Source organism: Centropristis striata, chromosome 6 (genome assembly GCF_030273125.1).
Source record: "Centropristis striata isolate RG_2023a ecotype Rhode Island chromosome 6, C.striata_1.0, whole genome shotgun sequence".
In the NCBI taxonomy this organism is placed as follows: domain Eukaryota; kingdom Metazoa; phylum Chordata; class Actinopteri; order Perciformes; family Serranidae; genus Centropristis; species Centropristis striata.
This window is the reverse complement of record NC_081522.1, coordinates 29,123,271-29,556,519: the sequence shown is the minus strand read 5'-3', so window position 1 is coordinate 29,556,519 and position 433,249 is coordinate 29,123,271. Positions and strand designations below refer to the sequence as shown.

General features: G+C 37.9%; 13 protein-coding genes across 16 annotated transcripts; 6 read left to right on the top strand and 7 right to left on the bottom strand.

Moving 5' to 3' along the window:
• The first annotated feature begins 25,614 nt into the window (after nucleotides 1–25,614).
• On the top strand, nucleotides 25,615–32,893 carry LOC131973770 (homeobox protein DBX1-B-like). Its single transcript, XM_059335846.1, has 4 exons — nucleotides 25,615–26,133; nucleotides 26,679–26,774; nucleotides 30,391–30,593; nucleotides 32,349–32,893. The coding sequence occupies exons 1-4, from the start codon at nucleotides 25,764–25,766 to the stop codon at nucleotides 32,649–32,651; spliced, it is 972 nt and encodes a 323-aa protein (XP_059191829.1). The 5' UTR covers nucleotides 25,615–25,763; the 3' UTR covers nucleotides 32,652–32,893.
• A 2,594-nt stretch (nucleotides 32,894–35,487) lies between these two features.
• On the bottom strand, nucleotides 35,488–78,913 carry ckap5 (cytoskeleton associated protein 5). 2 transcript variants are annotated; one of them, XM_059334353.1, is made up of 44 exons: nucleotides 78,797–78,913; nucleotides 76,396–76,491; nucleotides 73,946–74,139; nucleotides 72,542–72,748; nucleotides 70,410–70,581; nucleotides 70,181–70,313; nucleotides 69,018–69,118; nucleotides 68,652–68,765; nucleotides 68,414–68,518; nucleotides 67,803–67,892; nucleotides 66,064–66,228; nucleotides 65,654–65,782; nucleotides 65,381–65,548; nucleotides 65,148–65,249; nucleotides 63,802–63,912; nucleotides 63,280–63,372; nucleotides 61,473–61,658; nucleotides 61,275–61,369; nucleotides 60,143–60,326; nucleotides 59,527–59,684; nucleotides 58,958–59,132; nucleotides 57,659–57,772; nucleotides 57,005–57,133; nucleotides 56,711–56,905; nucleotides 56,443–56,569; nucleotides 55,767–55,846; nucleotides 53,946–54,056; nucleotides 53,227–53,349; nucleotides 52,297–52,446; nucleotides 52,006–52,209; nucleotides 51,782–51,917; nucleotides 50,635–50,828; nucleotides 50,349–50,521; nucleotides 47,013–47,186; nucleotides 46,790–46,910; nucleotides 44,483–44,662; nucleotides 44,167–44,354; nucleotides 42,807–42,879; nucleotides 42,511–42,699; nucleotides 41,974–42,111; nucleotides 41,335–41,418; nucleotides 39,707–39,866; nucleotides 39,259–39,380; nucleotides 35,488–37,711 (listed from the first exon to the last, which is right to left on the bottom strand). In XM_059334353.1, the coding sequence occupies exons 2-44, from the start codon at nucleotides 76,450–76,452 to the stop codon at nucleotides 37,442–37,444; spliced, it is 6,174 nt and encodes a 2,057-aa protein (XP_059190336.1). In that variant the 5' UTR covers nucleotides 76,453–76,491; nucleotides 78,797–78,913; the 3' UTR covers nucleotides 35,488–37,441. The 2 variants fall into 2 exon arrangements, with proteins under 2 accessions (XP_059190336.1, XP_059190337.1); XM_059334354.1 differs by lacking the exon at nucleotides 53,946–54,056.
• Nucleotides 77,539–93,042, top strand: cstpp1 (centriolar satellite-associated tubulin polyglutamylase complex regulator 1). 2 transcript variants are annotated; one of them, XM_059334356.1, is made up of 9 exons: nucleotides 77,539–77,596; nucleotides 81,905–82,007; nucleotides 83,776–83,906; nucleotides 84,232–84,316; nucleotides 86,982–87,067; nucleotides 88,066–88,273; nucleotides 88,831–88,940; nucleotides 91,137–91,200; nucleotides 91,299–93,042. In XM_059334356.1, exons 1-9 carry the CDS (start codon nucleotides 77,575–77,577, stop codon nucleotides 91,465–91,467), a joined length of 978 nt encoding a protein of 325 aa, XP_059190339.1. In that variant the 5' UTR covers nucleotides 77,539–77,574; the 3' UTR covers nucleotides 91,468–93,042. The 2 variants fall into 2 exon arrangements, with proteins under 2 accessions (XP_059190339.1, XP_059190338.1); XM_059334355.1 differs by lacking the exon at nucleotides 77,539–77,596 and adding an exon at nucleotides 81,558–81,772.
• Nucleotides 93,043–95,054: 2,012 nt separating this feature from the next.
• Nucleotides 95,055–126,873, bottom strand: LOC131973508 (C-Jun-amino-terminal kinase-interacting protein 1-like). Its single transcript, XM_059335519.1, has 12 exons — nucleotides 126,687–126,873; nucleotides 112,976–113,051; nucleotides 111,279–111,836; nucleotides 109,195–109,779; nucleotides 107,578–107,835; nucleotides 107,075–107,150; nucleotides 106,817–106,983; nucleotides 105,872–105,975; nucleotides 103,457–103,567; nucleotides 103,124–103,194; nucleotides 102,031–102,129; nucleotides 95,055–100,861 (listed from the first exon to the last, which is right to left on the bottom strand). Exons 1-12 carry the CDS (start codon nucleotides 126,756–126,758, stop codon nucleotides 100,789–100,791), a joined length of 2,250 nt encoding a protein of 749 aa, XP_059191502.1. The 5' UTR covers nucleotides 126,759–126,873; the 3' UTR covers nucleotides 95,055–100,788.
• Nucleotides 126,874–134,674: 7,801 nt separating this feature from the next.
• On the bottom strand, nucleotides 134,675–158,279 carry cry2 (cryptochrome circadian regulator 2). Its single transcript, XM_059335067.1, has 13 exons — nucleotides 157,980–158,279; nucleotides 152,687–152,795; nucleotides 146,565–146,707; nucleotides 144,637–144,821; nucleotides 144,261–144,349; nucleotides 143,608–143,748; nucleotides 143,343–143,468; nucleotides 141,885–142,070; nucleotides 141,004–141,155; nucleotides 140,717–140,919; nucleotides 138,217–138,297; nucleotides 137,534–138,078; nucleotides 134,675–136,291 (listed from the first exon to the last, which is right to left on the bottom strand). The coding sequence occupies exons 1-12, from the start codon at nucleotides 158,135–158,137 to the stop codon at nucleotides 137,540–137,542; spliced, it is 2,112 nt and encodes a 703-aa protein (XP_059191050.1). The 5' UTR covers nucleotides 158,138–158,279; the 3' UTR covers nucleotides 134,675–136,291; nucleotides 137,534–137,539.
• A 6,747-nt stretch (nucleotides 158,280–165,026) lies between these two features.
• On the bottom strand, nucleotides 165,027–166,424 carry LOC131973693 (uncharacterized). Its single transcript, XM_059335750.1, has 6 exons — nucleotides 166,302–166,424; nucleotides 166,089–166,204; nucleotides 165,939–166,001; nucleotides 165,813–165,871; nucleotides 165,163–165,718; nucleotides 165,027–165,091 (listed from the first exon to the last, which is right to left on the bottom strand). The coding sequence occupies exons 3-5, from the start codon at nucleotides 165,941–165,943 to the stop codon at nucleotides 165,174–165,176; spliced, it is 609 nt and encodes a 202-aa protein (XP_059191733.1). The 5' UTR covers nucleotides 165,944–166,001; nucleotides 166,089–166,204; nucleotides 166,302–166,424; the 3' UTR covers nucleotides 165,027–165,091; nucleotides 165,163–165,173.
• Nucleotides 166,425–167,370: 946 nt separating this feature from the next.
• Nucleotides 167,371–198,034, top strand: tango6 (transport and golgi organization 6 homolog (Drosophila)). 2 transcript variants are annotated; one of them, XM_059336167.1, is made up of 18 exons: nucleotides 167,371–167,507; nucleotides 168,568–169,229; nucleotides 169,333–169,446; nucleotides 170,228–170,387; nucleotides 171,263–171,369; nucleotides 172,212–172,374; nucleotides 174,030–174,097; nucleotides 175,060–175,172; nucleotides 175,784–175,960; nucleotides 176,859–176,985; nucleotides 177,143–177,346; nucleotides 179,472–179,615; nucleotides 180,852–181,391; nucleotides 184,267–184,324; nucleotides 184,484–184,642; nucleotides 189,050–189,201; nucleotides 192,485–192,598; nucleotides 197,602–198,034. In XM_059336167.1, the coding sequence occupies exons 1-18, from the start codon at nucleotides 167,456–167,458 to the stop codon at nucleotides 197,776–197,778; spliced, it is 3,291 nt and encodes a 1,096-aa protein (XP_059192150.1). In that variant the 5' UTR covers nucleotides 167,371–167,455; the 3' UTR covers nucleotides 197,779–198,034. The 2 variants fall into 2 exon arrangements, with proteins under 2 accessions (XP_059192150.1, XP_059192149.1); XM_059336166.1 differs by having other exon boundaries at nucleotides 169,324–169,446.
• Nucleotides 198,035–205,993: 7,959 nt separating this feature from the next.
• Nucleotides 205,994–222,647, top strand: has3 (hyaluronan synthase 3). The gene is made up of 5 exons (XM_059335719.1): nucleotides 205,994–206,089; nucleotides 218,467–218,560; nucleotides 218,669–219,222; nucleotides 220,692–220,793; nucleotides 221,210–222,647. Exons 2-5 carry the CDS (start codon nucleotides 218,467–218,469, stop codon nucleotides 222,137–222,139), a joined length of 1,680 nt encoding a protein of 559 aa, XP_059191702.1. The 5' UTR covers nucleotides 205,994–206,089; the 3' UTR covers nucleotides 222,140–222,647.
• Nucleotides 222,648–229,614: 6,967 nt separating this feature from the next.
• chtf8 (CTF8, chromosome transmission fidelity factor 8 homolog (S. cerevisiae)) lies at nucleotides 229,615–232,702 on the bottom strand. Its single transcript, XM_059335660.1, has 3 exons — nucleotides 232,512–232,702; nucleotides 231,326–231,449; nucleotides 229,615–230,234 (listed from the first exon to the last, which is right to left on the bottom strand). The coding sequence occupies exons 1-3, from the start codon at nucleotides 232,529–232,531 to the stop codon at nucleotides 229,971–229,973; spliced, it is 408 nt and encodes a 135-aa protein (XP_059191643.1). The 5' UTR covers nucleotides 232,532–232,702; the 3' UTR covers nucleotides 229,615–229,970.
• Nucleotides 232,703–233,750: 1,048 nt separating this feature from the next.
• Nucleotides 233,751–251,956, top strand: utp4 (UTP4 small subunit processome component). Its single transcript, XM_059336140.1, has 17 exons — nucleotides 233,751–233,890; nucleotides 234,053–234,216; nucleotides 235,979–236,167; nucleotides 236,320–236,404; nucleotides 237,337–237,426; nucleotides 238,210–238,421; nucleotides 239,732–239,903; nucleotides 241,879–241,970; nucleotides 242,866–242,962; nucleotides 243,574–243,638; nucleotides 244,945–245,061; nucleotides 245,928–246,084; nucleotides 247,268–247,374; nucleotides 247,465–247,560; nucleotides 248,698–248,883; nucleotides 248,981–249,091; nucleotides 251,692–251,956. Exons 2-17 carry the CDS (start codon nucleotides 234,058–234,060, stop codon nucleotides 251,806–251,808), a joined length of 2,052 nt encoding a protein of 683 aa, XP_059192123.1. The 5' UTR covers nucleotides 233,751–233,890; nucleotides 234,053–234,057; the 3' UTR covers nucleotides 251,809–251,956.
• A 4,535-nt stretch (nucleotides 251,957–256,491) lies between these two features.
• Nucleotides 256,492–260,981, bottom strand: il17c (interleukin 17c). Its single transcript, XM_059335987.1, has 3 exons — nucleotides 260,776–260,981; nucleotides 260,451–260,683; nucleotides 256,492–256,841 (listed from the first exon to the last, which is right to left on the bottom strand). The coding sequence occupies exons 1-3, from the start codon at nucleotides 260,788–260,790 to the stop codon at nucleotides 256,577–256,579; spliced, it is 513 nt and encodes a 170-aa protein (XP_059191970.1). The 5' UTR covers nucleotides 260,791–260,981; the 3' UTR covers nucleotides 256,492–256,576.
• Nucleotides 260,982–271,058: 10,077 nt separating this feature from the next.
• Nucleotides 271,059–312,600, bottom strand: zc3h18 (zinc finger CCCH-type containing 18). The gene is made up of 20 exons (XM_059335431.1): nucleotides 312,406–312,600; nucleotides 309,151–310,136; nucleotides 306,249–306,333; nucleotides 302,772–302,920; nucleotides 302,436–302,531; nucleotides 299,465–299,607; nucleotides 298,276–298,305; nucleotides 297,762–297,876; nucleotides 296,146–296,411; nucleotides 290,553–290,735; nucleotides 290,257–290,382; nucleotides 287,333–287,425; nucleotides 286,753–287,034; nucleotides 280,493–280,609; nucleotides 280,178–280,186; nucleotides 279,481–279,686; nucleotides 277,642–277,856; nucleotides 277,109–277,208; nucleotides 274,187–274,283; nucleotides 271,059–272,345 (listed from the first exon to the last, which is right to left on the bottom strand). The coding sequence occupies exons 2-20, from the start codon at nucleotides 310,123–310,125 to the stop codon at nucleotides 272,117–272,119; spliced, it is 3,516 nt and encodes a 1,171-aa protein (XP_059191414.1). The 5' UTR covers nucleotides 310,126–310,136; nucleotides 312,406–312,600; the 3' UTR covers nucleotides 271,059–272,116.
• Nucleotides 312,601–326,098: 13,498 nt separating this feature from the next.
• trhr2 (thyrotropin releasing hormone receptor 2) lies at nucleotides 326,099–350,616 on the top strand. The gene is made up of 6 exons (XM_059335619.1): nucleotides 326,099–326,205; nucleotides 335,441–336,266; nucleotides 337,675–337,807; nucleotides 338,289–338,440; nucleotides 339,549–339,675; nucleotides 348,126–350,616. The coding sequence occupies exons 2-6, from the start codon at nucleotides 335,884–335,886 to the stop codon at nucleotides 348,702–348,704; spliced, it is 1,374 nt and encodes a 457-aa protein (XP_059191602.1). The 5' UTR covers nucleotides 326,099–326,205; nucleotides 335,441–335,883; the 3' UTR covers nucleotides 348,705–350,616.
• Nucleotides 350,617–433,249: the final 82,633 nt, after the last annotated feature.

The window sequence follows — 433,249 nt, the reverse complement described above, 5'->3', positions numbered from 1 at the left end:
TATATATCTCTGTCCATGTGTCTTTTTTCCCATATACCAAATATCTTAATTCAAAATTAAGTGATCAGTGGTAGACACTTGTGAGTGAGTGGAGGGTATGTAGTAGTCATCAATTTCATGGGCCAAGACGTCTCATTATATCAAACTTACTAGAACATTCAATTTCCACACAGAAGAGCCGCAGGCTGGAGTCGAACCAGTGACCCTCTCTTGCTGAGTACTAACCACTACACCACTGTGTAGCCCCAATGGTTATATTATATTATCATATTTTGGCCCTTATTTGGTGTACTACATATTTTATGCCACAAGAAAGAAAGAAATGGATGCTTTGTTATCCAAAATATTAACTTAGTAAGCCATTGAATTGTGATAAAAAGGCGTGTTTTACTTTAATAAGTTTCATAATCAATTGTGTTATTTGACCTAAAGTGGAGGTGATTCAAGTTTTTACAAGTGGTGGAAAGTTACTAAGGACATTACAAGTACTGTACTCTAGTAATTTACTTGAGTATTTCCATTTTATGTAAGTCTTCAGTTACTTTTCAGGTCAAAATGTAACATAATAAGCATGATACATTTAAAGTGAATAAAGTGACATTTGTTTAAATTAAACCTCATAACAGTATATTAAGAATATAATTCTTTTATGCTTATATAATGCATCAATAATTATAATCCAAAAATATATTTGGAATATATAAAACAATCTGAGTGGGTGCCTTCTGCATAACAAGTACTTTTAGTTTTGATACTTTAAGTACATTATGATGCTGATACTTTTGTACTTTTACTTCAGTAGGTTTTGAATGCAGGACTTTAACTTGTAGTGGAGTAATTCTGCAGAGTGGTATCAGTACTTTTACTTAAGTAAGGGATCTATATACTTTTCTGAACACTGATTAATATGCACTATAAGAAGTCATACTATTAAAACAAGTGTTTTTGAAAACTTTTAAGATGTTGTGACCTGTGTGGCAATTTGTTTATATGTCACACGACATATAAACAAAGTGGCTTGGCAATGTCAATCTAATCTGTCATCTAATGGAGAAAATAGACCAGAGGCCGACACTTCAGCCAGTCTACAGACTATGAGCCGTGGAGCTCTGTAGCCGAATCTCACTGGTCTTCCATCGGCCTAGTACAAGAGCAGCGGTGGTGGGTTGGGTACATGGGAAAACCATAAATAGTGTTAATCAAAGCAGAGTATTCTTACATACTACATTTACATTTAGTCATTTAGCAGACGCTTTTCTCCAAAGCATATTTGTTTGTTTTTTTGCGGAGGCCATAGTGGGATCACTTTTAGGAATACTGGAGATACTGGTATCATCTAAAACAAGGAGCTCTAATGAATCTATCAGGCACATGGTGCTGGAAAGTTGTTGAAATAACGCTGCAAAGTTAGGTTTTTTTTTTTAAGTTTAATTAAAAAAAATTCAGAGCAGTGATGCTTAAAGTTGAGGAAAGTTTGATAAAATGCTGCAGTTGTTGTCGTCCATACATGTTTGATATCAGTTCAGTTCAGTTTGACTGAATACTTTGTTGGTCAGTCTCGGGGTTTGACTGATTGTGGAGAAATAAAAAGACTGAAGTGAGATGAATAGACTGAGAATTTTCTCTTTTTTGACAAAACAATTCTTGATCAAATTTAATTTTGTGGAACACAAAATGCAGTTTAACAGCTAAATCACAATATATTGTATCGCAATACTCCCCATATCGCAAAATGTTTAAAATCACAATAATATTGTATCGTGGCTCAAGTATCTGGATAAAATCGTATTGTTGGACCTCCGGTGATTCACACCTCTAGTATATTCCTCAAAATGTGTCTGGAAGACTAATTTAATAATTTAGAAAAGGAAATGCTATCATATGAAAACTTTTAATGATTCTTTAAGTGGTTGCACTACTCTCCCCGACACATATTTTATATCATACTATTTTCTATCTATCGAAATGCCATTTTTTGCTATACAACAATAACAATTCACATTATTCAGCTTTCATTGGCAGCCTCACTTGACCTATGAACAAGAAATGATAGGCCTAACATTCAGTTTCACTCCACTCCACATGAATGCTTTTTTTCCTCTTCTCAACTTAAAAGATATGAATGACATCTATCTTACCCTCAACAGAAAACAACCCCTCTGGAGCTGTGCTAGAAAGATTTTTATTCTAGTCTATTTCTCATAGCAGAGCTTCTGCCAGTCAAATTATATGAGCAGCAGATCCCTGACTGTGTTGGATCTGACTGGATTAGCTGTTTCCTGCCCCGACACAAAAGAGTTCACCAGGAAACCAGATCAAACCACACAAGCATATACATTTGTAGAGTGAGCGTATCACATGTGCGTGTATAGTTGTGTGTGTGCGTGCGTGCAGGGAGCCAAGGGGCAGGCTAAAGGGCCGAAAGCCAAAAAAGAACAAGAAGAGAGAAGCAGCAGGAAGCTGACTAGTCACTTTATCCCTCTGCTCTCTCTCTCTTTCTCTCTCTCTGTCTCTCTTTCTCTCTCCCTCCGTGGGCAGACAGCAGGATCAAGGGAGAAAGTTGAAGTTGAAATGAAAGGTTGAACCAGGGATTATTCCTGGGGCTGGGGGGTCGGTAGTAGACAGTTCAGGTTTAAAAAGAGTCAAAGGAGCAGAGAGGGGATGGTTTTCAATGATGAGATTAGAATGTCTGTCGGGTCGAGCCGATCACCCAAAAACAGAAGTAATCATTACCTTGTGTATTGTTTAGCCACGGTTCGGTGATTTATTGTTCATATTTTTGACATTTTTGTGTTGATTATTGAATTACAACCTATTGTGAAACACATTTGAAAACATGTTGTTCCTGTGATTCAGGTCATATGTTTTTATTTTGTTATTATTTTCACAAAGAATGGATTGCAGCTGCTGATATCACCATGAATTGCACATCGTTGGCCACCACTATCTGCCCCGTCTTATGCTGGGCTTACACCAAAAGATTTTCACAGTCCCAGACTAAAAACTGAAGGTCTTTAGTAAAGCTAGGAGCTTTACTGGAGTCAAGGCGTGCTCCTGTCATCTCGATCGTTAAATTTAAGATAGTAATCTGCGCTGTTTCATATCAGTCTTTTCATGGTCTTGGGTTTGCGATCATATCAAACGTGTTTGCAAGTCGCAGTGATGTAACACAGTGAACAACCAATAGATGAGCACATGAAAGGTCCAAAGGTTCCAGACCGGGCAGTAAAACCACTTCAACGGGAAAAAGTAACATCACAATAATGCTAGTAAGCTCCATCCTAAATAAAAATATAGTGATGTAATATATTTAAGGCGATATTTAAGGGATTTTTGGGGGTGCTTTTTCTTAGTAAAGAGAACAGTTAAGAGACCCAGTTAAAATGTACAAATAAATGTATACATAAATAAGTAATAAATAATTGATGATTAATGTATGATTAACTAAATGAAAGTTGATAGAGCTGATAAATATAATTATTCAATTAAACACATTATAATTAAATAGGACATAAATTAATATCATGAATTCATTTCTAAATGTTCCTTTCCTTTAAACTTTCATATATCTATTTTTACTGTAAAATAGTCAACTTTTCATGTCAGAAAAACAGAAACCCCTTTTCAGCTGTGTGAGGGGGACATCTTCTCCTCTTCTTTTTGTTGTTGTTTTTTTTTCAACATAAACCACTGCACACACTAGAGCAGCTGTAGCCAAAAGTGGCTTCTCCTCCATTTTGTAAGGTTTTACTAAAAAAAGAAAAAAAATCTAGTTATAGTCTTGTAAATATTAACCCTGTGAGATTCACAGTCTGTCTAAAATCTCAGTGTGAGACTAGGCTGGGACTAAAAACTCTAAACATTTGTCTTTAGATGTGAGCAGGTGTGAGCTGATAGTTTTCCGGGAGTCTTTTCCAAATCTTTTCAGTCTTCTGATGTACAGGTGAACAGCATTAAAGGGATAGTTTGGATTTTTGGAAGTGAGGTTATATGAGGTACTTATCCACAGTTGATGTATTCTGTAGTAGTAGATGATGGTCTACTACACAGAATAGGGAGAACCAGATGTGTGCTCCAGGCAGGAAACAGACTGCAGACAGGGTCACAAAATGTATTTTAACATCCTAAACAAAGGCCCACCCTAAACATGACACATCCAGTACATACCAGAATAAAGTGCAAAGATAAAAGCATGAATGAACCTTTCTTGGTCTGCAGAAGAAAGAAATTAACCAATCTTAATTAGCCATCTCAGTTGTGCAAAGGACAAAAGGACAAATCAAAATCAAAAGCAACATCTATAGGTTAATAAGGGGTTAATACAGGGACGATATTAATATCAATAATTCACAGTTGCACAAAAAAGTTAATATATTCAGCTATTTGTTTTTAGATTGAGGCGGCTCAGTTGGGAGAGTTGGTTGGCCCCCAACCGAAGGGTTGGTGGTTCGATCCCTGACCATCGCAGCCTACATGTCGAAGTATCCTTGAGCAAGATACTGAACCCCAAATTGCTCCCGATGTGCTGTGTTCATCGGTGTGTGAATGAATTCCCAATGGTGGCAGGTGGGACCGTTTAGGGTAGCCTCTGCCACCAGTATGAATGTGTGTGTGAAAGGGTGAATGAGCACAGTCGGTATTGTAAAACGCTTTGAGTGGTCGCAAAGCGACTAGAAAAGCGCTATATAAGTGCAGGTCCATTTACCATTGAGTTTTTATTACTATCTTATTGTTTTTAGTATTTTATTGTTTTTATTTATTACTATATTTGTGTATGATTTTATTGTATTCTAATAACTGTACAGCACTTTGGTTAACTGAGGTTGTTTTTAAATGTGCTCTATAAATTAACTTTGACTTGACTTGACTTGAGTATTTTCAATTTTGGGTTTGTGGTATATATATTTTTTCAATTCCATTAAAATAATTAACTTAGATAATTTAAAATGAGCTGAATATGTTTGTATCCTTAAATGTCTCAATGTAGTATGTTATAATAAATAATCCTGCTAAAGAAACAGCTAATGAAGACCAATTAGAGTTTAAAAATTTACCATTAACCAATACTGAAGATCCAGTTTGACTCATAACAATTTCTCTTCTAGGCCTATGTGCCTGGATGTTCTATGCTTGAGCCTCTCTGAAGAGAGTTGTGGGTCAGGATGCTGAGCTATTTCCTTGTTCATCTCTTCTTTTCTGATACAGCTCCAAGTTCTCCTTCTTTTGATTTTTTTTCACTAGTGTTTAAACACATTTTTGAAGTTGCCAAAGTAGTATCACAATTTCTGACATTTCCATTCGCAACTGTCTTATTGAACTAGTAAACGTGTAATATAGATGAGAGAAACTCATCTTTTGCCGAAACTTTTTGGGGGTTTCGATCGTATTGACATTGTAATCGATCTTCAAATTAAGATCTACCATCTATGATATCAATCCATTATTAGAAAAGACCCCAGAAAAGACCCAGACGAGAGGAGAGATTGTGAATGGTAAATATTAAATGGACTTCAATTGTATAACGCTTTTCTAGTCAAAGTGACCACTCAAAGTGCTTTTATCCTAAAGATCATCATTTACCCATTAACACAGTGGCCGGAAAGAATAATGAATACTTTGTCATGTAGGCTGAGGATTGAACCACCACAGCCACTGCTAGAGGGGGTGAGTATAAGTCATTCTGATTTGAAGTATTGTATTTTTAGCATACTCCAAGAAGCCATTCACAAATGTGTCAAACCTGTTTAGCATGTACAAATTGATCCACAAAGGCATAAATATGACAAGATGAATTCTGCCAAATCTGTTTAACCCATTTTTGCTTTACCCTTCTCCATTGTCTATAATATCCTTATTTCTTCATTCAACCATGGCTTAGAAGCAAGTTTCATGAAGAGAGAAGAGGAGTTATACCATGTTGTTTCCTAGTAATAAAAACTTCATTTAAGGTAGTAAAAATATAACAGGGTTTATACAATATTTGATTCCACCTGCAATAACTGTCATTGAGTATTCATGCATCTGTGTACATTTTATTTTCTCGCGTCTTCTCTTTGCCATTTTTCTAAGGTACTAATCATAGACTGTATAAAGAATGTATGACGTGTCTCCAATCCCTCCCACTGTGCAACGTTGAGGCCTAAAAATCCTCGATAAAATGTGGTAAATGCTAAATGGACTGCACTTATATAGCACTTTCCTAGTCTTTGCTACCACTCGCGGCCATTCATACTGGTGTCTGATGCTACCCTAAATGGTGCCAACTGCCACCATCAGGACCAGTGAACGTAGCATTGGGAGCATTGATGAACGCAGCTTCTGGAGCAATTCGGGGTTCAGTATCTTACCCAAAGATATTTCGACATGTAAGTTGTCATCGACAGGGATCGAACCACCGACCTTCCTATCAGTGGTTGCCCGCTCTGCGCAGTAGTACAGAGTAGTATGGAGCCTGCTGTATCAAGTTCCTGCCCAAACACCTGCCCAACAAATATTGAGTCAATTACAGCTGTCAATCAGCCTCCATATTTTAAACACCAACATCAATCAAGTAACTCATAAAAACTTAACCTATCAGAAAAAAACAACACTTTTTGTTTTTGAATAAACATCAGTGTGACGAGAACTACTTAAAACTACAGAAACCATCTTTAGGAAAAATGCATTTTACCTTGATTTACTTTTGCTCCTTTCGCTTCACTAACATGGAGGGGGCGGGACTTATAACTGATACGTTGGCCTGCCACCTGGGGGCAATAAAGATGCTTTGGTACTGTGTACAATTGTTATGCATTAATGTCCGTATGTCCACTGTTTGAACATATATGCACACTCTGATTTATCGAAATGTTAATTAGACAAAACAAGTGGGTTGCTGTACTTTTTAAGCACTGAAATATAAAAAAAAAAAAACAGCATAATGCAGTCTTGGAACTAGCTAGCTAGCCTCTGTGCTAATATAATCTTATTTTGAAGCGTGCTGTATGTGAGCTGACAATTGTATGACTTACCAGTATTTATTCTGTTCCTTTCCAGATAATAAATAGCCGCATAGAGTTTTCCGCTCATTATTCTTCAAACTAGAAGTCAAGGGGGGCAGTTACAGTGAAGTGAGCGCGGTTACAAAAGGTTTAAAGAAAGTGAAACAATAAATTTAGAGGGCGAGAACGGGTCAGTGATGAGGGTTTCTCATGGCTGGGCTACTTTACATCTTGGTTTACATGCAAAGAATCCAAAAGTTAAGTAAAATCAGAAGTAAAACGAGAGCAAGACGGGCCAAACTTCCACTGAGTACTTTTAGGAAAGCAGCTGAGTGTTTTGGCTACGCCCACTAGTTAGTTCCCCTCAGCCTCTGTTCCCATTCGGGTACTTTTGTAGCGGATAATCAACGGATGTGCAGTTCGAATGTGACAATAGACCGACACAGCAACCAGAGTTGCCAACTTAGCGATTTTGTCTCTATATTTAGCAACTATTCAGACCCCTCTAGCGACTCTTTTTCAAAAAAGCGACTAGCGACATGTCTAGCGACTTTTTCTGGTGTAATTGGAGACTTTTGGAGACTCGTTCCTACTCTTCTTAATGACAGTAGCAGGCGCCGTCCCAAAGCACTCAAAATCGGCCCAGTCCTCCCGTAGCAGTATCTCCCAGCTGCAGTCAGAGCAGGAATTGTTAACCCCTCAGCGTCCAGTCTGCAAATGACTCATGCATGTGATACCCAGATCCTCTCTCCCAAGGCGGATCCTCTTTTCCAAGCCACACCCATAGTGGCTCTTTAGAGGGAAAAGTACCTAATGGAAACGCACCTAAGGATATTAAAATCACCAAGAATAAGAACTGATATTGTAACATAATGACTGATTAGAGGTCTAAAAAGTTCCTAAATAAAACCAGAAGTTCCTGTAAGGGGTTGGTAGATTAAAACACATACAATAGGCAGTTTATAATTTAAAATAAAAAATTCTCAAAGGTGGAGAAGCAACCAAGCATGACTGGGGAATTACTAAAATCAGTCCTATGTAAGGCTGACTGCAAGGCCATCCTATCGGCCTGTCAGACTCGGCTAATGGAAAAATACATATTCTGGGATGGAAGGCTCAATGAGTGGGGCAACAGCCTCTACGGACATTGTGAGAGACTCGACTACAGACACAACAATACAATCCATGTGCTATTACAACTAAATGAGTGAATACCATCAAATGCACTGCGCACGGCAGCCAGGTAGCATTTCTTTCTCTGTGGCATTGTGGCATCTTGTTAATGATTTATGTCACATGCAGATCCATGTTCTGCTGGCAGATGTTTCCTCCTTCATTTCAGAGATCTACTCCTTACTCGCCACTCGTCACCACTTCTTGCTGGATTGTGCCCCAGCTGTATGAAGGAGGACACCGGTGCAAGGTTAGTGGGCAGAACTTCACAGGTTCTGCCCACTAACTGGTTAGCACTCTCGCCTCACAGCAAGAGGGTCGCCAGTTTGCATGTTCTCCCCGTGTCAGCGTGGGTTCTCACCGGGTACTCCGGCTTCCTCCCACAGTCCAAAAACATGCACTTAGACTCTAAATTGCCCGTAGGAGTGAATGAGAGCGTGATCGTCTGTATCTATATGTCAGCCCTGCGATAGTCTGGCAACCTGTCCAGGGTGTACCCCGCCTCTTGCCCCCTGCAACCCGAGTGCAGATAAGCAGTTAAGGATAATGAATGAATAAATATTCTAAATATGTTTTTACATTATTTATATTGATGCTTTTGTGTAAGCAGTGTTTTAGTTTTGTAAAGACAGGGCTCATTTAATTACTTAAAATACTGTTATTACATGTCATTAAAAAATGTCTAATCACTTTATGTTGACCAATTTTTTGTTTTATGTTAGATCTCGACCTGTAAAAAGTACAATATTTGCCTCAAAATGTGGTGAAGTAGAAGTAAAAAGTTCCATAAAATCAGAATACTCAAAGTACAAGTAACTCAAAATGGTACTTAAGTGCAGTTTTTGAGTAAATATACTTTATACTATATACTAAAATATACTATACTAGTTACTTTCCACCACTGGTATGTATGTAATGAGATGCACTACAATTCTGATATACTGAGAACTGTGATTAACAGAGAGCTTCCCATACGTTACAGGCTACATCAGCATTGTGTCAACTCCCACACTTTAATCTAAAGTGTGGGAGAATCTATATTCCAGTGATTTTTATCTTATCTATTTTTATCTTCTGACTGGTAAATGACATATAAGGTTTTACCACACTGAGCTCCATACAGGAAGGCCTTTATCTACTGTTTATGACCGACAAATGATTGACTCATACTGTAACTTCTTGATGCAAGCAGAGATATTTTAGGATTACATTTTCTCTTTGATATTATCTCTGTCAGGGATTTGAACCTCCAACTTCTCCCTGACCCAATCATAATTTTTGTTTCTATAGATTACTCATTAAGATTACTTATATATTGCAATGTGTTTTTTGTTTCATTCATACAATATACTCTCTACTGAGGTTTCTTGTTTTCATTTATCTTATTTTTTTCCCTTTTCTTTATGCCAGTTGTAACCCAATAGGTCAGAGTGTATCCTGATATTTGATGTCTTCCCATTGTTTTTATGGAGCACGGTTGCCTATAAAGTTGGAATAATTTGGTTTTCAGACACAATCCTGTCAATTGTGGTTTCATTTTTATTGCTATATGTTTGGAAGAGATTGATTAATAGAGTTTTGAGAAGATATACACTTTATCCGCCAATTATAAATCACACTGTCACAATCATTTCATGGAAAGAGGTAAAAAAAAAAAAAAAAAATCAACTTTATGGGCAACCTGAATATGTAACATCTTGTTTATTTCTATATTTAAAAAAATGTTGTTACAGATAAACTGAGAAATTGCAAATATGAGGCTGAATTAGTGAATGTAAAGGGATTTAAAAAAGATATATTATTATTATTGTGATACAAAAAGAATATTTATTATATAAGGGGTGTTTCTGTGGCAAAATTATTTTGTATTTGTTCAATGTGAAATTCTAACAATGGGGATATGTAACTGTCACACTGTGTAGAAATTCCATCACATAAATTATTTAAATCTGTAGATAAACAGCAGTATGCATGAGTGCGCTGCAACAGAATCTCTCTGTCTGCTGATCCGTGTGAGAACGCTTGTCCCTCAGCATATGCATATATAAGCCCACAATACACTTTCAATTACAACACTGTTCCTGTTCTCTCTCTCACTCCCACACACACATACACACAGGGACACTGAAAAAGCAGAGTCCCTTTTTCCCAGTTATGCAAATAACATCAGCCCTTAAAACGGTTTGAGTGAGAATTAAACGTGAATTAAATGAGGCTCGGCTCTTTTCTTTCCATTCTATCTGAATAAGGCAAAGTCCCATCACCATGGGAGATCCCCACGCCATTGCCATGCCTGTTATGGGATTGACAAGACAAGAAGTGACATAAATACCGTGGCTGGCGTTCAATCCAATTATGTGGCGTGGCCCGCCTCAATACCTGCTAGCCATGCAGTGCTGCGCTGGCGTCCTTGTATTCAGCCTGCCTCAGAAAAAAGACTGGCCGTATTCTTCTTTAAGCCTAGCGCTAACCTTGGTCTCTTCACCTCAGCTAGCTCAAGTCTCTGCCCTCAACCCTACGCTCAACCCATCAGCCTGCTTTAATACAGGCCTTTGGACAAGGTGCTTCCCCAGGCTTTCTTAATACCCTCGGGCTAAAACAGAATCCCCTCTGAACTATCCAAAGGCCCCAAGCTAGCAGTAGAGAAGAATAGATGTTAATATAATAATATACTCATAGCACTAAGACAGGAAGTCTATGTGTATAGAAATTCTGGGTGATGCTTCTGTGAGTGACACATACACAGCAATGACCCAAATTTAATCAGGTTTAGTTGTTGATGATCATGTATTGCTTTATACAATAATTTATGTTGAATTTAGGAATAGTGGTGTGATAGAACAATTATACTTTTGTGTACTTTGAACTGGAATAACTTCTACTGATTCAGGCTCAGAAATTCAACTATTCCTTTATGTCCTAGTGACTCTTAGGGCTTTTTGTCCAGAACCAGTTCTTGACCGGTGCCCAATTGCAAACGGTTCTTTGGTTTTCCACAGCCAAAGAGCCATATCCCGGTCAGGAAAACTGGTTCAACAGCGGCCCCAACTCTTTGCTGGTCTTAGTTGAACCGTGAACCGCTTACGTCAGGGGCTGGGTTATGTGACCAACAAGACCAACCGTTGAGAGAGACCAACTCAAAAGTGTATCATTAATTTATTTGATTTGTTTAGCCAGTTAGCTAAACAGTCAGGTAGTTAGCGGGCTAGCGTTAGCTTACAACAAAGTCCAACAATAACATCTTACGTTCAGTGTTAATAAGAATGTATTGAACGTCCACAGTGATCAAGATGAGCAGCACAGATATGTTGAAGAGACATGTGGTCTGTCGTTGTTATTATACTTGCAGAGAGGGCGGAGACATAATAGCAGTGACGTAATGACGTAGCTCTAGAGCCTGTGGGAAAGCAAACAGGTTCAGAGTTGGTTCACGAACTGCGAACCACACAAGCACCAGCTCCGAACCAGCCGGGAACTGGCTCTGGTTGAAAAAAAGGGTATTATAGGGACCCCTGGAACTCCACCTTGTCTTTATAAAGAGCCAAAGTGCTGATGCACGCTCTGATCTAGCCTTTGTTCAACTAGCTTCTGTGACTCAATGCGGTCTCTCACTGATGGTTTCTTTCAGCAGTCTTTCTTAAAAATGTTAACATCTGGGCTTTACAGCACATGACTTAGACTTTGACAGACTTTATTGTCGTTCAGTTATACATAATAATATGCACATTGGACGAAATTCTGTTGCATTTGCTCACAGTGATTGTACTCTGGAATGTCAGATGAATAAAGTATAAATATAAAATATAAAACTGTAAAAATAGATCATTTACATTGCACAGAAGTGTAGCAGCAGAAAGTCTGTTTTAACAACGTTAAACCATGATTTTTTTTTTTTTTTTACCATGCATAAGACTACCTTAAGGTTCAAACATCATAACTGATTTGTATCTGGTTTATAGCTTATCCGTAATCACTCCAATCACCAACATCCACCAACTCTTCATTCTAACGTAGACTTCTAAACATTTTAGTTGTGATCTCTGCTGTCTTAAGCCCTTTTCATTCTGCGTTTCCATAAAACTGCGTTACAACCTCTGGCGTCATTTCACCTTACGACATTCATACTGATTCCGCAATGTTCTGTAATAATAATAATTATATAACACCTCTGTTACTACCTGAAGGCGGTACAGAGCCGGGATCACTTGGTCCCCCCATCACACCTCTGGCACGTTCAGATTGCAGGCGAAACATCACAGAGGTGTAAATATCACGGCTTGAAACAGCAGTCTGAACAATATAGTATCGCTGTATTTTGCATGGCAATATTATACTGATTCATGGCTGTCAAGTATCGATATTTAGCGTTTTTTTAGCGTCAGAATTTTGGCGTTTTTTGTTTTTTTCGAAGGCCGTACCGTGCTCACTTTTAGGAACATACCGGAGATGTCGTGTCCGGAAGTTGATGAAATAACGCTGCAAAGTCTGGCAAATTCTTTTAAATGTTTCATGGTGATTTTCAAAGCGGTCATGTGACCTCTGACACCATGCAATCTCAATGAAAATAGGATCTCTGGGTTCCCACAAGTTGACTCATTGTGGAGAAATAAACAGACTGAAGTGAGATGAAGAGACTGAGAATTCTCTTATTTGAGAAAACAATTATTGATTGAATTTCATTTTGTGGACACAAAATGCAGTTAAACAGATAAATCACAGTATATTGTATCGCATTACTCACCATATCGCAAAATGCTTAAAATCGCAATAATATTTATATATCGTATTGTGACTCATGTAGGGCTTACTTTAAGGCTTGTTGCAGATGTTTTGCACAATATAGCACTGCTACAACTAAAACATTGTGAAAGACCAAGATCACTCATTTGCCTTGTATCTCACCTTTGAAGTGACTGATCTTTTGCAATGGGTGATTATAACTTATAGGAATCATTACTATATCTTACTACAGGTGCATCTCAATACATCAGAATATCATGGAAAAGTCCATATTCAGTATTTCAAGTCAAAAAGCCCCAACCAAGTATTGAGTGCATATAGATGGACATACTTTTCAGAGGCCAGCATTTCCATATTAAACATACTTTTTAAAATTGGTCTTTTGAAATATTCAAATTTTTTGAGACACTGAATTTTAGGTCTTCATTAAATGTAAGCCATAATCATTATAATTAGAAGAAATTTAATAAATCAAGACATGAAATGTTTCATTCTGTGTGTAATGGATCTATATAATGTGTTATTTCTACTTTTTTAATCGAATTACTGACATAAATAAACTTTTCTATGATACTCTGATTTATTGAAATGCACCTGTAAACCTGTATAGGCCATATAAACATAACTTGACAGCTAAACAAGCAGAATTTTACATTAAAGCTCTGTATGGATGGAAGGAGCATCAGATTCAGGTGATCATGACAAGCGACCCCTTTCACATGGTGAAAAACCTTGTCATGCATACATTGTTAATAAAATAAAAATACTGATTATAGCATATACTAGTGGCTAAATTTGAATACATTTGTGCAGTGATTACCCATGGTCCACTGTTTCCTCCACTATCTGAATAGCTCAAGAAAAAACAGAAGTAACCAAACTGAAGCAACAGGTTGGTGTGAGCACTGGGTCACTTTCTCTTTCCCCACCCCACGTGCAAAACCAAAACGCAAACCGGTCTTGACAACCAAATCGGTCCCCCTCCCTCTTCCCCGGCAGTGCTTGGCTTGTGTTTGGGCCCCAGAGCCTATTTTAACCACAGGCATTTACAAGCTCCCCTCTAAACAACCTGCCAGGTGCTTTAAACCTCCTGCTGAAGGGCTGCAGAACGTTAGAGACTCCAATAAGATTAGAGCAGAATGGGCTGTGAATAGAAGAATGGAAGCTCTTATAATGGGAAAGATTGTTAGCACAGCGATGTGTTGCTCTGAGCTCCCATGACCAATCTACAACTAATGAGCATTCAGTGAGCGTGCCCGGGGCTATGATGGGGACACCGAGGCGAGCAATTTCTCATATTTGTCAGCAACACAGGCTTATCACTTCGGTCAAGATTTACACTTGAGTGTATGAATTCAATATGCCCAGGATTCTCAAAAAACTGCTTGATGAAAATTCATGGGACTGACTGGTCACTGGCCAGTGAGTATTTTATAGTGAGATGTTCATTTTGGGATGCAGAGATCGAAAGTCTGGCACTCGCTTCACTTGCTGGGAATTAAATAATTTTTTTTTTTTTTTTTTACAAATATATCCAAAGCTGTCATAATATTTGATTTGTATCATTTGACCTAAACCTTTGATTTAGAACTCAGTATGAGAGTGTGAATACAATTATTATTCAACTACAGCTAGTTCTAGTACTAGTTTCTAGAAAAAGCTTATCAGGAATACAGTTGATGATTTACGATTAACAGATGTTGTGGTGAAATTATGGTAAAAAATAACCAAAACTAGGGGTCTGCAGCCAGCAGCTATGCTTTAAGCCAAATGCTAATGTCAGTATGCTAACATGCCCCAAATGACATGACCATGTTCACTAGAGGTGGGGGGGAAAATCGATACAGCATAGTATCGCAATATTTTGAGTAGCAATATAATAATGATTCATGGCCGCAGAGTATCAATATTTAGCATTCCGACAGTCGGCAGTCCGTCATTATTTTCGCCATTTTCTTTCTTTTTGTCAGGATATTGTCCATCAGGATATCATGTCAGGAAATTTAGTTATGTTTCATTAAAAAAAAAAAATCAGAGCAGTGAAGCTTGATATCAGTTCAGTTCAGTTTGACTGAATACTTTGTTGGTCAGTCTGTGGCTTTGACTCTCATTGTGGAGAAATAAAAAGACTGAAGTGAGATGAACAGACTGAGAATTTTCTCTTATTTGACAAAACAATTCTTGATTAAATTTAATTTTGTGGACACAAAATGCAGTTAAACAGTAAAATCTCAATATTTTGTATGGCAATACTCACCATATCGCAAAATGCTTAAAATCTCAATAATATCGTATCGTGACTCAAGTATCGAGATAAAATCGTATCGTGGGGCCTCTACTGATTCACACCTCTAATGTTCACCATCTTAGTCCAGCATTTACTAGATAGCAATATTGTATTATAATAATGCGAAATTGGCATTTATTTATTATTTATTATTATTATTTTTTTATATATCACAGTCATAAACAAAAGTATTGCACAAATGGTCTCCACCCATTTCAAAAATATCAGGCGACTAGAAGGTAATGTATAGTAGGTTTATGAGAGTCTGTCTGCTGCTGGAAATTAGATTGTTGTGTATAGTAAATTAATAAGGTTTCTAAGACTAAACAATGAGTTGGAAGGCAAAACACTTGGGGGAAATACGCATATAGTGATAATTCTCTCTGGGTTTATAACTAGAGTGACACCTTTCATATTACATTGACACATTAGTATTACAGACATTAGCGGTTAGACCAGTTTTCATGTTCAGTCAGTCATATTCTAGTAAATGTCTTTAAACTGGAAATAGTACAAGAAAAATCTTGAAACCAAATAATTTCATTATATTCTTTTTACTTGAGAACATGTTGTCAACATATAAGAAGTAGAGAAAATTGGAAAAATATCCTGAATATTCTCATGAAACTTATATTTGCTAAAGTGATATTCATGGGTTTATTAAGAAAAGTAAGAAAACTACAATGAGTCTAAATGCTCAATAAAATACATTCCACCGTGTCATTCAGTCACTATTGTGCCGCATTGTCTTTTACAGTGGGAAAAAGTACATTGAGGGAACAGGTGCATTGAGGGTTACACACACACACACACACACACACACACACACACACACTCACTTCTCTCTCCCTCTCTCTCTCTAAGGAGCTTTATCCCAGGGCTTGTGTCTTTCTTTCCCTCGACAGAGCGAGGTGATGTTTAATGGAAAGTTAATATGGCTTTAATGCTTGTCGCCGCACTTCGACACCGAAGGCCCCACTAATCCACTCTGTTCCACACTGCCTGGAAACAGATGCTCTGGCCAAGGGACACAGAGAGAGTGAGGGAGTGGGCTCAAAGAGGAGTGAGAGAGAGAGAGAGTGGAGAGTGAAAGTATTGGCTATTGATTTCTGAGTATTGAAACAGTTAATAAAATTTACCACAGTGACGTATCATCTTTTCACAAACTTTTACCAAAGGTTGTCCTGTCTTGTAAACTTTTCTATTTGCAAACTGTGGCAGAAACCGGCTAATGTTGCTGCAGTTCCTCCTTGCTCTTACTTAGATGCTGATAAAATTGACACAATTTGATCTAGGGCAAAAGTTGCATGCCACAACATCATGCATTTTCATGGACAATATGTCTATGAGTATGCAACTTTTAGAAAAATTACCCATTAACCTGAAACAAATGTAACTATCAGTACATTATAATATCTAGTTATCATAATGATAAATATGTAATCTTAACTTTGCCTAGTCACAGTGTTTTAGGAACCAAACAGCCAAACTGACAATTTTAAAGCAATATAAAACAAAAATCCTAGATGAAGTAATGGCACATGAATTACGATCCATTTAAGTCTCTGTTTTGAAAAAAATGATTGATTAAAAGATACCGATGAAACAGGTCTTTAGCCCAGTGCTACTTAAAATTTTTACAGTGAACAAAGCACATAAAATAGTTCTTCTATTTCTTACTTCTTAATGTGTTTCCAAGAGATATCTTGCATTTTCACATTGTGCAATGGCATGATTGCGATGATCAAATCACCACATGGCCCTGATTTGTACAGCAGCTTATTATAATTCATATTTATGGTAACAATTAGCAGAGTCCTCTAGTAGCCATATTAAGTATGAAGGACACCAAGAGGGAAGTGATTTTATGGAATGTAAAAGCAAAGGGGAAACTAGGATACGAAGTGTAAAAAACAACAAGGTCTGCTTTGGGAGTCTCTTACATAACTCAAGAACATAATCATGACTACCTCACTGACAGCTGTTATGTAGATTTTTTTGCAACGCCCAACCATTTACCTGTTTGCCTGAACCTTAGGGAAGTAGTTTTGTTTCCTAAACCTAATGAAACTGCCACAATAACAATGTGTTTAACAGTGGTGAAAAGTAACAAAGTACATTAACTCAAGTACTGTTCTTAAGTACAATTTTGAGGTATTTGTACTTTACTTGGGTATTTCCATTTAATGTAACTTAATACTTTTTACTCCACTTCATTTAGAGGCAAATATTGCATTTTTTTACTCCACTACATTTACTTTTCAGGCAGAGATTTAACATAACAAATACATTTAAAGTGATTCGACCTGTTTGTTTTTTTTAAACCTCATAACAATATATTAAGTAGTTAAAATGAGCCCTACCTTGATCAAATTAAATGCTGCTTACATAAATGCATCATAATAATAATAATACAATAATATATTTGGAATATAAAACAATATGAGTGGGTCCATTCTGCATAATAAGTACTTTTACTTTTGATACTTTAAGCTCATTTTGATGCTGATACTTTTGTACTTTTACTTTAGTAAGTTTTGAATGCAGGACTAATTTCACAGTGTGGTATTAGTAGGATCTGAATACTTCTTCCACCACTGCAAAGGGGAAGCAAGGATACGAAGTGTAAAGAACAACAAGGTCCGCTTAGGGAGTCACCAGCATAACTCAATAACGTAATCATATACCACTGACAGCAGTTATGTAGATTTTTGGCCCAACCATTAAGCTGTTTGCCCAAACCTTAGGGAAGTTGTTTCCTTCCTAAACCTAATGAAACTGCCACGTAAACAATGTGCTTAAAGTGGTTGCAGTTACATTTAGGTATGAGGAATTGTTTCTCAGAGCGCTTATTTCACCTGTGAATTGTATTTGAGGGTAGGAACACACAAGACAACAATGTGGTCGTATGATTCAGGATTATTTCAGACAACAGTGCATGCATTTTTTGATATTAATATATTAGGGGTTCAGTCGGTACATATCTTATTATTCTGTAAGTTTCCTATATGAAAGAGGAAAACAACTTTAACAAAAGTTCCGGACACAGCTTCTTGGGAAACAATTATCACTATTATTTTGAAAATAATTTAAAGGGTTCAAGTTACATTCGTCTCTTTCATGCCGCCCTTTTGAAAGTGTTTGAAGTTCACGTGTCATCATTTTGTGTCAGCTTTGTTTTTTTTTACATGTTAAGAGTTGGAGGCTTAACTGGTTACCACACCGCCTTAGTTGTTTTCCCCCTCTTTGCATGTGTAATCAATACAGCCGGTAAGGTGGGGAGGGTTCATGTTGTAAGACTTCAAGAGGCTAATAGCTTTTAAAATGAGTCTTAACTGGTGTTTAATTCACCAGCAGCTGTTGTGCTGGTTAAGAATCGAGCAGCAGGCCGGTCTGTCTGTCGGACCAGGAGCAGAAATTAGTTCTGCTAATGCCCATACTCCCTCCCAGGGAACCATCTGCTCCACTTCAATACAATAGAGGGATTTTCTGAAGAAATAAAAAATGCTTTGAACGCAAATTTTTCTCTTTCTCTCCCTCTCTCTTTTTTCCCCCCTCTCTCTCTCTGGTGTTGTTTAAGGTGGTCATCATGATACCTTCAAAATGAAAAGTTTACAAGATTTAACCAACACAACATGCACTTAAATACATACCGGGGTGCATCTCAATACATCAGAATATCATGGAAAAGTCCATTTCCAGTAGTCAAATAGCCCCAAACAAGTATTGAGTGCATATAGATGGACATACTTTTTCAGAGGGCAACATTTCCATATTAAACATACTTTTTATGTAAATTTAAGCCATGATCATTATAATTAGAAGAATTTAAAATAAGACATTCAATGCGTAATTGATCTATACTATACTGTGTTATTTCCACTTTTTGAATTGAATTACTGACATCAATAAACTTTCCATGATATTCTAATTTATTGAGATGCACCTGTACACTGTGCAAAAGTCTTGGGAAGGTGAGGGAAAAAATGCTGTAAAATAAGAATGCTTTTAAAAATTGAAATGTAAATAATTTATTTTAATCAATAAACAAATGCAAAGTGAGTGAACAGAAGAAAAATCTAAATCAAACCAATATTTTTTGTGACCACCCTCAATTCTTCTAGGCACTTTCCCCCCACACATGCTTTAGGCTTTTGCACAGTACTGTATTAATTTTGGCCCTTTGCTTTTTAAAAGCAGTTGCTCAGTTCAGTTCAGTGGTGCAAAGTAACTAAGTACATTTACTCAAGTACTACTTAAGTACAACTTTGAGGTACTTGTACTTTACTTGAGTATTTCTATTTTATGTAACTTTATACTTCTACTTCACTACACTTTTAGGCAGATATTGTATTTTTTAACCAAGAAATCCCCAAGTGGAAAAATATAGGCAGTATGCTTATAATTTCATCATAACTACAAGATCTGCTGAGGAAATTGTGTATTTGTGTATTGCTGTTTTATAATTGCATTTTTCATTTTCTGCTCTTATTTGCACTGTCATACACAACCATTTGTATTGGATCACTTGTTTCCCCCCTCTTCCTCTTTTACCAATAAAAAGAAGATGGTACAAATACATACATTTATAATTCCAGGGCAACACCTCTTTCCAGAGACAGCCTCTTTTTTCATTCAGAGACCATTTCATTACTAAGTTCCAGTGGTGGAAAAAGTATTCAGATCCCTTACTTAAGTAAAAGTACTAAGTGAAATTACTCCACTACAAGTAAAAGTCCTGCATTCAAAACTTACTGAAGTAAAAGTATAAAAGTATCATTATCAAAATAAACTTAAAGAATCAAAAGTAAAAGTACTTGTTATGCAGAATGGACCCACTCAGATTGTTTTATTAATTCTAAATATATGATTACATTATTTGTATTGATGCATTTGTGTAAGCAGTGTTTGAATTTTCTGAAGGTATTATGGCTCATTTTAACTACTTAATATACTGTTATGAGGTTTAATTAAAAAATGTCTAATCACGTTAAATGTAAATGTTTTTTTATATTAAATCTCGAGCTGAAAAGTAACTAGAGCTGTCAGCTAAATGTAGTGGAGTAGAATTAAAGTAAATGTACTTAGTTACTTTCCTCCACTGCTAAGTTCCAATGAAAACGGTTGATAAGTTTCTGTTAGATTTGATCAAAAATCAATTTTGTAAGTGAGAAAATGTTTGCCATGTATGGGAAGGTGAACAGTTCAGTTGACGGGTGCTGCAGATGCCTTAGGAAATAAAGGGATAGATTCGCGATGTAACTGAACTGGATGGTTTTTGTTGTGCCTCAAATGCAGTGGTGAAATGTAACTAAGTACTAGTTTACTCAAATACTTTAGTTACTTTGCAGGGGATTTTACATGATAACTTCAAAGTGTTTAGGCATTTTTTAATTAAACCTCATAACAGTATATTAAATAAAATATTCAATAAAATTCATAAAATGAGCCCTACCTTGAGATGAAAATACAGGCATAATAATTAGTGAAGGAACAACGAAGCTTCTTGAACCATTTGCTTTATTTACGGAGCCCACTAGATGGCGCTCTTTGTTCAACAAAGGTCTGAAAACACACTCAATTACCATTGCTAAAGCCTTTTTTTTAAAGCCAAGACCGCCATCTAGTGGGGTCAAAAAACATAAAGCAAATGGTTCACGAAGCTTCATTGTCCCTTCACTAATAATAATGTATATAAATGCATTAAAAATAATAATCAAATAATATATTTAGAATACATAAAATAATCTGAGTGGGTCCATTCTGCATAATGAGTACTTCTACTTTTGATACTTTAAGTACATTTTGATGGTGGTACTTTTGTACTTTTACTTCAGTAAGTTTTGAATGCAGGATTTTTACTTGTAGTGGAGTAATTTCACAATGTGGTATTAGTACTTTTACTTAAGTAAGGGGTCTGAATAGTTCTTCCACCACTGGTTAAATTTATGGTTGGCGTGTCTGAGTTAGCTCCTCTAGTTGCAACTTGAAGGGTATTGAAAATGTAGAATGGACTTGTGGCCTAGAAAGGTTGTTGAGGAAACATTTGGAGTGACAGCTTCAGTGTGATGAGTGTAGAGCAGAGTGCTGCTGGCAGAGAGCTCGGACCTCAGGAAGCATTCCCAGGAGAGCTCCAGATAAGAACCCAGGTTGTGTAATAGGCGTGTTTAAGAGATGACAGGTTATTCCTGTATCCTAAATCTTCACTGCTCACTGAACATAATGTCAGTGACATTGGAGAAATGATGCTTGTTTCTGAGAAACATGGCCACAAGGAAGATGAACATAGAAGAGAGAGCAGCACGTGCTTAAATGCCATTAGTCACAGGTCTTACCGTGCACCCTCAGCTCACGCCCCTCAAGCCCCAGACCAAATCTTCTTTGAAAGGCTTCTTTGTTTCTCTCTCACCTCTATCTTTCTGAAGTCCATCTACCACAGTTTAAACTGTCACTGTTGTCAGGACGCCACCACATAGTCAGGATCACCATGTGCTGATCAAAATCTTTTGGAAGTTTATAACATTTTTGGAAAGTTTAGAGTGTGACGAACTCCATCACCAATCTTTTCATTCTTTTTAGGTCTCTGGGGTGGTACATAGGACCACACCTCAACTATCTGCTCCTCTTTCTCTGTCACAGTCCACGCCAGAGCTGGAATCAATGCAACATCACCTCAAACACACTTGAAAGGTAAGCAACTACTCCGTACCACAAGCAATATCATGTCCTTATTGGTATGGCTGTTGTCTTACTGTATGATCACATAACCAATTCTTCAAAATCAGGACAGCCACATCCAAAGTTTCACCGGCGACACCAACAGACCCAGCATCAGAAGCTGAAAACTTCTCCAACGCCTTCATACCAGATGCCACATTTGGCGTTCCACAGCGACACTGAGTCCAGCAGGCCTCAACACAGTGTTTTCAATAGTTTGTATTGCCAGATTCAAGTTTGAGGATTCACTTTATTGTAATTTACCTTAATGTCCTATATTAACCCTCTATGGTACAGTGTTGTCCTCAGGCAACATTCCCATTTTTGGCCTGTCAAATTTCTACAATGCGTGTTTTTAAGTGATGCGATACTTTTAAAAAGAGGGAAGAGTATAGGGAACCAATAGCAATGCTTTAATTTGTCACATGATCTCCAGGAGGCCATATTGAAACCCTATTTTGCAGACTTTTCCAAAGGAAACAGCTTTGCAATTTTGCACCACAAAAAAATCACTCCAAACGTCAAAACAAATTTCCTGACCTTTTTCCATCTGGAAAAAATATATTCCTACTGATAGGTGAGTAAACCTTCATTATTGATAGTTTCATACACTTAGACTGTTCAAGACATTAATTTCAATGGGTCGTTGGTTTATTGGTACAATGTTGCTTACAGGCAACATTCAGACAAGAAACCGGTTAAAAAAAGTTCCTTTTTATAATGTTTTTAGATTTAAAATGTTATGTATTGTACCATGTTGAAGCTACTGAATCTTTTACACATGTTTATTACATAAGTTATGTTAAAATTAATTTTAAAAACTTTCTCTATCACTTGTGCACCGCTATGGTACAATGTTGCCTATGAGGAAAAAAACCCAAAAAGGTAAAAATGTATTCAGATTATGTTTATTTAGTCTATTTTCAGACAAAAAAACACTCCAAACATTTTTTTCCTAACTGGCATCATAATGCGAACCATAGAGGGTTTAAAGACAGTCTCCGACATCACTGACTCCGCAGCAAGTGTCATTTTTGTTAACTATTCTATTACTTATCTATAATTCTTTATCTTTTCTGATTTCAAGGCGCCATTTGAACACCTGACTTTCCCAGAGTTAAAAAGTTTACAACAATATGATATGACTATATGAAGGCCATTCCCATGCTCAATTATTATCATTTTCAGTTTTCCAGTTGATGAGTTCATGTGGCGTAGATAATTTGGGGACAACATAAACAGCAGTTTAAAAAAAAGGGACCTATCTTGATTAATTTAAGTATCTTCTTCAGCAAAGTGCGTGAGGTCAAAAACATCTGCCTGTTTGGGCAACTGGCCTACTGCATGACATCATTCATGTAAGGGATGGTGATGGTAGGTCTCCATGGTTACCTAAAACTGTCCACACTACTACCTGGATTTTTTTTTTTGCTTTCTGTAAAGTGAGTGGTAAAAAACACACATTGGCTGATCACTAGTGTTTTTAGCAGTGGTGGAACTTTTTACTCCACTACATTTAGCTGACAGCTTTAGTTTCTTTTCAGGTTGAGATTTAACATAAAACATGATAAATTTAAAATGATTAGACTTTTATATTTATAGCACATAGCAGTATATTAAGTAGTTAAATGAGCCCTACCTTGAGAAAATGTAAACGCTGCTTCTATAAATGAATCATTCTGCATCATGAGTACTTTTACTTTTGATACTTTAAGTACATTCTGATGCTGATACTTTTGAATGCAGGGCTTTAACTTGTTAACTAGTATTTCCACATTTGTAACTTTATACTTCTACTTCGCTATATTTTAAGGGCTAATATTGTACTTTTTACTCCACTAGATTTAGCAGCCAACTTTAGTTACGCTTCAGGTTAAATTAAAAACATGATCAATTTGAAGTAATTACGCATGTTTATAAATTAAACCACATAATACTATATAAAGTACTTAAAATGAGCCCTACATTGACAGCAGTAAAACGCTGCTTACATAAATGCATTAATGATAATAACCTAATAATATATTCAGAATATTTAAAACAATCTGAGTGGTTCCATTCTGCATGACAACTACTTTTACTTTTAATATTTAAAGTATATTTGGATGCCGATACTTTTATCTTTTACTTAAGTAAGTAGTTAAAATTAGCCCTATCTTGAGAAAATTGGCATAAAAGCATCAATAATAATAATAATAATACAATGATATATTTAGAATATATATATATAACAATCTGAGTGGGTCCATTCTGCCTTAAGAGTATGTGATACTTTGATACTGATACTTTAAGTACATTTTGATGCTGATACTTTTGTACTTTTACTTCAGTAAGTTTTGAATGCAGGACTTTTACTTGTAGTGGAGTAATTCTGCAGTGTGGTATTAGTACTTTTACTGAAGTAAGGGGCCTGAATACTTCTTCCACCACTATTGAAAAGTCACAGGACACCTGAATCTTGCGTTTCCTTCACATAATAAAGACATTTTTTTTCTTTACAAATTTAACTCTCAGATGTGCGTCGCTTTGGATAAAGCTGGTAAATGGAATTGTAACATACTGAATTGTTGCATGATATCTCACCTGAATGCAGGAAATAAAGTGTTAAATGCTTTAATGCGATCAATGTCCCCACAACTTTCCAAATAAAACCTATACGCCCCTTGCCCACGACCATTATTTTGAAATGACGATTATTCTCTCTATTTAAGGATGAGCAGTGGGCATTCAGGGGCAGTGGGTGTTCTGTGTTTCTGACCTTTGACTTTAAGTCTTTCGGGCTTTCAATCGTTTTAAGCGGAAAGACAACCTGTCTCTCCAACAAGTCACTGATGAGGGATGATGTTAACGACGCAAATGCGGGCATACAATGTGGATTTTGGTGATTTTTAGAAAAACATCTGACCAAAGACGTGGTTTCCTGGTGAAAAAAGTTTTCCTCTGTTAGTTTGTACCGAATATTTTGCGGGTAGCTAAATGCAGCATTAACCATTTGATGCACAACATGGGTCTAAAGTGACTTAAGTTTTTATATTCTACATCTTTGCAATAAATTAATTTCATCATTCAGTATTCCAGGTTTTCCCTCAATTAACTTGTTTTTGATCATCATACGTCCTATTTTTTTGTTTTCGTTTATTACTTTTTGAATAAAAACCCTTTTTTTTTTAATCACTACGCTTCTAATGCACAATGTCATTTTTGACTCATGTGTGTAAACTTTATGCAGAAAAACATTTTTTCTGCATAAAGTATGAAAGGAAAAATGGATATAATTATCTGTTGTAATAAAAAATATATATATTCAAACACAGCCAGCATGAAATAACATGGGAAATGAATGCGGGTCATTTTTGACCCATATTGTGCATTAGAAGGTGTTTATATGTTGTGCATCAAAGGGTTAATGAAGTCTGTCACACAAAAAAATCATATTATCATCTGTATGGTCATAATAAAACAACATGCACTGTGTCCTCCTGTTGATGTAAGTGCGTTTCATTTTCATTGGCGCAATAATTGAGTTTATTGTCCGCTTGCCAACAAATCAAAAAAGATAAAAACCAGGAGGGCAATGCAATTGTTTTGACTGAGGTCCAATCACAAAAGAATCAGAGGACCGTTGACCAATCCCTTCGGCTTAGTGTTCAAAGAGATTCAAGGCAGAGATGGACTGAGGGTTGAACTTGTGCGCGTACACATGTGCATGAGCTTGAGTGTGTGTGTTTGTGTAAAGGAGCGACTTGTATAAAACCTTTCACAGAAACGCATAGAGCGCAGATTGAGTGTGTTTTGGTTTCTTTCTCTTGATTTTTTTCTCCTGAAGACATATCAGGAGGTAGGAAACTTTTCCAGGTCGGACAACCATGATGTTTCCCTGCAGCGCTCTGCCGCCGCCTCTGTACCCGGGCTTACTGCGTCCCTCTGCGGCTCTCGCCTCGCCTCTCAACCGGTCCCTCCACTCAGGCTTCCTGGTGGAGGATCTCCTGCGGTTAAGTCAGCCTGTCAGCTACGTACATCGGACTTTCCCCAGAAGTCCCGGAGAGTTTTTCCCGTTCAGCCCGGGCCCGGGCGGCCCCCTCCGGGCCTTAGACCCCAGCACAGAGCGCTCTCTGCCCCCAAACTCCAGCCAGAGCAGCAGCCGCAGCAGCAGCAGCGGCTCCCCGCAGACCTCCTGCCCGGACTCTGGCCTTAAGTTCGGCGTCAGTGCGATACTGGCACCTTCCACACGGAGCGGTGAGTAGGAGAAAAATAGAGGCTACCCTATAACTGCTGTTAGTAGTCCTAATAATTAATAAAACATAATATTAATATTAATTATTGTGATTATTATTATTAAAATGTTGCAACAGCCTATGTATTATCAATGCTGAGGTGCATTAAACACACTTAATAATGTTGTTTATTTTATTTTTTTCAATCATTTTTTTCTCCCTAGGCACAATTAATTTTTATTTATTTAAAAAAAAAATTATTTATCAAATGCTTGGTACAAACATAAAAAGCATACATGCATACAATTTCTCCCTAGGCACAATTATTTTTTATTATTTTTTAAATATTCTTTATTTATCAAATGCTTGGTACAAACATAAAAAGCATACATGCATACAATTTCTCCCTAGGTACAATTAATATTATAATTATGATTATTTGTAGTTACTAAAATATTATAAGAAATTATAACTCCTTAATGATATTTATCTTGCTGGATATATTTCTAGTGTGTTTCTCCTGCTTTGAAGTAGCACATATTGATGTCAGTTTGTGTTATTTTTCAGCTTGCTCTTCACTCCAAAGCCTTCAGACCAAGACCTTCTCTTTGCCTTTATTTGATGGAAGCCTTCATCCCTTCATCAGAGCTTCATATTTCACAGGTTTGTGGATTAAATTGTGCCATATATATACATATAGATATCAGTTATTTCAGAACTCCAAGACAGAAACTTTTCAGTGTGATTTTGATGGTTTCATTTATAAGAGAGAAAACCATCATGTTGTCTGGTGAAATTTGATCCCTCCATGCCTATCTTTCTATTTGGACACCAAATACTAATACACATATTAGTACAAATAATAAACTTGATTGGCAATTCATTTGTGACTTGCTGAACGCAATTTGATACATTTTCAACCACTTTATCCCTTTTTGAAAAATAAAAATAAAAAATAGGATGATATATATATTTTTTAAGATCCTGGATCTTTCCCCTCTTTTTTTAAATCAGGTACAATAATATGTTTTGGTCGTCTCATAGAGTAACGCCACCCAGATATTTATGCAGGGTTGAATAATATCAATGATTTAACAGTTACTTTACCAGATTACATAACTTTATTGCTTACAAAAATCTCTACATAAATAAATATATAAAAATATACAAAAATACAAAAATACAAAAATATATTATAACACTTGTTCACCATTGAGATAAAAAAAAATCCAAAAGGATGTTTATTTATTGCATTTCCGCAACATATATTTCTGTGTGATATTTGATCTCAACTTATATTATATTATTAATGTGTTTTTGTAACCTAGATGGCTGATTTATATTACATATAAAATGAGTTAGGTGTAATGGCCTTTCTTTTAGTAGAGGTTAATCTTTGACTAGACTTTTTCCACAGAGTACACTTTTGTGGAAGATAAAAAATAAGTATATATATATATATATATATATATATACTTATTTTTTTTAATTGAATTGTCCCAGTATACAATTCAGTTAAGTGCAGCTCAGTCCAAAAAGCAGTGTTTTTTACAGCTTCTCAAATAATACACAAAAACACATTTTACCAGCTGATGCAGATGCTGAGGTCTCCGTCAGCTGTTAAGTGGCTGTCAGCCTTTTAGCATGGGAATATAGCGGGCAGCTCGGGATCAGCTTTGCCAATTTGAAGGACTGTTTAGACGACACAGTGACTGCTGACATTAGCACCAGTTGTCCTAATCTTCAAATTAGTCCGGTTTGTCACGCCCTTAAATATATTAGTGCCGTTTGTCATGCTCTAAATGTGAGGCGGGTATCTTCCCAGCTCAGGAACTCAGTGCCTCTTCACGCGCCGCCGTTTTCCCACCAAGCCTCTCTGCCTGCCCACAAAGCTCTCAGCACCGTGACCAATAGGAGCCAAAACCACACACACACACACGCACACACACACATGCACGCACACACACATACACATGCATGCACACACACACATGCACGCACACGCACACACACACACACTTAAAGATTTTATTTGAGTTAGCAATGTTTCTCACAAGTTTGAACCTGGATTTCATTTGAATATTGACCAGATTCTACAAAAAAAACAACTTATTTTTCTATATGTAGACACGATATCTATTTCTAAGAGTGTGAGCAGTCCTCAGCCTCAGGCTTGAGTGAAGTCTCTCTAACAGCTCTAAGTTATACTGACCTGTCTTTAATGGGCCTGTAATATACTAGCCTGTCGACGGCCTTTTCCACTCAATTCATTACAACACAATCACCTTTCTCTATGCATTTGCAGCCTATACAATCCCCCTTCATGCTTCATTAGAGGCAGTGTGAGCTGAGCTTTGGAGAGCCCGTCTCATTAGCATAGGCTCTGTTTTCACTGGTGGACAAATTGGGCTTTTAAACATCAGATTTCAGGCAGAACAAGTATATTATGGGCAGCGTCAGGGATCTTGTGTGCTCACGATGGTAGTAAGAACTGCTGACTCTTTTCTGAAACACTGAGGAATATAATAGTAGAATATAATGAGAAAAAGTGCCAAGTTTTAGCAGAACTCCTGTTGAATCAGCATAAAAGTTTATAGTAATAAATTAAATTCTATCAATTCAGAAACTCCCCAAAAGATTTTTAGGAAAATAAGAGCGTCAAGAAGATATGGATGGATTTATTTATTTATGATTTATTTTATTTTTATTTAACATTTTAGACACATTGAAGGCATGCAGACCTCATTCACCTCACAATCTAAATTGAATTAAATATAAAATAGAATGATAAAAAAAAATCAACCTGCAGTGTCATCAAGATGCTAAAAAATATTTTTATCAGAGGACAAAATTATAATTATCCAAGCAATTAAAATGAGGTATTTCTAATTTATTAAAATGCACAATACATTGTTAAATAAAACAACTTCAATATTAAGTGTAGCAGCTGATAAGGAAGCAACTATACAGGGAAATGCAAAATGTCTGAAAATATTACTCTAAATTTATACTTATAATTCACATGAGCTGCCAAATATTTGAAGGAATACATCCAGAAAGAAAAACAAGCTGAAAACCACACTACACTTCACTACACTGGCAGCTTTCTTTGACACATAATGTATTGTTGACCCTTTGATAATGTAGTAAGGACAAACATGAATCCTAACCATAAATATTATTAATTATTATTATAATTACAACGAGTGTTATTCATAAAGTGAGATCCATTATTCTCTGCATAGAGAAGAAGGCCCAATGTAATTCTATTGGCCCCATACTACAAATGAAGTTTTATCTTAACAAATCTTATTTTTTCATCCCTCCATCCAGGACCTCCATCCTTCCCACCTAAATCATCTCAGATCTCTAAACCTATATCTATATTGATGTGGTCTTTTTTAGTGAACCGTTCTTAAGAAGAAATGTATTACAGATATATTTAACTACTGTTTCCATCAGTGGTGGAAGAAGTATTCAGATCCCTTACTACAGTAAAAGTACTAATACCACACTGTAAAATGACTCCACTACAAGTAAAAGTCCTGCATTGAAAACTTACTGAAGTAAAAGTACAAAAGTATCAGCATTAAAATGTACTTAAAGTATCAAAAAATTAAAAGTACACGGTATGCAGAATGGACCCACTCAGACTGTTTAATATATTTGAAATATATTATTGTATTATTATTATTATTGATGCATTTATGTTAATTTACTCAAGATATGGCTCATTTAAACTAATTAATATACTGTTTTGAGGTTTAATTTATTAAAAAAAGCTAATCACTTTAAACTGATCATGTTTTTTCATGTTAAATCTCTAAGTAACCAAAGCTGTCAGCAAAATGTAGCGTAGTAGAAGTATAAAATTACATAAAATGTAAATACTCAAGTAAAGTACAAGTACCTCAAAATTGTAGTTAAGTACACTGCAAATTATTTGTTTCTTACAAAGATAAAGAAAAACCCTTAGATTTAGAAGTGTTAGATAAGTTATCTTGTTTTAAGAGTTAATTTCTTATTTGAAGTGGTCAACATGCTTATTTCTAGATTTAATAATCTTAATTCAGTACATCTTGTCAAGTGAAATTATCTGTCCATGCAGCAAGATAATTTCACTCAGATTTAGTGTTTTTATCTTGTTTTTAGACACACCTTCCTGCAGTGTACAGTACTTGAGTAAATGTTACATTCCACCATTGGTTTCCAAGGGGCAACATCAGAGCAACTGGTTCTGGCTGTTAAATCTCTACTCTCTTGTGTTTTGTCCCTCCAGCCTCCTCCTCTGTGGTTCCTGTCCCGGGAACCTTTTCATGGCCCCTGGCCCCCAGAGGGAAGCCCAGGAGAGGCATGCTGCGGCGGGCTGTGTTCTCAGACCTCCAGAGGAAGGCTCTGGAGAGAACTTTCCAGAAGCAGAAATACATCAGCAAACCAGACAGGAAGAAACTTGCCAGTAAACTGGGACTCAAAGATTCACAGGTACACACACAGAGGACTATATAGGCCTGTCACCATAATTACTACATCGACTCATCGTTCAATATATAAAAACAGACATGATAGTTTTTTTCTGGACACAATATATTGTCGTTTACATGCGTGACTTTTTATGATTTTTTTGTGTTGTGTTTAAAGTAATGCTGCAAATGTTTGACAGGCAGTGAGAATTGCCAAAAAAAACCCCCAAACCTCTATTGCAGGCAGCCATTCCAGCTGTTTATATGATATTTTAATAATAAAACAATATAATACATAATGATTATCTCATTGCAAGGTTTTGTTAACAGAGCCTGAAAGTCTATTTTATTTGTTTTGGTTGTAGTTTATTTGTTTATGTTTTATTTATCTAGGACATTTTAATATTTCTCTTACACATTTAATTTCCAATGTTTAATATTCTCGAGGTTAAAAAAAATCATTGTTGTGGAAAAGGATGTACTTATTATGGTCTAATTTCCTCCTAAAACTAAACAACATTGATACAATACTATCGTTTATCGTGTTAGTTTCTGGGAAAAATGTGTTATCGTGACAGACCTTGGTTTTACACGTTTAGTTACTTGACGAGGAAAAAACTTCCACAGTTCTCCGATGTAAAAGCGATAAGAAAAAAAACAACACAGTTCTGTTTTTACAAGAGTGTTCAATTGATGATTTCCCCCTATCAATAACTATAACTGCGGTAAGAAAACCAACATCTATAGACTGTATCCCAAATCGGACACATCTGCATTGCCGCATTTTCCAGTTTCATGGTCATTTTGAATAAGATCGCCACCACCAGTGTAGGTATATACTGATATATATACATATTTAACAATCTACGTGTGAAATTTAATGGTTACATAGTTAACCCATAAGAACCCAGACCCAGTAATCCTTAAAGGAATATTATGGAGGATATACCACAGACCAAGTGGAGCACATAGAACACATTTATGATGTTTCCCCAGAATAACTTTTAAATGCTCGAAAGACATCCAAACAAACATCAATTTGCTGTGGCCGGCCATGTTTTTCGAGGTTGAGCAATGAAACGCATTTACCTCAGAAGTCGGAATTTCCAACTCGGATCTTTCCGAGTTCCGAGTGCAATCGAACGCAGCATTATTCCTAAACCCTGGAAATTAGTTAGCATGTTAGCATCTCACGTGCCCACCAAAAAACAAGAACTTCTCTATTAAAGTCACAATAACCTGCCTTACTGCTCATAACAAAGGGTACAAAAATAACATCTTTATACAAATATTATTCTTATATGAACATGAATTTAATTATGTTTATCTGACTGATTTTAACTTAACATAAAACACAATGAAATTGTTCCTATTTATTAACTTGTTTATTTATAAATATAAGTTGGCTCCCACAGTACAGGTGCGTCTCAATAAATTAGAATATCATGGAAAAGTCCATTTCCAGTAGTTCAAGTCAACATTCCCATATTAAATATACTTTTTAAAATTGGTCTTTTATTTTTAAAGGCACTGAATTTTAGGTCTTCATTAAATGTAAGCCATAATCATAATAATTAGAAGAAATGAAATAAATTAAACAACATAAAATGTTTCATTCTGTGGGTAATGGATGTATATAATGTGTTATTTCCACATTTCGAATTGAATTACTGACATAAATAAACTTTTCTCTGATATTCTAATTTATTGAGATGCTCCTGTTGTTGTTGATGAGGTCGGTGTCATTAACATTCTGGTTTTTTTGTGTCCTTTCAAGGTGAAGATCTGGTTTCAGAACCGCAGGATGAAATGGAGGAACTCCAAGGAGAGAGAACTGCTGTCGACAGGCGGCTGCCGCCAGCAGACCCTCCCCACCAAAACCAACCCCCACCCAGACCTGACTGACGTAGGCAGCACCAACTGCCACGGGATGGACAGGAGTACGCCGACCGGCCACTTAGAGCTCGGCAGCCACGAGTCACATCTTTACCACCGTGTCCACAATCCTTCCTCTTCGTCAGAGTCCAGCAAACAGTCAGAGCTCTCCGAGTCAGACAGTGAAGAAATCACAGTGTCATAAACTCTCCATAGAGGATTCAGACATGTGATCACACTCTTACAGTAACATACTATGAGTTGTATGTAGATGACATGACAAAAAAATGATTTATTGAAGAAACTGGTGAAGGGAAGTGAATGAATACCACAAGTGCTTGAATGTGCTCTGTACATAGCTGTATTTTCTGTATTCTTCTGTGACTGTACAGTGTGTTTATATTACTTTAATATGTAGTTCGGTATATCTATTTACAGTAAATAAAGTATACTGATCTATTTTAGATATGTGTAGATTGGAATTTTTAAAACTCTTAAATACACAAATTGTTCTTTCTGTGCATATTTGTATTTTTTTTTTATATTTTCTCAAATAAATCTTCACAATCTTCATAATTGAGCGTTTATGTTGAGATTCCCACTGATACAAAACATTATCAAGTTTCTACTAATACCACACTGTGAAATCACTCCACTAAAAGTTAAAGTCCTGCATTCAAAAACTTACTGAAGTACAAAAGTATCAGCATCAAAGTGTACTTAAAGTACATGTTATGTAGAATGGACTCACTCAAATGTTTTATATATTCTAAACATATATATTATTACATTATTTGTATCGATGCTCCTTTAATTTCTTAATATACTGTTATAACATTCAATAATAAAAAAAAGTCTAATCACTTTCATGTTTTTTATGTTAAATCTCAACCTGTAAAGTAACTAAAGGTGTCAGCTAAATGTAGTGCAGTAAGAAGTACAATATTTGCCTAAAAATGTAGTGGAGTAGAAGTATAAAGTTACATAAAATGGAAACACTCAAGTAAAATACAAGTACCTTAAAACTGGACTTAAGTACAGTACTTGAGTAAATGTACTTAGTTACTTTCCACCACTGACATTCATTTGTCATAAAAGAGTAGTTCAAGATAAATAGTTTTTGTCATCAAAGAGAAAAATTCTTTCCACAGTAGGTGGATACATTGTTGAAACATCAGACATATAGAATTATATACAAAGCACACAAAAAGGCAAAGACATAGCTAAGTCTCTTGCGGCCAAGGATTCTTTGTAACTCAGAGAAGACTTTATCCATTCACTCCCAACTATCTATCTATTTCAAATCAACAATATAAATCAACAGTGCACAATTATATATTTATTGTAAATATAGAGCATATCTTCTGTATGTATTTCACAAGAATCTGAGTGGATAGTGTTGAGAAACACATCAATAGGTATCTGTCTTACTCTGCTCTATTTGCATTTTTTGGTGTTTCTCTTTAAACATGTAAAATTAACTTGCAGAATCCTGCATGTAAAGATTCTGTATGTTTCTTCTAGTAGGTACAGCTATGAAGACTGAGTGGACCCCAAACTTCATTACCGTTAAATGTGATGGGCACCATTTCCCCATTGTGGGACTAATAAAAGAAAAAATATTGGAAGCCAGATTATAACTGGAATTTGGAAAATCTTAAATGTTATCTTAATTTACCGTTGACAAAACTCCTCCCCCGAATGCTCCTCCTCTAATCATAGCCTTAGTAGCCGTTACTAAGAGAAGCTTTGAACTGTGTATACGGGATTTGTAAATCTGACTACTATCACTATTGAAGGGATAATGAAGCTTCGTGAACCATTTGCTTTATTTTTTTACCTCACTAGATGGCGGTCTGGGCTTAAAAAAAGGCTTTAGCCATGGTAATTGAGTGTGTTTTCAGAACTTTGTTGAACAAAGAGCGCCATCTAGTGGGCTCTGTAAATAAAGCGAATGGTTCATGAAGCTTCGTTGTCCCTTCACTGCCAGTTACCCTAAGAGTTTAGCAGGAGGCATCGCTTTTTCCCTTTTCCACAACTCAAAAAACAAGAGCAGCGTTGCTAGCTGTGGATTAAACAATGTGGGAGAGCTCACTCCCAACTTAATATCTCCAAGATCAAAAGACACAAATGTCTGCTCCAAGCAAACATGAGCTAACTAAAGATTGTCTAGCTGTTAGATGAGATAACCCAAACCGGATTTAACAGTTATGGTTCTGTCAACTAGTATCGTTACCACTGGGGTGTTCTACTAAGAATGGAGGGTTCATCAAGGAAAATCTAGTGCTCTTTTATTAAGAATACTACAGAATATTTTATCTAAACAACTTGCCACAGTAGCCACTTTTATGAATGGGGGAAATTAGCTTTTTGCACCGTAAAAATCCCACCTGTAAGAGTATTAAACAACTTAAACCCTGCAGCATGCATCTCTGGTCAGATCTTCACTAGTAACTGGTTAAATAAAGACGATTTTTTGTCTTTTCTAATGTTTGGTGGTTTTCTTTTTACAATACATTGAACTGAATTAATTGGATTTATTGATATGTCTTTGTACTGGTTTTTAAAATTTGCTCTGCAGAGGTTAACATTTTGGATGGGTAATGTTGGGGTTGTTCCACATATCCCACAACTAATTTTGATATATCACATTCACAATATCTTCAAGTTTTGGGTATAAATTTTAAAGTTTTTTTGTTTCTAATTGAATGAATGATTGAATTTGTTTTAACTTTTGTGGTTAGCTTTATCCACCATCATACCAGTAAAATAAATATTCTATATATATTTTTTAAATGTATAAAATATATGCTGCTGCTTTATACCCAAAAAGCAAATAAAATCAGTTTTGAAGACGAGTTGTTAAAAAAACAAAACAAGACTTTATTGCCATTTTCCACTATGGATTATACAAGGAAAGCTGGAGAACAATGTAAGACTGGTACGGACATTGAAATTAAATACAAAAACAATGTTATTAGCTTTTCTCTTTTCTTTCAGATGACCATCATCATTAAAAACAATGACGTAATTACACAGCGTTGTTGTTAATGCAAACTTTATTTACATGAGAAAATTAAAACAATCACCGACTTCATGCCATACTTGTTAAGCCTACAAACACAGAGTGGCTGCTGTTAAATAACTGATCGAGGGGTTTGAGTGGAGGACATTAAATACAGTATTTACAGCCAAATGTCAACCCACAGCACAGTCCAACACGACTTAAACACACCTGTATACAGCTCTGCTTGGTCCTCCTGCTCACTCTTAGAGACAATATTCTCCGTCTCAAATCGGCCGGAAAGCTGAACAGCGGGTCTCGCTAAAATGTCACTTCTCTAAAATAAAAGCAATAGTTTTTAACCCTGTACCAACAAGTCTGCAGGTTTTAACCACAACGAAACACTCCAGTTGATCGTTCGAGTCGAGTTCAGCTGGGAGGAAAAATCTGAAAACTTTTGGCCCTTTTGAATCTGAGGAGGATTGAAAACCATTGACAAACGCTTACTACAGCGCCAGAAAAAGCTTTTAAAATAAAACTGGACAGATTTCCTATGTCTGCCTGTCTAAACTCCTGGTTAAAAAGACAAATATCCTCCTAGTATTATATAGCTGAGGCGTTTAGATCCAGAGGGCTTATGTCACTGTGTAAATGCAGTTCAGCTTGTTTTTTTGGCAGCAAAAATGTCTGAAATTGCTAGAAATCAGGCCTTTTGTTGATTCAAGTAAGTTCTGGAGACCCATTTGCACTGTGCAATTTTAAAAAGAGGCTTCAACTATTAACCTTTTCCACCAAACAACACTAATTTGGAATTTTTACCTTAATGATGTAGACATGAGCAATTCCAGTCATGGAAAAAAATTATTAGACTACCCTTGTTTTCTTTCATTTTTTTCCCTTGAAAATAACCAAAATCATTATCAAGAAAACCATGGAAAATGGCTAGATATAATCTCTTATGAACTATTTTTGCTGTCATTATAATTGTCCAAACAAATGTACATTTAGTTGTACCAGGCATTAAAATGAACCAGAAATGGAAGAAAACAAAAGATGGTCTAATACTTTCTCCATGACTGTATGTCCATGATCCCAGTGCAAACAGAGAATCACAAACTGATGCTGTGACAGTGTTCAGCCACAAGGGGGCAGTCACATACTGCATTTACACAGCTTCTATACAAGTGTGTCTCTCCAGTCAAACACAGCAGCAGCACTGATGTAAATTATGGTAAAACAGGAAGAAACATTTGTTGACATTTGTTTTGTCCTGAAACCACATGAGAAGCACTTCATAACAGTTAAGTGGTTAACAACCTTTAAATATGTACAAACACATTGTGCCGTGATACTAAAACAGAGAGAGGAGTTGGGTAAGTTCACCATACCATTATCGTAATACAGTAAAAAGTGTACATAGATGAAGGGCAGGTAGCAACCTGAAAGAGAAAGACAGGAGAGGACAGGACGGGACAGGACAGGACAGTAGGTGGGATGGGTGGTTGTGACAGTTTATCTAGATAAAACTGTACAGACTGAGAATTACAGCAGACTATGCCATCGTGAACACACGTCAAAGCTCACTCCTGGACTCAGCTTTTCATAGAACATATTTTTTACGTTTTAATATTAGCTAAAAACACTAAGATGGTTCTGTAGTGTGTGTAGAGGCCGGAAACTCCAGTCACAGCCTTTACTTCAATCTGAGAGTACTCAACTACAATCACATTAGGGTGTGTTGAATTTACAGGCACAGTGGGTGGAGTCAAGTTCAAACTTCAGGGTGTCCTGCTGCTTCCTTGGTTTGCTGATAGAGGGTGAGCTTTAGTGTGCAAGTGCTTGCTATTTCCATCCACCAACACATGAATATAAACACAGAATGAGTTAAAAAAAAAAAAAAAAAAAAAAAGTAGGAGGATGTTTTTTTTTTTTATTTTCTACTACCAGCTGAACTCTACAGGCTCTGTGGATGAGATGAGGTGGCGCCCCCCTTACTGCCGGTTGCTCTTTATCCTTTCCAGACGTTTCTTCAGGTCGTCCAGGTTGGCCGCCGGCGAGGCTGAGCGGGTGTGTGTGTGCGTCGGGGAATGGGAGTGTGCGTTGTGTTCCTGCTGGTACAGCTCTCGGGACTCTTTGAGCTGGGACAGCTTACTGTGGAGCATGTCGGTGGAGGAGGCCACTGACGGTTTAGAGGACAGCAGGGAGGAGATGGGAGGTCGCTGCTGGGGCTCGTCCTCGCTTCCTCCGACACCCTGCTGCAGCTAGAGAGGGAGACGGAGAAGAGATAGGTAAGCACAAAGTATCTTACATTAGGCTTGTTTTCATTAGGTAATTTTCCCTCTAGTGAGCCGCTATGGGTGTGGCTTGGGAGAGAGGATCCGCCCAACTCAACCAGCGGCTCAGAAAGTAGCTGCCTCAGGTAGATACTTTTCTGAGCCGCTACTGACTAGTCGACGATGATTGGATATGGTTGAGGTGGCGATTTCACACATGCATGATTCCTTTGCAGACTGGACCCTGAGGGGTGAACATATCCTGCTCTGCTGACTGCAGCAGCTGGGAGAGACAGCTTCAGGAGGACTGGGCCACTTGTGAGTGCTTTGGGATGGCACCTTGAACTCGTTAAGAGTAGGAATGAGTCTCCAAAAGTCTCCAATAACACCAGAAAAAGTCACTAGATTTGTCACGAGTCACCTTTTTGAAAAAGAGTCACTAGGGGTTGGAATAGTCGCTAAAGATTGTCTGTTGTCACATTCGAACTCCGCTGGTTAGCCGCTACAAAAGTACCTGTATGGGAACAGAGGCCGAAGGGAACTAACTAGTGGGCGTAGCCAAAACACTCAGCTGCTTTCCAAAAAGTACTCAGTGGAAACACACCTATATAGACGTATTGTGATGTAGCAACTCAGTGCTTTACTGGACATCAATGCTTGACACAGAGAAGACAATGGCATATTCTGCCACAAGGTGAAATGTTTCTCTTGCACTAGTGTTTGGGTTTACATAGAAAATAATAACAAAGTTTTGACATGCATCATGTCAAATTTGGGGGAAATTTGTAGTTATTAATAGACTGATTAAACAAAGAAATTCACCAGGAGTGTAAAGGGACTGCATATTAAACAAATCAAAAACACATGGTGTCAGAGTACAGTTCCAGACCCCATGAACATACTGTTGAATCTAACAGAGTGAGTTTGCAGTCACACAGATGATTAGTTCTAGATCATAAAATATGACTTTGTTCAACTCCTAAAAAAAAATACTTTTTTAAAATCCATATTTTCCGTGAAACACCTTGTTCATTTTGCACTAAAGCTCTATACAGGAGGATAGAAAATAGGCTTTACCTTGTGGTTATTTCATATGCACCATTTAATTTCTTAATTACCATAAAACATGCTATATTGTGATAAACATAATTATCAACATATAAAATGATCTTCATCTTGATAGAAGATTTTAGCCATGTCGCTTAGGTTATCTGTAGATACGGCTTCTGAAGGTAGCGGAAACATTTCATGATCAATTCCACACAGCTTTATAGATTTTACATTTTGTGGAAAATGAGCACTTGTTAGTATCAGTTTGGGTTTCAGAATTAGTGTCAGAGAAGAAAAAGTTGGATCAGTGATTACCTAATACAAAGTAATACTGTAAAAACAAAAAGGTGGGAATGTGTACACAGTGTACACTAGGACTGCTCCAAATCAAGAAGTAACATTTTATCTTTGAATCAAGAGAATGAAATTAAAGACTTAAGTGACAGACAAAAAGGCTGTATGTATGTGTGCATGTGTAAACTTACCCTGGCGTTGTTTTCCAGGCCTTGTCTCTGTCTGAGAATCTTGAGTCTCTCATAGTAGACAGCTGGTTTCAGCTCTTCGTTGTTGCTGCTCAGAGTGAAGTCCATGCCATGCTGAGGGATCACTGTAAAGACACACATGTTACTATTCTGCCCTGCAAAGCAAAAAGGCAGTAACTACGCAGAGTGCAGAACTGAGAAAAATGACTTTAAAGTTATCCTGTAATCCAGCTGTTTAGTTACTGTACAAACGACGACCATTTTTCTCCAAAACGACCCACATTTGAGATAAGATGTTTTGTCACATAACAAAGGATGCCTTGAAAGTCATGAAAATGATAATAACTAATTTTTGACCAAAAATGCAGTTACTGCCTTTTTGCTTTGTAGGGCAGTATACACGCCTGACTCAATTGTGACCGAAGTGCACAGTGACAGCTTCCAGTCGTACCTGCTGAGGTCTGGATGCGAGCCTTGCCCTCTCTTTCAGACTCGATGATGCGAAGGCCTCGCTCCACGTAGCTCTGGAAGAACTGTGATGAGTTTTTGAGGAAGGGCTCCACATCGGCATCGGAGTACTTCTGTTTGTACTCGTACAACTCTGTCAAACCCTGAGGAGAAGATTGTGCAGTAATGTTTCAGTAATGTGTCCAAACCTTTAAGTCATAAAAAAAAACAACTTTAGGTTGCTTGCGTAACCAGAGTAAGAGAAGGGTGAGTGATGTCTCACTATGCACCTTCCTCAGAAGCAACTATCTCAGTGATCAGGACATCTACATCAGGTAGAATCACCTATCCGTAATGGTCCTTTGCAGAGTCAATGCGCATGATTCCATATCAACACTTCAGCATGTGGTTATTTGTGTGGTCTTGTAGAAAACTAGACTTCAGCACCTTATTTCAATTAGTTTTCAGGTTCAGAAAACATTTCTCATGACAGAGATTTTGGCCAGTTAGAGGTCATTTCAGAGAGTGTTTTACAAATGCAGATGTACATGCATGTCCCTGAGGTGAAAGCATTTCAGCGCTCTGAACCAAGCTGAGACCAATTCAGTACAGTACAGTACAGTGCATAGAGGAAGAAAACTGTTAAAAGGTAGTTTATTGTCCAGGGAGCGGACATAACAGTCAGAAGAGCTGCTGGTCTGCTGGAGTTAGGTCCTTCAATATACATCAGCAAAAGGCTGTATGGGAAAGTCTTTAATAACGTTGCCCTGCAGAGCTCAGTGAGCCTCTGTTATTGACATGCGCCTATCAGTGCGTTTACATGCCGTTTAATCGAGCTATGTTTAAAAATAGATTTTGCAGTCTAATGGGACTTCTGTCCTTGTATCAGTTTACATGCGACAGAGAAAATCGAATAACTGAGGGGAATGTGTCCTCCTCCTCAACACCGGGTGGCGATATGCATCGTTTCAGCTGGCTATTATGGCCCCCTTTCCGGTTGACCTCAGTTTGACACTTTGGGTTGACGCTACTGATCGGCTACTGCGACCATGGGACCGGCTTTCTTCAAAGTTTTTGTTCCGGGGTCATACGCCAGCGTGGGGGATGGGGGGGTGGAGCATGTAGAGCATGCGCACATGCATTTACATTTAGTCATTTAGCAGACGCTTTTATCCAAAGCGACTTACAGGAAGAATAAAAGCAAACAATCAAGGTATAGTGCAATAAGAGCTACATGCGTTGTCTTGTCATACATGCCGGTGAAAATCCTATTCCAGTCGCATTATCTGGGTGTCCTAATCGTAGTTGTAGAACTCTCACATTAGCTGGACTAACACGTTTACATGCACTTGTCCAGTTATGGTCAGATTAAGGCAATAATTCGTTTTTTTCAAGCTTCATGTAAATTGACTGATTGAGTTCCAGAGTCCCATTTTAGACTGGAGTAATGAATTAAAGATCTGAGGAAAATGCAAGACGGCACATGCCATAGTGAGACATTTTAATGCTTTCAATGAGAACCTGTTTTTTGAACTTCAGACAGAAAACAGTCAAAATATTGTAATATGAACATTTCTTTTAAGTTTGAAATTGCAACACTTTGAATTATTTTAAATATGGAGCTGAGCTGACCTCTTTGGTGTTCTCCTTGGAGCCGATCTTCTTGAAGATTTCAGACAAAATGTCACTGACTTTTGCCTTTGACATCCGATCCTCCTGAGTACAAAACACCACGGACAAATTCACACTACATCCATCATCAGTTACGCATCAGAATGAACAGAGATACAGCCAAAGACAAGAGCTGTACTGAATGTGGAAATCCTTGAATTTTTAAAAAAACTTGTCTAGAACCAGATAACATTAAGTACAGGTGCATCTCAATAAATTAGAATATCATAAAAAAGTTAATTTATGTCAGTAATTCAATTAAAAAAGTGGAAATAACAGTATATAGATCCATTACACACAGAATGAAACATTTCACGTCTTTATTTAGTTTCTTCTTATTATTATTATAATGATTATGGCTTACATTTAATGAAGACCTAAAATTCAGTGTCTCAAAAAAATGTAAAATTACAAAAGGCCAATTTTAAAGGGTATGTTTAATATGGAAATGTTGGCCTTTGAAAAGTATGTCCATCTATCTGCACTCAATACTTGGTTGGGGCTATTTGACTTGAACTACTGGAAATGGACTTTTCCATCATATTTTAATTTATTGGAGATGCGCTTGTATGTGTGTTGTGTTTGAGATGTGTTTCTCACCGTGCGCAGACCAGTCTTCTCGTTGCCACGGTCACTCTTGAGTCCTGAAAGGTTTCCAGAGTGTTTGACCACCCGCCTCAGATGGGCCTCCAACTCTGACTCATTACGGTTCTCGATCATTGATAGGTGGTCTAGAATCTGTACATCGTTCAAAAAACAATTTAATAATTTGTTATCAAAGCAACTGCGATACAATATTATGTATGTGTGTTTTCTTGTACTTCCGACATAGTGAGGACCGGAACATGTTTTTTTAACCAACAGAGTGAGGACATTTCGGCCTGTCCTCACTTCTATAAAGGCTTGTTTAAGAGTTCAGACTATGTAACCTTAACCCTAAAACAATTAGGTTTAGGTTAGGGTTAGGCATTAAGTAGTGATGGTGAAGGTTAGGTTAAGGGTTAGGGTAAGGGGCTAGGGAATTCACTATTCCAATGAGGGCCCTCACAAAGGTAGAGGTACAAGGGTGTGTGTGTGTGTGTGTGTGTGTGTGTGTGTGTGTGTGTGTGTGTGTGTGTGTGTGTGTGTGTGTGTTACCTTGGCCCCTGTGAGCTTGCAGAGTGTGTGCAAAAGAGTCTTGAGCGTTCTGTGTGGCACATCACTCTTGAGCTGCTTTAGTTTCTCTTTGGGGAAAACCTTCATGAAGTTGTGGACGTCCAGTAAGATCCGGTCCAGGTTGATGCTGTTGATGGTCTCTGGGAGGAAGCGGATCATCCTCCACAGACACTGAAGCCACACAAACACAGGAGTTTCAGGTTAATGATAAGGCACGTTAATGCACAGCAGGGTCGATACTAGGAGGATGTTAGGTCCTCTGTTGAGACACTCCTTACCTTCATGACCAGCTCAGAGAACATGGGTGGGGCCGTGGTGACTAAACTGTCCTGAAGCAAAACCAGCAGAGCACTGCAGAGGGACGGGAAGGGTAAAAAAAAAAAAACAATATTTAGTTTCAAGATTTTTTTTTTCATCTTTTCCACTAGCTGCATTAGAGATAGGACATAACCATATCACTGACTTGAAAAAAATGTATATACCAGCCAATTCTAATTATGACATACATATTGGTGTCACAAATAAAAACACTGTAGTGCAAAATAAAGCACAAAACTGGTGGTTTACATTTAAGAAACATTTCTTACTTTTAGGATGATTTCTTTTGGTGTGATGAGATTAGCTAATGGCAAAACATCTTCCTCAAAATGCATTCAATACACTAACTGTTGCAAGGTATTAATTTGTGTGAATCCTCTTAAGAGAAAGTGTTCAGTGAGTGGCCCAGGCAGAAGTGGCTGAGGCCACAATGCTGTTCACCAAGACTTTAGTGAGCCTGGAGGCAAAGCAGTTCTGGCTGCTTTTTCATTTCTGATAATCACATCACTCTTTAAAAATTTAAGCCAATTCATTGTGCAGTATGGACAAATGATAGATGGAATTGGAGTCTGACAAAAAACAAACAAACATTTGGTGCAGTCAGAAGCTGTGGCACTGCTTGCACCCTTAATTCCAACAACTTCGGGTCCACTAAAGTCTTGACATTCAATTATTAACACAACACTAAAATATTCAGTTAGTAGTTTGAGGACAACAAACCCCTTGTAATTTCTAACTGTATGGAAGATTGAAACAATGCACTAGGTGTGAATCAGCAAAGGCCCAACAATATAATATTATTGCGATTTTAAGCATTTTGTGATATGGTATTCTGATACAATATATTGCGATTTAACTGTTTGAAAATTTTCTCCGATTTGACAAAACAATTCTTGATTTACTGCATTTAGTGTCTTCAAATTATATTCAGTCTATTCATCTCACTTCAGTCTTTTTATTTCTCCCCAATAAGAATCAAACCCACAGACTGACCAACAAAGTATTCAATCAAGCTGAACTTAACTGATATCAAATATTGTATTGGTGTATGCCTCTGCCAACCAGCTAGATTGCAGTTTACAACTTCGTCTGTCTGGATTCTATGTAGCCTTCAGGTAGACAATGCTAAAAAAGTCTGTTGCTGCATAGACTTGGATGCTTTGCACACACATACACCGCAACACCCCAGCACAGAAGACACATAATCACCACAGTATTCAGTAACCCACTAAATGTGATGTATGGTCACAAGCTACCCTTCTGTTCCGTAGTAATGCCATTAGTCATGATTAAGTGAAATGTAATTTAAAAGTAACTAACCTGATCATGTTGGTCTGGTCAGACTTCTCCAGAACTCTGGTGACCAGCAGGTTGACAGACCTGATGACCTGCAGTCCATCCTCTATGTCCTCCACTCGGCTGTCCAACATGAGTGTTATCACACCGTGCATCAGGTCCTTCAACACACCCATAGATGCCTCTCTGGCCAGGGACTCCATAGAGAACAGCTAACATCAGAAGAGAGGAGGAGGAGAGACACAATCAGCCTCAGTGTCCACCTTCTTCTTCATCAACCTCTACCCCATGTATTTACAGTTACAGACATATCACACTGTAGCAGCACGCTGTGACTCACAGATAGCATGTTTCCTATGATGCAGCTGTACAGTTTGATGATGTCCCTCTTGTCGAGTCGGTCGTCAGCCATGTGCGTGCTGTAGATGATCCGCAGCTGCATGAAGGTGGCGATGAGGAACTGATCGATGTGTCCTGACATGACCTCTGCCTTGTCCTCCTGTCGCAGCACCTCGTCGATCTACGGGAATAAACCACACGCTTTTGAGCTCACCTCAAAGCAGCTTTTAGCATCGGGCAACCACAGTGAAACATCACGATGGACAAACTTTAAATAAATCACAATTGTTACTTTTTAAGCACATACTAAACGCCACAGCAAACACACGCCCAGGTGTAGGTATGGATGCGGGGTGGGGCTTTTAAATCACAATGCTGGGATCAGTGGTCGACTGTCAGCCACCGTAATCGACGAATGGAAGAAGATTTAGATTTTTTTAATTAAGATAGAAATGATCAAATTTGGCTTTTTTTTTCATTTTTATCCAATTAATCGATTTATCACAGTAAGGATACACAGATTAATCGATTGATTATTTCTAGAGCTGCAACTACCAACTATTTTGACAAAGGAAATCAAGACAGAAAGAGCAGAGTCAAATTAAAATACAAGTGAAATTGGCCGCGTTTCCCAGATTCGCTCGTTCTTAAGGACTTAAGAAGGCTCTTAAGAAGGGTTCGGCTAAGAAGGAGCGCTAAGATAGGGGTGTTTCCCAGATGCGTTCTTAACTGCCTTCTTAAGATCCCGCCAAAGAAGCTTCTTAAGAAGCTCTTAGTGGGAGCTGTCCACCACCGTGGTGCTGAAATATAAATCAATCGATGCCAGGCAAATCGATCACCCACCACTTTATCAGCGCTTAAGTCACCCCACACACCTGTGCAATAAGGCTACGTGTGTGTGTGTGTGTGTGTGTGTGTGTGTGTGTGATCACAGCTAACAGGTGTATCCGAGTAGTAATCAAGCCATTAACGCATATATACCCCACTGTGGATACGCACACACATGAGAATGGAGAAAGCAGGCAGCAAACGCAGCAAGAGGTCACCCTCGTTTACTGCAGAGGAGATGGCCACATTAGGGGACGAGGTCTGGCAGCACCGCGAGGTGTTATTTGGGGGAGCAAGGGGGAAAAAAGATATAACATTAAAAAACCGCATTTGGCAGGTAATTGGCGCAGGAGGATCGGTGTCACGGCTGCCACACTCCGTGAAACCGATGCCTTGCTGAGGCCGGTGCCGTCCCCCACCACCTCCAGGAAGCTCCCCACTGCGTAAAAACGCAGCGCGGCCAGGAGCTGCACCTCCGGGCTGAGGGCAAAATTGGGGTTGCCCTCTGGATGTGTGGTGACACGAGCGTGACGAGGCGGTGGATCTCCTCACGAGGAAGCCGGTACTTGGACTGGACAGCCCGGTCCGACAGCACGTCGAGTGGGGAGAAGTGCTGACGCACATAAGCGTTTATATAAACCGTCTGGCTTCGCGCACGGCGACGCTGTTGGTTCGCAGCGAGAATATGCTGTATTGCAGCCATGGTGTCTCACACGCGTGGACTTCGGCAACGCCTTTATATAGACTTGCAGGTGGAGACCCTCTTGATGAGGTTCCAGCTGAGTTCAATTACACCTGTCAGTTTCCATCTGTGAAATACCACAGGGTTGTTGATGTTTTTATAGCTACTGTAAACTCATATGCAGATGCCGAATGTGTGTGAAAACGTAAGGAGTGATAGTAATGATGATTTATTTTATTTATGTAGCCTAGCTACAGGAACACATGGGCAATTCTTTATTTTTATATCGTTATTTTTCTTCTTATGCTATTATTTTTCTTGCGTCAGTGTTCTGCAGTTATGAGCGCACATTCATCATTACGCAGGGTTTTAGTATTCCTTTGTGTCCGATATAACTTTCCCTGATGCGGCTGCACTGAGCGTTTGGTCGCTAAGAAGGCTGTTAAGAGTGGGTCAGGGCGATCTTACACTTCCTTCTTAGTGAAAGATCTTCTTAAGCTAAGAACGACTCTGGGAAACACTTCCTTCTTTCACAGCGCTCTTAAGAGCGTCCCTAAGACGCTCTTAGCGCTTAAGAGCTTCTTAAGCGCTAAGAGCGAATCTGGGAAACGCGGCCATTGTTATTCAGGACCAAAAAAGTGAAGAACAATAAAATGTAGCAGGTGATACATGAAGTGACTGGTGATCCAAATGGAAATTGCCAGGGCCAAATTTTCTATCTCAAGTAACCGACTCATGGCAGTAAGCAGTAAATGTAAATCGAAGCTTCAAAACATTCCTTTAGTGATGTCGTCATACCTGTGCCAGTGCCTGTATGCTGTTGTTAATATCACCAGTAGCCACCTGAGAGATGACAAAGTTGATGGTGGAGGCCGTGCTGTTGTGGAGGTCATCAAAGTGTGGAGAAACAGTGCGCATCCTTTAACACAAAAACACATGCCATGTTAAATCTGTGCTTTAATGCTTCAAACTTCCAATGTGCTTTAGTGTCTGAAACACAACCACACAAATCTGTGTTTACTTGGGTTCAGGGATCATGATGGGTTCCAGCAGCTCGTCTAGCTTGTGTTGGACCAGGTCGGGCAGCTCGCACACTCTGCTCTGGTCCATCTCGATCATGTCCAGGTCTAACTGAAACTCCTTGGGGATGGACGGGTGGGAGGACTCGCTGTGCTGGGCGTTCTGACGGGCTTGGCTGAGGAGTAGACAGGACAGTATATTTAGTCCAGTGTGTTTTTGCCATTTTGGTTCCAGTCACTGACACGCGCCTTTACCCATTAGTCTGAGAATCTTTGACAGTATGTATCCAAAGGTCCTCAATCTAATGTCAAAGTATTCAGTGCGTGAAGATCAATTACAAGGAATAGGCCTGTCATGGTAACTATTTTTGTTGAATATATTGTCCTAGAAATTATCACCATAAAATTACATAAGACCAATTTATAGCAAAGAAATAATTCTGATATACGGTAATAGAATTTTAATGCAAGTTCACCTGTTAAACAGCAATTAACTTTTTATTCGTACGAATATTTAGACATTGTAAATTAAATGTGAAAAAAATATTGCTAAATCAATGAAACCACACAACCAAGCCATAAAAATGGAATCTCCTCTTTATATAAATATTTAACATTTGCACCGGGGTATAGGGAGTCATTCTACTAAACTTTTTAAACAAATGAAAATAGCTATAACTCAAGGGTTGACCCACAGCACTACATTTAACTTATATTTTAAGTTTAAGTTATATTTTACTCAAACATAATGACTCTTAAGAAACCAACTTTTCTCTGAACGAACTGTCAACAAGCGAGGTGAATTATAGAGACACGAATCCCCTGGTAGATTCTAATGAAGAACTCTGATTTCCCCTCAATGTGGAAAGGTAACCAGTTTTCTAACCCTTGTGAACATGTGCAGGACAACAGACAGACAGCATAGCATGAAGCAGCAGGATGAGAGCACAGATCTTTGACAGAAGCGATGGGCCATTTGATTTAAAATGCAAGTCTGAATAAGTCAGTTTCCACTGCTAAACACATGGCTGTTTGTTACAAGAGGACACTTAGACTTTGCTGTGAGGGAAAGCTCCAATCTGTCTGTGGCTCGACAGCAGCTGTTGGTGAAAAAAAACACATATCATCCTCAATGTTATCTTTACTTCCCTGTCGCTGGTCTTGAATCGTGAACCACTTACGTCAGGGGCTGGGGTCGGGGTTATTTGACCAACAGGACCAACTCGGCCCGTTGAGAGAGACCAACTTAAACATGTATCATTCAATTATTTGATTTGTGTACCTGCAATGTGATTGATACGGACGAGCTAGTGTGCTAACGTTAGCGGGCGATCGCTAGCGTGCTATTGCTAGCATGCCAACGTTACCGGACGATCGCAAGCGGGTTAGCGTTAGCTTACAACAAAGTCCAACATTAACATCTTACGTTCAGTGTTAAGAATGTATTTGTCGTCCATAGTGATCACGATGAGCAGCACAGATGTGTGTATATGTAGTCCGTTGTTATTATACATGCCAAGAGGGCGGAGACATATTCACAGTGACGTAATGACGTGGCACTAAAGCCTGTGGAAAAGCAAACAGGTTCAGAGCTGGTTCGCAAGTTGAACCAAATGTGAACCAGCACTGGCTCCGAACCGGCCCTGAAACTGCTTTGGTTGAAAAGGGGTATGATAGTCTGAGTGGAGATTCCACACCTTAGAACTTATCAAAATTGTTGATAATTATAGAAGGTTAAAAAAAAAAAAAAAAAAAAAAAAAGGGCCAATAATGGCTGACAAGTTTTGCAAATAAACATTTTTTGAGAATACAGTGTTCCTAGATTTGCAGCTGGCAGTATTGTTTAAGACCAAGCAGTTCTCCCCCCATTTCCAGGTACAGTGTACATGACAACATACATAAGACGAAGGGAAGATGGGGGCAAGAAGAATGAACCACATTTGTAAAGTGATGGCAGGACATTTTGAACATTAGTCTGGTGCTTTACCTACCATGTCACAGTTTCTAGCAACAGACTCCTACCATGTAAATAAGCACGACTAAAACTCAAATGTCACAGCGAACTCCTCTGTGCATTAGTCACATGAATGATGAGTATTAGGTTGCATTCAGAGAGGAGTTCTTGCGATGACAACGTGTAGAAAAGAGGGGCGGAAGAGGTACTCACATCCTATAGGTGCGATACATTATTCTGCTCCGGAACAGAAGGTAGGCAGAGCAGAGAAAGGAGAAAAATCACACAGGAAGAAAGATGAAGGGTTAAGAGACGGACAGGCAGAAGACTGGCAGTCGGACCGCCAGCCAGCCAAAGACGCAAGGCCACCGAGATTGGTTTCACAGACACAGTGGATATAATTTTATGTGCCAATAATCCTTTCAGATAAGTATCTGTGAGATCAACCCAACATGCAATGACTTGACACGACAAGAAGAGAAGGACAGATTAGTTGCAAGCATACACAAACATTCAAAAGATTTATGGCATGCATTAAACACCAATCCTCACGTAGAAGTCTGTTATGTTTGTTGATAACATGCTAATGAAACGGATAGAAAAGTTTGGTTTTAGTACAATCAAGACATTTCATGTGCCACTACAAGACGTTATATGAAAAGGTTTACTACCAGTGAAACATCTACAGTGGTGTAAAGACAGGCTTTTTGAAATGAAACAGAAGGAACCAAGTCATTTTCTTAACCAGACCAGAGTTGGCTGAAGGTTTTGTAAAGTGGGGCAGTGGATGTGGTTTGAAAGATGAATTCAGCTTCTTAACTGAATCAATTTCCCCCCTCTTTTTGTAATGACCAATGTCTAAAAACCCAATTCTGCCAACTGTGATTGAATGTTGCAACCTAAACCTGAAAAAGGAGAGTGGAGGAGTGTTGTTACAGTGCCTATATAAAATATATTCAGTGATTAAGTAGTCAGATTTTTAGAAAGACTGATATGCACTGATATGAACAAAGGCGACATCTTTTTAGGGATATCTCTGCTTATTTCAGCAGGGCAAAGCAAAGCCGCATTCTGCACAACAGCATCATTTCAAGGGAAAGCAAAGCGGGTAGTAGACTGGACTGCCTGTTGTATTTTTCACCTTTTAATTGGAGACAGAGAACCCAAAATTTTGCACAACTGAAGATGTGTACCAAGAAATACCCAAAAATTCGTGTCCCCAATTCCTAAAACACTATTCCAATTACGTTTTAGACAGCATTCAAACTTTTTTGGAGTCAGGGTTGCTTATTTGGTGGTAAACAATTATCATTTTGCTTCCCTTACTCATTTTTATTCAGCTCGTGTTAACATATCTCGCAGCCATGAGTCAGCTGGGACCTACTTGAGTTTGTTGGGGTCTTCCTGTGCAGGCTTGCGGAGGAAGGTGGCGTTGGGGTTGGGTGGGTGCTCCCTCTGAGATCTCTCTGTTGCAGCCGGTTTAGCGGGAGCTGCTGCAGTCTTTTTGGCTGAACGCTTGATTCTCTCCTCCAGCATGCTCATGTCTTTCTCTGACAACTGGAAAAAGGACGGTGAAAGAAATCATGAACACTTGCCTGGGGTGCGTTTTGGGATTGACTCTTACGACATCCTACAAAGTAACCATGACAACTGTATCATCTCTATCTTACATTTCCTATCAGCTTGTAGACTTGTTCGCCGCAGACGTTGTAGACAGCCACCACAGTGTTCAGGGCAGCGTTACGAACAGATGTGTCTCTGTCACCGATGTGAAGTGCAATCTCCTTCAGAGACTTAGCTGGAGTAGGCTGACATACATTCATCCCATAGCCCTCTATCAAACAACCCAACTCCTCCAGACATTCTGAGGAGGAAACCACAGAAACAAGTTGACAACATTCAATATCATTCTACTAAAGCGATTGGGAAAACTATTCCAAGAGAGTTTTGGATGGAGATTGATGCGGCTTCTTACAGTAAGCTTGATATACCCAGGGTTTCTGTTTAAAAAAAAAAAGAAAGTTCCGCTATTCATTCAGTAGTGGCAGTCGGCTGCTGCTAAATTGTGCCCTCCGCTACTTCAGTATAGCGGATCATTTTATTTTTTTAACTCTGTAGCAGTGACCACAGCGGGAGGCTCCGCTACCGCTCTCTAGCCGCAGGGATGAGCGCATGGAGATGTCATAACAAACGCAAAAGCGTGAGCCCTCTGTTAGCATTACTCCAGTTTCTGAGTGAGGTCAGACTGCCTGTTAGATCGAAAGGCTAGCTAACGTTACTGCGGTCGGTCAGCCTCCACTTGTTTTCACTGTGCACGTATTTACTAAGCGTTACGGTAAGGTTGTGTTCGACCTGCCTTCAAAATAAAAGCAAACCCCTTTAGTTGTCAAAATAAGAGCACATGGATGTGTTAACAGAGTCCACCACATAATTTACAAGAAGACTGTCAAAATATGATGCCTTAAATAAATCAGAAGAACCCTTATTCTATTTTACAATAATTCTTTAAAATATGCAATGATTAAGATGGAATAGTGGCATTAGAATGTGCAAGAGGCCACCCAATTTAGGCTTTTAGGGCAAACATTTTCTACGGGGGGACATGCCCCTGGACCCCCCTACTACTGTTCAGGTCCCCCCATCATAGTGTGGGAAAATCCTGTGGGAAACACTGGTTCTAAAGATTGTTTTGCAGTTGACTGTCATTTTTTAATAGTCTCTAAATTGCTGATTGATATTTACACCTGCACACAATCCAGAGGACAGATAATCCTTTACCCCCGCTGCTGAAAAAATCCTAGAGGAAACACTGCATACCAGCTCTTTGTTTGGAGTTCTTGGACTTGGTTCCGTCCATGAGAAAGGGGAAGACCTTGGATGCTGGGTAAACCTTACACAGCATGGTCAGAATGGCCCGAACATCTTTGCGAACCACGTCCTTCGACTCTCCAACCTAAATATAGAGAAGAAGAAACTGTGAGCAAAACAGAAAGCCCAAATTGGCTTCTCTAATTATAATTCTGAGTGTCATGTGTGCTCACCTTGAGTATGAGGTAGGGGACAAAGGAGTTGGCCTCATACTCAGTCAGGTGGTAGTTCTCCCTGTTCAGCATGGCAAACAACAGCTTTAGATATTCCAGCACCTTCATCAGGACTGTGGTGTTGGTGTCAAAGAACCGCAGCGTGAACCACTTCAGAATCAGGTCCAGGCAGCCGATTGTGGCGTCGCTTTCACTTTCCAACCTCTGTGAAACACGACCACACATACAGAGATCATTTACAACATCAGCCTACTCCTTAAAAGTAATTTGTAGATTTAGACCAATCGCTACCTCAATCATGACTCCTATGGCCTTGACGTGTCTCTGAAAGTCAAAATGAAAGAGCTCATCCTGTAGCCACCTAGCGAAGCAGGTTGACATCTGAGTCTTCAGTTGCTCCACGTATTCATCTCGAGGAGTGTTGAAGTTCCATTTCAAAATCTACAAAAAGAAACATTTTGAGTCAAGTAAGTCTGCAAGTTAGGTGATAAAAGCAATGTTTCCATTGAAAACAAAGCAAAATTTTTGAAATGTTGCATTAAAGAAAATGCGAACTAGGGACGTTTCCGTTAAATTGTTGAGCGAATAAACAAAGCTGCATAAACATACTCGTCAGAATATGGCAGTGTAATGTGTTGCTATAGGCCAATCTGTCAGTAAATTGTAGGAGAAGTAGAGATTGCACAATAGAGAAAACAGTAGAAGAAGTAGAGATTGCGTGAGAGAAAAAACAACAAAAAAGGGGGTTGCTGATCAGAAAACTTGGCCAACCAGGAGAGAAAACGAAAAAAACGTCTTCTTTTGGGTTTTCCATCAGAGTGGAAACAGCTCATCAGTCATGAGTTTAACGTTTGCTGTCAAAATTCTGAAAAATAGTTTCCATGTCCCGTTTATCGCATTAACACTTTAAAAAAAAAAAAACAAGTTTTATGGAATTATGGAGTTTCGATCAACCTTTTCTCATGTGAATCTTCAAAATGCGAACAGAAAACACGACTACAGGCTAAAGAGAGATAATTTTCTTCAGTCTCATTGTATGAATATTTAACTTTGCTAACTCGATCATTTTCCTGCTAGCGCTGCATTTAGTTTTACTCTCCTTACAGTCAATCATTATGTCTTCAGTTCCAGTTAACCTCCCAGACATATACACAGTACATAGCTGCTGCAACACTGAGCCTCTGGGATGATTAACATGTTTTTTTAAAGCCAGTCTGATACCTTCAGTTGCTTCTCCTCTTTGATCCTCTGTTCTTTAGCATTGGGGACGAGGGTAAAGATTGGCCCGGACCTATCTTCCTCATCCTTCTGGGCTTTGGCTGCAGGCTTCTTACCAGCTGCACCCTGAGAGGAGAGGCAACATCACAGTGTGAAGGAGAGTGGGGGACAAGTGTGTGTATAGTGTGTAGAATAGAAACAGGAGACAAAGAGGTGTTATGCTGAAAAGATATCAGTGCAGGTTAACATAAACAGATGTGACACTATTCCAAAATTTGAAACGCACACACTCAGAAACACACATTCATGCAGTGGAGTGATCCCTCTCAGTTTGTGCTTTATTTCTGCAAGCATGCATGTAGTGCTGTTATCAATTTGTCCCATGTCGGAGGTTTCTGAAACTTTTAAATAACTAATTTTACTTCCCACGTACATGTCCAAGTGGATTCGATTATACAGCTGTATATTCAGTGACAGTATTAGTGACTAGAGAGACACAGGATTAAACCACGCCAAGATCCGACGGGATCAAGGCAGAGAAAAGCTGGACAGGGGTTAACATCCGTCAGGCTAACAAGTGTCCGTTGAGAAACCCCGCCCAGGCTTCCTACTAGTCTACTCTGGAGCTCACAGCTGGCTTTTGATAAGTAGCAGCTGGTAGACAAAGTGTTAAAAACATTCTGGGCTGAGTTTCATCACAAGGACACCTGTAACACATCTACCTGTTGACTGCTAGCAGCAGCCTTCCCTTTGCCAGGGGGCTTTTTACTAGGATTACTGTCCTTGTCCTTGGAGGAAGGGGGAGGGACAGGTTCTTCAGGAGGGGAGGGAGGCTGGGTGGGTAAAAGAACCACATCATATTTACACTTCACTGTGAGGAAATGACTAACAAAAACCAAATGGTGTGCATACAGACAAAAAAAAACACAACAATGTCAAATGAAGATGCCTGAAATTCACAAACATTAACAGCAATGACATCAACTGAAACAAAAAATGGTGATGTGTTAATATTTACAAAAAGTACAGGGGTCTCTTCCAGAAAGCGGGTTTAAGACTCTTAAGACTAAGAATTTGTCAACTCAGAGTTGATTGAACTGACTCTGATCAGCTGTTCTGAAAACTAGCTACTCAGTTTTAAATCTCTAAGCCTAACCCTAAACTCAGAGAACATCAACTCTGACATGAAAAGCAATCAATGGAGCTCCGATATTACAATTCAGCATGGCAACAGGTAAATAGAAGGCAGAGTGTCCATTTTAAACCAGCATACATAATATGTGGACAGTGCACATTTTTTAAAAAGAAAAAGAAAAAAAAGAACCGTAGAGAAGGGAAATTGTCGATAGGTAAACAAATTAAAGTTGTATTTAGTGTTTGTATTAACTACCTTTTAGCAGACTTGCACTTCCTTAATGGATGTTAAAGTAGTGGTTTCTGACTGAATTGGGCTGTAGCAGAGAATACATTGTTACATTCATAATTTTTCGTCTTCAGTTGTCACCTGTCAGATTAAAGCTGAACAATCAAAGACATACAGTAGAGACATAACTTCAAGCTCACCGTCACACTATTCACAGCCCATTAAAACACTTTAATTGGCTTTTATGTCAAGTTCTCTCTGTCTTGGGTTTGCTCAGCACTACATCCTTCTTTTTATTTTTCTTGTTGCTATGTCAGTCATTGCTGAGTCTGAAACATTTCAGGACTACCCTGTGGTTTTATTTTTATTATCATTTTCTAATTGCAATCTTATTTGGATTATTTGATTTCTTTCTGTTTTACTTTGTTTAGAGCCCTGACCATGTATTATGTTGAGGTTTCTCCCCATGAGATAACGGTGCTCGAATGTTTGTTGTAAAAGAAAAAAATTTAATAAATCATTAATCCTAAAAAACAAAAACACTTAAATTATATTCCCCTCCTCACTCAAGCCTCTTCACGTTTCCGCAAAAAGTCCTACTATTGCCGTAAGGAGCTGTGCCGGCCTTTTGCCTTAGTGTGAGGGAGGAAAAGTGACTGACAGCACTTTAGATGGTGAGTTACAACCAGGATTTTTGATTCAGACATACAATAAAACCTTCACTAATTAATACACTTTGATATACTCTGACAGAGGCTGAATCAATGAGAAAATAAAACAGTATCTCTTAAAGAGGGAGGAGAAAGAAAGAGGGGTTTGGTGAAGAAAACCCATCAGTGAGCAGGTTGGGTCCACAGTCAGTGAGTAACATGACTGAATTTACTTTACCTCCTCTTTTGTAACTGGAAACCCAGACTTTCCCTCATCTCAGAGTTAACTCAGAGTTTTCACTAAACCAACTTTCTGGAATACACCCAGATCCACTCTTAAGTGTCTACACATTTCCATTGGTGGAAAACTTCTCTGTTGAATTAAAATGGGAAGCTAAATCCAAGTCTACTTTGGCTAGACAGGTTCAAAGCATTTATAAAAGAGTACAAAGAATAAAGAAAATATCAAAACTTCTGTTTCAGTGTGCACACTGAAAATCACAAACTGAAGTTGATGAAGAAATACATACTTTCTTTCCAGCCGCTCCTCCTCGGACTTTCTTAACTTCTGGTTTACTATCAAACTCATCAGTAGCTGGCTGCCTGGAGGCTGCAGACGAGAGGCATTGGTGAGATTTCTTAAGTTTGTGAAAACAGTGTATTTAAATATTTACTGAGGAGACTATACAAGCATTTCTCCATTTTGCACTGTAAATGGATTGAATTTATATGGCGCTTTCCCCCATATTCAGTCATGGAAAAAAATATTAGACCACCTTGTTCATTTTCATGCCTGTTACAACTAAAGGTACATTTGTTTGGACAAATATAATGATAACAAAAAAAAGCCCATAAGAGTTTAATTTAAGAGCTGATACCTAGCTCTTTTTTATGGTTTTTATGGTTTTTCTTGATAATGATTTTGGTTATTATCAGGAAAACCATGGAAAATGGCTAGATATCAGCTCTTGAATTAAACTCATGAGCTATTTTTGTTGTTATTATATTGAACAGGAAACTGAAGAAAACACAGGTGGGTCTAATAATTTTTTCCATGACTGCATGTATATATATATCTTCATCTATTTCTACATTTCTCAATCTCCATTTAACCAAATCTATTTCAATACCTTTATATAGATGTAGATACATACAAAGATACATGAATAGAGTCTAAAAAGTCAATAATTGTAAGGTCATACTAACCTGAAGCCGCTCTGCTTTGCTCTGCTGAGCCTTTCCCCCCTCCACTTTTGGCAGGAGCTGCAGGTTTAGCTGGCATCACTGCTCGGGCCTTTTCCAACATTGCTGAGACCTGATCTCTAGAGGAAGACTGCAGGGATAAGAAGACAGAGACAGTTATTGCAGCAAATACTGTAAGATATCAGTGCCTGGGGGCTCAGGCACAGAAAATGTCTATTAAAACGTATTTAGTTATTTGCTTGCTAGAGCACTATATATATGGATTCAGTACTTTGAGTTTCCCAGCAGCCTTGTCCATCTTGTCGTAGCCAAGGTGCATCATGAAGGTAGGCAGAGCGTCCTGAGCTTTCTTCCTCACGTCTCCGTTTCTGTCCTCCAGGCAGGCGTAGAGGTTAGGGACACACAACATCAGGTCCCCTGGTACCGTCCTCAGGGTTGGAAGCTTCTCTGCCAACCAGCCTAGCAACTGGGTGATTAAAAGAGATTTATTAAACAGTGTTACAACTTTTCAAAATGCAGGCTTTTCCATAACAACACACAGTAAAGAGTATACATGTCTCTGTACCTCCTGTCGTAAGAAGGGATTCTCTCTTTTCAGTTCCTCTGATAAGTCTTCTCCTTCCAGCCAATCCTTCATCCCGGTCTGCTCCACCCAGGACTGCAGAGTGGTCATGGCAGCTGCCCTTACATTACTCTGCAGAGGAACAAAGAGACATGTCCATCATCACCACAGTCAGAGATGAGACACTGTCTGCAGAGCCACATGTTTCCATCTCATCTTGCCTTTTAGGATTTATCCGTCTCTTTCCATCATATAAATCTATACATTTTAAAATGCACATTTAAATTGTAATTACACAATGTTTCATATCAAATATTTGGTTTTCTTGAGTGATTGTGTGGATGAAAGACTAGATTATATTGAAAATCAAGCATTTTCAAGAACTATACATAAACATATTCCTGACCTTGAAAAAAATTGTTATTTTAAGTATTTTCCAAACTTTATTATTTTCATGGTTGGTGCAAAATAAAATAAAAATGCTCAAATTTAACATTGTATTATTAGATTTTATCCCCCTTACTTTTTGTGTTTACTGTATGAATATTTCCAGTTAGTTTTTCTTGCAAAAAGCAAGCAAACAAACTTTTACCGGGATTACTTTAAAGGTATGATGCAAAGTATTAAGAAGTGTATTGAGTGTATGCCCGGCAGTACCTTGCTGTCTCCCAGTACAGTGATAACAGGCATTCCAAGTGATTTAACATGCTGCTTGAGTCCAGGTCCCATGGCTGTAGCCAGCTGCTGCAGGATAGTCAAGGTCTGTTGCACCTGGAGATCACAAAAGTTAATGGTCATTGTAGCATAAAATTTAACATTTACATTCTAATACCCATTACTCCTACTACTGAAAAGCTGTACTCAAATTTTGCAGAACTGTAAAACTTGAAATATCTGGTTTAGGGATGGGCGTTTGGAAGCAACTCGAGAATCTATAACATAAACAATCATTTAATCGCTATGTTTTTCTACATACTCCAGTATGTAGAAAAACATGCATACATGGGCAAAATGAAATATATATACACACATATACATATATATATATATATATATATATATATATATAGTACTATGCCAAAGGCTGTTTTGATAATGGATGCTTTTATTTTGAAAGGACGAAATAGACTCCCTGTCGATCTAAAACCAACTCAAGTAAGATTAAACTGTAAAGATAACGTCAAGGAGTTTAATGTTTTAGCCCCCGAAGAGGCATGAGGTTAGTTTTCACAGTAATCTTACATATTTAAGTGTGTTTTGTGTTTGAATAAGTTTTCGATAGATTGATTGGATTGATACAGTAAGCTAGTTTTGCTCCAATTAATACTCGTGTATTTCTGTGTGTTTTATAATTGTTATTGCAACTTTCAGTTTGCAAACTGTAGCTTCATCCAACTTAATTCTCAGCTCATTGGCTTATTGACGTATGGCCGCAGAACTGAACGCTCAGCCATGTTTCAGTTCAGTAAGTACTGATGGGCAATCATAGATACAATCAAAAGATACACAGATTGATTAAAATTTCCATGTGATCGACCAAATTCTTAACAACCATTAATCAATCATCGATTAATTATTCCCATCCCTAATCTAGTTTATTTTGACTTTGCTCCGAGACTACTGCTATTTTGTTACTTTAAAAATATATCAATATCAGATCATTTTTCTTCACAATACACAACTGTATTGACCCCTAGCATAGGTAAATAAATCTATAACAATAGTAGTAAATAAAATGTGCATTGCATTATGTTTTGAACACTACTAATACATCTCAGCAGCCATTGTAGGAAGGCCTTACAATAAAAAAGTTCCTTTTTGTAAAATAATAATAATTACTCTGCATGACCTTTAACACATTTGTGATTAAATCAAATAAAAACATTATTTAAGTTTGAGTCCTAACCCTAACTCTAGACTATTTATGAAGCAGGAGAGGCCTGCTCCCTTACTAACCAGGATCTTGTTTGAATCGGTGAGTCGTCCTTTCAGTGCCAGAGGCAGGTCTCCAATGTTGGCTGTGATGAATTTGGCCTCTGAGATGATGGCTGCAGTCTCATCCAGACCCTCCTTCCTGATCTTCCAGTTCTTATCCCCAATTTTAGCCACCAGATCAGATGTAATCTTGTCACTGAAAGATGAAGAGGGAAACAAAAAGTATAATATTTCAGTCAGTGCAATAGCGAGCAAAACAAAAACGAACTAGCCCCGCAGGAAGGAATTTATATGGTCAAAGTCACGCATAGATAGGTGATAATAAAAATAATGATAAATTATATTTATATAGCACATTTTAAGAAAGTTCATAAGGATGCTTTACAATACAATACAGTAGGCGTGACTAAAAAATATGTTGTCAGATTTACAATATGTTAATTAGATCATTATTGGAAACCAAACCCATATAAAATTGGACAAATCTCTAAAGAAGAAGAATTTTGATTATTAATTACCATGTTAAAACTCCATCTAGCTGTATTTGTGAGTATGTTATTAGTGCAGGTTGACTGAGAGTGTTTGATTACCTGATGTCTGTTCTTGGCAGCAGGTCCATAATGTCATGTCCTCCTCCTCCACCTCCTCCTCCTCCATCTTCTTCCTGTTCCTCTCCTTCATCACCCTCTTCTTCTACTGCCGACTTTTTGGTGAATCTGGTTGGAGCTGGTGGAGACTGGCCCTGCATCTGTGAGGGAGGTACAGAAACAAATCTTTAGGGTCCTACAGGTTTCACAAAAATAAGGAGGGACAGGAATTAGACACCTGTAGCTTAATTTAGAGTAAAGCTATATCCAAAAAATTACTGAGTCCGGAGAATGAGAAATTCATTGATATTCACAGAACTGTAATATTTTCTTATTGAATTGTTTCATTTGTTTAACATTTACAATTAAAGCACAATTTACAACACAAAATTCAGATTAAAAAAAAAAAGGAACACCTGTAGTTTGAGAAAAAAAAAACAGTCTGGAAAAATGTGAATTGATTTTTATAGGGTGCTATACACTGCACATAACTTGTCAGGATAGCCAAGTGGTGGGATGTCTTTTAAGTCACTTTTTAAAATTTATTTAACTGTTTTTCTTTACTGAAAAAAAAAAATCTATGATCTTTTGTTTTCTGATCCACCCAGAAAGTCCCTACCTTTTCGAACTCAGCATCTATCTGAGCCAGTAGAGCAGGCTTCTCGTCTTCAAAGAACATGCGAAGAGGACTTCCCATGTAGAGGTACATGACTCCAAGCAGGGTGATGGCAGCCGTCCGGACGGCAGGGTTAGTTGCTCCCAGAGCCGTCTTCACGTTGTTGATGAAAGCCTTCACATTGATACTGGACACAGGGAAGGTCGAAGGTCAACATGTAGTCAACAATACAAGTTATTTATGTCTTGGCTTAAGAATGCAGATAAAAGATGCTACAAGAAAGTTATTATAAGAACTACACTTAGCATCACAATTAGCCTACTTTTTCGGTCCCAATACTTGTTTTTCAGTACAGATCCAATAATATCCATAATGGGATCAGTATTTTAAGGCTACATCAAGCTTGACTTAAACATTTCCTAATTGTTTCCTAAAAATAATAGATGCTACAAGTGGAGGAAAAAGTATTCAGATCCCTTATTTAGTACTTGGTAAAAGTATTAATACCACACTGTGAAATTACTCCACTACAAGTAAAAGTCTTGCATTCAAAACTTACTGAAGTAAAAGGACAAAAGTATCAACATCAAAATGCTCAAAAGATTAAAAAGTAAAAGTACTCTGTATGCAGAATGGACCCAATCAGATCGTTTTATATATTCATTCATTACCATTAACCGCTTATCCACATTCGGGTCGTGGGGGGCTTCATTTTGTATATTCCAAACATAATTTGATTATGTGCTGTCAGCTAAATGTAGTGGAGTACAAGTACAAAGTAACATAAAATGGAAACACTCAAGTACAATTTTGAGGTACTGGTACTTGAGTAAATGTACTTAGTTACATTCCACCACTGCATGCTACAGCTATGAATGTGTAGTGAATTGTCAGTTATTATAAAATTAATAAATTGTACACCATCAAACTGTTAAAGTTCAATGCAGGAATTTAAATTCCAGCATTTTATGTATACAACACATTAAGATGGAATTTAAGTGAATTGATCAGCCCCATTGAAACCGATTCCTCTCCAAATATTAGAGGGGGCATGCGCCCAATATTAGTATTATTTCAGCCTCAATTACAAGACTTTTTCAGTGTTTACAGCATTAAAATAAGGACTGAAAGTTACCCAGCAAAGCCAAACTCCTTCATGGCATTACACAGCCAGTTGAGAGTCTCTGCCTGGTTTTTGGGGTTCTTCTGTGCAAAGGCCATAGACACAACCTGACAAATAAAACAAAACCATGTAACTACAGTATATCAATCATCATCATCTGCAACTACTAGCTCATTAATAGCTTTTCTTGTACAGTAATAGGCTACAAACTTGTTCTGCGGTCCACGGCAGTGAGCAACTCTGTCCAATAGCAGTTAATGCCTCTTTGGCATTTCCACCACATTTGACGTCTCCGACCTTATCCACCAAGCCGTCCAGAACCACAGAGGCTGATGTCTTAGAAAACTGTCCTCTCTGAGCTATAAGAGCCACGATGCGCAGCTTCATTTGCATCACCTACACAGGGGAGACAACATTAGAATAGGTACACCATATTCCCTCATGTACTTGGGCCAATGTCTTTATTTTGGCAGATTATTTTGCATATGAATAATCCAAATTTTCTTTATTGATTTTAGTTTTGGCTCTGATATTCGTTGTTTAAGGGTTATTTGGTTTGGCCCACATATGCTAGACAATAGTGTATAACTCACATGTTGATTTATAGTTTATACATTTCTGTATGGATTTTTCCCTTCCAGTGTGGGTACGACTGAACAATTTCATGTTTTCTGTATTGTTGGAGCAAGTAGTTATTACCATCCCTTGGTTTCTTCACTTTGTTAATTTAAGAGGTGATATCTAGCCATTTTCCATGGTTTCCTTGATAATAACTAAAATCATTATCAAGAAAACCATAGAAAATGGCTTAAATTAAACTCTTATCAGCTATTTTTGTTGTTATTATTATATTAGTCCAAACAAATTTACCTTTAGTTTTACCAGGCATTAAAATTAAGAAATTGAAGAAAAAGGGTGGTCTGATAATTTTTTCCATGACTGTATTTTCATACATGTGACCATGTTTTAAATTTTGGGCCCCCTCTTAATGAGAAAAGGGGCGGGGATATGCAAAAGTCCTTTTAGTCTAAGTCAATGTCTATTGAGTGTTTGTTTAATTTTCAAAAGCACCCTGATTAAATTCAGAAATCCCAGCCAGGATTCTTTGTTCTTTATTAGATAGATCAGAGCAAGAGATGATGTTGACTGGATAAAAAGAAAATGATCAAAAATCCCTCCTGAATTCTACATTAATACACATAGACGTTAGCCTGGGTATACCCATGCTGCCTTGCACGCTCAACTTCGTTTGAAACTGCAAGACGGCATGGTGCCCATGGGCGATTCCTAGCCCTGCTTTTGGTATCCAAGCACAGGACGGGGAGGGACGGCAAGACGATGACGTAATCTACCAACTAGCCCCGTTAGTGGCTAAGCTAATGGGGTTTAGCTAGACCCCGGTCGTTGTTGTTGTTCTGTCCCTCTACATAAGTCATCTTGTATAATTGATACGATGGGCTAAGAGCTATGTACAGACACTTTTGATAGACATTCATAGCACCCAATAAACGGCTCTGGACGATCGTAAACCACGTCTCCTCTACGGAAAAATTAATGGGTGGTCTTCAGACTATATCTCTTTTGTGATATAGTCTGGCGTTAGCCAGGCTACATCGACGTTGAGAAACACCATAGAAAGAGCCATGCTGTGATTTTCTTTCAAAATTTTAGACATTTAGGGATTTTGCCCTTTTCCATTTCATATAATTTCAGCAGGATATGAGCACCTCCACTGTGGCATTAAAAATCGGCCTGCTACAGCCTCCTCAAGGAGTTAGGTTACAGATATGACGGCTGATCAGCTGCACGGTTTATCAGAAGATGACGTAACTTCAGAGGAAAGAATATCTCCTTTCTTTAAAAACATGTATCCTCACAATTAAGGGTGAAAATCATACCCAGTATTTTTTCAGGAGGCAACATTACATTCTTCGTTTAGGCAGCTGCTGCCACATCACTTCAGGAAACTTTCAAACAGCTCCACCTCCAGCTGCTGCAGCAGTCAGAGACGGGTTACCTGGAAGTTAGTCTCTTTCCAGCCTGGTTTCTTGGCCAGCATCCTGACTAAGGCTTGGCAGGGCATCACAGCCTTATCCATAGTCTCAACAACCTAGAAGCACACACAAATTATTATTATTATTTATAGTCCTGTATTATTGTGTAACAGGTAGTGACACATCAACCTCTTCCATGGCTCCAATAGATTTCAACATGCAATGCGAGTTTGTGTTTTACACTGAAAACTTCAAATCAAAATGCAATTTCTCATTACTTGTTGACATTAAAAACTATTTTAGATCCCTTTAGGACCGCAACCAATTATTTTCATTATCGATTAATATGCAAATTATGCTCTCGATCATTTGGCCTTAAATGTATTTCTTAAAATTCAAAAAATAGTGCGAAATTCACATTACATTTAAACTGATTATTTTATTATAACAAATACATCAGTTTTATGCAACTGATAAAATGTATGAAGTCATTGGTCAAGAACTGATGCAGTTCTCAAGGAAGGAAACAAAAAAAGCAACTTTACCCTCTGGAACTCCTCCATACTAGCCAGTCTCTCCTTCCAGTTGGCTGAGTCCAGCTGCTGTACACAGGTGGAAGGAAGTACACCTGCTGCCAGATCCTCGCACGCCTCAATCTGACATGGAAACACAACTTTAGTAATCAGATCTTCTTTATGTAATCAGAAACTCAAACAGCAATATACCATTAATCCTTTTGACACCCATAGTCATTGTAACTAGGGATGGGTGTTTGGAAGAAACCTGCCAACTTGAGCATTTATAACGTTAACGATCAATTAATGAGTTAATCTGCATACATGGGCAAAATAATGGATGCTTTTATTTTGAAAGGACGAAAAGAGACTTCTTGTCGATCTAAAACTAATTCACGTGAAATTAAACTGTAAAGATAACATCAAGGAGTTCAATGTTTTAGCTCCCGAAGAGTTATGAGGTTAGTTTTCACAATAATCTTGGATATTTGAGTGTGTTTTTTGTTTAAATAAGTTTTGCTCAAATTAAAACTCTTGTATTTCTGTGTGTTTATTGCAACTTTCAGTTTGCAAACTGTAGCTTTATCCAACTTAATTCTCAGCTCATTGGCTTATGAACGTACGGCTGTATTTCAGTTCAGCAAGTACTGATACGCAGTCATAGATAAAATTAAAAAATACAGATTGATTTAAAATTCCATGTGATCGACCAAATTCTTAACGACCATTAATCGATCGATTATTATTCCCATCCCTAATCTGGTCTATTTTAACTTTGCTCTGAGAGTACTGCTATTTTGTTACTTTAAAAATATATCAATATCAGATCATTTTTCTTCACAATGAAGAACTTTGTTTATTGGTGACTAGCATAGGTAAATAATTCTATAACAATAGTAGTAAATAAAACACATTGAATTATGTTTTGAACACAATACAACTCAGCAGCCCTTGTTGAAAGGGCTTATAATTAAAATATACACAGATTGATTAAAAATTCCACGTGATCGACCAAATTCTTAACAACCATTAATCGATCATCGATAAATTATTCCCATCCCTAATAGTAAACATTTTTCAACAAAAAAAACCCCTCGCCGTTCGGTGTCTTTTTTTTGGTTTTTGGGGATGGTAGGTAATGGATGTTTTTTTAGGGAAATAGTAGGTTAGCAGTAGTAGCCACTCATGTGGAGTTACAGTCAAATGCCAGTTGTGCACAAATGTGGTTAAGGCTGTCCACTTGTGATGAGATCATTTTAATAATGTGAACGGGCACTGGAAAAAGACGGGCCATGCACTCGTGTGTACATAACATGACCATGACACACTTTTTTGCAAGGGCTTCAACCGCAGGGTAAATTTATGCATGGACTTACTGAGAGTTCAGTCTCTGTGAATTCTTTATTGTCAGGGGCCTTTTTGGATTTTCCACCAGCTGCAGAGGCTGGCTTGCCTTTCTTAGATGGACCTGCTGAAGCCTGCAGGAAAGAAAGACACGTTAGGTACATATGTAGACACTTGTTATAATCTCCATAACTCCGTAGGATTGGGATGAACCCAGGGGACAAATTTGTTTTGTATTCATTTTTGTTGTGTTTTTTTAGTATACCTTGCTGGCAGCACCAGTTTGGGTCTTCCTTGGGGGGCCCGAGGATTTTGTCGGTGCTTCAGAAGGGGGAGGAGCTTTAGCTGCTGGCTTCTTTTCCCCTCCACCACCTCCTCCTCCTCCTGAACCCTTCTTCCCAGGGAGCTCCACTTTATCAGCAGACTCCTTTATCTGTTTGTATGAGACAAAGGGACACTTGTTAGCAGTCAATTACAAGAAAGACGGGGGCCTGATTAGGGTTTTCCCTCCTTTTATCTTTGTTTTACCAGTTCTTACCTTATCCAGTTTGAGTTTATCCAAATCGGACAGGAAAGGGTTTACAGCTTTCTCTCCCACCACTTTCATGGCTGTTCCCAAAGCTTCAAAAGCAGCGTCACGCACTTCAGGAGCAGAATCATTCACTTGCTGAGATGTTGAAAGACAAAAGTAAAAGTGTGCTTTTAAAAGGTTACATTTGAAATGGGAGCCAAGTGTCTATCCATCATTTTAATGAATTGCCTAAAATTATGTCACACCTAGTGATGTGACGCTTAGTCCCAATACCGTATGTTGTGTGAAACAATGCACTCTTATAGGTTATTCACGTCAATTACAGTATGGTACTTTATCTGTATCATGAAGTACAGCATTACCAAAAGGGAAAGGTAGTAATAATGTTTAGATGTTTCCAACCAAAGTATGTGTACCTTGATGAGAGCAGCACAGAATGGTTTGAGGACGCTCTTGGGCAGCGTGGCCTGTGTGCAGTGTCTAAAGGAGCGGGCCAGAAACAGAGAGGCCTGCTGCTTAATAGAGGGGTTCTTGTTGTCCATCACACCCAGGATGTCCTCTGAGAGGTTCTGAAGGGTGGTCTGGGGAAAAAAAAAGAAGTCATATTAAGTATAACAATGTATAAAACTACAGGAAAAAGATAGATCCTCCCACCAGCAGTACAACCCTAGAAAACATTGAAATTTAATACAGTATTGCATAAGAGGAAGAGAAGCATATCCTTCACCCTCATATCCAGTGTAGCTGAAATAATGAAAACATTCCTGCTGCCATCACACGGTTCGTTTACAGTATGAGTAATAGTCTAAAGGCACTCAATGCAAACACTATATCATCATCGACAGAAAGTTCAGAAATCTAAGGTTACAACAATGATATTACCGCAAAATCATTGGGCTAAACAGATCTTGTAAAAAAACATTAAATTCTGCACTACTCAGGCTCAGCAAAACTGGGAAGCCATGCATGACTCATCGGGGGTCTCACTTGGAGTTGAGAAGAGAGGACAAGAGGTTATAAAAATGTAAATAGTCCAATATGTAGAGCATGTGGAGAGCCCTTTTTTTTGTTCCAATATGGGGCATTAAGCTGTGGTCCTGCTTGCTTCTAACTCCTGCTGTTGTTGTCATTGGATCATGGTTGGCCCTGGATGGTATTTGATTTTCCTGCTGTGGTGCTGCTCAACATCAACTGCATCGCCACTGGTTTGTGGTGGTCCTGCTTGACATCCACTACTACTATCACCATAGGGCTAGGACTCTTGCTGTGCATGCTGCAGATATAGAGATATAGTCTAGCATAACCAGCATCACCACAGCTACTATCATTACTAACTGACATCATTATAGTGATGTCATCATTATCATTGTTCATCTCCATCTCTTCCTCCACCTCCCTCTCCCTCTCCCATTCCTTCTACTGTAATTTAACTATGTGGATCTGTTCTGCTCTATCTATTGCACATCCCTCCTCTGTTGCTCTCCCTGAGATGTCTTCTTTTTTACCCCAGTTAAAAGGTTTTTTTTTAAGGACTTCTTCTTTGCCCGCTGTGGGGTCAAAGGACAGACTGTATCATATTCTGTAGCCATTTGAGGAAAATTTGCATTCTGTGATTCTGGGCTATATAAAAGAAGATAAAAAATTAAAATGGAATGATTTGTTGTTCACAAGCACGGTGATACCCCCTTCTTTCTCCCTTACTACACCTCTCAAGTCTCCGTTCTCCCAAACCATGGCCACGGTTGTGTTTGCATCCAGAATATGTCCTTGCAGCCATGACTCTGAAGCATACAACACTGTGTTCAAATGGCCACGACACGGTCGACAAATTGTAACATGGCATCTGTGGACGTTATAAGGAGGTCCTTTTTAGAACTGTTACACTGCTAATTGCAGTGAAAAACAAGGCCACAAGACCTGAAATTGCTTGGATTGAGGAGATTAACAGACGTGCACATCCAAAAGATGCCACACACACAGTGGGGAAAGAGATTGAAGGATATTATCACACACACTGTTTTTTTTCTTTTTCTGACCTAATGTTTATCGCAGTAGCTAGTTCCTCCATTACTTCTGCTCATCAACATTTCATTGGATGCTTCAAGAAGAGCTGGTCACTGCAAAAATATTTAATCAAATTAAGGATTATACTTACAGTGTGGAAAATGGCATCCATAGCCTCCTGCAGTGCCTGGACAACCTGAGGCTTCTTTTCCTTGAACTTCTCCAGAATAGTTGGAACAACCTAACACACACACACACACACACACACACAGAGAGTTCTGATTTAGCAGTGATCACACATGGAAAAGTACAGTTCAAACTAACTCAAAAAGTTAGACAACTTGTGCAGGTTTAGAAATGTAAGTTCTTCCAAAAAAATAAAAATAAAAATGCACTGATCTGTTTGTTCATCTGCATTTAACAGCATTAATATCCAGATGGCAACATCTTTTTGTTTTTTTGATTGCCTGTGGGCATTTGAGAGAAGTGGGAACCATGTAGTTTTTTGCATGCAGTATAAAGTTGTTATTTTCACCCACTGCATTTATAATGCCATCAAAATCAATGACTGAAAGTTATTATCATGCTGTCCATACTGCTGGACTGTCTGTGTTCCAGTGCTAGTACTTTGTGGGCAATTATACTCATTTGGCTTCACAGAAATGAAAGCAAACCCACACCAAGGTGCCAATACAGACTTTGTTAAGATACTTAATTATGAAAAAATAAACTGCTGTCATAATATAGATTCCTTTCACTTACTTGTCCTGCATATGTTCCAAACTTCTTCCTCAGTCCACTGGCCAGTGCAGCCAGACATTTGGCTGCCACGGTCACCAGCATCACATTGGCATCTTTCCCCACAACCTGAAACATAAAACCAGTCAGCGTACAATGTCGAGTCACCAGATCCCCAAAAACTTAAGTCTTGTTAAACAACAGATTGGATTGGCTTTAACCTTACATCAAGTTAAAATATTAAAAGTTATTCATTCTTTACCTTTTTCAGAGCTCTGACAAGGTCTCCATAGTCTCCATTCTCTAGTTTGGGGTTCTTTGTCAGAGTCTCTATAGCCTCTAGGGCTTCTTTCCTCTCCTGCCACTTTTTAGCTTCCTGCAGAAACAGAATGGGGGACACATGTTGCAACATTTTGTATTCCATCATGAGGAAAGGCATACTTACAAAAATATATGTACTGCACACTTCTCTACCTGTTAAGGAGAGTTTCAGTAGTAGAATCTAAATTTACACACAAACACGGAATCTTCTTTGGAAACCTTAAGAATCTATTCAAGATTTAGCCAGTTGACACAGACATCATGTTTTTGAGGGGTTTAAGTAGTCCACATAGCTAGACTAACTTACGATTTTGTCATAAAAATCTTTGGGCATCTTGGACAGAATCTCCACAGCTTCCAGCAGCTCATAAGGGTCCACTGCTGCCACGGTTTCAGCTTCATCCTCTCCTGAAAGAGGAAGAGAGAGAAAAAAAAAAAAAGAAAAAAAAAAAAAAGAGTTTCCATCAGATGAGGGCCCGACCCGATATGGGACTTTTGAGGCTGATAACGACTCAGGAAGGGTTAATATTTGATTACCAATGTAACAGCTGATCTGAGTTTTTAGACTTAATACAGACTCCTTTAGTTTCTATGTGGATTTTGTATATGAAAAGTTACTCGGACATGTACAGCTCTATATTTTGGGGACCTGCAGTCCTATGCAAAAATAACAGTGACAGTCAGGAAATTACAGATATATTTTTAAAATACTATCACTCATAAGTGGTTACAAACCCACCCACCCACAGTGGACAATTGGCTAGAAATTGTCATGGAGATTCAAGAGTTGGAGAGACTGACTTTCCTTCAAAGTCTGAAAAAAGATTTATATATCAACAGATTGGCAAAATGGACATCATACTGGAGGAAATAAAGGACATGGCTGGTGGTTCTGCTTCCTCGTTTTACCTTTTCTTTTGGGGTTTAAAAATATGTATGTTTTATGTATAATTGTAAGATAATATGCTTTGCATTTCCTGACTTGAGAACTTTGGATGTCAGGCAGTGATACTTGTTGAACTGTGTGTTTGCATTTCTTGCTGTTGTCAAAATGAAAATAAAATTTAAGTGAAAAAAAAAAAGTTACTCAGAAGGTTGCTTTCTTAAACAAAAACACTGTCTTAAAAGTATATTAACATCATTACACATTGTTTAATGTATTATATTTCCAACTACATGGCCATCTGTGGAGAAGTAGTCCCACAACTTACTGCCTATTCAGTGGGTGATGCAGGAAAGAACATTTTATCTACATGATGATGCAGTTTCTACACAGTACTAAGCACCGTTTTCTGCATTACATGCTGTGTAAAAAAAGTTTTCATGTTTGAGCATATCGGACAACATATACACTGACACAAACAATATCAGCCAATCAATCAGTCCTGCTCTGGTCATGACTCTACTCTCCTCAGCAACGAAAAGAAACAAAGCAAAGGTTTGTTTGCTCTGCCAACAAGTTAAACCTACCACCGGACTGTTCTCCTCCTTGGGCTTGTTGCTGCTCAAACTTTGCCTTCAGGTCCTGCTGTGAGCGCAAGAACCTGGTCTGCTTGGGAGGCGCTGAAGGCAGCTTCACCCACTCCTCCTCCAGCTCCTTCAGCTGCAGGGACAAAACAAAACAAGCATTTAGTTTAACTTGATAATTTAAGCTGAACACTAAAGGAGGCGTGTATGTGCAAGGATGAGTTGGTCCCACCTGTACAGAGTTAATGTTTTGCAGTGGTGGTCTCAGAGCATCTCTGATCCATCTGTAGATCTCTATAGCAAGCTGCTTGGCTTCGTCTCTCACCGCCTTCTCTCTGGATTCAAACTGCTTGGATAAAATCTTGACCACGGGCTTCAACGTCACTATTTTGGATCCAAACTCACTAGGGGGAGATGATGACAGACCGAGAGATGACAAATGTTAGTTAATGACCAGAGATAGACTGCAGTATGACTGTTCTGACATTTAACAGTTCTTGTTGGGGAGGAGCTAAAGTGCCTATTAATACAACTGCAGTGCGCTTTCTAAGAGGAAATCAAAAATAGTGTGAAAATTGTGCGACAACATATTAAAAATAAAAATGAAATAGATATACAGTATACAATATTTAGGGGTGAGAATTTATTACATTTCATTGATATTAATGCCATAATCAATTCTTGGGACATCAATGGTTTATTAGAATAATAAAATATTAAAGCCCCCTTCCAGTATATTGTGCCATTTTTATGATATTTCATATTTCACTTCCTGACAATGCTGACCAGCCACACTGTTTGAGCATAAAATTAAGTAACTTGTCAAAAAATATTTGGAAAAGTTGCAAAAAGACAGTTTTTGGTAATGCAGGAAGATCATGTATGACTATAGTAGTGCTATATGTCTTATCCTCATCCAAGCTACAAGATATACAGTCTGTGTGTTAGCATTAGCTCCCCTATCGTATTGCATTCACTAAGGTTTTATATATTGCCACTTTTGTTTCCTAGGAGGTAGGCCTGTCACGATAACATGTTTTAGGACGATATATTTTCCCAGAAACTATCCTGAGAAACGATAGTATCGTTGTATCGATGTCATTTTAATTTTATAACGTTATAAGAGCATAATAAGTACATCCTTTTCCACAGCAATGGATTTTTACATCTCGAGAATATTAAACATTGAAATTGAAATGTGGAAAAGAAATATTAAAACATGCTAGATAAATAAAACAAATAAATTAACTACAACCAAAACGAATAAAATAGACTTTCAGGCTCTGTTAACAAAAAATGCACGAGTTAAACATTATGTATTATATAATTTTATATTATAAATAATGTATAAACAGCTGGAACAGCTGCTTGGGATTTTTTTTTTTCCGGCAATTCTTAGTGCCTGTCAAACTTTTGGAGCATTCCTTTAAACACAACACAAAAAAAAAGCACAAAAAGGTCACGCATGTAAACGACAATATATTGAGTCCAGAAAAAAAACCTATTGTGTGCATTTTTATAAATCGGACAATAAGTCATTATAGTAATTATCATGACAGGTCTACTAGGAGGGCTTAGTCATGACCCACTCCACTTTCTGATTTTCTGGGACGTATCAGCTCTGTTGGTTTGGCTTAATTAGATTTAGGTTTGAGCAGTGAGACTGGTTAAGGTTGAGGTAAGAATATCAGAGTAGTGCAGGTCATGGCTTCACCATTAAAAAACATGTCACCCTGCTTTCTAGCTAATTTTACAGTTAATTACTGCCACCTAGTGACATAGTACGACCATGGCATTACATGACAGAGATTGTTGGATTCTATACCAGTAAGTAGGGTTGTCAAAAGTATCAATACTCAAAAAAGTATCAATACTAAAACATTGTATCCGGATACGATACTCATTTTCAAAAGTATCGAGTATCCGAAGCTTATTATCATAGTTGCAGTTTCTTTTTGCACAACTGTTTTTTATTATAAAAATATTTAACCTGTGGTTCTGTTAATTTTTACATGTTGCATTTTTCTTGTTAATAAAAATATTTCTGTTGAATTTTGGGGTCATTGTTTTTATCCTTGGTATCGAAAATGGTATCGGTATTGAGTTGAAAATATTAGTATCGTGACAACCCTACCAGTAAGCTGTTGAGGGTTTTGATCTCCAAAGTTAAAAATCATATTTCTATCAACACTGATCTCATACATGGCCTCTCTGGAATCCAAATAACAGAAATCATTTCATAGCGTGACATACTCTACACAGCATATCCTCCAAAGCATGCAACTTAATTTAAGCACATCCACAAGAGATTCACATCAAGGTTTTTTTAGTGTGGTTATTTTAACCCAGGAAAGGAATACTGACCTGAGAGCCCTCCTGAGTGTCTCGAGGCAGGCCACCACAATCTTGGGGTTTTTGTTGTCCAGACCTTTGAGCAGCTCGTCTTGAACCACCTCAGCCTTCTCTATCTCGATGTACATCAGGCAGATGTCTGAGCCTAGCTCCTTAGCCCGTGCCTTTGGCTGGTTGAACACTTTGGTTACCACGCCCGACACCACCTCCCCGGTCGTCCTGTAGACAAGGGCATCGACAAACACAGCCAGTCAGAAAAACACTGGACATACTGTACTCATGAACACACTCTTATGCCTCTGCGATATATTGCGATTTCATCATTTAACTGTATTTTGTGTCCTCAACATTAAATTAAATTAAGAATTGTTTTAACAAATAAGAGAAAATTCTTTTAGTTTCTCCACAATGAGAGTCAAACCTACAGACTGATCAGTTTGATATCAGTTAAGTTCAGTCAAATTGAACTTAACTGATATCAAACATGTTTGGACAACAACAAGCAATAAGCTTCACTACTCAGAATTTTTTTGAATGAAACATAAAAAACCCCCAACTTTTCAGCGTTATTTTGACAATTCCCGACCCGCACATGGTGTCTATAGATTCATTAGATCTTCTAGTTTCATATGATATCAGTATCTCCAGTATATTCCTAAAAGTGAGCCCGCTACAATCTCAGAGGGAAAAAAAAAAAAAACTGCGAAAATACTGACTGCCTGTCGAACACTAAATATTGATACTTTGTGGCCATGAATCGATATAATATTGCCACGCAAAATATCACGATAATATGCTGTATCGATTTTCCCCCACACCTCTAGTTATAGCCTATAGTTTTAATAAATGGTACTGACAAATTGTTTATCAATTTTAAGTTTTATTTTTACTTTGCCAGAACTGTGGCTCTGATTCTGAATGATGACTGGAGACCTGTTTCTACCATTTAGCCTGGATAAGAATTGTAGCTTTCACACACACACACAGAGAGAAAGAAGCCAACAGTCATGAACAAGAGATTACTTTTTCAGCACATGGTCACATGTGGGGCACACTAGTGGCTCACATGGTTGAGCTTTCCACTTCTAGATTATTCTTTGGGGCCATTAAAAAGCCTCAAATAATCATAGAATAAAATAATGAATAACTATGCTTAATTTAGCATCACCAGATATTCAGATTTCTTAACCATAGCATTAACTACTATAACAGCACTAAACAGGGCTAAGCTATGTAGTGGCACTAACCACACACACTGGGAGAGCCTCTGACAGGAAACCTCCCATAAACTCTCTCAAAGAAGCATAAATGTGCTACTTGTGTCTGTCAAAGCTACTTCAGCCTCCCTGTCCCATCAGGGAAGAAACTGAAAGGTCAAAGCCCCCACATGAAATTCTTGTTGCAACCACTACTTACTTGCCAGCTACATGGGCATTCTCAATAAAGGCCAGGGCTGCATCCAGGCCTTTAAGCTGAGCCACGGCATTAGAATCAGTGACAAACTTCTTTATCAGTCCCAGGTACTTCCCCCACTCTGGACTCTTCTCATCTTCTATTCTCTGGAACAACTTCAGGGCTTCTTCATAGCCATTCAGACGGGCTTTCCACACCTGAAGAAGAGCAAGTGTTAGGAAAAAAAAGAGTGTGAAGGCCAGAAAGAGAAACGGGTATAAAAAGTTACATATCAACTGGGATTTATCAACACCAAACTAGATGTATTTGGGACGCATGTGGTATAAAATAAGAATAGTTTTGCATTTGATCTGGAACTGTGTATTCCAACTCAAAACAACATTCCTAAAGTAAACTGTAAGGACTCAGTGCTTAGGGCCAGACAAAGCGCCATTACTCATTTCACTCTCTGCTGTCACATGCTTAGCTCGCTCACTAAGTGAGGACACGTTTGCCTTGGAGCTGACATTAGCTAATGTTGATATAAATATGAAAAAGAAAAGGACAATGCTCAGGTAATAACATTTACATTTAGCAGACGCTTTTATCCAAAGCGACTTACAGGAAGAAAAAAAAAAGCAAACAATCAAGGTATAGTGCAGTAAGAGCCATTGGTGCATCAATAAGTGTCTTATAATTTAGTGACATCCCTCCAGTTGTGCAGTTGAAATCAAAATGTCTTGAGACCAAGACCTATCTGCAAACGTATACGCTGGCTGAATACTATTTTCTTCAACTAACCCGTTTAGCCTGAACTAATGCACCTGTGACAGATTGTCCATCACTGAATTCACAAAAAAACAAGACTTAATTTAAGACTTGATTTACACACAATAATAAAAACATTCACCAGTGTCAGTTGCTTACTACAATTACAACATTCATAAAGCCAATAATGCAGTAGATTGTTTCTCTATAGGTTTTCTGTTTTAAAAAACGGGTTTTATATCATTAGAAAAATGTAAAGGACAGCAAGTCAATGAACAACCTATTTACTTTTCAGGAGTAATTCACTTTTTGAACTCAGACAGCACCTGTACCCACTAAAGTCACTAGAAACACCCCAGCTAATTACTGCCACCTATTGACATAGCAAGGGCATTACCAGGAAGCAAGTTCTGGTTTTGTTCTATTCAAGTTAAAATCAGTTATTTACACTGATCTAATACATACGTGCACCAACAAATCTGTCACAGCCATGGAGGACTTTAATTCCGGCAAATGTATGGTTTGTCATTTTCTAAAACAGCAAGCTCTTTTAGTTTTTCGCATTGATTATTCAAACAAGGAGGAAAAAAAGTCTGTTTTTTTGGACCGCAGCACGGGACCATTGCATCTCTGTGCTTCCTCATGTTTGCTAAATGGACAGCCAGACAGACAATGTTTCCGGAAGCTCGGGAAGTGCACAGCTGCCTTCTGCATGCCTGCACCCCTCCCCGGCTCTCTAAAGGACTGTACACCGCTGTTGCCTAGCAACTATGTTGTTAATCGCTTTTATTTTATATTTTGCTTTGCTGTATTGCATGCAGGTTTTGTGTATGTGTACACATGTATATGCGTATATACAGATCTATGCATGTTTGAGTGCTTAGAGTTGTCTGGGATTGGGAGTTTGGAGAATCTAGGGAGTGTTTCACAGACATTATGATAGATGCGAAGAGAAAAAACAGACAGGAAAAGGAGAGATTGACCTAGCAGGAGGCCAGTGCACCAGGATTCATTTAGAGAGCTTTGTGAGATGAAGGGCAGCAGAAAGCTGCTGAGCTTATAATCTTGCTATATAACTAGTAATATTTGCTGGCTTTGCTTTCTATGTCTTGTTTGGCCATTTTAGCAAGGCGTTGACTAGTTCTTTATCATAAGTAATATACAAGTGAAAATGAATTTAAACATATGTTTCTTTTAATATTATTCAAATTAGATTTTTGTGAAAGTAAGCAACCACTTGGGATTACCATTTTGTTTCTATGTTTTTTGTGCTTGGTGCATTTGGTGAAAGGACATAGCTGCAGTTTCCAGTTACAAAAAGGTCAACAACAGTCAATCTCTGTAGGGATTCTTTATGTTATTCACTGTTATAATCATTAAAAATCAGTAAATATACTGTATATCTTCACTTGCTAGCGTAGCATACTAGTTAATAATTGATGTGCTGTACTACGCTAAGGTGAGTTTCACAGGTTTTTTCACCTATCTGATCAGGAAAAAAAGTTGTTTAAACCGACTGCAGTAGAGTTTATGGAGCAGAGCTGGATAGTTGTCTGACCCTTGTTTGAGCTGGAAGATTATTGGAAAACCTGCGTTCAAAGGGCAGGTGTGTGACAGGGGTGTGATATGCCACATGACTTGACTTGACTTGACTTGACAGAAAATATCATTGAGGACAAACGTCACTTAGTCAGTGAATCAGTTACCTTGTGTTCACATTTCTGGTCGATGGGAAGCTTCATCCACTCGCTATCGTCCCCCATGGTGGCCGCTCAGGGGTGGGCTTCCCCAAAGGTACTTAACTGAAAAAAAAAAAAAGATAGAATTATTTACAAAAAAATGCACTTGATGTACTGCATTTGTCGTTTGCTGCTGGGGGAATATGAGAAGCCTAAGAATGATCACAGAAATCTTGAGGTCAGTGGAGCACTGCTTGAAAAGCAGCTGCAGCCAACAGGGTCGCACCTCTGCTTGGGACATTCAACTTACACTGCACAGGAGCAAATTAAACCAATAATTATGACTGTTGTGTTGAGATAAACAAATTCACTGCAGTTTCAAAATCACCTAAAATTTCAGCCTGATGCACGTCATCCGCACAACTTATTATGGTGCTATAGTCAAATATATAAGATCTACTAACTTAAGGTATGTAATGTAGATCAGTGTTTTTTAAAACTTTTTCAGGTGACCCCAAAGAAAAGTGGATCATATGAACAATTTCTATTTTGTGAGAACACGCCGGCGAGCAAGCTTAAAAGGATTTCTACCAGAGCCAAACCCACAATGGATTTTTGACGCTGATCCATGACTTGAGAATAATAACAGGCTTCACCACAGATGCAGTTGATAAAAGAGACTGAAAATTGTGTAAAGTCATTTCTTCAGATGCAATCCCACTCACTGACATGAACTCAATTCCACTTGAAAGCATAGGCCTGTGTTTGTCTAATGCACATTCAGGAGGGAGGGGCTATAGATTTATATTTCATATTGATCCAACCCAGCCTGCTAAAAAGGCTAAAGACATCACCCACATCTCAGCAAAGTGCTGTCAGCTTGGAGCCAGTCTTGCATATAACCAATACAAGCTATCCAATTGTTTGTCTCCCTACCCACAAGTAGTTTATGACCATTGTTCATAATAGCAATCTTAAAAGTTCACAACTCATTACAAACATTTGACACAAAAATAACTGATGATTGATGGTAGAAGGAGCACCTAAATTACTTTTTAATGCTCATTTTTATGTCACCTAGGGTAATTTAGGTAGGTTCACAGACATAGCCTTCCATGTCTGCAGCTATAGCAACAAACATCACATCATTCAAACATGTTTACATTTAAAACTTTTATTGACTGTGTGAAGGTATTTTGCTCTCTGATGTACACAATCAAAACTCTGGGTGAGTGTTGACACAAACAGTCTAGTTTAAAGTTGTTCATCACTAAAAACCACATTTGCAGGAACATTATAAACCAAAACCACAGACGAGTTCTCTCCACATATCACAGAACTGCTATCAATATGTCCAAGCTGTTATTCCGAATACACACAAGGTTCATACACTTTTAGAGTGGTCAAATTCAAGCACTTTTCAGGACGTTCAAGGTCCATTTTCAAGCTTTTCCAGGACCTTACAACGGTTGTAAGTTGCATGTTTTAGATGAGTACTTGCATGCTAAAAGGGGTAATTTACCTCGACCATACCGACAGCGATGGTTTTACACTTTTAACAACCAAAAGTACAGTTTGCTAATCTCAATATTCAATTTATTCTTTTTTTCATTGAACGTGTGATTATCTAGTCAGACTGCAAGAGAAATACAGTAAGAATTTCAAGCATTTCCAAGCACTTTATCCAAAATCCAAGCACTTTTCAAACCTTGAAAATACAACATTAAAATAAAAGCATTTTCAAGGATTTCAAGCATCAGTATCGACAGGTATACGAGCATATAGGGGAGGTGGGGAAGCAGTAAACCGCCAGATTTCTGAGTGAAATTTTGAACTGCATACCAGACTGAACACACGAGGGCTGAAGGAGGACGTGCACTCATAAACTAGACTGCACCATTACAGGCAGCATTACAGTCGAAATCAATTAGCTTCGTAAACGTTTGCAAACTGTGCCATCGACCACATAACAATTGCAATGTTTGTCATCTTTGCAGTTTCCAGTGTGCTCAGATTGGGAGTGGTCACCATATTATCTAGCTGTTTGTCAGAGAGCGCCATTAACAAGCAAACTTAGCAACGACTGTGACAGTTGCTACGTTAGCATGTCAACCCGCTCATTCTGAATAATGCCACTCCTGCAAAAAAAATAATACAAGCAGCTCACATTGAGCACCAACATGTAGCTTGAAAGCAAATTTGGTATAATCGCATTAGGTTCATCATATGTTCATAGTGCGACCTTATTGTTAGCTACTAGAAACAAGGCTAACCTTAGGAGCTAACCTTCCACAACCGCCAACACAGACAGGCCTTACAACGCAGTTCACAACGGCAGCTAAAGAAACACAACAACCTAGCATGCTAGCTCAGAGTAACATACAAGCTTTAATTAAAATAGGAAAATAATTGTGTATTGCTGGGATACCTGTTTGCGTCTCAGGAAGACAATACGATGCTGCCTGTATAGTTCGATGGGGATGATAATGGGATCACTACGTAGAAGCCTACCGGAGCTTTATACAAGCGTTGCCAGTGAACACAGCACAACTTCCGGTGCAAATTAAAACTGACATCTACAAGGTACCTCGTGTAATTCAAAGTATGTAATTAATCTAAATATATTGTGTAGTATATGTGTATGGATCAATAACATGATCTAACCCAGTGTCAGTGCCAGTATTTTTTTCCAATAAAAATCTGATTATATACAGGAAAATAAATTAACTAAATGAGAAAAAAATACAATCCACGTTTACATTGCACTACTGTGGTATATAATATATTGATAAAATGCGTAAATGTAGAAATACAAAAAAATTATAATTTGATGTTTTTAAGAATGAAGTCATTATGTATACGTCCACTTAAATACAATGTAGGTGGATGAAGTATTTTATATTTATCATTTTTTGTGATTACACCATTTGACATCTTGCCAACCCTTATTTGTCACTGACCCATATGCCTTAAATAACATTGTGGGATGGAGTTTGATGTTTTCTTTCTGTGCAACTGAGACAGTTTGCGCTCTTATTTTGAAACAGTTAAGCACCAGTTTCCGGTCATGCCTGTTTCCAACTTGTTGTAGCGTTTTGAATTGCCTCCAAGGGCGGAGCATAGATGGGGCGGAGACAGCGGCACCACCCTGAATACATTCTTCTTGTGTTTAATAATTTTGTATCAACATTTTGTATACAGTCTTAGTGCATGAGCAATAAAAGAAAACACTTGAAACACTAGTAGACCCCACATTATGTTGGATTCATGCCCCACATAATTACATTTTACTCATTAGCGGCTTCATTGTTTGTCACTAGACAAAGTCATTGATTGGTTGAATTTGAAATATGGTCCGCCCCCAAAGTATAAGATTCTTTTGCTGATTGGACCAACATTTATATTGCTTTTCCTGAGAAGATATTTGATTGGCTGGTCTGAAATTAAGCCCTTTTTGCAACTATGAAAACTTTATTATTATTATTCAACAACTCATATGTATTGACTAGAATTGGGTTATTGGGTTATATCTATATACAGTCTATGGTTCTTGCATAATAATCCATGCAAAAGCAACTATGTTTATGTTTTGTTTATTTCACTGGAAAATTTTCAGAGTAAGCCCATATTTTTGCTTCTCTAGTAACAATGCTTAGAACTTTTTAATAGGACACTCTCAATGTGGACACTCTCAGACTCCCACATACAATAAAATGGTTATAAATGTCTTAAATGACTACACTGCATTCTAACAGTTTGTAAATAGCAAATATAAAACTGGGAAATAAAGGCATAAATGTATTTGAGTGTAAACAAATGTAATAACCAAACAACAACAACAACAACAACAACAACAACAACAACAGGATTAGCTGGTTCAACAATAGAACATCAAAATGATCCACACCAGCTGTCCATCTATCTATATCCTCCATTACCAGACTGTAGCTCTTCAACCACTGCATATTATACACATAACAGAAGCAGTGATTTTCTTGCTCTAAATATAGACCTAAGCGAAAATGACTTAAATATACCATCAGAGGATACACAGTGTCTCTTCTCAAGTTGAGAAAGCCATGTTTTTTAATTCAACTTTTTTTAAATAACATTGTGAATAGGCATACATTATATCCAGCAGTTGGTACCAACACTTTATACTTTATAGAGACTTTATACGCAAGACAAGTGCCTGATTGTGGAGAGTATTTACACTGTGGAGACAAGAAGTGCCATGTCAGAGATGAGTACTGTTAGCATTATTATACTTACATATGTGTTTGTGTTTGTGTGTGTGTGTGTGTGTGTGTGTGTGTGTGTGTATGTATACACATTACTGTATATATTACTGTTGTTTGTAATTTTAATCCTCTCCAATGTCCAGGAAGAAACTTACACAACAAGCCGAAATATAGAGTATTAGAAAATATTGGATATAACATAGGCTTTATATCCCTTGTGGGACTAAATAATAAGCACAATATTTTAGTGACAACAAAACAAAACCTAATGTAAAGTTCAAGTCTTTAAATAATTAATAATAAATTGCTGCTTCACTACAGTTAAAAGGCATTGCCTCAAAAGTCTTATAATGGTATGGACTAATATTTTTGCTTACAGTACAATGCTAGTTGTTGTTTACCAGAGTATTTATGAACAAAAGATACATGAAAATCCGAGAAGGAGATTTGTCTAGCTGTTTTCAAAGAAATCGTTAAAAAAAACACACAATACGTACCAATACGCTTTACATTAACCTAGAAAATAATACAAATTTTAAACGGGTCATGAGACTTGGGACTTTACTGGGCCAAATGGGCATTTTGATCACTAGCACAGCTTTTACGAAATCGCAATTTATGTTTCATGCTTTTTCAGACCATGTCACAGTTTATAATTGGTGTGTATTAATTGGATGTGTAGAGCTAGAGTGAATGACATCACAGCTGGATTGGAGAGGAGAACATGACAGTATAGTTTAGTAGAATAAAAGCCTGAGAGGTAACTGTGTCTTAACAGAAATTCCAGGATATTGCTGTTTTTTTAGTTAAAGCCCCATTAGGAACTATATCTTAATAAGAAGCTAAGTATTTTCTAGTAATTATCATTATAAAGTAGAAAATAGCATAGGAACTATGTGTGCTGTGTTGTTCGGGGGGAATCAAATTAATGTTACCCACAACATTCTGCTGCTTCCATGGACAGCCAGTTCTATGACAGCTAGCAAAGTCCCAAAGGCTACGTACATTTAATGTTGTTTTCTTTCTACATAGATAGCTAGATAGCTTGCAGGTTGTAGCTACATGCTCCTCAATTCCATTAATGCTAATTTCAACGTTATTTCCTGAAAGCATGACCAGAATGAACCGTTTTAATTCCACCGTCCCAGATGATGAGTACCTCGGTAGGTTCTGTGCTAGCTGCAGTGCTAACACTTCGCCTTTCTATCTTTTACTAACTTGTATAGTGGTCCATTTGAAGTCTGTTTTTTGTAGCCGTGTGTGTATGATTATGCGTGTGTTTATTTTTCCCACAGCGGACAGTAATGTGTTGTTCTACCTAAGTGATGCAGTGACCCAGCTGCTGGAGCATAAAGAGGAATACACCCAGTTTGGGATGATACGCTACTTTGCCGAATAGTATGTTACACTCGATACAATACACAGCTATTTTCTTTTTTAAGCTTCAATTTTTATTTGAGTTTTTTTTACATTTAAATACAATAATACACAAAAACAAACGAACAACAACAACAAAACACTTCCATTAGCAGCTTATAGGTCCTTCTATTCAGCCACAATGCAACAATTCTGTCTGTTCAGTCATCATTACTATAATTACTTGTGATATCAACCTCACCCTTTCTGTAATAATTCCATTCCTCCCATTTCCCTTCAAACTGTTCCTCCCGCATTCTCAGGATATGTGTGAACCTCTCCATATCATAAATCTCCTCCACAACACTCAGCCACTGTTCTCTAGTAAGGGGATCTACCTTATACCAGGCCCTTTTTATTGCCTTCCTGCTAGCCACCAATAATACTTTCACCAGGTATTTATCTCCTCCTTGTACCTCCTCTTGTGGAATGTTCCCCAGATATAATAAAAAGTCTTTGGTATCTCATATCCCACTATCTCTCTCAGCACACTCCAGACTCCCTCCCAATATCCCTCCATCTTTTGACATTTCCAAAACACATGTATGGTGTATGGTCTGCCACCGCTTGACCACACAACCTCGCACATGATTTCTGATCTGGTGTATATCTCCCCTTAATCTTTGGTGTTATGAAAAACCTTATAATGTTCTTCCACCCAAATTCTTGCCATACCCTAGAGCCAGTGGCTGAACCTTACACACATTATACCAGTCATTTTCTGTTATTTATATTCCAAACTCTTTTTTCCCATTTTCCTTTAATATAGACAGTTGAATTATCCCCACTGGCACCTATATTTTGGTGTAGAGCTGAGATTACGCTACATTTTCTCCCTTCATATGCAGTTATCATTATTTTAATAATCCTGTTCTGTTCTTTGGGTTCTTTTAACACACAGCTATTTTCTATGTGTGTAGCTGGTTCTTCTGTATAAATGTCATCGATGGAATGTAAGTACATTTCCTCAAGTACTGTACTTAAGTAAAATTTTGAGGTATGTGTACCTGAATCTCACATTGTAGTATTAGTACTTTTACTTAAGTAAGAGATCTGAATACTTTTCCCACCACTGATAAAGGTGCATATTACTGATGTAAGGCATGGGAAGCTAATGCAAACATTGTAAATGACATATCATGGTAAAAACAGCTAAAATCAATACATTCAATTACTTTTGATGTGGCTGATTTCCTTTGTTAAGATATTTATACTAAAACAGCGCTAGTATATGATAATTTGTTGACCTAACAAACATTTGTACATCTTAACACACTTGCAAATTTGGAGGTATGTGTCTTTTGGTATGTGGGTGTACATCTGTTTACATTTATTAGAAATATACCATATATGGTATGTCAGATATTATATAACACATTTAGAATGATGTATGGTTTTTCAAATTGTATTTGTATTTTGTATATAAATATAAAATTCCATGTATATTTTGATAGAGTTTAATATATCAGACATTTTCTTTGTCAGACATATCAATAATGACTATGTATTGTTTACAGTAATTAAATATGTAAGGAATGACAAAATATATTTGATATGAACATATTAATACATTTGTCAATCAAAGAAACAAGACCACACCCCATTTCTGTTTTAGAAGTCAGACTGTTGTCCAAGCTGAGAGGGCTGACAAACATAGTTTTGTCTATTTTGTATCTAATTTTGAACTCACTGATGACCAACATTTTGAGGTTTATTTTTTGCTTTTTTTTGTCTGTGTGCGTGTTTGTAGTTTCAGCAGTGTAAAGAACAGTAACCACGTGCTCTTCAGAGAGTATAACTACATTAGAGCTACTCCTCATAACAGAGCCTCGTTCATCAGAGTCTTCTGGAGATGCTACAGACAGACTGGCAAGAGTGGAGGTGAGTTAGAGTCAGTAATTATGAGAATGAAAACTTTTCAGCTTTGGTTTAGTTAGATTGTGATAGCCATTTATCCCCCTTTCTCAATACAAGGCTGGGTTTATGTTATAATGCTCACAATGAAAGTCCCAGTTATAGTAATAAACTAGACTAATGTCTTTTAAGAGTTAACAGTAGTCACTCATTTCTAATATCCTATTACTTCTTTCCAAATAATAGTTTGTTGCAAAACCCACAGCTGTTAATGTCTGTAACATTTGAATCAGTGCTTCACTGGTGTATATTCTGTAATTAAAACTGGTTTTATTCTCTTGTTGTATTACAGAATTGCTGTCCATGCTGGAGTACAGGTCGCTGCTGCAGTTATTGTGTCCAGACTTCCCTTTGGACATTGTGCAGAGTTCAGCCAGGTCAGTACAGAAACACCTTAGACCAGTTGTTCCCAAGTGGTGTGCCATGAGACAAGTCCAAGGAATTTTGTGAGAACCATACACTATTAATGCAGTATGACTCACAGCTCAACCTAAATGTAATAATTGCTATTATGAACATGTGGTTAATGTTGTCAAGCGGTAGCGGGTTGTTTAACTTTAGGCACAAAAAGAGTTTGATGGAGTCTCTGTGGCTTAGCTGGTTTAAGCACCTGTCTTGTATGCAGTGCCTGTGCAACTGCTGAAACAACCCATAATGACCCATATGAGCCTTTGGTAGGGCTGGGCGATATGGACCAAAAATCATATCCCGATATAGTATTTAGGCTGAATATCGATATGTGATATATATCCCGATATTTTTATTGCAAAGTGAGAGCAGATGTTCAGTCAAAGTCAAAGCCAAATAAGACATGTTACAAGTAGTTTTACTGAAACTGTTTGTTTAAGTGAACATAAATACTGTAAAACAACAGGAGTACCTTTCTTTATAGTGCACATTTAAATAAAAAAAAATCTTAAATAAAAATAGGCTATGAAATAAAATAGGCCAATCTTTTTCTGAAATAAATATATTTAAATGAGAAAAGAAAAACAAACATTACAAAAGAAATGAATATAAAAAACCCTAGTAAGGGCAGCATTTATATATAGAAAGATTTTTTTTTAACTATATTGATATATGCGATATGGTCTAATTCCATATCACATTTAAAAATATATTGATATGTTTTTCATTGTGATATATATCACGGTTTGCGAAGCATCCTAAAAATAATGCACAAGCCATTATACATACATGTACTGTTTGCGGTTGTAAAAAAGGCTGCAGTTTCATTGAATTTAGACTTCAAAGCCACTGATCTAGGTTTAGGTCATCGTTTACATTTGGTTTTTTTTACATGGGACACAACCCTCATACTCCTGGGTGAAAGTCCAGGGTCTGAATGCCCTCCGCACCCTCGTAGCTGGCTACTTTTCCCCACTGGCTGGCTACTCCATGTCCAAGTAGAAGGGCCTGATCATTGGAGTGCAATACATCAAAGTAAAGAAAAATAAACGAATGATAATATTTGTTATAGAGGCTATTATTCTCTGATATGAATACAGGTGTGCCTTGAAATTTTGGCTTGCACTTTGATGTGGCTTGGGCACAAAAGTTTGAAATCCACTGCCTTAGACAACACATTACACTCATTTCTTCAATACATTTCATTATGTCATCAAGCTGTTGGACCAGGAATTATTTGACCTGTTGTTCACCATTCCAAAGAGGCCACACCTTTGTTGTTTGGTTACCACAACTTATACACTGCATGCTGTGAAAATAAGCCTGTTTGGTTTACTATGATGATTAGTATGAGGTACGTACTGTAAAACAAATTGGATGCCATTGAAGTAGTCATAAAATAATGTACAGCCATTATCACATAGTTATACTGAACAAAAATACACTTGTATTTGCTCCCATTTTCATAAATAAAAGATCAAAGACCTTTTCTACAGCACAATAGGCTTATTTATAGTGTTACATAAATACTGATAGCAGCATTTGTTCAGGAGCTTGGCGATATTTTGATACTGTCCAGTCACAAACCAGTGTCAATTTAGCACCAAATCCCTATTAAGATGCAGCATGACCACACAGGTCAGGTTAGGGCTGGGCGATATATAGATATAAAAAATATATCAATATATTTTTAAATGTGATATTGAATTAGACCAAATCGCATATATTGATATAGTTCAATTTTTTCTTTATATATAAATGCTGCCCTTACTAGGGTTTGTCACATTTAGTTATGTTATGTTGTAATGTTCATTATTCTTTTCTTATTTAAATATATATTTATTTCAGAAAAAAGATTGGCCTATTTTATGTCATAGGCTATTTTTATTTATTTTATTATTATTTTTTTTAAAGTTACTCCAGTTGTTATACAGTATTTATGTTCACTTAAATAAACGGTTTCAATAAAACTATTTGTGACATGTCATATTTGGCTTTGACCTTGACTGACCATTTGCTCTCACTTTGTGATAAAAAATATCAGGACATATATCGTATATCGGTATTCAGCCTAAATATATATCGGGATATGACATTTGTTCCATATCGCCCAGCCCTAGGTCAGGTGGTACGATAAAAAAGAAAAGGAGTCCTCAATAACATTATTTTAACAAATGTATGCCTGGACCAAAACTGGAAGATAGTTCCACAGGAGAGGAGCCTGATAACTGAAGGCTCTGCTTCTACTTTTGGAAAACCGCAAGTAACTCTGCATTCTGGAAGTGGAGCGCTCTAGTCTAGTAATAGGCTTCTATGAGCTCTTTTAGATATGATCATGCCTGACCATTAAGGGTTTTGTTGGTGAGAAGGATTTTTAATTAAATTCTGGATTTTTTAGGCAGCTAGTGCAGAGAGGCTGATACGGGAGAAATACGATCTCTTTTCCTAGTTGTCATCAGTACACATGCAGCAGAATTCTCAGCAAACTGGAGAGAGTTGAGGGATTCATTGGAGCAGCCGGACAATAATGAATTGCAATCATCAAACGTAGAAATAACAAATGCATGGACAAGTTTTTCTGGATCTTTTTTGAGACAGGGTGTGTCAAATTTTTGAAATGTTATTGTCCCGTAGAATTGTTGTAATGGAGGACGCCACAGACTGTCTGATGTCTTTCTCTGATTTCCTCTACGCCCTGCAGCTCCAGTTCTACTACCAAGGTATGATAGAATCTACTGTTATGTTTCAAATTATACAATGTACAATATGTCCTGGCTTATACTCACTTGGTTTGGCTGTAACCTAGATTAATTGGTGTATTAATGATTTTTATTTGTTTCTAATTATTTTTTCAATGGAATTAAATTCAAGCAGTTTGAATGTAATACTCGCTGTTATGAACAGAATAAAAACAGAATGGCAAGGTTTCCAAATCCTGCTACCTGTATTCAGTTGACTGCAGTCTAATGCTCAAACTGGGACACTTTATGTTTTTTGTTAATATAGACACTCATTCTGAATTTGACAAATTCTGTTTATATTTATGTTTTACACAGCGTCTGACTTTTTTTGGAACCGGGGTTATATGTTTAGATAAAAATAATAGCAATATTAGAAACCTATTGACTACCATTAGTCAGAGATGTGGAGTCATGAGTTTGATGACTTTTGACATGACTTATGACTTGAAAAGACTTGCTACTTTCCCCAAAACCCAAAGATGAAAAAGTCTGTTACTAAGGACCGCTCAACCTCTCTATGTGTATAAATGTGTGCATCTCTTGTAGTATGCTCTTGTTATGCACTTGGTTTTTTTTACAAATGTTTGAAGAATGTTCTTGCAAAAAAATGTCGATAAATAAATACAGATTTTTAAAGCATACATGATCTGTGTAAATATTATTACTCTGTTGTTAAAAGGACTCGAAAGGACTTGAAACTCAAACTGTAGGACTGGGGACTTGAGACTTATCCATCTTGACTTGGGACTTGACTCAGGACTTGAGGGCAAAGACTTGCGACTTACTTGCGACTTGCAAAACTAGGGCTTGGTCCCACCTCTGCCATTAGTATGGGAGGAATCCTCTTTTCATATGGAGTTATATCAAATGTATTTCTAATATCTAATTTATGATGAAAGGCCATATTAGCAGCCTAATCCATTTCCCAACCCTATGTTGAAGAGAATAGAATTAAGGCCTTTATGCTGTGTCTGCAGAGTTCCTGGACAGCGTGCTGCTAATCTACCAGGACCTGTTAGCAGGGAAGAGTCCCAACACTGTCATCGTCCCCACGTCCACCTCCATCGAGCAGCTCCCCTCTGTGGCTGCAGAGGAGAACGACAAGGAGGAGCAGCAGCAAGACGGAGTGGAGCCGTCCTCTCTCGCTCAGTGTATAGAAGCCCTCTGTGACAGGTTCAAACGCAGGTAAAACAGACGTACTGTTGACCAGACACCCTCTTTCTTTTTGCTCTGGTCTCATCTATGCTGCAGCTGAACATAAACAGGAGTAGTTTAGTTTAGTTTATTATTAAGATCCCCATTAGCTGCAGCAAAGCCACAGCTATTCTTCCTGGGGTCCAACAGTATCAAATATACAGTTGAAAACACAAAACATAATTAAAATAATAATTAAAAATAATTATTCATATATTAATCCATATTACACAAATTTCTACATATCATATATGTATACATCATTACAAAATCTACTAACACATAATACATATGTTGTATATACACATTCGTTCTACAGCATATACATTATAATAACACATCATATATCTATATAAATATACTACATACATATAAATATACCATGTTTTCTTATTTTGATAAATAATGTTTCATAATATTTTGAATTGCTTTATGAGTAGTGTTGTTAGACACCAAATGTAGCACTCAGTTGTTGTTGTTGTTGTTGTTGTTGTTTGATGTTGTTGTTATGTGTGTGTTTTAGTTGACTTTTTGTTGTCTATGTGAAGTCATCCTCCCAGGTCCTGCATGAGAGAAGTACTGGAACAGACAAACAAAGTCTCTTACTACAGCTTCGTAATGAGTCTGGCTAAACATGAGACCATCAACCAAACTATTGGTAGGTTTAAAATTCAACATTACCTTACTGCTACTACTACTACATACAGAGTGCTGTTATCATTACATATGCTGTAAAGTGTACAGTTGTATGATTTGTATATATTAGAGGTGGGAATCAGCAGAGGCACCACAATACGATTTTATCACGATACTTGAATCCCGATACGATATTATTGCATTTTTTAAAGCATTTTGCAATATGGTGAGTATTGCAATACATGATATTGCGATTTAACTGTTTAGCTGCATATTGTGTCCACAAAATTAAATTCAATCAAGAATTGTTTTGTCAAAAAAGAGATAATTCTCAGTCTATTCATCTCACTTCAGTCTTTTTATTTCTCCACAATGAGAGTCAAACCCACAGACTGACCAACAAAGTATTCAGTCAAACTGAACTGAACTGATATCAAACATGTATGGACGACAACAACTGCAGCATTTTATCAAACTTTCCTCAACTTTAAGCTTCACTGCTCTGAATGTTTTTGAATGAAACATAATAAAAGCCTGACTTTGCAGCGTTATTTTAATGTGATAATACATGGTGCCTATAAATTCCTTATATCTTTTAGTTTCACGTGATACCAGTATCTCTAGTGTATTCCTAAAAGTGATCCCTCTACGGCCTCCGTAAAAGAAAAAAACATAAAAATACTGACGGCCCGCTGAAATGCTAAATATCAATACTTTGCGGCCATGAATCAATATATTATTGCCACGCAAAATATCACAATACTATGCTGTATCGATTCTTTTCCCACACCTCTGGTATATAAGTGTACACAGTTTCTTTACGACTATATCCACTTTTCATACAGATCGTATACAATATCGCTGTATAACTTATATGAATTACTAAATAACAGAGCTGCAGACTTGCACCTTGACTTGGAATTGGCTGCTTTGACATTTTACTTTCTTTCCCTTGGATGTGTTCTGACTCATAAATATTGAAAATTCATGAAAATGAGTAAGGCAAACACGAAAAGTTGTTGTAATGTGATGCACACTTTCATTTGCAGCTGCTGGCACCAGAATACAGCTGTGCTCATATTACATACCCCGGCAAAACTGTATTATGTAATACTGTAATATGTGTGCCATTATTTAAAGAAAACATGAGTGATCATGCAACACACATTTAGTTGTACTTTTAACAGGATATAAATTCAACTATAAAGCATCACAGAATAGCACCATCATAAAACAAAACATAGCAATATTAAAAGTACTGAGATGGTCCCCGTTAAAAGTTTGCATAACCTTTGTTCTTAATACTGTGTTTTGCCCCCTTTAGCATCAATGACAGCTTGCAGTCTTTTGTGATAGTTGTAGATTAGGTTTTTTTTGTCTCAGGTGGTAAAGCTGCCCATTCTTCATTGCCCATACATTCCTAGGTTGTCTTGCATGTTTGAGATCTCCCCATTGTAGCTCAATGATACTGTGGTCAGGAGACTGTGATGACCACTGCAGAACCCTCACTTTTTACTGCTGGAGCCACAGAAGAAAGTTCAATTTTGGTCTCCTCACTCCAGTGATTTTGCTCCAAAAGTTTTGTGGCTTGCCTTGCTGCTGTGTGGCATGCAGCTGGCTGTTTTGTGGCATTTGTGCAGTAATGGCTCGCAGCCCATTTTTGTTCAAGTACCTCCTTATTGTGCATCCTGAAACAGCCATACCACTTTTTTGCAAAGAAGCCAGTATTTCAGATGAAGTTGGTTGTGGGTTTTTCTTTGGATCTTAACTAATTTTCCTGGAAAATATTATTTAAATCTTCATTGATCTACCTGACTGTGTCTTGGTTTCAACAAAGCCCCTCTTTATTGGTTTGGACATTACTATTTAGCGTTTTCAAATCTTTGGATTTGTCCCAAAGGGCAAAAGTGCCACAGGCTCTACACAGGCAACTCACAGCCGGTTGCCAACAGAAAACCCACATAGGGGCCCCCAAGGACAAAACTTTGGCAGGTTCTGCACAGACTAACCCTCAGGAGGCCATATAGGAGCCGTAAAGGGCAGAGCTGCTATGGGCCCTGAGAGGACCAACCCACAGGGGGCCTATAGAGGATTAGTGTGGTGCAAAAGCTTGCAAAAACATATCTACTCTGCACTCTTTTAGTAGCACCTCCCCAGAATATTCATTTATTCTGCTGTAAAGAAGTTAAATCTTCTCTTTCATCCCTCTGCCCTGCAGGAGCATTACCCAGCAAGGCAGAGCTGCTCATTGACCCAGAGATGGACCAGGAACTGGATAAACTGTGAGCATGCGCACACACACACACAGACAAAGACACGCACACTCTCGTATCTTCTTTTCTTCTCTTAATATTTCTCTCCTTGTCCCGTTACTGTCCAGAATCGCCCAGATCTCTGTGAGTCCTGGCAGCAACAGCAGTGGCAGTGCAATCGGGGGTCTAAAGGAGGTGCAGAGAAAGGCTTCCCCCAGGAGGAACATCCACCACAGGAGGAAGATGGAGGTGGAAAGTGATGGTTCCACAGAAGAGACCGACTCCTCGGAAAACTGACCTCTTACCTTTCACCAGTCCGTAACATGTCACTTTTCATCTCAAGTCCAAACACACTGTGGCATGTCCAAACTTTGTTGGTCATTATTTGCTATGTAAACCCAAACACTAGTGCAAGAGAAACATTTCACCTTGTGGCAGAATATGCCATTGTCTTCTCTGTGTCGAGCATTGATGTCCAGTAAAGCACTGAGTGCTTCTACATCACAATACCTCTATATAGGTGCGTTTCCACTGAGTAGTTTTTGGAAAGCAGCTGAGTGTTTTGGCTACGCCCACTAGTTAGTTCCCCTCGGCCTCTGTTCCCATACAGGTACTTTTGTAGCTGCTAACCAACAGAGTTCGAATGTGACAACAGACTGACGTAGCCAGCAGTGTTGCCAACTTATATTTAGCAACTATTCCAACCCCTCTTGTGACTCTTTTTTAAAAAGCGACTAGCAACAAATCAAGCGACTTTTTCCGGTGTTATTGGAGATTTTGGAGACTTGTTCCTACTCTTCTAAACGAGTAGCAGACGCTGTCCCAAAGCACTCACAAGCGGCCCAGTCTTCCCGCAGCAGTCTCTCCCAGCTGCAGTCAGAGCAGGATTTGTTAACCCCTCAGTGTCCAGTCTGCAAATGAATCACACATGTGTGAAATTGCCGTCTCAACCGTATCCAATCAGCATAGACTAGTTAGTAGCGGCTCAGAAAAGTATCTCAAGCCACACCCATAGCGGCTCACTAGAGGGAAAAGTACCTAATGGAAATGCACCTTATGTAGGGCAAAAAGTGCCATTGGAAAAGCCCTATATGTGTTGTGGCATCATAATGATGTGCAAGTCTCAGTCTGTTCATGGTCATGTGACATGCAATTGGTCTGGGGTGGCAGGGTGTTTTGAATTTCACAAAATGTTTGTATTGGTTGCCAATAATGCTATTTATTTAGCTAGTGATGAGTCATACACACAATAATATATATATAAAACATATTTAAAATGTCTCTGAAATTCTGTTATTGTCATGTTGGATAAGGCTCTGAAACAGCATTTATACATCTTGAAGCCGGGTTCACAGCGCCCTCAAGTGCTGCCCGCTGCCTTTCAGTGCCCTTGTTAACCAGCTGAGCTGTTCACTCCTGGTGTGGCACCATGGAGGTCTGCTGCCAGTTCTCAATCTGCACTGATCATTTTGGCTTCTGGTCGATTTTCTCTGTGTGCCAAGAATGAATCAGGCATGAAGCACTGTGATAATCTATAATAAACTATATGAAGGAGTGGTAACTACAACACTGGATGGGAACTTATATGTTTCTTGAGGAAAGTATTTTAATTTCATTTTGATTAAAGTTCTATATTGATGTATCTATTGATCTAGATTCAAGCTAAAAAGAACAACAGACTATGAACAGGACTTTCTGAAGGAATGATTATTTTTCATAACCTACACAGTGAATAAGCATCAGCTGTATTTACATTGCCAAGTTATTTGTTTTCTTGTAATTTGTGAAATGAATGACCTGAAGCTCAATATGTGAATATATGACTAATGGATATCTTACACTGAATAATAAAGATGTGACTGTGAAACCTGGGATGATTTCTGTTTTGTCACTACTAACTGATATCTGACTCTTGAGACAATTTATTAGTTTTAAATAAGATATTTAATTGGTATTGCACTTCAATAAAAGTGGAACACACACAAGACAATTAAGAAAAGAGGTTCTAAATTGATGCTGCATTGTCCAAAACGTTTGCCCCCTGTATGGGTTTAGTCAAGAAGATCTTTTATCAAACCTGCATGGAAAAAAACAACAAAGGAGACCATGTTAACACCATCTAAATGCACTTATTTTGTCTCACCTCTGCGTATATTGTTCGTTTGACTAAGTTGTCTTATGCCCAAATACATATGCACAAGCACTGAAAGAGTGCTAATAATATGTCCCCTAAAAAGTCATTTGTGCTCATGCACTGAAATAGCAGCTTGAGTGGGTGGCATCATGGAAGGGGTCCCAACTGGCGACTCTAGTTCTTCTTGGGGACTTAAATGCTCATGTGGGCAACGATGGAGTGACTGAGGGGCTTGTCTGATCTGAACCTGTGCTTTGTTTTAGGACTTCTATGCTAGTCATGGATTGGCCACACTGCAAAAAAGCCAACTTGTATTTTTTGGCCTAAAACAGTGATTTAAGTTGGTAAAACTTGGAAATATGACATACTGACATTTAGGGCAATAATGTAAGTTAGCACAACAAAGCAAGCCAGTTGTATGCTCAAAAACAAGTTTGTGAGTTGTTGTTACTTATATCTTTAAGTTGGGGTTCAAAACAAGGGACAATAGTTCTGCTAACTCTTATTTATTTGTTGTGAAATGCGGGAAAGCGGTGAAATTTGGTCATCAGCAAAAGCTAGCGGCTAACTGATGCGAGCGGCGTTGCTTGTTCCAGCTACAAGAGTAGCCATTAGCGTATCAATGCTAACGCAAAATTGTGGTCTCAACATTAGCTGACATTTCATAGCGGCATTACAATCGTGTTCAGAGTTGAGCAAACTCAAAAACAAAACTTAAAATCTTTAGTTTAATTGTCCAACTTCAAATTTTATCGGAGTTTGTAGCTTTGAAATTTTGAGTTCACCCAACTTTTCTTTTTTTGCAGTGCATAACAAACACCATGTTCAAGCACAGGGTGGCTCATATGTGTACTTGTCAGAACACCCTGGGCCAAAGTTCAATGATCGAAGAAAGGAGCAGAGCTGTCTACTTTTCTTTTCTTTTTTTGACTCTTATTCTATCCTATATCACATAATCTAGATTATGTCTCTATTTTACTGCATACATTGAAAATATGAGTATGTGACGAATAAATCTACGACTGAAGGAAAGACTTTCAACATTTTCTTACATTGTATTAGGTCTGAAAGTATTCAATTGTAAATCAAATCCAATTTACCCTCCTGTTAGGTTGTGGGTCAAATTTACCTAATTCGAAATTTAAAAATCTATGAATAAAAAAGTTTGTATTTTTTCCGAATGAAACTTAACTTCTTCTTCTTGGCTTAATAAGCGTAATCAACATATAAAATGAAAATGGTTCATTTCACATATTTGCATGTTTATATTACAAAGATACAGTTTGGGTCCCGACCCTAAACAGAGGAGGTGACTTGTGTTAATTCATCAACTCACACTTAAAAATGTAAAATAAAATTTGCTATTACTAAATGTCATTTAAAACTTTTGTATTTTATATGTCGGTCGTTCCAATGTACATTAAAAAAAGTTTTAACATGCATTTTTAATGAAAAACAAGTGAATTATCCTCATTGACCCATGATCTGTGAGAGGTTAAAAAAACACCATTGCACTAAATATTGATTGAGATGGTTAGTAATTGAGTTAATGATGAAATATAAACAATATTTATTGGGATTTTTTGGTTTCTGACACTTTTGGATAATTAATCCCGCCCTGGGTCAAATAGACACAGGAAGATTATTGCATTACTTGAGAAACGAACATAACAGGAGGGTTAAGAATCATTACTATGAATGTGGTATTCTTATATTAGGGAATGTAGGGAATAACATGTAATCTTAGGGCAGTTGTAAACTTGATTTATTGACAAGAATAACCACCATGATTATCACCAGTCTGCACATCTTCTGTGTGTCTTCGTTTTACAACATTGATATCATGCGATGTTACACCCAGGTTTTGGTCAAAGCAACAGCATACAATAATAACCCCTATACAAACATACATACATACATTATCTATACAGGATATATCTATATTAAAGAGTCATGTACAGTAGATCCCCATGGTGTTAGAATCACAATAGTGGAATACATAGAAAGGGTACTTCTGTCTGATCAGAACCTCCTGTGGCGTACCTGGGATAGCTGGCATAGAAATGAACATGTGGTGGATACTGCACTACATGAGGACTTTTTAAAATTCCTTTCTTCCAGGCTGCCATTGTTTTTTATTCATTTTAGTGTGCTGCTATTTGAAAAACAAAAAACTGAGACTTGAAACCTGAAATGTACAATCCATCATAGTGAACCCCTCGTCTGGGTATATTTTTTACAGTAAGTAAAATGTCTGTTTGTTGCATGACTGAATTCTTTTCATACAAGCTACGAGACTATACTCATCCGAACGAAAGTGGCTGTTGTATATATTTAGATTTAGTGATTTGAGACATTTGAAGACAGTGGTTAATACAGAGGACAGTCATCATCATTACACCAGAAAAAATAGGCACTGTTTTTTCAAACACAAAACATTTCAGGCTTCATTTCCATTGACTTTACGTGCTCGGATTTGTTTGGTTCAACTGCTTGTGAATGTGTATTCTAATTGAGGTTCACATCCTAGATCTTAAAGCTGCATTAATTGTTTTTTAGGCTGCTTGGTGGCAGCAGGACAAGCTGAGGCACAACTCTAAAAAGCTTCTCACTCTTTTTTTTATCTCTTTGTTGGTCTGCACCAACTCAACAGAAAAGTACAAGTAAAAGAAAAAGTAGATACTGCTATTCACCAAGTTTGTTTGTGGTTTCCATTTTCAAGGCTGACCGACTTCTAAAACATCAAAAACCAACAAGGTAGTGAAGGGATAACGAAGCTTTGTGAACCATTTGCTCTATTAACGGAGCCCACTAGATGGCACGCTGAAAACACACTCAATTACCATTGCTAAAGCCTTTTATTTAAGCCAAGACCGCCATCTAGTGGGGTAAAAAAAAATAAAGCAAATGATTCATGAAGCTTCATAAGGCATTGAAAATTGGCTTAGAAAACATGGAGATGCAACACAATTAAATCCCATCAATACTGGAGAAGAAAACAATTAATTGCCCTCTATTGACTTCATATTGTGTAAAGGTGCCTCCTGAGAACAACTGCTGTGTGGTAGGATGCACTGCCTATATGGTAAAGAGCAAGTTGAAAAAAGTATGGATGTAACTTCCCGTACTAACTGTATTACATACTAATAATATCAATATCAGATTAAGTGTATCCTATATTTAGAATATTTTCTCCGCTTTACCTTATGTTACAGTGTAGTGTTAGCAATGGAGTCAATTATTAGCTAAATATGCTATGTACGTTATCTGAGGCCACTAATTCAGGTCGTCCTTCCATCCCTGGATGCCAGGCTGGACATCAGCCGTCATAAATACCAGGTCCTAGATATTGTGTGTTAATACATTGCCAACTTTTCCACTGTGGAGACATCGATAAGCACCAACCTGTTACTCCAACATTGTTTAAATGAACTAATAAAGCTTGTTGGATCAACTGACGGAAGCGATCAAACAGAAGGAACTATTTACTTCTGCATTGAGAAATAAGGGGAATGAGAGGAAGAAAGTGGGCCTCAGCAGTAAGAATGGGGAAACTGTGGGATCCTGACACTCAGTATGCCTAATGTTGCAGCCACTTTTTTTCCACTGTCAAACCAAATTGTATTTTAAGGCCAACTATATTTTTCCCCATGTCAGTGTGGGTTTTCTCTTTCCTACAGTCGAAAGACATGCTGGTTAGGTGACTTGGTGACTCTAGAAAACTAGCAGCCATATTGTCAGCATTTTACCCTTTGGTTACATACTGTGGTACCAACAGTTTTCTCCTCCAGTGGTGACACATTGCTCTCTGTCACTATTGGGCACAATTTAAGTCTCTCACACAGCACCGTCTGAATTACAACAGGTGGAATTACATGAAAACTGGAATCGGACAAGACTTGGAAGCTACCCTGGTACTCTTGCCCAATGATATTGGGGCCAAAATCATATTTCAGGGGTGGCCGTAGTGTATAGTGGGTTTATTAAAAGCCTTTCAGTTGAAATAGCTGCCTGCTGCTTCTAAAGACATGGTTGATTGGAGTGTAGTTTGCATGCTTGGAAAGAAATAAAATTGTTTAAAAAGGCTAAAAATCTTCATAGAGCTGAAGATAACTGCGTTGGTTAGTAACAATTCAGTGTGTTCTTCGTTATAAGTGACTCATTTTACATTAAAAATAAGTATTTGTACCAATATTGTAAAACATGTAGATTAGTGCAGCTTTAAGCCTTGGAAGTAATCATCTAATGACTGCAAAAACAAGGACGAACTGCATGGAAGAATCCTCCTTGTTTAGGTAACCCAGTCAGATTGTGGGTCAGTTTGTGAAGGAAAAAAAGCAGAGTTCAGTATTTCATTTTTACAGAAGGGGAGGGAGGATTTTTTTTTTCATTATGCAGTTCAAGAAAAAAGTTGAAGTAATGAGAATAAAGTAAAAATGACGAATGAAAGTTGAGATGTCGCAGATTTGTGTCAATAGCCCCTTTCATAGTGCGGTCCCACAAATGTCCCACTCTATTGCCGGAAAGATCTGTGCCAGCTTTTCGCATTAGGACATTCATAGTGATTTCGCGAAGGCGTTATATTCGTACCCTTTCTTAGTGCAGTCTGGCGTCGCAGAACGAGGTGGGAGGAGACAATAGTGAGGTGCGATAGAGCAGCAGCAGTGCTGTGCAGTTGCATAGTGCTAATAGGCTACACTGTTAGCACTGTAGCAGTACAGTGTGTATGTGCTGCAGCAGTATGTGTTCAGTTAGCAACCTCCGTTTATTTACAACAAGAACCAGACACTCAGTGGACAGTTAGCGACGGCGGTTTGTTTACCATCTGCTGCGGACACCACATGTACAGTTAGCATGCAGCTTTGTTTACAATATACAATGGGCGCTGTGCCCAGTTTGCAACGGCGGCTGCAGTGAACAGTGATTGAATGACTATTGGACCAAGTGGGAGGTGTGTGTTAGATGTCATGCGCGGCGTCAAATATCCTAGCTTGCCGGGCTGTCCCGTTCATAGTGGTCCCACTTCCATCAGTCCCACCAATTTTCTGCCTCTGTGACTACCTCTGGAGGCGGAAAATTGGTGGGATCATTTGATCCCAGCATCCTGATTCGGGCACATTCATAGTGGAGGCGATACGTTACAGAGCCGTAAATGCCCCAGCATGAAATGGCACTATGAAAGGGGCTAATAAGTCAGAGTGATTTCAGAGAAATGGCACATCTATCCGAACAGTTAGGTAGACTGCAAGCTACAACCTGATTTTCATAAATGTAATAAAATGAGCAATAACTACAATATTTTAGGGTTTCTCTACACTGTATTTCTACTTTTTTCTCGACATTGTATTTTGACTTTATTCTCGTCATTTCAACTTTTTTCTCAAACGTAATGATTTTTTTTCCTCCTACCAGGTCCTAATCCTCTTCCATGCATTCTAAATACATCTTAGCCACAAAAAAACAAAAAATAAAAAATGTGGAAACAACTTGTATGTCTAAGAAGTATTTAATGCTGCCTTAACCCCAACTTTGGTCCTAGATTTGAGCAGGCAATGCAAAAGAAGTCTGAGCTTATAGTAATGTGGACAGACAGCACACAGCACAGTGATCCACCCTCCCACCAGTCTGTTCCTTTGCACACATATGAAATTGCACAGCGTCATTTGGGCCTTGTTATTACACTGAGTTTTAGAGAAAAATACTTCATCACTCAATGAGAGAAACCCTGCATGAAGGGTTTGGTAGCTGGAGCCACATTTAGAAGAAAGGGAACATGAAGCAGTAAATACAGAAATGAGGCACCTTAAAGGTCTTCAATAGTAGATTGTCAAATCTTAGGGTTATATCATACAGAATTATACTTATATATTTTCTGGAAACATCAGTCTGTCTGTTGTCACTGTGCAAAGAAAAAAAGCAGGTCCATTTGTTTATTATATGTCCCTTCAGCTAATGTGGGGAATTTTGCTAATAAGAAGCCCTTGTGTTCTGTAGAGACAAGGATGAAGCTAATTTAAAGACAGAAGGTTCACCCTCTTTTCATACACATGCGGTCTTGCATTCTTCTTTGTTTCTATTATCTTAAAAGTAAATTTGTGGTTAGCATAGCTACACTCCAGGTTGTTGACCTAGGTGAAGGGAGGAGAGGAGAGGAGAGGAGAGGAGAGGGAGCTTAGTTGTTGCAACTGAACATAGGCCTACTTTGGACATTGAATAGATTTTTTTTGTATTTTATCTATTCAGAGAAAAACATTTTTATGTGTGGATTAGTTGATTTTGAGTAGTTATTTATGCTGTTGCTTGTTTTTGTGAAAATATAGAAACGGTGAATGCTAAAGGGCATTGTCTCTGTGTGACTTGATAATGTTGTAGAAATCTGTTGAGTATTAAAGATTTGCAAGTGTACGGGTACTGAAATTACCCTGGGACATCATATTAGTGTAAGGAACCTTTTTTTAATTAATTTGTGTTTTTCAATTCATTTAAAATATAATGATATAAGTTTGCAGAGCCCAAGGTGGCAGCTTAAAATTGATTATTTTGTCCAACCAACAATCCAAATACACAAACATGTTAATTTTGTAATTACATGGAAGAGAAAAAAAGCGAATCATCTAATTTTAGAAGCTGGAAACATCATGTCAGAGTCCAATTAGCCATGCTAGTGTTGTGGCTTTAAAAATGTCATTGTTTGTCAGTTGGTCCAAAATTTTTCCAGACTAAAATATCTTGACAGATTTTGGATATATTGTCATGAAACAAAGATATTTATGTTCCCAAGTTTGGTTTATGGCCAAATACCTGCAAAAATAATGACATCCACGTTCAAATCAGCTGTACTTTGTGTTTAGTGCTTTAGTGCTGACAAATGCTAGCTGCTAACGTAGCACATAGCCTGCGAAACCCTTTACTAACATTGTTAGTATGTTAGCATGATGTTAGCATGCTAAAATGAGCATTTACGTGAGCTTAAAAGCCCTGCTGTGCCTAAATATAGCCACAGAGCTTCCAACATGGTGGATAACTCTTGAGACATGACTCAAATGGTTAATTAGTTAGCAAAACTTATAAATAATTAATTTCAACACTGGTTGCAAGTTAGCGAATTGCTAATATAAACATTCTGTCATTAAATTAACTCCATAGTCCTGAAGGCTGTCTATATGGTTTTAATATCCAACATTTATGTGTAGTTACATATTACATTTGAACCCGTAAAATATATCAATGTTGGATATTTGTATTTAAATTTAGTTACATTTGTTTTCAGTGTATGGAGTGTCATGTCATCCTATACATCCATAGAGGTATTTATTTTGTGACATGGCTAAAGGAAGAAAAGGCTGCTGTATCACTGGATGCAGGTTAGAAAAGAAATCAACCATTCAAGTACTTTGACGAAGATCAACCAGTGGTCCAGTTTGTTGCGTAAGACCAGGCTTACATGCACATAGTGAATATATAGTGTGGATGGGGGAGAGGTGTTATTCAATGAAGATGTCTTCAGTGGGACAGGAGTAGCCAATATGTTCCTTGTAATACTGCTGGAATGCCTTCCTGTGGAGCACCCGAGAAGAGAAGAGAATGTGAAATGACAATACAGATTACAACAAAGTAAAACAGATCATACCACACATTTGTTTAGTTGTATCATCATCTAGGACTCTCATGTTTAGATGTACAGCAAATATAGGGGCTAGCATCATCACACTTAAAGTTGGGCTTATTGAATCCACAACAGTCTCAGTTTTCAAGTGATATCCAATTTATACCATTCCAAGATTATTTTGGGGCCCCAGTCTCCTCAGGCTCCAGTGGTGGAATGTAACTAAATACATTTACCCAAGTAGCCTACAGTATTTAAGTACAATTTTGAGGTACCTGTACTTGACTTGAGTATTTTCATTTTATGTAACTTTTTACTTCTACTCCATTACATTTAGAGGTAAATATTGTACTTTTTACTCCACTACATTTAGCTGACAGCTTTACTTACTTTACAGTTTGAAAATTAACATAAAATATATGATCGATTTAAAGTGATTAGACGTTTTTTCAAATTAAATCTAATAATAGTATGTTAAGTAGTTTAAATGAGCCCTGCCTTGAGAAAATTAAATCATTGCTTACATAAATGCATCAATAGTAATAATCCAATAATATATTTGGAATATATATAACAATCTGAGTGGGTCAATTCTGCATCACAAGAATTTTACTTTTGATACTTTAAGTACATTTTGATGCTGATACTTTTGTACTTTTACTAAAGTAAGTTTTGAATGCAGGACTTTTACTTGTAGTAGAGTAATTTCACTTCACTGTGGTATTAGTACTTTTACTTAACTAATGGATCTGAACACTTTTTCCGCCACTGGTTGTATTATCATCCATGATTCTCTGGTTTGGATGTAGACCAAACATAGGGGCTAACATTATCACATTTAAATAAAGTTGGGCTTATTGAATCCACAACAGTCTCAGCTACAAGTGATATCCAATTTATGCATTTCCAAGTCTTTCCGAGTATTTAGGGGCCCCAGTGTGCAGAGATATTCTAATATAATATGTGGAAATAAGACATTTAATGCATTAGAACAACTATGTGTTTGTTGCCTTAAACTGCATGGCATCAATGCACACATGTATGTAAGACTATCCAATTACAACTCAACCGAATAGAATAGAATAGAATAGAATACATAATACAATACAACAGGTCTTACCCTACAGACTCAGCCAGAGGGTGTAATGTTGTCTCTGACATCATCACATGACAGGCAAAGCGCTGTTGGTCGGGGTGTTTGGTGACTATACCAAAATACCTGCAGAGCAAAGATCAGCATTACCAATTTATAGCTTCATATGAGCTTCTATGAGCATATTAAGGTTATTATAGTTAATGAAAACTAGAATTAGAAAAAAACATTTTCGTTAACTGAAATAAAAATAAAAACTAGAGTTTAAAACAAAACAAAACTGTATTTTTTTTATTACAAAACTAACTAAAATGAACCAAAATAAAAGTGAAAATGCCCCTCGTTTTCATCTTTGTCAACTTCTTTCATACATTATCCTTTTTGGTTGCTATGAAATGTAGTTTATTTAGCAGCCAAATAGCTGCTGGTTTGTGAACATGCAGAATCACTGCAACTGGGAGGAAGCATTGGTTTAATTGGATATCTATGTGACTATGTGAGTCGATTGCCTTCAAAAAGTTTAGCACTTCACTCAAACCAAAATTCAAAACACCCGGAGCTGCAAGAATTAATAACCTTATTGGGGCTGAGAAGGATCAGGCAAAGGAAATTAAGGCAACGTTTATTGTGACCTTTTTAAATCTTGCACCCAACAAATACCCCATTACAAAAAAACTAAAACTAACATTGAAACTAATAAAAACTAAACTAAAACTAAGCATTTAATTAAAAAAAAACTAAAACTAAAACTAATTAAAACTAACTGAATTAGAAAACGAAAATTTACAACGAAATAAAAACTAAAACTAATGAAAAATCCAAAAGAGTGGGCTAATTTATTTGTCACAGTAGCTCAAGATACAGACACATAGATATAAATTTAAAAAAAACAACAGAAAAAACGTTCTATAAGTACATTTCTGCTATTTGGCATTTATTATTATTATTTGTTTTTTTTGTGTTTTATAACCATTATAACCTTGCTTCATAACATGTCATCTAAATGTAATTGCACTTCAGAGACTGTGAGAACAGGTACTTTTTAATGTAACTTAATACCCTTTTCATGCAAGAGTGGGAATCGATTAGATCAAGTAATCTCTTAAATATTCCAACTCACTTGCTGTGTTTTGGATGACAGCCACAGAATGAGATGTTCTTCAACTGGAAGAAATGGAAACACTGGTCCCCCTGATAGAGACACACACACAGAAATGTAAAGATTGGTTGGTTTAAGTCCAAAATTTCCATCTGGAATCCAAATTGGCACCACCATGCCCACCACCAGTAGACATCCCCATCACCTCTTTTGAGCAGCTTGTAGTTAAAGCTGATTGCTATAAAAAAAAAGGTCTAACTACAGTATAGTATCTTGTTTCCAACATCATAATTATTTGGATTTATGTGACATTTGAGAAGGAAAAGGGGTAGGTAGATACAGTAGAGCACATACCCTTTGAGCAGAGTGACACTGGTCTTGGACGCTGATCTTCACACCCTTGACACTGACCTCCACCACACAGGCTGAAGGAGGCTGACCTGCTAACCGCCTGTTACACGCTACCTGTTTACACAACAATAACAATAATCAGTCAATCAGTCAGTAAACATACCTGGAGAACTTCAGCACCAAGCTGGCCTTAACCCTTATTAGGGCACTCATTGAAATAATTGCAAATTCCAAATTTCAACCCTAGAGAATATTGGAGGATATTACATACTGCCAGAATGTGTAAGAAAAAACATATGAAAATAATATTTTGAGAAAAAAGTTTACGAGATTAAAGTGGCAAATCTCTCATAGATTTATGAGATTTAAAGTTGTGAAGCTGGGAGAAAAAAGTTGCTTTTTCCCCACTTTTTTCTCGTAAATCTGCGACTTTTTTCGCGCAGATTTGTCACTTTAAATCTCTTAAATCTGCAACTTTTTTTCTTGGAGATTTTCCACTTTAACCTAGTAAATTTGCAACTTTTTTCTCAAAATATTACCTGAAGTTACCAAATATAGGTCTTTGCCTGATAAAGGGTAAAAAAAATTAATTAGTAACTTAAACGGAAACTTTAGGAAACTGTATGACCTCCAGGGCAACAGAATATTTAAGTTAGACCAGACACACACCTAAACTGAATAAACATGTTGACTTTGCAGCAGGAGTGAAGCAGCAAGTGAACTGTGGAGGCTATCATCCCTTCCTCCTCCTTCCTCATCATCGGTCTTGCTCTCCTATACTATTGATACTGATTTGCATTGATTTTATTTTGTTTTACTCATTTGCTGCGCCTAAAGGTAAAGCCTACATATGCATATATAGACATGTACATATGTGTATGTATTTGTATAATGACAAAGCTGATCAACTGCAGCAGAACACCACTTGTGACTCTGTTGCATTCCTGCATCCCAAACTGGGGCATGTGAACCCCTGGGGGTATGCCAAGTGATGTAGGGGGTAAGTGAAAAAAGTGAGTCACACTGACCTATAAATAGACATGTTATCTTATGTATCTTTAATATTATTTAATGTTGTGCCTTTGAAGAACAAGAGCTACAGCAGCTGAGTCGCAGGCAAATGACCATCACCTGTGGATCAGTGTGCTGGGACACACGTCTGTGTTATTGGTTGAGGCCGCAACTTTGCAGGTTAAAGTTAATGGGGAAAGGGGAAAACACAACATTTGCATCTGATGGTTAAAAAATGTTTTTCTTAAATAAAGGACTTTGATTTTAATAATTTTGCCAGTCAAGGCTCACTGGGCTCACTGGCTCTACAGGGCGATGTTTCTCCCTTGTGCTGTGTTCAGGTGCCTTGTTCAAAGGCGCACCATTAAATCACATTAAAATACTTAAGATTGCGTCCCAGTAAGCTACACCAGTGAGCCAGCATACACAATACCAGGAGCTCCTAGTATGTAGAACATTGTGCACCGCAGTTTGGGAACCAATGCTGTACTACACAGAAGTTTGCTGAAGTCTGAATCTGGCAACTTTAAAAGAAAGAGACTTTGAAAGAACACACTGGCAGACACTACAACAAAGACCAAAGGGGTCTGAAAGAGAGAGACAGATGGAGAAATTTGATTCAAGCCGAAACGCAGCGTGGAAGCTGACAAAATCTGAAATTTCTTAATGCCAAAAGAGAACCTGCTGCCACTTCCTCCAGTTTAACTTCTATCTGAACTGTAAGGTGAAACAACATAACTTTCAAGTGTTCACCTGTTAGCTATTACAACAAGGTCATTGACTACTGACTCCTAATTTCTCTTAAATCGCTGGTAGGGGCTTCAGTTTGAAATCTTTCTGCCAAGGAACTGAACTAGGTAAAAAAAACCCTTTTAATTATGTTGGCCCGTTGTCCTGGAATAACAAAAAAAAAGGACTTGAAACTGTCTGAACTGATCACTATAGGGGGATTCATATCTTAAAGGACAGAGAAATCAGTGTAACTGCTCCATATAAGTTGGCTGATGCTCACTCAGTGTTGCTGTGATGGCTGTATTTGTATTTTCTATTTGTACTAACTGTGTTTAATGTTGTAACTTGTACTTTTTTATGCTGCCTTTCTTGGCCAGGTCTCTCTGGAAAAAGGGCTTTTTAAATCTCAATTAGGCTTTTACCTGGTTAAATAAAGGATATAAGTAAGGTCAAAATTGGTTTTCCCAAAGGGGAAAGCGTGTGTATGTTGGTAGCATTTGCAACTAATTCCTTTGTTGGCATTTTCACTTTGAAGTTGATCTGCACTGTACTGAGTGCACTTTTCTCGTTATGCCAAGTGATAATCACCAGCTGGATTTTGTTGTCGTCATTTACAATTGTATCACTGATAATAACCTTTTATGGTGTGGTTCTGTGTACAGTGTCTGTATGTACCCTCTGCATTGCAGCACACAGCATGTCGTTGCCTTTGTGGATGGGGACCTGGACTGAACCCAGGAACTGCACCATGAACTGCTCCATCCAGCCATCTTTCTGGACTGTGAGAAGAAAGAAGAATTATTATTATATTATTAGAATTATTATTAATCATTTCATATTTAATTATGAAATGCTGTTGATGATGAAGATATTGACCCTCATTTATCAAACGAACATAGAAACCAGTGCAGATCTGATCCGATCGTCTTACGACCGGGTTCACGCATGATTCATCAAACGTTCAGATCTCTCTAATCACAGTGTAAATGTGGTGGCTGGAAACAAGCGTTATTTAAATATAATGCCCTATTATGGACTCAATTCAGATGCCTCGCCCAGAGACTTTATGACACTGAATGACTCAATACGCTCAAAAATAGTTTTTTTCCCCCCCCTTTTCTTTTTTTTAAGTCACCTTTATTAGCGAAGTGCACCCTTACAAATAACAACAGGAATAGATATGCAGCGACGTAGGTTTATGAAATAAAAGTTGTTATATACTCAAGTAAGTTTAGAGAATATTTAACATTTGGAGCATGGACTTAAAGTTTTCACAGCTTTTTGGTTGCATGAAGTAAACAATGTTTTAAAGTAAGTTTTAATCCCAAAAGAAGAGGAATTTCTCAGAAGCAGAATGTGAAACGCTGACGTCCAACAGCTGCAACAGAACAAGCTGGTTTTGTTTGGCAGCATAAAAAGTGAAAAGGAAAGCTGACTCAAATTTGCGTACACAAGCTCAAACCAGACGTGAGATCTGATCGTACATTCCGCTCATGTCCAAATTTAAATGTCCACCCTTGCGTACGCTCAGTACGGCCACTTTACGCTCACTTTCTGTTGTATGCTCGTTTGATAAATGAGAGCCATTGTGTTTTAACATTCCCGTTTTTTGCAATGTACCTTGGTTAATATCTTTGGCCACCCTGACAGCATAGAAGGCAGGGAAGATGCCAGAAGCTCCAGTCCTCATGTTGTAACCCTGACACCACAGGTCCTCAGACTGGTTCAGCATTAACAGTGGGTCATCTGTCTCTAGGTACAACTCATCTGCATGCCGAGGGACAAACCTAATAATGGGTATAAAAATGTACAGACATCAATCTAATGTGTTTATTTGGACATGTCACAGTTAGTTTGTGAATGTTCTTATGTTCTAACCTGTAGACAGCTCTGTGGCTCTGCTGTCTCTCCACTCCATCCAAGACACAAGAGAACACACCAAAGGATCCAGCACCTGAACGGTACAGCATTACAGTTATAGTCATAATCAACATCTTACAGTCTGTATATTGTGTCATCTCCTCCTTTTAGGAAAAAACACACTGAGGAATATTTTTGACTGCTTTTTAAGAGCTAGCCAGATAAAAATTAATTTCAGTACACGCATACAGTATATGTGTTTATACATTTGATGTAATGTGATTTGAATTTGCGAAAAGCAGCAACATACAAATGGCGAAAAAGCATGAATGAGTTGGTTGTACAGGTTGTTGTAAGATGATTTAAATAAATAACATTTTGTAATCATTTTTGGTATATCAGTGGACATACTGCAGCCAGTGATAAAGGCAGGCTTTAGTTAGCTTTACTGTGCCTGACCTCACAGAACTCATTTCTGAATTATTTTTGATTTAAACTAAATAAGTAGGGGATTTACAAACCAGTGGTGCTGTAGTGGCTGCTGTTGTTGGAAAACAGGTTGAGGAACTTTTTACTTTTGGAAGCTCCAGCCCTTCCTCCGTTAGAATCCTCTTCCTCTGAGGTTGTGGTTGATGTTACCTTGGACTGCTTGCAGATCCTTGATACAACTTCCCTCCTCCTCTTCACCTCCTCCTCCCGCCTCCTCTTTACATCTTCTTCCCTCCACTTCTTCATCTCCTCCTCCTCCTTTCTTGTCTTTTCTTCTTCTTTCCTCCTCTCTTGGAGAAGAAAACAAGGAAAAGTTAAACTCCAAACAGCAAGAAAACATGAACCAATGAATCATCTAGTAAAAAATGTAGTGCTCCATCCATGGTGTTCCACAGGGTTTGGTACTGGGCCCTCTACATTTTTTTCTTTTTTATGCCACAACTAACCCCCAACATGATACAGAAGCATGATATTTTTCTGTTGATATGCAGATGACACAGCTCTACACCTTGATCACTTAAACCTGAATCATCAAGGCTTGTGTCAAAAGCTTACATGTGCCCTGCCTGGAAGCTTTTAGCCATACTCTGTTAGCAACATATACTATGCTAAGCACAATAAGCCTATTGGTGTGTGAGTCAGCCACAAACAAAATGCCGGAAGCTGGAAGACCTCTTGTGCTTCCCAGTCAGCTACAACAGCATCAGAGAAAGAGATGTGTATAAGACATGGACATTGTGTCGGCGTTGCTCCACTGTTGTACGGTATGTGAATGGAAACACATTGAACTTAATGGGAAAATAATGGTAATACAACTCAATATCACTCCAGAGCTAGCTCCAGACAAGCTTCTCCAAATGGCTCGGATGCCTCTGTAGCTGAGACACCATTAAAGGCTGAGGTTATTGATCTGAGGACCAAAAAAACACTTCACCGACATTGGGAAAGATCTGTCTGAAATGGAGAGAGCCATTTCTGCTATTGAGGAGAAAATAGCTGATGTTCTCTCTTGAATTTCCAGCACAGAGGCCCCTTTAGACATTTAGACAGGTGGCCATTCAGGGACACTTGGAGATGTCTATGGAGTTGAGGGGCCATTGCAAATTCCTCTCGAGGAAAGGCCTGGTTTCCAAAATGTTTTCCAGTGGCCGGATTCCAGATGATCAGCGTGCTTCATTCCCATTTTACAGATTCTAAATCTGTCCACTGACCAAGAATTGAGCACTATTAACCATGCTTTTGTTTCTTCCTTTTTTATCTTTTCTATAACTGATATTTTTTCTTTTGAATACTTTTTAATACTCACAGTGTGCAATGTTATTACTCATTTCAAGAATTACTTTTTCCCATTGTTACATGTTAAGAACATCAATCAAAGAAAAATATGATCACAAAAAAGGGTTTGCCCATTTTTGATATTTGCAGCACTGTACGTACTGTATGTTGAAAATAAATGAAAAGAACTGTTACACCCTTATATTCTTTACTTTAACAAGAAGGCTTGACTTAAATTTGCTGCTTTCCTTTAATGTCTTTTAATTTATTGACCTTTATTGACCCCATGGCCTTGACCACTGTTGTACAGCTTATTATATTACTTTGTGACAGAAGTGAGCTCTGCCATGTTAAAAAATAATCTGTTTTATTACCTTGCTTCCTTGCTTCCTCACTCCTCTGCCTCTCCTCCTCATACTCTGGGTCTTCCTCCTCATTGGCTGACTGATAGACAGTCTCTCCGTCGCTGTCATCGTTGTGCTTGTTGTAACTGTGCAGGCAGTCTTTAAGGCTGACCAGCTCCAACTGAGCATGTTCATCAACCACCAGAGTGTATTTAACAGAGTCATAATTTAACCCTGCTGTAGCTTCACTCTTTGGTACAGTCTGAGCAGCCGCAACATCTCCCTGAGAGACAGAGTTAGTGCCTTCCACCTCATTGTTATCGCCACATTTTCCTCCCCCTGCATCCACCTCTGACTTGGTAGAGTCCATCTCTGTTTTTCCGTTACCTGCAAAGCAGTGGGTTGGACCGTTCTGGATGTTCACACAGGGAGTCGGATCTCCCTCCCCCTCTTCTTCGGTGATGTCGGGATTGGTTCGGCGGGATAAAGAGGGATGCAGTGGTCCTGGTGGGGGCCCCTCTGTGTCTGAGCTGAGGGACATTCTGTTTGACCCCCCCTCACTGCTGGACCTGGACATGTTAGATTGGTTGTCTTGGGTCCTGTCATGGTTTTGGCCTAAAACACAAAATACGGACAATGGTGAGGTCTTGCGAGACTGCTGCTAGGAACAATGTCCGTGTGAGAATGCCAATATCCCCATGTTTTTTCCTCTCTAAAATATGCTGTTAAAACAGATCCAAATGAATATGGCTATTTGAAGGAGTTTGTTTTGTCTTAGTCTTTGTAAAGGGAGATGGCAAAGAATCCACCAGTTCCACCAAACACGAGGGCCGCAGTCCAAACTAGCGGATCCTTTTGTAGCAGTACAAGAATCTCTCTCTACTGCGTTGATGGAAATCAAGAAGGTCAGTAACCTTCTTGAAGTGTTACATTCAGAAATATCAAGAAGAAGTCAAAATATGGTCAAGAGTTGCAAATAAAGAGTAATTTGTAAACTGCTTGCAAAGTGGAAAAAACACTCAAAAACAAAAGATTATAATACAAATTAGAACAATACAACCAGAAATTCCTCAGCACTACTCAGGGTCTTTATCTTGCCCTCAAGCAAGTCATTTTGGCTTTCACGCCCACAAATCAAGTTTTCAGCAGCATAGCATCTTGTCAATTATGGTGAACAAGAATGCATCCTTTGATCTATCTTTCTTATTATCCCCTTTTTTAAATGGTTACTCTTGCAATGGAAGAATGCTAAAAAAATGTACAAATAAATGAATGACTACACCCACTAGAGGTGGGGGGAAAATCGATATAACATTGTATTGCGATATTTTGCGTGGCAATACTATATTGATTCATGGCCGCCAAGTATCGATATTTAGGAATATACTGGTGATACTGGTATCAAATAAAACTAGAAGACCTAAGGAATCTATAGGCACCATGTGTCAGGATATCGTGTCGGGAAGTTGTTGAAATAATGCTGCAAAGTTAGGCTTTTTTTTATGTTTCATTCCAAAAAAATCAAAGCAGTGAAGCTTAAAGTTGAGGAAAGTTTGAGAAAAGCTGCAGTTGTTGTCGCCCATACATGTTTGATATCAGTTAAGTTCAGTTTGACTGAATACTTTGTTGGTCAGTCTGTGGCTTTGACTCTCATTGTGGAGAAATAAAAAGACTGAAGTGAGATGAATAGACTGATAATTTTATCTTATTTGACAGAACAATTCTTGGTTGAATTTAGTTTTGTGGACACAAAATGCAGTTAAACAGTTAAATCACAGTGTATTGTATTGCAATACTCACCATATTGCGTAACAACAAACAGTAAAAAACAGTATCGAAAAATGCTTAAAATTGCAATAATATCTTATTGTGACTCAAGTATCGATGATAATTCTACTCCTTAAATAATTGTCACTAGCACTTATTGATGCACTAATAGCTCTTTTTGCACTATACCTTCATTGTTTGCTTTTATTCTCCCTGTAAGACACTTTGGATAAAAGCGTCTGCTAAATGATTAAATGTAAAAGTAAATGTAAAATTGTATTGTGGGGGCTCTGCTGATTCACATCTCTAACACCCACCAAACAACACTGTAAAGTTGAGTTCATTACCTTGGTCTTGGGTCTTGTCCTGGTTTCTTGGTGCTACCGGCGTGCGTGGGACCACCATGGCTGTCAGACAGGCTTCCTTGTTAGACAGTATGTTATTTGTCTTGAATCCCCCTCCTTTATTAACCCCTTTCACGGCTACTTTTCCTTTCCTATCAGCCCCCCGGCTTTTCAGTCCATTTGCTTCTCTTGGCCTCTGATGTTCATTCCTCTCTTTCTCTTTCCCTTTGGACTCATCACACAGTCTTGCTCTCCTCTCTTCCTTCCCAGCTGTCACTCCATCCTTTCCTCTGGTGTCCCCCAGGCTCCTCTCTCTCATCGCTGCTGCTCCTCTACCTCCTCTTTTTTGACTCCTAGGTAGGCTGGAAGACTGTGTGTGCGTGGCCCCTGACACCTGTCTGTCTCGCGGCTGAGTGTGCGTGTCTGTGGTGTTGGCAGCAGCCTGAGCGTTAGCCCTGCTGTTAGCTCCATTGGCTGTGGGCGGTTTGGGGGCCAGGCGGCGCGTGCTGTGCCGAACTTTGTCCTCTGCTTTGGGTTGGACATCTCGTGGTGTTAGATCGCCTTAACACATGCAGGAGAACAAACCAAAATAACAGATTATGTTATTAGGCAACCAGATGTATGCAGAAGGATTATGCAAGTAGCTTACAGTAAGCAGTTTGTCCTGAGAAAGTTAGAGAAACTGAAGAAAAATATATAATTCATTTCAAGTTTTTACTTCCTTTTTGAGGATCTGTTTTAACTCTGCACTACCTTTAATAATATATCATTGTGTATTATTTGATTTTTATATTGTATTAATTATTGGAATTATAATATTGAAATTAGCAGCAAAGTAAGTGGCAATTAAAGATACCATATGTATGCAGTGGAGTAAAAAAGTAAAATATTGTCCTTCAAAATGTAGTGGAGTAGAAGTAGAAAGTAGAATAAAATATAAATACACAAGTGAAGTACAAGCAGTGGAGAAAAAAAGTATTCATCCTTTACTTAAGTAAAAGTAATAATACCACACTGCAGAATTACTTCACTACAAGTACTTACTTCAGTGAAAGTACAAGAGTATTAGCATCAAAATGTATTTAAAGTATCAAAAGTAAAAGTACTCGTTATGCAGAATGGACCCACTCAGATTGTTTTATAAATTACAAATATATTATTGGATTTTTTTAAATTATTGATGCATTTATATAAGCAGAAATTTCACTGGTGTCAAGGTAGGGCTACTTTTGACTACTTAACACACTGTTTTATGTGTTTTAAATTATGTGTAATCATTTTAAATTGCTCACATGTTTTATGTTAAATCTTGACCTGAAAAGTAAAACTGGCAGCAAAATGTAATGGCCTAAAAAATTCAATATATGCCTCTAAAATGTAGTGGTGTTGTGCATGTAAAAGGGTTAATGGATTTATATAGCACTGTCTTAGTGTTAGCCACCACTCAAAGTGCTTTACAACACCATTCACACACACATACACTGGTACACACACAAGAGCACTTTAGTGTTCAGTGTCTGGTGGCCGGGGATCGACCCGTCAACCCTTTGATTAGTGGGTGATTGCTCTACTGACAGAGCTGCAGCTGCTCCTGTTTGAAGGCTGTTTTAGGTGAGTTGTTGACACATATGTTGTTCATGGATCATTTGTTAAGACTACAGAGCTTTGTCACTGATTGTAAATGTAAATTCTGTCCACACCTGTAATATGTGGGGAGGAGGAGCGGGAGTCCTTCCAGCTGTCCTTCTTGCCTAAAGAGTTGTTGTTGATGGAGTCCTAGAGGTAATAAAACAGAGATTGGGTTATCACTAACACACACACATTTGTTAACAAGCATTGGTCAGTAGTGAAACGTGAAATCTATCTATCTATCTATCTATCTATCTATCTATCTATCTATCTATCTATCTATCTATCTATCTATCTATCTATCCCCCCCCCCCCCCCCCCCCCCCCCCCCCCCCCAGCCCCCTCTCTCTCTCTGCCGGTAAGAGAATGAAGCCTGGACCAGGAAGTGTGTGAGGATTCAGCCTTGACGTCACGGGGACCACGCAAAGCGCTGACTCACTTACTGACATCCCATCCTGCATCTGCTTACACCCTCTTTCACACCCCATTCTGTTACTATGGTTACTCGGTGTGTGTGTGTGTGTGTGTGTGTGTGCGTGCGTGTGGGAGAAGTGGCTGCACAAAAATGAGCTCCTGAACAATACTCAAAAGTTGAAGCTGAAAAGTGGGACATTTTACAAAAGAACCTTATAATAACCTATAAAGAACCTTATAATATTCAGAAATCACGCTAAAGAACAACTACTATCAATTGTCTACATTGTAACTGTCAACTGTTTCCTGCTCCTCTGGTGTTTTGTGGGCTAAGAAAGTAAATACCCTGCTAAATGTACAGTCATGGAAAAAATTATAAGACCACCCTCGTTTTCTCTAATATCTTGCTCATTTTAATGCCTGGCACAACTAAAGGTATTGTTTTGATTTTGGTTATTATCAAGAAAACCATGGAAAATGGCTAGAGATCAGCAAGAAACTGAAGAAAAAAGGTGGTCTAATATTTTTTTTCGTGACTGTAAGAGGAGAAACACAAGGAGGTCTGACTGTGTCCAACAAAAAGATGAAAGAAAGAAGAACAACCTCATAATCTCCACTGATTCCATTTACATTTGGAAAATTACTTTGTACATGTATCAGGTCATCGGATAAGGAGGCAGGTTAAAGATTTGTAAAGATGAACTCTTTGACAAGGATGACCCTCTGTTTACCATTACATACCAAAGGATCAGTGTCTCCCGTAACGCTTTATATTAAGGTCCTTGTAATAACCATTCATTAACAAGTAATAAGGCCCTTGTAAGTCCTTACAAGATGCTTATTAACATTATTGTGTGTTTATAAGCTTATATAAGTGTTAATAATGGCATTACAAACACCCATGACCCACCCATTATGTCTTTGCCATGCCTTCATTAATCTTATTTTGTTTGCTTATTGATATTAAAATATACTTTTTATGCTCATCTATTATAAGTTAACTATAAGTTAACTATGCTTTTTGCAACTACCGGATCTAAAGCGAGAACAATGCCTTATTACTTGTTAATTAATGGTTATTAAGGACCTTATTATAAAGCGTTACCGTGTCTCCTCTGACACTGAAGACGAAAAGGGCTCAACAGAAAACCCAGCCACCCTGTCTATCTCTGCCCCTCCAAAATCTGTTAGTTCTACTAAGCAGCTGGAGCAGAGTCTGGCCCTGCTATGACTCAACTGTGATGAATACAAAAACGTGACCAAGCAAGGCAACAACACCCAGGCAACTCCTGACACATCCACATAGTTAGTACTCAAACATCATCTCTGCCCAGCACAAGCCAGGCCATGAAGCTGTTAAAAAAATAAAGGAACCAATAAGGCAGTGAAGAACCGCATCTCCACCTGGCGACAGGTACCCCTCCTCATGTCATCCATGAAAATCAGAAAAGGATGTGCTGCCTTTTCCAATGTCCACAAAGACCTCCATCTAGTGGTGGAAGAAGTATTCAGATCCCTTACTTAAGTAAAAGTACTAGTACAACACTGTGAAATTACTCTACTACAAGTAAAAGCCCTGTATTCAAAAACATACTTAACCAAACTAAAACATAAAAGTACAAAAGTATCAGCACCAAAATGTACTTAAAGTATCAAATGTAGAATTACTCATTGTGCAGAATGGACCCACTCAGATTGTTTTATATATTCCAAATATATTATTGGTGATGCATTTATACAAGCAGTGTTTGAATTTTCTCAAGGTAGGGCTCATTTAAACAACATAATATACTGTTATGAGGTTATGAGTAAAAAGAATGTCTAATCTCTTTAAATGATCATGTTTTTATGTAAAATCTTGACGTGAAAAGTAACTCAAGCTGTCAGCTGAATGTAGTGGAGTAAAAAGTGCAATATTTGCCTCAAAATGTAATGGAGAGAAGTATAAAGTTACACAAAATGGAAATACTCAAGTAAAGTACAAGTACCTTAAACTTGTACTTAAGTATAGTAATTGAGTAAATGTACCTAGTTACATGTCCTCTACAATATAAAACAAATCATATGCAGGGGCAGAACAGCTACAACTACTTCCTGGAAAGTAGATACAAGCAGATATTTTCTGGCCCACAAAAATGTGTTTTCATTTCAAAAGTCTCATGACATCAGCAAATAGAGTTGGCTTGTCACTTTGAGCAGGGCATATACTGCAGTCCATTGTCCATTAGACTGACTGGCCCCACTTACAACCCTAATTGGGTTTTATGTTAAACATGCAGAGTATTGATTGCTATTGGTCAGGGAAGTCCACATTTTGGCCTTGTAAATTTAGCTGTGAATGTCTAGGGTTGTCATCACACACCAAAGGATATAAACCGTCATCCTGTGGATGCTTGTTAATTTACTGTTGTTTTGTAGTGATTGAAGTTTACTTATAAGGGAATTATTATGTTGTATTATGCCAGAGGCAGAATGAATGTTTCCTGAATTAAATTTAAAAAACTGAGACGGAGTAAGACATAATAATAAAACATGAAAGTGAAGGGAATGAGACACAAAGTGCTAGGGGGAGGAATATACACATAAACAGACGACAAAAATATTAAGCTGTATCCTGAGCTCTACATTTTATGTGATGTTACATCTTGACTTGTCAGAAAATGGGCATTCCTTTTAAGGCATGCAAGCTTGTTGATAGGTCAGTAGGTACACCGCTTGGGTACAGACTGGAATACTACTATACATATAAAAACTACTGGCTGCATTGTCATTTAATTGTCCAAATAGGATGGTAGACCCCTGGATTTTTCCTCAGGAGTGAATTATCTTGACCATCTGATATATATAATCTCTCTCAATAACATATTGAGTTATTTGATGGATTGTCATGAATTTTTTAAAGGTTCAGGGACCTTTGACTTTTACTCTCGTGCCCAAAAAGAACATTTTCATTTATTCGCTGAAATGTCATAGATTGGTTCAAAGTCATGGTTTCCAAGTATCCTCCAAACTTTGATGATGTCATAACTTTCCATCTAGCACCAGCACCAGTTTGGCATTCAACATGTTAGAACTGGGAATATATGTATGCTGATGTGACCATTTCCCACAAGTTGAGTGTTTGTATGGAGCATGGGGCAGATGGGTTTAGCTAATGACACAATTAAATGACCCCTGGGTGGGCCAGGCTTTTTCACCAGGCCGTGTCTACTTTATCTCCATTGTTGTAATTCTCCAATGATGCATTAAAGCAGAGACTTCCACCCCATGGGCATTTCTGCCTTTGCCAGTGGCGTACGTTGAACAGTTCTGGAACAGATTGAATAAAAATAGAAAATACATTCAAATAAATAAATAAATTACCTATTGAATTAGCTGGTGCACCTGCACAAGTGTTGTAACTCAAAGTGCATAAGCAAATAAGCAAAAAGGTTGAAAGTTAGAAAAAGGAATGGAAATAAGGGGGAAAAAAACAACAGCTAAAAGAAATGGATAAATGGTATGACAAAATAATGAAATGTTAAAAGTAGCGGACAAACAATTGCTACAGAAAACTAAAGGATAGATGTTGGAAATAGAAAACTAAAAATGATTGAGGAACTTTTTAAATATATGACTAAAAGTAAAAGATATATGGTTGAAAAACTTCTTCTTCTATGTCTATTCTTATACAGTAGCAATTGTAACAAAAAGCAATTTCTCCCTGGGGATAAATAAAGTATTTCTGATTCTGATTCTGATTCTATTATGAATGGATAAACCATTGAAATAATTAGCTAAATGAAATGGATAAACCGTTGAAAAAGATAATAGATAAATGATTAAACAATTTATAGTAATGGATACACAGCTGAAATAGTGGGATAAAAGGAATGGATATGGTTAAAATATCTAGCCTCTGCCACTCCTTAACCAAACTGATCTAATCAACAGTGAACTAACATGCCGCTTCAAATCAGTCAATTGAACACATTTGAAACATTGATTGGTGCTGTCGAGGAAGGGTTGAGTTAATCTGACTGTCCAGTATATACAGTACATTGCACTAACATCTAATGGTCTAATGGTTCTAATCACTTTACAAAGGAATTGTTATTGACTAACAGGTTGGAGACCAATCTGAACAGTTTACACTCAATCTAAAAAGGAAGTTTCTTAGTCCAGTTGGAGCAAATACATTTATACCACTTTTGGACCAAAGCATTCCAGGGCCGGCTCAGAGCTGGTGCTCATGTGTTTCGCAGTTGATTCAGCTTGCGAACCAGCTCTGAATCTGAACCTGTTTGCTTTTCCATAACGTCTGTATATGTCTCCAATCTCTGCAAGTATAATAACAAAGGCAGACTGCATGTCTCTACAACACATCTGTGCTGTTCATCTTGATCAATATGGACGCCGAATACATTCTTATTAATACTGAATGTAAGATGTTATTGTTGCACTTTGTTGTAGGCTAACAGTAGTGATTGCCCGCTAATGTCAGCACGCTAACGTTAGCACGATAGCTACCCATATCAATCACATTCCAGTTAAACAAATCAAATAAATAAATAATACACGTTTTAGTTGGTCTCTCTAATGGCACTGAGTTGGTCTTGTTGGTCAGATAATCTCGCCCCTGGCACCTGACAAGACCAGCAGAGAATTGGTGCTGTTGTGGAACCAGTTTTTGGTTCTTTGATGGTGGAAAACCAAAGAACTGGTTCGCAATTGGGAACCGGCCGGGAACTGGCTTGGTCGAAAAGGGTTTTTTTGCTGTCGTGGCTGTTGTTGTCTTTTGCCTATTAAAGGTACTACATATAACAATGTACATGAAATTTTTACTTTGTATTCCAATGTGTGAACATTTTTGTAGAATATGGAAAACTATTATCAGCCCTGTCTGGAAACTGGACTCCTGCCATTTAAAGTGAAATTAAAAGTGTCTTTTGGACAGACATAAGAGACTGATGCAGCTGCCTGTGATGCTGAATCAGCTAGTTCCTCTCTTGTTCTGTTAACAGCACTAAATAAGACTGTCTTCCCCTAAAATATCACAGATACAGCACCTTTCATTGCCAATTTGTGGAAACGTTCCTTGGGTCTTATGTGGTCATGTGGTTTGGAAGACTTGTTTCACTGAGCAGTGTGGACGCAGCCAGTCACCCAGAAGCTCCAGAGTACTTCTTTATGTAATTAATTTTAGATTACTTATTTTAAAGTGGTTCTCTTCCTGGGCCTCAGCTACATGCTCATTCAGCTGTAGCATCCTTCTTATCCTCGCCACTTGCCTTCAAAACCCCCATGTATACTGGAGGGATAAGGGAAAGGACGTATGTCAAAAAGCATCCCAGCCCACTGTACGGGTAGTGTCAAACTCACATTCTCCTTTCCACTGCGTCCATGCTTGCTTATTGTGTGTGCACAGGGTTTAAATTTTTCCCAGCAAAGCAAAGTCAGTGCAGACTGTTCATATCTCAGATTTCAAAACGGGAATGAAGCACTGCTCAAATGAGTCTGCATATACAGCTGCTTCACCACAAGAAGACAACTTTGAACAAGAACAAAGATCCAGGTCAGACATCAACAAAAAGATCACTGAGATATGTGGATTTTCACACCAATGTCCTGCTTATTTATTTTAATAGGACTGTTTGCGTTTATCTGTAATAATAGGTGGATTGACAACACAGCTCAGTGGCATCTCCCTAATACACACTTATTTCAGAACTAACAATTAGCTGATTAATTTGCAGCTAAGAGTCAGTGGCACAAACACAAACACACACACACACACACACACACACACACACACACACACACACACAAACACAAACACACACACACACACACACACACACACACACACACACACAGTGACAGTCCCAGCTTACAGCCATACATGTTAATTGGTAGAGAGCGCTATTAGTCTAATTAGCCTCCTGTGGTGAGCTGGTAAGCAGGAGCAATTGGTGAAGACACATATGAAAGCAGCCAATCACTGTATGGCTGCTTTCATTAATAGATTCAATGTGTCTGATGACACTTGGACAGAGTGTATGATCATTATAACACTTCATAGACTAATTACAATAACATTTTGATTAGGTTTCATAAGATAAACATGAATATGTAATTGCATTTATGTACATGCATGTGTATTACATAATAATTCATAAATTTGTTAATGGCATTCGCCAGTCACTGTGGTTGGTGGTTTTCCAAATTTACTCACTAAGCATTTTGCTAGCCACAATTTTGTTGCCGGGAAATTATATTTTATAAAGTTGACTATGATGTGCTACAAATTACTTGTGAATGTGAATGACCACAACCCCTAATTTTCAGTTTGGAGCAATGCCAATCTCCATTGCTGTTGCAGTTAACCGGGAACAGGCAGGTCTTCTAGCGCCCTTGTTTAATTTGCACTTGTGTGCCTGAATGATAGATTAATGATTAATTCCTAAGAAAGGTGCTCAGTGGCACATAAAGCTAAAAAAATCAACTTCTGTGCATAATATATTATAGACACAATGTAGTACAACATAGACTTCCGCTGGCCGAGCCATCTACTTACGGTTTAGCGATCTGCTAACTTGAATGGCAATAAAATTACTGAATTGACAGCTCTTCTAGACTTTCCAAATGCTATTAGACTGAATTAATCATATTCTGACAGTAAAACGAGTCATTTCGTGGGGGTTATGGCTTTTGAAAACATTAATCAGACCTCTCTTTCCCAATGTAAGGCATGTATGGGTGGGCCCAATGGTATACTTGGAAATTATAATTCCACTGTCACCACTATGTAAAACTGGCTTCAAAGCCCAGCACTCTTCACGGACGCTTGCAATGCATACTAACAGGTTATGGCTAAAGGCTTCCAGACAGAACTGTGCACTTTGGTTCCATATGTTTTACTGGAGAACTCCACTTGAGGGCATACTACAGAAGCCAGACCACATAGAAGTACCGGATTTGCAGGATGAACAAGACAGGATGTAAATAACACACAGCAGCACTCAGGAGGTTACTGCATTGTAAATGATGAGATCATGCCAGAAAATGTGACACCGTTGGCATCATAAATTATATGTAAGACCTGTAAATAAAGCATGTTCTGACAATGGTTAGTACAGTTCATGTCATTAATGCATCTTGTGGACAATTTCTGACAACATTCACAGCCAAGACTCCAAACTGACACAGAGTAAGCAAGGCAGCCATCATGTGCACTAGACTACACCATGACCACAATTCAGCACAAATACACAAACTGTTACAACCCTATATTATTCCAAATGCCAAAGTGGCTTGTTAGAGTGAATGTGTTGCACACCACTGCTTAATTCTACCACCAATTGACGAGTGGGTAGGTGCTAATGTCAAGCCCTGGTGCCAAGAGTAACATTACATACCTTTAACAACCTAATGTTATAATCTGGAGAAACTATGGTAATCTGAATCAATGAAAATGGATGTCTCAATCCAACAATATGAGACAGACAGATTTGAAACATTAACATAAGGACAGTGACAATGACAGCCGAAGTGACTCACAACCAATACATTTAAGGATAATATTGTGTTATGTTATATTTGGATAATTATAATGCTGTGTAGAATAAATGTGACTTTCCACTTTGCTGGTAATTTTGTAATCTTTCTCTCATAGATTTTTGAGGGCACAGCTTGGATTTTCAGCTCTCGTGTTCAGGCTTGGTAACTCTTAGCTACACGCCTGTGAGGACAACACACACACACACTCTCACACATTGTGTAGAATAAACATTGTGAAGAGCTGTTGTTATTGGTAACTGGCCAATAGAATCGTTGTCGATCTGTAAATTTACTGTACGGGGCAGACTTAGCCAAAGACAAATAAAATATAAACTTTTATAGTTCATGGCTCACTCTAACTGAATTTTTGGCTATCCATTCTCTAGAAATGTGGCCCAAAAAAATAAAACAAAGTAAATTGCAAGATTTTTTTCTGTGTGCACATTATTGAAACAGCACAGATTTTAGTAGTATGGAAGAGTATGGAAATGAATAGTACTAAAGCCAGATTCAGCCCTAGGTTTGTACAACCTATTATAAGCCAAGCAAATCTATCAGTCACGACAAGCTGAGAAACCCTGAAGCAACATAATGGTTAATACATCCGCATATGCCTTAAATCCACTGAGAGCAGGTCCCAGATCTTTACAGTGCTGCTGTATTTCTATGCAGCTCATAGAAAGAGTGTAATGAAGACAAAATAACCTTCTAGATCTGCCTGTCAGCACATTATTTTCCTACTCAGTCAGGTTACAGTGGATCATTGACTATATCGACTATATGATCTATTACAGCCAGATCATTACTTAGGGTATAACTTCTATAGGATATCTTCATATTACAGTTAACCTGTGAGGAGCAGTCGAACTACTTAAGATTTCCTTTTCACGGAGAACTAATGGCATTTCACACTGGATGGGCCTGTAATCCTGTATTACACATTTGCAGGCATGCAACTTTACTCCACAGAATGTCAAGCGTTTCACTCCAAATGGCTATAATTTAATCTAGTTGTCTAGATTTCTTTGATTTTAGTGGCCTTTAATTAACCACATTTGCCACAAAACTATACATTTGTGGGTTTATGTCAGCAAAGCAGAAGAATCCAGCTGAGAAGGCTACACACAGATAGTTCGGACACAGCTGTAAAATTATCCAGAAAGGAAGGATCGAAGATGTTTTATAGCTGAAAGATTATATCAGAAGAGAGCATGTATATATGACGATGACATATTATAGGCTACCCCTATACACACATAGTTTTTGAATGTTAACAAATTAATTGTTGCTTTACTTGATAACTGTCAAATAACCCAAGGTTAAAACCTTAATAGTTAGTGCTGTTGTACATTATAGCTATGGCCAGCTCAGAGATGACCAGATTGTGGCTTTTGATAAAGGCATTAGCCAGCCAAAGACTTGTGAAGCTGAAGTCTGTTCCAGAATAAAATAATTGTAAAAAAAAACTAACACAGTGGTGGTACTAAAATCACACAGCAGAATTACTCCACTACAAGTAAAAGTCCTGCATTCAAAACTATATTTGTTCTATATATATATATATATATATATATATGCATTTATTTGAGCAGCAGTATAATTGTGTAAAGACTGGGCTCATTTTCATTACTTAATATATAGTTAAGAGGTTTAATTTAAAAAAATCTCTTTGTTTTTTTAATGTTTAATCTTTACCTGAGAAGTAACTATAGCTGGCAGCTAAGTAGTAAAAAGTACAACATTTGCCTAAAAATGTAGTGGAGTAAAAGTATAAAGTTACATAAAATTGAAAAGTAAAGTACAAGTACCTCAAAATTGTACTTTAGTGCAGTACTTAAGCAAGTTACTTTCTACCATTGACCTAACTGACCTATATGTTAGCCTGACTATTAACAGTCATGTGTTATTGTCTAGCTAACCTTTGTAAAGACTTGTGTCAAGTCAAGCCTGTGTTAGTCCCTGAACAACACAAGTGATTAATTTAAGTATAATTAAAATGCACTAATCCAGCCTCAGAGCTGAAACAAGCTCTGAAGTGAAGTGCTGGTCATACACTAGCACAGTGCTATTCAATGTTTGCAAGGTAATAGAACTTTAATACTATTAAATTGACTAATATTTTCAGCATTGATAGATAAAATACAGGAAAGACTGGAAGAGAGAAGGGTCAACATTTTGCCATGTAGGGTTAGATTCCATTTTCCAATTAAGATCTGGTTGTCTGCATTTGCTAGGATCTGAAGCTAGCAAATCACTTATCAAACCTTTTTATCTCTGACCATTACTTTCATTCGTGAAACTGAAACTTCACCAATGGCAGCAGCCATATCAGCGATAGGTAATTAGCTTTGTAACAACAAAAAATAGACTTTGTTACTTAGTAGCTTGTGAAATGTAATCTGTAAGATTCAGCAGGCTATTAAGGCTGTTAACTATTACTTCAACATGTCACTTTTTATTTGTTTAATAACCTCATTTTTAGGTTTCATTTATGCCTTCTTACCCAACAAAAGGCGATTAGAGATGGGAGTTTTTACAACTTAATTTATTTGCAAATGTTGAATGTTAGTCATAGGTAGATTTGATAAGGATTTTTATACTGGATCAAAACCTCAATGCTCGCCTACCATCTTGTTTGTTCAATGACCAATTCTTACCACAATATTTATATTGTATTATAATTTGGGCCTTAAAGGTAATATGGCATGTGTAAATTTCAGAAAATCCTTGTAATTTATGATACCATTGGCCATTGAACTGCTGTCAACATCTGGTGCTCACACTGTGAATCGAGCATCCTGGGCATCAGGCAACACAGTGACAGGCCAACACAAGGGGACTGCTCATTGTTCTGACAGCCATAGAGTCTGGAAATGCACACTCTCGTCCAGTGACTGCTTCTACTAGACTGTTCTAGACTGTTACAATATTGCTCAATTCAACCAAACTGGGTTCCCTGTGTGTTTGCGTGTGTTTCTTCAATAATAATTTTGTTTTATGGAATGACAACATGGTGGTGGAGTAATGGTTAGGTTTAGTAATAATGTCAGAATAATGGCACGGCACTCTTCATGAGACTGAACGTGATTGACGAGCATTTATAAAGATTTGGGGGAATTTTAATGCTTTATTTGATAGTGAAAGAGAAAATGGAAAGGGGGGCCGGATTTTAACCCAGATACACTGCAACAAGAACTAAGCCTTAGTAGTATGTGCTCCACCAGTGAGCTACTGGGACATGTTCATGTTCATTTAACAGCATGGTGATCCATAATACTAGCTAGCCATTAGCAAATTACTTTTACCCTCATGCCCTCCTCAAATTTACTACCCTCTCGTGACCTTGGTGGCCAAAAACGTCCATGCACACAAAAACTGCTTTTAAATAACCATACATCAATATTTTTTGCTGCTTTTTTTCTCCATAAATATTTTACACGACTTGTTCAAAACTATCAATAATCATTTGCAGGATTTTAACCCTTTATGTGCCAGTTTATATATTTAAATTATTTCATTATTTCTTTTTTTTTTAAAAACCCACAAAAAAATGAATTATTTTCCATATATTACACAGTAGGGAGCTGGGGCTTTGGTGGTGATTAGAGTCTTGGATATGTCAAAGATCAGCAACGAAATAGATTTGATTGCATTATTATTTTTTATATAGTGCCAGATCTTGTGAGTTTCGTGACCAAAAATATCCACGCAAAGAAAAAACTTCTATCAAACCACCATAAATCAATATTTTTGTTCTGCCTTTTTCCCCCATAAATCTCTTAAACAACTTCAGAGTTCTTCAAAACTACCAAACATTCAATAATTTTCAGAATTTCAACCCTTTATGTGCCAGTTTATATATTTGTATTATTTCATTCATATTTGTAATATTTTCTTCCGATAAAAACACAAAAAATGAATTAGTGCCAGATACTCCCTCTGGTGACCTTCATGGCCATAAACGTCGATGCACACAAAACTGCTATTAGATCATCATAGATTAATATTTTTTCTGCTTCTTTTTTCATAAATATCTTAACAACTAATTTCACAAAACAACCAATGGCAGATCCATGCAGTGTAGCCAGATTACATGTAGTTATAGTTCACTTTAGCTTACGTAGCTAAAAGTTAGCTCGTTGGCCACCATTACATACAGTCAGGGGAAAAAATATTAGACCACCCTTGTTTTCTTCAGTTTCTTGTTCAGTTTAATGCCTGGTACAACTAAAGGTTAATTTGTTTGGGCAAATATAATTATAACAACAAAAATAGCTCATAAAAGTTTTTTATGAGTAATTTAAGAGCTGATATCTAGCAATTTTCCATGGTTTTCTTGGTAATGATTTTGGTTATTATCAAGAAAACCATGGGAAATGGCTACATATCAGCTCTTAAATTAAACTCTTATTAGCTATTTTGTTGTTATCATTATATTTGTCCAAACAAAGTTACCTTTAGTTGTACCAGACATTAAAATGAACAAGAAACTGAAGAAAACAATGGTCAAATATTTTTTTCTATGACTGTACCATCACTTTTGGCTAGTAGAAGGCAATTATTGTTGGCTAAAATCAACACCATTGATTTTTGGGTTTGTTTTTATGCTTATGTGGAATTTGTGTTGGACTCTGTGTTGTAGTTGGCACTGTAGCAGAGCTGAAGAGAGACTCAGGTGCACACATTAACAACAGGCCAATGGCTGTTATAGACAACTAAGAAAGTCAAGATATTGTTGTTTTTTTGTTAGGCCTACGTTAAAATCTGTTTACAAATTGGCAATACAAAGTAAACAATTAATGTAAAATGTTACATATAGTGTCTTTAATAGGCAAAAGTAGCCACAACAACAACACATGTATTTGATGTTCCGACTGGACTAAGAAACCTCCTTTCTAGTTATTTTGTTAATGTTGATGGTAAACCCAGGTTAGACGACTGGATGACTCTGCTCTGATCTGTACTGACACAGTAAACAGGATGCAAGTCATTTAAAGGGATACACAAGCATACTACAGCTGAGAGAGTGCTGCTCACTAGTGCAGACTCGCTTCAGAGACCACTCATTACCGAACACTGCCCGAGGTGCCACAGCTAAGCTACTTCACTGTTGTCTCAGCTTGTTTTTATAGAAATTATATTTTTCTGACTTGGGTTTGTACTGTATTATCTTCTTCCTATTGATGTTCTCCTGCTGAAATATACTGCCACAGCTGAGCCATCTTAAATACACTTGTATGTATTTCACAAGATGGCAGAACATGTTTTAACAGTATCAGGGTCAATCCACACAGCAGCCCGTATGTCCTGTCAACGTGTCCTTGAGCAAGTCCCTGAACCCCAAGCTGCAAAAACAAGTCAGCTTCATGATATAGGCCGACTTATGAATATTGATATTATTAATACAGTACAGGCATTTGCCGAGAATATTGCCACACAATACACAAAACAGGAACCTATTTATTGGAGCACAGAACTGACCCACTGCCAGCACACACACACACACACACACACACACACACACACACACACACACACCCAACAAGATACACCAACAAAGATACACAGCCAATGCTGTCTCATCGTGTAGACAGGATCCTCCCAGGAAATACACACAAACACACACACACACACACACACGCACGCACGCAAACACAGACACACATACACACACACACACACACACACACACACACACAGTAACCCATTTATTCAGCTGATGCCTCATTCTATACACAAGATAACCCATTATCATACACACACAAATACACACTGTAACCAATCTGCCCGGCACATTTTAAAAACAGGGGATCCTCCCAGTCTCCATACCTGGGTGCCGGCTTGTGGCAACTGTGGGAACAGAGCCAGGGTGGTTGGTCTCTTTGGTCGATATTTGTCCATGACAGCACAGGTTGATGTCCCTTTGACAGGCAACAGCTTCCTCCCTCCCTCCTCCTCTTCCTCCACCTCCTCTTCTCCTCTTTTATCAAGCCAGAGTTGCACTCCTGTGCTTCGACAAGGCCTTCCCCACCCTCCTCTACCTCCCTCTCTTCCCCTTCTTCCTCCTCGGTCTCCTCAGCATCGATCAGATCCAAGCTTGGTCTCTGAACACGCCCCTTCCAATCCCTGCCTGTGTGATCATTGGCTGGCTGCAGTGTCACATCATCAGCATCACCATCATCTTCCTGGCAGGAGCAGAGTCGGACAGAGAGGAGAGGTAGGGAGACAGAAAGGAGGAGGAAAAGAGAGAGAGAGAGAGAGAGAGAGAGAGAGAGAGAGGTGGGGGACTGGAGATGGGATGAGTAAGGATTCACAGAGAGAAAAAGGGAGGGAGAGAGAGATGCAGAGAGGGAGAGAGAGGGGGAGGAGGAAGGCAGTGCCAACCAATCAGAGCATGGAATGACATCATCAGCTCATCAGCTCTGCCTGTGGTGTTTTCTCTGAGTAAAAGCTAATAAACACGAACCAATGTGTATGTGTGTGACCCAGTCGAATAGGATTATTCAGTAGCATTGATCCCATGGAGACACAATGGCGATCAACAGTCATTCAATCAGCTGACAAAGCAGTCAGTAAAGCTGTAATTTAATCGTGTAGCCACCAACTAACCTGTCAGCCAGCCAGCCAGCCAGCCAGCCAAGCAATTAACAAACAAGACCATTAGACAGTCACTCAATCATGCAGCCAACAAACCAGACAGCAAACCAGTCCTTAGTTAATCTCATTCAGTCATTTGGCTAGCCAGGAGCATGAGGGTCATTTAGTCAATCAACAAATCCCATCAGTCAGCCAGAAAACTAGTTAGGCAAAAGATCACTAGTGAAGCAAGGACTAGTCTGCTAGCTGGTATATATTAGCCAGGCGGCAACCTCCAGGTCTGAGTAGTGAGGCAAACCAGGAAGTGCATTGTGCTGCATTCTACCGAAAATTCCAACAGGGGGTGCTAACGGCAGCTGCAGAAGCATTTTGGTCCATCCATTTTAATACTAAATGAGAAAACTTCTCATTTGATTTATTAGCTCAGACACTTTTTTTTAGGACAACATGAGGGTCTTTGACCCTTTCACACTGTATTTTCACTTAATGACAGTTTATTTGAACTTTTTGTTCATTAAAAATGTCTTGTTTAGTGTTTGGTTGGACTAACAGACACTTCAAGGAGTCGCTGTTCATTTTTCTGAGGTAAGTAACTTACATTTTGTTTTTTTTAATTTGCTAGCCAAAATGAACATCTCTGTTAATGTTCCAGGTATTGCTAACATGAATTAGCAGCAGCTTCTCTCAGTCAGGTTGTCAGTGTAGAGAGGCGTGTAGTCAGTGTCGTCAGATCCCTCTTGCCCCTCCACGGTCCAAATATGCGAATCAAGATGGTGACGATGGTAATGCTGAACTCGATGCCTCAAACAGGCAGTCCACAAACCAATGGGTGACGTCACAGTCACTACGTCCATTATACAGTCTATGCTAGTGAACCAAGGACTAGTCTGCTAGTCTGGTATATATTAGCTAACAATCCAGCCTGATAGTGAGATAATCAGTTTTCTAGCAATTTAGCAAACCAGCCAGTCAGCTAATTAACAGCAAAACCTTTAACCCATTGAAACAACACACCAGTTAAGACATAAAATTAAACAGCTAGTATAGCAGCAATTTAGCAAACCCGCCAGTCAGCTTAGAAACAGCCTTTTACTTATTAAAACAAAACACAGATAGTCGTCAAGACAGACAATACAACAGCTAGCATACCAGCAATTTAGCAGACCAGTCAGTCAGCCAATAAAACTCTTCCAGTGTCTCTTCCAGAGATTCTACCAGACAAACTGAATTTCCCCTCTGGGATAAATAAAGTAATTTTGATTGGATTTGATTTGATTTTTTAAAACAGCTTTCAATAAACTAGCTAACAATCAACCATATAGAAGCTAAGTAATTATTTTGTCATTGTCAGACATTTACCTAGCAAATTAAGTCAGTCAGAGTCAGTTGGTAAGTCCAGTCAACAATAATCAAAATTAAGCAGTACCTATTGCATTAAGGTAAATAACAGAAATTGGCATTGATACTTCCTTTTATAATCTTTTTTAAAACAGCACAAATCTTTTATTCTCAAAAAAATCCTGTTAACTGTAAATGTATGAAAAGATGTCCATAAACAAATACAATGACAATGTACTAAAACAAAATCATAACATTGCCTACAGCAATGTATTTTCATGCATATCATACTTGTTTGGGGGTAGGGAGTTGTGAGAAAATATAAACACAATGTATGTGTTTAATCCAATAGCTTGTGTGTTAAACAAGATAAAAAGCAGTAATGATCATTCTTGACTTGTGTTGAGCTAAATTTGTGTGTGTTACAAATAAGAGCTGTAACCTGATATACAACAAGTAATCACTGTAATGACCAGACTAAAGACATAAAAAAAATCTTGGTAAAATCTTGATATGTGTTAAAAGGCTTGTAAAAGGATGTTTGTGAAGGTTATAATAATATAAAGTATGATTTTTATTTTTTTAAAGGAACTAAAGTCTCATTCAATTATATTGATGACAAAACACGGGAAATCTTAGCACCCAAATAAGGTAACATGGAAGATAAAATGCTGACACCAGTAGAAATTGTCTGGTACCAAAAGCCCCCAGCAGGCTGCTGGAAAGTACCTGAAATATCACTACGATTAAAAACAGATGAGATCATACACAAGATCCTTACCTAACTAGCCCACAAGATACATCAATATACAGTCATGGAGAAAATGATTAGATCACCCTTGTTTTCTTCAATGTTTTGTTCATTTTAATGCCTGGTACAACTAAAGGTACATTTGTTTGGACAAATATAATGATAACAAACAAACATAGCTCATAAGGGTTTAATTTAGGAGCTGATATCTAGACATGTTCCATGGTTTTCTTGATAATGATTTTGGTTATTATCAAGAAAACCATGGAAAATAACTGTATGGAAACAGAGGCAGAGGGCAACTAACTAGTGGGTGTAGCCAAAACACTCAGCCACTTTCCAAAAAGTACTCAAAAAGTACTCACTTGAAACACACCTATAGTGATCCAACGTCTGTGGGAAAGGAAAAGGGAGTGGGACAATCCAAGACTCCTTGAAGGAAGACCTCCTTCTTGCATGGCAGACCCGGCAAGCAGAGCAAATTGACCTGAGAAAATGTGAACCAAAACATGGACATGTCTTTTGCAGTGCATCAGAGAGGGCATACATTTCAGTTGCTTACTTGGTCACCGAGATCCCTGATGGAAGGATTCAGTTCAAACTATATTTCTTGCAGTAGGACTTAGAGTTGTGCCGCTTTACCTGGTGCCCAATCAGCTTAAGTACCAAAGATGACGGTCAATTTTTCCATCTGCCGGGTTATGCCGTCGTCTGACTCCACCACTGTCTTAACTTGGCTTCAGTCACAGTCGTGTCACTATACTCTATACGTATATATTTGTTGGCACCTGGGTACTTGAAATCCATAAACTTATGAATTGTGAGGACTGGCACTACGTGGATATAAAGAATAACCCCAGATGATATCACAAGGCTTGTTGAGCCGTCAAATCAAGTCAAGTCACACAGACCTCACTTTCTCCGTAGCCAACTGAGGATGCTTTACTATTCATGTAACATATGGAGAGTCCTATCTGCAACTACAAGTTGTATTTGAATAACCATGGCTCATAATAAAAGTAACACTTATGACGTTTCTGTAGGGGTATAATCATCAGCATATATGTTGTCGCATGGGTTTGAGTAAATGGAATTGGACCACAGAAAAATGTATGATTTTCTTTCTGAAAAATCACGCAGGTCACTTAAAATGTATTTGTTAGGGATTTATTTAGTTTACACAACACTATATAATTGTGTGTATTATGTATTTACAATTTTTTTAAAATGCAATCAATCAGACCTCTATACCCCTGAAGGCTCTGTTTGGATTAAAGTCTGAGTTTAGTCTGAGTAAAGTTTGAATTTAAATGAATCCCTATATCAAATTCAACCACTGGATGGAGACACAGACCATTTGATAGTATGGAAGGTTGGGCCAACTTCTTTAATTTCGCTATTGTTGAGAAAATTGCATCAAGTGCATTGTGAAAACATTTACAATGAGGAACAGCTGGAGATGTCAGAAGTAAGTGCAATTTCAACAATATATCTCAGCATTCAGTCAGTCTATTAAGTCTATTATCATCTAATTAACAATTCAGTGATGACAGTGAATCTACAAAGACAACATGTTTTAGAAAAAATAAGTGCAGTTTTCCATCATTCAATCAGTCTACAACTCACTGTCATTACTCTTCATTATAATTTACAGATCTTAATAGTACACAGTGACAAGGCACCTGGTGTGGATGTGATGCTGAAGCTCTGGACCCTGTGGGGCTGTCTTGGCTGACATACCTCTTTGGTTTTGCAAAGAGGTTTGGGAGTAGCAGCCAAATCAATTATCCAATTAGTTTACTCCAGGGTGCTGGAAAGGAGACTCTGACCCAATGTTGAACCTCTGAATGCATTCCTGGTCATGGAACAGTGGACCAACTCTTTATCCTAGCAGGGCTCATGTGAGTTTGCCGATCCAGTCTACATGTGTTTTGTGGACTTGGGAAAGGCTTATACAATCAGGTTCCCTGGAAGTTTCTGCAGGGGGTACTGCAGGAGTATGGGGTCGAGGATTGCTGTTACAAGCCATCCTGTCCTTATGTTCAGGTGTTCCGCCGGTGGGACGTCCCAATTTCCGCCTTTTTTTAATGCAGGCTCAATTTAAGGAATATACTGGATTAAATTGCATTATTCAGCACCAAATGTGTGTAGCAAATGGTATCAACTAGTGTTGGGACAACGAAGCTTCATGAAGCATTTGCTTTATTTACGGAGCCCAAGAGATGGCGCTCTTTTTTAAACAAAGGGCTGAAAACACACTCAATTATCATTTCTGAAGGCTTATTTCTTAAGCCAAGACCACCATCTAGTGGGGTCAAAAAATAAAGCAAATGCTTCATGAAGCTTCGTTGTCCCAACACTAGTATCAAACAAAAATTGCTGCAACAACTTATGGGACATAGTTGAACATGGAAATGGACTTTAGAAAGCCACTACTAATGTTATGACCCTTTATACACCCTAATAGGTTTCAATAAATTAATAATTCATTCATTCATTAAGTCATAATTAAATAATTAGGTATTTTTGACCAGAAAAACTTGACACACAACACTGAGCTGCATCTCAAATTAATCTTCAGGTTCACAGCTTTCAGGTGATGTTCACCGCTTCTATGTGGCACTTATCGTTGACCTGCTATCTCCCCCTAAACATCCACTGCCCATAACCACCAATTCTCAAAAAAAATAAAAGACCTGGAATGGTAAGTGGATCAGTAAAGTAAGAGCTGTGACCATACAGTCAAACACATTTTTCATTTCTTGGATCATCACACATGACGAAAATTGGGCTCACTGTATCCATAAGAGTTGCAGCTTTCCTGTGATTCCAATTTATTCAATAACAATTCTGTTTATGTGACTGTGATTAGTGGAGAAAGACAAAGTTTAAAGGTATTTTCAGACAAAGAATGACAGAATGCCCAATGAGTCACATGACTTATCATTTGCTTCGGTTTTAGACTCTTAGTCCAGCTTGTCATAACTGTATTCAAATAGCTACAGGGATATAAATAGGGCAAGGATTCTGATTTGGTAGTACATTTTTTAAGAACTTTTCCAGAGTCAGGTTGGGTAAATTATCACTTACTGATGCCCCACAGTGTGTAAATTCCTCCAGAACCATTTTCGGTTTACAACTGGGATTACTTGCATTGGGACGGATTCACCTTTGCTTACAGGTCATGGGCCTGGAGTGTTTTTGTGATTTTCCTCTATATTAATTCATTTTAACTATGGATGTGTTATTGGGGGAAGTTATAATGTAGTAGCACATGCAAAAAGCACACAATAAACTCTCATTTCTATCATAATTCCTTAAGCAATTTAATGAAAATAAACTCTTTTTGTACAATACAAAACAAATAAAATCCAAATAGCCCAGTTTTCAGACAGACCCACGTGCCTGCAGAGCATCATACTGTTGTTAGTTGGAATGTAAAAAAAAAAACACAAGCTTGTGATCAGGGCTTTGTGTTCAGAAAAAAATGGGAACTGTGAGATTTTCTGACCAGTGGTTCCCTCAGCTTAAAGAGCCTAAACTGGAGCTTCCACTGGATAATATTTATTTTTATGTTCTAGGATTTGCACTTCACAGTCCCCATTGTCTTTTACACCAACAGAACGGCACTTTTTAGGGCTGTGAAGTTTGTCTCTTCACAATTTGTGATTCCTTTTTTGGGGAAATGTAGACCCATCCAGACCACACTGAGGGGGTTTCACAAAGTCAAACTGCCATTACAGCCTGCTTACTCTGCAGTTTCTCACACAGACTTTACTTGGGTAGGCCCCCAAGGTAAACTGACGTGTATATTTGGCAACCTATTTTAGAATTCTTCTTAAATTTAATCAGTAATTGAGCTGTGCAGTCTATTGATTCGCCCCCCCCCCCCCCCCCCTCTTGTCCCGTTCTCTCTCTCTTTCTCTCTCTGCATAGACGCTCACAAACACATTGACAATCACTGAATATCAATGCCACTAGAGTTTGACGGACCGTGCTTAATTTACTGCAGAACTGATCACTCACTCCAGCAGAGTTGGGTAGGGTTGCAATGTGCACATTGTGTTTGTCATATGTATAGACACTGTATACACTCATCGGCCACTTTTATTAGGTACACCAGTTCAACTGCTCGTTAACGCAAATATCTCCTCAGCCAATCACATGGCAGCAACTCAATGCATTTAGGCATGTAGACATGGTGAAGACGAGCTGCTGAAATTCAAAGCGAGCATCAGAATGGGGAAGAAAGGGGATTTAAATGACTTTAAATGCGGCATGGTTTTTGGTCTTAGTATTTCACAAACTGCTGATCTACTGGAAACCATCTCTAGGATTTATAGAGAATGGTCTGAAAAAGAGAAAATATCCAGTGAGCAAAAATACCTCGTTGATGCCAGAGTTCAGAGGAGAATGGTCAGACTGATTGGAGATGATAGAAAGACAACAATAACTCAAATAACCAATTACAATCATTGAAATACTCTATTCTTCTCCCTTGTTTTGGACTAATGCTCTTTTTTTTGTTTGTTGTTGATGTAAAGCATCTTTAAATATCTATAAGAGCACTTTGCAAATTGAATGTATTATTATTATTATAATTAAAGTCTGCAGAAGAGCATCTCTAAACACACAACACGTCTAACCTTAAAGCAGATGGCTACAGCAGCAGAACACACTACCTTTTTATTATTAGGTACACCCTGCTAGCTAATAAAGTGGCTGGTAAGTGTATACACACACATATACAGGTGCATCTCAATTAATTAGAATATCGTGGAAAAGTCTCTTTCCAGTAGTTCAGTCAAATAGCCCCAAACAAGTTTTGAGTGCATCTGAATATACTTTTCAGAGGCAACATTTCCATATTAAACATACTTTTTAAAATTGGTCTTTTGTAATATGAAATAATTTTAGGTCTTCGTTAAATATAAGCCATAATCATTACAATTAGAAGAAATTAAATAAATTAAGAGATGGAATGTTTCATTGTGTGTTATTTTCACTTCTTGAATTGAATTACTGACATAAATAAACGTTTCTGATATTCTAATTTATTGAGCTGCACCTGTATGTGTACAGACACACAAATATATATATATATATATATATATATATATACATATGCATGTATAAACATGTAATGTCAACAATTTGATAATACCAACTTTCAGTGGACTGTGCATAATGTATTTTATTATGTTATTCTTGATTTGTTTCAGCACAGCAGCACAAAGGTGTTGTCTTTGTACCTGCACTGTGGTTTTGATGTGTCCCATTACTTTTTTCAGCCACTGGGTGCTTTCTGATTAATAAATTAAGTTCTGGTTGCAGTCCCAGTAAAAATATATAAATCCCAACCATTTGTTGACCGTGCATCTCCTACCCAATAGTGGCTGGTTTTGGAAAGAAACATCTCAGCAGAGCCTGGGCTGTGTACAAGCCTTTGTGAAACCCCCTTATTCAGACCATTAGTAAAGCAGAAAAGTTATGGTTTTACATATTTTATATATAAACTCTGATAAATATATGGGGAGCACAACACACAGTTTTTTTTCTACATCAATTTCACACAAGCAGCATTTTCAATTGACAGAGATAAAAAGCTGTTTATACACAACGTCTTGACTTGGCCTTTTTAATTTACAGTGTTTTTTTAATTAGCAATTTGCTATACCTTCATCGATGTGTGACCCTTCAAAACAGACAGGGAATTTAGGATTCAGGGAGGTGGTCTATAAAAATGTTATGTTCCCTTTCACTAAGTAACACCATCACTGCTGCTAGCAAAAATATCATATCTTCAAAAACATTCACATCAGGCATTTACATATTAACAAGTAGAATTTCAATCAAAGTCTTTAGTGTTTCTTTTTGTTTTACGGCCGCAATAGCAGAAAAAATGTCCACCTTCCTTTGGCCAGATCAGACATCAAAAGTAAGTTTTCCCACCCCAATGTAAATGACAGCCTTCTAAAGTAGGCCCAAAATGTCCACAAATTTACATAGAAAGGAGCTACAACGCAAAGAGAAAGTTTAATACATTTTACAGAAGATTAGTCAAGCTGTTTGAAGCTCTAGCAGTGTTTCTGCAAACAGTCAGCTTCTGCCGTGTCCAGGACGCAGAACAAACTTGTTCAGGCCTTCACTGGGTGACTTTGTTGTTATCTGCAACTTATTAAATCTCATCACAATTATGTAAATTCATTACTGCAAAATGTGGAAATGCAGTATAGTCAGGATAGTGTGTTTCGGCTCCTGCACTACCTTGTTTCTAAGGTAAGGACATTTATAGAAGCAGCGAGATGTTGACTGCTACACTATTTTGTATGGGTTCAATGTGGATATAGTGAGTGAGAGTTGCAGTACATTATGTTCCTCCTCATTAACAGTGTGTGAGATGGAAACGTTCAAGGGAAGATTACTAATCCTGGATACTCCCTTCTCTGTTTCTGCAAATAAAAATGATTTTTGAATCATTTATGGGCGTTCTGGATTGGTTCTGTACTAAATGTTAAAATGAGTCACATATTTTGAAGGAGCTTGTCTCAAACGTATGTCCTTTTTTCTTGCTGGAGTAAATGTGAGAAAAAACGCTTTTGTACTACCCTTTCAAGCTTTCACTTGTGTTGTATGCATGCGTATACAGATTTATGTTGTCCCCATATCCAGAACACTTTTCCTTGTATGTCTTTATGTGTCCAGTTGTGTGGGATGTATGTCTGAAGATGGTTCTTTAGAGCTCCACCTGAAAGAGAAACCAGAAAGAAAATACTGTAACTCTGATGATCCAACATTGAATGAATGAATGAAGTATCTTTATTAACAGGCCTTACGACTGAGTGCAATAATGTATTGAACAAATTAAAGAACAAAAAAGGGAATCCTGTATGAAACCTTGATGTCAATCTCAATAAACAAGGCACTTAAACTTAAATATTTCATGTTCAATAAGGAGTGAGAACCAATAAATCATAAACAACTATCCCAGTTTTATATACAACTCACTAGGGATGGGTGTTTGGAAGAAACATGCCAACTGGAGCATCTATAAAGTTAACAATTAATTAATCGATTAATCACTATGTTTTTATAGATAATCCAGTATGAATAAAAACATGCATACATGGGCAAAACAAAAGATATATATACAGTACTATGATAAAAGCCTGTTTTGATAATGGATACTTTTATTTTGAAAGGACGAAAAGAGACTTTCTGACGATCGTATAGACAGTTGTTATAAATAAAACAAATATCCAGCTGTTTATGTGTTTTGAACATATTAACCGCACATTAATTGATTAATCAAGGCTCCCGGTCTGTTTGTGAGCTCCCCCTCACTCACTGTAGTAGTGCTGTCTGTCAGCTGCAGCTCCGAACTGACTGGAACTGCCTTCACCAGGTTGACTGACAGCAGAAATGTACTAATTTACTTAACAGTTTTTATGTTGGCTTCATGGTAAGAAATCAACAATGTGTTTTTATTGTATTTATTGATTAAAGCTGCATGTTGGGAGACAGCAACACAAACAGGCTGGTACCTTTGATCAATCATTGTGTATGTGGTTAATAAGTTCAAAACACAGATAAAGTGGGACATTTGTATGATTTAAACAGCTGTCTATGCAAAAAAAAAAATACTTCACCGTGTCACAAAAATAGACTTGACATATAAAAAGTAGCCGTGGGTCTCTGTGAGACGTGCATCTCAAGACCCTGAACCCAAAATGGTTGTGCTACAGCTTTGTGATCGAGTATGGATGTTTAACTTATGAACAAGCAGGTGGTAGCCTCTACCACCAGTGTATGAATGTGTGTGTGAATGGGTCAATGCTGCCTTGTAGTGTAAAAGTGCTTTGAGTGGTCGCTCTGACGAGAAAGGGCTATACAAATGCATTCCATTTACCTTTTATTACATGAATTCTCTTTTTGCAGGACTTTTCCCCCTTGATGCGAATAGGCTAATAGTTAATAAAGTCTATCTTACCTTGTATCACTGCTGATGTCCTGCTGCCTCTTCCGGTATCTCTTCCTCCATTCTTTCCTCTTCCTGCTCAATGTCCTCCTCCATCCTATCCTCCCCTCCTGTTTCCTCTCTCTCCTCCTCCTCCTCCACTCTCCTCTCTCCCTCCCTGGATGAGGCGTTACTGCTCGGTCGCCCTCGCTGCCTCTGGCTGCGCCGCATCTTGCGGGCGAGGCCTTTCCTCCTCTGCCCCATAGAGGAGGGCAGAGTCGTGGTCACGGCTGGACTGGGCGATGGCGACATGGACCTTGACAGACTGCTCTGGGTTGGTGCTGAGGCTGGCATGGGAGGAGCTTCAAAGGACAGAGACTGGCTGGCAGATATAGATGTCATGGCAGCAGAGGGCTGTGTATGTGCGCTTGAGGAGGTGCAGGGTGTCTGTGATGGTGCCTCCTCCATGTCTGGATAGAGGGGGTAGGTGGAGGATGCACAGACAGTGGACGAATCGGGAGCTGAAGAGCAGCCAGCTGCTTCACTGTCAGCAGGATCTTTGGGTCTGGGAGGGGAGTCTAGGAAAACATGAGATAATAATGAGCACATCTTTTGGACAGTTTGACTGTGACACATACACCTGAGTAATAATAATTATTTTTTTCCATATCCTCCACAAAAAAAATAAATATCTTGGTTTTGTGTTTTCCTCCTACCAGGGCCACTGCTGGTCTGGGACTCATCGGTCATTGGGGGCTCCGCCTCTTCTTGGATTGTTGGTACTGATGCTAGTAGACCTGACACACACACACACACACACACAGGCATTTAAATTCTCATTCTTACTCGCTGCTTAACAAATGTGGACTTCAAGTCAAAGAGAACTTCTCCTGGTCCAGCAACAGGCTCTGAACCTAATGAGGAGATAGTAAATTAACTTTAACACTACACTCATTCACACTGGTGAATTCATTCATACACCGATCAACAGAGCATCAGTATCTTGCCCTATGACATGTCATCAGCCATGGCCAGGGACCGAACCAGCTTCCATTACTTTTGGTGCATCGGTTTAGGCTTTATGTTCCTTAGCCAAGACCATTTTGGAACATCCTCTTGTCGTGGAAATTTAAGCCTTGACACTGGCAAAGTCCTTTGAGTTCAAACATTAGGGAACTACATAGGTTTTCACATCTCAACCAAACACTACAGTGGTGGTCACATTTTAATTGGCAGTGCAGAATGGACTAATGGAAATGAATGCATTGTCCCAATCACCCACCCCAAATATGAGCACATGTCTGGGAATGTCCAGGTGAAACACTAATTAGAGTGCTCATAAATACCTGTGCACGACTGATGGATGCTTCTGCTAACAGACACTACAATCCAAACCACTCTTGTAGTCTTTGCTTGCATGGCCAACCTTAATTCCAGTGTTGTCAAAATAAAAAGGATTTGATTTTGCTTTGGGCAGAAGAGTACTTGATCTTATTGCCCAGGTAGATTTGTATTTCCCTTTTTCACTGTAGTGACACTGGTGGCAAAAGTAATTCCCTTTTCCCTTTGCTTTGGGCGACTAGTGTCTTTATTATGGCTGGTAAGTTGCAAATCAAGATATCTGCAAAGTTGGCCCGATGCCAATATTCACTTGGTTATCAATAAAGACTGCAAGGTCAGTAAGGTTCCTTAGCCTATAAAGAAGTTCCATCACAATGTTTCTGAGGTTGGATGGCATTAGAGGTGTGAATCAGCAGAGGTTCCACAATACGATTTTATCCCAATACTTGAGTCACGATACGATATTATTGTGATTTTAACCATCTTGCCATATGGTGAGTATTGCGATACAACAAATTGCAATATAACTGTTTAAATGCATTTGGTGTCCACAAAATAAATGATATTAAGATTTTTTTTGTCAAATTTAACTGAACTGAGATATCAAACATGTATGGACGACAACTACTGCAGCATTTTCTCAAACTTTCCTCAACTTTAAGCTTCACTTCCCTGGATTTTTTTGAATGAAAGCCTAACTTTGCAATGTCATTTCAACAACTTCCCGACACGATATCCTAATGCACATGGTGCCTATAGATTCCTTAGATTGTATAGTTTCATGTGATACCAGGATCTCCAGTATATTCCTAAAAGCCTGCTACAGCCTCCGGAAAAAAACAAAAATGGCGAAAATGCTGACAGCCTACCGGCCGTCGGAATGCTAAATGTTGATACTTGGCGGCCATTAATTGATACAACATTGCCACACAAAATATTGCAATACTATGCTGTATCGATTTTTCCCCCACCTCTAGATGGCATGTCCAACTCATTCATGTACATGATTCGCTGTTTAACTGTAGTGCTGAAATCTTTTGCTTTAATGGAGGATCAGTTAAGATATTTGTCCATGTAAGCAGAAGAAATGTTCTGTCATTGCCAAAATGTTCAGCAAGAAGGGATTTAGCTCATTACTACCATTGACCAGAGGGTAGATGCTGACATCTCTTTACAAGATCTCTTGGCTGACCCCTGGTGTACTGCTCAACGAGGAGCAAAAAGTCACTCAAGTCCATTTTTCCATCTTTTCTGAAGCTCTAATGAAGGGTTTTGCCGACAGTGTAGTGGTTGTTTTGTTGCATTATACTGACAGTATCATTCTGGCTGTACTTGTCACATGCCAGGCTCAGATGGGATTTGTTGAACCACATGTGTCATTTGTGCTTCGGTGTTACTCATTACTGGTCTGATGCCAGTGACTGTGACTGCAGTTTGGTTAGGCGTGACAGTCAGAGCCGGGGCCCCAGGGTGAGATTTACACATGGCATTCAGTCTGCTTGTTATCTGAGCATTGTTCCTTCTAAAATATTAGTAAATTCCAGCAGATCCCTCAACACTTTGAACCGATTTCTGGTACAGGAAGTTTGGCATTGGTTACAGCCAGTTCAGTTAGCAAGCCAACTTTTCCTTTTCCCTTCTTAGTTCCTCCGCTTTGGCATTCCCAGCTTTCACACGATACACCAGTTCTATGTGGCATCTACTGTTGACTTGCTATCTACTTCAAAATATCCTTGGCCGCCTCCCAAAAAACACAAAAATGGCTCTATGTGGGTCTAAGATGGTTGAATATTACAAAACAATGAATGGCTCCATCAATATAGATATAGATATACATAGAGTAAGGTACAGGTTAGTCTTATTAAGTTGACTTACTGAGTCCTCTGTAATGGGAGAGTTGCTGGTAGACTTGTTTCATCCTCTCAATGTTGAGCCTGCTAGCCTCTGCGTGGTTGATCATAGGTTTGGGGTAATCCACTCCAACCACACAGTTAGCTGCCTTCTGGACCGACTCTGGGGCGTTCCACGGCTCATAGATGTATCGGTTCGGGTAGTCCTTCAGGATGGGGATGTAACGCCTGTAGGAAAATTAAAATCATTATTATATGGACATTTATGTGGTATGGAAAGAGATACTGTAAGAGTAACAGTATGAAGTCTACCTGATGTAGTCTCCTGATGGGTCAGTTCTCCTCCCAAAGCCAACAGGGCAGTAGCAGTGGAAGAACTGCTGGAAGAAGGCACTGCAGGACAGCCACATCCAGCTCCCAGCATTTACACTCCAGTCTGCATCCAGCAGCAGCTCCTCAAACACCTGGAGTAACACACAGATACAATATTAGATTCATACTATCAATTATTCCAACAGAGTGTAAAATAGAGTTGGGGGGGGGGGATCAATACAGCATAGTATTGTGACATTTTGCGTGGCAATATTATATTGATTAATGGCCACCAAGTATCCAACAGTCAGTCAGTTGCGGGCTCACTTTTAGGAATATACTGGAGATACTGGTATCATATGAAACTAGAAGATCTAAGGAATCTATAGGCACAATGTGCGTCAGGATATCGTGTTGGGAAGTTGAGTTGAAATAACACTGCAAAGTTAGGCTTTCCTTTATGTTTCATTAAAAAAAAATTCAGAGCAGTGAAGGTTAAAATTGAGGAAAGTTTGAGAAAATGCTGCAGTTGAGGTCATCCATACATGTTTGATATCAGTTAAGTTCATTTTGACTAAATACTTTGTTGGTCAGTCTGTGGGTTTGACTCTCATTGTGGATAAATTAAGTGAACTGAAGTTATATGAATAGACTGAGAATTTTCTCTTATTTGACAAAACAATTCTTGATTGAATTTCATTTTGTGCATAATGCTTAAAATCGCAATGATATCGTATCGTGACTCAAGTATTGGGATAAAATCGTATCGGGGGGCCTCTGATTCACACCTCTAGTGTAAAAGCATCATGTTCTCCACTTGTCAGACAGCAGTTTGTTTTTGAGACTATTAAAAAAAAAAAAAAAAAAACTTTCTGTCCTACCTTCATGCCACTCTCCCAGCTGATCCACAGGTCTCCCCTTGTGAGGAAACAGGCCACGGCATGTCGGGCCAGGTGGTGGATCCAGCCCTCCTGTCTCAGCTGCGTCATGATGGCGTCAATCCAGGGAAAACCAGTCCTACCCTCAGCCCACTTGGCCAATGCTTCTGGGTTCTGGTCCCATGGGATCTGTAAACAAACATATGACACAGAAGAGAGTTGTCACTATATACTATTCTTTCTCTCTACCAGAGAAGATCAGTCCTTTCCATCTCTATTTAGTAGCTTCAAAACAATCAGTGGTTACATGTGTATATGTTTAGGGTGTTATAGTTGGTTGGTACACTACAATGGTAATTTAATTGAATTCCACACTTCTAAATGAGTTTTCTTTTATTAATGCATTACTAGTATTGCCTTAATCACCATTGTATTTGAATAGGTTTGAGAGGAAATGTCAGTAACTTGTTATAAAATGGTTTAAAAGACTTTTCACTTTGACACAAATAAAATTGTATTTATCAAAAATGCGTAAATTAGCTTATAGTGTTAATTATGCACAGGCTACTGTGCTATACTTCAGAACATTTACTCCAAAAAGATCATAAAAGGTCAATGTCTAAATGGTATGAGTGTAAATGAACAATGTAAATGAATGCTGACAATACTGTCATGTATCACACAATGACTGTAGCAACAGTGTTGACTGACAGCTGGCCTAACTGGACTGTATTGGCCTGACTGAAAGACCACACTTTTTGGGTATTGTTGATATCATTTCATAAAAATAAGCACATTTTTTAAATTAAGTAAGTTGTATGAAACATGGTTAGCATTAGCATTATGGTTAGTATTCTAGTCCACAGAATTGCTAAAGGACTTGTATTTTTTTTTTAAAGTAAAGAGCACATGAGCGGGTTTATTTGGATAACTGCAGAAATTCCCAAAACAGAAGAGATGTAGAGAGAGGAATTCCGTCTGGACAGCGACAAGGCCAAAAAGGGAGTTTGTGACTTTGTACTCTGGTGTTTTGAAAAAAAAAAAAAAAATGAAATAGGAAAAAGAGATTAAGGATGCTATAAGGATGCCTGGATGCAGGCATTTTTTCTTAATGCAAAACAGAGCTATTCAGTTGTCTAACATACACACTGGATTGACTTTTAATGACTTTTAAAGTCCTTGAATTGTGCACAGTGCAGCTGTACTATCTAGGAAAATATAAGTATCAATTTGGGACTTGGCATATGCTCAATATTAAATGACTTCAATCCAGATCAGCATCTACTGTTTGACCTGCTATCTGCCCCTAAAGACCCCTGTCCCCCACCTCTACACCCCTAAAACAAGGGGGCAAACATCAGCTAATGAGCTGATGTTTGCTAAAAATGTTATGACCAAAAATACTTGTCGTGTAAACCTCTGTTAACCTATTCCTTTGAATAGAGTGATGCAAAGGCCCACCTGGACACAGATAGGGTTTCCATCCATACGGTCGAAGTTTGGGTTGTTGGTGGCAGCTGTGTAGAAGAACTCCCTCCATAGCAGCTGGCCGAACAAGGACAGAGGAGGACTGCAACGCTTACGGAGCTGAGGGGGAACAACAGAGGGAAGAGAAGACAATTTGTTTAAAAAAGTTGTTAGAACAATAAATGACCATAATTGACAGAGGCAGGCGTTTGTGTAGCCTAAGCTGAACTCTCTCGTTGAGTGACAGGTTACACGTTACCTTCATGTAGAGCTCTCTGAGGTTGTAGTATAAAACTCTACAGGACAGACAGCCAAAGCGCAAGTAGGGGCTGAGGCCGGTACGACTGGCATACAGAGAGCAGGTGTTGACACGAGGGTGCTCGAAGTTGGCCACCCACACCTATGCAGACAGAAAAGCATGCAAGTGATCATTTGAGTAACGGTCATGTTAAGAAAAAGAAAGAAAAAAAAATAAAAATTTCCACTTAGAATGGTTCTGTTTCAGACTTAGTGCTATATACCAGGGGCGCAGATGGGATTTTTGAACTGGCGGGGGGACCAAAATTAAAATAACATTATACATAAAAAAAAACAAAAAAACATAAAATCTATTCACCTTAAAAGGCCTAAAAATACTTATTTTACATTTAGCCTACTTAAGCGCAAATGTTGTTTAATTTTGTCAGACTAGTATAATAATATCTACCAAATCAGGGTTTTTTCCAGCAGTTTAGTTTTTTCTGCTATTTTTAAGAATGTGACATTAATTGAATACAGCATTATATTTAAGAATTTACAGAATTCCATTCTATGCCCCCAAAAAATTAACCAATTGGCCAACAAACCGAAACCATGTTTTGTTGTACCACAACTTAGCATTAACGAATAAAAACAAACTTTAAATGGTTTTACCTTTTTGTCCAGATGTTTGTTGAGTCTATTTAAGGCCTCTGACTCTCCTCCCTTCCACACAGGTGGAGGTAAACCTTCTGGCCTGAAACCTGGACACATTTAAATGGTGACAAGGTCAAATATTTAGCAGCTATTTTCAAATGAACCAAACCTTGCAAATAGAATGTTAATCTCCATTTAATCATGCTATATTTTAATGTGACTTATAACAATGTATGATAATAAAACTTATCAAATTCTGTCTTCTAGTTGTCCCTTAGTATACCCACAGAACAACAAAATGTTAAGGCCATGTTGTAGTGTGCATCATCAGCATAATGAGTAATACAGCTTCCATATTAAATTCTAACATTTTCATAAAAGCAATCATGCATACCTAGTTCTTCCAGGGAAGGTATGCTGTATAGCTGGTCATGGTTATCAGCTATTTTAGTGTGACATTTGTCCATCTGCTGCTTGGTGATGGGAGGCAGAGGTCTCCTGGGCAATTCTAGCCTGCTTACAATGGTCTGAAAGCGCTTAAAGGTCAGAGGAGGACTGTTGTTGTTCACCTCTATTATCCTGTGAAGACAGAAAAGAAAACATACATTTTTTTATGCAAAAAGGTAAAAGTTAGATATGATTAGATATTAGATATTCAGTGAAGCTGATCCACACACAGTGAACTGTCCCAGAGAGAGTGGCAAAACAACAAGAAAAAAAATACAATTTTGAGGAAATAAATGATTATATTTAATTTTCTCCATTCAAGGAAAAAATATACAACTGACTTTATTTATCCTGCAGTGGGGAAATTTAGTTGTCACAGCAGCTCAAGATACAGACAGATATAGGAGACACACATCTATATTTCTTAGCATTTATTATTAATATCTATTATTTGTGTTTGTTCATTTTCCTGAAAGTATCTTGCATTTTACAGATATTACACATTGTAGAAAAAATATATTTTAGCCCGTTTAATGCATGTAGTAGCATGAACATCAATGAATACATATATTTAAATAAATGCAGAGATATACACTGTATAGTATAAGTGGTATATGACATATCTGTAATATAGAAAAAATACAGAAGGCCTAATATAGTCTGATGAAAACAGAAATAAAACGTTTTTCTTATCTGATAACTTGATTCATAGATCAAAAATAATCAGTAGAATGCTCATTTACTAAAATAATCAATAGCTGCAGTCCGACAATGTATCATTAGAATTAGTACAATTAAGGAAAATAGCTTGTATTTTAACATAAATGGTCCCTTTTCAGCTCGTTTTACCAGAACTGTGAAGGTCTGTATTTATAGTTGCCATCTTATACAACTTGTCTATATCTGTGAGGACACTGTGGATCCTTGGTTGGTGGATTTGCAGCAGGGATAGATTCCTATTGGTCAATTCACCGTGGCTTCTATGAATGAGTGCAGTAAGCTGGGCCACATGTCCACAACCACCAATAAAAACCCTGCAGCCGAGCTCACACAAGGCTAAGCTCCCTCTTGCCTCATCCACTCATACATTATTCTTACACACACAGGCCAGTACTATTTCAATTGATTATGTAATGCGGTGCTGTAATAGTGTTTTGGTCTGAATCCTCTCCATGTTGAAGGCAAGACACAGCAAGGCATGTATATGGGGAGAGTCCTACGATACTCCCTCTGCTCTGCACTCTTTCTGCTGCCTAGTTCCAGCACATGGGCAGGAGTGTGACCTGCAGTAAGGTGACATGACCACTAAAGGGCTCTGCTGCATGTGATGCTGTCAGCAGGGAACTGTGGATGTTCAGATTTTGTTCAGCATCTTCTTGGATGTTGTGGATTGTTGGTGATTTTCTAAAAATGATCAGAAACTCTCAAACAAACGGTGGACATCATTCTTTGTGTACACAACATACTTCAACTGTTGAAACTTGAAACATGACACCCATTCTCTTACTCACTGAGGGGAGGCTGCTGTTGGGAAGGTTTTCTGCACAAGTGAGTGCAAGTGGAATAAATGGAATCTGTAGCACTTTATTTAAGCCAGTCATTAAGCATTTCAAAAAAAAATTCTTGCCTCTTTATCAAAGTTAGATTTTTAAGAGTGAGAGGCCACTAAATTTGGGCTTTTTATGGGGGGGCTCCCGCAAATTTTGCCCCCCGTACAAGCCGTAAACCTAGGGGAAACACTGAACCTCTAATCTTTTTTACCTTTTAAACTGAGGTAAATGATCTATCTAGGTGTGTGTATATGTAGGTATGGTTAACGCCAGTGTTAAACAACCCAAGTGTCACACATTGAAAATGAGTGTGTGTGTTACAAACCTGTCCAGGTTGTAGAGGGTGTGTGAGTTCCTGACGACGGTTGTCACTCCAAATTCTTGGGCCATCTTGATGATGGCTCCATCCCTCTCCTTCCCATAAGGCTCGGGGTCATATTCAAATGTCAACTTGGTCACCTTCCATTCCTGCAGCGAGGCAGAGGAAGAGAAGGACAAAGTAAAAAAAGAAAAATAAAGAAAAGAATTAGGCAAGACGTGGGCATATTGTGCAGCAGGGCAAAGGGATACAACACTGATCACAGTACAACTCAACATTGTTTCAGCGTGTACTTTCTGTAGTTCGGATCCATTTAATGTTTAAACCGACTTGAATGAAGAGTTCACATAAAGTCTTGTCATTGCATACCAGCCTTTAAACACAAATTAAGAGTACACCACCCCATATTTCACTGCTCTTATTGAAACAATCAGTTTGGCAACTATACTCTATAGCAGGCATGTCCAAACTGTTCCATAATGGGCCATGCTGCTGCATATTTTCATTCCAACCAATCAAGAACACACCTAATTTTACTGATCAGCTGTTTGAACCCTGAGATCAGCTGATTAAATGACTTGTGCCTGTTGGGCTTCTGCTTGGTTGGAAGGAAAACCTGAAGCCACATGGGCCTTTCTGAATAGTTTGGACATACCTGCTCTATAAGATCCTCTACTTTGTTTTGAAACTACAAGAAACAGCACCAGTTTCCACTTTGGAGTACACTAAGAGCTTCCTAAGGGCGCTTTCACAACCCAGGTCTGTTTGGTTAGTCCGAATTTCCTGTAATTGGGACGGATTACGTTCACAGTGCGTTTGGAAACGGACAGAGACCCCCTCTCACAACTGGTCTCCGACTGGTGGTTTTGGTGCACACCAGAGTACGATTGGAGCGTTCATAAGCAACCAAACGAACTGTCACAAGGATTTAAGTGCACCATAATTCTATTGAACCAGACTAAAAGTTGGGTTGTAAAAGCGCCCATTCCTGTCCTTCAGTTTCTATCCGTAGGCTACCACTGAGCTAAAGCTAATTTGTCATTGCAGATTATCAACATATTGCTCAAAATATCAGATCATGGTAGAAGTGCATCAAGGTTTGCCTTCTCTGATTATACAGCTGCCTGGTCGCAGCACATCGTCTGTGGAAATAATGGATCAACACACTATTGACGACCCGGAGCCTCAACAGGAGCTTGTTCTGAGCGTTTCTCTCCAAATAATAGTGTGAGTAGATTTCCAGCCCTCCACCTTCATAAACGCCCCTCATGACATCTTTTTTTTTAAAATTTGGTCCGCTTACATTTCTAAACCGTGAAAGCAAACCCGACTAAATACAAAGCGAACCAAATGTATTTCACTCTGATTTGGACGAACAGAGACATAATGTGATCTGAAAATGGGTAGTGTGAAAAATGAATGTCATGTGTCTATGTAAAAACTGTGCTGTTACAATATCATCATCATCCTCATTATCTCCTCGAATCGACCATTTATTTATCAATTATCATTTTCTACCCAGATTTACGACACCCATAAAAATATATATTTGGCAGTAGGGCATGCTGGAAGGCAAGAGGTGCATTTTTTTCCATAGGTTTGCAAGGCAAGTTTATTTGTATAGCACAATTCAACACAAGGTAATTCAAAGTGCTTTACATACACATTAAAAACAGCAAGACACAATTGAACACAGTAAAAACAGTCAATTAAAACAGGGAAATATAAATAAAAATATAAATAGGATAAAATAAGATACGGCAGGATAAAAAAAAGAGATAAAATAATAAAAAGCACAAGTCAAACATTGTGTAGTTAAAAAGTAAGGGCAGTAGAGTAGAGCAGATAAGTGTTAAAGTTAAGAGTACGCTGCAGTAAACAATAGTGTTTTTAGTCCTGATTTAAAGGAGCTGACCGTTTGGGCAGACCTCAGATCTACAGGTAGTTTGTTCCACAGGTGAGGAGCAGAATAACTGAAAGCTGCCTCACCCTGCTTAGTTCTTGTTCTTGGAACACGCAATAAGCCAGTTCCAGATGACCTAAGGGGTCTGGATGCTTCATAGAGAGGGAGCAGATCAAGCATGTAATTTGGTCCGAGACCATTCAGTGCTTTGTAGACCAGCAGTAAGATTTTAAAATGTATCCTCTGACTCACAGGAAGCCAGTGTAGTGATTTAAGGACCGGTGTAATATGGTCCAGTTTCCTGGTGTTTGTGAGGACTCTGGCGGCAGCGTTCTGGATCAGCTGCAGCTGCCTGATTCATTTTTTGTTAAGACCTGTGAAGATGCCATTGCAATAATCCAACCTACTAAAAATAAATGCATGGATAAGTTTTTCCATGTCTTGTTTGGACAGAAGTCCCTTAATTCTAGCTATGTTTTTCAGGTGGTAATAGGCAGATTTAGTGATAAGCTTTAGATGGCTGTTGAAGTTCAGGTCTGAGTCAATAATTACACCAAGATTTCTGGCTTGATTTGTAGCTGTCAATGACAGAGCCAAGGTGAGCCCTGATCTTAGATCTTTCATTTTTAGGGCAGAAAATGATCACCTCTGTCTTCTCTGCATTTAGCTGGAGAGAGTTCTGGCACATCCACTCATTGATTTGATGAATACAGTTACTCAATGAGAGTAAGGGACTGTAGTCATGTGAGGACACTGAAATGTAGAGTTGTGTGTCATCGGCATAAGTATGATAGGAGATGTTGTGATGTTCCATAATCTGAGCTAGCGGTAGCATATAGATGTTGAATAGAGGCGGCCCGAGAATGGACCCTTGAGGAACCCCACATGGGATCTTAGTTCGCTCAGACTCATGGTTTCCAATTGACACAAAAAAGTCCCTATCTTGTAAGTAAGATATGAACCATTGTAGCACAGTGCCGGTGAGTCCCACCCACTGTTCCAGTCTGCTGACTAGTATGTTTTGATCAATTGTGTCAAATGCAGCACTGAGATCCAGTAAAACCAGAACAGAGGATTTGCCTGCATCAGTGTTCAGATGAATATAATTTAAGACTTTGATAAGTACAGTCTCAGTGCTGTGGTGTCGCCGAAATCCAGACTGAAATGTGTTAAAAAGATTGTTTTGCATCATAAAAGCATGAATTTCCTCAAAAACAACCTTTTCAATGATTTTCCCCAGAAATGGCAGATTTGATATTGGCCTATAGTTACTAATTGTTGTGGAATCCAGATTAGATTTTTTTAGGAGAGGTTTTATTACTGCAGTTTTCAAAGTCTGTGGAAACTGTCCTGCTTGGAGAGAAGTATTTATTATCTGCAGTACATCCGGAGCTATGCAGTTGAAAATTTTTTTTAAAAAGTTTGAAGGCAGAATATCAAGGCAGCAGGTTGTGGGCTTTAATTTTGAAACCGTTTCCGTTAGTGTTGTGTAATCTAGGAGGCTAAAATGTCCTAGCTTGACTAGAGGATGAGAAGGCACCAGTGTTATCATTCCTGAGCTGGAGCTGCACACTGCTTGTCTTATCTGTAATATTTTGTTTGTGAAAAAGGCTGCAAAGTCATTGCATGACTTGTTAGACAGCAGTTCAGGAGGGACTGATGCTGTGGGATTTGTCTGATTTGTCTGTCTACTACAGAAAAAAGTGTGCGGGCATTATTACTGTTTCTATTGATAATCTCTGAAAAATATGACTGCCTTGCATTCTTCAGTTCCTGATTATAGTTGCGAAGACCCTCTTTATAAATATCGTAATATACCTGGAGTTTGTTCTTTCGCCACCTGCGTTCAGCTTGTCTACATACTTTTTTCTGCGCTTTAACCAATGTGGCGTTTCTCCAGGGTGACTTTTTCCTCCCCGACAGAACTTTGGTCTTAATTGGGGTGATAGAGTCGATAACAGTCATAACATTGGAACTAAAACTGTTAACAAGGTCATCAACTAGAGCTGAGGGCAGGGTTGGTGATGGTGTAAAATCCTGGGTGAATAATGCACAAGTGTTTTAATTTATATAGCACTTCCTGATTACCTCTGCTTCACCTTTTGTAGGATTGGCAAGGGTGGTCATTTTAAACAAAACACAGTAGTGATCAGAAAGAGCAACATCGTTCACCACAACCTCAGAGATATTAAGACCTTTGGTAATAATTAGATCTAATATGTGTCCTCTGTTATGTGTTGGATCTGTGACATGCTGAGAAAGCCCAAAGTTATCCAGAATATTTAAAAGTTCTTTAGCACAACCATCTTCAGGATTATCAACATGAATGTTAAAATCACCTACTAAAACAACACAGTCAAAATCCATGCACACCACAGACAGTAGTTTGGCAAAGTCATCAAAAAACCTTGCATCATATTTGGGGGGTCTGTAGATGGTCAAATAGATTGCTCTATAGGGTGATTTTAACTGAATGGCAACATATTCAAAGGAGTCAAACTGACCATAAGACATGTTCTTGCATTGGAAGCTGTCCTTGAACAGGGTGGCAACTCCACCTCCTCTCTTATGTATTCTTGCTTCACTGAAGAAACTAAAATTTGGGGGGGTTGACTCAATAAGAACTGCTGATCTATTATCCTGACTTAACCAAGTTTCAGTTAAAAACATAAAATCAAGGTTGTGCTTGTGAATAAAATCATTGATTAAGAAAGATTTGCCAACCAGAGATCTGATATTTAAAAGAGCTAAATGTAAATCCTTAACAGGAGACGCTGGTGAGTTTGGTCTGGGTGGGATCTGGGGGGGTAAGGGTTGGGTGTCTCCTGCCGTGACTCGGTGAGACTCCCCTCGTTGGGCTGTTGGGGCTGGTGGAGACTCCATTTTTTGGGGAGAGGATGATGACGCTGTTGGCTCTCTCAGACTCTGCTGTCCTCCATGGTCAGTCCTTATCATAGCGCCCTCACCAGAGCGACGTCTTATCCGTTGTTTTGGAACGTCTTGCCTCATGTCCTTGACACAGGCTGCTTGTGTGTGACGCAAATGATAAATGTTGGAGCTTAGCAACTGCACTCCTGCCTTGGGGCCCAGTGGTTAGCTCTTTCTGTAGCCTTTTAGCATATGAATTAGCCTCATACCTTTCTCTGGAGCTGGAAGATGAGCCCACTTTCGGGGAGACAGGATTCTGGGAGAGTGGAGTAAATCTGTTCTTCCGTAGAATTCCTGTGTCTTGGGGCAATTTGCTCTTCGTTTTTGTTGTAACCTTGGTCCATGGTTGCTTTCTCTTTGGTACTGGGGTTGAAGCGACATTCCTGTATGATGGTAGTGCAGGCCACTCGGTGTCATCGTAAGTCTCCAGGTGCTGGGTTCTGCCTGATAACTGTCTCCCCAAAACTGAGGGAGGTGATTTGTCATGTTTTCATTTAAAACCGGCAGTGTGTTATGCAACAGCTATTGTATGGAGATGGTAAGTGTTCCATTGAATCCCCACAGGGACTCTCCTCATAACTGTCAACACCACATGCAGCTGCATCGTTTAGTACAGTGTGAACATGCGACCTATGACAACCTTTAAAGTATATACTGCATGTATGTGTGGTTACCAGCAGCAGGCAGGCCAATCAAATCATCATATTCAACAGTAAAAAATACAACATTGTTTTTGGCTGCAACACAGCTGCAGTCATTCTTACTCCTCTAAAACGGTACTAATGTAAAAAAAAAACCTGGTCTGTTGACAAAGGTGGATCCTGGCACTGCTTCAAAAATATACTGACCTAGCTTCACACTGGTTACACTAGTCTTTTTTATGCTACTTTTGTCATTCGACCGTGCCAGGATGCTTTATAGAGGTGTGAATCAGCAGAGGCCCTATGATACGATTTTATCCCGATACTTGAGTCACGATATGGTATTATTGCGATTTTAAGCATTTTGCGATATGGCGAGTACTGTGATACAATTTATTGTGATTTAACTGCATTTTGTGTCCAGAAAACCATATTCAATCAAGAATTGTTATGTCAAATAAGGTAAAAATTATCAGTCTATTTATCTCACTTCAGTCTTTTTATTTCTCCACAATGACAGTCAAACCCACAGACTGACCAACAAAGTATTCAGTCAAATTGAACTGAACTGGTATGGTTTTGTTTCAAAAAGAAACATGGTGTACATTGTGGCCCAGACAGACACAGAGAAGACAGTGGTGGGTAACAATACAGACCTTAAAGAGCCTTGGGAGAACTTCAGTAGGCTGTCCTCTGACGACAAACAATCTGGAATTCAGTTTCTTCAGACTGTTGTCCAAGTCCTCCAGAGCCTCCAACAGAAACCTGCACACATTATATAAGGGAAATGTAATCAGTCAGATATATGACCTAGCTATAACGCAGCAGGGCGTACAGCTGGGATGGCATTGATTGTTTCTCTGCACAGTGATATGACAGCACTCCATTCCAGTAGTGTATTTCTTTGAGAAATGTTGAAGATGGCTTGTTTCTTACTATAACTAAGTGGGATAACACTTGCTATTAAGTTAGGATAGTTTTAAATCATTCGTGCTGAAGATGGAATAATAAATAGGATCTTGCAACAGCAACTTGTATATAATATAACAGAACTGTGGATCCATGAATGCTAATTTTGCTTATAAAAATCTTTCTTCGTTGTGTAAACAATAAGCAACTGTGTTTGTACATCCCACATTAAGAGCAACACACATTTACAGGGACATTACTGCTTAGTGCACATTTTTAAAAAATCAATAACACAAAACCCATGTTTTTCCGTAGTTTCATGCCGACTTGCCAACTTACTGCTGTTGACCTGCTATCTCCCCCTAAAAATCCACTGACCCCCCAATCCCAATTCTGTGGACAACTGGGACAAAGGGCAAGGGCACTGCTCCCAGACACACCAAAACTGACAATAACTGCACTATAATGTACACAAACATATCTGTAATGGTGTAATTTCAACTGTTGAGTCTGCGTATACATTGTTCCTAATTTTTACATTTCTTCTTATTTAAATTATTATTTTTACATTTCTTGTTAATATTGCTTGTTTACTATTTATTGATATTTTATTGCTGCTTCTATCTTTTTTGGCAACTTTTGCTGATGTAACAGTGAAAATTTCTTCATTGTGGGACTAATAAAGGAATATCTTATCTCATCTCTTAAGGGGTTAAAATAAATATGTTAATACAATATAATAGCAGTTTTTCTATAGGCCTAGCTTGCATGATGTGAGTGGCTCAATTTTAATATCAAAAAGTTTCACTACACAGGACACACGTCTTCATATAGGATTTCAGTGCCTTTTTATTCATATTTTTAATGAAACAAAATCAGTTTCACTCTACATTGCTGTAATGTTGGTGGGATCAGGCTGCTGCCATTGCAGAAGTGCCAAGAAAGAAGGACAAATGCACCAAAAAATAAATAAATAATTTTTTTGTCCATAGAAAATAGTATTATGAGCCCTGTTGCGTGATACAACCATGACTAGCATCCATAAATGGTGAAGTGTTGTTTTATGTGACTGGTATGGTTAGATAGTCTACCAAAATCTTATGATTCATTTCTGTTCACCACCGAGGGCAGGATGAGTCATAAAACATTTGAGGAAAAGGAAGAAAAAAAGACAGATTTTTGACATATATCTAGCAAAACCTGCTAAATAAATGGAAATTCAACAGAGTGACACTGGATTAAAACTGGAAAATAAATATTTTTCTATTTCCTAGGAACTTTAAGGCACTTCTGCGTTTAATTCCCTTATCAGGCCTAGAGGCTGCCCAAAGACACAGCTGTTGTTGTTGCTGACTTGTAAATAGTAGCAACAGCAAAGTTGTCTACTGACTAGTTTTTGCTCATTAGTAATGTTATTAGTGTTTCCTGTGTTTAGGATTTTTTTCAGCAGTGGGGGAAAAGGGTTATTTGTCCCCTGGATTGTGTGCGCGTGTAAATATTAATCAGCAATTTCTAAAGTATAAAATATGACACTTGACTGCAAAAAAAGCTTTAGAACCAGTGTTTCCCATAGGATTTTCTGAGACTATGATGGCAAGACCCAAACAAAGTAAGGGGGTGTGGAGAATTTTTTTGCTGCATATTTCAAGTAATTATTGTAGAGGAGAATAGGGGTTCTTCTAAGTTTTATCCAAGGCATCATATTTTGACAGTCTTCCTGTAAATTATGTGGTGGACTCTGCTAACACATCCATGCGCTCTTATTCATACAGTAACACTTAGTAAATACATGCACGGGTCTGCTAAATCGCACAAAATACCAATTGTACACAATGTTGCTTTAATGAATAGAATTTGATGACCAAAAGAAATATGAAGCAATTCAATCCAGCATTCCTCAGTTCCTCTCTAGCAGGAAGTTAACAGAGATAAAGCTACAAAATTCACCTTTCCATGCTTTCTCCACTGCAAAGCCTCAGTGTGTTTGCCGCTTACAAATTGCTATAGGTACAGCAGTCACAGTTGTTTTAAATGACATTGGTACACGTAACGAAATTATGAAACTTCTTGAAATCTTGCATCCAATGGCTGCCACTTTGACCATTCTGTATGCTGGTTTTAATGTCTAGAATTCTTATTCTATAGTTTGAGACCAACATTAGCAGCTAGCATACTACTGTTGACAGTTAATGTTACTGACTGACTAGTCTCCACAACCATTTTCTCATCCGTACAAATTTAGCCTTCTGTTTGTTTTTTCTCACTACAAAAGCATTATAAAGCATCCCTCAAGTTAGTTTTACTTCGTGTTTAATAGGTAACGATCTTTCTCCAACAGTAGTAGTAGAAAATGAAGTCCGTCAGTTAGAGTTAACAAACTGACATTTCCCATAACAACATTCACAGGCTTGGATGATGATAAATCACTTGTAGAACTACAAAAGTCGTACGTCAGCTTCCCGTTTTAGCAACAACTGGGCTTTAATGCTAGTTGTTGCATAGCATCTAATTAAACTTAATGGACATAACCAGCCCTTAGTCGTTACACACAAAGTTTTGTTGGAATCTGGTAAAGAGGGACGAAATTATGGAACTTCTTGAAGTCTTGCATCCATTGTAATGACCATTGGTCTCACTTCATTTTTTAGACAGAATGAAACCAGCTGAAGTGACTTCGTTCAGCTGCTGCTTACTTGTTAAATTTTGGCAATGAGCAGTTTCTTCCTGTTGAATGCTAAAGAGCTTGAATATGGAATTTAGGCTTTTTTTTTCCTTTTCTCACAGCAATTTTGGACAAATGTTCATGGTTGTATACATCCTACATCCTGAAACACCTAGTATTCCCATATTTAGCCCAATCAACATTTTATTTTATATGGATTATTATATTCTAAAATTAATACAGTAATTCCCATGTGAAAACATCATATTCTTGTATCAAGTGGAACAACAGAGAAACATTTTCTATTGTGTTTTTTAATTAATTGAACAATTTTGTCAAATCAATGCCACAAAACTAGTAAAAACCTGCTAACTTAAATTGTAACATCACATTTTATTGAAGTGTTACAATACTAACAGCTGGGTTTTGGATTAGAACAATTCTAATTCTGTGGTATCAGCCTATACCAAGTATCGATCATATCCATCAGTGTTTAAATAATAAGCTGTACGCCTCACTGTGTGAAAGTGAAGCCTATCATTTTTGTGGGGGGCAACATTGGGCTTGACCTGATCATTGCTCTCCTAACTCTGTGCATCAAAGTGTGACAAATAAATAAATAGATATAAATGTACTCAACTGTTTTTTTCTTAAAGTAATGGTATCAAATACCAAAAAGGCCCATTGTCACAGATGCCTGATCCAGCTGGGCTACTGATACAGTATTGGATTATTGATTGATTGCCCAGGATGTGCCATGCTATACATCCTTTATTATCAAGTGTCGTCTATGTACTTTTCATGATTTGCTTAATTATCAAATATCCTGTGTGTTGTTTTTGTTTTTAATTTTGTTTTTAATTGTTTACTAGGACATATTACAATTCAATATTAGATGTGATGTTTACATGGTCAATATTACTACTGTAACCCTTAATTCTTGGCTTGGTAGTGTTCTCCAGTCTCTCTAGCTGAGTGAAGAGTGATCTACAAAATATCTTGTTTAGTTATTCTTTAATCAAAACCAACAACTGCATGACAAGTCCACCCAACTTAACTCTCTTGGGGTTCACTATGCCCCTCACAAATGACTGTCCCCCAAAACAAGGGCATTAGGCCAAGGGGACACACATTATCAATTTAAATATTACACATGTAAATAAATAAATAAATAAATGTTAAAGTGACATAAATAATAATTAAATAATTATTGTACATATGAGTTACAATAAAATACTTTAAAATAGTCCAAAAACGTATTGTATACAATAAAAAAACATACCTCAAGAGTTTAATCTAGGAGCTGATATCTAGTCATTTTCCATGGTTTTCTTGATAATGATTTTGGTCATTATCAAGAAAACCACGGAAAATGGCTAGATATCAGCTCTTAGATCAAACTCTTATGAGCTATTTTTGTTGTTATCATTATAATTGACCAAACAAATGTACCTTTAGTTGAAGCTAGGCATTAAAATTAACAAGAAATTTAAGAAAACAAGGTAGTCTAATATTTTTTTCATGACTGTACATTAAATAAGGTTACACAACTATGCGACATGTGAACACTTGAGGGGTAATTGACATTCACTGTTTATCAAAGCAATATAGTGTCATACTGTGACCTATTTGCACTAGGGTAGAAATTTATACGCCAGCTGTCACATTTACATGCGACTCTTCATTAATATGCATTCACCAAATCACTGATCACTGATTGATGAAAGGTTTCGCTGTATACAACACTCCACTCGACAAAGCCTACTTTATAAGATCCAACCCATACAACTGGTTACTGCGCCACTCGGCTAGCACATAATTCAAAACCCAGGACTTGCTTTAAAACATGATGTTATTACACCGAAATTTGCGTGTAATTGCCACAAGCTTCTTTTCTTCAGACAAACTTGAGTGGGATATGTTGAGCTATAGTTAACATATTGGTCCATATTTTAAGTATATATAGTTACCTAGTTAGCAACTTTAGCATTATTTTGTTGGCTGTTTATTTACCAAATGCTAACGTTTCATCGCAGTTCACGTGTATGTCGAATATAACAACTGGCAATACTGATTCAATAACGTAGTCAATAAAGTAGTCCTCTTTTAATTGTGTATATAGTGTCAGTGCACAAGGGTAACATAAAACATGTATTTTTGTATGGTGCCTGGTGTGGCGTTTTCTCCGTTTTATGCTAACTGTAGCTAACTGTCGTGTAAAATAGTGGAGGCCCAAGACTAAACTCCAACTGCTGCGTATTTATCAGGCTATGAATCACACAAACGGAGCCCTGGTGAATTAAGTTCACATAATGCGTTATGTAAAACCAACGTTAAATGAAACGTGTCACAGTTAAGAGTCAAGTTAGATCACAAACCTCCATCGGTTGATTCCCACGTTAGCCGCGCCAGCAAACCACGGGTCTAGGATATAAACACAGCGCACCGTGTCCGCTCCGGTCAGGGCCTCCTGCAGCACCGGATTATCGTGCAGCCGCAGCCCTTTGCGAAACCAGTGCAATGAATTCACCACCATGATGACTTCTTAGTCCATCACTGGAGAAGAATCCAGAGATATCGGCCGAAATAAAGCTCCAAATACACCGATTTAAGGCGCTAAAACGTTCACCGTGTTGTGGACTCCCGGGAAACTTAAGTTGCTGTCAAACGAAAGCGAACACTGAGGAGGCGTGGACTGTGGCCGTACGCTGCTGTGGGAGTGTGGATGTTATTATCGCAGTTCTGCTCGCTGATTGGCCAGGGGATGAAACGTCAACATGACTTATAAAACTGGAGAACTTTGATTGGAGGATGGAAAAATGACAGCGAGCTCTGCTAAGAAGCTGTGTCACGTTTTCTTTCGGGAGCAGTGCGATGCAGCATCTGGTATATAACCATGAGTCAAACTAGAATATGACCGATTCAGTTTTAACCATCTGGAGTCTCCAAAAGCGCCAAAACATGACTTCTTCATGACATTCAGACTAGAAAACAAAGCAGCGTGGAGACCTACTGTAAATTTACCTCTAAAGTTCTGGCTGTAAACTCCATGAGGCCAGTTTCAGTTTGATGATGATATACCAAGCAAAACTGGGGACAAGGTCAAATATATTTAGTATAAAATTATAGAACTGGATGTAACCCTCTTATATATTATATTTGCAGCCTTTGTTCACATTTGCAACATTTAAAATTATTTATTGAGCAAGATAGTGTTTTGAAAGTAAAAAAAAAACACATTTTATGTTGGACTAATGGATTAAAAAAGACACAAAATGACCAAAACAAGACACAAAATAACCAAAAAGACACAAATGACAAAAAAGACACAAAATGACAAAAAAAGACACAAAATCCCCCCCCCCCCCCCCCAAAAAAAGTCACAACAACAGACACAAAATGACCTAAAAAGACACGAAAAGACATGGAAAGGATTCCAAAATGGACAACATAAGCCAATACTCCATTGAGTTAACATGAAAACAAAACAGCCTGCATGTTTTAGATAGATATTTAGGATTATATTTAACATTCTGCGTGATAGACAATGATTTTTTTAGCTCAGGTTTTTTTAGACCATTATGAGCAAAATCAGTGGTGGAAAAAGTATTCAGATCCCTTACTTAAGCATTTTAAATGGGCTTTTCTTTCATAATAAAAATAGAGCGAAAACTAATATATGGTTCTGATACAGTGGTGAAAAAAGTATTCAGGTCCTTTACTTAAGTATAAGTACTAATACAACACAGTGAAATTACTCCACTACAAGTTAAAGTCTTGCATTCAAAACTTACTCAAGTAAAAGTACAAAAGTATCAGCATCAAAATGTACTTCAAGTATCAAAAGTAGAAGTACTCGTTATGCAGAATGGACCCACTCAGATTGTTTTATATATTCTAAATATATTATTGGACTTTTATTATTGATGCTTTTATGTAAGCAGTGTTTTAATTTTGCAAATACAGGGTTCATTCAATTACTTAATTTACTATTATAAGATTTAATTTTAAAAAAAGTCTAATAACTTTAAATTGATCTTTGTTTTATGTTAAATCTTGACCTGAAAAGGTACTAAAGCTGGTAGCTAAATGCAGTGGAGTAAAAAGTACAATATTGGCCTCAAAATGTAGTGGAGTAGAAGTAAAGAGTTACATAAAATGGAAATACTCAAGTTAAGTACAAGTACCTAAATTTTTTTACTTAACTACAGTACTTGAGTAAATGTACTTAGTTTCTTTCCACCACTGAGCAAAACACACACTACTATTAAAATAATTGATTATTTTCTATATTGGTAAATGATTTTATGCTTGATTTCTGCTTCTCTGTTGTTTGACTCCCTGGTGTCTGTCCCTGTGTCTGTCTCTGTTGTCTGTCTCTGTGCGTGACGCAGGTCACTATCAAAGGTCAAACCTTGAGTGTAATATCTCTCTCTATGCATTTATATTAAATCAGGCAATATGATTTTGATACAATGATTATGTTTGTGTGTTAATGTTATAACATATATTTCATTGTCTGTTTCATATTTTTTAGACTTTTAGAATCTATGTGAGACAGTGGAAATCCTTTGGCTCTGTCAGACATACTATCTCTGTAAGACATAACAAGGCAGGAGGTTTTTGTTGAATGTTCTGGAGAAGAAGCCAGGTTAGGATGGCCTTGTCCGGGGCAGCAAGATCGTATGCCCAGGTGGCATGATGTGCCGTTTTGTACGGATTAAAACTGGCGAATCAGCGGATCAAGAAGGCGGAACTTCCTGGAAGAAATCTACCAGGATGTTTTGTAAACAAATGTTAGTATTTTAATGGGTTCAGGGAGAGAGACGTGGTTCAGACTTCACGAACTGAAACCCGTCTGTTTGTATTCAGGGACATGAGTTTTTGAACCCGGAGAATCTCTGTAAAATGCACATTTTTTGACGTATTGTAATAAAACTATGTTAAACTGAGAATTTGGACGTCTCCTGCTTTTCATTCGCCATCAACGATCTGCGCAGAAAAATGGTGAGGTTTTTTCTGTTGGTGACAGATTATTCAATTTTCAAGGTTTCCTCATGCAATTTTTCTAACACTACATAAAAGTAGACCTATATATAAAGACAGAAAAAGGCATGTGAATTTTGTCACGCAGAACAAACGTGATGAGTTAATGCAGGTCATGGATAATAATATCAGCCAATGAGATACTTGTATGTGTAAACAGGCGTTTCAATAACTGTGAAATCAAAAGTCTCCAAACTACCTTCAGCCTCACCCTGTCACTCCACCCAAGACTATATAGGTCAACCCTTCAGGCCTGTCACTTCTCTGTTTTCCTCCAAACCACCAGCCAAAACAAAGACAAGATGGATGTGAGTCATTCCTGAGTTATTTTGGACCGTTTTACCTCATAATACTTAATTTGGTTGATTAATATAGCATGAAGCTGTTGTTTAAAAGCAACTGTTTTGTTTTGTTTTGCTATTCAGATCATCTTATCTTATCATATAGAAAAGATTCCTGAGTTTAGTCCTATGTTTGAGTAAATGAAAAACCACATTATGGTTGCATATTAAACCAGAGTTTCTAAAATCAGTGTTTCTGCCTACTTATATATATAAGTAGGCAGAAACAGTAACCACAATTATTATTATTATTATTATTATTATTATTATTATTATCATCATCATCATCATCATCATTGTCATTATCATCATTTTTATCATTATTATTATTATCATTATTATGATTTGTTTGATGCTATTCAGATCATCTTATCTTATCGTATAGAAAAATCATCCGTCAATCAGCTATCAAATATCTATTGATTATCCATCAAACTGTTGACCATTTAAACAGCATCTGTCTTGTGTTTAAATTGGACCACATCAGATGTTCTGTGAGCCAGCGCCATCACAAACAGTGAAATTTCTTCTGTGAGTTCCAGTAGAGCAGTCCTGGTTTATTCATTGGTAATTGTTTTCAGTCTAGCACTGGGTATTAATGGCATAATCACTATTAAAATTGTATAGGCTACAGATGATCTTCTCAACAGATTTCTGTTCATGGTGTGGGACATTTTTGGGTCAGATTGCTTTTGGTGAGGTGTAAATGATGATTTGTAAGAGACTGTTAGTGGACGAGTAGCTCCAAGCAGTGGTAGAAAGTCACTAAGTAGGCTACATTTATTCAAGTACTGTACTCAAAGTACAATTTTGAGGTACTTGTACTTTACCTGAGTGTTTCCATTTTATGTAACTTTTTACATCTACTCCACATTTTGAGACTTCATTTAGCTGACAGCTTTAGTTACTTTTCAGGTCGAGATTTAACATAAAATATATGATCAACTTAAAATGTTTAGACTTTCTTAAAAACTTCTTATAACAGTATATTAAGTAATTGAATGAACCCTGTCTTTGCAAAATTAAAACACTACTTACATAAAAGCATCAATAATAAAAATCCAATAATATATTTAGAATATATAAAACAATCTGAGTGGGTCCATTCTGCATAAAGAGTACTTTTACTTTTGATACTTTAAGTACATTTTGATGCTGATACTTTTGTACTTTTACTTCAGTAAGTTTTGAATGCGGACTTTTACTTGTAGTGGAGTCATTTTACAGTGTGGTATTAGTACTTTTACTTAAGTAAGGGATCTGAATACTTCTTCCACCACTGGCTCTGAGTCATTAAGCACTGCAGCAGCTGTGTTCTGGGGGCAGGATAATTCAGGCCATTTGGCGTGCTCTGTTTTATAAACTTTATGGTTTTGTGACTGTCCTTAAGTGTTTTTACTCACCTCATTTCTCCCACAATGCTTCAACCTCCATTTTACATGAATTCTCATGTACAACTGCATTATATCAGTTCACTGCTGTATATAAATCCGATGACCAGACCTGTCCCTCAAAGTACAGAAATACATTGGAAAAACATTATTGGTAAAACAGATATAAGAAATTAAAGCCACTAGTTTTTATTATTCTTCAGTCAGATATTTAGACTCAGGCTTCACATGTGTGCAGATTATTTTTTAAAGAATCCTCACATCCCACTTGCTATATACTGTACTTCAACAATTAACAGTCCAGTGTTAATATACAATGCAATGTGTAGTAAATTATCTGCCGAATATTATGCATGAAGTAGGAGTATTGATCCTAATAGGAGGAGTGAAAGTGAGCACAGATTATGACAGATTCCTCTGCTATAAGATCACCAAAGTAAATTTTGGACCCAATTTTTTTACAAGCCACATATCTCCTGAACATTCAGACACTGATATAGCATTTTTCATATGGACAAATTAGAACAAAATTGACTGTTCAAGACCTGTCTATCGCAGCAATGTCTACCTCTCTTGTGAGATCTGGCAATACAAAAGCAGGTCACACATGCAAATGCAGGCGAGTGACATGGGGAGTGCAGGATATGATATCAGCTGCTGGTTTGTAGTCCATTTGGAAGCAGAATGAGGTCAACCACACACACAGGTCTTTGTATTTGGTTGAGACTGCGACTTCACCGGTCAAAGTTCACCACAGATGAACTGCACATGATGCAAACATGCAAATTTGCTTCACAACCGGAAGCTAATGTTTTAATGTTAAATTTGAGTATGTATGACCACAGCCTCAATGATGCCAAACTCTCGTGAGATCTTGCTATAGCATTGCTGTTTCTCCTTGAGTTATGTTGAAATGTAAAAAAAGGTGGTTGATGGTGTGCCAGTAGTTCCACTGTCATATACTGTTTCCTAGTGGCAGTAGGCCACTATCAGACTGTCACACCAGCACTGGCCCCTACAGCAGTGCTTTTGAAATAAATTAATTTCAAGGCCCTTCATAGTGTGGTACCGCAAATGTCCCAATATTTTGCTGGGAAGATCTGTGCCAGCTTTTTGCCTTAGGGCATTCATAGGAAACCGCGAAGGTGTTATATTCCTGCCCATTTACAGAGCCGGGATCACTTGATCCCCTCATCCCACTTCTGACGCTTTCATAGTGCAGGTGAGACATTACAGTAAATTACTGTAAATGTCGGGCCTTTACATACGTAGGGTAGTTTAAAGGTCTCTAGTTCGCATATTGGAAGCCCTAGGGTGAACACACACCGGAGAAAAAATACTGGTCTCAATGCAGACTTTTTATTTAGATCACAGGTAAAGTTATGCAGTGCTGGACTGAGACACAGCTCTGGCAGGATCCCACTCAGAATGAGATTTTTGTAAAAAAAAACAACAACATTTAATTCTGTACAGAAGTTGGATTAACATGCAACCGAATTCTATTGGCCAGTTACCTATGACATGGACAGGCCAACAGCTGTCCAAGTCTCGTTCGAAGGTTGTGATACAAGTGTGTGTGTGTGTGTTACAGGAGCATATCTATGAGCTACAAAGCCCAAACAAGATAACATAAAGTGAGAATACAAACTCAGGCCTGTGAGAAAGAGAAAAGCTACAGTGCAGCAAAACACATTGGCTACTGCCTTCATATAAATATTAAAATCTAACACTAGCCACCTAAGCCAGTTTAATATCTAATGTTTAGAGTCACAAATGCAAAAGATACACATACATTATTTTTTACATGTAACACATTATATATTTTGCTATTTCTACATTTTCATTTATTTCTCTCTCTCTATATATATATATATATATATATATTCACTTTTTTAGTTATTTATTTCTTTTTATGTCATTTTTCGTCCCTCCCGTGAGGAAGCATATTTTAGCATATGTAAAGCAAACAGTCTTTGTCTCCAAACGTTTTACTACCATACATCCAGCAGATGGCGCCAGACACCACTAAATCTGATATTTGAATTCCTGAGAGCTCTCAGGTGATAGCTTGTTAAAGTTGGCAGACCAATGCGATATCCAGAAATGAGCCTGAGAGCACAAAGGGCCTTGGTCATATATGGCTGTCAATCAGTATACATTGTCTTTTACTTTTTCAATGTTTTGTTGGTGATTTCTTATGTATAGGTTCTGATTTAAAACTCCCAGTAACCAATAAACAGACCAGAGTATTTATAAATAGTATCATAAATGCTGTATGTTAATTTTAAATCAAAATTATGGAACACATTTAGTTGAATAATTGTTAATTGGTTCATGGGTATAATGGTGATTTTTAGATTTTATACTAAACAAGGACATTTTTTCTTCTATATTGCATCTTCATTTATTCCACGGCAATAGAAATATATTTACTTACAATGGATACATGTATTTCCAAGCCTGTTACTTAAAGGATTTCAGGTATATGCATAAAAGCTTTATGCTTGAGGAGATATTTCAAATTCATTGAAGGTTGATGTTATTTTAGGTTGTTGGTTTTTTTTTTTCAGAGAAATGGGGCGAGGGATTAAGAGGTATGTACTTGAGCTCCACTACAGCAAAGTTTAAGAAGACCATGTACAAAAACAAGACTTTACAAATCCAGTTTATTGGCATCTGGGAAAGCAATGAGAAGCATCAAACCATGTGAACCTGCAAGGAAAAAAGACACAAGTAAGTAACTGTCTGCAGAAAGACATAGTAGATACTGAGTTGTGCCTTACCAGAATGGTCTTTACAAGACACCTTTGGTCGGGGCTTTAACATGACCACTGTGCTTAGGAGTTTTCCTGATGTGTGTGGGTACTGGTGGGATTTTGATTACAGGTTCTTCTGGGGTGAAGCGCATTTGAGCAAGAACTCTCCTTCCACGCTTGTAGCTTGAATGAGAGTTAAGGTAGTCGAGTTGCTCCAGATCTGACACATCACTGAAGACTGACTCAGGGCTATGGTCACCAGCCTCATAGGCATTAGCAGATCCAGAGCTCCAGCTGTCCCCTACAGGAGCACGGTCTGAACTACTGAAGCCAAAACCTGGAGTACCGATGTCATACCCATAGCCTGGATAAGCACCATTTTCATTGAACTCAGGGCTGTGAGCTGTGGAAATGGCATCTTGAGGAGCAGGAAGTTTGATAGCGCTGGCAGCAGCTAAGTTGGGTAGAAGGGATAGAGGGGAGATGCTGCCTGGGCCTGCTCTCATACCCATTCCACTTAACCAGTACCCAGAAGAAAATGGCTGCCACATTAAGCTTGTGTCAGCACTGTTTGCACCATATTCTGGGGGAGAAAAAGCAGCATTTCTTCCCACTCTTCATTTAAGGCTGGCAATCTCAACTGGCAATAGTTATTTTATTAAACCCACACAACTTACCCTTCCCCACAGGGTAGCAGGTGATGCTTCCAATCAGCTGACATATAATCCACAACACCCTGTGGATACAGTTCAGTTAGAGACCACAGGGTTGTCACACTCAAATTAAGCCAGTAATGTACTTACTTCATTCTTGAATTAAGATCCGGATGGCATTAACATTCATCTGTAACCTTTTCCCCCAAGAGACTGCACAAATATAAAATGGGAAGGTTCTGGTTAGCAATGGCATTGCACCCATAATGACAAACGAAGCATTAGGAACTAATTTCATACCTGCTAACAATCTGCAACTCTTCCCAACAAGAGTCAATCTGTGATGTCACCAAGACCTAATGGCTTATTTTGACTGATTGTCATTGCTGGGGAGATTGATTAACCTGTGGTAACAGCTGGTGGTAAAAGGATGCAAGGCTGTGGTTAATTGGCTTTCTTTGTTGAGGAGGAAAGAAATGACCAATAATGCATCAAAAGTTGAAAATTTCTAACCTCCTGCTAGAAAAAGTAAGTAGCAAAAGCACATTATGGCAGGGACAGCTGGACGGTTCAGATTTGGGCCTTAGTTAGTCCCAATATATAGTATATCAAAAGCAATTTGCTAAAAGTACCAGGGTGTTTTTTTTTACCTACAATCCTCTGCCCAGGGTATATGAACAAGAGGGTCAAAGTTCAAGGTGCCATGTTATGATCAGAGACAGTTCAAGTATTGTTGTTATCAGTGGTGGAAAAGGTATTCAGATCTGTTACTTAATTAAAAGTACTAATACAACACTGTGAAATTACTCCACTACAAGTAAAAGTCCTGCTTTCAAAACTTACTTAAGTAAAAAGTAAAAGTATCACCATCAAAAGTAAAAGTACTCGTTCTGCAGAATGGACCCACTCAGATTGTTTTATATATTCCAAATATATTATTAACATACGTATTGATGCTTTTTATATAAGCCTATGTCTAATCAATCATATACTGTATGTTAAATCTCGATCTGTAAAGTAACTAAAGCTGACAGCAAAATGTAGTGGAGAAAAAGGACAAAATTTGCCTTAAGAAGTAGAAAAACTTCACTTAAAATGGAAATACTCAAGTGAAGTACAAGTACCTCACATTTTTAATAATTGAAATAATCTAACAGGATGCAAGAGTTTCTGTGGTCCCATGCATGGTCCCATGTACCTACTGTGGGCTGCTGGAAATTGGGTCCGCACCATTATAGCACCGGCGTACCGCTGCGGTGGATGGCAAGCCCAATGACAGTGGGTATCATATTTACTCTGTGGCATCATTATTACGTTTTAATGACACATAAGTAGCATATAAGTCTTTTACAGATTAATGTTTTATTCATGGTGAGACCTCCTCCCGCCGGGAAGTCTTTCCCACTCTATTTCAGAGCCAAACTCCTCCCTCACCTCTCGTCATCACTTACTGGATCGTGCGCCGGCTGCTTCAAAAGGAGCGCACCCACTGATCCCAAATGAGTCAGGTGGAAGCATGACGCGCCCCCCGGCCGTCTCTCATTGGTTGAGCCCTGTTGACGTATAATTTTAGCGCCATTGGTAATGGTTGTTGCCCATGGTGAAGACATCATCGGTTTACAGAAATAACAACGTTACATGAAAGAAGTTGATTACATGATGGCAAAATGACTTCAGCTATTTTCTCAGCGATAAATATTCTAACAAAACCTCTTGGCGGTAAGTGGATAACTCAGTTTGACAGCCCAACGGTAGCAATAACATTAAGTATGTCATGGCATGGTGACATTTTGTTACTTACTGACTCACTGGTTGTTATTAAAATTGATAATTAGCAACTGAAAGAGGTTCAGTATTCGTCGCTGTGGACAATAGTTAACACATTCATGTTCTCATGCTTGTCATTTTGTTTGTAACGTTAATGTTTGTGGTGGAATGTAACTTAAGTACATTTAGTCAAGTACTAAGTAGAATTTAGAGGTACTTGTACTTTACTTGAGTATTTTCACATATGTAACTTTATACTTCTACTTCACTACATTTTAAATGCAAATATTGTACATTTTACTCCACTACATTTAGCTGACAGCTTTAGTTACTTTTAAGGTCGAGATTTAACATAAAAACATGATCAATTTAAAGTGATCACACATGTTTATAAATTAAACCACATAACAGTATTTTAAGTATTTCAAATGAGCCCTACATTGACAACAGTAAAACGCTGCTTACATGAATGCATCAATAATAATAAAAATCTAGTAATATATTTAGAATATATATAACAATCTGACTGGGGCCATTCTGCATAACAAGTACTTTTACTTTTAATACTTTAAGTACATTTAGATGCCGATACTTTTGTACTCTTACTTAAGTAAGTTTTGAATGCATGACTTTTACTTGTAGTGGAGTAATTTCAGTGTTGTATTAATGGTATTAACATTGTAATATTATATTAATATTAAGGACCTGAATACTTTTTCCACCACTGTATCAGAACCATACATTAGTTTTCACTCAGTTTTTATTATGAAAGAAATGCCTAATAAAATGCTATACTTACGTGATTTCTGTTCACAGTCAACCTCCCGTTTACTCATAGAGTTGTATTAGTACTTTTCCTTAAGTTAGGGATATGAATACTTCTTCCACCACTGGTTAGGTCACAACTTTACTGTACAGAAAGTGAAAAACAGGCTACATACAATCAACTGCCCTGTACAGAATAAGTCATACACAGCCCACGATGTAATTTTCTGTGTGTTACTGTCTGTAGAAGCGTCAGTGCGGGATGCTCAGCCCTCACACCAGGAGGCTCTCCTGGAGGCGCTCCGGACCAACAGAGCTCTTCTCCAGGAGGAGCTGCAGAGTGAGAGCAGCTTTGCGGAGGTGAGGAGGCTCAGGGAGGAGGTGATGGCGGCAGTAGACTGGCTCTCCGGCGATGGAGATGAAGATGCCATATGGGGCTTTGTCCAGGAGTGTCTCCTACTGCTTCTCACATTGGAACGACACATTTCTGCTGAACTTGAACTTTTCAAGCAGACCCCCACTCCATCTGCAGCTAAACAACGAACCCCTGAGATGGCTCCACGTTTACCTCCTGACGTCCTCAGTGTCACCCAGCAGAAGACGCTCGGAACAGCTCTTCAGTTTGTTGTGTCTCTGGGGCTCTGTCCATACTTAGCCCCTGGAGTGGGTGTGTCGTTTGGACGCAGGACAGCGTTTGGAGCCATGGTTGAAACACTTGTCCGTGGTGCAGCAGTGGCAGCGGTGGGACGGCGGCTTCTTATCACCACAAATGTCCTATTGCAGTTGGCAGAGCTGTCATCTCTTGCCACATTGGTGTTCACGCGACACCTCGGGGATGTGATGGCAGCATTGTGCCAGCTCGGCTACCAGCCACGACGGAAAGAGAGTAGCAGCACAGAGCAGGAGAAGGTAACACATCTGGGGATGATAGGATTCTGTCAAAAGTGCTTTTGATGCATGTAGTCAAGAGAAATAAAATGTGTTTTTTTTGATAACTTTTTAGATGCAGGAGCTCAGCGCTGAGGAACGTCAAACTTGCAAAGAGGCCCTTAAATGCCTTCTAGGAAAAGTCTACCAGCCAATTGTTATCAAGGAGCTGCTGATTCTGCAAGGTGGACCCAAACAGGTGCATATGTCTATGTTTGACAAGGGATTATGGCAGGGACGACTGGAGAAAGGAGTGATAATGGCCAACATTAAAATTATGATTATTTTGAATGAAATTGAGATCATGATTATTTGTCATGATTATTCATTGAATTCAGGGACAAAATATTTGCACAAACAAATAAACAGAGGACTGCTTTCACTTCCATGTTCTGCTACATTCCTGCTAATGTAAAAAAAAAAAAAATGACTGATGCTGATGCTAATTTTAGAGGTGGGGAAATGTATTATTGTGATGGCAGCACATTTCAACCACTCTGTTGTCTAATATTTAACATTGTTATACATTATTATACATTATGCAAACAATGTATTTCATTTTTAGCCAATATATAAATGAGAACTGAGGAAATAAAGAATAAATAGGAAAAAAATAAATTGATCAATAAACAATTGCTGACTTTAAAATAATAACAATTAAAAGCTAACACCATTTCTCACCAGGGCTCATTTTAACTACTTAATATACTTCCATGTGGTTTAATTAAACAAAAGTCTAATCACTTTAAATTGATCATATATTTTATGATAAATCTCAACCTGAAAAGTAACTAAAGCTGTAAGCTAAATGTAGTGGAGTAAAAAGTACAATCTTTGTCTCAAAATGTAGTGGAGTATTAATAACTCAAGTAAAGTACAAGTACCTCAAAATTGTACTTAAATTAATGTACTTAATTACATTCCACCACTGGCCATAGGTCCATGAGACTTGTTTTACATGTAATTGTCCCTCATTCCAGCCTGCTGCAGTGGGGAGCTCCAGTGGTTCTGGCAGCAGGGCAGCTCTGGGATCAGCTCCCACCTGGCTGAGGCGTTTGTGTGGCCAGCTGCTGTCTGAGCGCCTGATGCAGCCCGGTGGTGTCCAGGCTGTAGTCAGAGCCATCTTGGAGGGAGGAACAGGTGTGTATGAGAGGAGGTAACGATGGAAGAAGGAGCACAGTAAAATAAGTAGAGATATAAATAGACTCTCAAATGTAATGCATGTTAACCATATGTTTGGCTCTATTTTATCATTTGCCTACAAACCAAAACTCTGAAAAAGTTGTAATGTTGTGAAAAGTGTGATTTAAAAAAAAAAATCCTTTGCGACCCATTACCTTCTCTATGAATATATATATATATATATATATACTCATTCTAAATTTGAGGCATTCTGTTTTTATTTATGAGTTACTAATAATCCTGTTCAATCCTTATTTCCCAAAAAGTTGGGATGTATTTTAAAATGTAAATAAAACAAAGTGTGATCATTTGCTTATCCTTTCTGACATATATTCAATTGGCAACATTTGGTAACCTCTATATGAATAAAGTACATTGAGTCATCCATTCCATCACAAAGCATTGGTCAGCATGGTCACGTGGCACTATTTTGTTTCTTGAAAAAATTTCGTACAACTTAATGTCCAAAATCCTGAACTATCCCTTTAAGCCTTTCAATGATGCCACTTTCATATCCAGTCATGATACTATCAGTTACCAATTAACTCGTAAATTGTTTTTTAAGTTTCCCAGTCTTTTGTTGGCCCCATTTCCAACTCTTTTTGATATGTGTTGCTGGCATCAAATCCAGAATAAGTATATCTTTGCAAAAATCCATGAAGTTGATATAAGGTAAAACACTAAATTCATTGTCTTTGTGCAGTTTTGAGTTGAACTTATGTAAAAAAAAAAAAAAAGAAAAAAAAAAGGGATGAGCAAATTACCACATTTTGGGTTTTTCAAACATTTTACAGTGTCCCAACTCTAACTAAAGCACTGTTTCTGTTCTCTAGGGGGCGAGTCAGACTGGAGGAAATGTGACAGTGTGGCGAAGATCCTGGTTACTTGCCCTCAACAGTCTGCCTCAGCAGACACTTACTACAGACAAGTCTGTCCTCAGGTCAGCTGTAACACACACACACACACACACACACACACACACACACACACACACAGAGATCTTGTACTTAATACAGGCCCTTCTCTTGGAAATGGATTGCTTCTAAATAGTGCTTTTCTGGTCTACCAACCACTCAGAACACTTTACAAGGCATGCCAACATTCAACCAAACCCACACACATTCATAGGATGGAAGAGGCTGCCATGTAAGTTGTCAAGCGGTTTTGGTTTCACTGTTTTTGCTCAAGGACAATTCAACACTCTGTGAGAGCCGGGGATCAAACCTTGAACTTTTTGATGACTAGACAACCGCTCTACCTCCTGAGACATGCTGAAAGAAGCAGCACTGTTGCTGCAACATAAGGCAAGATAAAAATGCCAGCAGAAAATTACTAATTATGTACATATATGTAGAATTTATCTTAATGAATCTTTATTCTACCACTTATTGCAACTTTATGTCTACCGTTTCTTTACGTTTTCTACATTAATAGTAGTTCTGAAGGCAAAAGGGGTCCAACCTGGTACTGGCATGGTGTACCTAATAAAATGGCCAGTGAGTGCATATGGATAAAGCAATTTCACTAAAATAAGTCAAATGGGGCAAAAACAGGAGCACCCAGGCGATCACAGTTTTAAAAACAAAAACTGGTCAGCTAAACCCTTTTGACAGATTAAACAAATGTAAACAACACATATTATTCTAAGCTGTGCAGTGAAGACATCTTCACAGTTTGCAGACACACTCTGATGACTCTCCTCATGAGTGTGAGTTGGACTGCGTAAGAATTGTTTATTTGAAGTGTAATGATTGTTTTTTGTATCCTTTTGTTGTCATCTAGATCCTTGACCTCCTGCACTTCAAGGACAAGCTAACAGCCCAGCAGTTCCAGCGAGTGGCCACCAGGGCGGTGCTCTTCACAGTGCAGGAGAAGCCCAGCTTTGCACAGCAGTACTTACTCACTCCTCTGCTCAGCCCGCTCCACTGCTGCACCACTGCTTCCAGTCAGTAACAAACCCATCATATCCACATGTGTTGGAGTTATTAATAGTAAAAGCAAAGAGGAGCTTGTGGTTGTGTTGAATTTTCTGTCAGGAGAACAGACAGTAGTTGTCCTGTTTGTCCAGCTAGATATCATTACTTTGTTTAAAACAACAGATGTATGATGAGTCAGATACTGTAGAGGCAAATTTTAGATATTAATAATAATAATAATAATAATAATGCATCAATTTTATATAGCGCTTTTCAGAATACACAAAGATGCTTTACAAAAAAACAGAGTGAAAAAGAATACAAATGTACAATACATACAGTACATACACACATACATACAAACGCATACAAATATTCAAAAACAACAATACAGTGGATAGGAAAGAGATAAGAAGACAGAGGGTGGAAAATGATTTATCAGGTGTTGTAAGTGATGTTGAAGAGGTGGGTTTTGAGTTGACTTTTGAAAGACGGCAGTGAGTCGGAGTTTCGGATGACCAGGGGGATGGAGTTCCAGAGGGTAGGGGCAGCAATGGCAAAAGCTCTGTCCCCTATGGTGCGGTATTTGGTCCTGGTGATGATGGTGAGGGTGTTGGCGTCAGAGGAGTGCGTTCGGTGGGGGTGAATGGGGCGATGGAGGAGATCTGTCAGGTATGAAGGGGCAAGGTTGTTTAGGGCTTTGTAGGTGGTGAGGAGGATCTTGAAATGTATGCGATATTGTCCCAACATCTAACAAAAAATCCACTTCTTTTGAATGTCAAGAGTCCACACAAGATATGCAAAAACTCACTGCCGACAAAGTTTCTTGCAAAGTTTAAGAGTGTTACTAGTTGTTTTTTTTTATCAGATCAGCAACACAAAACCAAACCCTGCGATGGTTCACCAGTGAAGGTCTCTTGTGTTGCTCAGGTTTTTCTCTTTTTTTTATGGCGCTTTCACAACCCAAGTCTGTTTGGTTAGTCTGGATCAGAGTGAAATTGTTACATTTGATTTGAATTTAGTCTGGTTTGCTTTCACAGTGCATAAATGTAAGTACATGCACAAGCAACCAAACGAACCGTAGCAAGGATTTAACGGCACCAGAGTTCGATTGAAATGGACTAAACTTGTGGTTGTGAAAACACCCTGATACATCTCTGCCCCTCATTTTTTGACCACCAGACACTTCAAAACAAACTATTAGACCTGTCATGTACTGCTGTCTTATCTGACATCACTACACTAGTTGGGTGCATGCATACACGGGTGCAGCTGCCTTCTCCAGGTCAGATGTAACCGTTTAGTCTTGTTTTGTCTCAGAGCCTGCCTGGTGCCATGATGCACTGAAGACACACACACACTCTCTCTGTCCTGTCTCACAGGCACATGAGATACACACACACATCTTAAAGGGGTCACTGAGTTTTACACACACACACACACACACACACACACACACACACACAGAGCTCGCTGACTCTCTTCACCACTAGCAGGGTGATTTATATTCAATACATGATTAACACTTGAAGCTAAATGAAACATGACAAAGGTTTGACACAAAATGGTTATAACTTAAATATAACTGACACATGGAATGATTATTAATCATGATCAAGATTTTAACTCTTTATTTTTTTTAAAAATACCTACTGAGCTGAACAATGTTTCATTTGTTTTCCAGACGAGGGTGATTTCCAAGCTGCTGTGGAGGAGTGGGAGCTCACTCGTTGTATAAATGATGTGTACAAGGTGAGAACACCCAAAGGCAAACACTCAACACTACAATGATACACTTCAAATTCATAGCAGTAATCATAGCTCAGACCCTCAAGATGTCATTGACTTTGCCATATACAGAATGTAACCTTGATGTCTCAGTTCCCTTGACTGTACTTTATTTATGTTGAACACTTGTGATGAAAATCCAAAAAACACACTTGTAAAGTAAGATTTAGTCTTATTTGCTGTAATATGCAAGAATTTAATCTATGCTTAGTTCTTTACATGGTGTCATAATGTATATCATAACTGTAGCTAAATGATATTCATTGATTTCTGTAAACACATAGGAAGTTGCTCATATTTTCATTCGTCTGTAAAAAGCAGTGGTGGGAAATAGTTTTCAGATCCCTTACTACAGTAAAAGTACTAATACCACACTGTGAAATAACTCCACTACAAGGAAAAGTCCTACTAACTAAAAATACAAAAGTATCAACATCAAATTGTACTTAAAGTATCAAAAGTAAAAGTACTCGTTATGCAGAATGGACCCACTCAGATTGTTTTATATATTCCAAATATAGTATTGTATTATTATTATTGATGCAATTTTGTAAGCAGCTGTTTAATTTTCTCAAGGTAGGGTTCATTTTAACTGCTTAATATACTGTTATGATGTATACAATATGCCTCAACATTTAGTGGAGTAGAAGTATAAAGTTACATAAAATGGAAATACTCAAATAAAGTACAGGTACCTCAAAATTGTACTTGAGTACAGTACTTGAGGAAATGTACTTAGGTACATTCCACCACTGGTCATAATGTATAATATAACTGTAGCCAAATTATATTTATTGATTTCTGTAAACCCAAATAACGTTGCTAATAATTCAATTCATCTGTTTAAAAAAAAAAAAAAAAAAAATAGACACACACTTTTTTTTTTTTACACAATCCCTTACTCTTATGTCTCTTGTTGCTGTCAGATCTGGGTGGTTGGAAACAGTCCGTCATCTTCTCTTCTCAAAGCTCTCGGAGAAATCCTTCCCGTCATCTTTACACTCTTCTGTTTCACCAAGCAGAACGTTTGCCACCTACGGTAATGTTTTCTCTAAGTTATTCATGTACAAACACTGCTACTCTAAGAATTAAGAACTATAACAGCCTTACTCCACATAAAGGAACAGCAATAACCCAGGGCATGTTTAATTATCCAAAAGTGTCAGAAACCAAAAAACAAAACAATAAACATTGTTTAGACTCAATGAATTACTCAATTACGAACCATTTCAATCAATATTTAGTGCAATGATGTTCTTTACCTCTCACAGATCATGGTTCAATGAGGATAATTCACTTGTTTTTCATAAATAATGCATATCAAAACTTTTTTGTATGTAAATTGAAAATACCTATATATAAAATGAAATGGTTTTACACAACATTGATTTTTTTAAATCAATAAAAAAATATATTTTATTTCACATTAAAAAACTTTTTTTTAGATTTTAAACTTTGAAATGGGTCAATTTGACCTGCAACATGAGAGAAGGGTTTTGCAACTCTCTAGTCTCTGGCTGTCATCCTCATCAATTATTGTAAAAATGTTTACTTGGAAAAAGTCATAAATGCAAAGTATACATAAACTGTAGTCCATTTGCTTTAAAGTAGGATCCTGAAAGTGAGCTATGTGTTCTCTGTGCTCCACAGCGCCCCCTGTCAGGAGATTTTGTTGTGGTACTTGAGCCACACTGAGACATTTGCAGCCCTGTCAACACTGAGGCAGCTGTCAGGTCTGCAGGCATGTGAGAGCGAGGTTGCAGCAGGATTCCACTTTACACCGGGCAGTGATGGAGGAGCCAGACTCGGCTCTAGAGAGAGCTGCAGGTGACTTGACACATATACTATACCATGATGGACAGAACAAAAACATGATGCAAAAGGAAGAACAGGACAGTTCCTTTAAACTGTCTTAGGCCGATCAGCAACAGTCAAAGAGCCACCTTGTATCTTATTCCACCTTGGCTGCGATGATGACTGTTAGTTTAATTTATGGATGGGAAAAATTAATTGATGATAGATTAATGGTCATTTAAAATTTGTTTGATCATGTGGAATTTTTAATTGATCTGTGTATTTTTTTTACTTTAATTTTTATCTATAACTGCTTATCAGTCTGAAACACTGAAACACGGCCGGGCGTTCAGTTCTGCGGCCATACATCAATAAGCCAATGAGCTGAGAATTAAGTTGGATAAAGCTACAGTTTGCAAACTGAAAGTTGCAATAACAATTATAAAACACACAAAAATACAAGAGTATTAATTGGAGAAAAACTAGCTTACTGTATCACACCTTGCTAGCATGAATTACTAGGTTTAATTTTATCCAAAATTTATTTAAACACAAAATACACTCAAATATGCAAGATTACTGTGAAAACTAATCTCATGCCTCTCCGGGGGCTAAAACATAAAACATTGTACTCCTTGACGTTATCTTTACAGTTTAATCGAACTTGAGTTAGTTTTACGATCTAGAGGAAGTCTCTTTTCATCCATTCAAAATACAGGCATCCATTATCAAAACAGGCTTTTGCACAGTACTGTATATATATATCTTTTATTTTGCCCATGTATACATGTATTTATACATACTGGAGTATTAATTTATCGTTAACTTTATAGATGCTCAAGTTGGCAGGTTTCTTACAAACGGCCATCCCTAGTTTAATTACTCTCTATTTCTCAGTGCCTTTCCTCAATTCTCTGTTCTTGTATCGCAGTGAAGAGGACGATGCTCTGTATGAGAAGGTGTCAGGAGAGCAGTGGAGGCTGGACTGTCTGATGCAGCTGCTAGCTGAACTCCCAGACTGTGACCTGCCTGGAGACTTCTTCCTGGCCCTGCTGCAGGTAAGGTGTACACACATATCGTACAGCTGTAAAACACGATTCATTCTGGTGTAAAAAAAATACTCCCATTGTGTTTACTGTAGCAAAGAAGTGTGCTCAGCTCTACGTAGAAGATAATCTCAGTCGACAGTTCATCCTCAACTTGTTTCTCCTGCAGGAGCTGGCCAGCTGGGCGGCTGCAGAAGACAAAGAAGAGAAAGATGAACAGGAGTTGGACGTGTCAGCCATGACTCTCCTGGAGGTGGAGCAGCAGCTGCTGGCTTCAGCTGCGAGACAAGGCCAGAGACTCACTTTGCTTCAGGTGTTGGCTTCCATGGTCGAGTCTCTGCAGCATACTTTGCTGTTGAGGAAAACCTCACAGGTGAGTGGATAGATATGCGGGAGAAAAGTGGGCATGTTTTTTTTTTTTTTTTAATTGATTCAATTTTTGTTTATAACAGGGTACACAAAAAAACAAGAAAAAATAGCAATACAAACAAACAAGCAGAAAACAAACAAAACAAAACACAGGGCATATTTAAAAAGAATAATTAAGTAAACTGCCCCATCTCATTAACATCATAACGTAAATTCTAAACAATTAGAGGTGGATGGCACTCTATGAATTTCCTTGCTGGTCAGAGTCAGTGTCATATTTAGCAAGGTGAGCCAGAAATGGCAGCCATATCTCCGAGAATTTATTTAGATTGTCCATCACGCCGTATCTAACTTTCAACATAATATGTAAAAACTCACTCAACTAAGTCTTAAACTGAGGCACAGTATCTTACCAGAGTCTTAAAATCACTTTCTCTGCAGTTACCATTCCGTACATAATTGTGCTTTGTACCAAAACATTGTGTTTAAGTAGCAGAGGAGAAATCCCAAAAAATGCAATCTACGGGACAGGTTCAAACAGAGTCATACACATCAGAAAACCACTTAAATATGTCACACCAAAAGTGATAAAAGTGGGTGTGTTTGTAAAGGGGAGACTCCTGGGTGACCCATTTTCATGCCCTCATTCATGTTCAGAGGTCGGAAATCAAAAGGAATATGGTTTGCTACTTAAATCTGATATATTTTAAAATAACTGGAATATTTATGTCGAGAACAATTATGTTACAAGACTCAACCATTATTTTACTGTATATTCAACATCATCTCTGCAAAGGTTAATTTTTTTCCAGCTCCCTGGGTTATTTCTAGCCCTGAATTCTGTCACACGTCCAAGAGACTTCATCAAACTTTTACCCATTTGTTGCAGAGCAGATACACTAAACAACAAGCCTTTATTGCTAATAATAAGAAGATCTAACCGCAAATTACTAAAACAAGATTTGCAGTCATTCTTTGGTCACACATTCTTGTGTGACTGTAGAGAATCCAATGATAATTTTTTTCTACTTGAAGTAACAGTGAACAAGCCCACAAATGGCACAAAACAATATACTGTAGATGACTTTGCTTGCTTGTGCAGAACTCTGTCCTTGTTATGAAGGCCTCTGTATCCTAAATTAATGTTGTGTCTCCGTTTTGTTAAATGTGTCATGTCCTACCCTCTGTTAGGAGTTAGAGGCTCATCTGGGATTTCAGCTCTCCTTCTCTAGCATATTTCTATTTTAAATCAGTCTGTGTTCCTGTGGACGTTATTGTAATGGAAGCAGGCCACAGTGAGTCATGCTGCCACACAAAAATAGCCTAATTGCTTCATTTCTGGTCAGGTTTATGTTGGCCGCCTGGCTGGCTGCTATTGTTGGGTCAACTAACATTCCCTTCCAGATTAAGAATTGCTCTGATTCACTTTATAAACTGACTTTACCTCACTGAATTATTACTTATTTGAGATTTCTTTCAGTTTAACTAGTGCAGTGCCCGTAGGAAGTATGTATTCATACATTACATGCCACACTACAACGTCTGCAACTCCACAAAACACTTTTCATAAGGTACCCACACCATCCAGCACTTACACATTGAATATTGATATTCGCTGGAAACTATTGGAATATTATTGTCAAATCGAACCTTGTAGCGCACTTTAAAACTCCTAAAGATAGGTAGGCTAAATAGACTTACAGATGAGATGAGTCAGGTGTGGAAATCCAGAGTGAATTGTGTTACTGACCAGGTGTAGGCCTATCACACAATGGGGCCGAGCTCCCCTAATGATATTTTTAAAAATGAATTAAAAAATCTTCAAAAATCGAGGATGCACACCTTAGTGCCATATGGAAGCCACATACGAAATCTTAGGTCAGTCTAACAGTCAGCTAGATATGCCCTAGACACACATCCACACACACACACACACACACACACACACACACACACAGACGCTTCTTGCTTTTATAGATATATACTTCCTATTTAATATATTCCAAATTTTTAGTACCACGTTTTATACATCATATTCCTTCTACAAACTCTACCTGAACACATTTCAGCCGCTGAATCTCTTTCTGTGTATTATTTGTGCCATGTGTAATTCTGTGCCTGTTCTCCAGGTGGTAGACTTCATGGTGTCCCTGCTTCAGAGGGCCTGTGTGGGTCTGGATCAGGCCACTGGTCCAAATCCTGGGAACCCAGTGGAGAGCCAGACTCTGAGCATGGGGATGGGCCTAGTGGCCACTCTCCTGTCAGAACCTCAGGTACTGAAAACTGCAAACACCACACATCCACATGTTGCCTATTAAACTGCATCTATGTCATGATACACTTTCATACACTTGCACTAATTTTGCACTGTTAATGAACTCCCTCGTGTAAATATCATACATTATTTTTTCTTGTATGTTTTTTACTTGTATTTATATTATCATATAAATGTTTGGCTATGAACTGAGATAACAGTAGGTGGATAGAAGCAACCTGAAAATATGATCCAAAGTAGCCAGAAGCTGTGGTGGCTAAACTGCTTTGTCCATTCAAAACAGAGAACTTCTGGGTGTCTAAAAGTATCTTAAGTGTCAAGTGCACTTATTACTGGTGAAATGACTTACAAGATGATGATGATGATGATGATGATGATGATGATTCTTAGTGGTGGATATAGCCCCTGTAGTGTAGTTTTTGTTTTCCACATGATTTGATCAGTTTTTGATGACTTGTGCTTACAGTACCATCCATCATGATACTGTCATATGCCAGTTTGGTAGACATCGCCCAACCCTAGTATCAAACATATGTTCTTTTTATATAATATAATTATATCTAATTTATATTTTAAATGTGATATGGAATTGGACCATATTGCATATATCGATATAGATCTTTTTTTTTCTTTCTTTATATATAAATGCTGCCCTTACTAGGGTCTCTCTTGTTACTTATTTTGCCGTGTTTGTTATTCTTTTCTCATATACATATATTTTTTTCAGAAAAAGATTGGCCTATTTTATTTAAAAGGCTGTTTTTATTTAAGATATGTTTTTATTTAAATGTGCACTTTATGGAGCTTTGATTTAAAAAAAAAAAAAAAAAAAGGTACTACTGTTATTTCAGTAAAACTACTTGTGACATGTCATATTTGGCTTTGACTTTGACTAAACATTTGCTCTCACTTTGTGATAAAAATATTGGGATATATATATTTTTTTATCGATGTTCAGCCTAAATATACCGGGATATGACTTTTGGTCCATATCGCCCAGCCCTACTATGTACATTCATAGTCACTCTGAGAGGAGAGCTGTCGTTGCCTTATTCAGAGCAGCACACTCTGAGGAGACAGAGCAGCAAACCCCAAGTGCCCTTATAAATGCATAATCAATACGCTTGTTCTGTAAGTCTAAAATAATTATTTAAAAATGAATTAATGTGACATTAATGTAATTAATAACACCCTGCTTTCTCCCAATCGACCTCTCCTCTTTTTAATATTACAGCTCAGTGCAGAGGACTACTCTTCTATGTCAAAACTGCTCCCTCCACTGGAGACGCTGTCTCAGAAGCACCCTGAGGTGGTCATCCAGCAGCTGGCATCCAATCTCCGAGCTGTCATTGCCACTCACGGCGCCTACAAGCCAGAAAACTTTACCTTTGATGCTCAGCCCTCCAGAAACCCTGAAAGGACAGCAATGCCCAACACTGTCCCTTTTAGGAATGAGCAAACTAGGCAAACTGAAGCAAACAACTCAAAGACTAGTCCTCATTCATCTCCCTCAGACAGTCATTTACCTAGTAACACCCACATCAGACAGCCAGCATCCTCTGGAAGCTCTGCAGGAGGAAGAAGTCCAAAAGGTGGAGGGAGGACCTCTGGTACCAGTAACCCCCCTTGCCCACCTACCAAGCCCCTTTCTGATTGGCTGTTAGAGGCATGTGACCCGGATGTGCCAACCAGAGCGTTCGCTTTGAGGGTCCTGACCCAGATGGTGCAAAAGAAAAACCCAGAAGCTGTCCAGGCCCAGGAGAAGATCCTCATGGTAGGTTTCTTGGTTATGTACTTGTATTTGGTCTTATTATTAGCATCAACCAGTTATGATGCTCTTTCTTAAAACTAAACAAATACTGTGTAGGTCCTCTCAGCAATACAAAGTTTTGCCCTTGGTTTTGTACTTCATGGTTACCAGTGTGGTGTATTATTCATCTTCTGGGCATTCCCAGCATCTCTGGCCCTGGTTCTCCTTCAACAGGCATCCTGTTATCACCTCTGTGCACCTACAGCCTCAGGGACCGCCCCGGTAGAGTGTGTAGGTGTCTGTGTAGGTGGAATACATGACTGATGGATTATAAGAAGCATTTCCTGTTTCTATGCAAGCTACAGCAGATGTGCAGATCACAATTCATCTTTGTTTAACGCTCACCTTCATATTTGCATGATCACACTGTTAAATATGTAGTTATTACACACACTAAACCTGACATTACATCCTTTCTCGTGGCTGATTGGCTTGATTGAAGGCAAATGTGAATATAGCTTAAGACTGTGTTCAGACCGCCAATAGAGAGCAAACAAAACGAAGTACTTTTGTAGGCCAACCTGGAAGTTAGCATGGCCATGGGATTAAGTATTTGCCTATGAGAATTTTGCATTGGACTTTACATCACTGCAGAAAATAAGCTCTGTGGCAAACACACGTTTCTGATGCTGGCGCATTTTGTTCAGCAGGATAATCTTCACAAATGTGCACCACTTTTATGATATACGATAAACTAACCAGGCGTTTTGACACGCTAGTGAAACTGTAGGCTAATAAATAGTTTATTAACCTAATCAGAGTCTGTGAGGCGACTACTGAGAGAGATCCCTCCGTGATGATTTTAATGTCCCCAACAACCACTGTAGTCTCATTTAGCTATTTGTTAGCAACCAAATTTTTAAGGACACATAAAAACTTCAAAATTCACATGTGCGGGTATTTCCTAGAACATCTCTTCAGCTTGTGTTAACCACAGAGCTTATTTCGGGCATCTAACCAAAACATTCAAAATCCTCATTGAGTTTGAAAGGTTAGACCCCAGGGAGCTCAAATGCTAACTTACTTCCAGGTTTAAGAACTCATTACTGTGGCGCTCTACAGCAACTGTATGAAGAGGCTGCCTTTAAAAAAAAAAAAAGTTTAGATCCATAGTGTTTGTGCACAATGAGGCACAATACAGAATACTTTTGCAAGAAGAAAAAATGTAAGGTGGCCTGGCAAAAAAAGTTAAAATTGGTTCAATATTTCAAACAGTACAATATAAGGTCATCCAGCCAATCAGATACATGCATGCACATATCAAAGGTAGATTACTTTGTCTACTAGAGGTGGGGGGGGGGGAAATCGATACAGCATAGTATCGCGACATTTTGCGTGGCAATTTTTATCGTCAGTATTTTCGCCTTTTTTTTTTTTTTTTTCAGAGGCCGTAGCGGACTCACTTTTAGGAATAAACTGGAGATACTGGTATTGTATGAAACCAGGAGATCTAAGGAATCTATAGGCACCATGTGTGTCAGGATATGTGTCAAAAAGTTGTTGAGATAAAGCAGCAAAGTTCAGCTTTTTTATAATTGAGAGCAGTGAAGCTTTATCTCGAGGAAGGTTTGAGAAAATGCTGCAGTTGTTGTCGTCCATACATGTTTGATATCAGTTCAGTTCAGTTTGACTGAATACTTTGTTGGTCAGTCTGTGGGTTTGACTCTCATTGTGGAGAAATAAAAAGACTGAAGTGAGATGAATAGACTGAGAATTTTCTCTTCTTTGACAAAACAATTCTTTATCAAATTTAATTTTGTGGACACAAAATGCAGTTAAACAGTTAAATCGTAATATATTGTATCGCAATACTCACCATATCGCAAAATGCTTAAAATCACAATAATATCCCGTCGTTACTCAAGTATCGGGGTACAATCTTATCGCGGGGCCTCTGCTGATTCACACCTCTATTGTCTACAATTGACAAATACATTGTAGAATTCTGCTCTTCGAGTTACAGAGAGTGAAATTACTGTGGCAGAAATATGAAAAATGCTATCTCCTTATATTAGAAAAAGCTGTGCAGGGTTTTACAGTCTAATAAGCCTTCAAATGAGACTTTTCCTGGTCAGAACTCTTTCATGACTATTTAGTTTTTGGATATTTGTCTCATTTATTCCCAGAGCTGGGTCAGGATGCTTCCACACTCACTGGCTTCACCATTTAGCCATGTTGGATGTTTCTTGGTTGAAACAGAAGCTGTGTTGCCTCACCCACCTATTACACATTGTGCTAGGAGTGTGTAGGTATAGTGGATTTATCTCTGTCTCCTGGGACATTAAGATCAAACATGTATAATAAATGAGGCGGTTGAACTCTTCCCCAGGGGAGCCAGGCGGGACAATGGGTCCCTCTTGGGACTTGTTATCCTTTCTTGCCCACCATACCACCTTAACAACTCATTTAGTATTCTCTATAATCAGACCCCCTCTCTCACTGTGTACCTTAGATACCCTTCAACCCCCTACTGCTACAGCAGAAACCCTCTATTGATCTCCTCACCCCATTTATGTCCTGGTAGAGTCGAGTTCTCCAATATTGAACAGGTTACCTTTCATATGTTGTATCCTTCTACCTTACTTTATCCAAAACTCCTGGGGTAATGTTTTCATCATTCCCTTTGATAGTTGGTCACATTGTTATTAATGTATTCTGTGCTGTGCCAGTATTGATCCATGTTGGTTCTCCTAGCAAGATCCATATTGGTGAATTTTTAGCTGTTTTTCACATAGAAATGGTAGAATAATCCAAGTTGAAGGTAAAACACACACACATGTATCTAATTAAACACTAGTCTATGTGGTGATTAATCATGCTGATGCTATGTCTTCTTCAGCTCTTGTTAGAAAATCTGGAACATGAAGACTCATTCGTCTACCTGTCAGCGATTCAAGGTAATATGATGCAGCTTGGCCAAGTGTGTTCTCATTGATTTTTTCTGATTACTCATGTACAAACACAATCTGTTTAACCTACTGATACTATTAAATGCCTGGCGATTGCAGTTGTCAGTAACTCTTGAAGCAGATGGACTGATTATTAACTGTCTTTAGGTCTGGCTGCAATGGCGGATTCGTACCCAGAGAGGATTCTGGAAAGACTCTTAAAAGACTTCCAGCATGGTCCCTCCCTCCCAAAATCCAACAAGGAGCACTCTCTGGAAACTCGCCTCAAAGTAGGGGAAGTCCTGATGAGGGCGAGCAGGGCTATGGGTAAGAATCTTCTGCTGATAGATAGGTAGATAGATAGATAGATAGATAGATAGATAGATAGATAGATTCACTCACATTCATGTTTATTATATAAATTGAAAGGATATTTACTTGCCTTGATGCCCACTTCCTGGCACCTAATCACGTTTCATGTGAAAGCTAGCTAAGGAACATGCTGAATTTATTTTTTTTCTAATGTGTGTTTGTCCACCTGATCCAAGTGTCTGACTTGGGGCTCTTTTCCTTGTTTCTTTATCTTTTTGTGCTAGTTTAATCTTTTTTAATCATAGTTATTTCATATATTGGCAAATGACATTGGCTATTTGGTTTTTATCGCGAAGAACAGTTACAAAGCATCTGTTGCGACATCTAAAAAGCTGCAAATGTGTTTTTCCTTGTAAAACAGGGAAAAAAATGTTGGCAAAACAAAAACGACTGGTACAACACATCTGTTCTGCTCAGCTTGAATGCTACAGATGGCGATTACATTCTTATTAACACTGAACGAGAGAGTTTAATGTTAGACTTTGTTGTAAGCTAACGCTAGTGTTAGCACGCTAGCACTAGCCCGCTAGCCTGTATTAATCACATTGCTGTTAAGCCAATCAATTGAATGAATGATACACATTTTAGTTGTTCTCTCTTAAGGGCACTGAGTCGGTCTTGTTGGTCAGATAGCCCCGTCCCCAGCCCCTGACGTAAGTGGTTTGCGGTTCAAGACCAGCAAAGAGTTGGTGCCACTCTGAAACCAGTTTTCCTGGCCAAGACCCGGTTCTTTGGCAGTAGAAAAGCAAAGAACCGGTTCGCGATTCGGCACTGGTCGGGAACCGGCTTGGTTGAAAAGGGGTCACAGTAACTATTTTTGTTAGTCAAGAAATTTTCCCTCAAATCATTGCGATAAACAATATTATTGTCATTTTAAGAGCAATTTATGCCACTGATACGATAGTATAATAGGAATATAATACAAGAACACCCTTTCAGAGAGCAATAAACTTTAAATTCTCAAGAATATTCACACATGAATGTGAAAAAAATATAAAAAATGACCACTAATTACAGTAAAACGTGTCTTTTTTTGTATTTTTTGTTCATTGCACCCAGATCTTATTACAGTTGGTAACAGCCGTTGGTTAAACTGTTGGTGACATTGTTAAGTAAACAAACCTGCATGTAAACATAACGGGCAATATCATGGTCAGCCAAAGTGATCGTGGTCATGTCCATGTATAATACAATAAATCAATATTGTGATTATTGTGACAGGCCTGAACACAACTCTAAATAAATGCTAATATGCTCTGTGTCTGCTGGACGTGTAATATTGCTAACACTTTGACCATAACAACTTTATAAGTAGATAATATGTCAATATGTCAACTCAGCTAGTTAAGCTACCCCCAAGTGATGAAAAAAATCAACTGCTGCAAGTTTTAGCATACTTTGTTAAATGATTGGCCCCATGTTCACCCTTACACGTGAACTTTATTTAATGATGTTTGTAAGATAAATCGAATATAAAGCAGAATTGTAAGCAATCTCACTTTGCAGCAGCATATTTATAATACCCTGCCAGACACTGTTTAATACAGCCAACTGTCACAAAATGTAAATTGACAGGGGTCGGGGGATCCAACAGGGCTGCTCTTGTTTGCATAATGGGGGTAGCTGAGCCTGACCTTTGAATTCTGTGGAGGGTTGCCACATGTTTTGAAGTGTGTGCCCTTATCTGGCAAAAAGAACGTTTTCATTTGTGTTCTTGTACATTTTCTGTCTATATTTGGTTACATCATCATCATTATTATTATCATTATATGGACAGCTATCATCGTGTAACCACCACGCCATAAAAGCCACAGTGCAGGCTTGTTTACCACGCAGATCTCTGTTCAGAACAGACCCTCTGTATCAGAACCTTTTTCCTGATTGAAAACCCTGTTTAGTTTTTTCCCAGCTTTGGTTTCATCTGCCAGATTGCCATCGTACCACTTCCCCGGGACAATCAGGGGGTTTATATCCTTGCTGAGAGATTGGATAGACCTTCAGTTCGCTGCACAGACATCCAGAGAGCCTCTGTGTTTGTCTTGAACCCCCACCAAAGGCCAAGATTTGCCTTTTGCCAGGCTGTCATTTGTAAATAAGATTTTCTTAATTGAATCATCTGGTAGAGTGGCAAAGACGCACTTGCAGAGTCATGTGAGCTCCCATAGTGTGCAATGAATGTAGTAAAAGAGAAGAACTCTGCACCAAATGATGTTGCAAAGACATAAAGTTAATTTGCATATACAAGAAGAGATGTATTAGATCTGTTAGAATGGCAACAGTCTATTGAGACTTGGACATGAAGAAGAGGGTGTGTGTGTGTGTGTGTGTGTGTGTGTGTGTGTGTGTGTGTGTGTTTGTGTTTGTGTGTCCTGACTGTCTGGCTCTGTTGTGGTTTTGAATCTTGTGATTCTCAGTAAGTGCTTGGAATTCTAAAAGCGTAATCTAGGACAAGCTTAATAGATTGTTGTGCATACGCGCAAGTGTTTCTGGATCAAGCAAATATAACCAGCTCTAAGATACAAGCACACACACACCGGGGTCAAGCAGGTCTTACTACTACTAGCCAGTCAGCCGCTTGTCCCCTCTCCATGGAGGCATCTGGCTGTCCTCCCTGCTGCTTGGCAGGAGCAGCTGTAGCCAGCAGTCGGCTCTGTTCTTTGTATGTCTGCCTATGTAACGGTGTCCCACAAACAGCTTGTTAAACTGAGTACGACTACACTCTGTAAACAGCAATATTAGTCTTGTGTCAAGATGTGAAATTTGAATGACTACATTTAAAGCTCATTCACTGGTATCTGAGCTGCTCTCACTAATCTTTTTCCTACAATACTGTAAAAAGAATTTCAGCATGTTACCAAGCTGATCTGAGATATGTTTTTTTAAATTTGGGTCTGCATCTTGAGGCTTATTGCTAGGGATGCCCTGATTGTGTTGATTTTTAGAAAAAAAATATGCAAGCTGGGTGCAGAGTGGCAAAGACGTAGAAATTTCTGCATGATTTTCACATAAATTCACTTTACGTCTCATGGAACGTTTCCAACTTTGAAAAGTCCCGGAATTTTGCAACCATAATCTGGCGATCAGCATTATGCCTTTGAATCGCCAATACAGGCAGGGAATGGATGGGGTCGCCTGTTGGCCCGTTCATTAGCCACGAGCTGCACAGTTTCTACAGACCGATTATCAAAACACGTCATTCTAGGATCTCACACTATTGTGCATGCATATTCGGTTGAAGAAGTAGACTTCAATACACAAGAAAACTTTAATCACAGGAAGAGTTGTAATCTGTTTTGAGCATGTCGTGTTGTGTGGTGGGCTGCCAAAACCGAAAACCAAAACAGTCTTAATTTTTATACATATACAGTACTGTGCAAAAGTCTTAGGCAGTTGTGAAAAAAATGCCTAGAAGAATTGATGCTGGTTTGAAGGCAAAGGGTGGTCACAGCAAATATTGATTTGATTTAGATTTTTCTTCTGTTCACTCACTTTGCATTTTGTTAATTGATAAAAAATCATTAACATTTCTATTTTTGAAAGCATTCTTATTTTACAGCATTTTCCAAACCTGCCTAAAACTTTTCACAGTACTATACATTACATTATTATTTTATACATTTACATATACATTTTTTATACTTGCCTATTATTTGATTGACAAGTTGATGTGATATTGAGCAAGCGCACACATAGTCAATGTTTGTATACAAATTATTGGTCCATGCACAACAGGCTACCAAAAGAAAACAAAGATGACAGCTGATTATACAGATATGAGACAGACATAACATTAACCGTCTGAAACTTCTGGCTGAGAGGGTTAGGGTCAGGATAATGCTAGGGTGCATTTCAACACAACTAATTTAACAAGGCATTTGAAGATGCTTCACTCAGCAGAGCATCGCTAGTTTGTTAAGCTGACAGCTGAGAGTGGAAAGGAAAAGGCAATTAAGCAGCACCTCAGCGTATCTTATGTAACATGGTACAAGTTTGTTTTTCTTTTTTCTTTTTTTAAAAGATTATTTTTTTGGCAATTTTTATGCTTTATTGAAAGGGGGAGACAGAGGGGAGGACATGTGGCAAAGGGACCTCAGGCTGGATTCTAACCCCGGTCCGCTGCAGCAAGGACTCAGCCTTAATGCTACGCGCTCTACCAGTGTGAGCCACTGGGACATCCCACAAGTTTATTTTTCTAATGTTACTTAATTTTTCATAGAAGATGCAGGCTGTGATCCTGAGAGCTGACATCATTGTAACCTGATAAATAATAAGGTCTGTTTTTCATGAATGAAAATGCATTGTAGATGTGAAACCTGAACTAACCTGTGTGTCTGGTCTTTTTCCCCTGTCTTCCTTCTCCAGGAGAACTGACACCCCACCTCGGCCGTCCTCTGGTCGGCATGTTCCTGCAAGGAACCAGGGACCCGGACCAAAGTGTCCGGGCCAGCAGCCTGTCTAACCTGGGGGAACTCTGTCAGAGACTGGACTATGCCCTGGGAACACTGGCTCAAGAGGTGAGAGGGAACACACTGACACAAGACCTCTATGATCCTAATGGAGGAACACATGGGTACAACACCCCTGCAGCACACTGTGGCTACAGAAAATATTTGCTTATTAAAATCGTACATTAAAGATCATACCTCAAATATAGGTCTGGTTAAAAAAAAATAAAGTTGCTAAATCAGTGCTCAGGAAAGCCCAGCAAGTTGTAGACTGTAAATAACCACAGCAACATTTCAGGTGCACCCAACGGGCAATCTTTGTGTTTTCATTATGTTGGTTTGTAGAGGTGGGGAAAAAATTGATACAGCATAGTATTGTGATATTTTGTGTGGCAATATTATATCGATTCATGGCTGCCAAGTATCAATATTTAGTGGTGGCAGACCATCACTATTTTCACCGCAATTGTTTTTTCTGGAGGCTGTAGCGAGCTCACTTTTAGTAATATACTGGAGATACTGGTATCATATGAAACTATCTATCTATAGAAAGCATAGAACCAGGAATCTATAGAATCCTGCGTGAGGATAATGTGACATGAATTAGGCTTTTTTGATGTTTCATTCAAAAACATTCAGAGCAGTGAACTTAAAGTTGAGGAAAATTTGAGAAAATGCTGCAGTTGTTGTCGTCCATACATGTTTGATATCAGTTCAGTTCAGTTTGACTGAATACTTTGTTGGTCAGTCTGTGGGTTTGACTCTGACATTGTGGAGAAATAAAAAGACTGCAGTGAGATGAATAGACTGAGAAGTTCCTCTTATTTGACAAAACAATTGTTGATTGAATTTAATTTTGTGGACATAAAATGCAGTTTAACAGTTAAATCGCAATATATTGTAACACAATACTCACCATATCGCAAAATCACAATAATATCGTATCGTGACTCAAGTATCCGGATAAAATCGTATCATGGTGCTGATTCACACCTCTATTGGTTTGTGCCATTCAAATTTTCGAGGGATACAGGTGCATTACTTTTTGTAGGAAATGAATTAACCGTTCAAGAGGAGAACCTCGTAGACGCAGTGATTATAAAGTCAATGGAAGCAGTTTGGCATCAGATCATCAGCTCTATTTACCTGCAATGGTGATATTATTGGAATAAGACATGATACAAATTTCCTGTTATCAGCCAAAAAATGTATGTAATGATATATAGTGAACATTACCAAATGTAATCAAACTGAGTGGAGATGAAAACAAATGACAGACTATTTGGTTGGTTTTGTGCACTGACTCATATTGATCAGGATCTGATTTGACAGAAACTCAGCCTACATTTACATATGTGGGTTCCAGGCTGCCGCCGTGGTCATAGGCTCAAATAAAGATGCTTGTGTGTGTATGTGTGTGTATGTGTGGTCACTGAAGCCTGCTGGCATGAATAAGCAGCCCTGTCAGCTGGAGGAACAGGGATGCTTATTCACAAACCTGCTGACTTTTTCACCCTGACTGTGTGCGTGTTGGGATACGGAGGGCCGATGTAGGTGTCGAAGTCTAACCGATACATCAATCGATCCAGTTCAGTTCTAAGACTGACCTCAGCAGTGTTGTACTTGAGGCTGATTCGGCATCTTTGTGACACGCATGTAAACTGCAGTACAACTCCATGGGAATGTCATGAGAACCAGTACTTCGGTCCAAAGTCAGTGCCTTCTAAAAGTCTGCAGATTGATGCAAGCTTTGGGAGCAGCAGCATGGAGCAAGTTTCCTTTTAATTTCAACAGAACCCTGGTCTATAATCAGCCTGCATGCATGTTTTTTCAGCCTGATATTGGTAGCAAAGGCAACAAGTTAGCAGACTGCTGAGTCATCATTTTTTCACTGCACCCGTGTAACAGCCCAAAATATACCTCTTCAGACTATACCTGGGGTATATTCTTTACCTCTCTAGTTCAGATCATACCCCCCATGTGTTTTTCATAAATAAGTCTGTATGTATTTCAATGATCAAAGTTTATTTTCAATCATGATTTATATATTTTGGTCTTAACCACTAGAGGTGTGAATTCCCAGAGACCCCACAATACGATTTTATCCCGATACTTGATACAATATTATTGCAATTTTAAGCATTTTGTGATATGGTGAGTATTGCGATACAATATATTGTGATTTAACTGTTTAACTGCATTTTGTGTCCACACAATTAAATTCAATCAAGAATTGTTTTGTCAAATTTCACTTCAGTCTTTTTATTTCTCCACAATGAGAGTCAAATCCACAGACTGACCAACAAAGTATTCAGTCAAACTGAACTGAACTGATATCAAACATGTATGGATGACAACAACTGCAGCATTTTCTCGAACTTTCCTCAACTTTTAGCTTAAAAAAACCCAAACTTTGCAGCGTTATTTTGACAACTTCCTGACACGATACGACGTGCATGGTGCCTATAGATTCCTTAGATCTTCTAGTTTCATATGATACCAGTATCTCCAGTATTCCTAAAAGTCAGTACAGCCTATAGCCTCCGGAAAAAGAAAAATCGGTGAAAATACTGCCGGCCCGCCGGCCATTGGAACACTAAATATTGATACTTAGCGGCCATGAATTGATATAATATTGCCACGCAAAATATCGCGATACTATGCTGTATCGTTTTTTCCCCCATCTTAATTAATCAGACTATATGTCTTCTGTCCAGATTACACCTCCTTGGTTTTTTTTTTTTATAAATAAGGTAACTCAGGGGAATAATATACTGGATTCAGTATTTAGTAATGGATAAAATACAATAACAAATTTAGAAATTGGAGAAACGTTAGGAAACAGTCACAAAGTAATCAGATTTTATTTTATCTTAACCAATTAAATACTTACCAGATGTATACTTTATCCCAATTGCAAGCAATAAAGACAGCAAATATGCACAGTGTAACCAGTGTTTATATATGGTGTTAGCTAATGCTTCATTGTAGTCTGCACTTGATTAGTTTGCAACAGCATTTAGGCTATTAAAACTGTGTATTTTAGTTATAAGTTATAAGGTTGTTGAGAGATTGATCAGCGTGAGAAATTAAACCGAAATGTACCCAAGGGTATATTTTGGTCTTGCTAGCTTGTTATTTACCATGGTAGAGAATTGGATATCAGGAATCATGAAATTTAATGATATTGTATCAGCTACTACATTTCTGTTATTGTGACATCCCCACATCTCCAAATGCTGTATTGCTTACCTGCACATGATCAATAGCTGTATTTTAGCTTTTTGCCTATGTTTTTATGTTTATTTCACTGTAATTTACTGTAAATATCAATGTTTGTGTGTTTGTGCAGCTCAGCACCTGTCTGACCGCTCTGATAAAGACAGAGAAGGAGGCAGAAGTGAGGAGAGCTGCTGTCCACGTCATCACCCTGCTGCTCCGAGGCCTCAGTGACAAAGCCACCCAGGTAAACACACCTACGCTCACAATAGAGAGACAAATTCACAAAATGATTATACTGCTGCCAGAGAAAAAGAAACGTGTTATTCTCAAAGCACCTGCAAAAATAGCTGAGCTGCACCACTTAACTGCACTGCCAAGCTCCTGTGCTATTCACACATATTTAAATCAGGTTATATGCATACTTTTGGTGCAGAATCGTTCCTTTTCCATGCAAATGAGCCTCACTTCAAAAACAGTCCAATTTACAAAGATCTGCGCTAATAGTCATGGTAAAATGAATTGGTCTTCAGAGAGTTGGTGGGAACTGAGAGCGTTTATGTCCGCCCAAGCACATTTATTTTGGGATGTATGAGGGGGGAAAAAAAGCTACATAAATTAGGGATGGGAACAAATAATCGACGATCGATTAATGATTGTTAACAATTTGGTCGATCACGTGGAATTTTTAATCGATCTGTGTATTTTTTTATTTTGTCTATGACTGCATAGCAGTACCCACTGAACTTAAATTGGATTAAGCTACAGTTTGCAAACTGAAAGTTGCAATAACAATTATAAAACAGGCAGAAGTACAAGAGTGTTAATTTGAGCAAAACTAGCTTACTGAATCAAACCTTGCTAGCATGAATTACTAGGTTTAATTTGATCCAAAACTTATTTAAACACAAAACTCACTTAAATATGTCAGATTACTGTAAAACTAACCTCATGCCTCTTCGGGGGATAAAACATAAAATATTGAACTCTTTGACATTATCTTTACAGTATCACCTTACTTGAGTTAGTTTTACGATCGACAGGAAGTCTCTTTTCATCCTTTCAAAATAAAAGCGTCCGTTATCAAAACAGGATTTTGCATAGTACTGTATACATATCCTTTATTTTGCCCATGTAGCGATGAATCGATTAATTGATCGTTAACGTTATGATGCTCAAGATGTCGGGTTTCTTCCAAACGGCCACCCCTAATGTCAGCCCAACCTTTTAACAACATTTATTTTGGGATGTATGAGTAAAAAAACCCTGAAAAACCAAAACCCTATATAAATGCATAAACATATTAATTCTGCCCCCCTGAAAAGAGCCCTGGCTCAGTCTGACTCTTGTAGTGTCCACAGCTGATGCTGGTGCTATGCTCAGTGTGTGAAGCTGGACTCTGTGTGTGTGTGTGTGTGTGTGTGTGTGTGTGTGTGGGATGTGTCGAAGAACACAGAACCTTAATTAACATTAGATGCTGACCGACCCTTTCATTTAAATAATCAATGAGACTCCTGCGTAAATGCACACAGCATCGTTTATCTCTAAAGACACATTTATGGTTTCTGCTGTGGTAGAATGGGCCGAGCCTGGTCTAACAGCCCAGCCCGAATTGAATAATACGCGTCCACTTGGGAGTCTTATGTCTTCACCTCTCTCAACAAACACATCAACCTCAAGCGTATACTTTACCATATTGGTAATTGCATGTAACTAAGTACATTTACTCAAGTACTGTACTTAAGTACAATTTTGAGGTACTTGCACTTTACTTGAGTAAACAGCTGCCCTGATACTTTTGTACTTTTACTTCAGTAAGTTTTGAATGCAGGGCTTTTACTTGTAGTGGAGTAATTTCACAGTGTGGTATAAGTACTTTTACTTAAGTAAGGGATCTGAATACTTCTTCCACCACTGATTGCAATCATTCAAAAAAAGGGGGCGAAAATTGCACTCACTGAAACACTTTATGGGCCTGTTTGCGACAGAACATCGTAAGTGAAAAATCTTTGGTTAATCAGACCATAACACAGGGCAAGTATCACATGCAACCACTATTAACTATTATTAAATGCTGCAATCAAACCTTTGTGAGATTTGAGCTTTAGGTTAAGAATGAAGAGGTCAGTAATTTTCCCTTTGACCTTCAGGTAGAACTGAATCAATTACTCACCAAGTGTTTGTTCTCCCTGTCAGATGACCCTTATACAGCACTTTGTTTGTGGTTACACAAGATAATCCACAGACCTCGTTGTGAGCAGTTACGGAAGTATAGTAGTAAGAAAGTAGTTCCAAGAAAGTAGTCTGACAGTTCAAATGCATCTAAGCACTGTTTAGAGCATAAAATATATGATCAGTTAAAAGTTACTAATCAAGGGTTGATAGTATGGATGGGCATTTGGAAGAAACCTGCCAACTAGAGTATCTATAACATTAACGATCAAATTAATCGATTAATCGCTGCATGCATACATGGGCAAAATAAAAGATATATACAGTACTATGCAAAAGCCTGTTTTGATAACGCTTTTATTTTGAAAGGACGAAAAGAGACTTCATCCTGTCAATCGTAAAACTAACTCAACTGAGGTGATACTGTAAAGAAAACGTCAAGGAGTTCAATGTTTTCTGTTTAAGCCCCCAAAGAGGCATGAGGTTAGTTTTCACAGTAATCTTGCATATTTAAGTGAGTTTTGTGTTTAAATAAGTATTGGATCAAATTAAACTCATGTAATTCATGCTAGCAAGGTTTGATACAGTAAGCTAGTTTTACTCAAATTAATATTCTTGTATTTCTGTGTGTTTTATAATTGTTATTGCTACTTTCAGTTTGCAAACTGTAGCTTTATCCAACTTAATTCTCCGCTCATTGGCTTATTGACGCATGGCCGCAGAACTGAATGATCGGCCGTGTTTCAGACACAGATTAAAAACTCACGTGATCGACCAAATTCTTAACGACCATTAATCGATCATCAATTAATTATTCCCCTCCCTAGTTGATAGTCTAACAATGGCATAGCCGTCAGCACTGGGGAAAAAATGTTTATATTTAAAAATTTAATCAAATCTGTAACATCCCTTTTAGCTTCTCAGCAAGCACATGAAGGAGACTCACTCCAAACTCAGTGTTTTGGAGTCACACCAGTTCTCTCCTTCTCACCGTTTCTCATTCCCCACACTGTATTATTGACGTCTCTGCTGAAGTGTTGTTTTATAGATAGCAGGCCACAGGCTCCAGGCTAATCACAGCACAGTTCATTGACTTCCTAATATGGAAGCAGAGAAGCAGAATCACTGACTGGATTTATTAATTCACTGATATTTGTCATGGTTAGAGGGTACAACATGGCATTAAGTCTGCCAGTTTATGTATTTATGTATTAATTCACATGCACTCAAACAAATCAAGAAAAAAGGACTTATGGGGATCAGCTGACAGTCAATACATTTTTAAGTTATAAGCCAATTCCTGGAAAGAATTCTCAAGAAGTCATTCCCTGGGTCCACCTTCTACAGTGTGAAGATTTGCTGTTTTAATTTCAATATAAATTGAATAACTAAATGTGAAGCCTATGGGCAGTCCTAAGGGACATTTCCATTGCTTTTAAAAAAATATGAAATACAAAATGAAGCTAAATCATGTATTATCAATCCAATCAACTTTATTTATATAGCATGATTTTAGCAAACACAAGGTTTCCAAGGTGCTGCACAAAAAGATAAACACAATATATGGATAACACAATAAAAGTGCAATAAAAAAGGTAAGTAGACAATAGAACACTAAAATACAATAAGATAAAATAAAATATAATGCACTGCCCGCACAAAATACAAAATGCATGCATACACATAAAATCAACAATTAATTCAAGGAAAGATAAAACATGATTGAGATATTGATCAAAATAATAAAATATTGTCTTGTGATGTATTAAAAAGATGATGCATGTAATCTGGAGGTAAGACCTTGAAACACCTCTACGTGAACCACTGGCTCAGGTGTGATGTGCCACGACTACAGCCATCTGTCCAGCTGCTGGTCCCAGGCCACGTCCTGTCATTACTGTAACAGCTGGAGAGGGACAGCACCAGATGTACATGGCTAATGATACACAGAGTAACATGAGAACAAATGGGAGATGCACACCGGAGCACAAATGTTAGACCAAAGGGAAGAAAGGCAGGCCAGGTGCAGTGGTGTGGATGGTATGGGTCGTGTTGGGTGAGCTGAGACGCAAACACCTTGAAAAGATGATTTAAAAAACATAAACAGCATGGTATTCAAAGCATTTTAGTTTTACCAAATTGCTGGTTTCTTTATGTTTTGTCAATGGTTGCAGTTAACTTTCAGGTCTCCTTTTTCTTGGTCTGCCCAACTGTGTATACAAAGTTAAAAGGAAAATACTGGCAGTTGTGGAAAGTAACTAAGTACATTTACTCAAGTACTGTACTTAAGTATCATTTTGAGGTACTTGTACTTTACTTGAGTATTTCCATTTTATGCAACTTTATACTTTTACTCCACTACATTTTTAGGCAAATATTGTACTTTTTACTCCACTACATTTAGCTGACAGCTTTAGTTACTTTTCACATAATAACAACAATAATAATAATACATTTTATTGGTATTGCACTTTACATTTCAACAATCTCAAAGTGCTACAGAGAATAAAAAAACAATAAGAGGAACACTATTCAATAATGAAATAATCAGGTGTTAAAAGCAGAAAGGTCAAGATTTAACATAAAAAATATAATACATTTAAAGTGATTAGACATTTTTTTTAATTTAAACTTTATAAGTATATTAAATAGTGAAAATGAGCCCTTCCTTGAGACATGGAATATATAAAACAGTCTGAGTGGGTTCATTCTGCATAAGGAGTACTTTTACTTTTGATACTTTAGGTACATCTTGATGCTGATACTTTTGTACTTTTACTTCAGTAAGTTTTGAATGCAGGACTTTTTACTTGTAGTGGAGTCATTTCACAGTGTGGTATTAGTACTTTTACTCAAGTAAGGGATGTGATTACTTCTTCCACCACTGAATACTGGTTACATACAAGTTAGGTCAAGTCTTGCTTATCGATTATATTAGTAATTACTAGGGTTGGTTGCTAACTTACTTGAAAGAAAAAACAGAAGCAAACGGTGTCTGTCTTAATCCCAGTTTACAGACCAATCTAAAATAGTGTTTCCTCTGTGTCAACCTCTGTGTCTCTCCTACAACTTCTCCAGGTTCTTAGTGATGTTTTGCTGGACTTGTACCGTGCACTAAAGTGGGTGGTTCGCTCCGACCCGGATGACGTCGCGGTGCTTCATGCCCAGCTGGCTTTGGAGGAGCTCGATGACGTCATGAGGAGGTTCATCTTTCCTGAGCAGAAGCTGGAGAAGAAGATCGTTGTCCTGCCATAGAGCTCAGATTTTATCTCTGATAATGCCTTCATAGTTTGGACTTACAGAGGAATTTATTTTTATATGCTCTGCTTATAGGCAGCACAAGTTCTGCCTCTGTGAGATGTGGATTTTATGGTCAGAACGTTTCAGAGAACGGTCTGTAATGCATCTATGTATGCTTTACAAGTCTTTCCGTAAAGAAAGGTACAGTGACCCTACTTCATTGTGTTCTACTACCAACAGCTCACTTCCAAAATAAAGTTTTAAAAACACATTGTTCTGAATTTTTAGTATAGAATATATTAAATATGAAACATACTGTATATACTGATACTGTTGCTATGGTCCCCAGTATACAGGCATGGAAAAATGATTAGACCACCCTTGTTTTCTTCAATTTCTTGTTAATTTTAATGCCTGGTGAAACTAAAGGTAGATTTGTTTGGACAAATATCATGATAAAAACAAAACTAGCTCATAAGAGTTTAATTAAGGAGTTGATATCTAGCCATTTTTCATGGTTTCCTTGATAAAAACCAAAATTCTTTGTCAAGAAAACCATGGAAAAATGGCTAATATGAAACATACTGTATATACTGATACTGCCGCTATGGTCCCCAGTTTATATTGTCAAATTGAAATTGGTTATTAGTGATCACATATCAACCAAAATCCCTGGGTGGGGAAAAACAAGAGGGCAGGGATATCATCATTATGACAAATCCAAAGAAACATCTTCCTTTGGCAGGATTTTGTGCCTAAATGTGTCAAATGTAAATTAATTTACTAGTCTTTACTGTTACTCAGCCCATAGAAACAGTTGTATGACATCGCCGGTAGCTCTGTAGGAACTTTGTCAAGTCCAGCCAGATGGTGCATTATGGGAAATGTAGGACCCAGCATTTCTGAAGCTTGACATGAGGGACTGAAAGCCAGGAAATCATTATTTTTTCAGTCTGTGGTGCATAAAGAGGGAATGGTTTTATATGAAGTTGGACAACAAACACAAAACGTGCTTTGTTAGTCGGCCGTCAATGGAATGTGACTTAACACATTCCATTGGAGGACAAGTTACATTATTTGGCACAAAATAAATTATTACCTAGGGTCATATTCACAAAACAAGGATAAGAGAAGCTCCTAACTTACAAATTTAGGAGTAACTCTTAAAAAACCTAGTGGTGGAGAGTATATTTACTCAAGTACTGTATTTAAGTACAATTTTGAGGTACTAATACTTTATTTGAGTATTTCCATTTTATGTTACTTTTTACTTCTACTCCACTACATTTTTAGGCAAATATTGTACTTTTTACTCTTCTACATTAAGCTGACCGCTTTAGTTATTTTTCAGGGCGAGATTGAACATAAAAACATGATCAATTTAAAGTGATTAGACTTTTTTTTTTTTTAATACATCCTCATAACAGTATATTAAGTAGTTAAAATCAGCCGTACCTTGAGAAAACGCTTCCTTCATAAATGCATCAATACAAATAATCTAATAATATATTTAGAATATATATTAAACAATCTGAATTGGGCCTTTTTGCATAATAAGTACTTTTACTTTTGATACTTTAAGTACAATTTGATGCTGATACTTTTGTACTTCAATACGTTTTAAATGCAGGACTTTTACTTGTAATGGAGTAATTTCACAGTGTGGTATTAGTACTTTTACTGCAGTAAGGTATCTGAATACTTCTTTCACCACTAGTTGGGGTCTTTATGGTGTTAAAAAGATTGTAGTAAGCAGTAGATGAAATTATTTTTTTCTTTGCCACATATTAACTCTAACCTGAAGTGAAGTCTGAACTCCTGCTGCACTACTCTAAGTAAACAAGGCCAAAATAAATGGAGTCCAGAAGGGTTTGAACAGTCAGGCTGACGGAGAGGAATGAGACATTCCTTTTTTTGTTTCATCCATTGGGCAATAGGCTCACCGCGTATGAGGCATGACCTTCTCTGTCCCCCTCTGTGTGAACGTACAGCTCGCAAACAATGAAGCAGCAGTTTTGTTTGCAACCCATGAATATTTCCCCCAACGCGGAGTCAAGGTATCACTGTGTAGAAACGCAGGCTCTTTCATCATGGTGGCAGATTTAGGTCTCTTCACAGCACCTCCATAGAACTATAACTCTTAAATCACACTTGTGTTTACTCTGGAGGTTATGGGTTTTTTTCTGTCAGACTCACCTGGGGAAAATATGGAGCAATAACTTCTACAGCCAAATAGAGGTGTTAATCAGCACAGGCCCCATGATATGATTTTATCCCGATACGATATTATTGCGGTTTTAAGCATTTTGCGATATGGTGAGTATTGTTATACAATATATTGTGGTTTAACTGTTTAACTGCATTTTGTGTCCACAAAATACAATTTTGATCTCAGTCTATTCATCTCACTTCAGTCTTTTTATTTCTCCACAATGAGTCAAACCCACAAACTGAACAACAAAGTATTCAGTCAAACTGAGCTGAACTGATATCAAACATGTATGGACGGCAACAACTGCACCATTTTTTCAAACTTTCCTCAACTTAAAGCTTCACTGCTCTGAATTTTTTTGAATGAAACATAAAAAAAGCCTAACTTTGCAGTGTTATTTTGACAACTTCCCAGCACGATATCCTGGTCCTTATAGATTCCTTAGATCTTCTAATTTCATATGGTACCAGTATCTCCAGTATATTCCTAAAAGTGAGCCTGCTACAACCTACGAAAAAAGAGCTGTCGGAGCGCTAAATATTGATACTTCATCATAAATCAATATAATATTGCCACGCAAAATACTATGCTGTATCGATTTTCTCCCCACCTCTAGAGCCAAAGGTGCCAAACCTGAAGTACTCACCCAAGTGCCCATACTGCTGTTATATTATTTATTATATTATAGCCATGTTGTGCCAACTCTGCTACAATGCTCCATTTAAAAACAGTCACATTGGGTGATGGGCAAGTTGTCAGATTCAGTCAGGCTAGCTAGCTATTTGCTCAATCGCTTGTTAGCTAACGGTGTGATGTCAGTGTGAGGTCCTTTCTTTTATTTAGTTTTTTCAGTTATTTAATTTCCCTGTTTTGTTTTGTACCCATGTTGTCTCTCATTTCAGGTCACTTTCCTTGTGTTTTCCTACTTTGTTTCAGGTCACTTTACTTGTGTTTTCCTACCTGCCTCTGATTAATGTCACCTGCTACCAATTATCCTGCCCTCCTAGTGTATTTATTTAGTCTCTGTCTTCCCTCATGTCAGTGCCAGTTTGTCTTGTCTGATTTAGTAAGGCTTCCAGCTTTTTCCCCTCATGCTTGGTGTTTCTCGTAAAGACCAGTTTTTTGTTTTTTGGACATTGATTATTGTGCAGCATTCTTGGTACTGCATTATTCACTAGTGTTAGCTAACAAGCACAACACCTGAGCTGATGCTAGCTCACCTGACAACCTCCATACATGGCTTTTCTTATGGACATTTCTGTATTTATAAATACCAATGAAACTGATTCTAAATCTGCTCTCTGATACAGAAGTATCCTAGCCTGGCTAACACCAGACTAATCTCAAATGAGATCTAGTCTGGCAACCAGCCATTCATTTCTCCGTAGAGGCGGTGTGGTTTACGATCCTCCGGAGCCGTTTATTGGGCGCTTAGAATGTCTATCAAAAGCGTCTGTAGGTAGCTCTAAGCCAATCAGATCAGTTATACCAGATGACCTATGTAGAGCAACAGAAATTGATGTTTGTTGTGTGTGTGTCTGTGAGAGAGTGTTGCTTGCTGCTTTGCTTCTCCAGTTCTCGCTTTCTGCAAGATTATTTATTTTCACGCTTTATTCCCCCTCATGTCATTCAGCCAAACACATCCACTGATTTTATGGTCAATAAACAAGCTGCTGCGGGTCTCTCGCCGGCTCCGCTGTCCCCCGGCTCGTAGCGAGATCACCGGCGTTACGGTAGCATGGCTATTAGCCGACAGACCTTTCGCCTTTCAACTTTCGCTCTAAACTATTTAAAACACCATCTACAGCTAAAGAGAGTTCCGCGTCTGCAGCAGCCATGTTGGATTCGTAAGAAAACTACAAGCTTCCAAGTGCCGGGTAGTACGCGTCATCGTCTTGCTGTCCCTCCCCGCTCTGTGATTGGATCCCTAAAACAGGGCTAAGAAACCTCTCTGGTTGCCAGACTGGATGGAGGTTCGAAATGAAATTCGAGCGCACAAGGCAGTATGGGTATACCCAGGCTAGAAGTATCCGCTGCCATATCAGTATATTACAGAGCTGCTTTTTTCCACCTCACCTCATTCTGGTGGTCACATTCATACTGGTGGCGGGAACAATTTGGGGTTCAGTATCTTGCACAAGGATACTTCAACATGTAGGCTGCCATGGTCGGGGATCGAACCACCAACCTTCCGATCAGAAGACGACCTCTCTACCAACTGAGATGGTTGTTTAGATCAGCAGTTTGTGAAATACTCAGACCAGCAACCATGCAACATTCAAAGTCACTTAAATCACCTTTATTTCCCCATTCTGATGCTCACTTTGAACTTCAGCAGCTCTTCACCATGTCTAGAGTTGCTGCCATGTGATTGGCTGATTAGATATTTGCGTTAACGAGAAGTTGAACAGGTGTACCTAATAAAATCGCTGGTGAGTGCATTTTGGTCATGGTCCCACTAGATACAATAAATGTAGAACAGCCACAAACACTGTAGAGTTGCAGAGAAACACCAAAACTAGAAGCTTAATTCTACACTTTGGTTTTTGGTTTAGCATTATTAATAACCAAATTTATGCAATCTTATTTTTGCTGACTGTACCAACAGTCACAAATACCACAACAACCTTTTATTCAGTTTTATGTGGTTTGTTCTATTCTCAATAAAGAAGTACCGTTTTTCACACGTACCCTTTTATATTGAACCCCAAAAAATTAAACACTACCAGTTGAGCTCACTTTAAATGCACAGTACAGATGTCTTGCTCTGATGTTTTATTTATATAAATGTTTAGACAGCCAGTAAATGAGAGCCATGTTAAAATCCCAAGAGACACTGGAAAAGTTCCTAGCAAAGCATTTCTGCCTTCCAGCAGCTCCAACGCTTCACACTATGTACCTGCAGAATACTCATTATAGTCAAGGTTAAGAGGCTGGCTGTGCCTCTGGGTGAGACAAAGGTTTGTTTGAATATTAGCTGACATTGTCTTTTAATGGGATACAGCACTTTTCTCTAAACCAGACAGTTTAAAAAAAAAAAAAATTGACCTAGTTTTCTGCCAAGACTTTAAAATTCTAGATAAAATGCTTTTGCTAATTTAGATCAGATATTTTAATTAACTCAGCTAGTTGGCCAAGGTTATTACTTTTTTTTAAATAGCTGATAACACTGTGAAACACACAATATGAGAGGGATTGCCAATAAACTTGGTAGTGTTAATGAGAAAACAATTGTATTTTGATTTAATTTAAAAAAAAAAATGAAATCAAATATTGAGGTGCTGTTTGATTTCAGCTGCAAGCCACTTGAGAATTGTTATAGAAAACTATTTGCATGTTCAACTAAAAAAAATCAAAAACATATTATTTAAACATCTGGTTCAACTAAAACACAAGAAACCTATGAAATAAATGTCTGACCTACCCTTAGTGGTGTCAAACCATACTTTTGGTTTAAGTATTATTTGCCAAGATTTTTAACAAATTTCTGTAAATGGAAGTTTGTTTGTGATGCTCAAAGCATTAAAATGTCTGTTTAGTGTTTATATTGGATTCCCATTAACCTATATTAATAAACAAAAAAATAAAGGTACAAAGGGGAAAAAATACACAATTAATGTTAAATATGGCAAAAATAAAAGTTATAAGATAACAAAACAAATTTAAAGGAAGGTTGATTGAAACTATATGAAACATGTACTCAAGATGATCACAGTGTTACACTGACATGACATGAATTTGATGCAGGCTTAAATATGTTATGTTTCTGGCTTGTGTTAATAAACTGGGCCAAAAAGAAATCTGTTTTACCAAGAAAACACTTCCAAATAAACAAGAACAGGGTACTAAAATAAAGTTTGGTCTTGACAGGTAATAATGATAGTATGAAATGCAATGCCTGTCAGTTCATTTTTCAAGTCATAAATCTGCAACAAACGTTGTTTTTTGTTTCAGCACCTTTTCAAGGGCCATAGAACATTATATATGGCCATCCCCATGATCAGTTAAGTTGCAATGATTTTTGGGTTGATACCATTTGTTACACAGATTTGGTGCCAAATTTAACCATTTTGACCCATTTTTTCATGCCTTTGTTGTTTTGTTTGCAGACACACAACGTCCTCTTTTCTCATTACAGCTATGCTCACCCACACTGCTGAATTTACTGATCACACCTCATCATATCTTTAGTTTATGTTTTGATTAATTATTATTGTCTTTGTTAAATAAATTATTTGCTCATTTGCCTTTTGCTTGAGTCTTTTGTCATGTTGGCAATTAAAGGTACACTTGATAATAACCAAAATCATTATCAAGAAAAAACATGGTAAATGTCTAGATATCAGCTCTTAAATTAAAGTCTTATGAGCTATTTTTGTTGTTATCATTATATTTGTCCAAACAAATGTACCTTTAGTTGTACCAGGCATTAAAATGAACAAGAAATTGAAAAAAAAAAACGGGTGGTTTAATATTTTTTCCCATGACTGTATGTCTCATAAATTGATGCAGCCATTTTTTACCTGAATACAATTGAGCTCATTGAATCCGCAAGATTCTCAGCTTTGCAGTGATGCACAATTTATGCATTTCTGAGACTATTTAATGCCCACAGTATGCAGAAATATTCAAGCACACCATTTTAGGAAGGGATAAAATAACATCTATACTGTGTGCAAACAACTGCATGTTTTTTCCTGCCAAATATCATGACATGGTTGGTCCTGTTTCAAAGCCTGTAATATTGTCACCTGTAGTTGGTTTTTCCCACAGACACAGAGAGAGAGAGAGAGAGAGAGAGAGAAAGAGAGGGGAAGTACTGAAGCCACAGTCCGTTTGGCTGCTGAAGCCATGAGAGGTCTATTACAGTAATTACTATATATCACCGTGTGTCATGGTCACGGAGCCAGAAAGGAGAGAGTAGAGAGCAGTGTCAGAAAGGCTATAAGGTTCCTTTCACACATTTGTTTTTGGTAATTATTATGCATACTATTTCATACATAGATGAAATGTGTTTAAGTGGCTTTGGTGGCTGTGTAGCGATTCCCAGAGGCGTGCTGCAGTTTGTGTGATGCCGCCAGCCCAGCCGTGGAACCTGCAGCACGTCAGCAGCTCAGCCTCAGAGCAGGAGAGGAAAGAGAGGGAGGGTAGATAAATAAGCCCATAAAGGATGCTTTGAGTCAGGCGGAGAGGTGGAGAAGAGAGGGGGCTCCGGTCAAACAGTCCCCAGGCTTGTTGGAGGCTGCTGGCTGCATTGCAGAGAGATAGGGAGCTAGCTGGGGTGTCCAGGGAGGGGAGGGGGGAGAGGTAAGGAAAGAGGGGGGTTAAGGGAGACAGAGAGGAGAGCTGTGGAGGAGAAGCTCAGCAGTGTCGGTCTGCCAGCCAGGCGGGACAGTGTGACAGAGGGAGAGGGAGAGGAGGAGAAGGATTTAGGCTCCACTGCAAACAGGGGATGCAGAGACGAGTTGATACTGCAGCACAGGGCTCAGAAAGGGGGAGTGAGCAAACCTGGGGACGATTCGTTGCAGGGGGGCAAAGAAGAAATCATACTTGAGGACAAGGCCAAGATCAAGATCCCACACTTTGGCCCACAATCTTCACCTTCACCTTTACTTTGGCCCCACGATCATGATGGAAATCAGGAGACTGGATGGAGGGCACCAGAGGCAGAGACCAGATTAGCTGCTGCCACCAACCTGTATTCTACAGACGTAAAACTACACCAGCATCAGCTGCTGGCTGAGCACCTCTGATCACATCTCAGCTGGGGGGCTTCATGCCCTGGGACAGTCCTGGGAGATAGAGGGAGGAGGTGGTGGTGGTGGAGGAGGAGGAGGAGCAGGCAGTGGGGAGGCTGGCTCAGAGAAGTGGTGGAGGGTGGTGGTTTAAGCTGCCTGCTGTATTTTTGGATGTGGGATCTCCTGAATTAAGCAAGCAAGCTGGAATAAAGATGTAGTGTGAGCTAGTGGAAGGAGGGGTACAGAACAAGGAGAGTGCTGTGCTGTGGAGAGGAGAGGGCTGGACGTCCCGGCTCAACGGACGGACCAGGCGGACGGAGATCTACGGGGAGACCTAAGGGGGAGACAAAGACAGAGGGCTCACTGGATCAGGAAGGTAAGGGTTTTTAAAATGTTTTTTTTTTTGTACAAGGAGACAATGTCATTATGATGTAATGTGCCCCCATTAGGAATTTTTTTTTTTTTTACAATCTGTCTTTTGATGGTCCTCAATTCTTTAAAAGCTCTAGTTAAGTATTTAAACTTAGGTTTAGGAGAGGATTAGGTATGAGTTGGAGTAATGCTTCAGGTTTGGGGAAAGAGAATGAATGAAAGTACTCACAAGTGACATCACACTGAAACTGAATGGAAAGTTTTAGAAAAAAAATGGAATAATAAACATTAAAACTTATTTAAAACATGCAGGACAATGACTTGAGTGTTTTCTGGCTTGGGTGGTGAAAATGTGAGGTAGAGAAAAAAAAATTCTGCCTGACTATGTGTGTGTGTGTGTGTGTGTGTGTGTGTCTTTGTGTGAATGAGTGAGTTAGTCAGCTAATCACTTAATGACTTCAGACGTTCTAGGACTGCTGCTTTAATTGCTGTGGGAAGTTGAAATAATAATTGCAGCACAGGTGTGTGGCTTTGTTCCTTGCCTATGTCTGTATATTATCAGTGTGCTCGTGTTGCCTCTTGGCATGTACTACACGTGCTGCTTTTTCCCCTCTGTGGAGACAGACAGGGACCGTTAGGGGGAAAAAAAAGTTAACAGGAACACCTAAGAGCGGATGTTTGAAGGCTTTTGCCGTTACCAAAGAAAATGCTGGCCTGTTTTAATTTTCCATGGCATCACTGCCCTGCCATGTTGGACCTGCCTGGCCTGGTTGCCTTTTACCTAAAGCTTAATGGTATTTGACAGGCTACTTATGAGACCTCAGGTGAAGTAGATATATGCTATCCACAGCACACTTGGTGGATATAACATTCAGCTAATGGGTGTGATACGTTTTTTGAAGGAAGAAATTACAATTTTCTCCTTTTACAAAGGTTTGATTTGTAACTTTCAGCACACTGGGAGTTACATGCAGCCTTCTGGTATGACAAGTAAAACTTGAGATTGCTCTGAAATTGATATTCTTTCATCAGACCTAACCTTATTTTGTTGTAAATGACATGTGTTTTAGTATGCCAAAGAAAAAACATCTCAGTACATTCAAATGTACAAATTTTGCCACCAAGACACATTTGTTGTCGTTACGTAAAGACATTGTTGGTTTACTATTTGTGATTTTTGTCTTAAAAGCGTCCAACAGATAATTATCACCCAACTTCCCCTCAGTGCTGCTGAGCTTTGTATCTTGTTCAAACTATTGCTTTGATTTTATGGCCCGCAAAATGTCAATTCTATCATTAACGTTTGTTTTTAGCTGCAGCTGTTTTCAATGATAAAGCTGTGATAAACTCATTGTACATTACTTGCCCAACAGCAGACAGACAAATAAACAACTTATTTGGTTTTCCACCACCAAAGAACCGGTTCAAGGTCGGGAAAACTGGTTCACAGAGGCACCAACTCTTTGCTGGTCTTGAACCGCGAACTGCTTACATCAGGGGCTGGGGGCGGGGCTATCTGACCAACAAGACCAACTCCGCTGTTAAAAGACCAACTGAAACGTGTATCATTCATTTAATTGATTTTTTTTTAACTGCAATGCGATTGATATGGATGAGTTAGTGTGCTAATGTAAGCCGGCAATCGCTAGCTTGCTAACGTTAGCAGGCTAGCGTTAGCTTACAACAAAGTCCAACATTAATATCTTACGTTCAGTGTTAATAAGAATGTATTCAGCGTCCATTGTGATCAAGATGAGCTGCACAGATGTGTTGTAGAGACATGTAGTCGGTTGTTGTTGTTATACTTGCCGAAAAGGTGGAGACCTACATAGAGACTGTATCCCAAATCAGACACATCTGCAATGCTGCACTTTCCGGCATCACCAGTGTAGGTATAATTGATTTATACATATTTAACAATCTACGTGTGAAATTTCATTTATGTAAATGGGGATTTACATGTCTAATTACAATACAAAAGTAAATGTGATAAGAGAAAGCAGGAAGAACAATTGAACGACGCTCAGGCGACGATCTTAAAAGTACATCTTTATTTTTTACTATACTGTATTTTATTGTGAAAGACAGAAAAGTCTGGGTGTGTTGATAATCATGGTTGATAACGGTGTTATGTATTTAGCTTACCCCGAAACATCAAATTTCCCTCGAAAAACTCACTAGCCCCCATTGTTTTATTGTTTTACAGCGAGGAGATCCAGGTGTCCAATTTCGGATACAGTAAGTGCATTAATGTACGGCTACTTCACGTTAGCGTCCTTTTGCCGACTCTGGTAAACCAAAGGCTAACGTACACAGTTAAAACAATATACCGTTTGTACCGTTTCACACCATTTCATTAATTGGAGGCATAACATGATCATTTATATTAGTAGTTAATGTGAAATTTTGATAGAATCTTAGCCGAACGGTGTCCGATTTGGGCTACAGTAACGTTACAGCAGTGTTTTGGTTCCTAAATTGTTACAGTGCATACAACATAACCACAACCTTGCTGCTATTTTTCCAGCTGGGTACCTTTGTTGCATGTCAACAACAACTTGTGGACAGAATTGTTTTATTCTTACAGTCTAATCAATAGTGGGTCAGAAGATGTTCTAGAGGAGGTCATGAAGTGTCCAAAAGAAGCGTCATCATCACCAGGAGTTCTTTAGGATATATTGAAATTTATAAAAGATGGTTAAGTCTATTTAAAATGTTGAAGGATTGTTAAAGTGAGCTATTCTTCACAAAATACAGGGCCCAGAGGCTAAATCGGGCCCATTTAGGTAGTAAAAAATGACATTTAACAGACCATTAATGCAATTCAGGCATTGCATTTTGTATGTTTGTTTTGAAATGTGACAGCTTCTGAACTCCATACACACATCTCTTCAGCTGTGGTTATTTAATTTGATTTTACTCAGCTACATTACTCCCTTCATTATGTAATGAGGTCTGTAAAAGAGGATTTTGTGCTACACTCCCTGGAGAAATGTTAGTGGAGACACAAAGAGAGCCCTCTAGTGGAAAATTACCCTGAAATCCCAGATTTTTTTGTGAAAGTTATGTATTTCTCATCTTTAGCACAAGGTTTATCCATGTTACACTCAATATTATCTGTGATATGAAAAGGTTTTTTTTTAAATCCTAAATTAGTTTTATAAGATAAGATATGACTTTATTATCCCGTAGTGAAGAAATTTAGTTGTCACAGCAGCTCAAGGTACAGGCACATAGATATGGAAGACAGAATAAACAATATGAAAAATAAGACATATAAATACATTATATATATACATTTCCACTATTTGGCATTTTTACAAATTTTGCACATCGGAGAAAATATATTTTAGCATGTTAAATAGGTTGTTGCATGTAGTAGTATGAACATCAATGAATAAATATATTTAAATATAGTTAAGTGGTATGCAACATATATAATATAGAAAAAAATACAGAAGGCCTAATATCGGCCTAATGTGGTCAGATGTAAATATTATAAATCTTTTGTGTGTTTGCAGCCTTGCTTAGCTTTTACCCATCTTATTGATGTTGTCATGGGTATCATTAGTAATAATAGTAATAATGTGAAATACATCACATATTCAATGTTCATGTAGTGATATGAACATGTAGAGCCTAGTTACCGTCTTGGGTGCTCACCAAACCTTCCCTCATCTCTCCCTCCCATTTGAGTGTCCGGCCTCCAGTCTCCCAGTACCTTACCACTGGTATACTTCTATCGACAGACAAAAATGCAAAAGAGCTGCTATGTGTTTAGGCAGATTGTTGATTTCAAGCAGGGGAGAAGAGAAGTCACAGGGTCAAATAGCATCATATCATTGGGTACACAAGTGAAATCTAGTCTGCCCCGAAAGCTCCATAGCTGGTGCCCTTTATAAAACATGGATATGAAAGATTCATTTCACTGGGGCATCCGCAGTCAGCCTTGATTTGGAATATATTTCATAGGAAAAGAGTGCACTCTGGGATGCACCCGAAAAGCAGCTGAGCGAAACCATCCCAATGTTTCTAATCCTCCAACACCACAGTTCCAGTTACACTGTGCTGTTGCTGTACCAAAATAATATGATGCCATTTGACCCTGTGACCTTTTAGTCTCCTTGGTTGAGGTGAGGAATTGATCTTAAGTTAGTTAGGATCACCCATCAGTCAGGGGATAAAACCTGAACAACCCTAGTGCTTAAACTTGCCAAGAAAGCAATGAGAAACCTGATAATATGAACTGAAAAGAGTTAGATCTAACTCTCTGAAGGAAGCAAGGGTGAATCCTCTCCTAAAGAAATCCACCCTTGACCCATCCTTAGTGGACAACTACAGACCCGTCTCTCTCCTGCCGTTCCTCTCCAAAACTCTGGAACGGGCTATCTTCAATCAACTATCCTGCTATCTTCATGGGCACAACCTCCTTGACCCTCACCAGTCTGGTTTTAAGAAGGGCCACTCAACAGAGACTGCCCTCCTCGCTGTGACTGAACAGCTTCACAAGGCGAAGGCGGCCTCTCTCTCATTTGTGGTGGTTCTACTGGACCTTTCTGCAGCTTTCGACACTGTTGATCATCAGATCCTCATCTCCACCCTTCACCACCTGGGAGTGTCGGGCTCTGCCCTGTCTCTACTCGAATCCTATCTCAAGGACCGCACCTTCCGTGTAACTTGGAGGGGTTCTGTTTCAGAACCCTGTCCACTCACCACCAGGGTCCCTCAAGGCTCTGTCCTTGGTCTGCTCCTTTTCTTGGTATACACCAACTCCCTTGGCTCCCTCATCCACTCGCATGGCTTCTCCTATCATAGCTATGCTGACGACATCCAGCTAATCCTCTCATTTCCCCAGTCTGAAACACAGGCAGCAGCACGTATCTCTGCATGTCTGGCCGACATCTCCCAGTGGATGTCCTCGCACCACCTCAAACTCAACCTGGGAAAGACTGAGCTACTTTTCCTCCCAGGGAAGGGCTCCCCCACCACTGAACTTCACATCACTGTCCAGAACACAGTGGTTGTCTCCACAAAAACCGCCAAAAACCTTGGTGTGACTCTTGACAACCAACTGTCCCTCTCCACAAACATCACCGCCACCACCAGATCTTGCAGATTCTTGCTGCCAAACAGCTGGCAACCCCCACCCTGTGTGGGCCAACTCGCCTCAAAACCTCCTCCAGACTTTTCTCTGTCTTGGCTCCCAAATGGTGGAACGAGCTCCCCACCGACATCAGGACCTCAGACAGCCTGGACATCTTCCGCCGCAGGCTCAAGACTCTCCAACAATCTCTTCCAACAATACCTCGGTTAAGTCATGGTCACCTAAAAAAAATGCGCTTCCTTTTTTCTCTTCTTCTTTTCTTCTTTAACATATAGCACTCCTGTAGCAATGACAGCTGGCTCTTAAAGTTATGTACTTACTTGATTCCTGTGGTCTAAGTCTAGTACCCTCAGGTTGAATGCAGTTATTGTAAGTCGCTTTGGACAAAAGCGTCAGCTAAATGACATGTAATGTAATGTAATGTAATGTAGATCATTTTCTCATCATTTGAAGAGACAATAAACAACTTTAGATAATGCATATTTTATTCCATGCCTGCTGAATGTGTTAATAAGCCACAAATTAGGCAAGTTATTGTCCAAATAACATTAGATAACCCTGTTTCGGACAAATTTCGTACCCATACAGTGAGCTGCCTTCTCAATAATGTTCAAAGGGAAACATTATTTCACAGGGATTACCATCATATTATATGTGATTTAAGGAAAACTGCTGTGTTAGGTTAAGTATAAGCTCAATACAATATTATATTGATTATTTTGACAACAAAACTATATTGCTGATATTACAAAGTCTGCCACCACATGATTTCGTTTTTTGATTAAATCATAGACTGTATATAATATAAACGATTGTTTGTGGACTGCCCGTTTGTGAAACGTGTTAGGATTTTGGATGTGTCATATTCAAGGAACATATCTCTACAACAGTTGAGCAACAGTGACAAACCATCCTCGTCATATACACAGATACACTGACTGGGAACCTGGAGATTGGTCTTCCATCTTCGCCCTTTCTCTTGCCTTTGCCGTAGAATGACTCATGCATGCATAGATATATAATGAAAACTGAAAAGGGTGCCACCACAGTCTTGTAGCCAGCTTTTGTCAGTGGCCACTCAAGGTGTTTAAGCTAAAAATCCCTCTGCAGCCTAGAAAGCATTGTCATAATAGTAAAAGAGATGTCTGTTAACTGTTGACAGGACACCTCAAACTGCAAGTATATGGCCAATAATGGCTCTTCCTGTTATGATATTTTGATCCATGAGGGTTTTGTGTTTATAAAATTTTCTTCCAGTCGAGAACAACAATTTAAAAATCAGTGATGTCATTGTAATGTAAAGTCTATGAGCCAGGTGGGAACTCGTGGGCAGGGCAAACTAGGGAAACACACACGTACATCTGGAAGTAAATAAATGTTTATTGCATATGCACTGGGCGAGCAATTCTTATTGGACTAAATAGGCTCCATCTTTGGGTCCAGTGTCCAGTTGTTATAATACATCAATGCACACAAGCCATTAAACTTGCTGCTAAGTGCAGCACATGTTGTATGTTGTATGGCTTAGCAGTTAATAGGAGCACCCTCTCTTAATATACTAAAGTTACACAGTGCCTACCAACCTATCGATGGATCTCCACTTTGCCTTATTTAACCCTTTATTACATTACTGTAAATTAATGGCAATTAAAATAAAGGGACATACTGGATGCATGGTACCCTCTAATACTTTATCTCTGTCTCCTTCATGTTCCGTTTTCTAACCTGCATCCCTATTTCTCTTGCTCCACCCAACACTTTTTTCCCAAACATATTTTCCCTTACCCCTCCCCTCTTCCTTCTCCCTCAGCTGAGTAAAAGTCCCTGTCCTAAAGCCAAAACCATCACTCAGTAGCACCTCCCCACCTCCCCACCTGGACTCCCAGCCCATTCAGTCAGATGGACTGGATGCAGGAAAATTCCTCCTATGTGGCACCACCACTCCTGGAGTACAACTAGGAAGATTACTTCTGATTTGGTTTTTTTTACCTAATGTTCTTAATTTGGACATGGTGGAATTATTTGCATTTGTAAAATTGTGACTAAACAGCTTTTCCAAAAAACATGGATTCTAATCTGGATCTGGACCAAGATTAAGATTTACGTAGATATGTGGGTGAAATATAAAGCTACAACATTATATAATAAAAGTTCTTCCAAGACTTACAAGTCAAATACATCTCTATCTTTTACCACATTTACTTTGGGAAGTGACTTATTTTCTGTCTGGAGGGAATTCATTCATACTTAAAATAATGGCTTATTTTTATTTATTTTTTTATCTTTCATATTTTGCAATAATGATGATGTGTGTCATTTCATGGGGATTGGTTTCTGTGGATTTCTGTTCAAGCAGAAACGTATCCCTAGAAGTTGATGTTACCACGGTTACTCCCACTGTGATATAAAAGAAAAGCCTCTTTTGTGACTTCACAGATGGGCTTACAGACACCATTATCTAGCATTTATTGGATTCTGCTTCATTGTGGAATTCAAATAGTTATAAATGATAAAGCCTTAATGTAACTCACTTTTATTGGACAGTGCAAGGTGGTCAGTACATTTCGTATATAAAAAATGGATTACATTTTTGGATGTCATTGTGATGCATGGCAATCACGACTAAAATTTGATGTAACCTTTGGGTTAATTGCATCTGCATCTGAGTCTCCAGACTAATCCCAGCTGCTGGCCTACTAACAAACCCAACCAATAACTGTGGCCGTCCAGTCAAACAGTTCATGTTACTGCCTGCTTGTTATCAGGCCCCGGGGCCCAGGACATTAAGGTCTCGCTGCCATGGCCTGCTGGGATAATCCAACATAGATCACACATTGAGCAGAAGCTCTTCTTCTCTTACTCTCAGAGATATTATCCAGACTAACAGAGACCCTGCTGCTTTTAAATGCTTGTAATATAATTTTTCAGTGTATTGACCTATGCAAATTATATTCACCTTCAATCTATTGAGGTCGACTCTGAGACAGATATTTTAAAAGCTGGGAAAATCAAAACAGAAGATTGTATTTAATTAAAAATTGGTGATTTGGGTAAAACATTTAGAAAAAAGAACTATCAGGGTTTACACTTACAGGGTTTTTGATTTATTTATTATTTTATTTATTCTTTTACATTTTGACTAATGCTCTTATCCAAATTATGACTGCAACAACAAAATTAATATCCCCAGAAAGAGTCAGTACCATGAATAAAGAAATAAAAAAGCAGAAAGGACAGAATTAAGATTTTTAGTAAGGGCTGTCAGTGGGAAGTTATGATTATGATATTATTCTACTTTCTACTATTCTACTTCCCTTTAAATTACAGTGATAATGCATGAAAACAATCCTTGAGAAAGATAATCTTTTGTACATTTTCCAAAAACCTCCATTTCCAAAATTCCCTTTTTTGTCATACCTGAATATGACATAAACAACTTCTCCTGGATCTCCCTTGCAGAGCGTAGATCTGCATAGAAAGTGTGATTCAGTGCCAGGATGTAAATCTATACAACCACTCAAAGAGGCAGATAAATCTGTCCCACCAAACTGAATGTAATAATATAAATATCGGCCTGTTTCTCCTGCATTGGCCTGGCCAGGTGGGGTTGGAGTGGAGGGGTGGGGTGGGGTGGTGGAGGGCAGGAGGTAATTTCATGAATGAAAGGACAGAATTGTTCCTCTGTTTCGACTGGTCCCAAGCACTGGCCAAACCCCGGCTGGCCTTTAATTAGAACTATTAACCCAGAGAGAGAGGGGAGAAGGGAGCGCCAGAGGGGCTAATGGGAGGAGGGGAGAGGAAGGAGGGAGGAAGATGAAAGACGGGAGAACAGATGGGAAGGTGGTGTTCAACTGTTAGGTCTTTCACTTAAAATAATTGGATGTCCAGCAAATCTTAGCAAGACACTCTTTGATCAAGTGCTATTCTATGCAGTATGTGGCCAAGCAGTAGCATCCATGAGTTAATATTGATAAGAGTAGTAATAATGGTTCTAATGGTGGCATTTGGCCATTTCTGAGCTGATTTCACATTTCAAGCTACATTATAAATTGTCTGTAATGTACCAATTGTTTTCTTCAATTTCTTGTTTGTTTCATCATGGCCCTTTTCCATGGTTTTCTTGATAATAACCAAAATCATTATCAAGAAAACCATGGAAAATGGCTAGATATCAACTCTTAACCCTTTATCAGGCGAAGATCTATATTTGGTAACTTCAGTGGATATCAAAATGGGGTCCCCATGTCTCTCTGTTTGGTCGTAGAACCACATGGACTTGTATGAGGAGAACTTGACTATGATGGCATATTAAGGCCAAGTATGAATAAAAATAAAACTACAAACCGGGCGGGGGAGTTGCAAATTTACTAGATTAAAGTGCCAAATCTACAAGAAAAAAATGTGCAGATTTAAGAGATTAAAAGTTGCAAATCTGCTTGAAAAAAATTGCAGATTTACGAGACAAAAGTGGGGAAAAAACAACTTTTTTCTCGCAGATTCATCACTTTAAATCTCATAAATCTGCACATTTTTTCTTGTAGATTTTCTTGTAGATTTGAGATCAAAATATTACCCCCCTCCCCCGGGTCCGTATGTTTGTTTTTTTTTGTTTTGTTTTTACACATTCTGGCAATATGTAACATCCTACAATATTCTCTAGGGTTGAAATTTGGAATTTGCAAGTATTTCAATGGGTGCCCTATTAAGGGTTAAATTAAACTTGTACGAGTTATTTTTGTTGTTATCATTATATTTGTCCAAACAATTGTATCTTTAGTTGTACCAGGCATTAAATGAACAAAAGAGCAAGGAGAAAAAAACAGTGGTCTAATAATTTTTCCCATGACTGTATATTGTTAGTGTGCATATATTAAACTAGCTAAACTTCATATTGTTGAGCACCAGATGTTTGTTTTTTTAATGATGAGGTTTTGCACCAATAGTCTAAAACCCAAGGCAGTTATGCACAATACGATAGATTTTATGTATTTGTCATGAACAACAAATGACACCAACACTACTGTCATTGAAACACTTTATTGAGTCATACCCCAATATCTCAATTAAAATATGACTATTTGTCTTTTCATAACATTTTTATACATATAGAGTACATCTGTGCAGAGATGGACCCACTCAGATCGTTTTATAAATTCTAAATATATTATTGCATTATTTGTACTGATGCATTTATCTAAGCAGTGTTTTAATTTTGTAAAGACAAACTAAGTCATATACTGTTATGAGGTATCATTTAAAAACAAATGTCTAATCACTTTAAATTTATCATGTTTTTCATGTTAAATTTTGACCCAAAGAGTAACTAGAACCTAAAGCTGTCAGCTAAATGTAGTGGAGTAAAAAGTACAATATTTGCCTCAAAATGTAGTGGATTAGAAGTATAAAGTTACATAAAATGGCAATACTCAAGTAAAGTACAAGTACCATAAAATTGTACTTAAGTACAATACATGAGTAAATGTACTTAGTGACATTCCACCACTGGTAATACTGCAGTAGTAGCTGTAAACAACTGCTACACTGGGTCGTTAGTATTTTCTCTTGTGCTTCTCGCTCCATATCTCAGTGATGTCATGGACTGATGCTGGTGTGTTTCCACTCACAGTGGCTGATGAAAGGTTTACCAGAAAAACAAACAGGAAATGGCACTTAAGTCGACTAATGAGGCGCTACAAGCTCTCTCTGTCTCAGAGTCTTAAGTAAGATTTCAGAGTACAGAGGCCCTCCTGACTGCTTCACCTGACAAGGACTGAGTCACATGCTCCAATTCCTCACGTGTGTGACCATCAGTTGTGGAAAAAGTATTCAGATCTCTTACTTAAGTAAAAGTACTAATACCACACTGCAGAATTACTCCACTACAAGTAAAAAAAAGTAGTATTCCTTATGTAGAATGGACCCACTCAGATTTTTTTATATATTAAAAATATATTATTATACTTACTTGATTCCTATGGTCTATGTCTAGTACCATCAGGTTGAATGCACTTATTGTAAGTCGCTTTGGACAAAAGCGTCTGCTAAATGACATGTAATGTAATGTAATGTAATATTATAGGATTATCATTTTTTCATGCATTTCTGCAAGCAGCATTTTACTTGTTGTCAGGGAAAGGCTAAGGCTAATTTTAACTACTTAATATAGTGTTATCTGGTTTGATTTATAAACATGTACAATCATTTTAAATTGATCATATTTTTTTTTTTACTTGTAAAGTAACTAGTAACTGAAGTTGTCAGCTAAATGTTGTGGAGTAAAAAGTACAATATTTGCTCCTAAAATGTAGTGAAGTAGAAGTATAAAGTTACATGTGGATATGTGAAATTACTCCACTACAAGTAAAAGTCCTGCATTCAAAACTTAAACAGTATCAGCATCAAAATGTACTTTACTACTCAGATTGTTTTATATATATTCTAAATATATAATTTGATTATTTGTAATGATGCATTTATGTAAGCAGCATTTTAATTTTGTCAAGGTTGGGCTCATTTAAATTAATTATATACTGTTATGAAAGCTAAATGTTAAAATTTGCCCCTCAAATTTAGTGAAGTAGAAGTATAAAGTTGAAAATGTGGAAATATTCAAGTAAGGTACAAGTACCTCAAAATTGTACTTAAGTACTTTACTTGAGTAAATGTACTTAGTTACTTCAACCACTGGTGACCATACATACAGTCATTGAAAAAAATATTAGACCATTGTTTTCTTCGATTTCTTGTTAATGCCTGGTACAACTAAAGGTACATTTGTTCGGACAAATAGAATGATAACAACAAAAAATTGCTCATAAGAGTTTAATTTAAGAGCTGATATCTAGCCATTTTCTATGTTTTTCTTGGTAATGATTGTGGTTATTATCAAGAAAACCATGGAAAATGTCTAGATATCAGCTCTAAAATTAAACTCTTATGAGCTATTTTTGTTGTTATCATTATATTTGTCCAAACAAATGTACCTTTAGTTGTACCGGGCATTAAATGAACAAGAAAGCAAGGGTGGTCTTATATTTTTTTCCATGACTGTATATTTAAGAAACAAATGATGTGTAATACTGTGTGACAATTAACATTGCTATACACGTTTTACAGTGAAAGCCAGTTCAAACATAGTTTACCCATTTACAGATTTTCTCTTTCCCTTTCTTCCTCCTCACTCCACCCTATCCTTGATCATGCATCCTCTTACTTTCCCATCCTCACCTTGACATCTGTTGGGGTCCCCTGTGTCTGACATCCTCCTCCACCTCCAGATGCCCTCTCGCTGCAGGAATGCGCTGAACATCGTGGTCACCACCCTTTTTGCTGCGGTGGTCCTTTTCACCATCCTGCTGGCCTATGTCACAGGTTAACTTGTGAATTTCAATGATATACACATAGAGAAACATGTAAAGTAAAAAGTGATGGGCATGTTTTTATTTTAACTTGTCTCCACTGTGTTTCTTTGTCATAAAGGCTACCAGTTCATCCACACTGAGCAGCACCACCTCTCCTTTGGCCTCTATGGTGCATTCCTCTCCCTCCATCTCTTCCTTCAGAGCCTTTTTGCCTTCCTGGAGCATCGGCAAATGAGGAACCCCGCCCGGCCACAGCACCTCCGTCGCTCTGTGGCTCTCTGCATTGCCGCCTACCAGGAGGACCCAGACTACCTGAGGAAGTGCCTGCGCAGTGTCCGCCGAATCTCCTTCCCTGGCCTCAAGGTGGTGCTGGTGGTGGATGGGAATCGGCCCGAGGACCGCTACATGATTGACATTTTCCAGGAGGTGATGGGTGGGGCTGACCAGGCTGGTAGTATGGTGTGGAAGGGAAACTACCACAGTGATGGGAGTGGAGGAGGAGGAGTGGTCGGAGGCGGGGGGAAGAGCACAGTGCACATGGAGGAGGCTGCACGAGTGGCTCGGCTGGTCAGAGGCTGCCGCTACTCCTGTATCATGCAGGAGTGGGGAGGGAAAAGAGAGGTGATGTACACCGCCTTTAAAGCACTGGGGGACAGTGTGGATTATGTGCAGGTAAGGGCCACTGACACAGAAAATAGTATGCATGTACTATTGGAAGGTTACATAAATGGATTTGAACCTTTAGGATGTAGGAGCGGCCACACCACCAGATATTAAAATAGTCAATCCTTGCTCAACATCTTGTGGCCTCCAGGAGCTTAGATTGAGGTTTGTCTTACCAAGAGGTAACTTGTGAGTTAACAAGTGTGTAAAAGGTTTTTTTCCCAGTTATTTGAAATGGTTGTTGATGGATTCTTCTCCATGTATCCCCTTTGTTCTGCTTCAGTTGTTGTATGTCAGGTAGTGAAGGGACAATGAAGTTTCATGACATGTTAACATGTCCATATTATGTTTTTATGGTTACAAGACATATCATAAGTGAAATGGCCTGTCAAAGCCCTAGCCGAGCATTTCTACTTTAAAACTCAGTATAACCAACAACAAAAAGAAGTTTGGGTGACAGCAGACTCAAACATGAATCTATTTGATTCTGACTGATTGTAATAGACCCTACTGTAACTATCCCTAACTATTGTCACTGTTAACGCTTAACCAATCTTGATGGAGCATTAGTCTGTTCACTGCGTTCAACCTAGCCAGCCAGCAATGGTGGGTGGTATGAGATCCTGAATTTCTCCACAAAATATCAATTGTATCAGAGTGTTTTTACCACACTTTAAAAATTGTCTGGGATCACTTTACCTTTAACACATTTCCATAAAACACCAGTGCAACCATGAACATAGGGATGACTGAGTGTCTACAGCAGGAGCCAAAATTGATCACATTACACAAAGCCATCTGTGGAGGCCTATTGATATTCATCTGCACACTCCAACCAGATATAATTTCATTCAGTTGTATAGCTTGTACTATGCATAGCAACAGCTTCTGTGCTGATGCATACTGATATCACATTCCTCTGAATAAAAATGATAATAAATCAATTTAAACTGAACTCTGCTTTCATGCTTTGAAAGCAAACGTGTATTTCTCAGTCAGACTTTTTATGTATTAGAAATACCACCAACACTGGACTTGTTTAAACTGTAAGGTACAATGAGGTAAATGTCTATCTTGGGTGCTTTACCTATGCATCTCCACAGACAATCAAAAACAAAATTTGAATACTAATTCTTGTCCTAAATTTCAACCCAAGGGAATTGAGCTATTTTCAATGCAACCAATGGGCCTATGATGAACCACAAACTGCCTCATGACAGTCAGCTGTTGCATGCCCTCTGTAACCTTGCTGTGGGTCAAAGGTCTTGTCCACATCTGACCCAGTTCTGTGCAGTTGGAATGAACCAGCTGGGATCTCTGTCAGCAGCCTCTCATTTCTCTCATGGGCTTTAACATAAATACTACCCAGTGCTCTGCAACACCTGCAGCCTTAATGTAACCAATGGATGTACATTTTTAAGTCTGCGTGTGACCCTCATCATGATTGTACCCTCTGTGTTTGCTGTGTCCTTTATCAGGTGTGTGACTCAGACACTGTTCTAGACCCAGCATGCACCATAGAAATGCTGAAGATCCTTGAGGAAGATCCAATGGTGGGAGGGGTCGGTGGAGATGTGCAGGTAAAGTAGAACACTTATTAGTAGTGAAGGGACAATGAAGCTTTCTGGACCATTTGCTTTATTTTTGACCTCACTAAATGGCGGTCTTGGATTAAAAAAAGGCTTTAGCAATGGTAATTGAGTGTGTTTTCAGCCCTTTGTTGAACAAAGAGTGCCATCTAGTAGGCTCCGTAAATAAAGCGAATGGTTCACGAAGCTTCGTTGTCCCTTCACTACTTTTTCGTCATGAAATGTATAATGGAGACCCAAGACTTAAATGAAAGCCTATAAACTCTTGTGGCCACCATGGGATGTGAATAAAAGTGCACAACCTGCTGTGAAAGTACAGCTAATTATAGCTTTAATAATGATTTTTTTTCTTTGCTTTTTTCTTTGACTTGTTTTGATTAATTTCTCTACAATTTCTTGTCCCCCAGATCCTCAACAAGTATGACTCGTGGATCTCCTTCCTCAGCAGTGTGCGCTACTGGATGGCCTTCAACATTGAGCGAGCCTGCCAGTCGTACTTTGGATGCGTCCAGTGTATCAGCGGCCCTCTGGGAATGTATAGGAACTCTTTGCTCCAGCGCTTCCTGGAGCCCTGGTACCACCAGACCTTCCTCGGCTCCAAGTGCAGCTTCGGTGATGACCGCCACCTCACCAATCGGGTGCTCAGCTTCGGCTACAAGACAAAATTTACAGCGCGATCGCAGTGCCAGACTGAAACACCGACCCAGTATCTGCGTTGGCTCAACCAGCAGACTCGATGGAGCAAGTCTTACTTCCGTGAGTGGCTCTACAATGCCCTGTGGTTCCACAAGCACAGCCTCTGGATGACCTATGAGTCTGTGGTCACCGGCTTCTTCCCTTTCTTCTTGGTTGCCACGGTCATCCATCTCTTCTACCGTGGGAGGTTGTGGAACATCCTGCTCTTCCTATTGACGGTCCAACTGGTTGGGATGGTAAAGGCAACCTACGCCTGTTTCCTGCGTGGCAGCCTGGTCATGATCTTCATGTCACTCTACTCTTTGCTGTACATGTCTAGCTTGCTCCCTGCCAAAATATTCGCCTTACTCACCATCAACAAGGCTGGATGGGGCACGTCAGGCCGCAGGAAGATCGTGGTCAACTTCATTGGCGCTGTGCCTGTCACAGTATGGGTTATGGTGCTGCTTGGAGGTGTGGCGTATACAATCTACTGTGAAACACAGCAGCCATTTAGTGAGACAGAGAAAGCCCTGTTGATAGCAGGGATGATACTCTATGCTTGCTACTGGCTCATTCTGCTAGTGCTTTACCTGGCAATCGTAGCCAAGCGGTGTAACAAGAGGGAAGAGCAGTATCACCTGCCATATGCAGAGGCATAGTCTTGCTACCAGAGAGACTGGTAGGAAATTCATACTGAGTTTCACTGTAGTATGACTCTAGCAATGTCTCTGATCCTGTAAACTGCTCAAGGGATGAGCTGTGAACACACTGACATCTTCATCATTGGTGCTAAAAAATGTGTGAATCTGAATTCTGAGCAGCAGGAATCTAATCCAGTCAGGGGAGGCTGGATTCACAGAGCTCTCCCTTTTATATCAATGGTGCTTCACATTGAAAAACCAAACGGAACTGATCCAGTTTATAGTGTTCATACACTTGTAATAGTGATATGCTCCGAAGAACATTAGGTACATTATGGGTACAGGTTAGCTGTAAACTGTGACAAAGGGTGCAGTACGGTGCTTCTACTTACTTACTGGTTGGTCAGTTTTTATGTCCTTAATTTTGATAAAGATGGGATATGGGTGGAAAAATAGGTCTAAGCCAAGGGTAGATAATGAACAAAAACAAGAACAATAGATAAAATAGCTTAGTCCAAGCATCTCTATTTCAGATAAGAAAAGGAAACCTCAGATGGATGTGTATCTGAAAGGTGCTTGGACAGAACACAAAGCACATTTTGTGGTGAAGTTGCCTACATAGTCAACTGAAAAAACTGACTGGATATGAATAGATGCAGAGTTGGTATAGGTGGCGCAGATTGAAAGAAAATGGAATGGGTTGACTTGAGTGTAAAAATGTGCGTTGATCTCTACTATATAAAAGTACAGAGATGAAAGAAAAAGGGAGAGAGGCTAAAGGACTTGCACAGCCATTCCACACAAACACTATTTGAGTTCCCAGCCAGCTACAGCGAACGTCTGTAAACATGTTACATAAACTATTTGTGAACCATAAGCATGGACATTTATTGCAGGAAAGTCCATGTGAAAATTTGGTTTGTGTTCTGTCTTAACACACCATAAACAGCATAAGTTAGGATCTATCTAAGTACAATGATCGCATGCCATGTGTACTTTCCAAGAGTTATTGGTTGCTGTAATCATTCCTGAAGTGAATCTTGTTGTTTCTTAGCCCAGCTCCGTCAAAAACATGCCTTTACGCCCATGCTTTGCCTTTTGTCTATTTAAAAGCTAGCTTAACCTCAGTGTATGGTTTTCACAGACTTTATGTGTGGTTCCTGAACGTAGGCCTACCTATCTTACCTACCCACCTGCTGCAAACCAGCTGACAGAGCACAGACATTGCATTTCTACACTTCTGGTAGAAGCTAAATGCCCACCTAACCACATCCCCTGTTCCAGGCTTGTAGGTCCAGTCTCTGCATTGAATACACAGAGACCAAACTGATATTAACCGTACATCAAATTCCTGCTACAACAGTGAACAAGCTGACTCCAAAATATGTGTTATCTAACTGATGACTGAATTTCAAACTGCAATCCCTTACTTGTTACTAAAAAAAGTAACCCTACTACTGTAATGCGTTATTGCACAATGCTGAATATGAGGCTTCAGAAGACTGAGCGTATTTTCATGTGTGAAATTCCCTCTTATACCCCTTTTCGACCAACACAAACCTAGTTCTTTTGCTGGGCTGGTGCTGGTTCGCAGTTGTTTCAACTTGCAAACCTTTTCAGAACTTGTTTGCTTTTACACAGGCTAGAGAGCCACGTCATTATGTCACTGTATATGTCTGTATACATCTCTGCTATCTCAGCAAGTATCATAACACAATGGCAGACCACATTGTTACTTTACAAATGTTGCTCCTGGCTTTGCGTGCCTAGATTGCCATCCAAACATGACATGTACAACACATTTGTGCTGCTTGTCTTGAATGCTATAGACGGCATTACATTCTTATTAACACTGAACGTAAGATGTTGATTTTAGCCTTTGTTGTAAGCTAATGCTAGCCCACTAACGCTAGCCTTGTATCGATTACATTGCAGTTAAACAATCAAATTAAATGAATGATACACATTTTAGTTGCCGTAACTCTGCCCCCAGCCCCTGATGTAAGCGGTTTGTGGTTCGAAACCAGAAAGAGTGGAACCAGTTCTTTGGCAGTTGAAATACAAAGAACTGGTTCGAGATTAGGCACCGGCTCTGCAACTGGCCCTAAAACTGCCTTGGTAGAAAAGGGGTATACCCTTTTCGACAAGAGCCAGTTCCCGGCCGGTTCCAGGACTTGTTTAACTGTGATACGTAGTGTTGCCAACTCCTCAGTAAGGGAAGTAGCTATTGGCTGCCCTAAAAGTTAGTTAGTCATCACCTAATTTGCGTTACCATGTGCATGTACTTGTAATGGACGCTGTAGGAGAGAGGAATAACGTTGTGGGAAAGACAAAAAAAGTGAGTAGAAAACAGGTAAATATGTTGAGAACTGCAAGTGCACTGTCTTTTGTCACAATACCAACCCTCCTCCTTTATCGGGACCTGCAAAACTGACCCAAAAGAGACACTGTAAACCAGCCAGCAGCGATTTAGCACATATGCTAAATCTAGCTACAAAGTTGCTAAATTGGCAACACTGTTGATACGGGCGAGCTAGCGTGCTAATGTTAGCGGGCTAGGGTTAGCTAACAACAAAGTCCAACATTAACATCTTACGTTTAGTGTTAATAAGAATGAATTTGGCGTCCATAGTGATCAAAATGAGCAGCACAGATGTGACATGTAGTCTGCCATTATTATTATACTTGCAGAGAGGGCGGAGACATATACAGACGTTAACAGTGATGTAATGATGAGCTCTAGAGCCTGTCCAAAAGGGGGTCATCCCTATGTTCCCCAGGTCCTGCTCTCTCTGGGTGTGCTTATAAATTAAATAATGAGTTTGTGATCCAAGTTTTATCATTACTGAACTAACATTCATTGAAAGGATCCCTTGGTCCAAGATAAAGTGACATAAATAACAGAGCAGCCAAACAACCGCATGCAGCTCGAGACCTGCAGGTTTACCAGCCCTGACCTAATCTTTCCTCTTCTAGGCCTATTAGGGGAACATAGGACCCGGGGAACATACGCTCCCTGGAAAACCTAACAGGTTCAGAGCCGGTTCGCATGACCAACTGCGAACCGGCTCTGGTCGAAAAAGGGTGTTAGTGCTTCCGCTTTGTGAGCAACAGCTAAGGTTTACTTCTGAGGATACTAAATCTCCCAACTCTTTCTTTGTATTTATGTTAGCAAGCTATTGCTACACAGCTAGCAAGGACAGGACAAATGATTACAGTGACCTTAAACTCTTTTAACATGAATATGGGCAATACACTTTGTTGATTTGTGTGGTTTGTCCGGAGTTCAGCCCTCATTTACACTCATGCCATGAACAGCACAATCATCCGCTGTATTTTGTAGAGAAATTATGATTTACCAGAATAGACAATCTCTGAACATGTGACATGCAGTTTTTTCTGGTGTTTGCTGTTTTGGTGCAATGTCAAATGAGTAACTTATTGTTGTACATGTGGTCCAATTCTCAGTTTAAAGTTACCAGTGGGTCGTAGTTTCATTCAGTGTTTCTGGGACTTTTTTATATGGTCACTTTTATATATTGTTAAGGTGCCAAATGATGTAACAGTAAAGTTTTACTACAAGACACCATCCTCTTACCTTTGGACATTTGTGACTTTTTACACTAGATGTAGCCTTTGTTTATTCATTACATTAACAGTGTAAAGACAAAAGGCCAAAGAGATTTCTTCTGAAGTCAGACTCATTTTTTAAATCTTACACCATTTCAGATTGAGTTCTAAAAAGTATGTTTCAAAAGCTAAACACTTAGTCCCTTTGTCAAGTCTGAGCACCATCATCTTCTCTGTGCCTCCACTGACGGATGTCTATTTACTATTTGTGCCATTTAGGTTATGTTCATATTGTTTTATTTTGGGCGGGCTGTATACGTTTAAACTTGAGAGTTCAAAAAGGACACAGATTAAAACGAAATTGTGTTTATGAGCTTGGTTTGCCTTTCTGACGCTCAACCAGCAATGCAAGAGGTCGTGTTTCTTGACCTTTGCTGCTTCCATCTCTGGGTACCACAAGATACTGGAATTTTCCTAAGTCATTAAAAATGCTTCCTATTTCAGACACAATTCTCCCATTTATACCAGAAAAAGAATGTTCTTGATTTCTGCATGATTTAAATAACCAAACTGACTTTTTCCACATGGTACTTTGTTCACTGTATTGTATGTGGACAAAAAAAGAAATATTATATGTCATATAATATTAACCCCTGTGCTGTCTTAAGGGTGACCCTGTCACATTGTTACCCGACAAAAACAAATCAACAGTAAATGATCTTTATCTATGTTGAAATTTGATGACTTTTCCTACAGCTTTTATCCTTATTTATTGTTGTTGTTTATACACCTTGAAGGTCGGGGAAATGGCTAGAATTTTGTCTCTAATCTGTAGAACTACAATGCAACTAATATAAGTAGTTCAAGTCATTTTTTCCCTTCAGTTTTTCTGAACTGTGAAGAGGGAAAGTCCAGATAGTCGCAAAGTTCTTGATGAAAGACAGGTTGTTTCTTTGTGAAAAAATAGATTGTGGTTTTAAATACAATAATGCTGTTTTATGTCATGACGGGTCATTTTTTACCCTAAGGAGTACATTGAATATTATGACTACACAAGGTTTAAAAATATATTTTCATGAATTGAGACCAGAGCACCAATGTTTAAAGATAAAAGTCCTGAAATTTTAAGATAAAATAATCTGCACAAAAGATATTCCAGGAATCATTCTTCAACTTATTTTGTTTTCATCTCCCTTGCATCATTGGAAGTGGCAGATAATTGGGATGTAGCTGCAGCTTCTATAATTTGATTGTTTTTTTTGTCCTGAATCATCCCCTGATGCTGAGAGGCTGAAGAGTGCAGCCTCAGCTCTGAGTGAGAGCACCAGGCTGACTACAGAGAAACCTTAACATACAGCATCTGAGAAACTAGATACTGGACACCAGTGGTGGAATGTAACTAAGTACATTTACTCAAGTACTGTACTTAAGTACATTTCTGAGGTACTTATACTTTACTTGATTATTTCCATTTTATGTAACTTTATACTTCTACTCCACTACATTTAGAGGCAAATATTGTACTTTTTACTTCATTACATTTAGCTGACAGCTCTAGTTACTTTTAGTTATAATCAATTTACACATTTTTTAGAGAGAGAGGGGGACAAACAAAGGTCAACACATACATTATGTGTCTTAAGCAGCAGAAACACCAATTACCCAAACCCAACACCCTGCTAGAATCAGTGTAAGTCTGTTCTACACTTTGGTCCAAAACAAGTTACCTCTGCAGCTACTGACTGGGTTTTCATGGCGTTTGCTGTGGGAATAATGGTCCCCTGAGGAAGATTGCACATGCTGTTCTCCTGCATGTTCACTGAGAACCTGTGGTAGAAAGTAACTAAGTACATTTACTCAAGAACAATACTTAAGTATAGTTTTGAGGTACACATACTTTACTTGAATATTTCCATTTTATGTCACTTTATACTTCTACTTCATTACATTTAAAGGCATATTTTTGCTTTTTACTCCACTACATTTAGCTGACAGCTTTAGTTATTTATCAGATCAAGATTTTACATTAAAAAAAACATGATTCATTTAAAGTGATTGCACATTTTTCTATAATCTAACCCCCCTAAAAGTATATTAAGTAGTTAAATTAGCCCTACCTTGAAAAAAGTAGAATGCTGCTCACATAAATGCATCAATAATAATATATTTAGAATATTTAAAAAACAATGTCTGCATATCGAGTGCTTTTACTTTGATACTTTAAGTACATTTTGATGCTGATACTTTTACTGAAGTACGTTTTGAATGCATGATTTTTACTTGAATTTTCTGCAGTGTGATATTAGTACTTTTACTTCAGTAAGGGATCTGAATACTTCTTCCACCATCCAGCCAAAGTTTGCTCCAACGGGAGGTACTGTACACTGAAAACTGGCTGGATTTCATGAAACTATATGTGCATTTACAGTTTGAGAGACTGAAGGAAAATAACAGAAAGAGCTCTGTAAGTATATATATATATATATATATATATATATATTGGTATTCAAAATACCAACAGGTGTTAATAGCCCTAACCATGTCATATATACTATGCATATATATATATATATATATATATATATATATATATATATATATATATATATATATACATATATATATATATATGCATAGTATATATGACATGGTTAGGGCTATTAACACCTGTTGGTATTTTGAAATAGACAAGACTTTCTCTCTCTCTTCGGGGAAAAGCTGTATCTACTGAGTGACTGCAGATGAAGAGCACTGAGGTTAGGTGAGTAATGTCCCTGATTAAAAGGCTTTGACTAGAACAACGTGGTTCTTGGTATGAATTTAAAAACATGAGGCCAGCCTGACTGAGTGTGTTTGTACGTGGGAGGTGTCTGAAAGCTGTGAAGATTTACAGCAGCTGAATGAATTGGTCCCTTCAGTCACCACACAGCAACAGGACGGTGTTTTACCTCGGGGGATATACCTCAGTATGGAGCCGCCTTCTTCAAACAAACACACATACATACACGCTGTAAATATGCTGGCAACATGCTACAGTAGAAGACTGAGTGAAATATATTGAAAGTTTACCACTAAATTGAGCTTTCAAATGTTTACATGATCTTTCTCAATTCACATTTTTTATTATTAAACCCTTGTGTAGTCCTCCCGTTGACTCTGCACTGGTGTCCTCAGGAGTCAAAAAGGACCCCATGACACAGGACACGTTTTGGGATATGTAGAAAAAAAATATTAACAACTTTTTTTGTCACCATCATATATATATCATATATTTGACTAGAAATTGACCAATAATAATGAAAAAAGAAAATAAGTTTTTTTTAGCAGGCTTACTTTTAGGAATATACTTTAGATACTGGTATCATATGAAACTAGAAGATCTAATGAATCTATAGGCACCAAGTGAAGTTGTCAAAATAACGCTGCAATTTAGGCAATTTTTCATGTAAAATTCAGAGCAGTGAAGCTTAAAGGTTGAAAAAGTTTGAGAAAATGCTGCAGTTTTCGTCCATACATGTTTGATATTAGTTCAGTTCAGTTTGACTGAATACTTTGTTGGTCAGTCTGTGGGTTTGACTCTCATTGTGGTGAAATAAAAAGACTGAAGTGAGATGAATTTTCTCTTATTTGACAAAACAATTCTTGATTGAATTTAATTTTGTGGACATAAAATGCAGTTAAATCGCAATATATTGTATCGCAATACTCACCATATCGCAAAATGCTTAAAATCTGCAAAATATTGTAACGTGACTCAGGTATCAGGATAAATAGGCGCCTCTGCATTCCAACCTCTAGTAAATAGAGCCAGGTACACTGATATTAAATAAAAATGTCTTGAATCATAACACAATTATTGAAGTTTACCCTGCACACATTTGCTCATAGTTAACCTGAGAACAAAGATGAAAAAAAGTGCCTGCTGTGTTTTTAGGTATTTATTTATTATTATTTTCTTAGAAAGAGTATTTGTATGCACTGTATCCGCAGTGTGACTCATGTTAGGGTACAAGAGCCCTTGAAACAGCATTCAGACCCTCATGGGGCTTTAAACATTTTCTATAAATATCAGGAACACAATACAACATTCATTCATACTTTCAAGGAGTTTCATAAAAGTCTCTCGTTGGAATCAGTTGAGGTGAAAGGTAAAGGCAGTATTGATCAGTTGTACTAGAAAAAGTATAATATAAGCTAACTGCATCTTTTCCGAGCATGAAGAGACTAAAGTACACTCGGTTTTATACCATCACACCTCTGAGCCCGTCAGTCACTACTGCTACACCTTCTTCGGTACGTTAGTGATGATGGGTTTGGGGCGTGTCTTGAAGATGAGTTTCCTCTTGATGAGGGCAGACACAGAGTAGGAGGTGGAAGTGGGTCCTTGCTGGTTGGTTTCCATAGGTACCGTAGTGGCATCATCTTGACTGTCCAGGCCGTTCTGCAGAAGGCTGGAGTGCTTGGTAAGGACAGCAAAGGGTTTGTCCAGTTTGACCTGCTTCCCATACAGAATATGATGTCCTACGATAAGCACTGGCACCCCCTGGTGGAGGGAGACAGAAAGACAGCTGAGTAAAATGAGAGATTCTCTTCAATGAGTCCAGTTTTATTCATGTGTGATAATGTTAGTCCCCATAATAGCCCTTTTTTTTTAGTGGGAGCATTTTATTTTTTTAAACTTGACCTCGCTGAACCTAGAGCACCCAGAAAACGTATAGCTTTGCTAGATACACTGGTAATAAGGGGGTTTCTCAGCAGTTTCCAGAAGAGTTTTCATCCATTCTCAATGCTCAAAAATGATAAAATTTGTGTAATAAATAGTATGAACCCAAAAATTGCTTAAATAACTTATGGGACATAATTCAGCCATCACAATGTTGTCAGCCATTATACACTTTCATAATTTAAATGAATTAATGGATTAATGAACTAATTGTTCTTACAGATTTATGATTAGGAAAACATGACAGCCGGATGGTGTTCACCACTTCTGTTTGGCATCTGCTGTTGACCTGCTATCTCCCCCTAAAAATCCACTGTCCCCCAACTTAACCCTGTGGAGTCACCAATCACGCCAACATTATCAAATCATATGACTTCTTCATGATGTCATGGCGTAAAAATGAAGCAGTGTGTTTCCCTGCCATCAACTTCCCTCTAAAATACTGACTTAAATCTCCATGCCAGTTTTTGTTTGATGATGATAGGCCAAGTAAAACTGGAGATAAGGTCAAATATATTTAGTATAAAAATATAGAACTAGATCTTATCATCATTTCACCTCCTATATGCAACTTGTGTCCACATTTGGGTTCAAAATGTTGATACAGTAAGTCAAAGTGAAAAAATAATTATCAGGTCATGAAGTTGAGTTTGTGCTGATAAAAAATAAAAAAAAAGATACCGACATGATGTGGTAAACATTGTTTTAAGTGTTGTATACAGGCAGAATGAAAAGGATTCAAAAACGGCCAAAGTAGCCCTAGACTCCAGAGGGTTAAAAGACAGTAAAAATGAAGGATGTAGTGGAGGTCCAGCCTGGGCTCTAGAGATCATAATTAGCTTTTCTTTTTTGGCCACAAAAAATTATAAAAATCAGTTTGCATTTCAAAAAACGTATTTTCTTTTGTTTACCTCTTTGGTGTAGAGCAGGTCTCCCATCACATTTCCTGCCAGACCAGAGTTGTGTCTGGACATCATCTCTCCCTGGAGCTCCACCAGCAGCCACTCTGGAGGGCCACTGCCATCCACACTGGCTCTGCAGGAGCACATGCACACCAACAGCAACTAAGATACTCCATCAAGTTCATAATATTATAATGTAAAACTGCAGAAGGGGGCTCAGTTCACCGTCCTTTCCCCCTGTGATCTATACGAAGTGTCACAATGTGAGGCTATATTGCCAACTCAAGTTTCATAATCGCCATTAGCTTCCTATGAGTCCTCAGCGTTCTGAACCGGTAACTTAAATGTATTAGCCATCTTAATATCGTCCCCACCGTACTGTTCCCCAGTGGTGGAAGAAGTATTCAGGTCCATTACTTAAATAAAAGTACTACCACACTGTAAAATGACTCCACTACAAGTTAAAGTCCTGCATTCAAAACTTAGTGAAGTAAAAGTGCAAAAGTATCAGGATCAAAATGTACTTAAAGTATCAAAAGTAAAAGTACTCGTTGGCAGAATGGACTCACTCAGATTGTTTTAAATATTCTGAATATGTTATTGGAATATAGCTACTTGTTGATGCATTTACCCTGGGACCCTGCACCCTGGGAATGGAACAATCTACATTAAAAGCTTAAACTAGAAAGTCTGATATCAATCAATGAATTTAAAGCTACCATCAAGACTGTGGTGATAGAGACATGTGCTTGTTTTTCTTAATAAGGCTCATTATGTTTTAATATTGTGTTATATTGCACTTGTTTTATTGTAAATGTTATTTTTAGTGGCTCATTTAAACTACTTAATATACTGTTATGAGGTTTAATTGAAAAAGTCTACTCACTCTAAGTTAATCATGTTTTTTTATTTTAAATCTGACCTGAAAATTAACTAAAGCTGTCAGCTAAATGAAGTGGAGTAAAAAGTACAATATTTGCCTAAAAATATAGTGAAGTAGAAGTAGCATAAAATGGAATACTCAAGTAAAGTACAAGTACCTCAAAATTATACCTAAGTACAGTACTTGAGTAAATGTACTTAGTTACTTTCCACCACTGCTGTTCTCTTAAAAACATGGTAGCAGTTTCCGACGTCCCCCAGACATATACTACATACAAACACTAGAGTCGCAATAAATACAAATTCACCTTACCGTATGACTATTTGAACCATTGTCCTGTCAGACACCGTAGACCGTCTTGTATCAAGACAAACAAAAACGCATTTACATTAATCTGATCCCAACACAGCAGTTTTGTTGTCAATAACCAACGCCATCTATTCAGTTTATAGCCTGTTGCTATTTCCCGCCAGCTGTGCGTGATGATGTCAGAGACAGTAAAGAAGCGAGACAGACGAGACGATTCACTGACCAATCAGATTCTGTATCTGTGTCACGTTGGTATAGTTACGCCGCGCCCCTTTAGAAGACTAATGGCTGGGCTGAGTCCGTTTATTTCAATAGGAGAAATTATAGACACCCCACCCAACTGCCTTAATAAAGTTTATTAAAAAAAAAAAAAAAAAAAAAAAAAAAAAATAGGAGAAATTATAGTTATCTTATGACCCAGCATTTTGTCCCAGAATAACCAAAGTAAATACTGGACTCGCTTTCCACAAGCCACATGTGTTATGAACATTCTGGCACATAAATGGCATTTTTATGACGGGCAAATCAGGAGAAAATTAAACTTGTTTGACTATCGCGAGATCCCGCGTTACTCAAAGTCTCGCGAGACTGTGTCATAACATGCAAAGGACACCTTTGGCGTTTGCCTCTGATCAAAATCAAAAATACAGTTTGTTATTATATTTTCTCTTTCTATTTTTTATTAATAGTTAATAATCAATATTTCTTCTCTTATAAACATTCGTTGTCACTTCTGCCCTAATATTCAAAAGTAATAGAAAACATAATATTCATTACCTTTAGTGTCTCCGGTTATGAAATATACAGGTGAATCTCAATAAATTAGAATGTCATAGAGTAGTTTATTAATGTCAGTGTCTGAGAAAAAAAAAAAAATATTACAAAAGACCAATTTTAAAAAGTATGTTTAATATGGAAATGTTGGCCTCTGAAAAGTATGTCCATCAATACTCGGTTGGGCTATTTGACTTGAACTACTGGAAATGTACTTTTCCATGATGTTCTAATGTATTGAGCTCCACCTGTATAATAAAAAAACAGCTTTCAGGACCCCCAGTTTGAAAACCAGTGCCCAGCTAACTTTTTTTTCCGTAACGCAAAATGTTGCTGTTAGTTAATGTAAATATCTAATGTTCGCAAAAGAAAGTATAAGCCAATTATTCTCGACGTTCACTTGGCGACGCTTGTACTGCACCATCTTCCTTATATTCAGTATCTTTGGTGCTGTCAGCGTGATGACGTATGTCCGTTTCATTTTTCCTTTAGCGTCTGTTTGGGCGAATCGTTTCCGGTTCAAGGGTTCTCAACGTGGTTCTTGATGTTTTCCAGCGTGTGGAGTTAAAAGTAAAGAAAGTTTGGCGATCGCGAAGGAAAAACAACGGGTAAACAACGTTTTGTTGTCATTGTAAATACTACTGAACTGATCTAATAGTTTGGTTTGTGTGTGTTAATCTGTGAGGTTGATTAAGCTAGCAGGCTTAGAGCCTCTGATCTGCTATTGCCGCACAGCTCTAATAATGTGCTCTAATGTGTTTTCCTAATAGTAAAGATGGGTGAGTTCAAGGTACACCGTGTTCGGTTCTTCGACTACATGCCCGCTGCTATCCGAGCCATGGCGTTTAACAGCCGGACTGAGCGGCTGGCTCTGGCCCGGGCTGATGGAGCTCTGGAGATCTTCAACTTCTCTGACAACTACTTCCAAGAAAAGGTCAGAGGAGATCTAGATAACCTTTTCCAACATGATCTACTTCCACCTGCTAACCCTGTGGAGTCATTCTGCATGTACAGTCATGAAAAAAATAGACCATTGTTTTCTTGAATTTCTTGTTCATTTTACTTGTTTGGACAGATATAATAATAACAACAAAAATAGCTCATGTGAGTTTAATTTAAGAGCTGATCTCCATGGTTTATTGGTAATAACCAAAATGATCAAGAAAACCATGGAAAATGTCTAAATATCAGCTCTAAAATTAAACTCTCATGAGCTATTTTTGTTGTTATCATTATACTTTTTTCATGACTGTAGATACCAATTAAAATGTTTACCATGCCATGTTGGTATCATGTTATTCAGCACAATCTCACCTATGTGGTCTGATAATTATTTTTTAACTTTGACTTACTGGATCAACATTTTGAGCAAAAGAAACCAAAAATGTATGTTGTTTTGACTTTCAAAACACAATCATGCTCAATGAAGGACTTTAAATTTTGCAAATGTGAACACAGGTTGCAAAAATGCGGATGACATCTAGTTCTATGAATATCTGCTCAATATATTTGAACTTATCTCCCTTTTACTCGGCCTAACATTATCAAATTAAATCTAGCATGGAGTTTAAAGCCAGTACTTTAGAGGGAAACATGCTGCTTAATCTTTACGTCGTGACATCATGAAGAAGTCGTGCTCCGGCGCTTTCGTGGACTCCAGAGGGTTAAGTTCGGTTCTCTGTAACCGAACAGCTTTGTTCAATGAGACTAGGCCTGTTACGATAACAAATTTTTAGAACAATAGATTTTCCCAGAAACTATCATGGAAAACAATAGTATCGTTGAGTACATCCTTTTCCACAGCAATGCATTTTTAAATCTCAAGAATATTAAACAATGGAATTGAAATGTGGAAAATAAATATTAAAACATCCAAGATAAATAAAACATAAATTAATAAACTACAATCAAAACAAATCAAATACACTCTCAGGCTCTGTTAACAGAAATTTTACTGAGATAAAAAAATATATTTTTATATGTTATTAATAATATATAAACAGCTGTTTTGCAGATTGTTTTTGGCAATTCCTAATGCCTGTCAAACATTTGCAGTATTACTTTAAAAAAAAGCACAAAAAGTTGTGCGTTAAAATCGGTTATAACGCACTATAAGAGTGGCATGGCTCCTTTAAGAGGCAGGGCAGTCTGTGTGCAAAACAAACACGCATGTAAACAACAATTATTGAGTCCAGAAAAACTACTGTGTCCATTTTATATATCGAACGATAAGTCGATGTAGTAATTTATTGTGACAGGCCTAAATGTGTCTGTTCTATTTTGGTAATGAACGTTCAAACTGAAACCAAATAAATTAACTGCTGTAGTGTATTATAGTGGGGCTGGGCGATATGGACTAAAAGTCATATCCCGATATATTTAGGCTGAATATCCATATACGATATATATCCCAATATTTTTATCGCAGATATTCAGCCTGAATGTATCGGGATATGACTTTTGGTCCATATTGCCCAGCCCTAGTTGTGGATGTACTTTCCTTTTTATATGTAACTTTTTTTCTTGTAACTTGACTTCTTTGTTTGTTTTGTCATGCTACAGTTTTAATGCTACTATGATATCCATTGAAAAAAATAAACCAAAAAAATCAAATGAAACAACACTATTGAGAAAAACACTAAACTGTTCATTTTGCATTTGGTAACCACTGGACTTGTTCTGATTTTGACACACAGATGATCCCAGGACGGGACGGCAGGACTGTTGAGGCTCTGTGTTGGGTGGGCCCGCGTCTGTTCAGTGCTGGCTTAAATGGAGAGATCACAGAATATGACCTGGAGAACCTGAGGCCCAGGTATACAGTGGAGGCCTATGGAGGACCAATCTGGACCATCAGCAGCAACAGCCAGGGAACACTGCTCGCGGTCAGTCAAGAATTTGTGGATGTTATTTTGACTTCATGCTTGATACTAAAATGCTTCAGTCAAGGCTGTTGTTTCTTAGGTTGGAATTGAAATGACGAGCATCATCTACCCTTCATCTTTATTATTAATTCATTGGATGTTTTCCTTGTCAGGTCGGTTGTGAGGATGGGACAGTAAAGATGTTTGAAATATTGGAGCAGGGAATCCAATTTCAGAGAAACCTCGACAGGCAGAAAGGTAAGACAACAAGCTGATTCAGAATAATTCAGTAGAGTTTTATACTCCTATAATACACAATACATTAAATACACAATAATACATGTGCTTTCATGATTAACCCTCCTGTTATGTTTGTTTCTTAGGGACAGCATTATGTTTAATTATCCAAAAGTGTCAGAAACCACAAAATCACAATAAACATTGTTTAAATTTCATTATTTACTACATTACTAACCATCTCAATCAATATTTAGTGCAATGGTGTTCTTTACCTCTCACAGATCATGGTTCAATGAGGATAATTCAATTGTTTTTCATTTAAAAAAGCATGTAAAAACTTTTTTTTTAATGTATATTGGAAAGACCTACATATAAGATGCAATAGTTGTACATCACATTGAGTTTTTGAAAATTTTATTTTACATTTTTATATTTTTTCTTTTATGGAGTGATGTTGATGAATGAACACAAGTCACCTCCGTATCTATGTAATATAAACAAGCAAATATGTGAAATGAACCATTTTCATTTTATATGCTGATTACTCTTATTAAGCCAAGCAGAAGAATTTTCATCCCGAAAAATACTTTTAATACTTTTTTTAGATTTTTAAACTTTGAAATGGATCAGTTTGACCTGCAACCTAACAGGAGGGGTGATAAACACCTGTACTTAGATAATTACATTTATAGTCTGAGCACCTTCATGTGATCAGTGTCCAAACATTGCATCACGTTCCAAATGAGTAAACATGAAAATTCTGAGAAGACTTAAATCTAGAAACTTTGAAAAAGTAGCGAGCACTGGTGTGGTTTTAAATTTGTGCAGTGATAATTATCAGTTTTTCACGCATGGACAAAAATGATTGGTATTTTGATGTTTATGGGTGGTTGGGGCCTTCCTGTGACTTAGTCACATGATTTTTAACCTTGTTTTATATGATCCTCTAGGTCGTATTATATCTCTCTCCTGGCATCCCTCCGGTAAACTGATTGCTGCCGGCATGATGGACATGATCAGAATCTTTGACGCAGAGACAGGTGAGTAGACACAACTCCATCCAGAGCCGACCATCGGTTAGGGCTTGGCAATATATCAATATAAAAGATTTATCGATATATTTTTAAATGTGATACGGAATTAGAACATATAGCATGTATCAATATAGTTAAATTTTTTTCTTTTTTATATATATAAATGCTTCCCTTACAAGGGTTTGTCTTATTCAGTTCTTTTGTAATGTTCGTTACTCTTTTATCATATAAATAGATTTTTTCAGAAAAAGATTGGCCTATTTTATTTCATGGCTATTTTTATTTAAGATATTTTTATTTCCTTTTTAACTCTAACGATGTTTTTAAATTGAGTATTTATTACTATTTTATTGTTTTAGTATTTTATTGTTTTCATTTTTTTATTTATTACTATATTTGTGTATGATATTTTAATAACTGTACAGCAACTGAGAATGTTTTTAAATGTGCTCTATAAATGAACTTTGACTTGACTTTTATTTAAATGTGCACTTTATATTAGTATTAGTATTAGTATTTATGTTAATTTAAATAACTCTTTCAATAAAACTACTTGTGACATGTCATATATGGCTTTGACTGAACATTTGCTCTCACTTTGCGATGAAAATATCGGGATATGTATCGTATATTGATATTCAGCCTAAATATATCAGGATATGACTTTTGGTCCACATCGCCCAGCCCTACCGCCAGTTAAAGTAATCAAATGGAATATCAGGAATTTTGTGTTAAATATCCCCTGATGATAATGATACAAATTTTTTTGTTTGCTTCTATGTACCTCAGGCCAAGCCACACACAGACTGCTGGTGGAGAGAGGTATGGGAGCATCCAAAAGCAGAGAGGTGGTCGTTTGGAGCATCGCCTTCCTGTCCGATCACACCATCGTTAGCGGAGACTCTGGAGGAAAGGTCCAGATCTGGGACGGAATCACAGGAACCCTGGTCAGAACTCACCTGGTCACCAAGTGGGATGTTATGGCTCTCGCTGTTTCACAGGTAGGGGTGCAAACCATCATTTAGGACAGTAGTTCTCAACCTTTTTGAGTCGCGACCAAGGTTATTATAGTTAACGAAAACTAACAAAATAACGAAAACTAAAATTGAAAAAACATTTTCGTTAACTGAAATAAAAATAAAAACTAGAGTTTTTAAAAAAACGATAACTAACTGAAACTGTATTGTGTGGTTACAAAACTAACTAAAACTAACTAAAATTATAGTGAAAATGTCCTTAGTTTTCGTCTTTGTCAACTTTTTTCATTCATAATTCAGTGTTTCTATTTCAACATGCAGGAACACATGGTAAATATGTTTACTGAGACTGGGATGTCTACACTATAACCAAAATACAAAACACCCAGAACTGTAAGAGTTAATAACCTTATTGGGGCGGAGATGATAAACCAAAGGAAATTAAGGCACATACCCATTACAAAAAAACTAAAACTAACACTAAAACTAATAAAAACTAAACTAAAACTAAGCATTTTCAAAAAATAAAAACTAAACTAAAACTAGAAAACTCACTCTAAAAACTAACTAAAACTAACTGAATTTGAAAACAAAAATTCACAACGAAATTAAAACTAAAACTAATGAAAAATACAAAACTATTATAACCTTGGTCGCGACCCCCAATTTAACATGCATGTTGTCCGGGACCCCCGCTCACTGAACACAGTCTCACAGTTCAGATCATACAAACTCAGTTGATACAACGAATTTTGGACAAATAATGAAGCAGAGAGCAACTAAAACATATCTCTGACCAAAATGACCAATGAAAATTACATAAAATGAAGCAAAAAAAGACACAATATGACCAAAAAAAGACACAAAATGGCCCTAAAAAGAAACAAAATGACCAAAAAAAGACACAAAATGACATAAAAAACAACATAAAATGACCAAAAAAGGAAACAAAATGACCAAAAAAGACACAAATTGACCACAAAACTATCAAAAAAGACACAATATGACAAAAAAGACACAAAATTACCAGAAAAGACACTAAATGGCAAAAAAAGACAAAAAAGACCAAAAAGACACAAAATGACCAAAAAAAGACACAAAATTACCAAAAAAGACACTAAATGACTAAAAAAAACCCACAGTGACCCAAAAAAAGACTAAAACACATTAACACTTTAACACAGTGGAGACAGAGCTGACTTCCAAATGATTTGGCGACCCCCAGAAATCATCTCGCGACCCCAATTGGGGTCGGGACCCCAAGGTTGGTCTGGGCCGACTCCATGAGTGCTGATTCTCACATTCTCATGTTCCACTTTCTAAATGTTTACCAGGATGAGAGCAGTCTGGTGGCTGGGACGTCTGAGGGCACGGTCATCCAGTTCCAGTTCCTCTCTAATACTGTTGACCAGCAAGAGAAGGAATGGGTCCGAACCAGGACCTTTAAAAACCACTCGCATGATGTGAGGGCGCTTGTCCACACTGAAACTGCTGTGGTTTCTGGAGGTGAGGGTTAAAGCTGCTGTTGGTGCATGTTTGGCATGTGTATTTTGTGACCAAATTTCAAACTAAAATGGAATCTGAATAGTTGAAGGATCAATTGGCAAGATCATTCACCCTTGTGTTGTTTTAGGGGTCAAAGATGACCCCTCACTATGTTTAGCAGCAGAGGAAACTCCTTTAATGATCTTTTTCCAACTTGAAATTTGATTACTTTTTCTAGAATGACCCCAACATGAGAAAAAGTTAAACATGGCCTTTGTTCATATTTCCATGAAAGCTGTACACCAACACGGTACAAATATTGTCTTAGGTAACTACAGGTGCATCTCAATAAATTAGATTATCATAGAAAAGTTTATTTATGTCAGTAATTCAATTCAAAAAGTGGAAATGACACATTTTGCACACAGAATGAAACATTTCATGTCTTCATTGATTTAATTTCTTCGAATTATAATGATTATGGCTTACATTTAATGCAGACCTAAAATTCAGTGTCTCAAAAAAATGTAACATTAAAAAGTATGTTTAATATGTAAATGTTCCATCTATATGACTCAATGCTTGGTTAGGGCTGTTTGACTTGAACTACTGGAAATGGACTTTTCCATGATATTCTGATGTATTGAGATGCACCTGTATAAAATCATTTTCATATCACAAAGACCATGCATGCATACATGCGGGCACGTATTCATGCACACTTGCTAAAAAATTATGTTTACACCTATGCAGTACCTTTAGCAATAAAATAATAAAAATAAACCCCTTTTTAGTGAAACGGTACACAAATAATGGCAGGTCTCCTGTAATAAAAACGAGTGGATTCCACTGATTTAAATCCAGTTTTTCTGCTCTGTAAAGAGGGAAAACCCTAGATATTCTCAAAGTTTGTGATGAATGAAACTTTTGGGTTTTAAAATTTAATCTGCTTCATTTAAAGGGTTTAGTGAAGGTGGTTAATTTTTTACCCTTAGGACAAGTGGTGCATACAGCAAGTTAAGACAACACAAGGGTTAATGCAAGTTGGGAGGAAACAAAGCCAGTAAGCCCTAGAATCTAAAAAGTCTCCCATCTGTATGATTTTGACCACCAATTCTTAACATTGATCGAACTGAAAAACTGCCTCAAGATTTTCTACAAACGATCACGGTCCCCAGAGGATGCCCCCTAACGACTTTTAATCTAGTGCCATGTGGTTGCCATTTGTAGATATGAGTGAAATGTCTCGACAAGCATTGAGTGGATTAGCATGAATTTTGGAAGACATTTTTGTCTCCCTAAGGATAAATGGTAATAACTTAAGGTAATCATTTAACTGGCTCTGTAGTGCCATCATCAGGTCAATGTTTTATTTGCTCATTACTTTGGTTTATGACCAAATTCATGCAAAACTGATTAAATCAATGTCAGCTGTTCTGTGCTACTTAGCCAACATTTGCATGCTACTACAAGTAAATGTCCTGCATTCAAAACTTCTTTAAGTAAAAATACAAAAGTATCAGCATCAAAATGTACTTAATCAAAAGTACTCTTAATGCAGAATGGATCTCCTGAGATTGTTTTATATGTTCTAAATATATTATTGGATTATTATTAATGATGCATTCATGTATGCAGCATTTTAATTTTTTCAAAGTAGCGCTCTTTTTAACTACTTAATATACTGTTATGAGGTTTAATTAAAAAAATCTAATCACCTTAAATTTATCATGTTTTTGTGTTAAATCTTGAACTGAAAAGTAACTACAGCAGCTAAATGTAGTGGAGTAAAAAGTACAATATTTGCCTCTAAATGTAGTGAAGTAGAAGTATAAGTTACTTAAAACGGAAATACTCAAGTAAAGTACAAGTACCTAAAAATTGTAAATAAGTACAGTACTTGAGTAAATGTATTTAGTTACATTCCACCACTGGTGCATACTCTACCAGGGCTCCCAGGATGATAATGATGTTTTGATTTGTATAACCCTGTCAGGTATGGACACCCAGCTTGTAGTGCGACCCCTTTTGGACAAGGTGGAGAAGAACACCCAGGAGTCTGCACTGCGCAAAATGGCTTTTCCACATGTGAGTACATAATAATCTCTTATCACCTCTCACTAATTTGAAGAACAATGTTTGGCAAGGGGCAGTGTTTTATGTATAAGCCAATGAGCATATACCTTGCCTGAAGGCTCAGACATATTAGTGCAGGGATGGGCAACTTAAATGCTGGAGGGGGCCACAATTTTTCATGGACACTACCACAGGGCCACATATAGGACCGTGCACTTAACCAGATATGATGAAACTGCAATTTTAAATATGTTTACAGTGCAGTAACTTAACATATTACACGCTCAAATGCATGTACACTGCAAAAAAAGGGGTGTCTAAAAACAAGATAAAAACACAAAATCTAAGGGAAATGATCTTGCTGCATGGACAGATAATTTCACTTGACAAGATTTCTTAAATTAAGAGTATTAAATCTAGAAATAAGCACGTTGAACACTTAAAATTAGAAATTAACTCTTAAAACAACATACATTATGTAACACTTCTAAATCTAAGTTTGTTTTATCTTAAGAACCAAATAATTTGCAGTGTATAACAGTATAAATTGGAAAACAAAAGGTTTGAAGCAAATAAAAAATAACCACTTACTGTAATTTATTTTATTTTCAGTGCAAGAACAGCAGACTACCATTAATTGCAAGAAGTTATTTTGTGCATTTTTACACTGCACTTTTAAGATTTCATACTCAAATGCATGTAGTTGTACTGAGGGCCACTTCAAGTGAGGGAGTGGGCCGTATGTGGCCCCCGGGCCTCCAGTTGCCCATCCCTGTATTAGTGGTACTGAGTGTAGATTGATTTGGGGGGGAAAATGTAAATGATTTTAACATAAGGCTGTGAAGGTCAATGTCTATTATGATTGTTCCCATGGTGACCTGCTTACCTCTGTCTGTCTTCCTTGCAGAGAAACCTGGTTTCATGTGCAAAGAAAGCCGGACTGCTGCTCTTCCAGTTCCCTAATCATTTAGAGCTGTGGAGGCTAGGAGAGGGCGAGGGACATGGTGAGTTAAACAAAAACATGCACACATCAGCAGTATTCAGATCCATTACTTCCTTACTCCCTTACTGAAGTAAAAGTACTAATACCACACTGTGAAACAACTCCGCTACAAGGAAAAGTCCTGCATTCAAAACTTACTGAAGTAAAAGTACAAAAGTATCAGAAAATGTACTTAAAGTATCAAAAGTAAAAGTACTCGTTATGCAGAATGAACCCACTCAGATTGTTTTTTATATTCCAAATATAGTATTGTATTATTATTGTTATTGGTGCATTTATGTAAGCAGTGTTTTCATTTTGTAAAGACGGGGCTCGTTTCAATTACTTAATATACTGTTATGAGGTTTACTTGAATTAAAAAAAGTCTAATCACTTTAAATCGATGTGAATGTAGTGGAGTAAAAGTATAAAGTTACAAAAAATGGAAATATTCAAGTACCTCAAAATTGTACTTAAGTAAATGAACTTAGTTACATTCCACCACAGCACATCTGTAGTAGTACATTATGATTCAAGCAATAAAAGTGATGGTGAAACTAAAGGAGGTCTAATGAACAGGATCTGACTGAACAGCTGTTCTACTGTAATAATGCATACTGTGTATGATGACAGGGAAGCCTGGTGACCGTCTGCCTGTGAAGAGAAAACCAGAGAAACTGATCCAGCTGAAGAGGAAGGTGTGTACTGATGCTGTAAATCTGGTGTTATATATACAGAAAGATCCTTTGCTCCTACAGCCATCAGGATGTCTAATTCTAACAGAGATAACAGACTCACTGAATTTCCCCTCAGGGATAAATAAAGTAATTTTGAATTTGAATTTGAATTTGACATCTGTAGAGCTCAGTGGAAGGTTAACTTTATTAATAAGGCCTTTTCACAACATTGACAAAACTGCAGATTATTTATTGACGATTTTTTGTGTTCAGATGTTTCACACCATGTCCAATGGGAATGTTTGCGTTCCGTGCAATTCACAGAAAATAAGTATAGGGATATTATTTACTTTGGTGACTCAGGAGCAAGGGATGAATCAATTAATAAATCAATTAAACTGTATTTTAGAACACCGTTCAAACAAATCAAATGCAGTTCAAATCGCATTACAGATTGAAATAAACAACAGCTACAACGACAACAACAACAACAACAACATAGCACATAGAAGAAAAAGTCATGGAGACCAATGCACACTGAATAATATAATATGAGCAGCTAAAATGATAAAAGATAATAGATAATCATAAATTTGTGCTCATTTTCACTTTTCCCATTGGAGTTAATGGACATAGGACCGGCCGCTCGTGTCCTTAAAGGGCGTGGCAGTGGTGAAACCCACGTGACACAGATACATAACCGACTCACCAGTGAGCCTTCATGCTTCTAAATGAGACCAAATAAATCAATTGATCCAAATCCAAACTGTTGTTTGACAGTTTGAACCAAATTATAACTTTGATGTCTGAGAAAATCTGTTGATCATGTGAGCAAAAGTCGTTATTTTATTGTTTTACATCTAAAATCTGTAGAAATTTAAAGGCCAGTATTGACAGTTTTGAGGTTAACAAAGCTTTTAGTCGACTTGTGTATGGTATGCACTGATAACAAAGACATTTCCCCCAGTAAGTGTGTGCGGCTGTGGCATATAAGTTTATTAGTATAAGCATAAATGTACTCTGTAAGAATCTGACTGAAATGGCTACCAATGACATTTGTTGTGGAGCTGTTTGAGTCACATTAACCTATGAGGTAAACCTGTGTTTTCATTTTACAGTAGAGAATAGGGCTGTGAACAAGAATTTCTCATACACTACTCTCACTATACACTGACTCGGTGATAACAAAAACAATGCCCTTTTCTTGTCTTATTCAAAATGACACATTATTTGCAGACATGGAGCTCTCCATAAGGTCCATAATGTCTTTATCATATATTAGCTTTGGGGATATTGAAACTAAAAACCTGACTGTTGTCTTCTGCAGGGAGAGGATCATATCTGCTGCAGTGCTTTGTCTCCATGTGGAGGCTGGCTGGCATACTCCACGGTCAACAGTTTCCGTATTTACAGATTACAGAACAACAACATCAGCATCACCAAGGTGGGCTCATCAACTCTGACACTGCTGCGCTCTTGTGCTACTCTCTGTATTAGTCATCAATGTAGTAATCTGTATGTGAGATTAGGGATGGGCGTTTAATTGTTTAATCTCTGTTTTTATACACACTCCAGTATGTATTAAAATATGCACACATGGGCAAAATAATATATATATACAGTACTGTGCAAAAGCCTGTTTTGATGACGGACGCTTTTATTTTGAAAGGACAAAAATAGACTTGATCCTGTCAATGTTAAAATGTTTTATGTTTTAGCCCCAGAAGAGGCATGAGTTTAGTTTTCACAATAGTCTTACATATTTAAGTTTGTTTTGTGTTTAAATACGTTATGGATAAAATTAAACCTAGTAATTCATGCTAGCAAGGTTTGATACAGTAAGCTAGTTTTTCTCCAATTAATACTCTTGTATTTCTGTGTGTTTTATAATTGTTATTGCAACTTTCAGTTTGCAAACTGTAGCTTTATCCAACATCATTCTCAGCTCATTGGCTTATTCAAATACGGCCGCAGAACTGAACGCTCGGCCATGTTTCAGTTTAGTGAGTACTGATACACAGTCATAGATAAAAATTTAAAAAATACACAGATCGATTAAAAATTCCATGTGATCGACAAATTCTTAACGACCATTAATCGATCATCGATTCATTATTCCCATCCCTAACTGAGATCTCTAACTTCAGTGATGATAAACCTTCATCAGCTCTCTTATTTCATGTCTGTTTAGAGCTTGATCTAAATATGAAACTAAGTTCAGTAAAGACCACATATGTGTCTGAGTATTTCTGTAGACTGTATGTAAGTAATGAGGACCATGATGAAGCTCACCCGTCCGTCTCCCTCCAGGTGCCCAAACTACCTAAGGACTTCCGCTCGGCCCACCAGCTCTGCTTCTCCTCTGATTCCTCCAAGCTTTTTGCTTCCTCCAGCCATTCTTCAGTCATTGTTGTGGCCCTCAACCAGCCAGAGTGCAAATACCTTCATACCCTGAAACCCAAGTCAGGTGAGTCCGAGTCCAGTCTCTGTTAATGTAACATACAAGAATGTATGGAAGAAGATTAGGGCCAGGTAGGAGAAAAAAATAACGAGAGGAGGAAAAATAAAATTTAATTATGCACTTTGAGAAAAAAGTCGAAATGTCGAGAAAAAAGTTTAAATGTGCAGAATAAAGTCTACTTTTTGAGTTGAGTAAAGTGGACTGCAAGCTACAACCTGATTTTCAATACATCTATTATGTCTGAAACATTCACATAAATTACGTAAAAGCAGATTTTCCCAAAACAATAGTTGTAGTAGCCTCCTGCCAAGAATAGCTCATTTATGTGTAGGGGATTTTAATACTACTACACCTTTAAATATTGTGGTTATTACTCATTTTATTACATCGATGAAAAACAGGTTGTAGCTTTTAGTCTACCTAACTGTTGGGAAAGAAAACAATATTGGTCTGATGACTTATTGACACGGGAACTACCAATCTGTGAATATCTTGACAACTTTATCAAACTCAAAAAGTTGACTTTATTCTCGTCATTTCAACTTTATTCTAAAAATCGTATTTTAACTTTATTCTCAACATTTCGACTTTATTTCTCAAAATCATACTTCAACTTTTTTCTCATTTCAAATTTTCCCTCAAAATCACATTTGAACTGTATTCTCGACATTTAGACTCTTTTCTCAAAATTGTATTTAAACTTTATTCTTGACATTTCGACTTTATTGTCAAAATCGTATTTTAATTTTATTGTCGTCATTTCGACTTTATTCTCAAAATCGCATTTCAACTTTTATTTTTGACATTTAGACTTTATTTTCAGAATCGTATTTCAACTTTATCTCGTCATTTCGACTCTTTTTCAAGTTAAGTCATATCAAGTTATTCTTGATATGGTACTTCAACTTTATTCTTGACATTTCAACTTTTTTCTCGAAATTGTATTTCAACTTTATTCTCGACATTTCGACTTGATTCTGAAAATAGTTTTTTTTACTTTATTTTTGACATTTCAATTTTATTCTTGTCATTTTGACTTCTTTCTCAAAATCGTGTATCACCAATATTCTTAAAATATTTTTTTTCTCCTACCTGGCCCCAATCCTCTTCCATAAGAAAGCATGTGCTTTGTATGTATGTTTTTTTCATTTTTTTTTTTCCTTAACCTGTCTTTGTGTATGATGTCCAGTCTCCAGACAGCCAGTCCACCTGCTGTTTGCCAGTGACGATGGCAAATGGCTCGCTACAGCAAACACAGACTGCGAGATTCACGTCTACAGTCTTGACAATCTAAAGGTGAGTTTGAACTCCATCCATGTTATTTTTTCACGGGTTATACTTGAAGTTCTACAGTAAACCCCCAGTGTCTCTTCTTTATGTTTGCAGCTTCATTGTACAGTTCCAGTGTACGGCTCATGTCCCACTGCCATTGCCATCCACCCAACCACCAGCAACCTTGTTGTGGTGCACGCTGACCAGCAGGTAAACACAGCAGCAGGGTTTGTCAGACCCTGTAATCTTACCACAAACTGTTAATGATCTTCTCTGCTAACTACAATGAAAGACGACAATAAGTTGAGATGGATGCACTGTGCAGGTGTCATTACAGTGTGTGTTTCTTTTTTAAAATCACTTTTTATTGAGGAATTTTTTAACATTTTATACAGAACAAAGAACAGGAACAGTTGGGGTGGGGGGTACCTATATCACACAGCATCATCATTTTCTCCTAGCATCATTATTTACAGCAGTCGTTGTTAGTTAGACGTTAGTTAAACCAGTAGGTCTCAACCTTTTTGAGTCGCGACCCCCAATTTAACATGCATGTTGTCCGCGACCCCCGCTCACTGAACAGAATCTCACACGCACAGTTCAGATCACCCAAAAAAGAAACAAAATGTCCAAAAAAGACACAAAATGACCAAAAAAACACAAAATGACCAAAAAAAGACACAAAGTGACCAAAAAAAGACACACATTGACCAAAAAAAAGACACAAAATGACCAAAAAAGACACAAAACGACTAAAAAACCAACACAAAATGACCAAAAAAAGACAGAGACAGAGCTGACTTCTAAAATGATTTGCCGACCCCCAGAAATCATCTCGCAACCCCAATTGGGGTCCCGACCCCAAGGTTGAGAACAGCTGAGTTAAACGACAGGTTTACATAAAGTCAGAACTTGTAGGCTTAACATATTCTGTCCATTTTGACCAAGTTTTGTAAAATGAGTCCATTTGCAATTTTAGTTGAAAAGTCACTTTTTCCATTTTGTAGATGTCTTGTATAATGTTGATCCAGTCCTCACTTCTTGGTTGCTCAGGCTTAAGCCATCTCCTGGTAATGGCCTTTTTGCTTGCTGCTAAAAGAGTTTCCTGTCTCCATTGCTAAAGCCGTCTAGTAATATGTTACTGAGATACACAGTTTCAAATAAAAAAGGGAAAACAATTGAGAACACATTCTGCACATGATGATGAATCTCAACCCAATACCTTTGAATAATTTTACAGTTCCAGAAAACATGGAAATGATTAGCTCCTTCTATACCACACCTCCAGCAGGCATCTCCAGTTCCACGGTATCTTTTTCTGAGCTACAGTGTGTGTTTCTGTTGCAGATCTTTGAGTACTCTCTGGTGCAGAAGGAGTACACGGAGTGGAGCCGGAGGCTGCAGAAACAAGGGCTGCACTCTCTGTGGTTGGAGAGAGACACACCCATCACCCATGTCACCTTCAATCCAAAAAATCCATCTCACATCCTTCTGCACGACATGTTCATGTTCTGCATCATCGACCAGAGTCTGGTACGTGAACACAAAAACCGTGTGTTTTTAAAGCCACGTGTGTGACAGTTTTCTTAATCTCTTGTTCTAATTGTGACGTCTCTGTTTCCACGTGCAGCCCCTCCCTGAAGCAAAGAGTCTGTTCTACAATCAGATGACTCTGAGGAGTCTTCCTGAGCCAGAGAGGATCACACACAGCCACGCCTTTAAGATATGCAAGAATTTCAAGGTGATTTTATAAATAGCACTGCTTCTAAGTGGGGATTTTCAAACAGCTTTCACTTACCTATCAGTATCCTAGGTGTCACGTAGATATTTGATTCAGCTATTTTAATGCCTCCTAGCTGCAATGGTGAACAGTAACTAAGTACTGTTCTTAAGTACAATTTTGAGGTACTTGTACTTCACTTGAGTATTTCCATTTTATGTAACTTTATACTTCTACTCCACTACATTTTGAGGCAGGTATTGTACTTTTTACTCCACTACATTTAGCTGACAGCTTTAGTTATTTTACATGTTAAGATTTAACATAAAATATGTGATAAACTTAAAGTGATTAGACTTTTTATTATAGACAGTATATAGACAGTATATTCAGTGATTAAGTGAGCCCTGTCTGTACAAAAATAAAACATTGCTTACATAAAAGCATCAATACAAATAATGTAAAAATATACAGTCATGGAAAAAATTATTAGACCACCCTTGTTTTCGTAAATTTCTTGTTCATTTTAATGCCTGGTGCAACTAAAGGTTCATTTGTTTGGACAAATATAATGATAATAACAAAAGTAGCTCATAAGAGTTTAATTTAAGAGCTGATATCTAAACATTTTTCATGATAACAACCAAAATCATTATCAAGAAAACCATAGAAAATGGCTCGATATCAGCTCTTAAATTAAACTCTTGTGAGCTGTGTACCTTTAGTTGTACCAGTTATTAACCCATTTAGGCCTAAAACGCCTGGACAAAATGCCTGTAAAACTTATGGGAAGTTTTCTGGAAATTCAACAGAAGTGTCAACTCTTCCTACTAAATAATCGATATTTCAGCCACTGTAGCAGATAGAAATGAAATTCAAAAAGTATTTGAGAGCTTATAGCTGTTATATCTAAGCTCCCTCCGCTATAGTCGTCTTCCGCCATGATTTCAGTTCTGGAAAAGTCCCATGTTGCATTGCGACACTCCCACGTGTATTCTGATGCATTTCATTGGCCAAGAGACCGAAAATAGGTGGAAAAAACTACAAATACTGCAAAACGACGTATCCGCTTTCCCGACTTTAATGGTAGCATAACGCAAGAGCGCCCCCGCTTTTAATGGTAGAAATGCGCTAATGCTTTCCCGGCTTAAATGGGTTAAAATGAACAAGGAATTGATGAAAAAGGTTGGTCTAATAATTTTTTCCATGACTGTATTTAGAATATATAAAACAATCTGAGTGGGTCCATTCTGCATAACGAGTACTTTTGATACTTTAAGTACATTTTGATGCTGATACTTTTGCACTTTTAAGTTTTGAAAGCAGGACTTTTACTTGTAGTAGAGTAATTTCACAGTGTGGTATTAGTACTTTTACTTAAATAAGACATCTGAATACTTCTTCCACCACTGAATAAAAAAATGAAGTGATGACATCTTATAACCCAAAGGTCATAAGTGAACTTCACTGTGACATCATATTGTTCTGCAAAAACACTTTTCTGGCCATTATTCAATGCCATAAGGAACAGAAGTGGAGTCGTGTACATTTTTCACTGGATTGCTGACATTCTGGAGTGTTGTTTCGGTGTAGCGACGCATTAACCTGCGTCATGGACTGTATAATACGTTGAAACATGCGTCGATTCACAAGTCAGCCGAATGATTGGAAACAAAAACTATGCTGACAGTTCTCCTCCACACACACACACACACACACACACACACACACACACACACACACACACACACACACACACACACACACGTGCAGAATGAATTATGGTGTTTATTCCAATTTATTTATGGAGAAGCCACGGTGGAGACATTGAAAGAGATGGAAAGAGAGAGATTACGTCGTTGCTGCACTGTGTTAAAATCACAGTGACGCAATATCACACACACACTGGGCCGGTTGCTGCATCTTCCCCTCTGTGTCCCTCTGTCATTCTCTCTGTCACTGTGAGAAAAAAGAAAAGGAGGGAGGGGAGGGAAAGAAGGGGACATTGTCTACAGATGCATCTCAATACATTATCATGGAATATCATGGAAAAGTCAATTTCCAGTAATTCAAGTCAAATAGCCCCAACCAAGTATTGAGTCATATAGAAGGACATACTTTTCAGAGTCAACATACTTTTTAAAATTGGTCTTTGGAAATATTACATTTTTTTGAGACACTGAATTTTAGGTCTTCATTAAATGTAAGCCATAATCATTATAATTAGAAGAAATTAAACAAATTAAGACATGAAATGTTTCATTCTGTGTGTAATGGATCTGTATAATGTGTTATTTCCACTTTTTGAATTGAATTACTGACATAAATAAACTTTTCTATGATATTCTAATTTATTGAGATGTACCTGACGATGACCATTTTTAAAATTTTATTTGCGGGAACTTCCACATTTTAGAATGTGTCGCCTCTTTGCAGCAACATCCATATTTGAAGCATTGTTTATTGTCATGGTTATTTATGAGTATTGTATTAAATTCTCATTATTATGCCAATAGTGACCCTGTTAACTAAAATTAGACTTATATTTATGTTTTGCAAAAAAGCAACCTTAGTTATGCCCTATTAATCTTACGGATTTTCTTTATTTTTTTGTCCTACAGCACCTCATGTGTGTGAGTTTATTGGGGGACCAGTCTCTGGTTGTGGTGGAGCGCCCCCTGATGGACATCATGTCTCAGTTGCCTGCACCTGTACGCCAGAAGAAGTTTGCTACATAAATGAAGAGAAGGTGTCTCAGCCAGATGTTTATGGATCGTTACCCTGCTGTAACTCTCACATCTTAAATCTTAAAGTGTTAATGTGTTACCTCTTTGTAAAAAAAATGCTTTGATAAAGTAATAAATAGAACAATTTACTGCTAATGTTTGACTGAGTGGTGTATTGAATGATCAACCGTAACATTATAAACACCTGCCAAATATTGTGTAAAACCACCTTTAGCTGCCAAAACAGCTCAGGGCCGTTGAGGCATGAACTCCTTTCGGCCTTTTGAAGTTGTGCTGACATCAAGAAGTTAGCAGCAGATCCTTTCACCCTCCTGATATGTTTGTTTCTCAGGAACAACAATAATGTTCGTGTGTCAATTTGACCCCGATTTTTTTTTTTTTTCCTTGGGTCATTTTTGGACATCCCATAATATGGTGTTTTTCGCTTTTTTTGGACAAACTATTCTACTACATGTATCAACAGACTATAATTGACCCATTTTAAGCTTTTTCAGGCATTTTAAAATTTGACCTTTTTTTTACAGAAAGTGACATGCTATAGAAGCACTTTTTTTTTGAGTGGCTCATTTTTTGGACATCCCATATTGTGGTGATTTTTTTGCTACTTTTGGACAGACTATACTACTACATGCATCAACAGACCATAATAGACCAATTTTAAGCATTTTTAGGCATTTTAAAATTTGACCATTTTTGACAAAAATCAACACACTGTAGTGTGGGTCACTTTTGGACATCTCATAATATGGTGTTTTTCTGTCATTTCTGGCCATATTATGCTCTAACATGTATCAACAGATAATTGATACATTTTAACAATTTTTAGGCATTTAAAAAATTTACAATTTTTGGAAAAAAATCGACATGGCGTATGACTTTTTTGAGGGGGTCATTTGTGGACATGGTGTTTTTCTGTAATTTCTGGCCATATTGTGCTGTAACATGTAACAAAAGACTATAATTGGGTCATTTCTAGTATTTTAGGCTATTTCAAAATTTGACCATTTTTGACATAAATCAGCATGCTGTTTAATTACCCAAAAGTGTCAGAAACTTAAAAAAAAACAAAAAACATTGTTTATATTTCATTAAAAAACTCCATTACTAACAATTTCAGTCAATATTTAGTGCAATGGTGTTCTTTACCTCTCATAGATCATGGTTCAATGAGGATAATTCACTTGTTTTTTTATTTTAAAAAAAATGCATGTTAAAACTTTTTTCTATGTATATTAGAAATACCTACATATAAAATACAATGGTTTTACATGATGTTGGGGTTTTTAAAAAAATAATTAATTTTACATTTTCACATTTATTTTCTATTAATGAAAATATCACTTAAAAAAAAAAAAATGTAAACTTTGAAATGGGTCAATTTGACCTGAAACATAACAGGGTCAAAAGGACAGTTTGGATTTTTTGAAGTGAGGTTTATGAGGTACTTAGGACACAGTCAGTGTATTTCCTGCAGTAGATGATGGTCTGCACGTTCCCAGTCTGGAGAATCAGACGCACTCCAGGCAGGAAACAGACTCAGACAGGGTCTGACACGAAACGTATCTTAATAACCTAAACAAATGGCCCACCCTGAAAATGTTTTTCCTGTTTATGTCTAGCTATATCTACAATATGCCCGCCCATTTTTGTCACTATCCACAGCTGCAGATCAGCTGGTTTGGTCAGAATCCAGTAATGACAAAAGTTCACTACTGTGACCCATGTGCTTTTTCTACTGCGATATGGCAACATGAAAAAGGCCAATAACTAGATTAATAACTGAGTGGACCATGAAACAAGACAGACCTACAACACAAGCTATCAGCAGAACCTCCAGTGACGTAATGCTGAAACAAATGTACAATACTCTGTAGGCTGGTATAAAAGGGGTGTCAGTTCCAAATTAACAGCAATATATTCAACGTTTTCTATTGGATGGGGAGGAACCTTTCACCAGATGGAGCTACCAACATGTTTTAGTGTAAAGTAGACTTCAGCAACAGTCTCCGCTTTCATCACACTGTTTGTGTTTGACAGCATATTTTCTGTTTGTCGTCATCAGCCTCTCTGCACGTGTGTGTGTGTGTGTGTGACTACTATCACCGCAGACTATCCGTTCAGTGGGTGACCGCTCTACCAACTGAGCCACAGCCGCCCGACAAACTATATGAGGGCGGCTGAGGGGATCATGTTTGGACATCCCATAATATGGTGTTTTTTTGCTCTTTTTGGACAATACCACATGTATCAACAGAGTATAATAGACCCATTTCTAGCCTTTATAGGCATTTTAGAATTTGACCATTTTTGACAAAAATCGACATGCTTTAGTATGACTTTTTTTGAGTGGGCCATTTTTGGACATCCCATAATATGGTGTTTTTATGCTCTTTTTGGACAAACTACATGTATCAACAGACTATGAAAGACCCATTTTAGCCTTTTTAGTAGTGTTGGGACAACAAAGATTGGTGAACCATTTGCTTTATTTTTTGACCCCACTAGATGGAGGTCTTAGCTTTAAAAAAGAAGGCTTCAACAATGATAATGAGTGTGTTTTCAGACCTTTGTTGAACAAAGAGCGTCTTCTCTTGGGCTGTGTAAATGAAGCAAATGCTTCACAAAGCTTCATTGTCCCAACACTACTTTTTGGGCATTTCAAACTTTTTGAAAAAAATCAACGACTGGTGTTTTTCTGTAATTTCTGGCCATTTTATGCTCTAACATGTATCAAAAGACTATAATTGAGCCATTTCTAGCATTTTTAGTTATTTTAGCGTTTTCAAAATTTGTCAATTTTTGACAAAAATTGACATGCTATAGTATGACTTTTTCTTGAGAGGATCATATTTGGACATCACATAATATGATCTTCTCCCACTATTTTTAGACAAACTATACTACCACATGTATCAACAGAGTATAATTGGGCCATTTCTAGGCTTTTTAGGCATTTTAAAATTTGATCTTTTTTGACAAAAATCAACATACTGACTTTTTTTTTTTTTTTTAAAAGGGTCATTTTTTGACACCCCATAATATGGTATTTTTCTGTAATTTCCGGCAATATTATGCTCTAACATGTATCAACAGACTATAATAGACCCATTTCTAGCCTTTTTAGGCATTTTAAAATTTGACCTATTCTGACAAAATCAACATACTATAGGATGACTTATTTTTGAGTGGGTGTAAGCTGCCATGAACTGCAGGTACAACAACAGCAGCAGTCAGGCAACAATTAATTAAATAGAAAGTCTAATTAGTGAGATCAAACTTATGGATGAACCACGGCAGCCTGTTAGCAATCTCTCAATATAGTAGGCCCCTATTACAGAATATTAAAGAACATATCTAAGGCACGTCTGCTTAAAAAGAGAAAGAGTCATTCAAAACTATGAAACACAGAACGTACGGGACATAGAGGCATAGTTATGTAGTAGTTGTTTGCCTATGTTGTTTATTTTGTTAGGCTGCACACTTCTGTTTGCATTATGTCACTTCTGGCGATGGGACAAGGGTGTGGTTTCACCTCACTTATCTGCTCAGTTGTATGGCAGGAGTTAGTGTTGGGACAACGAAGCTTCGTGAAGCATTTGCTTTATTTACAGAGCCCAAGAGATGGCGCTCTTTGTTTAACAAAGGGCTGAAAACACACTCAATTATCATTTCTGCATCAATCACCATAAAAGAAATAAGTCTTGGCTTTATTATATTATCCATGTCATTTCTGTAGCCCTGTGTGGCTAGATATCCTTCTTCTGTAATTTAAAATAAACTTACATACAAGGTTAGTGGACAACTATACTTGGAACATACAGATCCTGAATAAATTTGTGGAAAGATTGACCTGACTCCTATGTCCTCACCTCTCAGAGAACTTGGACTTGAAATATATATATATATATATATATATATATATATATATATATATATATATATAGTAGTTCAAGTCCAGTCAAATAGCCAACCAAGTATTGAGTGCATATAGATGGACAACTTTTCAGAGGCCAACATTTCCATATTAAACATACTTTTTAAAATTAGTCTTTTGTATTATGAACTGAACTGAGGCACTGAGTTTTAGGTCTTCATAAATGTAAGCCATAATCATTATAATTAGAACAAACTAAATAAAGACATGAAATGTTTCATTCTGTGTGTAATATTATGTGTTACTTCCACTTTTTTAAATTGAATTGCTGACATAAATAACCTTTTCTATGATATTGTAATTCACTGAGATGCACCTGTAGTCTGGCATGTTCCAATATCAACTTTGAATAAAGAAATAGAACAATTTGTACTCTCTCAAATCATTTCTTTATTTTGCTTCGAAGAAGCTGAACTTGTTGTCCCATTGGGACTAAACATACAAGATATACAAAATATCCAACACTTCCTCATCCACTCATTCTAATGCTTAAATATTTCACATGCAAAACAAACCAAATAAATAGTTATAATACAAATAATATAGTGTTTAAATATGTTTTACAAAACTATAAAATAGCTCTTTTCTTTGATGATCGCCATCAGTATATACAGAGTACATATTAGAATACCCTGTTTACATTAGCTTCACATAATAATAAATATGTCTTTAAAAACAGTGTCTTTAAAGCCTCATAAATTATCCCAGTGGTGTCTGCTCATGCTGACACCACTGAGTTAGACTATCCAGAGAACTTAGTGCATTTTAAAACAAACACAACGTGAACTGTGTGCCAATGTGACAGCAGGTCTGGTTGGATCACTTCTAGGAGGAGGTAATGGTCTGAGTCCTGACGCAGGTACAGCCCACAGCTACTTCCACAGTGACTGGCTTCAGATGATATTTCTTTCCCTCAGTGTTGTTATTGCAGAGCTCCTTCTTGAGGAACACCCTGCTTTGCATTATGCGTACTGAGTTGTAGTTGTGGCTCTCCACCGGGTGATTGTTGTCCTGGATCAGGATGCATCCCGTACACAGGCACTGAGCCTCGACATAGGTGGAAGGAAAGTGATCCGCCTTCGTGACACGTCTGGAAGGCAACAAGAAGACTCAGTTAGCAACTTATCCAGACAAGTGAGGAAGAGTGACATGTAATATGGTTATGCTTTCCTAATGATGTGCAAAAGTAGCTTCATGAACCATTCCCATGCTCTTTGTTCAACAAAGGGCTGAGGACACAATTAGTTAACCATAACTTGAGTGTTTTTCTTTAAACCAAGAGTGCCATCTAGTGGACAAAAACATAGGCATATTTCAGAAGGCTTTCCTGAAAATGCAACTGATTTCCATGTTTTTTGTGCAGCAATAAATAAAATAAATTAAAATTTAAAGTTCTTTTGAGACATAGGTTACAACAGCACTTTGTATGTTTATGTTTATGTATCAATAAACGGAAGAAAACAAGGACTGGTCTAAGATTTTTTTCCATGACTGTATATGCACTCTATACTCGGTTGGGGCTATTTGACTTGAACTACTGGAAATGGAATTTTCCATGATATTCTAATGTATTGAGATGCTCCTGTAGATTTCAACATAATATGGCAGAGTTACCAAATGCACAAAAGTCCCAGGGCCCACTGAAACTCTAGCTGTGCATTATTACACAATCCTATGCTTTGCAGTTGCAGCAAAACTGTACTCAGATGTTTTACCTGCTTAAAAGCACATACAATGTTGGAAAAGTACTCCATTACATGTTAAACTAAAGTATTCAGACCTCTTCACTTTTTTTCACATTTTTTTTTATGTTGCAGCTTTATTCTATCCTTTAACCCTCTATGGTACGGTGTTGCCCTGAGGCAACATACCCATTTTTGGCCTGTCAAATTTCTACAATGCATGTTTTTGAGTGATGCGACACTTTTAAAAAGATATTTAAACACTATTTTGCAGACTTTTTCAAAGGAAACAGCTTTGCCATTTTGCGCCACAAAAAATCACTCAAAACGTCATTTCCTGGCCCCTTTCCATCTGGAAAAAAAATCCTACTTTTAGGTGAGTAAACCTTCATTTTTGATAATTTCATACACTTTCAAGACGTTGATTTCAATGGGTCGCATTCAGACAAGAAACCAGTTTTAAAAAGTTCCTTTTATAATGTTTTTAAATTTAAAATGTTATGTATTGTACCATGTTAAAGCTACTGAATCTTTTACACATGTTTATTAAATAAGTTATGTTAAAATTAATTTTAATTTTCACTTGTGCATGTTATGGTAGAATGTTGCCTATGGCCAACAAACCCCAAAAACTTTTATAAAAAAAAAAATTTAAAAAAATTATAAAATTTCTTCAGATTATGTTAATTTAGTCTATTTTAAGAAAAAAATAAAAACCCTCCAAACATTTTTGTTTCCTAACTGGCATCATAATGCGGACCATAGAGGGTTAACAAATACACAAGATCAGAGAATCTCATGTATTTGTCATTATGGGGTATGAAAATATAACTAAATGGGAATCACTCGTTTAATATTTAACAATATACGGCATTTTATAAAACCTATAAGTTATTTTAATGCAAAGACTTATAGTGTGAATGTAATGTAAATATAGCTGCTAAATAAATGGTCCTTAGTAAAAAAAAAAAAAAGTACGCTCTGGTACTCTGCCACCTGCTGTTTTTACTGGAATTTAGGAAGTTTAGGACGACTGCAAGTTAACGGGGGAAATAACTCTCTAATCGCCGAGTTAATAAAGTGCTACGGATTAGAGATAGTGCATTTTTGAAGCAATGACGTTATCCCCAGAGGATATGTGGCAACCGGTGGCAGCCCGAGCCGCGACACTGGATGCAGCAGGGACTTCCCCTTCTCTGCAGGAGGGGTGTGGCGCACAGCAGCGCGTCATCAGCGCTCAGAGAGAGCCTGGTGCCAAGTGGAGTCTAACGTTGTGTTGTGATGCCAAGGTTGACCGCATGCATGAACGCCAATGCAGCATGAGAAATGTGAAGCTCAGTGATGCTGAGTAAAGGCTGAATCAGTGAATCTGAAGTATAATTTGAACACAGAGCCATAACCTGCTGTATATTGGCATCTCTGAAAACTTTAGGATCTCTGGTAAAGTACTTTTCAGTCCAGTTTTTTTAATGAGCTCACTGTCAGCTTCTGTTAATATCTAACTTAAAAAGTTTCGACAAGAAAAAACTCCAGAGGGAGCCTCATCTGAGCGAAAAGTCCCCACTGAGCTCAATAGACTCATCTAATAGTGTGCTAAACTCCCTGTTTAAAACAGATTTTTATTACATTGATGCAGTCTCTGGAACATGTAAACAATAACTACCGGTATATATTATTATAACCAGTGGTGGAATGTAACTAAGTACATTGACTCAAGTACTGTACTTAAATACCTTGTATTTTACTTGAGTATTTCCATTTTATGTAACTTTATACTTCTACCCCACTACATATTGTACTTTTTACTCCACTACATTTAGCTGACAGCTTTAGTTACTTTCCATGTCAAGATTTAACATAAAAAACATGATCACTTTAAAATGATTAGACATATTTTTTTTATTTAAACCTCATAACAGTATATTATGTAGTTTAAATGAGCCCTACCTTGAGAAAACATAAAAACATCCAAAATAATAATCCAATAATATATTTAGAATATATAAAACAGTCTCAGTGGGTCCATTCTGCATAACGAGTACTTTTACTTTTGATACTTTAGGTACATTTTGATGTTGATACTTTTGTACTATACCAATACTAATACTAATACTAATACTATTTGAGTATTTCAATTTTATGTAACTTTATACTTCTACTCCACTACATTTGGGGGAAAATATTGTACTTTTTACTCCACTACATTTAGCTGACAGCTTTAGTTACTTTTCAGGTCAAAATTTTACATAAAAAACATGATCAATTAATAGTGATTAGACATTAAAAAAAAAAAATTAAACCTCATAACAGTATATAGGTAGTTAAAATGAGCCCTACAATGACAAAATGAAAATGCTGCTTACATAAATGCATCAATACAAATAATGTAATCATATATTTGGAATATATAAAACAATCTAAGTGGGTCCATTCTGCTTAACGACTCCAGTTATTTTACTTTTGATACTTTAAGTACATTTTGATGTTAATACTTTTGTACTTTCACTTCAGTAAGTTTTGAATGCAGGACTGTAGTGGCGTGATTTCCAGGTGTGGTATTAGTACTTTTATTTAAGTAAGGGATCTGAATACTTTTCCCACCAATTATTGGGTGATCTGTCTAAGTACTGTATTTAAGTAAAATTCTGAAGTACTTGTAATTTATTTTACATAAAAAAACATGATACATTTAAAGTGATTAGACTTTTTTTTTTTAATTTAAACCTCATAATAGTATATTATGTAGCCTCAATATACAGCTGTAACCCTATATATATATATATATATATATATATATATATATATATATATATATATATATATATATATATATATATATATATATATGTATGTATAAATCTGATAAATCAATGTACTTGCCATGTATCGTTTCACAGTGTGGTCATTTAAAAGGCAAACAAATAAAAAAACATCGATTCCATCAATTTAAGGCTTTAAAAAGTCACTAATTTCATTCACGGACTATATAAGCAAAGTTTGAAATAGTTGTTACTTACATGTATCTCCAGGGGGACAGGGACCGGTCTTTGTATTCTTTAGACGGCGGCTGGCGGAACATCTCCACCGGGCAGGAGGCAGGTGAGACAGGTGAGTCCGGCGCAGCCGCAGGTTCCGCAGGCTGCGGGTAGTGATTCCTCAGCTTGCGCTCCGCTGCGTCACTGAGCTTGTCCTCATCATAGCACGGCTGCATCAGCACGGGCACCAGGAAGAAAAGGCCGAATATGATGATCTGTGGAGGGACAGACACACAGCTGAAGTGATGCGAGCAGGCAGAGAGAAGCCGTCACCTGTCCGCAGCTGTCCTGCCTGAGTGTCACTCACCTGTGTCACGTCCATTCTCTGTCGCTGTCTTCTCACTCACTGCTTCTGCTTTGCGTTTACTTGCCATTATCCCCACTCGGCTACTATTTATTGGAGGCATGTGGGAAAAACCAGCAAAGCATAAGGAAATGGCACATAACGACTTCCTCTTTTCTTAGTGAAAGTATAGCCGACAGGAGGCTGGCAAAGGTGCCGTCACAGGTATGCAGCCCACACACACACACACGCGCGCGCGCGCCCACACACACATACACCCCCCCCCCCCCCCCCCCCCCCACACACACACACACACACGTGCAGAGAGGCTGATGACGACAAACAGAAAATATGCTGTCAAACACAAACAGTGTGATGAAAGCGGAGACTGTTGCTGAAGTCTACTTTAAAGCTCTTGACCATAACATCTCAAGCATTGATGGAAAAAAGTATTCAGAGCCCTTACTTTTTTTTTTTCTTTTCCTGCCATTTAAATTTGTATGTATATGAGTGCAGGATTTAATAAAACATGTTTGGTTCTGGCATAAACATCTTATGACGAGTCACGGATAAAATAAATAAATAAATAAATAGTGAATAAATAAAAATAATAGTCCATAATAATAATAATAATAATAATAAAAACAAATAAAATAATAAAATTAAAAGAAAAACGAAACAAATAAATATGAGAATTAGAAATCCAGTCCATAAAAGAAAGGAAGGGTACGGAAGCCCTGAAAGGCAAGATGGGTTTTTTTTTTCTTTCGGGCATTGTTGGCCAAAACCTATGTTTAAGTTTAAGAGTTACTATCTCGTACGTACAAGATAGTGACTTGTACGTACGAGATAGTATCTCTTACGTGCAAGATAGTAACTCGGGAATTGTTGGCCAAAACCAAAACTAGAAGTTTATCTCATATCTCATACGTACGAGATAGTATCTCACAAGATAAACTTAACTTTGAGGCTTAATTAGGCTGTTTTGAGGGAAGCGCCTGAGGCAGGATACAAAGGGAAGTGAAAATTCAGCAAAATGCTGCATAACAAAATGTTTTACCTAATTAGTTAACTACAAATGTCTGTAAAACATAACGGGACTGTGCATAGCTGCTGACTTGGGTTAAACAGTGTAGATATCAGTAGGGCTGGGCGATATATCGAAAATATATCTGTATATTTTTAAATGTGATATGGAATTAGACCATATTGCATATATTATCAATATAGTTGTATTTCTTTATATATAAATGCTGCCCTTACTTGGGTTTGTCATATTTAGTTATTTTGTAATGTTCGTTATTCTTTTCTCATATAAATATATTTATTTCAGAAAAAGATCGGCCTTTTTAATTTCATAGGCTATTTTTATTTAAGATATTTTTTTTATTTAAATGTGCACTTTATGGAGCTTTGATTTTGAAAAAAGGTACTTATACAGTATTCATGTTTACTTAAATAAACAGTTTCAATAAAACTACTTGTGACATGTCATATTTGGCTTTGACTTTGACTGGACATTTGCTCTCACTTTCCAATGAAAATATCGGAATATATATCATATATCGATATTCAGCCTAAATATATTGGGATATGACTTTTGAACCATATCGCCCAGCCCTAGATATAAGGTCTGATGGAATCATATTGTGAAGAGACTGTGTGTACCACATGGCTACTTAATATTCACGTCGGATGGGTGACCGTGATCATTGTGTCTGAAGGCAGCGTAAACCTACCAAATGTGTATATGATGCACCTGTGTGCAAGAAATGCCATATGTCAAATAAATATAACAACAAATAGCAAGTTAAGTACACACCTGGGCATTGTTTATACATTACAGCTGATGCGTGTGGACATGGCTGTTACACAGGAGGTGTGTTAAACTCAAATATACACTGTTTTTCTCAGCTTGCTCATACCAACAAACCCCATCTCATGTCTAAATTATAAATTATAAATCAATCCTGTAACTATTTGATAAATAAAGGAAACAAAGAAAAATGTGTATGAGTTCGTTCTTAAGAACAAGGGTTTAAGTAAACAGCTAGTGAGGGAGTTGGTGCTTCCTTGCAGTATGTATTTACTGTATGTGTCATCTGTCATGTATAGATATACTATTTATTCCAGGGATTGTATGTAAGTCAATGCAATGTCTTGGAAATCAGTTTGTGTGCAACTGTGTATGTTATGATCATATTTCTAGGCTTAATTTGATACATATTGTATTTTTTCATACACTTTTCTAAACTAATGTTATTGTTATTTATGTGATATTATTGATACTCACTTTACTCCTCTGACACTTTATTTTATATTGTTATATTTATAGTCACATTTATATTATATATTGTTATTGGTACCTATTTTGTTCATAGTTTTTCTTATATTATCCTTTATTGTGGTTGTTTTGTAATTGTTTTTGTAACTTGGAGCAATCTGGAACAAAAATTTCCTTTGGGATAAATAAAGTTCTGTCTCATCTTATCTAATCTTTCTTATCTTATTTTTACCAGTACACACTGAAAAAAGTAATATTTCAACTTAAATTTATTTATAACAAAGGCAAATTGTATTTAATGCATTTATTTACATATTTTTGTTTTAGAACACAGAGATTTCCTCATTTATTTATTACGAACCCTCAAAATTAAATAATTTTTAGTTTTTATTAATGTTCTTTTAGAACGCTCAGAAAACAAATGTATTTGTTTATTTATTTGTATATATATATTTGTATATATATATATATATATATATATATATATATATAAACAATAAAACCTTTAAAGTTTACACTTATAGATTCATTAATGTATTGGTTTACACAGAACATTCAGTAATAAATTAATTCAAAGTTTAAAGTTCACTCTATTTTGCTTACTTAAGAGCATTGAGAAATACTCATTAGGAAATACAGAATGAGCCATGAGCGAATGAAATGCCGACACAGACTAAACAGCTCCCGGCTGTGTCAGACTGTGTAACTTCTGATGATGTAATACAACTTGTTTGAAAACAGGATTGTAAATGCCATGTACTCCCAGGAAAAATTTCCAGCAAAAGTTTGTATAGTTGGCCCAGTAACATTGCCAAGGCTCCTTTGAAAAGGATAAGGTGACAGGTATTATTAGCAAAGCTTTCTGCTTCTATCTGATTGGCACTGAGGCTTTAAAAAGTCTTCCATTGTTTTCATTGTGTACATTCTGCTGTGCTATAATAATATGATATGATCTCAGTGGTTGTTTCAACACTGTCACCCATAACTAAGATAATGACTGAAACCTTATAGTCTCTCTCTCTGTTCCACCAAAAACAAAATAAAACATCAACACAAAAATAGATTTTGTATGGGGAAACAGTTCTTGTTTGTGAGAAGTTAAAACCTAGGAATTTTCAGAATTTAGACTGACAAGTGATACGATACAGATGTAAACTCCCACGGACAGGGACGATTGTTTACGCAGTTAAGTTAATACTTTTTACTACAACCAAGCAATGTGCAATGGACTAGCAATTAAAAATAAATATAAACATATTATTCAAAGTATTAATGAGGCTTACTTTCCTATCATATAAGTAGGTTACAACAAGCACGAGTCTTAATGTTGTAAATCTCTGTTGTGGGCTGATATTATAAACACAGTGAAATTGCTCTGACACCCAGACGGTCTCATGAAGGCCACCGAACACCGCACAGTTTGGTATTAAACTGCATTTTGAAGAAATTATTTACCCTACAGTCATGGAAAAAATTATTAGACCATTGTTCTCAATTTCTTTTTTAATGACTGGTACAACTAAAGGTACGTTTGTTTGGACAAATATAATAATTACAAAAAAAATAGCTCATAAAAGTTTATTTTAAGAGCTGGTTTTCTTGATAATAACCAAAATCGTTATCAAGAAAAACATGGAAAACGTCTAGATATCAACTCTTAAATTAAACTCTTTTGTTTTTATGATTATATTTGTCCAAAAAAATGTACCTTCAGTTGCACCAGGCATTAAAATGAACAAACGCAATGAAGAAAAGTGGTTTCTAATATTTTTTTTCCATGACTGTAAATCCTTGACTCGGTTTCCCAACCCAACTTAAAGGGATAGTTTGGATTTTTTGAAGTGAGGTTGTATAAAGTACTTACCCACAGTCAGTGTATGACCTGCAGTAGATGATGGCCTGAGAGACAGTCACACGCTCCAGGCAGGAAAAAAAAAATCAGACAGGGACTGACTGTCACAAAACACATTTTAATCTAAACAAAGGCCCACCCTTAAAATGTTATACCTGTTTATGTGTAAGCTATATTTAGAATATGTCCACTGATTTTTGGTGCTTTCCACAGCCATTTCATTTGGCACGACTTTTTCTCAACCGTAGAACTCAACTCTATTCTGACCAAAACAGCTGATCTGCGGCAGTGCATGAAGCATATACAGGTGCATCTCAGTAAATTAGAATATCATGGAAAGTCCATTTCCAGTAGTTCAAGTCAACCGAGTTTTTCAGAGGCCAACATTTCCATATTAAACATACTTTTTTTAAATTGGTCTTTTGTAATATTACATTTCTTTTATCATTAAATGAAAGCCATAATCATTATAATTAGAAGAAATTAAATAAATTAAGACATGAAATGTTTCATTCTGTGTGTAATGGATCTATATAATGTGTTATTTCCACTTTTTGAATTGAATTACTGACAAACTTTTCTATGATATTCTAATTTTTTGAGATGCACCTGTAAGTGCGGTTATGCGTAGGAATATGGAAGTTCATACACAGGCACACAGATAACATCAGTGCCATTATAACAATGTGTGTTTGTTGCATAGATGTAACATGACTGAGTCACATGAAGGGAATTTTTTTTAAGCCTAAAAAAGTTTTACGGGTTTGCTTTTGCATTTTGCTGCATACTGCACATGCACAGTCCCGTCTATATATATAGATCCATTACACACAGAATGAAACATTTCATGTCCTAATCTATTTAATTTCTTACGATTATAATGATTATAGCTTACATTTAATGAAGATCTAAAATTCATTGTCTCAAATAAATGAATATTACAAAATACCAATTTTAAAATGTATGTTTAATACGGAAATGTTGAAAATTATGTCCATCTATATGCATTCAATGCTTGGTTGGGGCTGTTTCACTTGAACTACTGGAAACTGACTTTTACATGATATTCTAATGTACTGAGATGCACGTATATTTCTGGATCCTTTTTGTTGTTTTTTATTTTTTTTAAGTAGATGGATTCATAAGCATTGTGCAATTCCTCACCGTATGCTTTTACTGTGATTAAACCACATTTTGATCTCAAAAAGCATTTGAAAAACTGAAATTCAGTTTCCCGCTCTTACCAATTCACTAGATTCTAAAGCCAAACCTATACATGTAACTGCCCCTGATGTAAAATCAAAACTCACTGGTCTGTCATGACTCCAATACACAATTCATTTTGCTGCCTCAAATGGGTTGTAACTAAGCATAAAAATAATTTGTTTCACATCCTCCACAACATCCCTTTATGAGACAGAGACATGACCTGTCTGCATGTGATAATGAAGTTCCTCTTGGTCTAAATAACAACATCTAAAAAAATCTTTCAGCAACTTTCCCTACAATGTTTTCATAGCTGTCAGGACATGTGCACTAGATCCACAAAATGCCCACTAACATTCCAATGTTCCCCTTTCTTTCCTCAAGGCATCTGCAAAGGGCACTGACTCCATACTTTAATAACCCTGAGCACACATCACACAACGTCCTGCACTGACATTGGAAGAACACTTTCTAGAGTGAAGATTCAGAATTCCCATGGACTTAAATAGTTAATAGACCAGACTTTTTCATCAATTTTTTGTTCATTTTAATGCCTGGTAAAACTGAAGGTACATTTGTTTGGACAAATATAATAACTAGAAAATTTCCTCTGGGGAAATTCTGAAAGGGCCACGGGGGCTACTGCCGGTGTGTGTACACTATGATGAGATTCTTCAGAGATTTCAAACTATGCCCTTTAACCTCAAAATGTGTGTGTGTGTGTGTGTGTGCAGTGAAAATCGCATAAAGTTACCTGTGTGTGTGTGTGTGTAATTAAAATCACATAAAGTTACGTGTGTGTGTGTGTGTGTGTGTGTGCGTGCGTGCGTGTTTGAAGCATGTGTATGCATGTGTGAGGAGTGTGCGCACTTACGCGCATGTGTGTGTGTGTATCTGTAACTGTAATCACATCAAAGATCAAAGGCGATCAGATCAAAGCAATCAACAGAATTAACTGGCACCTGTTCCGGCACAATGACAGCAGAGGTAGACAGCCTGGAATTTCTGGCCTCGAACAGAAATAATTTTTGGCAAAACCATAATACCTATCATAATACCTTCACTTTGAGCGTCCCGAGTTCTTCCTGAACGTCTATGATTTTTTTAAAGAAAAATTAAAAAATAGCTTTGTTAGAGCGATCTAAAAAAACTGTTCCATCTTCCTTTTTTCCAAAATCTTCCTGCGTTTTTAATATGGGACCCAATGAGGCTGTTGGTGGTGTTGGTGGATCATCTGTGCGTCGTATGCCCAAACTACAACTCTGACAGCTTTACCAGAGGATTGTGAGGGAGAAGACTAATTTTCCTAAATTTCTATGTATAAATTATTTCTGCAGAGTGGAATTTGCGGCCTGGAGCGCAGTTTTCAAATGTATTTTTTGACAATTTACTCTCTCCCTCTACACTCTGGCGATGATGTCACACACTGTGACACGAACATTCCGTGCAATACACACCCATTATAATCTCAGAATTTCTCAAAAAATGATCATGGTCATTGAACAGGGATTGATAAAAAACTACATGACCTATCGAAACGTGGATTAATACACCAATACACAAGACTTGTGTCTACTGTTTAAAGTTTAAATGGAGTCTCTAGGTGAAATTATGCTGGAGAAGCACTGGTCCCTACAGCTATTGCTGTATGGGACCAGTGCTCGGTGCGATTGCCCCGAGGCCCTAATTACAACAAAATAGCTCATGAGAGTTTAAGAGCTGATATCTAGCTATTTTACATGGTTTTCTTGATAATAAAAAAAATCATTATCAAGAAAACCATTACTGAAATTACAACTCTTATGAGCTAGTTTTGTTGTTATCATTATATTTGTCCAAACAAATGTACCTTTAGTTGTACCAGGCATTAAAATGAACAATAAGCTGAAGAAAACAAGTTGGTCTAATATTTTTTTCATGACTGTATGTAGTTCTTTAGATAGCTTTCGGGGCCTTATTACTTTTTTTTATTTGTCCTCCAACTATGGAACAAGTTGTTAATAACTGAGCTGACAACATGATTCATCAGTGCCGCTCTAACTGTCACAAATCACTGTCGATTAACTTTTATAGACGTTTGTCAATCTGACACTGAGTGGGTTAGGTTTAGGCCCAAACACTACTTGATTATGATTAAGGGATGAATCTATAACTTCACACAACTTCCTCCTTTGCAAGATTTATGACTCTCATCGAAAGTAGTCACTAGAGGGCTTTGTCATTTCAACATGCATAAATTAAATTTTTAAGCATTTTGCAAAGCAACCAATGCTGCGATACTCTGAACAGTTTCAATCTTCTCTCGGTCACCTTTCTGGTGCCATATTTAAGAAAAATAAGCCTAACCCCTCAAGTGAAAACCTGATTGTCAGAATTGCTTACCTTACATCAAAATGAGAGTCAGAAGTCATAAACTGTTAAATATGAATTAATTGTAACCTAATGAAACTAAAGCGCTTTTTGTGGTGTTGCATTGAAAGTCCCTGGCTATGTATGTGTGTGTGTGTGTGTTAGTGAGGGAGTGACTGTGTGTGAGTGAATGTGTGTATGTGAGAGTGAGTGTGTGTGTTTGTGTGTGTGTGTGTGTGTGTGTGTGTGAGTGAGTGAGTGTGTGTGTTTGTGACTGTGTGTGTATGCGACTGAGTGAGTGTGTGTGTGTGAGTGAGTGAGTGTGTGTTTGTGAGTGTGTGTGTGTGTGTGAGAGTGAGTATGTGAGTTTGTGTGTGTGTAGTGGGCTAGTTTGTCAATATGAAGGTCTGTCTATAAAAAGGGGAATGTCCTCTTATCAACGTGAGTGTGTTAGGGACATTCAGTTAACTTTCTGGTCTAACTGGTCAGTCCCCTTGGAGAGTATTTAACAGTGTAGTAAGCCTCTGCAGATGTAAACACACACGTCTTTGTGTATATATGCAGAGCAGGGACTGATGTGTCTCAATTTTCTCCTGAAATGTTCAGAAAAGGTTCAAAAGTTCAAAAGCCAGCACCGTTTGATGGTATGGGAATGTGTTAGCGCCCATAGCATCATGGGTAACTTGAACATCTGTGAAGGCTCCATTAATACTGAGAGGTACGGACTGGTTTTGGAGCAACATATGCTGCCTTTCAGACGTCTTTTTCAGGGATGTAAGTGTTGACTTTGCAAAGACACATTCTGCCCATGCTACAACAGCATGGCTTCAAAGGAAAAGAGAACAGGCACTAGTCTGACCTGTCTGCAGTTCAGGACTGTCTCCTACTGAAAATGTGAGGAGCATGCTGAAGCACAAAATATGACCACAGAGGCCTCAACTGACATATAGTCATACAGTCATGGAAAAAATTATTAGACCACCCTTGCTTTCTTCAGCTTATTGTTCATTTTAATGCCTGGTACAACTAAAGGTACATTTGTTTGGACAAATATAATAACAAATAAAATAGCTCATAAAAGTTTAACTTAAGAGCTGATATCTAGCCATTTTCCATGGTTTTCCTGATAATAACCAAAATCATTATCAAGAAAACCATGAAAAATGGCTAGATATCAGAACAAGACATTGAAGAAAACAAGGGTGGTCTAATAATTTTTTCCATGACTGTATGTCTATATGTCAGTTGGGGCCTTTGTATATATACACAAAGATATGGGTGTTTACATGTGCAGAGGCTTACTACACCGTTCAATACACTCCAAGGGGACTGACCAGTGGAAAGAAATTAAAATGAACAAGACATTGAAGAAAACAAGGGTGGTCTAATCATTTTTTCCATGACTATATATCAAGCAGGGATGGGAAATAATTTCAGCTACTGTTTGCAACTGAATGGGTTGTAGATCAATAGTTGTGTGTCTTAGATATGTTAGCATAAGCTGATTTGGATTTGATATGGAACTGAGAAAATCGAATAACTGACGGGAAGGTGTCCTCCTCCTCAGCACTATGTGGCGATATGCGTTATTTCAGCGGGTTAATACAACATGGATGGTGATTTTGAGGGGCAGACAAGAACGCAAGGGTTACAGTAGTCTGTCTTCGGTTCGACACTTTGTGCCATTGCTACTGACCGGCTACTACACCGGCTTTCTTGTATTTTTTTATTTCCGGGGTCATAAGCCAGCAGATGCGCATATGCGTCGTCTTGTCATACATGCAGGCAAAAATCGAATTCCAATCGCACTATCTGGGTTTCTTAATCGGAGTTGGAGAACTCCAACATTAGTCGGACAAACACGTTTACATGCATGTCAGTTGTCCAGTTACAGTTGGATTAAGGCAATAATTTGTTTTTTTAAGTAAGTACATTTACATGACACTTGAAAAAAACAAATTATTGCCTTAATCCAACTGTAACTGGACAACTGACATGCATGTACACGTGTTAGTCCGACTAATGTTGGAGTTCTCCAACTCCGATTAAGACACCCAGATAATGCGATTGGAATTCCATTTTTGCCTGCATGTATGACAAGACGACGCATATGCGCATCCACCCCCATGCTGGCGTATGACCCCGGAACAAAAACATCCAAGAAAGTCTGTGTCGTACCCGGTCAGTAGCAATGGCACAAAGTGTCGAACCGAAGACGGCATTCCAGAAATTCCTACCAGATTAGTACAGCAAGCGTGCTCTTGTATGGAGGGATGTGTTGGCCGTCTACTGTGTCAACGGTCAACGACACTACAATACCTTGTTTATCTCTCGCTCAGCCAGCCAACAGGAAAGTAATGCCATCCACTCATCCACAACGGTATTTACCTACATAACTCGTTTTTGTGTATTGGCTGTAAACAAACGCATATAATTCTCCGAGCCAATAAATCTTAAACTAATCTTATGTTTAGCACATTTATTTTTAGACACATTCTTTCTGAGGAATGTTTTATCTACATGCGTCCTAAAAATGTTTGACAGTGGATCTTTATGCAGCACGTACTCCTTTTGTCTTGCAAAAAAAGCAGGGAAAAAAAAAACAGCCAACCGATCCTCTCTTTATCAAAATAGTTTATTTAGAAGGCTTTTGTCACAAAAGACACATTTTGTCTCTAAATGTCCCCGTTCCGCCTCTTACAATCCAACTAAAAATGTGACTCAAATAAAACATTGGTTTATCTCTTAAGAGCTAAGAAGAAAACAAAATGCCGTAGATTAAAAAAAAAGAAGAAGCAATACTTCACATCACTGTTGTCTATAATCATACGCTTTAAAGAATTGGATGACTTGCTATTATTGTACAAGGTGTGACAGCGAATACTGCCCTAAAACACAGAACACAGACGAATCGTTGGTTAAACATGGGGCCCCCTCTGAACAAACCCTGGGCTCGTGATCGGTTGCAGGGGGGCGAATACGGATGCTCAAGAATCTGTAGATTTATACGAAGAAGTGTTGTGAAGCCCTGGAGTGGTCGGTAGGCTGAGGGCTGACGCAACAGTCACACCGCTCCACACGGAGGAAACTAAAGAAAAGATGTAAGAACAAGACGATAAAAGGGGGCAGAGAAAGACGGACAGAAATAGTAGATTCAATGCGTATGAATGTGTAATTCATCACGCCACAGAGGAAGATGCTTCCAGAGTGAGCAGCAAGTGATCAAGTACACCTTACTACCCTTCTGTTTCTGTACTGGAAAATCTACACAAATACACTCCATTCTTGAGGTGTCCCTCCCTCACCAAATGCCCAAATGTTTCCTCCTGTTTCTAATTGATGAAACTGGGAAATGAATTGGGAAACTGCAGCCGAGACATTCAAAGACTTTTAACGGTGCTTATGTCAGGCATATGGGAGTGAACAACACTAGAATGGAGCAGAGCCAAACCTCTCTGAGGGCAAACAAGCAGATGGTGGTTTTTTTCGTGGAGGTCACATCCTTTTCACTTTAACAACAGCCTTTATACATGAACCATACAACATTTTTTACATGTCCGTTGAAGGCAGGGGGAAACACTCTCAATCCCACGGCCCTCACTGTTGCCCAGGCTCAAGAGGCTGCGCAGGCAGACTGGCAGGCAGGCGAACAAGCGAGGAGCGGCCTTTTCCGTTTATTTGGCGGGGATCTTTGCTCTTTTACGGGCGATGGCGTCCTCCACAGCCTTCAGCTGTTTCAGCAGCTCCTCGCGGCGGGACAGTGTGTTGCTGGGTTTGTTGGAGCCCGAGCTGGAGCCGGAGCCTGAGGCGGCGGCCGAAGCGGAGCCCGGGGCGCTTGGCTTACCCGAGGGCGCTGCTGGGCCTTTTCCAGATGACTTGGGGGGCGGTGACAGAGGACGTTTTCTGTGCAAGAGAACCAAGAGTCAGAATCATGTTGAAACTCATGTCAGCTTATACATCCAGGTAGCATGACACAACATGTACTGGGGATGGAAATAATTAATCGATGATCGATTAATGGTGGTTAAGAATTTGGTCGATCACGTGGTATTTTAATCGATCGGTGTGTTTTTTAATTTTCAGTTTGCAAACTGAAAGTTGCAATAACAATTATAAAGCACAGAAATGAAAAAGAGTATTAATTTGAGCAAAACTAGCTTACTGTATCAAACCTTGCTAGCATTAATTAATAGGTTTAATTTGATCTAAAACTTATTTAAACACAAAACACATTTAAATATGCAAAATTACTGTGAAAACTAACCTCATAACTCTAAACGCTAAAACATAAAACAATGAACTCCTTGATGTTATCTTCACAGTATAATCTCACTTGACTTAGTTTTAGATCGACAGGATCAAGTATATTTTCATCCATTTAAAATAAAAGCGTCCGTTATCAAAATAGGCTTTCGCATAATACTGTATATATACATTTTATTTTGTGCATGTATGCATGCAGCGATTAATCGATTAATTGATCGGTAACGTTATAGATAATCGAGTTGGCAGGATTCTTCTAAACGTCCATCCCTAACACCCACACACTACCCACAGCAACAATAAAAATAAGCTGTTGTGAAGAGCTCACTTGTGCCCGGTCACTCAGTTTGTGAGGACAGCAAGCTCCAGGCAGATTGAAACAAGTGCTATACTCCTTCCTTTTCTTAATGATGGATTTAACTGAACTCTGTGGGATGTCCAGTCAGTTGGACAGTTTTTGTAGCCTCTCCTGACTTATATTTTTCAATTATCTTTTTAGTTTTAGAGTTGCTTGGAGTGTTTTTTTTTGTTTTCATGTTGCAATTGTAGCAGGAATAGTGATGAACCAGAGACTGGAGCTCCTAGACACATGTTTTATACTACAATCACTTGACACACATCAACTGCACTCAAGTGATCTCCATTTCACTAACTGTGACACTGCTGCATCAACTAGCTGGAACTTTGTTGAATTAGGTAATTTACTTTAAAGGGGATGAATACTTATGCAATAATTTACTTTACCTTATGCATTTTCAACTAATTTAGATTTTGTAAAAAAATCTGTTTTCACTTTGTTATTAAAGAGGGTGTTTTTTTCTTGTCAAAAAAGCCAAATTACATTGACCATGATTTCATGTGTTAAAGTATATAAAAAAAAAACATTTTATAGGCATTGTGATGAGATTTGCAGGCATGACTAACATACATATTAGTGCTGCCTCCTCTAATGGAAAAGACACTCAAGTACAAAACTTTTGTTTTAAAATTAAATTTCCTTAAAGGCCATCATATTTTGCCTTTTGTGATATATTTATTTGTATATATTTTCACTGACATATATGCAAGATGACGACAAATTCTGTAACCTATCATGGAACCTAATATGACTCAAAATAAAGTCATTATTGAATCCATATTAATCCCCCATATCTGAAGAGAATCTATGCTATTACAAAGCATTTCATATTGGGAATATGTGCAAGAACCATGAAATGAATTTTTTTTGCAGGGGTGGCTAATTTTTGTGTGGTTCCACTTCTGTAGCATGTTCCTCATTGAGCCTAAAAGCTTGTGGTCAGGCACACTCTGAAAGCCCTGATGTGTTTGGCATAAATAAACAAGATCACTGCTGGTGATAAAACCGACTAGAATTTCCACACCTTTAGCTGACCGCCATTTGACTTCTGTTTTATAGGATAAAATGTCAAAGAATAAATATCACAGCCCAGCAGCGTTAATGTGCTAAAGGTTACACCAACCTGTCTCCCTGGGGGGGCATGGGTCGGGGCCCTTGGCCTCTGGGCCGATCCATTCGAGGGGAGAGTGGGGGTCGGCCAGGCATCCTTTTATCACGGCCTGAAAAACAACAGTATTAGAGTTACTGAGGCTGTTGATATTTGATGGTTGAGATGCATGGCATTTGGCTACAAGTTAGTAAATAGAAAAACAAATTGGGGTTACCCTGGACAACAAAATCTCTCAACAGCTGTTAGACTTTTCATGCAATGTCTCTACTTCCATCATGTTTGAGGTAAATACGGATGTGGTCTCATGTTGCCTACGCAACAGAAATTTAGTGGACAGAATGGAAACTGAATAACCCTGTACTTCCAAATCAGAAACAAGAAGTTATCAAACTATGGAGACCTTAGTGACGTTTGTTGTTTTGTGCAGCCCTCTGTAAACACTAATGAGTGACCTAATGTACGAAGTAGGAAGTAGGTGAAATGGGTTAATCTTTCCATTGACCAATTATAATTTGCCTGGAATCACTTAATTTTTTCTTAGCAAAATACATTGGTTCCAGCTTCGATGGAAATATTTGATGGCTCTCAATGTAGTTTAAATCTTATCTTTGGGTTTTTGACGGTTGGTTGGACAAAAACAAACTTTATTTTAAACAAATTTGTCTGGTGATGCCAGACTAGGTTCTATGGGTCCCCACTAGAGTCCCCTTTACAGACAGGCCCACTTTTTAAAAGTATTTTTTTTCGGGATGAAACTTCTTCCGCTTGGCTTAATAACTGTAATCAACATATTAAAATGAAAATGGTTAACTTCACATACTTGCACTTGAGAGGAAAAGAACAAACAACATTGCACAAAATATTGATTGAAATGGAATGATGAAATAAAAAAAATAAAAACAATGTTTTTTCGTGATTTTCTGGTGTCTGACACATTATCGCTGTTCCTGACAAATGAACATAACAGGAGGGTTAATAATAAGAGGTGGGAAAAAATGTATACAGCATAGTATCGTGATATTTTGCGTGGCAATATTATATCGATTCAATGCAGCCAAGAATCGATATTTAGTATTGTGGCGGGCCGTCAGTCCGGAAGCCATAGCGTGTCGGGTAATTGTTAAAATAACGATGCGAATTTAGGCTTTTTTTTGTTTCATTCAAAAAACTTCAGAGCAGTGAAGCTTAAAGTTGAGGAAAGTTTGATAAAACGCTGCAGTTGTTGTCGTCCATACATGTTTGATATCAGTTCAGTTCAGTTTGACTGAATACTTTGTTGGTCAGTCTGTGGGTTTGACTCTCATTGTGGAGAAATAAAAAGACTGAAGTGAGATGAATAGACTGAGAAGTTTCTCTTATTTGATAAAACAATTCTTGATTGAATTTAATATTGTGGACACAGAATGCAGTTAAACAGTTAAATCGTAATAAATTGTATCACAAAATGCTTAAAAATCGCAAAATCGTATCGTGGGGCCTCTGCGGATTCACACCTCTATTAATAATCCCATGCAGTTTGGGGTAAGAACCATGACTTTATTTTGAGTGCAGTTTAAATGTAATATTTCTGCATACTTTGGTCCTGAAATGGTCTAAAAATTGCAAACATTGGATTCAATGAACCTAATTGTATCAATGGGTCATTTTAGTTCCCACAGTAGCCATTTCATTGTACTGAGACTATTTATTGAGCTAGCACTATCAAATGGCTTGCTGTGACTCAGCCTCATGAAAGTTAATCACAAACTACAGACTACAGCCTATATTGACCATAAGGGGGTTTCTCAGCAGTTTAGAGAACAAAAGTGCTCGTCATCCAGAAGTTAAAGAATTCTCCAAAATGTCAAAAGTTTTAGAAACAAAACATGGATTTTTCTATGGTGATACTCAATGTGTTGGTGTCTTAATGTGTTATTCTGGAGGAAATGTTAGCACCAAATCTGGGTATCTGGGTATTAACGCAAAAATCTACGGGAAATAATTCAGCATTGCAATGACCCTCATATACTCCCATTATAATGTTGGAAGCCCTTATATACTGTCACAACTTTTACAACATTTTATTGACTATTTTTATTCCAGATTAATGACCAAGAACCAAATGAAATTGTTTTTTAAGCTGTTAAATGCTTCGCTATGTTAACTAGCTACAAACAGTCACTAACATTTTTTCCCTGAAAACAGCTAAAAATGTAAGACTAAACCAGACTGAATGTGTGGTCCCTGAAACCAATACTACTGTTAATCACAAAAAGCTACTTCCTGTCACTAAACAATGCCGCTTTCAAAATAAGAATATGCAGTCATTAAGATCAGTGTATATGATGGAATAGTGGCATTAGAATGTGTGAGAGGAAACCAAATTTGGGCTTTTATGAAAAAATGTTTTTCAGGGGGGCTCCACTGTGTGGCTGCTCCATGTCCTAATGGAAAGCCCTGTTGACTGTGAAAAATGTTATGTGATGTGTTTGCTCACATTTAGCTCTCAAAGTGGATGAGATTGATCACATTGTACTTAAAAATGTACAAAATTTTCTCCCGGGGCAGAGTCAAGAGTAATTTTTTTGTATTTGGCAACTGTTGGGATTTAAGATTGAATTACTTTTATTAATCCCACAATTCAATCTCTGCATTTGACCCATAGTTTTTTAAACACAAGGGAACACACCATGCAAGCAGCAGTGGGCTGCATATTGCTGCGCCTGGGGAAAAATCATACTTTCTATATATTTTTCAGTATTTTGTAATATCATCAAGAATATCGTTATCGCTAAAATACCCAGAAATATCATGATAATCTTTTAAGGCCATATCGCCCACCTCTAAGGTCCATGTGTACTTGGAACTGTACTGGAATCAGATCCAGGAGAAGAGGTTTAGGTCTGGTGTGTATTTGTGTGAAACAGTAAAAGATGTGTGGATGCTGGCATTCACCTCTGTCTGGAGACATGGCCATTCTCTTGCTGAGGGGGGATCCTGGCCGGTCTTTGTCTGAGGGCAGGTACCTCTTTCTGTTGCCCTTATCTCCCTGCTGCTGTAAAAAGCACAGCACATATGGAATTAAAAAGGGCACGAAGCAAGGTCAAACTGACTTATTCTACATCTGAGTGCAAAATAAATAAATAAATAAATAAATCACCAGAACAATTAAACTTCAAGTAAGTTGCATATATATATATATATATATATATAGATAGATAGATAGATAGATAATGTCCTTTAGAAAAAAATATGTCTACTTTGTTTCTCATCAGTATGGAATTAATTTGGCTAAATTATGGGAAATGTTTGACAGATGGAAAAGGTTACATTTAGTTTGTTTAATCCATACAAACACCAAAAGGGAAAAACAAACAAATATTGTGGTTTTATGGAGGTTTATGTGTTGTGACTTCCTGGAGTGGACTACCTCTTGGAAAGAAGGAAATAAACATACCATATAAAATGGAAAGAGGGGCAACAGTTACCTTATTGAGAAGGGTGAGTTTGATGTCTTTGTGGGAACCTGAACCTCCATAGTTTCCTGGGGGGCCCATGTTGCCACTTGGGGGATGTAAATGGTGGCCACCCCTGCTACCAGGTCCTGATCTGGCCATGGGGTTTCCTCCTCTAGGTGGGATACCAGATGGGTCAATCTTCCTGCGGTCTTCCCTGAAGGATTCCTCTTTCTTTGATGGTCTCTCTGTAATATGTATAGAAAAACACATTTAAACATTTCTAATCTTATTAATGTTATACCTACTATTATACAGGTGCATCTCAATACATTAGAATATCATGGAAAAGTCCATTTCCAGTAGTTCAAGTCAAATCATTATAATTAGAAGAAATTAAATAAATCAAGACATAAAATGTTTAATTCTGTGTGTAAAGGATTACACACTAATGTGTTATTTCCACTTTTTTAATTGAATTACTAACTTTTCTATAATATTCTCATTTATTGAGATGCACCTGTACACTTTTCAATTGTCTACAATCTGTTTTTGCCTGTAATAAAACCATAAATGTATACATATTTATCTTAAGGACACAACTATGGTACTTGGAAAGGTAATGGAAAACAAACTTTAATTTTGCAAAATAAGAGTAAAAACTCTGCAAAAGTTATGCCATTCCACCAACCTAGTTTCTCTTCTCTAATGGAAATACTGTTTTTTATTCCCCAATTATTCCCAGTCAGTTTGAATTTTTTGTCTTATGATTGCTGTTAACTATACTTCCTGAACAGATATTTCATATTAAAAGTTGTCCAGTGACTCAGTCGGCATAATTCCTATATTTTCTAATAGGCTTTTACTTTATTTGTTCATTGTGGCAATAAATTTAGTCATGTGCATTATTTGAATACTGATTTATTACCAGTCAGGACAGCATTTGGATAGTATTTTATACCTATTCCTAGAGTTTGAAAGTGGTTGTGGTGCAAGCAAAGGCACTAGAAACAGGGAAGTGGCCATTGCCTGCCCCACTTGACACCAATGGCCTGGTGTGTCATGGCTGGTGTGGTCCCATTGCGAGGTGGTATCTGGTTTAAGAATTTACAATTTGTATTAGGGATGTGCGTTTGAAAGAAACCTGTCAACTTGAGCATCTATAATGTTAACGATCAATTAATCACTATGTTTTTATACTCCAGTATGTATAAAACATGCATACATGGGCAAAATAAAAGAAATATATATAAATATATATAGTGCTGTGCAAAAAAGCCTGTTTTGATAATAGACGATTTTATTTTGAAAGGACGAAAAGAGACTTCCTGTCGATCGTAAAACTAACTCAAATGAGATTATACTGTAAAGATAACGTCAAGGAATTCAATGTTTTATGTTTTAGCCCCCGAAGAGGCATGAGGTTAGTTTTGACAGTAATCTTGCATATTGCACATATAGTGTGTGTTGTGTTTAAATAAGTTTTGGATCAAATTAAAACTAGTAATTCATGCTAGCAAGGTTTAATACAGCAAGCTAGTTTTGTTCCAATTAATACTCTTGTATTTCTGTGTGTTTTATGATTGTTATTGCAACTTTTAGCAAACTGTAGCTTTATCCAACTTAATTCTCAGCTCATTGGTTTATTCACGTACAGCCACAGAACTAGACGCTTGGCCGTGTTTCAGTTCAGTGAGTACTGATAGGCAGTCATAGATTAAATTAAAATTAAAAAAATACACAGATCGATTAAAAGTTCCAGGTGATCGACCAAATTCTTAACGACCATTAATCAATCATCAATCAATTATTCCCATCCCTAATTTGTATATGTTGTGAAGCCTGGCTGCTGCATGGGGACTTTGAACTAACCTCTGACTTTATCTCTTCCATGTGGAGGCCTGTCCCTCACAGGCCCTCGCTCCTTGCGGGGGTGATTTGGTGTGGGCGAGCGTGAGCTGGCAGAGGACACCGGACTGGCCAAGTCAGCATACATGTCGTCTGAGTCCGCGCTGCGCACTGAGCTGCTGCTGGACGACGCCGATGACACCGACGACACGCTGCTCACACTTAGTGATCTGTGGCGAGAGACAACAGGTTGACCGTGACGTGCTGATTCTCAGTCACAAAGGGGAAGATAACTGAAGTACTGCACAGTTCTCTTTACACAACATGTCTACATGCATATGCACATGCAGTCATGGAAAAAATATTAGACCACCCTTGTTTTCTCTTTAATTTATTGTTCATTTTAATACCTGGTACAACTAAAGCCAACAACAAAAATAGCTCATAAGAGTTTAATTTAAGAGCTTATATCCAGCCATTTCCCATGGTTTTCTTGATAAAGATTTTGGTTATTATCATGAAAACCATGGAAAATGGCTAGATATCAGCTCTTAAATTAAACTCTTATGAGCTATTTTTTTGGTATCATTATATTTGTCCCAATGCATGTACCTTTAGTTATACCAGGAATTAAAATGAACACGAAATTGAACAAAAAGCGTGGTCTGATAATTTTTACGGTGACTGTAGATACACATATCCTGAATAATAAGTATAATACCTGGATTTCCTGGAGGATTTCCCAACAAAGACAGCACATGAAAGAGAAGAACACAGAAGCCATTACACATATTTAAAATACTGAAAATTCATATTCATATTTTCATTAAAATATCTAATGTCTGATGATGAATGCAAGATATAAATAAACTACAAGTCTGATAATATCAAAACCTAAACGCAGCTAATTGTAATGGCTCTAATCTATTAAAATCCCAGCTTTCTGCATGTACTATAAGATCAATAACAACTCTCTAAAAACGACTTTTTGGCACACTGCAGTTCTGCTGACAATAAGGGGATTCACAGCAAGTACCTGGACTTTCTGGATCCAGAGCGCGAGCGTGAGAGGGAGTTGGAGGAGGATCTGGATCTGGAGCTAGAACCAGAATAACTGCTACCACTTCCACTGACACTCCCACTCACGGTTCGCCTGGAGGAGACAGACACGGAAGTGAGAGCACGGCAGGTATTTAGTTTTTTTTAAGAAATCAAAACCAAGGTGTACTACTTCTTCATCAACAATCACACATCAGCACATTTGGACATGCGAATATGAAAGATGAAATGGAGAAGTTGTACATTTATTATAGACCCTATTCTCTCCAAACATAAATACCCTGTTCTTGGTACACGTGTACAACCTTTGTGACACTTGGTTTCATCAGCTGCTTCTTTTCCCGTCAGTGAAAAACCCCAGTTTCACCACCCCTTAACAAGAGCCCTGACCAATCAATACGAGCCACAAGGTAGTTAGGGTTAGAATCATGCATTCCAATGTGTGAAGTTGGAGTTAACTGTGCAACCAAGTGCACACTAGTAGGGATTGGCGTTTGGAAGAAACCTGCCAACTCATCCATCTATAATTTTAACGATCAATTAATCTCTATGTTTATATATAAAATCAGGCATACATGGGCAAAATAAAAGATATATATATACTACTATGTAAAAGCCGGTTTTGATAATGGACGCTTTTTTTTTGAAAGAACAAATAGAGACTTCCTGTCGATCGTAAATCTAACTCAAGTGAGGTGATACTGTAAAGATAACGTCAAGGAATTCAATGCTTAATGTTTTAGCCCCCCGAAGAGGCATGAAGCTAGTTTTCATAGTAATCTTGCATATTTAAGTGTGTTTTGTGTTTAAATAAGTTTAGTAATTCATTCTAGCAAGGTTTGACACAGTAAGCTAGTTTTGCTCCAATTAATACTCTTGTATTTCTCTGTTTTATAATTGTTATTGCAACTTTCAGTTTGCAAACTGAAGCTTTATCCAACTTAATTCTCAGCTCATTGGCTTATTGATGTACAGCCGCAGAACTGAACGCTCGGCCGTGTTTCAGTTCAGTGAGTACTGATAGGCAGTCAGAGATAAAATAAAAAATAAAAAATACACAAATCGATCAAAAATTCCATGTGATCAACCAAATTCTTAACGACCATTAATCGATCATCGATTAATTATTCCCATCCCTAGGGTGAAGACAGCTAACTGTGCAACCAAGTCTTAACAACAGTGCACCGTAGTGTCAAGAAACCTTCCAAAGCAAACTATATGTTTCAGGGGTGGTCAAGATGAGTAAAAACCCAACAACCCAAAAGCTACACTGAGCTCTTGAACAGCAAAACACATTTCCTTCCTCTATCGCAGGCATTTCCAAAGCATGACATTGTGGCATCCCCCCTCAGACCACAGGCGTCCACTCATGCTATTCTTCTTTGTCTTACTTCAGTTCTGGGGGATAATCATATTCTAAACTTCCCATATGCTTTAGGGGTAATAAACAGGATGTATACTATTGTCATGGAGTAGGTTAGTAAGCTAAGGGCTATAATTTAAGCTCAATTTCTTTTAACCTTTTATTAGTTTACATTTGGTCAAAATAGCACCATTAAAACTAAGCCAAATAGCCAGACAGCCCATCTATAGACGAGTGGTATGACATAATTTACAAACTTTTTGTAATGGAAAGAATCACTTTCTCTGTGGGGCTTCAGAAAGCCAAGTTTGAGGAAAAGTGGAGATTGTACATCGCCCCAAAACACCCTTTTTTGTTTAATATTATGTAACATTCATTTGTTATTTTTAATCTGTTGTACTACTTGCTGTAGATGGAAACACCTCCAAGTTCTGTTCGCTTCTGTTTAGAACTAGAAAAAAATCGGAAAATATGGATCACAATGGGAATGTCATCATGGTGATAACTGCTGTAATGTGCTAGTGAAATGTGATTCCAAATAAAGACAAAATGTAAAAAAAACAAAAACTATGCCAAATAGCTATATAAGCAGAATTATGCTTGGGTATTTGTGATAGACAATAACATTCATAAACGCACATTGCAGATGTGACAAGAGACTGAGCACAAGAAATCCAAGAAAATACACTAAAGGCAATTACATACTAAAAACACAATATTTAAAATGTTAAATATGTAAAGTGCACAGTGGATTTAGACTGAAAATAAATTGTGGCATTGCTATTGCGCAGAGTAGCAGCAATGTATGTGTGAACAGTAAAAAAAATGAATAGCAGCATTTATCTATAAATCCAGGAATCTGTGTGTATGTGTGTATGTTTGTGTTTGTGTGTGTGTGTGTGTGTGTGTGTGTGTGTGTGTTGAGTTTCTTGACAACCATTCATCACAATATGAGTTCATATTGTGGCTTAAAGTTTTTGTAATAGTTTTGCTGTTGAGCTGTACGTCAGAATCACACACAGAGTGACACTCCAAGCCAGCCAATGTTTTGTTTTGCAAAATAATAGTAAATACTGCCCCACTTACCACACACACAAATTGAAGCAATCTGGGGCCTTTTAAAGAACCATATCTGCCTCTATGAGCTGTGGCCATGGAGGCCAAACAACAATAACTAACTTCCAGTTGTTTTCAGAACACTAGTGTTAACCTATACCTTTAGCCTCACATAGTATACTTGCCATGTTTCTGCCTCCATGACACTCAATTTTATATTGGAGCAAAATGCTAGGTCATTACAGCACACATCCGCTGAATTCTCCTTGCTTATGAAATAAATAACTGACATGAGAATGACAAATTATGGTATCACATTGCAGGTGTGTCAGCCAAACAATGGAGATCTGATACACATTGTAGCAGTGTGTCCCCATTATTTCTGCACTGGCGTAAAAGTGTACTTTAATTTATTATTTTATATTTATCTCAAAATGTTTTTATTTATATTTGTATACAATAGGTTTTGTTGTGACTTCATTGACTGATTACACTACTAGGATTCTACTACGGACACTCACCATTTGGCTTGTTGACCTAAGCCTGACTTGAGCCACAGATTAGGTTAGGTTGTGGCTTAGGTCTGACCTGAAAAACTGGCCTATTCAGCCTACACTAGATAGTTCAGGTTTGCAGACAGACTTAAAAAAAGGAAAGGCTCTATTCTATTCAAGTGTCCAAGTGTGCATAGACAATAACAGGTCTCTGAAAGTGAAGCATGTAACCCCTTAGCGTTCTGACAGCCAATCGATTTTCTTCTTTCACAGACTGAATGGGGTTATAAAGCTAATGGTAAGATACTGGTATGATAAAATACTAGAAGATGTAAGGAATCACTGGGGGGGGGGGGGGGGCTTTTCGAGGTATGCTGACAATAAGGGGGTTTCTCAGCAGCTTCCAGAACAGAAGTGCTTGTCATCAAATCGCCAAAAAATGCAACTCTTGCAAAAGTCTCAAAAATGTCAAAGGTCATTGAAACCAAATTTTTGCATGTTTTGTTATTACATTTTGTGTTCCTCAAGGAACCATCTAGGGGCCCCCCTGTGAGGAAAATTTGTGACCTTTTAAGTTAAATGCAACAATCTTATGCACTTTGAGAGCTTAAAATGAGCAAACACCTCACATAACATTTTTCACAGTCGGGAAATACTGTAATACAGAATCCTTATTGTTATCCTACTGTGATTTTTAAAATCGCTCAAATTTTTGCCATAACAGCCCAAATTTGGTGTCCTCTTGCACATTCTAATGCCACTATTGCATCATACACTGATCTTAATCATTGCATATTTTGATGCGTTTGTCTACCTGATTGTAAACTTGTAGGGAATCATTGTAAAAGAGAATAATGCTTCTTGTATGTTTTATTTAAGGCATCATATTTTGACAATCTTCTTATAAATTCTGTGGTGGATTCTGTTAATACATGTATGTGCTCTTATTTAGAAAGCTGCATGTGTTTCGTGACATGAAGTAAGTCATACACAGAGTTAAACTACTTGGGATTAAAACTTTAATTGTTAGCTAATGTTAGCTCTCTGCGTTTGCAACAGCGATGTCTCGGAGGAGGACGGACAGGTGGGGTGTGTGAATGAATGACTGACTGACGAGTTATAGACACTCTGTACATGTCACATAACTGTTATATTATAGATAGTGTAAATATACTTTCAGTAGATTGAAATGTGACATTAGCGCAGCACATGAGACTATGGCGGCCCACCATAGTCTAGGTAATTAATGGGAAACATGGTGTCTTAATGTGGTATTTTGGAGAAATATTACCTATTTTATGCATTCATTAACTACTTATCTGAATGACGTTGAGCGAGAGCCGGGGTACACCATGGACAAGTCCAGACTGTCACAGGACTGACACAGACCACCATTCATGCTCTCATTCACTCCTATGGGCAATTTGGAGTCAACAATTAAACCTAAGCTGCATGTTTTTGGACTGTTGGAGGAAGCTGGAGGACCTGGAGAGAAACCAGGCTGACACGGGGAGAACATGCAAACTCCAGAACTACAGAAGAGCCGCAGGCCGGATTCGACCCACGATCATCTTGCTGTAGGGCGCTAACTACTACAACACCATTCAAAAACATTATACGCTTAAATCATTTAATTAATATTACAGATTTATGACTTGACAACTTGACACAGTGCTGAGCTGCATCGCTAATTCTTCAGGCTCCCAGCTTTCAGATGGTATGTGCAACTGCCCGTTTTTGACCTGCTATCCCTGCTTACAGTAGTATGGGTGTGCAGGGTCACAGCCATTTGAACACACCAGTGTTGTTTCAGCTGACCCAGAGTGGATTCATTTTTATTTTTGCAGTTTATTTTCAACTGTGTTGAAGCACTCCTTAAAACACACAGCTATTTCAAACATGCTCGCCGAGCCCCAGCCAGTATCACTTGCCCATATCGTAGTGTATCACTTGTCAATCAGAGGGAAGTAGTTTATGAAAGAAATAACAAACAGGCGTTGGAACTGGTTTTCCAGGATTCTTCCCTGGTGTAACCCATTCAGCCTACGCTCACTCCCACACACAGAGATTAGAGCAGTCTCACACAACATTATTGTTGTTCTCTTCCCTTTAGCTTTCCTTCCTCTCTGGCTGGTGTCTCCCACTCACGAACTCACACACATGCACTCACACTATGCACTCAAGAGTGCAGTTTTTCCTTGTGCCATCCACCCACTTCCTGGCACATACCCACTATCTATGGTCTTCCCCCAACATGCAGTATCACTGAGTACCACACACAAACTCCTACACTAATATGCGATATGCAAACGTTAATGTGTCAGGAAACACAGTTCTCTTCATTGTAACTTTATCCACTGTTGAGATACTTCCATGCAAATGAGGGTTTTGGTAAACAAGCATGCAGGAAGGCCAACATTACACCAACGCATGCACAGAAACCAGACAGTTTTCCTGCATGCCCACACTGTGCTCACATGACATTTTAAGGAATACTAACTAAGTTTTCAATTTGCTGTGATAAAAAGCAATGAAGAGTCATTACATATCTGTAACATCCGTGACTGGGCCCAGGGGTTGGACGCTTTCCCCGAAAACAAAGAGATCGTCCCTACCACTAGATTACAGAAGTTCAAAAAATGTTCAACAATGCATTCCCTTTCCATTTACACTACTACCCTATTCTAATCACGTTTTGTGCCGATAACTTGACGGTGCTGTTCCCGTTATTAATGGCAGCCTGAGTGACAAAGACTACATCCACACTAGGCTATCTTCTTTAAAAATGCTGGCTACATTTGAGGCGCATTTCAAAACATGCAGTTATTTACAAGGGATAATGTGCTGTTTTAGCTCCTATCTGATCATTCATCACTCCAAATGTGTCATCTTATAACAAATTTAAAAACAAGTATATGTGGCTATTATTTTACTGCATCATGACTTTATCATGGTATAGGAAAATCCAACTGACAAGTAGAAAATGTGGCCTGTAATCCTGCTGGGTGTTACCACATTGAGGCCCAGTTTGAGATGTAACCATCAGGTAATGCAATCACATCTTATGAAATACACCTGTATAGAGGTTGTATGTGTAGATTTTTTCTCACAGCAATGGCTTTTTTTACACAGTTTTAATTAATAACACTAATAATTGCTGCTTTACATGGTGTCCTGGTAAAGTGCTAGTTGACTCACTGATATGGCTTACTGGGATCTTAGCCTACAGCAGATAATGTAAATGTAATGCATCAATGTATTGTCTTGTTTTTAACGGCACTATCACCTCAAAATGACCTTAGAACTTGAAGGTGAGACACCTACCTTCGTGGGGGATGTTGCTGCCGTTCTTTCCGCCTGTCTTCCCTTGGGATGGGGGCTTTTCCAGGTTCCCTTGGAGGAAGGGGTCTCCCAGCTCCACCACCACCGCCTACCCCACTGCCTGCGCCTCCAGCCTCCCGTGGATTGGTGGGTGGCTTCCCTCCCTCTGGCAGTGGTTTGGAAGGCCTGCCCGGCGGCCCACCAGGCGGAGGAGGACTGGGAGCTTTCTTAATGGCAGGCTTGTCCCTGCGAGGAGGGGGCATGGCACCCGGCTTCATCGGCATGCTTAGGGAAAGGAAAAGGCACTTTTTCAAGCATGCAGACAGTAATGGTCAACTAACATGTTGGCAAAGCGCATGCAATGCTCTAACTCATGATCGATTACATAACGACAACAATAAACAGGCATGATGCAATGTGCTTCTGGAGAAAGCCCAAACTACAGACTTGTGCCTTGTTATGACAAGTTATGACTTACATTATTGAGAAAAGAAGTGTTTAACACTTATAAAAATATGTATTTAAGGCGACACAAGGATGGAAGCAGATAATATGGCTGACTATGTAAGTGCTTAGGATTTACCCTTTAGGCAACACAGGAGGAAGATCTGGTTTGTTCTTAGCATTCCTCTGTGCTGCTGGACTCGGTGAGGGGGATGTGGAGAACGATCGAGACCTATAAATCGACAGTAAAGCAGTCATTAAAATGCCATTATGCAATTTAATTTCAAGATAAGATAACATCACACAAGTATACAATGGTTTTATTATGCTCTGTTCTGTCATTCACAAACCCCGCCCCCCAAAGAACTCAAATACTTGGTCTTCAATGTGTTTACATTTTGAAGTCTGAGCTGAACTTGGCAATTGAGGAATGTAGTTCATGTGTGAAATGAACAAACATGTTGAGTTGATGTTTTTATGGTCTGACTTTGTTATGTTAAGATGAAAATGTTCCATGTTGTAGGCTGGCTCTGTCTGAAGGTAACAAAATCCACCTACCACTAACTCTAATGCCCAGCAGCGGGGGTAAAGGGTTATTTATCCCCTGGATTGTGTGTGTATGTAAATATCAATCAGCAATTTTGAAAGTATAAAAAATGAAACTCAACTACAAAACAAGCTTTAGAACCAGTGTTTCACACAGGATTTTCTGAGACTATGATGTGGGGACCCGAACAAAGTAGGGAGGTCTGGTTGCATGCTCCACCGGATACATTTTTGGCCCTAAAAACCTAATTTTCGTGGCCTCTCACACATTCTAATGCCACTATTCCATCGATATCATTGCATATATTAATGCATTATTGTATTGAATAAGGGTTCTTCTATGTTTTATTTATGCATTATATCAGTGCATCTCAATACATTAGAATATCAAGGAAAAGTCAATTTCAAGCAGTTCAAGTCAAAAAGCCCCAACCAGGTATTGAGTGCTATAGTTGGACATACTTTTCATAAGCCAACTTTTCCATATTAAACATACTTTTTAAAATTTGACTTTTGTAATATTACATTTTTTAGAACACTGAATTTTAGGTCTTCATTAAATGTAAGCCATAATCATCATAATTAGCAGAAATTAAATAAATTAAGACATTAAATGTTTAATTTTGTGTGTAATGGATCGATATAATGTGTTATTTCCACCTCTTGAATTGAATTACTGACATAAATAAACTTTTCTATGATATTCTAATTTATTGAGATGCACCTGTATTTTGTCTTCCAGTAAATTCTGTGGTGGACTCTGCTAATACATCCATGTGCTCTTATTTTGAAAGCTAAATGTGTTTTTATTTTGAAGACGGTTCTACCACGTTCTTAACGTAACGGTTAGTAAATACATGCACCGAGAAAGCAAGTGGAGACTAGCTAGTTGGTTTGGCCAAAAGCCTATGACTCAGCCTGGTATTTCTTCTCTTCCCTCTGTGCCAGCCTCCTCCTTAGTCCTGTACCTATAAAGATCTCTGTAGTCTGTGCATTCATTGTATTTTCATTTGAATTACGCCATCTTCAAGTGCGAAGTATCAAAGCCATGCTAGCAGGGATTCAGTTCCATATTAGATGTCAAGACCCAGCATCCCAGAGTCTTCTTGGGAATCCTTCTGTTCAGCTGCCTTAAAAAAGCATGAACTTCACTTCACTGTTAACTAATTCACTGGTGCATAGGTTGGTGTCAAGGTTAAGGGAAGGTTGTTTTTCACCATATATTGATACAATGCTGGAAGCAGTTCTTCTAAATAGCTTTTAATGGGTTTCTAAGGTGTGGTGAGTATACTACTAGAACTAATTCTTTCAACCCTCAGGATGATCTCACCTTCTCTGATCTAACTGTAGAAGAACACATGTATACAATAGTCCTGAAACACTCGAAGATTGATTGATCTAACCAAGGCACCCAAATTATCATTGCCAGAACTAACTCCACCTTTTGTCCTTTTCCTTCCATGATAAAATACCTGCGTCATCACTCCTCAACGCATCCATCAGCACCCCTGTTGATCACTGATGGGTGCAAACAAGATCCTGGTTCTCTTCAAAGCTGCACGATCTATGCCTCAACTGCCTACCTCCAGAACGCTTCACTCCTTACTCTTTAAGAATAGCCGCAGCTACAACTGCAGCACATCATCTGTACCACTTCATCTGCCCATCTCAACATTGAAATCTTTAGATCTTGTCTGCACAAAAGCTCCTGAGTTCCTGCAGTCCTTAATGCATTTAAAGAATAGATATTTTCAGCTATTCACCTGCCTAATTTCTTTACTGCATATCAGGTGGTTTGCTGGATCTATTGATTTCATAGTAGTTTATGAGCTGTTCTGACAATATGTGCAGAATAAATGACAACATGTGGACATCACAATGCCCGATTGTCATTGAAGAGGTTAAAACTATTATCACTACAACAAGGTAGCAGTATGTTTGTATACCTTCAAAGGTTTTATGATTCTGCCTCAAGGGCCTTCTGCAAAAACCAGAAGCCACTGTACAGGTTGACATTATACTTTGTGTGAACCCTAAAGTCACTGTTTTTTTCCTTTCTTTAAATATGACAGACAGCACTTGCCGCAGGAAGTTGAGACTAAAAATGGACCTGAAATTTATCACCACCTGAGGCAACTACACCTGTTCTGCAACATTAAAAACAACAAAAAACATGACGATATTTACTATTGATGTCAGACATCTATTTACAGTAAATAAATATATATTAAGAGTTCAATGAGATCAACTGACTAAACTGGGTCTTGGTGGGCTGGTGACTTCACAGCGATAAAAAAGTGGAAGTACTTTGTGCATGAAGCCAGTATTTCTGTTATAGAAAGAAACTCAGAGCAACAGAACAGTTAATATGACCTGATTGTATTGTTCTTTATTGTATTTACTGGAAAGAGGTCGAAATTAGGAATAAACCTGAGACTGACTGTTTTAGTGCAGATTCAACAGCAAAGGGTAGAGAGAGACATAGACATACACACGGACAAACACAGATTTGTGTACCTAGAGCGGCTGCCACTGAAGGAGCTGCGCTGGGAGGAGTGGCTGGAGTAGGAGCTGAACGAGGAAGATCTACTGCGGGAACGAGATGACCCAGAGCCTGTGTAGGATGAAGAGCGAGACGAAGACCTGCGAAACACACACAAATCGCCTTTATTGAGGGGAAAGGACATTTTGAGCCAAAATGTTTTTTTCCCCGCAGCAGGATAACTTGAATGCTGCTAGTTTTACAACCCATGACAACTTCTTTGCCCTTCATAATGACACAGAATGTGCTGACTTGATGGAGCAGTTCCTACCTGGAGGAGTTGGACAGAGAGACAGAGGAGGCTGAGGGTCGATGCCGCCGGCGGCCTCGTGGAGGAGAGCCCAGCCCGGGGCGTCTCCTGGGGGATTTGGACCGGCGCCATGGGTCCTTCCACTCATCAGGTCGCCGCATGACTGGAACAACCTCCTTCTTTGATGGAGGCTCCATCGGCCTGCTGAGAAGATGGAGAAGATGTTCACTGGCTGGTCAGAAACAAGTGGAAGTAGTTTGAAAAAATAAGAATTTTACAATTTACTCATTTGGGATTCAGTGGATGTACCTGAGTTTTGGTTTGTGTCATTTCAAATACTGCAAACAATTTCACAAGACATTTCACCAGTATGTATTGTTGTAATTAGGTACCTGTCTAAAGTACAGCTAGGGTTATTGTATTTGCTGTTCTTGTTTTATTTCTTGTTCTCCTTTTACTTTCATTGCATTAAAACTGCCTGCCTACAGGGCTCAACAATAAGGGTTGCCCAATTGCACAGGGCAGGCAAAATATCACAAGTAAATGTTGTAACTGACTTGCCCGATCAGGCAAGTGGTAAAAAAAAAATGTTTTTGTTGCATCTATACACTCACAACTCTCTCTTCTTTACCCTGAAAGCAAGTTGATGCTAATGTTTTCAAAAGTTTTGGTGTTTTGCTACTTTTTCAATACCATGTTTAAAACAATACAATATCCACATTCACTACTATTGAAAATATCAAGGCTACAATCCTGATTCCAGTTTCCATGCATTTTTTTGGGACAATAACCTCGTATTATCAAGATCATAAAATGTACCCAAATTTACATTTACAGTGGCAAGAAAAAGTATGTGAGCCCTTTTAAATGACCTAATACACATTAGTACAACAGTGCAGGTAGTATTGGAGAACTTATACATACCCGTTACCCTGCCTCTAAAAAAGTTAGAACCACTGTTGTTCGAAATAACACTCAACTCAACAATAGCATTTTACATGCATATCCAAGTCCGCCACCATTATTCCACAACGACCACAACACCCCCTCACTTCATGCATGCGCAGTAGCTAACATGCAACTTAAAATTTTCCACCAGCACTATGAATGTTGGATGTGTTCAATAATGACATAAAATATTATAATTGTTTGTGTGGTTTTAGGTTGAGCTCATTGTGTGGGAAATGGATGCAAATAAGATCACATTTTATGACACATAAATGCAGAAAGGTAATTATTAGTATTAGTTTATTACTTCCTTGTTGCATGTTATATCAAGCTTAAAACACTTTCTGCAACAAATTGTTCAAAGGCCATTTCTATTGTAATGGTAAAAAAGTGAGAATGCCCAGCCTCTGCCTACACCAGGCAGCCACTGACACAGAGACAGGACTCCTTCAAGTATTCATTCCAAGTTTGTGTAATACAGGACACTTTCGTCTATACTGGGAATATCCACTAATCTAGGTAATTTCCTCCAATAAATATTGATTTCGGCCCTTAAAGGTAAACATTTGAATCTTGCCGTCTTTTAAACATTGGCTGTTCTACTGGGGGAAATCCCATACATGTAGTAAACATTCTATGAACAACTCAGAGGTTCACTGAAAATCAGCTCAATGATGTGACGTGATCCTTTCCTCTAAGGTTAGGGAAATTAAATTAAAATTAATGAATCACTACACTTAACGACACGTACATCAAACTGCAATAGGGAAACAAACTTGGAATTACATAATCACCTGCTTAACTACAATGGACGTGTCCTTTTGTGCGAACACACATACACAAGGTATTAAGTTCTTGAAAGGCCTGTCCCGCCCACTGCATGAGAAATTCCAAGGAGTGATGCAAGTGCAAACAAGTGACCTCAAGGTTCAACACAAAGCTAAAAATAGAATCACAACACGGGAGTTATTTTTAGCTCGCAAATATTTCTTCCTGTCAACAGAGTGTTCCTTCCTTTGAGGAAGGAATGAAAAGGGGAAGTGGGGCAATTACTCCCATAAGGCCTACAACAAAGGAAACACGATGTTTGTAGACCTTTGTAGGTTTTATGATCCTGCCTCAAGGGGCTTCTGGAAAAGCCAGAAGCCACTTTGGTCAGTATCTTTAAGTATGACAGACAGCACTTGCCTTAGGAAGGTGAGACTAAAAATAGACCTAAAATGTATCACTACCTGAGGCAACTGCACCTGTTCTGCGACATAGAAAAAACAAAAAAACAAGACGAAATTTACGATTGAAGTCTGACGTCTGTTTACAGTTATAAATTGAACTTAATTATATATTAAGATTTCAATTATACCAACTGACTACACGGGACCTTATTCATGACTGGTGACTTCATGGCAATAAAAAAAGTGGAAGTACTTTGTTCATGAAGCCAGTATTTCTGTTATGGAAAGAAACTCAGAGCAACAGAACAGTTCATATGACCTCATTGTACTTTTGTATTGATAAAGTGAGTGCCTGAATTTGTATTAATTGGAAAGAGGGGAAATTAGGAATAAACCTGTCTCCACAGAAGTCTGCTTCATATAGGATAAGGGAGATGTATTATCATAGTTAGATGGTATAATGAGATTCTTGCTTTGCTAGTCTTCCTTTTGCCATTAAAAAATAAAATAAAGGCCTTTCCCCTCCGGTTTGGGTATAATAAACTTTACTAGTTTTTGGTGAATTTACTTTTCTGGCAACCCACAGTTGTGCAAATAAAATGAGAGTGCAGCTCAAATTTTACGGTTATGTGAATATACACTGCTCACAAAAAGTTAGGGATATTCAGCTTTCAGGAGAAATTTCAGAATGCACCTAAAATGGATTATAATCTTCACAGGTTCTCTAAACTTTTGAATACACATGTCCAACGGTTCAATTTTTCAGTACTTATTGCATAAGGTGCTGTTCTCTAACAAGGTGATTAACCACAAAAATCAAAACAAGTGTCTGATCAATGAATTGACCAGTAAATGTTCTGGTTCAATGACAATTTGTATCTAAACAGACCTCTTCATTGCGCACATTTTGACATTATGAGACCAAGAGGACACACAACAATCAATCAACAGTCCCTGGCCATTGCAAGGCTTCAAATGGGATGTACAAAGAGGGAAGTTTCCACTGAGCTTAGAGTGTCACAGAGTGTCATCAGCAAGTTGCAACAGAGACACAGAGAGACTGGAAGAGTCACAGAAAGGCATAGAAGTGGACGTCCTTTTAGCCACATCCCATGCTGATGACCGCTTCATTGTGAACAGTGATCACAGTATATTTTTTCATATTGTCCGATCACGATTTTTATATTTTTTTAAACTTCCAGTTTTAAAGCATTGGACGCGTGTCTGTCTAGTCAACACAAAACTGTCCTACACCTTGTGAATGGTACAGTGACAAGCCGATCCTACCTGAATTACATCATTAATCCCGTCATTGTGCCTCTACGGCAACAAAGGCCTGATTTCATCATCATGGACAGCAATGCCCCAGCTCATTGAGGTTGCATCATCAGGGAATGGTTGCTGGAGGCTGGGGTACCTCAAATGGAGTAGGGCTGCACTTTCTCCAGACCTGAATCCCATAAGAAAACCTATGGGATCAGCTGAGTCGTCAGTTTAGAGGGTCCTTATAACCTCAATGCCCTGAGGGCAGCCCTTAAAGAAGAGTGAAATGCCATTCCTCGGCAGACAGTAAGTCGACTTGTGAACAGCATGAGATGTTGCTGTCAAGCTGTGATTGATTCTCAAGGACACATGACAATTTACTGAGACAGACATTTTTTTTGTGGTATACCCACCACTATTGTTAGCTTTTGTTTCAATAAATTGAGATGAAGAAATTACTATTGCATGCTTCTAATTACATGCCCTTCTTTAATGATATAATATCACTGTAGCCTGAACTTTTTACATTTTCCATGATTTCCCCGAAAAATGGTTTAATATATATAACTTTTTCATACCATTAAACCAATCATTGGAAATGTACTTTTGCTGTGTTTTTTGTCTACTTTGTAGTGAAGTAACTTCTGCAGTCACAATAAACTCAACATTTGTATTACTGCAGATAACAAAGTGAAAGTGAATAATTATAATTGTACATAATTATAATAGTGAATCAATGTCCTGCACAATTTAGTAAAAATAGAACAATTAATTAATATAATATAGCAATTTCTTAAATCTTTAATTTACTTTTCCCCCCACTGGTAAACATTACCAGTGGAACCTTCCGCTGGAAATATGACCTAATTAAACAAAGACCAGGTCAAACAGCAGATAAGTCCAACCAGTTTTTCTTAAGCCATGACTCACAGAAGAACCAAACACAAATGGAATAGGATTTCCTTGTTGGTGGCAGGTAATATTGTGTTGCACAATTAGTGCTTTTACATCCCTTATTGTAATAGAGAACGTAATGGTTTAAGCTGGGTGTTGGCTGTAAAACTAAACAGGTACGCAGGTACTAATCAGTTTCACAATTTCGAAACCACAAATGTGGCAAAACAATGGCAACATATGACCACAGCCTGATCAGTCATGAACTGGTCAACTGAGTGTTATCAGATTTGTCAATTCTGAATCATCCAGAAAGGTTTCCAAATATGGAAAAAGTACTTTTCCACACGCCTAGCTTTACATAGGGCTTTTCCATTACCACTTTTGGCCGCACTCAAAAAAGTCAAATACAGTCAAAATATGCCTTTCTGGTTTGGTTTCCATTACCAGGTTAATTGAGTGGAGTTTAGCTCGGCCGTGCACAAGACGGACAATCTTTGGAGTAGTTCCCACGTTTGCTGGTTGACGGATTTTTAAAAGCAGACATTCCTGTGTGGTTATTTCAGGCTTTCTGAATAAAACTGAATAAAAATATACTACCAATTGTTCAATAGTCAATGTGTTGGACCCAGCACAATCATTTCCATAACCAAATTTAAAAAATAACAAAAACACGGGCTAAGAAACATTATGATGAGAGTATATGCAGTCAGAAAAAAATATTAGACATAACCAAAATCAATAATCAATAATAACCAAAATCATTATCAAGAAAAACACGGAAAAATGGCTAGATATCAGCTCTTAAATTAAACTCTTATGAGCTATTTTTGTTGTTATCATTATATTTGTCCAAACAAATGTACCTTTAGTTGGACCAGGCATTAAAAAGCACAAGAAATTTAATTGAAGATTGGTTGTCTAATCATTTTTTCCATGACTGTTTTATTCTCATAAGTTGCTGCAGCCATTTTTTTGTTGATGCCATGTGTTACACATACTTGGTGCTTAATCTAACCAGTTTTGACCACTTGATAATTGATTAAAATAGTCAAAAATCCCTCCAAAATTCAAGACTCAACTATAATCAGATTCGACTATGAAAATTCTTATTCTATCTAATTTGCAAGGGCACCATTGCTGCATCCTGGTCTTAGCGTCGCACAAGATAACCGGAACTGGTTCTAAGAAATACAAACAAACCAGAGCGGTGCTTCCCCTATAGCAAGCAGAATAATAAAGGCTGCAGCCAGACCATTCACCAGCGCTATCAGGTGTATCAAGACATTTCTGCATAATAAAACAATTGACATAAAGCTAACTGAAATGTCACTTACTTGGGTGGCAGGCTGAGGGGAGAGCGTGGTTTCAGTTTGTCCTCGTCTTTCTTCTCCCTGGCGTCTCGAGGAGGACGCATCCTCGGCCTGTCCTTCTCATCCCTCTTCATCCGATCCCTCTCCCACTCTTCTTTCCGCCGCATCCTCTCCTTCTCGCGCTCCCGCTCTCTCTCCCTCTCTCTCTGCCGGCGCTCCCTCTCACGATGATCTCTCTCCCTCTCTCGGTCCCGGTGCCGCTCCCGAGGGTCCCGTTCGCGTTCACGGTCCTGTCGAGATGTAAACGTTTAGTTTTTCTAGCAAAAGTTTTTGACTTCCTTACCACATCTGTGGCACTCAGGGGGCCATTATACCTACTGAACTCACAGATAAATACTTTTGGTTCAAATGCAAAACAAGAGTTTCTGTATCACATGCATCCGCCAAACAGTCAAGTTTCACTTAACAAGTCTGTACAGACTTATCCGTCTTCTATACGGGAAAATGGGTTCTGGGTTTTTTGTATTTCCTCAATCCAATCAAAAATGTTTTGTGTGGCGTTAAGCCCAGGATGAGGTTAAGCTCTGTTGCATAATAGCTGGTGGGACGTGCTGTAGTTTACTCCAGTAAATGAAAGTACGGAGTTATTTTACCATGTGTCTTCAACTCTTTGTGCCCTCATTGGCTCTCATTTGGAAGTTCATCCATTTTGTTAGCCAGAGATCATTCATTGGTGAGGAATGCTACGTATAGATAGTAGAGATGGGCGTTTGAAAGAAACCTGCCAATGATCAATTAATCGATTCATTGCTGCATGCATACATGCACAAAATAAGAGTTATATATACAGTGCTATGCAAATCCTGTTTTGATAATGGACGCTTTTATTTTGAAAGAAGAGAAGAGACTTCCTGTTGATCGTAAAACGAACTCAAGTGAGATGATACTGTAAAGATAACGTCAAGGAATTCAATGTTTTATGTTTTAGCCCTCGAAGAGGTATGAGGTTAGTTTTCAAAGCAGACTTGCATATTTAAGTGCGTTTTGTGTTTAAATGAGTTTTGGATCAAATTAAACCTAGCAAGGTTTGATACAGTAAGCTAGTTTTGCTCCAAATAATACTCTTGTATTTCTGTGTGTTGTATAAATGTTATTGCAAATTTCAGTTTGCAAACTGTAGCTTTATCCAACTTAATTCTCAGCTCATTGGCTTACTGACGTACGGCCTCAGAACTGAACGATCGGCCGTGTTTCAGTTCAGTGAGTACTGATACGCAGTCAGAGATAAAATTACAAATAAAAAATACACGATCAATTAAAAATTCCACGTGAATGACCACATTCTTAACGACCATTAATCGATCATCGATTAATTATTACCATCCCTAATTGATAGTGATTAAGGTTTACAATAGCTCTTAGGCCCCCCTCTTTGGAGTGGGGTTGGCAGCCCCTGGTGTACTTGAGATTGGTGGTCTTCACTTTTTGAAGGTTTGATCTAGGTTTGGACAAAGAGGACGCAGAATTTTACTCCAAACAACTGCAGGAATATCACCAAATTGCATGGCTATTATCTGATTTATTTGCATATTTAAAGAAGACAGAGACAACATTCTGAGCAGACTGTGGAAGATACTCACACTATAGTGGTAAGGAAGAGGAGCTTCTGTGTACTGAACTCTGAAGTTTTCATACTGGCCACCTCGCCATAGGGCCTCCATTTCATAGTCATAGTACGGATCAGCATATGGGTCACTGTGAAGGAAACACATTGGAGCAATTGGACGATACCTCACAAAAGGATACTTGATTAAGATTTTCATTGAGCACAGAGAATGTTTTTGCTTGATAATTTCCTTTTCTGTTATGCTGTTTTTATAAACTGCCATTGGACATATTTTACAGATTGAAACAGAACTGTGTACATATGCTACACTTTATGTATACAAATATATTTCAGTTATTCAAATATGAAGACATGGAACAAAAGCTGTGCATAAATCATGAAGGGCCTGTTCAATCATAACTAAATAACTAAATGTTGAGCAGTTGCCTATTCAACAGTATCTACAAAAGACAACCCTATTGTTGTTCAAGTAACATTTACATCAGCCTACACATAGTGAAGAGTTATCTAAGTTACTCTAGACTTACCCATATATAGGATCTCTGAACTCCATTTCACTGAAAGAGGAAAACAGATTAGTTTTAATGGCAGAAAATTTATCAATTGTATTGTTAGATTTGGTTCACAGTAATTGCATGTATGCTTAAAGGGTAAACTTGTGTTTTACTGGAAAAAGAAATATTTTCTTTGAGACAAGGCCCTCAATTCAAAATATTATTATGGTGATCTTACAGAATGTCAGTATTTACAGAGAGACTTGTGTGATGAACTAATATGGGCAAATATTAAAACAATCAATAACATAAATGGTGTAAACTAGACATGTCCAAACTATTCCAGAAAGGGCCATGCTGCTGCAGATTTTTTGTTCAAACCAATCAAGAACACACCTGATTTGACTAATCAGATGTTTGAACCCTGAGATCAGTTGATTAAATGACTTGTGTCTGTTGTGCTTCTGCTTGGTTTGAAGAAAAACCTGCAGCCACATGGGCCTTTCTGAATAGTTTGGAAATGCCTGATATAAACCAATGAAAAACAGCATATTTTTATAGACAATTACAGAGCACAAGTTGTCACACTCAAACTTCAATCCTGTCAAGTATAGCAAACTGTCACAAATATGCCATTTAAACAAAAATATCTATTCTGACTGTCAATAAGTGGTGTGTAAAAAAAATTCTGTGTAGAAGTGCTGCACCTTGGATCTGAAAGGCCTACGCATCTTCACTTCACAGAGGTGTGTACTGACTTCTCTCTGCTTTGTTATTATGCACTTTATTATCAAATCTACATCCATATTGACAAGAGGCATTTAACTTTTCTACATTTTAAACTTTATAACTCAAAGTTTGATTTGAGAAATGAAATAATTGAAATAAATAAGAAGGTATCTCTCCACTTCCTTAATGCAGAAATTGGGCCAACTGTAGCAGCATCCTTAAGCCATCTGCCTGTTTCATAAGATTATTAGTGTACAACACGTGTATTTGTTTGAGTTATTTTGTAGTGTGTCATCTCACCAAACGCAACATAAGCCATGCAAGTCTGTCTTTATGACTGTTTGACTTAGGATTTATATCATTTTATGTAACAGCAAGAAGCTTTGCTAAAGCATGTACTTCAGGGCTGGGAGGTGCTGGCGAATGCGAGACAAACACGTATCCAGAAAAACTACATGGTCAGTGTAAGAATATAGAATATGTAATATAATACTCTCGGATGATGCGGTAGCTTCGTTCTCTGAAGAAATCATTCTCCTTGTCGAACTCTCTCTCGTCCTCTCCGATGGTCACGTTGAAGCGCTTCTCCTCAAAGTCCGGCTCCTGCTCTTTACGGATGGTGGCCTTCTTCAGCACCTAAGAGACGGAGAGCCGGACCAGGAATAATTTGATTAAAAAACTGACATAAATGTTGGCGAAAGGGAACTATAACATACAAAAATCTGTGTGATTTATAATGATGTGAAGACAGCTGAGACATCTGTGTCTGACTCTTTTCCAGTTAGTTTCCAGTTCCAGTCTCAGTTCCAGTTTCTGATGAGGTTATGACTAGGTCCAAAGGTTGGTTATCAAACAGTCGGCCACCAAGGGAGGAATTCATCGAGGCACAACAAGTTTAAAAAGGTTTAATTGTTTGTTTTTATCTGTAACTGCATTTTCACTGTGTTTTAACTGTCTTTGAGTATAATGTAAAGCACTCTATAAATAAAATGTATTATTATTATTAATAAGGTGATTTCATAGGTCAGGGCGATTATATGATCGTGATTAGTGATTGCGAGAAATTCCAGGTCGACTGCAGTGATCAGCTGATCTTTTGCAGCCATTGCATTGTACTAGCAACATTCGAAGAGGAGAAATTAGGCTCACAATTTGTTTATTTTGGGTCTTGGATACCTGCAAAAACACTCAGGACTGTAAAGTAGTTCAGTGTGTCATAAAATAAAAAAAATATTTATTTTCCTATGTTCATCTAATTTAATTTGCTTTGTCATTTACTTCGTATGTTAATTAAATAATTAACTAATCTCTAATTCTTTAGTTTTCAGTACAGATGCTTTAAAACTGGCAGTTTAAAAACAATATAAAAAATTGTGATAATAATCGAGATCAGACGATATGAAAAAAACATATCATGACCATTTTTTTTTTGCCAGCCCTATGACATCACTTTTCAAACTTTCACTCTTTTGTTCATAGCCAGTAAAAAGCCAAGCAGATGAGGAAAATGGCCTACTTTCTGAATAATCTCCTGCTGATGCATCACTGAACTAGTAATGTCTCAGAGGACTTGGACTGGAATATGACTTAGCAGTCTGTTGTGCCTGCACCCTATTGTTCTTAGGTGCTGTATTTAGCTCATGACCACCATTGGTCAGGAGCATGTGGGTAACTTAAACCTTTGACAGCCCACAGACATTTCTATTGGCCAAGACCAAATCAAATGATTTCATCTGGCTTCCATCATGTTTACATTTAGTTTACTATTACACACATTTTCCTTTTAGTTATTTAAAATAAAATAATTTTTGTTACATCTCATGTGTGGTCTCCCCTCCTTTGCCCACCTTTAGCTGGGCTGTGACATATGCTACTGATATTTAATTGAGAGAGAATCACAGAGAATGTTCTGTGACAAACACGTTTGGTTTACAAACCAGGTTTTGAGAATATATCAGCTTAACCCATTGACGCCGGGAAAGCATTACCGCATTTCTACCATTAAAGCCGGGAGCGCTGTTACGTCACTCTACCATTAAGGCCGGGACAGCGGATATGTCATTTTGTAGTATTTGTATTTTTTTCCACCTATTTTCGGTCTCTTGGCCAATGAAATGCATCAGAATCATGATCAGAATACATGCGGGAGTGTCGCAATGCAACATCGGACTTTTCCAGAACTTATAAATCATGGAGGAAGACGACTATAGCGGAGGAGCTCAGCAGTAAGTGACGGAAGAGATCGCTCGGATCATTTTATTGCTGATCTGGACTTTGAACCCTCGGAACCAATCGACCGGCATTTATGGATGAGGAATATGTTTTTAGACGACATATTTTCACCAAAGAACAGACAGATTTGTGGCCATCTGGAGATAATAATATTATTAATAATATATTAATATTAATAATAATGATAGGCTAATTGATTGTGATGATGATATAAGAAATCATGACTGTTTATGTCTTATATTACTTTATGCGTCGTTGAGTACCCTGAAAAGTGCAATTATTATTTATTATTATTATTATGATATTTTTTTTTTTTATTACAGTAGGCTAATGAGAACTATGTCTTGTTCTTCCAGTGGTCATATCATGTTTGCATCTTGCTAATGGGCATGTATTAGTATTATGCATAGGATTTTTTATTCAGACAAATGTAACATTTGCTGAGTTTGTTGATTTAAAAAAAAAAAAATGTATTGAAGGTTTGGACAAATAAACTCAACCTCGTATGAAAGCCACGGGTATAAGCTCTCAAATACTTTTTGAATTTCATTTCTATCTGCTACAGAGGCTGAAAAATCTATTATTTAGTAGGTGTTGAATTTCCAGAAAAACTTCAGGTTTTAGGGGGTCATTTGAAAATCGCCCATAGGTTTTCCAGGCATTTTTTTCCAGGCGCTTTAGGCCTTAATGGGTTAAAGGGAAACATTTTTTAAACTAGTGAGTTACAGATGCATCTCAATAAATTATAATATCATAGAAAGCTTATTTATGTCAGTAATTCAATTCAAAAACTGGAAATAACACATTATATAGATCCATTAGACACAGAATGAAACATTTCATGTCTACATTTATTTAATTTCTTCTAATTATAATGATTATGGCTTTAATGAAGACCTAAAATTCAGTCTCAAAAAATGTTAGTATTACAAAATACCAATTTTAATAAGTATGTTTAATATGGAAATGTTGGCCTCTGAAAAGTATGTCTGGGCTATTAGACTCAAATGGAAATGGACTTTTCCATGATAATCTAGTTTATTGAGATGCACCTGTAAGGTTAGTAGTACAATAAAACTGCCAATCTTGCAGAAAGCAAGCTCTCCCTTTTGGTCTGGAGTTTCATTACAACGAACAAAGAGCTCACATGTTATTCACACACCCTCAGCAGTGTTTCATTTGGCATGAGCTCAATTTTGTGTTTCCATAACAAGGACAGTGAAAGTGGTTACCTCTTTGGCATGCCTTAGGCCTCGCTCCCAGGCACTCTCCACGGGAGGCTCCACTGGAGGAGGTGGTGGAGGGAGCTCCTCTACCGCAGGTCCAGCCTAAAACGGTACCAAATACATTCACTAGTTTCTCTACATTTGCCTACATCCTCACAGAGAGATGAAGCAGCCAGCGACAGTCAGTAGAAATGCAGATGACATAGATCCAGTTTGTACCTAATCCATTTGTTATATTTATGATTTCTCTGTGTCACGTTGTTACAGCAGTGCTCACTAGTTATTTCAAAATTACAGATATTTTACAAAGTTTTAACTGTTGAACAATAATAAAAGACATACCCAGGGATTGTTGGGTATAAGTGGGTGTGGTCCTCCAGGCGGAGCTCCATTAGGTGAGAAGAGGTCTGGCTTAGTAATGAGGGAATAGTTGCCTTTGTCATTGACCCCCGGGTGGATGAACCTACAGTTCATACCCCAAGTGCAATTTCCTGGAGGAAACAAAATGTATTATAATGTATTTATAAATATTTGATAACACAGGCACAGTTACTTAAAGGAACAAGGAAAAACAACAACATTTGTGGTCTTTCTTGGCAAAATGTAAAGAAGATGAATTCAATACTGCTTAACCCTCCTGTCATGTTGCAGGTCAAAATGACCCATTTCAAAGTTTAAAAATCTAAAAAGATTCTAATCTAAATGATTAATAAGTGTAATCAACATATACAATGAAAATGGTTCATTTCACATATCAATGTCATGTAAAACCATGTATTTCATATGAAAGTATTTCCAGTGTTCATTAAAAAAAAAGTTTTAACAAGCATTTTTTATGAGAAAACGAGTGAATTATCCTCATTGAACCATGATGTGTGAGAGGTAAAGAACACAACTGCACTTTATATTGATTGAAATGGTTAGTAATGGAGTTATTAAAATATAAACAATGTTTGTTGGGATTTTTTAGCAACATGCCCTGGGTCAAATTGACCCAGGGACCTTATTGCTGTTCCTGAGAAACAAACATAACAGGAGGGTTAAGTAAATTACAAAACCTCAATAATAAAGCTTTCTGCTATAGATGCAACAATACATGTTTTGACAAAGTCAATGAAAGATATCCCAAATCACAGAAATATCAATTTTTGTGAAAATCTTGGAATCAATTGCCAGCAGTGAGAAACACACTGGACCAGTTCACACAACAGTGCTTGTGCTTTATACTCGCTATCTATTATTAACTTAAAGACTGCACACATCTGAACTATTTCCTCTGTATGTTTCTTATTGGGTATGAGTTTTATGAGCACCAGAAAAATAAACAGAAATCTGCATATAGTAAGTACAACAGCTCCCCCTGCTGTGGAACAACTGTCACATCAAGAGCTGAGACAAACGGGAGCATTACTTATTTCTTCATGTACTTAGTTAGTTACCGTTTCAAAACTGATAATACTACAATGTTAAATTGTTAAACATCTATAGAAATAATAAAATAGCCATCATTAATATTCAGAGGGCGTGTTGAATTTTAAGATTTTTGTCAGTGTTCATTCAAGAAAAAAATCCCTATTAGCATCTGGCCACTGTGTCTAATCTAAAAATGAAACCCACAGCATTACGTGCTTTCCTGTGAGTCAAATCTGCTTCAGACAGCTGCTGGTAAGATGAAGATAAGGATGAATCATCAGGTGAAAAATGTAGCCCTGAGCATTTTTTTCAGGTTTCACTCATTGTGTTATTATTTTTTCAGGCTGTACATCGTATAGTAAAATGTCAATCAAAGGGGCGTTTAGAAACATAATTTAAAATGATTTATAGTTATTTTTATTTACATTTGAGCATCATCTCCCTGTTAATGTTTGTTAAATTTCATCCTGAATTGTGAAGCACTTTGAAAAAACATTTTCAACATGATCGCTCTGAATAAATCTTTGATCGTCCTTCTGATGTTTAATAATGATGATGGTGGTAAAGATTTTACAGAGATGGTTTGCAGAAACCTGTGATAAAATAGTCACAACTGTGTGCAATGACAGCTGCCCTGTAAGAGAACTTCGCTGCTGAGAGAAATTTACCTTTTTATTTTTCCACAATTTCTCGTCGACTGGTCTAGTGAGTAGTTGAGCAGTCACAACTTTAGATAAGTCTTCCAGAAGCTGTAGCACACTCATTAATAATGTGGATATTAACATCATATGGAACTAGGAGACCTAATCAATTAATGCTAACTTATCATGAACTGGACAAAAAAAACAGTTAATTACAATTTCATGCAGTCTTGAGCTAGAACCTTGTTTGTGTGCGTAGTAAAACTGTGTTATTTTCATACTTTTTAAAAAATATATATATTTCTGCATATGAGTCCCTAAACAGTGTTGGAATTGCATAAATGTAATATAACTGGAAAGCTGAGACTCCCCCATAGTAGCCATTTCATTGTAGAGAGACCATTAAAAAAAAAAACCTTTGCTCACTGTATAAAATGACCTGTTGTGACCTCTAAGATTATAAAACCCTGATGAAACAACTACAAACTAGAGTCCTAGGACATTCAGAGGATGCATAGCTTTCCTATGTTTATTGACAATAAGGGGGTTTCTCAGGAGTTTACACAACACTGTCCAAATGTCAAAAATACAGTTTTTGAAACCAAATCACAGCATGGATTTTTCTATTCTTGGTGTCTTAATTAGGTTTTAAGGAGGAGGAAACTTTTATCCATTCTCAAGTGCCTAATATGGTCAAATTTGGCTCCAAATCTGATAAAATGGTATAAACCCCAAAAACAATAATTAAGCTTTGTGAATAGTTTTCATATGCTCCAGTCATAATGTTGTTATTTTTAAAAAATAATTTCACAATTTTAATTAACAAATTAATTGATTACTTAATTGATATTGCAGATTTATGGCTGGAGTGAAGACAGTGGAAGAGCTTAAGGGCATTTCTAAAACTGTGGGTGCAGAAATAAGCCTTGTACATATTTGCCCAGCTCCACAATTATTGACATATAAGCATCAGGCATACATGCTAGAGGTGGGGGAAGAAATCGATACGGCATAGTATCGCGATATATATCGTGGCGATATTATGTGGATTCATGGCCGCTAAGTATCGATATTTAGTGTTCTGACGGGCCGTCAGTATTTTCACTTTTTTTTCTTCTCCAGATGCCGTAGTGGGCTTTTAGGGACGTACTGGTGATACTGGTATCATATAAAACTAGAAGATCTAAGGAATCTATAGGCACAATGTCAGGATATCGTGTACAGAAGTCGTCGAAATAATGCAGCAAAGGCTTTTTTTTTGTTTCATCCAAAAAAATTCACAGCAGTGAAGCTTAAAGTTGAGGAAAGTTTGAGAAAATGCTGCAGTTGTTGTCATCTATACATGTTTGATATCAGTTCAGTTCAGTTTGACTGAATACTTTGTTGGTCAGTTTGTGGGTTTGACTCTCATTGTGGAGAAATAAAAAGACTCAAGTGAGATGAACAGACTGAGAATTTTCTCTTATTTGACAAAACAATTCTTGATTGAATTTAATTTTGTGGACACAATATCGCTGTGTCGCAATACTCACAATAACGCAAAATGCTTAAAATTGCAAAAATATTGTATCATGACTCAAGTATCGGGATAAAATTGTATCGTGGGGCCTCTGCCGATTCACACCTCTAGTATGTGTAGCTTTACAAGTTTGATTAAAGGGATGCGTATGCACATTTCTGTCTTTGGACTTACAAATAATTTTAGACATGAATATACATGAGTTGTGAGTTTAATGCATCTTGCCCACTGCTCTTAACCACCTACCTTTAATGAAGAACCTGCAGATGGGACGTGGTCTGATCTTCCTGTCTGAGGGATCTTTGACCTCGCCCTCCTCCAAGTCATCATCCTGCCCACAAATAGACAATACAAATTATAGCACCTTTGAGCGTCTTATTATATGCTACAAATAAGATATTAAGAGAGCGCCTAATTGTATTTCATGTTAAAAGGTTGATACAAGATCCCGTCATAGGCATTCTGCATTATTTATTATACCATAAAAGGAAATGAAGGCAGACATCTGACGAAATGAAACAATACAACAGCCCTTAAATCCATTAACTCATAAGCCCTTCAAATCAGTAACGTGCGACATGTGGAAGTATACTGCTGGCAAGAGAGAGCACAATACTAATTCTGAGATTACTCAGTCTGCAAGTCAACATTTGAGAGCACACAGGCATGAATTTGTGACAGAAAAAAACTGTTTTCAGTATGCAATCTCAGTCGGGCATGCATTTGTTTCAGAGTCTGCTCCGTCAAGTATATCCTGCTGTTTGGCAGCTTGTGAGCACTTGAGACAGTAAGAAGTCTCTTGCCATCCAATTCTTACTAGCAAGCCGCAATATTCATTTCTCGAAGCCCACAGTCGGATCAGATCACAGTAAACCCAACCACTACCTGTCAGGCTCATTGGATTTCTGAGGGCAGCATTATACTCAGAAGTGGCAATGAGCCTCATTGCTGATGTGACCATGAGTTTTATTAAGAGGTAGCCAGAGCTAGCAAGCCTCTTGCAGTCATGTATATTTTGGAAGGTATATGCATATATTGTAACTTCTCATGTCACACTTTACGGGACTCACAAAACTCAAGATTGATTATCTAGCCACACATGATCTAGGTTATCTTTTGACTGGATATAACCTTTTTCTGCAGATACAGTCATGGAAAAAATTATCAGACCACCCTTGTTTCCTTAATTAATTGCTCATTTTAATGTCCTGTACAACTAACGGTACATTTGTTTGGACAAATATAATGATAGCAAAAATAGCTCATAAGATTTTAATTTAAGAGCTGATATATCTAGCCATTTCCCATTGTTTCCTTGATAATGATTTTGGTTATTATGAAAAAAACCATGGAAAATGGCTAGATATCAGCTCTTAAATTAAACTCTTGTGAGCTGTTTTTTATGTGAAATTGAAACATTAAATTGAAAATGAACAAGAAATTGAAGAAACAGCGTGGTCTAATTTTTTTTCCATGACTATGTATGCAACAATATTATAAAAGTTGATTTTCAATATTAAGATATTTTGCAAAAACAAATATTTTAATAAATGGAATTACGATTAATTATTGCTTTCATAAAATGTTTCCTAAATAAAAAGGCCAAAAATAGGCAAAAGATTCAACCTAGATTTTGCCATGTGTTATATGATAAAATAAAATGTAAAAGGGATTATAAATCTGACTGGATCTTCAATGCAAACTTTTGAAGCTCTTAAAGGTTAAATTGTGCGGCCCTGGACAGCAAACTGTATTTCCTATATCAAGCACTTGATGACCATATATTGCATTCCATATTTCCTACATATTCCTACTTACATTTTTTACATTTGCTGATATTTTCAATTATATCAAAATACTGAATGCACTGTGTAAAAAGTAATGACCATGAAACTCTGAAATTTATGTAGTAGGATCTGCAAGAGACAGGATGTCGGCTCTGGCTCTGCTGAGGTTATGGGAAGTTCAGAAACATTATACTTTCGTACCTGTACAGTGCTGTTACAGAGTGGAACGTCCAGACAGACTTGCTTGCAAAGGGTACACAAAACTACACAACAGTTAAGTTTAATTTCAACCTGTTGAGTTGCTCACAAAATTAATGTTAATTAGCAACAGCTGATGTGACTAGCTGGCAGTCTTGGTCTTTTCGACCTGTCAATGTGACAGTCAGTGCTTTTAAATGCACAGTTCATCAAGCTATGCTTAAAATTCGATTTCGGCATCTAATCGGACTTCTGTCCTTGTCCCAGTTTACATGCAACTGAGAAAAACGGAAAACTGACGGGAACGTGTCCTCCTCCTCAACACTAGGTGGCGATATATACATCGTTTCAGCGGGTTAATACGGCCCCCTTTCGGGTTGACCTATTACGTCAAAATAAACAAGTGGAGAAAGGTGGGAAACCGGCATTTTCAAACAAGAAAAACAAGATGGATGATCATGAAGCTTCGTACGTAATGTACACGTTACTCGTTGTGCAGATAAGGTGCACACTATCCTTGTGGTCATGGTTTTAACAGGGCAGACAAGAATGCCGGATGACCGCCGAGCAACCAGCTTTCTTGGATGTATTTGTTTGGGTGGGGGGGTGGAGGATGCGGAATATGTGCAGTGCAAATGTTTTGTACACTGCACTTTGCTCAAGAGAAGTTTAATGTTGGTAAATAATAACATTGTTTTCGCAAGCATATCAGTATTGATCATCAGTTATTGCACTGGTGTAACCGAAAAATGCTTCACATCTAGTCTAATTTTACTTGGATCTGAGTGTGAAAAAACTGGAACACTAGCAGGTTGAGGTGGAAAGAACCAAATCGAGTACAGTACAGAAAGAATCAGCATTTGATCAGCTTTGTTATAGCTGATGCCAATCCAATGGAATATGCCAGGATTGGCCCTGGTACCAATTCTATTGGACCCGTTTTGGTCATTTCTATGGTATTGTCTAGCTATAACTGGAGTCTATACATTATACAGCTACTATTTCCCCACATATTTTATTGAAAAATTAAACAAATACAATTCCAGACTAGAGAAAAGCTACAAAAACTACGGAATAATGAATCAGTTTCCCCCCCATCATTACCGGCAAACACTCATTTGCCTGACATTCATTAACATACAGCCCAAACAATGATCACTTACATCGATCTCTCCTTCATCAATCTCTCCATCATCTTCATCCTTCTTCTTGTCTCTGAAGGAATCTCTGCGCATCCTCTCAGGCCCTTTGGAATCACTTGTCCTCTTATAGTCACTGTCTTTGGGCGATGGAGGGAGGATTGGTTTCTTCTCCCTCTTTTTACTGCTCTTGTCCTCACTCTCCTCCTCTTCTTCTTCTCCCTCCGCTTTTGTGTCTTCCTCATCTTCATCTTCCTCATGTGCAGGGATGCTGGGCTCCTCGGGGACCTCCTCATCGTAATCCAGTTCGTGCTCGTCCAGCTCCCGGGACACAGACGTAGAGTCCTCCTTCATCTCCCTCACTGCGACAGCTCTCCTCCTCTCCTCTTCCACAGCTCTTATCCTCTCATCCTCCTCTTCCTCATCAGCCTTGCTTTTTTCTTCCTCCTCCTCATCCTCATCCACCTCAGCTGTCTCAGGGTCTGCAGAGTCGTCCTTTCTGTAGTCACTGTATCCGTCCTCCCCGTCTTCTCCGTCCTCTTCAGCAGTGAAACTCTTGCCCTGCTCTGGCTCTGAGTCTGGAGACTGTGGGGTGTCAAAGATTCTATCCTCTTGTTCCTCTTCGTCCTTGTCATCCTCACCATTGAACTGGCCACGAACGTCTTCATCCCCTTCCATTAACACAATGGGCCCATCCTCCTGTCCCATCCCTTCTCCTACAGGTTCTTCATCCTCTGGATCAGAGACAAAGTCAGGGACCACCTCATCGTCTTCTTCCCTCTCTTCCTCTAATTCTGAACTTCTTCCTCGGCTTTCAACCATATCGTCGTCCTCAAGAAGCCTCCCGTTTTCCTCTTCGTGGAGTATCTCATTGTCTGACATGCCCCTGTCATCCTCTTCATCAGGAGAATCCAGCAGCTCGCTGTCAGAAAGGCCCTTTTCCTCCTCCTCCTCCTCAGGAGACTGAGGGGACTGAGTAGGGCTTTCAGGAGTATCCATTAGAGAATATTCTTGTGAAAACAGAAAAACAGTAGCACATTAGAAAAAGTCAAGATGTAATATCCTACTCCTAACATAAAAACTTTATTCATACTCAATTTACCACATTTTACGTCTGCCAGGTTACATATAAGATATGACTTTATCCTGCAGTGGGGAGATTTAGTAAGATTTGATAATTACAGCAGCTCAAGATACAGACAGAATAAGAACATAAAAAATGAGACCTATGCATACATTTCTGCTATTTGGCATTTATTATTAATATATATATAGTTGTGCTTGTTTGTTTTCCTGACAGTACTTAGCAATTTACATATATTGCACATTGGAGGAAATATAGTTTAGCATGTTGGGGTATATGGGGTAGAAGATGAACTAACCAAACCGCATTTTGTATTTACTAATAAAAAAATGTGTTTGGCATATGAGACTACATATTACAGCTGTACGAACAACTGTCGAAATGTTTATTTTTCGGGGTGATTTGGAGTTTCCCTGGCAAGAAAAAAAAATAGCTAGCTTGCTAACCAACTGGCTATCTCATATATGTGTGTGTATATATATATATATATATATATGTGAATTAGTTAAGATAACACCGTTAACAGGAGGTTTTTCTGAATGAAAGTTAGCTTCTGGCACTTCTAATTCAACGGCAATAGCAAGCTAAATAACAACGACACTGTAAAAAAAACCTGTTGTTTTTATGGTAAAACTACGGCAGCTGTGGTTGCCAGAAGTTTACCGCAATAAATACGGTGCAACTTTTTTAAATATTACGGTAAAAAGATATAAGCATTATTGATTTCACGTTTAAGATTGCCATTTTATTCAATTTTTTATTGTATAAATTTTCCATTAAAAGAAACGCTGTTCTGTCATATAATTGACAAGAAAATGCTTTATAAATGCTGCATAAATTAATGATTTTACCATAAAATATTACAGTATATTTTTGTTAGAGATATGGTGTTTAGTACATTTAACAGTGAGAAAAAAAGTATTTTTTTAAAAAGATAACTGCAAAAATTACACTGATGGCTTGTATATAATGTATTTTTTTAAAAATACTGTAAAAAATACTGTTTTGGTTAATATATACATTTACGGTGTTTCATTGTTACTGAAACTGACTTGACCCATTTACCATTTTACAGTCTTTTACTGTCGTAGTGTAGCAGTTTTTCCACTGTAAAATCCACAGACAATTTTTACTGTGTACCACTATCTGCCAATGTTCAGAACTGAAAACCTCTTTTACTTTAAACGTCTCAATGATATAAGTAAACAGTTGGCTAATTCTGTGAACATAATGAGTTGTCCAAATTTGTAAATCGTCACACTGTTAAAATAATCGCCTAAGTCATTTTTAGTCAAAATTGTTTTTTTTGCCTAAATCATCTCCTCATGACGCCGGCCACCTATGGTAAAATCGCCTACATCCTCAGTTGATGAGATGGTGTGATTTTACCCCTTTAAGATAATGGCCTATGTGAAGTGTGTGACTTAAACGGATTTATTATGCCTAAGTCAAAATTAAATGTGACTTAAGCAATTTTTGGAACATTCCTTTGTGACTTAAGCAAGATATGGTAACACTTTATTTTGAAGGTGTCTACATAAGAGTGACATGAGCGTGTCATAAACATGACATGGGATGTGTCTTGAACATTAATGACACTTTGAAGTAACATAAATCCTCATGATACTTGTCATGTCATGTTTCTGACAGGCTTGTGTGACTCTTATGTAGACACCTTCAAAATAAAGTGTGACCATATCATTTATTTCTCTTAAGTTACATAATTTACACGCAGGGCTATTACTATGCCAATAGCCATTCTTTGTTACATCCTTTTTGAGTGCATTTGATCAATAAATGTCATATGTTACACTTTTGTGAAGTTTTTTGTGTTTCCTGCAAAACTTGAAAAAATGAGTTAGGCGATTATTTTAACAGGGTGACGAAATACTAAAGTTTACCAACATGACTGAAACACTGCTATGTCGCGCTAGTAGGCAACAAGGCCCATAACTTCAACGTCAACGCGAAGAGAGCTGGCTAACCAACGAGCACCAACCAAACCAAAACCTTTCATCCTTCAAGAGTACATACGGATTAACCGGTTAACAAGCTGCACATAGCCGTGTTAGTAGTGAGAAGACACACTCGTGTCTTACAATTAACAAAGCAGCCTCCCCTGAAGCTAGCACAAGTCTGAGCTAAAACCGCAGCTACGCTCTGCTAACTGCTAACAACCACATATTTTCATTCACCTTGTCGACCCGGAGCTCTTTCGAAGACAGCACTGCGACGTTAAGAACTGCCCTCTCCCGTCGATGTTGTTTTCTTACGGTCTACAATGAATATTATACGGTTTTATTTAACAGCTATGGTGCAGAAAATAAAACACTCCACACGGCACAGCGAGATCGGCCATTACCTCAACGTCATCAACGTACGACAATTCCAAGGGGAAAAGCCGCGTAGGAAATGAATGAGCGCTGATCCAGGGTCAGATACTGGACGCATAGACTGGGCCGCTCTGATGAAGTCAGGACAACATAATCTGATCTGCGGTCAGTGACAAGGGCCGGCCTGCAGCAAGGCACCCTCTCCAGTAAACATTATATTATACTATATTATATTACATTATATTATATTATAATATATTATATTATATTATATTTTATTATATTATATTATATTATATTATGTTATGTTACGTTATGTTATGTTGCGTTACGTTACGTTACGTTACGTTACATTCCGTTACGTTACATTATATTATGATATTATGTTATGTTATATTATATTAGTGATCAATGAATTGTTTTTTTTTTTTAATTCTTATTTTTTATTTCTTTCACTTCATTGTTGGTTTCGTATTTTTACAGGAGTTTTATCCATTCTTATTCTGTCAAAGCACTTTGTGAACGCTGTTTTTAAAGGTGCTATATAAATAAAGGTATTATTATTATTATTATTATTATTATTATTATTGGTATTATATTATATTATATTATGTTATATTATATTTATTATATTGATCTACATTTCACATTGAGATTAAATTATTATTTTTATAATAATAATAAAAATAATAATAATAACTTAAAAATAAATACTTTGATAATTTCCCTAGATACTATATACAGCCCTCCATCTCCAAAGACCAGGGTTGGAAAACATATTCAGATCCTTTACTTAAGTAAAAGTACTAATACCCAAATGTGAAATTTCTCCACTAAAATGAAAAGTCCTGCATTCAAAACTTACTGAAGTAAAAGTACAAAAGTATCAGCATTAAAATGTACTTGTCATGCAGAATGGACCCACTCAGATTGTTATATATTTATTCCAAATATATTATTAGAGTATTATTATCATTATTGATGCATTTATGTAAGCATTTTTTTCAAGATATGACTCATTTAACTACTTAATAAATTGTTATGATGTTTAATTTTAAAAATGTCATCACTTTTAATTTATCATGGTTTTTTTTATTTTATCCACTCTCACCTCATTTGATCACCCATATGAAATGATCATCCTGGGCGACTTCAATAGTAACTGGCTTGGTCGCTCCTCATCTAATGACAAAAACCTTTTCAAAAGTATACATTTAACTCAGCTGATCAATGAGCCCACCAGAGTTGATGCCAGATCTAAATCATTACTTGACTGGATCCTCGTAACTCACCCTCACAGAATTATTAAATCTGGCGTTCTCTCTGACTGCTTCAGTGATCACTCAACCATCTTTTGTGTATGGAAAATTAAATCACCTCGCGTTCCTCCAAAATTCATCAAAATAAGACAAAGTAAGAACATCAATTTTGATAATTTCATACATGATTTGATTGCAATAAACTGGAACAGATTTCAACTTATACCAAATATTGAAGACGCCTGGAACTATTTTTACTCTGAACTCACACATGTTATTGATAAACATGCCCCATGGAAAGAAATAAAAGTCAAAGGTCAACATTTACCCTGGATCAGCTCTGATCTGATCAACCTTTTTAAACAACGGGACAAAACCTGGAAGAGCTACAGAGAGACTAAGGATGCTGCTGACTGGGAAAAATATAGATCACTAAGGAATTTATGTAAGACAAAAACACGTAATGCTAAATCTGACTTCTATAAAAATCAACTATTTGAAAATATGCATAACCCAAAACAGTTCTGGAAAAATATGAATAATATCCTCAATAAGTCAAACAAAAGCACCAGCACCCAGCTTCGTTTCAATAATAACCTCATTCAGGACCCATTAGTTATTGCAAATATTTTCAACCAGCATTTTACATCTGTGGGTAGCTCTTATGTGTTCGACCCATCGATAGCATGTGCTTCCTCTCTCAACTCTTCCAGTGATAGTTCTTTTTCTTTTCGTACAATATTACCTGTTGAAGTTCAGCGTGTAATCAATGAACTAAAAGTTGACTGTGGACCTGGCCCAGAAGGCATTGAGATTAAATTTATCAAGCTAGCAGTAAATATTTTGATGTACCCACTTTCTGATTTGTTCAACCTCTCATTATCAACCTGTGCCCTCCCTTCTGCCTGGAAATCTGCCACTGTCACTCCACTCCATAAGGGAGGAGACCCACATGATATCAATAATTACCGTCCAATTTCCATCATCAATTCTATAGCTAAAATCTTTGAGAAATTAATCTTTAATCAACTATCACACTACATTACGGACAATGATATTTTATCTCCATGCCAATCTGGTTTCAGACCCAGATTTTCAACAACTACAGCTCTGTTAAAGTTCACGAACGATGTATTTTCTGCGTCTGATAATGGCAAACTTACTGGTGCAATATTTCTTGATTTAACTAAGGCTTTTGATATTGTTGACCATTACCTACTTCTTGACAAACTTTACTCCATTGGTATTTCTCAACATAGTTTACTTTGGTTCAACTCATATCTTCATAACAGACGACAGTGTGTAAGTTTTAGTGGAAATCATTCTGACTATTTAATTGTCTCGAAGGGAGTACCTCAAGGCACATCCTTAGGACCACTCCTCTTCTCCATTTTTATTAATGACCTTCCAAAAACTTGCTCCGTTTGTCAAGTACATTTATATGCTGATGACACCATACTATATACGTCTAATGATAATAAATCTGTGATAGAAAATTCTTTGCAACATGAGTTTGCCTCAGTCCAGAAATGGTTCTTCTTGAATAAATTAATCTTGAATAAAAAGAAATCATGTAGTATGTTGTTTGGCACCAAACCAGGGCTTGGTGACGTCTCTGATCTGTCCATTTCTTTCATTGATGGCTCACCACTTGATCATGTTACCTCCTTTAAATATCTTGGCCTCTGGATTGACCCACTGCTTTCTTTTAAATATCATATTGAATCCATCACAAACAAACTAAGTTGTAATCTAGCCATACTCTACCGTTCCATAAACTGTTTTACTCTTCAGATCAGAAAAAGAATAGTTACCCAGTTATTACTACCTATTTTGGACTATGCTGACATTGTTTATCAGAGCACTTTTGAAACACATCTTCAACCCCTCAATGCCATCTACAATAGTCTCTGCAGGTTTATCTTAAGGTGTCCATATCGAACACATCACTGCTCTTTGTATGAATCTTTGAATTGGTTACCACTCAATAGAAGAAGACATTACCATTGGTTACAATTTATCTTTAAATGCATTCATCTTCACTGTCCCCCTTATTTAAAACAATATTTAATCCCATTCACATCCCCATATCTTCTCAGACACACCCAGCAACCATTTTTCTTTGTTCCTAAAATAAATAAAGAACTCAGCAGACGTGCTTTCAAATTCAAAGCTCCATCAGACTGGAACACTATACCCAACAATATACGAATAATCAACTCATTTCCTATTTTTAAGAACTCACTATTTAACTATATTAAAATATCGTGTAATTGCTTCTGATGGTAATGTCCTCTTTATCCCTATGATTAACATAGCTATTATATGTATTCATTTATGCATGGTATGGTATAATGATGTATATTATTATTGTTATTATTATTACTACTGTAATATTACTACTATTACTATACTAATAATATACTATTACTATGTTGTATCTATTAACATTGATAACATTACATAGTGTTATTATTATTATTGTTATTAATGCTATTATCATTATGATTGGCACTACATCATGTGTATGTATGTATTCTTGTTTATTTTGTATGGGTGCTGTGGGTTTGCGGGAATGATGTGTGGGTTGGTTGGTGGTTGAGAGCCTTGTGCATGCTGTATGTGATTGTGTTGTTGTGTTAAGTTATGTGTTTTATGTTGGACCCCCTTGAAAACGAGATGGTTCATCTCAAGGGGCTATCCATTAATAAATAAATTTCAATTAATTTCAATTATGTTAACTCTCGACCTGAAAAGTAACTAAAGCTGTCAGCTAAATGTAATGTAGTAAAAAGTGCAATACTTGCCTCTTAATGTAGTGGAGTAGAAGTATAAAGTTACATAAAATTGAAATACTCAAGTAAAGTACAAGTACCTCAAAATTGTACTTAAGTACAGTATTTAGTACTGACTGAGTGAAGCACAAACTATTCATTTTTACAGTAATATCAAATTGGCCTTTACAATTAATTCAATTTGTCATATTTTAAATGTAAAGATAATCTGAGCTCACTTAAAAAAACACTGCTAAAACTAAGCTTGACAAGTTAATTTATGACCTTGATAGCAGAAGTTGACAAAACAATCTCCAATCAGGTTGAACTCACTTGTTAATCTGCTGATGGAGACAGTTTACCAGCCAGTGAAGTTGTCAATTGTGTGAATGGTTCTGTCATGTATTCAATGCAACATTGAGTCAATTATTCCAAACTAGAAATGTCCTTTAATCTATGCTTTCTGGCCATCACTGCAACAATGGAGTTTTGTTTGTGTTTGTGTTTTAGTGTCTGTTTATTTTTGTTTGTGCGAGTGTGTGTGTGTCAGTAAAGATTTACTGATATTGCCTTGTGAACTGTTAAACAGAAAATAATATCACAAGGTTTTTAAGGTAAACATAACACATTTAATATGGTGAGGTGGGGGGTGGTGTCAGGTCTAATATTAGTATGTATAAACATAATGTATGTTTTTTTTAATGTATGCCTAAGCACTTGTTCTCTTTTGTCTCTGCTTTTATGCTTTTATTTGTGCTTATGTACTTTTATGTGGTCATACTGAGTGTCAACACTGTCATTATTACTATGTTGGTCTCCTCTGTCCACACAACATCTCCCGCGTGTCTGTCCTTCCTTCAAAACGGGTCCATGCTTTCTTGCTCTTCCTGAGGTTTCTTCCACTTTTCTTTAAATATTTTTTGTGAGGTGTGTTTTTCCTTATCCAAATCGAAGGTCTGATGACAGAGGTTGTTATTTACTGTGCAGATTGTACACCAAACGACCTTAAGGCCTTCATTTTTGATATGCGATATATAAATAAAGTTGACTGTTTTTGGAATAGACCAACTATTAACACACCTGCTTCTTACTATACTCTATCTGATAGTAGATTAAATTGCAAAATATCATAGCAGATTATAATTGACTATAATAGATGCAATTTGATTATTAAGTATTAGGTTGAATTACTCAGGACAATCATGATGCAAGCTTTTTTTTTTTTTCAGTTTTCAGGTCACCCCAACCTTTCACACTAGATTACATTACAATCTACAGTATTATATTATCTACAGTATAGGATTATATTTGATTGAATTGTGCTGAAGTACACACTCTCTTCCAGGCTTCTTATTACTTACTATTTTTTATTTGTAAATCATTGTTATTACTTTTTCCTCATCAGATGACAAATAGCTTTGTGATTTACTGTAATTAAAATGTTAAATGATCTTTTCCTACTTATATTAACTCAGTGGCTTGCAGTCATTTACATCTTCCTGCACAATCCAATAAAATCTCATTTAAGATAAATTAAATATAACCTAATTTATATTTAATCTAATCTAATATGATTTTATATATACTGGTGTGATGTATGCATTAATAAAACAACAGCATACATAACATTGTTCATTTTTTTTTTTTTTTTTGGTCAATTATAGCCTAATTGTCATGACATATATACCAATGCAGGTAAAAGCATTCACATAGTTTGTGGTTGATGCTTATATTGCCGTTTTGCTATTATCAGTGTTGTTGTTGTTGTTAACCTATTATCCCTCTTTTGCATGAATATACCGTACTTCAAGAAACTTCAAGATATTTTTTTTGTAGCCATCCTTTTTACTGTATCTTTCATTTTTTTTAAAAAGCGGTAACGTGATTTTATGTGAATTTCAATTGTTTCAGAAACCTGTTTTCAACTTGTAGAGAGATTTGTATACACAGTAAAAAATATGAAAGAAAGAATTTGTTTTTATATATACTGGTCAGTCTTCACATAACCTCAAATGAGTACATTTACTGGTACTGATTTAACCCTCTGGGCCCACTTTAATTTACTACCCTTTCAGGCCCTTAAGGCTGAAAATGTCCACTTCCAAAAAAACACAATAAAAACTTTACAGATTGATATTTTTTTCTGCTCTTTTCTGCACAAACCTCTTAAACAACTTCTGCCCTACTCAAAACAATCAATTTTTTTTTTTTTTTTGGCATTTTAACCCTTTAAATACCAGTTTGATTGCACAATGTCACTGATGTTTTTATTTAAAACCCCCCACAAAAATGCAGTTATTTAATTGTTGTTGTATTTAGAAGTAGTAGTAGTAGTAGTATTAGTAGTAGTAGTATTACTATATATATATATATATATGTATATCAAATCAAATCAAACTTTATTTATATAGCGCTTTTCATACATAAAAATGCAACACAAAGTTCTTTACAAAAAATAAGAATAAACAGACAATAAAAATGACAAAACCCACCCCTCCCTCCCCCACATACACATCTGTAAGTATACATACACAAACATGCACACACACGCATTTAGTCATGCACGCACACAAACACACACTCAGACTCACACACAGCACATATTGATTGACAGTGTAGAGACATGGCAAGGCACCGAGGATCCAGATGAGGATATATAATTATTTGAAGCCATCCTTTTTTACTATCATTAAACAAAGTAACATGATTTTATGTGAATTTCAATTGTTTCAAAAACCTGTTTTCAACTTATAGTGAAATTTGTATACACAGTAAGAAATATGTTTTTTGGCACTGAAGTGACAGGAAGGCTGTATCCTTCCAGGCTCAAGTCTAGACACTAGATGGCAGCAGTGACCTTACATCAGAAGATGCTGCAGATGCTTCAGAGAGGTAGTTCTTATATATACAGCACCAGAAGGTTTGAACATACCTTCTCATTTAATGTTTTTTATTTATTTATTTGTATTCCTTTTAACATTGAATATTAATTATTTTTTATAATTATTCAAAACTATGAAATAAGCCATGTGACATTAAGTATTGAACAAAAAGGAGTTAAACAGACCAGATATTCTTTGACATTAAGATGTTTTTAAAATGGCCAGAATTTATCTTAGTGACAGCTTTGCACAGTGTTGGTGTTGTAATCAGCTTCATGTGGTCACCTGGAATGTTTGTGAAATTTCTTTCTTTTTTAATACATTTGTTATGTGCATTTGGAATGTTCCAAGGTAGCGTAGTGGTGGAATGTAAGTAAGTACATTTACTCAAGTACAATTCTGAGGTACTTGTACTTTACTTGAGTATTTCGATTTAATGAAACTTTATACTTCTACTCCACTACACTTAGCTGGCAGCTTTAGTCACGTTTCAGGTCGAGATTTAACATGAAAAACATGATAGATCAGTGGCGGTTCTACACAGGGGCCTACAGGGGCCACTGCCCTCTGAAGAAGAATAAAATGATCAATATAACGATGAACGACGGAACAATTCTTACCTATTTTTAGTTCAAACACTATCTCATTGTACACAAAAGGAACCCAGAATGTGTACATTGGATAATAGTTTAACTGTGCAATAAAAGCTTGTGTATGTAACAAAGATCATTCTCACTGTACTGCACTTTCAAAATAAAAAAAAGTAATTGTGCACAAAAATGAGAAATGTCATTGTCGTACAAAAATAATTGTTATTGTTGGCAAGTCCCATTGTTTCAATCAATTCATTTATATCTTCCAAATATACTTAAATGAGATGTTTAAATAAGCTAAAAATAAAGATTTTGAAAGCATAAATATCATCTTTGCCATTTTTTAATGTGCCCCTCTGACGCAGTAAAATTGGTCTAGAACCGCCACTGTAATACATTAAAAGTGATTAGTTAGTTAGTTAGTTAGTTACTTTTTTTTTTTTTTAATTAAACCTAATAACAGATACTTTAATTATATTTTGTTGCTGATACTTTTCGTACATATTCATACTTTTTTAAGTAAGGGATCTGAATACTTCTTCCACCACTGCATACAGTAAATATCCCTATTTGACCACTGTAGTAATCCAGATTATCATCCAAGTAAAAAGAGATTTCCAGTTTTGCATTACTTTTTAGATCAGTCAATCAGAAACATTTCACAAACTTTAAATGCATGTTTAAGTGCAGTCACAAAAATCATCAAATGGTATGATGACACTGGCTCTCGTGAGGACTGCCCCCAGGAAAGGAAGCTATTTCTGCTGCAGAAGATAAATTCATTACAGTAACCAGCCTCAGAAATTGCCAATTAAGGCACCTCAGATTAGAGCTATAAATTCTTCACAGAGTTCAAGTAGCAGACAGTTTGGTCTGATGAGTCCAAATTTGACACTTCTGGTTCCAACTGCCACATTGGCAGAGACGCAGCGAGGGTGAATAGATGTTAACTGCTTGTGTGGTTTCCACCATGAAGCATGGAGGAGGAGGAGGCGGAGGAGGAAGAGGAGGTGCGATGATGTGGTGGTGCTTTGCTGGTGACACTGTTGGCCATATATTTACAGCTTGTGGATAACCTGCAAAAGTCTGAAACTTGCTCAAAATCCTGAGAATATTCCTCAGGGTAAAGATGTATGGCGTTGCACATGACAGTAGCACAACAGGTGCTTGTGTCACTGTCAACAAAAAAAATAGTCAAAATGCTGAGTCATGTTGTCAGTATAACAGTTTAAAAAGTTTCCTATGGAGCTGAATATGACTTGAAGGTTTTAATTGCAATAAGTGAAAAGGAACAAGGCTGCACTTGTTCTAAGATAGATAGATAGATAGATAGATAGATAGATAGATAGATAGATAGATAGATAGATAGATAGATAGATAGATAGATAGATAGATAGATAGATAGATAGATAGATAGATAGATAGATAGATAGATAGACAGATAGACAGACAGACAGACAGACAGACAGACAGACAGACAGATAGATAGATAGATAGATAGATAGATAGATAGATAGATACTTTATTTATCCCGAGGGAAATTCAAGCATCCAGTAGCAATGTTGAACATTGTATGTTCAACATATTGAACATACACTATACATACATTAAAAATAAACTTAACCTATAAATAATTAACCTATGATAAATCTGAACTTATGCATGGCCTTTATGTATGGTGTTTTAACAGTAAAATACACATTATAGACTGGACAGGATTCACATTTATTAGTTAACGGACAATGTTATTGTGATAAAGGAAAGAAGACTATTTTTTTCAGCACTACATAGCACAAAGAAAACACAAACAAAATGACAGTAAAAATGTCAACATAGGAAACACCCAATAGGCAGGACTGTACAGACAGCACTGTACGGGGAATTACAGCGCAGTCTAGTCAGACATTCCTGTCTGCAGAGCCATGCAGCTGGACTACTCTTATTCTTAATTTCCTTGTTGTTCTTCTATTGTAACACTTTGTTGTTCTTTGTTTTTATATGTATGCCAATGAAAGGATTACGCACCTGAACTGGTAAATCATTGATTAATCTGACACACTGACAATCAATACAGCATAGTATTGCGATATTTTGCATGGCAATTTTATATCGATATATCAGTATTTTCGCCATATCGGGCTCAGTTTTAGGAATATACCGGAGATACTGGTCTCATATGAAACTAGATGATCTAAGGAATCATCTAGTTTGTTGGTCGGTCTGTGGGTTTCACTCTCATTGTGGAGAAATAGAAAGACTAAAGTGAGATGAATAGACTGAGAATTTTCTCTGATTTGACAAAACAATTATTGATTGAGTTTAATTTGTGGACAAAAAATGCAGTTAAACAGTTAAATCGCACTGTATTGTATTGCAATACTCCCCATATCACAGAATGCTTAAAATTGCAATAATTTTGTATTGTGACTCAAGTATCGGGATAAAATCGTATCATGGGGCCTCTGGGGATTCACACCTCTAAGGACCAGACATAAAACACACCAGCAGGTTATGTAAGGAGAGTGATGGAATCGATCTGATGACCTTTCCTCCACAATCAACCGACCTTAACCTTAACCGAGTGAAGGAAAAAGCGTTCACTGTTTCTCAACAAAAACATTCCAGGTGTCATGGTCGTGGCTGTGACTCTTGGGTTTTTCCTGTTTCTTTCCCCTATCTGTCTCTGTGTGTCTGTTGCACTCTCCTGTTCTCTCCTGGATCCTGCTTACTGCTGATTACTCACACCTGCCTTCCATCAGGCTCATCAAGCTCCAGTATGTCATCATTCCAGTTGAGTTGAGCTTCAGTGGTATTACATGTTCCAGGCTGCTCCAGTATATCTAGTCTTGTTGATTTTCTCCTTGTGTTTTTTTTGTGTACTGCCCATTCCCGGCTCTCCTTGTGCTCCAGGATCATCATCATCAGCCTGCTCTCCTTCTACAATAATCTCCAGCCATCTCAGTAGCCACGCTTTTCACTCCTCACCTCAACCTCTTCAGCCATAACTCAATGGTCCTTGCCCTCTGAGTCAGCCAGCCATCTCCCTGCTCATTTCATCCAGTCCCTTTCTGTGTTTCAATAAAACCCTCAAATATTAATCCTCAACCAAGCCTGTGGTATGAATAGGAAGCGTGTGTGTGTGTGTGTGTGTGTGTATGTCTATTACTAGATACGTAATACCAACAGTTGTCATCAAAGCAAAAGCAATCTAAAATCTAAAACATAAATTGCTTGTTTGCCTTTTTTGCTTGCTACATAATTTAAATTGAATAGTTAATGTCTAAATAATAACTTACAGTGTTAGAAAAATGTGCGTGTGTGTGTGTGTATATATATATATATATATACACACACATACTCATAGCATGTTAGCGTATACATCTTGTGATGAGGCATTCCATTGTACTCTGTTTTCCAAATCTATTTTTGTTATAATTATGAAAATTTATGGTATAGATTATTATGACAGTGAATCAACATTAGATTCCATATTGAAGTATTATTGATGATCAAGTATTATTGATGATCAACCTCGATAGGGGAGTTGATGTGATCAAAGTAAGTAAAATGTGACTCATTTGTAACTTCACTATCTAACTGAATGTTTTCACTCACATTCACACTTATGAAATAATATATTTTTGGACGCCAGGAGGAAACACAGTATAACAAAAAGCAAACTGCAAACGGCAGGTAACACATTGTGACTGGCACACAAATTACAGTGGGGATAACTCATAGACTGTATATAAATAGGGATAACTGCAGAGTGTAAACTGCAGTCAGTCTGATACCAGCGAACAAATCAGTTGAACACATCAGCTGCAGTGATGTTGGTATATATATGGTTTCAGTGATGTGTAGGAGACAGTTTGGGTTTTGCTCTGCAGTGATCAGGATATCAATTAACTAATTCCTCTTATATTCCTCTTGATGTCACTGGATCCCAGTGTGATGTGTGTGTGTGGGTGTCGGTGCTCAGCGGGAGATGCTTCCCTTTAACACATTAATCCCTAACTGGAGCCAGGAACTGGAGCACATGGGAGGCAGATACTACCAGAAGGCGCTTAGAGGGCAAATTATCAAGCCCAAGCATAGACAAGATACAAGACTTCCTCTCAAAAATTTCAAAATAAATCTATTCTATTCTAGTTTTGACATTTTTGGCTCTCTTTCAGTTGATGCACTCTGTACAAGACATCATCTATGGTAATGTAGCAGGCCCCTGCATGGCCTGAACAAAGGCACCTCAATTCATGTGTTAAAGGTAGACATATGTGGGCCCCCGGGCTTCTCACCTAGCTAAAAACGCCTCATCTTGTAGGGTTTGCTAGCTTTAGCTGGTTAGCTCTGTGTTTCAGCACACTGACAGGAAATCAGCTCAACTCATCCAGTTGGCATTAGGTTAAGCAGGTTTAAGTTAACTGGTGTTACTCTCCACAGAGTTGGGAGTACAAGCTTTGTGACGGCAAAGAGTTTTTGACCGATGTCCCAGCAGTTATCTCGAGGGATTAATTGATTTGGAGCCTTATGAGAGCACTAGCAAGGAGCATCTGAGCTGAAAATATTTTATTTACAGAAAGGGGGCCCTGCAGAATTTTTTTTGGGAACCACTGAGCTAGCCAGTGGGTATAATGATGATGACACGTTCAACATAATCTTGCTCCCTTTTTATCAGAAAGAACTGAGCTTGTCTCCTTGGGAAATAAAAAAATCCCAGACTCATCCTGTGATCTGTGGTGTCCCTCAAGGATCAGTCCTCGGCCCCACCCTGTTCACCTCTACATGCTTCCCCTCTGCTGTGTCATCAGCCGGCATGGAATTTCATTCCACTGCTATGCTGATGACACTCATCTTTAGCTGAAAGCTAATCCAACCCCCTCTGCACCCCTGCCATCATCAAAACTGACCACCTGCCTGGAGGAGATGTAGCACAACCTTCTCCAACTGAACAGCTCCAAAACAGAAGCAATTCGACTCGGCATCTCACACCAGAGCCGGCCATCCTCCATACGCAGCATCACCTTCTTTTCTCCTTTGTGACATGGTGCGTTATCTTGCTGGAAGTATCAGTCATAAAGGAGGGACATGGTCAGCAACAACACTTAGGTGGGCTGTGTTGTTCAACTAATGTAATATAACCTCACTCACAGACAATAATACCTGTATACAGTTAAATACTACTAATCACTACTTTTATACCACCTTGCTCCGCCCATACCGATCCAGACAAGCATTATGCATTATTATGCTTATTTTTTCTTCTTCTCTCCCTTACACACACAAACCCATATATATACACATAAAGACAGGTGTACCATATTTTACAGATTTCCCCTTAAACTCATTTAAATCACAGTAACTGCACAAGGTCATTATTCTAATTATCACAAATATCATTTCATACAGTTTGTTTATATATTGGTATAATAAGTTGTGTACACCCTTTTTTCTTTGTTTTCCTGTTCCTGTTTTATTTATCTATCATTATAGGTTTTTTTTCTATATTATATCTTTAAAGTCCGTATTGTACCAAAGTGGAATTTATTAATCAGGGACAACTGTAAATAAAAGTATGTAGGTGAGTATATAACTTATTATGAATTTTATTTATTTAGTAATATTTATCAAGCAAGTTGTGTTAAACAGATGGATCCATCTACCTACAAAAATAAAACTATAATAATATAATATAAGCTCGGCCATTAGTTTCTTCTTTGTCCTATAGCCTAATAGGGAGGTTTTTATCAAATTATTGACCTATCATGGCAGCACACTAATTATAATGAAACCATATATGTTCATTCCGTAATGAGCATGACGCAAACACCCCCTATAGCCTTTGTATCTTAATGTTGTTCCGTGGATAAACAACTTCTGAAAACCTGACATTGGCCAATTCTAAAATAAGCATTGCGCTTTTATTTTGAAGGCACAAGCGCCGTTTCCCTCGTGAGTATGTCTGAGGGTGACGGAGCTCATTAAGAAGCAGGGAACTGTGTAGTACAGTATGTAGAGAACAGCATGGCTTTAACCAGCGACTGACACGAGCCACTCAGTGGGGAAAAAAATAACGCTTTTTATTTTGTGAAGAGAGATGCAGCCTTGAAGAGAGATTCTGGATTAGGCTAGGAATGATGCACAGATGCAAAAGGTAAATTATTTCATTTTCTTCTCTAAATTAGTAATTATAGAATAAGAAGTTTACAATAAATGTCGAACTCTGAATCACTCTTATTGTCATTATTGTCATAGATCAAAATTCAACTCATGCCATACTGACAGTGATGTCATCTATACATTTACAGTGTCTTAAATGTAAAACCAAAAACTATATAAAATATATTTATTTAACAGGAGCAAATGAAAGGAGATCAATAAACTTTTTTATTTTTATTTTTTACATAATTTGTAGATATTTTTTCAGAATAGTGTTGTAAAACTATCAGTGGCTGCTTCATTCTCTTTAGTGCTTTAATTTATAGCACTTTACCTGTTACACCTATGACTCACTGCTGTTTACTAATGGCCACTGTGCAGGGGAGCAGTTATAGATTTGGAGCTTTTTCAACGCAGGGGTATGTGTAGTTAGTGGCTAAGGGTGGCCCTGAAATCCAATAGGCCATCCCAGGTGCCACCTAATTATCTTAAACTACATGTATGATTAGCTCTGTCAAGGCTTACTTATTTTAGTTTTGGAATGAGCTAAACTAAAAAAAACACTTGTTTACTTAATTACTTTTTGAACCCACATGAACCACTCTTCACATCCGCATAATTAAGATCCTCCGCAGAGGATTTTTTAGATAAAGAGCTTGTTTACCTGCTTATCACATTATTTCCTTTTTCCAAAAGAGTGATGAAGAACACCAGGAGCAAATGGCAGGAATAGAGTTCTCATTAAAAAAAGATATGACTGGTGTGTTAACCGCGTTCCAAATTAAATTGCCAAATTAATGTGAAAGCAACACAGGCATCTGCAACCTAGTCAGTTTCACTGCATTGCACACTGCAACTTTTGTTGGACGGGTTGTTGCTTTTCCACTGTCTCTCTTTGAAAGTGTCGCAGTGGACAGGAATGACTGATTTGTGTAATTAAACCAAGTCATCTACATGTTACCGCCACATTTAACTACAACAACCTAAATAGGTGGCTGGAAGGTATTTCACCAAGGAATTTAAAGTTTTTGCCATTGTCTTATCAATGTAAATGACCTCTGTTAATATCGGAACCAATTTGCTGTTGGCTGTATTGTATGTAATTTCCATTATATATCACAATATAAAATGTGTGTTTTCTGTAAAGTCAGAATAATCACATGTGGCTATAGCCACCCATCTTTTAAGTGGTTCTATCTTCAGTCTGATCTTGAGTGCACTGCAGGTACATGGTTTGTTTACATGACACAGAAGTGCATTTCACCATGACTGATTATAATGGACATGTTGCGGCAGACATGCCCCCATTTAGCTTATTTCGGCTGTAAGCCCTGCACTTGGTGAAACATGTGAGCAGAGGATACTATTGATCACGTGGAATTTTGCAGCAAAGGTGTTTATAATTCTACAGCAGAGGTGAATATAGGGGAAACACTGCATACTGCACTGGTAGTCCTTAAAGGTGTATATTAAACAAAACCAGATCTGACTGGAATTTTACCACTAGGTGTCGCACTTGACTCCTGTGTTTATTGTACTTTGAGAGAAACAGTAAATTAGTTGTAGAGACTCCGACCAACTTTGTGGTGGTCATACGCCTGTAAGGTGGTTTGCAAACCACCAATAAACACAGGAAGAAGAAAAAGGAAAGGGACTAACAAAACATCTGCAGTCCATGTGTGGAAGTCAACTGTAACATTTAATTCTGAGTATGGAATTAAAACCAATAATCAATTATTTAAAACAGTCTGTCCAAATTCTAATAGAACAACACGCATGTCAGTACATTTACAAAATAATCAAATTAATTTGGTCAGCTTGAATCTGTTTCTTTAGTTAGACACAGAATACTACCCTACATTTTATACAATGCCATACACAATAAAACACCATATTTACTTTTTTAACTGAAGATTAAACGTTTCTGGCTGAACTTAGTGGATGGACATTGGACACAACAGTCCCCTCTTGTTGACCTTGTTACCGTATTGCGATTTGTTACGAATTGTTTCAATAGTGGCGGTGCAAGGTTGTGGAAGATCCTGTATAATAAACATATTGGCCATGGACAAAAAAAAAACAACCCAGAAAATTATAATTCTTGCGAATATTTCAAGTGTGATAGGAATGTTGTGTTTCTTTACATAGTTGGTGAAGTGGTTGCATCATTGCACTGTATTACTTGCCTGAGACCAGGTTATGGCAGAGGATGAGAGATGAGACAATATCATAGAGTGCATAAACAGCATCTGTGCTCAACTGATTTCGAATCAATTTGAACTCAATTTGAACTTTCTATCACACAAACGCAAGGAGAGCTGTGTGCATCCGTCCCCCTACTACCTCTGCCGATCTGTACACGACATTCAGAGCATATCTGTGGTTCAGAGTCTGAGCAGGGGTTGCCTCCACGCGGCTCTCTTTCTCATCCTCATCTTGTCACAAATAGATGCTCACTTTTTAAAGCAACGGGTATTCACATGCACTAACGTGGACCGTCTAGGATTACAGCACACAAGGAGGGAGTGTGACTTCACTCTCTGGTTAGTATGCCATTACTGTACAATCTTTACCCAGCAGAAGATATGTTTACTGCTTTATTAATGTTCTGAATGTCGAGTGCAACAACTTTAAAGTAGATATGAGTACAAATGGTAAATTAATGCTATCCATGCCCCCCCATGCATAATTAGTGCTCCAATTTGGTTGAAAATGTCTGGATAGCCACTAGCTCAAAATCAGCTCAATTGTAATTGCTGGAGGTAAGCTACTCTCCTTCTCTGTCAGCATTTCCCAGCTCGTCTGGTGACCTCGAGTTTGCTACTTTAAAAAGGACCAGATATCTGTAATCACTGTATCCCGAGAGGGAATGCAGGACCTGAATTCAACTCAGACAGGAAATAGTGGAGCCTTTTAATGAGAGTCAGGATTTCTTATATTGTCAAGTTTGAAGACTGAATTCAATGAATGCAATTTAGAACTGAAGCAAGGATATGAAGGAAATGAGACAAAACTTAAACTTGGAGGTTGGCGGTCCATAGCTCAGTGAAAGTGAGACCAAATCTTACTTCAAATTGTACTTTTAGAGGCAGTGGACTTTTTCACATAATGCACTGAAAAGCAACTTCCAACAAGGATCCAAAAACAGTGCTCTCCCTGTGCTGTGTGGTGACATGCAATTGTTTATGACAGGTGGGCCATTTTACACATATAAATGTACAACATTTAGCCTATTTAAGTTAGTTTAAGCTTTGGTCTAAAGTTCACCAATCTGCATACAAATAACACAACTTTAGACCTTCAAATTACGTGCAAATTTTGCATGCATATGATATGATACGCCAATCCGTCCCCATGGAGACTTAGAGAGAGTGGGAGGGTGGTGGATGGGTCAAACAAACTCAGGACTTTAACTCAGGAGAATGGCATCTGTGTCCCATGTGAAAACAAAAGTTAACGATGTGATTCAAACACAACATGGTCTCACAGGAATCCTTGAAATAGCCACAGATTTGCTTAACTCAAAATCCGTGGAATAGCCACGGAATTACTCAAATTTCCGTGAAACTGACACAGATTTCGCTACAATGCAAGTTAATGACAGTCATATCCCGTGGCTATTCCAACATACAAAGTGATTATGTACATTCACTGAGTGAATATTTAGAAAATAAAACATATATTTCTCGCTAGAAATGTAATCAAAATCCATTTTTATGCAGAAACTAAGTCAAAATATTGATTTTTTTCACTAAAAATGAGAGAACTGTCCGCCATGTTTTCTGTTCTGACCGCCGGGACCTTGAAAGTCACGTGACTTGGAACAAACCAATCGGAAAAAATATCCATGGAATAGCCACGGGATATGACTCATTAACATCAAATCATTAACTTGCATTGTAGCGAAATCCGTGTCAGTTTCACGGAAATTTGAGTTATTCCGTGGCTATTCCACGGATTTTGAGTTAAGCAAATCCGTGGCTATTTCACGGATTCCTGTGAGACCAGGTTCTTCAAACATCACTATCGTACATCACGTTTATACGTAACTATGTCACTTCCAGTAGTCACGTTTTCCTTGTAATTACTTCACTTCTGTAATTTAAATGCATTTATTTACTTTTAAAACCGGCCAACCAGGATTTTTTTTGCCCAAAACCTAGAGAAGTGATTTTCTAGCGTAAATTTAATGAAACTGCAGCCTTTTTTTTCTGCTCCTCTGCATTACAATATATACACGCAAAATTGGATTTTGGTGTATACATTGCACAGAATTTGAAAGTGTAAAGTGTTATTTGTATGCAGATTGAGGAGACCAGGTTGTGTGTCGTCAAACAACAATAAGTGGCTTCACTAATTTTGTAGTGTTGCAACCTGCTTGGTTCACAGTTCAATGCCAACACAGATTGATACCACTCTAATGTTTGTATTGTACAGCCAGGAGATGGTAATCTTTACTTATTAAAAAAATGGAAACAGGCCAACTGCTGTGTCCAATGTTAACCATCTGCCTACAATCAACTCTAAAGCTCCCTTATTAACATGTCATGCCTCATATCTGGCTTTCAAACCCCAAACTGAAATAATAATGTGGTTTTACAGGTTTGTGTATGGATTAAACAAATCAGTGTGTTAGTTAGCCACAGATGCCTTGTTTTTCATTCAGTGCAAAATCCAGATGTAAAACAGCAGGTTATTGTTTTACAAGGGGTTACGGGACAATATTTCTTGGCTTTGTGTTCCGCTGGTTGTCTAGCAACCTCGATGAAATAATGTGAAGAATAAAAAAATTAGCAATGACATGAAATGAGTGAGCTTTACAGATGCTGGTTGGCAATTTTTTATTTCTTATGTTAGGACAGGCCAGAGCTAGCTTTTACCATGCTTCCTGTCTTTGAGCTAAATTAAGCTAAGCCTATCGACTGCCAACTGTAGCTTGACATCAGTTGTACAGATCATAGACTGTATATAATGGACAACATGAAAATCAAATCAAATCAAATCAATTTTATTTATATAGCCCAAAATCACAAATCACAGATTTTTCCCAAAGGGCTTCACAGTCCCCATTAGTGAGCCAAAACATCTTGATGCATTGAGTCACAGGATATTTAGGTTTTAATGTTGTATGGGGAAGGAAGTGGAGACGTGTCATTCATTCTTTATGGTACAGATACGTGTTTGATATAAACTCTTGGCAAGGAAGTGGATGTCTATTTCTGTAAGACAAAAATACATCACTATGTATATGTTCATGTAAAGCTTGAAGAGATCTGGAAGTTGTCTCCTCTGCTTAATTAATTTCCAACATTGAAAAGTACAGCAGGAAGTATTCCAACTAAACAGTGTTGCCGAGCATGCTGAATAGTCAGAACTGTGCAGAAGATCAGCTGTGTATAAGCGTGTGTAATGGCATAGAGAGCGGATGCAGTCTGATTGATGGCACAATAGTGCAACTAAATTACTTTTCATTTCATTTCAACCTCAATTTATAGGTTAGACAGCCCTCAGGAGGGCAGGTCCAATATGTGTGTGTGACTGGGCTGGGAGAAGAGTAAAGAGCAACAGATGCCTTGTAGAGTTTCACAGTGTTGCGCACAAGTTAATTAGCTTTCAGGCGGAATATGAAACCTCAAAACAAACCTCAGGCTTCACACGTTGTCTTCTGATAACCTCAAAATTATTTAAGTTATAGTTTATGAAAGCAGCTTGAATCAGAAATTCTTCTGCTCTGCAGGGTTTTAGGAATGTGGCTGTAACTTTATCAGAAATGCACTAGGAGGCATCATAAGTGCATAATGAAGGGAGAATAAACACTATGCTCATTCGTGTGTTTTGTCGAAATATTATGTTAAAATGATCTTAATGGACTCATGGAGTGTGTTTACTAGGATGTTCATTAGGGGTTATTTGTCACACTGCATGCACCCGGATGGCTCATTTGAATATATATCCACATTGGATGTTGTTAAAGCTTCACCAGGAGCGGTTTGAGGCCTGGCTCCTAAACTGAGATCTGTTAATCTTCAGTTTATTATGTTTCTGTTATTTACAGCTTTCTATCTGTAGGTATGTCCAATGTTCCAGAACAAGATCTATTTTATTACATTCTTTTACTACTATCCAAATGCTGATTCTAAGAGTTTTTGGTGACTCCCCTGACCTTTACTGTAGCACCACTATCAGGTCAAAAATATGCCCTTCTCCAACATTTGTATCTTTGACAAAGGGTACATGTCATGTCCCTTTATTTCATCCACATTCCCCTCGCTTGCATGCACAGAAAAGGAAAAGAAAAGAGGAATTGAGGAAAACACACTCCCAGTGAAATGAGACATTCTCAGCATTAACTGAAGCAATGTCTGTTAAATCAGGCGAACAGGCTTAATCACCTGTAACAATACATATGCCTATGAGTTATTCGCTGCTGTAATCATTTATTCCACTACTTCACGTAGGCCATTAAGCGAATCCTCCGGCATGCAATATCAGTCTTAATTCTTTGTACAGTTGCAGTCTGACATTCAGCCTAAACTCATATGAGGCTGCAGTATGAGTTAGAAAATTTAAAGGGGTATCTTTAAACATTGCAGTGCAAAATTATGTCTTTCCAGCAATGGATGGATAGTTACACAATGATGGAATTTTGAAAGATACTCATTGGATTTGTCAAACTGAATAGAAATGGCGGTGATAGACAATGTGGTAATTAGTGACAGACAGCAATGAGAAGCTGGATTGTTGCTCAACACAGTTTCACAGCTTAAAATAGTTTCCTTTGGACTGAGATTACCTCATAGCTAATAACAGCACAATTTGCCTCAACATTAGCTTTGAAAACTGGTCTAAAATCAGCATACAACATAGAAAATCCATCAAAAAAACGCGAATTGTGATAAAAGCAATTAGAAAACGATGAGAACACAAAAGTGTCGAGGAGTCTAGATAATAGGCAAAACATTAAAAAAAATAGAGCTGTATAAACATAGTTTACAAAAATGGCTACAGGTTAACTTAGCCAGCATAGTTACAGCTTTCAACATGTAGCGGCGCTTTGTATTTTGGCAGGCTGTAGCTTAAGTTGTGTGTTTTATCCATGTAAGGAAGTGCATTTACAAGTTGTTAAATAAATGTAAACGTCGCTAGCATGCAGTTTTTTGTTGCAGTGGCTTCGCTAACTTCGTTCCCCTGTGGTCAGCGTGCTTACACACTGCCATGATCCACTTTAAAAGAAAAAATTAGATACCACGAAAAGAAAAATATTTCAGATGGATAATGAAAGTTGTTTTATGTCCACTTAAAAAAAATCTGAACCACAGTTAAGACAAATTCTCTAGGTTGTGAATGGAAAACCAATACAATCTAAGAATTGCAGCATGACTTGACATTAACAGATTTTGTGTGTAAGATATCTCCAGATCTAATGGTAGTGTTCACATGACATAGATACATTCAGTGTTTATGGGAACACCATCATACGTCACATATTTTTACGTAGTGGGGGACAAAAGAGTTGCTGTGTGGCTTGCTACATGTCAAATAAACTTAAATATCAAGTGTTAGAGTTTTATACATTACAACATTTAAAGATAGAAGGTTGTGTCAGGATGTGTGTAGCCTGAATCTCTGTGTGGTGTAGCACATTGTCAAAATAAAGGCAAATGGCGTGTAATGCCAGTAGGGTACTGATATTATTAAAAGTTAATCATGTCTATCGAAAATGGGAATAAAAAAAGGGATGGGAAATACTGTTTTTAAATGAAAATATAAATTAAAATCCACTGAGTCAAAAAGCTCATGTTATCATTAATTATAGCTTGTTCTTGTTTCCTTAATGAGCGATGCATTCGCAACTCAGCTGTGCACTTCATGGGGACAGCTAACTAGCTAACGTCAGGCCTCCAGCTGTCACAGAGTCAGTTTATACCTCAGATTTTAACTTGTAATAACTGTATTTCTATTAACATGACAATCTGCAAGAAGAAGAAGATTGCCATGGTTATCATTGCTGCTAGCATGGTGGCTAATCAGTTTTCCCGGTATTTCTAGGCAGGGAGAATAAAGGACTGTTTTCCCCCACGCTGACATGCCGCCCAACTATGACAAGACACAGACTGTATCTTTGATAAGAATTATGGCAATTTTGAGGTTACCTCAACTTTAAGAGATTTTCACATTATGTTCTATGACACAAAATATGTCAGTAATTACTTCCTCCTGAATTTTTTTACTTTTACGCATCTTAAAAAAATGGTTGTGGCTAAATGAAAATACAGAGGTTGTCATGGACGTTATGTCAGCTTAGTTGTGGTCTCGTTGTAGTCATGCGACCGTTGTGTAGGTTGTTTATAGCATAATGTTATCTTTTTACTCCTTGTAATTGCTCTTATGCTTCAAAATTCATGAAGTTGGAAAGAATCAGAAATGTTTTTGTTTGCTACAGAGCTTATTTTCTGCAATAATCCAAAATCCAATGGAAAAATCTGTAGGCTGAGGGAATCAGTGCAATGTTACAACACTCTTTAAGGGCTTTTCGACCAGAGCTGGTTCTCAGCCAGTGCCCAATTGCGAATGGTTCTTTGGTTTTCCACCACCAAAGAACTGGCTCTTGGCTGGGAAAACAGGCTCCACAGTGACCAACCTGGCCCATTGAGAGATACCAACTAAACTGTGTATCATTCATTTATTTGATTTGTTTAAATGCAATGTGATTGATATGGGTGAGCTAGCTAGTTATCAAGCTAGCTTGTTATCAGGCTAACAAGTTGAAGTTGCAAGTTGAACCAAATGTGAACCAGCACCGGCTCTGAACCGACCCTAACTGCTTTGGTCAAAAAGGGGTAGGCCTATATGAAAACCCTCTATGGGATTTACTCCATCAGGACAAAATCTCAATTTTGCGCACAAGATATACCATAATCTGGAAAAAATACTCCAGAATACTGGTTTACTGCTGATCTTTTTACCATCTCAAGTCATTGCTATTTTAAACCCACGACTCGCTTTCGTGTTTCCCCATTTAATTTATCTTTTATAGCACCTTTACCTCCAAGCAGCATTTATTAACTGATTCTACGAGAGTTGCAGATACCAGAGGGAGTCACAGAGAGAATGTGTTATGTGTTAATTTGTGTTTGACATTGACATATTAATGTCCAAATCCAATTCTAGGGTTATGTTAATTCAATTCCCTGTTTGTCCAATTAACTGAACTCATTTTCTATTTCCAGGTGACTCAATGGGGGCCTGAATGGAAGACCTGGGATCCTATTATACCATCGTGTTATTCTTCTACACCTTTTTGGTTAAATAGTTTTGGGAAAATAGAAAGGGGTCAGTGAAGGTGAAACAGACAGAAGGAAATATCAAAGACAAGAAAACAAGCACAGTGCTTTTTTCACCTGAGTGATCAAAACTTTCAAGAAGCAAAGTTGTAGCTGTTTCTTGCTCTGTAGGGATAACTCAATCAAACCTGTGAGATGCTAAAGCTTCACAAAAGGCACTATTATATGCTACTTTGAACTGGACTGGCTTTAAATGAGAGATAATGCTCTAGATGAAGGACAACAAACAAAGCAACATTTCAAAGTCATGCCCCTCACCACTTTAATCAAATGAACGTAACCTGTGATTAACAAACACTTGGAGGTTGAAAGACCAGCTGCTAGTAGATATGACCGACAACGTAAGCTCCAGAATCGACACCCCAACTAACATCTCTCTGAATCCTGGCAATGCTGTCTCTGAGTCGTTGGAGTACAAGACAGTGTCAGTGTTTCTGGTCCTGCTGGTGTGTGGTGTGGGTATTGTGGGGAACATCATGGTGGTCCTTGTAGTCTTCACCACGCGCCACATGAGGACACCCACAAACTGTTATCTTGTCAGCCTGGCTTTTGCTGACTTGACAGTGCTAGTGGCGGCGGGGCTGCCCAATGTGGCGGACAGTCTGACGGGCACATGGGTTTTTGGCCATGCTGGCTGCCTGGGGATCACCTACCTTCAGTACCTGGGCATCAACGTGTCATCCTGCTCCATCACTGCTTTCACCGTGGAGAGGTAATAATGGACAAACAAACAACTACAACTGCTCTCAGTACAGCTTTTTCTCGATTTTGCTTTTGAGTTGTTATTGGCATTCAGTTTACTTTTACTGGAGAATGCTTTGTCCTTTAATAACCTTATTGTATTATTGTGAATGAGGTGAACTATGTGAGGGAGAGAGTAATGGCGTCTGAAATTATGATCTCGATTAATATTAATATTATTTTTTTACAGAAATCCCTGCCAACACATTGGTGACAATTGATGTTCAAGAACTCTACCAATGTTTTTATATGGTTATTCGCACAATTTGGTGATTTACAGGTCAAATGACATTTGGAAGTCTTGGCTAAAAGAATATTCTTTAGATGTTTGCGGTATGTCTCACCCATGAGCGAACCAAAATCTGTTTACAGATACTACTGTTGTCTGTCCTGACTGTGTACAGGTCACAGAAACAATGCATGCTCCATTTGTCCATCCATCCACCCACCCATCATCCATCCATCTATCTATCTTATAAAATGATTTAATATTTAGGTTAACAGGCCCTTTGACATAAACTCAAGTGAGAAGTAGGGTAATTTTCCTTTTGACTTTCATACAACCAGAGAAGTCACCCCCTGCTGGCCATTAGAAAGAATACAGGTTCAAGGCACTTCCGCAATGGCTTCACTTTTCAGGTAGTCTGAACAACAGACTGAGGATGAGCCTGCTGTCTACTTGTATGAAATTCACCTCCACTTCCACTGTCTCCACTATCTAGTTTCCAATCGAACGATCACCATATCTGGGGTTTAGCACCGGCAAAGACGATTGTGATTGGTTTAAAGTAACACAGACAAGTTGTCCTGGAATGATAATTGTTGCAGCCAGGCCTTCCTCCAGTGCTGCCATAGCGCTGTGGGGTTCTGGTCTGGCCATGCAAGAACTGTTCAGGCCCAGAATTTGCCGCTTTTGACCTGTAAATCACCACTTTAAGAAATTATAATTTACTTGCAAACATATCCTAAAGCATGCTGGCATGTTTTAGTTTTCTGAATATATACCACATTTTTCAGGCAATCATTTCTCTATTTATTTCACAAAGTAATTTAAATAAACATGGCTATAGCTATATGGACAAATCACACCAAAGATAAATAAATAAATTGCATGACACAACAGAGTCAAGTTGTATATTACAATTTGGAAATTTGTGTTTTAAGTGCATAAATAGGAAAAAAAACAACAACCTTGTATAGCCTCGTCAATGTGGCATCCCTTTGAAAATGACTTGAGTCATCTTTAGGTCAGACCTTTTTATATTTCGGATCACTTATAACATGACACAAACGGTTACATTTCACAGAAAAACACAATGTTCTCCACTTACAACGTTAAAATCTTAAAATTGAACACTTTATTTCCTCTGTGCATGCAGGTACATAGCTATCTGCCATCCAATGAAGGCTCACACAGTGTGCACAGTGTCCCGGGCCAAGCGCATCATTGCCGGGGTTTGGATCTTCACCTGTGTCTACTGCATGCTGTGGTTTTTCCTGGTGGACATTCAGGTTAGATATATATGTTAAAGACGTCTTTGCCATTTGAGTGTAGTATTAACTCATGTCAGCGTAGAGCCTCTAGTCTATTCTATTACTGTGTCCCTATTTTAACAGTGTGACATTTGCCATAATATGTATGTATGTATGTATGTATGTATGTCTGTATAAATATGTGTATACCTAAATGGCTACGTTGCAATGTGAACACACACTAAGGCTATATATAAATCAAGACAATAGACAATACCCTTCAGATGGACTGCATAGTGTTTCAGTAAGTACATGAGTCATGAATAGATGAATAAAACATTTGTAATTTTGGTCATTACTATTGATGTGATTTGCTTGCTGGTTCAACTGCAGGGGAATGTGAAGAGTTTTCAAAGAGCTCTTCACCATTTCTGAGTAGTATTATTATGTCTTGACATGTGAAATAGAGCCATTAGTCTGTTTTATTTCAGCATCTCTATATTAACTGTGTGACATTCAGGTCAGCCAGGATGGACATGTGCAGTGTGGTTACAAAGTGAAAAGGGAGCTCTACCTGCCCATCTACCTCATCGACTTTGCCATTTTCTACGTCATCCCGCTGCTCCTTGCCATTGTGTTGTATGGCTTGATAGCACGGATCCTCTACCTCAGGTACTGTAAAAGATTATTCAAACCATAATAATACAATTGTTAATTCATTAATAAATGTAAGTCCAACAATATCAGTTTATTAATAATGACGAGTAGTAGTCAGCCAATGAAAAAGTTGTTCAAAACAAAGTTCTTTGTTTGTCTGGAGGAGATTTGCCAGTTTGAAGAAAAAACAGACAAACAGATGATGCCATTAGATAGTAATTAGTTGTTTTTTGTGTGTTTTCCTCCCAAGCAAAAGCCTGCATTACAAACTGGAGACATGGAGTTTAAAAGAGATAAGTAACTACCAGCCAGTGATTTAAATAAAAGACTAATTTGTCATCACGGAAAACATTGGTCCAATAGTTTTTGAGACTGGCACATACTAGTTTAATACTACATTTAGATACAAGAGTAGTAACCCACTAAACACCCAACAGCAAAGTTACTAACTAGCTGGTGAATGTTGCAGCTAAAGAGTCACATAGTTTTCTCTTGGTTTGGTGGAGACCAAAACAGAGCGAAAAGGAGAATAAAGTGTGTAAATTCAAGTCTGAGACCATAACCCAGGTTGTCTTGAGCAATCCCAACCAAACTCTGACACTTCAGAGTGAGAACGATCTTCCTAATTTAAAATAGAAATCGCAGTCCCACAATTCTGTATGCAAAATTGAATGTTGATTGAGTCAAACCCAAAAAGTATCTAAGTTAAAGGTGGCTAGTTATTGGGCCATGTTTCATGTTTCTAGCTCACTCCAGCTCACAGCAATTTCAGTTACAGACAGACAGACAGACAGACAGACAGATCCACTAGATAGCGGTATTGGCTTAGAAAAAGTCTTTATCAATGGTAATTGAGTGTGTTTTTAGCCCTTTGTTGAACAAAGAGCGCCATCTAGTGGCTCCATAAATAAAGCAAATGTTTCACGAAGCTTCGTTGTCCCTTCATTAGTTATAATCAAAAGGTTTGTGGTTTGAATCAAAAACTCCTATCAAGTTGGCCTTTTTTGCAGGATTTCCAGATCTATAAAGAAACCCTACAGCAAACGAAACCCCCTCCTTACGCCTTATTATAATCAAGAAACCAGCCCAACCAACAAATCTAACATGCTGCTTGTTCCTCCAGCCCTCTGCCCAACCAGCATCCTGACACCAGTGCCACTACGCTGCGTCGGAGCTGCCGTGAAGCCTCTGAAGCGGGGAAGGGGGCTCGCCAGGGTCGTCAAAAGAGCGCCCTCTCCTCCAGGAAACAGGTTTCTGCCTCATCTCACATTTACCCCCTTTCCCATTAACCCCTTACATCTTGTCTTATCTGTCAAGTAATTTCTGTGCGATAGCTTTAATAACATTTGACCCCGGGTGTCGTCTTTGGCTGTGTGCGATCTGCTGGGAATACAGAGGCCACGATTACCTCTTAACAGCATGGTGATGATGTCCCTGCTATCCATTGCCCCAGAAAAGCATCTACTTGTTGGCTCTCTGTCCGTGCTGTTACGAGGCCCTTAAGGCAATCGTGGCGGTAATGGCTTCTTTTCCTCGGGCTTAGCAGTCAAAGGCTTTTCTTTTACTGAGAAAGACATCTCCCTCCCAGGTTGCATGGTATTGCTGCAGTGCTACAGTGCTACTTTGTCTCTATGCTTTTGGATGTAGAACACATTCTCTGCGGCTTTCCGGTGTTGAAAGCATCTACTTTTATAAAGCTTTATACACATAGATGGAGTTCGTTTTAGTCCAGAAGGAACTAGTTTTGAGCACACATTTTATTCTTGTACAGCAATTGAAAAGCCATTCAGAGATCTAGTTATTTATTGGTTTTACCATGTTTGTATCAAATTTTCACCAAAGCATTTTTTCCTTATTTTAATCCTTTACAATGGGATGCCACATATTTATGGTACAAACACCAGCAGCATGAAATAACACCAGCAATTATCAATTACTTATGAAAATAACACCAGCAATTATCAATTACTTATGAAAATAACACCAGCAATTATCAATTACTTATGAAAATAACACCAGCAATTATCAATCACCATTAATGATATGGCTGTATAAGAGCCTTTCTTATTAGATCACGATAGGTGGCTTGCCTAGAGGCTAGAGAAACCCAGCACTGTCAGGGCTGAGGTGCCCTTGAGCAAGGCATATACACCCCCACTGCTCCCCGGGTGCAGTAATGTGCTGCCCTAACATGGTGTGTGGTGTGTAAGAGGATGGGTTAAATTAATTTCCCTGGCACTTATGAGCAAATCTTAATCTTATTTGGCAAGATCTGTGGCTGTTGAATCCAATATGTGTGATCAGAGTGTCTGGACTGATGCATCTGTATAAATCCAATTGGAATGGCAATCCCAAATGTGGCTTCTTTGCAAAAATCACATTTAATATGTTTTTTTTTTGCTGTCCAGACTTCCTAAAAATCAATCTGGATATGCCAAAAATGAATTTTGGCAATCTGAAAAGGCCTAATACGCCAAGGAGCGTAGAAGGAGGAGAAGACATGATGTCAGATGATCTCATATTCTTGGGATACAACCACAGACTGTATATGAATAATGGATGTAGTCACCGTGACGTCACCCATTGATTTGTGGACTGCCCATGTGAAATATTATGGCTGTCGCTATCTTGCTTTACATCCATCGCCATTTGTTTTCTGAAAATGTTTTTTGAAAACAAGACCTTATTTGGACTGGGGAGCCGCGAAGATGGGTGTATCTAAAAATAAACTGTGAACAATAAAACAAAATGTACGTTACTTAAAAATTGAACAGCCGGCTCCTTGGAGTGTCTTTAAGTACAACCGAATGCTGAATAAGCCATTTTTAAATGACCGGAATGTTCAAATAAACTTTCATGAAATGAAAACCCATGGTAAAATGGTCAAAGTTCTGAGACAAAAATACAGACAAACATTGTTTTGCATTGCTTCTCTCTTGATAGACAGCTCCAAGTGTTAGCGACCTGTCAATCAAAGGTAGCCACTCTCCAGATCATACCCTGCTTTATCATCTATTTTCCTCTAAATAGGACCATTATTTGCACAATTAACATTATATTGTATTGGAGATGAAGAAGAAGATGTGAAACTAGTGATTGAGACCATAATGCTACGATTTTTTTCTGAGGAAATAAACATAGACTGTATAAATAATAAATCAAGTGAGAAGTAGTCTCATTTTGTATTGAGATGGATTGGACCGGACGTTGGCGACACCTGGTGGTTTTTTAAAAGAATGTAGGCCGAAGGCACTTCTGGGTTTGCATCACTGCTCAGACCAGGCGGCAATCTCCGTGTCTGAGCATGGAGGCCAACCAGGAAGTACATTAAGCCTGCAATTCACCGAAAATTCCAGTAGGGGGCGCTAAGTTTGGCTGCAAAAAAAATCTGCCCATTCATTTCAGTGCTAAATTTGAAAACTTCTCAGATTTTTTCAGGACAACATTATGGTCTCAATCGCTAGTAAAAAATCATCTTCAAGACAATTTGATGTCAATAGTTCTAATAATGGCCCCATTTAGAAGAAAATAGAAGATAATGAATCATATGATTTGGGACGTGGCTACAGGTCACTGACAAGGCGAGCCGTCACCAGGAGAGAAGCAGAGCAATGCGTATCCACGGCAACGTGTCAATAAAGTTATATATAACATTATATAGATAGAAAAGAGGACGTTTACCGATTTGGTCTCATAACTTTGACCCTTTCACACTGTATTTTCACTTAATGAGTTCAGTAAAAATCTTGTTCAGTGTTTGGTTTGTTCTAACAGACACTCCAAGGAGTCGCTGCTCAGTTTTCTGAGGTAAGAAAGATACATTTTGTTTTTGTTTTTTTGCTAGCCAAAACTAATATCCCAGTTAATGCTCCAATTAATGCTAACATGAATTAGCAGCGGCTTCTCTCAGTCGGGTTGCCGGTGTAGAGAGGCATATAGTCAGTGTCGTCAGATCCCTCGCGCTCCGCCACAGTCCAATTATGGTCTGCTCCCCGTATCGGAAACAAGATGGCGACGCAAGATGGCGACGAGTATAACGCTGAACTCGAGGCTTCCAACGGGCAGTCCACAAACCAATGGGTGACTACGTCCATTATTTATATACAGTCTATGGCTCAGACCGACAAGATACAACATGCACAGTTTAACCATAAATGTGATGTTGGAGGGTGTCGGCAGATGGCGCAAGAAATAAAAGGTGTTATTAAATAAATGGTGTTCATGGGGTGTGCTCAGCCTGACAGAACCAAGGTGTCATATGATTGTGCACCACCTGTTGAGCCTTTCCATAGGTGCAGGCCAGATTTTTTACTCTGCAAGCGCTGTATCGCAAGGATATGACACCATTTGACCCTGTGTCTTTTCCTACACTCCTTGTAATATGCTCTGTTAAGCTGAAAGGAACTACATGTGATAATTCTCTGCCAGATAACCAGATATACACAACCAGATATTTTTTCACACAGTTGCTAATGTATTGTAGGCTATTTATGATTCAAGCTGTAAGGTTTAATGCGCATCCAAGCTGTGAAAGTGCTTTTGCTGCTGGATGCCTGGGAAAAACTTCTCACATGTTGCAACCAGTGGTGGAATGTAACTAAGTACATTTACCCTTAAGTACAATTTTGAGGTATTTTTTACTTTACTTGAGTATTTCCACTTTATGCAACTTTATACTTCTAGTCCACTACATTTTGCTGAGTTGCTAGTTACTTTTCAGGTCAAGATTTAACATAAAAATATGATCAACTTAAAACTATTACGCATGTTCGAAACACATAAAAGTATATTAAATAGTTCAAATGAGCCCAACATTGACAGCAGTAAAACGCTGCTTATATAAATGCATCAGTACAAATAATCTAATAATATATTTAGAACATATAAAACAATCTGAGTGGGCCCATTCTGCATTACGAATACCTTTACTTTTGATAATTTAAGTACATTCTGATGTTGATACTTTTGTACTTCTACTTAAGTAAGTTTCGGATGCAGGACTTTTACTTGTAGTGGAGTAATTTCACAACGTGGTATTAGTACGTATATGAATACGTATAAGTATCTCTTCCACCACTGGTTGCAACGAAGATTTACATCTGCATTTTGGAGTTGCAGAGATTGCACAGACAAAAAAATCAGCCTTTAATTTAATAGATCTTGATTGCTTGACCTTGCCCTTGCACCCATACACTATTTCTGTGCCTGGTGTGTGCATGGTGTCTCGGCATGAATGCAGGGCACGGTGAGACTGAATTCTAGAGCAGGGAGAAGATCTTAATCTTGTGTTCAAGGGGCTCCATGTAGGAGCAGAAGATTTGCATAATGTGATTTGGGATTTACATTGAAGTGCACTTAATACCGCAGATGATCTTACTCTCTTAGTTCTTCAATAGGCACTTCATGCTCTTTCATTCGTTGTTTGATAGTAAAACTCAATCTGATAGGAGACTGATAAACTTGTGTATGCCAAAGAATGGCACTTTTATGATTGGAGATTAATACAGTGTGGTAAGAGATTGTATAGTTTTAATCTCTAAATGTCTGTGATCTCCTCAAGTGCATGTTGGGAAGGAGAGATGGTTAAGCTTGGTCTTGGTCAATAGAATCAGAGGCTTAGATGGAAATTCTTTGGCTCAGTGGGCATCTGCTTCTATTGGATTCTGGATTCAGTCTGGGAGGATGCTCTTGTTAGCAAAAAAAATGTGATCAGTTTGTAATGTCAAGTATTCTGCATAATTACAGTCGTAATATGCATATTTAAAATGTCACCGCGATGCTTTCTGTCTCATTATGGCAGCACAGAGATAATTGGAAAGTTCTCCTCTCCGCCCCCTTCGTGTTCAATTAAACGCTATTCCTCTATGATTTTTTCCTTTTAACTACCTGAGGTAGCTGTTTCTGGCTCACCGATTAGGGCATGGACACAGACCCTTATCTTAAATAGCATTTTGCTGAGAGGAGGCGTGTGCATGATACCTGGTATCAACCTGGCACACTGAAGCCAGTTGAGAACTTGGCTGCAGGGTGAGGCTTGAAGTATGTTATTGGCAACAGATAAGACTAATCACTCGAGTCTTAAAGGCTGAATGGTTCCACACCCCCTGCGCCCCCCCTTCTCGCAGGGGTTCAGAAATGTCCGAGCCGTTACCATGGTCACCAGCCAGTGGTGTAGTGGGGTGGGTAGGAGGGTCAAGGCATGCTGAGGGTGATATACACACAAAGAAAACTGAAATACCTTTTCATCTGAGGTTAAAAGCCCTTGCTGTCCATTTATTTCTGTTGGTCAGAATTGCTTGTTTGTGTCCTAATATTTTTAAATGTTGTGTTTCTGTTACTGCATTGACTGAAACATAACACACACCTGATTATAAGATGATTACCCTCTTTTCCAACACGTTTTTGTTTTTTTCTTTCCTGTTAGAAAGGTGTTAGGAGATTACACTTTTAACAGTGAAACATAAAATACAGATATTAAAAAGGATGTAGATCCCACATTTGTGTAAATAACCCCACTTTTCTGTCAGACTCTTGAAAGCATTTGAAACATTTTTCACGGGCAGCTACGAAACGTCCTTCAGGGAAATGTTGTCAGTTTTGAAAGAGTTTTGCCAAAATTATGCAGGGACAGGTGCATCGAAAGTTTATTTATGTTAGTAGTTAAATTCAAAAAGTGAAAATAACACATTATATAGATACACACAGAATGAAACATTTCATGTCTTAATTTATTTAATTTCTTCTAATTATAATGATAATGGCTTACATTTAATGAAGACCTAATATTCAGTGTCTCAAAAAAGACCAATTTTAAAAAGTATGTTTAACATGGAAATGTTGGCCTCTAAAAAAGTATGTCCATCTATATGCACTCAATACTTGGTTGGGGCTATTTGACTTGAACTACTGGAAATGGACTTTTCCATCATATTGTAATTTATTGAGATGCACCTGTATTGTTCAGGACAATTAACCATCAGAAACCCAAGCAGTTTCAGAGCATTTTTCTTTTTGCTTGAACATTTCTCTCACACTTGTCTTGTTTTTTTTTTTTACAAAAATATAAGTCTGTTAGCCCTATGGAATCAGCCCATTCATGGTAAGTGGGAAAAACTGCAAAAGGTCTTTTGTGCAGTGTGTTGCTTTTACGATGCCATTAATCATAAAAACAGAAAAACTGCAACTTGAATTTGTTTACTAAATTAAAAAAAAATGGAATAAAATAGTATCCATATATCTTAATACTTGTGTCAAGAATGTTGAAAATGTTAAAAGACAACATACTTTTCTAATGCACCAGCAGGGTTTTGTCCTGCAGGATTGTTCATCTGTTTCTGAAAAACATGTAGGTTGCATCTGGCTAGCAAAATAAGATTAAGAGTAAGATATAGTTTTGCACACACACTGAAACAGTGAGCAGTGAATTTGCCCTCTGCATTTTACCCATCCTTTACACACCAGTGAACACACCATACTTAGGAACAGTGGGGGTTAGGTGCCTTGCTCAAGGGCACTTCAGTCCTTGGTCTGTCAGTCCTGGCAGACAGCCTCACAACAGTTAGGGCTAAAACATACTTGTACTTGTACTCATTCAGAAATGTACAGAAACCACTGAAAATCACTTGGTATATCTGCCTGATATTTAATGTGGGGATGGTGGGAAAAGATAAAGATGCAGTGGTTAAAGGCGTTGATTCTGTTTTGTGATGTAATTTATGCTAATACTAATTTGATTCATTTGAATGAGCAATTATTACACACACACACACACACACACACACACACACACACACACACACACACACACACACAGATTATTAGTAATTAACAAAAACAATTTTTTTTTTTGTCAATTAAAGGGGTAGTTGTTTTATGCAAATAATGTGGTTTATGTTATTTATCTGTTATTTTCATTCGGAGTACCCGGTACCCACGTTGACACAAGGAGAACATGCAAATTTCACCAAAGAGTCGCAGGCCGGGGTCGAACTAGCGAGAGTGTGAGGCAAGAGTGCTAACCACTACACCACCGTGTAGCCAAGGTTATATTATTTAACTGTGTTATTTATGTGGTAGATTTATCAGACTTAATATCAGACCAATGGACTGGTCAAATAGTCTTGTCCAAAATAAGGCATAGTAGCCTCAGTATGCATGGCTCTCATCACATGGTGTCAGTTTTAGCAGGCTAAAGGTTGTATTTATAAGATATTACAGATATTTACAGTAAATGTATGAACAATTGTGTAAAAATTCTACGAAGGTGAAAATCTTAGCTTTCATCAGTCAAAGCAGCATCCTCATTCATGAGGGCAATTCTGTCAATGGAAAATGCATAATCAGTCAACCAGTCTGCCTGGTTGGTTTATGGATGTGCTTTCCTTTCCTCATAAAAAACTAGTTAAAAAATAATAGTGTCTGTTCTGGGTTAATCTCTGTCACTTTATCCTGCATCCTCTTCAAAAGGCCAACATTTTTTCCAAGTAAATTAGGACATCCGTCAGTTGTGGCACTGATTACCCTTTGCCACTGTCATCTTTTGCATGCATTCATTTATCTCCCTCTGCAAGTAAATACTTATTTCTTTGTGTCCCTTTCCTTGACTGTACAGAAGCTGTACTCTCCCTGTAATTTCAAAGCCAATGTTTATTCCTTTTATGAAGATTAGTAGCTGGGCTGTGTCACGCACATCACAGCTCTTGTCCAGCAACAAGAAGAAGAAGAAGAAGTTGAAAATGCCTGTCCTGCTTTTCAGCTGTGGTTTCAGATGTCATGCAAACCATTCGCCTTAAGAGGGACAGATTTTAACTCTCCGAGCACAATATTTTCTCTCCTTTTCCATCAGAAAAGCAGTTTTGTGAACTAATACATAACGTTTTACATTTCCTTCCTTTAGGTTTGTAAAAAGTCATTTTTTCGCAGCTTAGCTAGCAACCACTCGGCTATTCTCACTTTCTTCTTTTCTGCTAGACCTTTGTACATTGTATATTCGGCATCAGCTGTGCCTCAGCCACCTTAGCAGATCTGACTTCAAACATAATTCATGTCAGTGTCATTTCTGAAAGGAAGCACACTCAAAGACACGCTGGCGCATCAAAACACACACTTTATTTATTTAAACTTGGAAGGCACTGAGGTTTCATTCATTTACAGTGACGGCGAGTACATTTACAAACAGTACAGAATACACATTCAAAATACAGATAATAGATAAGAAAAATAAAAAAGTTAAATGCTATTTAAAATGACCAAAGCTAAAAACAGTTGCAGACAGTTGCGGGAAAGTCTGTAATCAAGCTACGAAATTGAAAAAATGTTATGGGCATATTGATCCTCAGTGTAAGTTGAAGATGATTCCAGGTTGTGGGGCCATTAAAAAAAAAGGCTGACTTCCCAAGTTCAGGCTGCACATGGGGAACTGTGGAATAAACCAATTATTTGATTGTGTCATATGGTGTCCATGATTCCAATCAAGTAGTCTTGTTAGGTATGGAGGTACTTTTCCGGTAATGGCCTTAAAGATAAACAGGGACCAATGTTTCTTTCGCCTGTTTGCCAGAGAACAAAAGTTGATGGTACGGTTTGTCTTACGCCTTTTGGGCTTGACAGAACCATTTTGTATTGTGTGTCTGTGAAATTCTTATCAGAGTTGCTTTATTGTTTTTTTTAAATTAACTACATCTCTGCTTCTTCCCTACAGGTGACAAAGATGCTGGCAGTAGTGGTGATCTTGTTTGCTCTATTGTGGATGCCCTACCGGACTTTAGTTTTGATCAACTCTTTTGTGTCCAAACCCTATCTGGATGCCTGGTTCCTCCTGTTTTGTCGGACATGCATCTACGCCAACAGTGCTATAAACCCTGTGATATACAATGCCATGTCTCAGAAGTTTCGCTCAGCATTTCGCGGGCTTTACCGCTGCCAGCGTCCAGAGGGAAATCAAAGGACGCTTTCAATGATCCAGACCGGCTTCGGCACTATTCGAAACCCCAGAGTCTCCCAGGCCAACAGCAATGGAACCAATGAAAAGACAAGGAGGGACCTCCTGAATACTGACTGTGTTATGAATTCAAAGCAGAACGGAAGCAGTCATCAGGAGACAGCAACAGTCAATGGCAAGAACGCAGACCATCCTATCGACATCAACTCAGCTACTTTGAGTGAGGGTCCAGCTGAGACCACGCCATCTGGTGATGAGGAGTCGATTTGGCCTTCATTAAATGATACTACGGTTAATTTATCAGATGGACCTACAATAAACGACCAGCAGGAAATGTAAATGTAAATTTGTATATATCAATAAATCTGTAGGTACCACTGAAATGAGAGAAAAGAAAACAACAAAAATATTCAATTGAGCTATTTCCGTTCAATGACAAAACAGCTGTGGGTTACACAGGACCCATTTTAGTAAGTAGGTAAGTCTGTTTTATTTCTAAAGCACATTTAAACACAGCGTCAGCAAACCAAAGCGCTGTACAAAAGAACATTGAAATAGACAAAACAAGCAAGGAAAACTTTCTAATGGTAACAATATCAAACAGCAATGTACAAACCAGAATTATATACATGAACACAGATTGAAGGATTCGTGGTCAGATATCTCAGACTGTCTTCATGAATGATTCGTATGATTTAATAGGAAATGCAATGTCCTGTAATTCATAGGAATCCCATAAAGTTTGTTTTGGTGAGTCCGGAGTTATTCTGGAGTTCAGTCAGGCTTCTTGTCATGTTGCTGGAAGTTAGACCCAGAAGTAGTGTTTTTAAGCCTAACCCTGTTTTGTTTTTAATTTAAAAAACTGTTTACAGCATGAACAACGTGTTTAACAGCGATCATGACATAGGGTAAAATGGTGCTTGTCACATGTCACATTTTGTAGAAAACCTTACGAACCCTTCATAAGTATGAATTGGGTGTCTAATTGCAAGTGGTTAGTTTCAGTCCTGATAGTGGAACATCTAAGAGAGATTCACCATCAGACATAGGGGAGTGCCAGCAAGTAAGGTCTGTAATATTAGGTGAGGCTTGACCATTAAGAGCCCTGAAAGCAATCCACATAGTCTAAATTTAATTATTTACTTTTTTTGCACCAGTCAACACTCTAGCAGCTGTATCTTGGACCATCTATAGATGTGTCAAAGAAGACTGGGGAAGGCTTGATTATAAGAAATTGACAAAGTCAAGTCTTAGTGTAATGAAGACATGGATTACTTTTTCCATATTATGCGAGTACAGAAACAGAACTTCCATATGGTGTTTGGCTGCATAGCTCACTTGCAAGATAGCTTCTGGACTCAGAGGGATCAAAGTTTTAATACTAAGTAGCTGAAGGAAATTATTTGCCATCCAGTCTGTAATGTCCTTGAGTTTCCTAGAGGGAGCTGGCAGAATAGAACTGGACCCAGGATGGAACCCTGAGGGACCCCATAGGTAACTGTAGGAGAGGAGAAAAACTGATCTGTAGGTACTGAGAATGACCTTTGACTAAGATATGCCTTAAACCGTTGGTTTACCGTAAATACCAACCCATTGTTCGAGATCTTTCAAAAAGATGTCATGATCAACAGTGTCAAAGGTCGCACTAGAGAACTAGTAACACAAGGATGACATTTTCTGCCAAGTCAGCATGATCATTTGTCACCTTTAACAGGTGTTCCAGTGTTGCAAGTCTTTGTAACTTGATAGAAATGGGTCCAGGATCTCGAGGAATGGCTGTAACTGCTACAGGATAAATCTTTCTATTATTTTTTTTCAAATGACTGACAATTTAGAAATGGGGTCAAAGTTATTTAAACATTTAACATTATAATTTTTGAGCAGATGCTGAACAACTGCATGTTTAAAACATACAGAGACTGTGCCAGAGGCTAATCATGAATTGATAATAACTTGAATTCTTTAGTTCTGTAATTTCTGTTTTATTGTGCAGTTCTGCATGCATTATGGCATTTCATTACAGGGAAGAAACTTTAAACATTTTGGTTTTTGCTATCTTACCCAGGAAAAGAAGAGATGCTAGATATTCATTTTATCTCCATATGTGTGGTACAGGAGTCCAGCTAATGTGTAGCCTAGCTTAGCTTAGCAGGAATTCTTAGCTGAACATGTCTCATGCTAACCGTGGCATGGGAGAGCAGCAAACATAATTTTTACATCTACATATTGTACATTTCTGTATTTATTAAATAAAAAATATAGATTTAATAAATATACAGTTTTGGAACCATGAGGGCAATTGTTATTAGCTGCTTCTAGTCTTTTTGCTAAGCTAGGCACACCTTTATGAAAGACTTAGATGAAATCAATATCTGTCATTGAGCAGACTCTGGGAAACATGGCCATTCTCTGAATTCTTACTTGTACTTTAGGAATTTTTGTGTAGTTCTGCATAGTTATTTTTAGTTGTAGTGGCATCTTTAAATACTTGGTTTTGGAAGTGGTTTTCCTTCATAAGAATACATTATAAACCACCCAACTCGTCGTTATTGTTCTTTTGAACCATTCATTTGCAGAGAAGTACACCGTGTTTTGGGGAACTTGTATGGAAGAAGTTAACAGCAATGAGGTTTAAAATCTTGTAAGCAACTGGATTGGCTATTTATTTTTGATTTTGTCTGAAAACCATCAATTTTCAGTTGTGCATGGCTTCTTTTTCATCATAGAATTAAATCTTATATCGCTCTATCTTACCATATTTCGGATGTAAAGTGTCTATATGTCACTTTTATAAATGTGTAATTATTTGCTTCTATGAACTTGTCCATTAAGTCTGCTTACCCTTTAACTGATGAGAACACTGACACCAGTCATCATGTGTCCCAGCATGCTTAATGCATATCATGCTTAAACTTTATCGCCTAAGCATAGACATGTACATTGTATACACTGTATTAAGTCACATTAGCTTCCTGGCATTGCTAATGTGAGAAAGTGACTGTGAAAAACCTTTCCCATAAGACTCAGACAGTGTGTGGATGTATTAGCAAGATGATTTTCTTTTTAATCTACATATCAGTTAAACATCTGAATCTATATAACGGGGAAATTCAGGAACATTGATGAAAGTCTGCATGTAAATATGGCCATCATTTTCTTGTTCCTTTCCCTTTCATTATAGTTATTGTAAATGATGATGTACAGTGCTGTAAGTGATATCTAACTTATGACTGGATTGTTTTTTTACTTTCTTGTTTTTCTCTGATATCTAAAAGGTATGTCCACACGGAAGCCACTGGATCTAGTTGGCTTTTAAACATAATTAGTACACAATATGTACTTGTGTTTTTATGCTCCCAAAAGTTTGCTTCATTACCATCAAGTAAGCAGAATTTTTTCTCTTGATTTATATATTGAAGTTTTTTTGTTTTTTTAAAGTGCTCTGTGTGTTGAACTGCTGATGTTTAATCAAAGCACATGGCCTAACACATTGACAGACCTATTCAAAAGAAGAAGTTAATGATTTTTTGGGCAAACAATGCTATATTATTGTCATATAAAGTTATTGATCTGTTGAATACTCATCTAGCTATAATCATTATAGCTCAAAGTTATTGATCTGTTGAATACTCATCTATAGCTATCTTGTTAAAAATAGAGAAGTCGTCTGTGACTGAAAATTAAATTGATGAAAGCAAAGTTTGCAGTTGGTAAACTGAAACAATTAGCTGAATTATGTCAAAATTCTCCACAGAATTGAGGGGAAGTGCAGAGTTAGTTATAATTCTCTGTGGGGTTAATTGATCGATTACTAAAAAGGGGAAAAACAGGTTAGAGCAGCTTTACAGTTCAGAAGGACAGTAACAGAATTGTTTTGACTGTCTCTTTGATGATGAGTTCTTTATGTACAAACATTCTTTGCTTGCCTCAGCTCCCATTATTCTCCTTTTAAATTCCCTTAAGACGGAGAAAGGCAAGCTTAACAGCATAATGTAAATGCAATGTTGACAGAGTTGCAGTATGAGTAGAATTGTGATTACGTTTTACTATTTCTGCACATTTTCAGTTCTATTTCATCCTTCCTGACCACCAGAGGCGGTGCATAATGTAGGGATTTAAGCACTTAATGACTTTGTCTCGCACATGTGCAGGTCGAGTAGCTATACCCTGTGACCTCCTGATGACCCCGCATAGGCTATATATTCTGGTGTTGGCAGGGGATCTGTTTCTTGGTTCTTCTAGTTGTTGCAGGTATAAGTGTGTAAGAGCAGTTTCTTCCTAAAATGTTGAGGTTTGCTATGTCTCTGAAGAAAATGCAGCAAGCTGGTGTGATAAAACAAACCTTCACTAAGAAACTGTTACACATATATACAGAAAATCAGTCTCACATGATCATACAAGGATCAGACATTACAGGACAGTGACGGAAGCTTCAAAGAAACAAAAGAATGCGGATTGAAAACAGAGCCAGACAGGCAAATACTGTCATGCAAATTCACATTATAACCCCCTGTAGATAAGTTGTCTGGTCATGTGTGCTTTCGGTCAGAGCAGCAACATGCTCGCCCTCCAAGGGTTGCGGTAGGTTGTCCTAGTTTAAGCTGGCTTCCAGGATGGACCAGCTGATGATGGAGCTTAATCAAATTAAATCCATCTTTTAGACCCTCCAGACTGAAACTGCGAGGAGCGAGGGTAAGCCTACTCCTTCTGTGACCATAGGCGCTTTCCATTAGGTACATTTCCCTCTAGTGAGCTGCTATGGGTGTGGCTTGGGAGAGAGGATCTGCACAAGATCCGCCCAACTTCACGGTTAGCAGCTCAGAAACTACCTGCCGCTACTAACTACTCGACGCTGATTGGATACGGTTAAGGCGGGATATGATGTGAGTAGAACTGGACACAAACACAACATAACGGCGCCATTTTTAAAAGAAATAAGCAGAGCAGACTGAGACAGAGAATCGAGAGCAAGAAACCATCTCTTTTCCTTCCATATATATATCTCGACTGTTTGGACTTGCCGCGACATTGACCTCACGGTCAAAATTGTCGCTGAATAATCATGTAATTTACGTCAGATTCGAACCCCGTTGGTTAGCCGCTACAAAAGTTCCTGTATGGGAACAGAGGCAGAGGGGAACTAACTAGTGGGTGTAGCCAAAACACTCAAAGTCACATAAAGTACTCAAAAAGTACTCAGTGGAAACACACCTCGCCTCATGTCTGATTCAGAAGATGACATCTTTTCCACGGCAGCCTCGGTTGCTGAATTTAGGGAATATGCGGCGGACACAGGTCCTTGTGACACAGTCTCCCAGGCCTCGGAGGCAGGCTCCCGTTTCCCGGTGAGGGGGCCATCATTGGTATGGCCCGCATACAGCTCGACATGCCACAAGCCCGGCTGGCTCTGGCAAGTGCCTTTTTACAGGTGTGTTCCAACCCCTACCGCCTTTACTGTGCCTCCTTGAGAGGATTAACTGAAGGAATTGCGTGCATGTTGGAGGGAATCTGGAGCGCCCTGCCATGTCCGATGGTCAAGATTCTAAGTAGATTCTGCAGGAACAGAGGACTTTGTTGGTATAGCCACTCGACCTGTGCATGCATTCACCTCTGTCGGTCATCCAGGATTCATAGGACCGAAGTTTTAACTTTCTTTTGGTTTGTGTGTGTGTGTGTGTATTGGCAGTTTAATTGATGGAGTCTTCAAAGTCTCTGTGTGTCATATCTATGTTTATATTTGTCCTGATGTGTGTCTGTGTATGTGTGTGTGTGTGTGTGTGTGTGCATGTGCATGTATTTCTTGCAGGAAGCTATCTATAAAAAGGAGTACATACAAAAGGAATTCAATTCCAGCCAACTAAAATTCCCTTCATGGTTAGGGTTAGTAAGTCCCTGTCAGTTAGAGGAACATGGATATTTAATTATTTAAAATAATGTTAACACAAAGAGCAGTGACTCACCCTCTGTTTTATTGGATATTATACTGTATGTTATCATTATGGATAATTACAGTGTGTGGATTGCCTGGCAGTGGAATTGTAGAACTCCCTAGGACATTCTAGTGTGTGTGTGTGTGTGTGAGTGAGTGACAGAAAGAGAAAGAGAGTGCTGATGTCTAATTTTGTCATTATTTAGCCCTGGAGAGCTGCTAGTTTGTTGTGTTTTAAATGTTCTGTAATTGCAGATTTTCAAATGTATTGATTTTTAAAGTGGCTTTATCTGTATTGTTGCAGCAAGATGATGTTTTATCGTTTGAAGAAATACAGTGCTCTAGTGACTGTGTGGTACAGTGGCTTTCTTTCAGTATTTTGACAAAAGTGAATAAAACACATTTGTTGAAACGTCTTTCAGTCACAAGTGTTTTGGACCGTTATTTCTAATGCAACACTGTTTTCAGTACTACTACCACTACAGGTGTATATTCTGAATCGTGGTTATCTATAGAGCACTGACACAGCATTCACAAGAAGTGTTTTAAGATAGACAGTCACCTTTCTCTGCTAAAGTTAAAGAAGATGTTCATTCAATCAAACCCTGTGTTTGATACTATTGAAGGTCAACATTTCTTAAAATATCTATTCAACATGTTTACATTCAATACCAATCTGGTAACTCTCCTCAATCTGGTGAAACAATGCTTTTACTGTGAAACAGTCACATTTGGAAGCATTTGGAAGCATTTTTCATCAGCGGATCAATTTGAAATATCACAGGGAGTAGTGTTACAAGAAGGTGCATAAACAGTGAGAAGTTAGTAGAGGTGTATATATATATATATATATATATATATATATATATATATATATATATATATATATATATATATATATCCTTTATTTAACCAAGTATTTTCCAAGAGAGACCTGGCCAAGAAAGCAGCATAAAAAAGGGTGGGGGAAAAACTGATACAGCATAGTATCGCGATATTTTGTGTGGTAATATTATATAGATTCATGGCTGCCAAGTCTCAATATTTAGCGTTCCAGCTGGCCATTAGTATTTTGTTGTTGTTTTTTTCTGGAGCCTGTTGCCGGGCTCCATTTTAGGAATATACTGGAGATACTGGTATATGAAACTAGCAGATCTAAAGGCACCATGTGTGTCAGGAAATTCTGTTGAAATAACACTGCAAAGTTCGGCTTTTTTTTTTATGTTTCATTCAAACAAATTCAGAGCAGTGAAGCTTAAAGTTGAGGAAAGTTTGAGAAAATGCTGCAGTTGTTGTCATCCATACATGTTTGATGTCTGTGGGTTTGACTCTCATTGTGGAGAAAAAAAAAGACTGAAGTGAGATGAATAGACTGAGAATTTGATCTTATTTGACAAAACAATTCTTGATTGAATTTAATTTTATGGACACAAAATGCAGTTAAACAGTTAAATCGCAATATATTGTATCGCATTACTCACCATATCGCAAAATGCTTAAAATCGCAATAATATTGTATTGTGACTTAAGTATCAGGATAAAGTTGTATCGTGGGGCCTCTGCTGATTCACACCTCTAGAAGTTAGACGAAGAACCTCAGAATATGGGCAAGATGAATCTCTCCACAGTGCAGCTTTAGTGTGATTGCTAATGGCATGATGTAAAAGGAGCAATTATTGACTAAACTCCTAATTAAAACAGTTGGTTGGGCTGGATTCAAAACAGATACATCACTTCGTATTTGGTTATATATGAGACAAAGTACTTGCTTAAAAGATTCTGAGCCATATTCATAAAGCTTCCTGGTACAACGAGTTAAGACTACATCCTGGTAAAGATAAAAGCATCTTAGCCCTTAAGAGAGGTCCTAGGGGAAAAAACTGTTAGGAGCAAGGAGTTAGTGGCTGAAGAGTTTCGTAAGCGGAGGAGAACATGCCAGAAAGAAGAAGAGGTCGGATAAATATTCTGCAAATTGTGAATGATAATGAATAAAAAAAAACCTCTGATTATCATGCAGGAATAATGCTTGTTGTCAACCTCATAAGAGGTGCGCTCACATCTCCCACCCAACACATGTAATTAATTCATGTAATTAATGCCTGTGTAGAATAATTTCTGTCCTGTAAGGTGTGGAAATGAAATGAACTGCGTCACAATGTGAGACTATGAAAGTGCTACAATTTGTGTGTTTATGAGATGGGATCAGTGGTGGGAGAATATTCAGATCCCTTAATTAAGAAAAAGTACTAATACCACACTGTGAAATAACTCCACTACAAGTCAAAGTCCTGCATTCAAAACTCACTGAAGTAAAAGCACAAAAGTATCAGCATCAAAATGTACTTAAAGTATCAAAAGTAAAAGTACTTGTTATGCAGAATGGACCAACTCAGATTGTTTTATATATTCTAAATATATATTATTAGATTGTTTGTATTGAAGCAGTGTTTTAGATAGAGCTAATTTTAACTACTTAATATACAGTTATGAGGTTTAATTTAAAAAAAAATGTCTACTGTCACTTTAAACTGATCACGTTTTTTATGTTAAATCTCGACCTCAGCTAAATGTAGTGTAAAAAGTACAATAATATCCTCAAAATTTAGTCAAGTAGAAGTATAAAGTTGCATAAAATTTTACTTGATTAAATGTACTTAGTTACTTTTCACCACTGGTTGGGACAGACCAATTGTATTGTAGGTCACTATCCGAAATTAAGATCTGGTTGCCTCTGTCCTCCAAAGTGGACCTTTGGCTGCAAGTTGAGCTGATGCTAATATTTGGTCAGCTTGTTTCTCTGATAACTTCAGATCCAGACATCCATTGACTTAAATCTTTCATCAAACATTTAGATAAAAATGATCAAAATCTAAAAAGCATATGTGGTTTGAACTGCTCAGAAAAAGCAATTTATGACAACCTTTTTTGTTGAAAACATTTGGGATAAACAACTCAACAAATTATATAACTAGGTCTCGTCCTTTATAGACATTTGAATGTGGATATATTATAGTATTAAAGAGCAACATTGTGTTCTCCTCTTGTTGATCTGCTTATCATTAAAGCAACACTGGTTCACTATTTTCCTCTTATCTTTTCAAACATTTACAGAGGAAGTGGGCTTAATATTAAGCTGGATATTTGAATCAGCAATGAGGAAAAATTAACATAAGAAAATGTATCCAGGTGAAGAGGGCCCTTCAGCGCCTGTGTTATTCATTATGTTTTAAACGTGGGACTGACAGATGCTCTGTTCTAGGCTACAGAATTGCAGCTGACATTCACACATAGTCTGTCTAGTGGAGCAGTAGTAATCTCATTAGGGACATGAAGACCTAACCCACGCCTGCTCTCATTAATCAGTTTTTCCTCTATTTGCGAAAATGTGACCGTACACATTTACAAACCCCTGAAGGTCAAGGGGGCTGGAGAGCGGTCTATGCCAGCTGTACCACAGAAAATAAAAAAACTCACCAAAAAATACAGACAGGCTCTTCTCCAATGCTAAGTGGCCCTGTGCTTTGGAGTGTAACTCTGCATGTAGTCACACGTGGTTGTGAGGTGCACTTAAATGGCAAGGTATAACCGTTTGAGGCATCGAGTTAGGTGTTACGCTCGTCCCCATCTTGCTTTACGTGTGTCGCCATCTTGTTTTCAAAAACGGGGAGCAGACCATATTTGGACTGTGGAGGAGTGAGAGGGATCTGACGACACTGACTACACGCCTGTAGTCAAGAGTCGCTGCTAATTCATGTTCAAATTAACTGTAGCATTAACTGGGATGTTAATTTTGGCTAGCTAGAAACAAAAACAAAATGTATGTCACTTACCTGAAACAATGAACAGCAACTCCTTAGAGTGTCTACTAGTCCAACAAAAATGCTGAACAAGACATTTTTAATGAACAAAATGTGAAAAAACTGGGCGTCCCGGTGGCTCACACCGGTAGAGCGCTTGCCATGTATGCCATGTGCTGCGGCGGAGCCGGGTTCGAATCCGGCCTGAGCTCCCTTTGCCGCATGTCTTCCCCTCTATCACCCCCTTTCACTCTGTCACTATAAATAAAGCAACAAAAATGCCAAAAAAATAATCTTTAAAAAAAAAAAAAATGTGAAAAAACTCTCATGAAGTGAGAATACAGTGTGAAAGGGTCAAAGTTATGGGACCAAACCAGTAAATGTCCTTTTTTTAACTTTATTGACTCAGTGCCGTGGATATGCATTGCTTTTCTTCTCTCCTGATGACTGCTCCCCTCGTTAGTGACCTGTCAATTAATCATCAATCAAAGGTAGCCACGCCCCAAATTATATGATTCTTTATCTTCCATTTTCTTCTAAATGGGGCCATTGTTTACACAATTAACATCATATTGTCTTGGAGATTTTTTACTAGCAATTGAGACTATAGTGTTGTCCTAAAAAAAATTCTGTTGTAATAAATCAAGAGAGAAGTTTTCTCATTTTGTATTGAGATAGATAGGACCCAAATGCTTCTGCAACCTTCACCAGCGCCCCCTGTTGGAATTTTCAGTAGAATGCAGCTTAATGCACTTCCTGGTTTGCCTCACTTCTCACACCCGGAGGTTGCCGCGGGTGACCTCCTCCTAGCTGTGCCGTGGTTCTGACTGCAGCCAACTTTTGATGGGCCAAAATTGGTTGTGGCATCAATTTCTCATGCTTGTTGGGGGTGTAAATATACTGAAAAACTGAGTGGAAAGTGGTGAGAGAAGTTCTCTCAACAAACTGAGTTAACTTCCCCGACCCTTCATGTTTAAGGACCAGTAAACAATCCCAAAGGACTCACAGCCATGAGGGGAGATTAAGGAGAGTGGAGTTATGTGAGAGTCAATGCTGATCATTGGCTTTCCTCTCCCCTTAGGCACACCTTCTCCACTGGCCCTATGAATGCAGGGGATAATGAAGGGACAAGCATCTGTCTGATGAGAGACACTTTCTCATGGCGCAAGCAAACCAATCACATGTATTTGAATCTGCCACTCAAGCTCCTTTTTTCAAGAATAACTCGAAATTGGACGGATTCAGAAACAAGAGACCTCCTCTCAGTCCGCACAGAGGCTAAAATTCATAGGCAGCTGTCTGGAACAGCTATAGAGGCCACTAGTGTATGACAAAACAACAGGAATTGCGTGTGAGCATGGCAATTGAGGATCAAGGAGGGATATCGGAGAAGCCATGAATGAGGATACATAAGAGCAACCTTCACGGATATACATATATTATTGATTAGACGCTGCAGCTGATCGGACTAATTAAATTTAAGTGTGTCACTCGCAAGTTTTGTGAATTTTAGGCTGATCGTTCCTGAGTGTAGGTTTGATATGAGCGACATCATTCATCTTTTCCCTTAATCTTCTAATCTAATAAAATATTGCCCGGTGTTCAACAAACACCACAATCATGTTCTGGGATATTATATATATTATATTATATTATATATATATATATATATATATATATATATATATATAATAATGTTACAATCAGGATAGTCTATATACTGACGCAAATAATTAAATAATATAATATAAACTCATTCCTATACCCCTGAGGAGGACACAGTTCACAGTATAACTACAGAATGCAGGTTGTTATTGTTGTTATGTCATATGCAGGTGTTTGTTAAACAGAGAAAACACTTATTATTATTAGTGCATGGCTGTATCTGTGCAGACACAAACAGCGGTTAAAGCCGACTGACGCAAGTGAGGGATACGTGGATGCAATTACGGGACATGGGACACACCTTCTGTCTCTACTGGCAGGGACATGGAATGTGTGAAAAGGCACAGCACTGAAATGTTCCTGAATGTAGTGCATGTATTAATAGTGAAAGTCCTTAACAGTGCCTGTGAAACGATTCAAGACAGGGAATCAGGCGCAGAAGGAAGTGGCTGAGGCCAGGACTGGTGTACTGTAGATCTACTAAACTAAAATTGAAAAAACATTTTCGTTAACTGAAATAAAAATAAAAACGAGGGTTTTTAAAAAAACGATAACTAACTGAAACTGTATTGTGTGGTTCCAAAGTAACTAAAATTATAGTGAAAATGTCCTTAGTTTTCGTCTTTGTCAACTTTTTTCATACATAATTCAGAGTTTTTATTTCAACATGCAGGAACACATAGTAAATATGTTTACTGAGACTGGGATGTCTACACTAGAACCAAAATACAAAACACCCCCAACTGTAAGAGTTTATAACCTTATTGGGGCTAAGATGGATAAACCAAAGGAAATGAAGGCACAGACCCATTACAAAAAAACTAAAACTAATAAAAACTAAACTAAAACTAAAACTAAGCATTTTCAAAAAATAACTAAACTAAAACTAGCAAACTCACTCTAAAAACTTAAACTAACTGAATTTGAAAACAAAAATTCACAACGAAATTAAAACTAAAACTAATGAAAAATCCAAAACTATTATAACCTTGACTCCTGGTTGCACTCCGCATCAAATTCACAGCCTTGTCTCTTGCCTACAAAAAAGCGACGGTCACAGCTCCTGCCTATCTGAACTCCTTTGTTCAGGTCCACAAACCCTCCCGCCCACTAACAAAACAAACAATAGCTACTCAATAAAATTGAGGCAACAGATTGCACGCAATATTATCTATTAAATCTAACTACGTTACAAGTTGAGTTAATAACAACGTAACAGGAAGTGTTAAGTGTCAATTAAAAACGGACGAATTCTTTTGTGTTGAATTAATTCAAAATTCTCTTGATTTAGAATTGCATGCACATAAAGGCTATATTTAATGTGATCAAAATAAGCAGATTGTATCTCAAACATTTTTATATTAAAGTTATTTAAACAACTGCTTCAAAATCAAGGACGCATTTATATTTAATACATTTTATCAAATATATTAAGTAAAATGAAATGACTACAGAATAATTTATTACAGTGTATGCTCTTCGAGTGAAAGGCGTCTGGCTCCTCCACCACTGAAGGGCTCTACGTCTCAAACCAGACTCTTCTCTTCTGTAGTGCCCTGGTGGTGGAACGAACTCCATCCAATCTGCTGAGTCATGATCAGTCTTTAAGAAGAGACTAAAGACCCAACTCTTTACTGAACACCTTCACACTTGATCTACACAGATGATCACTATAAATATTGCACTGACCACTTGCGTAACCTAAAAGCACTTACAGGTACATCTCTAAAAATTACAATATCATGAAAAAGTTCAATATTTTCTGTCAATCATTTCAAAAAGTGAAACTCATACATTATAAAGATTCATGATGCATGAAATATTTCAAGCCTGTTTTTCTTGTAGTTTTGATGATTCTGGCTTAGAGATAATGAAAGCCCAAAACTCAGTGTTTCAGAAAATTAGAATATTGTGAGAAAGTTCAATATGTGAGTCCTCAGTCAGTGGTGATTTGGGGCCATGTCCTCTGCTGGTGTTGGTCCTCTGTGTTTTCTGAAGTCCACAGTCAACATAGCAGCCATCAAGCAGGACATTTTAGAGCTCTTCATGCTTCCACAGGCTCTTTGCAGATGCTGATTTCATTTTCCAGCAGGACTTGGCACCTCCCCACACTGGCAAAGGTACCAAAAGCTGCTTCAATGACCATGGTGTTACTGGGCTTGACTGGCCAGCAAACTGGGCTGATCTGAACCCCATAGGAGTCTATGGGCTGTTGTCAAGAGGAAGGTGAGAGACACCAGACACAGATGACTTGCTGTCAAAGCAGCATGGGCTTCCATTACACCTCAACATTGCTAAACACCTCCATGCCACGCCGCATTGATGCAGTAATTCATGCAAAAGGAGACCAACAAAGTATTGAGTGTATAGAAATGAAGATACTTTTCAGAAGCCTGACATTTGTGTTTAAAATATCCTTTTTCTTTATTGATCTTATGTAATATTCTAATTTTCTGAGAAACGGAATTTTGTGTTTTTATTATCTCTAAGCCATAATCATCAAAATTACAAGAAATACAGGCTTGAAATATTTCACTCATATGTGTAATGAATCTATATAATATATGAAAATTATAATAAAAATTATTGAACTTTTTTACGATATTATAATTTTTTGAGATGTACCTGTACATCCTGATGGACTCAGAATTAATCCATGGCACTTACTCTTGTGTTGTTTCTTGACTTTGGTTGTGTTGTATTAACACTCAAATGTACGCTGCTTTGGATAAAAGCATCTGCTAAATGACATTGTAGATCCCACTGGAAAAACAATCCAAAATGACACAACAAAAAAGAGGCATGAGCTCACAGGGGAGACAAAGACAATCTGACAAGGGGTAGGAGGAAACACAACATACAAGACCCAAAACTACCAAATAAAACAGCAAGTGCAGATACAAGACAAGCAGACCATTACAGCCTGAAAGGTAATTCAGTAGAACAATGAAAGAGGCTTATGTTTCCTGGAAATCTGCTTAAGTGTTGGTTAAGCAGAAATTTCAACACAATGATTGTAATAAATTAAAGGTCACCAAAATAATTGGGAATCATCCTTTGGGGACCATGAATATCCAAAATAGCTGTTGGGTTGTTTGTGGTTTTTTATCAGATGACTGAAGTCAGTCCAATCCTCCAGTCCACGAAGAATGCAGTCATAAAAATGTCTTTCTTTCCTTCCTACTTAGTGACCTTGCCTGGCTTAACAGTGATACATGCTTCTCTCAGGAGTTTAACTCCCCTGGGAAGCGATGGCCCATCAAAAGCACCATTTCATCAACACAGAAAAGCACAGAGAGAGAGACAAAGATATAGAAAATGCTGCAGAGTGATAGTGATAGGGTAGATTGTGATAAGGAATACATGCATTCTGTATTTGAGTGTGTGTTTGTCATTGTTAACCCCACTCAGTGGAACTCCTCTGTCGCTATCTGCTCATCTTGTCATGGTCGACAATCTCACCTCCCAAGACTGCAATCACCACTGTAACTGAGATACTACAACCTTAGAGAGACACAGAGAGAGAGACCCCAGGGAAACTGAAATGACCTCAGGTGCATGTGCACACTAATGCAACTGCAAGTTCACATTTGTTTATGTGTATCTATTATTGATAATAATAATCATAATAATAATAATCATAATAATGATCATAATAATCATAACCATAATCATAATACCATAGTTGGGCTAGACGGTGTGCAGTGGTTACTAGTGAAGGGACAATGAGCTTTGTGAAGCATTTGCTGTATTTTTTGACGCCACTAGATGGCGGTCTTGGCTTAAAAAAAAGGCTTTAGCAATGGTAATTGAGTGTGTTTTCAACCCTTTGTTGAACAAAGGGCACCATCGGTTCGACTCCGGCCTGCGGCTCTTCCGTGTGGAGTTTCCATGTTCTCCCTGTATCAGCGTGGGTTTTCACCAGGTACTCTGAATTGCCTGTAGATGTGTATGAGAGCGTTTCTATATGTCAGCCCTGTGATAGTCTGGGGACCTGTCCAGGGTGTACCCCACCTCTCGCCCAATGTCAGCTGGGATCAGCCCCCTGTGACCCAAGTGCAGATAAGCAGTTAAGGATAATGAATGAATGAATAATTATCATAAAACCATAGTTGTAATCAACTGCCAGTAGTAGAATGTGCTTAACCATTTTGAGTTCCGCTGTTCCTTTTTTCTCTCAGAAGCTGTAACGCACTCAGCCCAGGCTACAGAAAAGATGATGTATAATATGTAACTAGAAGATCCTTTAAGACCAACATTGTCATGATATCTTGTTGGGAAGTGGACCAACTAATGCTCCAAAGGGAAAAACTGACAGGGCTATTTTCAATGCTTTCCCTTGACCTGTGATCAGTGGTGGATAATGTATTCAGATCCCTTACTTAAATAAATCTACTAATACCACACTGTGAAATTACTCCACTACAAGTAAAAGTCCTGCATTCAAAACTTACTGAAGTAAAAGTAAAAAAGTATCAGCTTCAAATTGTACAAAAGTAAAAGTACTCGTTATGCAGAATGGACCCACTCAGGTTATTATAAATATTTTAAATATTATATTAGATTATTTGTATTGATGCATTTATGTAACTAGCATTTTATTTTCCTGCAGATAGGAGGGCTATCTTAATATACTACTTAATATACTTTTATGAGGTTTAATTAAAAAACATCTAACATCTAATCATTTTTAAATTTATCTTGATTTTCATGTAACTAAAGTAACTAAAGCTGTCAGTTAAATGTAGTAAAAACTACAATGATTACCTTAAAATGTAGTGAAGTAGAAATATAAAGTTACATAAAATGGAAATACACAAGTATTGTACAAGTACCTCAAAATTGTACTTAAGTAAATGTACTTAATTACATTCGGCCACTGCCTGTGATCTCAATATATCGGTAACAGACATGCCAAGTTTTTGCTACTTCCTTGCAGTTTGGGGCAGACACCACACACTTGTTTTTTCATGCAGTATAAATATTTTAATTTATCCTTTTGTATTTGAATATTTTTGCATACTGGGGTCCTTAAACAGTCTTGGAAATTGCACTAATTGGGTAAGACTGAAAAGCTAAAACTCTTGTGGATTCATAGAGCCTAATTGCATTCATGTGGGATGATGTTAGTCCCTATAGCAGCATTTCATTGTAGAAAGAGCATTTAAAAAAAACAACAACTAAGGACTAAGAGACCGTACCAAACAAGTCTCTTCCCTCCTCTGTGATCTTGAAAATACTACTGCTGTCTGAAAAAACAAACAGAGAGGATGAGGAGCCTCAGGAAATCCAGGTCCAGGTGAACCAGTGACTGTAAAACATATATTATTATTATGTGTGGGTTATAGTGTTCCATTTATGAAACTCACTAAGATACTGTCATATTTTCACCATCTCCTTATTTTATTTTTTTTAGAGATTTTTAAAATAATGTATTATCTATTTATTAAATGTGTTTACTATTGTAATTATTAAATACATTTTTATTTTATTTATTTTTTTATTAAGTTTCTAAAATATTTCATATTGTGTTGTATGATTGTGTATGTGACAGTCAGTGGTGGAAAAGGTATTCCGATCCATTTCTCTGCTACAAGTAAAACTCCTGCGTTCAAAACTTACTGAAGTAAAAGTACAAAAGTATCAACATCTTGTACTTAAAGTACCAAAAGTAAAAGTACTGGTTATGCAGAATGGACCCACTCAGATTATTTTATATATTCCAAATATATTATTGTATTATTATTATTATTGATTCTGTGACCTGTGTGCGGATAATAATAATAATAATAATAATAATAATAATAAATATTATTGATGCATTTATTTAAGCAGTGTTTTAATTTTCTCAAGGTAGGGCTGACTTTAACTACTTAATATACTGTTATGAGGTTTAATAATAATAAAAAAAAAAAAATCACTTAAATTGATCATGTCAATTTGTTAAAGCTGTCAGCTAAATGTAGTGGAGTAAAAAATATTTTTTTTTAGTACAGTACTTCAGTAAATGTACTTAGTTACTTTTTACCACTGGTGACAATAATACTTGAAAACATCAAACGTGTTATTGCATTGATTTCCAAATAGACATTGAGTCAATAACAGTAATAATATGCATAAAATATATTAATACAATAAAAAAAATCCTACATACAGTACATGCTAAGTATGGAAGGAGACTAATCTGAAACACTGAAGCTGAAACCTCTGCACTCGAGAATAGACATGAGAAATGATTAATGATTATGATTATTTCCTAGAAGGTTTCCAATATTACAGGTTGTACTGTAACATATGCATAATTTATCATATACGGTACAAGGTCATGAATATTGCATGTCGTGATGTGTATCAGACAGGATTTTCTCTCTCTTGGAAGAACATCAACATTCTGCTGCAATAATTGAAAATGTGCAAAGAAATTATGTTGCAAAAAGTAGATTTATAGATGTATTAGTTTATGAAAAAACTACTCTCACTGAGTAAACTAATTAATATTTTTTAAATCAGCTAATCTGATAAGCATTTGATTTTGTTCATGTTGATGTAAGCATAATATTGTGTAGAAAAGTGGTGTAGGTTATTGTCACTTTAAGAGAAATTGCTCTCTTGTTGGGGACCAGGTGTCCCACTTTATGCCGGACAGCACAGAATTTTTATCCCTTGTCCCATGTCCACGTCATGATCTTTGCTACACTGCACCTGATGGTTCATTTTTTCTTTGCAAATGCAAGTCCAAGCAAAAGTCACAAGCAATGCAGATTTCAGCTAAATGTAATGCAAACAACCTCAGAGAAACAGAAATGCAAAAACTTCTCGTAACTAGATGAAGCCGGTGGAAGGCGATACTTTGAGATCTATGAAGTAAAGTGACACAGTACATGTGACGCTTTCCATTAGGTACTTTTCCCTCCAGTGAGCTGCTATGGCTTGGGAGAGAGGATCCGCCAAACTTCACCGGTTATTGGCTCAGAAAGTACCTGCTTCGGGTAGGTATTTTTCTGAGCCGCTACTAACTAGTCGACGCTAATAAGATACAGCTGAGCCGAGATATGACGTGAGTAGAACTCGACACAACCACAACATAACAGCGCCATTTCTAAAAGAAATAAGCAGAGCAGACTGAGACGAGAGAATTGAGTCGGTCTGTTGTCAGCGTCGCGTCACTGACGTCTCGTTCAAAATTGTCTCTGAATAATCATATAAGTGTTGCACTATTTACGTCACATTTAAACTCCGTTGGTTAGCCACTACAAAAGTACCTGTATGGAACAGAGGCCGAGGGGAACTTACTAGTGGGCGTGGCCAAAACACTCTCCACTTTCCAAAAAGTAGCCTACTCAGAAAGTACTCTTATGGCTCAGTGGTGGTCTATGTATACATTCTGCTGAAACCTATTGAGTATATTGTTGGCTACTAAATCAACCAGAGGACAAAGTATAAAGATGTCACTTACTGATGGGCAGAAACTGAAATGTTTATTTTATAAAAGTTAGACAGAAAAGATTAATCTCATGTCATCTCTATGCTCATAGAGAAGGAATTGCATCGTGTTTTTGTACAATTGATGCTCAAGTACCTTCCGGGCGACATATTTTTTTCCCCATGGTATGATTGACTGATTAAAAATGACATCTCATCTTGTCTTTCAAGTGATGAAACTCAGTAGAATAAACATGTTTACTGACATAAGTGTTATGTTGCTTTTGTATTTCCTGTTTTATTTTGTAATGATTCCCTATTGTCGTTAGTTTGGCTTCCTGTGTTTTCCCAATTCTGTGATTACATGCCTCGTCCTGATTAGTTTCACCTGTGTCCGATTTCCTATAATAACAAAACACCTGTCATGGTCTGCGTCTGTCGAACAAACCCAGGAAAACAGGGTTTGTGTCCCATGTGAAAACAAAAGTAAATTACTTTTTACAAAACTTCTGTGGATCACGTCACCCTCGTACGTACTTCACTTCTGGCATTTACGGACATTTATTGACTGTCTAAACTCTCTTTTATAACGCCTTACCAGGACGTTTTTGGCCCTAAACCTAGGTCAGTGATTTTGTAGCCTAAATTCACAGAAACGGCAGCATTTTTTCAGCCATGAACCACGCATGTATGTATATAATAATGACGTATGTGCTATTTGTAGAAAGCTCCACAGTACCGTCACTCATTTTGACAAACGCTCGTATGTGTCGTTATGGGTGGTGTTGACAAACGGTCTATTCTGTCATTTAGGTTGGATATTGTTTTCTCTAATAATGGCCTAATTTTAGTACACTATTGAAACAACTTGAGACTTGCTCAACTTCGCAACTGCATCATATAACACAAATCTGCACTGGTTGTGGTCAAAATTTTTGTAGCATTTTTCAATCATACAGTTATCTATGAATCCTTCCCTGTAATGACTAGTGATAGTGTTTCACTTTTCAGCTGAAACACATCTTTGCATTTGCAAACTTGGAGGTTTGGAAGCTCAACGGGGAATATGAATATAACTGTTGTCCTGCAAAAACTTCCTCTTCACCTCACACAGTACACCAATGCACCTGCGGCTCCACCATCAGGCAGTTTTTCTCACTGTGTCACCCACTCCCACTGCAAAGGTTGTCAGACTCACAGCCCACACGAGGGAGGTTTTTATCTCGCTTTTTAGAATGATTTAACTTTTCTGACATGTTCACAAATGTGCGCTGAAAGAGGACATGGCCTCAGAGATGAAAAGAGGCTCAGAATATTCACTCAGCAACTCCAGAGATAACATCAATGCTAAGGTAAACGGTCACCTTACACATATAGCTCTCCCATATGGGTTTTTATAAAATCCACCATTTTACATATGAAAATTTGAATATGATAATTTAATTCAATATAATTAGATATATATGTGTATATATATATATGTGCAATTTTCTCTGTGTAATGGTCCATATGCACTTGCTGACTCTGTCTACACTGTATATAATGTTCTTTTAAAAAAAATTGTTAATACTTTTTATATTTCAACTTGTTTATATTGTAAATTGTTAATACTTTATTATATTTTTACTTATTTATTTGCTTATATTTCTAGTTCATACAGCTGTTTACTATTTATTGTTTTTTGCTATCCACTTTGCTTCTCTAACTCTTTCCCCGTTGTGGGACTAATAAAGGAAATCTTAATCCTAATCTTAAATGTTGTTACAATCACTTGTCTAACTGTGTTGCTTTTAAGGCATTATTTAAATAGTGTGATGTCTGACCTAGTTGAAAAGAGGAGTTAATAATAATATTTGTCCAATCGAGTAATAAGTTGACATTGTAGTGGACACTGGACATAATTCACCATACTGTGTAACCTACTCAGCTATATATGCTTAGTCTCTTATGCTATGTTAAAGTGACGCTGTCTCTTTAATGCAGCGCACCTTCATTGTTTATATTTGGGGTGTTCACACGTGTTTGGGGTTGGTTGGATATGAATGAATAAAGGACACGCCGCTGTGCTGTCGAAGTGAGGAATCGGCTCTTAACTGCATTTACCTCAATTTCCACACTGGTGACCCTGACATTTTTCTACTGGATGCATTCCAAAGACATAAGGAACAGCGATAGCGACTAACGCTGTTTCTCTGAAGCTTCCGGAGTTCTGGGAATCGTCTGCTTCAGCTTGGTTTGCTCAGATTGAGGCACAGTTCGTGCTAACTTTGGATTAGCCACTTTAAGTTTAGTCACTACATGCTCGCAGGAAAACAACATAGACAAGTAGGGACTTTCTCGAACCTGTCTACTCCTTTGCTTTCATGTCTTTGGCTTTGGAAGGCAATGCAAAAATATACTATTGTCCAAATGGATTATTTAATGGTGATTTTCTCTCCAACGAGTGCCCCATAAACAACACTTTTGCATATGGAGAGATCCTAGGCTTGACTGTTATTCTTGCTTCGCTGTGAGTAGACAACTGCTGTAGAAAATAGTCAATGGTGCTGAATTTTAACTGTGTTTAGAATAGAGGTTACATTAAGGTTATATTTCTAGTTATTTTAGGATAACAATTTGATTTTGAAGGATCTCCTTTCCAATTAGACTTCTCCATCCCTGGACCCCGAGTCAGTCAGGTCAGAAGGAAACATCAAGACCATGACAGCAATAAGCTGTTTCTCACACAGTGATATAACAGCTGGTGGACTGCTGGCAAATAAACCTTATCACAAACCTGGGGGACCAACAAGCAACTTGAATTGCTCTGTGAACTGAACAAAAGGAAAAATCCAGCAAGCATTTGCTAAATAAGTAGGGAATAACAAAAAAGAAAAAGAGAAAGCCTATTGCTTCTTTTTATTTGTGTCTTTGTATTGTCAGTGAATTGACAGTGACAGCCATAGTCCGTTTGATAAGATAAGGTGAAACTTTGTTGTTCCTCCAGAGAAAACTGGGCTGCTGCAGCAACATAGGGCTGACAAAGCCAAGAAAAATAGTAACATGACAAGGATGGAACATTTACATCTTGTTCAAGGAAGAGGAAGGTTAGCATTCTCACTGCCTCACAGAGGGTTGCAAGTTCAACTCCAGCCTGCGGCTCTTCTCTGTGCAGTTTGCATGTTCTCCCCGTGTCAGCGTGGATTCTCACTGGGTTCTCCAGCTTCCTCCCACAGTCAAAAACATGCAGTTTAGGGTTAATTGGTGACTCTAAATGAGTGAAAGAGAGTGTGAATGGTTGTCTGTCTCTACGTGTCAGCCCTGTGATAGTCTGGAGGCCTGTCCAGGATGTACCAGGCAGCAACCTCCGGGTCTGAGCAGTGAAGCAAACCATGAAGTGCATTAAGCTTCATTCTACTGAAAATTCCAACAGGGGTAGTTACAGAAGAATTTTGGTCCTATTTATCTCATCTACAAAATGAGACTTCTCCCTTGATTTATTACCTCATGACAACACTATGGTCTCAATCGCTAGTAAAAAGTCTTCAAGACAATGTGATGTTTATTGTGTAAATAATGGTCCAAGTTAGAGGAAAATAGAAGATAAAGAATCATATGATTTTGGGCATGGCTACATTTGATTGACAATTCACTAACAAGGCGAGCCGTCATCAGGAGAGAAGAAAAGCAATGCGTATCAACGGCACTTGTACTTTTAACAGCCGTGAACTTGTTTGTTGCTGTCTGTGTTTTCGTCTGGTTTCGTCTCAGAACTTTGATCCTTTCGCACTGTATTTTCACTTAATTACAGTTTATTTGAACATTTTGTTCATTAAAAAATGTCCGGGTACTCTGGCTTCCTCCCACAGTCCAAAAACATGCACTTAGGTTAAATTGGTGACTCTAAATTGCCCGTAAGTGTGTATGAGAGAGTGATTGTCTGTCTCTATGTGTCAGCCCTGTGATAGTCTGGCGACCTGTCCAGGGTGTGCCGCGCCTCTCACCCAATGTCAACTGGGATCCCCGCAAATAGAGTGCGTATAAGGGATTAAGGATAATTAATGAATGAATGTGCTATGTAATGGCTAGATAATGTGTTGGTTGATTAAATATATGGGACCTGCATCTTCCTTGTAATGCCCATAATAAAATAAATAGATACTATGTTGGAGACAAACTAAGGCCTGCTTGAAAAGTCGACCCGGTGATGGCCCAGAGCAGGGGTGTCTAACTGCTTGGATTGATTCTTTTCTTGCAAAGTCTTAAAGCCATTCTTCACAGTACCAGGCACAATACCAACCCCTGTTCTTCCCCCCAACATGCAGTATTTCTTTAAAACATACGTCACAACATGATTTCTCTGCAGGGGCTAGGCTAGGTGCTGTTAAGGTGGAGCAACTAAGCACAATGGGGGAATTTATCATTATCTTAAAACACCCAAAGAAAGAGATCAATCATTTCTATCCTCTCTTTCACCCTCTTTCTTTGTTCCTATCAAAAAACATGATGGTGGTGATAGCTGGAGGTCGTTCTCAGAATAGTCTTCACTTTCTGAGCTTACATAAATCTCCAGACAAAGCGAGCCCTGCGATCCCCTCCTGTCGATTACCAAGCAACCAGGCCAACTGCTGAGCAGATGAGAGCCGCCCAATCTCAACATCAGAAGAGGGGCAATCTTAACATCAGGAAAGCAGCAGTAGCAGAAGAAGGAGAAAAAAAAGGGGGGAGGATTGAGAAGTGTCCCTGATTTCTGTTCCCCCTGTGCTATCACTGGCTTGCAGACAGGGCTTAGTGGATAAAGCCATAGAAGAGCAGAGATAAATATTGACTCTATTAATATGTACAGTAGCACGGCAATTAGATCGCCTTACTGCTGCTCTCTAAAAGCAAAACTATGTACATTTTAATGTAAATGTTTAAAAAAAAATACAAACTGACATTAGAGTAATGGCCTGTTTACACGACAATGCTCTCGGGTGAAAACGACAAAAAAGTGTGAGTTTCCGTCTACAGGGTTGAAAATGCAAAAGTGTCTCTGATCAGCTCACTCTGGCTCTCGTCATGTACATGTTTACGTCACATCCATGTGTAGGTCTAGGCAAATAATAACAAACATGTCGGACTATTTTCCAGGAGTAATTTCAGCAGTTAAGCAAAATTATCACAGATAATATAACAGAACAGAGAAGGCGCATCAATTACTTAGGGCAATTTTTTGATGCACCAATTCGGACAAGACCCGGGATCGCTACGAGAAAAAGAAGTAGTAGGAGAGAAGAGAAGTGTCTACTCATGTGTTAGCTCTTGATGGCGTTGTGTGGCAGTGCTTCACAGTACCACCTAGCCACCTGGCGTGCGTACTACATCGAATTTCACAGACTTTTGCGTCAACGCATGCACGCATGTTTCCCCCTAAAGATGCTTGTCTAAACGCAGAATAAAAAGTGAGAACTCTACGCCACTTTTGCGTTTTCTGTCAAGAACGTCTCCATCTAGATCTAAATAAGTCTTACTTAACAATAACTGTAACAATAATTTACACAAACTACCTCTTAGTAATTGTTTTTATCATAATGTTACTGTACCACTAACTACACTAGGGATGGCAAAATGTACCAATTTGCATAGGTACATTGAGATATGCACACAATTACAAGAACGTACACCAGAAACCAAATGTGGTCAGTCCCAAGTCATTCTATTTTGGGCAGGTCAATTAAAGTTAAGTCACTGGTTATGCCAAGTCAAGTCAAGTCAAAAAATAAATTCAACAGACTTGAATGCAGCACTACACCTCTTCCCAACTGGACATGATGTTTACAAGATAAACAAGCAAACATCATATGGTTGTTTCCATTCATTCTGCTCAAACATACAACACATAGACTATTGTAGGTGGGTGGTGGTGGGGGACTGGGGGTGAGAGTTCAGTTTGTGTATGGCTGAAGGGTAAAAACTGTTCCTCAGTCTGGAGGTGCATCATCTCAGGACACTGTAGCATCTTCCAGAGGGAAGCAGGGGAGTACACATGAAGATGTTATTACTTGTACATGCGGAAGTGAGCAGGCTAATCGACGTGTTGCCTGTTTAAAAAAAAAACCTTCATCCTGGCTTTATTGATTGAGTTAATGGGGTCGAGAGGTTTTTGGTACAACAATCTCCTGCAGTAAGAAGGAGAGTCAGACCTCTGCACTCTCAATGAAACACGTGTCACATTCAGAGGATGCTGTGAAGGTTTAAAAGCCCATGACATATGCCACTGGATTGATGTCAGAAGAGAGCAATCCCACTGTTCGTCTCATGCGATCTTTAATACAGTTTCTGCCCTGGATCCCCGCTTAAGGGCCTGCCACATGACCCTCTGCTCCCAGAAGAAGGACCTAATGCTGCTTGTGAGTTAACTGGAGCACACTTTTACTGAAGGTACGGTAAAAAAACCTGCATATGCCAGGGCTGAAGAAAGAGTGAAAAGATACTGTGAAGCCCCCATCTCAGCCTCTGTCTGACGATCCTTTCAACACGTTGCCGTGTCCATGAAGTCCCATTTCTTCTCCTCTCAAGGCCTGTAAGAGATACTTCTATCCCCAATACAAATGTGCTTAGAGAGCAGGTTTTCTATGCACTCTCAAACCAGACCATGTAGATCAGCAAAAACCTACAAATCCCCAAATGCTGAGCAATGATCAATTTGTACATAGCATATGATATTTAATTCTGCTGAAATTGTCAGAATGAATGTTGGATTTGCATCGATACTGGCATTAACCATTTTTACACAAGGCGTTTACAATTTATTTTGGTGACATACAGACATAACATTTATTATGTTAAGACATTTATGTTAATATTTAGCTATTTTCTTTTATGAACAAGTTGTACATAAGGACACAATGTCTTTATGTAAATAAATGTACTAAATGCTGGAAGTGAAGTAGTTACGGTGACGTGACTACCGTAAGTTATGTAAAAAACATAAATGTTTTTTCACGGGACACAAACCCCATTCTCCTGGGTGAAAGTCCAATACGCCATTTAAACTCTGTATCACCATCCATCACTACTACTGCGTCAGCAAGATATGTTGCAGCAATTGATGTTGTATATATAGAACAGCCAACAGAATACAATTACAGTATCGACAATCCAGATTAGAGAGGCAGAGGCAAATAAAAACGTATAATGAGGCACTGATAGCCAGAAGAGAAAGCGAGAGGCCCCAGGACAGCTGATGGTCCAGCACAGTGAAGCAAGTTAAGAGTTAAAAGCAATATGGAGCACAGCTGTGCTTGTGGGACACAAACAGCAGAGGGTTATTTGTAGTTATTTGATATACTAGCTTTCAAAAAGTTGGCCGGACAAACAAGTACTAGACTGAAATGATACACTGAAGCTCAGACCAACTTACCAGCCGTATAATGAAATAATAAGCAATTGATTCAAAGTTGAGGCAAAAGAAAGTTTTGATGTAAAGGCTTCAGAAGAATCAGACTGTCTAGTGTCCATAGGAAAAACTATGTCATGGGAATCACCTAAATGTCTGATCTAACATGAAATAATATAATCTTGAGTTACTGTTTAATCAAATGGGTGTCAACGTTGAGCAGGGCCACTGACCAGCATCTCAGTTTTTACAAAAATAATTTCCTGACAGCGTATAATTTGGCCACAAGGTAAAATATAATGACAGAAGAGCATAGGGCCAAGAGCAGAGCCCAGATGTACTCCATAGTTCACATCAGAAAATAGCACATTATTAAAGGAAGCACACTGTGTTCTTTTAGAATTCATAACCATGGAGCCAAGCAGGAGATGCCAAATTTGTTCTCTGATCAGTCACATGTTTTTTTAAGGCTGCACACAGTCAAAAGCTGCACTAAGATCCAGTAATAGAAGCATTTTGGTGGATTTTCAATCCAATGTTTGTAGTGAGGTATTAAACCTCTGAAGTCCAGGAGATTTTGGTTAAAATTTGTCGACATCCTATGCATTCATTTCTGTCTCTGTTTAGCATTATTCAGTCTGTCTTTACATCGCATGGCTCCTTTTTCTCCTCAAAAACTTGGCTATCAGTCAGATTTTACGTTTTATTTAATTAAAGTATAAAGCTGCCGAAAATATAAACAAACAAAAGACACAGAACAAAAGACACAGGTGTCTATGGAAATGTACCATTTAAAAAAACAAAAAACTATTTATACACACAAAAACAGCAGAAAAAATAATAAATTATAAAACTACAAAACAGTCTATTTGCATGTAAATTAAAAATAATAGTAGTTTTCATTGTAGAAAGCAAATTCACAATTTATCTAGAAACATAAATGGCACACTGTGAAAACTCCTATGATTGCACTTTCAACTGGCTTTCTCGGCTTCTCTACATATCATATATAAATAAAGTTACTGTAATTACTGTAAATAAAACATGTGAATTTTCAATAAATAGATGGACTCCAGAGGGTTAAGGGGGTTGGAACCCCTAAAAAGAGGCAAAAGTGTCCCAAAAGCCTCAATCCCCCAAGCTGCCCAACACCACAGAGACTTTGCTCTCCAGGGACCCCAAGCTTCAGCTTCATAGTGACCCTGGGTCCTTGCGTCCCAGTAACCCTGAGTCTCCACTGCCACCAAACTAGTTCCATACTCTGGGGTCCCAACAAATGCAAAGCCAGTTCCAGTGCCTGGAGGGGCAGCTGACAGCACTTTGAAGTCCCAGAGCTGCAGCAGTCACCAGTTCCTGTGCTGGCTGTCCTCCAGAGGGGTCCTGTCATTGTTCTCAAAAGGGCTCCTATCACTGCTTCGTCCTTCAGAGTAGTCCTGCCTACATGACCAACCTCCAGAACAGTCCTTCATTTGTTGTCTACTCCTTTATTTCCCTCCAGAGGGGCTCTGCCGGTCTGGTTGTCCTCCTGTAAAGTAATCTGGCTTCCTGTCAAGGTTATAATAGTTTTGGATTTTTCATTAATTTTAGTTTTAATTTTGTTGTGAATTTTTGTTTTCAAATTCAGTTAGTTTTAATTAGTTTTTAGAGTGAGTTTGCTAGTTTTAATTAGTTTTTGGTTTTTGAAAATGCTTAGTTTTAGTTTAGTTTTTATTAGTTTTAGTGTGTTTTATTTTTTTTGTAATGGGCTATGTGTTGGGTGTGAGATTCAAAGAGGTCATAATAAATTTTGCCTTTATTTCCTTTGGTTTATCCATCTCAGCCCCAATAAAGTTATTAACTCTTACAGTTATTGGTGTTTTGAATTTTGGTTGGAGTGTAGACATCCCAGTCTCAGTAAACATATTTACCTTTACCATATTTATATTTACCACGTGTTCCTGCATGTTCAATAACAGAATCCTCTTTCTAATAGAAACACTGGATTATGTATGAAAAAAGACGAAAACTAAAGACATTTTCACTGTAATTTTAGTTAGTTTTGTAACCATACAATACAGTTTAAGTTAGTTATCGTTTTCTTAAAAACTCTTGTTTTTATTTTTATTTCACTTAATGAAAATGTTTTTTCAATTCTAGTTTTCGTTATTTCGTTCGCTTTCGTTAATTATAATAACCTTGCTCCCTGTCCACCCTCCACACCTGCTTCGTCCTTTGGCAGTACTGCTTTCCCCGCCCCCCTAAACCAGCAGCCTGAGGTCTTCAGGTCTGACCTGCTCAAAACCGGCCTAGTATGGTTGTATAGCAGAGGAATTGGTGACTGATGCACAAAGGTTGTCTTTAGGAAACTGCATACACCTTCCTGCCCTGCATGGTGTTGAATAGACAAAACAACTGTGTGTGTGACTTTGAACACAATGAGGCAAACAATAGGTAGGCTTAAATGAGGGGAATTAGAGGGAAAATAAAAGAAGGGCAGACAAATTGTGTGGGCGAATGTAAGAGAAATGTCTGAAGAGAGGTTGGAAAAGAAACTGAGAGAATGACTGAGTGACAGTGATTTAAATGCCACGCTTTGTTTGGCATTTACAGTCTCCACAGGGCTTATAGTAAGTGGCACAGCTATTTAATTCTGTCATTATTATTTCCAGTCATAGTTACAGGCAGGTGAAGGAATCCCTGTCTTTACATTTTATTTTGATCACAGCCTGTAAAATTGCCTGTGTCAACTTACAAATAACATTTAACCTGCTTCATAAAAATAATGAGATATACTATTTATTCACGTCCTCTCCTCTCCTCTCCTCTCCTCTCCTCTCCTCTCCTCTCCTCTCCTCTCCTCTCCTCTCCTCTCCTCTCCTCTCCTCTCCTCTCCTCTCCTCTCCTCTCTTCTGCATGCAAGACTACCAGAGCTGCTTTGGTCTTTGTTTTTGCCCTGGTTCCAGGCTTTTGGGGCCGTCAGTCAGTCTGTTGGATGCCCTTTTTCCCATTTTTTTTTAATAGTGCTGTTGGAACCAGTTAGTGTTAGTTTTTTAGATAACTATCTCTGCAGGATCCTGAAGGGTTGCTTGCGGTGGCACTAAATATACCTGCTGCAGAACGATACAAATGGTTCTGATGACGTGTGACCACTACTCCAAGGACCAGCTTCAACAATTGAGGTTTTGAATAAAGCAAAATTCTCTACCGGTACTGCATGTTCACATTCTTGTGTGATGAGATCGACTATAATTTGTTGAAGGTGGAGTGTGTGAAGCAGTATAGCAATTAGTGGGTGCTCATTTGTTTGTGTCACCTGTTCTGCATATGCTACATATGATGTGATATATTTCTGTTAGCTGCAGCTGCCAGTAAAATTACGAGTATTCAGTTAGTAAGATTAATTATAAGAGTGTACCTTTACTTTGAAATGTACACTCTTAGGATTACACTGGAGATACTGATATCATATAAAACAAGAAGATCTAAGGAATCTAAAGGCACAATATGTCAGGATATCGTGTCAGGAAGTTGTTGAAATAAAGCTCATGTGACCTTTGACGTCATGCTATCTAAATGAAAATAGGCCCTCTGAGGCTCTCCCACAAGTCTCCTCTTGGCTATTTTCTTGCTGATAACATGCAATTTAAGGCAAAAAACCCCCACATAGATATGATCCAATCCCTGAAAATAGAAATCCAAAATTACCAAAGTTTTTGAAGCCAGATCACATCATGGATTATTCTATGTTGTTCCAAAGATATTGATATATTGATGTTTCAATTCTGGAGGGTTTTTTGACCATTTCTTATCCATTCTCGATTTGAATAAAATTGCATTATTCAGCACCAAATGTGTGTGTAACAAATGGTATCAACCCATAATTGCTGCAACGACTTATGGGACATAGTTGAACATTAAGTTGACTTTAAAGGGAGATATATTAATGTAATTTACATTATACACCTTAATAGGTTTAAATAAATACATAATTAATAAACACAGTCATTTTTATTGGATATTTTTGACCAGTACAACTTGACACACAGTGCTTAATCTCAAATCAATCTTTAGGTTCAAGCTTTCAGATGATGTTCACCACTTATATGTGGCATTTATTGTTGACCCACAATGTGCTATACCTGAATATGGTCTGAGCTGTTTGCATCAGACTTCATTTTGAGTTTTTACTCTTTGGGAGACAGAAATCTCAAGGACAAGAGGCCCCTTTGAAGCTTGATGGTGAAATGGATTTTCGGCTGGTTCAAATGGGCTTGGGAGGTAACTGGGTTTACTTGTTGAGTGCAAGGCTTTTTTTTAAGTGAATAGGAGAGAGAGAGAGAGAAAATCTTCCTGGTAGGGACATGGGTGTTTTATTTTCAGTGCAAATCAATGAAACCTTGTGCTTGAGTTCAAGGGCTGAAGACAATGAGAGGTGCTTCATATTTGTGTGTTTTTCTTTTCAAGGTTTTCTGGTGTTTATCTTTAGAAATGTTTCAAATGAATCTCACAGCGAAGTAAGACCCAACACGCTGAAAGAAAGAAAAAACATTAACAAGACTATTCAGCAATGATTAAAGGCCACTGCAAAAAACAACAACAACCCAAAAACATTTTATAAGCTAATTTACTTGTTAATATTGAGTGAAACAAAATCACATAGAGAGGAGGACTGGGTCAACCAAGAGTGTGATGTATCTTGTTGACTTTTGAGAAAAAGGGACATGGTCATTTTCAAGGCATCTATGGGTACCCACAAATCTCCTCTAATACACACAGACATCACTTACTGACCCACTGGGGTGTTTGAGTGGCAGGGGTGAAAATAATAAAAAATGCACATGCTGTATGTGGTGGAGCACCAGCACACAAAAAGGACACCATGGAGGGCACTTTGTCACCTTTTGTCCACTAAGAGGGCACCCTGGAGGGTACTTCATAATTTTTTTTTACCACACGGGCATCCGAGAGGGCACTTTTGCCACATGTTTTTTGCGATTCCCCCACCTTACTTATTTCAGGAAAATACCTTCAAGTTCAACTCAAACAAAATAATTCTTCACATCTCTAGGTCATAAAATGAGTCACAGCGAATCAACTACTGTTCACGCATCCACACATACTGCAGGAAGTAATCCAGACAATATCTGATTATGGAAAGGTTGAGCTATATATTTGAAGCATTGATAAGATTAAGATTTCCTTTATTAATTCTACAACAGGGACATTTCCAGAGTTATAGCAGCAAAGTGGATAGAAAAATAACAATAAATAGTAAACAGCAGTATAAACTAGAAGTATAACAAAGGCTTTAGCCAATACTCAAGTAAAAAATATGTATAAAGTATTAACATATTCTGCTTTTAAACCTCTCTTCAATATTACAGTCTAATAAACAGTATAAATAGTAATAATATGTGTTGCTGATGGTCTTGTTATCAAAATAAAAACGAATTAACATGAATAAAAACAAATACATATGCAAATCAATTTGATTGGTCCTTATACCTTTAACTTTATACCTCATTTCCCACCTAAAAATAAGTAAATTCTTAAATTAATGATGTGTCTGATAAGTTGTAGGGAAACAGGTATGTTATCGGGCTGCTATTGGTTGAGCAACAGCAAGGGGGTATGTTTTTTTATATTATTTACTTTGGACAAAAATGACTGAAATAGTGGATAACATTTTCTTACAAACTTTCCAATAATCAGAGAATCATTCTATTAGGTTTATTTCTGAAGAAGGTTTCTGTATCTTTAGTGAGGTGGGGCACTTTAAGGGCACCTGTCTCCGAAATAGTTGGTCATTATGGTTAATCAGACCACGTCCTAACACATAAACGTTAATATGTAGGACAACAGTACAGTACATTTTGGATACCTCAAAGTTGCCACACATAGATGAGATTATGAAGAAATGTCCTTGTTCACAACCATGTAGCTTATACAGAATTCCTGTATAAGTGAGGGATTTGTTGAAAGGAGGACTATAAATCCATCCATTTTCCTTAACCACCTGGGGGCTGGAGCTGCCACTAGACAGAATACGTTGCGTATCCTTACTCTGATAAAGGTTTGTTTACATCAGAAATGTTTGCAGACATGACAGTGAAACTGCCTTTTATACTGTTTGATGACTGGCAGATTATTGGTCTCATACTCTTTACTTATGCTTGTCAACAGACTTAAAATGTAGCGTCCAAAAATGACAGGTTGTGGCTTTAACTCAGGCAGGTTATTATTATTGTGCTTGAGGTGTTTCATCATCCATCATTTCCATATTTTCTGTGGCTTAACTGTTGGCTATAATTGCTCCTTCCTTCCTCTTCAATTCTCCTGACAAATAAAACTGTTTTTGTATATTTAAAAGCATATTGTACTTCCACAGTCAGTGGGGCTGTTGACAAAATGATGTTCAGTGGCCTTTAGGCTGATGTAGGTGCTCAGGACATTAAACATCCGTCTTCCTGCTCCTCTGTCATTAATAATTCACACTAACTAAATCCTGTCGACAGCCAAGTGTTTCCCTCCACAGAGGGACAGTCCGCCTCCACAAACACTCTCTGAGCCAGGTGGGAATAAATGAGATAAACAGACAAAATAAAGTGGCAGAGGAGAATGAAGAAGGAACAAGAGGATAGGTTGATAAACCACTAAATGTGTAGTTAAACTATTACTTCTAATATTTAACAAAGCACTACCTTGAGAGGGATCTTACGACACTGATACACGCCTCTCTACACCGGTAACCTGACTGAGAGAAGCAGCTTCTAATTCATGTTAGCATTAATTGGAGCATTAACTGGGATGTGCATTTTGGCTAACAAAAAACAAAAACAAAATGTTCGTTACTTACCTCAGAAAAATGACCAGTGACTCCAACCAAACGCTTAACAAGACATTATTAATAAACAAAATGTTAAAATAAACTGTCATTAAGTGAAAATACAGTGAAAGGGTCAAAGTTATTAGACCAAACCAGTATACGTCCTTTTTCCCCCCGAAAACTTCATTGACACGTTGCCAAGGATACGCATTGCTTTTCTTCTCTCATGATGACGGCTCGCCTTGTTAGCCACCTGTCAATCAACGCTGGCCACACCCCAAATCATACAATTCTTTATCTTCTATTTTCTTCTAAATGGGGCCACTATTTACAATATTAACATCATATTGTCTTGTAGATTTTTTACTAGCGATTGAGACCATAGTGTTACAAAAATTCTGAGATAAAAAATCAAGTGAGAAGTTTGATGGAGAAGGTGATGGCCAAATGCTTCAGCAGCAGCCGTCAGCACCCCCTGTTGGTATATTTGGTAGAATGCAGCTTCCCAGTTTGCCTCACTGTTCAGACCCAGAGGTTGCCACCTGGTTACTACCTCAGAATGCGGTACAGAGCCAGAATCACTTGGTCCCTCCATTACGCCTCTGGGACATAAATATTGCGGCTTGCAACAGCAGCCTGAAAGGGGCTATAGTGTGTGGTACCTGTCCAGGGTGTACCCCATCTATCGCACCATGTTAGTATGAGGATAAGTCGTTATACAGGTAATTAATTAATTATTATTATTAATAATATTATAAAAGGTACATTACTAATTACTAAATACATTTTATAGCTATTGCAGTAATACTATTGATACATTTAACTGCACATCAGAACCTCTCCTTAAGATTTGGTTATTAATTTACTGAAAATGGCATTTACACACTCCCTTTGATGGCCCCCACATTTCCTGAAGAAAGACAATCAAAGCATGTTTGATATGTACAAAAATAATGCCTGAATTATTTTACAGCACAGCACCAGAAAGACATATTAAAATATTGCATCAAATACATACTAATCCCTTCATTTGTAAGATCTGTCAACTGAGAGATTAACAGACTCATGAACAGGGTTCATGTCCCATGTGAAAACAAAATTAAGCAGTGTGATTTAATCATCACTTAACTCCCGTGCATCAGGTTTTGTGCATCACATTGTACGTAACTATGTAATGTCCTGTAGTCACATTGTCCTCATAACTACTTCACTTCGGGCATTTATGTACATTTATTTACTGTTTAAACTGTCTTACCAGGAACTATTTTGCCCTAAACCTAGATCAGTGGTTTTGAAGCCTAACTAAATCACCAAACTAAATCCTTTTTTTTTGTAACTGCGAACCATACATTTATGTAGTATACACATTGTTACTTTACATTGACCTAAACCTAGGTCAGTGGTTTTGTAGCCTAAATTTAATAAAACTGCAACCTTTTTGCAACAATCCGCTCTGTGCTGTGAACTGCTCATATGGGACATTTTCAGTGGCGGGAAATCTATTCAGCTCCCTTACTAAACTTAAAGTACTAATACCACACTGTGAAATGACTCCACTACAAATAAAAGTCCTGCATTCAAACCTTAAGTAAAAGTACAAAAGTGTAAGCATCAAAATGTACTTCAAGTATCAAAAGTAAAAGTACCCATTATGCAGAATGGACCCACTCAGATATTTCATATATTCTAAATATATTATTATTATTTTTTTGTATGGATGCATTTGTGTAAGCAGCATTTTAATTTCCTCAAGGTAGGGCTCATTTTAACTACTTAATATACTGTTATGAAGTTTAATTAAAAAAACAAAACAACATCTTGTCACTTTTTGTCAAATGTAACTAAAGCTGTCAGCTAAATGTAGTAAAAAAAAGTACACTATTTACCTTAACCTGTAGTGAAGTAGAAGTATAAAGTTACATTATACGGAAATACTCAGTACTTAAGTACAGTACTTGAGTAACCACTGGTAATTTTGACAAACGCACATATGGGTGGTATTGACAAACCACCTATTCTGAAGTTATCAGCAGTTTCTAAACCAAAATAGAGATGACAATAAATAGAAATCTTAAGGCCAACATTAAGGTGTTATGGTACAACTTCTATATGATGTTACAGAAGGATAATAAAGTCACAAAGTGATGCATATGGAAGCTATAAATAACTATATGCGGTCCAATTTTAATTGTCACACTATCATCTGTCACACAGGTCAAGTTTCTCAGAAAGCTTAAGATACATTTGAACTGCTTCACAGTATACGCGTAATAAAAGCGGACTGCCTGTTTCCAAGAGACAAGATTGTAAAGCAGGAGTTTATAAGTGAAGTGAACACCTTGCTGGCATAGCGACGGTGTGACAGCGAATGGAGTGGTGTCGCGCCCCCCTCCCAGGCTTTGAGCAGATAACGTGAGCCAGTGTTGCATGTAACTGCCGCTATGCACCCTTCCTCCATAAATAATACATGGATATCATTGTATCTGCAGAAAGGCAGCCTCACCTGCTCCCCGCTGAGGCTGGATACCCGCTGTCAGAGCAAAGCTGAGGTGGAGGTGGATGGAAAGACAGATGATGCACCAAGTGGGGAGAACACAAAGGAAGGGAGAAACTATCTATCCATCTGTCTGCAAATATGGCACACAAGGCAGGCAGGTGAGGGAAAAGGGTAAGGTTGCATGCTAAGCTACAATATCCATGCAAATAAAAGCATTTCCGGGTAATAGATAACATTAGTTATGATATTCAGAGGCTTAGGAAAGGGTAGTAAATAATGTACAAATACAAATCCCCGCCTTTTTCCTCAGTTGATTTATATTTAGCTGCCTTTTTAAGTTGTCTTATTGGTGATGCATCAGTATACATACTGTAGCAAAAGAGGCTTAAAGAATCCCAAACCCAATCCAAGATAACAGCAACGACATCATGAGTTTTTCCCCCAGTTCTGCCAAAGCCACAGGTTACATTATACACCTGTTTTTTACAGGGCAAATAGTTCTCCTTATCATCACAAATATGAGCGAGTGTGCTCATAATTAAAGGTCAAAGCACTGTGGGTAATGGAATTGAGGACTGTCTCAGCAGAAACCCACATCTGAAACAGAGTTACAGGACTGTTAGCTCAATGAAGGAACAATATCCAGTGGTGCTTACATTGATTGTACACCAGCTGGAGAGAGGGGTAAGGATTTTGAACAACAGTGTCAAAAGCTGGAGGTGTTTTGAGTTTCAATGCAAGGCGAATTAGCATTTACAGCCAGAGAGACATAAGGGTCAACCATAGACTGTATATAAATAATGGATGTAGTCACCATGACGTCACCCACTGGTTTGTTGACTGACCGCTTGAAGCTTTGAGTGCAGCGTTACACTCGTTGCCGTATGTCGCCATCTTGTTTTTGGGAACGGGGAGCGGGGACATTTTGAAATGAACAAAATGTTCAAATAAACTGTCATAAACATGTCTATATTAATAAGAATGAAGGAACAAAAGAAAAATGGAGAGAGCTTGAAGGGAAAGTATCTTCAATCTTGGTGAACTCAGGAAATCAGGCTGAGCTTTCTCACAAAAACACAACATTTTGAAAATCAGCATTTCCTTGATAAAAAAAATAGCCTAACCCTAACCCTAACCCTTACCCTTCCCGACAAGATATCATGATATGGTACCAATATTCCTAAATCTTCTAGTTTCATATGATATATTTGGGTTTCTATATTAGATACAACCTCGGAAAGAAAATAAATTTGCCCAAAAGTCTTTGCTGTGTCCAGATACGGATCTTAAGGGGGATTTCTCTGATTGATCAGACAGGGCTAAGGCTACATAAATTTAGGTTATGAATGTTGTAGTGGTGTAGCGGCTTCCTCCCACAGTCCAAAAACATGCACTTAGGTTTAATTGGTGACTCTAAATTGCCCGTAGGTGTGAATGAGAGCGTGATTGTGTCTCTATGTGTCAGCCCTGTGATAGTCTGGCGACCTGTCCAGGGTGTACCCCGCCGGCTTCAGCCCCCACGAATCGGTTAATGGTAATGAATGAATGAATGTTGTAGTGTTGTTTCCTCCTCTCCCAATTGGCATCAGCAAGAGTTTGATTTACCAACTGGCACCACTGGTAGTGTGTTTTGGTAGTCATGTGGTATATTGACCTGATTGATTGAAGTTAAAGCACGATAGATGGTGAGAGACAGATGGTTCTAATCACCGTCTGGTTTAGCATGTCTCTAAACCAGGGAAATTAATTCATATGGGGAGTTGAGGGGGTGGTGGATGGGTGATTTATCCGTACATGCTGATTTCACACATCACTAGCATGTACATTCTGCTTGTTACACACACAGGAATGTGAAGCAGCAGTCCTCCTCCTCATTTAAATAGGTTATTTTAGGATATGCTCATCACCTACACCCCAGCAAGAACACTTCGGTCAACAGGCAGTGGCAACTTACTCATCCCTCACACCAGATCCAAAGAAGGAGAAGCAGCTTTTAGTATTTATGCCCCGCGAAAGTGGAACACCCTGCCTGACACAGTTAAACATGCCACATCAGTAGCCATTTTTAAAAACAGATTAAAAACCTATCTTTTCTCTACAGCATTCGGTTGAACTGTGTGCATGTGTGGTTGTGGGAATGGGTGCACATGTGTGAGTAAGTAAGTGTATATGTGGTGAATATGGAATAGCTTGTCTACCTGCACTCTTCAATAAATTTGTAATTGATTTTTGTTTGTTTTTCTGTGTTTTTTTTTATTTTTATTTTTTTTAACTGTATAATGCGCTCTATAAATAAAGTTGAATTGAATTTAATAATTGTTTTTTAGCAATTTTTAATAAGACAATATATCTTCCCAGAAACTATCACGATTAACAACAGTATTGTTGATGCCGTTTTAGAACCACTTGATGCCATTGATATAATAAAATTAGAGCATAATAATTTTAAGCTCAAGAACATTGGAGTTGAATTGTGGAAACGAAATAGTAAAATATATATAATAATTAAACTTCAGTCAAAATAAATTAAATAGACTCTCAGACTCTGCTAACAAAAAAAAATGCACTATTAATAAATAACAAATATTTGGAGTTATATTATTTGATATTATACATAACATATAAACAGCTGGAATTGCTGCTTGGGAAATAAAGTTTTTTTTCCTCTGCAAATTCATACAGCATTACTTTAAACACAACACAAAAAAGCACAAAAAGTGTGCGTTACAACCATAGACTGTATATAAATAATGGACTTAGTCACCGTGACATCACCCATTGGTTTGTGGATTGCCCGTTGGAAGCATCGAGTTCAGCGTTACACTCGTCGCAATCTTGCATCGCCATCATGTTTCCGATACGCGGAGCAGACCATATTTGGACTGTGGAAGAGCGAGAGGGATCTGACGACACGCCTTTCTACACCGGCAACCTGACTGATTCATGTTAGCATTAACTGTAACATTAACTGGGATGTTCAGTTTGGCTAGCAAAAAATAAAAACAAAATTTATGTTACTTAACCTACGGAAAATTTAGAGTCACCAATTCAACCTAAGTGCATGTTTTTGGACTGTGGAGGAAGCCGGAGGACTCAGGAAGAGTCCACGCTGACTTGGGGAGAACTGCAAACTCCACACAGAAGAGCCGCAGACTGGAGTTCAACCGGTGACCTTGATAAGATTACTAATCAGTAAGTCAAAGTGTAGCCTGAAATTACACACAAGTCACACCTATGACACTTACACAACATTATTCACTGTTTAACGGATGAGTTAATGGAGTTGGATGTGCACCATGCACTTCAGATCATGTGCTATAGATAATTTGAAAAGGTCCCTTCAGTTGTCGGTCAGTTGTCAGCATTTTGTTCTCTATGTTCAAAATACTACCTTTCTTGCTAACCTGTCTATTTGTAAAAAGGATTTTCTCCAACATAAAAGCAAGAAAGACAGTTCTAAAATATAGAGTAGTCCTCTCTCAATCTGACAGTACACAATAAAGCTTTTGTGGCAAACAATTCAAAACTTTTAAAGGGAGTGTACTTTTTTTTAGTAATCCTCAAACTCTGGGGCTTTTAGAGGACACAAACAGAACCTCTCCGGATAAGAGGCAAGTTTGTTGTCAGATACTGAAAGTGCCTTTTCATGGTAAGGAAGAAAAAACAAACCATTTTATATGTGTAATCATTGAAATGTTAAAATATTCAGAAGTGAATCAAGTGGAGAAGTGGGAAGGAGGTGTGATGTTTTCCTCAACTGATCTGGACTGTACTGAGCCAAAGAAAAGCCAAGATGTTCATGTTGATACGTGTCATGTGATGGGATCTGAATAAAGCAGCACTTAGTCTGAGGGCAGACTTCTTATAATTAAATCACTTCTGCATTGAACAGATGTATAACTATTTAAGCACTTTCTGAAGCGCTAAAAGCTTCTCTGAGGCTTGAAATAGTTGAAAGGCCTTGAGATGGAATTTAACTCCTCAGAACCTGGTACTTCCTTTCATCTGTCCTATGAGCTGTGTGCACATGAGACATGAAGACATGAATGCTCACGTCTACATGTGTGTAAAAAAAAAGTGATTACTGGAGGGGTTTCACTATAGAAATAGGTTGCCCTCCCCTGCATGTGTCATATGTTGTGAACCTTAAATAACATCAATAACAATACTAATATCAATAGTCATTAAAAATATGGATTGGCAACAAATAATTAAGTCTAAATAACAGTACAGTAGAATTAAATTAAATGAAGCTATTGAATTTGAATTGATTAAAAAAGCTTAAAACAATATACTGCGATACGTCAGTAAATCATTTTTTTCTCACTCCCAATCCAACGTCTTTTTCACTTCCAGTTCTTTTTCTGTCATATTTGCTCTGCAGGCGCAGTGCTCAGTGAACACTTTAAATCAGTTAAGTGAAAGCAAAAATGTCTGTCCTTCACAACTTAGAACGGCAGTAAAATGCATTCCAGTGACACTCAACAAGGATTCGATTAGCGAAAGACAAACAGTGAAGTTCTTGGAATGTGGACCGACCTTGATCGCTGTTGTACTCCACTTTAATTATACAGGTATTTTAAGACATAAGTGGCTGTCTTTATTGGAATCTTTATACGAGTTTCTTGAACAACAGTCTTTATTGCATTTACATAATTTAAAAACAGTGGAGTTTAACTAGGTGGGAGCACTACTACCTCTGGGGAGCAACCTACCATCCCCAAACTCAGTGGTTACCAAACTTTGCCGTGCCAAGGACCCCCCATATAGCATTAGCCTCTAGCATCTTTGCTTTTGGAAACCAGGAGAGACCACATTTAACCGGGGGAGGCGCGAGGACAGGTGTATCTAAAAACAAACTCTTAACGCTAAAACTAAATGTACGTTATTTACCTGAAAAAATCTTTTAGGGTCTTTTAGTGCAACTGAAGGGCTGGACAAGACATTTTCTTAAATGACCAAAATGTTCATAATCATAAGTTTCTTTCTCATCTATTTTCTTTTCAATGGAACCAATATTTAACCAATAAACATCATATTGTATTGAAGAAGACTTGAAACTAGTGATTGAGGCTGTAATGTTGCCACGATAATATTTTTGATAATAAATCAAGTGAGAAGTCGTCTATTTTTGTATTGAGATAGATAGGACCGGACATCTTTTGCATACGCTGTTGGTGACCCCTGTTGGATTTTTGAAAGATTGCAGGTTTAAGTCACTGTCCGTAAGTACAGCCCCATGTGACTGTAAACGCTCATACTTGTTTTTACACTTCTGCCTCAATAAAAAATTATATGTTGTGAAACTGTGTATAAATGACAATACATTTTAAATTTAACCTGAAAGCATGAAATGTTTTTATAGAACCAAATCAGATTTTTGAAATAAATAATTGTTTCCAGATTGCTGTCGACTTTGATTTAGATTTCCTTAGTTGGGGGGCATCATTGTCATGGGATCACGAGCAGGACTTTAGCGCCTATTTTTAATCAGTGAGTTGTTAGATTAATTATGTAACCAACGCACCAGTTTGTAGGTTGAAATATCATCTTGCTTCATGGGTTCAAAAGTTCAACACATTAGCCCTCAGCTTAGGAGTGTACCATGGATTCCTCAGCATGTGTGTGTGTGTGTGTGTGTGTGTGTGAGGGGCTGCATGCTCAGCAAGTCAATAAGATGCTCACAGACTGCCAGGTGGGCAGAAGCCAAATAACCCACCCAGCTGGCACACAAAAGTGGAGCACAAAAAACAGACATACACACATTAACTTCCAACCTTAGGCAAGTACTGCCTCTCCAGCTCACAGACTGGTTGTCTCATAATAATCACTCTACTTATTTCTTTACACGTTTTTGGAGTATGTTATCTGGGTCCTGCATAATATTCCGTCTTTGAGCTTTTATGTCACATGATTTAGAGATAAATTATTCCAAGTATATCAAAATGTGGATGAGGGTGATGGCAGCTCCGAGGGGTATAATATGTGAGTTGTTATGATCATCCTGAAGGGAAATGATGCATGAAAAAAACACAGTGAATGCCGCCGGTCGAGCAGAATGAGTGTAAGCGTGGATATAATAGTATAATGATAGCTTTCAGGAGGTTGAGTTGAGGTTGTGAGGTTACAGATATCTGAGGGTATAATCGTCATCTACAAAGAGGAGGTTCAATGATTCGAGTTGATACAAATTGATGAGTGGTTGTATTGGTGTGTGTTGGGAGCAGGGATGGCCATTTGAAAAAAACCTGCCAACTTTAGCATCTATAATGTTAACGATCAATTAATCGATTAATCATAGGCAAAACAAAAGATATATATATATATACTTTTATTTACGGACACTTTTATTTTGAAAGGATGGAAAGAGACTTCCTGTCCATCGTAAAACTAACTCAAGTGAGATTAAACTGTAAAGAAAAGGTCAAGGAGTTTAATGTTTTATCCCCCAAAGACGCACAAGGTTAGTTTTCGCTGTATTCTTGCATATTTAAGTGTGTTTTGTGTGTGTGTTTTATACTTGTTATTGTAACTTTAAGTTTGCAAACTGTAGCTTTATCCAACTTAATTCTCATCTTATTGACTTATTGACGTACGGCAGCAGAACTGAACGCTCAGCGTGTTTCAGTTCTGTGAGTACTGATACACAGTCATAGATGAAATTAAAATAAAACAATACACAGATTGATTAAAAATTCCATGTGATTGACCAAATTCTTAACAATCATCAAATGTATTGTTCCCATCCTCAGTTGGGATATACAGGATATACAAGACTTGGGATGGATGCTGTTGGAAAGGGAAAATCTTTGATTGAGTCATCAATGTATTGACATCGGGGAGGTTTGTGTGATATTCTGTGAGTAAAGTTGTGAGGCTGTCAAAGTAGAGTCGCCTGAGTGTCAACTGAGAGATGAGGGCTGCTGTTTTAAAAGGGCTAAGACACATGATTGAATCTAAGGTCGTATGGCTGAGTTTGTGTGATTGATGGGGTGGTGATGATTTCTGAGTTAAATTTTATCTATTAGTTTTTAAGATGGTTAGATTAACTTCAGTTAAGACAATTTGTCATCTCCTTAAATCTCAAACCTATGATTCAGTTAATTTCTGTGTAGAGAGCGAAGCATGAGATGGACAGGCGGTTTGGTGCAGCGTCAGCAATGATGCGGCCGTTGTACCGGACTGTTGTGGCGACGAAGGAGCTAAGCCAAAAGGTAAAGCTCTTGATATACCGGCCCATCTATGTTCCAACCCTCACCTATGGTCATGAGCTTTGGGTATTGACCGAAAGAACAAGATCTCGGATACAAGCAGCTGAAATGAGTTCCTACCTCCGTAGGGTGGCTGGGCTCAGCCTTAGTGATAGGGTGAGGAGCTCAGACATCCGGAGGGAGCTCGGAGTAGAGCCGCTGCTCCTTCATGTTGAAAAGAGCCAGCTGAGGTGGTTTGGGCATCTGGTAAGGATCCTCCTGGGCGCTTCCCGTAACAAGTGTTCCGGGCAAGTCCAGCTTGTAGGAGGCCGCGGGGCCCCCAGGAAGAGCTGGACGCTGTGGCAGGGGAAAGGGATGTTTGGAATGCCCTGCTTAGCCTGCTGCCCCCGTGACCCGCCCCTGGATAAGCGGAAAAAATGGGATGGATGGTTGGATGGATGGATGAAGTTGTGGATGAAGTGAAATTAATTTCCTGCAGAAATTCATGGTCACTGATTAGTAGGACCAGCGATCTTTAGTTAGTGAGACCTTAATTTAATGATTAAACATTTCATTAATATCAAAACCTTAGTTTGTTTTGACTTTTGCAGTTAAATAGTCCGTCAAAAGTAACTGGTAGATATTGTAATTCAAGACTGTGGTGCCCCTTTTCTTTTTCTTTAATTAATTCACAATAATTAATTGATTAAACTGCTTATAGTCTCCTACATGATTATTGTCTGAATGACTGACTTATTGTCTCTTTGTCATGAATGAATCAACTCTTATTCCTTTGTCACTTGATGGTACTCAAGACACTTCACTGTGGTTTTCTCTCCATGGCATGCTGCATGAAGTAAAGGACTTGATTAATCACACTGACATTTTAATTATTTCGAGAACTAGCAACGTAGCTTGTTGCATCCCTGGCCTCAGTTGTGAATGGGGAGAGATTATTTTTCTGTCCAGTCGAAGGCAAGCTTTGGCACTTATATATGCCGGTCTTCAGATAATCAATATTTGTGATTGCAGTGCTCTTTGAAAACTAAGCTGCACAATTCTTCTCCAGGGCCATTACAGTGGAATTTTTCATTTACCTCCTGGCTGATTGAACTGAAGCACAAAGAGAGGGCTTCAAACAAAACACCATGGTGGTCAGTAGTGGAAAGCACAGTTGAGGTACCTGTACTTTACTTGAATAATTCCATTTTATGTAGGGTTAGGGTTTAGGTTGTAATATAAATTTTTTGAGAAACTGAATTTTAGGTCTCCATTAAATGTAAGCCATAATCATTATAATTAGAAGAAAATTAAATAAATCAAGACTGTGTGAAATGGATCTATATAATGTGTTATTTCCACTTTTTGAATTGAATTACTGACATAAATAAACTTTCTATCATATTCTAATTTATTGAGATGCACCTAGATATTAAATATATAAAATGAGCATTATCTTTACAAAATTAAAACACTGCTTACATAAATACATCAATAATATATAAAACGATCTGTGTGGGTCCAATCTGCATAATAAGTACTTTTACTTTTGATACTTTAAGTACATTTCGATGCTGATACTTTTGTACTTTTACTTCAATGAGTTTTGAATGCAGGACTTTTACTTGTAGTGGAGTAATTTCACAGTGTGGTATTAGTACTCATAATTTGTACTTAGTTACTACCAGGCCAGGCATCATTTTAGGGGTCACTTGGCAACAAGGCCATTATACAACAAAATTATTTAAATCTACAAAAATAATGAATTTGACTTGGGGGTTAAGCATGTTGTTGTTTTCAATAAACAGTATACTGTCAGTGAAATAAATAACTAAACCTCTTTATTTAAAAAAATAAATGTGATGGAATTAAAAATATCTTTAAAAAACAAAACAATATACTGCGATACTTGAATCATTTTTTTCTCACTCTCAATCCAACTTCCTTTTCACTTCCAGTTGTTTCTGTCATATTTGACAGAGAACACTTTAAATCAGTTAAGTGAAAGCAAAAATGTCTGTCCTTCACAACTTAGAACAGCAGTAAAATGCATTAAAGTGACACTCAACAAGGATTCGATTAGCAAAAGACAAACAGTGAAGTTCTTGGAACGTGGGCTGACCTTGATTGCTGTTGCACTCCACTTTATTTATACATATATTTTAAGACATACTTGGCTGTGGATAAGTGGCAGAAATCTTTATTCTAGTTTCTGCTCCTCAGCTAACTTTTTCACCTTCCTCCCCCTTTTTACTTACTTCACTATATAATTTACCTATAGAAAAAAACATCATGCAGCATCTCATTGGAGACAAAAAAGTATTATTGATTTCTTGAATTGAGCTACCAAGGGTGAAGAAAAAAGTCCATAAAATACACCTTTAAAAAAGCTGTCTGCGGCCAAACCAGAAAGCTGTCTGTCTGTTTCACTGAATAATAATACTAACAATAAATTCGATTTTTATAGCGCTTTTAAAGGTACTCAAAGTCACTTAATGGGAGCCTGGCCTGCTCAGCTAAATACCATCACAATTTATCAGCCTCTTTCTCCACCTGTCTGCTACTACTCACTGTCATTGTCAAGCCTCCTCTTCCTCTGTTCCCTTCATCCTCCATAAGGACTAATGAGGGAATTGATGGAGATGAGTTCGGAACAACCTTTCACTCACATGAACAACTAATGGACAAGCCTTGCTCCTCATTGGCAGGGCTTTTCTGGATTGTTTGATTGATTGCCATCTGTAAAACTCTTGTCTTCTCCAATACATTAGACATGGCATATATATGTAGTGAGACAGAGTGCAGTGTTGCTGTCATCAACAAACCACAAAGCTTTTTCATAGAAACTAAACAAAGAAACAACAAGACACTGGCAGCAGCTGTGGCTTGTTAACTGAGTGATATGGGTAATTTCTGAGTCAAATTAATCGGAATGGTATTTAGTGGAAGTCAGCCACAGATTAATTTGCAGATGTTTAAAAATCATCGGACTGGATGCACACCTTGTGTTTGAAGGCTGTTTCAACATTTATTCATTCATTATCCTTAACAGCTTATCCAGACTCTGGTCGCGGGGTGATGGAGCCGATCCCAGCTGACATTGGGCGAGAGGTGGGGTACACCCTGGACAGTTTGCTAGACTATCACAGACAATCACGCTCTCATTCACACCTATGGGCAATTTAGTATGGAAGAAATATCCTGAGCATGGAGCTTAGCTAGCCCAAATTATTTCTAATTAGCAGAGGATGGTTTCGATCCATCGACCAGTATTGATAGAAACAGGAGAGTGGGCATAGAGTCAATCATGTTTTCACCTATCTGTTTGGTAATATCGGTTGCTTCACAGGTCAAGTTAAGTCGCACAAGTTAACCAAGGCCAAGCTACATGCTAATAAGAGGTTTATCTGACATTCAACCAATGGCATACTATGGTAAATGGCAGTGGTGGGATTTGAACTTACGCCGTCGTGCCGCAACATGAGCATACAAGGCAATGAACAGGCAGACATTGAACTTACCTAACCCACAGCAATGGAAATTAGCTTCATGGAGTTAAAAATAACTGTTTTACAGTATACATAATCAATAATCCATTGTTCTAGAATGTAATAGTGCACCTTTAAATATTTTGACATTCAATTATATTCAATGACTCATTATCTACAGGAGCATCACGAATGAGGGTTTATTTGTACAAGTTTAGCCAGTCCAGCCTCCATTTTACAAATGCTAATATTTCATGTTGGCAGTAAAGCTAAAGTCATGCTGTCCATCTGGCCTGCCTCTTGAGCCAGATAGACATGTTGATCAACAGCTGACCACACAACAAGAAATGATAGATTTCCTCCCTGATAAGTAGCAGACTGGAATAAGACAGGTCAAGTTTGGAACCTAATATAATCAAGAAGGCTGTTGCAAGCCAAAAACAACTAAAACAGCAGTGGAATGCAGTGGCTTGGCTTCATTTGTTCCAAAAGCCAAGGGGTGCAACTGCAAATAACTACACTGATTACAGACTGTTTCTGCCAGAGGGGATATATTGCAAGTTTCCCTACCAGGCTGGGTGGTGTGATCACTTAGCAGCTCAGCTTGTCTCCAAACATTCAGATCCCATACTTAAGAAAAGTACTAATACCACACTGTGAAATTACTTCACTACAAGTAAAAATCCTGCATTTAAAACTACTGAAGTAAAAGTACAAAAGTATCAGCATCAAATGTTCTTAAAGTATCAAAAGGAAAATAACTAATTATGCAGAATGGACCCGCTCCGATTGTTATATTTAATACAAATATATTAGATTATTTGATGCATATAATTATGTAAGTGCTTTAATTTTGTCAAGACAGGGCTCATTTTCTTTTCTTTTTAAATTCACTTTTTATTGAGGTTTTTTTTTTTTTACATTTTATACAGAACAAAGAACAAGAACAGTTGGGGTGGGGGGTACCTATATCACACAGCGTCATCATTTTCTCCTAGCATCATTCTTTGCAGCAGTCGTTGTTAGTTAAATGACAGTTTTATATAAAATCAGAATTTGTAGGCTTAACATATTCTGTCCATTCTGACCAGGTTTTGTAAAATGAGTCCATTTGCAACTTTAGATGAAAAGTCACTTTTTCCATTGTGTAGATGTCTTGTATAATGTTGATCCAGTCCTCATTTTGTGGTCCTCAGTCCTCAGGTTTGAGCCATCTCCTGGTAATTGCCTTTTTGCTTGCTGCTCAAAGAATATAAAGCAATTTCTTGTCTGCATTGTTCAAGCCGTCTAGTAATATGTTACCGAGATACACAGTTTCAAATAAAAAGGGGACAGGGCTCATTTTAACTACTTAATATAAATGAGGTTTTACTGGAAAAGTAAAGCTGTCAGCTAAATGTAGCAAAAAGTAAAAAGTACAATATTTGCTTCAAAATGTAGTGAAGTAGAAGTATAAAGTTACTGAAATGGAAATACTCAAGTAAAGTACAAGTACCTCAAAATTGTACTTGAGTAAATTTACTTTGTTACATTTCACCACTGCTTGTTGGACACCGTGTGTTAGACGTGGAAAAGCAATCTAAATGCTTGGAGCAACTGCACAACAACAATGTTATAAATATTCAAATGTTGTTCTTTTTAAATAACCAGTTGATTTTCTTAGATTGGCATGAAAATGTGCATTTAATGTGGTTAAAGCAAGAATGCTCAACTCTACAAACATGAACCAAAACCACTCGCACAGCCAGGACCTACCAGTATGTGGAAGTTGTTGCACTGTTAAAATATTATAGTCCTAAGTCTTGTTTATTTAAAAACACACATGCATTTTTTAAATCTTTTAAATGCCAAAGTGGTTTCCAGTGATAATACAGGCAGTGGCTAGTGGGAGTTAGTTGGACTCTCTGCTACCCACTTTTTGATCTAGTGCTGATCTGAAATGACTATGCACTTGCCATTTAAATAGCACTCATTACAGAGAGTCAATGAATCCTTGACTTATGGACCCTGCAGTCAATTCATGGTTATATGAAATAGAGGGCTGTGTGATTAAAATCCTTGACAGAAACAGAATAGCACTCTTAGCAGTGAGTGATGAGGCTAGACTGTAGGCAGGTAATACACATTTATATATTCAACTTATTTTACTGTATTTGTATGTCGAATGTAGTAAATGCAGGACCAGTGACTAATGTCACAATGTTCACCTCATCAGTATGTATGATTTAATAAACATTTTGTTTACATTAGATTTTTATGTCCATGTTGGCGCCTGTCAAGGCCAGAAGCAGTATGTCGTTGGGTTGTTTGTCCTTATATCCACCTGTCTGTACATTCATCCATCCCATTCTTGCAAATGCGATATCTCAGGTTCTCCTTGAGGAATTTTCTACAAACTTGGTACAAATATCCACTTTGACTCAAGGATGAACTGGTTAGATTTTGGTGATCTAAGGTCAAAGGTCAAGATCACTGTGACCTCATGAATGCCATATCTCAGGAACTCCTTGAGGGAATTGCTTCAAATTAGGCACAAACACCCATTTAGACTCAGAGATGAAATGATAAGATTTTCAAGGTCAAAGGTTGAAATTTCTGTGACTGGACCAGCTACCACAACAATTCGTTTTTGTCTGTTATCAACAAAGAACGGAGAAGTTTGGATTAAAACACGCACAGAGGGAGTGTGACTTAAATCTCTGGTCAGGATGCCATTACTCAAGCACAGCTTTACATAGCAAATTGTTGTTTACTGCTTTATTAATATTCTGAATGTTGTGTTCGTCCCTTTAATGCCAGAATACCACTGGGGTGGTACTGAACTGGGGTTCAGCCTATTTGAGTGTAAAAGTTAACTTTGGCTAAAATTGAGCCCCAAAGTCTCGCTAGAAATTGTTGTTGTGCATGCCAGTATTGTTCAAAATTTGTAAATATGTACAGTGACTATTTTGGTGACCCCCTGACCTTTGCTCCCATGTCACCACCTTTGTTATATTGTGTGCTTTAGCATATGAAAAGATGAAAACAGATGCAGCTTTTTTCCAGCGGCCATCACTCAGATAAACAGGTTGTATATGGAGTCATGTTTGACATCTCACCTCTCCCCTCCTCAGAATGGACAGACTACACTAGATGTTGTCAGTGCTTAACTAATTTAATATTTGTTGAGATTGCATTTGAGACATGTACTAACTTGCTTTCTACCACATTTAGCACAGAGGCATATAAATAAAAACCCTTTTCCTCTCTGGTCTCTCAGGATTTGGTTGTTCTTTTGTAAGGGCCTCTTTTAACAATAGGTTGATGTATCTGGTTTTGAGAGCCAAAAAACAATATGGCAATACATACAGTTTATATTAAGATGACAGGCTGTGATGATAGAAATGCTGTTGAAAGATGTTTTGCTCTCATCATTTTAGTAATTACAAGACCTGTGAGGTTTATGTAAAATGACATGTCTTGAACTAGACACCAGCTGAAAGCAAACATTATGGAAGATTATTAATAACATGATAAATGTATGATGGAATGACTCTTAGTGATTGCAGATTAAAGAAAAACATACAGCATTTGACACGGCTACATTATTTTTTCTAGGAACAGACAAGAGCTTTCATGGGACAGAGATTCATCTCTCTAAAGACATCATTTCACCAGAGTGAACATAACACACACTCAAAGTGAACTTGTCAGTCAGTCAGTCAGTCAGTCAGTCTGTCAGTCAGACAGACAGACAGACAGACAGACAGACAGAAGGATTTTTCTGGAAATGCACTGAGGACTGTTGCATAAAATACTGCAAATATTCCCTTTGGTTGGCATGTAAAAAAATATGTATGTGCTAGAAAGATTCCAGCTTATAATGTCTGCATTATCATTACTGTTATGTAAAAAGCAAAAGCATGTTCACAAAATGAATGTTAACCTTTCTGTAGGCATATGGTTTTGGACCCAGCTGAGGCTAGACTAGTGTCTGAAGGGAGTAGGAGGCAAACATCTAAATTAGAGCAGGGAATTTGATGGAGGGCAAGACTTTAATACTCAGTAGCCGTGTTCCCAACAAATTTCGATGCACATTTTGAAGATTTGCAAAAGAATAACTTGATGGAAACACAAAACAAAATTCTAAAAAATGTGCATAAAAGTTTTCACGCTCAATTGAGGTGGCTTTTATATTTTTAAAATGTGCTAAATGGGAGATGGAAATGCTTTTTGTGAATAAGTTCTGACAGAGTGACTATTTAACTCACATGACTGAACAATCTCTCCTTCTACTTAGGGCTGGGCGATATATCGATATCAAAGCTATATTGATATATTTTTAAATTTGATATGGAATTAGACCATATCGCATACAGTGACAGAGTTCATTTTTTTCTTTCTTTATATATAAATGCTGCCCTTACTAGGGTTTGTCATATTTAGTTCTTTTGTAATGTTCATTATTCTTTTCTCATATAAATATATTTATTTCAAAAAAAGATTGGCCTATTTGATTTCATAGGCTATTTTTATTGAAGATTTTTATTTTATTTAAATGAGCACTTTATGGAGCTTTTATTTATTTTCAAAAAAGGTACTCCTGTTATACAGTATTTATGTTCACTTAAATAAATGCTTTCAATAAACAACTTGTGACATGTCATATTTGGCTCTGACTTTGACTGAACATTTGCTCTCACTTTGTGATACAAATATCAGGATATATATCGTATATCGATATTCAGCCTAAATATATCGGAATACGACTTTTGGTTCATATCGCCCAGCCCTACTTCTACTATTTTCGTTCTCACATAATCTCTTCTTCTGCTACTGTTTACCGACATATTACCCAACAGCAACACATTACACTGCCATCTTCTGACCAAAGTATTTTTGTGCAGCTTTGTTTATTTATTCTAAACCAGTTGATGGAAACCTCCCTAATACACACATGGCTAGTGTCTCCTAAAAATAAGGTTTCCACACAACTAAACTAAATTCTCAATTATATTTTGAGGTACACAAATTTTCTCCCAGAATACAGTCGCAGTTTTAGACGCTGAAATGAATGTTTGTTGTGTAAATAACTCAACATGGATTACTCTTTACTCTTACTCTTGTTCTTTAAATCCCGACGACATGCATGTTAGGTGAAGTTGGTGACTCTAAATTGCCAGTAGGTGTGGATGGTTGTCTGTCTCTATAAGTCTCCGCTATGTGTCTGCCCTGCGACAGTCGCCATCTCGCCCAATGTCAGCTGGGATCGGCCCCAGCCCCCCACGACCCATCTGTTAATAATTCAGCTGTGCATTACTCTGATTTACTCTGGCATTAATACTGTACATTTACAAGTATTCTAGATGCCATTTTCAGCCTTATAACTGTTCTAACTGTATATTCCTGTACAACATATATATTAATATATATATATTTCTGTAATGTAGTATATGCATTTTTAAACACTTACATAAAAAAATGGAAATAGAATGGAAGCAACTGCACCCATTTTTTTTTCGACTTAGGAGCATTATAGTATTTCTGTTTCTGGTAGTAATTATCTGTTTACCTCAACAGTGATAATTAGATAGTGATTAAAAGTGCCACTGTGGGGTGGCCGAAGCTCAGGAGGGGAAGGGAGTAACTCATTAGTCATGAACAACCGTTTGCTATAAATAATTAATTCTTTGACCTGTCTGACTGGACTCATGAGGCACTTGCCACTTCTGACCACCATTGGAAAATCACTCTGCTTTTCTCCTTTGGTGAGAAGAGTGTTTGTTATCTAGAAAGATATTCTGGTAAAAAAAATTTGACCGGCAGAGAGGTGTGTCAGTTTTGGATCAGCTATGTGTTGATAAGGCAACACATGTGGTGTTGCAGTTGGTAAAAAGGCAATATTGACAAATGCCAGCCAGAAAATAGTGCATATGCACTTTATTATAAAGCTGCAGTAGGAATGGCAAACTGTAATCATTCTACCTATGCAGCAAACAATGACATCAGGGACACCAGACTGCTGAATCTGCAACTATCCAATAAGATCCAGTACTGTTCAGTCAAAATGAATTCTCTGGGCCGACTCTCATGACTCTGTTTGACTGTAATGCAATCCAATACAAGCTTGAAAATACCATAATAAAGCAGTTTCATATCCATGCAGTTGATGATTCAAATATGTGGTTATTGTTCATGCTGCTTCAGTCTAACATTGTGTCCACCCCCCTTAACCCTCCTGTTATGTCCGTTTCTCAGGAACAGCAATAATTTTCGTGGGTGAATTTGACCCAGCGCATGTTTAATTATCCAAAAGTGTAACACACTAAAATATCCCAATAAACATTGTTTATATTTCATTAATAACTCCATTACTTATCATTTAATCAATATTTAGTGCAGTGGTGTTTCTTTATTTATCACAGATCATGGTTCAATGAGGATAATTCACGTTTTTCATTAAAAAAAATGCATGTTGAACTTTTTTTTTATTGTACATTGGAAAGACCCACATATAAAATACAATGGTTTTACGTGATGTTGGTTTAAAAACATTTTTTTTTACATTTTTCTTTTTTTTCTTTTTATGAAAAAATATTTTAACTATTTTAAAAAAAAAATTTAAACTTTGAAATGAGTCAATTTAACCCGCAACAGATCATGCACAGCAAACTTGAGTATTCCCACTTTGTACTATTTACTTCACATGGTGCTTCATGGTGCATTCTTTATACACATGATGCCCTGTTATTGATGAAATGTGTAGTAGAGGTAGCTACTCCAACATTAAAGTACTGCTTATATATCATTTACTATGATCAGGTAATGCAACAGTATAACTGACGAGTTATTTTATTACTTTTTATACATTAAATATGTAGGTTATATTGCTCACACTTCTGCTTTTAATTAAGTAACATTTTTATGTGCAGATGATTACTATAGTGTGCCACTGTGTGTTATTTAGAAAAATAATTTGAATACCACTACTGCTGGTAGTTTATTAATCGTGAAGTGTCCAAGGCATTAAAATACTGTGCATTAAAAAGTTTTGGAACAAACATTTCCCGCATTGAAAAATACTGACCTGCTATGTGAACAGCTTGCATTAGCATGTGGTATGACCTCCTTGCTACCATTGAATACATCAACAAACAAGCAGCCTCAATAAGCAAATAAAATAAACCAGTTTTATGACATATCATATAAATGATATATGAATGCCAATGCACCCAATAGAAGGCAGGAAGAGAAAAACATATACAGTGAAGTTTATGAATAATAATTACGAAACTACTATACCAACATTCATAACCAGGGAGCATAGACAGGCCTCTTCACTGCCTCATTTTAAAATTCTTCTTAAAACCCACCTTTTCTTCTTGACGTTCAACGCTGTGTAAATGCTGATTTTATGTGTATCTTATTGAACTTTGTCATTTGTTATGTATTTTATGGATAGGAAGTTGGATAGGATTGGATTGAAAGCAGGGGGTAGTGGGTGGTATTTCATATTTGACAAGGCTGCAAAAACATGCATTACACATTCAGTTTAATCTTTTTGCACCTTCAGTTGAAACTTAAAGAATAAATATTACAAGGTGGTAGTGTGTAATGACTGTGTGGGCATCTCCATGCGCACCTTCTATTTTGGTTCATGTACAGGCAGAGTATGATTTATCATCAGGTAGTTACTGTCATAAGGATGGAAATTCTATCTCGCACATGTTTACACAGTTTAATATTCAATGTTTCACAGTAGGGTTTGTACTGCATTGTGTTTCAACTATAAAACATGAGATGCTTGTGCTTGTTGAGAACAAGGCTATGAGCAACGTCATAAGTTATAACTGTCAATGTGATGTGTGTAGAGGTCTGTGTGGTTATACTGCAGCAGCCTGGTGTTGTTTTCAGGCAAACACAGCTACCGCTGTGCTTAATAACACCACACTCTGGCTCAGCGGCGACAGAATTACAAACATATTAGTCCTGCTGCCTTAAGATGCTGCACAGATTTCATGCACAAAAGGAGATGTTTTTCATACAGGCTAAAGCACTGGAATTTAATTTTGGAAGCATTCTGGGTAAAAGTCAGTTATAAATGCCAGAAAACCATATGAAAAAGTATTTATTAAAAAAATTAAAAACTCCTAACTCACGACATGTTTTCCTCCTTTTTCACGGAAAAAGTTGCTGCCATCAGTAACCAGTTCTCTAAGCCTGACCAGCAACAGCTGCTGCCACCACCTAACTGGGCTTCTCTCACCTCTCTACACCCACCGACCAAGGAGGAGGTCTTGAAACTTCTGCTGGATTCTCGACCAACCACCTGTACACTGGATCTGATACCATCCAATCTCCTTCAAACCATTTCCTCGGCAGTAAATATCTCAATCACACACATCATCAACTCCTCACTTACAGCTGGCATGTTTCCCACCACCTTCAAACGGGCCCAGTTGACTCCACTGTTCAAGACTGTGCGCTCCACTGGCCAGCAAAAGAACTAGACTTGTGTTGGTCGAAAAAAGGGGTTAAAGAGACCAACAAGTTATCCAGTATAAATGGCAGAAGAGATTGTGTCGTCAGTACCACAAATTACAGCACTCACAGACTCACAGACTCACAGACAGATTAAAGTATCTTGGAAGGGAGAAGTGTCCAAACTACAAAACCTTTCCACTGGAGTACCTCAAGGATCAGTGCTTGGCCCCCTTCTCTTCTCAATTTACACCACCTCACTTGACACAATCATCCGCAATCAAGGCTTCTCATACCATCGTTATGCCGATGATACCCAGCTGTTCTTTTCCTTCCCACCAAACGACCCCACAGTCTCGGCCCGCATCTCTGCTTGTCTTTCCTACAAAATAGCAATAGGCACAGCCCCTACTTATCTGAACTCCTTTGTTCAGATCTTCAAACCCTCCCGTCCACTACACTCCTCGAGTGAAAGACGTCTGGCTCCTCCTGGCTCACTCTTGATCTACACTGACGACTACGACAAGTATCGCACTGACAGCTCTTGCGACCTAAAAGCACTTGTGTCCTAATGGAAACTTAATGCACGGCACTAACTCTTGCTATGCTTCTTGACTTCATCCTTGTTTGTGTTGTATTAACTCTCATTTGTAGAATTGTAGATTCTTATTGGTGTAATACCAACATTTGGCCAACTTGTTTCGTGCTTACTGCACCCCTATGTATGCAGCCCCATTATGGGTCAGCTACAAAAAGGAGACCCTGCGCAAACTTCAGGTAGCATACAATGACTGTCTGAGGATACTACTGAAAAAGCCCAGGAGTAGCAGTGCTAGTAAGCTCTTTTGTGACTCAAAGTTAAGCACTTTACAGGCTCTCTTGAGGAACCTAATGTTTAAATTTATGTCTCGACTTGATGAGTCACAAAACTGTATTATAATGATGCCCACAAGCCCCAGGTGCAGCTCGGTCAGATATCAATCATATCTGTGGAAACATTGGTATGGGTGCCTTTTAAAACTCTCATGAATAAGAGTATCTGACACGGAGGGGAAACCCAGGAATAGGACTCGGATGCAGAGTAGTTGAGAAAAAACAAGGTCTTTATTGTGTCCAAGAAAAACGGAGCTACAGGTAACAAAAGGCGCCTCTAAAAACGAGGGAGTTACTAAGAAAAATACCAAAACTAAACTGAGGAGATCTCTAGGCAAAAAGGGGCAAAAGGCCAACAAAAAATCACTCTTAACGAGGGCTAAGGAAAAATAACAATTTCACAAGACTATGACTGTGGCAATACTGTGGTTCAGAGCTAGTGGTGCGGACAAAAGACATGACACACTGGCACAGGACAAAGGGGAGACACAGACTATAAGCACATGAGGGTAATGGGGAACAGGTGGACACAATCAGGGAATCAGGGAAGACAATCAGACTGGAGACACATGAGGAAGGGCAAGTGACCTGAAACGAGAGGAGAGTTACTTTTCAAAATAAAACAGGAATTGACAAGACAGAGACAGGACAAAAACGCAACTTGACAAAATACTGGTGTGACAGTATGTTTGTATGTGTATGTGTTTATGTATCTGTTGTTTTTTTATGCTGTATGTCTTGCTATTGGGTCTAGAGCCTCTAATAAAGTTTATCATTTGGTGACCATTTAAACTCTATCAAAACACTTTGAAACACTTCTATTTTGGGTGGGAGGTGACAGGATGTTGAGAAGAGGAAAGTGACTTGGAACAAGCTGTGGAACATGGAGTCAAATGGGCTGAGCTTCACTATCAAAGCCAGATACGACGCCCTGCCCTCTCCCAAATCTTTGGCTGGGACAGGATCCAGCTTGTCCTCAATGAGCAAGTCCAGCAACCCTCAAGTGGATCTTGGTCGGCTGCAAGACCAGCCCAACACAAGGCAGATACACATGGCAAGTGCTTGGCAGCCGAATTTGAGTGCAAGAGACTCTCCATCATCGCTTTGCCGCTGAACATCCAGGCAGCTCTCTGACAACCCCCAGCCTTTATCCAAGAAGGAAAAAAATTGAAGGCTACTCCTCACCTCCCTATTCAGACCCTGAATGCAGCCAGGGAATGGAAAATGCGAGTGGAAATAGGCCAGAGACTCATCTTTCCATCAAAGATCGCAACAACCACCCTGCTTCCAGACCTTGTCCTCTGGTCCAACACCTGCCAAACATGCATACATCATCAAGCTAACAGTCCCGTGGGAGGAGACTGTTGACGAATGTAATAAGTTGCACTACTTCAATCTGACAGCCAAAGGACGACAGAGGCTGGAATGTGAAAGTACATCCAGTTAAAGGGGGATGCAGGGTCTTTATTGCCAGTTCCACAGCAAACAATCTGAGGGCAGGCCTACAGAAAAGCATTCAAAGAACTGGGCAACACTGCTGAAAGGAGCAGTCACTGGCTGTGGCTGAAAAGGAGATATGCATAACCACTAGTCCTTTTGGACCAAAGCAGTTCCAGGGCCAATCCAGAGCTGGTGCCTAATCTTGAACCAATTCCAAAGAACTGGCTCTTTGACAGAAAAACTGGTTCCAGAGCACCACCAACTCTTTGCTGGTCTTGAACCACTAACCACTTACGTCAGGGGCTGGGAGCGGGATTATCCTGACCAACAAGACCAACGAAAATGTGTATCATTCATTTTATTTGATAAACTGCAATGTAATTGATACGGGCTGCCGTTAGCTGGCCAGTAAGCTAGTTAGTTGAACCAACTGCGAACCAGCAGCAGGCCAGCAAAAGAACTAGACTTGTGTTGGTCGAAAAAAGGGGTAAAGGAGACCAACAAGTTCTCCAATATAAATGGCAGAAGAGGTCGTGTCGTACAACAAATTACAGCACATAGGCAAGTATTGTGGCTTGCGTTTCACGGCACATATGTACGTATTGCAGCTTGCGGTCCAATGGCACATTCTAAAAATAGCACAAACGTACGGTCTGGGGTTGTAAAAAAAAGACTGCAGTTTCTGTGGATTTATGTTGTTTAACCATTGATGTAGGTTTAGGGTAAAAAAAATTCTAGTAAGGCATTATAAAAGACAGTTTAAACAGTAAATAAATGTACGAAACTGCTGGAAATGAAGTAGTTACATATGGAGTAAGACCGCTGTCAAAAAGATGTGTCCATGTTATAAGCATTCGTATTTGTAATGATAAACATTTGTGTGTAAATAAAAAAGTTGTACCCAAAATTCTGCTGTCACACACGAGTCTGATAAATTATTAGGGTTAGGATTGTTTTTATGTGAGTATGAATCTAAAAGCTGTGAGTGCAAAGTCTTGTGAATACAACTCTAATTTCTACGACTACGAGTCTTCACTGTGAACACGAATTCAAGTTTGTGGGTACGAGTCGAAAAACTGTTGAAATGACGTCACAGGCAGGTCACAGGCAGGTCACAGGGGAAAGCAATCGAACCCTGAAAAATGCGCCGAAGGATTGCTGACAACATGGACACCGTCGGGGAAGCATCATCATCATCATCATCACAGGTAAAGTAAATAACACATCCAACATTTATTTATTTTTATTTAGTTGTTTATTTCATGAAATTGTACTGTTTTAAATAATATGAAGTTTATGGACGTTAAGACATTCTGCTTTAGCTTACAAGCTAACGACCGGAGAATCAACATACAGTACTCTATCCCACATAGGCTGGACAGACATAAAAAATAATTTTGTATTTTTAGCAAAATAATGTATGCCAATCATTAGCATGCAAGTTAATACAACAAATATCAATTATTAAATTATTAATTAATATTACTAGTCTGGACCCATGCAAACCACACTTGTGTGTCTGATCTCAGATATACACGTATATAATAAATAAATTCTGGATTGATAGTAAACTGCTGTCAGGACTCTGACTAATTCTATTGTTTGGTTACACAAGCAGTAACTGACATGTGGTTAGCTTGTAAGCTAAAGCAGAATGTCTTAACGTCCATAAACTTCATATTATTTAAAACAGTACAATTTCATGAAATAAACAACTAAATAAAAATAAATAAATGTTGGATGTGTTATTTACTTTACCTGTGATGATGATGATGATGCTTCCCCGACGGTGTCCATGTTGTCAGCCATCCTTCGGCGCATTTTTCGGGGTTCGATTGCTTTCCCCTGTGACCTGCCTGTGACCTGCCTGTGACGTCATTTCAACAGTTTTTCGACTCGTACCCACAAACTTGAATTCGTGTTCACAGTGAAGACTCGTAGTCGTAGAAATTAGAGTTGTATTCACAAGACTTTGCACTCACAGCTTTTAGATTCATACTCACATAAAAACAATCCTAACCCTAATAATTTATCAGACTCATGTGTGTGACAGCAGAATTTTGGGTGCAACTTTTTTATTTACACACAAATGTTTATCATTACAAATACGAATGCTTATAACATGGACACATCTTTTTGACAGCGGTCTTACTCCATAGTTACAAGGGTCTGTTACAAGTTACGTGAAAAACGTAAGTTACGTTCAGAATTTACGTAAACAGCGTAACTTAAGTAAAATATGGGGGAGGCGAACCCTGCTCTCCTGGGTGAAAGTCCACAGCTTGTTGACCCATCCACCACCCCAGCCTCGAACCAAATGTGGAAATCTGCCGTTTTAAACTTCGCTTGGCTGTCAATCACTTCTACTTCAGCAAGATGCAGGCGCATTAAAATCAGATGGTGAAATATGGAGACATAGCTTGTTTTTCGATGCCTGTACACGCAATCTATATTGACGTTTTTGAAGGAGAACAGGCTGAAGAGACACACACCCAGGCCTGATCAGTCTGTGGTCAGCCAGAGTCAGTGGAGGATGAATTGTGATAAAAGGCAGAAACAGCCAGTGATGCGGAGGTACACAACATTCACTGAAGTAAATGCATCACCAAGTCCATGCTCAATGCCATGTGCAACCATCAAACATTAAATTAATCTAGAAAGCGAAGTGTTGAAGCGTTGGCAAAGTCAGGACAGGTGTTTTTACACTGTGATTCAACAATATTAACTGTATAAATAATCCAGGTTGTGGGTTGTTTATAATAATAATAATTTAAAAGTGCAGAAATGGACACACTGACTCAGTGTTGGCAGAAAGCAGAAGCATGACTGGATCTTGAAAATTGCTTTATTACAGTCGATATAACCTTATTCTGCCACTTGTCAGTTCAGTAATTGACAACAAAAAGCAGTCAAGGGATGTGTTTTAGATGTTTTTTCTTACATTTAATGTCAAGTGATGCATGGTGGAAATAAAGAAATGTCCAACAGCAATGCCTCTATTTTTAAGAGATCATGACCCAGTTCCCCAAGAAAATCAGACCTAAGAGGAGACTTTTAACAAGTAAAAAGAGCTTCAGTAAGAAAAGCTGGAGCTGGAACACTGCTTGAAACTATATGAAAGTCTTGTGTAGCTGTGTGTGACTCATGCTATGGCTGCTGTCTAACCCAGCATGCATTCTTGTTAGTTCTGATTTTGCAGTATAACATTTGACTCACAGACATAAAAAAAAAAAAAAAATCAGACGGCTGCATTGTCAGACTTTGATGTCGAGGTGGGAATGGTTCCTGGGGGCACAGTCAGGTTAGGCTGAGTTTTCATAAATTGTTAGAAATGATGGATGTGTTCTTACGGATCCCAGTGTACTCACAAACAGAGACAGACACAGACACAGAAGTCCTTCTCAAAACATGGATTATTTGAATTCATTAACATAAGATCTAACACATGCAATCAGCCTATTCATCTTGTAAATAACAACAATAATAACAGTTTGTTACAACTTAAAAACATGACTGGACTGAGGATTATTAGGCCTAATAATTGGTGATGGGGAATAATGTAATGTTGTAATAAATTATATATATTTTTTGAAACAGTTCAAGCCTAACATGTAAACATATCCTAATGACTACCTTTCATGCTTGGAGGATCAGTCACTGTGCAAATGTATATATATATAAAAAAAGCAGTGGAAATGTCTTGGAAATGTCTGATATTGGCACAGTTTTCATTTTTTTATCACACAAAAATATTCAGACAGGAACAACACTCACTACACTGTGTGATTCATTTAGATCTATCATCATGTCCTCATTTTGTCCCTCCCTCTTAATTTATGTCTTGTTTCTTCTTCCAGATAGTGTCTGACATCTTTATTGGACAGAATGGTTTAGAAGACTTGGCTTGTTATTGTCTGTAATATTATTACTGAATCATTGTGGTGCCTCAGAGAGACTTTGTTAGAGCAGAACAGGCAGCTGTGGTACCTCTCAGTTAACATCGAGGGAGCATTTCGATGTGGATCAGATGACTAGAAAAGTGGTATTCGCTGCTACTATAGGAGCAATTTTGTGAAATCAGGAGCTAACTGTCTTTCTGGTTCCAAAAGGCTTTTAAATTGATTTTCACAGCAGCTGCAGTTCAGTATAGTTGTGTGCAGGGATGGGAATAATAAATCGATGATCGATTAATGGTTGTTAAGAATTTGGTCGATCACGTGGAATTTTTAATTGATCTGTGTATTTTTTTTTATCTTAATTTTATCTATGACTGCGTATCAGTACTCACTGAACTGAAAGAAGGCCGAGCTTTCAGTTCTGCTGTCGTACATGAATAAGCTAATGAGCTGAGAATTAAGTTGGATAAGGCTACAGTTTGCAAACTGAAAGTTTCAATAACAATTATAAAAAACACACAGAAATACAAAAGTATTAATTTGAGCAAAACTAGTTTACTGTATCCAACCTTGCTAGCATGAATTCTTAGGTTAATCCAATCCAATAAAAATGTATTTATATAGCATCTTTTCAGCAAACACAAGGTTTCCAAAGTGCTGCACAAAAAGATAAACACAATAAATAGATAACACATTAAAAGCACACTTAAAAGATAAGTAGACAATAGAACGATAAAATACAAGATAAAATAAAAATAGAATAAAATAAAATAAATAAAATGCACTGCCCGCACAAAATAAAATATGCATGTATACACATAAAATCAACACTCTACGTGGTGTCAAAAGCCAGAGAGAAGAGGTGGGTTTTTAATAAAAGATTTAAAATGAGACGGTGAGGAGGCCTGTCTAATGTGCAGTGGCAATTCATTCCAAAGTTTTGAAGCTGCAATGGCACTTACAGGTTAAATTTTATCCAAAACTTGTTTAAACACAAAACATACTTAAATATAAAGATCACTGTAAAAACTAACCTCATGCCTCTTCAGGGGCTAAAACATTAAACATTCAACTCCTTGACATATTCTTTACAGTATCACCTCACTTGAGTTAGTTTTTTACGATCCACAGGAAATCTATTTTAGTCCTTTCAAAATAAAAGCATACATTATCAAAACAGGCTTTTGCATAGTACTGTATGCATGTGATTAATCGATTTATTGATCGTTATGGATAGAACGTTATAGATAATCGAGTTGGCAGGTTTCTTCCAAACGCCCATCCATAGTTGTGTGCATGCATTTGTTAGAATTAACACAGTGTTGGGCTTGACAGGCAGGGATTTAGACATGGAGAATTGGGTTCAAGAGGAGGTAGACATCCACCCCATTTAATATCACCTTAATGAGAGATTACATACATGCCATCAGAGCAGTTAATGAGCAGGAGAGTGCCTCCCCATTAAAAAAAACAAGGACAGCAAGACCAAAATAGCTCAGTGCGACTGAGATGGATATGTGTGGCTTTGACAGAGGGGCATGTGAGAATGAGAGAGAGCAGACAGGGGCTTTGAGATGACAGAAGCCTGTGTCAGTATCTTGCCGCTCCCTTTATAGGAGCTGAAATTTGTATTATGGTGCGTTTTTCTCTGTGACAGCTCAGTTTAATGAACCACAGTAAGGCAGCAACAGCGATCACTGAATCTCATAATAACCCTCTGCTGAATCTCCCATGACAATGCGCATATTGTCCTTATGGCGTTAATAATGTGTTGTGTACTCAACTGACAAAATGAAGCAATCCATCCAAACAGTTGGAAGGGACAAGTTCATGGTACTGTGTTTATATAAACAATGATGGAAACCTGCAGTACTATGCCTTCAAAGCAGCTTCTGTAGTTGTCTGCAAATGTACGGTGGATCCTGGAGCTCTTCATAACAAGGGAAATATTCCGTTTACTGAGGGCTAAATATTTTCAGTTTATTATCTATCATTGTTTTTCAGTAGTGTTTACATATACTGATCATGACAACAGAGTGTGTGACTGTGTGGGGACATGATGAGAAAGTGATGCGTGGATGCTGTGGTGTGATATAGACTCATAGCTCATAATTGTCCTCCATATAACCAGAGAGGCTCTCAGTTTGCTACACACCCATATGGATGGAGAAAAAGGCATCATTACTTTTCATTAGATAATCAGTGATCTATTGTTGGCAGTCTTTTGTGCTTACAGTGTCTATATGTGTTATACCAGCACTACAATGCCGCATTTTGAACTTAGTTTGATGTGCTAAGACATGTATTGTATGGGTCTTTATCTTACTTTCTGACCGTTTAATCGTTTACATATTTGCTCTTTTCCAATTGTTATGGGTCTACAGAAAAATCCAGAAGCACAATTTGGCAACAATAAAAGTAAAAGTTTGTGGTAACTTGAGTAGGCGAGGAAAAAAGTCAAAACGAGCCAGCCAGGCAGTTAAAAACAGGAAAACTAATCCAAAAGGAGACAGGCTGTAGGACAAAAGCCAAAAGGGCAGGCAGGGGAACATGAAGACAAAGTCAAACTGGCAGAACATCAGAATGGGAAGCGAAGGCAAACAAACAATAGACAATCTGGCAAAGAATGAATAGAAATGGTTTGATATGTATACAGCAGGACAGATGGGGAGAGTGGGAACAGTTGGGCAGATAAGCGGCAGAGGTCAGGTGATGGGGAATGGGAAGAAAAGGGCTTACTGCAAGAGTGTTAGTATCGTATGTGGCAGGAAAAAAGGGACTAAGAGTTGGCTGGCATAATTTTGTGAACACCCAAAATGTTTTTCTTAGAATTTTAATAAACTACAGCTGACTGATCAGACAAAAGAACAATGTGTTGGAATGAAGAATGAAGAATGTTTTCAGAGGGCTAAACTGGGGTAACAACATCCAGCAAAAGGAAACATTAATAATGTTTTTGCATAGTCTTTTGCAGGACAATGTTCACATCTAATTATTGTGAACAGGGGAAGAATGTGAATGTGTTCTGTGTGCACATAATGAATGATTATTTCCTTGAGAAGACTGGTAGTCTTTAACCCATGTGAAAAACAACCACCAAGAATCATTATCATTGTTCGCACAGCCAATTGGAAAGTGGCACTGAGTGTGTGTGTGCATGCATGTTTTTTCTATCCAGACAACTGGCCATTAAAAGAGGGCTATAAAACAATGCCCAGATCCTTGTTTGTCCAGACCTTATTAAGCTAAGACATCATTATCGCTTACAGGCTTTACCTTGTTTCTAGCTGACTCTGGAACAAGTAAAGGGCAGACAGATATGGATCACAGCTGCAGTTGCAATAACTGAGCAAAAAGGCTGGTCAAAAAAATGTTGTATTAATTAATGTAACATCTCTTGTGATGGCAACACCTGCAGCCACACAGTAAAATGGTGGTAACTCTTTCACACCATGTTCCTTTTTCATATTTCATTATATTTACACATAAATTACTGGACACATTTTGAGTTCATATAACATACACTTTATTTGAGTTACCTATTTGTGCACACATTTAGTTAACTTTAAATATCAACATTTATGTATTTTCTAGTGATGGGACGGATTGTGCCGAGGCTTCAGAGTGTGTGTCGAGAAATCCATGAAGATTTTTATGAAGCACGTATCGAGGCTTGTATCTTTAAGGAAGAGTGACGTCATTGATGACGCTTGAAGCCTTCAGATTCAGAGAATGGTTTGAGTGTTTGCGTGATTTATGAACATATATAATGCGCAATGGATCAACGCAAAATTGAGTCCAAGCACAGTGTAAAAAATTGTATCTTAATAAAAATGTATCATAAAAGTAATAAATAAAAGTCATCATCATCACCCCAGTAAGGACACTTGGTCAAGTTTTCTCCTAAGTAAACCCAACAACCAACATTTTGTGAATTGCTCCTTTCAGACGGGTGTTTTCCCCACTGCTTACAAAACAGCAGTGGTGAAGCCCCTTCTGAAGAGGAGTAATTTAGACCCCAACATTTTAAATAACTACCGGCCTGTATCCAACTTACCATTTTTAAGTAAAATTTTTGAAAAAAATGTTTTTTAACCAGTTAAATTATTTTTTAAATAGAAACAACATTTTAGAGAAATATCAATCTGGTTTTTGAATAAACCACAGTACCGAGACAGCTCTTTTAAAGATTTTAAATGACTTGATTTTAAAAGGTGTAATTAAGATTCACAAAAATTAACAGTCATGGTTCTACTGGATCTGAGCCCCAAGGTTAATTTTAGGTCCAATTCTTTTTAATCTCTATATGCTTCCCCTTGGGGACATCATCAGGAGACACAGCATCAGCTTCCACAGCTACGCTGATGACACACAGCTTTACGCCTGGATTCCACTGGATGCGTAACGGCTGCAGATCCGTCGTCGGAGCCGTTACGCACCCATTATAATCAATGTGTGAGATTCCACCGACTGCAGATCCGCTGCGTAATGAGTCCGACAACGCAGGGCCATCCGACAGCCCTAGCAACACTTGCGCAGAGCTTCTATTTTTGTCGGACGACGGAGCACTACGCATAAATTCAGCACATAGCAGATCGTTCGGGACAGGAAGTCTTGCACAGACACAAAATAAAACACCGGTATATTTTCAAAATAAAATACCTCGGGTTCGCTAACAAGGTCGGCCGGCTCGTTAACAAGCCGGCTGACCTCGTTAGCGCTCGTTAAGACGGAGTCGCTGGATTTGTCTCCAGTCATTACCGAGGAGATGTTGATTATCTTCCAGTTATATCAATTGATTAGGCGTGAATTCGCGAGATCTCGTGCGTCCTCGGGACTCTGCTGTCCGCAACAGCTCCGACACAGACGGATCCGGTGGGTGTTGACGGACTGCGTAGATACGCAGCCGTTGCGGACAGACCCCTGTCGGAGTCGTTACGCATCCAGTGGAATCCAGGCGTTACATCGCCGTGTCTCCTGATGACACAGAGCCAATTGATTCCCTTTTAAACTGCATTCTGGATATCAAGTCATGGATGGCAGTGAACTTCCTACAGCTCAACCAGGACAAAACAGAGGTTTTAGTCATCGGCCCTGAAGGCAAGAGAGAGAAACTTTTACCAAAACTACAAGATTTTAAAACTTCACAATGTGTAAAGAACCATCATTTTCGACTCTGAGCTCAATTTTATTCCACACATCAAAAATATAACAAAGATAGGTTTTTACCATCTTTAAGAACATAGCCAGAGTCCGCCCGTTTCTCTCCCAGGCCAACACGGAGGTGCTGATGCATGCTTTTATCTCTTATCGTTTAGACTATTGTAATGCCCTGCTCTCTGGTCTTCCCAAAAAGAGCATCCATAACTTACAATTATTATAAAACTCAGCCGCACGCGTGCTGACGAGGACCAGAGGGCGAGACCACATTACACCACTTTTAAAATCACTGCATTGGCTCTCCGTATGTTTCAGGAGCAATTTTAAGGTTCTTTTATTCGTTTTTAAATGTCTTAATGGCCATCTTATCTATCTGATATGCTTTTATCATATCAACCCTTGTGGGTCCTGAGGTCCTCTGGCACCGGCCTTTTAATTATTCCAAGAGCTAAAAATAAAACCTACGGGGAGGCTGTATTCAGCCATTATGGCCCGCACCTATGGAACAGCCTGCATCAGGACCGCAGAGACTGTTGATGTTTTTAAAAGGAGGCTCAAGACCCACCTGTTTGGTCTAGCTTTTAACTGATTATGGGGGGGGGTTATTCTTATTTTTTGTAAAGCACTTTGTGTTGCATTTATATGTATGAAAAGCGCTATATAAATAAAGTTTGATTTGATCTTTGAACGTGGTTTGCGGTTCCTTAACATATTCATGATTAGAACATGATCTAGAGAGTGTGTAAGGTTTTAGCTCACCAGCTATAGTAGTTCACCTAGTAGTTACTAATGTTATAAACCTTCTATAACCTCATATTTTGCAAAGACATGCAGATGCATTTTGTTGTACCACTTAATGGTGTGACTGATGTGCCGTATGATATAGTATGTTGGCCTAAGTGCTTGTTTGTACGCCTAATTCCAGTCTTACTGAGGTTCAGTGTGGTACAGGAGGTTAATTGAGTGCAGAAAACACTGGGCTGACCTCCCTCTAGAAGAAGTAGAGGGTAAGGAAGCAGAAACAAGATCACCAGGTGAAATCTGCTATTCCTCTGTTAATGGTGGTCAAGAATGTCTAAGGGGATTTTTTAAAAATTAATACATGAATTGACCGTTCGCAAAACTCAACGCTTCGTCCAATCATACTTTAGCAACTGTCACTAAGAAGGTCCGTCAAGCTTTGAGCAACAAGAAACTCAACAACAACAAGAGAAGCGTTGCTGGCTGTGGATTAAACAGTGTGGGAGACCCCTCTCCCAAACTAATATCTTGAATACCAACTAGGGGTGTGACGATACACTCAGCTCACGAGACGAGACGAGACGAGACGAGACAAGATTTTAAGAAAACTACAATGACAACATATATGACTGTATTTTATTGAACCAAGTTGCACATGCATTTTGAAATGAAACTAAAACTACAATTTATAAAATTTAAATAAAATAAATAAAATTGAATATTTCTTTTTTCAGTTGCAAACAATATTATGTGCAAAACCACATCAAAGTTCTACTCTGTCAATACAGAGTGCAAATAGTCCAAACAGAGCCTGACCAAGTATGTCACTGACAACTTGTTGCAACTACACAGCCATGTTCTTTTTTAAGAATATTAGCATGTCCACATTCTCTGGCAGTAGTTGGGATCTTTGCGCATTTACTATGTCTCCTGCTGTTGAAAAGATGCGCTCACTTGGAATGGAGGTAGCAGGGACAGAAAGGCATGCTTTGGCAAGGTGAGACAGCAAAGGATATTGGGAGCAGTGATCTTGCCACCTCTTCAGAGGGCAGCTGCTGAGAGGGATAGAAGCCTCTTTTTTGTAGTTGTCAACTTCCCTCTCAGCCTGTTTTGAACTGTTGGACTCCTCTGGCTCTGTAGAGAAAGAGTTCCTCAACAGGTCCTCAAGTGCTGTCTTTTTTGGAGCAGGTTCTGTCACTTCGGGCTCATCATCTCTCACAGCCTCCTCTCTACCGTGTGTGGGACAGTGAGCTCCACCTGCATGCCCCTTCTTACTTGACAAACATACCCAATACAATTTAAAGTGATAAATATATACACCTGTTTTTGCAGCAACAGTTCTGCCTTGTTCTGTACCCTCAGAAAACGGCCTCACACTGGTCATGGTCTAGCTGAGGTAGAGTCCGGAACCTTGGGTCCAGCACTCCAGCAGATAGTTGAAGGCATCCCCACTGTATCTGTTTGCAATATTTGTGAGGATTGCAGTCTTTGTGTTGGCCACGGTGGTGGAATCTCCATCATTTGGTGTCATGTTCTGTTCAATCATGCTCTTCAGTGGCACAATAAGAGACACTGTGGGACTCTTCTCCTCACACAACACTGTGGTGGCGGTCTTCAAAGGATGCTGCAACTTCACAAGGTCTTCAGCATCTCTGACATCGCAGCCGTCAAGTGTATCAATGCTTCGGGCGTTTTGTCTTATATCTGGGCTGGTGAGAGCTGCTGCTATTGCAGCTTGCTGCTCGAGGTAACGAGCCAGCATATCCAACGTGCTGTTCCAACGCGTCGTAACGTCCATGATTAACTTGTGTGATGGCAATTGTAGCTGTAGACTCGAAAAGTGGCAGAGTCTGTAGTATAACACTTTCCATTTTCCAGTCATTGTTGATTGTGTGGGCTGTAATTGTGATGTAGCTTTGCGTACCTCTGGATGTCCAACCGTCTGTTGTTATGGCGATGCTTTCTGCGTCTTTCAGGATCTGTACAACCTTGCTCTTGGACTTTCCATAGAGGTTCGGGATCACTGTGCGGGTAAAATGCGCGCGTGATGGGATGTTGGACTTCGGTTCCAGTGTGTGGAGGAGTCGCCGAAATCCTTGATTTTATACCACAGAATATGGCCTCATATCTGCTGCGATGAAAACACCTATGTCTCTTGTTATCGTTGTGGCTCTGGCGCTTGACTGTGGAAGTTGAGGTCCGAATGCAGTATATGTTTCTTCATCGTGCTTGTATTAGCTGCGGTGTATGGCATTATTTTCATACAATGCTTGCATATTGTCCGTGTATTGTCACTCAACTGCCATTTATCATTTCCGCCGGGTACCAAAAATGCTGCCAAACAAAAGATTTGAAAGTGCCGGGGGCATCATCAATGCTAATACAGGTCTTTTCCGCTGTCATTATGGCTGTTTGCTGCTTCCCCTCATGCTCCTCCTCCTCTTCTTTTCCTTCTCCTTCTTCGGGTTCTAGCAGGCTAGACGTAGGAAAAGCGCATTACTGCCCCCACAGGTCACAAATAGAAGTTTGGATAGCTCACAAATTTCCCGAGACAGATTTTTAACGCGAAGAGATATATCGTCAAGTTTAATCTCGAGATCTCGTCACACCCCTAATACCAACAGACACACAAATGTCTGCTCCAAGTTAAGCTGCTAGCTAGCAAACATGAGCTAACTAACAATTGTCTAGCTGTTAGATGAGATAACCCAAACCGGATTTAATAGTATGGTTCCTGTCAACTAGTATTCTTACCACTACTAGTGCAGAACTAGTCCAATAAAATAGTGTTAATAAAACGGTCTGTAAAATTTGCACGCTAAGCTAGCTAGCAATGATGCTAGGAGCTTGACATAATACAGAGCTGTACAGTGCTAATAGCTAGCGTCACTGAATCCCACAACGGCCGGCTTTTGGCATTCTATCAAAATTTCACATTAACTACTAATATAAATGGTCTTGTTATGTTTCCAATTAATTAAGTGGTGTGAAACTAGAGTCTAACTTCTTATCTTTAAACTGTATAGCGTTTTAACTGTGTACGTTTGTCTCTGGTTTACCGGAGTCGGCTAAAGGACGCTAACGCAGGTGAATTAGCCTAGCGATTTCTTTTTCATGGATCGGTCACTTTCGTCTTCTTGCTGTAAAACAATTGGGGCTGCTGATTTTTTCTTACATAGTGCATAGTATATAGTGGATGAATAGTGTATATTAAATAAGACATATAAGTAGAGTTTTATTTTCAATATGAGCTCAATTACCTCGTTCTTACTCAATATTCTCATGTAACATAGACCACATTTGTTATTGGTTAATGCAGGGTCCTCAGACACAAAGACAAGTTAAATTAAACATGTTACATCACTGAGGCATCTAATGATTCTTTACAATTATTGGTCAGTGCAGACGTGTACTGACCTGCCAAAGACAATCGCTACCTACTGGTGAAGGTTGCTGTGGTGTTTTCAGATGTGGTGTGCATCCATATGCTGCTTTAGACTCACAGGAAGGCTCAAAACATACTGCTTGTATTGAGTTATGTGTCATTACATTTCTTCATTATTCTATTATCATGAAGGTAATTATGCCAACAATAATCACAATAGAGATATTATTTTACACTGATGTAAGGATTATGTTGTGTCACAGAATAATACTGTGGCCTCAAGATAAAAAACAGACCTTTCTGTGAGCAGTTTCATGGGGGAACTACTTTGCATAATCTTAAATAACCGTGATTTCTGAGAAGCGACTTTGCTGTTGAGTTTTTAAAATGTATTGATGTTTTTGCCGCTCCGAGCACCATAAGCAGAATGCCGTCTGGTTTTGTTATTCTTGAGAGAAGACAGACATCTCTATGCACAGATATCTCCAACACTAAGCACTAAAACAAACTAGACTAATTAAAACAATCCCTTTAAGAATTAAGTGAGAAAAAAGGAAAGATTGTGGCTCATATGCTGCTGGGGTTTGCGTGATATGAATTTCTTTATTTGCACACATACTTGGTGAGTCATTTAGCTGTAACCGAAGAGGAAGTAGCTGTGCAACTAAATTACTTCTCTCATTAATTTCCTTTGAGATTTCACTTGATTGTTTACTATCTCCCTTTTGTGGATATGAGACATGCAATGTGGGCGTTGATGGGTTTGACATTTGGAGGCATCAGTGAGTTTCTGCTGGCATGGCCGCTGTGACACAGAGCAACACATCTCTCTGTCTCTGCAGGGGGTGAGAGCACAGGGGAGCTGCGACACTGCTGATTATACATAATGTTGACTCAAACGTACATCAGAAGACAGAGCGATCAATGTGTCAGGCTTTGACAGTAACTTGTTAATCTTCTCCATGGCAACCAAAGAGGCTGGGGTGGTGCGGTGGTATCGAGGTTGCTTTTTTTAGTAGACTGGAATAAAAAGAGGTAATTGGCTAAGTGTGAACTCTATGATGGGTGCATTAACTCTGTGAACTGTACACGCTTCATTTCACAACGGCATTAATAATAACACATTGTTATGTTGAAGTGTCCTCATTATCTTGTTTGAGAGATGTTTAAGTCCTTCTGCTTTATGCAAATGTGTTCTTTAATACAGTTTTCCACAAAAACAAGAATGTACTTAAAAAGAATTTCTTACAACATGCTGAGAATGAAGTAAAGTTAGATTAGTTGACTGAGAATGGCTCCATTGACATCATTTATGCTTTTGATATTTTTGACTCTGTGGAAGGCAAATGGGCCAATAACTGTCATTTTCATGATTAACAGTGTAAACCGGATTGATGAGCTGATAAAAATGGCATTCAGAGATTAACCCTCTCCTCTGGAGTCCACGAAAGCGCCGGAGCAGAACTTCTTCATGAGGTCACAACGTAAAAACGAAGCAGCATGGAGCCCTGCTGTCAGCTTTCCATGACCAATTTAATGCATCAACCGTTTTTTAGCAAAGGTGTTTTTTTTATGTGTGTTTTTTGTATTTTTATTATGTTTTCGTGTGCTTTGAGTGTGTTTGTAGGGTTTTTTAAATTAATTTTTGTGTTTTTTTTAATTTTTTTTATTATGTTTTCGGTGTGTTTTGAGTGTGTTTGTATGTGTTTTTCGTAATTTTGTGTGTGTTTTTGGTTTGTTTTTTTCATGTTTTATGTGTGTTTTTTGTATTTTTTTTGTGTTCAAAATGTTGATCAGTAAGTCAAAATGAAAAAAAAATTAGGTCATATATGTGAGGTTGTCTTGAAAACAATGATACCAACATGGCATGGTAAAGATTTTTAAGTGGTTTATACAGGCAGAATAAAAAGGAGTCCAAAACTGACAAAATAGCCCCAAAGTCCAAAGGGTTAAGTAATGTGAATGCTTAGACTTCTAAGGATTAACAAAAAGATGTATGAATATGAATATAAAGCAAAAGAAAACGCAAATAAAACAAACATACTAATATGATGAATTATGGTGGTTTGTGGCATACTATAAGGTGAAGTCGTAATATAATATAATATTATATGTAGTAGCCTACAGCAATATAACAGGATGGAACAGAATAGTGTAAAGACCAGTTCAGTTGTGGAAAGTTATTAAGTACATCTACTCAAGTACTGTATATATTTAGAAACAATCTGAGTGGGTCCATTCTGCATAACAAGTACTTTTGCTATTTGTTACTTTAAGTCGATTTATGTGCTGATAAATTTGTACTTTTGTACTTACTTGTAATGGAGTAATTTCACAGCGAGGTACTCATGCTTAAATAAGGGATGTGAATAATTCTACCACCACTGGTAAATACAGGAATACAAGTTAATGTCTACTGCCTATTTTATCCTTCTCTATGCTTATTCTTTATTATTCCTTTTTCTTCAAGGAAGCAGATGTTCTTTTAGGGAACACCCTGGAGTCAGAAATGTGGTGAAAAAAAATCAAAACATTTTCAAGGCGGACTTTCCCTCCCTGGTGTTAATATAATGGACGCATAACAGCCCTTAAGGAACTGCAAACAGCTGTCAGATGATGGCCAGAATGAAGAAAAAAAACATTTATGCTCTCTTTCCAGTAACAGATCTTGAGATTTTCTGTGTGGAGGCAGCTGACAAACAGCTCTTCTTCCTCCACAAGATGAGAATGTTTAAAATGTACTCCAGGACACTCTACAACTTCTACAGGAGCACCACTAGTTGTGTTTCCGTCAATATTTCTGTGCACATTTTGGCGATGCACATGAGAAAAGCTTGAGGAAAACACCAAAAATACAAAAAATCTTTCGAAAATGCGCATTAAAGTTTTTATGCTTGTTCAAGGTGTTTTTTTTCTTCTTCGAAAAATAGTTAATGTGCTTGATGGGAGATGCCTTTTCTGAATAAGTTTGGACGTATCGAACATTTAATTCACATGACTAATCAGCCGTTTCTGCTCTGCCGAAAAAAAATCAAAAGAAGAAGAGGCAGTTTCCGCTGTCTGCATCTTTCTGAAGATTTTCATTCTTTCTTGTGGGTGGCCAAAGTTGTCTGATTAGCAACCTCTTTTTTGTTCTTTTTAGTCTTTCTTTACTGACAGATTAGGCTACAGCAATACATAATGCTGCCATCTTCTGACCAGAGTACATTTATGCAGCTTGGTTTATGGAAACGACCCAAATTTGCATTTTCTTTAATGCAACATTTCAGAATGTTTCTTCAAAATTCGCTTTGACTTTAATGGAAACACTGTACTGAGAGTATCCTGACCAAATGCATGGTGAAAAGTGCCCAGCACATCTCCAGGGTGATGCTGCCATCAATGGAGCTCTACACCCAGTGGTGTAGGAAGAAGGCTAAAGGGATTATCAAACACCCAAATCACTCCAGCCACAAACTGTTCTGCCTGCTGCTGTCTGGAAGATGTTACTGCAGCATTAAGCCCAGCAGCACCAGGCTCAGGACAGCTTTATCTCATAAAGACCTGACCTCATTTCTTGTCACTTACTTACACTCTCTCTTCACCTTTTTATACTTTACTTATCTATACACACTGTTTACACCTCTGTATAAATATATGTATTTCTTCTCAGTATTGCATAGTTTTACATTTAGTTCACATTCAGTGTATTCATTAGCAAATACTACCTACACAAATTCATATAACTTAATTTATATATTGTTTGTTTATGTGTCAGCTGAATAATTTCACATGCACAATTTAGAATATATTTGTCTTACTAAAAAGTAACAAAAGTAAAAGTACTCATTATGCAGAATGAACCCACTCAGACTGTTTTATTATTCCAAATATATTATTGGATTATAATAATTGGTGCATTTATGTAAACATTGTTTGAATCTTCTCACGGTAGGGATAATTGAAACTACTTAATATACTGTTATGAGGTTTAATTAAAAAAATGTCTCATCATTTAAAACATATGGTTTTTATGTTCAACCTTGACCTGAAAAGTAACTAAATGTAGTGGAATAAAAAGCACGACATTTGCCTCAAAATGTAGTGAAGTAGAAGTACAAAGTAACATTAAATGGAAATACTCAAGTAAAGTACAAGTACCTCAACATTTTACTTAAGCACAGTACTTGAGTAAATGTACTTAGTTACTTTCCACCAGTGAGCATTTCAATGTTCAGTTATGTCCCAAAAGTTGTTGCAGCACATTTTGGGTTGATGCCATTTGTAATTTAACTGGAGGACAAAAAAGGCTTTAACCTTACAAGTGGACATTTTTGGTTTCACAAATTACTAGTTGAAGAAAATATGTGTAACTAGTCAACTAGTAGAGACAAAGGCACTCCAACTAGTTAACCAGCCTGGTTACACAGAACCCCTTATGCTGAATCCCCTGCATTCCTTTATTGAATGTTGTTGTGGACAGTTTGTAATCAACCCCATTAAAACTCTATCAACAACATTATCGTCATTATCCTGTCTGTGAGATGTCAAAGTCTGCTTTTGCAATTTAATGTCTTTAATTGCTTCCTTGGTTCGAAGTGCTTTTACTTTTCCTGATATTAAACTTTTATTTTACTCAAAGCAGCTTGCTTGCAGTGCAGTAATTGAGTAACTGATTATTGAAAAATAATGTTTACAAACAAAGCCAGATGACTTCAATAAGAGGGGCTCCGTTGAAAGCATTTAAATGCCTGAATTACTTTTCATAATGGTTAATTATGGTGTGAAATATATATATATATATATATATATATATATCTTGCCGGAGATTATTAATATCCAATTAAAGGACACTGTATTCACAAGTAATTGTTGATAACAGGTGCACTGGCACAGCTAATATGAAAGGAATATCACTTTACGTTGTTTAGTTGCAGCTACAATTGGTTACAATTACTAATGGCATTACGTGTTGATGACAAATGTAATCAAAAGATATCTAAGCTTCAATATGCTTTGCATTTCTTGTTCTATACTTCTGTCCAACAGGACCAAAACTGGTGTGAGGAGGAGGACCTGCATTCTCAGTGAGACCACAGCATCATGTGATGCCTGAAAGCAGAGGATGCAGGACAATTACCAACAGCCACCCTGGACAGGTTGCCAGTTTTTCCCAGGGCAGACACATAACCCCCTTTTTGACCAAGCCGGTTCCGTGCTGGTGCCCAATTGCGAACCAGTTCTTTAGTTTTTTTTCACTGCCAAAGAACAGCGGGAAACCAGCTGGGAAACCTGGTTCTACAGCGGCACCACCAACTCTGTGCCGTTAGAGAGAGCAACTAAAATGTGTATCATTCATTTATTTGATTTGTTTAACTGCAGTGTGATTGATATGGGCGAGCTAGCGTGCTAATGCTAGCGGGCGATTGCTAGCGTGCTAACATTAGGAGGTGATCGTTAGCTAGCAGTTGTTATACTTGCCAAGAGGGCGGTGACATATACAGACTTAAACAGTGACGTAATGACGTGGCTCTAGAGACTGTGGAAAAAGCAAACAGGTTCAGAGCTGGTTCTCAGTTGAAACAACTGCGAACCAGCACTAGCACCAGCTCCGAACCAGCCATGAAACTGCTCTGGTCCATAGAGGCAGACAACCATTCTTGCTCTCATTCACTCCTATGGGCAATTTAGACTCACAAATTAAACCGAAGCTATATGAGGGCTTTTGGGAGTGTAGGAGGAAGCCAGAGAACCCAGAGAGAACCCACACTGACACAGGGAGAACATTTAAACTCCACACAGAAGACCCGCAGACCGGAGTCGAACCGGTGACCCTCTTACTGTGAGGTGACCATGTAGCCACAAATACCAACATTAGTTTAACAAAGATGATTCTGGCTACATGTTTTCTGTCTGCCGAGCAACAGAGATCTTGGGCCTTTCTCAGACTCCCACTCCATCATGAAGAGAGGAGTCACACAGCTGAATGAAGCACCCATCATTAAGGTGTAGAAACTCATCCCAGCTCAGCAGATACTGACACTTTGTCACGGCCCTTGGTGTGTGACACTTACTCACATGGACAGTGTCATTTTTACGCTCATTGCATGCATAGTGGCTTTTTCATATCAATTTCTGTGTTTAAAGGAAACAGCTAACTTTACTCAATACGGCCTGCACATCTCATAAACATGCTAAAGGGTGTCTTGTGCATCAGTATCAGATGCCGACGGCTGTGACAAAGTGTTTGATGACTTAGGAGTGAAACGACTGGGTGTAGAGTATAAACACAGTGGCAAGCTCCTGGATGAGCCTCTCTCCAGCCACTTCCAATCATCACTAATTGGCTTGGGATGGCACTTAATATGACAGGCCCTTCACGTGAACGTGCAAACAAAGTGGAAGTTTGAGTATACTCTGTTCATGGGTGTACTTGATGAGGCAGGAACAGTCCAAATACTAATAATACTAATAATAGCATAATAATAAACAGCACAAAACAGGTTGCACTGTTTTTATCAGTTGTTGTGTGTGAATGTGTTTGTGTGTTTTAATTTGTGATACCGTGTCAAAGACACATTTCTGTTTTACTGTAGAACAGACAATAAAGTTATATCAAAGTCAGATCATATCATCATAGTTTTGCGTCAACATGGTTGCAAAGAACCTTTAAATAATGAAATGATGTAAACAGATGAAAAACAGTTAGCTAAAATTAGCTACTTTACTAATTAGCTAGATTGATACATTTTAGATCACATCTAAATATATTTTTTTGTAAATGTTCAAACAATTATGACAGAGTGGCATTTTAATTATAATTAACAAATTTTCTAAACCAAACAAGTACGGAGGATAGTCAAATGTTCTGCTGCTGTCTGAGGCTCAAGATGCAGCTGGAGAACAACTATTCTTAGTTCCACATCCCTACTGACGTCATTGACGAATCTGCGTACCTGCAGTCTGGTTCACTTTAACTTGTGCTAAACATGCAGCGTCAAAAATAATCAGAATTGCCATATCATTCTTAGGCTCAAACACGTTGAAATTACATAAAAGCACTGTCCTTATGAGGCCAATAAGCCTCATAAGGACAGTGCTTTTATGTCATTTCATCTTGAAAGATAAAAAAACATATATTATTTATTTATTAGGGCCCAAGCACTGAGTGGAGCAAAAGCTCTATTTGTGTGTAGTGAAAGAGCAACACAAACAGACAGGGAGTCTTCATCACTAAACATAGATGGGGTAAGTAATTTCAATACACATACACAGTGGGATATTTGTGTGATATAAACAGCTCTCTGTGCAAAAAAACAAAACAAAAAACACTTCACTAAACCCCACAAAAATACATTTGATGCTTAAAAATATGCTGGCAGTGTGGATCGTCACAATAGAATGAAATCGTATTGGATTCGTGAGACACAGACTTGGGGTTTATTTTATAAGAACCATCTTATTATTAGTTTGTATTACTGGGACAAAAGCATACCTACCACTAATATACAAAATATTTACATCATAGACACTATGATTAGCAATTCATGTCTAATGACCTGAAAAATAAGTTATATTTCATTTATTTTTTCTCTTCTTTGAAAGGTATTGGCATTTAAAATACTGAAAAACCATCCTAATTCAGTAAAAAGGCATAATCTGTCCATCTAGATTGTAGATGGATAGATAATGATTGACTTCTACCAAGGTGTTGATGGAAAGCAATGAGATTTTTTTTATTTTACACATTGAAAATCCACCCTGACTTTAAATATATATACACATGATCAAATGTGCTGCATATTTAATCAAAACTACTGATTTGAAATTATAATGTGTGTCTCAGGGTTCCCATATGTTCTCTGTTCTAATTTGTGCACATAAATTAGAAACACAGAACACACAGGCTGTGTATGTAGAACATGCACTCTCGACAGCACAGACTGGACAGATCCCTTGGCAGACACACTGAGGATCAGGTTGAATTAGGAATACTGCTCAGAGTTTCTACATGTTGCATATATCTATTTAATTGCATGTATTTATGCATGTAGCGTAACTGTATCCCACATCAGCTGGTTTTTGGCTAACATTCTACCAAAATTTCACATGAACTACCGATATAAATGATCATGTTATATTTCTAGTTAATTAAGTTGTGTGAAACTAGAATCTATTACCGTATATATTTTTAACCGTGTACGTTAGGCTCGGGTTTACCAAAGTCGGTGAATTAGCCGTGCGCTAACTGTATTCCATATCAGACACTTGGATCTCTTCGCTGTAAAACACTCAATGTAAATCTATAATGAATATCCATGCAGATATTTTCAACCAATAACCTGTCACAACAGTTATAACTAGAACTTCCATTTCATGTGTAACATTACAGTCTGTCACATCAAAGTTTTATTTTTGCTATCCTTTTCTTTTTTTCCCACTTTGACCCTTTATCATATGTAATTATTTTGGTACTATGTTACTATTGCTATGGTTATATTACTAGTCGTGGTTTGTATTGCAATTTTCAATAGAAAAAATACAAAAAATACAAAAAATAAATTTTAAAGGTACATATTTGACTAAATTATTTATTCATTTTAACTTCTTAATTAATTAACATTTTATCCCATTAAGATTAACTTTAAACAAGACAACTGATTATTATTCAAGCACCTTATTAACCTGAAAACACTGATATTTATCAGGTTATTACATACAGTACAGTAAAAATACAGATGTACTTTTCAGATCGTTCAGAGTGTCGCCAAAGCGTTCTTCCTGCTTTTCTCATCAGAGTTACTTTCGTATCATAATTAGACATGTAGATCTCCATGTACATGAATTAAATTTCACACATAGATTGTTAAATATGTATAAATCAATTATACCTACACGATATTATTCGAAATAATCGCCGAACACCGGAAAGTGCGGCATTGCAGATGTGGCTGAAGAGGGATGTAGTACGGTGGCTGATCTGGGATACAGTTACTATATGTATTTTTTTATTTTTTGTTATTCATTAATTTATTCATTGTCTTCTGGGTAGTGGTGTCATAAGGTGCTTTTTTAAAATCATATCTTATTTTGATTTGATTTGATTTTTTTTCTGTATTTTTTTTTTCACTTGTCAAGACACCTTCAAGCCTTGGAAGAAGGTCTCTCCTGTGTATTTCTTCCCGAGGAGTACTCCAATTTTACCTTACATTTTTTTTTTTTTGTTCTTTCTTGTCCCCTAGAGAGCTGTGTCATAATAGGCATTTATTAATTTATTTTCTGTTGACATATCTGTATTTTTTTTATTGTCAAGAAGCCTGGAAGCCTTGGAAGAAGGTCTCTCTTGTGTATTTCTTCCCAAGGACTTCACAAAAATTATTCCTTCCTAATTATTCATTCCTAATTTTTCCTTGACCTATGGAGAAGGGTGTCATAATAGGCTTCTATTTCAATTCTATTTGTTTATTTTCCGTTGAAATATCTGTAATTTTCAGATCACGTTTCAGCCTTGGTAGAAGGTCTTTCATGTGTATTTCTTCCCAAGGATTTTCTGTGTTATAATTAACATTCTTATTTATTCAATCGCATGTATGTATGTATGTATTAATTTATTGTTTTATTTATTCAGTAATTTATTAATTGTCCACTGGAGATTGTTATCATAACAGTCATTTTTATTTTTAGTTCATTTTGTTTGTTGTTCATGTTGTAGAAATTTTATCTGTCAAGATACCTGCCAGCCTTGGAAGAGGGTCTCTACTGTGTTTTTCCTCCCAAGGCATACTCCAATTTTACCTCACGAAAATGACTTTTTGGACCTTTGCCTTGTCCCCTGGAGAGCACTGTCATAACAGGCCTTTTTGTTTGAGAGAGCAGTATTGTGGGAGCATGAAATAGATGAGATAGAGGGACTTGAGGTGAGTCTGTTTACTCTCACTTAGAACAACGAACAGCTCAGAAATCTTGCTGATCACAGTTCACAACATACTAAACAACTAACAAGCATTTTCTGTTTTATATATTAATTCCTTTATTCATTGTCTACTGGAGAGTGACATTATTATAGCCATTTTTATTTTTAGTTCAATTAATTTGTCGTGTTGTTGAAATTTTCTCTATCAAGACAAGTGCAAGCCTTAGCAGAAGGTCTTTCTTGTGTATTTCTTCCCAAGGATTATTCCCCTTTTACCTCCCAAAAGGGATTTTACGGGAAAGCTTCTGGTCGGAGGTGGAGCTGGGAGAGGATCACCATCAGCAGAGTCCGAGGCTTCGACCTCCGCCACAAACTGAGCTAAAAAAGGGTGACAAAGAACAGGGCAGAGGAAAACAAGCCTTTCACCTCCAAGAGTGAGGACAATGATCTCTGCTAGAAAACGGTGGTAGTTGGAGGTGAATTACTGCCTCAAGTGAAGGAGTATCTCGGGGTCATGTGCAAAAGTAAGGGGGAAAAATGAGCGTTAGATGGACACATTTAGCAGTGATGTGGACGTTATACCAGATGGTTGAAGAGGGAGCTAAGTTACAGACAAAGCTCTTGATATACTAGTGCATCTATGTTCCAGCCCTCACCTGTGGTCAGAAACGTTGGGTGGTAACTGACAGAATGAGATGAGAAATGTTGTTATGGATTTAAGTCGCCAAAATGAGTGTGGCTGGGCTCTGCCTTGGAGATAGGGTGAGAAGCTCAGACATTCAAAGGGACCTTGGAGAAGAGCCGATGCGTGTTTGCATCTAAAAGAGGCCAGTTGAGGTGATTTGGGCATCTGATCAGAGTGCCTCCTGGGCGCCTAGTTGCGGGTACATCCAAGTTGTTAGAGGGCCCTAGGTTGACTGAGGACATGCTGGACATGCTGAACTTGCTGGAGTGATAGATGTCTAGAATACCTTGGTTGGCCTGCTGGCCTGCTCCTGACCCAGCCCTGGATTAGCAGAAGAAAATTGATGGATGTAACTTTTTGGAACACCTACATGCATGCAGCATCTTACATATGTGTGTATTTTTGTCCAGAAGAAACAGGTGAGAAATCTAAAATTCGTAGGAAAATGTCAACAGGATAACCCAGGGATGTGCAGACAGACTGGACACCGATCATTATCAGCCGATAACCAGTAAAAATATGCAATTGCCTCAAAGGCTTTGTTTAGCCCTGGTCCAACCGAGTTGGGAGCTTTCACCATTGGCCAGTAGTACCAGTAGTCCATCAAACAATGGGTAACATCGCAGTGACTACGTCCGCCTCTTATATGCAGTCGATGACTACAACCAGCCATCAAGGTTCACTTACTTAGTCTTATTAGGCATGTTTCGACTGAGTAATTTCTGAGTACTTTTTGGAAAGCGGCTGAGTGGCTACACAAACTAGTTAGTGCCCCTCGGCCTCAGTTCCCATACAGGTACTTTTGTAGTGGCTAAACAGCAGAGTTCGAATTTGACAACAGACCGACGGAGCAAGCAGTGTTGCCAACTTAGCGATATTTAGTGACTATTCAGACCCCTCTAGTGACTCTTTTTCAGAAAGTGACAAACGACAAATCAAGCGACTTTTTCTGGTGTTATTGGAGACTTGTTCCTACTCTTTTCAATGAGTTGCAGGCGTCGTCCCAAAGCACTCACAAGCGGCCCAGTCCTCCTGCAGCAGTCTCTCCCAGCGATGTTAACCCCTCAGCGTCCAGTTTGCACCAGTCTGCAAATGAATCATGCCGCTCAGTAGTGCTACCTGAGCCGCTAACTGGTACAGTTGGGGGGATCTTGGGCGGATCCTCTCTCCCAAGTCACATCCATAGCGGCTCACTAGAGGGAAAAGTACCTAATGGAAACGCACCTATTAACATATAACAATATAATAAGCATTTTACAAGAAAATGCCTATTACAAGGACCTTAATAGAAAGTGTTACCGTCATCGGAATGACAGGTGTGAACTCAGTCCCATGTGAAATGATTGTGGTGTCAGCAAGGTTTTGACAAGAGAAGCTGTAGAGTTGTCTATGAGTCAGAAATGGTGGGTGGAAGTGACTAACTCACAGAATGTGTGGGTTGGTGGTGAACAGTTGTTGGGGTCATTTGATTGACTCAGGTTTTGTCTGGTTTTCCACCACCACCAGTATGGCTATGATGCCTAATCTGATCAAACAATGTGCGATTATAATAAAGAAGCATGAAAAAAGCAGCCTTTAATCAAGAAGAACTTCTTTGATTAAGCATCAAGTATGAAGACTAGTGTAGATTTATTTCAACGTGTGTGTAAGGTTCAGAAATGGCAGGCAGCAGGGATTAAAGAGTACAGTGGGTGTGAAGAAGAAATAAATGAAATCCCCACAATATATGTTTGCTGGAGTCTTTAAATTACAGTGCTGTGATTTTTTTTTTATACCTCCCCGATGATGTTTCTTGACATTTCCACTGAAAATACAATTTTCTTGAGGGTTTTCTTTGATTCCCTTTTTTATTTCTCTCATTGTCTGGGAGACATTTACCTTTGTGCATGCCTTTGTTCATCCAGCATGATGGACACTGACGTCCATTTGTTTAGTTCAGTAAGTATAAAGCACTCTTACTAAAGAGGGTGCTCTTAGGTATAAAAAAAATAATAAAGCCACTGGAAAGGAAAAGTCAAAGTCAGCCTTCAGAGAGAAAATAAAAAGCCTTCACCAAAGCAGACTTGGTACAAAACATAAAAGTGCCAGTATGTTTCAGTCACTGTGGATAATTAGTCTTTTGTTCTTAAGTACTTGAAGTGTATAAAGTCAGGGCTTAAAAAGTTACAGCAATAGTTTTGTTTGAATGAAAATGAATTTTTGCTACTCTGTAGATGTGATTCAGACACAGAAGTATTTTAGCCTGCAGAGATCCAGGCAGTATGGGCAGAAATTAACAAGCTACTGTTACTGAGGCAGCAATGCACATAAGGATTCCAAGTATAGATAAGAAATCTGTGTAGAACATCTTGTAGAACTCACTGCCAGACAGGAGCACTGATAGACGGAAATTCAATGAACAACAGATTGTGTTAACACAATTTTAAAAATACTTACTTTCTATAATATGTGTGCATAGTAATATGGTATGAAATATTGTGCCCAGTAGAATTTCAAAAGATTGATTCACGTTCACCCTGGTGCCACTTCTTATCCAACTGACAGCTGAGAGTGACATCACTGCACAGTATGCCATGTACAGTAACGTGATGATCTTTCTTTCTTTCTTTCTTTCTTTCTTTCTTTCTTTCTTTCTTTCTTTCTTTCTTTCTTTCTTTCTTTCTTCTTTTGTGGTCTGATTTATGGTCTTTTGGCACCAGAAGCAATAATCATGCTACAATAATAAAGTCTATATGACAATAATCATTAGAAGAACAATTTTACATGTAGTTACGAATTACGTAATTAGTTGTCAAGCAACTGAATCTGTTAATTGACATATGATATATAATTGACATTGACATTGGTAACATAGGTGTATGAAAGGTACTTTCATTAAAAAAAACCCCTCACATTATATTACAGTAACCAACCTTAGATAGCCACATTATATTGCATTACATTGCTATGAAACCACAGCAGTGTCATAGACAAGAAAGATTGTTTTAAGAAATAAGTTACATCTTTCTTGTGGTAGAACATTTTTTATAACTAGAAAATTGATACAACTGCAGTGCCTTTATTTTGAAGGGGATTTACAAATGTGCGCGGAAATGGGTTCCATTAAAAAAAAAAAAAGTTAAAAATTATAATAAATAAATAAAATAAATAGAAATATGTGAGATTATAATTGGAGTTCTTCTGTTTTTTACTGATATATTTGACTTACTCCATATTAACATAGCCTTATCATAACATGTATTCTTACCAGTAGCAGCTCAAAACCACATAATTTACTGCATTTCATAAATCAATGAAATGAATATTGAGCAGAATTAAGTTCAGGGTGTTGTTCCAGCCCTCTGCAACCTTTGCAGTATCTCATGTGACCCCTTGGGAAAATAAAATTGCCCACCCCTGCTCTAACACATTAATTTGAGAAAATATTAATAATAAATACAGTCCTACTGATGTTTAGCGAGCATTATCCAGTCCAGTGGTCATTGTGTAGTGATTGCAAATCAAGTTTTTAACCTTGTATGCTTGATTCTATTATGCTACAACACATGCCATGGCCAAGATAAGCAGTGAAAGCCAAGACTGGAACTGCTATGTAGGCTACTGTAACAATGACAGCTTCAAAAACACAGATTCAGACAGCCAGGGTTTCAGGTCATGTACCTACGGAACCAATCAGGTCACTTTGCAGGCACTGGGCTATCCATATAATTAGTATAAACACAACAAGAGATGTTTAGTTATCTGGCAATCTGAAAATGTAAAAATGTAAACAATGATAATTCATTATTTTCATTTTTTAAGTTTTACTTACACCACATCCCTTGATACTTTGCCCTGTGGAAACCGGTCTGCTTCCAACTGGCTACCTGAGGTTGATGCTGCATGCAAATATAATATATATTTTAATATAAAATGCATGTAAATATATTTACAATGCTCTGCATTCTGAATTATGGCTTCTTCTTCAACTATTGGTCTCTCAAACATACTCCAGCCTATCTACCAGACATAAGGGGAATAGAATCTGAGGCACTAATAAATAACTGGTATTTACAGTACCATTGCAGAAGGCTCTGATAGCAGCTGGGAACTATACAGTAATACAGAAGAAGAATGACTTATGATTTTGTCCTTTTTTATTTCCTCTGCTGGCCACAAATGACTGAGTGGACTCAGTTTATATATTGGAATGACATCGG

Excerpts from the sequence above, each read along its gene's own strand:
- ckap5 (XM_059334353.1), bottom strand. The coding sequence starts at position 76,452 with ATGGGGGACGATAGCGAGTGGATGAAGCTTCCCATCGACCAGAAATGT. Across the intron at positions 69,119-70,180 it reads AGGAGGAGAACAGTCCGGTG|GAGAGGATGAAGCTGAAACC; the intron begins GTAGGTTTAACT and ends TTCCTCTTTCAG. Across the intron at positions 65,783-66,063 it reads TCTGTGCTGCTCTCATCAAG|CAAGTGAATGATTCTGCTCC; the intron begins GTACACATACTT and ends TCAACATCTCAG.
- cstpp1 (XM_059334355.1), top strand. The coding sequence starts at position 81,691 with ATGCTAATTTCAACGTTATTTCCTGAAAGCATGACCAGAATGAACCGT. Across the intron at positions 81,773-81,904 it reads CCCAGATGATGAGTACCTCG|CGGACAGTAATGTGTTGTTC; the intron begins GTAGGTTCTGTG and ends TTTTTCCCACAG. Across the intron at positions 83,907-84,231 it reads ACAGACTGGCAAGAGTGGAG|AATTGCTGTCCATGCTGGAG; the intron begins GTGAGTTAGAGT and ends GTTGTATTACAG.
- has3 (XM_059335719.1), top strand. The coding sequence starts at position 218,467 with ATGCCCTCTCGCTGCAGGAATGCGCTGAACATCGTGGTCACCACCCTT. Across the intron at positions 218,561-218,668 it reads CCTGCTGGCCTATGTCACAG|GCTACCAGTTCATCCACACT; the intron begins GTTAACTTGTGA and ends TTTGTCATAAAG. Across the intron at positions 220,794-221,209 it reads GGGTCGGTGGAGATGTGCAG|ATCCTCAACAAGTATGACTC; the intron begins GTAAAGTAGAAC and ends CTTGTCCCCCAG.
- cry2 (XM_059335067.1), bottom strand. The coding sequence starts at position 158,137 with ATGGTGGTGAATTCATTGCACTGGTTTCGCAAAGGGCTGCGGCTGCAC. Across the intron at positions 143,469-143,607 it reads TCAGAGAGCTCTACATGAAG|CTCCGTAAGCGTTGCAGTCC; the intron begins GTAACGTGTAAC and ends GTTCCCCCTCAG. Across the intron at positions 140,920-141,003 it reads CCATCAGGAGACTACATCAG|GCGTTACATCCCCATCCTGA; the intron begins GTAGACTTCATA and ends ATTTTCCTACAG.
- LOC131973693 (XM_059335750.1), bottom strand. Across the intron at positions 165,719-165,812 it reads CTGCTACCCTGTGGGGAAGG|AATATGGTGCAAACAGTGCT; the intron begins GTAAGTTGTGTG and ends TTTCTCCCCCAG.
- il17c (XM_059335987.1), bottom strand. Across the intron at positions 256,842-260,450 it reads CTGTCCCCCTGGAGATACAT|ACGTGTCACGAAGGCGGATC; the intron begins GTAAGTAACAAC and ends GTTGCCTTCCAG.
- chtf8 (XM_059335660.1), bottom strand. The coding sequence starts at position 232,531 with ATGGTTCAAATAGTCATACG. Across the intron at positions 231,450-232,511 it reads ATGGTTCAAATAGTCATACG|AGCCAGTGTGGATGGCAGTG; the intron begins GTAAGGTGAATT and ends GTGCTCCTGCAG. Across the intron at positions 230,235-231,325 it reads ACCTGCTCTACACCAAAGAG|GGGGTGCCAGTGCTTATCGT; the intron begins GTAAACAAAAGA and ends TCCCTCCACCAG.
- trhr2 (XM_059335619.1), top strand. The coding sequence starts at position 335,884 with ATGACCGACAACGTAAGCTCCAGAATCGACACCCCAACTAACATCTCT. Across the intron at positions 336,267-337,674 it reads ACTGCTTTCACCGTGGAGAG|GTACATAGCTATCTGCCATC; the intron begins GTAATAATGGAC and ends CTGTGCATGCAG. Across the intron at positions 339,676-348,125 it reads CCCTCTCCTCCAGGAAACAG|GTGACAAAGATGCTGGCAGT; the intron begins GTTTCTGCCTCA and ends TCTTCCCTACAG.
- LOC131973770 (XM_059335846.1), top strand. The coding sequence starts at position 25,764 with ATGATGTTTCCCTGCAGCGCTCTGCCGCCGCCTCTGTACCCGGGCTTA. Across the intron at positions 26,775-30,390 it reads CAGAGCTTCATATTTCACAG|CCTCCTCCTCTGTGGTTCCT; the intron begins GTTTGTGGATTA and ends TTGTCCCTCCAG. Across the intron at positions 30,594-32,348 it reads TGGGACTCAAAGATTCACAG|GTGAAGATCTGGTTTCAGAA; the intron begins GTACACACACAG and ends TGTCCTTTCAAG.
- zc3h18 (XM_059335431.1), bottom strand. The coding sequence starts at position 310,125 with ATGGATACTCCTGAAAGCCCTACTCAGTCCCCTCAGTCTCCTGAGGAG. Across the intron at positions 297,877-298,275 it reads TTCAGAGATCCTATATATGG|TGACCCATATGCTGATCCGT; the intron begins GTAAGTCTAGAG and ends TTTCCTTCACAG. Across the intron at positions 277,857-279,480 it reads TGGAAGAGATAAAGTCAGAG|AGAGACCATCAAAGAAAGAG; the intron begins GTTAGTTCAAAG and ends TACATATTACAG.
- LOC131973508 (XM_059335519.1), bottom strand. The coding sequence starts at position 126,758 with ATGGACAAATATCGACCAAAGAGACCAACCACCCTGGCTCTGTTCCCA. Across the intron at positions 107,836-109,194 it reads TGAGGAAGCAAGGAAGCAAG|AGAGGAGGAAAGAAGAAGAA; the intron begins GTAATAAAACAG and ends TTCTTCTCCAAG. Across the intron at positions 100,862-102,030 it reads CCTCTGGCTGAGTCTGTAGG|GAAGGCATTCCAGCAGTATT; the intron begins GTAAGACCTGTT and ends GGTGCTCCACAG.
- utp4 (XM_059336140.1), top strand. The coding sequence starts at position 234,058 with ATGGGTGAGTTCAAGGTACACCGTGTTCGGTTCTTCGACTACATGCCC. Across the intron at positions 247,375-247,464 it reads ACAGTCTTGACAATCTAAAG|CTTCATTGTACAGTTCCAGT; the intron begins GTGAGTTTGAAC and ends TTATGTTTGCAG. Across the intron at positions 247,561-248,697 it reads TGGTGCACGCTGACCAGCAG|ATCTTTGAGTACTCTCTGGT; the intron begins GTAAACACAGCA and ends TTTCTGTTGCAG.
- tango6 (XM_059336166.1), top strand. The coding sequence starts at position 167,456 with ATGACTTCAGCTATTTTCTCAGCGATAAATATTCTAACAAAACCTCTT. Across the intron at positions 181,392-184,266 it reads CCCAGGAGAAGATCCTCATG|CTCTTGTTAGAAAATCTGGA; the intron begins GTAGGTTTCTTG and ends TGTCTTCTTCAG. Across the intron at positions 184,325-184,483 it reads CTACCTGTCAGCGATTCAAG|GTCTGGCTGCAATGGCGGAT; the intron begins GTAATATGATGC and ends AACTGTCTTTAG.